General features: G+C 41.3%; 3 protein-coding genes across 3 annotated transcripts; all 3 read left to right on the top strand.

Moving 5' to 3' along the window:
• The first annotated feature begins 184,377 nt into the window (after positions 1-184,377).
• LOC124803340 (neural-cadherin-like) lies at positions 184,378-380,510 on the top strand. Its single transcript, XM_047264525.1, has 20 exons — positions 184,378-184,434; positions 184,695-184,862; positions 194,434-194,574; positions 205,790-205,976; positions 228,101-228,334; positions 236,426-236,598; positions 269,197-269,343; positions 269,825-270,130; positions 271,045-271,318; positions 293,930-294,138; positions 303,474-303,637; positions 303,801-303,969; positions 304,069-304,260; positions 306,622-306,890; positions 307,451-307,650; positions 307,737-307,879; positions 311,307-311,567; positions 359,702-359,815; positions 359,904-360,090; positions 380,449-380,510. Exons 1-20 carry the CDS (start codon positions 184,378-184,380, stop codon positions 380,508-380,510), a joined length of 3,657 nt encoding a protein of 1,218 aa, XP_047120481.1.
• Positions 380,511-381,850: 1,340 nt separating this feature from the next.
• Positions 381,851-437,489, top strand: LOC124803129 (neural-cadherin-like). The gene is made up of 5 exons (XM_047264308.1): positions 381,851-381,969; positions 402,645-402,883; positions 415,272-415,466; positions 427,523-427,678; positions 437,186-437,489. Exons 1-5 carry the CDS (start codon positions 381,863-381,865, stop codon positions 437,275-437,277), a joined length of 789 nt encoding a protein of 262 aa, XP_047120264.1. The 5' UTR covers positions 381,851-381,862; the 3' UTR covers positions 437,278-437,489.
• A 72,145-nt stretch (positions 437,490-509,634) lies between these two features.
• LOC124802678 (inositol oxygenase-like) lies at positions 509,635-526,563 on the top strand. The gene is made up of 6 exons (XM_047263606.1): positions 509,635-509,787; positions 516,693-516,864; positions 521,258-521,466; positions 523,906-524,042; positions 525,712-525,942; positions 526,139-526,563. Exons 1-6 carry the CDS (start codon positions 509,767-509,769, stop codon positions 526,245-526,247), a joined length of 879 nt encoding a protein of 292 aa, XP_047119562.1. The 5' UTR covers positions 509,635-509,766; the 3' UTR covers positions 526,248-526,563.
• The last annotated feature ends 50,153 nt before the right edge of the window (positions 526,564-576,716 follow it).

Genomic DNA, 576,716 nt, shown 5'->3' with positions numbered 1-576,716 from the left:
CTGGAAGGCATCCAGCAGCCTCCGGCTCCAGCTGACGCCGTTACGGCACATTTGTTAAGGCCTCGGTTAGCCTGACGATAAGAAGACGCCGTTTGTCTTCCACGTCCTGCGACAGTTTCACTGGGCAGCTGCCATCTCGTGGTAACCAGTCTTCAGGTTTGTAAAATTGTGTCGATTGTTACTGATGCGCCTCTTTGGGTTACAACATCGCAAGGTACAGCGAAAGTGGCTGAGGAGTGGAAGGCTTGACCAGGAAAACATGCAAGGGTTGTAGCATTCTTAGTTAAATACACCGAATTTATTTTAAATCACATTACAATTAATAATCTTTCCAATTGTTCAGAAAGCACCATTAAATAGTAAAAAAAATTTTGCCTGTCTTCCAGACAATGAAATTTTGACTACAGGTATCTAAAAAACATCAATTAATAAAAAGCTACTAAATCAGTCCTTCTAAGCAGCCGAAGGTTATCCCAACAGTACTTATTTACTGATTTTATCCCGCAACAATAAATGATATACCTTGTTCACGACGTTAGATTCTTAAATCGTTAAAACTGTGTATCGAAACAACAACGACAATAAAAGCTTCTGTTGAACAGAGGGGCTCAAATAATTAATAATTTTTTCTCGCATAGTAATGATGACAAAAGCTTATGCAAAATCAGTTTAAAATTGTTTGGAAATTCTTAATTTAGAATAATAAAAATGATAAAGCTGCGCTTGAACAGCAAGAGTCAAAGAATTACTAATTTTACCCCAGTCAATAACAATGACAAAAGCTAATTCTAAATCAGTTTTTAAATAGAAAAAGGAATTTATCCCCGAACAATAATAATAACAAAGGTGCTTTTGAACAGCAGGGCACAAATAACGCTCAAATAATTAATGATCTTATTCCACACAACATAATGACAAAGCTTTATGCTAAATCAGTTTTAAACAGCTAAAAATTCAAACAGCAGACAAACTAATAACAATATATTGCAATACGAGAATGTAGATACAACACGTGGTCGCACCAGGGAGCTCACGAAGGCCCTCGCCTCCAAACCAAATACACGTCACAGCGCCGCTAAACAGGCTACTGGCCCGAGATTCCGAAAGGAGCCACATCTATAACACACTGAGATTGGCTACGAGCGACCGATAATGGAACAGAGTTCAAAGATAAATGTGCATATACAGGACACTGCATCAGGTACTTCCCCTTTCCATTTTCTCCTTTGATTTTCTTTAGGCACTGGACGGAAGCAGGAAAGGTCCAGAGTGGACCGGACGCAAGCTTCAATGAGTGTGGCCACGTCACCAACAAACATACCAAGAACTAGAGCGATACCAATAACGGTAGTGCTCACGTCACGGCACAAGGGTCTCTCTACGTCAAACAGACCGGTTCGCGGGAGCATATACCAAGACGGCTTCAAAAGAAAGAAAATATACATACATAGCGCCGTCAATCAGCTAACGCACATATCCAGCCCAGCCCAGGCAAAATTCGTAATTTAAGCCAAGGATGAGGCCAGCGCACTCTGACTAGGTTTAGACGTCAAGACAATACTGTAACATAGATGAATGAGGTACTAGCCAAATAAAATTTAACCTTGCAAAGCGAATGCTTAAAACCCAATCAGAAACAGCTGTTCTTGAATCCACACAAGACAATCAAATCTCCAACGTCAATGAACAGTAAAACCAGATGGAAGAGAATAGCTGCACAGGGAAAGAAGCTAGAAGAAGCTGAAATGAAGACGAATCCAAGGAATGAAAAGAAACAACGCAGTGCGTCGAAGAACAAGAGTGCGAAGGCTGTACGCGGGTGATTTTACAGAGAAGCAGGCAAGAAGAAGAAGAATTCAGACGAAAGAAGGAAACAACAGAGTTATCGACGGTATCGCATATTTCCAGAATTTATGATAATGACGATGACTGTAATTACGATAAACAGTCTACTGGCGCACTGAAAACACTACCTGCGTGTGGTAAAGAAGTAGATGAAGAAGAAGAACTGTGGTGCAGGCGAGTTGGGTTGCCTGCTTGGAACCGTGCTACGTGAAATGGAAAAAGACACACCAGGACTATGTTTGCAATGACTCCTTATTCAAGAAATGAACATTCTAATAACTGTTGAAATTTGAAAATCAAAGTGAATATCGATGCCATGGTCCTGTTTAAATATATCTACATCTACATCTACATGGATACTCTGCAAATAACATTTAAGTGTCTGGTAGAGGGTGCATCGAGCCACTTTCACAATTCTCTATTATTCCAATCTCGCTTAGCGAGCGGAAAGAACGAACACCTGTATCTTTCTGTACGAGCTCTGATTTCGCTTATGTTAACATAGTGATCGTTTCTCCCTATGTAGGTTGGAGCCAACAAAATATTTTCGCATTCGGAGGAGAAAGTTGGTGATTGGAATTTCGTGAGAAGACTTCTCCGCAACTACAAACGCCTTTGTTTTAATGATGTCCACCCCAAATCCTGTATCGTTTTAGTGACTCTATCTCCTCTATTTCGTGATAATACAAAACGTGCTGCCCTTCTTTAAACTTTTATCTCCTTATTGTAATTTTCCAAGAGAAACTAGCAGATAATTTGCTAATGTACACTATTGCCCCACTTTTCCTTACTTTTGCAGACGAGTTACAAATATTCTGAAGTGACTGCAGATGGGTTCTACATTGTTATACAGCCAAAGAGTAATATCATTTCACGAAGACTACTTTAATCTTCATTCCTTTTCACTGCATCCGTTGACAACTCCGGTACTCCTAGGTATTATTAAAAAATTATCTGAACGGCCAGTTTTTTAAATATCTAAGAGATGTTTTTCGCGCTAGCAGTATAGGAAATCAAATGTATGTGTAAGAAAGTAACAGCTATAAAACGTCCTTGGTTATCTGGGGGAGAGGACCAAACAACAACGTCATCAGTCTCATCGGATTAGGAAAGGATGGGGAAGGAAGTCGGCCGTGCCTTTTCAAAGGAACCACCTCCGCATTTGCCTTAAGCGATTTCGGAAAATCACGACGGCCGGACGCGGGTTGTGCTTGATCTACAACTACATCTACATTTATACTCCGCAAGCCACCCAACGGTGTGTGGCGGAGGGCACTTTACGTGCCACTGTCATTACCTCCTTTTCGTGTTCCAGTCGCGTATGGTTCGCGGGAAGAACGACTGCCAGAAAGCCTCCGTGCGCGCTCGAATCTCTCTAATTTTACGTTCGTGATCTCCTCCGGAGGTATAAGTAGGGGGAAGCGATATATTCGATACCTCATCCAGAAACGCACCCTCTCGAAACCTGGACAGCAAGCTACATCGCGATGCAGAGCGCCTCTCTTGCAGAGTCTGCCACTTGAGTTTGCTAAACATCTGCGTAACGCTATCACGCTTACCAAAAACCCCGTGATGAAACGCGCCGCTCTTCTTTGGATCTTTTCTATCTCCTCCGTCACCCCGATCTGGTACGGATCCCACACTGATGAGCAATACTCAAGTATCGGTCGAACGAGTGTTTTGTAAGCCACCTCCTTTGTTGATGGACTACATTTTCTGAGGATTCTCCTAATAAATCTCAACCTGGTACCCGCCTTACCAACAATTAATTTTATATGATCATTCCACTTCAAATCGTTCCGCACGCATACTCCCAGATATTTTACAGAAGTAACTGCTACCAGTGTTTGTTCCGCTATCATATAATCATACAATAAAGGATCCTTCTTTCTATGTATTCGTAATACATTACATTTGTCTATGTTAAGGGACAGTTGCCACTCTCTGCACCAAGTGCCTATCCGCTGCAGATCTTCCTGCATTTCGCTACAATTTTCTAATGCTGCAACTTCTCTGTACACTACAGCATCATCCACGAAAAGCCGCATGGAACGTCCGACACTATACAAGTCTGTGCTACAGTATCCGCTCAGAAATATCCGGACACTTTTACGTATTGCAGAACTGACCATTAAATGTGACGAGAGTGGACCCACAAGTAAAGGAGAGGCGCGGTAAGTGTCAGTAATAACAGCAGAATGCGTCGGTCAGGATAGCTCAGTAGTTTCGAAAGTGGACTAGTCATTGGATGTAACCGAGTAACAGATCCAGCAGAAATAGTTCAAGCCATCCAAAGCTCCCCGGGTCGACCGTTTGTGATGTGATTGTGAAGTGGAAGCTCGAGAGAACAACCACAGGTAACCAAGACCACACAGACCTCTTGGACAGGAACTGTCGAGCAGTGTGGAGGATGGCTGGAAAAAAAAATTGCATGAAATCAGCGTAAGTAATCACTCGTGAGTTCAGAAGTTCTAGCTGTAGTCTGGCTAGCATAATGGCTGTGCGTAGGGAATTACAAAGAATGGCGTGCAACGGTCAAGCAGCTCCTCATAAGCAACACTTCTCGACATCAGTGCCAGGTGACGTTTGAGGTGCTAACAAAATTCGAGAGCTCGCTCTTGTTACCTAGCGTAATGTCACAATACATCTCTGCATAAGTCCAACCCATTACAGTGGAACAGACAACCGATAGCCGGCTGTGGCTGCGGAAACCAAAATTCAATGGGGGCAGCTCGCTCACCATCAGTGCTTGCCACGGTGGGTTCGCCTTATATTAGGGAACCGAACCAGCAAACGGCCGACCTTTGGAATGTTCGAGAGAACAGTCACTATCAAATGCTTACAAGATAAGACGGTACATCAGAATGGCGTCACACAACCAAAGTGAACGCTCACACACAAGAACCAGCCATCAGCAACTCCAGGGGTAAGAATGTACCATACCAGCGGAACACACTAGCCAGGAAACACTCGGGGCAAGGTGGACGTCCACAGCACAGCGCAGGCGACTCGGCCTCTGAATTGCTATAATAATAATTATAAAAGGTGGCAATTTTATTTACGCACTGTCTTTTAAATAGATATGATGGTATCTGATACTCAAGTAGTAATGCAAAGAAACGTAATGATGCTAAAATGCTTTAAATTCTTGCTATGATTTACTCGTTAAATTTTATTAATTCTCATGCTGTTAATATTTAATTAATTAACTTACGTCGTTCAGATTTCGTAACGCTGACGGCGTTAAAATTTAAAGTCGTTCAGTTCCTGTTTTGTTTTCTTTCAATTCTTGCGAGCCAGCGATGGTGCAATGCTGTTCGCTTTCAAGTCTACACATTTATAAAAATCAGGTCCAGGAAACACTTTTGTGATCACGGTTGCGATTTAGACGTACTGCTTAAGAGTTATCGTTTCCGAAAGATGCAGGTTCGATTAAAGCTGTGTGGACTTTTGTGCGTATAATGAAAATATTCCTAACACTTCGCGCTACAAAAAATAACATGCGAATCACAACCGTGGTCAAACGAAGAAAATATATGACGACATAAATGTTCTTCGCTGTTATTCAGGACAGGTTTAGATTAATCACCGCAATTTTCTATCCTTAGAAATCACAAGACGATACACTTTAGAGATATTTGTTTTGAATAACTTGTATTTACCTTTTCTTATACAATATGGTATTTGTCCGCAAGGATTATCTCTCTCTCTCCTTTTTATAGCCTTTATACATTCACATTACATCCATCGAATAAGAAACTTTTCTTTCTCTACCGACCAGTACGAGAACAAAATCCGCCCACACAAAATGTCTTACCTAGCAACAGTTCTCACTTAACAATCATATATAGTTTCGTATTAGAAACAATGCTAGTTTATTCCGCGCACTGGAAAGTCTTTGATTCACTGTACACAAAAATTAAAATAATAAAATTACAATAACATTTTTAATATCATCAATTCTTCTTTATATCATGAAAATAAGGTTTGACATCGTCGTAATATTATTTTTCATCGTTGTACCTCTATACCGCGCAACGGCCTCTCTGTGTCTAAGGTTGACCCCGCCGCCAAACCATGCAGAATCAACACCTGGCACCGTCCGGAAGAAGGAAGAGTCCGCTGCTCACCTGTGTCCGTTCCTCACTCGCCGGCCGGAGTGGCCGTGTGGTTCTAGGCGCTACAGTCTGGAACCGCGAGACCGCTACGGTCGCAGGTTCGAATCCTACCTTGGGCATGGATGTGTGTGATGTCCTTAGGTTTAAGTAGTTCTAAGTTCTAGGGGACGGATGACCTCACAAGTTGAGTCCCATAGTGCTCAGAGCCATTTGAACCGTTCCTCACTCTTTGCGACCTGGAACCACTTCTCTCAACTGCACGAGACGGCCAGCAGACGGTGCTGCCACATCCAGATATTGCACGCGATCCACGCGGCTCGGTTACTGAGCTGGCATACAATCGCACCAAAAACTATTGGCACACGTGGGTATTTATCGTTCCTGATTACAAAAGCATCACCTTCCGGTACACAGCACATGTAAGTGCTACCTCACATATCAGACATTACAATTCTGCCCACAGTGGCTACCATTAACAAACAAATGCAGTGTTAACGGCAAACATGTATCTCCTCTGCACACAAAAAAGTATGGGCACAGAGAGTGGCTTCTCGGTATATTGCTGGGTTTTCAGGTACCGGAACGCCATCTGCTGACGCAATAGATACTGCGTGTTGTTGACGGCCCAGTCGCTAGTGTGTTGCTGTATTGCGCGATAGTGGTCAGCATGGGGCCGAAGGAGGAGGAACATTCAGTGGCGTTGAGTAAGAGTGGTATTGCTCCATTCGCAAGGGAGAAGCTGTCGACAAATCGGAGCAGCTGTGTCTGTTAGCTACACCACGGTACGACCCATCATTCATAAACATAAAGAGACTGGAACAACAGTGTACAAGTGTAGACCTGGACGTCCAAAAGTGCTTACAACCCGAGAGAGTCGCATTTGCTAGGAAGCAACCTGCTACAAATGCAGCAACTATTGCTGATGTTGTTCAGACAACGTCCGACAAGACGGTTAGTGTTCAAACTATACGAAATGAGTTGAATGAGGCTGACATGCATGGACGTTCTTCCAGGAAAACGGCGTACATATCAGAAATTAACCGGCCGAAACGCTTGCAATTTGTCAAAGACTACATCAGCAAGCCGATGGAGTTTTGGAACACTGATATTTAGCTACGAATCGAAGATCAATGTGTTCGGATTTGATGCAAGAAAGAAAGTTTGGCGCAAGCCGAATACGCACCTCGACATCAAACACATGCATCCCAAACACGGTGGGGGCGGTATCATGATCTGGGGGCTAGTGCACAGACATTGGGCCTTACTGGGATGTTCCATTTCCAGCAAGACAACGAACCAAAACATACCGCCATGAAAACCCGGGAGTGGTTACTGTACAATGCCCCCAGCAGGTTTCTCACACCACCTCAGAGCCCTGATTTGAACTCCATTGAGAACCTGTTGGCTCATCTTGACACACAAGTCAGAAAAATGCGTCCGTTTGGTAAAAACGACTTGGAGAAAGTGCTCCTGGAGGAATGGTCGAAAATTACCCCTGACATCACCCGGAATTTAATACAAAGCATTCCTAGGCGTTTACGTGCTGTTGTAGATGCTAAAGGGATGCACACTAGCTATTAGAAGGTGAACATCAATGAAGAAAACGAACACACTGTCCGATTCATACGCGTGTGCCAATACTTTTTTGATTGCAGAAGAGCGATGTTTATTTTCATAACACTGTATGTTACTTTACGGACAGATGATTTGGACATATTTATAACGCATGTAATGTAAGGTGGCACGTGTCTGGATTCTGTTCTGAAACGTATGTTTCGTTAAACCTACAACCACTAAATGTAACTGTGTCAATACGTTTTGGTGCGATTGTAAGTACTTTACCTAAAGCTGTGGAAATCATGCTTGCCATTAGAGTTCAACACTAACTTGAAACTACCAGTATAGAGTCGATGTACAATCGTCGAGGAGGCAGTGACTGAAACAATAACATTGTGTAGAAAAAATAGTTCACTCCGCAGCGGTGTGTACTCTGATTTCAAAATTTTGCCATACAGAAACTGTTGGTTGCCATTGGGACTGTTAACGGCGTATGATGCTTGGTGTTAAAATCACTCCCCTGTTTACCTGGATTACATTTCAAGTCGCTCTGCAGAGTTGTGTCGAGTGAGGACGTCTATAAAGGATGGTTAGAGCTCCGTTGGAGGATGCTGGTTTAACAGTCGGACCCGATTTAATTACAAACCTCTCCTGAGGTGATTAGGTTGCACAGCAGAAATTTTGTGCTGGAATTGTCAAGTGGAAACTGAATGGCAAAGAAGCGTGTCACAGAACTCAAAAGCCAAATGTGGAACAGGAAGTCATAGGTAGTGGCGGATACATATGGGAGGGGGGCGGGGGCTCGGGGCGCCCCCCCCCCCCCTCCCCTCTCACTCCTCTTGCGGGGCCACACGCATTTCCTCCCGCTCCGCCCCGTCAGTCTGCCAGCACGTTATTCGTTCGTTTCTTTCGTCAGTCTACTCGACTGAATCGAGTTATCGATTAGTTGTACTTTCCTGTTTATTTATTTATTTCATTAACAGTACAGAGTAACCCACCGCCTTGAAATGTAAGGTGGGTCGGATGCTTCTGAATCTAATAGCAAAGACTTGTCATTGTTACAGTCTTATTCGTATAAAGTTGTTAATGGTTTTTTAAATAATATAAAGAATATAATATTAAAGATTTCTCTGAGGTTACAGCGAATTGAATGCTTAACAATTGTTAAAATTGTTCTATATAATTTGTTACTACCTAGTTGATGAGAATATAATTTATACAATTCAAATGTCAAAAAATAAAAAATAAAATGTAAGACAATGAGCGTGGTTAAGAATAATTTGTAATATATAGAGGAAGTGATATGCTCTATTTGGATGAGTAATACAGTCTAAGTAGCATGTTGGTTAGTAATGACCTATTTCCATCTATTTCAGATGAGGTCTCGGTACAACTTCGAACTATTCACATCTGAAATGGTTTGGGCTAATGTATGTTCGCACAGATTATACAGATTAAATGCTTATTGTGCACTTTATACATAGAATACATGAATTTTAGCTTCACATGAGAAACACACTTATGTTTGTAACTTGTTAGTTGAAATAGAATATAGTTCATTGGTACTTGAATGCTTTATTCCTCAAATAACTTAGTACATTTCTGATATATGAAATTAATTGATTATAGCTTTGAATAGAGAAGAGAATATACTTCTGTCTGCACACAATAAGACGAGCAATACATTACTGCTTGTGTGCAGTATACTTTAAACACTATGCAGGACGTCATTGGGGAGGAGGAGCCTCAGAATAAAAGTTCTTAGAGCCTTCTCCTCCCAAGCGACATTACCTTTTACTACAGTCTTTGTATGTGGTGCCGGTGTTTATTTGTTTTATGATTGTTGTGTTGTTTGTGACTGTGTTGTGGCGTGCAGTGTCATACATTGTTGGTTTTGGTCCCTTACATGTTGATCCCTTCTGAGTCATGTTCACTTAGTGTTCCTTCCTCGGTTTCGGAATCTGTGGTCGTGTTTGTGTCCTCCCATGTGGTTTGTTGTGTTGGTTGTGCTTGTCTACGCCTCCTTCCACATGGGTTTCGGCGCTTGCATTCTTCGTGCAGAGTGTTCAATACAATATCGGCCACGCTATTTATTGTGTTCCAGTCATCGGGATTACGTATTGTTCTGGCGATGTCATTGTCATTCTGTATAGGTCTCACTTGCGCTAGCGTGTTGCATAGCAGTGTGACATGTTCTGGTGTCCCAGTTTCTCCGCATACGCATACTTCATCGTTAGTTAGTCCCATAATGTTCAAATGTGTGCATCAGGAAAGAAAGAGTGTACTCGGCGACCCTTCTCGGATACATCCCACTTTCTCTGCCATGTTTGAATCCGCCATTGTTTCATTTGTGGTTTGCTCATAATGTTGGTTCCCGTAATTTCGGTGGCTTTACGACCCTTTCCCTCTTAAGCCAGTAAAGTGCAGCTCTATAATGTATTGTTATTTCTGTAGGGGAGGTCCCCATCGCAACGCAAAGTGCCTCTAGGGACGTGGTGTTGAAGGCTCCGCTCATTCTCAGGAGTACACTACGTTGACCTCGTCTTGCAATTGTCTTGTTAGTCTGTATGTTCAGTCTGTGAGCCCAACCACTTGCGGCGGAGCATGCGATGGATTCAAATACCGCAATGTGGTAGGTCCTTATCGTCTTAATAGGCAATTTTTACTGAGATATGTTTAGTCTTGCCAGTTTGTGCATAATTTTGGAGACTTTGGCAATTGTCAATTTTATATGGTGGTTGAAAGTCTGTTTTTCATCTCGATGCAGTCCGAGATAACGCGTGGCTTGCTTCCTCTGTATGCTTGTATTGTCTAATTTTAGAATTGTGTTCCTCTGTAGTGTCCCTCTGGCCAGTAAATATACAGTTTTGTTGGGAGCTATTTTTAATTTATTTTCTTTGCACCAACAGTTAATTTTCTGAAGCAGTTGGGTGCCTTTTGTTTCTAGTGCTGCTCTCGAGTCGGCTAACACCACTATCAGCAGGTCATCTGCGTAAGCCACCACACCTCTTAACCCGTCGTCACTGTCCAGGGTGTTCAGCAACGGCTTGATTGCGATACCCTAGAATATTGGTCCGCAGATCGAGCCCTGTGGACATCCCTTTGTTATTCTCTTGACAACCTTCCGTGTACCAGCCCTCCACTCCGCCACTCTGCCTCTGCAGTAATCGAGGAGGCTATTGCAGATGGCAGCTGATAGCCTCATTTCCCTTAACCTGGCGAAGAGGGACGACCACCACAAGTTGCCAAAGGCCCCGGCTATGTCGATTAGAATGGAGGCCGCATATTTGTCGCTGATGCTATTTGTAACTATCAGTGCTTGGTTGACGGCGTCTTCTATTGATCTACCTTCCCTGAAGCCGAACTGATGGGGCGTTAGGCCGAGGGGGCGCCTGTGCGATTGTGAACGGTCACACAGGAGCCTTTCCCGTACCTTGCCGAGAGTGTTTAAGAGGCAGATCGGTCGGTACGTTTTGGGGTCTGTTGGCTCTTTGTCTTGTGATTTCCTGATTATCACTACATTAGCAGTTTTTCAGAGGTTTGGAATTCCGCCAGTTAGTAGCCTCGTTGAACATTTTAGCAAGAAAAGGTGTGATTTGTGTTATTGTTTGTTTTATGTTTCTGAAAGTATTTTGTCTGGGCCGGGTGCCTTTGGGTTTTTAAGCCTGCTGGTTGCCGTCGCGACTTCTTCTTGCGCGAATGGCATGGTTACACTGTCACTGATGTATGGTTGCTTTATGCTCTCTCTTAGGACAGCGTGGTGTCGATCGTCTTGTGTTGGGTCGTCATCCGGGAGTATCCTGTTCGGAAGATATTCTGCTGTGCTTCTCCATCCTCTGGTCATTGTGACGTCAGCTTGTTTTAGTGTTGATAGAACTGTCGGTGTCTTAACTCGTTCTGTTTCTAGCTTGAATCGTTGCACTTTCCTATGTAGCACGCGCGTCCGCGTCATCGTATTTTATACGCTTCTGTCTGACTCATAGATAGGTAACACATGCCTACGAGAAAAGTCGCAGCCACTGTAGTGATCTCGATATGTTATTCTGTCTGGCATTTGTTCGAGAAAAGTCGCGAATATTCTACTGTTTTCTTGTAGAGAGAACCTTCGATACGCAGCGTTATAAATATGGACTATTCGCCAAATAGGAAGCTAGTTTACATCCAGAAGTAGAAATATGAAGACTGAAGAATGAATAAGTAAAAATTCCTAGTTGTAGCAAGTGCAGGTGTAAAGATTAGTCAAGAGTGAGAGTGATCAGTTGACTGCAAAGTATTAATAATAGTAATTCATACTCGTAGTAATTTATCGGTAAAAATATTGTTACGAGACTCGTAACAATACTTTTACTAATAACGTAACAATTGTTTCCCATACCTACCTCGTATTTTTTTTTTAAACTTTGCATGTGACTTGATTATTTTTATTATGGTAAAAGTAAAGGTAGCTTATCTTCAGCGCCCCCTCCTTGAGGTTTCTCTGTATCCGCCACTGGTCATAGGTGATGCAGAAGACGACAACATTCATAAAATATTAAGAAATATACACAGCATCAATGAAAAGCAAGAAAATACGTGGAACAATACTTAGAGATTAAGATGCAGAAGCCCACCTCCGTAATTGAGTGATAAGTGCAGCTGACTGTAATGTGCAGGGCCCAGGTTAGATTCCAGGTACAGTAGGGATTTTTCATTCGCGGGAGGGCTGGTATGGGGTCAACTTAGCCTATAGAAACTAAATGTGAAGCTATTCGACAGACAAAAACCTGTATAACAATTTCTTACCACAAGCCCCTCCAAATCGCATTCGATGATGCCTTCGGCTGTAGATGACACAGCGGACGATCGGTGCCAACCGGCTCGCCTAGGGCAAAACACGGAACTCTTTATGTTTCGTGTGGATATGCGAAAAGAAAAATCAGTGCTACGCAGCGTAATACATGACATATTTGAACGGCCTAAGTACTTTCTAAAAGACTTGTGTTCCTAACCCAAAAATATCTCATAGAAGTAAGGCTCATGGACGTTTAGCCTTGTTTGATATATATACAGGGTGTATCATGATTAATGGCGTAAACGCATACAGTTGAAAATACACGATACTAGAAGCAAAAAAGTCTCAGTAAACATTGGGTCGAAAATGCATACCTTAAGAGCTACGAGCAAGTATTCATCTTAGATACTGTGAAACAAATCTCTTCTACTGCAAGTTCTTTATTTTCCATACATTAGGAACCGATAGTACATACCTAAACAAGAAAAAAAGTCCGGTAAACATGTGCTCTAAAATGCATTCCTTAAGAGCTATGAGCACTTTTCGTCTTTACTACTTTGAAACACAACTCTTCATATGATCGAGTGCTCGTAACTTTTCAGGTATGCGTTTTAGAGCACATGTTTAATGGACAGTTTTTTTTCTTATTTTGGTCCATGCTACCACTTTCCAAAATATCGAAAGCAAAGAACTTGCAGTAGAAGAGATTTGTTTCACAGTATCGAAGATGAAAAATTGCTCGTAGCTCTTAAGGTATGCGTCTTCGACCCTATGTTTACTGAGACATGTTTGCCTCTAGTATCGTGTACTTTCAACTGTGTGCGTTTACGCCATTAATTTAATTATGATACACCCTGTATATATATATATATATATATATATATATATATACGTTGTGCTTTTGTGTGTGAATACGAGTGAAAAACAAACTGCGTTGTGTTCCATGAATATCCGTTTATTACTAACGGTTTTCGGCTTATTAGAACACCATCAGGTAACAATTGACTTGAACCCGAAAAAGAAACTAAAGAACACTAGTCATTTGTTATGTGATGATGAACCAATACGTCTAAACAATTAGTAATAGACAAACATTAGGTAAATGATGTTGTCATCAACCTGAAGCATGGTTTGAAACACACAGTGCTTTACTAGGCACAGACCTGATGGAGATGGTATGTATTGAATTCCTCCAATATCTGAAATGACATAACCCAGCCAGTTGTAAAAGGACCTACAGTTCTTCGTGGAGCCCGCACCACAGTGCAACACAAAATTTTTCACGGTAACAAATATCTCCAGAGTTGAAATAAATGATACGTGACATTTTAGAACCCTAGGTTTGACCGTGGGACGAACCCGTGACCTTGTTGTTTTGCATTTCACCCTTGAACCCAATACTGGTCTACCAAGAAGCGATGGATGAACCCTGTAAAACTACGAGGGTTATTTGGAAAGTAAGGGACGATCGGTTGCGAAATGGAAACCACAGTTAAAAATCCAATGAAGTTTTGCACAGGTTTGTTGGGCAGTCTCTCTAGTATACCCGTTGATAGTGTTACGTTGTTGGCTCAAATGGCTCTGAGAACTGTGCGACTTAACTTCTGAGGTCATCAATCGCCTAGAACTTAGAACTAATTAAACCTAACTAACCTAAGGACATCACACACATCCATGCCCGAGGCAGGATTCGAACCTGCGACCGTAGCGGTCACGCGGTTCCAGACTGAAGCGCCTAGAACCGCACGGCCACACCGGCCGGCTGTTACGTTGTTCTTTTTAGTTCTGAGTACGCAGAGGGCACATAAATATACCTAGAACAATAGTGTCTCCCGCCAAGTACGAGGGCCTGGTGAGAAATTTTCACCTGAAGCTATGGTGCCAACATTACATAGCTCTTCTTTCTGACAGTGATGAAGCGGTTCAGGCAGAGGTGAGGTTGCGGCTCCAATAAGAAATTCAAACACTCTACAGTGACGGTATCAACAAATTGGTCACTCGTTGCAAGAAATGTGTTCGTCGCGAGGGAGGCTATGTCGAGAAGTAACTGTGTAGAAATGACGAATAAACATGTATAATGCCAATAACGGTTTTTTTATTTAGAAAGCTTTAATAGTTTTCACAAAAAAAAATTGGGAGCCGACACTGATATGCAAAAACGGGATGGTACCCGGTAAAGAATCATTTCAGTTTCATTCCTCATAATGAGTTTTCACTAGGTACAAGTTCATAAGACACTCATTTGTTCAAGGGAATTGTTGATACAATGAAGCCGTTTCGTCTGCACCTTATCATCCAAAATCTGTTAGTCTATGAATTTTATTTTCTCCTTTAGGTTTGATATATGCTTACTACACTTCCTGGGTATTTGTGTAACACCTGTTATATCTTCTGATCCTCATTGAAAATACGAGGGTTATTCGGAAAGTGAGGCCCAATCGGTCGCGAAATGGAAATCACAATGAAAATCCGACGAAGTTTTGCACAGGTGTGTTGGGGAGTGTCTCTAGTACGCCCGTCGATAGCGTTACGTCGCTCTTTTTAATTCTGGACACACAGGGAGCACATAAAGATAACTAGAACAATAGTGTCTCCCGCCAAGTACGAAGGCCTGGTGAGAAATTTCGCCTGGAGTTTGCAGCCAATATTGCATATCAGTCGTGGGGTTTCTTCTTCAAGACAATTCCCAGCCGCATTGGATATGTTTGATTACCCACAATACAGCCCGTAATTGTCTCCCTCTGAGTTTCATCGCTGCTCACATGAACTGTTGGGTATGAGATTTTGGCACAGACAACGAGCTGTAGGCCAGTGTAGAGAATTGGCGGAAAGCACTGGCGATTGCTTCCTATAAAGAGGGCATTGGAAAGTTGGTACAACGCTACGAGAAACGTCTGAGTCTTATCGGCGACTATGGAGATAAGTAGCTGGAAGTTGTATCTAACTGTTGCAAATAAAACAGTTTTGATTTTCGCTGTGGTTTCCATTTTGCGACCTATCGTTCCTTACTTTCTGAAAAGCCCTCGTACATCGATTTCTTTTCGTATGTTTGAAAATGATTCTTAAAGATGTATATATTTTGCAATATAAATATTATTTAACATCTGTAATAAAATGACCTATTATGTGCACAGCCAGAGAAGGCAAACTTCTTGTATGTCTCAGTAACTACGATAAAAATTACCAAAATGTTTTCTCTGAATGTTTGTAAGTTGTTCATCACTTATCTGTAACAAGCTCACTGTCTTGTCTTCTTCTGTAACTCTGCTCTCTCCTGCCTTGGCCATTGCTTGTGTAAGCATTGGTGATTATTAGATAGTAATGTATCCATTAACTGGGAACGGTGTACATGTATTTATTGTAAGACTAATTACCGCCATTTCCACACCTGACAGACTAGATGTTAGAGTTCCTTTAGGTGCTTACACGCTTTCGATGATAACGGCTTTCCGACAAACAATTAGCGGCCACATTTTACATCTCATGAAGTTCGCAAACTAACGGTAACAAACTTCTTCAAAGCGTGCAGTTATTATTTAATTACGAAGTCCGATGTCCTAGAGCGAATAATTTTGGCGAATAATTGATATTCACCAAGTGACAAGTTAGGAATTGCGAGCCTGTTACTCCAGCAACACGGTACTATTCTGCATACTCTTTCTTTGTCAATGTAATTCTTCTTCTCGGCCAGACAGAGAGACTTATAATCCTTGAATCACATTCATGTGTTTTTAGACCTGGAGAGGATCCTGATCACTTGGTTTACAAGAAACTTCTGCACATTATGAGAAAATTATGAATGAACTGAAATGACAGTAGACTGATCAGCTGCGTTACAACACAAAGTACTAGGCGGAGTGAAGGGCCAACGTTCTAGCACAGTAACTGGAAGAGATTATACGATATGTTTACTGTAATGATCATGCGATGTGACCCCAACGGGTGCAGGATGCTACAGTGTAGAGTGTGGTGGTGAGGGCCTGTTGGGCAACCAGGGACGCGAATGAGACAGCATTAGCGGTCTACACTTTTTTGGGTTTTTGGTTCTACAACTGAATCACGTTCTCCGTGGCAGTAACGATGGTAGTAGATGCAGCACACAGGCTTGGAATGCGCTGATACAAGCCCCATCGCATTCTCGAGGCCATATACATCTACCTCTACACAATCACTGTGCAAACCATCGTATGGTTCGCGTTGGATGATACCCCGAGCAACGCTTTTTCCTTTTTTATTTCACTCACAAATAGAGCAATGGAAAAACGACTATATATGTAGGTTGGACTTAAATAGTGGCAAAACTGTTGTGGAGACGCTATGAAATGCAGTCTACTATTGTCGCTGATAGCACACGTTGTTGATATACCTACCTTACCTCCGAGCAAATGGACTCGCCCGTCCCACGTCACCGGCTTGCGCCCAATCGAGGTAAACAGTCACTCGTGAGCGAGTGGTCTAGTGTAACGGTGTCACTATGTTTTCGAAACACGAACAACGGAGTTGGATGAAGATTGACTGTGCCAGAGGTCGTACAGCACGACAGTGTCGTCAAGATCTTCAATAGGCGTGCGGGGAATCGGCATTGCCGTACAGAACAGTGGCACGTTGGGTAAAGGTCAACAAACTGTGGCAGACATGCAGCGGGCAGGTCGTCCTAGCATCTCTGAAGAAGAAGTGCATGCTGTTGCCTCGTTAGTGGACAATTATCGATGCCATACGATTCATGAGCTCGCCCACGAAACTGGATTATCGTACACGACTGTGTTTCGCATCCTGAAGGAACGTCTGGGCACGCGAAAAATTGCATCACGATGCGTTCCGCATGACTTGACGGAAATGCAGAAATGGATGCGCTACGACGCTGCTCAGACGCACTTGGAGTGCTATGAGTGCGAAGGAGAGGCTTTCCTACGCCGTATCGTTAACACTGGATGAGACATGGGCCACATCGTACGAGCAAAAACTGAAACGCCAAGCCAACGACTGGCGTCATTATGGGTCGCCGCGAAAGTGGTGAAATTTATGGTGCTTCTCGTGTAGGACTGTGATGTTGCTATCCTAACGCATTACCTCCTCCACGGCATACCGTCAGTGCACAGTATTACTGTTCGTTTTTGGAGCATCACCTGCGACTAGCATTGCGAAAGAGGCGGCGACACTTTTTGTGCAAACCACCCATCATTTTCCACGATAATGCGCGGGCGCATACAGCGCAAGCTGTAGCTGTTCTGTTTGGTCGATGGGACTGGGAAGTACTGTACCATCCATCATACTCCCCGGACCTGTGATTCTGATTTCATTCTGAATATGAAGGTACCACTTCGTGGCATTCGCTTCAGAACTGTTCCAGAGATTCGGCAGGCAGCAGACCGCTCCACTCCCAGTATCAACAGAACAGGCTCTGCTAACGGTATACTAAGCCTTCCACATCGCTGTCAACTACTTCTACACAACGCTGGTGACTACTTTGAAGGACAGTAACAGGTGCAACATTTAACTCTTTTGTATCGGTTGTGAATAAATAGTTGCCACTATTTATGTTCCAGCCCTCGTATATGCCCCTGTACGAGTCCTAATTTCTCGCTTCTTACCTTCGTGGTCCTTACACGAAATGTATGTAGGAGCAGAAGCTTAGTTCTACAGTAGGCTCAAGTGCCGGTTCTCTAAATTTTCACAACTGTGTTCCTCCAAAATAATGTCGCTTTCTCTCCAGTGATTCCCATCTGAGTTCCCGAAGCAACTCCGTAATACTTGCGTGTTGTTCGAACCTACAGGTAATAAATCTAGCAGTCTGTCTCTAAATTCCTGCAATGTCTTCTTTTTATCTGACCGGGTCGGATCCCAAAGACTAACAGCACTCAACCATGGGTTGCTCTACTGTCCTATATGCGGCCTCCTTTACAAATGGAACCAAATTTTCCTAAAATTCTTCCAATTTATCGAAGTGACCATTCGACCTACTGCATTCCCAACATACTCATTCCATTTCATATCGCTTTGCAGCGTTACGCTGCATGGGGGCTTCTTTAAATGTATAAGATTGAAAATGATTTTTAATTTTTAGTATGTCCGATTACGCAGTGTCTCGTAAACGGTTGGCCCTGACTAGTATTATTACGCTATCTGACTGCAAGGAACAATGTAAGAAAATTTTCGTAAACACAGTTAATTAATTAAGTCCCCAGCAACTAAAAAAAAAAAAAAAAAAAAAAAAACCAACAAAACCAATAAGCACAAGAGTCACTGTTCTGTATGTGGGAGTGTGACTCAACGTCCACATCTGGCACGGTTCTTTTCCAACAAGACAAGAATTTTGATACCAATTATACTGACGTGACAAAAGAAATTCAGAAAAACTATAATTACGCAAAAAAATCACAATTACACTCTAATCCAAGAACACAAGCCAGATGCTTTGTTGACTGAACCTGTAGTGACACATTATTTCAGATACACAACTAATAAAGGAACATTATAAATTTACCTTCATATATATTGACGAAATGCACTCATTACAATAACATCTGCTATCTCTCCCATCAAATCACTGCATAAGACAAGGAACAACACTCTTTACTACAACATCTTACTCCGGCTTCACGACAAGCAGTGCCCACTAGTACATCTCAGTACGAACTCTTAACACACACTGTCCTCTCCGATCTCCTAACAAGCACTGACTGCCACGATCTCTTAACACGCACTGTGGAGGCGGCTTAATAGTACTCTTTGGCGCAATCTCTGGCGCAGTGGCACAGTGTAGCCACCTTTCATATGCCCCTCCTCCACAGGCCAGAATTTGATGGTATTTTTGCCAGCATTGGTGGTGAAAATACCACCAAATTCGTCCAGAAAAATACAGACAAAAATAAAAGATAATATTAATACCTAAACATCACATAATTAGTTAAAAATTTTGGCTTTGCACTGACCTTTTACTAACCTAACATATGAAATACAGAAGGCAATACAAATTATTTTCATACATGTGACTTTACATAATAGTTTACACAATATACAAAAAATCAGTTTATACAAATGTTCACATAAAATGCTTTCAATGATTAGTTTATACAAAAAAGAACACCAACAGGTAACATCTTTTCAGTAGAAGCAGTCCATCAGTTGCACCCAGTAAAGTTTAGCAGGTACACCCAGCAACAAGTCACATTAGTTCAGTAGAAGCAGTTCATCAGTTGCACCCAGCAATGTTGAGTAGGTGCAGACAGCAACAAGTGACTTCATTTCAGTAGAAACAGTTCATCAGTTGCACCCAGCAATGTTGAGAGCAGGTGCAGACACCAACAAGTGATACCATTTCAGTAAAAACAGTCCATCTGTGGCACCCAGCAATGTTGAGCAGGTGCAGACAGCAACAAGTGACATTATTTCAGTAGAAGCGGTCCATCAATGGCACCCAGCAATGTTGAGTAGGTGCAGACACCAACAAGTGACATCATTTCAGTAAAAACAGTTCATCAGTTGCACCCAGCAATGTTGAGTAGGTGCAGACAGCAACAAGTGACTTTATTTCAGTAAAAACAGTTCATCAGTTGCACCCAGTAAAGTTTAGCAGGTACACCCAGCAACAAGTGACTTCATTTCAGTAAAAACAGTTCATCAGAGGCACCCAGCAATGTTGAGTAGGTGCAGACAGCAACAAGTGACTTCATTTCAGTAAAAACAGTTCATCAGTTGCACCCAGCAATGTTGAGAGCAGGTGCAGACACCAACAAGTGACATCATTTCAGTAGGAGTAGTCCATCAGTTGCACCCAGCAATGTTGAGCAGGTGCAGACAGCAACAAGTGACATTATTTCAGTAGAAGCAGTTCCATGTGTGGCACCCAGTAAAGTTCAAGAGGTACACACAGCAACAAGTCACATTAGTTCAGTAGAAGCAGTCCATCAGAGGCACCCAGCAATGTTGAGTAGGTGCAGACAGCAACAAGTGACTTCATTTCAGTAAAAACAGTTCATCAGTTGCACCCAGCAATGTTGAGTGCAGGTGCAGACACCAACAAGTGATACCATTTCAGTAAAAACAGTCCATCTGTGGCACCCAGCAATGTTGAGCAGGTGCAGACAGCAACAAGTGACATTATTTCAGTAGAAGCAGTCCATCAATGGCACCCAGCAATGTTGAGTAGGTGCAGACACCAACAAGTGACATCATTTCAGTAAAAACAGTTCATCAGTTGCACCCAGCAATGTTGAGTAGGTGCAGACAGCAACAAGTGACTTTATTTCAGTAAAAACAGTTCATCAGTTGCACCCAGTAAAGTTTAGCAGGTACACCCAGCAACAAGTGACTTCATTTCAGTAAAAACAGTTCATCAGAGGCACCCAGCAATGTTGAGTAGGTGCAGACAGCAACAAGTGACTTCATTTCAGTAAAAACAGTTCATCAGTTGCACCCATCATTTCAGTAGGAGTAGTCCATCAGTTGCACCCAGCAATGTTGAGCAGGTGCAGACAGCAACAAGTGACATTATTTCAGTAGAAGCAGTTCCATGTGTGGCACCCAGTAAAGTTCAAGAGGTACACACAGCAACAAGTCACATTAGTTCAGGAGAAGCAGTCCATCAGAGGCACCCAGCAATGTTGAGTAGGTGCAGACAGCAACAAGTGACTTCATTTCAGTAAAAACAGTTCATCAGTTGCACCCAGCAATGTTGAGTGCAGGTGCAGACACCAACAAGTGACACCATTTCAGTAGAAGCAGACCATCAGTGGCACCCAGCAATATTGAGAGCAGGTGCAGACACCAACAAGTGACACCATTTCAGTAGAAGCAGTCCATTAGTGGCATCAGCAATGTTGATCAGGTGCACACAGCAACAGGGGACATCTTTTCAGTAGAAGCAGTCCATCCGTGGCACCCAGCAATATGGAGTAGGTGCAGACAGCAAAAAGTCACATCTCTCAGCAGAAGCCGTTCCAAAAAATTCACTAGCACTGATCACACAGTTCATCAGCAGAAATTAAACACGACCAAATGTCACACATCATGTTGAAAAGTGCAGGTAACAGTTCAGAATATTTATCTTCACTAATCAGACAGTTCAGGCATGAACAATAGTTTGAATGCACATACAGATGCTTTTACAGTAACATACAAATCACAACAAACACACAAATGATATCAGATAATTATCCTATTAACTATTACAATACACAAATACCAGTAAACCTATAATATTCATGGGTGTCAGTGCAAGCCACTACAAACAAATAAAATAATATTTAGGAGATAGGTGGGTAGGATTAGTAAAGGAAAACACACAGAACACACTCACTCATCTCTCATCCACATTAAGTACTACTGTGTAACTGAATAGTGTTAATTGTGTAAATGTAATTCTGTCAAAATCTGATGTTCATCATGTGTATCAAGTAGTACTGGCAGCAATGTATAACAGTCACTAATAGTTAAGTCAACGTCATAGTCATCATGTCAAGACCAATGTTTGCCAAGCCAGATCAAATGTACTGTTGCTGAACAACTGTCAGTGAGCCACGATATGCAATTACTTCCTCTCTCCAAAAAAAAGTATATACTGCTTAGTGATTTAACAAAGTGTGTGTATAGACTGTCTTCTTTCTACTTTAGTGTTTTAGTCTGCTCTCTTCATCCTCTTTGTTCCATAAGACCAACAAAAAAAATATGCTCCTCACTTACTTTACCTCTTATCCACCAAAACTCCAATAATCATCAGCATCACATAAACTCAATAATACCTCAATAATACGTCGATAAATGTAAACCTCAGCACCAATATCACCTTACCTCTTGTCCACAAACAACTTCATATACTCTCAATACCTATAATAATACATCGATAAATATAAACCTCAGCACCAATATCATTTCACTTCAATAACAACTCTTTCCTCTAGTCAGTCTCCTCGAACAAAAACAGATAAAATCCTAATGCAACTTCAATTCAGCATCCCATACAATCCGAAGACACAGTGTCCACACACAACCTCTGTGTAATCCATCTGACCCAAATTTTCTACTCATTATAAATTATAAACAAAGAAATGCATACATGACCTCTAACAGACTTAGTTCGAATAACTCTCAGTAATTAAGTACGATTACGGAGTGTGAATGATCATAATATTTCACAGTGTGTACACCACTTCAAGAATTATGGCAAACAGAAGCAAACATGTGGAGTATTTCTTGTGTCAAGTGTCACTTCCTATTTCAATTGCTTACGAAAAATGCAGTCTAATAATTGTTAATGGTCTAAACCTCGTAATGGTATGTCATGTCGTTAGCTTCCTTCCTATTAGCATAAATTTATACAGCTTCCATAAAACCTCAGCTCATGTGACTTCAATGACTTTCTTGTACTAATGTCGTTCGTCGAATTATAGCAGTTCATTTTCTTATCTTAAAATGTAAGGCACTGAGCGTAAGCAAAACAAGCAATAGCGAGTAAATATACCAGTGGAGAACAGAATGTCAACAAGTGGATGCAGCACAATCCCTACAACGAGGCTCTGCCAAGCGAACGATCTATAATTAATCCAATAGTGTGACCTAAACTCTATGTTTATACACAGTATATCAGCATTTCTATACACCAAATTAAAGAGCAGTTATGGCAACAAAACAGAAATGTGTAAATATGTAATCCATACAAAAAGCAGCAAACATATATCTTACGTAATAAACAGGTCATTAGCATCATATCAGCATAAGCAATTAAATGTTCATGTGTCATCCTAATAAGTAAACATGAAGGCGCAAGCAGATAAATGACAAAGTACAACATACATACATAATCATAGTCAGCACAATTAATCAGATAACAATTATAATTTAAATAAATAAGCACAGCAGGCACATATTAGAAAAATATGACATCAGTGAAAAAGCATAGCAGCCAAGCGATGCATAATATACACAAGTTACAACCCAGTTCATTAATCAATAATTGTCAAAATCAGTAAATGTATGCAAGCATGTCGCTTCACAAGTAAATTCATAGAACATGAAATTAGCACAAAGTATGAATCACGTAATCGCGAGCAGCAAATTACGTCTAAAGTACGTACCTAAGTGGAAATTTGTTACCTGAAAAATAAACTCAATTAATAGTTACCCTTTTTTAGTTTATTACTTTCTTCTTCGAAATTACATTCTTTCTGAAAATTTCTCGATAGCAAGTCGTCTTAACGTCGGACACGCACAAAATTTACCTGAAGGTCTTAAATACTTTATACAACCGTATCCTGCAAAATACTGAATGTTAATAACAGAATTCATCAAGTCACTATAGCTTTATACTGAATTTAGTCGGAGAAATTAGACTGAGTATTTGTTTACGGCTGTCAGTGCATTCGCACTGAGCGCTCGATCAGCTGTAGGCGCGTGACGTAGGAAGATATTGTTCGCTGTCAACGACTGCTTTGTGCGGCGCGCAGACTTGACTGTTGCTTTGAGTATGTGCCGCCGCCAAAACACAGCGCGGTATCCTTGTACTCTCCGCATGTTTACATGTAGCTGTTAGTTTCTCTAAAGTATGTTATTCCACAAAAATTTTAACGTTTGATATATGATGTTTTCCTTTAGAGCGTCGAGATTTAAGAGTTTCTACTTCGACAGTGTTATCATGAATAATTTTGCGAATTCTGTATGGACCGTTATAAAGCAGAAAAAATTTGCGACACAAGCCTTTTCCTTTATGAGACAAACGGTGCGACTTAATTAATACCTTTTGACCAACTGACAAGATTTTTAAACGACCAGGACGTTTCGCTGATTTCTCTCTTCTAGCAGCCGCAGATGCAATATTTTGTAGAGCTAGGTTGACGACTTCAGAATGCCGCAGTTTCCGTGAAGGCGGAAAAGGAACGATTTCAGAAATGCGATTTGTTGGTACTTTATTTTTTAATATTAATAGAGGCGGTAAAGAAGTTGAGTCATTAGGAAGTTCATTCAGAATGTTTTGAAAAATATGAAGATACTGATCCCAAGTTCTGTGATTCTGATGACAATAAAGACGGCACAATTTATTGATTTCCTTCATCCATCTTTCTGAAGCGTTAGATTGAGGGTGAAAAAGTGAAATGAAAATTGGTTTAATTTTACGACGCTGTAGAGTACGAAGCCAAACTTTAGAACGAAACTGTGATCCATTATCTGATATAACCTTGTCAACATGACCAACTTCTTTAAGAAAATGTTTGATAAAAGCGTTAGATACTGAACGAGCTGTTGCTTTGCGTAACGGTGTAAAACACACATATTTTGATGTCAGTTCCACTGCTACGAAAATGTACGCAAAACCATTAGTAGAACGAACCACTGGACCAAACAAATCGACTGCAGCCATCTCCTTTAATTTCGCTGGAATGATGGGAAACAACGGTGCTCTGTGAGAAATCGTTGGAGGCTTAGCCATTTGACATAATTTACATTTGGCAAGTACAGATCGAATACGTTTTTCCATATTATTGAAGTAACAATTTTCTCGTAATTTGTGAAAGCATTTTCGGGGACCAAAGTGTGCATAACTGAGATGCGTATACCAAATCAGTTTATTGACCCACTCATCAGGAATACAAACTAACCAAACAAAGTTGTCGACGGATTTTCGTTTAAAAAGAATGTCATTGCGAACTAAATAATGCTGTCTAATCGCCACACTTTCCTTTCTCCTCCACTTCTCCTTAATGTCCTTCCAGATTGGATCCTTATTTTGCTCCTTAGCGATGTCCTGGAGCGAAGACGAAATAAAGTTCTCAAACGCAACACCTTGAATATACATCAAACAAAAATTGTTTTCGTTGCAGTCCTCTTCAGCCCTTTGTTTCAAACCCATAGGTGCACGTGATAAAGCATCGGCAACAATATTTGAAGAACCCTGTATGTAAACAATACTAAAGTCAAATTCCTGTAGGTACAACGCCCATCGTGACAATCTGCCATGAGTTAATTTTGTCGACATAAGAAATTCGAGAGCTCGATGATCGGTGTAAACCTTAGTATGACTGCCAAATAAAAATGTGCGAAATTTTGTGAAAGCCCAAACAACAGCCAAAGCTTCAAGTTCCGTAATCGAATAATTCTTTTCTGATTTAGAGAGAACACGACTTCCAAATGCAATAGTCTTCTGTACTACAACGCCGTTTTCTTCTATCTCTTGAAATAAATGTGCACCTAGGCCCTTGTATGATGAGTCCGTTGCCAAACAAAATTCTTTAGATAAATCCGGATGTGAAAGAAGTGGAGCAGCAACTAAAGCATCACGAAGCTGTTCAAATTCTGACTGAGCTTCCTCATCCCAACACCAATTAGATTTCTTTCCAGATAGTTCACATAAACGAGGTATGGCCAAATCGTCCAATTTAACAAAGCGTCGAAGAAAATTACAGACACCAAGGAAACTACGAACATCACGTTTTGTAGTAGGAACAGCATAATTACGAATAGCATCTAATTTTTCTGGATCAGGAAGAATACCTTCTGTAGAAATAATGTGGCCGAGAAATTTCACCTGAGAACGACCAAATTCAGATTTTTCTAAGTTTACTGTAATGCCAACTTTTGCAAAGATACGTAATAATGAGTCCAAAATTTTGTTGTGCTCACTCCAAGAACGTTTAGCAATAAGAATGTCGTCAACATAAGAAGTAATGTTGTCACGAAGATAAACAGGTAAAATTTCATTTAAGCTACGAATGAATGCTGCTGAAGATACAGTAAGTCCAAACGGTAATTTCCGAAATTGGTAACAGTTACCAAAGGCTAAAAAAGCAGTGTATTTTCTACAATCAGGGTGGAGTTCTATTTGCCAAAAACTTGCGCGCATATCAATCGTGGATAAGACTTTAATTCCATGGAAATGTTGAAGAAGTTCATCTAAATTTTGTGGGCGGTCAGTTTCAGGAATGATGATATTATTTATCTGTCTGGAATCCAGAACCAGACGAATTGATCCATCCTTTTTAAGAACAACGTGTAATGGGCTAGTATAAGGACTGACTGCAGGCTCAATAATGCCCTGATCTAACATGTACTGAAGTTCATTCTTAACCTTGTCTCTGTAAGCCAAAGGAATAGCGTACGTTTTTCCGCGAAATGGTGTGTGTTCTTTTACTTTAAATAAATATTGTAAGCCTTGTATAGTTCCTGTGTGATGACTAAACACTGTAGCATGTGAAGTCAAAATGTGGTGCAGCTCTTCTCTTGCAACGTCATCTGGCACTTCAGCTTTCTTAACCTTTTCATTAATTAATTCTTCGCTATTAATTGTATCATCCATCGCGTCTCTGTATCTATTGTCATTATCACGAATAAACACATTGTCGTCATAATGCTCAACGAAAACATCAGAAGTAAGAAACCTTAAATATTTTGTATCTGACTCAGATCTTGTTAAACACTCGAAAAATTTTAAACACTTCGGCATTCCAGCAACAGTCAAATTTACACTTCCTTCTTTAAAGTTCAAAATTGCCTTATGTGCGTTAAGAAACTCCATACCTAATATAATTTGTGTATTGAGTAATGGAACAATAATAAAATTGGCAGAAAATTCGTATCCTTGACAAATAAAATTTAAGTTGGTCTGTTGTCTGACCTCCACACTTTTTCCAGAAATCGCACCTCGAATTGTAATTTTAGAAATAGGTAACACAGGACAAGCAATAGTTCTTACATATATACGAAAAACTGATTCACTAATGACATTCAATGGGCTCCCAGAATCTAAAACTGCAGTGAACTTATTCTTACCCACACATACTTCAATAACAGGATGTAAAAATGCGTCTACATTATTTTCTTTTTCATCTAACAAAACGTCTCTCATGTCTTCCAGGCGTACGTAGTGTAAAGTCGTAGTGTCATTACTTTCTGAACCGTCTATATTGCTGCCAGAAGCCGAAGCTGCAAGTCATTGTCGATTGTTTGCGTCACGTCTTTGAGTATTCGCGTCATTTCGCGGATCCATTTCTACGATTTGCACTTGTCTCTCAGAAGTTCTGTCACGTGGAGGATGCCAATTAGGTCCCTCCTGTCTGTTAGATGCGAATTCTTGGCTGTGTCTGTTATTAAAATTTCTGTTTTCCTGTCTGTCTGCATAACTACTCCTTGTGTAATTTCGACTGTCATTTCTGAAATTATTGTTGTATCTACTACCCTGATTATTTCTGTAGTAAGAATTTCTATTACTGTATGAATAATTTCTGTCCTGATGATACCGATTACTGTTTCCGTATGATTGATCATTCCGGTACGAATTACCGCTATTGTCTGTGTAATTTCTGTTAGAACGTCTGTTATTGTCATAGGGCTGGTATCTATTGTCCTGTCCGTTACGTCTATCGTTCTCAAAGTTACTCACATAACGCCCGTTCCGATCACTATCTCTTTTCTCTGGAAATCTATTGTAAATACTGTTACTGAAAAAGTTACAAGAGGTCCCGTCGTCGTTGTCATACTCAAGTTCTTGCAACAAAGTCTTAAAAGTCTCGATGTCGTCCTTACATCTTCCAGCTAAAGCAATTTGTCTTATGGATTGTGGCAACTTAGTTAAACAAATGCGAATTAATTCAGTCGGGCTATAAGGGTTGGACAGGAACTGATTCTTTCGAATCATGTCTTCAAAGTACTCTGCCGGCGTACGGAACTCAGACTGTTTAAAATTACGCTGCATAATCAGACTATGTTTGACTCTGTCTTGTGTGTTTTCGGACCAATATGCCGATAGAAATGCATGATAAAAATCATTTAGATTATTACAATCTCTAATGAGTGCACGCATCCGCGTCGCTGGTTCGTTTTCTAAATATCCACACATAAATTCCAGTTTGTGACTTAGTGGCCAATTTGGTGGAAGTGCGTACATAAATTGATCTAACCATGCACATGGATGTATGTCATTCTTAGAATTGCGGAAGATCTTAAATTTCCGGACAGTCAAAAAGTGTTTATAGTCAAAGTTTTCGCCTCGTGGCGACAAAGACCTACCGCGTCTGTCCCAGTCCGAATGTCGATTATTGTAAAGTTCGCGCGCCTGGCGCTCTCTTGTTGCATCCCGTAAATGAAACAAATTATTTTCTTCATACCCCTCAGCTACCTGTGATTCTAAATTTCTTCTGCTATCTTTTCCTACAATTTCGCCTTCGATTTGTTTGACTTGCTTCCGTAATGCCTCAAATTCCTTTTTCACGCGTTCATTAAATTTTCCCTGATTTTCAACATGCTTATTTATGTTCTGATACTCTTCGGTTTCTGCAAATGGTAATGGAGCTGTATCATCCGAATCTCTGTCCCCATGTAAACTAAGATTTGTCAGTTTATCTGAAATTTCCTCAACTCTTTCCGATAAGTCACCTAATTGTTCTTTCTGTTTATTTACGTCTTCCGTAAGTGTCGCGACTCGGGTTTCAGTATTGTCACATTTGGTAGCTAGCTGTTCATATTGTTGTGTTAGGTTATTTAATCTGTCATTTGGTACGGATCCTTCGATTCTCTCAAATATTTCTTCCTTATCCTTTGCACGTTGTAAATTTAACTCTGAAAAATTCTGTACTATCACGCGATCTCTTTCTTCCTGTTCTCTATCCTGTTCCCTTTGTCTGATTTCTACTGCAATTAATCTATTATTGTGAGAATTCAGAATCGGTTGTACTTCTTCCCTGATTTCTTTCTTTAATTCATCTTTCATATTTTTGAAACATGTCCCTATTCGTGAATCTATCCGTGTTTCCAAAGTTCCCATCTCTGTTTTAAATTCAGATCCTAACCGAGTTTCCATTGTTCCCATCCGTGTTTCCATTGTTCCCATTTGTGATCCCAGTGAGTCTAACTTTGTTCCCATTGTTCCCATATCAGTTTTAATTGTTCCCATCTCAGTTTTAATCGTTCCTATTTGTGAGTCTAACCGTGTTTCCATACGTGCTCCCAAATTTAATATAGCACTCATCAACTGCTCCATATTAAGTTGTTCAGAATTCTTTTCGCCCCTAACATTTCCCGCAAAACTAACTTCCTTCTGCATAGCCATAAGGCTATCTGTGTTCGATACTATTCCAGAATCTTCTGTCGTTAATCTCAGATTCTGCGAATTTTCTGATTGAGAAAAATTTTGAAATGGTTCCGGACTGTCTTCCCGACTTATTACATTGTTTTCCCCTTCATTATCCATCATACTGTTTTCCTCTGTCGGCGAGTTCGCCATCATAACAATTTCGTCCTCACTATTCATCATTTTTGCCTTTTTCATTGATCGCGTAATCATTTACAAAATATACAAAAAATTCGTCACTGTACGAAAATTACACACGGTGACTCTTTATCTCAACAATACCATTCACATGCAATGTCTCCCTCAGACACGATCAATCGAACAATTGAAATAATTGCACTGGATTTTCAAACGCGTATACAAGACAACAACAAAAAATAAATTTGAAAAATACCATTAGAAGAATGCCAATTACCAAATCTACACATTCAATACAGACTACAATTACTGAACTACAAATTACTACAACAATACTACAGTCTACAATTTTCACAATCAGAAGAATCCAAGGGACGATCCGAAGCAGCGGTCGCCACGTGCATGGGGGCTTCTTTAAATGTATATGATTGAAAATGATTTCTTTTTTTTTTTTTGATTTCAGTAACTGTATGTCCGATTACGTAAGTCTCGTAAACGGTTGGCCCTGACTAGTATTATTACGCTATCTGACTGCAAGGAACAATGTAAGAAAATTTTCGTAAACACAGTTAATTAATTAAGTCCCCAGCAACTAAAAAAAAAAAAAAAAAACCAACAAAACCAATAAGCACAAGAGTCACTGTTCTATATGTGGGAGTGTGACTCAACGTCCACATCTGGCACGGTTCTTTTCCAACAAGACAAGAATTTTGATACCAATTATACTGACGTGACAAAAGAAATTCAGAAAAACTATAATTACGCAAAAAAATCACAATTACACTCTAATCCAAGAACACAAGCCAGATGCTTTGTTGACTGAACCTGTAGTGACACATTATTTCAGATACACAACTAATAAAGGAACATTATAAATTTACCTTCATATATATTGACGAAATGCACTCATTACAATAACATCTGCTATCTCTCCCATCAAATCACTGCATAAGACAAGGAACAACACTCTTTACTACAACATCTTACTCCGGCTTCACGACAAGCAGTGCCCACTAGTACATCTCAGTACGAACTCTTAACACACACTGTCCTCTCCGATCTCCTAACAAGCACTGACTGCCACGATCTCTTAACACGCACTGTGGAGGCGGCTTAATAGTACTCTTTGGCGCAATCTCTGGCGCAGTGGCACAGTGTAGCCACCTTTCAACGCCTAGATAATTAATCGACGTGACTGTGTTAAACAGCACGCTATCAATGCTGTATTCAAACACTATGAGTTGGTTTTTCGAACACATCAGCATTAATTTACATGTTTATACATTCAGAGCTAGCTGACTTTCGTCATGCCAACTAGAAATTGCCAGATCGTATTATATATATATATATATATATATATATATATATATATATATATATATACTCCTGGGAATGGAAAAAAGAACACATTGACACCGGTGTGTCAGACCCACCATACTTGCTCCGGACACTGCGAGAGGGCTGTACAAGCAATGATCACACGCACGGCACAGCGGACACACCAGGAACCGCGGTGTTGGCCGTCGAATGGCGCTAGCTGCGCAGCATTTGTGCACCGCCGCCGTCAGTGTCAGCCAGTTTGCCGTGGCATACGGAGCTCCATCGCAGTCTTTAACACTGGTAGCATGCCGCGACAGCGTGGACGTGAACCGTATGTGCAGTTGACGGACTTTGAGCGAGGGCGTATAGTGGGCATGCGGGAGGCCGGGTGGACGTACCGCCGAATTGCTCAACACGTGGGGCGTGAGGTCTCCACAGTGCATCGATGTTGTCGCCAGTGGTCGGCGGAAGGTGCACGTGCCCGTCGACCTGGGACCGGACCGCAGCGACGCACGGATGCACGCCAAGACCGTAGGATCCTACGCAGTGCCGTAGGGGACCGCACCGCCACTTCCCAGCAAATTAGGGACACTGTTGCTCCTGGGGTATCGGCGAGGACCATTCGCAACCGTCTCCATGAAGCTGGGCTACGGTCCCGCACACCGTTAGGCCGTCTTCCGCTCACGCCCCAACATCGTGCAGCCCGCCTCCAGTGGTGTCGCGACAGGCGTGAATGAAGGGACGAATGGAGACGTGTCGTCTTCAGCGATGAGAGTCGCTTCTGCCTTAGTGCCAATGATGGTCGTATGCGTGTTTGGCGCCGTGCAGGTGAGCGCCACAATCAGGACTGCATACGACCGAGGCACACAGGGCCAACACCCGGCATCATGGTGTGGGGAGCGATCTCCTACACTGGCCGTACACCACTGGTGATCGTCGAGGGGACACTGAATAGTGCACGGTACATCCAAACCGTCATCGAACCCATCGTTCTACCATTCCTAGACCGGCAAGGGAACTTGTTGTTCCAACAGGACAATGCACGTCCGCATGTATCCCGTGCCACCCAACGTGCTCTAGAAGGTGTAAGTCAACTACCCTGGCCAGCAAGATCCCCGGATCTGTCCCCCATTGAGCATGTTTGGGACTGGATGAAGCGTCGTCTCACGCGGTCTGCACGTCCAGCACGAACGCTGGTCCAACTGAGGCGCCAGGTGGAAATGGCATGGCAAGCCGTTCCACAGGACTACATCCAGCATCTCTACGATCGTCTCCATGGGAGAATAGCAGCCTGCATTGCTGCGAAAGGTGGATATACACTGTACTAGTGCCGACATTGTGCATGCTCTGTTGCCTGTGTCTATGTGTCTGTGGTTCTGTCAGTGTGATCATGTGATGTATCTGACCCCAGGAATGTGTCAATAAAGATTCCCCTTCCTGGGACAATGAATTCACAGTGTTCTTATTTCAATTTCCAGGAGTGTATATATATATATATATATATATATACATATATATATAAAATAACAGCGGTCCTATCATAGCCCTTGAGGCATTCATGACTAAAACCTTGTCTCTGATGAACATTCACCGTCGAGGACAACATAATGGGTTCCGTTACTTAAAAAATCTTCGAGCCACTCACATGTTTGGGAACCTGCTCCATATGCTTGTACCTTAGTTTACAGTTGGCACTGTGACACAGCTTTACGGAAAATCATAAAGGAGGCAAAAAGCTGAAAATATTGTGGAGAGGAGGAAAGATATAATGTATTCAAGATTAAAATTCTCTGTAGAGTGGAATAGAGATGGTGTGGAAGTCTGCAGGAAAAATAACCATTAAAAAAAGCACAAAACTGACATTTACAAAAAATAGGAAGATTCAATGCAGTAATTTACCCTTCAGCCTGTAGATATCACAGACAAAATCATTTGTCTTGAGACTTGTGTTATGTCGTGACGAAGCTTCGAACTGAGAAATGAGGATGGGAGAAGAGTGGGCGCTTCTGAAATGTTGGTGTGTTGAAGACTTGAAAAGAAGCTCTGCTTCGAAATGGAGATAAATGAAGAAGTGCTAAAACCAGCGGAAGATTAGTAATTTCAGGTAATAATAAATATAATTAATAAAAACTGAGTCTTACATTTTCTTCTTGAAGGTAGAGTGGGAGAGAAAAGTCGGAAGGTAGCGGATTCACGTTCTGGGTGATCTGAAGGAGGGTTGCAAATATGGCTAAATGAGAAAAGTATCGGTGGAGATCTTAAATTCGTCTCAAGATAGAAAACTACTGAACTAATGTATGTGTATGGAGCAAATAATATTTCTTAATATACATCAACGCACTAATGTAATGTACATGATTAACAGAAGTGGTTTGGTTACCTATTTCATTGGTTATAATTCTGAAGGAATAAATACATAATTCTGATATATTCCATGCTAAGTCTTCCTTCTGTTTTCCACTTTGATAGCTCAAATGTGGAGCAATTGCAGGAAAAAACGTGAGATGCGTGGTCCATAGCTCAATTTAAATTTACCACAGATATACGTCTCAGTTGTTACAGAATTGTTTTGGACTTCTTTCGTCTTTGTTCAGTAACATTATATATTTACAGTTATGATTTTTCTCAGTGACTATCGAATAGCTACGTTGTAGGCAACAGTGCCAGCTTCGATCACGTTCTGTGTTGCCGTATCAGCAAACACGAGCTGTCTAGTGTCCGTTGTTCATCCCGATATTTCAGGCGGTCAGGTGGTGTTAGGAGAGGTGGACGAGCTTTTATTTTAGAATTCTTTTAGAAAATGAAAAGTGTCACTTTAAGTAGTGCAACATTTATTAAGAAATCTAATATCGACAAGCTGCTCATGTAAAATTCGCGACTACTGTCGGATCTCCATTCAGCGACAACGTGTAAATATGTTCAGTGTGTTGTCAGAACCCAGCGGTAGTATCATTCTGATTTCATGGAAACGAGTTAACTAACGCAGATATATCCTGCTGCTAAAAAACGAAGGCATCGTTGAGTTCAGAGTATTACGGCAATATACCTTCATTTAAGTTTCAAAGTAAACTCAACTGGGGAGATCAGAAGGTGTGTATTTCAGCCTTAATGTACACAAAAATAGCGACGAAGAGCCATTTATTATTTTGCGCTACAGTAGGAACAGGGGGACTGCGATAATGTTTCCACCGAGTAAAGTAAGGCGCAGTACGTTTCAGCTTTACCTGAGATAAAACCAGATCTAAAATCTCATTCATCTCGTGCTTACGTCGTGCTAAATCTTAGCTCACTAGGATGAAACTCCGTCTCTGAGGGTAAAATACAGAATAAGCTATTTTAGGGAGAAATCATTGTGTGATGACTGATGACTAAGTTAAAAATAAGTTTATGTCAGCAGTATACATTTGGTTAACCCACAGAAATAACACAAATGGTTTGTGTTCGATAACAATCGTTTCTTCATGCATAATGTAGAAGCTTCGTACGAATTCTCGTATGCATATGCGTCCAGAATTCATGGACTCTCAGCACAGTTTTTCCAAGCGATTTATGTTGCGTTTTACATCAATGTTTAGTTAAAAAAACTTTTGTCATCGGAATCGGGTACAAACTCGGCACTGTCACATTTAAAAAGTTGTCTTGATAAGTTTCTTGAAATAACCGCTTCATACATCCAACTTAAAGACAGTTGCTAAACAGTCTAAAATGTGCTGCGTAGTTATGCCGAGGACAGACGGGGCTTATAAAACCGTGTGTATAACCGGACAACATCTGCCGTTATCAGCTGGAATATCTTTGCAATAACAACTATTGATTCCGGATTTATTTTCTCTTATCGGCTGTTACAATTCTGGCTAGGAAGGGGAGTCAACGACGTTGGGATCACAGATTTACTTAAAACTTTGCACACTTATGACAATAAAAATACATTTGAAAATTTTGGCCCCTAGTAGTCAGTTACTTACAACGGAAGGCCACCACGTTGGGTTCACGAATTTACTTCAAACTTTGTACACCTTTTGTAGGCCATTAAAAGAACATAATGTGCAAGTACTAAGGTACAATAATCAGGCAGTTCACAGAAAATCGCAAGAGAAGTTTTACGTCTCTATTCGTGACTTATGTATGAGGGCTATTCGGCGAGTAAGGGACGATATGTCGCGAAATGGAAACCACAGTGAAAATCAGAACTGTTTTATTTGCAGCAGTTAGCTACAACTTCCAGCTACTTATCTCCATTGTCGCCGAACCGACTTAGACGTTTGTCGTAGCGTTGTACCAACTTTCCAATGCCCTCTTTATAGGGTCGCCAGTGCTTTCCGCCAATTCTCTACACTGGCCTAGAGCTCGTTGTCTGTGTGTCTGTGCCAAAATGTCATAGCCAACAGTTCATGTGAGCAGCGATGAAACTCAGAGGGAGACAATTACGGGCTGTATTGTGGGTAATCAAACATTTCCAACTGAAAACGATACAGGAGCATCTTCATTGCCCCTGCATAATGCGGCTGGGAATTGTCTTGAACAAGAAATCGGACGACAGTTATGTAATGTTGGCTGCATAGCTTCAGGCGAAATTTCTTACCAGGCCCTCGTACTTGGCTGGAGACACCATTGCTCTAGCTATCTTTATGTGAACCCTGCGTGCTCAGAACTAAAAATAAAAACGTAACGCGATCTATGGACATACTACAGACACTGTCAAACACACCTGTGCCAAACTTCATCCGATTTTCACTGTGGTTTCCATTTCGCGAACGAAGGTTCCTTACTTTCCGAAAAACCCTCGTACTTGTGCGGAGAGGCGGACGTTTGAGTTCATGGTGGACCAGTGATTAGCGTGTATGAGGTGAAAGTTCGACTCTCACCCAAAATTAATTTTTAATCAATATTTTTTTGTCACTAGTGGTATATGGTTGCATCGAAACTATCGGATGAAAGAGACATGTTTCAAAATGTCAACGAGGTGTGTTTTCCATTAGAAACTTTGAACTTCCCTGTAAATACATGAAAACTGAATTCACTCAATGTAACTGATGCCTAATTTATGTTTTCCATGTCTGTAAGACAAATACCATCCTGCAACGTGTGATCTCGAGAGCACATCCGGCGAGTAATTCTACAATACACTTCTGGTCTGGCACACTGTGACTTACTGTATTACTGAATAACGTCATTCGCATAATTATTTATCGATGTTTGACTTGGATTTACATGTCTTCCCCTTGCCCTCGAAAATTTAATTAAAAAAATAGTCAAATAACATATGAAATTCACTACAACTTCATGAAAATGCACGTGTGTTTTTTTCATTGTATTACCTCTCAAATGTCATACAAATCAAATAATGTGACCAGGGATGAAAAATATGGATTAAAAAATTAGTTTGGTGGGATTCGAACTAGTGCCTCGTCCACCACTCTCTGCCTAAGCACGAACGCTAATCACGTTGCCACACCAACTTCCTGCGGCAGGTATCTTCGCACAGATACATTAGGTAAATAATATAAGCAGGAAACTTCCATTTCGATTTTGTCGGAATTGCCAGTGTAGTGCACCTTACTGCTTCCACATTATGGTGTTTTAATGACCTACTAAAGGTGTACGAAGTTTGATTAAATTCTTGATCCCAACTTCTTGACGTTCCCTTGTAAGTAACTGATTGCTGGGGGGTAAAGGAAGCTGATGAGCTTCGATTGGCGATCCGATATAGATTATTTCAGAGGGTTATATGAAATTCTCGTTTTCAAATGTATTTTAATTATCATAAGTGAGCAGAAATATGCTTGGCATACTTTTTCCTGCAAGCACTTAACACCACCAGGATCACCTGTGTATGTATGACCAGTAAGCAGAAAATTACTCAGGCTTGTGCAGAGGAATGTTCTTAACTGTAAAACTGATCATTCACGGAAAATCTTACTCACTGTCTAGTAAGACCCTGAAGTATATGTAAGTGATGCCCTTGGTTGAGTACGGTCGTAAAAAAGCGAGAGAGCTATCTTACCTCTGAAAAATCAAGAAGCAGAGAATGTAATACACTATTTAATGCGTTTGCAGTGACGTGGGTAAAGTTTCAGTTGAATATATTATATTTCTTTTCTCCCACCTTCCTTGTTCGCTTATAACTTAGATAATCTGTAGTTCTAGATTATAGTGACTGTGGTAATTTCAGTACTACGTCTTAAACAAGACTTAAAGAAAGAACATTAAATGAGGACCTGTAGGAATATACTACAGGTCCTCCAAAGACTCGATATTGCAGATGAGTGGGTGCTAAGTCTTCATTGTAAGGAGTTTTGATCATATATGAGGGTTACTCCAAAAGAAACGCACAGTATTTTTGTAAAAATATAGTTTTCATTCTGCATGTGTGAAAGTTTTACAGTGTGTAGATACATCCTTCCCGCTTGTTTTCAAACTTAGTTCAACCTGTTCCCGTGAGTGGCGCCGTCACAGCATGTCTTCAAGATGGCTGTTACACTTGATGTTCGTCAGAAGCAATGTGCTGTCGTAGAATTCCTGTGCTATGAAAACGAGACAGTGGGAAACATCCACAAGAAGTAGAAAAAGGTGTATGGAGAAGCTGCTGTCGATCGCAGTACAGTTAGTCGGTGGGCAAGCAGGTTTCGTGATGAAAGTGGGCACAGCAGTATTGAGGACTGTCCTCGCAGCGGCAGGCCTCGTACTGCACACGCTCCAAACCATGTGTGGGGAGTTAACGAATTGGTGACTGCTGACAGACGCATCACAGTGAACGAATTGTCACACTACTTTGGGATAGGGGAAGAAAATGTTTGCAGAATACGGAAAGCGTTGGCGTTAAAAAAGGTTTGTGCCAGGTTGGTTCCCAGGACGCTGACAGTGGATCCCAAAGAAACAAGAAACGCGTTATGCAGCGAACTTTTGGAACAGTACGAGAATGGTGGAGATGAATTTCTTGGAAGAATTGTGACAGGTGATGAAAGATGGCTCCATCAGTTTTCACCAGAGACGAAGAGGCAATTAATGGAGTGGCATCATGAAAATTCACCCAAGAAAAAAAAAGTCAAAACCACACCTTCTGCTGGTAAAGTTATGGCTACGGTGTTTTTCGATTCCGAAGGACTCTTGCTTGTGGACATCATGCCAAATGGAACCACCATAAATTCTGATGCGTATATGACAACACTGAAGAAACTTCAAGCTCGACTGAGCCGCGTTCGACCACATCGGAAAAGCAGGATGTTTTGCTGTTGAACGACAATGCACGGCCACATGTCAGTCAAAAAGCCATGGAAGCGATCACAAAACACGGATGGATAACACTGAAACACCTGCCTTACAGTCCTGACCTGGCTCCATGTGACTATCATCTCTTTGGGAAACTGAAAAACTCTCTTCGTGGAACAAGGTCTGAAGATGATGACTCCCTTGTGCACACTGCCAAACAGTGGCTCCAACAGGTTGGTCCAGAAGTTTACTGTGTGGGTATACAGGCACTGGTTCCAAGATGGCGTAAGGCATTTGAGAGGGATGGAAATTATGTGGAGAAATGAAAATATTGTTCCTAAAGGATATATCTACATACTGTAAAACTTTCAAACATGTAGAATAAAATATGGATTTTAAAACAAATAGAGTGCATTTCTTTTGGAGTGACCCTCCTACGTGAGGCTCTAAGCTGTAGGCCTAATTTTTGCTACACATAACTAACGAAAATTCGTTTATTGTAGTGTTAGGCGATTTAATTCTATATTTAAGCTTGCAATCTGTGTTGCAATGCGTGATAAATGTGGATGCTGCTGCAGGATAGTCAAAGAGGGAGTGATACATGTAGACAGACTGAATGGGGAACTCAACGAGGCTTTGCAAAAAAGACAAGAATATCGCTGAGAAGGAGGCAAAGATTTGTGCCCTTCAGGCTAAATTAGAGCACTCGAAATCTGAACTAGATAGGTTCAAGGGGGAAAGACGTCTAGGGAAATCCGTAAAGGTTACAATCAATGAGCGAAAGGGGGACAGCTCTTCAGTTTCCTCTACATTTAACTTAACAGTGTCCAATTAATTTGACTTGTTACCTGAGGTAGAAGGGAAAGGGGCTCCTCCAGCTGTAGGTTCACTAGGTTGCAGCAGACTTCTAGCAAATAAACTCAATGTAGGTCGGTACTGAAAGCGAGTAGGAAGAATAAGTATTGCTGCTAGGTAGTAGCCATGGGAGAGGTGTTGGCCAGATGGTACAGAACAAATTAGGTACAGGGCACCAGGTCACAAATATTGTGAAGCCGAGTGCTACCCTTAGCTAGTTGATAGAGGACGTAGGTAATTAGTACAAAGGTTTTGGCAAGGAGGATCATGTTCTTGTAGTTGGTGGAGCAGGGAATATTCTGCCTAAGAATAGTAATTATTGCATTAGGGGTGACTTGGATGAAATAGGAACAGCAACTACACACAAAAAGCGTAAGTTTTGTGGAGGACCTGCAGCGCCATGACCAACGCTGGGTCAGTACTGCTATGATTCGTGTGAAGACTGAGTTGAGCATGCTGCTGTTGACTGAAACGAAATCTCATCTGAGTGTAGTGCCTGTTGCTGCAATTGGGACATGATATACTAGACATGGCCTACACCTAAACAGGAGAGGAAAAGATAGGTTGACTGAGATTCTTGCAGATAATCAGGTAGTTAAACTATGTGATGTGTTCGCGAGAAATCCCACTAATACCCTATATATACAGTGATGTAGATCCTGGAATACATACTAATTGCTGATATAAAAATATGAATTATGGCAAAATTATCAAAATTACTTAATGGCTAATCCGGTTCATGACTCCCAGTTGCAGGTTGCCTATCTGACGGTTTACAGCACCAACAAAAGCTTGATTTTCAATACTTCATACAGTTATTGACCGAATTTAAAAACAGTACATTACACCACGCGTTTGTTATTACAGTTAGAGCCATTGTATATGTCGAAACGGCGTAACTCACGGCGCGGAAATTATTCAAACTATATTCATACAGAATTTGAGAATGAGAGAACTTAGCGACTTTCAGACGTTTTCTAAACTGTTACTTCCTGGCACTTCCCTTTAAAAAAAATGAAAGATAAAAAGTTTATCGCTTACAGGATTTTGTTTGATCATGCAACACACCTGTAGCATCAACGACTATATTTTGTAATATTACTTCAGTACTACTAACTCTATTCGCAACATATATCACGGACAGTACCAACATATACTACTGAATGTACCTGCAGAGCTGTATAATTTCACGGAACGCATTTCAGGAGATATGACGTCATAAACATTGATGCTGCGTGAAAAATTAACTTAAAAAAAAAAAAAAAAGACGTAGAGCACATTTCTCGTACCGTGTTTCATAATAACAGCTCTTAGCGATTTCCAACAAGCTCTAAACATAATTTCAAACATTTTCTAAACTTTTCCTCGCTCACTGACAGACAAAATAACTATGATTTGGCGCCTTCAATGATAACGATTTTATGTGCTTATCGCCGAATATGAAACAGATTAACTCACTTTTATTGAGACCTTTGGAGTTGTTTTGTACACGTAAATTCGGTTCTTTAAGGAATCAGGTGGTGACGAGGCGGTGGGGGGGAGGGGGGGTGGAAGGTTTGTTACTGTGACCTATTACGAAATGATCATTTAACAGCGGCTACCTTTCTTGAAGCAAGTATTGTGCAGTGATGGAATTTCGTTTCATGACGTAAGAAATATTTTGTGCCCGAGAGAAGAAAGGTATTTCCATCAATGTACGAGGAGCAGAAGATTAATACAGACATTCAAGAAGGACTTCCTGCTTATTGTTCTAAAAAGAAATAATGCTACCTCTTTGCATTAATTCACAATTACGTTTCCATTTTAGTTTGGAACACAATCCTGGGAGCCGAGCAGCGCGTTAAAATTTAATTCTGCTACCTGACATTCCATCCCCCAAGCCTTAATGAGATTCTTTAGTGTATAGGCGGATGGGTTTCGGGTGAGGTTGCTCCATTAGGCCCTGTCTGCGCTGAGTTGGCTTACTTGAGTGCGATTCACCTTCAACGCCTGCATCACACACTTTCCGTGTCAGTAGCTCCAAGTATCACACACTGCCAACTGGAAGCTTTCCTAATACATATTTCCTGCAAAGTAATTACGTCATACATTCCTTTATTTGCGTGAAACTTATTATAATCTTTAGCGAAAATTTTGATATTAGGTTCACAATTTAAAAAAAATTGTATTGTTTTTTCTTACTCCTTTGCGTTTGAGGACCATTTCACTTACGATTGTGGATGGAAGATTAACGTGTTTCTTCTCCTGTAAATGTGTATTATTTGTGTTATATTTCTTATTATGATATATTCAACAACCTTCGGGATATAAACATTTCGTACCTGTGGAACGAAAAGTGTATCTATTTGCCTATAAACACATATATCTGCATTGCTGGCCACGCAATTGAAACACAAACAAAATGTCTACGGATTAGGCAGTATCGCCAAGCATCTTGTAAACCAGGTGGCTGGGAAAATCTAAGTGCTGCAAGGAGCACATATATGTAAAATGTGAAGTAGCTTTTTCGATGGACTGCACAGTGGATTACAGGATGTAAGTGCAGTGTACTCTAATCCAGTTCTATTGAGTTCGCCGCATTCTTCATAAATCAGCGATCGACTGAGAGCAATCGATATACACCGGGGTGACAAAATCAACGAGATAGCGATGTGCGCATATGCAGAAAGCAGTAGTATGGCGCGCACAAGGTATAAAAGAGCAGTTCATTGTCGGAGCTGTCGTTTGTATTTATTAGATTCATGTGTAAAGGTTTCCGAGGTGATTATGGCCTCACGGCGGGATTTAACAGCTTTTGAACAAGGAAAGGTAGTTGGAGCTAGACGCAAGGGACATTCCATTTCGAAAATTGTTAGGAAATTCAATATTCCGAGATCCACAGCATCAAGAGTGTACTGAGATTACCTAAGTTCAGGCATTACCTCTCTCCACGGACAACGCAGTGGCCACGCCCCTCACTTAGCGATTGAGAGCAGTGGAGTCTGCGGAGAATTGGGTGAAATTACAGCAGAAATCAATTTTGGAATTATGACGAACATATTCGTAAGGACAGTGTGGTGACATTTGGCTATAACGGGTTGTGGCGGCAGAAGACTGGCGCGAGTGCCTTTGCTAACAGGGCGACAATGACTGCAGCGCCTCTCCTGGGCTCGTGGGCATGTCAGTTGGTCCCTACATCAGTGTAAAACCGTGGCCTAGTGGTGTCAACAAGACACTGTGCAAGCTGGTGGTTGCTTCATAATGGTGTGGGCTGTGATTACATGGAATGGACTGGGTCCTCTCGTCCAACTGAATGAACAGTTGACTGGACATGATTGTTTTCGGCTACTTGGAGACCATTTGCATTCATGGTTTTCTTGTTCCCAAACAACAATGTCACTGAGAAACAACTGTCCGTGAACATTCTGGACAGTTCGAGCGAATGATTTGGCCATCCGGATCGTCCCACATGATCCCCATCGAACATAATCGAGAGGCCAGTTCGAGCTCAAAATCCTACACCGGCAACACTTCTGCAATAATGGAGAGCTATAGAGGCAACATGACTCAATATAGTCAACGGCTTGATGTGTCAAGGTAGGACGTAGGACAGAACAGCACACACAGCAGGCGGCTTTGCGTTATCTTGCTGAAAGATAACGTCAAGTCGAAATCTAACGCTTGCTGCCCAAATTATCGGCTATGCGAAGCAAAGTTACTGAATTATAATTCACTTAATGAAGCAAGGTGTTGGGCCTGTATGACGATCAAGGGCGTAGTCTGGACACATGCGTACTCCACAAACGGATTCGTCCATGGTGTTGCTGTACGCAAAATCGGAACTCGTCTCGAAAGATGTGCTAGCACTCTGTGTCGCTGGACGCATCCCTCTCCGTGTGACTCTGTCTGATGTCGTGTCAAGGAGAAAGGCAACAATGGTCACCGTATTGACAATCCGGTGGACTCCAACCGCCGTCGTTTGGATCGTGTGGATCCTAGTCTTACTGTAAACAAGCCCAGTTTGTGGCCAAGGTAGTAGGCGGTTCTATTAAGTCTTTGGCTTTTCCTGGTTAATATGGAAGTATATTTATTCTGGCGTTTTGGCATTAAACCTTGTTTTTTACGTTATAGTAATCCCGTATAGTAATTTCGTGACAGTAATTCCGTAGCATTAAGTGAACATGGTGAAGAAAATACAATATTCACAGTGAAAGAGATTCGCGCTGTGATTAAGTTCCTTTTTTTAGAATGGAACACAGTCAAACGAATTTACGATGGAAACTGCACTTCTTACACCACTATCAAGAATTGAGTTGCTGCATGTAAGAAGGAGATTTCAGCACTAGATGAGGAACGTCCTGGGAGGCCAAGTTAAGTCACAGTTCCGTGAACCGTAGATACTGTTCATTCCATGATCCTAGATGACCGGAGGATAACCGCTTAAACGATAGAAGAGAACCTGGGCATAACCCGAGAACGTGTGAGTCACATTATTCAAAAGATTTTGGATACGAGAATGGGATCCCAAATGTCTCAGTGCAGACCAAAGGTGTGAACGAGTGGCTGCTTCACAGTCTATTTTGGTCCAATTTCGTCGGAATCCTGATGCATGGATGAAACATGGATGTACTGTTATGATCCACGGACCAAGAACAGTTAAAAGAATGGAGACACCATAGTTCTTCACGTAAAAGGAAAATTCCAAAGATCATCAGACGTATTGTTCGCATCTCTCTTTTAGGATAAAGATGGAATCCTACACACCGACATTTACAACGTGTTATAACCATCAATACAAAGTACTGCGTTGAAAGTATAGACAGACAAAAGCAACAATTGGATTTCGACCGCCGAGGAAAGCCGAGAAAATGAATCTTGTTTCCGCGAGACCATGCCTGTCCTCACAAGCCTGTCATCACGTAGCAAAAATTCGCAGATCTTCAGTATGAAATCCTCAAACATCCATCCTATTTATTTGAACTGGCTCCCTCAGACTACTGGCTGTTCTCGAACCTCAAAAAAGATCTCAAGGGAAGACGATATCTGAGTACTGAGGAAGCCAGAACGGCTGTAGATGAGTGTTTGCAGCAAAATCGATGTTCTTAGCTGGATTAAACATTATGAGACGTAGACACTATAAACATGTTGAGATCAAGCGGGAATATGTAGAACAGATAATTTTTTCAAACCCTTAACAACATCTCTTTTTGGGTTCTTCACCTTAATCGATAGTTGGAACCCTTACTGGATCACTTTGTTGCCACTCTGTCTGTCTGTCTGTCTCTCCAACTGTTAAGAAACCCTTTTCTCAGGAATGGGTAGACGCATTAAGTCGAAAGGTCTATGGTTCCTTGGCGATCTAACACATTTAAGCTTCTCCGTCAATGTAATCAAAAGGCATACGTTTTGATACTCGCAACCTCATTCATCAAAACTTTTAGATTAGATTAGATTTACTTTCATTCTAATTAATCCATAATGAGGAGGGCCTCCAGGATGTAGAACATGTCAGAAAAACAATAATACATGACAAATATTTACAACTGAAACAAATAAGCTAATGCACCTTCCACAGGTCCCAAGTGGAATGATCGTCATTTTTTTTAATGAACACTATATGAAAGAATCATTATACAAACACTAATGCAGTGAATTTAAAATAAAAAAGTTTTTTATTTGTAAGGTAATTAACATGTAATTAAACAGCTACAATACTTATTTACAATGAACACATTACTGCACTGAAATTGTGCAGAAGTTATATTGTACTTTTATATACACACAAATCAGTTGGTTCTACTGAGAGATTCATCAGTGGAGTAGAAGGAGTTGGCCACCAATAAATTCTTTAGGCTTCTCTTAAACTAAATTTCATTGGTTGTTAAGCTTGTTACGGCTGCTGGCAAGTTATTGAAAATGTGTGTTCCTGAATTATGCACAACTTTTTGTACAAGAGTAAGTGAAGATTATTCTTGTTTCTAGTATTGATTCCATGAATTAAGCTGCTGGTTTGAAAAAATGATATATTTTTAATGACAAATTTGTATTGATTCCATGAATTGAGCTGTTGGTTTGAAAAAGTGATGTATTTTTAATGACAAATTTCATTAAGGAATAAATACATTGGGAAGCAATAGTTAGTATCCTTAGTTCCCTAAACAGGCTTCTGCAGGATGTTCTCGAGTTCACACCACATATAACACTTAAAGCACGTTTTTCTGCCCCGAAAACTTTAGCTTGGCTTGCTGGATAACCCCAAAAACTAATCCCATATGACATTATCGAATGAAAGTAAGCATAGTATGCCAGATTCTTCATTTTTATATTCCCTATGCCTGACACAATTTGCATTACAAATAGGGATTTGTTAAGACGCTTCAGCAGTTCTGTGGTGTGCTCCTCCCAGTTGAATTTATTGTCAAGCTGTAATCCCAAGAATTTAACACTGTCCACTTCTTCTATCTGTTTGTCATCGTATGTTAAGCATATACTCGTGGAACATCCCTTACAAGTTCTGAACTGCATATAGTGTGTTTTTTTTCAAAGCTTAGTGACAAAGAATTGGCTAGGAACCAGTGATTAATGTCCACAAATATTTTAGTAGCCGATCATTCTACGACTACTCTTGATTTGCTATTTATTGCAATGTTTGTATCATTGGCAAACAAAACGAACTTGGCATCTGGTAATGTTACTGATGAAAGGTCATTGATACACACAAGAAAAAGTAAGGGCCCTAAAACGGAACCTTGTGGGACCCCACATGTACTTAGTTCCCAGTTGGATGATGCCTGATAGCTTAATACATGTCTCTTTCCTAATAACACCCTTTGTTTCCTGCCAGAGATATAAGATTTGAACCATTTTGCAGCATTGCCTGTTACACCATAATATTCTAATTTACTTAAAAGGATATTGTAATTTACACAGTCTAATGCGTTTGGCAGATCACAAAATATACCAGTTGCCTGCAATTTTTTGTCTAATGGATTAAGCACATTTTCAGTGTAAATGTAGATAGCCTTTTCAATATCAGAACCCTTTAAAAATTCGAACTTCGACTTTGACACTGTTATTTCAGATAAGACGGTTATGAAGCCGACTGTACATTACTTATTCCAAAATTTTCGAGAATAGGGTACTGCCCGTTAGCCTAGAATCATGACGTTTGACAATAGGCAAGGCTTTAGGATAAAAGTAAAGAGAAAATCTGAAAATTGTTAATTTGTAATTATATCATACTTATCATGTTATCCGACTGCCTGACAACCCGTCTGTTAAGATCGCTTTTCTCTGGAACGAGTAAAAGTATCAGGCTGAAATTTAGGTCACCTACTCAAGTCAACGGTCCCTTGACGGCGTAAAAAATTTAAACTTCTGCGTGAATGGAATCAAAAGGGAAGGCCATTTATGTCATATTTTGGAATCTTGCCAGTGACTACTCACATGTATCCGGATACTTTTGTATATCATCGTGCCAGTTTGTACACCCTCGTCGCCAGTTTTGTAAAGGCCTCATCGCTAATGCTGTGGAGGCGAATTTGCCACTGTTACATCAGTAGGCCGAGTTTGTGAGTTCACGAAACGGCTTCTGGCGCAGAACACCGCTAAGACAATTTCTCCCTGCCACTATCACGTAGCTATGCCCCAGGGTCAGGTAAGAGGACAGGAGAACTCCAACACTCCAACAAATCAGTAAATCAGTAAAAAGTCACACAAATGAGCTAAAAGGTTCACTTATCTTTGTGTCTTGACGAATAAGAAGCCTGCAACACTACTTTTAACATAACACAAAAAAGGCCCTCAGAGGCCAAGTGCAAATAATAGTAGGTAGACTTCACAGTGCATAGAACATGCAATTTACAACAAAAGTCTGTTCACTTCTAAGAGTTCTCTAAATGACTTCCCTATCTAACAATGGGAGGACGCCTATTCGTCATCGCCGAATTCGTCCAAATTTATGGTACAGTTAGGGCATGGTGGGACAAGAGAGTGTCCCAAGTGGAAACTCCAGATAGCCAAGCGTTTAGGAAAGAAAAGGAATTTTGGTACCTTATCAATTGTCCCTGTGACAACGTGTATACAAAGCGGTGTTTGGCTCAGCGGTAAGAGATCGGAGCCGCATTGAAAGGCTCGCAGGTTCGACTCCGTGCGAGAGCAAATCTTTTTGTGCTCTCTGGCAATGCGTACACTACTGACATCACAATTAACCGCAACATCATGTAGGTCATTTTATTAACTTATGTAAGCAAAAAAAGGTATAGGCATAGGATGAAATGCGAGACTGCAAACATTTAAAAAGGGATTGTTATTAACACGTACACGGGAACGACGTGTATGTAAATCGATGCTTCCATTCTTTTTCAATTGATCAATTACGTGTACCGGGGTGATATTCAGAAAAAAAACAGGGGAAGCAATAATTGTGAACGCATCTTCCGCACCTTATAAACGTCACCTTTTTGAACTGACATGGTTTTTTAATGTCTCCATAGAAAAACTACCTTGATTGACAATCCGAAAACAGCTTCTTTCATCGCACACTCCAGCATCGAACCACGCGTAGTGCACCATGTCGCTGAATACGTGTGAGGATAGCTGGTGATGCATGATGGAATGTAGTTTCATGCAAGCTTCTCGGTAAGTAATTTCTCCTTCTTTCTCGATTAGGTAAGTACAGTTTTGACATTTTTTTATTATGGACCGTTCACAACTCCAAGTTTACAAGATAATGCGCTTGTTTTAAAGACGTCCCATGCTAATGTTGTGAACATAGAAATACAAAATAACCGGTGTGATGTTGCGGTTAATTGTGACGTCAGTAGTGTACGCATTGCCAAGGAGCACAAAAATATTTGCTGCTGGGCGAAGTCGAACCCGAGACCATTTCAGTTCCTATCTCTTCACTTACCGCCGAGCCAAACATCAGGTCCTAAACAAAATCCCGCAGGTACGATAGAAAAGATGCACACGATTATACACTCCTGGAAATTGAAATAAGAACACTGTGAATTCATTGTCCCAGGAAGGGGAAACTTTATTGACACATTCCTGGGGTCAGATACATCACATGATCACACTGACAGAACCACAGGCACATAGACACAGGCAACAGAGCTTGCACAATGTCGGCACTAGTACAGTGTATATCCACCTTTCGCAGCAATGCAGGCTGCTATTCTCCCATGGAGACGATCGTAGAGATGCTGGATGTAGTCCTGTGGAACGGCTTGCCATGCCATTTCCACCTGGCGCCTCAGTTGGACCAGCGTTCGTACTGGACGTGCAGACCGCGTGAGACGACGCTTCATCCAGTCCCAAACATGCTCAATGGGGAACAGATCCGGAGATCTTGCTGGCCAGGGTAGTTGACTTACACCTTCTAGAGCACGTTGGGTGGCACGGGATACATGCGGACGTGCATTGTCCTGTTGGAACAGCAAGTTCCCTTGCCGGTCTAGGAATGGTAGAACGATGGGTTCGATGACGGTTTGGATGTACCGTGCACTATTCAGTGTCCCCTCGACGATCACCAGTGGTGTACGGCCAGTGTAGGAGATCGCTCCCGTGCGTCGCTGCGGTCCGGTCCCAGGTCGACGGGCACGTGCACCTTCCGCCGACCACTGGCGACAACATCGATGTACTGTGGAGACCTCACGCCCCACGTGTTGAGCAATTCGGCGGTACGTCCACCCGGCCTCCCGCATGCCCACTATACGCCCTCGCTCAAAGTCCGTCAACTGCACATACGGTTCACGTCCACGCTGTCGCGGCATGCTACCAGTGTTAAAGACTGCGATGGAGCTCCGTATGCCACGGCAAACTGGCTGACACTGACGGCGGCGGTGCACAAATGCTGCGCAGCTAGCGCCATTCGACGGCCAACACCGCGGTTCCTGGTGTGTCCGCTGTGCCGTGCGTGTGATCATTGCTTGTACAGCCCTCTCGCAGTGTCCGGAGCAAGTATGGTGGGTCTGACACACCGGTGTCAATGTGTTCTTTTTTCCATTTCCAGGAGTGTAGATCCGTATCAAAATTCCTTTTATTTACTAAACTCTTGGCCATCTCAAGTTCCCACTTGCGGCACTCTCATGTTCCATGAATTTGGACGAATTCGGCCATGACGAGTTGGGGTGCTCTCCTTGTAAGTCAGCCCTGGACGATGATTTATAACAAAGTGGGAGAGAGCTGTTCTTCTACCTTCCGAGTAGTCTTCTGTCCGTTGTCGTCCGGTCATTGGCGGATTGTACTCGGCCGGCAATTGGCCGAGGCGAAGTCTGTATCTTCTTCCTCAGTGCCGCCCGTGGCTCTGGTGGAACTCGCGCAAGTGGGCAAGTCTCTATGGCACTGGCACCAGCTCGCATCTTTGCACCAGTGGTGCTTTTGCCCTGGCTGTGTCTTGTTCGGACGACACAGCAGATACTTTATAATGTCGAGGACTTACCAGCACCCACTCCTACGTGACGTGGCTTTACGATCCAGTTCGGCCGAGCTAACAAGATATCAGCCCCTTTCCGCTAGTCGCGTGTTGACCTGGTTGGCGTTGTGTTTGGGGCGCCCTGAAGCCATCGAGCCCATATTAACTCAACCGCCATGAGATACTGAGCAATGCGAGCAGTAACATCGCGGAACGGCAGTCGACGCTCTCGACAGGCCTCGATCCTGCCGCTTTCGAATCCCAGAAGGTTCCGTTAGACGTTGCTCTGACATGACACAATCTTCTCGCGAACAACAAACATTCACATGCGATTTCTGACTGACAAACTTGCTGCTTAATGTTTCCATAAATACAGCAGGTCGATAGCCTCACTGCTACCTACTTTGTGTGGTTGCGCTGAAACATTAAGCATTCGTGCATCGAAGCACGGAGATATAATAAGGGAAATTGTCATGACATCACGCCATGTTAGTAGCCCCAAACATTAGCTTGTACTGGAAGTGTTTTGAAAAAAAAAAATGCCAGCTTGCATTATTCACAGATGTACTAGTCACTCTGGTCGTAGTCTAACGTAGGCATTGGCAAACTTTCGTGATCTGCAGACCTGATTCACACACTTACTTAAGCTCGCGGGCCACCTCGTCAAAACTATAGCGTCCTTGGCATTAATCTTCGTTGGGTAACGCACAAGCATAATTGATGCTCTGCTGTTGTTTGCAAGTAGTCGGTAATTCTCGTGCCACTGTCGCATACTGCCAACGATTGCGATCCATGAGTGTGTAGCACACGTAGACAGTAATCAAGTAATGTCTGTATGTTGTCAGCATTGACCTAGAGACGAAAATACTTCTCGCACCCCTGTTTCACCCGCTCTCCACACGTAAATGAGTACGTGTGCAATAATTCGTGCTCGGACTAGAAACGTGTTTCTCTTTGTTAAACTTATACAGGTCTGCGTCATGAGCTACAAAACCGAGGCGGGCCGAGCGTTGGCGGAAGTATACGAGACTAGGTCCCAGGAGGAATACATTGCGAGCGCGTCGTTCTCCCCACGAACTTTCCTCCGCGTGCCGAACTGAAAACCATCGGACCGGATCCGTCCTGCGGACCGCCCCACAGCAAAGTATTTTTACCGGAATCCTGGCCAAAATCACAAAAATTAAGGTTTTATACCGATTGTAGCAGGAGTATTTTGTGGCAACTCACCAGCTGGTGGGTTCGTAACTCAGTTTTCAAGTGCCTGAGACATGTCTGTTAGCCCCTAGCAACAGTTGAGGAGGACCTTTTATTGCTGGGGAAAGTTTTTCTGGATTGAGGTACTGGATTCTGGCGGCACTAAATCATTGTTGTAAACTGAAACAGATTTAGGTGTTAAATAATTGTAACAGCTTGTAGATCAAATATGGACTAATCTATTTACTTAAATGTAAACATAGCAACGACAATGAAAATTATACACTACGAAAAACATAGTTGGTTTTCAATTTCTTCTTTCTGAGTTTGTATCGGGTCTTGTCGGTTATATTCTCAAGTATAATCTGGATTGGTGTAATACTGAGAGCCAATGGCAAAGATAAAAAAATCCCTAAATTTCCTCTATGTAAATATAACATTTTAAAATAAATTATCATTATTATTTATCTTACAGAAAAACTTATTTGTGCTTCGATTACAAACGACCTTACAACTAAATATCTAATCTTTATGACTCATGTGAACCTTAAAAACTTTATTTGTTCACATTTAGTGAACATTTCAATCAGTAATAAGTATTTTTTATTTAAAAAAGGGAAAACGAAGTATTTAACACAACTAGAAAAGAAACATCAAAGATGGTGTAATAATGCTAAGAAGAAGGACGATAATAACAATGAAATTGGTCGAAATCTACAGTCTTAAGAGCTGCTACCGGACGGAAACAAGGAAAATATTTCGCTCTGAGCCAACAAAGATATTTGCAACAGAGATGTTTACAACAGAAATTTTTTGTACAGGCTTCTTCTTAGCAACGTTCCTTATTTGATCTACCGTAGAAAAATACAGATGAAAAGGAGTAAGCCTTACTGCAGTGATATGTTACGGCTTCTTCTTTCAGGTCAGACATTGATCCTTCTGATAAAGCCAAGCACAGATCTGAAGAAGATTAATTTGACGAAGATGACAAAAATCTGAAATCTGGAGAATCCGACTGAAATTGTCGCTACGAAAATTAAATATGTAAATACATGTAGTAATTTGTACTATTGGTTAAAGTTTTACATATTTCTAAATTAACTGCATTAATTTAAGTCCTGCTTATAGATCAACCAATATTTCCTTTCCCATCAAAACAGTAATCAAACTCATACTTTCATGTTCATACTAGTGAATCTACAAACCAGGAGCCTCACGTAAATTCGCAAATTAAAAATTTGTAGTACCTATTCCAACCATATCGGTAGAATACTGTTACGTAAATACTTGCAGGTATTCTTCAGACGCTCTCTTCCAAAATAACATGATGATATGCATAAACAAAATCACGAGCTGAAGTTGAAAACTTGGTCAGGAGCCTGGGATAATCGCTATCGTGAACAGGATCATTAGTCAAATGAATTTGATAGCAACACCAACCTAGACTACACGTACTCACACTTCAAAATATGTATGTATAACAAAGTACCTGAAAAACCATTTTACATATAGCCAGAATTTTGCAATTAGTTTGAAATTATGGCAGACCAACTACTTATGGATAATCATGTACGTGACGAGGCACTTGGCTACATTAATTGAAGTATTTTTGTCATCATATCGCCACCGAAATCTATACAGAAAATTAAAGGTACGAGTACAAGTTAGGAATTTTCAAGCCAAAAGACCTGAATTTGTGTAAAGTAGTGTGGTATAAACAGAAAGAGAGGCATAAAAGACTAAAAAATGATGACCGAGTCGTCCCAGGTGCCTCTCCGATTTTTAGATTATTTTAAGGGTAATTACACTTACAATTAAAGTGAACGGGAGTCCTTTAAGCGTTTAAAACTATCAAAAATAATTTTGACCAGGATTTCGGTGCAAATACTCCACAGTGCTCCGATTGCCCACCCGTGGTTTGAAGTATAAAGGAATCACATTTTATTCGTAAGTGGTCTCGTTCAAGTGTTGTTTTGTTTTATATAAAGTGCGAGTGAGAAGAAAAGGCATGTGCTATGGGGAGGGGGGCGGGGGGCGGGGGGTAATAGTATTAGCGATTCTTAACAAAACAATTTCATGTGGATATATACTCTCTTCCGAATAGTTTCCGATGTAGATCACATTGAAGGTACTTTGTTATTTATTTTGTGAAATATTCCAACATTGTCATTGCGTACAACATACAACAGTAGCATACAGGTAGTTAAGACGAACAACTTGATATGGGACATTTGCGGTCCATCAAGTCGGAAAACTACCTCAAATTGCCTACAAAACTACCTAAGATACAGAGTACGCGCGTCGCGCGAGATTTTCAGTATTCTCGCGCTCCCTTGGAGCAAACTATTGGTCCAAGAGAAAAAGTAAATAGGATCTTCCTAGTAGAAAACTTAATGTAGTTCAATTTTGTATTGTGACACGTTTTCGCTCTAGTGTGCTGTTTTAGAGTCATTCAAGGAAAAAGTACAAAAGTGATACAGAATGTGTGCTATGTCAGACACCATTCGGAGTAGTGCATATGTCCGTATGAATTTTTTGTTCAGAATCGCTGTCACACCTTGAAAAGTGTACCTTTGTTCCTGACTCACCCTGTACATAAATTTTAGTTGCCCTTGCTGCTTTTACTAGTGGTTTTATGTCTGCAATTTGACTTTAGGTTTCCTAACAATACAACTCGAAGAAAGAAGGAAATGTTGCAAATCGTCCAGACGTAGCAAAATACATCAGCATTTTCGGTAAGACGAGACAGACGGTACATCAGTTTCGTCATTCCATATCAAGGAAAATGCTGGATAACGAAAGCAGTTTTTCACATCACATACTTTTTGGTTATTAGAGACGTGTAACAAACCGGAAGTTATATTAACGAGGTCAAATGCATCGTAAACTTTGAAGACCAGAAAACATCTGAAAATGCTTTCCTGACACTATGTTATTCACGAAAGCACTCTAATATTTACTATTTTAAATTTTTGTTGCGTAGTCAAGACAGGAATTAAGGACAAGAAGTAACTGTAAGTAGCAGTCTGATAATATTTCGGGGCTACTAACATGGCGGCGCCGGTGTCAAACTAATGAAGAACGTAAGTCTGAGGCGTCACCTTGCCTTATCGTAGCTCCATGTATCCAAACATATAGTAAATTTCACGCCAATTGCTTTTACAGACGGTTTGTTCTGTAAACGCGTACAAAATTCAGCAGTCATTTCTGTGAAACTTGTCTTTCTGTTCCAGTAATTCTTTCCCGAATATAACTATATTTATCGTTCCTGCTTTTACTACATCGCTTAACAGAGATAGTTTGTTTATGAAGTGTATGTACTGTCATGATATTAAATACAGTATCTCCAGGTTCCGCTTCAAACCTCATGTGGATTATCTCTCGTTGCAAGTGAGACACGATGGATAATCAACATATGTTCATTTACGTAATGTCGGCTCGTGGCCTTTATTAGGGGTGTTGTACTAAATGTATCTCATAAGGAAACAACAGCAGTGCATTTCAGAAACGTCAGATAAATCAACTGCAAGTATGAAGTGATAATCCTACGCTGTTCCGTATTCTTATACCTTAGCTAGGAAGGGATAGATCCGAGGATTTTTCAGTGTTCTTTTCGTTCTAACAAGAAAAATAACTCTAGTCGCGATACAGGAAAGGGGAGCGAGCAGACAATGGCGATGTCCACTATTCGGTGTGATGCAGCGTTCCTTAAAGCAGCTACTGGTGTTTTCAAGAGGAGCGCTCACAACACGTACTGTGGAATCTCCCGTTGCTGCGAAAACATGAAAATCGATAGTTTCTAAACGAGAAGGATCCTAAATTGCGGAGTAGAATTGGGAAAATAGCACTACTTTGCGTCTGTAGGATTAGTTACGTGTTATTTATAAAAGATTAATTACAAGTGTAAGCTAATGAAAAGTGACATACAACAATGGAAATGAAATACATACTGTTTAAACTCAATAACTAGACAGCAAATGAATAAATGGCAGTTTTTCCATTCTGAACTCTTACTATTTCAATTTTTTTAAATAATGTACGAGGGCTATTCGAAAAGGGAGGGACGATAGGTCGCGAAATGGAAACCACAGTGAAAATCAAAACTGTGTTATTTGCAACAGTTTGCTACAGCTTCCAGCTACTTATCTCCGTAGTCGCCGATCCGACTTGACGTTTGTCGTAGCGTTGTACCAACTTTCCAATGCCCTCGTTATAGAAGGCAGCCGCCAGTGCTTTCCGACAATTCTCTACGCTGGCCTACAGCTCTTTGTCTTTGCCAAAATGTTGTCTTCATAGCCAGCGGTTCATGTGAGCAGAGATGAAACTCAGAGGGAGACAATTACGGGCTGTATTGTGGGTAATCAAACATTTCCAATTGAAAACGACGCACGAACATCTTTATTGCCCCTGCAGAATGCGGCTGAGAACTGTCTTGAAGAAGAAAGTACACGACAGTTATGTAATTTTGGCTGCATAGCTTCAGGCGAAATTTCTCACCAGGCCCTCGTACTTGGCGGGAGACACTACTGTTCTAGGCATCTTTATGTGCTCCCTGTGTGCTCAGAACTAAAAAGAACGAAGTAACGCTATCGACGGGCATACTAGAGACACTGCCCAACTCACCTGTGCAAACTTCATCGGATTTTTACTTTGGTTTCAATTTCGCGACCGATAGTTCCATACTTTCCGAATAACGCTAGTAACATAATGTACAATCAATACACCTACTTGCCGAAAACGTTGTGGAATACTCAAGACGTGAAGATACCGCGTGGCTATAATTAAAGTACAGCTACTGAGGGAGGTCCATTCTAGGCTACAATTATCAAGTGACAGCTACTGTGTTAATCCAATTTACGCTGGAAAGCAAACTGGTTCCATTTGTGTGCACCAGCTGCAAGTCTGACATTGTAGAGTGTTTGTATGATGCTACGATATCCACGCTGTCATTTGACATGTCATAGCGTGAGTGGGCAGTATGGCTATAGAGAAGAAAGGCAGCGCGCTGTTACTGAAACGGTCTAATGTGAACGGCAGCAATTCCAACGCTGCTTTGAAAGAGTGTCGCAAGGGTCTGAGGAGAGGTTCGACGTCATTAAATGGTTTAAAGAAGTTGGTAATGAAATTCGAAAAGACGGGTGAGCTAGATGAGGCACCTCGAAGAGGAAGGTGTCCTATCCCGGTGGAAGTTACTGAAGAGGATGCTGTTGCTGTAAGTGACCATACAGCACGTGCACCAAATAGTGTTAGTAGTCACGATAATTGTCCATCCCATGGTCAACAGCATAAGAAGTTTTGCAGTCTATTTTACACTCGTACTCGTACAAGATCCAGATGGTGCAGCAACTGAAACCTCATGATTCGCAGCAAAGTTCTGAATTTGCTCTTCGGTTTCTGGGGTGGGTCAAAGTTGATGACATGTGGCCGGTCAATAGTCTATAGAGTGACAAGGCACATTTTACTTATGGGATGCAGTGAATATACAGAACTACCGAATTTGGGGACTCTTAAACCGCGTGTAGTGCGAGAATAGTCATTGCACTCGCCGTATGCGATCGTGTGGTGTGGATTCACAAGCACCTCCATTCTCGGTCCGTTCTACTTCGGACAGAATACACCCAGAGGTCCTGTTTGGCGTACTGTGATGTCTGTGCGTTATCGAGACATCCTTGTACAGCATGTGATTTCTGCTTTGGAACAGCACGACACCTCATGTCGCTCGCCAAGTGATGCAACCTTCCACGAACATGTTCTCTTCCGAGATTTAACATATGCATGGCGTGTAAGATCACTCGATCTGAGTCCATGTGACTTTTGGTTACGGGGATGTCTAAAAAAATCGTTTACCAGGAACACGTTTGGTGTCTCACTGATCTGATAGCCAGTATACAGGAGAACGTTGCTCAGATCCCGCCGGAACTGCTGCGTGCAACTGTCTATCACGTCATTTTACGGATGTACCATCTCGTGGACATCCCTGGTGCTGATACTGAACAATTTGTATCAGTGTCGGTTAATAATATAACCAACATTATGCTTTTCTCACTTATTCGACCTTTTCTGCCCACGTCTCGTTCGTAATTCATTATATACAGAACCATTTTTATACGTCTTTCTTACATTCGCAGCTCTAGATTTGCACTTGGTGGCGAAAATTTGAACTATTTTTTCCAGCGCACATATGTTTCACATTAACGTATTAGCCAATCAACCATGTTTTCCTGCCATACGATAACGGCAGCTCACATAGCACCTCCGCGAGTAGCTGCACTATAATTATAACTACCTGGTATTTGGCAAAATATGCATGGAATGGATAATTCGGAATTGTTCCAGTCCGTCAATTTTTTTCTGCATTATCAGAAGAGGTCTTGTGTATAATCATTTTACTTCGAGGAAGATCCTTAGAACTATCAAATCTGTCATTGAACAAACTGATTTTCCACGCATAAGCGGCAACTAAGAACGACGATCAAATGAACAATGAGCCTAACAAGAGATTCAAATTTTGAAATATCAGAATCTCATTTAAAGTAATTTCTCAAAACACCCAACACGGGAAGCTTAGAGATAATGTAGACTGACATTCCTGAACTAATGAATATGTGCAAATCATCCATTAGTGGAGAATTGAGGGCTGCGTAATGCAAAGAAGAATGTCGAGAATCAGAAGATGAGACACACTGACAAGCAAATGTGAAAGAAAAATGACAGAAGTTAAAGATATAAGAGTGATTGTTAGAAATTTCAAATAGTTGTTATTTGGTCAGAATGTCTTTCTCAGCGACTTCTTTACCGGATCGAAAATTAAACCAAAAGCAAAACAAATGAGGATGCCGGCCGGTGTGGCCGTGCGGTTCTAGACGTTTCAGTCTGGAACCGCGTGATCGCTACGGTCGCAGGTTCGAATCCTGCCTCGGGCATTGATGTGTGTGACGTACTTGGGTTAGTTAGGTTTAAGTAGTTCTAAGTTCTAGGGGTCTGATGACCACAGATGTTCAGTCCCATAGTGCTCAGAGCCATTTAAACCATTTTTGAACAAATAAGGAATTTTAACATAGCATTTCAGCTTTCCACACTACTCTAATGTCTAAGTACCAGTAAATTGAAGTAGGCCTACAAATAAATAGAGCATACTGACTTCCCACTGCGAGAAAACATCACTGTAAAACGTGCAGACAGTTGTTTTCCAATAAGGTGAAGTCCCATGCTGTTGAAAGATGAAAGTCGACGAGTTATCAATCAGTTGTAGCAGCAACGACAATTACAAGTATCCGCGTATGCGGAAGACGTCACCGTCTGCTTGATGAAGAAAAACGGGCCACACACATTTGTCTTGGATATAGCACAGAAGATATTAACTTTTGGTGAATCCATCTCCTGATGGACATTAAGCGATTCAGTACCCCACACTCGCACAATTCACGTTTCCTGACAGACGGAAAGTCTTCTCATCACTGAATATCAATATCCCCATAAAATCATCATAATCATACAGATTTTGCTGTATTCGGGTACAAAACTCCAATCGACGAGCATAATCATCTGCAGTCGGCTGTTGTAACAGTTGCAAACAGCAGGGTTGGAAATTCAAAAGCCGCCATAGTATATTCCATCCTGTTTTCTGCGATATGGCCATTTCACAGATTGCACCAATGATTGATTTTTGTGGGCTGCTTACAAACTTCAGCGTCTCACACTCAATGATTTCCTCTGAGTCACGCAGTCGCCTCGTGCGTTTCCCTTTACACAGACAATAGCATCACGAAAGTGACGAAACCAATTGACTTGGTGTAGCTTTTCCATATTTGCCTACGAATACATGCTGAATGCTCGTAGTGGACGAACAATTCGCATAATCTAAGACACAAAAACAATTTTCTTGCATTGCCGCCATGTTGCCGAATGCCGTCACAGGCCTGCCATCTAGCGTGCAGACGAGAAACGAGGCGGGCTTTTTGAACTTGGTGCCTGTGTATATCTTTTCACCTATTATTCCTGTTTGCACATCGTATGCTTGACAACAAACATAGCTTTGAAACCCCTATGAATCATTTTGACTAACCTTGTATACTATGTAAGTCACTTTGTAGTGCATGGCAGAGCACGTATTCCCCTCAAATACTGAGCAAGAGAAAAACAACTATATGTCTCTGTACGGGACATAATCTCTCTTATGTAGTTCTCATGAACCCTAAGGGAGATATACAACAGTGGCAACATAATGGTTGTGCAGAGTTCTTCGAATACAGGTTATGTAAATTTCCTCAACAAAGTTCCTTGAAAACCACGTCCGCTTTCTTCCAAGGATTCACATAAATGTAATGCATAATATTCTGCTAAACTTTCGTTTGAAATATATCTATCTTTTACGACCCTAACAGCGCATCTCTGTAATTCTTCAGTGTCAGTTGTCACGCTTGATTATTGTGGATTCTCTGCACTGGAACAATATTCGAGAACTGGCTGCACCTGCATCTTGCATGTATTTTCCTTTACAGACGAATTGCATTTTCCCCAAGCGGCGTAACAGAAGTAAGTCTTAAAAGCTCTTTGTGCTTTTACTCAGAATTAATCTCAGTAATGAATTTTAGCACCATTCCAAGTACGAGATACACCTTTCGCCATATCTAACGAACTTCGTGAAACTAAAGTGCTTCCTATCAAGGGCAGATAGTGTCTCGTGTTGATAAATTCCACTGAAGTTGGTAAGTTCATCTGAAGTCGGTAAGAGACTGTAACGAGATGTGATCCTGTGATTTTTCTGGAACGCGCAATGGAATCTCACTAAACGACTTCAGTACAACTGATCATGGATGAAAGTGGTTGAAAGGTGGCTACACTGTGCCACTGCGCCAGAGAGTGCGCCAAAGAGTACTATTAAGCCGCCTCCACAGTGCGTGTTAAGAGATCGTGGCAGTCAGTGTGTGTTAAGAACTCATAGAGACAGTGTGTGCGTGGGCAGAGCTCGTGGTTGTCGTGAAGTTGGAGCGAGATGTAGTAGTAAAGAGCGTTGTTTCATGTCTTATGCAGTTATTTGATGGGAGAGATAGCAGATGTTATTGTAATGAGTGCATTTCGTCAATATATATGAAGGTAAAATTTATAATGTTCCTTTATTAGTTGTGTATCTGAAATAATGTGTCACTACAGGTTCAGTCAACAAAGCATCTGGCTTGTGTTCTTGGATTAGAGTGTAATTGTGATTTTTTTGCGTAATTGTAGTTTTTCTAAATTTCTTTTGTCACGTCAGTATAGTTGGTATTTAAAAATTCTTGTCTTGTTGGAAAAGAACCGTGCCAGATGTGGGCGTTGAGTCACACTCCCACATACAGAACAGTTACTCTTGTGCTCATTGGTTTCGTAGATTTTTATAGTTGCTGGGGTCTTAATTAATTAACTGTGTTTACGAAAATTTTCTTACATTGTTCTTTGGAGTCAGATTGCGTAATAATACTAGTCAGGGCCAACCGTTTACGAGACTTACGTAATCGGACAGACAGTTACTAAAAATTAAAATTAAAAGTATTTTCAAATTTATTTATTTAAGCCCCCATGCATGGTTCAAATGGCTCTAAGCATTATGGGGCTTAACATCTGAGGCCATCGGTCCCTTAGACTTAGAACTACTTAAACCTAACTAACCTAAGGACGTCACACAGATCCATGCCCGAGGCATTATTCGAACCTGCGACAGTAGAAGTCGCGCGATTTCTGACTGAAACGCCCAGAACCGCTCGGCCACAGTGGTCTGTGATCATGGTTGAATGTGTGTGTGTGTGTGTGTGTGTGTGTGTGTGTGTGTGTGTGAATTCCTATGGGACCAAACTGCTGAGGTCATCGGTCCCTAAGCTTACACACTACTTAATCTAACTTACGCTAAGGACAACACAAACACCTATGCCCGAGGGAGAACTCTAACCTCTGACGAGGGGAGCCGCACGGACAGTGACAAGGCGTCTATGACCGCGCGGCCACGGATGAATGTCACTGATAATTTAAAAAGATATTTCTCATGATGGGCAGCTAATCTCATTAATCACAGAAGTGGAAAGGAGCCGTGGAAAGCACTTGGTCGAAAAGATAAGTGAATTATACCCAATGACAAAGACATTTATTAGCACGAGGTATAATCTCCTCGAGTTTAGTAACCATTTAAGAAGCAAACATCAACTTAATATTAGAGTTCCTTAAGGGGTTCATTTCTTAACAAATTCTATGGACATAATTGTCTCAGCACAGGCTCGTACCATCGGAAAGATGGGACACGGTTACTCTCGCGTTGCGAACACGTTAAAAACCCAAGCAGTCGTTTCGGCATTGCCAGGAAGACACAAGAAGACAAAGTCAGCAATAAGTTCTACGAATTGCGAGCGGTTGCCGTCGAGCCTGGGTTGTGACCACTCATTCTGTTTAAGAGCATCTTTAGATCACAATGGAGAAATCATAATGTGGGTGCCTCATGAAAAACAAGTCGTCCTACCAATTTAGCTACACAACTCCCTTGCTAACTACGTGTAACTACTGCACAGAGCACCTACATTACGTGATGAAACCACTGTCTGGAACCACAACAAAATATTTTATCCTAACAAGGAAACATCATCAACTTGACCTCATATTTTAACGACAAAAAACTCACTTCCAAGCTATCGGTTCCAGAAATCGATGTCGCCCAAAAAGTTTGGCCGTAATTCTTATAGTTATCAACTTCTGAAATTACAGATTTTAAATTTAGCAGGCATCTGTAGTTTCTCACTCACTCTGGCCCATTGTGGCCGTCTAAGGCCCGAGCGCAAAGCAATATTCTGAGGGGTGAATAAGAGGTTTGCGAAATACTGTTTCGATATTGGTAACATGCTTTGTTCACTATGTCAAATGCGCGGTTTCTAATCTGTAGCTGGTGCCATGGATCTCTTTGCTTTGGGCATTTTTTTTGCGACTCGAAAATGCAGTGTAAATGATTGAAACAAATGAGTGTGTCTTCATAGCAGTAGCTTAACGGTATTTAATTACTAACGTCGTTGTCATGCGTTACTTTCTTTAGATTTTAACGCTTGCACTGTGCTAGGGTAGTAGATCTGCAGGCGATGCGCTGTTCGGAAACGTGAAAAGGCGCAATCGTTGACACAATCCGAGCTTGGGCTCGGTGTCAGATGACCTCGGTGTCGACGGAACATTAAACCCAATCTTCCTTCCTCCCTTTTGTAATGTGACTGGTATTGTGAAGTTGTAAACCAAAAATATTTAACTTACTTTCGTAACATACTGATAAGCGAAAACATTATGACCACTGTACAGCACGAAGTTGGATGCCACTTGGTGACGTTTAGAGCACGTGAAGCGGTAACAAGGGTATGAAGTATAGCAGATACAGATGGGGGATCACCTCAGCAAAGATAAGGGCTGCAAATGGGAAAATCCACTGAGATTAATAACTTTGACAAAGGGCAGATTATTAATACGCATAGCCGCTAGTAGAATGATCACGTGCTACTGTCGTGAGCATCTACGGAACGAGGTATGAGGACAGTGAAACTACCAATAGGCTCTAAATGGTTGGATGTCCTCGACTCTTCACAGAACGTGTGGTTTGGAGGATGCGTAAGGTAGGACAGATTGTAATGTGTGACATCTCTGCCGAAAGAGTACAATGCTGGTGCACGCGCAAGTGTTTCGGAGCACAGCGTTCATTGTACATTGTCTAACATGGAGTTCCGTAACAGACCACCTCTAAGTGTTCACATGTTGACGTCGTCGATTATATTTGCAGTGGGCTCCCGGACCGTCGGGATTTGACCATCGATCAATGGAAACGTGTTGGCTATTCGGGTGAATCACATTTCTGCTGCACTAGGTCGATAGTCGCCTCCACAAACGCTGACATCGAGATGAACGCCGTCTCGAAACATGCAGCACGCCATGAACGCAGGCTGGGGTAGCAGTATAATGCCATGGGAGACATTCCACTGCGCTTGCATGGGACCTGTGGTAGTCATCAAAGACAAGCTGACAGTTGCGAAACACCTGCATCCCTTCATGCTTCATGTCTTCACCAGCTGCGATGTTATCTTTCAGCAGTACAACTGATCGTGTCTCGTAGCCAGAACCGGTTACAGTGATTTGAGGAGCATCATAGTGAACTCACGTTGATGTCTCGGTGACCAAATTCTCCTGATGTAAAGTATATGGAACCCATCTTGGTTGCTATCGGGCGCCATCACCGCGTACGCAGATTAGCGGCCCGTTATTTAACCGAATTACGTGACCTGTGCATAAACATCTAATATCACATACCTCCATAAACCTACTAACAAACTGTCTGATCCCCAATACGCAGAATCAGTAATGTATTTCGTTCCGAAGACGGACAAACAAGCCATTAAGCAGGTGGTCATAACGTTTTGCCCCGTCAGTGTAATCCCTCAATTACTTAGGTTTATTTATTTTGGTTTTGATTCGTATATGTAGCTGCAGAGTCTTAATACGCGAATAGTGATAAAATAATATTGAACATACATATGCATAAGTTTGGCACATTGTGTACTCCTATTATTTACTATATTTCGAGTAGAATAACAAGAAGAGTTCAAAACACTTTGAGCAGATACGTTCATCTGGGGCAGGGTGACTGACACCGTTTCACGAGAAATTTTAAAAGCTGTACTTCCAGAAGGTCATAACTGCGTGCTGTCAGAATTAAGGACCAAGTCTTCACTCGGCTCGATTGCTAATATTTCCCAAGTGACTTTTGTTTTCTCCTTGAAATATGAGGTCAAGTTGGTGACGTTGCTATGTAAGAGGACTCGAAGTAAAAATGCCAGCACCCGTCACTCAGCCCCCCACCAGTCTACCGAACAAAAATTCGACGTAAGACGTCTCTGGAAAATTTCAAAGTTCATGCATTGGTCTGACTTTCAAATCATAAAACGAAATTTTAAAAAGAGTGGGACGAACTGCTGTCTCCAGTTCGGTCTTGTCACAAGCCGCCTTTGAAAGTTAAAAATTCCGGGAACATTCCCACGCTTCTACGACAACCATGAAAGCTATACTGATTCTACGATTCGAGATGCACTTTCAATTAATCGCTGATTCATGAATCACAGATAAACATGATTAGATTATTGGTAAGGGTAACATAGGATACGAGATAAAATAAAATCGGTGAAGTTGGCTGCCCACGCAAACCTTCTCCCAGGCGTGGATATGTGATAAGCAATATATGCTGGTTTGGTGAGGCCAAGTTAATCATTACAAATAATTCTTTCAAGAGAGGTGGATGAAACAGAGGCCTTTTAGTCTTTCATTCTCCTTCCCTAATATTCGTATCCTTTCTTAGTATTATGCAGAAATACTTAATCGATGTGAAATGTACCGAACGACAAAGCGAATAAGGCTTGGGTCAGAGGAAACATCGGAGAGGATTTTCTCTTTATACAGGTGAAGTTTATTTATTTCTTTTTTACATATACATATGTACGCACTTTATGTGCTATCTTTAGTGGATTACTGTTTATTATTCTCTCTGAAAAGTTACTGCGATTTTAAAACATTTTGCATTGGTTCATATGAAATTCTGTTTCAAGCTATTCCTGTACACAGAGGTGTGGTAATTAAATATTAATTAACGTAATCTAATACCGCCGTTATTTCTTGGGTGCTATCGTTGTAATATCAGCTCTGCTATGGCTGTACTGAAATCCATGGGCAGCTGACGAGCTCTGAGGCATTGGTATGCCCCCTTCATACCGTTTACCCACCACAAGACAGACCAGGCTACTCCTAGAAATCTTGGCGATGTAGCGTAAGCATAGCATAGTTGATGGATGGGCCAGTGAATTACTACATCTTTAAGCTATGGATGTATTGATTCATACGTGGCTGGAAGCACAGCATCGGACTAACAAGCGGCCATTAACAGTACAAACACTAGATTGTAGCAGATATGAGCAGTCAGCTGAAGAAGAGTGGACATCTATAAAAAGGGCAATCACACATGTCGGACAGAAATACATACACGCAAGGAAGGTGACAGCGAAGAAATCATGGGTAACACTTCGTTTGATCAACGAAAAAAGGAAGTATAGAAACGTTCGGAGAAATTCAGGAATACAGAAATACAAGTCAGGTAGAAATGAAATAAACAGGAAGTTCGGAGGAGCTAAGGAGAAGTGGCTAAACGAAAAATGTTGAAAACATTAAGAATGTAAGGGAATTCTACTGTCAAATGCAGAGGAGAGAGCGAAAATATGGAAAAGAGTACACTAATGGCATCTACCAGAGGGAAGACGTGTCTGATGTGATAGAAGAAGGAGAAAGAGTCTATAGGGAAGAGGTAGCGTACCCACTGTTAGAGTCCGAATTTAAAAGAGCATTGGAAGACTTAATATCAAATAAGGCAGAAGGGATAGATAATATGCCAACGGAACCTCTACAACCATTGGAGGAAGTGACAACAAATCGACTATTCACGTTGGTGTGTAGAATGTATGAGATTCACGATATACCTGCAAACATTCAGAAAAACATCATCCACACAAGGGCAAGGCCGAAATGTAGAGAATCAACGCACAATAAACTAAACAGCTAATGCATGAAAGTTTCTGACGAGAATAGTATACAGAACAATGGAAAAGAAATTGAGGATCTGTTAGATGACGACGACTGGAGAGGCAGATCTGATGTTGCGTTTGATGATGGATGCAAAACTAAAGAAAAATAAAGACACGTTCATAGCATATGTCGAACTGGAAAAACCCTTCGTCATCGTAAACTTGTGCAAGATGTTCGAAATCCTTAAAAAATAGGGGTAAGCTATACGGAAAAACGGGTAATATACAATATGTACAAGAACCAACAGGCAATGATAAGACAGGAAGACTGAGAATTAAGTATTCGGGTAGAAAGGGTGTAAGACAGGGATGTAGTCTTTCGCCCCACCTGTTCAGTCTATACGACGGAAATAAAAAAGACGTTCATGAATGGAATTAAAATTCAAGGTGAAAGAATATCAATGATAAGATTCGCTGATGGCATTGCTATCCTCAGTGCAAATGAATAAAAATAATAGAATTTGCTGAATGGAATGAACATTCTAATGAGTACATACCGCGGACTGAGAGTAAATCGAACAAAGACCAAAGTAATGAGAAGTAGTAGAAATGAGAATAGCGAGAAACTTAACATCGGGACTGGTGGTCACAAAGTAGATGAAGTTAAGGAATTCTGCTACTTAGTGAGCAAAACAACCAACGACGGACGGAGCAAGGAGGACATAAAAGCAGACTAGTGCCTGCAAAAGGGACCGAGCGAGGTGGCGCAGTGGTTAGCACACTGGACTCGCATTCGGGAGGACGACGGTTCAATCCCGTCTCCAGCCATCCTGATTTAGGTTTTCCGTGATTTCCCTAAATCGTTTCAGGCAAATGCTGGGATGGTTCCTTTGAAAGGGCACGGCCGATTTCCTTCCCCATCCTTCCCTAACCCGAGCTTGCGCTCCGTCTCTAATGACCTCGTTGTCGACGGGACGTTAAAACAACACTAACCTAGTACCTGCAAAAGGGCATTCATGGCCAAGGGAAGTCTACAGGGATCGAACTTGGGACTTAATTTGAGGAAGAAATTTCTGCGAATGTACATTTGGCACATAGTATTTTATGTTAGCGATCTACACTGTAGGAAAACCGTAACAGAACAGAATCGAAGCATTCGAGATGTGGAACTACAGAAGGATGCTGAGAATGAGGTGGATTGACAAGGTAAGGAATGAGTAGCTTCCGCGTAGAGTCAACAAATTAAGTAGTATATGGGAAGCACTGACAAAAAATAGGGACAGGATCGTAGGATATCGGTTAAGACATTGTAGAGGATAAAAACTCTGGAAGAAAACAGAGATTGGCACTTAATTGAGGTTGGCACAGGAGAGAAATTTGTGATGGGCTGCATGAAACCAGTAAGAATGCTTCTGAATCAAGAAAAAGTTCATATGAAATTCGGCTTGTAGCTGTTCCTATGTGCAAATGAGTGATAATTACACATTAAATTACGTGATGTAGTATCGCCGGTATTTTTTGCGCTACTGTGATAACAGCAGCTCGACTTTGGCTGTGTTGACAGCCATGGGTAGCTGATGGGTGCCGAGCCATTGGTACGCCTATTTCATCAACACGCCATTTCACGTACCACGAGGCAGACCAAGCTACACCTAGCAATGCTGACTATATAGCAGAAGTGAAGCATAGCTGCAGGACGGGACACGTAGCCACGAAGGTGTTGATTCATACGTGGTTGGAAGTATTATGTTGGCATAACAAACGCGCCATTTAACAGTATAAGTACTCATTTATTAGAGATGTGAGCAGTCTCGTAGCACCCAACACGACATGAGGGCCAAAGCAGGCATCACCAGGTTTTGGTCAACAAGCATGTGACGCCGTTCGGGGCCGTCAACTTCGCCAGTCCAACTCCCAGCACCTGGGGACTTGGAAACGAAGGACATACTTTGTATGCCGCGACCGCTGTGTAGACACTTTCCTTGTTCCAAGATGGACGGTTTCATCATCTGGTCATATGGACCTTGTTATAAAAAGCTGTGCGATGGATGAGCCGATTCAAGGCAACAGCCGAACTTTTGCATTGGACGGCAGTGGTTCACGTACAATGCGGTGCGGCTACCGACACATCTACACCGAGGTGCGTGTTTCAGCATCCGTCGTCGTCTCCCGTTGGGTTGAGGTCTTCTTCTGGGTCCTGGTAGTCTCGACAAGAAATCTGGAAGGCATACACACAACTGGTACCTGCCACGTGATGCCACGTTGTGGAAACCGGGGCATGCATTGCTGAGAGGCTGGTCCAGGCGGAGGTTCGAGTCCTCCCTCGGACATGAGTGTGTGTGTTTGTCCTTAGGATAATTTAGGTTAAGTAGTGTGTAAGCTTAGGGACTGATGACCTTAGCAGTTAAGTCCCATAAGATTTCACATACATTTGAACATGTGAACATTGCTGAGCGGTCTAAACAAGTGTCATCATCACAAAATGCAAACGTCACAACCAGCGAAGATATCAGCAGGAGTCAGTCGGACCTCTACTTCATACGCAAGATAACGCCTGCCTGAGGAATCACAGCAATACGAACGTCACAGCAATACGAACGTTACAGCAACAGTTGAATCAAAGTGTTTTACCTACACTAGCACCCACCTGTCGTACCTCAACGTCTACACCATACTGGCCACTCCTCCCATGTTATTACAGTACGTACACGGGAATAAAAACTGTCTTTTAGATGCATGGTCCAGTCACATTAATGTGCTCACCATCTATGTTCGACGTCATCGTGCAATAACCACTCACAGACGGCAGGTGGCAGCACCAGCAGTGGAGGGTATGTAAAGCGTGTCAAAGGGATGCACAAAACAGCACAGTCGTTGTTGTAATGCAGAAACGGAGCGATTTATCTGACGTCCGAATTTCGGGCTAGGGGTAAAAGGATTCCCGAAAATCCTGTAAAATGTTCGCATGCTGCCGTGGTTGAAGCACAGCATGCATGGCAAAAGGCGCTGTCCCAAACCGGAGCAGAGATAACTGTGGTGCACCACGCGCTATAGATGACAGGGGTAAACACGGCTTTAGAGATGTGTACAGGCGAATACTCGTGCAGCTGTTGACCGTCTGACCGTCCAGATGAACCAACGAGCTACCAACAGTGTCTCCTCTAGGACCGATCAGCGAACGTTGACGCGTATGATCCTGCACAGCAGGCACGTGGTTCATACACCCACGCTGACTGCTGCTCATAGGTGATGAAGGCTTGAATTTGCACGCCAATACCGCAACTGGACGTCCGCCGAGTGGGAAGTAGCCTTTTCAGATGAATCACGTTGTACACTCCATCGGACAGATAGCCCTTGGCGTGTATGGCATGAAGCATCTGAAAGCAAACACTCTGGAAAAGTCAAGGGAGCGTTATGGTCAGGGGAATGTTTTCGTGGCACCCGCTGGGTGATCTCGTCGTTCTGGAAGGCACAGTGGGCCGACACAAGTACGCGCCTGTCCTTCAGGACCATGTCCACTCCCACATGCAGTTTGGTTTTCCTCGGCACGATGACATCTTCCAGCAGGACAACGCAAGATGTCAGACAGCTCGCAGCGTACATCTATAGTTCGAACACACCATGAAGAGTTTACTATAGTCTCCCGGCTACCAAACGACTCGGATTTAAACCAAATCGAGATCCTGTGGAACCACTTCGATCGAGCTGTTCATACAGTGTTCTCAACCGAGAAAGCTAGCGTAACTTGCTACTGCAGTGGAGTCGGCATGGCTCCTCATCCCTGTGGTTCCTTCCAGCCTTCCAGCCGTCTGTACTGCAAAAGGCAGTTATTCAGGCTTTTGGCAGGTAGTTACATTTATGTGACTGGACAGTGAATTACACGAGTAGAGACATGAAACAGCATACGTCTATGGAGCGCTCAAAAATAGGCCTAGAATATTATTTCGGGTTTTAAATAGATATCTTCGGGAGAAAGGTTTTCGTGAAACTTTTTGTATTAATTTACAGAATCGATATTCGAGGAAGACTAAGCGACCAATCTGCTGTCATCATTGTACTATAAACCCCTCGTAGCAATCGTGAGAGGGTAGGAGAGGTTAGAGCATGTATAGAGGCGTGTAACACTTATCTAGTTTAGTAAACAATGGAATACGAAAGGAATTCGCTGGTATTGGTATGAATACTCCCCATCATGCATTGTGTACTGTTTCTCAGAGTATTTATATAGATGCGGATATAATGTAGATTTAGACATAGATTTAAATGTAGACGTAGTGCCGTTGGAGAGCGCAAAGCTTGGAGAATCCTGTATATCATAACGCCGTCAAAATTAATTGCAAAGGTTGGTCAGAAAAATCAGGAACGTGCATTTAAACAGGACGGTGCATTTAGACAGCTCGGTAATTGCGTACTGTAAAGGATATAATTAAAATGAAATGACAAGAACAGGTGACCATCATGCAGTGAAACCTGGCAGATATGATCGTATTACAGAAATTAAATAAATTCCACGAGCATGCTGAGAAAAAGAGACATTTCTGATTGGTGCATGCTTGTACCAATCATCACTTATCAGTATAACAGGGCCTGAGATGAGCTCCACTAAATATTGATTAATTTCTTTGTTTTCCAATCTCAGCTACAAAGGGTGTCTAGCGAAGGAGACTTCAAAATTAAATATCTCGAAAGCTAAGGTCGATAAAGTACAAGAAAAGGTATGTTTATTGTGAAAGCTGTAATAGTTTTATACAGAAGTTTAAAAAAAGCTGTAAAAGTTGCTACGGCTCGCACAGTATCAGCGTGCGTAACTGAAGTCTTCCTCTGCAAAGAGTCTTTGCAGTCACACCCAAGTCTTTTCGAAATGTTCACCACTCGCAGATGGGAGCTGGCTGAAGCGAACAATGAAATTTGCCATCACATCCTGTAGTGTCTCAACGGAAATGGATTCAGATGACATGCATATCGCCGATTCCAGTTCGTCCATCGTGGTGGAATGGTTTCGGTAGACAGTGACGTTCAATGTATCCCGCAAAAAGAAGTCGCAGGGTGTGAGATCGGGCGAATAAGGAGGCCAATCTACCGCTGCGCAAGAAAATTTGTAATAATCCAAAGCAATGACTCTGTTTCCGAAGTATTCATCAACAAAGCAAAACTCCTTTTCGGTACGTTGTCGCCTGTCCCCATCTTGCATGAATCACTTTGTTCCTGGTCGATCTCCAGCGCTAGATGTGTGACAACAAACCACTGCAAAATTGCAACGTAATGTTCACTAGTGATGGTTTCTTGCGTGAAAAAAGAACCAGTAGTGCCTCTGCAGCCTACCGCTGCCCAAATTGTAACTTTGGGAAAATACAGTTTCGCTTCACTCAAATGGTAATTTTGTTTATCTACGGCTCGATTCTTGAGGAAGTTTGTTTCATCTGTGAACCAGTTGCAGCCAACATGAAATCCTACATTATCAATCTTTGTGACAATCTGGTTTGCAAAGTCAGCCCCCTGTGGCACATCTCGTACAGTTGGCTTCTGGATTTTGAATGGAAACATGTGTAGGCTCTGTCTCGGCATTTTCTGCGTACTGGAAAGCTTCAAACCAGTCTCTGCTGCAATTTTCCGCTCAATTTTTTTGGATTTTTTTAATCATTCCAGAAACCGTGCTGACATGTTCAATAGTAACTACAGTTTGTCTCAGGCCAACATTCTGCGCTAGCTGCATGTCCGTTGGAAATTGGTGAAGATCTCGCCAACGATTTTCGCATTAGGTACTTTTGGAACGTGAAATCGTGTCTGAAAACTGCATCTCGTTGCTGTATGACTGTTGTCTAACCTGTGGTAGTCCGTGCTCAGAAAAATACGTTGTTCACTGGAATACATGATTCCAACCTCTTCCTTCGGTACGCTTATCTCCTTTCACGTTTAGAGATGGAACTGGTCGCTCTGAGCTGCGGCGCACTATTTGTAGACACTAACGTTTTGAGATTACAGCGCCGTCTGTTAGCAGATTTTCGAAATATTCTATAACTTGTAAAGAAAATTTCTACAGCTTTCACAATAAATGTACCAATGGTTGCACTACCGAGCGGAGTGGCACAGTGGTTAGACACAGGACTCGCATTCGGAAGGACGACGGTTCAATCCCGCGTCCGGCCATACTGATTTAGGTTTTCCGTGATTTCCCTAAATCACTCCAGGCAAATGCCGGGATGGTTCCTCTGAAAGGGCACGGCCGACTTCCTTCCCTAATCCAATGAGACCGATGACCACGCTGTCTGGTCTCCTTCCCCAAACCATCCATCCATCCATGGTTGCACTCGTCTATCGATCTTTGTTTTCAAGGTATTTAATTCTGGAATCAGGGACATCTTCCCTGGACACTATCTATTATTGAAATAGTACTTAGGTATTTGGTGAGACGGCCTTGTGTTATATTTATTACTTCTTATTTGTGTCAAATCGTAGCATTTACAGCAAACCATTGTTTTCTCGGAATTCCACAAGGGACAGATCTTTTATCCTCCAGAGCACAACAGCGAAGTGGCACTGCGAATTAATCCAAAAGCCTTACTCTCCACATCTAGTCATCAGACATTGTTCCCCCATCAGGTCTTTCCGTATATTTATTTGACAGAATGCAATGTAACGAAAGTGAAATTACCATTGTACACCATTGTTCGAAAGTATTCAAGCACGTAATACCGGACATTAATATGAAGTGTGTCCATCCTTTGTCTTTATGACGACTTGAACTCTGCTGAGAATGCTTTCAATGAGGTATGTGAATGTTTGTTGAGGAATGACAGCTTATTCTTCTTCAAGAGCCGAAATCAAGGAAGTTAGTGATAAATGTACTTTACGTTCATGCTCGCTAATTTTTTGTCATCAGACTACCGGTTTCGGTCTATAGTGCCCTTCTTCAGATGTTTTATAACATGTCCTAATATACTGGAGTCATAGTGGCATCGTCATGTGCTATGGCTCCAGTATATTAGGACATGTTTTTTTTTATATAAAAAGATGGTCATTATAGACCGAAACCGGTAGTCTGATGACAAAAAATTGTGCCATAGACGTCGGGCCACGGTTAAATTCGCGTTTACGTCGCAGCTTGTGGAAGTTAGTGATGTTGGATAGTGATGTTGGACCCTGGGGTCTAAAAAGAAGTCAACGTCCTAACTCGTCACTGAATGGCTGTTCCACGTTGGTTCATACTGAGCTGTCCCATAACCACTGCTGTTACTGCTTCTCTTCTGGAAATACAATACTTCTCGCCTCCTTTTATAATGGTCGGTCCTCCTCTTGTGACAGCTAATGGTTAAATCCGCATTACATTGGAGTGTACAGATGGTTTTCATCAGACTATGAAACGCTATTGACGATCGTACAACAGTGTCCATTAAACTCTATATCACTCTAGACAATCAGTAGCATTCGTGTCAAACTATCACTTTTTGGAACTGCATAGGAATAGGCCATGTTTTATTCCTCGACAGCCAAGTTTACTCTCTCCACCACAGAAATGTGCTAAAAACTGCACACTCAGCGGACACTGTTTGCCCCATCTGGACTTATTTATTTTTATTTAATAGACAAAATTCTGTAACGGAAGCCGGCCGGAGTGGCCGAGCGGTTCTAGGCGCTACAGTCTGGAACCGCGCGACCGCTACGGTCGCAGTTTCGAATCCTGCCTCGGGCATGGATGTGTGTGATGTCCTTAGGTTAGTTAGGTTTAAGTAGTTCTGATGACCGCAGAAGTTAAGTCCCATAGTGCTCAGAGCCATTTCAACCATTTTCTGTAACGGAACTACTTATTGTTACGTTACATGGGGAAGACAGTGAAATTTTGCTGGGGCGCAAATTTTCAACATCGAAACGAGATTATTTGATTTAAGTAAAAAAACTCAAAAATTTGTTGTTATTCTTGTGGTCCATAGACATCAGGAAACGTGTGATCATGGGGGTGTTGCTTGCTGATCTCATTGGACTCCACTACTCAAGGAATTACTTTGAGGCAAATGCAAATGTTTACTGTTAGAACAGTTTCCAAAACATTACACTTTAGTAATTCTGCAGTGACACTTATATAGTTCAGTTTATTCCTTATATGTATCTTAGTTCGGAGTAACTCTGAGTAATCTGCTTCGTGCTGCTGCTGCTGAAATAGTCGTTTCCTCGGCCCATTTCATCTGCTAATTGGACCAAGTTACGTGAATTCCATGAAATAATCCAGGTATCAAGTCGTTTTTGCAGTGGTTTGCTTATGACAAGATGCACCATTTCTTCTTAGTGGGAGCCAACTCCATATAACAGGCTACATAGTCACAATACTGTATTACAACAATTACACTATTGCACAGACGTGCGACACGGTGGTTGCGTCTCAAAACTGTCTCCAACTGACCATTCTTGAGTCTTGTGCTCCTTCTATTTATACGTTTATTAACAATCAAGTCAACAAAACTACAGTGTAAATTTATTAAAGTAACAATTAAAAGTTTAACATTTTATGAGGAACTATCCACAAAACCTTGCTTGTTTTATGCTGAAACTGGGGAATACAATAGAAAAGACTTTTACATAGGATATACATCACATTATATAAAATACTGAAAGATAACAAAACTAACCTAAATTCTCTTGATTATGGCTTCATTTGTAAATGCAAAATATTGTGAACATACAGGGCTATTACAAATGATTGAAGCGATTTCATAAATTCACTGTAGCTCCATTCATTGACATATGGTCACGACACACACTCATAAAGTTTTGTTCGGCAGAACCGCACTTCAGGTTTCTGCCGCCAGAGCGCTCGAGAGCGTAGTGATACAAAATGGCGACAGGAGCCGAGAAAGCGTATGTCGTGCTTGAAATGCACTCACATCAGTCAGTCATAACAGTGCAACGACACTTCAGGACGAAGTTCAACAAAGATCCACCATCTGCTAACTCCATTCGGCGATGGTATGCGCAGTTTAAAGCTTCTGGATGCCTCTGTAAGGGGAAATCAAAGGGTCGGCCTGCAGTGAGCGAAGAAACGGTTGAACGCGTGCGGACAAGTTTCACGCGTAGCCCGCGGAAGTCGACGAATAAAGCAAGCAGGGAGCTAAACGTACCACAGCCGACGATTTGGAAAATCTTACGGAAAATGCTAAAGGAGAAGCCTTACCGTTTACAATTGCTACAAGCCCTGACACCCGATGACAAAGTCAAACGCTTTGAATTTTCGGCGCGGTTGCAACAGCTCATGGAAGAGGATGCGTTCAGTGCGAAACTCGTTTTCAGTGATGAAGGAACATTTTTTCTTAATGGTGAAGTGAACAGACACAATGTGCGAATCTGGGCGGTAGAGAACCCTCACGCATTCGTGCAGCAAATTCGCAATTCACCAAAAGTTAACATGTTTTGTGCAATCTCACAGTTTAAAGTTTACGGCCCCTTTTTCTTCTGCGAAAAAAACGTTACAGGACACGTGTATCTGGACATGCTGGAAAATTGGCTCATGCCACAACTGGAGACCGACAGCGCCGACTTCATCTTTCAACAGGATGGTGCTCCACCGCACTTTTATCATGATGTTCGGCATTTCTTAAACAGGAGACTGGAAAACCGATGGATCGGTCGTGGTGGAGATCATGATCAGCAATTCATGTCATGGCCTCCACGCTCTCCCGACTTAACCCCATGCGATTTCTTTCTGTGGGGTTATGTGAAAGATTCAGTGTTTAAACCTCCCCTACCAAGAAACGTGCCAGAACTGCGAGCTCACACCAACGATGCTTTCGAACTCATTGATGGGGACATGCTACGCCGAGTGTGGGAGGAACTTGATTATCAGCTTGATGTCGACCGAATCACTAAAGGGGCACATATCGAACATTTGTGAATGCCTAAAAAAACTTTTTGAGTTTTTGTATGTGTGTGCAAAGCATTGTGAAAATATCTCAAATAATAAAGTTATTGTAGAGCTGTGAAATCGCTTCAATCATTTGTAATAACCCTGTATATTGGACAAGCATGACCTACTAGTAATCAAATGGAGTAATACATTTTATGAGATTTATTGTATTACCGAAATCACTTATTAGATACCATTGGAAGTACAGAACTTTCAAAACACGAATGTAAAACAAAAGAGTTGTTTTATTTCAATACACTGGTCAGCCAGAACATTGTGACCACCGACTTACTATCGATACAACGCCTCCCAGAGGACAGCAGCGTCACCTGCCGAGGAACGACTGCTAATCAGACACACGCACGTCGCATGTAGTATCAGTGAGCGTGATGTCCGTTTGCAGGCTACGGAAGGAGTGCGATCTATCTTAGTTTGGCCGAGGACAGCTTGTGTTGGCCCGGAGGCTGTGCACGAGCATTTCGGATACAGCGCGACTCGTCGGGTGCTCGAGGAATGCTGTGGTGACTTGCTTCAGCACTTGGCAAAACCATGGCGAAACGACGTCCAGGCGTCGTGAGTTAGTGAGGCAACCCCTCATTACAGATGTCGGACGTCGTAAGCTGAGAAAACGTAAAACATGACAGGCGGTGAACTTTTGTGGAACTAACTCAGACTTTAACACTGGGTAAAGTGTGAACACACAGTGCACTGTACCCTCCAGCCGATGGGCCTCCGCAGCTGACGATCCAAGCATGTGCCAACGTTAACACCACAAAATTGGCAACTATGTCTGAAATGGGCACGTGACCATCGGCACCTGACGTTGGTGCAGTGATAGAACATTGCCTATTCTGATGAGTACCGATAACTTGTTTATCATACTGATGGGAGGGCATGAGCCGGCCTTGGTGGCCGAGCGGTTCTAGGCGCTTCAGTCTGGAAACGCGTGACTGCTACGGTCACAGGTTCGAATACTGCCTCGGGCATGGATGTGTGTGCTGTCCTTAGGTTAGTTAGGTTTAAGTAGTTCTAAGTTCTAGGGGACTGATGACTCAGATGTTAAGTCCCATACTGCTCAGAGCCATTTGAACCATTTGGAGGGCACGAATCAGACGTCATTCAGGGTAACAGCTCCTTGACACCTGTACTGCGGGAAGGAGACAAGCAGGTGGCAGCTCCATTATGCTCTGGGGACCATTCACGTGGGCATTCATGGGTTCAGTGGAGCTCGTACAAGTCACCATGACGGTCGAGGAGTATTGTACTCTGGTTGCAGACCACGTACACCTCTTCTTGAACATCATGTTTCCTGAGGTGGTCATAATGTTCTGGCGGATCAATGTATAACGTAACGAAACTTAGGTTTCAATTGTAAACCAGTGTTTGAGAGATGAGTGAAACGTATTTTCACACGCCTTGATGCAGTTTCATATACGTATTATAAACAGAGCTACATTGACTGCTGTCTCCAGCAAAGAAACAGATAATTTCTGAATGGCGTATTTGAACACGGCGTGTGAGTGCCGCAGTGAGAAGTCTAGCCACACCCCGGGATGGGGAACATGCAAACTTTTCATTTAACAGATACAAAATATCTAACGGCATTTGCCAGAAATGGCCTACGCCCGTCCCGTACTGTGACCGCTAATACAAACTGTTCAAAGTTAACTCCACTCGTCATGGCAGATAATTACGTTTGGGCCGGCCGCGGTGGTCTAGCGGTTCTAGGCGCTCAGTCCGGAACCGCGCGACTGCTACGTTCGCAGGTTCGAATCCTGCCTCGGGCATGGATGTGTGTGATGTCCTTAGGTTAGTTAGGTTTAAGTAGTTCTAAGTTCTAGGGGACTGATGACCACAGATGTTAAGTCCCATAGTGCTCAGAGCCATTTGAACCATTTTGAATTACGTTTGGAGCATCACAGTATGCCTGGCAAAACACATGCTGCTGCCCGGCGAAGTGCGCAGAGAAAATACGTTTTGCTTGCGTATCAAAAATAATTTTTTCAGTAACTTTGTTTAGATAACGTAAATCAGCTGCGTAGTATCGCCATTGTGTGTTCAGTGTTCTCCATATGTGTTTTCTGCATGACGTGTATTATATACCTCCTGCAGAACTCGTCATATCCCTTAAAAAACAACAAAACAAAATAAAATACTACCATCTTTGTTAAAATTCTACCTTTTGTGTTTAAAGTTACTGAAAGTCAATTTTTTTGTAATTTAATTGGAATTTATTTCTATGCAGACACTTGGTTCTTAACTGAACTCTCTGCAAATATTAAGTTCCTGGCAGAACGTGTGAGGAAAAGAGTGACAAAGGGCTAAGAGGAAGCATACACAGAAGTTGCTGGATTAGATCTTAAATTGATTGATTAAGAATCAGCAATGGTGGCAGAAGACTTACGGCATAAGTTCTCACCCTCATTCTGCCAACGGCCTGATCAAAGAGGGTAGAGGAGCGGACAAACATTCAGGGCAGTCTCTTCTCCTCAGGGTGGGGAACTGCCCCTAAAGGCAGAAGAATTAGCAATGGTCAACGGCATATAGATGTAGAAGGCAATGGAAACCACTACCAGAAATGGCCTACTACCGTCCCGTACTGTGGCCGCTAAAACAAACTGTTCAAAGTTAACGTGTATCCACACCACATGTGGTTTGTAATCTGAAAAAAGTGTCATGATGATCTCTCCCCCATTCGGATCTCCGGGAAGAACTGCCAATGTGGAGATGATCATGAGAAAAAGGTTGAATAACCAACGAAAGGATAACGTTCTACGAGTCGGGGCGTGGAATGTCAGAAACTTGAACATGGTAGGGAAGATAGAAAATCTGAAAACGGAGATGCAAAGGCTCAATCTAGATACAGTAGGGGCGAGTGAAGTAAAATGGAAAGAAGACAAGAATTTTCGGTCAGATGAGTACAGGGTAATATCAAAAGCAGCAAAAAATGGTATAACTGGCGTAGTATTCGTTATGACTAGGGAGGTAGGGCAGAGAATGTGTTACTGTGAACAGTTCAGTAATAGGGTTGCGATTGTTCTTATCAGAATCGACAGCAAACCAACATCGACAAAGATAGTTCAAGTCTACATGCCAACGGGACAATCTGAAGACACAGGGAAAGTGTATGAGAATACTGAAAGGGTAATACTGTACGTGAAGGGACATGAAAAGCTAATAGTCCTGGTGAACTAGGATGCAATTGTAGGGAAAGGAGTAGGAGAAAATGTTACAGGAGAATATGGGTTTGGGACAAGGAATGAGAGAGGAGAAAAACTAATAGAGTAATGTAATAAATTTCAGCTAGTAATAACGAATACTCTGTTCAAGAATCACAAAAGGGGTAGGTACACTTGGAAAAGACTGGATGATGCGGGATGATTTCAGTTAGATTACATCACGTTCAGACATTCCGATATCAGATACTGAATTGTAAGGCGTACCCAGGAGCAGATAGTTCACAACGTAGTAGAGATGAAGAGTAGGCTGAAGTTCAAGAGATTAGTCAGCAAGAATCAATACGCAAAGAAGCCGGACACGGAAGTACTAAGGAATGAGGAGATACGCCTGAAGTTCTATAAGGCTGTAGATACAGCAGTAAGGAATAGCTCATTAGGCAGTACAGTCGAAGAGGAATGGACGCCTCTAAAAAGAGCAGTTGCGGAAGTTGGAAAGAAAAACATAGGCACAAAGAAGGTAATGTGAAGAAACCACGAGTAAGAGAAGAAATACTTCAGGTAGTGAAGGGAGACGAAAATTTAATAGTCATGGGTGACTGGAATCCGAGAGTAGGAAAACGGAGAGAAGGAAACATAGTAGGTGAATATGGATTCGGGCTAAGAAATGAAAGAGGAAGCCGCCTGGTAGAGTTTTGCACAGAGCATAACTTAATCATAGCTAACACTTGGTTCAAGAATCATAAAAGAAGTATGTATACCTGGAAGAATCCTGGAGATACTAGAAGGTATCAGATAGATTATATAATGGTAAGACAGAGATTTAGGAACCAGATTTTAAATTGTAAGACATTTCCAGGGGCAGATGTGGACTCTGACCACAATCTATTGGTTATGAACTGTAGATTAAAACTGAAGAAACTGCAAAAAGATGGGAATTTAAGGAGATGGGACCTGGATAAACTGAAAGAACCAGAGGTTGTATAGAGTTTCAGGGAGAGCATAAGAGAACAATTGACAGGAATGAGGGAAAGAAGTACAGTAGAAGAAGAATGGGTAGCTCTGAGGGATGAAGTAGTGAAGGCAGCAGAAGATCAAGTAGATAAAAAGACGAGGGCTAGTAGAACTCCTTGGGTAACAGAAGAAATATTGAACTTAACTGACGAAAGGAGGAAATAAGAAATGCATTAAATGAAGCAGGCAAAAAGGAATACAGACGTCTCAAAAAGGAGATCGACAGGAAGTGCAAAGTGGCTAATCAGGGATGGCTAGAGGACAAATGTAAGGATGTAGAGGCTTATCTCACGAGGGGTAAGATAGATACTGCCTACAGGAAGATTAAAGAGACCTTTGGAGAAAAGAGAACCACTTGTATGAATATCGATAGCTCAGATGGAAACCCAGTTCTAAGCAAAGAAGGGAAAGCAGAAAGGGGGAGGGAGTATATAGAGGGTCTATACAAGGGCGATGTACTTGAGGACAATATTATGGAACTGGAAGAGGATGTAGATGAAGATGAAATGGGAGAAACGATACTGCGTGAAGAGTTTGACAGAGCACTGAAAGACCTGAGTCGAAACAAGGCCCCGGAAGTAGACAACATTCCATTAGAACTACTGATGGCCTTGGGAGAGCCAGTCCTGACAAAACTCTGCCATCTGGTGAGGAAGATGTATGAGACAGGTGAAATACCCTCAGACTTCAAGAAGAATATAATAATTCCAATCCCAAAGAAAGCAGGTGTTGACAGATGTGAAAATTACCGAACTGTCAGTTTAATAAGTCACAGCTGCAAAATACTAACGCGAATTCTTTACAGACAAATGGAAAAACTGGTAGAAGCCGACCTCGGAGAAGATCAGTTTGGATTCCGTAGAAATGTTGGAACACGTGAGGCAATACTGACCTTACGACTTATCTTAGAAGAAAGATTAAGGAAAGACAAACCTACGTTTCTAGCATTTGTCGACTTAGAGAAAGCTTTTGACAATGTTGACTGGAATACTCTCTTTCAAATTCTAAAAGTGGCAGGGGTAAATTACAGGGAGCGAAAGGCTATTTACAATTTGTACAGAAACCAGATGGCAGTTATAAGAGTCGAGGGGCATGAAAGGGAAGCAGTGGTTGGGAAGGGAGTGAGACAGTGTTGTACCATCTCCCCGATGTTATTCAATCTGTATATTGAGGAAGCAGTAAAGGAAACAAAATAAAAATTCGGAGTAGGTATTAAAATCCATGGAGAAGAAATAAAAACTCTGAGGTTCGCCGATGACATTGTAATTCTATCAGAGACAGCAAAGGACTTGATAGAGCAGTTAAACGGAATGGACAGTGTCTTGAAAGGAGGATATAAGATGAACATCAATAAAAGCAAAACGAGGATAATGGAATGTAGTCGAATTAAGTCGAGTGATGCTGAGGGAATTAGATCAGGAAATGAGACACTTAAAGTAGTAAAGGAGTTTTGCTATTTGGGGAGCAAAATAACTGATGATGGTCGAAGTAGAGAAGATATAAAATGTAGACTGGCAATGGCAAGGAAAGCGTTTCTGAAGAAGAGAAATTTGTTAACATCGAGTATTTATTTAAGTGTCAGGAAGTCGTTTCTGAAAGTATTTGTCTGGAGTGTAGCCATGTATGGAAGTGAAACATGGACGATAAATAGTTTGGACAAGAAGATTGGTTCAAATGGCTCTGAGCAGTATGGGACTTAACATCTATGGTCATCAGTCCCATAGAACTTAGAACTACTTAAACCCAACTAAGGACATCACACAACACCCAGTCATCACGAGGCAGAGAAAATCCCTGACCCTGCCGGGAATCGAACCCGGGAACCCGGGCGCGGGAAGCGAGAACGCTACCGCAAAACCACGAGCTGCGGACAAGAAGAGAATAGAAACTTTAGAAATGTGGTGCAACAGAAGAATGCTGAAGTTTAGATGGGTAGATCACATAACTAATGATGAAGTATTGAATAGAATTGGGGGGGGGGGGGGGGAGGATGTGGCACAACTTGACACAAAGAAGGGACCGGTTAGTAGGACATGTTCTGAGGCAGCCATCAAGGGATCACAAATTTAGCATTGGAGGGCAGCGTGGAGGGTAAAAATCGTAGAGGCAGACCAAGAGATGAATACACTAAGCAGATTCAGAAGGATGTGGGTTGCATTAAGTACTGGGAGATGAAGCTTGCACAGGATAGGGCAGCATGGAGAGCTGCATCAAACCAGTCTCAGGACTGAAGACCACAACAAAAACAACAGCACTCCTTACACAGTAAACATATTATTGCTATTAGAACAGTGATTGTTAGTAATGGTTTCAGATCTGTTTGTGATTAGTGTGGCTTAGTTGTGCATACAGGGGCACATGCAGAGAAACATTACCAAATATCTAGATGAATTATTGAACTACCTGTAAGACAAAAATAACAAGTTAGTAGTTGTGGAGATTTCAGAGTACAGTTCTTAAGCGATTCTGACAGGAAAAGTAAAATGGGAACATTATTAAGTTGTTTCCACCTCACTTCGGCAGTAAATTTTCTAATTCGCGTGGAAAAGGGTATCAGGACAGTGCTCTGGGTGAAACGTTTAAAAAACATGTACCCAATTGTTAATGGACCGCCTATCATGGTGCACAATTAATGGAAACGAACGATATGGGGACTTCGAGCTCTGAGACATGTTCATACAATGAGACCACGAAACGATGTTTTAAGAATAAGTTTAAAAAAAGCGGTGTGGGGTGCGTTATATGTAGAAAGAGAAGGTAATGTCAACTTCAAGACATTCCACAGTAAATTTATGTCAATATTTGGATGTAGCCTTCCTGGAAAGTTATCCAGAAAAAAACACTAAAAAACAAGTATGCCATAGATAACTGAGGTGATCAAAATTTCATGTAAGAAGAAAATAGAAATTTATACGACAAAATAATAATGCAAATCCCTACATTACTTGCTTTCTACTAAAATTACTGTTATATTTTAAGGAAAGTCATTAAAATGTCCAGACATGACATGATTACAACTATGTGGGATATTGTAAGTCTGTTCACTTCTCTCGAACGATGCCGTTCACCTTCCCTGGAACGAGGCGCACGGCGTGACCCCGTCGTTGCCTTTTCACATTTCGCGGGTGGCGCTGAATGTTCGACACTGGAATTCATTCCGGGGCGGTGGCGCTACTCCTAAAGAATTTCCCCACATCGCTCTGGAATACCGTCGCTCTGGAATACCGACACAAAAGCCTGCAAGACACACGCAATTTCGCCAAAAAGACAACGGCAGCACTTCCCAAAGAGCAATGCCCAGGAAACGGAAATGGATTCACAGACGGCAGCAATAGTCACAGAAAAGTGTGTGGGCGCACTGCGAAGTTCACAGAACAACGGTGCTCGTTGATGGAAAGTGTGCCCTTGTAGAGTCTCTTATAGCAGTGTATGAACCATATCTTTAAACAGCATTTGATCACAGAGTAGAGAGTATGCAGAAAGGAAAGCAGAGGGCGGCTCCTTTGATTCGTGTGAAGTGAAGCGTTACGCTCAACGTCGTATTGAAACCGAGTAAACGCGTAAAGACATTTGTTTACTACTACGCCGCGAAATGGACGTTTTTACGAAACGGAAGAAATGTAAACCCCAAATTTTACGAAAGTAAACGTTAATAAACGAAGTTATGATAAATCTGTATTTAACAACTCAAAAGAGAATGTTTAAAATTCATTATTTTTCACATGTGACAGCTGTGATCTGCAACTGCTTTTAGCTTCAGATAACAATGAAGCTACTTTGTTTTGTAAATATCGTTTTTTTCCTTGCAGCAATTTTATTTCCTAATTTTTCTTTTCTGGGACTTTCAGATGATAAATCAATTTCACTTCTATCAGAAACAGCTATTATGGGACACATCACAGGAGTTTCAGAGTTCGTATCAGAGGTGTAATTTTTGTTCATGTTTTCAACATGAAAGTAACACAGAGGTATTATTATTTGCATGTCTGGATGAACAGTCAGTAATGACTATTGACAGCTGTCTTAAATTAATTCGAAATAAATTGGTGTGCATGGTTAGCCGAAGTACGGAAGGCGACAGTTTGCGATAAGTGGGAAATAAGGGTTCGAATCCCAGGTCGGAATAAAATTTCACATGTCACTAATGGGTGATATATTCGTAACTAACACAGCAGATGCCAATGTATTCCTAGTCAACCAATTTTCTTGGATTAACATAGGCATTCCTTTAAGAGAAGGCAGTAGGCTACATTAAAATTTAATTTCTACATATGTTTTGAATAAGGCCCAGACCCACAAGTTCACTCTGACATATATGTAGTACGAATCATATTCGTTTAATAAACGACGATTAATAACCGTCGCAAAGAAACTTTTGCCAAGCTTTGTTACAAATACGAGATGTGTTTCAGCTTTTCCATTATGTAACTATTGGTATGGAATGTCTTCATCACCATTTTCTTCCAGCAGTAAGTACAACAAAAAAATGTGACCACTAATTTGAGAAACTCGCGTCTACTTGCTCGAACTGTTTACGAATGAGCTGCAGGCTACTTGCACGTTGCACGTTAGGCAGCGGGCTCATATAAAATCAACTCCTATTTTCTCCACACTGTAGTGATACGTGGCTTTCCCTCCAACTTTAAAAACATTTTCTTTCTGTTAGCTACATTCAGTAGAGAGCTAAGAAGAAGCAAATTTAAAGTAGCCAGCCAGCAGAGAACAAGGAAATTAAGTATCACAACAACTGTAACCAACATCGAAATATACACTTAGTCATCGAACTGTGTTATGGAATTATAAGATACGAAAGAAATCAATTTTTTGCATCAACTAGTTTTCTCAGAATCGATTCGGTGGCGAATAAAACGTGCAAATGCGAAACGAGTTGCTTTTCATTTTTTAAAGGAGGAAAACCACAATCGAGAAACTAACTCCACAAATTAATACAGCTAGCTTCATTTACTTTCGGTATTTTATACAATTTATTCACCCTTTATTTATTACAGCAAGAAAATCGAAAAACGCTTTTTTCTCATGTACTACAATCAGTCGCTTTGTGAGAACCACTCGATACGTCGCTATGTCGTCTTCTCTCTTATAACTGCTCCTTAAACATTAAAAACTTTTCATACTACATCAAACAATTGTTTACTTATAGTTAAGCTCAGCAGCCAAAATGTATAATTAATACACAAAACTTTTCCGTTCGCCTTTGGCTTCAGACACAGACTTCCCGCACTAAATTTAGGCGCACGGATTGCAGTCGAGTTTGCATTCTGTACACTCTCTGTTCTGTGGTTTGATGCATCATGTTATATTACGAGGGTGGTTTGAAAAGTTCTTGGAACGGAACAGAAAAAAAGTACTTACATCACTGAAACTTTTTTTATTTTTCAGTGTAGTCTCTTGAAAACGAGTTTCCTCCAGACCTGCAAAATAGTTGTCAAATCCGGTTATCAATTCTTCGTGTGAAGTGAATCTTCGTCCAACAAGAAAAATTTTCAGTTTTGGTAAGAGATGGAAGTCTGATGGAGCCATTATCAGGTGAATAAGGCGAGTGTGGCAACAATTCATACTTTAGCTGGTGTAATTTTGCCATGGCTTCCTTGCTAAACCTGGCCTTTTTTTCGCGTATCTTTTGTTGCAATTTGTCCAGGAGGTTAGCACAGTATTCTCCAGTAATTGTTTACCCAGTTGGGAGGTAATCTACAAACAGAATCCCCTTCGAACCCCAGAACACTGATGCCATGACCTTTCAAGGCGAAAGAATTGTCTTTGCTTTCTTTGGTGGCGGAGAATCAGCAGGTTTCCACTGCTTTGACTGTTGTTGGTCTCTGGGGTACAGTAGTGCACCCAAATTTCATCTGTGGTCACAAACCGGGGCAAAATATCTTGTTCATTTCTCCTAGAACGGGCCAAACATTCTTCTGAAATGTCCATTCTCATGCGTTTTTGATCCAGCGTCAAGAGTCGCGGGAACCATCTTGCAGATAATTTTTTAATTTCTGATTCTTAGTTAAAATGTGATACTCTCTTTCAGATGACATCTGGCAAGCATAAGAAATTTCACGTCCTTTCAGTTGACGATCCTCCATGACCATTTTGTGTACTTTTGCAATGGAGCAGTGACACATCTTGGCCGACCACTGCGCGGATCATCATCTAAGCTCTCCCGACCAAATTTAAATTCATTTGTTCACTTAACAAAAGTTGAATATGAAGGAGGAGAGTCCTCCAGTGTATTCTGTAAATCTGCATGAATGTCCTTTGCTTTCACACCTTTCTTTACGAAGTACTTAATCACTGCTCGAGTCTCGATTCTTTCTATCTTCGCAAATCAATACGCGGGAGCAACAACAGAGCCACGCCACCGCCACAGCTCTCTTCCAAGAGCACGACTAGGCACGTGTTTACATGCAACAGTCTAGTGAATATCACGTGAACAACTAGCGCTGAGCTCTCTTGGTGATTTCGAGAACTTTTCAAACCACCCTTGTTTTGTCTGTATGATAGCAATGTATTCATTGTCACCGGAAAATAATGGCAGGATTTCGCAATCTTATCACACAATGTAATCTTCAATAAAAGGGCCGGCCGAAGTGGCCGTGCGGTTAAAGGCGCTGCAGTCTGGAACCGCAAGACCGCTACGGTCGCAGGTTCGAATCCTGCCTCGGGCATGGATGTTTGTGATGTCCTTAGGTTAGTTAGGTTTAACTAGTTCTAAATTCTAGGGGACTAATGACCTCAGCAGTTAAGTCCCATAGTGCTCAGAGCCATTTGAACTATTTTTCAATAGACGGAAATAATTCCTGTGTTGTGATGCTATTGACGAACGTCAGTTTTTCAGCCACTCTCTAGACAGCGTTGTTAGATTTCCAGCGGTTCTGTGGCGGTTCTGTAGTAACATAGCAGATCCTTTAGGCCAATATACAAAATTATTTCAAATCATCCGTCCCCTTCCGTATCGATCTTTTTACTTATATTTACTTTATCAGTTTGCTTCTAGTATTTCCAGCTTTCATATTTTGTTTGACTTTTAGAAATCGTCCGCAGCTTTAACATGTACTGGAAGTCAGAGTCACATCTTATTCGCAGTGACATAACAGGGTGTACGTGTAGGAGCATTCCATAAACTATTCAGCAAAGCCTGATATGAGAACATTGCTCTTCTTATTCTTGACACATTTTTGGAAAAGCCTTTGTAGCAACTTATGTATTTCAATGGGTCGGTTGCCATGTCTTACATGAAAGACGATGTTTTGATCAGTATCAATTAATCAAAACATCTATATATATGAAGATAGTAACTGTTCTTGAAAGAAAAGATACCATTGATGTTCGTTCAGCTTCTCTAGAATAAATGATAATTAATTGAAACCCTCAGCTGCCAACAGGTGTTGTTGATATACCTCGATGAGGACAGCTGAAAAATCTTATTAAAGAAAAATTATGGCTTGAAAATATCGTTATTTACACACAAACATTTGAATTTATATTGTAAAGAATAAAAAAGGAAGGTAATCGCAAACACAAACAGAGCTATGGGTACGTCAATGGTCGCTTGAGAACTGTAATTGCAATTGCTAATGATGTGTTCAAAAGACTTGTGACGTAACTGTGAAGACACGAGCAAGACTCCTAAAAACTACTCTGGTAGAGTTTTCATGATTTTAATAGAAACAATTACGTTTAACTTTACATTTGTTTAGCTATGCCCGAAAGAGAATAAAAACAGTGTGAGAGTTAATTTAAATGCTACTCAATTGCTTTACACTCCACAGTGACGTCACAGCGTGAACATCAGTAATCTAAATCGCGACATAACTACAAGTTTACGCACCCACAGCAGAAAATTTAGCAAGGCATCACTGTAGCAGAGAAGTGTTTGCGTATATTATATAGCCTGTCCTGTCCGCCACCGGTAGCTGAGTGGTGGCCGGCACGGTAGCTCAGCGTGTTCGGTCAGAGGGTTACGTGCCATCTGTAATAAAAAAAAACTGAGTTATTCGATCATCAACGAACTTAAAATGGATGTCTTACGACGTCCGCCCCGAGCAGACGCAACGAACAAATGCAAACAAAATGAAATTAAAAAAAAGAGTAGTCAGCGCGACGGAATTCACTCCTAAGGGCCCGGGTTCGATTCCCGGTTGGGTCGCAGATTTTCCCCGCTCAGGGACTGGGCGTTGTGTTGCCCTAATCATCATCTCTTCATCCTCATCGACGCGCAAGTCACCGAAGTGGCGTCACATCGAAAGACTTGCACCAGGCGAACGGTCTACCCGACGGGAGGCCATCGTCACACGACATTATTTATAGCCTGTCCTAAAAAGGATGATAAAAGGATATTGCATTACTTCTAAAATAATGTTGATTCACAGGACGACCCAACGAAAAACAATCTGTTGTCAGACTACTAAAATAAACCAAATAGCGAATTCCGTAATTTTAGCAGGGGCTCTCGTAAGACTGTGGTTTTAGCCTAAAAGTCGTGATAATTATGGGTAGATCGCAATACTTGGCATCTCTGCCTACAGACATCGTAAACCGTGCGTCCACCTAATGGCACACTGATGGCCTCCCCGCTGTGGAGGGATCGCGATCGGCAGCGCAGGGTTCCGCAGTCCGCACTTCCTGTGCTCTCGCCAGGTCCGGCCCACTCTTCCCTATCGTGGCTGTGTCCACAGCCCCCGGCTCTCAGATTTATGGCTGGCTGCATTACTTGCAGCCGCACACCCCACACCGAAGGAAAAAAAAAATCCGGCTCGTTCAGCAATCGATAACTCATTACGGCGCCCACCGTCGTTCGAAGCCTATCTGAAACCGTTCAACATGAACGTGACCACGAGCTCCATTAGAAAAAAGTGTGGATTCGTTAAAAATACACTACAAACCGTCTGCCTAGTAACTATACGTCAGAAGGTCTGACGACCTCCTTACAACAGCTCTCCGCTTCATCCCTTTACAGTGCACAGGAAGTCTCCACTAGGAGTCTTCAGGTGCATATTCTCTGATGTTATGGCAATTTGCAAATTCATTTTTACAGTGTTTAGATGGTATCGCTCTAACCTACTCCGCTCATCATATGTAACATGCAACGCCCAGTGTCAATGTAAAACGACGGTTTGTTTCCCATTGCAAACAAAATTACTTGTAAAGGTGAATTCAAAATGTCCATTCGAAAAATTGGCCGCAAATTAGTCTAGTAAGATATTCAGTTTACCGTTAGGCGTTAACAGGGACGGTAAAACACGAAGAATAACCAGTACTCCAATAGCAACTGAGTAGCGCTGCTGCATGGCGATTGCAAACAGCGCAGTGCAAGATGACGCAAGTGACAGGGCAAATCGGGCAGGGACTGCTGCTGAACTACCCGTTATTCCTCGTGCTTTACAGTCAATGCCAATGAATATCGATAGAATTAATATTTCAATAGACTAATTTGATCGCTTTATGTAATAAGCACAAAAATTTCGCTTTAAAAATCACATTTTTTGTAATGGGAAACAAGCCAGCGCTTTCCATTGACACTCGGAGTCGCGTGGAGGAATGGATGAGCAATTTGGGATAACTCCAAGTATAAATTACAAAAACGAAATTACAAATACATGTAGCGTCTGTTGTTCCGTAGATGTCCGAAAGAACAGACACCATTTTCATCCAGCAGCCATTATGTATTAAGATACAAAGGAATTACACACAATGGCTGAGAGTGGGCACTGAAAATCAATGGGAAATTTGAAAATTTGCGCCTGACCTGGCTTAGAAACCGCGTCTCCTGCATATTGTGCAGATGCTCTGAGAAATCTGGAGACATTGGTCAGTGCAATTGCACAGACTACCCTAGCACGCCTCCTGTCAGATCCATATTCTCAACTTGACCGAGATTCTCAACTTACTCACACACTACTATTGTAGGGCCCCTTGCCCATCATCCTCATTACTCGCAGTATTTCGCCAGTTAACGTAAGAGTCGAACCTGTTGTTCACCAGCACTGAAAAGATTATTGGCCATTCTCGCCTTATATACAGGGTGATTAGAACTGAAGTTAAACTTTCAAAACATTGTAGAAATGACACCACTGGTCAAAATGACTTGAAATTGCAACGGAATATTAGCGGAGAAGGGGTAAAACGCATGGAAGAAGAAAAAAATAGTGGGAAAATTGATCAATAGATGGCGCTATATGTGTCAGAATACGTAAATGAAAATACCTGTCATGCGCACGACCCACTGAAGTTGGTATAAACACCCCAGATACAAGGCTTTACTACTTTCGCGTCTGCGACGTTCGCCATGACTGTGTCAATGCAGGATCGCGCTCTGCTTGTAAAGCTGTATTTCAAGAATGATGACTGTGCACACGTCGCTCTGCAGAAGTTCCGGACACTGAAGGGTTTGAAAAAAAAGGCGTTTATCCAATGACTGCTGTGATTCTGGAGAAAATGATTCGGAAATTCGAAAAGAAGGGTTCTTTTGGTGTGCTACCTGGTAGAGGGAGGAAACGATTCGACGTCAGTGGAAGCAGTGGCCACAGCAGTGCAGGAGGAGACGAGTGGTGATTTGCTAACGAGTAGTGCACGGAGAATTGCCCGAACGTTGGACATATCCGTGAGCACGGTGCGTAAAATCCTACGAAACATCCTCCTTTGCTATTCATTCAAAGTTATTCATGTGCAAGAGTGGCTTCCTGCTAACCTGAGAGCAAGAGAAACCCTTGCCTTAGAACTTGTTGCTCCCATGGAAGTGGACAATGATTGGCCGTGGAAGATTTTGTGGGCAGACGAAGCACACATTCATCTGACAGGATATGTCAATACACAGGATTATCGGATATGAGCAACGGAAAATTCACACGCAAATCATCCTGAAAAAGTCACTTAATGGTGCGCGTTTACGGCATCATTTATCATAGGGTCATATTTTTTCAAAGAGACAACTGCTTCCGGTCCTGTTACCTGGACAGTCACTGGTAAGCGCTATGAGTGCCTATTACGCAACCACGTCATTCCAGCTCTCCAACAGCGTGGATGTGTCGATAGAATCATTTTTATGCAAGATGGCGCTCCCCTACACATTAAAATCCAGTTAAGCAGCTGCTGAAGCGCCATTTTGGGAATACTAGAATTATCAGCCGACATTACCCTACAGCCTGGCCGTCTCTATCACCTGTTCTTAATCTGTGTAACTTCTGGCTGTGGGGCTATCTAGAAGATGTTATGTTCAGTGTTCCGATTGCAAACTTAGCTGCATTGAAGGCACGCACTGCGCAACAGATTCTGAAAGTGACCCCGGAAACACTCCAATCAGTTGTGGAATATGCTGATTCTCGATTTCAACTTGTTGCAGAAAACGGTGGACAGCATATTGAACATGTTTTGCGCCAGTCACACGGAAATCAATAATCCGATTTGACTTTGATTCGTGCTTTTTATGCGGTTTTTGGCCTCAGGAAAATCAAAAACCTATTTTTTCCATCCGATGTGATATGATCTTGCGTGGTGGTTTGCCTACGTAACTAACAATATCACACCTGTACACCCATGCACAATTAGTAGTACAGTTTGTTTAACGTCAAACGTACACCTCAGGCATTGCTATATGATTCATTTGTCATTTGTCGTCGACCACTATTAAATTATAATGCTTACAGCGCCATCTATTGCTACATTTTGTAACTACTTATTTTTCTTCTGCCATACGTTTTCCTCCTTTGTCCGATAATATTCCCTTGCAATCTGACGTCATTTTGACCAGTGGTGTTATTCCTCCAGCGGTTTGAAAGTTTAACTTTAATTATAATCACCCTGTATAACTTAGTCGAGAACTGTCAATGAGCTCTTCTACTCGCATTCAATGCCTGCATTTGCCGAAATTACAAATACGGCGTATCTTAGGCAACGAGCACCATCGTCCTGCAGAACATCCACCTCTTCCAGCGCCCCCACACACTCCAGCAGATTTCCCTTGCCGCCCACTCTGTTTTCCACTTAAACACCTATGCCATTTACTCCCACAACCAGGCCCACTTTACCTTCACCCGCCTCGACACCCTCGTTTAAGCCCCTCTCTTCCTGCATGCTTCCCACCTCCAACCTCCTGGCGCGTCAACAGTATCGTCTCCTCTACCTCAACATTCGCTCCCTCCCTGCAAACAAATACCTCTTCATGCATACCCTCTCCCAGCACCAGGTTGACTCCTTCATCCTTAACGAAACCTTCCTCCAACCCCACCATGTTGTCCACACCTCCCCCTATCTCCTTCACCACACTGACAATCCCTTTCCCCTAGCCCGAGGTGGGGTTGCTAAAGGCCACCTCAAGCATCTCCCTGTCCGGCCACAACCCCTCCTCAATGACCCGCCAAAACACCTTCTCCTCAGCATACTTTTTCCCTCCCTCACCATCATCTGTGCCACTATCTATATCTGCCTCACAGCTCCTCTACCCTTTGACTTCATTTCCCATGTTGACCGTACCTTCTCAACCTATGTGATCGCCGCAGACCTCAACATCCACAGCCGTGACCCTGCCACCCTTTAGCAGTGGCATCCTTGCCACCCTCCATGGTGATCTTGTTCCTCTCCCACAGCACACCTGTCCTGAAAGTAAATCTACTCACAATGCTATCCTCGCTTTCCCCAACCTCCTTGGTCGCATTGCCGTTGATGTCCTCGATCCCATTGGTAGTGACCATCTCCCTGTCCTTCTCACCATCTCCTCTGCCGTCCCACCCTTGCAGCCACCCACCCAGCTGCCCCTCCATGACTACCGCCGTGCAAATTGGGATGACTACTGGGAATCCATTGCCTTACAGGTCGAAAGCAACCCCCTCACCTTTCACCACCCTGCTGACATCACCCATGCCTCTTCCTTCCTTCAGAAGACCATCTCTGACGCTGTGGAGGCTCATGTCCCTACCAAACTCATCCACCCTTACCGCCCTACGCTTCCTCCACAGGCTGTCCTTCTTCTGCGTGAATCCCACAGGCTCTACCACTCCTTCCTCCGCATGCGTGACCGGGATACTCTCACCCGCCACCAGCAATTACAGCGACACATCTGGAACCTCCTTACAGCAAAGAAATGCGGGGACTGGCGCCAGACATGCACATGCCTCAACTCCATCCTCCCTGTCAATTCCAAGTATTGGTCAGCCTTCCACCACCTTACTGGTAGCCATCCCACCCCACATTACCCCAGCCTCCCCGACGATTGACCCTTTCCTGACGACCTCAGTAAGGTTAACTATTTTGCTTCCCACCTATCAGAAGTCTTCTCCATTCCTGACAATCCCCATTTTGATTAGTCCCTCTTCCCCGCCTCTGTCCCCCCACTCGCCCCTGGCTTCCAGTACTTGGATCGGTTACCCCCCTCAGATATCAACACTCCCATCACCGCACGAGACATCACACTCGTCCTCTGCTCCAAATGCAACACTGCCCCTAGTCATGATGGCGTCACCTACTGCCACCTCAACGAATCCTCTCCTATCCTTCCTGTCTGTCCTTGCTACCCTGTACAATGTCCTCCTCTCCACTGGATTTTACCCCGATCAGTGGAAGACTTCCCATATCCTGCTGTTCCCTAAACCTAACAAACCCCCCTCTGATACCTCTTCCTATCGTCCCATCTGCCTCACCTCCGTGTTCAGTAAGGTCTTCGAGGCCATCCTCTCTCTCTGTATTCACCGCCACCTTAACCAGCACCACCTCCTTCCCCTTACCCAATGTGGCTTCTGGCCTTCCTTCTCCACCGACGACCAGCTCCTTAACCTTACCAATCTTCTTTCCCTCCAACTTAACTCCCGTCGCTTCGCCATCTTTGTTTCCATTGATCTCCAGAACGCCTATGACCATGTCTGGCATCCCGGGCTCCTCTTCAAACTCCAGACCTACGCTCTCCCCATCAACTTCGTCCATCTCGTTGCTTCCTTCCTCTCCCATTGTCCCTCCTATGTGACTATCAACAATTCCAGCTCCCGTACTTTATACCCCTCTGCTGGTGTGCCCCAAGGTTCTGTCCTTTCCCCTCTCCTCTATCTCCTGTAGACTGCTGATATGCCCAAACCTGCCCCACCTGTTCATCTTCTCCAGTTTGCTGATGACACCGCCTTCCTAGCACTTTATCCTACCATTCAATGGTCCCAACGTACCCTCCAAACCTACCTTGACCAATTCACTACTTGGTGCAACCTGTGGTTCCTCTGTAGCAACCCCTCCAAGACCCAGGCGATCATCATAGGCCGCACCACCCGCTCCTTCTGTCTCCATGGTTTCTACCTCACCATTTATGGCCATCCTATCCACCTCACTGCTACCCTCAAATACCTTGGCCTCACCCTCGACCGCCACCTCACCTGGACTCCCCATCTCCTTACCATCCAACACAAAGCTCACAACCGACTCCGCCTCCTGAAACTCCTGTCCGGCCAGACGTGGGGTCTGCATCCTTCCACCATCCTTCACACCTACAAATACTTGATCCGCCCCATCCTCTGTTATGCCAGCGTAGCTTGGATTTCCGCCTCTCCGCGGTTCTATAAAGCCCTCCAAATGCTCGAACGCCATGGGCTCCACTTCGCCATCCGCATCCGTCCCCCATGCACATCCTCTATGACCTCATCCCCTACCCCCACCTTCTCCTTTTCCATGAACTCATCCACACACTATATATTGTCCGCTGCCTCGATCTCCCTCACCCCCTGGTGTCTCCCTTCCTCTCCACCTCCAACCTTTTGCTGCGCCTTTACTGTTGTGTCCCACCCTCTCTCCATCTCCACACTCTCCATCTCCTTTCCCAACGCAACTTCCACCATCTACCCCTCCCGGATGATGAGCTTCGCCCTGACATCTACCCTTCCTACCAATTCTAACCCCATCTTCCTGCCTCCTCCTCAGGACTCCCTCTCCGCCCCCTCCCTTCTCTTGTGCGGCTTTCCCCTCCTACTCCCCCTCCTACTCTTGTGCTCCCCTTCAATGTCTCTGCACTCCCTGTCTTGTCTTCCTTCTTCATCTCCCACCTCTTAGTGTACCCGCTGACACCCCTAGTCTCTTCATCCCGCCGCCTCCCCTACTGCCCCTTGCTCTCCCCTCTCTGACCTCTCCCTCGGCCAGTCCCACCTGGCAGTTTTATTCTTCATCGTGTGTGCTCCAAGTGGGTTTTAAGTGTGTTGTTCTGGAGTGTTTTTAATACTGTGGCCGACTTTTAACCTGAGCATGTGCATTCAGTGTCTTCTTTGTGTTTTAACAATCGCCAACTATGTTTTTTAACTTTCTGGGGACTTTTTTAATTGTCCACCCATACACGTCTCCATGTCAGTATATTTTTGCTTCCAATTTCTGCCCTTACTCTATTTTATGTTCCCCTTTTTTATCGCCTTATATATGTAACATTTCATTCTTGGTTTAGTTTTCATGTCACTCGGCTGAAGAGCGGCGGATTGTGCCGCTGACAGCCCTCCCCTGCACATATGCGGCAGGGGAATAAAATTACAATAAAGAAAAAAATGAGGCAACGAGCCAGACGTATCTTAGGAGAGACGCCCATTAGGTTCATTTAACCTATGTTGTGCGAAAAGTGTAGTTCAAATCGATGGTGGTTCTGTGCTGTTTTCGAAATCCACTCATTCAGGTTACTGTCAACATCAACCAGGATTTTTGTAGCAACGTTCTCAGTTACCAAGTGTTGCCCATTCTTATTCTTCATACTGTGTGCTGTGAACATTCCAGAGTTCCTACGTACTTAATTCCTGATTCCATATATACCAAGGCATCCTAAGGTGGCTATTACATGACGCACGTGACGCGTATAAGACAGATGCAGACGGCCTGACACTCAGCAGCACAACGTGTGAAGCTGGTATTTTAGCAGGAACCGTCCTACTCAGCCATGGATGTGTGCATGCACAGTAGAAAATGCGCATGCACGCACTCGCTGAATGCAGCATTTAGAGCATGTTTTCTGTTCACTATTGTTTTCACTTGTTGTCAACAGACAAGAAATATGTAAACTACTTAGTACTCTTTTTAGCTGTTGCAGGAGATATTCTACACATTTTTCAGTGAGAAATTTCTTATGAATACAGAAACAAAACAAATGAAAATTCTCGTTTTTGATTCGCCACTGAGAAAAGTTATTTCTAATGGTAGCTTTTTATTGTAGTAACTGACTGAAGCATAGAACATATAAGCGTGCTTATTGAGGCATACAGCAAAGAAAGATATCTTTATGACCCTCTAGATACGCTGTACCGAATTACGGTACATATACAAATATTTAATTCTACGTTTATATGTTTTACGTAAATATCCATATCATTTTACTTTCGACATGTGCACTTGTCATGTTAACTGGTGAAAGTACCGCACATGCTTGATTTGATTGCACCTTTTTTATTATTTCAGCGTGTCAGAAAATGTGGTGCTGAAAGAAAAGCCACTGGAGGCAGGGCAGCTGTGGACAGTCGCAGCCATTGGGGACAGTAAAAGTCGTTTAGCATCTTTGCGATCACATCCTTGTGAAATAGCTTCGCTCATTACTGTGTACCATCGACAGCAGCTTGTCAAAATAAGACACATTCATTCTGACGAAGTTCTTAAATTCCTGTGGTTCTCCGAGTGTCAGCTCCTTCATTAACAGGGAGTGTGTGTCTACATCTACACCTACATACATACTCTAAAATCCACCGTACGGCGCGTGGTGGAGGGTACCTTTTACAACAACTAGTCGTTTCCTTTCCTGCTCTACTCGCATATAGAGCAAGGGAAAAACGATTGTCCATACGCCTCAGTATGAGCCCTAAAGAAGTGTTCCAGCCAGTCACATACCTGGTTGCCTATTCCGTATGCACGTACGTTCGCTAACAGTCTCTAGTAGGGTTCCATGTCGAATGCTTTTTGGAAGTCTAGAAATGTGAACTCAGCCTGTTGCTCTTCATCCGTAGTTCGCAGTATATAATGAGAGATAAGAGCAAGCTGCGATTCGCATGAGTGATGCATTCTAGAGCCGTGCTGATTCGTGGACATGGGCGTTTCTGTCTCTAGGAAATTTATTATATTCGAACTCAGGATACTCTCTAAAATTCTGTAGCAAACCTATGTTAAGAGTATTAGTCCTTAATTTTGCGGGTGCTTTCTTTTCCCTTTCTTATATACAGGAGTCAACTGCGCTTTTTCCTGTCGCTTGGCACGTTGCGCTGCTCAAGACATTCGCGATAAATGCAAACTCAGTAAGGGGTCAATGACGTAGAGCACTCTCTGGAAAAAACGAATTCGGATTCCTTTCGGCCCTGGCGGTTTATTTGTTTTCAACTCTTTCAGCTGTCTCTTTATACGCCAGGGGTGCTTATTACTATGTCATCCGAACGGAACTCTGTGCGACTGTCAAACAACGGTACGTTTGTACGAGTTTCTTGCGTGATTTCTTAAACGAGGAATTTAAAACTCCGATCTCCCTCTTGCTACCTTCTGCTACCAAACCAGAATGGTCAACGAGTGACTTTATGGAAGCCTTAGATCCGCTCAGAGATTTCACATAGGACAATAATTTTTTCGATTTCTCCGCCAGATCTTTAGCCAAGATATGACGATGGTAGGTGGTGTACACTTCGCACATAGATTTTTTCACAGACGCACGAAACTCTGTTAATCTTTATCTGTCGCCATTTGCGTGAGTGCAACAGCCTTTGCATCCTCAGCATTTTTCGAATTTCGTTATTAAATTATGGTGGCTATGTTCCACTTACTAGGCACATACTTGACCAGAGCACGATTTACAATCTGTTTAAACTTTGCCCATAAATCCCCTACGGGCATCATTCTGAAAGTAAATGATTGCAGCTCTTTGTCTAAGTGAAATACTAACAACTGCTTATCCGTTTTTCCTGACAGAAACATACTCCTACCATTATTTATTAACTTTCGTGATCACAGTCGCTATAATATCATGATCAGTAAACCCCTCTCTATATTGACTCCATCGATGAGGCCTGGCCTGTTTCTAGCTACAAGCTCCAAGATACTTCCATTGCGTGATGGCTACCGAACTAGTTGCTCAAGACAGTTTTCGGAAAACACAAGACTATCTGTCTGTATCCCTTACAATGAATTCATACACGTCCCAGTCTGTAATCGGTAGTTAAAGTCACCACCAACGTGTATTGTATGATCTGGGTATTTATCCACAACAGATCACAGACTTTCTTTGAATGGCTCCACAACAGTCACAGCGGAATCAGGTAGTTTCACTAGACCTGTTATGCACCACCAGATAACTTCACTGTCACACCCAATTTCAAACTCGATAGAGACAATATTTTTGTCGATTTCAATGAACACTACCCCTCCTACGGCGCCTAATCTCTCTTTCCGATTAACATTCTGAGACTCGCTAAAATATCTCAGAGCTCTTTACGTCGGGTGTTAGCCAGCTATCAGTCCCAAGAATATTGTGAGGTTGAGAACTTTCACAGAGAGCAGTAAATTGGGGAACCTTGTTACGAATACTCCGACAATTTACTGATAAATTTTTTACAGTCGAACTCTCTTTACTCTGAACGTTGTCTGATTTCCCTGTTATAATGGTCGCCTAGTAGTAGATATTGCTATAATCGCACTATTTCACTCCCATTTACGGAACTTGTTAGCACTTGATGTTAGGTTGGCACCATTAAAATGCATTGTAGTAATCGCTGCTGCTTGCTGGATCGCTGTTGTGTCTCGATGCTAATGGCTGGCTCTAAATCTGGTTGTCTAGGGGTGAAAAGATGAGGTCCCGTGGTTTTGATGTGCTTTTGATGATAAATAATGAGCGAAACCAACAAACATTTAAACTTCGAATATTTATTACTCTGGTGGCCATCTTAATTCGACTGTCCACCAAAGACAATGACACAACACAAAGTAGCACTTCTTTTACATGTTCTTTGCAATGTTTATCCACTTCGAACAATAACACACATACACTTTACCAAAGTGACATTCCTACTCCGCTCCTGACCCTTCTTGCTGCTTGTCTTTATAACCTTGTCAAAGAACTACTAAAAAGACATATAGTTTATAAGTCACATGTACATCTGTTATCGTAATTTGTGCAGAAAAGTTATTAATTTATATCGAGTGACATAATTTAACAGGTTATTAAAATGACAGACAGATTTGTTGACTTGACAGAATAATTCTTTGTTACAAAAAGGCCGTTTTTTAGAAGTTTGTCAATTGACTTCTCTATTTTGCATAAATAAGTAAATAACATGAATTATTAAGAATTACATTGGTTTTCGTCTAAAATAGGAGTGTTTACGTGAATACTGAGTGAAAACGCTCCTACTGAACAAACAGGTTTCACTGGGTGACTTTTATTTAAGGAGCTCCAAACTACGCAAGTTGGCCACTATTTTTCGTACTTCATATTTATTACTTAAGATGAACTTAATGTTTTTACATGATGACATTTGCTGTATCAGTGATCAAGTGATATTAACTTTTGTGTGGGTCAGTTATTCAGTATAATTTAATGGGATGACTGTTTATGTAGACAAGTTATGGAATCATTGTTAACATACACAATAACTTTTCTATAATCATAAATACTCGTTAAACTGGTTGAATTTGGAGGGTATCGCATATTTCGGTAAAATAAAGCCTTTAATAAGTATGCGTATCGATTGGCGAGTGTTCGTGAAACAACCTCAAACTATCGCCTAAACTAATAAACCGCCTTATGCACTCCACAAGTACTCTGTTACCCGAGTAGCTGCTTCCTTTGTGTATGACCTATCTTACAAATCCCTACCCGATAACGCAGGTCTAGAAATATCCAGCCAAGACCGCCACGGAGACGACGAAGTCTTTGGTTGAGACTCTCCACTCAGCCCCAAACCAGAGGATCGCGCTCTAATCTGTGAACGATGTTGCAGATTGCGAGCCCTGCTTGCACACCGCGTGCGGGGCCAGTAATCTCCACCACCCCCTCCAGCCTCCTGTAAGAACTGAGGATGGCCTCAGAACCCATGCAGCAAGCGTCACTGGTGCCGAGGTGAGCGACAGCTTGCAGACGACTGCACCCTGTATGCTCGTCACCCGCAGGCTAGGCCGCTCCCACACCTCGGATGTGACCCCCCGGCAGACGTACTGAGTGCACTTTGGCTTTTTTGCAGCCCTGAACGCTATATCCCTAAGGGGCTCCATAACGATCCTGACACTGGTGCTCCCAATAATTAGCAAACCCTTGCCCACGTGTTCCTGCTCGGACGCTGCTGAAGTAACGGCGATCTGTACACTCACAGGTTGAATGGGCGTGGCCATACGACCAGCCTCCACATTTTCCCTCCGTCTTGAGCGACGCAAACGCGTTACCACCTTCCACACTCCCTGACATGAAGTGACCACATTCAACTCTTCGCGAATTGCGGCCAGTTCCTCCTGCGTCCGCACGCAGCAGGCACACATCCCACCGATCCTAGAAAGACGGTAAAGGCTGCCAGAAACCTTGGTAAGCAACTTGTTACCCTTCTGTCTAACCAAGGGACGCTGATACCTCTTGTAACTGGCTTTTCAGAATAAACGACAACGGAGCTACCGCCTTCCTGAATTTACATTAAAAAATAAAACGGACTAAACTTCTTAAATACCAGAACACGAAAACAATTATATAAATATATACCATTAAGAAAACACGGGAAAAGATAAATACGTAACTTAAAACCCTGGAGGTTTGTCACAGGCGATAGCTGGCACCAAAATGATCGGTTAACTACGCTGATTGCAATGGTACGAGTCTCAAAACAAACAGCTGAGTAACAACTGCGCTACTGACTAATTGAACACACACTTACAAAACGCGAGATTAAACTCTTCTTCCGCCAGGGACAGCCCATTACGCCTTCGTTCTGCCCTTCTCCTCACGACTAGGGCGGACACTGTTACGGCAAATGATGCATAGATAATCGCGTCCTCCATGTCTAAAATGCTGAGAAACATAAACGCAGAGAATAATTTGCTTGTGCCAGTATGACATGAAACGAAAACTTTAGTCCATAATTCTGTATGATCTTAACGTAATTTCATTCTGACAGCACAATATAACAAAAACTGCTAAATGCGAGTAAATACGAACCCAGACCCCTCAGCAGAATTTTCAGTACGCGTAAATAACAGCTTTACACCAAAATATCAACTTTTCATTCTCAACGTCGTAAACAAGCCTGTAGTTCCGAATATGTACCCTTGGCGTGCTGATGCAAATTTACAAGATAAGTGTATCGTGTGACAGCGCAAACGGAAAAGTTGACAGTTCCAGACTTATACGCCTGGGGCACGGGTGCAGACTTGTCTATGTTAGGCGTGTCCTGTAATGGGGGCGTAACGCATCGTCACTGATGTGCTAGACTACTGGATGTTAATACCATGGAGAATGTCTGGAAATTTTTATAACCGCGGGTAAATTGGTAGAAATCAACACCCAGGCAGTTCGGTAGCTTAAAGGGCTCTGATCGTCCACTTGTCGCTTTAGCGGGATGTGCCATTCTTGAAGAAACGTGTTAGGTGCCTTACTCGCCAAACTAAACAATTTATGAAGGGTAGAGGCTGCGTTACACGTCAGTTGGTAGATATCTTCGGGGAGGGGGGAGACTAATTGTCTTGTCCGTGGTACTTAAGTTTGTCACGTTAATGTTTCTTTGTGACTTTTATCTAGTGAAAAATCCTAACGAACGTATGAGAAATTATTACATTACTCGGTATCATTGAAAGGGCTGTAGCTTCAGCAGAACGGAAAGGCCTATAAAAAGTGCAATATTTCAATTTAGAGGGGCAGATGTGGACTCTGACCACAATCTATTAGTTATGAACTGTAGATTAAAACTGAAGAAACTGAAAAAGGTGGGAATTTGAGGAGATGGGACCTAGATAAACTGAAAAAACCAGAGGTTGTAGTGAGCTTCATGGAGAGCATTAGGAAACGATTGACAAGAATGGGGGAAAGAAATATAGTAGAAGAAGAATGGGTAGCTTTGAGAGATGAAATAGTGAAGGTAGCAGATGATCAAGTAGGTAAAAAGACGAGGGCTAATAGAAATCCTTGGGTTACAGAAGGGATATTGAATTTAATTAATGAAAGGAGAAAACACAAAAAAGCAGTAAATGAAGCAGGCAAAGAGGGAATATAAACGTCTCAAAAATGGGATCGACAGAAAGAGCAAAATGGTTAAGCAGGGATGGCTAGCGGACAAATGTAAGGATGTAAAGGCGCTTATCACTAGGGGTAAGATAGATACTGCCTACGGGAAAATTAAAGAGACTTTTGGAGAAAAGAGAACCACTTGCATGAATATCAAGAGCCCAGATGGAAACCCAGATCTAAGCAAAGAAGGGAAAGCAGAAAGGTGGAAGGAGTATATAGAGGGTCCGTAGAAGGGCGATGTTCCTGAGGACAATATTATAGAAATTGAAGAGAATGTAGATGAAGATGAAATAGGAGATACGATACTGCGTGAAGAATTTGACAGAGCACTGAAAGACCTGAGTCGAAACAAGGCCCCGGGAGTAAACAACATTCCATTTGAACTACTAACAGCCTTGGGAGAGCCAGGCCAAACAAAACTCTACCATCTAGTGAGCAAGATGTATGAGACAGGCGAAATACCCTCAGACGTCAAGAAGAGTATAATAATTCCAATCCCAAAGAAAGCAGGTGTTGACAGATGTGAAAATTACCGAACTATCAGTTTAATAAGCCATGGCTGCAAAATACTAACGCGAATTCTTTACAGACGAATGGAAAAACTGGTAGATGCCGACCTCGGGGAAGATCAGTTTGTATTCCGTAGAAATGTTGGAACACGTGATGCAATACTGACCCTACGACTTATCTTACAAAATAGATTAAGAAAAGGCAAACTTACGTTTCTAGCATTTGTAGACTTAGAGAAAGCTTTTGACAATGTTGACTGGAATACTCTCTTTCAAATGCTGAAGATGTCAGGGATAAAATACAGGGAGCGAAAGGCTATTTACAATTTGTACAGAAACCAGATTGCATTTATAAGAGTCGAGGGACATGAAAGGGAAGCAGTGGTTGGGAAGGGAGCGAGACAGGGTTGTGGCCTATCCCCGATGTTATTCAATCTGTATATTGAGCAAGCAGTAAACGAAACAAAAGAAAAATTTGGAGTAGGAATTAAAATCCATGGAGAAGAAATTATAACATTGAGGTTCGCCGATGACATTGTCATTCTGTCAGAGACAGAAAAGATCCTGGAAGAGCAGTTGAATTGAATAGACAGTGTCTTGAAAGGAGGATATTAGATGAACATCAACAAAAGCAAAACGAGGATAATGGAATGTAGTCAAATTAAATCGGGTGATGCTGCGGGAATTAGATTAGGAAATGAGACGCTTAAAATAGTAAAGAAGTTTTGCTATTTGGGGAGCAAAATAACTGATGATGGTCGGTGTAGAGAGGATATAAAATGAAGACCGGCAGTGGCAAGGAAAGCGTTTCTGAAGAAGAGAAATTTGTTAACATCAAGCATAGATTTAAGTGTCAGTAAGTCGTTTCTGAAAGTATTTGTATGGAGTGTAACCATTTATGGAAGTGAAAAGTGGACGATAAATAGTTTAGACAAGAAGAGAATAGAAGCTTTCGAAATGTGGTGCTACAGAAGAATGCTGAAGGTTAGATGGGTATATCACATAACTAATGAGGAGGTATTGAATAGAATTGGAGAGATGAGAAATTTGTGGCACAATTTGACTAGAAGAAGGGATTGGTTGGTAGGGCATATTCTGAGGCATCAAGGGATCACCAATTTAGTATTGGATGGCAGCGTGGAGGGTAAAAATCGTAGAGGGAGACCAAGAGATGAATACACTAAACAGATTCAGAAGGATGTAGGTAGCAGTAGGTACTGGAAGATGAAGAAGCTTGCACAGGATAGAGTTGCATGGAGAGCTGCATCAAACCAGTATCAGGACTGAAGACCACAACAACAACAACGACAACATTTCAATTGGGCCAGGGTAAGCTACCAAGTATCCGCGAACGAATATTGTTGCTTTGCTGTTCAGTTGCTTAATGACTGTTACTATTTCATTCTTTCAAAAGCTACCACAATAAAAATTTGGGTTATTGTCTTCTTATATTCCCCTTGTTCTCTCACCAAGTATTTGACTGCATAGTCAATAGCGTCATATTATTGTTTATATTTCTGTGTTGTCCTGTAAACTACGTCCATTTACATCTACATCTATACTCTGCAAACCACTGTGAAGTATATGACAGGGGATACGTCCTCTTCCTTACCTGTTCCACTTGGGTATAGAGTGCGGGAGAAATGAATTTTTATGTGTCTCTGTGCACGCTGTGATGAATGTAATCTTAATCTAATTTAATGTTAACCTCGCGATCCCTGTGGGAGCGATATTTTGGAGTCTATGGTATATTCCTAGAGTCTTCATGTAAACCCAGTTCTACTTTGTTAGTAGACTTTCTCGGCATAGTTTCCGTCTTTTTGAAGAGTCTGTCAGTTCAGTTCTTTCAATATCTCACTGACACTCCCGCGGATCAAACAAACTTGTGGCCTTTCGTTCTGCCATTCTTTGTGTACTTTCAACGGCCCCTGACAATCCTATTTGGTACGGCTCCCACACACTTCGTCCAGACTGTACTTCGCTGCAGATAACTGTATCATCAGCCAAAAGTCTAAGGTTACTATTAATATTGTCCGCAAGATCATTAATATACAACAGCAACGGATCAAAATACTTTCCTGTTGTGCACCCAAAGTTACTTCCACATCTGTCGATGTCTCTCAATCCACGACAACACGCTGCGTCCTCCTTACCAAGAAATCCTCCATCCAGTCACATATTTCGTCTGATACCCCCCGTAATTGTACTTTTGATAATAATGGTAGGCATGGTACTGAGTGAATTGCTTTTCCGAAATGAAGAAATACTGCATCTACTGCCTTTATCTATTGTTTTCGCAAGGACATCTGAGATAAGTGTGAGTTGGGTTTCTCAAGATCTATGTTTTCGAAATTCACGCTGGTTGGTCCATTCTTTGAAATCTTGTCACTTTCTCTACATTTCTTTCCCTTCTTCTACATGAGTAACAGCGTTTTTCAGAAACGCTAAGTTCCGCTGCCTGTAATGTAGTTTCTTTCTTATGTATTTAACCTCTGCAGTTACACCAGATGACGATGAGGCTAATGGAGCATCCGACCATACCTATATCACTTATTTTTTGACAGATGAAAAACTTAGCCGAGGTATGATCCACCAAAACGAACTACTTTTCCTAAACTCGCATTTCTGCTATTCTTCTTGTTTTTTTTCCCCTTCTTCCCACATCAGTGCAGGGTCGGCATGGCTATTTACGAATTTGGCAAGCTTACATTAAAGGTTGCCTGGATGCCCTTCCTTTCGCTACCCTGTTACCGTATAGGACAGAAATGTTTACCACCAATTGACAGCGAGTAACGTGAACATGAGCGAAAGTTTTCGAAATATTTGTGAATCGTTTAACTGAGGCCGGACTTGGTTAACAGCCCAGGATTCACCTAGTGGGATTTGGGAAACCGCCTAAAAGCCACACCGAGGCGGAGCGGATTTGATTAAGGGCCAGCGTACCTCCCTGTCGCGGAACGGGCGCGTTAACACGCACGGCTATCCGGCCGGCTGAGTAGTTCTGCTATTAACAAACGTTATTATACATTGGCATAACTCCTGAGTATGTCAAAATACAACGAATCGGCAACACACGCCATTCCCTCGTCACAAATATACGCATTCTTACGAAAACAAGAAATACACACACAGAACAGAAATACGGATTTTCAAAACTAAAAGGCAAGAGAGAATTCGTACGTTACTAATATTCCACTCTGCCCTATACTTAGCAAAACTAGAGGCGGCATATGCCGTACAACACAGTAATGACGATTACATATAACTGACCACAGACTTGTTATTGTCCATCTGGATAGGGGAAGCGACTTGTGGTAAGTGGAGAGGGGGCGAGGAAGCAGTCGTGGACGGAATGTAACAATGTGTGTCGCGTTCGTAATCGTCAATTTAATTAACAAAACGGATTATTAACTGATATGACAGGTTTCTTAGGAATTAGGTCGTATTCAGATTTAACACTAAAACACTGCTGCTAACACTGGCATCAGCTGGTGTTCGTCATTTCAATTCCGAACGCACAATTTTTTATTTCGATGGTCTGCCTTAGTAACAATCTGCTGTAATCACGAGGGCCTTACGCAGTCTGAGAGCTGCGCTGTGACCGCCTTTTGTTTCTTTCCGTGCGCTGACATTGCCATCTCGCCGATAATGCTGCTCGTCATCTCCACTTCCCTCCCGCCAAACTCACTCTCCCTCTCTCTCTCTCTCTCTCTCTCTCTCTCTCTCTCTGCCTTCCCCTCGCTCCCCCTCCCTCACTCCTTCTCTATCGTCAGCTCCGCACAACCAGGCTGTTTCTTGTTCTTGACAAACGTTCTTTGATTAAGTCGTCGTTCTTTGGTCGTAGGAACAATAGAACAACAAATCGGAGACATATTTAGCAAACATTATTGTAGTACTCACAAATGAGAGTTTCAAAAAGTGTATGTACTATCAGCACTGACTCAGAAGCGAAAATACTTCTTCCCGCATCCCTTCAAGGTAGTGAGCTTCCCCTTCCGCTTCCCCCCCCCCCCCCCAAAAACTCGCCACATGTACATATGTACATCATGGCATGGATCATTAATTCCACAGACAGGAATCGTGTTTGTCTTTGCTGTCAAATTCCAGTGAGGACGAAATGGTATTGCGCTTGCTCTCTGTCTCTCTCTCTCCCCTCCCTGTGTCTCCCTCCCTCTCCCACGAATTTCTTCCTCGGGCCAGATTGAAACCAACCGCGTGCCGGGTCCGACTCACGGGCCGCCTGTTGCCCACCCGTGCCCTAGACAAATAAAGCGCTCCCTGTACCCGTAAGCGCGTTGGTGTTAGCCTGGGTCTCGCCGATGTGAGTGATGGGCAACGATACGTCATGCCATGGTGCCAGAATCAGAATCGTATTGGTAGGCCAATGGGAAGGGGCCAGAATTTTTAATGGGGCAGAAATCTGGAACATGGGTTAGCTAGGGCAATAGTCGAACAATCTCTGTATCGAGGTAGGGCAGGACAACAAGCACAACATTTGGTCATGTTATTTTGCTGAACGATATCTCCACAGAGATGTGTAAGACAGGGCACAGCTGTCATATTCACATTTCTGACAAGTAACTGTTGCTGTCCAAATTATCTGCCCTGTGAACAAGAAGAGATCATACAGTGCACCCTACACCAACATGCTAGACGCAGGCCCCGCACAACGGTGACGAATGTAATCAGGTAATGTTCGTTATCCTCGAAGCCTTCGTACACGGATACCTCCACACCGATGCTGTACGCATAACTGAGAGTAATTTGAAAACACGCCGTATCTGAGAAGTAGGATAAATGAGGACAGCGAGGAGTTAAACATTGCAATTGGGGTATCACGAAGCAGAAGAAGTTCAGGAATTCTACTGCCAACGCCGCGCGGAATTAGCCGAGCGGTCTCAGGCGCTGCAGACATGGACTGTGCGGCTGGTCCCGGCGGAGGTTCGAGTCCTCCCCCAGGCATGGGTGTGCGTGTTTGTCCTTAGGATAATTTAGGTTAAGTAGTGTGTAAGCTTAGGAACTGATAACCTTAGCAGTTAAGTCCCATAAGATTTCACACACATTTGAACATTTTCTACTATCTACGCAGCAAAATAACAAACGGCGGACAGAGAACGGAGGACTTAAAAAGCAGACTAGCATTGGCGAAAAGGCATTTCTCGCCAAAGAAGTCTGCTAGTATCGGCCATAGTTCTTAGCTTGAAGAAGAAACCTCTGAGAATGTACGTTTTGAGCACAATATCGTATGGTAGTGAGACATAGGCTGTGGAAAACTAGAAGAGAATCGAAGCCTTGGAGATGTGGTGCTACAGGCGAATACAGAGAATTAGGGGCACTGGTAAGGTAACAAATGAGCAGGATCTCCGTAGAGTTGAAGAGGAAAGGCTCATGTGGAAAACACTGACAAGAAGAAGGGACAGAATGGTAGGACATCGGTTAAGACATCAGAGGATAACTTCCACGGTACTAGAGAGAGCTGCAGAGGTTAAAAACTGTAGAGGAAGACAGAGACTGGAATACATCCTGCAAATAACCGAGGACGTAAGAGGAGAAGGAGGAGATTAGTGTTTAACGTCCTGTCGACAACGAGGTCACTAGAGACGCAGCACAAGCTCGCATTAGGAATGGATGGGGTAGGAAATCAGCAGTGCCCTTTCAAAGGAACCCTCTCCCGATATTTGGCTGAAACGATTTAGGGAAATCACAGAAAACCTAAATCAGGATGACCGTACGCGGGTTTGAACCGTCGTCCTCCCGAATGCGAGTCCAGTGTGCTAACCACTACGCCAACCCTCTCAGAAGGTTGGCACAGGAGAGGCACTCGTGGCGGGCTGCATCAAACCAGTCAGAAGACTGAGGACCCCCCCTCCCCCTCCCCGAAAAACAAAACAAACAAAACTGGCGTTATTTATGATCTACTGCCGACGCGACATTACTGTTGCACCAAGGCAACCCGAAGCAATGGCACGCATGCGGACAATCCTTAGTGCTCCAGATGCAGCCGAACGTTCATGTTGGTGTTCGTTCTACAAGTCGTTTTTCTAATTCAAGGTACACGACGTGACTGCACGATCCTACACGGCCAGTCGACCTCATCTGGGCCCTCTCGTGCGGCAGTTGGTTGAACCGTTGATTCCTGCATCACGTTGAGTGCGGCCCTGCTGAATCCATCGATTTTATATTCGTATCACAGTAGTTGTATTACGATCAACGCAAGCAGCAATATCACAGAATAATAAACCGTAGTCTCAGTTGCCACGATCCTGCCGCTGTCAAATTCCGACAAGTGCTATTGGGCGTCCCTCTTTCATCTACGTAGGACACTTCTCTTATCGCGGAGAAGCATCGCTCAACACAATTTCTGGATGAGGAACTCTGCGTAATCTCTCCGTCTAGTACGTACTGTACATGGCGTTACTGCTACCGATTTGGTTCAGCTGTACTTAAAAATTAAAAATTTGCATGAGCAAGCATGTACACGGTCCAGTCACATTAATGTGTCCGCCTGTCAAAAGCTTGAATAACTACCTTTTCCAGAGCGGATGGCTGCAAAATGTGCAGAAAGGGGTCAATGAAGCTGTGGAAGGTACCGACAGGGGTGTAGAGCCAAGCGACTACGGTGTCGTGGTTAGCTGCGCTAGGTTACTCGGTTGTGGAACTTTCAATAAATGTAGTAGTACTCGTATTATGGAATCAAGATGTGACACTTTCAACACAGTTTCATTGAAAAGATCTAAATGACATTCTCTCTCAATATTAAATATAGAAAGTGACCACTTACCAAGTATCAGAATAACTAAAAACCACAAAAAAGTTTATGACTCCGGAGCGGCAGAGAAGACAGTTTAGACTTCATGGGATGACTGGGTCCTCCAGAGAGAACATGTTAAGGTATTTCCCGCGCCGTGACAGCACCGTGTAGCCCCCCGCCACCCAATATCCACTTTTCTCCCCCCCCCCCCCAATTGCAATTTCGCTTTGCTCTCTCCTACACATCACCTAAGTGCTCAAGTGACAGAGTACAGTTTTCACGTGATTTCCATATATTATTTTTGTGTGAAGCAGAGAACGTTCAGATACATTCCGATAGTTTCTGTACTCATATTTTAGCTATTTTTTGACATTAGCTCTCAATATGAGAAGAAACTATGCTAGTAGAAAGTTTTAGAGCGCACAGGATTATTTTTGAAGTTTCGCGATAAAGGGCTGTGTGTAAACTTACCGGTCGGCATCCATTCCATGCTCTGGCACTCTTTAAACTGATACTGCATTCGTGGGGCTCTAAAAACTAATTCGGCTTAGAAAGATCAGAATTTTTTTGTATGTGAGGGGGAAGGCGCCTTTCCTCCCGTAACACTGTGTACTCCTTTTTTTTTTTACATCCTTGTAGCACTGTACGGTGTCTAAATATACCAGAAGAAGATAATGACATTATATTCCTTCTTGAGGCTTGCAGCATGCTGTTTCATTTTTTTTCCCGAGTGTTGGTTTTGTCGTGCAGAAACGAAAAAGGAAATAATTTTTGTCGTGGGTTTCTCAGGTCGAAATTCTTCTGCGACAGTGCAGAAACATACTTTCGTTTGCGTCTTGTAGAGCTGTCTTGTGGAGAGGACAACGCATTAAAGTTTAATTCTGCGGCCCGCGCAGTCCAGCGTTTCAAATTAATGAGATTCTGTGGCGCGGAACACCCGAGAAACGGAAAAAAAGTCTCAGGCAGTGAGGACTGCGTTTCACCCTAGTGGTCGCAGCTGACCGCGTGCCCTCTGCAGAACCCGCCTCACTTCCTGTCTCTCTGACACAACGTCCGTATCTTCATTTCGCTCTCGAGTTTCAAGAGGAGGAAAATACCGCGTATATTAAGTAGTTCAATAGTGCACACCAATACCATAATCACTGGTCTAGAAGAACAGAGAGCAAGAGCACCTATGCAGCCCAGAGAGGCTATTCATTTGAGTTAATGTAAGACAAAAGTCATAAGCTGTTTGCGATCACCCTTGAAAAAAGCTTTGCACTTTATTTCATCGTACAGAAATACTGTACAAATTAAATAGAGTAGCCAAACAAATGTTTTCTCTCTGTATCATTAAGTTGGGAAGAAAAACATAGGTACAAAGAAGGTAGCTGCGAAGAAACAATGGGTAGCAGAAGAAATACTTTAGTTGATTGATGAAAGGAGGAAGTACAAACATGTTCCGGGAAAATCAGGAATACAGAAATACAAGTCGCTGAGGAATGAAATAAATAGGAAGTGCAGGGAAGCTAAGACGAAATGGCTGCAGGAAAAATGTGAAGACATCGAAAAAGATATGATTGTCGGAAGGACAGACTCAGCATACAGGAAAGTCAAAACAACCTTAGGTGACATTAAAAGCAACGGTGGTAACATTAAGAGTGCAACGGGAATTCCACTGTTCAATGCAGAGGAGAGAGCAGACAGGTGGAAAGAATACATTGAAAGCCTCTATGAGGGTGAAGATTTATCTGATGTGATAGAAGAAGAAACAGGAGTCGATTTAGAAGAGATAGGGGATCCAGTATTAGAATTGGAATTTAAAAGAGCTTTGGAGGACTTACGGTCAAATAAGGCAGTAGGGATGGATAACATTCCATCAGATATTCTAAAATCATTGGGGGAAGTGGCAACAAAACGACTATTCACGTTGGTGTGTAGAATATATGAGTCTGGCGAGATACCATCTGACTTTCGGAAAAGCATCATCCACACAATTCCGAAGACGGCAAGAGCTGACAAGTGCGAGAATTATCTCACAATCAGCTTAATAGCTCATGCATCGAAGCTGCTTACAAGAATAATATACAGAAGAATGGAAAAGAAAATTGAGAATGCGCTAGGTGACGATCAGTTTGGCTTTAGGAAAAATAAAGGGACGAGAGAGGCAATTCCGACGTTACGGTTAATAATGGAAGCAAAGCTAAAGAAAAATCAAGACACTTTCATAGGATCTGTCGACCTGGAGAAAGCGTTCGACAATATAAAATGGTGCAAGCTGTTCGAGATTCTGAAAAAAAGTAGGGGTAAGCTATAGGGAGAGACGGGTCATATACAATATGTACAACAACCAAGATGGAATAATAAGAGTGGACGATGAAGAACGAAGTGCTCGTATTAAGAAGGGTGTAAGCCAAGGCTGTAGCCTTTCGCCCCTACTCTTCAATCTGTACATCGAGGAAGCAATGATGGAAATAAAAGAAAGGTTCAGGAGTGGAATTAAAATACAAGGTGAAATGATATCAATGATACGATTCGCTGATGACATTGCTATCCTGAGTGAAAGTGAAGAAGAATTAAATGATCTGCTGAACGGAATGAACAGTCTAATGAGTACACAGTATGGTTTGAGAGTAAATCGGAGAAAGACGAAGGTAATGAGAAGTAGTAGAAATGAGAACAGCGAGAAACTTAACATCAGGATTGATGGTCACGAAGTCAATGAAGTTAAGGAATTCTGCTACCTAGGCAGTAAAATAACCAATGACGGACGGAGCAAGGAGGACACCAAAAGCAGATTCGCTAAGGCAAAAAAGGCATTTCTGGCCAAGAGAAGTCTACTAATATCAAATACCGACCTTAATTTGAGGAAGAAATTTCTGTGGATGTACGTCTGGATTACAGCATTGTATGGTAGTGAAACATGGACTGTGGGAAAACCGGAACAGAAGAGAATCGAAGCATTTGAGATGTGGTGCTATAGACAAATGTTGAAAATTAGGTGGACTGATAACGGAAGGAAGGAGGAGGTTCTACACAGAATCGGAGAGGAAAGGAATATGTGGAAAACACTGATAAGGAGAAGGGACAGGATGATAGGACATCTGTTAAGACGTGAGGGAATGACTTCCATGGTACTAGAGGGAGATGTAGAGGGCAAAAACTGCAGAGGAAGACAGAGATTGGAATAAGTCAAGCAGATAATTGAGGACGTAGGTTGCAAGTGCTACTCTGAGATGAAGAGGTTAGCACAGGAAAGGAATTCGTGGCGGGCTGCATCAAACCAGTCAGTAGACTGATGACCAAAAAAAAAACATTAAGTGCAGACACCATTGTTTAAATTTTAACGTTTTCATAAAATCAACCCTTGCCCTCAGAACAGCTGTAAAAACTGTTGGCATTCTGGACATAAGATTTTCTAGTGTTCTTGCATTGTTGCACGTCTGCAAATTTTTCCATTGATCTGCAACATTAGATGATCCCAGTTTTCTGATGTCCCTGTCAAGTTGATCCCAAAAAAAAATGGTTCAAATGGCTCTGAGCACTATGGGACTTAACATCTATGGTCATCAGTCCCCTAGAACTTAAAACTACTTAAACCTAACCAACCTAAGGACGTCACACAACACCCAGTCATCCGAGGCAGAGAAAATCCCTGACCCCGCCGGGAATCGAACCCGGGAACCCGGGCGCGGGAAGCGAGAACGCTACCGCACGACCACGAGCTGCGGACTAAGTTCATCCCACAATAGCTCACTGGGATTTAAACCAGATTAATGACCTGGCCAGATCATTTTCTTCTGCTTCCTATTTTCTACTGACACACCCTCCTGCACAATTTAGAAGCATACCTTGGATCCTTGTCCTCTCTGCACTCGAAACCCACGACCAGCAAGTCTCTTGCCAGGTGGAACTTCATTGTTGGCCAGTATTGTGTGATATCCTTCCTTCCTTAAACATTCCATTAATTTCCACTAAATCACTGACTTTATCAACCACAAAACGGCCCCGCACCATGACCGAGGCTCCACTCAAAGCTTGACCATTGGCGCCACACACTGAGTCTTCATGCGTTATCCACGAAGTCGATGAACAAACATTAGACGATGGCTTCCCAACACACTGATGGAAAAAGATCGCTACACAAAAAATAGTTAACGTAGCGTAATTAAATTTCGGGATTACATTTGTAGACGCAACATATTTAAGTGATTAACATTGCGAGATCATAGGCTAATGTAAGCGGGAGATAAGCAACTGCAAAGGTGAAATACTCGTAGATTAATGACAGGCGTAACCACCACAATGTTGAGTACAATCATGCAAACGTGCATGGATTATGATGTGCAGGTGCCAGATGTCGGTTTGTGGAATGGATTCCATGCCTGTTGCAGTTGATCGGTCGGTACTGGGGCAATTAATGCTGTTTGTATGTCACACGGCAGTTGTCGTTCGATGATGTGCTCCATTGGAGAAATATCTGATGATCGAGCACGCCAAGACATGCAGAGTATATTCGACTACAACAGCGGTATGTGGACGAACTTTATCCGGTTGGTAAACACCCCCTAGAATTCTGTTCGTGGATAGTACCGTAGCACAAGAGATAGTCACCACACTGACGTACAAAATTGCAGTCAGTGTGCTTGGCATTCTCACGAGAATGCTCCTGCTGTCATACGAAATAGCACCCCAAACTATAACTCCAAGTGTGTCTAGCACACAGACAGGTTGGTTGCAGGCCCTCAATGGTCTCCTTCTAACCAACGCAAGGACATCATTGGCACCAAGGCAGAATCAGCTTCAAAACAGAACAGACCTCCATCCTGCGCATCAATGAGCTGTCACTCGACACCACTGAAGTCGCAAATGGCAGTGGTTCCGTCATTGAGGTACACGCAACAGGCCACTTGGCTCGGAGCTGTCTTTGGAGTAACAATGGTCTTCCCTCTCGGTAGTGACACGTAGCCGACCGGAGCCCGATCTCCTCACGACTGTACATTCCCATGACCACCGCTGCCAGCAATCATGTACAGTGGCTACATTCCTGCCAGATCTTTATCTAACACCACAGAAAGAACACTAAGCTTCACGTAGCCCTATTACACGACCACGTTCAAATTCAGCGAGGTGATAATGGCATCTTTGTCGCCTAAGAGGCATTCTTGATTAACGGCAACTCACCACGTCCATCTCAAAGGTAACCACCATTCACGGCCGTTACAGCGTGTTTTTAAAGCAAAACCTGATCTGCATGAAGCTACTAGAGCCACTCTTTTGCGACTGACGATAAATCTGAATAGACATCAAACGTTAGGTATAGAAACGCGCCTAACAAATGGTTCAAATGGCTCTGAACACTGTGGTACTTACATCTGAGGTCATCAGTCCCCTGGACTTAGAACTACACTACTTGCCATTAAAATTGCTACACCACGAAGATGACGTGCTACAGACGCGAAATTTAACCGACAGGAAGAAGATGCTGTGATATGCTAATGATTAGCTTTTCGGAGCATTCACACTAGGTTGGCGCCGGTGGCGACACCTACAACGTGCTGACATGAGGAGAGATTCGAACCGATTTCCCACACACAAACAGCAGTTGACCGGCGTTGCCTGGGGAAACGTTGTAGTGATGCCTCGTGTAAGGAGGAGAAATTCGTACCATCACGTTTCCGACGGCGATAAAGGTCAGATTGTAGCCTATCGCGATTGCGGTTTATCGTATCGCGACATTGCTGCTCGCGTTGGTCGAGATCCAATGACTGTTAGCAGAATATGGAATCGGTGGGTTCAGGAGGGTAATACGGAACGCCGTGCTGGATCCCAACGGCCTCGTATCACTAGTAGTCGAGATGACAGGCATCTTATCCGCATGGCTGTAACGGAGCGCCGGCCAGTGTCGCCGAGCGGTTCTAGGCGCTACAGTCTGGAACCGCGCGACTGCTTCGGTCGCAGGTTCGAATCCTGCCTCGGGCATGGATGTGTGTGATGTCCTTAGGTTAGTTAGGTTTAAGTAGTTCTAAGTTCTAGGGGACTGATGACCTCAGAAGTTAAGTCCCATAGTGCTCAGAGCCATTTGAACCATTTTGTAACGGATCGTGCAGCCGCCTCTCGGTCCCTGAGTCAACAGATGGGGACGTTTGCAAGACAACAACCAACGAACAGTTCGACGACGTTTGCAGCAGCATGGACTATCAGCTCGGAGACCATGGCTGCGGTTACCCATCACGCTGCATCACAGACAGGAGCGCCTGCGATGGTGTACTCAACGACGAACCTGGGTGCACGAATCATTTTTTCGGGTGAATCCAGGTTCTGTTTACAGCATCATGATGGTGGCATCCGCGTTTGGCGACATCGCGGTGAACGCACATTGGAAGCGTGTATTCGTCATCGCCATACTGGCGTATCACCCGGTATGATGGTATGGGATGCCTTTGGTTACACGTCTCGGTCACCTCTTGTTCACATTGACGGCACTTTGAACAGTGGACGTTACATTTCGGATGTGTTACGACCCGTGGTTCCACCCTTCATTCGATCCCTGCGAAACCCTACATTTCAGCAGGATGATGGACGATCGCATGTTGCAGGTCATGTACGGGCCTTTCTGGATACAGAAAATGTTCGACTGCTGCCCTGGCCAGCACATTCTCCATATCTCTCACCAACTGAAAACGTCTGGTCAATGTTGGCCGAGCAACTGGCTCGTCACAATACGCCAGTCACTATTCTTGATGAACTGTGGTATCGTGTTGAAGCTGCATGGGCAGCTGTACCGGTACACGCCATCCAAGCTCTGTTTGACTCGATGCCCAGGCGTATCAAGGTCGTTATTACGGCCAGAGGTGGTTGTTCTGGGTACTGATTTCTCAGGATCTATGCACCCAAACTGAGTGAAAATGTAACCACATGTCAGTTCTAGTATAATATATTTGTGCAATGAATACACGTTTGTCATCTGCATTTTTTCATGGTGTAGCAATTTTAATGGCCAGTAGTGTACTTAAACCTAAGTAACCTAAGGACATGACACACATCCATGCCCGAGGCAGGTTTCGAACCGGCGACCATAGCAGCAGCGCGGTTCCGGACTGAAGCGCCTACAACCGCTCTTCCACAGCACCCGGCCGCGCCTAACAACTTTCGTTTATATCGCAGAACTCCTTCTTGGTGTCGCTATATTTTTTTCATCAGTATACTTCCCACTTACATTCGTCCAGGTACAACACCTGGTACCATTGCTTCACACTCCAGTTTTTATGTTGCTGTACCCACTGCACTCGTTTCACCGTTTTTGCGTAATGAAGGTGCGTAAGAAACCTTGTTCACAAAAAAAAGGCGTTGCACTGTTGAGACAGAATTGGAGCTGCTTGCATAGTATTCTCTCGACCTTGCTTGCAAATTTCAGGTACAGTACTAGTCCTCTGATGTTTACTCTGTACACACGTAAACTGATCTTCCCTGCATGACGTTACCTCCGGTCTTCTAGATTGCGAAACATTTGCAAAACACTTGCATTGGCACCAATTTGCCTGAACCGCTGCAGTGCATACACCACTGTGAATTGGGTTACGTCTAATTTAGTTGATGTTGTTTAATTAGTATAGTCTACCTGATGCAGAACTACAATTACAGCACGTTTTTCATTTCCAGTCTCATGCTCCTGTGCCATTAGGAGGCAACATTGTATGAACCCGATCAGATATACACATACACTGCTAGATGCACACTACTAGATGCACACTAAAGCGAAACACAGATAGAAGAACGAATGAGGCCTATTCGAATGGAATAGGCACGTTAGTGTTGTTGTGGAAACTAGTAAGTGCCCCTCTCGGAGATCAATCAGTCGAATACACGATACAAGCGCCTAGTCTTCACAAGTTTACTCATTTTTTATTATCAGAATAGATATATGATAGACTATTCATAACGAAATCCTTGTTTTCACGACAAAAGTATAATTTTGATAGGTGATAGAAACTTTTGACCGATAGTGTACATATATGTGTGCCTCTCAAGTAACTTTACGGAGTGTGGCTGAGTACAGTAAGTACAATTATCATTTCACCCTTTCCTTTTCGTTTTTGCAACTGATCACTGGGAAGAGCGACTGTCTCCGTATGCTCTCGAATTTCTACTCCTCATCTGTACTCTGCAAACATCTGTGAACTGTATGGCAGAGGTTCTTTCCCTTCCCTTTGAATCTTTTATTACAGCTTTTACAGCCATATTAGCGTCTAGAATGCGATAAATTGATTTCTAAAACTCCTCCATGCGCGCTTCAGTAGTTCTTTTCTTGCCTTCGAGATGTCTTTGGGAGCGATATGTAGGAGTTACTTTGTTCCTAGGTACCTCACTTGAAGCTCGTTCTAGTAACTTCGTTAGTGGAACTTTCGCGGGATAATTTGCATAACCGCTTACAACTTTTAAAAGAACGGTAATGCAACTTTGGCAATTTGAAATGAATTCAGGTTAGTGAAATGACGATTATACAACCCAGAATATTTTTTTACTTCCCACCGCCACACGCGGATTCTTGAGCTCTTGATGCTTGGGAACTTTATGTAACTTCATTTGTTAACAAAATATTTCTGGACACGTACAAGACACTTTAAGATGCATAGCTTCTGTGAGTTAGGTTACTGATTCGTGAATCATAACAAGATGCTCTGACCATCATGAGCATTTTAAAGGTAAATCCAAAATTTACATAAAGAAACTTGTTTTCTTCAAATCGAATTTACTTTTATAATAGGTACTTTTTGTCGTAATCATTATACTACAACCACAAAATTAGTTGACTACTTCATTTATTTAATGAAGAAAAAGTTTAGAGATATAAACCTCATCTTCAGCCATTTAACGAAAGTATGTATTGATATTAAAGTTGTTGTGTAGAGTCTTGGCATGTGCTGTGGTCATTCTGTGGTGAAAGAGAAGGGCAGCCTAAACAGCTGCTTGTGCAATTTCAGTGGGACATTTTGCATCACCCGTCACACAGTCCCAACTTAGCGCCGAGGGACTTCCATACTTTCCCTGAATTGAGTAAGTGGGTGGGAAGGCAGCATTTACAATGTAACGAGGAGCTTCATGTCAACGTTCACTCATTTCAGGCCATTAGCGGTAACATTTTATGAAGAGGGAATTGGAAAGCTTGTCCACGGATTCGAAGAATGTCTCAACCGTCACAGTGACTAAGCAGAAAGGTAACGTAACTTAAAGTAATAAAATAATTTTTTGTACAGCTTGTCTTTCATTTATGGTCTGTCGGAGGTTTGATAGGAAAACGACCCTCATGAAGTTAATAATAAACCTTTAATGTTACGTTAAAATCTTTAAACTAAAATACTAATCTAAAAGGTTATTTTTGTAAGTGTATGATAAACTTTTGCCTTTTAGGACCTGCATCACAGCTGCAATTATTATTATTATTATTATTGTGCAAATTGTTTGCAGTTCTTTGGAAGGTTTTTCACAATGTCGTATCCAAGTCTCTCGATTATTGTGCAATTATTTCAAATTTCTTCGTTACACACCCTCCTCCACCTGTTTTTTTTTTCCGTTCTCCATGGGGTCTCGCTCTTTTACTTTAGTGTGGAGAATGCCGATACTTTTTTCGACCATCGTTTCATCCCCAAATATCATTATGTTCTAAACTTCGTTTCTGGACCTCTTCGGTGACGCTCCTTGATTTCTTTATTTTGGATCTTCTCTCTTCTTGAAACTCTTTAATTTGTTCTCGAAAAACTCCATTTTCGCGACTCCAAGTCTTCTGCTATCTTGTTTCTTTCGTTTCTCCCGATTGCTCTCCGTACAAACAAATACTTTGTATTAATACACCATATAAACTGTTTTGTCTTTTTCTTAATTTTATATGACTAAAAGATGGAATTCCGCTTACTGATTTCTTGTGTAGCCTTTGTTGTCTTCTGCCTTATTTCTTGCTTAGTGGAACCCAGACTTGAGATTTCAGCTTCCAGATATCTATAATTTTGTTTTGCCGCAATAGTATTTCGAGCTATGATAATATCATGCTGTTTACTTCCTGCAGATAAATATTTTGTTCTAGAAAAATGCATTGTTAATCCGATCTTACAGTATGACTTTATGATTTTCATCATCATGTACTCTATATTGTAGTCATATGCAGCTAACATTGCGTTATCTTCGTCGAACAGTAAACTCGATAGGTAATTCCCATCTACGTATAGACCCATTCCTCCACATTTTCTCAACCTTTCTTTAAGGAGTTCGTTCAGATTATATTTAAATAGACTAGGTACTATACAGCAGCCTTGTCTAAAGCCTTTGGCTGGTCGTGTTGCTCTGGAGATTTCTTTTATTTTAATTTGTCCCCAATCTCTTTTAACTTTCTTTAACTGCTGTTAAGATGTCGAAGTAGATTGTTTACTGATAAGATGTCGTGTCCTTTTTGTAAACCTATGGAAATCACACTTGTATATCTTCCGGCAGCTCTTTTTTCAGTTGTCTCTTTTATACAAAAATATCCGAGAGACCCAGCGTTACCCAGATATTTCTTTATAGCCGTGCGTCCACGCTCGTTCCACGCAGCCTCTGGCCTTGTGCTTCGGTTTGGTGACGTCATTACTCCTGGACTACTTGTCTACAATGATATAATTTTGTACGTGCATCCAGCGACATATGTAGACACTGTCTGCGAAACTTATTGCGAATAGAGTTAGTTCAATGTAATTGTGAATGACGTCATATCTCCTGAATTGTGCGGGGTAGCCGCGCGATCTGAGCTCGTCTTGTCACGGCCCGCGAGGCCCCCGCCGTCGGAGGTTCGAGTCCTCCATCGGGCATGGGTGTGTGTGTTGTCCTTAGCGTAAGTTACTGTAAGTTAGATTAAGTCGTGCGTAAGCTTGAACGGAATGGACAGTGTCTTTAAAATAGGATATAAGATGAACATTAACAAAAGCAAAAAGAGGATAATGGAATGTAGTCGAATTAAATCGGGTGATGCTGCGGGAATTAGATTAGGAAATGAGACACTTAAAGTAGTGAATGAGTTTTGCTATTTGGGGAGCAAAATAACTGGTCATGGTCGAAGTAGAGAGGATATAAAATGTAGACTGCCAATGGCAAGGAAAGCGTTTCTGAAGAAGAGAAATTTGTTAATATCAAGTATAGATTTAAGTGTCAGGAAGTAGTTTCTGAAAGTATTGGTGTGGAGTGTAGCCATGTATGGAAGTTAAACATGGACGATAAAGAGTTTGGACAAGAAGAGAATAGAAGCTTTCGAAATGTGGTGCTACAGAAGAATGCTGAAGATTAGATGGATAGACCACGTAACTAATGAGGGGGGTATTGAATAGAATTGGGGAGAACAGAAATTTGTGGCACAACTTGACTGGAAGAAGGGTTCGGTTGGTAGGACATGTTCTGAGGCACCAAGGGATCACCAATTTAGTATTAGAAGGCAGCGTGGAGGGTAAAAATCGTAGAGGTAGACCAAGAGATGAATATACTAAGCGGATTCAGAAGGATGTAGGTTGCAGTAGGTACTGGGAGATGAAGAAGCTTACACATGATAGAGTAGCATGGAGAACTGCATCAATTCAGTCTCTGGACTGAAGACCACAGCAACAACAACTAGCTTAGGGACCGATGACCTCAGCAGTTTGGTCCCGTAAGACCTTACCACAAATTTCCAAAATTCTCCTGAATTATTTGTAGTACAATGATACAATTTTGCACCTACATTCAGTGGTATAAGTGCATACTGTCTGTAAAATGTGTTGCGAATACAGTTAGTAATAAAGAAATAATAAATTATAGCGTCATTCCTCATGCGGTACTTTTACTACATGAACAGCAGAAAAGTGGCAAGCGATAAACGCTTTTGCTTTCATCATTTCTAGGGGTTGTCTGAGGAGGGGGGGGGGGGGGGCGTCGGGGGGAGGGAAAGGTTTGAAACTTTGTGTAAAGTGTCACTATGTGCTCTCATTCTCAAACACTGAATCAATAAAAGCTGGGAATTCAAGCGTCGCGTGCTATGCTTCTTTTTCACTCCCACCCCTTTGATAGGTACGTGGTCCTTACCCCCGCAGTGACTGTCGCCTGACAGTAAAGTAAATGTTTATCAAGTTTTTACTGAAATCGGTCTAATGGTTTAGAAGGAAATGTGGAATTCACCCCCCCCCCCCATACACACACACACAGACACACACACACACACACACACACACACACACACACACACACACACGCACGCACACACTGCCATTCTGTTATTCTACTATGATTTCATTCTTTATAATTCGACATGCAGCCTTCTCAGTGCTGGCACAATGCTAGTATCCCTTATTGCAATCTTATTTGATCCTTTCTTATGAAATGATATCAAGGGTCTACAGGTACTAAGTACGTCCTTAATGTTCGTATGGCTTTGCTTTTGTATTTGTTACACTAGCAGTCTGTAATTCAGAACATCCTTACAAAAGGCCTGGGGGCGGAGCGCGTCAAGATTTAGGGAGCCCCGTTTTGTCACAGGACAGAAGCTCGTCGTCTCTGGAAGATGGAATGAGGACGCGCTCGTGATGAAAGGGACGGGACGCCGCAGTTTTCATAGCCCTACTTGTAGGTTCTCCGCGACGTTAATCAAGTCACGACGTCTCCACGTTAGTTTCCAACTTAAATAACGTCAAGTTGGCGTTACGTAATATGAGCAGCAGCTACTATAAGAGCAGCAAAGTCAGAGGTAAGACTTCACCTGCCGGCAAGTTTTTCCCTGTTCGTGAATTACGCTCAAGGTGCGGCCAACTGTTTTGGCAAAGAATGCAGATCCTCTTAACGGTGGATGCAGGAGATTTACAGCTTCCGTGTCTAATAGCTTTGTCGACGACGAGAGGTTACACCGTAATTTTCCTTCCATTTTCAAATGCTCATCTTCCTGTTCTTCTTCTTCTCGTTTCTTCCTCCTTCTACGCCCCCTCTTCCTTAACTTGCCAAGCCATAAGGTGCAGACGTTCGCGCACTAGAGCAGCACTCAAGACGAGCGGGGTTAAATTCCCCGACCAGCAACCCTGATTTAGTTTCTCTTTCGTTACATTACATCACATACAGCAAATATCTATGCAATTTCCTTGAAAAGGAAACCATTCCTCATCGTTGATCTGTTTATGTAGGGTGTTTCCGTAAGAGCATGCAAAATTTAACAGGACACAGAGGATGCTCCACTGAACATTTGAGGTAGGGAACCCAGAGTCAGAGAAGCCACCTTAAGGATATAATAGAAATAAAACCACATTACCGTGTAATTTTTTTATTTATATTAGTTGCAGTTAACCGGAAATACCCTCATTGACACAATGAATTTATCATTTGTGCTGCGTCTTACAAAATGTGCTGAAACTGACGACATAGCAAGATGGCGCAATGCTTAGCACACTGGACTCGCATTCTGGACGACGACTGTTCAGGTCCGCGTCCGGCCATCCTGATTTGGGCTTTCCATGAGTTCCCTAAATGATCGAAAGGGCACGGCCGACTTCCTTCCCCGCCCTTCCCTACTCCGATGGGACCCATGAACTAGCTGTTTGGTCCCTTCCCACAAATCAACCACAGAAGAAACTACAGACATTATAGACCAACACCTAAAATGCAAGAAATTCCCAGACATACAAATAATTGAAACTGGCAGCCATCAAACTCAATGCAAGTATGAAATCGGCGATCAAGATTCTAGCGTGCCCTTTCAAATATCCCTGGTGTGTTTCGAATCACATCGCAGGCAGGTACAATTATAGCAACTATTTCCATCTCCATATCCACTGGGGTCTCATACATAAGTGACTTTAGATATCCCCATAGGAAATAATCAAGGGTATTGAGGTTAGGTGACCTTGCAGGCCATGATATAGGACCTCCCTTCCAACCCAGCGACCAGGAAATACAGCATTGAGATGGTTGCGGACATCCACACTAAAGTGAGGCAGTGCACCGTTATGTTGTTTTCACATCCTCTCATTAACAGCTAAGGGTAAATTCTCCAACAGCTGAGGTAGAACTCTTTGCACGAACTTCAAGTAAAGTAAACGTAAAAAAAACCTGCATCATGACTTCCTAGTAATCAGGCTTGTCCCCCTGGTTTCCTTGCGGAAAATGGAGAGTGTACAAATACACAAACAGCACATTACGTGTTCACTTGTACACACGTTAGCTGTAAATAAGTGGTAGACAAGTTTACTTTCATATCTCCTTAACCTGGCTTCTCCGACCCTAGGTTCCCTACCTCAAACTGTTCAATGGAGCTTTCTCTATGTCCTGTTACATTTTTGCACGCTCTTACTGAAACACCCTTTGTACTAGCCCGTCTTTAATCACCTCTTCCTCGATAGGACATCAAAACATTTTTCTCTTGCATAACGTATTAGGCTGCATGACCTATTAGGACTTCTGCTTCCGATGTTGACCTTCCTATCTCCTTCTACTTCATCTCAATAGCTACCGTCTTGTAGATAATGCAAATTATTTTGAGAATATGAACGTGTTCTATTATACCAATGTGACATCATTTACATGACCTCTTAGTTTTTTATATTCTAATACATTTCTTCTCATGTTTGTGCGGTTCTCGAGCTACTTTAATTTGCCTCTAATTTTTTAGACCTTGTGATATTGCTACATGAATATTCTATGCTGAAATCGGGTGCTAATAGTAGAATAAAAGCGGGTTAAAAGCTGTGAGCTGTCTGGGGAGAAGTTAACCGTGCATTACTGCGCAGCTGTTTCACCAGGTAACTAGTCTAGGTTTACCACATTACCAATCACACTAACATTGATTATAATCTTTTACAGTCATACAACAACCGGTAATATATCTATATATAAAAAGGAGAATTTAAATAACAAGAAAGAAATCAGTTTATATTTGGAAATTTATTTTTAAGATTGGCCATTGAAATTTCAGCATATTAAATTCTACTCGTAACAAGCTGGTGCCTTATTTAGGATTGTGAAAATCTTACGGAACACATCAAATATGGAGCCAAGATTGGGAGTCTGCATACAACACTGCATTCATAAAACAACACACAAAGAACATTGAAACATATGCAACAGAAAATTAACCACTACCAACAGATTCAAATTTTCACCCAAAGAAATTACGTTCGTAGCACAATCCTGTCCGTCATGTAATTACCACACACTGGTATACTAAATTCATATTAACTCTTTGTGAAATCTTCCCGAAAAGAATAGCTGAGGGCTACTTTGATGATTACACCACATGCTTCACGTGGTCAACTTGGTTTACACAAAGCGTATAACTCCACAATAATTTTGATAATTAAAATAAATTAGATCGAAAAGCAAATTACAAAAGAAAAACCTCGAACTGGTTATTAACGTCTTACTGTTAACCTGACGGGTCAAACAGTTATATAAGCACGTGGTACTGGTCTCGCAAAGTACACCCCACGTGGGTTGAACATAAAGAAAAGTTTCTATATTGAAAATATTGTCAAGACGAGACGTTATAATCACACAAGCATTCGCATTTAAGATTGATCTTAGTTAGAGTTACTGATCAACACGTGGTTCCACTTTACTCACAAAGTAGTAACAAAGCAACAACCGGAAAATAATATGAACTTCACACGAGAATTACACTACGCTGCAATTTAAGATAACCTTGGATATTTTAGAGTTAAACCCGAAATAAAGATGATTAAATTTTCAGTTAGGCTGAACTTAACAAATCCATTGTCCTATGGACTTAGCAGACACGCGCTTAGCCGGAGATCTTACCACTTCAGACGCTCGCCACCGCCAGACTGCAACTGCCTACTGCCGAGCGTGCTTCCTGAGGGTGGCTCACAAAGACAAACGGAAGTGGCCACAGGGGCAGCTTCCTATACCAACATGACAACGGACGGACAGAACCATACTAAGGATAGAACCTCTTTGCTTTTAGGAAGCGTAGCTACCTGTTCCGACGTTGGTCCTACTGTTCTCTAGCAGACAGGCTTGTCTGCTACCCTCAAGCATGCAACTACAAATACATTTGCTCATTCATACTCTCACACAGAAGGGAAGGGGGATGACAGTATCTTATCATATACAGTATATAAAAGAAAGCGGATGTAGGTTCCGTATGAGACTGTGTGACATAAATTACATATAAACTGTGTTTTAAAGTGTAGTAGTGTGACAGATCGTTCTTGTTTATGTGTAAAAGTAACACGTTCCACTACTCAGTCTCCTCCCAGATAGTCAGAAACGCCACAGTAAATTTAGGAGAGGAATTTACTCCATAAATGACAACAGATTTAAGAAATTAAACATGAAAGGAATCCAACAGAGACCTTTCATAATCCCAACGCTCCGGGAAAAGACTGTGCAGGGAATTTTCTGGCCATGCTAGGACATTCCCAAGCAGGCTTCTCACACCCTACTTAATCCAAAAATGTAAAAAAAAAGGCAAAAGGTCACCAGCTACTTGCTAAAACACAATAATTTCAACAAATCTTTAAAATCTACTAATTTCAAACAAAAAAAAAAAAAAAATCACAGTCTGTGACACCTATTTAAAAGATAGTGTAGACCTAATTCGGTCAGCAAGTAAAAACAATGGTTCCTGTGTCATTAATATGAAAACAATTTCTGGTTGTTACCCTTATGGAGTTCACCAGTATTTGCTCATTGCAAGAGCCAACTGATCACAGGCAAATTTATGACTGTTTATTAACAAGTAAAACTTACGAAAATAGCAAAGATGCCACAGCAATTAAAAAAGGAACATCAAATAACATCGGTATTATAAAGCAGAACATTACAATGCACAATCCGCAAAAGCAAAAAAAGGATAAGAGAAAAAACATGTTTTACAAAGTGGTTATCGCAAAAAAATTCTATATCTTATAAAACTAATAATTTGTAGAATTAACATAACTATGTGGCATTAATTTAATCACTCTACTATATTTCAGTTAGTTAGCAAACAATGAGCACTGTGTCATTATACTGAAAATACAATTAATTATGTGATTGTTACCCTTAAGGGGTTCCTCACTATAAATATGCCCCATGCAAAGGCTAATCGATCACAGTCCAATGAGAATGAATAGCAATCTGACTGATAAACGAAGCAATGCCACATGAATGAATTTACGAAACAAAATAACACAAATCTAATACATCACACAAGAACAAACATTGATCAATAAAACAGTACAATAGTCAATATCTAATAAAAAATACCAATAAATAAAACACCTGCAAAAATACAAGAGTCAAAGTCTAAAATAAACAATAAATAGAACACCTGCAAAATACGAGAGTCAAAGTCTAAAAAAAATTAATAAATAGAACACCTGCAAAATACAAGAGTCAGTCTAGTAAACATCAATAAATCGAATCCCTGCAAAACACACGAGTCAAAGTTTCTGTGACAGAAACACACGTATATGCATTGAACTAAGAACCGTATAATCACTGTTCACTGTTACACTCACTAGTTCCACTGTTCCGAGGCACAATATAAGGGGAGGGGAAGGGGTTCGTCGCCGCAGCTGTCAGTAGGGATTTTTGTCCATCTGTTGCGTGCAATCCCGCCGTCTCTGCCCTCTCATGAAGTTTCTCTTGGTGGTCTGTGTCACGTACATCTCGATTTGGTTCCATGTTTGTGTTGTCAAATTCGTGCGGTATCCTCGATTGACACGCCAGGTTGATATTCCTGGGCAAGGATGGCACTTAGTGGCTCTTCTTTTGTGCCACCCTTAGCGACCAGAGAACATCGAACCATGATTTACTGTCGCTTGACAGTAGGCATCCATCAGGAAATGTTGATAGGCGTCGTTGAAGTCTGCCAGTTTCTCTGGACAGTACCTGTCAAAAGGCTCCACGCCCCTTGTGTTGTTTCTCCGCGGCCGTCTCGCCACGGTCGCGTGCGTGTGGTGCGTTGCCAGCAGATGGATTTCCGCGCGGTGGACCGCTCGCCCATCTCAGGTCGTCGCCTTCAGGAAGGGTCGCACGGGGCGGCCGCCCATTAGCTCCAGGTGCAAGGGAAAGTGTTTGCCGCATGCCCTTCTTTTGTTGTCGACCGCGCTCCCGAAGTGGCCCGGTTGACAGCGTCCCCCGCTGGGAAACCCGCCAGTTTACAACTAGTCCGGCTGCTCCCGCTGTCTCGTAAGAGTTTAGCCGGTTCGCTTTCACGTTCTCAACTGCATTCACAGAAATTTTTTTTATTGTAGTTATGTGATTACACAATGTCATACATAATACCACTTAGTATTGTCTTTCACAATTTTTAAGAACAAAGTGAGACTTAATTTTTTTTAATAAAAATAATTAGATGAATCGACAATATAAAATAAAATTTAAATGACTTGACAATGTAAAAAAATAAAAGTGAAATGACTTTATAATGTAAAAAAAATAAAAAATTAAATGAACTGACAATATAATATTTAAATCCACATCACTAATGTGGTTCACTTGCGTTTTAATAAATCAAATGCTACTTATTAATTCACTAAAATGAATAGGATTATGCCTTGTGCAAGTATAGGTCAATAGGTCAGGGCAGCATAGGGTTCACATGTTATTTACACACACACATGCACACCTGTTGTCTATACTACAAACTAACTACCCAAAAACATGTATTACTCAAAATTCTACTTCAATCCACAACTAGTTAAGCCCACAAGCTACTTCAATGCTATTTCAACACCGTGTATATACCACTACAACATTGTTCTAATTCGTCCTCTTCTTGACGCTCGCGGCATACGTCTTGTCACATGATAAATATGGAGAAACTTTCCTTAAACATACACAGTAAAAAGAACAATGGTTATTTACACACCAAAACATTTATACCAGTTCGCACACCTGAAAAGAGACTCGCAATTATACATTTATCATACTCATATATTCACACATAAAACAGTAAGAAAATTTCATCTAAAATTACGTTATCACAAGAATTAATCACACAGATGGCTCTGAGAACGGTAAAAATGTCTGCACTATACAGGTTATACTACATTTTCTTACCCATTTTGCTGCGATTTCGTTCCTTCTTTAAGTTACCTCTCGCTTCCAAATCAGTCATTTCGCCTGTGGTGCTTATTCTGGATTCATTTCTCATGAATGGCAAAATTGTGGTCACCTCTATTCTGTAAAACAGTATCATCTTAACATATTGAACTTACAACAGACACAAAAGATCCGAATCCTCCTGCAGTTTAAATGACAAATGTTTTGCTTTATCCGTATTACCTTAAACCAAGCTTTCCTTCGCTCCCATAATCAAAATTATTTAATCATCCTCTACCTTCAAGAGGGAAATTTCCTCAGTACAAATCATATAGGCTGCAGTGCATCCCGCACCAGCGAAAACGGTAAGCTGTAATGCTCACAGCATCAGCAAAAATACATAAACGTCGCTTTTCTAGGACAAGTATTAACGCAGAATAATTTTTTTTTTTTTTTTTTTTTTTTAGGCTCTGGCTCAACATCAGTGAAGACTACAAAAAGGATCCACATTTCCGTTCCATTCTCCATTTGCTGGAAAACTGCTCGTATTTGACTGCCACAATAATATTTCAGGGCCACGTAAATTACACAAACCACAATTCTTCTTTCACCTTGAAGGGAATCAATCTACTTACGAAATCCACAGACAGCACTTTCCGTACTCAGCTATAAAGAACAAAAAAAGACATATATCATCAATATTAACATATCATCGCATATTGGGAAGCCAATGGTTAAACAATCGTATTATCGCGTCCTGTTTTCAAGATTCCAGATTTACTCATTCCTTTCTCAGAGTTCTCCTGTCTTAAAATATTCATACAGCACGCATACTATAGTAAGAGATCCTCATTTATACTGACAGATATAGAATAGTAATAGATAGATAGTAGCACTGAAAGTAGAAAATCGGAAACAAGGCTACTAACAGCTGGGGACCTGGGTTTGCCAGACCCATAATACCCACAGATCGGATATTCCCCTGAGTTTTGCATTAATTCACACAGATCTTGCTTCTCTCAGGAGCGACTCTTTTCAATTTACACACACACAAAAAAAACAGCATTTCACTCGTTCACAAGGAAACCTTTTATCTTCACGTTTTAATCAAACTAAATCCTAATTGCACAAGGAAAGAAAACAAATTAACAACATCACTTCAATCAATCACATAAAAACATCTTTATCATTAATTTTTACCAACATATTATTCAAAATGCATGTCACAAATTTAAACTAATCAATTCTTTCTCCTCACCGTCCTCTCTACTTCTCACTGTCCTTTCTACTCATTTGCCATGTCGCTCATTTGTTCCGATTGGGCGCCTTCTGCGCTGATCGTTAGTCATTGCCGGTTTTGCTCATTTCTATTTGCTGGATTATGTCTAGGGTTAGCCGGCCGAATTTCAACATCATGAGGTGCTCCGCCTACAGTCCTATTCCCACCGTATTCATCGTAGTATCGATTCTGGTTGCCGTACCTGTAGCGTTCACGATCTTGTCCACGTCCTCGATCATTTCCGTTGTTCCACCTGTGTTCGCGACTGTTACCCCAGTTTCTATACGGCCGGTCCCGATTATTGTTCCGTTCGCGTCGCGACGACCAGTCACGCCGTTGATTAGTACGACGGCCACGACTGCGGTCGCGCTGCTGTGCCCCGTAATAACTTTGTGCCTGATTAGGCGGGCATTCTGCTGTATTGTATTCCAACTCTTGGAGAAGCGTCTTAAACGTTTCCACGTCCTCTTTGCATCGTCCCGCAAGAATGACGTGCCGCAAGTGCATCGGCAATTTGGTGATGCATATCCTAATTAGTTCCGCAGGCCCGTATGGGTCGTATAAAAATTGATTTGGCTGCAGCATGTGGTCGAATAGGCGTGCAGGGCTGCCGAAACCAGACTGGTTCAAATTTGGCAGCATAATTATGCCATGTTTGACCCTGTCTTGTGCCGCTTCCGACCAATAGGCGGAGAGAAAGGCTTGTCGAGACTCCCGAGTGGAGTTGCAGTGACGCGCTGCCGACCTCATGCGAATCGCCGGTTCGCCTTCCAAATAGCCACACATATATTCTATCTTATGTGAACTTGCCCAGTCGGGAGGAAGACAGAACTCAAATTGCTCGAGCCATGCACGTGGATGTATTCCTTTTTGCGAATTTCGGAATATCTCAAACTTTCTTACTGTAAGGAAATGTTTGAAATCAAATCCCCGCAGTTCCTCCTGGCGAGGCCCTTGAATGTTTCTATGTCTCTCATGTCTGCCCCTTAAATTACATTCTTCCCTGTCGTCAAAATCTCCCTCGTGGCCGGAGTCCCTCTCTGCACTGTTCGTACTGCTATTTTTAGTGCTATTGGCGAGTTCGGAATCACACGCCATGCGGTTTTCCAGATGCGCCACGCGTTCTTGTAATTCGCCTGTTACAGCCTTGTGTTGCCTGTTCACTTCGAATTGTCCCTTCTGAAATCTCAGAAGCGAACGCACTTCTTCGGTCTCTGCGGCCGCTACCGGTGTAGTATTGTTCTCGCTTTCCGTCAGCTTCATCGTGCCTACAATGTCCGCTAATGCCGCAATCTTATCATCTATTTGTCTCTTGTCCTCCGCCCCAGTCTGCTTCAATTGTTCTACTTGCTGTTCCAACGCGTGGATCGCTAAACTGTTGTCCGCTATTGTGTTGCTAACGGACGTGGGACAATGCGTTTCCGCATCTTGGACCCTCGAGAGTACCTGCTGATGTTCCCTTTGGCATTCTTCCCTCAGCTCTTGGAAATTCCTAAGTAGCCGTTTTTCGCTTTCTTTAGATTCGGCATCGCGACTCCGCTTGCTCTGTTCTAAGGCTTGCAGACGATCATCGATTTGTTCAAATGTACGGCCTAATTCTTTCATAATATCACTTTTTATTTCACTTGCCAGATTGTTTATTCTTTGTGAGATATCATCGGACACTCTCTGCATCGACTTGTCGACTTTATTTGTCTGCTGGATTAGTTTTTCGTCTATTTGTTCGCCTAGCTCGCGGATCGATTTTTCAGATTTCTGCGTCATTTGTTCGCCTAGCTCGCGGATCGATTTTTCGGATGATTCTTTTTGTTCTCGGAACGATTTTTCTGATTTCTGCGTCATTTGATCGCCTAGCTCTCGGATTGATTTTTCAGATTTCTGTGCGTTTTCTTTATTTTGTTGCAATAAGGCTTTCATGAGTTCTGCCAAATCATTTTGGTTAGTAGGAGGCAAATTAATTTGTGGCTCTGATGTGAGCCCGTTCGTGCTGTTCTGCACTTCGTCTGAAGTATTTCCCATTGCATTTTCGGAACCGCCCGACGCGTTAACATTCGAAATCAAATTATCCCCTTGGTCCATGTTGCTTAAGTTGTCGGACCGCTTACTTTTAGTTTGGTTACGTGTCTGCATTCGTTCAATTTATACCCAGTACGCAACACACCAATCACAGTAAATGTATCCCCCAAAAATATCGACAGTTACACGAAAGGTACCCAACCTAGTACTCATTGTTTCACACGCAAAACAAATTTTTATCTTTGATCGAAACAGTGGAATTTACAAGCGAGAAAAAAAAACCACACACACATATAAAACACACAAATATAGAAAACAAAACAACAAGACAAACAACACAACGCCGCTCAACAACGCAGTGAATCTTTAGAAAGTCTCCTCAGAAACAACGCAGAAGTTGTTTGAGCGCTGTAGGGAAAAAAAATTAAGATTATACAACGCTTGCAATCTAACGTCTCAGAGATTCCAGAGTCTAGCGGAATCACAGAACAGGGTCGCCATGTGTGATATTGCTACATGAATATTCTATGCTGAAATCGGGTGCTAATAGTAGAATAAAAGCGGGTTAAAAGCTGTGAGCTGTCTGGGGAGAAGTTAACCGTGCATTACTGCGCAGCTGTTTCACCAGGTAACTAGTCTAGGTTTACCACATTACCAATGACACTAACATTGATTATAATCTTTTACAGTCATACAACAACCGGTAATATATCTATATATAAAAAGGAGAATTTAAATAACAAGAAAGAAATCAGTTTATATTTGGAAATTTATTTTTAAGATTGGTCATTGAAATTTCAGCATATTAAATTCTACTCGTAACAAGCTGGTGCCTTATTTAGGATTGTGAAAATCTTACGGAACACATCAAATATGGAGCCAAGATTGGGAGTCTGCATACAACACTGCATTCATAAAACAACACACAAAGAACATTGAAACATATGCAACAGAAAATTAACCACTACCAACAGATTCAAATTTTCACCCAAAGAAATTACGTTCGTAGCACAATCCTGTCCGTCATGTAATTACCACACACTGGTATACTAAATTCATATTAACTCTTTGTGAAATCTTCCCGAAAAGAATAGCTGAGGGCTACTTTGATGATTACACCACATGCTTCACGTGGTCAACTTGGTTTACACAAAGCGTATAACTCCACAATAATTTTGATAATTAAAATAAATTAGATCGAAAAGCAAATTACAAAAGAAAAACCTCGAACTGGTTATTAACGTCTTACTGTTAACCTGACGGGTCAAACAGTTATATAAGCACGTGGTACTGGTCTCGCAAAGTACACCCCACGTGGGTTGAACATAAAGAAAAGTTTCTATATTGAAAATATTGTCAAGACGAGACGTTATAATCACACAAGCATTCGCATTTAAGATTGATCTTAGTTAGAGTTACTGATCAACACGTGGTTCCACTTTACTCACAAAGTAGTAACAAAGCAACAACCGGAAAATAATATGAACTTCACACGAGAATTACACTACGCTGCAATTTAAGATAACCTTGGATATTTTAGAGTTAAACCCGAAATAAAGATGATTAAATTTTCAGTTAGGCTGAACTTAACAAATCCATTGTCCTATGGACTTAGCAGACACGCGCTTAGCCGGAGATCTTACCACTTCAGACGCTCGCCACCGCCAGACTGCAACTGCCTACTGCCGAGCGTGCTTCCTGAGGGTGGCTCACAAAGACAAACGGAAGTGGCCACAGGGGCAGCTTCCTATACCAACATGACAACGGACGGACAGAACCATACTAAGGATAGAACCTCTTTGCTTTTAGGAAGCGTAGCTACCTGTTCCGACGTTGGTCCTACTGTTCTCTAGCAGACAGGCTTGTCTGCTACCCTCAAGCATGCAACTACAAATACATTTGCTCATTCATACTCTCACACAGAAGGGAAGGGGGATGACAGTATCTTATCATATACAGTATATAAAAGAAAGCGGATGTAGGTTCCGTATGAGACTGTGTGACATAAATTACATATAAACTGTGTTTTAAAGTGTAGTAGTGTGACAGATCGTTCTTGTTTATGTGTAAAAGTAACACGTTCCACTACTCAGTCTCCTCCCAGATAGTCAGAAACGCCACAGTAAATTTAGGAGAGGAATTTACTCCATAAATGACAACAGATTTAAGAAATTAAACATGAAAGGAATCCAACAGAGACCTTTCATAATCCCAACGCTCCGGGAAAAGACTGTGCAGGGAATTTTCTGGCCATGCTAGGACATTCCCAAGCAGGCTTCTCACACCCTACTTAATCCAAAAATGTAAAAAAAAAGGCAAAAGGTCACCAGCTACTTGCTAAAACACAATAATTTCAACAAATCTTTAAAATCTACTAATTTCAAACAAAAAAAAAAAAAAAATCACAGTCTGTGACACCTATTTAAAAGATAGTGTAGACCTAATTCGGTCAGCAAGTAAAAACAATGGTTCCTGTGTCATTAATATGAAAACAATTTCTGGTTGTTACCCTTATGGAGTTCACCAGTATTTGCTCATTGCAAGAGCCAACTGATCACAGGCAAATTTATGACTGTTTATTAACAAGTAAAACTTACGAAAATAGCAAAGATGCCACAGCAATTAAAAAAGGAACATCAAATAACATCGGTATTATAAAGCAGAACATTACAATGCACAATCCGCAAAAGCAAAAAAAGGATAAGAGAAAAAACATGTTTTACAAAGTGGTTATCGCAAAAAAATTCTATATCTTATAAAACTAATAATTTGTAGAATTAACATAACTATGTGGCATTAATTTAATCACTCTACTATATTTCAGTTAGTTAGCAAACAATGAGCACTGTGTCATTATACTGAAAATACAATTAATTATGTGATTGTTACCCTTAAGGGGTTCCTCACTATAAATATGCCCCATGCAAAGGCTAATCGATCACAGTCCAATGAGAATGAATAGCAATCTGACTGATAAACGAAGCAATGCCACATGAATGAATTTACGAAACAAAATAACACAAATCTAATACATCACACAAGAACAAACATTGATCAATAAAACAGTACAATAGTCAATATCTAATAAAAAATACCAATAAATAAAACACCTGCAAAAATACAAGAGTCAAAGTCTAAAATAAACAATAAATAGAACACCTGCAAAATACGAGAGTCAAAGTCTAAAAAAAATTAATAAATAGAACACCTGCAAAATACAAGAGTCAGTCTAGTAAACATCAATAAATCGAATCCCTGCAAAACACACGAGTCAAAGTTTCTGTGACAGAAACACACGTATATGCATTGAACTAAGAACCGTATAATCACTGTTCACTGTTACACTCACTAGTTCCACTGTTCCGAGGCACAATATAAGGGGAGGGGAAGGGGTTCGTCGCCGCAGCTGTCAGTAGGGATTTTTGTCCATCTGTTGCGTGCAATCCCGCCGTCTCTGCCCTCTCATGAAGTTTCTCTTGGTGGTCTGTGTCACGTACATCTCGATTTGGTTCCATGTTTGTGTTGTCAAATTCGTGCGGTATCCTCGATTGACACGCCAGGTTGATATTCCTGGGCAAGGATGGCACTTAGTGGCTCTTCTTTTGTGCCACCCTTAGCGACCAGAGAACATCGAACCATGATTTACTGTCGCTTGACAGTAGGCATCCATCAGGAAATGTTGATAGGCGTCGTTGAAGTCTGCCAGTTTCTCTGGACAGTACCTGTCAAAAGGCTCCACGCCCCTTGTGTTGTTTCTCCGCGGCCGTCTCGCCACGGTCGCGTGCGTGTGGTGCGTTGCCAGCAGATGGATTTCCGCGCGGTGGACCGCTCGCCCATCTCAGGTCGTCGCCTTCAGGAAGGGTCGCACGGGGCGGCCGCCCATTAGCTCCAGGTGCAAGGGAAAGTGTTTGCCGCATGCCCTTCTTTTGTTGTCGACCGCGCTCCCGAAGTGGCCCGGTTGACAGCGTCCCCCGCTGGGAAACCCGCCAGTTTACAACTAGTCCGGCTGCTCCCGCTGTCTCGTAAGAGTTTAGCCGGTTCGCTTTCACGTTCTCAACTGCATTCACAGAAATTTTTTTTATTGTAGTTATGTGATTACACAATGTCATACATAATACCACTTAGTATTGTCTTTCACAATTTTTAAGAACAAAGTGAGACTTAATTTTTTTTAATAAAAATAATTAGATGAATCGACAATATAAAATAAAATTTAAATGACTTGACAATGTAAAAAAATAAAAGTGAAATGACTTTATAATGTAAAAAAAATAAAAAATTAAATGAACTGACAATATAATATTTAAATCCACATCACTAATGTGGTTCACTTGCGTTTTAATAAATCAAATGCTACTTATTAATTCACTAAAATGAATAGGATTATGCCTTGTGCAAGTATAGGTCAATAGGTCAGGGCAGCATAGGGTTCACATGTTATTTACACACACACATGCACACCTGTTGTCTATACTACAAACTAACTACCCAAAAACATGTATTACTCAAAATTCTACTTCAATCCACAACTAGTTAAGCCCACAAGCTACTTCAATGCTATTTCAACACCGTGTATATACCACTACAACATTGTTCTAATTCGTCCTCTTCTTGACGCTCGCGGCATACGTCTTGTCACATGATAAATATGGAGAAACTTTCCTTAAACATACACAGTAAAAAGAACAATGGTTATTTACACACCAAAACATTTATACCAGTTCGCACACCTGAAAAGAGACTCGCAATTATACATTTATCATACTCATATATTCACACATAAAACAGTAAGAAAATTTCATCTAAAATTACGTTATCACAAGAATTAATCACACAGATGGCTCTGAGAACGGTAAAAATGTCTGCACTATACAGGTTATACTACATTTTCTTACCCATTTTGCTGCGATTTCGTTCCTTCTTTAAGTTACCTCTCGCTTCCAAATCAGTCATTTCGCCTGTGGTGCTTATTCTGGATTCATTTCTCATGAATGGCAAAATTGTGGTCACCTCTATTCTGTAAAACAGTATCATCTTAACATATTGAACTTACAACAGACACAAAAGATCCGAATCCTCCTGCAGTTTAAATGACAAATGTTTTGCTTTATCCGTATTACCTTAAACCAAGCTTTCCTTCGCTCCCATAATCAAAATTATTTAATCATCCTCTACCTTCAAGAGGGAAATTTCCTCAGTACAAATCATATAGGCTGCAGTGCATCCCGCACCAGCGAAAACGGTAAGCTGTAATGCTCACAGCATCAGCAAAAATACATAAACGTCGCTTTTCTAGGACAAGTATTAACGCAGAATAATTTTTTTTTTTTTTTTTTTTTTTTAGGCTCTGGCTCAACATCAGTGAAGACTACAAAAAGGATCCACATTTCCGTTCCATTCTCCATTTGCTGGAAAACTGCTCGTATTTGACTGCCACAATAATATTTCAGGGCCACGTAAATTACACAAACCACAATTCTTCTTTCACCTTGAAGGGAATCAATCTACTTACGAAATCCACAGACAGCACTTTCCGTACTCAGCTATAAAGAACAAAAAAAGACATATATCATCAATATTAACATATCATCGCATATTGGGAAGCCAATGGTTAAACAATCGTATTATCGCGTCCTGTTTTCAAGATTCCAGATTTACTCATTCCTTTCTCAGAGTTCTCCTGTCTTAAAATATTCATACAGCACGCATACTATAGTAAGAGATCCTCATTTATACTGACAGATATAGAATAGTAATAGATAGATAGTAGCACTGAAAGTAGAAAATCGGAAACAAGGCTACTAACAGCTGGGGACCTGGGTTTGCCAGACCCATAATACCCACAGATCGGATATTCCCCTGAGTTTTGCATTAATTCACACAGATCTTGCTTCTCTCAGGAGCGACTCTTTTCAATTTACACACACACAAAAAAAACAGCATTTCACTCGTTCACAAGGAAACCTTTTATCTTCACGTTTTAATCAAACTAAATCCTAATTGCACAAGGAAAGAAAACAAATTAACAACATCACTTCAATCAATCACATAAAAACATCTTTATCATTAATTTTTACCAACATATTATTCAAAATGCATGTCACAAATTTAAACTAATCAATTCTTTCTCCTCACCGTCCTCTCTACTTCTCACTGTCCTTTCTACTCATTTGCCATGTCGCTCATTTGTTCCGATTGGGCGCCTTCTGCGCTGATCGTTAGTCATTGCCGGTTTTGCTCATTTCTATTTGCTGGATTATGTCTAGGGTTAGCCGGCCGAATTTCAACATCATGAGGTGCTCCGCCTACAGTCCTATTCCCACCGTATTCATCGTAGTATCGATTCTGGTTGCCGTACCTGTAGCGTTCACGATCTTGTCCACGTCCTCGATCATTTCCGTTGTTCCACCTGTGTTCGCGACTGTTACCCCAGTTTCTATACGGCCGGTCCCGATTATTGTTCCGTTCGCGTCGCGACGACCAGTCACGCCGTTGATTAGTACGACGGCCACGACTGCGGTCGCGCTGCTGTGCCCCGTAATAACTTTGTGCCTGATTAGGCGGGCATTCTGCTGTATTGTATTCCAACTCTTGGAGAAGCGTCTTAAACGTTTCCACGTCCTCTTTGCATCGTCCCGCAAGAATGACGTGCCGCAAGTGCATCGGCAATTTGGTGATGCATATCCTAATTAGTTCCGCAGGCCCGTATGGGTCGTATAAAAATTGATTTGGCTGCAGCATGTGGTCGAATAGGCGTGCAGGGCTGCCGAAACCAGACTGGTTCAAATTTGGCAGCATAATTATGCCATGTTTGACCCTGTCTTGTGCCGCTTCCGACCAATAGGCGGAGAGAAAGGCTTGTCGAGACTCCCGAGTGGAGTTGCAGTGACGCGCTGCCGACCTCATGCGAATCGCCGGTTCGCCTTCCAAATAGCCACACATATATTCTATCTTATGTGAACTTGCCCAGTCGGGAGGAAGACAGAACTCAAATTGCTCGAGCCATGCACGTGGATGTATTCCTTTTTGCGAATTTCGGAATATCTCAAACTTTCTTACTGTAAGGAAATGTTTGAAATCAAATCCCCGCAGTTCCTCCTGGCGAGGCCCTTGAATGTTTCTATGTCTCTCATGTCTGCCCCTTAAATTACATTCTTCCCTGTCGTCAAAATCTCCCTCGTGGCCGGAGTCCCTCTCTGCACTGTTCGTACTGCTATTTTTAGTGCTATTGGCGAGTTCGGAATCACACGCCATGCGGTTTTCCAGATGCGCCACGCGTTCTTGTAATTCGCCTGTTACAGCCTTGTGTTGCCTGTTCACTTCGAATTGTCCCTTCTGAAATCTCAGAAGCGAACGCACTTCTTCGGTCTCTGCGGCCGCTACCGGTGTAGTATTGTTCTCGCTTTCCGTCAGCTTCATCGTGCCTACAATGTCCGCTAATGCCGCAATCTTATCATCTATTTGTCTCTTGTCCTCCGCCCCAGTCTGCTTCAATTGTTCTACTTGCTGTTCCAACGCGTGGATCGCTAAACTGTTGTCCGCTATTGTGTTGCTAACGGACGTGGGACAATGCGTTTCCGCATCTTGGACCCTCGAGAGTACCTGCTGATGTTCCCTTTGGCATTCTTCCCTCAGCTCTTGGAAATTCCTAAGTAGCCGTTTTTCGCTTTCTTTAGATTCGGCATCGCGACTCCGCTTGCTCTGTTCTAAGGCTTGCAGACGATCATCGATTTGTTCAAATGTACGGCCTAATTCTTTCATAATATCACTTTTTATTTCACTTGCCAGATTGTTTATTCTTTGTGAGATATCATCGGACACTCTCTGCATCGACTTGTCGACTTTATTTGTCTGCTGGATTAGTTTTTCGTCTATTTGTTCGCCTAGCTCGCGGATCGATTTTTCAGATTTCTGCGTCATTTGTTCGCCTAGCTCGCGGATCGATTTTTCGGATGATTCTTTTTGTTCTCGGAACGATTTTTCTGATTTCTGCGTCATTTGATCGCCTAGCTCTCGGATTGATTTTTCAGATTTCTGTGCGTTTTCTTTATTTTGTTGCAATAAGGCTTTCATGAGTTCTGCCAAATCATTTTGGTTAGTAGGAGGCAAATTAATTTGTGGCTCTGATGTGAGCCCGTTCGTGCTGTTCTGCACTTCGTCTGAAGTATTTCCCATTGCATTTTCGGAACCGCCCGACGCGTTAACATTCGAAATCAAATTATCCCCTTGGTCCATGTTGCTTAAGTTGTCGGACCGCTTACTTTTAGTTTGGTTACGTGTCTGCATTCGTTCAATTTATACCCAGTACGCAACACACCAATCACAGTAAATGTATCCCCCAAAAATATCGACAGTTACACGAAAGGTACCCAACCTAGTACTCATTGTTTCACACGCAAAACAAATTTTTATCTTTGATCGAAACAGTGGAATTTACAAGCGAGAAAAAAAAACCACACACACATATAAAACACACAAATATAGAAAACAAAACAACAAGACAAACAACACAACGCCGCTCAACAACGCAGTGAATCTTTAGAAAGTCTCCTCAGAAACAACGCAGAAGTTGTTTGAGCGCTGTAGGGAAAAAAAATTAAGATTATACAACGCTTGCAATCTAACGTCTCAGAGATTCCAGAGTCTAGCGGAATCACAGAACAGGGTCGCCATGTGTGATATTGCTACATGAATATTCTATGCTGAAATCGGGTGCTAATAGTAGAATAAAAGCGGGTTAAAAGCTGTGAGCTGTCTGGGGAGAAGTTAACCGTGCATTACTGCGCAGCTGTTTCACCAGGTAACTAGTCTAGGTTTACCACATTACCAATGACACTAACATTGATTATAATCTTTTACAGTCATACAACAACCGGTAATATATCTATATATAAAAAGGAGAATTTAAATAACAAGAAAGAAATCAGTTTATATTTGGAAATTTATTTTTAAGATTGGTCATTGAAATTTCAGCATATTAAATTCTACTCGTAACAAGCTGGTGCCTTATTTAGGATTGTGAAAATCTTACGGAACACATCAAATATGGAGCCAAGATTGGGAGTCTGCATACAACACTGCATTCATAAAACAACACACAAAGAACATTGAAACATATGCAACAGAAAATTAACCACTACCAACAGATTCAAATTTTCACCCAAAGAAATTACGTTCGTAGCACAATCCTGTCCGTCATGTAATTACCACACACTGGTATACTAAATTCATATTAACTCTTTGTGAAATCTTCCCGAAAAGAATAGCTGAGGGCTACTTTGATGATTACACCACATGCTTCACGTGGTCAACTTGGTTTACACAAAGCGTATAACTCCACAATAATTTTGATAATTAAAATAAATTAGATCGAAAAGCAAATTACAAAAGAAAAACCTCGAACTGGTTATTAACGTCTTACTGTTAACCTGACGGGTCAAACAGTTATATAAGCACGTGGTACTGGTCTCGCAAAGTACACCCCACGTGGGTTGAACATAAAGAAAAGTTTCTATATTGAAAATATTGTCAAGACGAGACGTTATAATCACACAAGCATTCGCATTTAAGATTGATCTTAGTTAGAGTTACTGATCAACACGTGGTTCCACTTTACTCACAAAGTAGTAACAAAGCAACAACCGGAAAATAATATGAACTTCACACGAGAATTACACTACGCTGCAATTTAAGATAACCTTGGATATTTTAGAGTTAAACCCGAAATAAAGATGATTAAATTTTCAGTTAGGCTGAACTTAACAAATCCATTGTCCTATGGACTTAGCAGACACGCGCTTAGCCGGAGATCTTACCACTTCAGACGCTCGCCACCGCCAGACTGCAACTGCCTACTGCCGAGCGTGCTTCCTGAGGGTGGCTCACAAAGACAAACGGAAGTGGCCACAGGGGCAGCTTCCTATACCAACATGACAACGGACGGACAGAACCATACTAAGGATAGAACCTCTTTGCTTTTAGGAAGCGTAGCTACCTGTTCCGACGTTGGTCCTACTGTTCTCTAGCAGACAGGCTTGTCTGCTACCCTCAAGCATGCAACTACAAATACATTTGCTCATTCATACTCTCACACAGAAGGGAAGGGGGATGACAGTATCTTATCATATACAGTATATAAAAGAAAGCGGATGTAGGTTCCGTATGAGACTGTGTGACATAAATTACATATAAACTGTGTTTTAAAGTGTAGTAGTGTGACAGATCGTTCTTGTTTATGTGTAAAAGTAACACGTTCCACTACTCAGTCTCCTCCCAGATAGTCAGAAACGCCACAGTAAATTTAGGAGAGGAATTTACTCCATAAATGACAACAGATTTAAGAAATTAAACATGAAAGGAATCCAACAGAGACCTTTCAACCTCCATAATTTTTGGGAGACTATGACAGCCACAGTACGGTATAATTTCAGCATTGGTTCTCTCCTCGCTTTACTTTTTGTGTAACTCGAAATACTTTGATCAATAAAATGTTTCTGACCGCATTGCCAGTATATAAAATTCTCCGATGTTTCGCCCATTGCGCACTCTAAGGAAGATCATTTGCAACGTTGGCCGAAACATATGAGAATTTTATGTATTGACGGTCACATACCCTGAAAAATTTTATTGGCAGTGACAACGGCCGCGGAAGCCTACACTTACGTAGAAATACCTGATTTCATCATGGTCCAAATTCAGTTATCGCGTTTAGGATCTTAAAACTTCCTGAGAATTTTCTTCTGACGTTTGCCAACGTCTCTTGTTTAACATTTGACACAAGGTGCAATATGTTTGTCGTAGTTTTCCACATGTTCCTGTGATAATGTTCCAAGTTTGTACCCGCATTTCTTCGTGCACTTTTGATTAATCCAGTGAGTAGGGCGAACTGTTTAAGATCCAGTCCATTATAGAGTCGAAATTCTTTTCAGCTGCTAGGTGAGTTGCTAGTGGGGCAAATGGAATCCCAATAGGGATTTTCCTTACAACCAAAGGGAGCCGTCCTAAAACCTTGCCCTGAGCCGGGTGACTGGAACTATCTTAGTTTATTTCTGGGATAATGCCCATTCTCCCTGACAGAACGCCAAAAATGTGTGAGTGTGTGTGTATGTGTGTACTGTATGCGTCGTTTGGCGCAAGCATGTCTCACGGGTAAAATAATTTCCCCTGTATTGATCCCTTGAAATCTTACACATGAGGTATGTTGCAAAATTTGGTCACTCAAAGTTCTTTGTTGAAAGTTGACCTCATTACTTGCATATATTGCGTTTCTTACGCTACATTTGGAGATCGTTTTCGCTATCGTCTCACAAACGTTCCGTGCAGTTTGTACTCATTCTTGTCTGTGATTGTAGATCATCGTAATATGACCAGCAAGTGCTTAGGATAGCGAACAGGTACTATGGAACACTTTATGGACTTTGTCTTCTAACCAGACATGTAATAGAAGTCTTTTGCATTTTCTTATTCCATTTTTAAATGAAGATATTCACTTTTTATATGTTGACGTCGTTTTATGTAAGCAAAAAAGTGTCTCCGGAAAACTACAAATTTTACAAATGTAAAAAAAAACTAATTCCAATATACAACATGGACACATACCTAGGAACAATTATTCTATATCAGTAAACACTTCCGGGCTAAGTTGCCGTGGTCGATCTGTAGAAATTCTTCTCCCTGACGTTTCGTTGTCAACTACGGAGAACATCTTCCGAGGTGAGTCGACGACTGGCTGCTAGGAGCTGGGGCCGCCGCTTATATGGAGATCGTAGAGGGCGCCACCACACGTCACGTGGCGTCGATGTGTGGCTATCTCTGGCTATCGTCTGTTCTCTCGATTGCAGGCAATCGATTGTCATGTGATTGATGCAACGTCGACCGCCATATATTGTTCAATTTTAATCCTCCTTCTTTACGATTAAAATTGTATTGATGTTTGTGGATTTCAATTGCCTCTCTATACATACGTGTATAATAGTGCGACGTCCTCGCTAGCACGCTTGTCTCACCAAATTTTATTTCGTGATCTCCATCCTTAAAAACATGTTCCGCTGCTGCCGATTTGTCGATATGTCCCAAGCGACAGTTTCTTTTGTGCTCCGTCAACCGTGTATTGATGCTTCTTTTTGTAGTTCCTATGTAAACCCTGCCACAACTACACGGAATTTTATATACCCCTGGCGTGGCTAGGGGGTGACGAGCATCTTTTGTTGATCTTAGGCATTCACTAATCTTCTTCGTAGGTCTGAAAATAGTCTCCACCTGAAACTTGGCTAGTACTTTTCCAATGCGATCAGTGATGTTATGGATGAACGGAAGAAACACTTTTCCAGCTGATGGTTGTTGCTGTCTCCTATTTTTAGGCATTTTTCTACTTGGGTGAAGTGCTCGGTTAATCTCGTTTTTCGTATAACCATTTTTCGCAAAAGCCATTCGTAAATGATTTAGTTCTTCTTGTAAGTAGCCTGATTCACAAACATTATTGGCCCTATCCACTAGTGTTTTTATGACCCCCGTCTTTTGCCTAGGGTGGTGGTTTGAGTTCTTATGGAGGTAGCGATCATTACGTGTACCTTTCCTGTAGACCTTATGGCCTAAGGTCCTATCCGCCCGTTTGATTACTGATACATCCAAAAAGTTAAGTTGTCCGTTCTTCTCTTTTTCCATAGTAAATTTGATCTTTGGGTTGATGCTATTTAAGTGCACCAGGACATCATTCAAGTCTTCTTCCTCATGATTCCATATTACAAAGGTATCATCAACATACCGATACCACTTCGAGGGGCTTTTTTTGGCCGACTGCAGTGCTTGATGTTCAAAATATTCCATGAATAAATCCGCAATTGCGGAACTTAGGGGGCTTCCCATGGCTACCCCATCACTCTGTTCATAAAATTCACCATTGTACTGAAAATAGGTCGAGGATAGACAGTGTTGGAACAAGGCCACTATATCAGTAGGGAACATATCGGCTATATGAGAGAGAGCTTCATCAACTGGAACCATAGTGAACAAAGACACTATATCAAAGCTGACAAGGATGTCATTAGGACCGACAGTAATTTCCCTCAATTTCTCAATGAAGTGTAGAGAGTTTTAATATGACTCTCAGTTTTGCCTATGTAAGGTTGTTACAAAGAGGCAAGGTGTCTGGCTAGTTCTTGGGTAGGAGCTCCAATTGCGCTGACTATTGGTCTCAGAGGAACATCAGGCTTATGTATCTTTGGTAATCCATATAATCTCGGAGGATAAGCCTCCGTTTTGCAAAGATACTTTTTAACTTCTGTAGGAATGGAAGACTGTTTTATCAGACGATTGGTGGCATTCAGCACATTCGTTGTGGGGTCCTTTTTCAACTTCTTATATGTGCTGGGTTCCAGGAGATCACTGATCTTCTTGTGATAATCCTCAGTATTCACTAAAACAGTAACATTTCCCTTGTCAGCGGCAACTATAACAACATTCTTGTCTGCATTGATCTCCCGCAATGCCTTCCTTTCTCCTTGAGACAGATTGCTGCTGGGTGGCTTAGCTTTACGTAGTATCCTGGACGTTTCCATCCTAATTTCATCAGCAGAATATGATGGTAACTGACGAATTCCTGCCTCTATATTAGCAATAATGTCCTCCATAGGAACCTTGGATGGAGTGATTGCAAAATTCCCTCCTTTAGACAGAACAGAAAGTTCTTCCTTAGACAATTCTTTTTCCGGTAAATTAATAACCGTTTGGGAATTGTTTGGAATCGGTGTTTCCTGTCGACCCTCTTGCAGACGATCAAACTTCTCCTTCTGCCTATTGGAAGACACTTCTGCACTAATCTCCATAGATCTAAATGTTAAACTGTCCACTTTGTTCCAATGACAAAACTGCATACTATTGCTAATAAGTAAACGAAGATTTAGCAGTTGACTATCACACACCGCCAGTCCTCGTCGTGTCTGATGTATCCGCTCACGTAGTAATGCCATCTCCACACGAGAATAAATACGGTTAGCTTGTGCCGAATGAAACATTCTTCTCACTTTTAAAGACTTGAGAACTATACCGGTATCACGACAACGTAGCAGAAAAGTGAGTGAGCAAAGTTGTTGACGTTTCTTCTTGCGTAGGTTCTGGCATTACTACGTGAGCGGATACATCAGACACGACGAGGACTGGGGGCATGTGTTAGTCAACTGCTAAATCTTCCTTTACTTATTAGCAATAGTATGCAGTTTTGTCATTGGAACAAAGTGGACAGTTTAACATTTAGATCTATGGAGATTAGTGCAGAAGTGTCTTCCAATAGGCAGAAGGAGAAGTTTGATCGTCTGCAAGAGGGTCGACAGGAAACACCGATTCCAAACAATTCCCAAACGGTTATTAATTTACCGGAAAAAGAATTGTCTAAGGAAGAACTTTCTGTTCTGTCTAAAGGAGGGAATTTTGCAATCACTCCATCCAAGGTTCCTATGGAGGACATTATTGCTAATATAGAGGCAGGAATTCGTCAGTTACCATCATATTCTGCTGATGAAATTAGGATGGAAACGTCCAGGATACTACGTAAAGCTAAGCCACCCAGCAGCAATCTGTCTCAAGGAGAAAGGAAGGCATTGCGGGAGATCAATGCAGACAAGAATGTTGTTATAGTTGCCGCTGACAAGGGAAATGTTACTGTTTTAGTGAATACTGAGGATTATCACAAGAAGATCAGTGATCTCCTGGAACCCAGCACATATAAGAAGTTGAAAAAGGACCCCACAACGAATGTGCTGAATGCCACCAATCGTCTGATAAAACAGTCTTCCATTCCTACAGAAGTTAAAAAGTATCTTTGTAAAACGGAGGCTTATCCTCCGAGATTATATGGATTATCAAAGATACATAAGCCTGATGTTCCTCTGAGACCAATAGTCAGCGCAATTGGAGCTCCTACCCAAGAACTAGCCAGACACCTTGCCTCTTTGTTACAACCTTACATAGGCAAAACTGAGAGTCATATTAAAACTCTCTACACTTCATTGAGAAATTGAGGGAAATTATTGTCGGTCCTAATGACATCCTTGTCAGCTTTGATATAGTGTCTTTGTTCACTATGGTTCCAGTTGATGAAGCTCTCTCTCATATAGCCGATATGTTCCCTACTGATACAGTGGCCTTGTTCCAACACTGTCTATCCTCGACCTATTTTCAGTACAATGGTGAATTTTATGAACAGAGTGATGGGGTAGCCATGGGAAGCCCCCTAAGCTCCGCAATTGCGGATTTATTCATGGAATATTTTGAACATCAAGCACTGCAGTCGGCCAAAAAAAGCCCCTCGAAGTGGTATCGGTATGTTGATGATACCTTTGTAATATGGAATCATGAGGAAGAAGACTTGAATGATGTCCTGGTGCACTTAAATAGCATCAACCCAAAGATCAAATTTACTATGGAAAAAGAGAAGAACGGACAACTTAACTTTTTGGATGTATCAGTAATCAAACGGGCGGATAGGACCTTAGGCCATAAGGTCTACAGGAAAGGTACACATAATGATCGCTACCTCCATAAGAACTCAAACCACCACCCTAGGCAAAAGACGGGGGTCATAAAAACACTAGTGGATAGGGCCAATAATGTTTGTGAACCAGGCTACTTACAAGAAGAACTAAATCATTTACGAATGGCTTTTGCGAAAAATGGTTATACGAAAAACGAGATTAACCGAGCACTTCACCCAAGTAGAAAAATGCCTAAAAATAGGAGACAGCAACAACCATCAGCTGGAAAAGTGTTTCTTCCGTTCATCCATAACATCACTGATCGCATTGGAAAAGTTCTAGCCAAGTTTCAGGTGGAGACTATTTTCAGACCTACGAAGAAGATTAGTGAATGCCTAAGATCAACAAAAGATGCTCGTCACCCCCTAGCCACCCCAGGGGTATATAAAATTCCGTGTAGTTGTGGCAGGGTTTACATAGGAACTACAAAAAGAAGCATCAATACACGGTTGACGGAGCACAAAAGAAACTGTCGCTTGGGACGTATCGACAAATCGGCAGTAGCGGAACATGTTTTTAAGGATGGAGATCACGAAATAAAATTTGGTGAGACAAGTGTGCTAGCGAGGACGTCGCACTATTATACACGTATGTATAGAGAGGCAATTGAAATCCACAAACATCAATACAATTTTAATCGTAAAGAAGGAGGATTAAAATTGAACAATATATGGCGGTCACCGTTGCATTAATCACGTGACAATCGATTGCCTGCAATCGAGAGAACAGACGATAGCCAGAGATAGCCACACATCGACGCCACGTGACGTGTGGTGGCGCCCTCTACGATCTCCATATAAGCGGCGGCCCCAGCTCCTAGCAGCCAGTCGTCGACTCACCTCGGAAGATGTTCTCCGCAGTTGAGAACGAAACGTCAGGGAGAAGAATTTCTACAGATCGACCACGACAACTTAGCCCGGAAGTGTTTACTGATAAAGATGCCGGCCGTGAAAGCCTACATGGGAACAATTATTCTGTTGAAATTTGCTATCGAGAAAATAATGTCAGCACTGTGTTCAGTCGTCTATCAGTTACGTTACTACGCACCAGTAAGCAGTAAGTGAAATCAAAGTAAGCAAAAGTAGTATCGAAAAACAGTTACAAGTTAAATACATTTTTAAATTGAAGCTGTTGGCAACTAACATTGATTTTTATTTTCAAGACAAGTATTTTGAGACTAATTTGAGAGTATCACATATTCCATGGTAAAAGACTCTCTTCCGCTTCAAGATACAAGATACTGCACGACCGACAGAGTATGACTTAACACCCACACATTATATAACTAGTCTTAAAAATATACAGAACTTAACTTGTCATAAAGTTCTGTAAGTGAAGAATTGCTAATATATCCCAATTAGTTTTAATAAGTATTACACAGAGCTTAAATGAACATGTTTCGGAATATTAACAAATGCTGCACAAAACACGACCTCCTGTCTACCAGCAATATAAACTGTAATGTTTTCTGAAACTGCTTATATCGGTTACAGTGCCCCTTCCTTTATGTGATTCTAAAATTAATCACTAGACTGAAGTACCAACCAAAATACATCATGAGTTCGCAAGTACGCAATCCTCTAGACATAACACTCTCCTCTACTTGTAGAATTCCGGTGCCTCTTCTTGTCTCAGTTGTTGTTCAAAATGGTTCGAATGGCTCTGAGCACTATGGGACTTAACTTCTGGGGTCGTCAGTCCCCTAGACCTTAGAACTACTTAAACCTAACTAACTTAAGGACATCACACACATCCATGCTCGAGGCAGGAATCGAACCTGCGACCGTAGCGGTCGCGCGGTTCCAGACTGTAGCGCCTAGAACCGCTCGGCCACACCGGCCGGCTCAGTTGTTGTAATTGTATTCTTGCTGCTCGTTTCCGAGTATAGTCTATTGAGCATTTCAATATCACTGAGAAATTTCATATCATTTAAATCTTATTTAACTTATTGGAGATGTTATTCTCATATTCATAGCTTACATTACATGCTAACAGCTGGAAATGAAACATCTTTTCCACTAAACATTATTTTAGAATGTACTGGATGTTTTCTTTTACAAGTCATAGCTTTGGTTTCATTTACTGATAGTATCAAGTTATAGAATTTACCTAATGAGTTCAAACGATATAGAGCAAATTGTTAAACATCCTCCGTCGTTTGTAAAATTATTTGATCACCAACAAAGAGTGCAGTATTGGAGTGTGTGTTTCTAGGAATTAATTTTATTCCTGCGTTTTCTTCTTGTTTTCATCGTCCATACATAGTGCCCATTAAAATTTCGGTATTTAAATCAATCTTTTTATCACTGGTATTAAATGTTTCAGATAATGTCGTCTTTCCATTACACTCCAGAGCGTATATCTACTGATTTGGTCGATGGATTTTTCATAGACTAAAAATGCAGTATGTGTTTCCAGACTACGCCCTCGTCTCTTTCCAGTGATCTGCCGCACTATTGTAGTAGTGTCAGTGCATGGTCGTCCTTTTCCAAAACAATTTTGTTCCTCGAGCAAGAAGGGGTCAGCTGTTCTTTTTACACTGTTATTAATTTAATCGCGCATATCATTTACAGCCATCGTTCAACAGATTTATTCGTCTACAGTTTTGACAAGAATTTTTAACTCTTTTTTTTTCTGCCACTCTCCAAAATTCAAGTATCATCTTCAGTCCCCAAATTCATTTCATCACTCCAGTAGCCTCAATTCCAACATTAAATTTGCACATTTGGTAGGTTCTGCATTAATATTATTGAGTCGTCCTGCTTTTCTATTCATCTGCTTTAATGCCTCTTGTATCTCCTCCATTTTAATGTTGTTTCCTGAATATATTTCATCATCTTCTTCTTTTTCATAATCTATTTCCGTTAGTTTGAATTTATCATTGTATTCCACCCATATTCCGCGACAGTGTTTTATTCAAGCTTCTTCGTCTATTACGTGAATTCGTGCAGAATCTTTCTCCTGTTTGTTAAGTCGTTTCAGGACTTAATAAGCCACCTCTTGTCTATCACGTAGATCATTTTCAATGTCTGATACCATTCTATTCCAAGATTCTTGACGAGCTTCTCTCACTGTTCTCTTAGCGTTAGCACTAGTTACGTTTTTCCTTACAATGCACTTTCGTTCTGTATTGTGCTGTAGATTTGTAATGCTAGCTATCTGTTTCTCTTTAACTGCATTTTCTGTCTCTTCATTCCATATTTTGTCACCCTATTTCCTCCCAAATTTATTTTTCTTCCCTATTGCTTCTGCCGCCGCTTGCATCACACATGCTTTCTTGTTTCCCCATTCTGTATTTATACTGTTTTCTGTAGATTTATTTTGTAAATAATTCACATATCACACCTGCATGCTAGGTCTTTCCAGTCACGAAACGCGTGATAGGTCGTTAATTATGTTACCATGGAAGGTGCACGTGGCAGACAGATAATGCGCTCACCTCTAGCAAATTGTATTGCGTGCACGGAATGACCAGAGAACGACTTTTGCAACAATTTCCACTACACATATCGTGGGGAAGCTGGAGGAAGAAGCGACGTGCCACGCTTTGCATAATTCCCCAAAGGAGACCTCGCTCCGTTTGGGGGCCTGCGCTAATAAGATTAGGTGACGTGTGTCTCCTTGCTGTAAATTCATCAGACAACGCGCGTATCCAGCGTAACGGTCAGCAGACTAACTCAGTTGGGCCTCGGTGGAGTCGCTGGTATGTGAGTGTGAGCGTGTGCGTATGGGGTATACGTGTACTTATGTTTATGTGCGCGCGAGGGCTTCTGTTTTTGCATTAAGTGCGATGGAAGAGGACTACGTAGCTTGCTCGTCGTTCTCCCTGTGGGCTACCGCGAACACAGAGGTGTGGTGTTTGCATACTAGTGCTAGAGAGCAGTCGAACAATCTCACAAGCTTTTCCAAATCATTTATGAAATGCTCTGCAAAACTTAATGATAAGATATATGAAATAACGTAGTATATTAACAACTTGGTGGAAAAGAACGAAAATGCGGGACCATCTTGCCAGAGGTCTCCCATTCATGTACAGAAATGTGGGCACCACATGGCGCGAGGTCAGGATGACCGTAGATCCAAATGAAGCTGGCACCACAACACGAGGCAGTTGAAGGAAGGGAAGCCAGTGTGTGTCAATAAGCGACAAATGACGGCGCATTGTGCTGGTGTTCTCCATCACAGCATGGCCTGGAGACAACATACGGATGACTTCAGGCGGCGAAGAAACATCGGGAAACTGGTAGAAGGACAAAGTGTGGCTGGCCGCTGTGGTCGAGCGGCTCTAGGCGCTTCAGTCCGGAACCGCGTGCTGCTACGGTCGCTGGTTCGAGTCCTGCCTCGGTCATGGATGTGTGTGATGTCCTTAGTTAAGCAGTTCTAAGTCTAGGGGACTGATGACCTCAGATGTTAAGTCCGATAGTGCTTCGAGCCATTTGAATCACTGGACTAAGTGTGACGAGTGTATGCCAGGAGTTTGGTACTGCTGACAGCATCGCTTCACGTGCCTCGGTAGCATTCTGAAGCACATCCACTATTTCCCGAAAGAGGGGAGGTGGTCGACCACGGTCAACTACAGCAGGAGATGACCGCAACATCGCGCAACGGGCTTGTAGGTACTCAAGTCAAACAGCGGGTGCAATTGCAACCACATTTAACAGAAATACTAAGCACGCAGTGTCACGCTCCACAGTGGCACAGCAGCTGACTGCGGGAAGGCCGAAATAATATTTCAGAGCAGCTAAGGAAGTTCTTTAAAAGATAAGCATTTACAAATTCTGGCTAAAGGCCATATTAAGGAAAAATCAAGGTAATTCTTCAGCTGAAAGTCCAAACAAAAATTTCTTTACATAATAAAAAGAGAGGCTTTAAAGATAATCTATAACACAGTACAATAGAAAAACATTTTAAGAAAACTTGAAGTATCTTGTCGGCTGAAGGCCCAAACAATTGAATAATTAAAGACGACCTTAACCCTTTCGTGGTTGATGGGTCACATATCCCACTAACTTTGAGCGCCAGTTCGAGTGTCGGGATATATGTTACCCAGCTCTGCACGGTGCTGCCATCTAGGGACGACTGTACTGAACCTAAGAAAAAAATCGGGACTGCACTGCAAAGGCAATAGAGAAGCGGTGACTACTTTTGTTGACTGGCGTGTATATGTATATGGCCGCTGCAACGCCACTTATTTATGTCATTCTTCAGTTTTCATCATTTCTCACTTTCCAGCGATGTCTGAAGTAAGTAATTCATCTTATTATTAACTTAATAATCATTTTTTAGTACAAATACAGTGTGTAATGTACTTCTCAGCGACTGTACTATCTTATAATCGAAATAAAATTAGTGGGACACATGTGTCCCAGCAGACATTATTTGTAAAAATTAGCAAGACAATGGGTATTCATCCAGTAAAAAGAGGGTATCAATGCCCACTTTCTTCCCAGCAAAGAGGGGAGTCTCTAGTGTGCCAGATGACGTCCGGCTCGTGAACGTAGGCAAACATGTACCGAAAGACAGTGGCACTAGGAAGCGATGCAGATTCTGCAGCACAAACTCTAAAGAGAAGAGAACAAAAGTTGTTTGCACTGCTTGTGGTGTACCACTCTGTGCCACATCATGTTTTTCCAAGTTTCATGGCATGTAAAGTTTTGTAAGTATTGATTATGTATCATGGAAACTGAAATGTAATGAATGTTTTTTACACTGGCTCTACACAAAAAAAATACATGCATTTATAATTTGTAGTTATTTTATTCTCTGCAAAATCCTGTTTATGGCTAAAAAAATAAAATTACAAAATCAGTCAGTCAGCAGAAAAGGTATCTTGCGTTGGTTCATGGGACATGTGTGTTCCACTTCCTGTTGTGAAAAAATGGAGAACTTAAAAAATATTTTGGTGGTGAAAATATAATAATGGGACTGAAAAGAAACTGTTATCACTTTAATATTTTAAAAATCTGTAAAAAATGAATTTTAGCCATGAAAAGGTTAAGATAAACATTTACAGAACAAGGCTGAAGACAGTTCCAAGAATTCAAGATAATTAAAGAGAAAGCTTACAGACAAGGATTTACATATTAAACCCACAGATTCTGAAACAAATGCGGCTCAAGGCCTAAATACAGAGCAACAATAATTTTCAAAGAAACACGGCTGAAGGCCTCATGTTAAAGTTGTTATGAAGTTCGACTGAAGGCCACATACTAAACATAAAACAGATAATATTAATACACGGCTGATGGCCTGGCACAGTACCTACGACCAAATAAAATGACCATCACAAACAATAAACAGAAGTGTTCCAAGGGTCGGCCTGGGGAGGAAATTCTTAACCACAATTTAGGTGAGACAGAGAGCGAAGCCAACACTGAACATTCGGGTTGCAGCATGGACGGTTGACGAACCAACCAACCACCTAATCAATTCCCTTTCACCCAACCAACAGCACAACAACCAAAAGTAACAGTGAAGACGAGGATCACAGCAGGATTATGTCTTAATAATTGGCATTTAAACGCACTCAAGACACAATAAACACTCAAAGAGAAAAAGAGAACAACACCAAGCTGTCGAACTACACGCCGTGCCGGGCAGCATCAATACCGTGAGGAAAACACACTGCTGCAAAACTGCACTAACGACCAGGGCAGGTAACCGGAACGTTAACGCTACAAGGCAGAAGATACCGCTGGTGCACTTCACTAATAAATTATAATCATTTCAAAGGTTAAACACCACTGAGGGAGACGGCTGCAAAATTGTGCCGACTCCAACATACCATAACGCCGCTGCTTGCGGGAACAGCGCAGGATGCAACAAGCAGCAATCTATATGTCACAACTCTTGAGCTTTCATGAAAGATTCACTGACTACTCAACCCCAGTATGCAAGTACGGTGGGCGACGAACTTAGCAGTTCTTGCAGCTAGTGCCACACAACTCCGACCGATCTTGCACGCCGACAGCGGCCCCAGCCTGATCACACGCTGCTGAGACTTCCTCACTGCTCCGTCGCAGCCGACCAACTGCCCACTACCAGAAATGGTCAAAAGATCACGTACACGTCGGCCGATGAGACGAACGACCAACCAACGGTCTTTCTCGCTCCAGTCTTCTTCAGTCAGGCAGTCCATGTGTGTCGCCAGCGGTTGGCTAGTACTGGCTGTCCGCGCCTCACTGGCGCTCCATGCTCGACGCTCGTTCATCCCCGACTGCTGCTCCGTTCCCAACTGCTGCTCCATGCCCGATTGACTTCCAGACACACGACGACCTGGAAATATTATCAGTCGCTCCAGAGATAGTACAACAGAGCACTTACCGATAAGCGCTGCTGCTGCCACTCACGGGCAGGTAAGGCAGGAAGTTATTGACGCCAGTAAATGGAATAAGAAAACGAGGTGGCATTATGGTAAGAGAAGATGACAAACAATAAACGGAATGAACATGAGCCACGCATGGCTCAGGATGTGTATGGAAGAATGGTCAGATACGTAGGAGATGTGTGTCAGAATGAAAGTACGATTCCCTTGTTATGCACAGTGGAAGGTGATGAGTTGAACCCTTCCTCTAGGACGAATTGCGCTTGGTAGATTACTGAGTGGATTACAGAAATGATCTCAGGATATGGGAACAAAGTGACTTGTCATTAGGCTGAGGAAAGGAGTGGAGGGTTTTGCGATGGGGAGGAAATGGAGTGTACCGGTTGGAGCTACAATGGTGTGCTCAGATTCATAAACACTGGAGATGAAGCACATCGAAGGCTTTCCCGATGTTTAAAGGGTTGTGAAATTTCTGAGGTGATACAGATTGAATGAAAGTGGTAGGAAATGACTTGAAACGAGTGATATAATTTGGGGAGGAGGGGGGGGGGTTGCATACACAAGATTGAGACGGATGAGAGTCTGCTATATGTGACCAATGGTCATGAAATTTTGTCCCTATAGTTGGCTAGTTGGTAGCTTTAGTAAAGTATGACTTCGTCCCGAATAGTTAGTGGAATGAGGTGGAACAGGCTGTGAGTGATAGGAAGTGCATGAGGTTCAAAGATTTGATTCGAGTGCTGAAATTTGGGAGGAGCAACATTTGCATAGGTGATGATGGGATGGATGAGGGTCTTCTACACGTGAAGTTGGTTGGTATATCTATAATATCTTACTGGTTTTCTCAAAGAATGATAGAGAACTGTCACTGGTTACATTGAATAGTGCATTTGTTCAGGAATCATTGTGATACGTGGAGGTGGGTGGCCGGCGGTGGATGTGAGACCATTAGCATATTGGAGTAGGAGTCCCGTAGTTGGCTACTTAGTAATTTTTGTCTTTTGTGGACTTTCTACAGTTTCCTGATTTGTTTTGTTAGGTCATGGCGATGAAGCTCTACTTTCTCGATTATCGCTAGTAAATGAATATAATTAAAATTTGAAGTAAGCGCTCGTTCTGTCTTCTTCACATCAGCAGAACCCTAGAACAGAGAAATATGCGCTCTAAGCTAAATGTAGATTCTGTAAGGATGATGGTTGGTTAGCGGATGAATTCTTAGACTGTGTATTGTAGGCGCTTTGCAAAAGAACTCAGCACTATCGTCCCTGATTCTAATCACTTTTGTATCACCTCTCCAGGTTATGTTTGATTTCTCGAGTGGCAGACTGTGCTCGCGCGCACCTATTTTCAGCGCGTTTCATATTCTCCTCACACACCGCAGTTAAACGTAAAGGACATTGCAGTTAAAAGCGTTCAAATGAAAGTTGGGCATTAATTTATCGGAAGCAGCAGTAGTACCACAGAATCAGGTGTCGAAGTGAAGCAGAACAGAATGACATTTTTTAAACCGACCTGTAAGTACGTCGGATAGAAACTTTACCAAGACGTAGCATAATGTCCATAGTATTACGTCCAGTGAAACAGGTCCTAAACATCTATAGAACACTGTTCAAAATTACGCCACTATTGATTTAAATGGAAGGGCTACAAATGACCAGTATGCTTAATAATCAGCTCATAAATGACAAAAACTTCAAGAGCAAAAACCAAGCAGTGTGTTGAAAAAGCAACTCACATGAAATTGTATCATATAGATGTCTCTCACACTTCTCCTTAAGATTTTAACAAAACTACATGTTCCCTCAAAAATAATAACTTATCTTGATTTCATTGTTTTTCCCACAGAGTACCACAAACATGGTCATATCTAACCCATAGGATGCAGAAATTTGTGCGTAATAGTTCAATCAACCGAAGCTTTGGAGTTTCTTCTGACTGGGAGAAATTATTTGGGGGGTTCCACAACGCTCAATGTTAGTTCCCCTACTGTTTCTCAGATATGTAAACGAAATTCCGTCTAACATACTATAACCAGAATTAGTTCGTTTTACAGGTCACACTAATATTGTATGAAGTCCGAACATACGTACAGCTACAGAAGTCATGGTAATTACTAATAAATTTCACTGGGTGGCTTTCTGCGAATGGTTCTGCATATCTAGAGCTATTACACTAATGACAGTTGTAACACATGGTAAGGATATAATAAGTAAGTTGGAAACTTCAAAATGATTACGTGTCCTATATTGATGAGAATTTAAACTGAAAAAAAAAAAAACATTTTGGGCTCCTATAAAACTTAATTCAGCAACATTTTCACTTCGAATCACAACGAGTCCTACGGAAAGACAAAACAGTAAGTTGACACATTTTACATATTTTCATTCGATAATGTCACATGGAATAACTTTCTGGGTAACTCAGCTTTAAGGAAGAATGTCTTCATTGCTCAAAAACTTCTGTAAGAATAATACGTAGTGCTAACCCACAATCATCTTGTAAACATTTGTTTAAGGGTTAGGCATTTTGACTATGCTTCACAGAACATTTATTTTTCATGAAGTTTGTTGTAAACAAAACACTCGAGTGCAAAAGGATCAACGATATACATAATTACAAGACCAAGACTGTCTAGCACAAAAAGGGATTTAAAATGGTGCTACCAAAATTTTGATTGCTTATCCAATGATATAAAATATCTCATAGACAGTAAAGTTAGATTTGTAAATAAACTGAAAAAGTTTCCCCTTGTCAGCTCTTTCTCTTACGTAGCAGAACTTCCGTTTTGTATAATGAGTGGTGCTTGGGAATTACATCTGTATAAATACAAAAACTGTAAATGGTCACCATGAAACCAAATTTGCATGTGAATGCGAATGTAAAATGACTCGATCCACATCATAACGATTAATCGTACAAATTATCTATGGAATATGAGACTAATTAACATATAACGGTCAGGCCAAGATTAATTGTTTGGTTGCACAGCCAACCATGTAACTGAAGCTCAAACTTAAGACACGTACATACAATTTTGTTTTGATAATTGGGAATAGATGAAATTACTGTCGTCAGCAACGCATTGTCAATAATACAGTTTCCCAGTTGGAAGTCGGGACAGTATTTTTTATGATGTCACCTAAAACTCCCCAGAACCGAACATACAAAATCCCACCTCACAATGAGAATATAATTGTCAGGCCTACTTTCAGCAGACACATAATCATCTCTGTGAGAATATTCAGGCAGAGTGTGAGGCCAGTGGTGATAAACTTAGCATCGCGGTGACTGTTTTCGTATGAAGATGTTTAAGAAGTAACTGTACAACTTCTCCCACGAGGTGAGCTTGACGGGAAAGCATTTATTAACAGCTAGTATTTGGTTCTTCTTTCCCTCTTTTACCCCACTTTCCCATGTTTCTCCCTTCCTCTCTCCTTCCTGTTACTCCGGCGTAGCAAGCGTGTGCTCGCACGAACACACACACACACACACACACACACACACACACGAGAGTTACTCGCTCAAGTGCCCACCCCTTGCTTGTTGTAGTGTGACAAACATCGCAAACCCAGCCAGCAGAGTCTAGCTGTATTTACTCTCTCGCAGTTTACATGCCTGCCACGTCTGTTTGCCGTTTGGCTGTTAACAACACGGAGGGCGCCTGTAACTCTTAACACACACAAAACTCAACAACTTTGTTGGAGACCTGTTCCTGTCCGGCGTAAGCGAAAATGGACTCCAACGCAAGTTCTAATTAGCATAAGAAACGAATAGAAATATGTACCGTTGGAGGAGCGATATCACTTCATGGTGTCTGAAAGGCGCGTCTACCAGCCACTGTGATAATTTTATCACTTCCATGTTAGATGGGTAAGCACACTCACTACAAGCATTTCAGTTGTAGTTGACTGTAGATGCAATGTGCATAATTACTTTATGGGAGCAAATTCTATAATATAAATAATGTATAGTGATTAGTAGTGAAAATTAACACTGGTGAAACAACGATAATACGAGCATGAATGTCCGCAAACGCGACGGTTTAGCGAGATCTTCGAATGTGTGATTACAGGCCATCGCTGATTTCAATACCAAATATTGTCCTGGTTAGTATAAACGTATTCGAAATGTAAACTTTTAGATTAAGACCCCATGTAATTGGAGTAGAATTACACCCGGGACTGAGGAATGTGGTACATGCAATGCAACTGAAACACCAGCGTATTTTGCTGCTGCTGTAAGACGACATATAACGCTCCAATACGGTCTAAGATGGTTAGGTGCCCAGGCCTTGGCCTCCTAGATCACGTAACCTCATTCTTCCAGATTTTTGTGTCACAGTTCAAAAGTGAAGTGTGCACGACTCTCGGTGGTACAGCTGAAGAACTGGAACAGGCAGGTGTTCACTGTTATCAACTCCTACGAGATATGTAAATTGGAGGTGGAGGGGGGACGGATAGTGGAGAGAATTCGTAACTCACTGCGGAGACTAGTGCAGTGTTGCATCGAAATGTGACGAGGATAGTTGTGTCGCGCATGAGTACACAGTGTATTGCTACTCGTAATATTAGTTTCTGATTGGTTTTCAGCATTTTCGCGAAACAGTCATCTTCCATGCAGACATATACCTAAAATACAGTCCACACCGAGAATATCAAGATTAATTACGATTGCATTATTTATATAATAACGAGTGTGTATATTCTAGTTTTATGATAGCAATAGAACAATTATTGCTAACATATCATAAAAACTACAATCAAAATTTTTAATTCATTGATGTTCCATTTTCTTCTATGAATCTCCATAGGTACTTTCATTACTGTGAACTTGCACTATATTCAGGGTGGTCCATTGATAGTGACCGGGCCAAATATCTCACGAAATAAGCATCAAACTAAAAAACTACAAAGAACGAAACTCGTCTAGCTTGAAGGGGGAAACGAGATGGCACTATGGTTGCCCTGCTAGATGGCGCTGCCATAGGTCAAACAGATATCAACTGCTGTTTTTAAAATAGGAATGCCCATTTTTTATTACATATTCGTGTCGTACGTGAAGAAATATGAATATGGACCACTCTTTTCCCTTTGTGATAGATGGCGCTGTAACAGTCGCAAACGTGTAAGTACGTGGTATCACGTAACATTCCGCCAGTGCGGACGGTATTTGCTTCGTGATACATTACCCGTGTTAAAATGGACCGTTTACCAATTGCGGAAAAGGTCGATATCGTGTTGATGTATGGCTACTGCGATCAAAATGCCCAACGGGCATATGCTATGTATGCTGCCCGGTATCCTGGACGATATCATCCAAGTGTCCGGACCGTTCGCCGGATAGTTACGTCATTTAAGGAAACAGAAAGTGTTCGGCCACATGTGAAACGTCAACCACGACCTTACGACTTACCTTAGAAGAAAGATTAAGGAAAGGCAAACCTACGTTTCTAGAATTTGTAAACTTAGAGAAAGCTTTTGACAATGTTGACTGGAATACTCTATTTCAAATTATAAAGGTGTCAAGGGTAAAATACAGGGAGCGAAAGGCTATTTACAATTTGTACAGAAATCAGATGGCAGTTATATGTGTCGAGTGGCACGAAAGGGAAGCAGTGGTTGAGAATGGAGTGAGACAGGGTTGTAGACTACCCCCGATGTTATTCAATCTGTATACTGAACAACCAGTAAAGGAAAGAAAAGAAAAATTTGGAGTAAAATTAAAGTCCAGGGAGAATAAATAAACACTTTGAGGTTTGCCGATGACATGGAAAGGAGGATATAAGATGAACATCAACAAAAGAAAAACAAGAATACTGGAATGTAGCGGAATTAAATCTGGCGATTCCGAGGGAATTAGATTAGGACATGAGACAAAGTAGTAGGTGAGTTTTTCTATTTGGGAAGCAAAATAACTGATGATGGTCGACGTAAGGAGCATATATAAAGTCGACTGGCAATGGCAAGAAAAGCGTTTTTCGAGAAATTTGTTAACATCAAGTATATATTTAAGTGTCAGGAAGTCCTTTCTCAAAGTATTTGTATGCAGTGTAGCCATGTATGGAAATGAAATATGGACGATAAACAGTTTAGACAACAAGAGAATAGAAGCTTTTGGAACGATGAAGATTAGATGGATAGATCGCGTGACTAGTGGGGAGGTACCGAATAGAATTGGGGAGAAGAGAAATTTGTGGTACAACCTGACTAAAAGAAGGGATCGGTTGGTAGGACACATTCTGAGGCATCAAGGGATCACCGGTTTAATACTGGAGGGAAGCGTGATGGTAAAAATCGCAGAGGGAGACCAATAGATACAGTAAGGAGATTCACAAAGATGTAGGTTGCAGTAGTTACTCGGAGGTGAAGAGGCTTGCACAGGATAGAGTAGCGAGGAGAACTGCATCAAACCAATCTTTGTACTGAAGGCCAGAACAACATCCCTCAGGAGGACATCCAACAATTCTGTCAATCACTTCCAAGCCGAATAACTGTTTGCATAAGGACTAGAGGTGAAGAAAAGTGTTATTGGCTTGCTCTTTTTGTGAAGCCGTACATGTACATCACATGTGCTGAATTCTGTCCCATTCGGATGAGTCCTTCGTGGTGCGACTGTTTTTTTCTTAGAGTGTATGAGGTCTAGGAACACAGCTGTTCATAATAAATTTTGTCAGTGAAGGAAGGCTAAGTCTGTATGCACTCCGACCCTGTGTCTTAAATTTTTATAGAAATAATTCAAAAGCTTAAATACTGTGTACTGGATGACCGGTTTCAACACACTAAAGGTGCCTTCATCGGATCTGAATGTAGCTTAACATGTGTAAATCATCTGGATTAGAACGACCATGAGAGCAGTTGTTTTTTAATTTTAATTCTACGACAATGATTTTATATCAGCTGGTCTGCCTCACGTATCGTTATATCCAAATTATTTATACATGTTAAGCTACATTCAGATCCTATGATGGCACCTTTAGTGTGTTGAAACCGGTCCTCATCCATTAAACAATATTTAAGCGGTCCTGGGTTTTCAATTATTTCTACAACACAGTGATCGCCCCACAACAAACTATGTGTTCACTGTTAAATTTATATTTCTTACTTAATTTTCATATTCGTAACGACATAGTCCTGTTCAAAGAAACGAAATGAAGACTGAATAGACTTTATATTCGCTAGTATAACGCTGAAATCTCGCTACAGCTAGCGGAAATTGCACTATGAAATTAAACGCTCGTCTGCTCTGAAGCTGCGGCCAGCGCTAGTGGCATTATAATATTGCTGTTTTGCGTGTGTGTGTGTGTGTGTGTGTGTGTGTGTGTGTGTGTGTGTGTGTGTGTGTGTGTTCTGCAAGGTATTACATTTTTATACGATTCACGTACGATGTCATTAATCTCCATTAAAATATAGATACATAAAAAAAGCTCGGTCATTTGTGCCTAAATTAAAAGCGTCAGGTTAAAAAGAAAAAAAGAAGAAAAACCCATCCCGGGAAAACGCGTTTTTAAACAGTATTTGGGATTACGATCGTTTAAATAGCGTCTGAACACACAGCTTCAGTCTGCAAGGTAGCAACATATTTTCACACGTTACATTTGTTGTTGTTGTGGTGTTCAGTCCGAAGATTGGTTTTATACAACTCTCTGTACTATTATGCCCTATGGATAACTACTACAACCTACACCCTTCTGAATCTACTAATTGTATTCATCTGTTGGTCTCCCTCTACGATTTTTACTCCCCAAATTTCCCTTCATATCTCAGAATGTGTCCTACCATCCGTTCGTTTCTTTTAGTCAAGTTGTGCCACAAATTTGTGTCTACCCAATTCTGTTCAGCACCTCTTCATTGGTTACGTGATCTTCAGGATTCTTCAACAGCACCACATTTCAAAGTATTAATTCTCTTCGTGTCTAAAGTGGTTATCGCCCATTTTTCACTTCCATACACTGCTACATTCCAGACAAATACCTTCAGAAAAGACTTCCTAACATTTACATCTTTATTCAACGTTATTAAATTTCTCTTCCTCGGAAACACATTTCATATCCTTTCTTATTTCTCCTTAATTAGTTATTTTGCTGCACAAATAGCAAAACTCATCTAATACGAGGGCAGTTCAATAAGTAATGCAACACATTTTTTTTCTCGGCCAATTTTGGTTGAAAAAACCGGAAATTTCTTGTGGAATATTTTCAAACATTCCCGCTTCGTCTCGTATAGTTTCATTGACTTCCGACAGGTAGCAGCGCTGTACGGAGCTGTTAAAATGGCGTCTGTAACGGATGTGCGTTGCAAACAACGGGCAGTGATCGAGTTTCTTTTGGCGGAAAACCAGGGCATCTCAGATATTCATAGGCGCTTGCAGAATGTCTACGGTGAGTCGTTGGGCAAAGCGTGTGTCATCATCGCCGCAAGATCAAGCAAGACTGACTGATCTCCCGCGTGCGGGCCGGCCGTGCACAGCTGTGACTCCTGCAATGGCGGAGCGTGCGAACACACTCGTTCGAGATGATCGACGGATCACCATCAAACAACTCAGTGCTCAACTTGACATCTCTGTTGGTAGTGCTGTCACAATTGTTCACCAGTTGGGATATTCAAAGGTTTGTTCCCGCTGGGTCCCTCGTTGTCTAACCGAACACCATAAAGAGCAAAGGAGAACCATCTGTGCGGATTTGCTTGCTCGTCATGTGGCTGAGGGTGACAATTTCTTGTCAAAGATTGTTACAGGCGATGAAACATGGGTTCATCACTTCGAACCTGAAACAAAACGGCAATCAGTGAAATGGCGCCACACCCACTCCCCTACCAAGAAAAAGTTTAAAGCCATACCCTCAGCCGGTAAAGTCATGGTTACAGTCTTCTGGGACGCTGAAGGGGTTATTCTGTTCGATGTCCTTCCCCATGGTCAAATGATCAACTCTGAAGTGTATTGTGCTACTCTTCAGAAATTGAAGAAACGACTTCAGCGTGTTCGTAGGCACAAAAATCTGAACGAACTTCTCCTTATTCATGACAACGCAAGTCCTCACACAAGTCTTCACATCCGAGAGGAGCTCACAAAACTTCAGTGGACTGTTCTTCCTCATGCACCCTACAGCTCCGACATCGACCAGTGGAATGGTACCGTGCAGGCATACAGGCCCTCATTTCAAGGTGGCGTTGAAAAATAGTGTTGTGTAGCTAAAAGATTGGGGAATAACCTGGTGTATTTCAATGCTGAATAAAACAACCCCTGTTTCAGAAAAAAAATGTGTTGCATTACTTATTGAACTGCCCTCGTAATTTTAATCCCCTCGGCTTCTCCTGATTTCATTCGATTACATTCTATTATCTTTGTTTTGCTTTTGTTGATGTTCATTTTATACCCTCTTTTCAAAGCGCTGTCTATTCCGTTCAGCTACTCCTCCAACTACTTTGCTCTCTCTGGCAGAATTAAAATGTCATCGGCAAACTCAAAATTTTTATATCTTCTCCCAGAAATTTAATTCCTACTCCAAATTTTTCTTTGGTTTCCTTTACTGCTTTATCAGTGCACAAACTAAATAACATAGGGCATAGGCATCCACATTCAACAATAAAATATTACTCTGTAGCTAAAACACGATCCCATACGAATCCAAGCACTTACAATTCCTGATCATGACGACTCACTCTTGCGAGGATTGTCACATTCACGTCGGATGGAGCTAGTGATTAACGATTGTGTGTGATGTGATTGTGGCGTTCCTGTTTTCTGTTTCATCTCCCCATTTTCGTTTTAGTTTCAAACGTCTCCTCTTCTTTGCTCTATTGTCTGCTCGGTTCCTGCGGCTGCTAGGAATTATTGCGACATTTACCATAAGAAAGAGATTATGGAAAATGGATGGCTGGACGGGGGGTTTGAACCACAGCGTCGGTACTTTGGTTTGGAAATGCCGTCCAGTAAAGAAATATAGTTTCTTCAGAGTTTGTTGCTGTTGTTGTTGTTGTTGGTACTTTTATTTATTTACTCTAAGGTCTAAAGCCGGCTGTTTGAGATGCTGCTCGTTATAGCGTCGCGATTGGCCAAATACTGGCGAATGGCAGACGCGAATGGTCGACCAGTAAGGCGGTGGGGGGGGGGGGGAGGGGGGAGGGTTCAAATTTTAGTTCCAGGTTGCCTGCATAATGGCTTCTATGGGCAACAGAGATTTGATTTTCAGGATTTGATATAATCATTCACCGAATTCAAAAATTTAAAATTCTGTAATAATCTATTCATTAAGAAATACAGGGTTGTTACAATAAAAGTGCAGTTACTCACAGAGGTCCAGTGTGGACTGTAATTATCATATGACAGCGCAACTTATTACGGATGCCAATGCATCAGAGCGGAACTGACTTACACTGGAAAAATTAGTTCCAACATTGTCCTCTAGGAGCAAATCTGGCGCTTTGAATGCAAGAAGAACGTATAGAAATGTTTTCATACGTAATGGGTTAGGAATGGGACGTGGCCAGAATAGTTCAAACAAGTGTGAAAGCCGTAACATTGATTTTATTATTACCCCCCGCTTACACAATTTATGAGCACCAGAGACGTCGACGAGATTCTGCATCCGTAAAACGGCGTGATCAACAGTTGTCTGCAGCGGTTCCAGTCGAAACTGAACAATGTTTTCCTGTACACTGACCTCCAGATCAGGTAGAGATCGAATGTTTCCCGGGCAAACGTGTTCTTTTAGTTATCCCCACAGCGAAAAGTTACGTGGATTCAGATCAGGTGATTTTGCAGGCCATGCCTCTGGAAAATGTCTGGAGATAAAACGTGAGTGGAAGGCTGCAATACGTGGATCTTGCAGAAGGAGTTCTCTGTAACGTGCAGCCGTCGTCGTACACCCAACTGGCTCTTTGGGTGTGTTCTCTTCGAACATGTGATTAGGATGAAAATGAAGGAACTTGATGCGCCCAGACCCGATGCAAACATGAATCAAGAACAAAAACAGTGTAAATCCAGGCAAGGTATTCACGCAGCTTTAACAGAGCAATGCACAATGCAGCTTACTGGTTGTGTACGCTATATAAGTTAAATTGCACATTTTTGTAATATACAAGTATAAATACTGTGTGTAAATTACTTTGGCAGTTACTCCGGGCTCTCATGTCAACCAGTCACAGCAGAAGATCCGTGACGTCATGGAAACATCACTGTTTCGTCACGAGAATTGAGAAACACCGTGGTTTCGGAGCACAAAACATTAAACATCTGAAGTTTAAAAATGAAAATACCAAAAACGTTTAGCATGCACCGATGCTAACATGCACCGGACTAAAGATTTCTCCAAAACGTGTTCAAAAATGTGTGTTAAATCTTATGGGACATAACTGCTAAGGTCATCAGTCCCTAAGCGTATACACTACTTAACCTATATTATCCTAAGGACAAACACACACACCCATGCCCGGGGGAGGACTCGAACCTACGCCGGGACCAGCCGCACAGTCCATGACTGCAGCCTCTTCCAAAACGTGTTTTTTAGTATGTAAAACTGTCGAGAAATGTGACGATGGGGGATAAATAAGCTACCTATCGATTTAATCTTGGAGTTAGTTTTTGATGTTTTTTAGTAGTTGATTATGAAACGAAAAGAAGATACAGTTTATAAATGTTTGCCTAATGTCTCATATTGCCCGCCCCTCCTGAAATCTTGGTAGTTGTGACAGACTGATCTGTAGCACAGCCCGAGGTCGATGTTAGTGCCGGTCGACAAATGTCGTAGCTTTCCCCAGTATGGAAACCACCAGCCGCTCCTGGACGAGTGCAATGACTCTTCGTGCACAACACGCGGTTTAACATCAACCCAAATTCGGCAGTTATTTGTATTCACTGCCCTCTATACCGTATGCCTCGTCACTTCATAGAATATTGTCTGGCCACATGTCATCAACTTCAGTCCGTGCCAGAAATCAAAGAGTAAATTCAGAACATTGCCTCAGATGATAAGGTTTCAGTTGCTGCACCGTCTGGATCTTGTATGGGTACCGGTGTAATATAGACTGCAAAAATCTATTGTTGTGCATGGGATGGACAATGTTCGTGACTCTGCGCGAGTACAAATACTAAGTGGGGCACGTGATGCATTGTCAGTTACAGCAACAGGACACCGTCAATAACTTCCACCGAGATAGGTCGTGTTCCAGGTGTCACACCAAGCCCACCCGTGTTTTAGAATTTCATTATCATCCACTTTAAACCATTTAATGATGTCCAGCCTCTCCTCAGACCTTTCAGTCGGCGACATTCTTTCAAAGCAGCGCTTATATTGTCGCCGTTCACTCAAAACAGTTTCACTAACAGCGCACGGTCTTTCTTCTCGATAGCCATACCGGTTACTCGCTTTATGGTTTGTCAAATGACAGCTTGATCGTCATACCACAATATAACCAGTGAACAGCCCCATATTTGCTCCTTGTGGCCAAAATTGGAACTAATTTTTCCATGATAATGCGTTCCGTATTGACAAGTTAACATATCTACCACATTTAGCTGCCATACGATAATTACTGCCGACCCTGGCCCCCATACAGTAGCTGCACTTTAATTATAAGCCCCCAGTAGAATATTACGTTAACGGTTTAACAAAGCAAAGGTAATTTTTCAGAGCACTGCCCGGAACTGTACTAACACATACTGGGAGCAACATTGTGCAAGTATGTAGGAGTGTGTCGGAGCTTGAAACATCGGGGGAGTGTATTCGGGTATCAATAGAGCCATTGAGCCCACCCCTAAGAAGACCACCGCACGGAAGATCCATGTAACAGTCGTCACAGATTGTAATCGACAATTGCAAGTATAGGTGGAACACTATTTCCAACCCATACTAACATCCTCTCAACACAGTCCTAAATGCAATAGGAGAAATGACGAAATAAATCTCGGGTGAACAGCCGGGAGTGAGTGTACAAAGGACACAATATTTCGGCAATCGACCTTGTTGCCATCATCAGTACATCAGCACACCTGATGATGGCAACAAGGTCGATTGCCGAAATATTGTGCCCTTTGAACACTCACATCAGGCTGTTCACCCGAGGTTTACTTCGTCATGAAATACACCTGAAGAAACTGAAGAATCACAATAGGAGAAATATCTCAATTATATATATGAAGATGTTATCTGTTCTTTCGGATATGTCCGAAAGGTCAGATACGATCTTTATATATAGTTCTCACAGGCCATTTGACCACCTTCTTCTGTGCATATGCACAAACAGTGCCCGAACTCTTACGGGAATCGGCAAAAAACCGCGAGTAATGAGTATAATGGGCAGGGGCACTATGAATATAGTGCGGGACAATAAGTTGGGAATGTGGGTCTCACGGGGAGCGTGCCAGAGATAAGTCCCTGCAGTCGCACTATCCTCTGTGTCCTCGGTGGCTCAGATGGATGCCGGCATGGTAGCTCAGCGTGTTCGGTCAGAGGGCTGCGTGCTCTCTGTAATAAAAAAAACTACGTCAAGGAATCAACGATCAGCCAGAACGGATGACTTGTGACGTCCGCCCAGACCAAACGCAATGAACTATTTCGAACAAATTTAAAAAAAAAAAAAAAAGATTGATAGAGCGTCTGCCATGTAAGTAGGAGATCCCGGGTTCGAGTCCCAGTCCGGTCACACATTTTCAGTTGTCCTCCTTGACTTACATCAACAACTGTATGCAGCTATCGGTATTCATTTCGTTGTAATATCTCAGTTGTCAACTTGCCATTACCTGGAGGCAGTGCCTGCTAAGGAGGACCTTGAGAAAGCTGTTGCCTGGCTTAATTGCGGGAAATGCCCTGGGAAAGACAACATCCACACAGAACTTACCAAACTGACTCCTCTCCTCCCAGTGCCCTACAACTTTTGTTGATATATTAGGCTGAGGGTATTGTGCCGCAGGAGATGCGGGATGCTAACATCGTCACTCTGTATAAATGTAATGGCGATCGCGGTGGTTGCATCTGCTGCCGACGCATTTCACAGTTGAGTATCGCCGGAAAAACGTTTGCCGGTGTGGTACTGGAGAGACAGGAGGAGCTGCCGAGCGTATGTACCCTGAGTCGAAATGGGGGTTTTGAGCCCAACGATCTGCTACTGATATGATCTTCAAGCTCTGCATAAATTCAGAAGAAATGCCTCGAGCAGAAGACCCCATTGTTAGTTGCTTTTATCGATCAAAATAAATCACTTGACACAGCAAAGAGATTGGGACTGTATTCTTCAATTGTGAAGATAGAATGCCCTCCAAAAATGTTGAAGATGACCAGCGCTTTTCACTACGATATGGAGAGTGCTGTGATATTTTGCGGAGGCACATGAGATTGTTCTCTTGTGCGAAGAGGAGTTCGTCAAGGCTGTGTACGGGCCCCTATTTTGTTTGGCATGTTTTCCACGTTTCTTCTCAAAATTGCTTTTAGTGAAACAGACCTCGGCATCCGTCTACATAGCAGGATTGAGTGGGAACGTTACAACATCTCGTTCCTCAGGTCCAAACGCTATCGCAACGACTTTTTTGTAAGCAACCTTTAATTTGTTTACGGTGCAGCAGTCATAGCATATACTCAACACGACTTCCGTAGGCTTATAGACTCATCTGCTGCAGCATTCTAAGCCACGCGATATCAGCCGAGCGGTCTGAGGCGCTGCAGTCATGGACTGTGCAGTTGGTCCCGGCGGAGGTTAGAGGCCTCACTCGGGCATGGGTGTGTGTGTTTGTCCCTAGGATAATTTAGGTTAAGTAGGTTTTTTTTTTTTTTTTTTGCAGCATGCTGTTCTCCATGTCTCAAAATGTAAAGAAGACTGATAGTGGTCCAAGGATACACAGGTGTGCCTGCCATACGATAACATGAAACCATCCAATCTTCAGACTGACACAAGCTATATATTTTAATACATGTATTTGATCTATAATTGTATATGTAACATGTATTCAGTCCGAATTTTCATTATAATATGGTATAAAAATTTGATGTAAATCTGTCAAGAACTTTTCGAGACTTTTTTATGTAACAACCTTCTCTTTTTATATATGAAGTGTTTATTTGTATATTACATATATTTCAAAAATAGGTATATAAAAATAAGCGTTTATTCAAATGCAATGCTGTGTCAAAATTTCAAGTCTCGAGTTTTGCGGGCACATGCAAAACAGCCAGAACATTATGACCACCTACCTAATAGCCGGTATGTCCAGCTTTGGCACAGGTAACATCGGCGACGAGTCGTAGCATGAAAGCAGCGAAGCTGTGGTGGGTCGCTGGAGGGAGTCAGCACCACATCTGCATACACAAGTCACCTGAGTCCCGTACGTTCCGTGGAGGGCGGGCCATCAGCTATGACACCACATTTAATCACATCCTTGATGTGTTCGATCTGGTTCAAATTGGCGAGCTGGGGGACCAGTACATCAACTGGAACCCGAGCTATATTCCTTGAACCAATCCATCACACTCCTTGCCTTGCGACATGGCGCATTATTTTGTTGAAAAATACCACTGCCAACGGGAAACATAATCGTCGTGAAGGGGGATATGCAACCAGTGTACAATACTTCTTGGCTCCACTGGACCCATGGATGCCTACGTGAAGGTTCCCCAGAGCATAATGGGGCCTCCACCAGCTTGTTTCTGTCCCGCAGTACAGGTGTCAAGGAGCTGTTCCCCTGGAAGACGACGCATTCGCACCCTCCCATCGTCGTGATGAAGAAGAAATCGGGATTCATCAGACGATGCAACGCTCTATCATTGCGCCAGCGCCCAGTGCCATTGGTCACGTACCCAGTTCAGCCGTAGTTGCCGATGTCGTGGTGTTAACATTGGCGCATGCGTGGGTCAGCGGCAGTGGAAGCCCATGGTTAGGACTGTTCAGTGTACCGTGTGTACAGGCTCACTTGTACTCTGCCCAGCAATAAAGTCTGATGTTAGTTCCTCCACAGTTCGCCGCCTGTCCTATTTCACTACGCTTCCCAGCCTTGTACGTCCGACAGCTGTAATGAAGGGTGGGCCGGCCGCGGTAGCCGAGCGGTTCTAGGCAATTCAGTCCGGCACACAGTGTCAGTGTACAATACTTCTTGGCTCCACTGGACCCATGGATGCCTACGTGAAGGTTCCCCAGAGCATAATGGGGCCGCCACCAGCTTGTTTCTGTCCCGCCCAACCCCAGGACGTCAGGACGTGGTTTCATCTTTGTTTCGCCATGTGTTGATGACACTCACCACAGCACTCGAACACAAGTCGTGCCGTTTCCGAAGTGCGCGTTCCAAGTCTCTGGCCATCACGATCTGCCTCATTCAAACTCATATAGATCACTCACCCTCCCCATTCCACACACGGACAGCATGCTTACTAATACTATATGCTCCGTGTGGTGTGTGTGTGTGTGTGTGTGTGTGTGTGTGTGTGTGTGAGTGTGAGTGAATAGCTGTCGTTCCTCGCCAGGTGACGCTGCTATCATCTGAACGGATTTATATCGACAGTTGGTCAAGATCATAATGTTCTTGCTGATGTATAAAAAAGATTGGTGAAAGAGATATACCTTATATTTGTCGACATCTTGCTTGTAACCTTTTTTAGGATTACTTTCCATTGCTGTGGGATCTTTTCTCTTCTCCAGAGTTTTGAAAGACGATATCTGAATCTTCTTATGAGTTTTCGTTAGGATGAACATTTTAGTTACCTGGCATTTATTTTGGCAATTTTACAGACAGAACTCAAGGTATGCTTAATCTCCAGGCAACGGGCGCTTGCCTAGCAGCCAGCAGTCCCACTGAGTGAAGGCTGTTTCTTTTTCACAGATGCTGCCGTGCGCTACCTCATAGAAGCTGGTAACGAGGAGGGCACCTTCTCAATAGACGGCGACACAGGGGACGTGATAGTGGCTGCCGAGCTCGACTACGAGAGGAGAACACTGGTCAGTATCGAGTGCAGCTCCGTTTCCGTGCATCCTCCTGAACAATGCCACCCGTCTGTTATGAGCTTGTCATATGATTCCCGTGCTTTATTGCCAGTGGTCGCTGTCTAAGTATGCCGGCAAAAGATCCTCATATTTCGTATCTTTCCCAACAACAACATGGCGGCCATGAAATGGTACTACAATGCAAAAGAAAATACTCTCCGATTCTGTGCTCATACGAACCTATCGCGTGTTCCAGATTTCTGGAGAACAAGATGGATTGTTTCAAGACTAATGATAAAAATGTATCCAGACATTAATAGTATTATCAGACCACTGATTGTGCTTAATTATTGAAATTTTCATGGCCATATGTTGCCAGTTTGCTTTTTCTCTGGATCTACGGCAGACTTAACTTTAACGATTTTTCTAATATTTACCATTAAGACCGATCGTAAGTTCTCCTGACTCACCGATATATAAATTGGCGAAGCACTTCGCTTCTGTGCTTCAGCCGCACGTGGGTGAGAATTACACTTATGTAGAGGACATGGGTCATTTTATGGCGTAGTTGAAGAAACTAAAACTGGAACAAAATGGCATTATGGTCAGCTTCTGCGCTGTTTCTTTGGTTACCAAAATGCCACTCAATGATTTTCTGGGGCATGTCGGTTCCATTTTCTCGCAGGGCAAGCTGTTTCATGCGTGTCTTACTAAGAGCTGCTTTATGTGGATTGGCGATTTCTGCAAAGAGCTGGAAGTCATCGCCGCGGCTTGTACACTTAGTCCGATGGTTGTCAGTTTCTTCATGAAGTGTATCGATAGACCGGCGCTGGTCTTGGCATCTTGTAAACCTAAGATGAAGTTCAGGTGCACCGACTAGGCCTTCAGGAAATAACCTCCTCAAGCCACCAAGCACCTTAACCTTCGCTGTATGAACAGGCTGACCAGATAGTCCGGACAAATTTTAGGCCCTTCAATTATCCTTAGAAAACAGCTGCGGGAACAACTTAAACATGGGCGTAGCAGATGTAGCAAATGGTAAAACCTTTGGAGCATTAAACCGAATATGCAACTTGCCGTTCTGCAAGGTGCCTGTGGCATGTTAAAAAACGGGTTATGCTACTAAGTACAGATAGGGTGGCTGCCACAAAGCAGAGCGGATCTTTCTTCTTAATCTAACACAGATAAGACCCCACTTACAGCAGAGCCCAGACCGCTATCACTTAAAATAAAAGCATAAGCCACTGTCATTAAAACAGAGTACCCACAGTTTCCTCAAAAGGAACAAACTCTAATACACTAACCAGTGGCGCTACAGGGGAGAGCTGAGCATGTGTTGGTGGTTAATTTAGCTAAGAACCAATCGATCACCATGTGGCGGTATAACTACCAATTTCAAAACATGCAATGAGGTAGGCACCAAGCTGCTCCAGCACAACAAGCTGCTGATGACAAGGACGAGGTAGTCGAGTATTCTCACAAACTATTGTCACGGTGAAGTAAGTGGCGGAAATCTCGGGACTCTGTTGCCAAGGAGGAAACACAAAGAAGATGGGGGCCTGATGCAGCCGGGGACAGCACTAGAAAAAGGCCTGCACCGAAGATACTGGTCATGCTTCCCAAAGAAACAAGTTCATTGGCCCTTGCACGTCTGCTCACACCAACCATTAAGCTTCTACCTTGCCGCCCCCCCCCCCCTCCCACCTCCACCACCAGAACCTATCTCTCCTGTCCAGAGTCCTCTGCCCAAAGACCCTCTCATGAGCAAAGACAGCGTAACCACTCGGAGCGCGAGGTATCGACCACGCTGCATGGCTCAGGAACTTATGTGTGGCGCGATGCTGCCGCCACGAACGTTCAAGGGGGGATTACTAATACCAGTCCTAAAACCTGCAGGACGAACATGGTTTACAGATCGATCACTTCACTAAATCCAAGATTTTCACGCACCTTCTAGCTATGTGAGTCAAACATGTGTTATGACAAGCTGTGTCCCATGAACAAACATTCTCAGGTGGTGATAATAACTGCCAGACTACTCTCAGTGAATATTGAAATGTTATTGCCATGGCAACATACTTCTGACTGGACTAGACGACACTTTCCCCGACGTTAATGCAGGCGACCATGCACTCCTTCGAGTGGCAACATCCTGGCTTCTCATCAATGGAAGGATCAAAGAACATATACGGATCAAACACTCAGTTTGGCTGAGTTGCCAGCTGTCGAACGTGCTTGACGCCATCAAGATGGAACCACTCTTCTGCAGACTATGGCTACACGTGATGGGTATTCCACTCCAGGAGCTTGTTTTCCACTGTCGCACTTTGCCTTCCGCATAAGTTCAGCACTCGATATAAAAGCCACGATGCAATGGATTACCCGTTACAGTGCAGGGGCACAAAGAGCTTTGAACGTAGTAAAATGTTGCGCTATCAGTATCGCCTGGGACATTCCCACAGTTAGCGTAGCCCCCAAAGGACACCGTCCGCTGTCTCTAAGTGGTATACAGGCTAGCTATTCGCCGAAACTGGACGATCCATTTTTTCGGGCACTGATACAATTCATCCGGGTGAACATACAGAGCCACCTCCTATGCACGCTGAAGATGTGCCAGAGGGTCACTTTTGCCAAATACACATCTGGCAGCCCGGATATCCCACGTAGTTCAGATTCTGCCCATCACTGCAATAATGGTGGCCACATTGCAGATGCCCTTCGGGTATTTTATATGTTTTAGACACATCTTTAAAGTCCATTAGGATGCCCTCACCTTAGCGAAGCTGCATGGTGGCCTAGTTATGGTTAATGTTAAATCTGGGATCACAGTGCTTAACACCAGTACAACGCTCCATTTGTGAAAGAAGCCAGGATATTAGTTTCATTGGGACGTTGATTGCCGAGTTCGCCTCAATTTTAAGTCAGAAATGTTGCTACATACGCGCTGAGCTCCCCAGGACCAGAAAGACCACCACCAGAGACACCTATTATCTTCTCCAACCGTACCCATCCCGAAACCCCGTCGAAGCACGTCACCCAAGATTTTGTGCCCTACATCACGGAAAACGATCCATCAGTCATATCACACCACTAACACCACCGCGGTGTGGTTTCTTATGGTCAACGGCAAATATTTGTATACTACAAAACAGAAACTGCACCACATCGTGCTTGTGGATTCACTCCAGCGCCTCAAGTGCAGTGTGGAAAATACGGATTTACACTGTTTCGAGTACGAGGCAGCAGCGGCCGTACGGTCCCACATACAGAAGATCGTGGCTTTCTATCCCCGAGTACTAACATGCCTATATGTCCTGACGCAACTTGTTTTCCGTCATCTGGGTGCCGAAAACCTCACATGAATTAGTGGCATGGTTCGCAATTACCACTGCAGAGACGACATCGTCGATTCGGCGAAGTTCTGGATACGTCTTCAAGTGAAATATCACACTCTGCCGCGACGTAGACACTATAGCGTCAATTTCGTGAACTACACTGAAGCGCCAAAGAAACTGGTATAGGCATGCGTATTCAAATGCAGATATATGTAAACAGGCAGAATACGGACTGCGGTCGGCAACGCCTATCTAAGAAAACTATCTGGCTCAGTTGTTACATCGCTTACTGCTGCTACAACCGCAGGTTATCAAGATTTAAGTGAGTTTGAACGTGGTGTTATATTCGGTGCACGAGAAATGGGATACAGCATCTCCGAGGTAGCAATGAAGTGTGGATTTTCCAGTACAACAATTTCACGAGTGTATCGCAAATATCAGGAATCCGGAAAAACATCAGATCTCCGACATCGCTGTAGCCGGAAAAAGATCCTGCAAGGACGGGACCAACGACGGCTGAAAAGAATCGTTCAACGTGACAGAAGCGCAACCTTACCGCAAATTGCTGAAGATTTCAATGCTCCACCATCAGCAAGTGTCGGCGCTCGAACCATTCAACGAAACATCGTCGACATGGCCCTCGGAGCCGAAGGCCCACTCGTGTAGCCTTGATGACTGCACTACACAAAGTTTTGCGCCTCGCCTGGACCCATCAACACCGACATTGGACTGTTGATGACTTGAAACATGTTGTCTGGTCGTTCGTTATACTATTACTGGTATTTTAAAAAAATAAGGTAATATTATATTTATCACTTTTGCTGGTGGCAAGCGTCTAAAATGGTAAAATGGTGCGTAGAAAATTTTTACTTGTCGATAATGAAATTATGTATTTCGCCAAGCAGCATCAGATTCCCATCAGACCGACGAGAACGTTGACCGACGGCATTGTTTAGAGGCCAGTGATCGATCTCACAATTACAAAGTTTGCGTAATTACGTTGCCCGGATACTGATAGAAACGACCGGTAAAAGAGATCTCAGGGACGCTGAAATAAAAGTTTGATAAAGTAATAGCCGATTGAACACTAGTAGCATTCGGCTGTGGCCACCAAACAATTCGTCGGCAACTCTGCTGCAGCCTGAAAAAGTTCTGAAGTGCAGCATAATAATTTGCTATGTGGAATTAATGACAAAGGAAAATAGATTGTTAATTTAAACACGGCTATTTTAACTGAACCAAAAGTTATAGATACAACAGCGACTCTTACATTTTGGGAAACTGCCATCGAAAACAAACGAGAGATAGAGAGCTCGTGCTTTTATATAATCCAAAAACAAATTACGGCGACTGCCTTCAACTTGCTTTACAGTTTCGATACATAAACATTTCTCTCGAACGTTCTCTATCGGAACAGTAAAAAAATACATTCCTTCGTGATCTTTTCTCCTTTCTTTACAGATTTATTTTACACAGAGAAAATTTATTCTTAATGTATTTTAGCCTTTATTAAACGATTGGGGCATATTCTATTCATTATTAAAAAGCAACATTTCAGTGTGTCTCGTTTCAAATTATATCGAGCGGATGTACATGTACGGGTATTGAGACAACCTTGTGAATACATGGACCCTGCATGTCAGCAGGGGCGTTCAAGCCGGTGGAGGCTCTGTAATGGTGTGCGGCGCGTGCGTTTGGAGTGATATGAGACCCCTCATATGTCTAGATACGACTCTGACAGTTGACATGTACGTAAGCATCCTGTCTGATCACCTGCACTCATCGAAGTCCATTGTGCCTTCCGACGGACGTGGGCAATTTCAGTAGCACATTGCGACACCTCACACGTCTAGAATTGCTACAGAGTGGCTCCAGGAACACTCTCCTGAGCTTGAACACTTCCGCTGGCTACCAACGTCGCCAGACATGAACATTACTGAGCATATCTGGAATGCCCTCCAGCCCTACTTCAGACATTAGTCGAGTCCATGCCACGTTGTGTCGTAGCACTTCTGTGCGCGCGGCGGGGCCCTACAGGATATTATAGAGGTGTACTAGTTTCTTTGGCTCTTTAGTGAACTTACAGTGTTTTCTCGCCAACCCGTTCAGGAGCTGGCACCTCGACGAAACACACCAACCAAGACAAGAGGACGCTCTCCACCAATAGAATGGACAGTCTTCTGACGGCGAAACATCATGGCAGATGGCGTCACAAGTCCTCCTACCCTACTTAACTTTCTCCTCCCTTTTTTCTTCTCTTTATCTTATAAACATTTCCCTTAGACACGTTTATTAGTGGATGGCTTTGCATTCATGGCGTTATTTGCTTTTACTTTTCATCTGCACTACTACTGTAGGCATTTCTTAGTCATGTAAATATACAAAAAAGTGGATTATCGTTTCCTAAATTTCCCAAAGTAAGTTGATACAGATGAGAGAAATTAATTAGGCAGATAGTGCTCCAAACAGAAAAAATTAAATAAAAAATTTAAAAAGTTGGTGGAGCACTAGACCGCGAAAATCAAAGGTCCTGAGTTCGAATCTCGGTCCGGCACAAATTTCTAATCTGCCAGTAAGTTTCGCATCAATGCACACTCCGCTACAGGTAAAAAAATTCAGTCTGGAAACATTCCCCCAGACTGTGGCTAAGCCATGTCTCCGCAGTGTCCTTTCTTCCAGGAGTGTTAGTCCTGCAAGTTTCGAGGGAGGGCTTACTTGAAGTTAAGGAGGTAGGAGAGGTGGTACTGGCGGAAGTGAAACTGTAAGGAGGGGTCGTGCTTGGGTAACTCACACGGTGCCGCCAAGGTAGCTCAGCGTGTTCGGTCACAGGGCCGACTGTCCTCTGTAATAAAAATGCTGAGTAAAGGAATCAACGATCAGCTTGAACGGATGTCATGTGACGTTCACCCACATCAAACGAAACGAACAATACGGAACAAAATTTTAAAAAAATCCCCGTACAGCACTTGACCACGAAAGGCAAAGGTCCCGTGTTCGGGTCTCGAACCGGCACTCAGTTTTAATCTGCCAGGAAAATTCATATCAGCGTACACGCCGCTGCAGAGTGAAAGCTGAATTCTAGAACGTAAGAAGTTCGTCGTCGAACAAAGATAAGTTGACGAAATTAAGTTCTTTAGCACCATTCTCCTCTAGTACACTGATAATCGGCAACTCTGAGGATTCTACCTAGTTGAGATTTTTATAGTCTGTGCCATAATATACACTACTGCATATTAAAATTAATTAATGATAACTAAAATTCTCCCACTTTTCAAACTCCGTCATGCACACAATTCTACATGCACCACCTACGTCAACTGGAACTTGAGAAATTCATCATGGCTGAAAGTTTCTTTGAAAACAAACACAAAATTAATTTTTAAAAAGTAAGGGAGGGGCCCATGCCTCATCATACTGGGATTTCTTTATAAAGAGGGCGATCGAGACAAGAGTAAACTGCAACAATGTTATCTACATCGAGGGTACGACACAGGAGCGGGATTAAGACACCTTATGGAAGTTAATAAGGATGGTTTAGAAAAGGATTGAGAACAATCTTGACTGTAATGAAATATTTATTTACAGTGGTACCCTGTTTCGGTCAGAATGTGACCATTTTGATACCATTTGTGCAGTGATGAGTGGTGGTGGCGATGAATGGTACAGTTGTCGTGGCTCCAGGAACGTCAACCGCTGAATCTGTTCCGCTTATCGTCGACACCTATCATCATGGTACAAATGATCTGAAAGTGGTCACTTTTTGATCGAAACCGGTTATCCTTGCAAATAAATATTTCATTGCGGTCAAGACTATTTTCAATCCTTCTTTGAAAGTATTTTAGTTAGACTGCTCATTTTCTCCGCGATAAGTGTTCTCAAAAATCAAATGCGGATGACTGTCATTGGTGGAGGGGCGAGAGCGGCAGCCTTAGACTTGGTGCAACCTGACGTCGCCAGCTCCCTTGGCGTGTCGGTGCTACCAGAAGCTGACCTGCTCCATTGTATGTTCAGGAAGGCTCTGGACACTTCTGCCATACCAGCTCTGACATTCAACAGAGGTAACAACGATAATGGAAACAGCTGTCGAAAACATGAGGTTTTATCCTTTGCAACAATATGGCTTAGAATCCAAAAAGATTTCCTCAGGTACGCCGCCCCGATGACTCTGAGGACACAAAAAACATAACGATAAATGTACGGAAATGGAAATTGTCAGTATAAAAATGGAGTAATGAAATAAACTAGAACTGAAAGAACAGGTTGAGGGAATGACAATAACGTAACTCCAAACATGTTGCTAGCGTAAGGGCAGCTTTTAAAGACACACTTGCATGCTGAGCTTTTATTAGAGGAAAACGTAATTATAAGTAAGCAAATAAATAATTTGAGCCATAGATATAGTCCACGGCTGTATAAATAGTCTGCAGCCGCTGGAAACATTTGAAGATTTTTGATCGTCAGATGATTAAGAGGCACCTTTTGTTTTCTAGATTTTGTCCAGATCGGACATATGTGGCAAACCGCCATTTATACTAAATTATTTCATTATTTTACTCACGAGTTGCAACCAAACGGCACTCGTAATTGCATAATTCAAGTCACAATGTAAGTGTACTTTTAATTGTGTTTATATTTCACAATACACTGTAATCACTAACTAATGTACATTTTATTTGGTTTCTTTATTCATTGTAAGATTGTTGGGAGACTTGACATGGCAAAAGGTTCCCTACTTTTAAGCAAAAGTCGTCCAGAACAATCCATCGTCGTCTTCGGGTGCTGTTTGATAGCGAAGGCCGATTTTGAGAAATCACAGAGAGAAGGAACACAGTTATAAATACATGAACGAACCTTTAACGAAAATGACATGCTCAAGCGCTGAGAGTTGGTACATTTTTTAAATTAATTACTATAATTGTTTGTATGGTCTCGATCCAGTTACTAATGAGCCAAAAAAATTAATTAAAAATTCACCTGCCAATCGCTTTTGACACAAAATCGCGCAAATGCCAAAATTTTTGACTAGAAAGGCGGAATGAGGATTGAGATAGCTGGTTCCCTGCTTTTCTGACAGAGTCTCTTAACGAGGGGCATATTTGCTCCAACAGGAGCATTTTTCAGCTGTTTCTCATCTTTTTCCAGTTACGATATGGTGGGCTTCTTATTTAAAATAAATTTTGTAGGTCACTTCATTTACATACTTCAACACATTTAGATAGTTTCTCACATATAAGCAACAAATAAGTATGCATCATATAAGGCTGAAACAAAATTATCTCCCATCCAACGCAACTTTGCTTTACACAACTTTACATAGAAAATAATTTTTTGGAAGATGCTTTCACCATCAGGTGACACCATAGAATGAGACGACTTGTATAGGTAAAAAGTGGCCATTATAATGAGAATATAGCAAACAATATCCAATCTTTGGTATGAAATTATTGAATTAGGCATATAATTCATTTTTAAAAATTCCTAACAATTCTGATAATATTTGATCCTTTTTCAACATTTTTAAATTGTTTTCAAATAACATCGTAAGCATAATTAGAATCATTTTATTTTAAAATAACTGAAGCAGGTATTATATTTTCACCAATTAATTGAGAAGCAACATGTGGTAATAAACTACTTATTTGTTCATATCTTTCACATAAAATTTCTATAGTTCTATCACATATTCCAGCTGATATTTTTATATAATTATCTTTAATTTTATTTAGATCTTTGTAATGATTTATTTGACCTCCACAGAGTTATTTACATTATACTTTATCTTATATTTACCATGTTTTCTAATTGACAGTAAAAGTTCATCATAAATCCATTTTGAAAAATTTCTTCTAAAGACAGTTTGTACTTCATGATTAAAGGGTGTAATCCTGGTTCATTAATAAAATTTGAGTTTGAGTGTAAGAGCAGTGAACCTTTACCCTTCAGACCCCTACACTTTTTCACATACTTTTCTCCAAAATGATCTTATATTGTATTTCTTGTGTTTGTAAATTCTAGAAGTTTACCCACATTTTTGGCTTTAAACCTTGTTTCATTAATTTCATCAATAATTTTAGAAACTTGTTTATCATTATATATGATTTTCATTTTTAAGATCTAAAGATGCTTCTACATATATTTATAAAATTTATAAAACAATTATTTTGTTTAGTTCTAATACATTTTTCATTATAAATGAGAGTAAAAATAAAGTCATTTGTATATTGTGTAACCAAGAAAAAGAAATTCACAACTAAATAAAAATTAACCAAAGTAATTCACCTTCATGAGACTTGCACTGATGTATAAAAATGAAACAAAAATTATGTAAGGAAAATAAATTACAACATATAAAAGAACTTATCAATAATTGAAATAATAAACATGTACTTCTGAAAATTATAAAAAAGGGATTAAAAGATGTTTCAAATATATTCTTAGATGTGATTCAGAAAGAGAGATTAAATATTTTGATTATCAAAAATGTAAAGAGAAGTATTATCAAAAGGATGAATGATTATGTGGAAAATTTGTTTGTAAAATAAATATGAAAAAACATTAACATTTACCATAACATGAAAAAATATTATAATTGATCTCTAAAATCAATAATTCACTTTTTAATTCTTTAATTTTATAATTACCATTTGGTAGAGTAATTATTCCATCTTGTAGTGTAATACGTTTATCATCATCAGAACTTAAAACAATTTTATTACCTTCTACTATATATACTTTGTGTTTAGAAGATCTAATCAAACTCATTTTCCTACATTCTTTTATCTTATCATTTAAAGAATTTTTATAATCATCAGAAGTAAATTCGTTTTTTCAAATGACTTTTTCATACCTTTAGATCTTTTATATTCTTTGTCTTTTACTTTATAGGCATGCATTTTAGATCTTATGGTAACATGTTCTAATATAATTTTTCCACAATTTTAATCTTTTCCTCTCCTAAAACTCGCTTTTTTCCTTGTTGAAAGTAAAAAATATTATCTTTTGAATAATCGCTTGTGTCAAATTCGTTTATCAGCGATTTCATATCATTGTAAAAATTGTTAGTTTTTATGTCATAAATAAAAGAATCTGTATCCATATAACATAAATCAATATTTTAAACCTTATTTTCGGTTCAATACATTATAATGAAATTAGTTTTCAAGTATTTATTTTTGATATTTTTGAAATATCTAAAATGCTCATTCCAATGTAAATTGGTTTATTGAAATTTGCTATAGTTTTTTCATATGAAATGCTACTAGATTTTCTGAAAATAGTGTAGTATCATCGTAAGTTGGTTTTGAATCTAACTCACTTTTTTTCTGGATTTGTTATTATTTAAATATTACAGCTGTTTCTAATATTTGCATTATTTTATCAAAAATATGGTAGATCATTAGTTTCTAAAAATCTTTTTCAAATTTGTTAGTTGCAGTTTTTCTCATATCTTTATGAAAATCAATGTATTTTTCAACCACTCCGACTGTTCAAACGACAAGCTTCTATGAATTCTCGTTAATTTTAATCTGAGTTTTAAACAATACTTAAGATATCTATAAGGTATAATACATTTTTCATTATTGATCAATGTTGTTAATAATTTATTACCTCCTTCTGGTGCTAATGGTAAATCCTTGTGTAAGTCATGTAATTTTTTGGAATTTCTTAATCCACTTCTGACATATAATCATATTTATTATCATTAGTTTTTTTATTTCTGTAGAATTAAGGCATTATTGATCTAATCACTTGAAATTTTTAAATGGTAAAAATTGAGATATAGCATAACCATATTTATTATTTGTTTTTCTGGTTCAAAATTCTCAGATATTTATTTTTTGATTTAACGTATCTTTTAATATTTTCAGAATTTCAACCACCAATTTATCAATACTTGAGTCCATAAATTTAAACATATTCAAAATCTTAATGTTAATCCATCTACAAGTGTAAATCCTGTCATAATTGTTTAATAAATCTAGTTCAAATTTGTCACTTTAAAAAATTCCAAGATACCCTGGTGCAGTAAAATACCAAGTTGGAGTGAGTTTGTTAGATTTAATACATATGCCTCTAAAATTTTCGAAAATATCAACTGGTTTTAAAATGCCTGGCTTGTTATATAGTCTTGTGCATTCATCTAAATTTTTAATATTGAATTTTTTTTCCAAATTGGTTTCGCATGATAATAATAGGCATCCAATTAAATCAATTTATTTAGTATCAAAAAAATTAATTTTATGTAATTTTCTCTCTTTTAATTTTTCTTCATAATCTATATATTTGTAATGATAAATGCCTTCTTTAATTATTAAATATAATTGCTTACCTTGAAAATATTTTGACATTTCTTTAAATTGTTCTTTTTTAAGATTAGAAGGTAACTTACCAATACTTGAGGAAATCAATTTAAACATATCCAAAAATCTTAATGTTAACCCATCTACAAATGTTTTACTAAAAGAAAAATGTTTTTGTTCATTAATTGGAATATTGTCAATACCTTGATTATATAATGCCAGTTCTTTGATAAACAGATGGACATCATAAGTTGTTAAATTACAAACACAAACTGGAATAAATTAAGGATTTTTATAGTTAAGTTTACAATCTTCATGTGAAACTCCTTGGCATTTCCCTGTTAACTGACAATGATCTATTACTTTTTCATCATTTAGTAAATTCTTTTTCACAAATAAAACAAGTTTTGAAATTTTAAAGTTTATATTATATTCATTTGTCATTATCATTGAAACATTTTGGTCATATATTTCTGCAGCTTCTTTACATTATTGACTTCAACGAACTTTTTCCTGCATCTTTACCTGTATACATAACAGGTTTTTGTATAATCACATATTAGAATATTTAATATAACAACTAAATGAAAACTGCATATGTTTTTGATAGTTATTAGCATAAAGTATTTCAAGAATATTGGTTTTATATCAGGCAAATCCTAAAAAATATTCTTTTTGGTCCAGAATTCTCATATATATACTACTCAGGACACATTGATAGGATTTGTCTACCTGAAAAAAGCGGTTGGTCATGTAGAATGGCGCAAAATGTTCTAAATTCTCTGAAAAATTATATTAACCTAAAGGATTCAGAATTTACAAAGACAAAAAGGGTAGAATAAGAATGTTAGCTAAAGAAGAAATGCTCGGATTAAAAAGGGAGTAACACAGGAACTCGGTCATTTGCCACTGCTGTTCAGTCTAGACATCTAAGAATGTATGACGAAAATAAAAGAAAGTTGCAGGAGTGGGACTATAATTCAGGATGTAAGATTCTCTGATCACATTGATATTAAGGAACCTGTTGACTGGAATGATTGAAGCAGTACAGGTAAACTGACGAAAGACAAAAGTAATGAGCAGTAGTAAATATGAGATTACTGAAAAGACAAACAAAAGTGGTGAGCAAGAAGTATAGTTATTCTGTCCCTTAGGAGTAAAATGACACGGGACGAAAGAAGCAAGGAGGACATGAAAAGCAGACCAGCACAGGTAAAGAGTGCTTTCACGACCAAAGTAAGTTGGTAGTATCAAATATCGGCCTTAGTCTGAGGAGGAACTTTCTGAGAATGTACGTTTAGAGCATAGAATTGTAAGGAAATGAATCTAGGGCTTTGGGAAAACCACAAATAAAAAAGAATCAACGTTTTTGAAATGTCATGCCATAGAAGGACGCTGAAAATTAGATTGACTGGTAATGATTGAGGAAATTCCCCTCAGAATCGGCGAAGGAAGTACCAGATATGGAACACTGACAAGAAAAAGGGACAGAACGACTGATCTGCTACTCAGTGAGATTTCATTATTTTCACTGAATGACTGTTTAGACCCATATCGAGAAACACGGCACTATCCCAGACCCATTTGTCTACGTTAATCTGCATTTCATGGATGGTCAGAGCGGGCTGTGTTTCGCAATATCTGTGTTTGCGGAATCCATCTTGCTTTTTAGAGAAAAGATTTTCCCTGTCGCAAAAAAGTCATAAAGCGCGTGTAAAGCCACTTCCTGTAATTCCGCAACAGACTGAAGCGAGTGATATAGGCTGTAAATATTAATGTTAGTGCAGTACCTGTTTTCAACAGTGTCTGTATAGTTCGATGCAGTGTTCCTTCGGACTTGCATTCATGTCCGAAGGAACAAACACTGCTAACGACCAGTTTCCGTATTACAACATGAAATGAATTCGAAAATTCCGAATTCGGTACCACAACAGCTATACTATTTACTAGAAACATACAAAAATTTGTAGTGCACCGGGAATCGAAGCTGGATTTCCCACTTGTCGCGAGTAGTGGGCTTAAACACAGTGCAATCTAAGCACGCGACTGACGTAATTCTCCATTTGTCCAAGTGACTGCTCCCATAGCGCTTGCACATCTACGTGATTCCCACACAGGGAGAGACATTTATTTTTCTCGTCAGGTTGCCTTGGCTTTCGCATGAAATGCATAGCTGTTGTGGGACCTCATTCGCCATTTGCGAATGAATTTTATGATGTACTTATTTACTTCTGTTGGTGACCTTTCTTGAAATCGGGGACGATATTTCTTTTTTCCCAATCGCTTAGTACCCTTATCGCGCCAGTGATTCATGATACGGAAGTGCTGTATGGGGACCACATGGTTTTGCACAATATTTGCCGAATTATCACAAGTATCTCATGCAGTACAGATGCCGTTCCACTGTTGACCACTTTTAGATGCCTGTCTGTTAATGGATGTTGGACGCATTTGAGATGTGCTGTGTGTTTTGACAGTATGAGCTGCAGCTGGTGGCGGTGTCTGGGAAGGAGAGCTCGAGGGCAGAGCTTCTGGTGACGGTGCTGGACGCCAACGACGAGCCGCCAGTGTTCCAGCAGGCCGTGTACCGCACAGAGCTGCAGGAGGAGGAGGACCCTGCTCACCTGCCCAGGACTATCCTTACGGTCAGTCTGCTGCTGCCCTGTCTGTTCCAAGAATATCGCTTGCCGTAAACCATCGCATTCAGCACAATTGAGGCTTTAGCATGTAAAGTCCCTATTGCATGACCAACTTTTTCATCTCATGCGACTACTCACAGTAGGTGGAGAGAACCCTGTAAAGAATGGCCAGCTTGCCGTCGTACCTATCCCACTGTTTCTCACACAAAGATGAGCCGAAACATCTGTCCACCACCTCCTCATGGCATTGCGGACACATGCCGCAGCAAGGAAAGTACCCGGTGCTTGTAATTAAACTGACGGTGTTCTTGAATGCTGCAGTGCGGGCTGCATTCATCGCAGGATGCTGAAACATCGTATATATGTCCGTTAATCGGTGCGCTCTCGGAGCATGCTCAAAAAATAATAGTTCCATTTCCTGCCACTAGATGAAAAAATTATGCATTAAGCAGTCACCATGTGGTGTGGGTGCAGGAAAAATGGGAGGAACGGCCAAATACATGATAAAGGTGGTTCTAATACATTTATTAGGATATGGTCACAAGTTACATGTATTTATTATGGTCTCGTGACTTACCAACATTCTGCGTCCATAACATGTCATGTTCGACTGTTGTTCACAGCACATCCAGTGTAATCAGAGTGCTATGTCGCGGTATGCCATCCTCAAACACACCCAGAGGTCATATGGATTTAGGCCGGATGATCGGGAAAGCCACATGTCTTGAAACTGCATAGACATGATGCATTTATTACCGATGACTTCTCGACACAAACCTTTCACCTAGCAAGCGACATTTGGAGTCACCCCATCTTGCGTGGAGATAATGGTTTGGACTCTGTTGCTTTCCTGCAAACCTGGAATCGCGCGTTGCACGAGGAGGTCACTGCGAATCTAAAGGCCCACTAGGTGTCACGCCTCCTCGAAGAAAAACAGACCAAGAATGAAGGAGCTTGTTAAACCACACCACACAGTCACGTAAGCTGAGTGCAGCGGATGTTCCTGCACAAGTAGAAGCCTATATGCGACAGTTAAACGCATTGATGGCGCCATGAAGAGCGAAGTGTGCCTCGCCTCTCCAAAGAATATTCCCCAGTCACATGTCATCCATTGCCAAACGCTACAAAAAACGGGGGGCGAAGCCACGGTGTTGTAGGCTATCTTGGGGCTGCATTTGGTGCGCATTCTGAATCTTGTACGAATACCAGGGCAAAATGCGCTGCAAAATCTTTTGAACTGTTGACCAGGGGGGGAGAGAATTTCCATGACACAGTTCGAGCAATTGCTGCAGGAACTGAGGCATGTGCTGCACTACAGCCACAGCAACTTCATCAACAACTGTCACGGTAACAGGCCGCTTTTCCTTCCCTGCTGCCCAGCTTAATTCAGTTGTTTCTTCAAATTTCTTGAACATTTTTTTTATTGACACATTGCCTCTTCGCAGCTGATTCTGTTGGCGATATTCCCCGAAATGAATGGGCGGTCTGCTAGAAAAGGTTTCCCGTAGTGCATGCTTTTTCTTCTGAATTGCCTTTGCGTTTCGTACGGAGAATGTCAGCCTTTTAAGGCTTTTATCCCATGGGGCCTGTGGTAGTAATGCAAGGCACCATAATAGCTGTAGACTATATGAACATTATTGCGGACAATCTGCATTATTCCAAACTTGTGTCTTGTCCTTATTACGAACCGGACAACAAAAGATTTAATTGACACCACTTAATAACGAATCACAAACTGTATTATTTATAGTTGGAATTGTTCCATCCCTGAAAACTAGATCAACCTATACTTTGATTCAGAAAAGTCCCATACCACAACACACACACAATTTTCTTCACACTGAAACCTCAGGGATACTGTGTTGTGGATTGAGTAATTAATCTGAACAAAGTCTTGATTCAGTTTATCTCATTTTGAGAAGACAGAACGAGCGATGTGTTTTACTTGGTGAAAACGTTTAACATCCGAGATCGCATAGACATTTCTTTATTTAAAACAACCATTTTCGACAGGCTTTGCTATCCTCTTCAGCTCCCAAAGAATATTTTTCTTATGAACGCGTCAATTTTACGTTGACTTCAAGCAAAATTGTCATATGGATAAAACTGAGCACATTATAAAAGGTTTCTTCATAACTAAAACATTTAAAAACATAAATTACCTTGCACAAATGGTCACGACCATGTGCAGCACTAGTAATTAAATTCACATGATTGTATGGGAGTGATCTGTCTACCAGTTAAGGTCATTCTCACATGGTCATTTGCACTAGATGCTTTATGTTTTTAAGTATTTTAGTAATAACAAACCTTTTATGATGTGCTGATATTCATACACATGACTACTTGGCCTGAGGTCCACAGTAGATTGAAGACGTTTCATAACAAAAAGATTTTTTAGACCTGAAGACGGCAGCAGAGTCAGCCATCTTGGCCATTGAATGTTTTTAGCAAATGAACGTAGTCTCGAGATGAATGCAATTTAACCCTCGTGAGATCCAAACACACACGTTTCAACACTTCGTCATCTCAAGAACGATGTCAATCAACTGATGCCGATTCAGAAATTACTTCCTGCGCATGTGCAACACTACAGCAGCGATAATAAAAGAAAACACTACCAGCAGGCAAAAATTATCCTTACTGCTTAACACAGCTTAATCGTCTGATGCTGATTGACTATCTACATAGTCAATATGCAGCGAAACTAAAAAATAAGTTTAGAATGCCAATAAACAGTAAAAGATACGATGTATGAGGCTATAGGATTTTCACACATGGCCAGCCTCCAATGTTGTAACCTGGCCAGTTATACAGATATCTACACTTGTGGAAGCTTCCTTCCTTTATAAAACGAATTTAATTTAAATTTTATTCAGTCCAAAGCGCTAAAGTTATTCTACTCTGGTGAATCACAGCTATATATGACCCAATTTAATGAATGCCCTGCGAAAATTAATTTATCAGATAAAAATCGTATTTACGACCCAAGGATTCGCAACTGGTTGCATTGATAATGTTTCACCGCTCTGACCGCCGCTAACAACTACGAAATACAAAATGACAAAATAAACAATTACTAATTGTCTCAGCTTCACATGGCAATTAAAAAACTGCACTCTGCAATAAATTACTGAAAACAAAAGGAAAGTTCAAATGGTTCAAATGGCTCTGAGCACTATGGGACTTAACATCTATGGTCATCAGTCCCCTAGAACTTAGAACTACTTAAACCTAACTAACCTAAGGACATCACACAACACCCAGCCATCACGAGGCAGAGAAAATCCCTGACCCCGCCGGGAATCGAACCCGGGAACCCGGGCGTGGGAAGCGAGAACGCTACCGCAGTTCACCATGTAAAGTGAAACCATTGTTCACTGAACTAAAATCTCAGTATATCCTCCAAATAATAATACAGCCACTGCACGTCGTAAAAATCAGTTCGTAACAATCTGAGAAAAATAGTAAAAGATAACTGCAATAGCTCTGGTGCAACTATAAATTGTTCAGTGTAGAACGAACACAACGGGTGTATCAAAAAGGATTTTACAGCATTGACAACTCGTATTCACTTGTTCATCTGGTTTTCTCATTTTATAGCTAAATGTATCATTTTTCACCTTACACGTAAACAGATTCAATGAGACTTCCATTGGTTATGGGGCACACATCCCATCTATAGTCCATTTCCTGCCAAACTTGTTGCAGCATATCAGGTGTGACTTTTCAGTTGAGAGGTAAGGTCTAACTCTGAACTGTGGTAGAGTGCGCGATAAGGATGGAACAAACATGGCTTGACGAACCCTCAAAAAAAAAAAAAAAAAAAAGAAAAGATGTCAGGTACGGTAAACATGTGGGACATGCACTTGGCACACGACCTTCCATCTACTTTCCTGGAAAGTGGACATTTAGGAAATCTTGGACATGGAAGAGGTAGTGTGTGATACGCCATCTTTAGTAATATGCTGCGTTCTTGGTTATCAACGTCAATCTGGGGATTAAAAAGTTTTCCAGTATATGTAAATACGTTATTCCATTGATAGTTCTCTTGGAAAAGAAAGGTTTGTGAAATTTTCTCTTGCTCAATGCACGAAACCCTTCCAACTTTGGACTATCATGTTGACATTCCAGTGATTTTCGTGGATATTCAGTGCCCCAATTCTACAATTGTGTTTATTAACATTACCACTAAAATGGTAAGTCGACTCATCATATAACTAAACATAATATACCAAATGAAATCTTAATTTTCATCCATCCGCCATTCACACATAAAAGTCCTTACAACTAATTCTATCATTGTATTTTAGTACTTGCACCATTGTATACTTGTTTGGTTTCAAATACAAACATCTTCTTAACACACGCCAAACAGTCGTATGTTTGGTGCTCAGCACTCGAGATGCACGCTTTGTCGATTTTGTAGGACTGTTCATATGGCTTCGTGTCACTTTCTCTACATCGTCATCAGATACATGCCTTCTGGGAAAATCTTTACCAAACTCTGTATGAAAATTGTCGCATACTTCAACTCTTGAAACGAAAACACACTACTAGTACACTTAGGACTGGTAAAGGCAGCTACCTTTGCTGCAATTACTGCTAGAGCTTATGATGGGCTGTTCTGTACTAGCGGACCACGTAAATCAAAACTTAATCAATGTACCTTCAAGATGACGTCAAGACTAAGTCTGTAAGTCTTACGGTATATTGATAATTTGTACTTATGGACCGTCTGACAGTGACTGAATAAAACACAATTTTAGTGCCATGCGCGTTTCGCCTTTATTTTCTGCAAGGCATCACCAGTGGCCTGGAATGGGTACATATGTTTGCTATGTAATTTACATTTTGATCACTGTACCTATAGGTTATAAACAGTTCTGGTGGTTGGTATTTCCTATTCAGTAGTAATGTTTTGAACTGTACTTACAGGTTGCGTGGACGATTTCCTGTACCTATAGGTACAGTGACCAAAATGTAAATTAATTAGCAAACATATGTACATATTCCAGGTCATTGATGATGCCTTGCATAAAATAAAGGCGCAACGCGTGTGGCACTAAAATTCAGTTTCTGTCAGACGGTCCATAAGTAAAAATTATCAATATACCGTAATATTACAAGCAACTGAGGAAGACAGGACTACAAAAGTTGAAGATGTTAAGTCTGTAAGTCGTTTGTACGAATTTTCGAACTTATAAAGTCCTTTTTGATGCACCCAGTATAATACAGTCTCACGATTTTCTTCCGTTATTGCGAGACAATAATGTATATGGATGCCGTGTCTTTTAAACCATTATTCCGCTCATCAGCTTGATGCACACCAGTCTCCAGTTATTGGATTCCATGTAATGCGAAGATAGGTGGTGGCTCGGACGTTCTTTATAGATTATACGAAACTTTATTTTTCAAAATTATTAATAAAATGTTTCCCTCCCTTGTCGTCCTTCTCCAATCATTCAGCAACAGTTTAACATTCATTTTCCTCAGCTAATATTTAAAATTAGTGTTTAAACAGGAAATAAACAAGTTTAACGTCGACTCCCAACCACAGTGCACTCGGCATTTTTCACTTGCATGCATAACCAGTTATAAGTGACAGTTAATTACTCTAGGGTCAACGGGTCTTGCTGCAGTTGTAGTACCAGTTCCCGTCAGATCACCGAAGTAAAGCGCTGTCCGGTTTGGCTAGCACTTGGATGTGTGACATCTGGGTCTGCTGAGTGCTGCTGTCAAGTGTGGTGCACTTGGCCGTTGTGAGATAAACTGAGGAGCTATTTGATTGAGAGGTAGCGGCTCCACTCACGAAAACTGACAATAGATGAGAGAGCGATGTGCTGACCAAATACCCCTCCATATCTACATCCAGTACCACCTATTGGCTGAGGATGACACCGTGGTCGGTCGGTACCGTTGGGTCTTCTGAGGCCTGTTCGGACGGAACTTAGTTTAATAATCCTAGGACTGACCAGGAATCAAACCCACAGCCTTTGGATTCGTAGTACGATACTTTACCACTGAGCCGCCTATGTAATAAAGGTTAATTAGAAGAGGAGTTAATACTAACTCTTTTTTGGTCGATCCTATTCAGATGTAGTAATGAGAAACACGAAGTGTGTTTTATATTGTGTTTATGTTTTGAACCTGTCCACAGTGTCCATCATGTGCTCGACTCTGCCACTCTCTCAGCCAGTGCGAGGCCTGATATCACTGTCACTCACATACTGATACACGACTATTTTTATCAGAACTGCAATGCATCAAAATCCATTAAACTGATTAACCCGTCTAATCTAAATCAATTTTTATCGAGAAATGAAAGTACGACTATAGAGAAAGTAAACTTTATTGATTGGAATATCTAACTAGAAACATTCCATGTTAATTTTTTCTTCTGGACGATTCCTTGAATAAGCAGTTGAAAGTCTTATTGAGTGTTTGTTGATGGAAGTCTAGCAGAGCAGAGATGGCCAGGGTCGGATCATTAGTCCCGATGGGGCCAAGGGTCTTCTTCAAAAGGCGCGTACTGTCAGCACCGGGGGAAGCGAGAGGCCAGGTGGGAAAACGGTAAGCCCAGTGTATTGTGTGTCGGCAGGACCAGCCATACAGGCGCCGTCTATGCTTTTTCGGGTGTCAAGAGAATTTACATCCTAAGTGATGGGAGGCCATCGAGCAGTAAAAGACGTATAAATGGCGTGTCCGTTGGTGCCATGGGTGCGTCACGACTTTTACCCACAAGCTCACAGTGACAGGCCAAGCAGAATCGATAAAAACTGAACCTCACAGGAGTCACAGGAGTCCCGTGTTCTGTGAAATGCTAGGCAAGGGACAGTTCAGAGATAAGATCCGTGAAGTCATCATCCACTTTTTGCTTGGAGCATGGCACCAGCGACTACGTGTTTGGCACCAAGGTAACTCTTGCTCACAAACAGTGAGAGCAGCAACCATTAGCTAATATAAATAAATTCTGGAGGTCTAATTGGCTAGAACACAAAATAGGAAGACAGTGGGAGTCACATGCTGCCCATTTCTGAGCTGCAACAGTCAAAATCCCCACTACTGGTTAATCATATTAAAACTGAGTATGGAACGGAGACTGCTGCCTTATTAGAACATATGTGATTCGTTGGCAATTGGGAGAACCGCTATTATTGGCGATCAAAACCATGCACAAAGTTCAAGTTTTTCAAATGGCTCTGAGCGGTATGTGACTTAACATCTGAGGTCATCAGTCCCCTAGAACTTAGAACTACTTAAACCTAACTAACTTAAGGACATCACACACATCCATGCCCGAGGCAGAATTCGAACCTGCGACCGTAGCGGTCGCGCAGTTCCAGAATGAAGCGCCTAGAACCACTCGGCCACGCTGACAGGCCATGCACAAGGGCCACTCCCATAAAGGAAGAACGAAAGTGCAATTCTTGCTGGGAGCACACAGTAGAGAACACCTTGATCCCCGCACGCGACAGAACGACTTCATTTCCAGGCTCTGAGGGAGAGCCGCTTCAATGCAGGACAAATGACACAGATTTTGCACCCACCACAACAGCCACTCTCCGCCACTGGTAATTCTAAGTATGGTGAGCAACAGCAGCGTTTGCGAACTGACTTCTAGCAGGCACGCGAAGACTTCAATTAATGGTAGGACTTTCACTCTTAAACTTGAAGCACGCTTATTAGCACTCCCATCCTCAACATGCATTCAGTCTAGGTAGTAGGTGTATAGGTGATTCTTTGTGTCTTTTTTTTCCTTCCTTCTTGATTAATAATCGGCAATCACTGTGCGACTTTGTTGCTTCCCAAAACGTTATGCTGGTTCTAGCTTTGCATTCCAGATGCATTATCTGGCCCTTGCCCAGGCGTTGATGCTTTAATTCAATAGCAACCTGTGTTGATATTTCTTTGTCACCTGTGCACTTTGTGTTTAATTTTAAATCTACAGGGACTTGTAACAAATTCGTTTCAGTCACTACTTGGATGAACTTCCAATTTGTATCATCTTTGTGAGCTACAGCACCGGTGCCTCATGTTCGTTAGGGCCACATGTGTTTAGTTAATTCAGTTCATTGAATTATCCATTGTGCAGCACCAGTAATTAAATTCACGAGATCCTATGGGAAGAGATTATCGGTAAGATCTTCCAGTAAAGACTATTCTGACATCCACAGCTGTGTGTCGATGGCTCAGCCGTAACTTCATAATATAAGTAGACAATTCATGTATATGGGGCGATCAAAAATTTTTCGTTTGAAGGCGTAGCTACAGCGTATATGCAAAGTACTTACAGCATACTTCGATGTGGGTATATAAGCACCGACACGTAGGCAAGGAATTAGTGTGGCATTCATGTCTTTCCAACATGCATGTGATAAATGGCGATGTTATTACCAAATGCGTCGAAACAACAGCAACGTACTGTTATTCTTTTCTTGGCTGGTAAAGGACAAACACTAAAAAACCCATCGGGGAATGAAGAATGTGTAGCGGCAGCATGTCTGTCGAAAACCATCGCTGTAGAATGGTGCGCCACAAGAAAAAAATGGTTCAAATGGCTCTGAGCACTATGGGAATTAACTTCTGAGGTCATCAGTCCCCTAGAACTTAGAACTAATTAAACCTACCTAACCTAAGGACATCACACACATCCATGCCCGAGGCAGGATTCGAACCTGCGACCGTAGCGGTCGCTCGGCTCCAGACTGTAGCGCCCAGAACCGCACGGCGACTCCGGCCGGCAAGCGCGACAAGAGGTGATGCTGCTTCATGATAATGCACGTCCAAGTATGGCAAATGGCAACTCAAGTGGGAGACACTCGGGTACCCGTTCTATAGCCCTACCCTTCCCCATGCGATTGTCACGCCTTCGGTCCTTTAAAAAGAGCCTTGAGGGGTGGACGATTCCTGTCGGACGAGGATGTTCAGCAGGCAGTTACGGACAGTTCAGCAGGTTGGTTCAAATGGCTCTGAGCACTATGGGACTTATCTTCTGTTGCCATCAGTCCCCTAGAACTTTAGAACTACTTAAACCTAACTAACCTAAGGACATCACAAACATCCATGCCCTAGGCAGGATTCGAACGTGCGACCGTAGCAGTCGCGCGGTTCCGGACTCGGCGCCTAAACCGCGAGACCACCGCGGCCGGCAGTTCAGCAGGACACAGTGTTTTCCCAAATGGGTTCTCTTCAACCTGGTACGTCTTTGGGATGATTGCCTCAATGCTCACGGCGACTTCGCCTGACTCGTATACCTACTCTGGACGTACGGCCGGCCGGCCGGTGTGACCGAGCGGTGCTAGGTGCTTCAGTCTGGAACCGTGCGACCGCTACTGTCGCAGGTTCGAATCCTGCCTCAGGCATGGATGTGTGTGATGTCCTTAGGCTAGTTAAGTTTAAGCAGTTCTAAGTTCTAGGGAACTGATGACCTCAGATGTTAAGTCCCATAGTGCTCAGAGCCATTGTATGTACGGCCTTTGAACAAAAATTTTTGATCGCTCCTTTTTTATTTCCTCGGAGAAGTGCATGCGACACGTCCTAAAAATGCTTATCGACTTGGTTCGCCATGTTGCAGGTGAGAGCTGTGGACGGCGACGTGGGCCGGCCTCAGGACATTGTGTACTCCATCTCAGGCCCAGGCGTCGCTCCAGAAGGCTCTGGGGACGACGACTTCTTCCGTGTTGACCCCAACACTGGAGAAATTTTCGTGCTAAAGGTAAGCTACGACGTCCCACTGCAACAGGGACGAGGGTTGCTCGGCTGTGTAGAACTGTTCTTTCTTTTATTCTTTTACAAATCACCAGTAACCCCACTCCCCACCGCTAACTTGATTTACCCAGTTTGAAAAAGCTTTTAACGTCTGGTTTTTTTTCCAAAGAAGTTAATGCGTTAGATATTTGATGTTAAGCAAGAAAAACCTATATAGTTGAAAACCCAAATTGCGTTTTGATTAGTTTTGGTTTATTCACCTGCAGAATGATGAAAAAGCCAAAACAATGTCATTTATAATGAGACTCTGTAATAGTACGCTATGTGCAGTAGAGTCATATGAGAACTACCTTCCAGTTCAGCCCTCCTAAGTCCATAAACTCTTACACAACGACCGCTAATAACTGCCTACACTTTTCTGAAAAGCTAGTTTTTCTCCGAGGCTACGTGTAGTACAATGGATACTTTATCAAGTATCTTTAGGATTATAAGTCCGCACCGACAGCTGAGTGGTCAGCGCTGCGGTCTGTCACGCCAAGGGTCCGGCTTCGATTCCTGGCTGGGTCGGAGATTTTCTCTGCTTAGGGACTGGGTGTCATGTTGTCCTCATTATCATTTCATCATCACCAGTGGAAGGCAACGGGAAACCACCACAGCAATCATTTCCGTTAACGCTCATGCGGTGGACCTCTCTGACTAGACCTGCCGTAAAACAGAACACAATTTTTTTTTAGTTTTAGTAGTATCTGCGAATACTGTGTGCAAAATGTGCAGCGAATAGAGTTAGTAGTAAAAAATAATAAATAAAAAGATTATGCTTGACGCTGAAGACTTGCCATGTGGACAACGAACATTTAGCAAGTGATAAAATGTCTCTTTCATTACTATGTGGGGCTGTAAGCGAGAAACGGTTTTGGACAGATTTGAAATTATTTTTAAAGTTTGTTGGAAATCACTAAGTGCTCTCATTATCAAACACTGTGTGAGTATAGTATTGGTAACTTTCTCCGCGTTTTAAGAAAAGCTAAATTTTCACGTTCATAGAGGACTGAAGATGGTAGTATTGAGATACAGAAAATGTCTGTCCAAATAAAATAACTTCTCAGAACATACGGCTGTTTGTCGATTTTCCTTGTTAAACAATGTAGATTTTCCCGGCGTATACTGTTCATGAAAACTTCTCGTGTTTCCAGAGGGGTGGCAATATTATAAAGCGGCGCCGTTTCAGCAAATGATGAGTATGTTACTCGTCGAAAAGTCGCATTTTATAGTACAGCCACCCGGCTGGACACCCGAGAGCTTTTCATCAGCTTGGTAAACGCTTTTTAGAGCATTCACATGGTGGGCCTGCATATTTTCATAGCCAGCCGAAGTGGCCGAGCGGTTCTAGGCGGTACAGTCTGGAACCGCGCGACCGCTACGGTCGTAGGTTCGAATCCTGCCTCGGGCATGGCTGTGTGTGATGTCCTTAGGTTAGTTAGGTTTAAGTAGTTCCAAGTTCTAGGGGACTGATAACCTCAGCAGTTGAGTCCCATAGTGCTCAGAGCCATTTGAACCACATTTTCATACAACACCACCCCCGTTGCCCCTGTATGTTTTACATTCGTTTGCTTCATTTTTCTTTTTTTATTTGTTCGTGGATACCGTCCTGATTTAACTTTTTCCGACCTCTCAGTCGGCTCCGCTGATCATTTTCATCAATTGTATCTGCTTGCAGAATTTCGGGAACTGGTGCATCTTTGAAAGGACAAATTTCTGAGATGTCCTCTGAACCTATAAAATTTCGAGCTGCACGTATCTCAGAATAATTTCACACACATCAGTAAAATAAATCCCACAGCCTGTAGTGTGTTCCGTTAACACAATCATCCATACGCCAAATATACACTCCTGGAAATTGAAATAAGAACACCGTGAATTCATTGTCCCAGGAAGGGGAAACTTTAGTGACACATTCCTGGGGTCAGATACATCACATGATCACACTGACAGAATCACAGGCACATAGACACAGGCAACAGAGCATGCACAATGTCGGCACTAGTACAGTGTATATCCACCTTTCGCAGCAATGCAGGCTGCTATTCTCCCATGGAGACGATCGTAGAGATGCTGGATGTAGTCCTGTGGAACGGCTTGCCATGCCATTTCCACCTGGCGCCTCAGTTGGACCAGCGTTCGTGCTGGACAGATCCGGAGATCTTGATGGCCAGGGTAGTTGACTTACACCTTCTAGAGCACGTTGGGTGGCACGGGATACATGCGGACGTGCATTGTCCTGTTGGAACAGCAAGTTCCCTTGCCGGTCTAGGAATGGTAGAACGATGGGTTCGATGACGGTTTGGATGTACCGTGCACTATTCAGTGTCGCCTCGACGATCACCAGTGGTGTACGGCCAGTGTAGGAGATCGCTCCCCACACCATGATGCCGGGTGTTGGCCCTGTGTGCCTCGGTCGTATGCAGTCCTGATTGTGGCGCTCACCTGCACGGCGCCAAACACGCATACGACCATCAATGGCACCAAGGCAGAAGCGACTCTCATCGCTGAAGACGACACGTCTCCATTCGTCCCTCCATTCACGCCTGTCGCGACACCACTGGAGGCGGGTTGCACGATGTTGGGGCGTGAGCGGAAGACGGCCTAACGGTGTGCGGGACCGTAGCCCAGCTTCATGGAGACGGTTGCAAATGGTCCTCGCCGATACCCCAGGAGCAACAGTGTCCCTAATTTGCTGGGAAGTGGCGGTGCGGTCCCCTACGGCACTGCGTAGGATCCTACGGTCTTGGCGTGCATCCGTGCGTCGCTGCGGTCCGGTCCCAGGTCGACGGGCACGTGCACCTTCCGCCGACCACTGGCGACAACATCGATGTACTGTGGAGACCTCACGCCCCACGTGTTGAGCAATTCGGCGGTACGTCCACCCGGCCTCCCGCATGCCCACTATACGCCCTCGCTCAAAGTCCGTCAACTGCACATACGGTTCACGTCCACGCTGTCGCGGCATGCTACCAGTGTTAAAGACTGCGATGGAGCTCCGTATGCCACGGCAAACTGGCTGACACTGACGGCGGCGGTGCACAAATGCTGCGCAGCTAGCGCCATTCGACGGCCAACACCGCGGTTCCTGGTGTGTCCGCTGTACCGTGCGTGTGATAATTGCTTGTACAGCCCTCCCGCAGTGTCCGGAGCAAGTATGGTGGGTCTGACACACCGGTGTCAATGTGTTCTTTTTTCCATTTCCAGGAGTGTATATATACATACATCGCAGGCCTCATAGGATATATCAATGCATTAATAATGTGCGTAGGCAAGTAAATATGTAAATGATATTTCTTCGTATGGTTTTCAAGGTATGGATACAGCTGTAGATGATGCTTCATAAGAAACGGATGCAAGCACCTTACTAGTACACGTCACCGAAGTAACGATAGCGCTTAACAAGCCTGCCATCACACTGCCACGTAAATGCACGTAAACTATTGTAAGCGGAACTACTTAACATTGTATACTTGCTCAAAGAAACATGCACATTTACCTGATTAATAACACCTTCTGTTATGAATTATCGTGAAGGAGCACACGCAGGCTCTTCATCAGAATCATACGTACCCATCCACATCATCCACCGATTCGAATAGCTCTTTCCTCGAAATCATTTTCTTAACACTTTTTACATTCACACATCCTGCCGAAATCGCCTCAGTCAACATCTGAATTTCGAGAAAAGGCTGCTATCCCTCGGATAACCAAGGAACTTTCGACTAATAGGACTGAAACACATCACCTTTACCGTTTTGCATGCGATAACTCAGTTTCCCATAGAGTGTCGCCTACCACTGTTTGCAGCCGAGGTCTTCAGTTTGCCTCCTATGAGTTACAGTGCTTCAAGACCCTAGATACAGTTTCTAACTTTAATACTTGACTAATTGTGTAAACGTTAACGAAAGATTATAGTGCGCAGTGAGTACTATATGACAGAATTTAACATTTTTAAACTCGATCAGTAACTAAACGAAGTGCAGATAATCAAATTTTTGTGCCCCCTGGGAGTCTTTAGATTGGTAACCTGAACTAGATCGTGTCCCCGTTTTAGGTGTTTAGCAATGTAGATAAGAGATAAGTGATCACCCTGATTGAACCCTATATCACTAAACTCGGTAAAATTTACGACTGCACTTGGTACGAATTCGCAGTTCCCACCAATCTTGTACTGTCAGTTCAAGGTGTGAAACAGGACTTTTTGTACTTAGTTTGTACGTGACATACAATTGGAGACTTTATAATTCTAATTAACTAGTGCATAGACTATAAATTATGACTTCTTTTGAATAAAATACGGAGTCGTAAAATTTACTATGTTTTAGTAATGTAACATTTTCATCCCTTTATGTTTCAAGGTTTAAGAGTAACATTGTTGCTGTTTTGCTAGTCAGAGGCCCGCAATGTTTGTGTCCCTGGTAGTAGTTTGTAGTGGCCGTTTTCTGCGTCAGTAGTGGCGTTGCCTCGGCTGTGTGTACACTTACATCAGATTACATTACTCGTAATAAGTGAATACTACGTAGAGTGTTTGGGAAGATGTCAGAAAGGAAGGAAGATTAGGCTTGAACCTTCTGTCGACGATGAGGTCATTTGAGACGTAGCACTTGGTAGCATTGGCAAAGGAAATCGGTCGTGCCCTTTCGTAGGAACTATACCGGCCATCGCCTAAAGCAGTCTGTAGGGAAATCATGGAAAATGTAAATCTCAATGGCTGAAAACTTGCACCTCAAATTTTGCTGTTGATGAGCGGTTTTCAAAGAATGGATTGATAGTCAGGGGCTCATATTGTTAGCCAATAAACAGATCGTAATAATACTTAGAAAGTGTACTTTTGTGCAAACATACAATTGCTTACAGTGTGCATGTGTGTTCCTTGAGTGCTTAGCGGCTTGTTACTCAGTGTGACAGTCCAAACAGTAGGTCGTGAGTGGACGATGAGATATATTAATGAGTTCTTGTACGATGTATGCGGCAAGATATTCCAAGAGATGTCACCATCTCGGAAATTATTTACCAACAGCTCTGACCAGTTACGTGAAAGTGGTGGTGTAACACTAAGACAACGTAACAGAAGGAAACAAGTTACGACAGAAGAGTGAGAAATTAATTTTCTTGCTGCTGTTGCAGTTGATCTGCACATTAGCTCCCGCGCAAGTGCCCTATGCACTCTTCATTGATATAGGTTTCATATCTATCACATCTCTCAGTCAAGAGCTGCATGAAAACAATTATGAGAATCGTGTTAAGTTCTGTACATGGGCATTAAGACAACATACTCCAGGTGTATCATGTATCTTGTTTAGTGAGGAAGCCATATTTACTAATAATGGCCAGGTTAACTGCCGAAACAGGCACAATTGTTCTGCTGACAATCCCCGTTGGCTTCGTCAGGTGGAACGTCAGCGTTCATGAAGTCTAAATATGTTGTTTGGGACACTGAACCGTCAGGTCCGTGATTCGCAGACGGAACACTGAACGTGCACAAGTATCGCTGCCTCGCATATAGGAGGAAGCTGTAGTGAGAACATGACGGCTCTCCAGCCCATAGTGCACGAAGTACTACAGCATGTCATCACGAATTATTTCCAAGTCGTTAGATTGGCCGGCCCGTTTCTTGGATTTGACAGCTACATACTTTTCTCCGTGGGAAAAGCTGAAAGACATACCAACTACACCTGTTGATATGTAACGACGTACTACTGCATGCTACACGGAAGTCCCCTATGAAAGACTAGCACGTGTGCAGCAGTCGTGCGCTGCCGGTGGTCATTTTGAACACAACTTGTGATGGTCAATTGTCTCGCTACTGGCCAGGATCCACATAACTAGTGTATGCACTTGTGTTGCTCTTCCGTGTGTGCTACTACAGATTTGAACAAGTGTTTATGTGGGAACTTTTCAAAATACGATATTTTTCGTAAACAACTCGCACTAGAATCCTGTAACAAACACTAATGACAGTCTAATTTACCCTACTTTAGTTTGTTGATGTCAATGGGCAGTGTTAGATTTTAATAAAAAGGTGTATGTTTGGACAAAAACACACTTTCTAAGCAGGGTGTGTGACAAATAAAAGTGGTCCGGATGAGTGGACACGATTGGACGTGAATGTATGCATATAACCCACTCCATGATGCGTATCCCACGTGTACGCCCTCCATGTTATTTATCCACCCCAATTCAGAGTGTAGTGCGAGCTGTGTCAGTGTGAGCGGAGGAGTGCAAAGAGGTCGATGGTACTCATAGCGGAGCAGCCGGTGTTCGTTGTGGAAAGTCACGTGACAACTAAGCCGTGGAAACGATGTGGTCAGTTGTTTGCTGAGAAGTTTAATGGTGTCAAAGTTGCCAATAAAGAGTGCCATGCAACGCTTAGTTCTAAAATGGCGTCAGGCAGGATCCGTTTTGAACAAGTCAAAAAATACTCCTAATCGTGCCCACACACCAAAAAATGTGACTGCAGTTCATCAGAAAATGCTTCAGAGTCCTAGCAAATCAACACGTCGCCTTTCTCAAGAGATCGGCATACGTCGATCATGTGGACGAATACCACTAACATGGGCTTCAGTCCGATCGCAGCCCCAATGGCCAGCCAGGTCATCTGACCAGTCAGTGTGCGATTACTTTCTACAGAGAGCCCTGAAGTCTAAGGTGTATCTCAACAACCTTTATAATCTTCAAGAACTGCAGAAGAACATTTCGGATGAGACTGCAGCTATTCTACTGTAACAGTTCAGCTTCCATCTGCCTTCAGCAGCTTGCTGACCAAGGCCCAAAAGCGCCAAAAGATGGTGGTCACTTTCAGTATTTGCTATAGTCAGATTAGTACTGTGTTTCCTTTCCTCTGCCATGTCTCTTTGTACTAAGTTTTAGGTGATTCACTCCAATTTAAGTGGATGTATGTTCCATATCTGCTCCTAAATCACTGGACCGATTTGAACTAAACTGGGTACACATATCTCTTACTGTCGGAAAAGAATCACTGGGGGGAGAAGTAAGAAACACCTATCTATCAAAGGGGTGCTGTTGAGCTGTCGAGGGTGGAAAGCAGTGCAGTCCACGACGTGTGAATGCTCATACTTTATTCTACATCTACATCTACATCTATACTCTGCAAACCATAGTGAGGTGCATGGCAGAGGGTACGTCCCATTGCAACAGTTATTGTGGTTTCTTCCAGTTCCAGTCACGTATGGAGCGCTGGAAGAATGATTGTCTGAATGCCTCTGTTAGTGCAGTAATTATTCTATTCTTAGCCTCACCATCCCTATATGAGCCATACGTAGGGGGTTGTAGTATATTCCTAGAGTCATCATTTAAAGCTGGTTCATGAAGCTTTGTTAATAGACTTTCTCGGAATAGTTTGCTTCTCTCTTCAAGAGATTTCCAGTTCAGTTCCTTTAGTATCTCAGTGACACTCTCCCAAGGATCAAACAAACCTAATGACCATTCTTGCTGCCCTTCTCTGTATACGTTCAGTATCCCCTGATAGTCCTATTAGGTAATGGACCCGCACCCTCGACCAATATCCTAGAACCTATCGCATGAGTGATTTACAAATAGTCTCCTTTGTAGACTGATTGCACTTCTCCAGTATTCTGCCAACAAACCGAAGTCTACCACCTGCTTTACACACAGCAGAGCCTATGTGATAATTCCATTTCATATCCCTACAAGTTGTTACACCCAAGTATTTGTGTGAGCTGGCCGATTCCAACTGTGACTCATTGATACTATTATTATAGGATACTACGTTTTTTGTTTTGTGAAGTGTACAATTTTACATTTCTGAGCATTTAGAACAAGTTTCCAAAACTTTGCACCACTTTTCAATCGTATCAATACCTGGCTGAATGTTTATGCATCTCCTTTCAGACAGTACTTCATCGCAGATAACTGCATCACCTCCAAAACGTCTAAGGTTAATATCAATATCGTCTGCAAGATCGTTAATATGCAATATGAATAGCCAGGATATCAACACATTTCCCTGGGACACACCTGAAATTACTTCTACAGCTGACGATAACTCTCCATCCAAGATAACATGGTGCGTCGTCACTCCTGAAAAGTCCTCAGTCCAGTCACAAATTTCACTTGACAATGCGTATGATTGTAATTTTGACAATAAGGGTAGGTGTGGTACTGACTCAAATGCTTTTCGGAAATCAAGAAATACTGCATCTACCTGACTGCCTTTATACAAAGCTTTCAGTTAGTCGTGTGCGAAAAATGCGGGTTTGGTTTCACATGATCGATGATTTTAGAATCCATGTTGATTGGCATTGAGGAGGTCATTCTGTTCAAGATACCTCATTATGTTTGACCTCAGAGTATGGTCTAAGATTTTACAACAAATCGATATCAAGGATACTGGACGGTAGTTTTGTGTATCACTTCCACGACCCTTTTTTGATGGGTGTGGACATGTGCTTTTTTCCAAGATCTGGCACCGTTTCTTGATCTACGATAGATTATAATTAGAAGAGGGCTAACTCAAATGCAAATTCAGTATAGAATCTGATAGTGATTGCATGGGGACCTGGAGCTATGTTAAAATTTGACGATTTCTGCTGTTTCTCAACACCACTAACACGAATACTTATTTCATTCATCCTTTCGGTGGTACGAGGATTGAACTGGGGCAGTTCTCCTAGGTTTTCTTCTGTAAAGGAACATTTGAAAACTGAATTACGCATATCTCCTTTTGCTTTACTACCCACCTTCTTCAGATCCTGTCTCATTCACTAGGGACTGGACGCTAACTTTGGTGCCACTGACGGCCTTTACATACAGGCAGAATTTCTTTGGGATTTGTGAAAGATCATTTGACAATACTCTACTACGATAGTCATTGAAGGTTTCACGCACTGCTCTTTTGACAGCCAAACACGCTTCATTCAGCATCTCTCTATGTATAGTCGTACGCTTTGTTTTACACCTATTATGCAATAGTCTCTGCTTCCTTATAAGTTTCTTTACATTGACTGCGTACGACGGAAGTTACTTCCAACAATGAACTGTTCAACTGGGTACATATCTCTCCAGCGCATGGTCAATTATTCTTTCAATTTTTAGCCATAGTTCCTCTACGTGCTTCTGCCGTGTGCTGGAAATTTCAAATTCCTCAATGAGATAAGACGCTACTGAATTTTTTTATCTAGTTTATTGAACATGTACTTCTTTCTGCTTTCTTTGTTCTTTGGTAATCATTGTTGCCATGACTGCGTCACTGACACCAACATCGATATGGACATCCTCAAAGAGGTCACGTCTATTTATTACCATTCGATGCAACATATTTTCATCGTGAGTGGCGTTCCTAACTATCTTACATTTTCAGAGAAGGCATTCAGCAAAGTTTCACTGGATACCCTATCACGCCCACCTCTAACAACTTTGTAATTTCGCCAGTTAACTGTTGGATAATTTTTCCGGTATTTGAGAATGAGAGAACTTAGTGACTTGCAACAAACTTTACAAATATTTTCGAACTTCTGCGAAACTTTTTCTACCTGACATCCCCTCACAAAATGATGAAAGGGAATATGTTTAGCCGGCCGCGGTGGCCGAGCGGTTCTAGGCGCTTCAGTTCGGAACCACGCGGTTACTACGGTCGCAGGTTCGAATCCTGCCTCGTTCATGGATGTGTGTGATGTCCTTAGGTTAGATAGCTTTAAATAGTTCTAAGTCTAGAGGACTAATGACCTCAGATGTTAAGTCCCATAGTGCTTAGAGCCATTTGAACCATTTGAAAAAGTTTATAGCTTAATACATTTTCTCTGTTCATGAAAAACGAAGTTTTAGTTTACTGCTTCTTTACTAATCGACACGTTTTACATGAAGTTTTCACATACACCACTGAATGTACCAACAAAACTATGTCACTGTACGACACACAGTCAGGAGCTGTGACGTCATAAACAATGAGATGTGTGAAAACCTGCTGCATCATGCATGAGTTTTTAATTTATTATTTCTTTACTAATAACTCTATTCGAAATTCATTTCGCAGACAGTATCCACATATGCTGCTGAATAGCCTAGAAAAATGTGTCATTGTGCGACACAGACGAGTAGTTCAGGAGATACGATATCATAAACCTGTGTGAAAATGAAACTGCATGCGAAATCAGGCAGAGATACAGGTGAAAAATGTGTACAGATACGTGCGAAATATGTCAAATATAAGTGAAATATATTTGATATATGCGTACATGGGCAAATACACAGGTAAAAAGCTATTCTCAAGCGCCCTGAGAGATTTCAATGAAATTTGGTGAACAATTTAGTTATGACGTGCGAAGAAATACTGTAGAGGTAAGAACTACTAAACTCCTATTGCGATGGCGTCATATCGTGGAGAGAGATAAGGGGAGGAGGAGATAGAGTTGGGGAAGGTGGAGAGATATTAAGTCTTTTCAGTATACTTTGTGAAAAAGTAAATAGTGTTAACTATGAGGGACATTACTGAAACAGAATACCTTAGAACTGACACAAGATAAACTTTTTATTACACATTTCTGTGTTCACTGTCCCTCTAGGTTGAATTTCCCCAAGAGATAATACCGTCTTTCGTTACTTACAAGTAGTTGCTTTTCTTTTTAAAATCATCGATGGTCGTTATCATGTGTACTGCAAATGTAGCTGATCTAAGATTCTTCATTATTCTAGGCTGTGGGTTCTACAGTTATTATTATAACCTATCTGAATCCTAAAGACGTAACTATTTCTACTTTTTGTATATTATTGCTTGAGAAGAGTATTTTATACCTTGTCAAGTTTTATGAGAAATTAACGATACATATGTCTTGAACTATCTCTTGATGATTTCAGATTTTTCGTTAGCTGTCCTTGCTGTGATAGGTTTGGTAATATCTTTTAATCATAAATTTTTATCATACAGCGAAACGACAAAATTTGCATCTTTTGACACTGAAAGTGAACAATCATTTACGCGCTAGGCTTAGAAATAATAGAGGACCAAAGACAGACCCCTGTGGTACACCGTGACTGGTTACATCAAACTCTGAGTGTCTATTGTTTGCGATAAGCATCAGCGTTATAGCGATTCCACACCTCTTTGCACGTGTATACTTTTATTTCCCACCTCTAAAGTTTCATTATAGTAGTGATACCTTCACCTGATCGGAGATGAGGTGTAACTGTTTGCCGTGTTGCAGCCTCTGGACCGCGATCCCCCGGCAGGCCGCCCGCTGTGGCGGTTTACGGCTTTCGCGCAGGACGAGGGCGGTGCCGGGCTCGTGGGCTTCGCCGACGTGCAGGTCACTCTCAGTGACGTCAACGACAACTCACCCTTCTTCCCACAGCCGCTGTACCACGGCTACGTCGTCGAAAACGCTCCTGCAGGTACGGCACATTCAGCAGGCAGACCTACTGCGGATCAGGTCCTGTTTGCATGTAATGCTGGGGTGGAGGAGAGGTACTGTAATTTTAGGTTTTGCATGTTCGTTCCTACTTGAAAACCGTATAACCACTTCTTAAAATTTCGGTCATAAGATACTGTAATCATCTTAAAGCAACGGATCTGAAACAATATTTCGTGGATTCCGCGGGAAATGGTCTCTGAGATATGAAATGAACTCAAGAATGCACATTCTGTTTACATGCAGTACGGTAAAATGCCTTAACTTTATGAACATTGTAGTATTATAGCATCATAATGTTGATCTTAACTACATTATAACATAACACGTTTAGTTTAAAGGTCCCTGTGAACATATCATTCAAAGGCATCTACAAAATTTCCCAACAAAAAGCTGTCCCTACTACTCTCATGATTTTTCTTTTTGCTCGTGCCACAGGTATAGATTACAAACAAAAACAAAAACAATAAAAACAAAAAAAGAAAACTAAGTACAAGTTACGAGAATAGAGCAGACAAGTACACGTACAGAAACTGTAACATAGAAAACAATGGGAAACTAATAGTAGATATATACAAAACGCAGTTGATTATTTAACATAGTTTATATATGTAGACTGAACGATGAATGATAATTTGTACCAAGGTTGGGATTCGAACCCAGGTCTCCTGCTCACTACCCATATGCTTTAACCACTACGCAAACCTGGCACAGCAAATTTGCAGAACTGCACTAACTACCTTGGCACATCTCTCTCTGTCCAAATTCCCATTCATGCCTCATCCCACTTGGCATTCCTCCTGAACTTCAACATCATTACATAAGTTCTCCAACGGTATTGGAATAGCACTTCAGCGTCTAACGAAAGGGGGGACCCTGCTTGAAGCTCAGGCATAGGTACTTTAATCAAATGAAATTACATCGTTCCAGAGACCTTTCCAATTTCAAGCATCTATGATGTATATATGCAGACTGAATCGACAAATGAAAATTTTTACCAAGGTTTCGTCTCCACTGCGGCAATGCAAATCAGGTTTGCCTTAAATTCACGTGATTACGGTCGGGATCATTAGTTACTTTTGAGATTGGACATGGTGAGCTGGTGTTAGTAAAGAATCGCTTTAAGGAGACAAAGACGCCATTATCAACACCTCTCTGAGTTCGAGCGAAGTCGTGTAATAGGGCTACGAGAAGCTGGATATTCCTCCTGCGATATTGCAGAATGACTTCATCTACATCTACATTTATACTCCGCAAGCCACCCAACGGTGTGTGGCGGAGGGCACTTTACGTGCCACTGTCATTACCTCCCTTTCCTGTTCCAGTCGCGTATAGTTCGCGGGAAGAACGACTGCCGGAAAGCCTCCGTGTGCGCTCGAATCTCTCTAATTTAACATTCGTGATCTCCACGGGAGGTATACGTAGGGGGAAGCAATATATTCGATACCTCATCAAGAAACGCACCCTCTCGAAACCTGGACAGCAAGCTACACCGCGATGCAGAGCGCCTCTATTGCAGAGTCTGCCACTTGAGTTTGCTAAACATCTCCGTAACGATATCGCGCTTACCAAATAACCCTGTGACGAAACGCGCCGCTCTTCTTTGGATCTTCTCTATCTCCTCTGTCAACCCGACCTGGTACGGATCCCACACTGATGAGCAATACTCAAGTGTAGGTCGAACGAGTGTTTTGTAAGCTACCTCCTTTGTTGATGGACTACATTTTTTAAGGACTCTTCCAATGAATCCCAACCTGGCACCAGCCTTATCAACAATTAATTTTATATGATCATTCCACTTCAAATCATTCCGCTCGCACACTCCCAGATATTTTACAGAAGTAACTGCTGCCAGTGCTTGATCCGCTATCATATAATCATACAACAAAGGATCCTTCTTTCTATGTAATTGCAATACATTACATTTGTCTATGTTAAGGGTCAGTTGCCACTCCCTGCACCAAGCGCCTATCCGCTGCAGATCTTCCTGCATTTCGCTGCAATTTTCTAATGCTCCAACATCTCTGATTACTACAGCATCATCCGCGAAAAGCCGCATGGGACTTCCGACACTATCTACTAGGTCATTTATACATATATTGTGAAAAGCAATGGTCCCATAACACTCCCCTGTGGCACGCCAGAAGTTACTTTAACGTCTGTAGACGTCTCTCCATTGATAACAAAATGCTGTGTTCTGTTTGCTAAAAACTCTTCAATCCAGGCACACAGCTGGTCTGATATTCCGTAGGCTCTTACTTTGTTTATCAGGCGACAGTGCGGAACTGTATCGAACGTCTTCCGAAAGTCAAGGAAAATGGCATCTACTTGGGAGCCTGTATCTAATATTGTCTAGGTGTCGTGAACAAATAAAGCGAGTTGGGTCTCACACGATCGCTGTTTCCAGAATCCATGTTGATTCCTACAGAGTAGATTCTAGGTTTCCAGAAACGACATGATACGCGAGCAAAAAACATGTTCTAAAATTCTACAACAGATCGACGTCAGAGATATAGTTCTGCGCATCTGTTCGACGATCCTTCTTGAAGACTGGGACTACCTGTGCTCTTTTCCAATCATTTGGAACCTTCCGTTCCTCTAGAGACTTGCGGTACACGGGCAAGTTCTTTCGCGTACTCTGTATAGAATCGCATTGGTATCCCGTCAGGTCCAGTGGACTTTCCTCTGTTGAGTGATTTCAGTTACTTTTCTATTCCTTGGACACTTATTTCGATCTCAGCCATTTTTTCGTTTGAGCGAGGATTTAGAGAAGGAACTGCAGTGCGGTCTTCCTCTGCGAAACAGCTTTGGAAAATGGTGTTTAGTATTTCAGCTTTACGCGTGTCATCCTCTGTTTCAATGCCGTCATCATCCCAGAGTGTCTGGATATGCTGTTTCGAGCCACTTACTGATTTAACGTAAGACCAGAACTTCCTAGGATTTTCTATCAAATCGGTACATAGAATTTTACTTTCGAATTCACTGAATGTTTCACGCATAGCCCTCCTTACGCTAACTTTGACATCGTTTAGCTTCTGTTTGTCTGAGAGGTTTTGGCTACGTTTAAACTTGCAGTGAAGATGTCTTTGCTTTTGCAGTAGTTTCCTAACTTTGTTGTTGAACCACGGTGAGTTTTTTTTTTCCCGTCCCTCACAGCTTTACTCGGCACGTACCTGTCTAAAACGCATTTTACGATTGCCTTGAACTTTTTCCATAAACACTCAACATTGTCAGTGTCGGAACAGAAATTTTCGTTTTGATCTGTTAGGTAGTCTGAAATCTGCCTTCTATTACTCTTGATAAACAGATAAACCTTCCTCCCTTTTTTTTACATTCCTATTTACTTCCATACTCAGAGAAGCTGCAACGGCCTTATGATCACTGATTCCCTGTTCTGCGCTTACAGAGTCGAAAAGTTCGGGTCTGTTTGTTATCAGTAGGTCCAAGATGTTATCTCCACGAGTCGGTTCTCTGTTTAATTGCTCGAGGTAATTTTCGGATAGTGCACTCAGTACAATGTCGCTCGATGCTCTGTCCGTACCACCCGTCCTAAACATCTGAGTGTCCCAGTCTACAGGGTGTTACAAAAAGGTACGGCCAAACTTTCAGGAAACATTCCTCACACACAAACAAAGAAAAGATGTTATGTGGACAAGTGTCCGGAAACGCTTAATTTCCATGTTAGAGCTCATTTTAGTTTAGTCAGTATGTTCTTCCACCTACGCTCAATGGAGCACGTTATCATGATTTCATACGGGATACTCTACCTGTGCTGCTAGAACATGTTCCTTTACAAGTACGACACAACATGTGGTTCATGCACGATGGAGCTCCTGCACATTTCAGTCGAAGTGTTCGTATGCTTCTCAAGAACAGATTCGGTGACCGATGGATTGGTAGAGGCTGACCAATCCCATGGCCTCCACGCTCTCCTGACCTCAACCCTCTTGACTTTCATTTATGGGGGCATTTGAAAACTCTTGTCTACGCAACCCCGGTACCAAATGTAGAGACTCTTCGTGTTCGTATTGTGGACGGCTGTGATACAATACGCCATTCTCCAGGGCTGCATCAGCGCGTCAGGGATTCCATGCGACGGAGGGTGGATGCATGGATCCTCGCTAGCGGAGGACATTTGAACATTTCCTGTAACAAAGTGTTTGAAGTCACGCTGGTACGTTCCATGATTAATGTAATTTGAAGAGAAGTAATAAAATGAGCTCTAACATGGAAAGTAAGCGTTTCCGGACACATGTCCACATAACATATTTTCTTTCTTCGTGTGTGAGGAATGTTTCCTGAAAGTTTGGCCGTACCTTTTTGTAACACCCTGTATATCTGGTAAATTGAAATCTTCGCCTAAGACTATAAAATGCTGAGAAAATTTATGTGAAATGTATTCCAGATTTTCTCTCAGTTGTTCTGCCACTAATGCTGCTGAGTCGGGAGGTCGGTAAATGGAGCCAATTATTAACCTAGTTCGGTTGTTGAGTGTAACCTCCACCCATAATAATTTACAGGAACTATCCACTTCTACTTCACTACAGGATAAACTACTACTAACAGCGACAAACACACCACCACCGGTTGCATGCAGTCCATCCTTTCTAAACACCGTCTGTGCCTTTGTAAAAATTTGGTGGAAATGTAGTCACTGTACATGATTGCTGGAAGCGATGGTCGCGAGAATGTACGGCCGTAAGAAGACCGGGTTTCGGAAGGCGCTACCGAGAGAAAGACCGACATTTTCGACGTATAGCTCTGTCGCATCGTACGGCATCTGCAACAGCAATCGGAACAGCAGTTGGCACCATCGTGACGCAATGAACTGTTAGAGATCGGTTACTTCAAGGGCAGCTCCGAGCCAGATGCCCTGTAGCGGAAATTCCACTGACCCCAAACCACCACCATTTGCATTGACTTCAGTGGCATCAAGCGAGAGCTCATTGTGGGGTGGGGAGGAGGTCTGTTGTATTTTCTGAAGAAATCTGGTTCTGCCATGTTGCCAGTGATAGCCGTTTGTTGGTTAAAAGGAGGCCAGTTGAAGGCCTGCAACCAGCCTGTCTGCCAGTAGACACACCGGACCTACTCCTGGAGTTACAGGCTGAGTGCGGTATCGTCTGACAGCAGGAGCACTCTCTCGGTTATCCAACGCGCTCTGACTGGAAATCTGTATGCCAATGTGATGATTCGACCTGTTGTGCTGCAATTCATCAACTCCACTCCAGGAAGTGTTTTCCGACAGGATAACGCTCACCCACACACCGCTGTTGCAAGCGACATGCTCTACAGAGTGTCGACAAGTTGTCTTGGCCTGCTTGATCACCAAATCTATCTCCAACCGAGCACATATCGAACATCGACGACAACTCCAGCATCATACACAAGCAGCATTCGAAAAATGTGTGTGAAATCTTATGGGACTTAACTGCTAAGGTCATCAGTCCCTAAGCTTACACACTACTTAACCTAAATTATCCTAAGGACAAACACACACACCCATGCCCGAGGGAGGACTCGAACCTCCGACGGGACCAGCCGCACAGTCCATGACTGCAGCGCCTGAGATCGCTCGGCTAATCCCGCGATGCACAAACAGCATTAACCGTCCCTGTATTGACCGACCAAGTGCAACAGCCATGAAACTCCACCCCACAAACTGGCATCCAGCACCCGTGCAACACAATGCATGCAAATATGTATGCTTGCATGCAACGTTCTGACGTTTACACTGGTTGTTAATGTACCAGCATTTCACATTTGCAATGGCTTATTTCGCGCTTACATTAAACAGTGATCTTGCAATGTTAAGCACTTAAATATGTTACCTAGAAAAAGATTTTCCCCAAATTTCTGAATCTGCATTAATTATATTTTGATGTGATTTTTTCCGTCAGCGTAACCTAGTTTAACCTGGATGTGGGTGACGTCAGTAGCATTAGGATTTGCTAAGATGAAGTCCTCGAGGCTGTACTGAATGGGGAAATGAAGTGAGGAATACGTGTGTTATTTTGTCTTGACCTCAACAAATTGCACAGGTTTGTCGGTAGTGGATGCCTCATCCTAGAAGATTTCCTTTGGTTCTTACAGTTCCTGTTTGGAGTCTAGCAAGGAATTTACAAGCTTCCGAGCTTTCGTGATGCACAAGAGCTTGCTCCTCTGGCGGTACCATCCAGTGACGGTGTTTTGAAGTTGACATCGTATACATTTCAGGCTGAGTTTGATTTTCATAGTCCTCGGCCGCTTTGAGGAAGCTGTATTGATTTCAGTGTCTGGGTAACTGGTAGAATACTGTCTGTGAGGAGGAGGAGTTGGGGGGGGGGGGAGGTAGATTTCAAACAGGCAGTGACAAGCCTGCACCTTCCGTTGAGTGTTGTGTACCATCAGCTCTAGAATGGGCAGAACTGTGCCGGATGGAAGACGCATATTCGCCAGCGATCAGTAAGCTGCCCTTTTTGTTGTTTTTATCACTTGTGCTTTTGTTCCCCAATGTACGCCAATGATTTCCGGAAGTAATGTTTCAGCTTCTGAGTTCAATTTTTACTGTTGGCACTGTGCTGCATATATATCTTCTTTTCAGAAGAGTCCGCCTCCGGTAGCTGAGTGGTCAATCCTAAGGGCCCTGGTTCGATTCCCGGCTGAGTCGGAGATTTTCTCTGCTCAAGGACTGGGTGTTGTACTGTCATAATCATCATCATTTCATCCCCATCGACGCGCAATTTGCCGAAGTGGCGTCAAATCGAAAGACTTGCACCCGGGCGAACGGTCTACCCGACGGGAGGGCCTAGTCACGCGACATTTCCATTTTTTTTTTTTTCAGAAAAGGCAGCGCTCCACCACCGTCCCTCTCTACAAGTGGAACGCTCTGGGTACATCGTTGGGTTTTTGCTTGTTAGGTTAGTCGTAAGCTAGTTCTGAGCATAGTATTTAATCATGCTATAACATTCATACCCTTGTACACTCCTGGAAATTGAAAAAAGAACACATTGACACCGGTGTGTCAGACCCACCATACTTGCTCCGGACACTGCGAGAGGGCTGTACAAGCAATGATCACACGCACGGCACAGCGGACACACCAGGAACCGCGGTGTTGGCCGTCGAATGGCGCTAGCTGCGCAGCATTTGTGCACCGCCGCCGTCAGTGTCAGCCAGTTTGCCGTGGCATACGGAGCTCCATCGCAGTCTTTAACACTGGTAGCATGCCGCGACAGCGTGGACGTGAACCGTATGTGCAGTTGACGGACTTTGAGCGAGGGCGTATAGTGGGCATGCGGGAGGCCGGGTGGACGTACCGCCGAATTGCTCAACACGTGGGGCGTGAGGTCTCCACAGTACATCGATGTTGTCGCCAGTGGTCGGCGGAAGGTGCACGTGCCCGTCGACCTGGGACCGGACCGCAGCGACGCACGGATGCACGCCAAGACCGTAGGATCCTACGCAGTGCCGTAGGCGACCGCACCGCCACTTCCCAGCAAATTAGGGACACTGTTGCTCCTGGGGTATCGGCGAGGACCATTCGCAACCGTCTCCATGAAGCTGGGCTACGGTCCCGCACACCGTTAGGCCGTCTTCCGCTCACGCCCCAACATCGTGCAGCCCGCCTCCAGTGGTGTCGCGACAGGCGTGAATGGAGGGACGAATGGAGACGTGTCGTCTTCAGCGATGAGAGTCGCTTCTGCCTTGGTGCCAATGATGGTCGTATGCGTGTTTGGCGCCGTGCAGGTGAGCGCCACAATTAGGACTGCATACGACCGAGGCACACAGGGCCAACACCCGGCATCATGGTGTGGGGAGCGATCTCCTACACTGGCCGTACACCACTGGTGATCGTCGAGGGGACACTGAATAGTGCACGGTACATCCAAACCGTCATCGAACCCATCGTTCTACCATTCCTAGACCGGCAAGGGAACTTGCTGTTCCAACAGGACAATGCACGTCCGCATGCATCCAGTGCCACCCAACGTGCTCTAGAAGGTGTAAGAACTACCCTGGCCAGCAAGATCTCCGGATCCGTCCCCCATTGAGCATGTTTGGGACTGGATGAAGCGTCGTCTCACGCGGTCTGCACGTCCAGCACGAACGCTGGTCCAACTGAGGCGCCAGGTGGAAATGGCATGGCAAGCCGTTCCACAGGACTACATCCAGCATCTCTACGATCGTCTCCATGGGAGAATAGCAGCCTGCATTGCTGCGAAAGGTGGATATACACTGTACTAGTGCCGACATTGTGCATGCTCTGTTGCCTGTGTCTATGTGCCTGTGGTTCTGTCAGTGTGATCATGTGATGTATCTGACCCCAGGAATGTGTCAATAAAGTTTCCCCTTCCTGGGACAATGAATTCACGGTGTTCTTATTTCAATTTCCAGGAGTGTATATGTTTCGCTTTCATGACTAACTTTCAATCCTTGTATTTGTTTCTGGGGATGCTTTTTTTTCAGCATTATATTTGTGCTTTGCTGTAACTTTTTAAAAAAGGTAAGATTGGTAATAGCGCTAGCACAATCTGGTCATCTGCAAAATACAAGCTAAATATCTCGCTGCTCTCTACTGTTACTCCCATAACCTAGCATTTTCTATGTCAAGTCTGCAGGATTGCTCCTAGATACAGCTTAAATGGGGTCGGCGACAGCGCACATCCCTGTCACACAACTTTATTCACCTCGTATTCTTCTGTCCAACGATTCCCAGTCCTTACTTTCACTGCCTTATTTCCATATAATTTCGTATCACCCTTTAGCTACCTTTGATCAAGCTCTACCTCTTTCAACTTTTTCCACACGTTATTGGAGGCTACATTATCGTCTTTGCCTAGATCAATCAATGCAACATGCGTCTCCAGTCAGCCTTTAGGCGTTTCTCGCTTATTAGTTTCATTGTGAATCCTGCTTGTTTTTCTTACTGCTTATGACGTGTTTCTTTCTCTACCAGATCTTTCAGTAACTTCGAGTAGAGTTTTCCAACGAAAGACTGCCAATCTCCTATAATTATTTTGATCATACATGGCCCTTTCTTACACACCTGTCTTATGTGACAAGTTTTTCATTCCAATGGAACATCATCTCGGTTTAATATCCTATCAGACAACCTTCTTAGCATTTGCAATAATTTCTGTTGCCCAAACCTCACCAGCTCTGCTCTTGCATTCATCACCTTACAGCTTCTCACAGCCTGCTAAGGGACCTTTATACCTAAACGCCATAATTCTTCTTGTTGGATCCTCACCTCAGATTTATGTTTGCCTAGAAAAAATCTTTAAAATATGTTGTCCATTGACCATGATTAATATTATTATTATGTAACTTTTCACTAGTTGACACACGCATTGACTTGATTGTTCTCCATGACAAGAAATCTTCAAAAGGATTTTAGTAAGGCTGGCCTAAAGACAAACATGAAGAAGTGTTAGTGCGTGGCTGTTTGAACGGAAAAAGTGAATAACTTGGAGGTAGAAGGAGAAATTATCGTAGGTGTAGAAAAGACAAAATACCTTGAAGTATTATTTAATAAGCAGGGCACAAGCAATGATTAAATTGGTAGTAGGATTAATAAAGGATGAGCTGTAAAAAGGGCAATGAACTCTGTTCTGTGGAACAGAAAGATAAGAAGAACAAGGAAGAAGAGACTGTATAAGACTATAGCCCAGAGCGTAATTCTGTATGGAGTGGAACCCTGGGACGTTAGGGAAAAAAAATCTTGCCACTGAGATGGATTACGTAAGACGAAGCCCAAACTGTACTAGGATATATAAGAATGAGGTGACCTGACAAAGGATGAAAATGGGTAGGGATACCTGTGACGCCATCCAACAAAAATAACTGATGTTGTTTGGCATTTTTCAAGATATCTTAGTGGAATGTTCTAGAGATACCACCAGATATAACACTTACAACAGTCTTCTACAATCTTCTGTATTGTGAAAATATTACCATTGAGTTGATGATGCTCTAAAAATTATGATGTAAATCATTATTCAATGTAAATAAATACAATAAAATAATTTCAATAAACCAATTTCATCATTTTTAAATGAACCATAATTGTAATCATACGTGCTGTAAATGTAATTACATTATCAAGCTTCATTAATTTTAGGGTTTGTGCTTTCCAGTTATGGTTTAATCTCTCCGTAGTCTTAAAACCAGAACACCATCTACTTCTGTTTCATTGCTGAAATAGATAAGTAATGTGACTTGCACTGCTCTCGAAAATGTCAAATTGTACTGAGTTTCAATCAAACAACAGCTAGCTATTGTGATTTCTTGCTCCAACCACTCAGTCTTGTCAAAACTTAATGAAAATTCAGTTTTCTTGAGCAATCAGATAATATTTTAAAAACTTTCACTTGATTGCTTTTCAGTAAAAGAACTGTTACTATTTTTTTCCTATACTTGCATCATCTACAAAATAAAATGGTACACAAGTACGGTTTTGTTTTCTTTCCAGAATGCATGCAGGGTATCATTAATTAGAAACAATGGAAACAAAATAGAACCATATGGTACTTTATTTATGATTGCTTGAAACTGCAAGTGCACTTGCTATTTGATAGACAAGGATGTGACGATAAGGTAAAAACTCTTGACCACTGTTCGCTAGTATTTCAACTTGTTATTTTTAGCCCTCCTACACTCAAGCGGATGCCATGCCTTACCGACGCTACACCATTTTTGCGAATTTGACTGTGAAAACTCATACTGAAATGCCCATCTTTGGCGCACTAGTGTAGAGGGTGACACAAAATCAGTTGAGCAAATAATCCGTTCATTTCGCAGCTTTGTTTAAATACGAGGGGCGTTCAGTAAATAATGTAACTCTTTTCTGAAAGTACGTCGATTTTATTCAGGATTCCACTAAACCACATCATATTTCACTTTTTCGGCTGCCAAATCCCATTTTTCAACATACCCTCTGTTCAATGCGACAGCCTTAAGCCGCCTTACTGAAAGGGCCAGCATGACTGCAGGGTACCATTCTACTAGACGACGGAACCGGCATCTTGCTGCATCTTCCACGTACTTCTTCCTGCGGAGTGCATCCTTCATTGGGCCAAACAGACGGACGTCGGAAGGTGCGAGATCTTGGCTGTAATGTGGATGAGAAAGAAGATTCAAATAAAGTTTTTGGAGCTCCCCAGGCTTATGCGAAGCTTCGCATTGTCATAGAGAAGGAGAAGTTTGCATTTTTGTGGTGATGAACAAGCTGAAGTCGTTTTCTCAATTTCCTGAGGGAAGTGGGATACACTTCAAAGTTCACCAAGAGGGAGGACATCAAACAGAATAACCCCTTAGAGACCCAGAAGATCGTGGCCATGATTTTACCGGCGAAGGGTGCAGCTTTGTACTTTTTCTACGGAGGAGCGTGGTGTGGCTGCGCCATTACATGTATTGCCGTTTTGTTTCCGGTCCGAAGTGATAAACCGATATTTCATCGTTTGTAACGATGTTCGACCAAAAAAAAAAACTGTCTCGATCTGCCTCGGAACACGCAAGGAATTCCGGACAGACGGTCCTTCGTTGCTCTTTATGGTCTTCTGTTAGGCGGCGAGGAACCCAGCGGCAGCCGGCCGGTGTGGCCGAGCAGGTTCTAGGCGCTTCAGTCTGGAACCGCGCGACCGCTACGTTCGCAGGTTCGAATCCTGCCTCGGGCATGGATGTGTGTGATGTCCTTAGGTTAGTTAGGTTTAAGTTGTTCTAAGTTCTAGGGGACTGATGGCCTCAGATGTTAAGTCCCATAGTGCTCAGAGCCATTTGAACCATTTTGAATAAAGCGGCCACGCGCCTTTGAGTACCACAACTGGTGGACAAGTGTCTCAGCATTGCCAACAGAGACTTCCAGCGAGTTGTTTGTGTGTGATCCGTCGATCGTCTCGAATGAGAGTGTCCGCACGTTCCAGCATTGTAGTTCAAAAAATGGTTCAAATGGCTCTGAGCACTATGGGACTTAACTGCTGTGGTCATCAGTCCCCTAGAACTTAGAACTACTTAAACCTAACTAACCTAAGGACATCACACCATCCATGCCCGAGACAGGATTCGAACCTGCGATCGTAACGGTCGTGCGGTTCCAGACTGTAGCGCCTTTAACCGCTCGTCCCAGCATTGTAGTGATCACAGCTGTGTGCAGACGGCCGGGAGGTCGGATGGATTTGCGTGACCTTGTTGTGATGACAGGTGCCCAACGACTCAACATGCTTTTGTACACTGGCAGGTGACCGCAGACGTTCTGAAAGTGCCTATGAATATATGCGCCGCGTGGGGTAGCCGTGGAGTCTAGGGCGCCTTGTCACGGATCGCGCGACTCCCCCCGTCGGAGGTTCGAGTCCTCCATCGGGCATGGGTGTCTGTGTGTGTGTGTGTGTGTGTGTGTGTGTGTGTGTGTGTGTGTGTTGTCCTTAGCATAAGTTAATTTAAGTTAGATTAAGTAGTGTGTAAGCTTAGGTACCGATGACCTCAGCAGTTTGGTCCCATAGGTCTTCAACAATATATGTATCTGCGATGCTTCGTTTTTCCGCCAAAAGAAACTCAGTGACAACACTCTGCCATGGACGCATCTCCGTTACTGACGCCGTTCTGGAGGCTGCGTATAGCGCCGCCACGTGTCGAAACTTCATGAAACCATAGGGGCTGATACAGGAATATTTCACGATGTCCCAAAACAAATTCCATGTTTTTTTAACCGGAATTGACCAAGAAAAAAAAGGTGTTGCGCTACTTACTGATCGTTCCTCTTGTATAAGCCGGTTCCTAGTTTTTATTCGTGTGATTCCGCGTGTGCCAGATAGGTCCGTTTCGAAATTCTAGATACAGTAACAACATTTTAATGTTCATTTCGCCTTCTCCAGGTCTTTCTGTGATATGACTTGTTTATATCATGACAGATTGAGTATTAATGCCAAGAAAAATTCGTACTATGTCTTCAATTGGAAACTGTTCCCGTGTTTTTTTTTTTTTTAGAAATTTTAAGAAACAGTACCCTCGTTTCATTGTGGACGTGTGTGGATAAAACGTATATTTTTCAGAATTTTTTGACGCTTGTGAATGTTTATGCTTCATACAGTTTCCTCGTTAAAAATTATAGTCACCATAAATTTCAGTGCATATGAACATAAATAAAAGCATATTTTTGAGTATTTTCGAATGGTACGAGGGTCGCGCATAACATATTTCGTAGTAAATTGACGTTTGTGATTTATTGTGTCATAGCATATAATTAATATATCATGTTACACTCGGTATTCTCTTGTAAAAGGAGAGTACATTGTCTGTATTTATCGTAAATTAACGTTGCTTTCCAGTTTGTTAGTGACCAAGGAATCAATAAATTTTGTCTTAAGTTTTTCTGTCGTCGTGATAGATGTCTCTTTTTGGCCAATAATCGCTTTAGCTCTTAAAGGCAACTTGTACTACTTGTAATATATCAGACCCATTATTTAAAAGAGAATCAGAAAGCGTAGTTTAAAGTTATTTTTTCACTGGTCGGTGAAGTATTACACGAGCCACAATGCAGTCCCACTATATGTGTTGTTCTCGGGCACGAGCTGACTTAGTTGATATTCATTAGCAGCTGGAAATCGCCCTTGCTACTGTCAAGTGATTGGAAGCTACTGCTGTTAGGAGGGTCAGTGAGAGTCATGTACCAGCGAGACTAAAGGCACCTCTATTGCTACCATCTTCTGTAGATGCTGTCTCTTCTGCAGGAAGTACACGATGTATCATTTCTCGTCCACTTGCCTGTGAGTGGCATTTCAGTGACGGATCCAGGCATTCTGTACAGAGGAGGCAGGGACAAGGGAGAACTTATGGTATCACATCCATCCCCTTCAGCAACAAGTTCGCGGCGCTGTCTTCCTCCGAAATTAGACCTGAATCAATGATACTCACTTCACCTATTGAGAAATATACTGTGTATCATATTATGCGCTATTACTTTAAGATGTTCAATTGGCTGTTCCGCCAGCCGTTGAGGTAACAGGGTACAACGAGCTGCCTATTTTGGCGTACATTGGGATGAATGATGCCTGTCATCTGGGATTCGAGATGATAGACAGAGCCTTCCAGCGACTGAAGGAGAAGGTTGAGAAGACCAGCCTCACTCATGGAGTTACCATGAAGGTTATAATCTGCAACATCGTCTCCAGAACTGTCTGTGGCCATCTGATTCTGAAACGAAGGCTTGGATCAGAGACTTCAAAGATTATGTGACAAACTACACTGTGACTTCCTAGACTTGCGCCATAGGTTGAGAATTATAGAGCCCCACTAAATGTGTACACTACACTCCAGTGACTTATATCCAAGTAGCTGACCGTGTGTGGGGTACACACAGGGTTTTTTAGACTAGGCGACTAAATCTATTTCGTATAACGATAGCTTTAGGAGATGCGGGTCAGTAAAAATACCAATAAATCCCCCCCCCCCCCCCCCCACACACACACACCACCGTTGAGACTATTAAAATCCTACTGGCTAACTGCAGAAGTATTTGCAAACAAGTGCCGAAATGGAGGTGGTGCATTTGTCGCAGTAGACAAGAAAATCAGACCTCTGAGACATATACAGGGTGTATATAAAGTTCGGGAACACTTTCAATTATTTATTGCGTAGGAACTAAACATTGTACAGATAGCATACATATTGTATTTTGAAGACAAAGTCTGAAAGTTATTTTTACAAACATTCGATATGCGAACCGTGAGTGACCTGGCAGACGTCGACAGTGGCAGTCGCTTCCCGTATTCCCTTCCGCAGCTCCGCTACATCACGTGGTAGAGGCAGTACATACAGCAGATCTTTAATGTGTCCTCACAGAAAAAAGTCACATAGGGTGAGATCTCGTGACCTGAAGGGTCAAAACGCTTGTCTTCATCGTCGTCATTGAGCTTCTGTGTTAGCCTAAATTCGAATGGTTTCATAGACAGCTTCTGTCGCAGGACTTTGCGCACTGTCATTGGAGCCATTTTGAGTTCACGGGATTCACGATGCACCGATTTCTTTGGACTCCGTTTGAATGTGTCTCGTACGCGCTCCACATTCACTCACACTCGGACGTCCGCTTCCCTTTTCCGGGCCCAATCAACCCATCATAACGAATTTGTTGTGCCAGTGGTAAATGGCCTTCCTTGTTGGCGGTTTCTTACCGTACTTAGTTCTAAACATGCGTTGAACAGCTGTAGCACATTTGTTTTTGTCGAACTCCAACACACAGAAAGCTCGCTCCGCACCTGAACTCGCCATGTTTGCGACTAGCGCTGACTATCTGCAAATTACCAAACTACACTGTGGCGGTATACATAAAAAAAAACTTTCAGGGTTTCTCTTCTAAATGACATATGTATGATACCTGTACAATGTTTGCTTCTTGTGCAATAAATAATTGAAAGTGTTCTCGGACTTTATGTACACCCTGTATATCCACTGAAATACAAATTGCAGCTGTATGCGAGATCTGTTGCTCAAGACTCTCAACATCAGGATTGTGCATTAACTTAAGACAAAACCTCACTTTGCTAGTATGTAAGTTCTCTAATCACCAGAAGAGGCTTTAATCATCCAACAGTTAACTGGAATGACTACCGTTTTGTTAGCAGAGTGTATACCAAGACGCCTTGGGAAATAGTACTAAATGCCTTCTCTGAAAACTTCCTCGAACAGATAGTTTGGAGCCCCACTCTTGATGGAAATACGGGATTGGATCTAATGGCAACAAATAAGACTGACTCTTTAAGAATGTTCACATTGACACTGTTATCGGTGACGAACAGACAGTTGTAGCACCAATGGCAATCAAAGTACAAAGGGCGAATAAGACGAATAGGCAAATAGGTAGACTCACATGCTCAGCAAACTATATACGGAGACAGTAGTGTCATTTATCATTGAGGAACTAGAAATATTTAGCTCTGAACAGAAGCTGCAGCCGGCCGCGGTGGTCTAGCGGTTCTGGCGCTGCAGTCCGGAACCGCGGAACTGCTACGGTCGCAGGTTCGAATCCTGCCTCGGGCATGGGTGTGTGTGATGTCCTTAGGTTAGTTAAGTTTAAGTAGTTCTAAGTTCTAGGGGACTTATGACCTAAGATGTTGCGTCCCATAGTGCTCAGAGCCATTTGAACCATTTGAGCCAGAAGCTGCAGAAAAATGATAGCTCAAGTTTAAAAGAATAGTTGGTCGTGAGCTGGATAGGTATGGACTTAGCAAAAAACTTTATGATGGCAGGAATTCCCCATGATATACACTCACGGTAAAGAAACATTTACAGAAACACAGACTATTGTGTAATGGGTGTGAAACAAAGCATAGGGCTATAGATAGTGAAAAGCTGAATGTAATTTATTTGGCTGCCTAGAAGACCACACGTGAAGCCTTCAACAACTATACTAGCTGTCAAAAAAATCATTCAGGAAACCGGAAGAAATTTTAGGCATATGTAAAGGCTCTTATTGGCATCTACAATGTTCGATTACAAATGATAATCCAGGTGCATTGCCCCAAGTTATTTTTCTTATCACTGTAAATTGAGTCAGATTGATATTAGTGTCAGTGGCATTGAGATACAGCTGAAATCGTTAAAAGTGAACTAGTTCCAGGGTCTGATGGAATGCCTATCAGATTCTATAAGGAATTTGTAGCTGCGTTAGCCTCGCTTTTAACCATAGCCTACTGTAGATCCCTAGAATAAAAAACCGGCGTCAGTTGATAGAAGAAAGCACAGGAGTTCAAATGTAGTGAGATATCTCGAACAAAATTACTTCCTTCATGCCAACCCGTATGGATATCGAAAACCCAAATTACACTTTTCTTGCATTATCTCGTGACTGCCACGTATCATGGCCGTCAGGTAGAAGCAGTGTTCACTTCTTGACTTCAGAAAAGCATTTGACTCAGTGCCGCAAACATTGTTATTATAGGACGTACGAGCATGTGACGTACCGAGCGAAGTTTGTGACTGGGTTGGGGATACTTGTCAGGGAGGACGCAGCATGTTAGCTTGGATCGAGAGTCACCGACAGAAATAGAAATAACTACAAGGCCACCGATTTATTTTACAAAAAGATGAACTTCCTTCCAAAAAACAAAAGGCTTCTTCCCCTACCATAATTTTACGACAAGCCAAATAATTATGCCACCTTATTGAATTGAAACCTTAGCAACAGAACTGAATTTACGTTCGTTTGTCGGGTTTTCTCTCGACGCTTTCGGGCGGATGCCGAGGATGTAGACGGGTGCAGAGTCCGGGGTCGATGGCCTGCGTAGCGAAGACGAGGCACCTGGACGTTCAGCTGCGTCGCGGTCTCTTCCGGGCGGCAGTCCGCGGTGGCTCGAAAGACGCCTGCTTCTCTTTCTTCCGGCTATTTAACACGGCGGCTCCAGTCTTCCTCCGCTGATTCCGGAGTGATGATTGGCGGCCGTTGGCGATCCCTGATTGGTGGATAATGATATCATAGTGTGACCATGTGTGGCCGTGCGCGCTACGACAATATTGCTGTGCAGAACATAAGAATGAAAGTAACTTTCTCATGATGTGTCATTGCCAAGCAAAATAGCTCGATAAAACTTAGAACATATATAAAAAGAAATAATACTACAGTATAGTATAGAAGGTAAATGAAAGAAATACATAATGAGACAAACAGAAACTGCACTACGATTCATCATCACGCTGCGAGTATTCTACGGCTGACGCCGCTTCTCGCTTACTGATCGTGCCTGTCGCTTTCTTGTCATCCTCTGGCATACACTGAGTCCCGTACCTCTCAGCTCCAGCTCCTGCTAGGTCGTCCACACTTTCTTCTCTCCGCTGCGGTCCACTGTCTCACATTCTTTACCCATCGGTGGTTACCCTTCCTTTCTAAATGTCCATACCACCTCTGTGGTCTATTATTGATTTATCGACACTCATAGCCCTTCTTATGCTATGGTATTTGGTACACGATCCAGCTTGGAGATGCCGCAGTTTCTTTTCCAAATGTCCATCTCTGGTGCAAGCAACGTGTTTCTCTGATTCCTGTCTGTTACCCAAGTTTCTGCTCTGTACTGAAACGGCGAGCAAGGTGATTGGGGAGTAGAGAGCTGTGTGTTTGCGACCGAGGGTCAGCTGGGCTGAGAAACTTATTTTATAATTATGTTTTTTATTCTTTTCTTTTTTCTCAAATTTCTTCTACGAATCACCGCCGACGACACCGATTAGGAACGCCCGACGTCCTTGGAGCGAGCCAGATGCCGGACTAGCACTGCGGCGCACATACCTTGACTCCTCAGAGTGTAAGACCAAGAAAAACGGAAGCACTCTTAATTTGAAGGAGAGCTCTGTGTAAGCAAATTGATTTCGCTACAAGCAACGACGCCACTTGCTGACCAAATTTAAAACCGCACCAACACATTCTGTTGAGTAATGCTATAAAACTTAAGCAGTAAAGAATTAAACAGAAAGCCGGCCGCGGTGGTCTCGCGGTTCTAGGCGCGCAGTCCGGAACCGCGCGACTGCTACGGTCGCAGGTTCGAATCCTGCCTCGGGCGTGGATGTGTGTGATGTCCTTAGGTTAGTTAGGTTTAAGTAGTTCTAAGTTCTAGGGGACTGATGACCACAGCTGTTAAGTCCCATAGTGCTCAGAGCCATTTGAACCATTTGAATTAAACAGAAGTTGTGGCCTCAATAAATACTAAACGTGAAGCTACATACACAGTGGTTAAGAACAAGGTCTCACAGACAAGCAGTTACATACGTAACATTTTTCCACGTGCCCATTTAGTAATAAAAGTTACTAGACACTGAAGACAATAGCAGTCACTCTAAGCTACACCGAAAGCTACTTGAGTTAGGGCATTCACAATTCCTTAACTATAAAGCGTTTGACGTCGCTTAAAACTATGTCAGTAGTCTCTTGTGGTAAACTATGATTCAGCTAGACAGGTACTTGCCTGATGAGCAATAAAACCCGGCATACAGCGGTAGCCTTAAAAGTAACCTGCGTCTTAGACTAATTTATGACTACAAGAATTAGAACTGTTCTTGGTGAAGGGTTTTGCAGATGAAAGATTAAGACAACCACTCAGGAAAGTACACCACAGCGACTGTTCCTTATGCATCACAAGGCCACAACATAATATATATGGACACGTCCATAAAATAACTGATACGGGCAACTATACAAAATGTTAACCCAACAAACAACAACGGCCGTGTTCCTTACCACCACCCAAAACACTCCATGACAATCCTGAAGACACACACTAATCGACAGATCGACAGACAAGTAGTATCGAGGTACGCCAGGAACACAACAAATACAGAGGAACACGAAGCAGCGAGAGAACTAGGAACGCCCACGTTCTTCCAGCAACCAAACACGAACACGATCGTGACAGATTAATAAAATGCAACAATTTAAATTCGATACTCTTTGAGACACGGCTCTCGCAAACCACATACTGTCGAAAAACACCACAATGTGACCATCTAACTGCCAGTCGTGCCTCCAATCTTAATTTAGTTGCTCAAGACTGGACAAAGAAAACATGCGGGACTTTTTATTTGTTTCTCTCCAATGACATTCAAAACTTATTTGCTCGTCAATAAACTCATTATTCGGATCATACCACTGACATGCGGAATAAATCACATTTCAAACAGATCCCACAAATATCTCAAAACCATAGTTAATACAAGACACCAGACAGACAAACTACAGTATGTAATCAAAAGACTCCGGACACACCCAAAAACATATGTTTTTCATATTAGGTGCATTGTGCTGCACCTACTGCCAGGTACTCTATATCAGTGATCTCAGTAGTAATTAGACATCGTGAGAGAGCACAATGGGGAGCTCAACGGAACTTAAGGACTTCGAACGTGGTCGGGTGATTGGGTGTCGCCGGCCGTTTCGACCGAGCAGTTCTAGGCGATACAGTCTGGAACCGCGCGACCGCTACGGTCATAGGTTCTAGTCCTGCCTCGGGCATGGATGTGTGTGATATCCTTAGGTTAGTTAGGTTTAAGTAGTTCTAAGTTCTTGGGTACTGATGACCTCAGGAGTTAAGTCCCATAGTGCTTAGAGCCTTTGAACCATTTTTTGATTGGGTGTCACTTGTGTCATACGTCTGTACGCGAGATTTCCACAATCCTAAACATCCCTAGGTCCACTGTTTCCGATGTGATAGCGAAGTGGAAACGTGAAGGGAAACGTATAGCACAAAAGCATACAGGCTGACCTCGTCTGTTGACTGACAGAGACCGCCGACAGTTGGAAGAGGGTCGTAATGTGTAATAGGCAGACATCTATCCAGACCATCACACAGGAATTCCAAATTGCATCAGGATCCACTGCAAGTGCTATGACAGTTAGGCGGGAGGTAAGAAAACTTCGATTTCATGGTCGAGCGGCTGCTCATAAGCCGCACATCACGCCGGTAAATGCCAAACGACGCCTCGCTTTGTGTAAGGAGCGTAAACATTGGACGATTGAACAGTGGAAAAACGTTGTGTGGAGTGACGAATCACGGTACACAATGTGGCGATATGGTGACAGGGTGTGGGTATGGCGAATGCCCAGTGGACGTCTCTGCCAGCGTGTGTAGCGCCAAAAGTAAAATTCAGAGGCGGTGGTGTTATGGTGTGGGCGTGTTTCTCATGGAGGGGGCTTGCACCCCTTGTTGTTTTCCGTGGCAGTATCACAGCACACGCCTACATTGATGTTTTAAGCACCTTCTTGTTCCCTACTGTTGAAGAGCAATTCGGGGATGGCGATTGCATTTTTCAACGCTATCGAGCACCTGTTCATAATGTACGGCCTGTGGAAGAGTGGATACACGACAATAACATCCCTGTAATGGACTAGCCTGCACAGAGTCCTGACCTGAATCCTGTAGAACACCTTTGGGATGTTTTGGAACGCCGACTTCGTGCCAGGCCTCACCGACCGACGTCGATACCTCTCCCCAGTGCAGCACTCCGTGAGGAATGGGCTGCCATTCCCCGAGAAACCTTCCAGCACCTGATTGAACGTATGCCTGCGAGAGTGGAAGCTGTCATCAAGGGTAAGGGTGGGTCAACACCATATTGAATTCCAGGATTACCGATGGAGGGCGCCACGAACTTGAAAGTCATTTTCAGCCAGGTGTCCGGATACTTTTGATCACATAGTGTATAAACCACTAATATTTCACGTAGTTGGACTGTCAGAATTACGCACAACACGCGTGTGTCTGATCACCGACCACACATCGTTTCAGAACCACTTACAGTGGAGCTAAAATCGATTCCCAAACATGTGATGGGTAATAGATCAGTAACGCATACACCGACCAAACTCACTACAAACGCACTCTGACAAAAGCTTTCAGGTGCTTGCCGCATGAAACAGATATATTCTGCAGCTGATTAAACATGACCGAAGTTAACCAGTACCTTCTCATTTAATGAACAAGTACCTAAACCATGTGAGATTGGAGAAAAGAATTCAAGAGAACGCCTTCTTCCAGGGGCATACCTAATAGCATCCAACTCTGTGCAGCTTTCGTTGCAAATAACTGAACTCACAATACGAACGATGCAGTCACTGTTATGGAAATCGAATACAGGATTCCAATCTGATTATGCAACTCAAATCTCAATGTACAGCTCGCAGATAGGATAGAAACTGAATCACTTTGCTTAGTTTTCCTTAGTGATTCTTATGCAGGTGAGCGTCATGAGGAGATAATCTTTTGTTACTGAAACTATGGATTTAGGTTAGTTTGTTTCTGGGACATTACAATGATAGGCTATAGTATATAATCCTAGTGTTTGTAAAGGTCTAATAGTAACTTGTTCGACATGTACTAGAGAGTGCCTGCTTACCTGTTATTTTCTGCTATTTCTGATAAAATTTGAACTTAACGCGTTGCTCTGCAGTAACATGTTATGAATCTCCGCACTCACAGATATATACTAAGATCAGCTGATAGCAGCGGATAAACATGCTTTAGTTTAGTATGCCCTGTGTCCGCATTTTTTTATGCTCATTGTGTATTTTGATTACGGTTGATTTAATGAAAATTTTAAGCTCACCTTTTAATTATGTCCAAATATCTTAGTTCTTCGAAATGCGATGTCTTTTTCCGCCAGGTACGTTTATTCTGAACGTCACAGCAGTGGACAATGATGACCCATATGAAGGAAGCAACGCCAAACTGAGATACTCAATTGAAAAAAATGCCGTGGATGAACGAACAGGCTCGCCCATGTTTGAAATCGACCCTGACACTGGCGAATTAATGACGGTGGTTTGCTGCCTGGACCGAGAGCGTACGCCCAGATTTACCATTCAGGTTGTCGCTATAGACGGAGGAGGCCAGGAAGGTAACTATAATTCGTTTCTACTCGTCAAAAGATCTTAGTGGAATAGTAGTTGCCTGGCTATAACATGTTTACTTATTTATTTATACTTTAAAACATAGAGAGCTACAAGCTGAACAGCAGGCACATTATTTAATACTATTTTTCATTATTCGACGATTGCATTTTGTGTTCACATTCTAAAAGTTACAATAATTTTTTTTTATGAACACGTACCTAATAAGATATTAACATTTTTTTCATCCATATCACTGACGACAGTTGATTGCAGCAACCAGCTACTTGTTTTGTAACGTTTTTTGTGCCAAGACGTGTTCCGGCCTTTCTCCCTTCTCGTACATTTATATTTTCGTCAATATAACGGTTTTATCGGCTGAGTTTTGAATGCTGATCCTCCCGCCTTTCTTTATTCTGTAACTAACAACTCCTTTTTTCGCATTTGTTATGCATAGTACACAAACTTTTAGTTGCACTGATGACGTGTATCATTTACCGTGTGGCCAAATTACGTGTACAGCTCAGACACATAGTGAATTTCAAGAAAGAGACACAGATTTTCAAGATCAAAACAGGCGCTTTCACTTTCTGGTCCCACTACGGCGTATTATCCATTTGGATGCCTTAAAACTTCAGATATGGAACCTTGTCCAGTGTAGGCTCATTGATATCCATTCTAGTCGTTGCCAATCATTTTTATTTATTTGTATTAGCATAACATGAGTTTGTGTAAAATTTAAGGTTAAGCTGTTTGCTGTGAAACGGTTCTAAGTGTGTTACGCTATCCTGCTGCTTTGTCTAGTGTGGATACCTTTGGGCCCTGTATCAGTAGTCATCAGGAAACACGAAAGCTTTTGAAGAGTCCTTCAGTGTTATGGGTAAACTATTTATGTAGATCAACAGCAGGAACAGTCTGAGCACTTAACCTTGTGGGACACCGTATTTAATGTTCACCAATCCCAGTTTAATCATACACCTGTCATATCAGTTTTCTGTTGCTACATTATTCCATCCACTCAAGAGGAGTGATCGTAACACCACACTATTTTATTTTCTGCCATAGAATTTTACAATCTGTACAATCAAAGGCCTCAGTAAGTTCACAGGAACTGCTAATGGGATAATTTTTCTTCTTTAGTTCTGCCAGAACTGATTTCCTGAGATAATATATCGCTTTCATTATAGAGAAACCTGCATGGTAGACGAACTGTCGTATGAAACCTTCACAAAAAAGATAAAATTATTATGGTACTTTACTCTATGACAGCACTTTCGTCTGCTGGCAACTGACGAAGTACCATCACCAGGCCATTCCCTAGCACAGTCGTCAAACTTGCTAGGGCAGGTAGGTGTGTCATATACTCAATAAACAGACTGAGATCACATAGAGAAGGGAGACTGATTTACAGTTAGAGGTCACTTGCTCATCTCCACCAAGTACATGGCCAAAGAGGGGGGGAGGGGGTTCCAGGGGTTACGACCGCCCCCTCCCCTCTCCCATCAACTAAATGATATTACACACTTTCTAGTTGCCATGTGGTGCAATTTAAAGATACGAGGGCCGATCAAAACGTCTCCGTTTTAGAGAGTTGCTGCTGCGTATATGCAACGTAGCGCGACTTCGAAGCGGGTATATAAGCAAGGTATTAGTGTGGTATTCGTGTGTTTCCGACGTGCGTGCGGTAAATGCGGAAACGTGAACTATGACGACGTTATTACCAAATGCGTCCAAACAGGACGAACATGCTGTTATTCTTTTCTTGGGTGCCGAAAAACAAATACTGCTAGACATCCGTAGGAGAGTGAAGAATAGAATGAGTACGGGTCTGCATGTCTGCCGAAAAGCAGCTTTGTGAAATAGCGCAGCAAGGTAACGCAGAAGTCACATCAACTGAAGTGGGAGACACAATAGCGCCCCCCCCCCCCCCCCCCCCTATAGCCTTGATCTCTTCCCATGCGATTATCACGCCTTCAGTCTCTATTAAAATGGCATTTCTGAGTGTACGGCGATTTCCGTCAGACGAGGGTGTGCAGGAGGCAGTTATGGACCTCTTCGCGCATCAAAACAGTGTTTTGCCAAACCATATCTTAAACTTATCGATATATCGATAGCACTATCGGCTATCACCTGTCCCTGCTGTAGCCAATACTAGCTATTTATTATACATTGTTGGGCTTACTTGAATTCAGCTGTTGTATTGTTGGTCACTTCAGTTCGTACGTTCAGCTGAATTTAATGTAAGTGCTGCAGTTTATTGTTTTTATGTTATGTGCTGTTCTGATTGTTTGAATTATTCAGAAGCTTATAACAAGAAGGAAAAGAAAAACTGATTTACTACAAACAGCTAGCTGTACACAAAAACATAGGAAGTATATCACTTACAAGTTAAAATCGGAATCTTCAGTTATCGTTAGTTATGTATCCGTGTTGTTGTTGTTCTGGCCTTCAGTCCTGAGACTGGTTTGATGCAGCTCTCCATGCTACTCCATCCCGTGCAAGCTTCTTCATCTCCCAGTACCTACTGCAGCCTACATCCTTCTGAATCTGCTTACTTCATTCATATTTTGACTCTTCTCTATGAGTTTTACCCTCCACAGTCCCCTCCTTGGCGATCTCTTGATGTCCCAGAATGTGCCCTACCAACCAATCCCTTCTTTTAATCTGGTTGTGCCTCAAATTCCTTTTCCCTCCGTTCTGTTGAGTACCTCCTTGTTAGTTATGTGGTCTACCTTTCTAATCTTCAGCATTCTTCTGTAGCATCATATTCGAAAAGCTTCTATTCTCTTCTTCTTTACCATCCATGTTTCACTTCCACACATGGCCACACTCCATACAAATACTTTCAGAAAAGACTTCCTGACTCTTAAATCTGTACTCGATGTTAACAAATTTCTCTTCTGCAAAAAACGCTTTTCTTGCCGTTGCCAGTCTCCATTTTATATCCTCCCTACTTCGACCATCATCAGTTATTTTGCTTGCCAACTAGCAAAACTCATTTACTACTTTAAGTGTCTCATTCCCTAATCTAATTCCCTCAGCATTATCTGATTTAATTCGACTACATTCCATTATCCTCATTTTGCTTTTGTTGATGTTCATCTTTTATCTTCCTTTCAAGATACTGTCCATTCCATTCAACTGATCCTCCAAGTCCTTTGCTGTCTCTGACAGAATTACAATGTCATCAGCAGACCTTTTCTCCCTGGATTTCAATTCCTATTCCAAATTTTTCTTTTGTTTCTTTTACTGGTTACACAATGTTCAGATTGAATAACGTTGGGAATGGACTACAACTGTGTCTCACTTCTTTCTCAATTACTACTTCCATTTCATGCCTCTCGACTCTTATAACTGCCATCAGGTTACTTTCTTTACAAGTTGTGAATAGCCTTTTGCTCCCTGTATTTTAGCCCTGCTACCCACATAATTTCAAAGAGAGTGTGTCAGTCAACATCGTCAAAAGCTTTCTCAAAGTCTACATATGCTATAAACATACTTTTACTTTCCTTAACACCATTCTCTGTAAGAAGTTGTAAGGTCAGTATTGCCACGCATGTTCCTACAGTTATCCAGAATCGAAACTGTCCTTCCCCGAGTTCAGCTTCTACCAGTTTTTCATTCTTCTGTAAAGAATTCTTGTTAATATTTTGAAACCATGTCTTATCAAACTAGTAGTTGGGTAATATTCACACCTGTCTGTATCTGCTTTCTTTGGAACTGGAATTATTATATTCTTCTTGAAGTATGATAGTATTTCACCTGTCTCCTCCATCTTGCTCACCACGTGGGAAAGTTTTGTCATGGCTTACTCTCCCAAGACTAGGAGTAGTTCTAAAGGATTGTCATATACTCCCAGAGCCTTGTTTCAACTTAGGTCCTTCAGTGTTCTGTCAAATTCTTCATGCAGTATTGTATCTCCCATCTCACCTTCATCTACATCCATTTCTATAATATTGCCCTCTAGTACATCTTCCTTGTATAGACTCTCCATGTACTCCTTCCACCTGTCAGCTTTCCCTTCTCTGTTTATGACTACTTTTCCATCTCAGCTCTTAATATTCATACAAGTGGCCCCATTTTCTCCAAACGCTTCTTTAATTTTCCGGGTCTATTGCAGCAGGGGATACAACCCGTCGGCTTTGAACAATGACGTCATTCCTTAGTCATAGATCGTAATGTCTTCACTTGGAGGAATAGATAATAAAGCAGTTCTGTGTTCTAATAAGCACTATCATTAAAATAATTGAATGTAAATCTAAAAGCGATCGCTTGATATTGGGTGCATCATTAAACATGTGACTTAATTAACTTAATTATTTGTTTTTTATTCGGCCAGTACTTAATATTTTTCGTAATGATATTAAGGTAATGTGGATTATTAATTTTTTGTTGTAGAAAATTTGTAGTGTCTTATTTTCGTTTAGCTTTTGCTGTTATGTTTCAGTTTCGTTTCTTTACTGATTGCTTAATGAAGTAGGATCAGTTTATTCTATCTCGTGAGATTTTTTTTTAAAAAGCCAAAAAACTCTTATTACGTACTGAAGGGAGCTAGAACACTAAGAAGAATCGCTTCTCGGCTTTTGACAAGATATTGCTTAATAAAGTAGGATCAGTTTATTCTATCTCGTGAGATTTTTTTTTTTAAAAAGCCAAAAAACTCTTATTACGTACTGAAGGGGGCTAGAACACTAAGAAGAATCGCTTCTCGGCTTTTCACAAGATATTGCTTAATAAAGTAGGATCAGTTTATTCTATCTCGTGAGATTTTTTTTTTTTTTTAAAGCCAAAAAACACTTATTAGGTACTGAAGGGAGCTGCTTAATAAAGTAGGATCAGTTTATTCTATCTCGTGAGATTTTTTTTTTTTTAAGTCAAAAAACACTTATTACGTACTGAAGGGAGCTAGAACATTAAAAACAATCGCTTCTCGGCTTTTGACAAGATATTGCTTAATAAAGTAGGATCAGTTTATTCTATCTCGTGAGATTTTTTTTTTTTTTTAAGTCAAAAAACACTTATGCTTTTGACAAGATCAATGTTTATCTCTCTCGCATTCCTTTGTTTCTCAACATTCTCCTCAGCTCTTTCATCTCTGTAATACATGCTCTCTGGCGACTTGTGACGTCATTGTTCAAAGCCGACGGGTTGTATCCCCTGCTGCACTAGTCCCAATTTTCCTGTAAGAGGTATCTAACTTACCCACAGTCATATATGCTTCTAAATCATTACGTTTGTTCTCTAGCCATTCTGCACTTCCAGTTTCAGCCTTTAGATGTTTGTATTCCTTTTGTCTGCTTCATTTACTGTATTTTTGTATTTTCTTCTTTCATCATTTAAATTCAGCATCTTATGTGTTACCCAAGGATTTCTGCCAGCCCTTGTATTTTTACCTGCTTGATCATTTGCTGCCTTCACTATTTCATCTCTCTAAGCTACCCATTCTTCTACTACTGTATTTCATTCCCCTATTTTTGTCAATCATTTCCTAAGGCTGCCTCTGTAATTCTCAACAACCTCTGGTTGTTTCAGTTTGTCCCAGCACATCTCCGTAATTTCCTACCTTTTTCTAATTTCTTCAGTTTTAATCTACAGTCCATAACCAATAAATCTCTGTCTTATTGCTATATAATCAGTCAGAAACCTTCCGGTGTCTCATCTCTTCCATGTATGTGCAACCTTACTTCATGATTCTTAAACCAAATGTTAGTAATGGGTAAATTATACTCTACGCAAAATTTTACCAGTTGGCATCCTCTTTCATTTCTTTCCCCAGTCCATATTCATCTACTATCTTTCCTTAACTCACTCTTTTCGTACTGTCGAACTCCAGTCCTCCATGTCTACTAAATTTTTGCCTCTCATAACTATGTGAATAATTCATACATTTTTCAGTCTCTTCATCGTCTATGGAGCTAGTTGGCACATAGACTTGCACTACTGTGGTGACTGTGGGCTTGATGTCTATCTTGGGTACAATAATGTGTTCACTATGCTTTTCGTAGTAACTTATCCACATTCCTATTTTCGTATTCTTTATTGAGACTACTCCAGCAAACTGCTATTTCAATTTTTGTTTGTAACCCTGTATTCAACTGACCAGAAGTCCAGTTCCCCTTGCCATAAAGCTTCGCCAATTCCCACCATATCTTACTTTAACTGGTCCATTTCCTTTTTTATATTTTGTAACCTACCTGCCCAATTAAGGGATCTAACATTTCACACTCTAACCCGAAGAATGCCAGATCTGTTTCTCCCGATGACCACATCCTCCTGAGTAGTCCCCACTCAGAGATGTAAATGAGCGACTTTTCGCCTCGGGAATATTGTAGTTGAAATTAATGCATATGAATCAATGTTAAGATCCAAAAACTGTAGCTCATAATATTTGTGTATTCCATTTTCTTTTGAAAGTAAATCATCTGCCCCAGTCATCTCAAATAGTAACTGACACTAATGAAACCCCTTCTCAATAAAGGCTACTGTCTTACAGTTGATAATTTCTACATCTCTTCATTACTAGCATATTGCCTTATTACTAAGAAACTGATATATATGGTAGTGTATGACCTTCTAGGAAGATGTGCCACCCAACTTTCACAGTAAGTAATTGAAAAGGGAGATATTGTTGCTTTTGAGAGGCGTAAAGCTACAGAAGTGAGATGGAACGACTAGTGCCATGTGTCCATTTTGAGTGCTACGCACAATGTTGAAATGAAAAATGTAAATGAAAATGGTAAACACATAATAAAACCAACAGCAGTCATGTCATATAACAACACTATGGGATAAAGTTGGCCAACATATAGTAGACATTCCAGTAACATGGAAAAGAGGGTAAAAATACACCAAAAGATATTTTTCCATCTACTTGAACTGGCTCTCAGGAATTTTCATGTGGCAATGATTGAGAAGGTCACAGCCAAATATCACAGGAAAGAATTCTCTTCTTAATTAGCTGTCATCCATCTATGATCACCAGTCCCATTCATACAACTGACTGTCATTTCCAATCTTTCATCCCAGCTACTGGTAAGAAGCAGAATCCTACCAGAATATGTGGGATGTGAATGCGAAGAAAAGTAAGAGGGAATCATGATGTATGTGTGAAAATTGTGATGTAGCCCCATGTATTGTACTATGCTTCAAAGCCTATCACCCGGCCATGAATATATGAAAGATGTTGCATTAGTGTAATTTTTATTGTTTATCATAAACACTACAAAGAGTTTTGAAAGGGATTCAACTGAAATATTCTGTTTTAAGACATTTTATTCTATGTAGAGTTATTTTTTAAGAGCAATGAGTAGACTTGGAGTTTTAATATAACCTTTCTTAAACGTTCTCTAATTACTCTTCAAGTGAATAGTTCACCAAACTACTGTTTAGAATAACATATAATCGTAATAAAGTTTAAAATTCAGCAACAAAAGAATTGGAAATTTTTGTACACACTTTTACCAAAAAACAGTAAATGGAAGAGGTTAATATAACAATAATTTGATGGGTTCTGTGACAACTGCAGTCTGTAATAATGATATTCAGTACACCTTTGGTGTGGCGAATATGGCCTTGGGTTCCTTTGAATTGAAGGTAAAGCCCAATCACATAGTGCTCTCATGGTGGATGAATACCTGTAGTTGAAAATACAAAAGACACTTCAGACCAAAGGTTTACACCTCTCACACCACCAACATGGATGACTGCAGACCTCCTCAGTGTGTTTGTCAGGTTGAGGGAGGAATTTCTGTAGGACACGCTGCTTGATCTGATCCACCGTTTAGGGAGCCACTGTTCATCCTGTCTTGCCATGCAATTGCCTCTTGTCCTGCACTGAAGTCAAATATCCTAGTGGTGGAGAGGTGCATTATGATAGCCTTGGTGTGTCTCCAATTTCCTGTACACCCTGTACCTACATCACTGCATCATGTGACATAATGTTGTCAGGTACCTTTCAGTCGTGATATTATTGCAGTAAGTCATTTCATGGGTCTTGAGGATCTGTTATCTTATGGGTGTGAGTATATGTTGTAAATATGTTTTATATTTGTGCAGTTAGAGTAACAGGTCTATGAATTAATGTTTACTTGTTTTGACAGGAACAACAACTGTATCAATCACAGTGAAAGATGTGAATGACACACCACCAGAATTTTCTAAACTGGAATGGTTTGTGGAAGTGGATGAGACGGATGGAGATAATATTCCAAGAAAGCCTATTCTTACTGTAACTGTTCGTGATCAGGATGAATCCAACACGTTTCAGTTTAAGGTAAAGTTTTTCTTCTTGTTTCGATCTTCTACTACAATTTAGTATGAATTTTAATTTTTTTCTTCAGTCTAATTTCTCAGTATGATTATTACACTTAGAATAATGCCTCTTTGTTACACTTTTACAGCCCAAAGAGATATAAGTTGCATTTGGATTTGTCAGATTATCTTTCACTGCTGCTTCAAGTTGTGTTCTTCCCAACTATTAGTTCTAGTTACAGTACTGCCATCGGTTTCTTTTCTTGATTATGTTTAATGATGTAGTTGCATATAGTATAGTTCATCAGCAATGACCATAAGAACTTTCATAATATCAAATATGTGAATCTAACATTTTGAGACTTACAAGAATAGCCGTCATTTCCTTTAAAGTGAAAATGGAAATTAATGCAACAAAATACAATTGAAACTCATACAGAGGTATAAAGAATAGCTGTCTCTTATAACCAGTAATAACACAATAAATATATCACTGTTCCATCATTTATTGACACAACACCAAGCACCAAGTTGTAGATGAACACTTTATCGAAAAATATATAAATTGATGGTGGTAAAATGTAGAATTCTGATGGAAATCACCACTCCATTGACATACTAAGCATAGTTAATGTTAAAGTCCAAGTTCCAATATAGCAGCCAGATTCTAAGTCCAGAACCCAGCCCAATCAATATCAAATAGTAGGTCCAACACAGTGTAGCACATCCGAGTTGCGGAGTGGAACTGAGCACGATGAGAACTGGTTTGAAGACATCACTAGCTGTGTTAAATAAATCTCCATAGTTAATGGAGCCGGCAGCTGTGATCACTGTATATTCTGGGCACCCAATCATTGAGTGTTATGGGTGGCCAATGACTGTGATTTGAAGCACACATGCGCGAAGGCGGCCTGCGGTGTTAGACGGAGGGCCGCACGTGGAGAAGTGCAGCCAACGATGCGTTTCTCAGCCGTGTGTAATGGAGCACACCACTCTCGATGCAGAGACTTAATAATGGTGGATACCACACTCCTCCCCCCCCCCCCCCCCCCCTGAGGAAGTGGGGAAACATGTGCTGCAAATGGACACCACGTCCATGTCGTCCTCCTCCAAGTCCTCAGCGGCATTGGTGACTCGGGGCATAGGAGCATGCTGATGAAAATGCCCTGGCCAGGGGTGAACGTTGTATGGTGAGTCTGGTGTTACACTCGCTGGGTGACTTGGTGTAGGATAGGAACTAGGTGACTGGTAATGGTGGTGTGGAGAGGGGGATGGAAAAAACTGTTGGGAAACTAGTGGAGGATGAAGTTGATTGGCATGTCACAGAACCTGCACCCTGAAGACCTTCTGTCCCCTTTCCGGAATCCAGGTCGGTTGCCGGGCAAATTCTTTCACCCACACCGAGGTCCCAGTGCATAACTTGGAAGCAGGCAGTGCTGGTGCTGGCTGTGGCATCAGGATGAGAAATCTTAAGAGGGTCCAGGGCTGCTATCTGTTGAGAAGTTCCACAGGACTTTTGTCTCTGATGGGGGGGGACCAGTAACTGCTCAAAAAAAAAAAAAAGTTAAAAAGTTAGTGATGCATTGGTGGAGTGATTGTGGAGATATTTCTTCATCTGCGTTTTGAAAGTGCAGACCATCCTCTCAGCTTCTCCATTAGAGTGTGGATGGAAGGGGAGCATTGGAATGTGGTGAACACTATGCTGGACACAGAAACCACGAAACTCCTCGCTATGGAATTGTGGATTGTTGTCAGTTATGAGCACTTCTGGCAGACCTTCAGTCAGAAAATTTTTTTCTAGGTTTGTGATGGTGTTGGTGGTAGACGTGATGTTGCATTGGACAACGTACAGAAATCTGGAATAAGCATCAACCACTCTCAAGAACAAGGCATTAAGCACTGGTCCGGCGAAATCAATGTGTACCCACTCCCAAGGGTTAGCACATGGTTGCCAAGAAGCAAATGAATGTCGTGAGGCTGCCTGCTGCCTTTGGCAGGATGGACATGTTTGATTGACCCATTTAATCTCCTGGTTGATGCCAGTAAGTAAACCTGTGAACCAGAAATTTAGTTTGAGATACCCCCTGTGACCTTGGTACAGTAGTTGCAAGACGTGCTGACAAAGAGAGTAAGGAATGACTACTCATGGATGTCCCTCATCGGAAATAAGCAGAATAACTCCATCGATTAACATGAGCCGATGTAGGGCATTGAATAACTGATGGAATGCTGTGAAAGCCTTTTGATGTTGTAGTTCGGGCCATCCATGAAGCATGTGACTCTGGACTTGTTGGAGTACCTCATCATTACTGGTAGCATCTGAGACCCAGGAGCCGGTAATGGGAAAAGAATCTAAGTGGTTTATGCTTTTCATTGATGTGAAAACACAGAATTTCATCTCTGTCAAACTCTGGATAGGACCCCCATGGAAGGCAGGAGAGGGCATCAGCATTGGTGTGTTCAGTCGTGTTGCGGAAGTTAATCTCATACTGGTAGTATGCCAAAAATAAAGACCAGTGCTAGAGGTGGTGAGCAGTCCTGTCTGGAATCTTGGCTGCTGGATTGAATAAGGGATCAGCAGTTTATGGTTGGTGACGAGGTGAAACTTTGTGCCATAAACAAATACATGGAATTTCTTTAATGCAAAGATGATGGCCATTGCTTCTTTTATATTTGGGAGTACATGCGTTGGGTGTCAGTCAATGTTTTTGATGCACATAGCCATCCACCTCCCTGTGTGCCAGGACCGCTCTGATGCCTGTATCAGATGCATCCGTTGCAATAAATATCTACTCTGTAGGATCAAAATGTGAGAGGCACAGGTCCTTCAACAACTGGGATTTCAATCTGTGGAAGGCATGCTTGCAGGCTCGTGCCCGCTGGAAAGGCACCTCTTTTTTTGCATAACTGGGACAAGGGAGCAGTTTCTGTTGCTGCTGCGGGTAAGAACTTTTGATAATATGATATCTTCCCCAGAAAGGAACAAAGTTGCTTAAGCATTGTCGGTCTAGGAAGTTTCATTATGGCTTCGACTTGATTATCCAGAGGACGAAAGTTTGAGCTGGAAATGATGCGGCTGAAGTACTCAATCTCAAGGGTGGAGAAAAACAACATTTTTCTTTTCTGAAGTTTTGGCCAGCCTCCCTTAAGATGCTGAATAAAGATTTCAGATTGAAAGGGTGTTCCTCCATGGTTCTCCCTGTTACAGTGATGTCATCTAAATAGTTAGTCCATCCATCCACTTTGAGTACTAATTGTTCCAAAAACAGTTGATGAATTGTGGGGGCACCTGCTATACCAAACAGGCGTTTCAAATGATAAAGCTTGCGTGGTATGTTAAGTGTAAGAAACTGTTGAGATTCTGTATCAAGGGGAAATTGGAAGTATGCATCCATGAGATTTGTTTTAGAAAAGCAGTTTCCACCTTTCAATTATGACAGTATTCTTCCTTCTTCAGAATTACTTTAAAATTGCTGCACAGGCAGATCTTCCTCAATGGCTATTGCACTGTGACTCATGTGGTATCCCATAGACTAGAAGGAGTAGGTTCTTGAAATACAATTGCAATTATGTGATCCAACTCTTTCTTTACTTAGTCTCTGATAACTAACAAAACAGCACGGGCTCGGAAGTACCAAGGCTGAGCATTATGTTTCTGTGCAATGTGTGCCTCAAAGTCCTCTGTGGTGCTGAGTTCTGGGGTGAATAGGTCCTCATAATTCTGGCGAAGCATCTCTAGGTTCAAGTACAGAACATCTTCGAACACCAAATTCACAGAATTGTCTATTGAAATTCCAAATTTCTGAAAAGAGCCAAGTCCAAATAAGTTCTCTGCAGAATCACTGTTAACAACTAAGAAGGTAATGTGGCAGGTGACATTATGATATGTCATTGGCAGTTTGACCTGACCACATACTGGGATGGTATGTTTATTATATGCTGTTATACATCTCTTTGTTTCTTGCAAGGGAGGAGCCCCAGGTTTCAAATAGGTGTTACAATTTAGAATGCTCATGGCTGCATCACTGTCTGCTTGTAATTGAATTGGTTTCTCTGCAATTTGCACTTTATGGAGAGCTTATTGGAGGTCTCTTGATGGTCTATAGTGGCTACAGATTAATATCCATCTGTTGGGCAGGAGGCTGTCTGGCCTGATGGAACTTAAAACAGACAGAAACTAAATGGCCAGTAGCAGAACAGTTTTGGCAACAGGCCCATCAGTCAGGGTAGTCTTCACATTGATGTTTTTTAAAAAATCTGGACATGACGGCAATCATTTTGGTTCCCAAGACCTTTTTAATCAGCTCAAACAGAGTGGAGGACATTGGTAGTTATTGGTACGGCATCTCGCCTGTACTGTTTGTACATCCAAATCACCACTAGCGTGGCCATTGGCTACTGGCTCGGGTGTGTTTACATTAATGGCTGCTACGTCAATCCATGACTCCAGTTTCTTGCCTGCTGCTCAAGTCACTTCAAAGATTTGCGCTAAGTCCAAAACTTTGTCTAATGACAGGTCTTTGAGTTGAAGTGCCTCAAGCTGGAAATCCCTGTTTGGAGTACACCAGATGAACATTACTTTTAGGGGTAACAATTGTCTAAAGCCTCATCAAAGGAAGGAAAAGTCAGCACTTGGTGTGTTACTTGATTTTGCAGTAAGCTTTGAAAAAGTGGTTGGAGGGTGTTTAGTAGCAGCATCTGGCTCTCTTCCGGCTGATGAATAACTTGCATGAGTAGAGCTGCCAGTGTAGATGGTTGCTATCTCGTCGCCATTTTATTGTGTAATAATCAGGAATAACACAACAAATACATCACTGTTCTACAGTTTATTTGTACAACACTAATACAAGTAATTCTGTTACCAAGCACTAAGTTGTAGATGAACACTTTATGGAAAATTATATGAATTGATGGTGGTTACACCAACCTCCATGAAGTACAACTGAAATGCAGAATTCCGGCATAAATCACAAGCTCGTTGACATATTGAGCCTAGTGAACATTGAAGTCCAAGTTCCAATATGACATTCGGATTCTAAGTCCAGAGCACAGCCCAATCAACATCAAACAGCAGATCCACCACAGCATAGAACTTCCGAGTTGTGGAGTGGAACATAGCACAATGAGAACTGGCTTGAAGTCATCAGTAGTAGTGTTAAATAAGGCTCCATAGTTAATGGAGCCAGTGGCTGGGGATGCTGTATATTCTGAGTGGCCAGTCACTGAGTTTTATGGGTGACCAATCACTGTGGTTTCAAGTGCACATGCACGGAGGCAGCCTGCGGTGTTAAACAGTGGGCCCCAATGGAGAAGTGCAGCCACTAATGCGTTTCTCAGCTGGGTATAATGGAGCGTGCTGCTGCTCAGTGCATAGATTTAATAGTCTTGGATACCACACTGTCTTAGCAATACCAAGGTATACATGTATGAGCAAAATCACAGTTTAATCTTACTTTGCTTAAACAATGATAAAATAAACTTACATAATATGAGTTTAGTTAAAAAGTAAGGAAATAAACTTTCATTGTATCACAATGTTGCCACAGGCAGATGTGTTACCCCACAGTAATTACCCACTCGAAGCCTCAAACAGCGCATTTGCATCAGATTCCAACCAATCTCTTATTCAGTTACCATTTAGCTAGTAGACAGCTGCCTTGTTATGGGACTGTGCTGCTAGCTCATAATCTGGGGTCATTTTCTTGCATGAATAGTAAATTTTTTCTCACCTGAGCCAGATGAGAAAAAATTTACTATCCGTGCTGTTTATTTTATATTACTGCTGCTCACTTGGATGTATGACAACACAATTTATCACTGTGTTAGCTGAAGCAGTAATGGAGAATCATGTGTGGGCTCACAGTTGTGAAACAACAATGAGATGGTGGAAAACAATTTCATTTGTGGTTGACACACTCTATACATAGACATGCCCACACGAGGATTAATAAATTGTGAGACAAAATTGCTCATCAGTACTTACTTTCAGAAATGAAATATTGAATTTTGTTGACAGACACATATGAAAGCACATACGCCGTGCTAGCCTTTTGAACTGGTGGTTTCTTCTTCTAGGAGGAGGGTGGTGTGGTTTGACTTAAGTTAAAGAATGTTAAAATGAAGGAACAGGTCACTTAGAAAGGCCAACCCATAGTGGTCCCATATCCTGGGGCTTGAGTAATCTGTGACAGTACATTAACTCTTATTCAATCTTCTGCAACCCATCACCCCTCCTCCATGGCCACCTCCGCCACCACCACCTTCTTCCATAAGGAAGAAACTACCAGTTATCAGCCACAGTTTGAAACTTGTAGTAACATTCATGAATGTTACTGCAACATTCATAAATATAATATTAGGAGGAGAAATTCTTTACACTATACATGACTAAGCATTAATGTGGCACATAAAGGAATGGGTATTCAACCATAAAAATCTTTGACCATCTGCCCAATGATGTAAAGAATTTAATAGATAATTCTTATAATCCCACTGGATGTATCAATGGATCAGTTCATATAATTACACATTCTGCTGCCAAGGTCACTAGATGTGGTGCAGAATGATACGTCTCCCAGTGTCAGGTTATACAGGTAGACAACAGCTGCAGATTTAAGGGCTGTCATGAACCATCTCAGACTCTCATGCCAGCTCTCTATGTCCACTACATGCTTTTTGATGGACTTATTTACCAGTTTACAATAAGTGCCTTGTGATACTCGGCTGTTTGCTGGATATCGATTTGGACTTTGCGATTGCCACCAGTCAACATGTGGTTTACACATGGACATATCCATTCTTCTGATGCAATGAGGTCTCCATACTCCATTTTATCATGTGTTGTGGCTACAGCAAGTGCACCAATGACTTGTGTGTGCACTGAGATAGTGGTTCTTATTAGGGAGCTTCGCAGCCTGCTAAAGTTACAGTATTCTCAAGCATTAACACTTTGAGCTACTATGTAAATCTCCAGAGGCGTTTTAATAGTCAAGAGGTATCCACCTTTACAAGTCTTTTGTTTTGTTTAGTTCAAGAAAGAGAGAAACTATTGCTTTCTGTGATTTATTTGTTCTTGATTTGTGTTCAGTAAAGTATATTGGGGATGAAGCAGACATACAACAGTGGCAATGAAGGTTGTTCGGAGCTACAGCCCACTCCATTACAGAATATGACTTATAAGACCACTTGCCAAATGTTAGAACCATGACGGACACTGATTTTTCTGAGCTCTAGAAACAATAGCTCAGTCAGCAGCATGAGCTCGTACAGAAGCTGAAAAATCTGGCATCTCTACATTTGCTTCTGGCAGTACTGGCCTTCCAGTTGTTTAATGAAGTTCAAGAAGACTGGGAAGTGTACCAAGAGCATTTAGCACTTCATTTCCAGGCAAGTGTCATTAAATGCCCTGAGAGATAGTGAGTTTGCTATTACCTACAAAAGAACATTTCTGTTATCTTATGCAGAAGTTGGCCCCTATGCCTGAACGATCACTGCTGTCATTAACTGCCATCAATTCACTTTAAAGTTAACATGATGCAACAAAAATGCATGTGTTGGCTGCTCATTTAGAGTTCCTCCTACATAAGGAGGCAACATCAGACAGTTCTGCATCACAGATGGCAGACCTACAACACCTGAGTAGATAATTCCAGTTTACATGTTATTGTGTGTTATTATACACAGACTCAATAATCCCTGACATGGTGATCATATTAGCAGCAGACAATCAGATCCTCATTTTTAGCTGAAGTTTCATATATTGCCTTTGGCTTTCAAGGTTTCACAAGTATATCAGGCTGCTCTTTCCACAGAGTATCGTATATAAGAACTGTCATCTATTGGCAAATGTAGCATGCCTCAGTTTGTCTGAGGGCGAAATTGCAAAAATGTAGGACAGTGCTTGTGGAAGTGGAGTAGCCCTCACTCAACAGATTAGACATCAAACCCTGCACCAACTCTGTTTTTCACCTCACTCTAGACAAGATTTTCATTGACTGCCCACCTGTCTTATTTGTTTTTCTTTACATGCTACCCACATTGTAATGTCTAACAACAGAGTTTGCACCTGGGTCACATAGCAGGTGTCTTTCAGAGCCAACCAAGCCATCAGCAGTTGAGTGCACCAATGCAAATAAACTTCTTCACAGATTCAAGGGTAGCATCACACTGCCTTACACTGTTCATGGTATTACAATTGTATTACTTTTTGATACAGGGCCCTCGTCTCAATTACTAATCAGCCTGTACATCTCTGATTGTGGTCTTCATCATTAAAATCAGTGGCTGCTTATCTGTAGACTTATGCTTACCATGAAATTCTAACAATAGGACAAACAGTTCTGAAATTAATGTATGAGCAACTAACCAGAAGCCTTCTTTTCTTTACCATCACAGAACCCTCAGTGAAAAATACTTTTGGCCTCAGTGTGTATACAGCATTTGGATGTTCTATACACACTTGGTCCAAGCAGTTCAATAAACAATTCCATATGCAGAAATGGATTCTGTAGGTCTCCAATATGCTCCCTTGGTTCCTCCAGTCCTGAGAATGGCTTCTAATTTTTTACCTATATGGCAGTAAAATAGTCAGCAGTATCTAAATTTTTCAAAACCTGACTGATACCTTATCCTTACAGGATGAAGTTAAAGCAGAACTGGATCACTTAGAGGAGTTGAAAGTGCTGTCCCAGATTTCTTATACTGCATTGGCATCACCTTTAACCATTGTTCTTAAACCAAAGTTGATGATAGGCCATTCATTGACAAAACTGCAGAGAAAAGGTACCCCTTACCAGTGGCCTTCACATTGTCACCACACATTTCTTAAGCTGAAGTGATACCTGTAAACTCCTCTACACCTAAATTCTTGCAAGCCTCATGTATCGCTCCTGTTAGCCACAGATGCATCACCTTGTGGCATTGGAGACATACTGTCACGTAAATATTCACATGGTTTGGAGTGGTCTGTTATGTTCACCTTCATTACACTGACCATGGGACAACAACATCATTCTCAGATAAAAAAGGAGACACTGTCAATTACAGTTGATACCCAGAAGTTCATCAGTTTCTTCTGTGGCAACCAATTTGATCTCATCACAGATCATAAGACTGTTGACCATAACTGGCACTAAGTGAAAGTTGCCTGAATGGACATTTTGAAGGCTACAACACTGTGCTCTTTTCTTATAAAATTACCAATATTCCAGTCACTATTATACATCAGCTCAGCAAAGGAACACCAATGCACTGTCAAGATTTTGTAGGTGTCCAGAAAAGGAATTTGTTGAACAATGCTGTCCCCACGTTGGTTCACAATTGGAACAATCATTGGAAGAGTTTCCTATTACCTCCATACATGTCACAGGAGCCACACAAAAAGATCCACTTTGAGACAGGTTTGTCAGTTAGTACTAACCAGCTGCCCCATACCCATTTTACAGCCTCACCCCCACTCCCCCCCCCCCCCCCTCCCCTCCCTTAACCTGCACCACCAAGATGCCATGTCCTTCATCTTTTCAAAAGTGTCCTGTTATTGAAACAGAATGATTTTGCTAGTCTCAATAGTGTTTTTGGAGGTCCTATGCTACTGAATGTTGAAGCTCATGCATTGGTTCCGTTGTAGCATTACCAGAATGAAGAATCTGGCCCAAATCATGTCTATAGGCTAAAAGTCGATCAAGATATAGTGCACATGGCTCAAAAACCCCAAGCTTGGCAGTGGCAGCAGTCTGCTCCACTCACCTTGGCAGTTGCAGCAATCTGCACCATCTCAAGCTTGCCAGCCATGGCCTACGTCTACACAGCTGTGAAACTGGGGTCATGCAGATTTAGTGGGCCCATTCCATGGCATTATGTGGCCGACTTTGATAGACACATATTCTTATTTCACTCACAAAATAAAAATTCAACAGACCTGCACAAAAAAATACCACTAAGCCCTTTGTAAATATTTTTGATTGAATTAGCACCAGGAACACTTATCACAGATAATGATCCACCAGTTATTTCTGCTCGTTTTCACCCAGAATGGAATTAAACATGTTACCACATCTCCATTTCACCCAGCATCTAACTGTGTGAAAGAAAATTTAACACATAGATTGATACAACCTTGACATCCACTTCTGTTGATTCTACACTGATTTTTCTATCCTTATAATGGGCAACACTGTTGCAAGACCGAAACCCAGTCTAGCTTCTGCCATCATCATTCCTTGCTAGGTTTCTTGCTGCCTCCATCAATGCTGGAAGAAAAAAAAAGTACACCTTTTAAGATGGGCATCCTATCTGAGTGCTTATATTCAAACATATACCTGTCTGGGTATGTATCTACATCTCTACTGGGCAAGGGAACCAGCTGATCCAAGTGGCCACATCCAGAGGCATCCTTTGCTGGCACTGGAACTGGTTCTCTTTTGACAATCCAAAGCAAGCTCTGGCTCCGGATCTGCCTCACCATTGGGACAACCCATCTCACCCACTCCAAGGACTGATAGAAGCACGTGAAGTGCCTGGTTCCATGACATCCCCGGTGATGGACACCTGGTATTCCCAGCTGTCATACATCAGTACAATGGATCTGGACCTGACATCACATGAGAAGTCCTCCAATGTGTGCCACATCTGATGTCAGACTCACAGTTCATTCAGCAAGTTGCAAGTCAGACATACTATCACCTCCTGCATCTCCACCACCAGACATGGGAGTGGTCTTCTACCATTAGCAGCATCAGTAGCTGCACTGCCGGTTTTGCAGCATGCTCCATGACTTCCATCACCATACTGGCCAAGACAACTCTGACTATTGTCTTATTTAAGAGGAAAGGGATCTTGTAATTCAATGCCTGATGTATCAATGGATCAATCTTTGTAATGTATACAGCGAGGTCATTTGGTGCAGTGCGGAGTGATACATCTGCCAGCACCAGGTTGCATGGGTAAATAACAGCAGCTCACTGATGGCTACTGTATGCTTATTTACAATGGCCTTGCAACACTTGGGCTACTTTGTGGGTATTGCATTGCACTATGTTATCCCCACTTTCAACATTTGACTTGCACACAAACATGTATTTTTTCCTAATGTGGTGAGGTCTCTCTTTGGCCATGTGTTGTGCCTATTGTGAGTGCATTGACAGCATGTTCATGCACAAACAGTATGTTTTATATTAAAGTGCTTTCCAGCCTGTCAGTGTAACAGTGGTAAGCACAAATGTCTGAGTTATTCAGCAAATCTCCAGAGTACTTTAATAGCCAGAAGTGTCCTTCTCCAGAAGTCTTTTTTTTCCGTTTGTTCCAAGAAGTGCCACAATTTATTGTTTTCTGTGATTTGTTTGTACTTAATTAATGTTCAATAAACCTGTGTTGCTGAAAAATACAGCACTAAAAAAATAATTAATTTACATTGCAAACTGAAATCATATCTGATTTACAATTCTATCTACTACATAGAAGAAAATCCCCCCCCCCCCCCCCACACACACACACAGCCACTGTCTCCGGGTGCAGGGGCCTGACTGCGTCTGACTTGAGCACAAATCTGCTGTGATGGGTGGGGTGGGGTTAGGGGTAGGGGGGAGGGTGGAGAGTAAGGAGTAGACATGAGCCAGTGAGTGAGAGAAATAGAATGTTAGGGGTGGATGAGGATGCTCCAGACCTCCCACAGAAATATTATGCCACCCATTGAACCTTTGCAATATTCTTGTCCATTCCTACTCCACCCCTGCTCCCACCATCTTGCCTCAGGGCTCATAACCCTACAATAGACATATATGCAAAACCTGTCCCATACATCCTCCCACTACCACCTACTACAGTCCTGTCACAGGCATTTCTTATCCCATCATGTGCAGGACGACCCTGAAAACAGCCATGTGCTCTACCACGAAGCTGCAGCTACTGTGCCACTTTCTATGTGGGCATGATAGCAAACAAGATGTCTGTCCACATGAATGGCCACTACCAACCTCTAGCTAAGAGTCAGCTGGACAAACAAGTTGCTGAGCATGCTGCCCAACATGATGTGCTTCACTTAAATAGCTGCTTCACAGCCTGCACCATCTAGATTCTTTCTACCAATACCAACTTTTCTGAAATGCACAGGTGGGAACTCTCCCTACAACGTATCTTAAGTTCCTGTACCCTCCTCGGCCTCACTCCTCGGCCTCACCCTTCACTAACTCCATGCACAGGTGGGAACTCTCCCTACAACATATCTGAAGTTCCTGTACCCCCCCCCCCCTGGCCTCACCCTTCACTAACTCCAGTCCTGTACATCTTCATCCATTTGATTACTCTGCAATTCTCACTTTACTGTCTGGCAGAGGGTTCTTCAAACCACCTTCAGGTTGTAACTTCTGAAATTTTTCTGGTATATTTCTTCTTCTAATAATTTTTGGGTATGCAGCCGAATTCCGTCAACATTCTGCCACGAAATTTCAGCACAGAGATGTCAACCATCTTGAGATGAGTAGACAAATACTGTAGAGCCCAGGCACATCATGGTATTTATGCCGAATCTCGCACATGTGAAATGTGCTGGGATCTTTCAGTACATGTGTCAGGTGAAGACATGCGTGGGAGAGCAAAGTTGTGTGTGCTGCCCTCAGTAGTGGAAGTGAGAGATGATCTAATCATTGAGTATTGAATGACCCCATCAATTGTGTTGTGACTGGATAAGTTTGGTTGTAGGATTCCAGTTTTTGTCCAGATGAAAGCCCTTGTCACGATTTATAAGATTATTGGCAAGACATATTTCCACTGATTATTTGATTACTGAAACCCATAAACTGGAAACTAGAGCTAAAAGTTTTGTTCTTGTGTATTCCATTGAGTGTCCCATGCAATACTATAATTAAAATTATCCAGTCACAGAGAATTGATGGGGTCATTTGATACTCAATGACTGGATCATCTCTCATTTCCACCACTGAGGGCAGCATACACAACACAGCTGGCCCACACATGTGCCAGATGATGCCAGTACATTTTGCATATTCAAGATTCAGCATAAATATTGTGAATGCACCTGGGCTCCTCAATAGTTGTCTACTCATCTGAAGATGGCCAGATGTATCTAGGCTGAAATATCGTGGCAGAATGTCGATGGAACATGGCTGGTTAAGCTGAAAATTATTAAACCACCTTCAGACTATTTCTCTACCATTTCACTTTGTAACAGCCCATGGGAAATATGAACACTTACATCTTTCTCTATTTGTTATGATGATCATATCTCCCTATGTATGTTGGCTATAATTACATATTTTCATGTTCAGAGGAGAAAACTGGGAATTGAAATTTCCTCAAAAGATCTCGCCACAGTGAAAAATGCCTTTATATTTAAGATTGCCACACCCACTTGCTTTTTTTTTATCGTATCTCTGACACTCTCTCCCCTACTTCATGATAATATAAAATGACTTTTTGATGTCCTCCATCAATCCCATCTAGTAAGGATCCCATACCACAAGCAGTACTCTAGCATAGGATGGACAAGCATAGTGTAAGTAGTTGTTTAGTAGACCCATTGTATCTTTTAAACATCCTGCTAATATAATACACTCTTTAGTTTGTGTTCTTGACAGCATTATATATGTGATCAATCCAGTTTAAGTTCATAATTGTAATTCCTAGGTATTTGGATAATTGACAGCCTTCGCCTACCTATCTCCTTTCCTGCTCCCACTCCAGCACTACATGTGCCTTCTGTCCAACCAGTGCACCTACTAGTTCTTCTCCGCTTTTGTCCCCTCCCCCTCCTCCCCCCCCCCCCCGCCCCCCAGCTCCTCCTTCTCCCACCATACAGCTCCCGACACCTCACCTAGCAGCTCTGTCATGACCTCACCTTATCCCTGCATGCTGCCACAGGCAGCACAGCATCTTCCTCCATCCTCCACGCCTATCCAGCTATTCCTCCCCTTCCATGTCCCGTGCCTCTGCCTTACCCCCACCATCCATCCCAGCAGATTGCCGCTTATATTTTGAAACAATGACTTTGTCTTAAATCTTAAATATTTTAGCAACTGTCATTCTGTACAGTGAGCATGCATTATTAAAAAGCATGCACGACCATGCTGGCCTCATGTCAGCATAGACAGTGCAGCAAGTTCTGTACCATGTGCGAAACAGCCTTATATAAACTGGCATTGGGCCATTCCAAAATTTTTATGACAAATGTAAACTTCACTGTTAAATTGTGCCTTAATGTACTCATTAATTATGTGTGTTTGTTCTGTTTACTATGTCTTTCAGTGTCTTAGTACATTCTTTCATGTGGAAGTGAAATAGAAGTTGGTTGGTGGGTATTCCGAATTTGTGTTTGTGCAGTGTTATAATAATTTTGACGGTGGGGATAGAATTCTGCTCCACTTGTTTCATTTTGTGGTTCACTATGGCCAATGCATCAGTTGAAGAAATCCTTCAATCCCTAGTGGAACAGTAGTGAGCTCTCATCAACCAACAGCAGTTTGTCTGAAAAAATTTGGTAGCATTATTGGCAAGCCAGGGTTCAGTGCCCTTGTTGCAAACCCCATTGTTTCCTCCGTATGACAAGTAGAATGCAGTAGATTGGGATGCATATGAAAAACACCTTCAGCAACATTTTCAAGCTTTTGGTGTCACCGACCCTAATGTGCATAAGGCTTTCTTCCTGTCATGGATTTACCCTCATGTTTATCACCTTTTGTGCCAGCTAGCCCATCTTTCGGAACCTGCCAGTCACTCTTTTGATAAAATATGTCAGTTACACTCTACTTGTCACTGCAAATGTAGTCATGTTATTGGTGCTCACATTGAGTTCTACCATTGTCAAAAAACAGCTGCAACAGTTGTATAAAGCTTGGGCAGTGGAACTTCTTGGGCTTAGCCTTCACTGCCAGTTTGCTACTGAAGCTTACTGCAACTCACATGCTGATTCGATGGCTACAATATGTTTGGTCCCTGATAGAGAAGTTTGGGATCATACTTCACAATGTGAAAAGCCCTCTCTCACAGAGGTGTTGAACACTGCCCTGTTTTTTGCAGTACCTAAGGGAAGCAGGAAGGCAGACAGAAGCTTAGTGTGAAGTAGCCACCATTGCTTCTTCTCAGCTCATGGGAGGGGTGGGGGAGGGATGACGTTGTGGCCATGCAATTGCAATCTCCACAGCAGGCAACAGCACAACAACAGCTGCATGATCGTCTCCCGTCATGTCCTTATTATTCTGTTCAGCTTGAGCGGGCCACATGCCCAAAATGTGCAACTATTGTAAAAACAAAAAGGCCATACTGTTTCTGTGTGCAACTTCCAACTTCCTTCATCAGACATGAACACGGATGTGAACTGTGTTTCCCAAGTGGCGGTAGCCGTAAACAAACTTTGGTAAATTCTCAAACCTATGTGGACACTGGATCACTGCTATTGCACCTCTCTCATCAGTTGGTGAGTTACAACAAACAACAGGTACCCATATTGGGACAGTTTTATAGTCTAATAATGTATAAATTAGGTTCTGATGAAATGCATCTGGTACCGGATCAAATTCCCTACCAACAATAGTCAGTAGTCTGCTTGGAGTTTTCCTCACTGTTTTCAGAAGGTTTAGGGTGTACCAGTTTCAAGGTTCATGTGAATCTAATGGTGTACCCTTGTTGTATTTTTTTTCCCAATAGCTTTAGGAGAGCAAGTCAGATCAGAACTCAACTGAATTATGGCCTTGGATGTTCTCACACCTGTGTCCTCTGGTGAATGGTCTACTCTGTTGTTAATTGTCACAAAACCTAATGGCAAACTTCAGCTCTGCGGATATTTTAAAAAGTCTGTAAATTCACAGTCTGTTATTGATATCAGTCCCTTACTCTGTCAGGATGAATTCTTTGCATGGCTTTCTAAGGAATAGTTGAGTTATCTGTCTTCTGACTGGTTTGATGCACCCCACCACAAATTCGTCTCCTGTGACAACGTCTTCATCTCAGAGTAGCACTTGCAACCTATGTCCTCAATTATTTGCTGGATGTATTCCAATCTCTGTCATCTTCTATAGTTTTTGCCTCCACAGCACCCTCTATTACCGTGGAAATCATTCTCTGATATCTTAACACATGTCCTATCATCCTGTCCCTTCTTGTTGTCAGTGTTTCCCACATATTCCTTTCCTCTCTGATTCTGTGCAACACCTCCTCATTCCTTACCTTATCAGTTCACCTAATTTACAACATTCTTCTATAACACAACATCTCAAATGCTTTGATTCTCTTCTGTTCCAGTTTTTCTACCTACACTCCGTGTTTCAGTACCAAGCAATGATGTGCCCCAAACGTACATTCTCGTAAATTTAGTCCTCTAATTAATGCCCATGTTTGATACTAGTAGACTTCTCTTGGCCAGGAATGCCCTATTTTACCAGTGCTATTCTACTTTCAATGTCCTCCTTGCTCCATTCGTCATTGGTTATTTTGCTGCCTATGTAGTAGAATTCCTTAACTTCATTTGCTTCGTGACCATCAGTCCTGATGTTAAGTTTCTCACTGTTGTCATTTCTGCTACTTCTCATTACTTCCATCTTTCTTCAGTATATTATCAGTCGATATTCAGTACTCATTAGACCATTCTTACCATTCAGTAGATCTTGCAATTCTTCTTCACTTTCACTCAGGATAGAAATTTCATCAGCAAATCGTATCATTGATATCCTTTCACCTTGAATTTTAATTCCACTCCTGAACCTTTCTTTCATGTCCTTCATTGCTTCTTCAAAGTACATATTGAACAGTAGGGTGAAAGACTACATCCCTGTCTCCATATCCTTTTTAATCCGAGCACTTTGTTCTTGGTTGTCCACTTTTATTATTCCATCTTGGTTCTTGTCATATTCTATGTATATTACCCATCTCTCCCTATAGCTTATCCCTATTTTTCTCAGAATTTTGAACATCTTGCACCATATGACATTGTCAGATGCTTTTTTCACATTGGTAAATCTTGTGAACCTGACTTGATGTTTCTTAGCCTTGCTTTCATTATCAACTGCAATGTTCACCTTTGGCCTTTAAGCCAAACTGATCATCATCTAACACATCCTCAGTTTTCTTTTGCATTCTTCTGTATCTTACTCTTGTAAGCAACTTGGATGCATGAGCTGTTAAGCTGATCGTGCTATAATTCTTACACTTGTCAGCTCTTGCAGTTTTCAGAATAGTGTGAATGATATTTTTCTGAAAGTCAAATGGTTTGTTGCCAGACTCATATATTCTACACACAAATGTGAATAGTAATTTTGCTGCCACTTCACCCAATGACTGTAGAAGTTCTGGTGGAATGTTATATATCCCTTCTGGCTTATTTGATCTTAAGTTCACCAAAGCTCTCTTAATTCTGATTACAATATTGGATCCCTTATCTATTCTAAATCGACTACTGTTTCTTCTTCTATTACATCAGACAAATCTTCCTCCTTACAGAGGCACTCAATCTACTCTTTCCACCTATCTGCTCTCTCCTCTGCATTTAACATTGGAATTCCCATTACACTCTTAATGTTAGAAACTTTGCTTTTAGTTTCACTGAAGGTTGTTTTGACTTCCGTATACACTGAGACAATCCTTCCAACAATCATTTATTTTTCAATTTCTTCACTAGTATTTTTCCAAAATATATTTGTCACATGCATGCTTTCAACTGCGTCCAGATGATGATTCCAAACATATCCTTGTAGTGCATACCCTCTTTGGGTTATAGCAATACCAGTGCCTGTCATTCAGCTTTGCTAGCACCCCTGCTATTCGCCAACAATTTTTGGAGCAATTCACTGTCTCCATGCTTGGGTCTGTTAGCTACCTGTATGATATTGTGTTCTCCAGTTCCCCAATAGATGAACACATGTGAAATCTTCATGCCTTTTTCACAGTGCTGAAGGCTGCCATGTTGAAATATGACTTTCACAAATCACAGGTTTTTCAACCATCTATCATCTACCTTGGCTATTAAGTCTCGTGTGCTGGTGTCAAGCCTTTACACCAGCAGGTCAATGTCACTGCGGTGTTGCTGCATCCGACCAATGTCTCAGAGTTGTTTCTATGAAAGATTGCATACTATCATAAATTTCTTTCTGGTGGAGCCACAGTGGCTCAGCCCCTTCATCCTCTCTCACATACAGATGTTTCTTTTCACTGGTCTCATACTTGCCAGTAATGTTAAAATTCCACTCTGCCCCTTACCCTTCTATTGTGTATGCATGAAAACTTTACATGTTTTCCTATGTGGTTCTAAATTTCATTTGATTGCTGATCATAAACTTCTGTTTTCTGTTTTTCATCCTTCGGCATCTTTAGCAGGCACAGTCGCCCACCACCTGCAGTGCTGGGCCCTGTGTTTGTCACACTATAACTATGCAATTCATTTCTACCCCACAACACAATGTGCTAATGCGGATGTCCTTTCTTGGCTGCCAAGTGGCCCTGATCCAGCATCCAATCAGGATGAACCATTGTGGTCTGTTTACATGTTGAAGCCCAAAACACCATAGATAGTTTCCTCCACCACAGGCTGGATAAACCAAAGACAAGGCATCGGATTCCTTGCATGATTATTATGCTTTTCGCCACTGCCTCTCTGTTCTTGAGGGTGTGCTACTGTTGGCTACTGAAGAGTCAGCGCTCAGTGTTGTGATCCCGTCCACATCATGGCGGGATGCCACGTGCCTTCTCCACTGGGACCAGTGGATTGTTTCTCATACAAAATTACTGGCCTGCAACCATGTCTTTTGGCTGTGTATTGACAATGAGGTCAAGTGTACTGTGTCAGCCTGTGCACCATCCATCTAATGGCACCACAGGCCTTTCTTTCCCTCATGCCCCCCCCCCCCCCCCCCCCCTCCCTCCCAGCATATTCATGTTGATTTTGCAAGTCCCTCATTTAATTCCTTTTAGCCTGTAGTAGTTAACATCTGCTCAGAATCTCCTTATGTGGTTGATTGCTGCCCACATCCGTGGCAGCGACAGTCATGACGGGTATCAAATTTTTTTTTCATTGAAAGGATAGCTGTATATGCTTAAGACAGACAATGGCCCACAATTTGTGTCTCAGGATTTTAAAGATTTTTGTTCAAACTGTGGCACCTGGCATGTTATGGCCTGTCCATTTCATCCTCAGTCCAATGGTGAGGCTGAGCAATTTACCCTTACTTTCAAAACGCTGACAAAAAATATATCACGCCATCTTCTCTCAAGGTAGCCCTTGATATGTTCTTGAGCTCATATAGATTCACTGCCGTTGGTGAATGTAGCCTGGTGGAACTGCTTCACACTACCAGCCCCATACACTGCTTCATCTCCTCCAGCCAGTGCCCGGCCATCCACTGGTACGTGCCTCACAGAATTTCTATCTGGGACCATGGATTTGACTGGCACCCCAAATGGATTCCAGTGGTCGTCCATCACGGTTGAAGTTCCAGCCTCTGCATCTTGCACACCTCCAACACTACAACCAGCTCTGCCCACATGTGCCCGACCACACATTGGGGACCCTACCACCCTGGCGGCTGCCTTCACAGTTGGTGCTGGCCCCCACAATGCAGTTCGTGTGCTTTTCGGCTTCTGCACTGTCATTGTCCTATGTGCTGCTGCTACCAGGCAGACCAGTTAGTGCAAGGGCACTTCCATCTCTGCAGCCTCTGCTGCCACCACTGCCACCACCTTTGTATTCTCTGCTGCCTCTGTCATCATGTACCTAGGCATATGTGGACATGGGTACAGCACCATCACCAATCCTCCCTTATGGTGTTTTGCAGGGAAGTAGGCACCACACCTGTCCATGCTTGTGAAATTTCAGACTATTCTCCTGTGATGGCATGGCACCTGCTCCAGAGGTCCCCTTCCAAGGAAGACATGGACATCTCCACGGTGAACATTTTTTCCCAAGGGGAAAGAAGTGTTGTAACCCTATACAGTGAGTATGCATCATCAAGCAGCATGTGTCTCCATGGCAGGCCTAAAGAGGCTGTCTCACATAGGCACAGACGGCGCAGCAAACACTGAACCTTGAGAAAAATTGCCTTATATAAGGCCGTGCACTGGGACCTCGGCCACTCTAATCAGTGTTGCCACAATTTTTGGAAATGAGGGAATATCAGGGAATTTCAAACATGTCAGGAAAATCTGGAAAATATCAGGGAAACTTGGAAAAACACTGCAAAAATCTGGTTTTCGTCTCTGCAGATGAAATGGTTTGTTCACTGACCTGTCATGCATGGTCACTGTTGGGGTGCACCTGAGTACATGCACCAATTCACTGCTCCCTCATTCCTACTGCTTCTCCCCTTCCTGCCACTCCCCTCAGCTTGCAGTCAGTCTGCCATCACTTCTTGCTGCTAGCCTAGCAGCTGCCGATGAGAGGCAGGGAGACACGGAGAGTGGTTTGCTTCTCAGAGATTGTTGACGTAGCAGCCGGAGACGGCAGTATGTGTGCATGAGTTGTATCTGAGTGATTTTATGACAAAGGCTATGGCTGAAAATTTAGTTCTGAGAGTGTGACTGTCTTTTCCATGTGCCTGTCTGCAGCTCAGCAATCATATTTAATGTGAGTTGCTACCTATCCTCATTAATAATGATTCTCAGAGTATTTGTGCAAGTTATCTGTTGCATGGATTGATCACCATGGTCTTATTTCATCAACATGGTGTCTGTGACACGAGCGGATTTCTGCGACCAGCCAAAACTGCAGGCCATTTCTTCGGTTATATCTAATGGATAGGGGCCTGCCGATCTGAAGCCCATCCTTTCCCACTAATGTGCAGGCCCTACCTGTTGGACCTAGTCTCACTGATCTGTCCACAGGCTGGGTCTGTTTGTGTGTGGTGTAATGCGATGGATTTTCATGGTTTATCCATGCACCCAGGATTGCAGTGCTCCTCAGCAGCCCTGGCCATGGGAATGGATTTCAGAAATTGAGACTGTCTCACCACAAGTACATTGTACAGTGTGGCGTTTTGTAGACATTTTATTTATCGTAATACATTTTGGTACATTGAAAGTAGTTTATATTTTAGAAAGTATGGACAATAAGAAGAAGAAAATTGTAGCAGTTGCTGGTGGTTTGTAAGCTATGTACTCATATATTTTGTGAAAGAAAAATCACATAATACCTGTAAAATAATAGACATAACACAGTGGGTAATAACCGACAATAATGAACATAGTAGAACCAACATTTTATTGGCAGTCACCTATACTGCTGGTTTACACAACTCTTCCCTGCCTTATACACTTCTTTCAAGAGGCCTACTTTTTTCTGAGGTTATATCTGAAAACTGTGAAAGTATTTTAAATCTGTCATGTGACTCCAAGGAAATGTGTATTTTTGTCACCAAATATGTTTCACTTTTTGAAATAAAATAACAACAGTGGTCTTAATGAAACACATATATCATTTGGCTTGCTTTCTCCATCTGAAAACAGTTCATTACAAAAGATGTTAGTACTTAAGATTTTTGTTCACATGGGGGAAAAAGACAGAAGCCCTTACATAATTTTGAGATCTCAAAATTTGTCAGGGAAAAATGCTAAAGCTTTTCTGGAAATCAGGGAAATATTAGGGAATTTCACTTGAAACATGTGGCAGCCCTGCTAATGTCTATGTGACAATTGTATACTTCACGGTTTGACTGTGTTGTAAAGTACACCTTTATTATATGTGTTTGTACTAATTACTATGTCATTCAGTGTCTTAGTATATTCCTTCTTGTGGAAGCAGAATAGGAGTTGGTTGGTTGAAATACTGATACTTTGTGTGATGTCACAGTTGCAGTCTTTTTCCTAGTGCCTGTCTGCATCTCAGTGCCTCCTCCATTGGTGAGCAACTATCTATCCTTTCCATTATCATTGTTATTATTTCCTGGACATTCCATCGTTTGATTTAAAAATAACTAACTGAGTAACACTTAGTTTCTGGATAATTTCATCGTAGTGATACTCTCTGTTGCAGATGATAGTGTGAAAAAGAAAATAAGACTAACAAAGTAGCTGTTTACTCATGTTGCTTCCTTTTGCATTCATTAACGAAGTATACATGCAGTTATGCTATGCCTGTTATTTGTATCTCAAGTAAATATTTGTCAGTCATTATTTTTATGGAGTAAGGTGGGGCAGTGGAGAAGACACTGTACTCACAGTTTAAAGGAGACTGTTACAAACCTATGTCTGCCCATTCTTGTTTAGGTTTCCCTTGGAGGTCTGTTGCCTGAATGTCTTCTGTTTTTGTCTTGTTAATGTACAACTGGTTATCATGACACCAGTGAAGAGCCACTTGGATTATCTCTCAGGAATTACCCAGAATGCCTTGCAAATTTTCCCATGAGGTTATTAGTGCCATGTCATTAGCATAACCACATTCTTGTATGGTACATAAATGAAAAACTCATTACTGTAGATAATGAACTGCAGAAGCTGAAAAATGAACACTTATTCTTTTTATTTTGAGTATTTATCTTTTCTACTCATCTGTCTACACTATCTACAGCATAATGCTAATGTAAAATTTAAATAAATAGCTGTTTGTAGTTATGTTTATAAATTAAAATATACTCATAATTGCTTTTCCATTAGTACAAGATCTGTAGAATTTCCTCACGTTTCTCTGCATTGCCTTGTTCTCATTTTTATGAGACTTCGGTTTGGTTGGGTTGTTTGAGAGAAGAGACCAAACAGCAAGGTCATCGGTCTGATGGGATTAGGGGAGGACGGGCAAGGAAGTCAGCTGTGCCCTTTCAAAGGAACCATCCCGGCATTTGCCTGGAGCGATTTAGGGAAATCACGGAAAACCTAAATCGGGATGGCCGAACGCGGGATTGAACCGTCGTCCGGCCGAATGCGAGACCAGTGTGCTAACCACTGCGCCACCTCGCTCGGTATATGAGACTTGGTATACACCAGAATAAATAGCAGTGTCCTGATTATTGAACTGTGCTGTGTATATGCTCTGACTACAAGATCACACAGATAGTAACAAACATAACACTTCATTACTTCAAGAATAATGGTACAAGAAAACACTTGCCATGAAGTGACAGCACTACTAGACCAATACACACAGGCTGAATGTCAACACTTGATGTGAGAGTGAGGTTGGCTGGGCCCAGCTCAATAAACCATCAGCCAGCTGGTAGAGTATACTATGGACAGGCTGTGTGCACATCCGAGAGTGGAGGCCTCTGCCAGATGTAGCATCTTTTGATGTGCCATACAGCTGCATGCCCGGCTTGTGGGTGTGGAATCTTGTATGGATCACTATACCCCTCCCACCTTGGGGTGGAGCATTGCTGATTCCCTAGGCAACATGTGGATGGCCGTGACTAGGAATGGCATCTGTTGTGGATTGGCAAGAGAGCCAACCCACTATGAGAGGAAGCCGAAAGGCGCGCGTTTTAGCTCACGCAGGCTGGCGTGAGGTCTGGAACAGGTCAAGGAAATGAGACTAGCAAAAAAGGACGTAGCTGTGGAATACTTAACTTTAATCCATAAATGGTGAACATCGCTCTTGACGGTACATGTTTTACAGCATCAATAGTAACTGCTAATGGTGCCTTGCTAGGTTGTAGCAAATGATGTAGCTGAAGGCTATGCTAACTATCGTCTCGGCAAATGAGAGCGTATTTTGTCAGTGAACCATCACTAGCAAAGTCGGCTGTACAACTTGGACGAGTGCTAGGAAGTGTCTGTAGACCCACCGTGTGGCGGCGCTCGGTCTGCAATCACTGATAGTGACGACACGTGGATCTGACGTATACTAACGGACCGCGGCCGATTTAAAGGCTACCACCTAGCAAGTGTGGTGTCTGGCGGTGACACCACAGTATCCATGTCTGTGGGGGCAAGAGGGGAGAGCAACTCCCACACTGCTTAGACCCTGCAATACGGGCGAAAGTGGCTGGTACAAGGAGGGCCCTGATGGCCCCTATTGGAGCATGAGATGACAGAACCAGCGATGGGAAAGGTGGAGGTGTCTCCATTCCCAGTAAGGCCACACAGGCGACATCAAACCTGCTAGAGCCATCTTCAGCGACTGAAGGGGCACCAGAGCTGCTGCTGGAGGTTCTGGAGTCATGGGCTTATCAGGCAGTGCTGACACAGGCAGAAACTGAGGCTGGAACACTGGCAGATTGATAGCATCCAGCAACTGGAGGACCAGCAAGGCACGTCTTGTGGCCAGGACAGTTGGGTGAGTGCCCACTGTGACCCAGAGGTGATTTTGATGGTGCCTGACCTTCTGGTCTTCCATCCAAGGAGTGTAGACATGGCAGTTGTTCTGATACATGTTGCCAGTAACCAGTGGGGGTGCTAATCAAAACCATGCACCCAGACTGCCATTCCTGTCGAACATAACGGCAGATGGAAACCCAGATGGAAGAAATGGAGCAGCATCCATTGCTGGTGCCCGTGAAGAAGCTTGACAGGGCTACGGGGCCCAATAGGAGTCATCAGGTAGGCCGTCAAAGAAAATGGTAATGCTTCCTTGGCAGGAAAGTCTGCAGATATTTCTTCATCTGGGTATTAATGGTGTGAACCATGTGTTCGGCCTCCCTGTTAGATTGAGGGTGACATGGGGGGGAGTGAACATGATGAATACCCACCTGCGCACAGAAATCACAAAATACTTGGGGCAGGAACTGAGGTCTTTTGTCAGAAATGAGAGTAGCTGGGAGACCTTCCACAGACGAAAATTTTAAAGGGCTTCAATAATAACTTCAGTAATGGTCAGGCAGCACCAGACCAAGTATGGAAAACATGTCACTGACAATCAGCCAAAACACATTCAGAAATAGACCTGCAAAACACACATGGAGCCATTTCCACGGTTGGGTTACTGGAGGCCATGGGGGAAAACGAAGCATTGGGAGCCACCTGTAGACGAGTACACTGGGGACATCCAGCAACCAAATGTTCCAGCTCCCTGTCCTGGGTCAGTACACTTGACTGTGAGCCAAGTCTTTGGTGTGGGAATCAGCCTCATACAACAGCTGTAAAAACCTCCTGTAGCAAACTCAACCAAATGACTGCCCTAGGAGCTGCTTCTTCCATGAAGAGGAGGAGGAACCTGTGTAAGCTGAAGGCACTAAATTGGGACTGTATGGTAGATGTGATAAGACAGTCCAGCCAAATTTTGCAATGATCTGTGTGGTCACAAAATTGGTCTGGAGCCCGGCATTATCATTTTGCAGGTGAAAGTTGGTCTTCTTCTCTGGCCTTACCCTGGAAATTCAGGCTTTCAGTTAGTCACTGTTGTCTTGTAGTGTGCTGAACTGACTGTTTCTCCATGCTCCATGACATCTGAAAGAAGGCTGTGCACATCACTTTGCCTGCAGATGGCTGTGTCTTGCATTTCTTCTTTGATGGAGAATCTGCATGTCGCCATTCCACAGATTGTCTTTTGGATTCTGGCTCATAGTGGTGACACCATGTATCATCTTTGGTGATGATGCTATCCAGAAAACCATCACCTTAATCGTCATATTGATCCAGCAGGTCCTGACAAATTTCCATTTGATGAGTTTTTTGTTCTACTGTAAGCATCTATAGGATCCATCTCGCACAGACAGTGTGATAACGAAGATGTTCCAACATCGTTTCTAAGGCATTACAGCTGACATTCAGCTTTGCACACAATTCTTTGATCATTATCTGCCAATTAACATGGATGAGTTGATCAAGAAGCTCTTCATTGCAAGGGATGACAGCTGTGCAGGATCAACCAGGCAATGGCTTATTACGCATACCCTTTTCATCACATTGAAAATGTCAAAGCTATCACTTCACATTGCTCATGTCTATTGTATCATCTCCATACACGTTTAGCAAGTGTCAATGGATTCGAATTGGTGCAATTTCTTCAGCAGTGAGGAATTCATTCAGACATCACTGTCTATATGCGCATTCATATAAGATTCCATTTTGCAACACTCCTCTGCTGGCACCAACTACCACAGAACAACAAAACCACCTGCAAATGGAAGAAGAAGATTCAAGCATTAGCACTACACCAGTGATCTGGTGCAGACATCTAAAGTAATCAAAAAAGATAGGAGGCATTATTTTGTAGGTATGAAGCGGTTCTTAAGTGTGACCTGGAGGATGAGATGACCAACCCTGCTGGACAAGGCAGACGTCCTGCTAGAGGACAGGGGACAGATGCTGTGGCCTTGGTGAGCTGGGTGCTGGTGATTGGAAGTCCGTATACCTCTTGGCAGGAAGTGACATCCAAATTAAAACACACGAGCCCCTCTAAATCAAACTTGGGTTCTGGACCAATGGGCAGCCTGGATAAGGCGTATGTGTTGGCATGGCATGCAGTAGGACAAAAATGGATGTCATAGTGGTATATGGAGAGGAACATGGCCCACAGATGCAACCTGGGGTCGACCTCATCCAGGGCCTGGGCGGACAAACTGAATAATGAAGCAAATTGTGTGTGGTCTTAATGAGTTGGATTCTGGTGTCATACAGGAATTAATGAAATTTGGTGACCGCATACACAATTGGCAGAGCCTCCTTCTCGCCCTGAGAGTAGTGGACCTGTGCCAGACTGAGAGTTTTGGACGCAAACATGGTCTGATTGCAAGCCAGAACAGACAGAGGAAGCACCCTTGCCAAGAACAGACAGAGGAAACACCCTTTCAAGGAAGAAGGTAGAGAGGGTGCATAATGGTGGATGTTTAAGGAATGAACTGTGGTAATAGGCAAATTTACCCAGGAAAGCCTGCAGTTCTTGCAGTGACAAGGGACCATGCAGGTCCATAATGGCCTTGAGCAGACCCACCTGTGGTTGGACACTCTGCTGTGATAATGTGTGACTCAGATACTCAAGAGAGGGTTGGAAAAGTTTAGACTTTTGTAGGCTGCAATGCAGACCCATGTCCAAAAGTTTTTCAGAAAGTGCCTGGAGATTGTGCAGATGGTCAGTCATAGTACATCTGATAATGACAGTGTACTTGAGGGGGCACTTGCCACACTAGACATTAACTGTTGATCTGATATAGGTTGAAATGTGTATTAAGAAACATGATAGGCATGGACTCCTTATCCAAGAGTAACTGGTGATATGCTTCACAAAGATGAAGTCTGGAGAAGAACTGAACCCTTGCAAAGTGAGTAAACAGCTGTTCTGGGTGTGGCAATGTGCATGTTTCAACCATGGACTGTGAATTAACGTTGACCTTAAAGTCACTGCAAAGTAACAATTTACCAGAGGCTTTCGTCATGATAACAAAGAGTGTGGCCCATTTACTAGAGGAAATAGGAACTGCAATCCCGAGAGATGCGAGCTGGTCCAGCTGTGCCTTGACTTGGGAGTGGAGAGCTATCAGAATCTGCTGAGCGCAAAAAAAATCTAGGCTGACCACACTGCTTCAAGGTTATATGGGCTTTAAAGTCTGTGGCACACTCTAAGTCTTACACAAAGATATCTGAAATTTGGAGCACAGAGATTCAAATTATTGGTAGGGGACATTGACGGATACCAACTGTATTGGGTCCCTGACTGAAAAGCCAAAGGCCGGAAAGGCTTCAAACTCATAAAGGTTTGCTAAACTAGTATCCTGAACAACAATGAAGGTAATAGATCAAATCAATGATCTATAGGTAATGTTACCTGTGAATTGACCAAGCAAGGGGATTTGCTGTTCATTGTATCCCCGCAGGCTCCTGTTTACAGATGACAATGGAGGAGAGACATGGTCTGAATATGTTTGGGCATTAAGCAAGGAAACTGCCAAACCTGTGTCCACCAGTAGGTGCAGTTGCAATGAGAGAACCAAAAGCTTGTTGGACTCCTGATTGGGAACCAGCCTTGATGATGACACTTCCTGGATGTCTATATCCATGTTCTCTGATACAGTATTCTATACACTGAGTGGCAGACTATCACAATAAGGCCTTTTTTCCAACACTTACAATGGATGACCCAACACTGGGGACACTGTGATCCAGCACATTGGGAGTAACAAGGACAAAGGGGAGCAGTGGCTGGAATGTTGTCTGTGTACTGCACAGAAGCTGCCAGATATGCTGGATTGCACTGCCACTACATCATCCTTTCAAGTCGCAGTGGATGCAGCCAGGCCATCCTGCCCCGCCGTGACATCACACAGTGCTTCCAGCTGCCGACAAGTTGTGTGTGAGACCTCATACAACTGTGCAATGGACTGTCCCTCATCAGGGGAAAGGTTTTGTAATTGCCATACTTCCTCATCCTGGGATAGCAGATTATAACATCATGAACCATGACATCCACATATAACTCTTTTGACTTGGACGTGACAAAATTGCACTTTCGACTAAGGCCATGGAGAGTTGCAGCCCAGACATGATATGACTGGTGGGGCTGTTTCTTGCAGAGGTAGAATTCATCTGTTGTTGCACCAATGTTTGAAGGAGAGCTTTCATGTCACATAAAGAAAAATGTCACAACCGTATGCAAAAACAACTGCACAACAAACCTTGTGAAAAATGACCCTAATCATCGCCAGTGTGTTCTGACTACGAGATCACACGGATAATAACAGACACAACACCTTTTTACTTCAAGAATACTGGTACAAGAAAACACTTGCCATGGATCAAGACACACAGGCTGAATGTCAACATATGACAGAGAGTGAGGCTGACTGGGCCCTGCTCTGTAAACCATCAGGCAGCCGGTAGAGGTAGAGAATGCTATGGAGAGGCTGCGTGCACATCTGAGTGTGGAGACCTTGGCCGAAGCTAGCATCTTTGCACCCTATACAACTGTGCATCCAGATCACAGGTGTGGAATCTTATGTGTCACTACAGTATTGTTCATTACAACTTGGGACTTTTGGAACTCAAATGTTTTTCATGTATCGGAAGCATGGAATGACTGGCTCAAACACCTAAAGACGAAACATAATAAGTAACTGTAGTAACCATTGTTCACTTTGTTCACTCTAAGTAAAAGAAGGCTAATAAATCTGGGTGACATCACAGCTGCAGAAAGCAGATGTCTTTGTTTACCCAAGAAAATAAATATTTTCATTCTAAACGAGTTTTCTTTTGTGTTAAAAGAAAAAAAAATAATTTATGAAATTACATAGTGTTTTATTGGAGCATAGTATTCGTTTGTGCTAACCAATTTTTTTGTGTAAAGCATTTCCGTATTAAATGTTCTTTGCTGTATACTGTATGGTTAATATTATCTGCATAGAAGCACTCATCAGTTGTTTTATCATTTAAGTTTCCTTAAAGATAATTATTTTCTCTTTTTTCGTAATACTACCTAGAATTATGTGTGAACCTTGTCATACTGTTGTATCAGAAATTGATCTTCCTGTTTTGAGTTGTGTTTCTGTATAGTAGATTATGCTAAAAAGTTTCAAAATTCTGAAGTTCCAATAACGCATAATAAAATATAAATTCCATACAGTCCGGATCTTTCCTTGTGTGATTGTCACATCTTTGGCAATCTGAAGGAAGACACGCAAGGACATCGGTTCCAGACAGACATGACTGAACAAATAATGTATAAAGAACTTTATTATAAAAACCTAAAACATAACAGACATGGTCGGCTGCTGTCAGATCCACAACTGCACCCACTGTTGCTCTTTCTTGTCTGTCTGTCATTAATTTTATCATTAATTCTTAATTGTCTCACTTTGGACTTAACTGGATTTTCTTCTTAGATTTGGCATTCAAAGATTTATTGTAACATGGTCATCCAAGTAAAATACATAATGCTATTTTTATGTAGTGATCACAAGCACACAAGATTTTTCTTCATACACGTGAATAGTGTTTATTCTGATGTGATTTCCCTACATGCACAATCCCTGTTTTGTCTTATCTTTGTCAACCATTTCTGAAAGAATGCTGCACAGTGTACAAATGTTCTCACAATATTGGTATATGTTTTTCAAAATTATACCCTTTTCTCATAATTTTTAATTGTTTTTGCAGACCTTCAACTCTCCATTTACTTGGTGCCTCCTTGAACACATATACACTTGCCATAAATTTATTGTTAATTATTATTAGTAGGTGATATGATAGACAGAGGAGACTTTAGCATAGTTGATTTGAAACTGTGCAGATAGTGCCAACCACACAGACACGAGCAGTAAGCAAGGCACTATTAAATTACTGAACAGCATATGTATGAGAGACAGTAAAATGAAAACCAAACATCTGGCACAACAGGACCATGGAATGTTTACATCATGTAGCCAAAGATGTGGAAGATCTGAGCTGTACGGAGGATGTAGCAACGTTTCCCAACAAAATCGCTAAGACATAGCCTTCGTCCGATTGACAGTGCAGGGCCAGGCATTATTTTGCAACAGGATGATTACATCCAACAGCATTCTGACATTCTGAGGGAAAACAGCAAGCCAAGAGTGGAAATATCTCGTATCTCCCCTGCCAAAAAAATCCAGAGATGTTCACACAAGTTCCAGTAAGGTCATGATAACATTCTTCTTCAACTGCAGGGTCGCAGGGTCCCTTTCCTCATGGAGATCCTCAAGCATGGAACCACAATCAATGAGCAGCAATGTGAAAACAACAGTAAAAACTGTGACATGCCATAAAGTCAAAATGCAAAGCAATAGTGCCGGACAGAATCATGCTGTTATACAATAACGCCAATCACGCACTGCCAATTGGATGAAGGCTATGCTTCAGTGATTTGGCTGGGAAACATTTTTGGCAATCTGAAGAAAGACATGCATGGATGTCAGTTTCAGGCAGACTAAGAAGAGCAACAGTAGGTGCAGTTGTGGATCTGTCAGTAGCAGCCCATGTTGTATGAAACAGGAATTGATCATCTTGTCTCACAGTGGGTCAAATATCATAACACATGTGGTGTTTACTTTCAAATGTAACAGTTCCATAGTCCCATTGTGTTGGGTGTTCAGTTTTCATTTGAATGCCATTATACACACATCAAAAAAAGTTTTGCGTCACCTTGGTTGGAAGAGTTCAGGAACCTGTACAGAAAGTTGGAACAGAGATCAACATAAACATCTTTTCCACCCTTTTTATTGCTCATGAAATCAGAAATTGTATGTTGTACCACCATACAGCAAGACCTTCAGAGGTTGTGGTCCAGATTGCTGTATGCACCGGTACCTCTTAATTCCCAGTAGCACGTCCTCTTGCATTGACGCATGCCTGTGCTCGTCATGGCATACTATCCACAAGTTCATCAAGACACAGTTGGTCCAGCCTGTCCCACTCCTCAATGGCGATTCGGCATGGATCCCTCAGAGTGGTTGGTGGGTCATGTCATCCATAAACAGCCCTTTTCAATCTGTCCCAGGCATGTTCAATAGGGTTCATGTCTGGAGAACACACTGGCCACTCTAGTTGAGCGATGTCATTATCCTCAAGGAAGTCATTCAGAAGATGTGCATGATGGGGGCGCAAATTGTCGTCCATGAAGATGAATGCCTCACCAATATTCTGCTGATATGGTTGCACTATTGGTCGGAGGATGGCATTCACATTTCATACAGCCATTACAGTGCCTTCCATGACCACCAGCGGTGTACGTCGGCCCCAAATAATGCCACCCCAAAATAGCAAGGAACCTCCACCTTGCTGCACTCGCTGGACAGTGTGTCTAAGGCGTTCAGCATGACTGGGTTGCCTCCAAACATGTCTCTGACAATTGTCTGGTTGAAGGTATATGCAACACTCGTTGGTGAAGAGAACGTGATGCCAATCCTGAGCGGTCCATTCAGCATGTTGTTGGGCCCATCTGTACTGCGCTGCATGGTGTCGTGTTTGCAAAGATGGACCTTGCCATGGATGTCGGGAGTGAAGTTGCACATCATGCAGCCTACTGTGCACAGTTTGAGTTGTAACACAATGTTCTGTTCCTGCACGAAAAGCATTATTCAACAGGATGGCATTGCTGTCAGGGTTCCTCCAAGCCATAATCCATAGATAGTGGTCATCCATTGCAGTATTAGCCCTTGGGTGGCCTGAGCGAGGCATGTCATCAACAGTTCCTGTCTCTCTGTATCTCCTCCACGTCTGAACAACTTCACCTTGGTTCACTCCGTGACACCTGAGCACTTCCCTTATTGAGAACCCTTCCTGGCACAAAGTACAATGTGGATGCAATTGAACTGCAGTATTGACCGTCTAAGCATGGTTGAACTGCAGACAACACTAGCTGTGTACCTCCGTCCTGGTGGAATGACTGGAACTGATCAGCTGTCGGATCCCCTCCGTCTAATTGGTGGTGCTCATGTATGGTTGTTTACATCTTTGGGTGGGTTTAGTGACATCTCTGAACAGTCAAAGGGACTGTGTCTGTGATACAGTATCCACGGTCAACATCTATCTTTAGGAGCTCTGGGAATCAAGGTGATGCTAAACTTTTTTTAATGTGTGTAAATTATCAAGCTCATTTTATTTTGGCCAAACTTAGGCACACTGATGTATTAAGTTGATCCATTTATAATACAATTTTGTCAATTATACCACTTTTGCAAACTGAATAGGAGATAACAAGTGTTAGCTCTGTCATGGATTTTACTGAAGTTTCAATAATTTCTTTAGCAATTGTGTTTCATATACAAGAGGATAGTAGTTTCACACTAAAAATTATCTCAATTTCATTTTTTAGGTTGTCGAAAATAGTGGCTACGGTTCAAATAAATTTTCACTTGTGAGAAATAATGATGGAACTGCTTCACTCAAAGTAATTCGACCCTTGGATTATGAGGATGCCCATGGCAACATCATGAGGTTCCAAATACAGGTTACTGATAAGGTTTGCTCCCACATGTTTTCAGTTCTTGTAAACAGATATCAGCATTGGAATGCATGACTCAAATTCATTAGTCCTTAATTTTGCTACCAGTACCTCTGCATGTTGCCATTTACATGCAACATATTAACATTCAGAGCAATATTAACACAACACTGTCGATAAATTACTTTTTTTTAAATGTGCACAATAGTCCTCTGTGATTAAATCAATGATTACATAAAGCTTTACCAATATGATTTTGCTGTTTCCATATCTTAATCCATAAATTACTGTGTACGTGAAACATCATTTTTGCAAAATTATTCTGAGTGATTTTGACTTTGGATATTAATTAAAAATTGCAATACTGTTTTCCTTACAAATCAGCTACGCACTTCTTACATGGTGCAATTTGTGAACACAACTGTTCTATATCACTACTGCTTCTAATCATAAATAGTATTATGTTATGAAGTGTCAATGTACCTTCTATAAATTTCAGGGTGATAATGATACATCACAACAATATTACACAAGATATGCTTGGGTAACTGTTAAGCTCAGAGATATTAATGACAATATGCCTGTGTTTGAGAAACTTCATGCTGAGGTTACATTACCAGAAGACGTTGCAGTGGGAAAAATAGTTGAAATATTTAATGCAAAGGATCCTGATGGTGATGGCAAGAGCAAAGTGTCTTACAGTATCTCATATGATCTAGATGCTTTGCAGCACTTTTACATCAATCAGGATGGCAAAATACTGATTAAGAAAAAACTTGATAGAGAAGTCACTCCTTGGCATAAGGTAAGAAGCAAGCAGTACCTCCAATATTGATGAGTATGTGTCCATTCATTCAAGAATTGTGATCCATGTCATTTAAACACTGCAGAAACAAATTCATAACATGAAAAACAAGATAATATTGTGATATACAGTCCCTATATCGAATAAAGAATTCAGATATTGTTTAACAGTACTTTATGTGAAATTGACCACAAATTTGATTTTTCTGCCAGAAATTTTTCGAGTGGCTGAATCTGAAGATTTACAAAACCACAGGGGTCTTGTTTTTAAACTGCTACTGCTTTATTAGTGAAATTGAAGTTTTGAATCTTTTTGTAAACTATCTATACATTTTGTTGAAAGTACGATGTGTGATCTATTACAAATTAACTAAAAGCATGCCCGTTGTTCTTGCTGTAGATGTTTCTGTTCCAGCAAGTGAATAATTGATGCCTGTCCTTCCTCATTCTACAGAAAATATTTGTTAATATTGGTAGTAAAAAGTGAATTTCAAAGGACAGGCAGGAAATCTTGGCCTGAGGCTTTTCATCATTTCATCAAATTTGTGGAAAGCTAGGCTCATATGCTCATTCAGCCATATGGATTCAGTTTTTTTATGCTTTCTCTAAGGATAACTTCAAATGAATCCTTTGAAAAGCATGTAACCAATTCCTTTCCTCATACTCTTTCAAATAAGTTCATGCTTCATCTTTAATGATCTCAACATCAATGTGATGTTAATATCCAACTTACTTGCCTTTGCCATCATTCAGTACACAGTTCTCTGCAAATGCTGATGTTCATGTGTGTGTGTGTGTGTGTGTGTGTGTGTGTGTGTGTGTGTGTGTGTGTGTGTGTACTGCTTTTTGTGGCAAGAAAGTCATATACACATATTAACTTATCTGACAAGAGTCTTTTGTTTGCTAACGTTTCAGGTTAACATCTTAGCAGTTGATGATGGAATTCCAGCAAAGACATCCACAGCAACTTTGTTAGTCATTGTTGAAGATGTTAATGATAATCCACCACATCTCCTGGAGAATTATAACCCTGTTTTATATGAGCATACACCACCTACAGAAATTATAGAAATACTTGGAGCAGATGCTGATGATTATTCAAGAAATAATGGGCCACCATTCACATTTAGAATGGCTCCCAATGCAGATGATAAGATCAGGCAGTCATTCAGTGTAACTTTTGATCAAAGTAAGTTTTCTTTTTGATGCAGTCAATGCCATGAGTAATCATATTACACCAAAGAGGCTCTTTTTATATTTCCACAACAGTATTTTCTTGAGTTTAGATGTAAATACAAAGAGGCATTCTTTCAAGAACAGTATAAGGTAAGTGAAGACTGTTTAACTGTTTACCCCATGTAGCCAAATTTGCGGTGTGTTTGTGTTTACATTTCTGGTCCACTTTTATTTTAATCTAACTGCATGTACAGGCAGAGTTGCAGTAATATGAAAGTATCATGGCAGAATATTTATTTTTTAGTTCATGTTGAGGAATTAGAAACATTTTCAGCTCACACCCATATATCCAGTAACACAAGTCGTCATTTTAAAAATCTGTGTACTTGTGGCATGAAAAACAGCTTGTGTTAATTCATGTCTTTGCTGGTGTATGATAAAGTATATGAAGTTCTCTATGTTCTAAGAGCAAAACATCTCCTTCAAGTACCAGGCTCATTCACATTCTGGACTGACTGACTGGTACCCATGTCTGCCCTCCCATATCAGTTGTTCTGTTATGCTGACTGATGCTGAATAAGTAAGTCATGGGTGCAATAATGCCAGCTGCTCCCGTGCGGCTTTCTGTCTGAGTAACTCAGCTCCTGATGTGGACCCTCCTCTCCCACCTGCCTCAATGCACGATGCAGCGGCACATGCTGTGTTGCTGCCAAGCAGTACACGCAGAGGGGTGTGGGCAGGAATGTGTGTCTGTGCATCATTCTACTCCACACATTGATACCTTAGTACAAAACTAATACTCCCTCAAAAAGATGTACCAATACAACTAGGAAGAATGACGTGATGGGCAGGGCCAATCTGCCCACAGGTTGCACATGTATTATACATTTATTTTTGAAGATCATCACAGTACATTAACTTGAATTTCTTATATTGAGAGTGCATTAACAATTCCTTACCAAAGCCGTGATTTAGTTTGGATGGAGTATGCATAGAAACAAAATATCTTAATCAATCACAAAAAAAAAAAAAAAAAAAAAAAAAAAAAAAAAAATATTAAAATTTTTTGTTAAAAGGTAAGTTTACTAAATCTGAAAGGTTACACAGTATTTTAGAACAAGGACAGATCTTGACATGGCTGTGTATCTCAACCATGGGATCAATATTAACATATGATGAATTTTTTTCGGGTTATCAGCCGAGTGGTGGTGTCGTCTTGTCACAAGACGAAGCCACCACTCAGCCGATAACCTGAGAAGAATTCATCATTGGAATACGCCGAGAAAAACTGCAATCACAAATATTAACACATTTGAACAGATTCAAAGTTTTGCTAAGGGCATCTTAGTCCATCTGTTAACAAGACAAGGCAGATTAACATTAGATGGAATCTGCAAAAGAACTAATGTTAATATCTCATAGTAAGTATATTAAACATTAGAGAAAGCAGTTTGTGATGTATGCAGCTGGTGCGACTTACACACCACTGTCTAATCAAGTTAATCCACTTACACTAGTAATTTACTAAGGTGCATTTTTAGCCGGGTTATGACTATTAGGGGCTGCCATCTTATTACCCTATGCAGACCATAATGTTCCACACAGACTTCTTAGCCAATACCTATGGCCACAATAACGCAGCAAAATAGTGCTATGCAGTTGAGGCCATGGGCACTGTTGCCCATGGAGCACTACGTTAGAACTTTTAATTTCTTAGTAGCTAAGGAAAACTGGGAAAGCATCTCCATTCAGAACAATGTTGATAGCATATACATGAGTTTTTGTAGTATATTTCTTCACTAATTTAATGTATCATTTCCAAAAGAAGTAAAAACAGTAAAACCTAAAAACAATAAACAGTGGGTAAGTAAATGCACAAAAATTTCCAGTGAGAGAAACAGATTTCTGCAGTAATGTTGTCAGAAATATAAGAGTTATCCAAGAATTTGCAGATTATTCTAAAACCTACAAAAGAATCTGTGGCAGAGCAGTCAGACAGGAAAAAACTATGTGGAATGACAGTTTGATAAGGAACTCGCCTAAAAAAATGAGAACCATGTGGAAGTTATAGGGAAATAAACTTGTAGCTCAATACAGAAAAAAAGTATTATTAACACTAGTGGGTTCAAAAGTCACAGACCTAAAATCTGTCATGACAAAATTCAACGAATATTTCACTTCACTATCTGACGACCTCATTCCAGTAAACTGTAAAGGGCCAGTACCAAGTTTCTCGACCAAATCAGTGAGTGTGGATGCCTCTGTGTAGCTTTATAAAACAAATCCCACTGAAATTATAAGTAAAATTAAATCATTAAGCAATAAAATATCAAGTTGCCTTGATGAAGTACCTGATTTCATATTAAAAATGTGTGCTCACCACATAGCAAAACCATTGGCAAAAATTTTCAACCTTTCTCTAGAAACTGGTGTCTTTCTGGAAGTTCTCAAAATAGCAAAAGTTTTAGCACCAAAGTCCTTCTCAAAAATTTTAGAAAAACAATTTTATGACAGGCTTTTCAGTTTCACAAATAAATATTAGTGTCTTAGTGTACAACAAGGTTTTAGAAAGTCTAAATGTATACAGACAGCAATTTTTGAATTCTTAGACTGCGCTTTAAAATCCCGTGATCAGCATAAATTAGCTCGAGGTATTCTTCTAGACCTGTCAAAAGCCTTCAGTGTCCAAGTCCATAACATTCTGCTTGAAAAATTAAAAAGATGTGGAGTAGGAGATGCAGCACATAGCTGATTGTGTTTGTGCCTCGAAAACTACAGGCAGAAGGTATCACTTCAGTATAAATTCAACACTAAGAACATAAAAAAAAAATTCCTTCCTTTGTGGTGAATTACCAATAAAATATGGTGTACCACAGGGCTCAGTCTTACGTCCATTGCTTTTTTTTATTTATGTGGATGGCTTTGTTGAATATATGAGTCCCAAAAAAATCTATCCAATTTGCTGATTACACCAGCCACTTGCTTCCTGGATCCAGCCCATAAACCTTGCAGTCAACAGCAGAATGTTGTATGAAAAGAGTTTTTGAGTGATTCACAAAAAAAACTGTGTGTGTTAACTTTTGTTTATTTCCTCCATCTAACCGAATGTCTGTGTTCACGTATGATTAAAATATTGTCCCCTAGAAAATGTAAGTGTCACAAAATTTTTGGATTTGGCAGTTCAGCAAGACTTAAAGTGGGACACACACATAAATAACTTGTCTAGGAAACTCTCTTTCATGTGCTGTGGTCTAAAATCATTAAAGTCTACAACAAGCAAACCAACAATATTGCAGATATGTTATGCACAGTTCCACTCCCTGCTTCGACATGGGACCATTTTATGGGGACACTCAACAGACAGCATAAAGATATTAAGAATTTAAAAAAGATCTCTAAGAATGATTTGTGAACTTAAAAAGATGGAGGCCTACAAATCTCATTTTACTGAGCTTGGTGTTCTGAATGTTCCAAGCTCGTTCACTTATGAAACTATCTTGTTCACATAAGACTACCTCTTGAAAACAGGCAGACTGATACAAAACAAAAATGTACACAACTATTGTACCAGAGGGAAATCAAATATTCACCAGAAATATTACAACTAAGCATATCAGAGGAGCATAATTAATGTTGATGTAATACTACACAATAAGATACCACAGGAAATAAAAATTGCTACCTATTCAAAATTTATAACTGAACTAAAGGCATTTCTAATGAAGCACTCTTTCTGTTCCGTAAAAGAATATCTGAATATGTAACCAAAAAAAAACTTATTTAGAAATTAAATTCCAGGAATATTTACATAATTTTAATTTGCTACTATCTGCTAAGACTACGTATTACTTCAACTTTTCTTTGACCTTTCCAATACCAATTGTACAATTTGTGCTGTAGGACATAACTGGGCCAATAAAAAATCAGTCATTCAGTCAAATATGTCATTGTGTGTTAGAGTACTGTGTGAGTTGACATTTGTTAGGTTATATAACAACTACTGCCACTAGGTTAGTTAGTAAACAAATTCATCCTGCCTCAACTTGGTATAATTAAGTTATATACTGTTGCAACATAGTTGTAGAGGAAATAGCAAGCTACCACTAACCTATTATTAATCTTGTAAAAACATTTTTGTAGAGTGAAACTAGACTTTTTTGAGTAGTGGATCCATTAATTTTGTATCATTGTGTAATATGCATGATCTGTTTCTGTTGTGCATTTACTCTGTTTGATTTTGTTTGCTTACTTTATATGGAATTTATATTACATTCGTATTATTACATTTACAATGTTGTGTTCATTGATGTAACTACTTGACAATGATGGGTACAGGTTTAATGTGGATTCTAGAACAATATCTATCCACGGACTGTTCTAACTACCCTTACTTTTCATTAGATTCATTCATAATAAGATATAAACTGCAGTCTTTGATCAATGTTCACGTGAGTAGTTGTGCACGTTTTATGTGTTTTATGTTATATGTATTTGTGCAGCTGTGTTATGTCAGAGTTGTCACTGTCCCTCATATCATCCTCAGTACTGGAGCTCTATCTATGTCAGTCTTTCTTCGTCTTCTGTATTCATGAGTCTGTTTGTGTATGACATGTTCTGCTTTCAAGATGTTGTTGGTGACTTTGTTAAATTACTAAATGAAGCATATGATGACTGTGGTAAAACTACCCCAGACACTTTCCTTTGTTTGCAAAACAACCCACCAACTCACAGCCAATAATGCCACCCAGATAACATGCTCATCTTCAACAATGTGTTTGAGGGAGACGTGCATTAGCTAAACTCAAATACCACATGAACAGTTCACTTTGAAGATGCAACACAGTACAACCACAATGCCTAGCTCACTCTTTGTGTACACTGCATATTCCAAAGGGAGCAATGAAGTCAACTCTAAATTACAGTTTGCAAGACAGACCAATGTGATGAGACATATCACTAGCCAAAGCATGAATGTGTGGTATCTGGTAGAACTGGTAATTTCCAAGAATGATTGCGCATCGAAGTCGTGGGGTCCAAATGACACATATCGAACGTGCAATTGTAAATGGATCATGCGGCTCTTGTCGTGGGCATTATGAATATGTTTACAGTGGTCACTACAGCTACGACAAAAGAAGAACATTAAAAAAGTACTGGTAATTACAAAGGAGACGACTTACTTTACTCGTCGTTGGTGTTGTTGTCATGTGAAAGTCCATGTGATGTGTACACTACAGGGACAATTCCCTTTTTGCCATAGCCTGGGTAAACTCTGTCAATGTCACACAAGAATTTCAGCAGAGTGTCACATGCATTAACTTTTCCTCACAAATGCAAGTTGTGGAAATAGAGATACTGAAACAAGTACAGTTCGTCTCTTTGTCCTGGATGCCCTTCTCTTTAATGGAAGACTTCACAAACTTCCATAGCCGCTCTATATTCTGCATGTGCACACTAGGGTTATCCAAAGACATGAACTGTACAGACTGGTTCATGAACTCGTGGTCGAATCCTTCAGATTTCAGAGTCTTGTAGGACTGAAACCCATCTGTAATTACTTTAATACCAGGCAGCAAGAAGTGCTTTATCAGACGCACTAAAGTGACCCTGTCTCGGGACAATACTCTCACAACAAAACACTTCTGGTACTCTCTGTCTATTCCACCAAATACCCAAATATGATCGATTTCATTCTTTGAAGGTCGTCCTCTGTGGTTCTTCCTTCTAACTATATGAGATTCACGCACTTCCACAACTTTACTCACTCCACCAATTGGTACACTGTCGTTTGTCACTACCACATGACAGACTTATCTGCAAAACCCGAAATAGTCACACAGTATTAGCAGATAACGTGCTTGCAATGTGTGGTCTCCAATCCAGCAAGATAGAAGAATTAAATTGTCTGGATGAATAATTTGGAAGAGTTGAAACATGTATTCTTCCTGAAACTCGTTAGTTTTCCACACTGGCCTCAATGAAATTGAAATGGTTTTTCAGCAGCAAAACTTCTCGTACGAAGTTTTACCCACTTGGGCCACCACAGTCCCTCCTTTCGTTGTCCGATAGTACTCCATATTTGTGACAAAAAATCAAACAATTTTTTACGCAGGATAAGCATGGAATTAGATTTTTCCATGTGAGAGAATCCACGGAATAAACGTCAATAACACCAGACATCACACTCACTATCAACAGAAATCATCTGATTTTCCCAAGCAACTCACAAATAATTCGTGGAGGAATGTAATTTAGAGCAACGAAAGGAACGACAGAATACAGATAAAAATGACAATCACAAACAATTGATCATAACGCCCGCCATGAGACTCGCATGAATTTTCAATCACACGTTTGATATGTGTCGTTTGGACACCATGACTTCAATAGGCAATCACTCTTGGAAATTACTCAACTCTAAATTACAGATTTCAAGACAGGCCAATGTGATGAGACATATCACTGCCCAAAGCATAAATGTGTGGTATCTGGCAGAACTGAACATTTATTTCTGTGTAAAATGCATCTATGCTGGATAGCTTGCAAGCATGGAAGGTTGAACAATTAACTGTTAAGAGAGGAATTGAATTTTCTATATCACTAATGTCAAAGAGTAACTATAATGAAAAATACTAGTCACATGAAATATTTGTGCACCACTGTACACTCACATTTGCAGGGACAGAATGAGATGCTACATATCTCCCTCCCACCTCTCCTTCCCTAGTGTTAACGATATTGCAGATTGAACCTCACGTCATCCTGCATGCATTACCACTGCTTTCTTGAAACCTGGGATTGTGCCATTGGAGCTAGTGGTTCCAGCAGGACATGAGGTACCAGTCTTTGGTGTTGTTTCCATCTCCGAGGCACCTGGTGTCTGTAGTGTCTTGTGGTGGCTCTGGGGTGTGGGGACCTTTTCTTGTGCTACATTCATATCTTCATTCGCCTCCTGCAGTCCTTGCTGTGTCCAATGCATTGAAAAATGCAGCCTTTAGTCTGTCTAGTGCAACAGTGGTAGGCTTACCATTTACTCTAATCTGGAATGTGTGACCACCTCTGCTAATCACCAGATGTGGTCTGTCATATGGTGGCTGCAACAGCTTGCGTACTGCATCATTGCATAACAAAACGTGTGCAATTCTCAAGATCTGCAAATACAAGCATCCCAGCCTGACTTCTGGACACCGTTGGTCTGAGCTGATGTATGTGCTCTCGTAATCTGCATCAGCAGTATCATCTGCCATGCTATGTAAGAATTCTTCTGGCAGACATAGCATTTGCCCATGCACTAGCTCTGCTGCTGTAGTTCTGAGATCACTTTTGAATGCCGAAGCTTGTAGTCTGAGGAGTACAATAGGTAATTCCTCAATCCAACTCTGCATCATGTGACATTGTAGAGCTGCTTTCAGTTGGCAGTGCAGGTGTTCAGTATACCATTTGATGCACAATGATAGGCTGTGATGCATATACGCTTCATGTCTAATAATGTAGCTAATGCTCTGAAAAGGTAGGCTTCGAATTTTCGTCCCTGATCTGTGGTAATCCATAGTGGTACACCAAACCGGTGATCCAACCGTGAAAAAATGTCTGCACCAGGGTTTCGGCCATGATATCCTTAATGGGGAATGGATGCTTCAGGCCACCTGGTAAATCAGTCCACAACTGTAAGACAATAATTATAGCCTTCTGAGCAGGCCTACAATATTGACGTGCACATGTTTGAAATGTTGATTTGGCGGCAGAAATGCGCCTAGTGGAGCTCTGACTTGCCATGTAATCTTGTTCCTCTGACACACAATGCAATGTTTGTCAAATGTTTTAGAGTCTGCATGCATTCCAGGCCAGATGAAACTTTGTTTGACCAATCTAATAGTGGCTTGTACTCCTGCATGTGCCAAATTGTGTACTGATGCAATTGCTTGTACTCGATAGTGTTGTGGCACAAATGGACATGCTTTCACTCCAGATAGGTCATCATACAATTCAACATTCGCTTCAGGCATAATGACACATTTTAACTTCAGTCATCTTGGTTGTTTCAACAAATCTTGTAACTCATTATCACATTGGTGGGCATGGGCAAGGGCATCAAAATCAATGGTAGCCATTACAACTTCAACATGTGAGTAGGTGTCTACCATTGCATTCACAGCCTCTACATGTAATAACACAACTGCTGGTATCTTCAGCTTCCTTTGTATGTAAACAATGCAGGTGGTGAATTGGCTAATGTAATCCAAATGGCATAGTTGCCTCAGTGATGCTTTCTCTGATTTTACAGCAAAGGCGTACATTAGTGGCTTGTGAACTGTATAAATAGTGAACTGTCAGCTCTCCAGTAAATCCCTGAATTTCTTGAGTGCAGCATAAGCTGCATGCAGTTTGCAGTCATAGGTTGCCCAATGTTGCTGTGAAGGTGATAACTTCAGACTGAAGAATGCTATCAGCTGCAAACAATGCTCAACCTGTTGTTACAGTATAGTGCCAACAACTGTAGGCGAGGCATCAGCCATAAGTGCAAGTGGCTCCTGTGCCAAGGGATGTGCTAACTGTGCAGCCTCTGCAATTGCTGTTTGTGCTGCTTGAAACACATTGTCTGTCCAGTGAAACTTGTCATTCGACTTCAATATACTCTTAACAAATTCATACAGGGGTGCTGTTATCGACGTGTAACTGTATACAAATCTTTTTTCACTTTGTGATAGATGGTGCTGTAATATTCATGCACCATTTAGATTGCCATCGATAAAATGGGGGCCAATTATCCTTCCTCCCATAATGCCACACCATACATTAACCCGCCAAGGTTGCTGAAGTTCCACTTGTCGCAGCCATAGTGGATTTTCCGTTGCCCAATAGCGCGTATTATGCTGGTTTATGTTACCGCTGTTGGTGAATGATGCTTCGTCACTAAATAGAATGCATGTAAAAAATCTGTCATCATCCCGTAATTTCTCTTGTGCCCAGTGGCAGAACTGTACATCATGTTCACAGTCATCGCCATGCAATTCCTGGTGCATAGAAATATGGTACAGGTGCAATTGATGTTGACGTAGCATTCTCAACACCGACATTTTTGAGATTCCCGATTCTCACACATTTTTGTCTGCTACTGACATGTGGATTAGCCGCGACAGCAGCTAAAACACCTACTTGGGCATTATCATCTGTTGCTGGTTGTGGTTAACATTTCACATGTGGCTGAACACTTCCTGTTTCCTTAAATAACATAACTATCTGGTGAATGGTCTGGACACTTGGATGATGTCCAGGATACCAAACAGCATACATATCACATGCCCGTTGGGCATTTTGATCACTGTAGCCATACATCAACACAATATTGACCTTTCCCACAATTGGTAAATGGTCCATTTTAACAAATAAAACATTCATATTTCTTTACGTACTACATGAATATGTAATAAAAAATGGGGGTTCCTTTTTTAAAAAAAAAAATGCCATCTAGTGGGCCAACCATAGCGCCATCTGGTTTCCCCCCTTCAAGCTAGATGAGTGTTGTTCTTTGTAGTTTTTTCGTTTGATGCTTATTTCGTGAGATATTTGGCCCGGTCACTATCAATGGACCACCCTGTATATATAAAAAAGATGTTTGCCCGTAGGTGGTGGTGAGGGGGGGGGGGGGGACCTTCTTAAGTACTGTGTGCTCTCCCTCAGAGTTCAAGTTCTCTACACACCAAATTTCACTGAAATCAGTTCAGTGATTTAATGTTGAAAATGTAACAGACAGAGCTACTGTCATGTTTAATAATATTACTGTGGAAGTATGGATTAAATGTGTTAAGGATTGTATAGAGTATTCTATTCATCATGTTGAATCGTATTATGTAAGAAATATCAATCAATAAAAGCATTTTCACAAATATGACAATGTTCAAAAGTCAAAGAGTAAATACCATTGATTTTCAAAGAGCAAATATTTTTCCCTAGTTCATGTAATATTCTTTAAATCAATAAATATCTTGAACTTTACAGTTTCTAAAGTAGCCTGTGTTATTTCTTAAGGTTCAGTCTACCTCCTTACCAAATTTCATCAAAACCAGTTCAGCAGTTTAGTCAGCAAAACATAGTGGACAGAATTACTATTAGTATGGATTAATGAAGTACACAGTCTAATGGAAGGAAGAATGGCCCATCCCAACCAACAACTGGAAATGATGTACACAATTAGCATGTATGCTGACTCCACCTGTAGTAATGTGAGAACAAGAGACCGATCAGTGAATGCATTGTTTGTTCTTTGGACGAGTAGCTGATTTCTCTGGTTTGATGTTTGTTCTTTCTTTATCTTTTTTTTTTTTTTTTGTTTTAGAGCCGTACTTCTGATGTTAGTCCAAATAAAATAAATGTCTCTTAGTATATGTGGGTTTGATTTATGACCTATATGTGACAACAGATCAGGGTCGACAATTCGAATCTAATCTGTTCAATGAACTGGCCAGACTGTGTGGATTCCAGCGTCATCACACAAACAGTTACAATCTGGAAAGCAACAGGATGGTGGAAAGGTGGCACAAAACACTGAAGGCAGCCCTCATGTGTCACCAAGAGAGATGGAGAGAGGCACTACCACTAGTACTTCTTGATTTACGGACTGCCTATAAGGCAGATATAGGCTAGGCGCACCAGTAGTGGAGATGGTTTAAGGAGAACCATTGAGAATTTGTGCAGACTATCTCACAACAGCACCACTACAACCACAAATGGAGCTACCACTGCTGGTACAGCACATTCATGACCATGTAGCAAGGATGAGAGGGCCACTGGCATCCCATCATGGTGACCATCCGGTCTTTGTGCACAAAGCTTGGGATCGCTCACACACCATGTTGCGCAGAGACACCATATGGGCTCCCCTTCAACCTCCTTATAGTGGGCCCTACCAAGTACTGCGACGTAATGCCCATACTATAGACATCGCACAAAATGGAAAAATTGTCAGATTGTCCATTGAAAGAGTGAAACCAGCATGGGCCTTACCATCACCAAAACACGAAAGCACTCCTTCGGTTCAGGATGATTGAGGGTCAGGCAAGCCTATACCCAGTCAAACTGAAGAGAAAATGCCAAAATAGCAGAGGACTACAGAACAACGAGTCAGACCTGTGCTCACAATGACACGTCAACCAGTCATCAGTATAAGTGCTGGATGACAAGTCAAATTCAAATACCCCTACATCCCAGGTGCTCCGCACTTTAAGGGGGGGCCTGTGTAGGAAAGAGAGACTGATCAGTGAAGTGCACTGTTTGTTCTTTGGATGAATGCCTGATTTCTTTGGTTTGAGTTTTATACTTTGTTTTATCTTTCTTTTTCTTTTTTTTTTAAAAAAAAATTATGTACTTCTGCCATTACTCCAAATAAAATAAATATCGGGTTTGATTTCTGACCTACAATTATGTTTAATGTTTACTCTACTATGCCCCAGGAGAAACTCTTTTCTGTGCACAGTTGCAGTATTTCCATGTGTGACTGAATGAATGGTCAAACATGAGCATGTATCCACATTTTTGTGGCAACAAAAGGATATTTTCATTGTTTTGATAGTTGCTGTTGTATGGCTTATTTACCAACTGACTAAGCTAATTTGAATAGTGATGGTAACAGTGGAATTAACGGAAGGAATGAACAAGCTATGTCTACAAATGGAAAAAATTGAACAATACAATTGTGCATGATAACAGAAAGGAATATATCTATATCTCTGAACAATTTATTCCTGTGAAGAAGCAATGTTTTGAAAGTTATATCATTGAGTCTTGAAGAGGCTAAAGAAGAAAAATTATGTTGGCCAGAATAAGAATTTCACAGTAATGGAGGTACAGCTGAAAGTTACTATTAGTTTATTGTTTGAGGAAATTGAATGTATGTGTCATGTGCCTGCACATCTATTACACCCATAAGAGACAGATATTGCTGTAACAGAAAAGAGACTACAAGTAGTTTAGTCATCAAAATAATACACTGAACTCATGAAAAGTGCTGAGAATGCATAAGTCAAAGAAATGAGGACTGAGAATTTTGAAAGACTTTTCCTACTCAAAATTAAATTTTGATCAGTGCTAGTAAGTAGCAGGAAGTTCATGAAGTAGGATGATTTTACAGATGTTAGTGTGCACTGTATTGAAGTTTTCTATTAGTGACAAAATTTTAGAAAAAGTAACCCACAAAAAGAAAGGTGGAAAATATCCTGTGCCACATGTTATTATCTTTTCAGTGAAATACCATCATGGCATTCCATTAAAATGCTAAAATATGGTTATGTTTATGATTCACCTGTGTATCTGATGTTCAGCAGAAGTCTCAATGCAGAGACAGAAAGATGTGAGGGTCCTGTATCCTCTCATGCTGTAAATTTTGATCTTCTTTAACATTTTGTTCAAGATTTTTTGTCTAGCGTTACCATAAGGTGGCGCGGGTCTCCCGCGTCGCTCCCCTACGCTCTGTAAAGAAGTATGGGACTCATCATCATCATCACCATAAACGAAGTATTATATTAATGCAGCTGCAACTGGTTCAGCAGTCAAAAATTAATCTTTTTGTACTGACAGTGCATCTTGTTTTATTATTGTTGTTGTCATGTGAGGTACACTTGGCGTAATGAGTCAAGTGGTCGTTTGGCTGCTCACATTAGATGTAGTCATGTTTTAGACATATTTATTTGTAGGTAATCAATGCTATGCCTAGTCTAATTATTTGCACCACATTTTCATCAAATCAGAAGTTTCAGTGGGAAGCAGTTAATTTGTACTGTGGCACATGGGATGTTACTAAATCAAAGCATAGTTAGAATTGGTTTGAGACAAATAAAAATTTTAACAATAAAACATTCAGCCTGTGATCCACCATTAACTGTTATCAGTTGAATACTTCATAGTCTGTTTCCTAAAATGGCAGCTAAAGAATACAATAATTACCTGACATTGTTGGCTGGAGAGTGATCGATTAATTCAATGTAAAGAAAGTGTCTGATACAATTTTTTATACTGCCTTGATCATATGTATGAACTCTGGATTTGACAGGACTAAGCTGCCATCTTCAGATCCACAGAGCAGAGGTTATGGTTATGAAATCATACTGTGCAATCAACCACATGTTTTTTTTGTACTATCTTAATGGACTCATAATAAAAAGAGAGTAGAATATTAAAAAATACAGCTACATTTTCTTGGCAAGATAGAGTCATATAAGTGTGGCTGTTGGCAACAAACTCAGCCAATCCAGACACATGCAGCACTTCTTGATGTGCCACACTTGTAAGACTCTATCTTGGCATGAAAACACAGCCATATTTTGTAATGCTCTACTGTCTTTTATTATACATCCGTTACTGTGGTACTACAACAAATATGTGGTTTTTCATATAATGTGATTTCGTAACCTACACTCTGTGGATCTGAAGATGGCAGCTTAACCCTTTCAGAACTAGTAATCCCTGTTTAAGAGATGTGCAAGTTTTCTGATCTGCCTTGTACATACTGTCTTTATTTAATGTGTTTTCAATGTGTGCAGTAATGAAAGAATTGCAGCAGCAAGAAAGGCATTCCAATTAATAAATCCTCACATGATACAACACTTGTCCATTTGTGCATGAATGCTTTGGAAGGTAACAATAAAGCATAAATACTTAATTCATACAGCTGCCTAAACATTTTCAGGTAGATTGTAATGCTGTGCCGAAAAGATATATTGTAAAACTTACATATCTGGTGAAAGTGTAATTTAGCAAAAATCCTTTTTACTCAAAGCCAACCCTAATTGAGATAGGCCCTTGTTCCACTGCACTCCTAAATCATATGTTCCATACTTTCAGTAATGTCCCTTTCCATAGTTAAAAAATAATGGTCAAGTATTTCATCACCCTTTTGTAGATCAAATTTATGGACATGTTCAAAACGGATCAGTCTCAGGATAGAGAGCTTACAATATTTCAGACAACATACTGACATCCAAATAAATGTCAGAAAGCATATTTCATCAACTCTTCAGCTTCAAAATGTATTATTGTCAGAAATGATATTAAACAAGATGAAACACAATTAGCATGATGATAACCAGAAAGGAAAGCAAAATCTAACAGCCAAAAGAATGTTTGCCAAAACCTTATTCCTTGGAAACGTGTTACTATCTTCAAACAATAATTTATCCTCCCATCTGTTTATGGGACAAAGTGCTTGAAACAAACAAGTTACAATGCAGCTCAAACATCTTTATAGTATTTAAATATATTTCTTGCCCAGTTAGATGGTGAGAGACAAATGATGTTCCATACAGATTGAAACCACTGAAATTTTTAGAACTGAATTTTACATCTCAAAGGCAATACATTTCCTGGTAGAGCAGCATTTAGCATACACTGAAATTGAGTTTGTGCCAACATCTTGACCTTGCTGATATGTACAAATGCAAACTGATTTTAACATTTAGTCTCAATAAATTACAGTTTGTTAATTCAGTTCCAGTAGTGTCACTAAATGTGATAAATTAGTAACACCTTCTTGAAGCAGAGAAGTATTTCATGGTGTTTTTCTCACGTGTTGATGGTGAACTATTGTTCAGACACATCAGTGAAAAGGAAGGCCAGATTAGTACGGCTAAACATCCTGTTGATAACAAGATCATTTGGATTAATGTGTTGCAGTACATGTTGGTAAAAGCTAATCCTGTGGTTCACATATGTTAAAAACATATTTAGGGCAATACATCACATTTGCCATCAGAGTACTGCTCCAGAAGTGATGGAGGTATATCAGTGGATAACTTTAACGTGGGACAAAATTGGGTAGCCTACCTGATATGTATTCCATTACCTCTCAGCACCTAATTGTGTAGGAACCTACTGCCCAAACATCTTCATCAGTTTGTTTGTTTAGAGTACCCTTCTGGAAACCTGCACCGTAAAGAGGATGTAGTATTAAACTACTCTCAAACTGTATCAGAATGATTTTAGAAACAGTTCACTGATACGAGAATGCTTGTGTAAACACCCAAATCACCTGACCTAAATTCTATTCAACAAAACTCGGACAGAATTGAGCCAGATCTTCATACCTTGAACTCATCTTTTACAACTTTCCATTAGCTTTGTGTGGTGCTTTAGATGTGTTGCAGAGTACATACCATAACTCCTGTGTTGTAAGATAAACGGGGTGCTAATTTACTGCAAGGATATGTGTTGCAATAATTGAGTTTGTGTTGTGTAAATAATAATACTGCTGCCATTTGGCTGTTATTTTATTTCCTTCAGGGTACAATATTTGAATTTTGACTTTTTATCCATTTTCAAGTGATGCATTATTGTCTGTTCCAAATCAGTTATATTGCATGTTGTACTACATGTCAAGAATATCATATTCATTATTTGACCATATAGTAACACCATGTTAATGCCAGTTATATGATATGATAGTGTATGAAATGAATCGTGTAGGTTGTCATCCTATATTTTGCTTTCACTTTGTGCTGTGACAGTACCATATAAGTGGCATAAACATTTCTTCAGATGATAATTTGGCTGTATACCTTTCACCTCTTCTGAGTGAGCCATTCAGTGGCAGAGAACATTGTGTGAACTTTATCTGCTGTTAATTGTTCGATCCTTGTTAGGATATTAACACAGCAATACGAGCTGCAGTGTAGTGACATTTTTGTGAGTTTATCAAAAAAAGTGCAGGATACCATGCTTTTTCCAGGCTGTATCCACTATCTATATTAATTACATCCTTTATAATAGAGGGAAACATTCCACGTGGGAAAAATCTTGTGTCTGTATATGTGTGGATGGATATGTGTGTGTGTGCGAGTGTATACCCGTCCTTTTTTCCCCCTAAGGTAAGTCTTTCTGCTCCCGGGATTGGAAGGACTCCTTACCCTCTCCCTTAAAACCCACTTCCTTTCGTCTTTCCCTCTCCTTCCCTCTTTCCTGACGAAGCAACCGTTTGTTGCGAAAGCTAGAATTTTGTGTGTATGTTTGTGTTTGTTTGTGTGTCTATCGACCTGCCAGCGCTTTCGTTTGGTAAGTCACATCATCTTTGTTTTTAATTACATCCTTTGTCAGACAAATTTCCACTACTCCCTCCAGCACCAAGCCCTGGAATGATGGGGCTTCTAATGCTTTAGATGACAAGAAGTGAAGTGGAGCTGGTTTGCCAACTTCACACGTCCCTCACATCAGTTGATGTACTTGGTATGCACAGCTGATCTTCGTCTCTGGATAGTCAGCCACGTCGATCTCCAAAACTTCTTCTCTGAGGAATAAAGCTCTCTCTCTCTCTCTCTCTCTCTCTCTACTCTTGAAATAAGTGGGTACTCACAGAATGCTTTTAGTTTAGTCTTGGTATATTTCAACTTCCACAAAGAACAAATTCACCATTTCTCACATAAATATTCGAAAGTATGCAAGTCAACTGATTTGTCTCACATTAGACTCGACTAAATACATTTACAATAGTGTTGGTTTAACAACCACATAATTTATGAACATGTCTTGCTTCTAGCAAGTCAAACACATGAATTACTTAAAAGTCTAATCTCATTTCTTCATTTGTCCTTAACAATCGTCACAGTCACTAAACAAGCAAAGAATAGGACAGGCCCTTCTCTGCACATACATTGAATCTATGGATCATACAGCAGGTACTTGTTGGCTGCCGTTCGGCCGCCGCATCCACATTTAGCTCGTAACTGTTTTTAGACCTGCCCACACAAACATGCAATGCGCGGTAGGTCAGATTCATCTCTGTCACCCTTCTATTTAAAATATCGTGGGTTTGAGATGGAGGAAGGCCAAGTGGTTCTAGAATTTACATGGAAACTCTCGAAGCACTACAAGCTGATACTAGAATGTTGACATTGTCATACACTGTAGAATGGCTAGTGTCAGTGCAGTGCACTACCGCATTTGGCAAGTAACAGAATTTGGATTTGGTTTCTGAAAAACAATATTGCTAGCACCTGAAGACCACTGTGGAAGTATCCAACAGCTCACAGAACTGGGTTCATGAGGTGGTCACACTCAGCCAATGTTTAGCTGACTTGAGCCTTATTTGCAGCAGAAAACTATTAGTTGATCTGGGTGATGCTGAAGTGATGGCTTTAATTAAAGGATTGAACTTGGTACTTACAACAAAAGTTCTGCTAATGCCTGTCTTTGACAAATTCAGCCACTTTCTACAGGGTCAGCATGAGAAATAAGATTTGAAAGTTTCTGGGATATTATGAAATCTTGTCCACAAAGGAGTAATATATCTGTAATGGAGTGAGCTGCACTGCCTAAAATTCATGAGGTCAGATGTTGGTTCTTTCAGCTGACAAAGGTAATACAACTCTTCAGTTTCTCTTGACAACTATCATAATAAGCTGTATACAGAGAGGTCCAGACACTCTTTGGTAATTAATATCTTTGGACCCAAATGACATACCATTGCATTTTTGTATGGTAGCATAGTCCATTGTTCTCTCAACAGATCTTGGCATGTGTTTTCCAGAAAATTACAGTTCAGCAAAGAATGAAGTTAAGACTGTTGTTTGAGGAATGCAAAGCTATGTTGAATATGCAAGACGTTCATAAGGAAAGATCTGGCCAACCAAGAATGTCAACAAGTCCAGCTTCCAGCACTGCTGTTTTGCAACATTTTAGAAGATAACCTCAAAAATCTGTGAAACAGGGTGCACATGAAAGCTGGGTAAGGCAATCAAGCATATGATGAATTATGAAGGGTACAAAGTGGAAAGTATACATTCCAAGTTTGGTGCACACTGTGAACAAGGATGACCTGGATCAAAGGATGGAGTACTGTGAATGGTTTGAAGGCATGGTTTGTAAAGATAAATAGTTTGCAGGGATGGTTATCTGGTCTTACAAGGTGCAATTCAAATTGAATGATACTGTAAACTACCACAACTGCATGTACTGGTCTCTTGGAAATACTCATGTTGGTGAGGACAAACATTTTAATCTACCAGGGGTTGATGTGTGGTGTGGTCTGTCATCACGCAGTTTGATTGGCCCATTCTCACCGTAACTGGTGAGAAGTATCTTCGCACGCTGCAGAAACATTGGTTTTACTTGCCATCTCAGAGGTGTTTGGGAATGAAAGATTGTACCTACAACATGATGGCACTCTGCCTCACTACCACAGAGATGTCAGAGCCTGCTTGGATGAATATCTACCTGGGCAATGGATTGGTCAAAGAGGAGCTGTTGAGTGCCCAACACAGCCTCCAGACCTTACACGTCTTGATTTCTACCTTGGGGAGACCTTGAAAAATCATCAGTATCACTGAATGCAGGCTATGAGAAACCATTAAGGCATTCTGTGCGACTATCACACTGGCAACTCTAATAGCCATAGTTCAGCCAACAGTTCAGCGATATCGACATTATTTGGCTGCTAATTGGGGTTACTTTGAAAACATAAAATAAGTTACCCCTATGTAAGAATTGTAACGGTATGTCTTTTTTCTGGACCACTATGTAGTTTACTGTGTTACGGCACATATCAGAACACTCTATCAACCATATTATGAGAAAGACTGCTGCACTTCTGAATGCCTCTGCTTTCTTTCCAGAGGGAGTGAAAAGATTGAAACCAAGAGGTTTCATTCCTCTTAGGCCTAATGGACTCCATAAAATCATAAGAATGATGTTCCTATTTGACCAATAGTGAGTAACATTGGCTCACCAAATAACAACTTAGCTTCTTTATATTCTTTATATACGGTACGCAGTTCTGTCAACTGTATTGGTAAACATAATCACTGACACTGGTCAGTTCTGCCATATTAGTCAGTTATGATGTGATATCCTTACTCACTAAGGGTCCTCCTTCAACATATTTATCTCTTAATGGCAAACGTTTTGATAAAAATGTTATAGCTTTATTCAAAAATGTTCAGATTTGATAATGAATTTATTAACACACTGCCATTGTCACTATGGGTGGCTAATTTATTTATGAAATATTTCAAAGAGAGGCACTGGACTCTACTAGTTTAAGACCTCCTGTATTTTGGAGATTTGTTGATTACATTTGTAGAGAGTGGTCCCCATGGGGAGTGTGAGTTACATCAAGTTTTGAAGTGTCTAAATTCCATTCATGGAAATACTCAGTTTACAGTGCAAGTCATAATGGAAAGGTGCCTTCCATTATTCAATGTTTTTAGTTTCATCGCATAGATGATGGCAGTATGGGAAATGCAGTTTGCTGCAGGCCAACTCATATGGACATGAATGAGGGTAGTCTGAAAAGTTTCCAATATCAGCATGAAGATGGTAGTACTTGTCAACAAAAGTTGGGAAATCTGTTGCACATGCATAGTAGCTCACCACAATTTCAGCCATTTTGGATGTGCAGTTATTTGACAGTTGTTTTAGGGAGTCAACATGAGTGTTTTTGCGAAAATGGAGACAATTGAGTACAGAGATGTTAGTATATTTTTGTTTTTGAAAGGTAGGCTTGCACAAATTGAGCACCAGTTGCATGCTATGTATGAGGACTCTGCACTGTGAAATTTTTGGCAGCTGAATTTAAAGGTGGCCATACAAGGAGGAGGGAAATGAGGAAATCTACCTGTTGATCCAACAACCAACAATCCTAGAGAAGCTGAAGAGCAAAACAGTCCAGTCGGCAGGCCATGCAGCTCTAATATGCTAGAAGAAAGACAGATGAAGAAAGCACTCAAGGGGAAACCAAATGCCAAATACCCCATAGGGCAACCAAGGCAGTGTTGGGTGGATGTCCTGGTAAAGTTCCTGCCAGGCCTGGGGATTGAAGCCACCTGGAAGAACCAAGCACAAACAGAAAGGAATGGAGACAGTCTGTGGAAGCAGCATGTGGGTCTGCAAGACCTTTCATCACTGGATATGTGTGTACGTATGTACCAGTTTGGGTAATAATGAACGTTTGGGATAGCCAAAAACTGTAACCATTGGTGACAACATTTCTCAAGTTCACCAAATGATGTTAGAGAAAAAGGAAGAAATACTATAGGAGCATAGTAAGTGACATTACTTGACAAGCTGAACGCAGAAATTTAAAAAAAGGTAACATTTGCAGAAGAAAAAAAAAATTCACTAAGACAGTGCGCCGTATAACATTTCAGTGGTTGCCATGGTGAAAATCCATGAATTTCAGTGTCAGCTACTTGGCCACTCTTCTTACTCACCTGATCTAGTCCCAGGTGACCTTTTTTTTTTTGTTCCTTCAGATAAAATTTGAGCTTGGAGGACAGAAATTTTCATCTAATGGTGCTCCGCAAGGCTAGGGTTTAGATAGTGCCCGTAAGTATGACATTTCATACATTGAGGCAGACAATGTGTACAGATGTATACAGAAATTTAGAGCTGCATGGAATACTGAATATGCACTGTCTCTTAAAGTCCAATAAACAAGTTGTTGTTGGGCACTGCATTGACACTAGCCACTCTCTTCTATATGACAATGTCAAAATTCTAGCATCAACCATTGTTCTGGGGCATGATGGTGAAGGAAGAAATAGAAATTTACTAGGCAAAGGATTTAATTATGAGAGATAATGATTTCAGGTGGGACAAAGCATAGAATTCAATACTTCCTTTGATCAACTTTCAAATATGTAGTTAATGTCCAGCTCTTACTGAACCATCTACATATCATCATATCAAGTTTCTAACCATAAATTCATATATTTGCTGCCAAATGTCATTTCTGGCCCTTGTGTGTTTGCAACCACTTGTGCAGTGGCATGGTCTTGGGTTTAAAAGGATGTACGTAAGTGCTGCAACTCCAGTCTATCATGTCACTTGGTAGATTGCCAAAGGTGGAAATGTCAGTTGAAGAAATAGAGTTTTTGCATCTACATGCTCAAAATCAAATTGTTTGTTTCCAGAATGAATCTTTAATTCTATAACAGAAAGAATGCAATAATGTAATACTGTGAAAGTTTAAAAGTATGTACTGAGCAAATACTTGAATTAGACCCTAGTTTCTCATGGGAAATCTCAGGAAAGAGATGCTTGTAATCCGAAGCTCTTAAATTAGGCTTTGTGAGAGGAGGGTCACTGGCTAATATATGTACACAATCAAGTCACATTAATGTGACCACCACCTCTGTTCAACATCAGCACGCAATAACCATTCACAGATAGCAGGTGGCAACACTATCAGTGGAGGATATATAAAGTTGGTTGACTGGAGGGGCTGTAGAAAATTATGCAGTCATTGTCATAATATGGAAAAGGAGTGATTTATCTTACATCCAAATGGGCACATCATTGGCTTTTGGGCCGAGGATGTAAGCATTTCAAAATGGCTAAGTTTGTAAACTATTTACGTGCTGCCATGCTTAAAGCATAGCATGCATGACAAAATGAGGCTATCTACAACTGGTGCCCAGACAACTGCAGTGCACCAGGGGGCCATAGATGACAGAGGCGAACAATAGCTGCAAAGATAGGTACTGGCAAATAGACATGCAACTGACCATACAGATGAACGTAGGGGCTGCCAACAGTGTTTCCTCAATGGCCATATAGCAAATGTTGCTGTCTATAGTACTCCACAGCAGATACCTGGTTCAGGCATCCATGCAGACTGCTGTTCATTGGTGTTGAAGGATGGAATTTGCATGGCAGTATGACAGCTGAATATCCACTGAATGGTGACCGGTGGCCTTTTCCGATGAATCACATTCATTGTCCATCAGGTGGCTCTTGCTGTGTATGGCATGAAACGTCTGAAGGCAAACAAGGAGGGAGCATTATGATATGGGGAATGTAATTTGTGACATTCCCTGGGTGATCACATTATTCTGGAAGGTGCAATCAATTAACACAAGTAAGCATCTACCCTTGGGGACTATGTTTACTCCTACATGCAATTTCAAACAATGGAAACCCAGGGTTGGAGTGTCAACAATATAATGAAAAGGGTAGATTACTACTCACCATAAAGATGACATGTTAAGTTGCAGACAGACACAATGAAAAGACTATTACACATGTAGCTTTTCGTGAAAGTCTTCTTCAAAAAAGAAAGTGCACACACATTCAAATAAGCAAGTATAGCTCACATACACATGACTGCCATCTCCAGCAGTTCAGACTGGAATGCTAGTCTGAGCTACCAGAGATGGCAGTCGTGTGTGTGAGGTGTGCCTGCTTTGTATGAACGTGTGTTGGCTTTGAAGGTTCTGGTTTATCTCTTGCTACTTAGTATATCCAGGTTCCCCCAAAATATCTTAGTGGTGTATTATACTGCAGAACTGATAATTTGCTTTGACACTGCAGTACTTGGAGAAGTAGCTATACGCATGTCTGGATCCCTTCTGTGACCTTTTTTTCAAATGCATTGGTTCAGTTTCCCTCCTAAAATGTGTATACGTGCTTTAGTTCTGGAAATAAAAGGTATGAAATAAATGTGTTACATTTAGTTTATCTGTTGCTCCTTTTGTAAGTGGAGATATGCTCACACGATTGTGAGAGAAATCTTTCTGGAAATGATTATTATTTGTGGCAGTGTAATGAAAAATATCCTCATTTCTTGAATAAGTTTATAGTTTTAAAGTGACTTGTAACAATGTTACTTATCTGTTTCACTAGTTCAAGTAGTTTTCATCAACAGAAGGTCCGAATGGCCATGGCTCAGCTGTTATATCATCATTGAGGTCTTTTGACCGAGAAGAACAAAAAGAGTACTTTGTACCTATACTAGTGACAGATGCTGGCCACCCTCAACTCTCTGGAACAGCAACTGTGAGAATTGTTATTGGTGATATCAATGATAACAAAATGGGACCTGGAAATAAAAATGTGTTGGTTTATAAATATCAGGTAAGGGAAAACTTGAATGATGTGAGAGCTAGAAATTTACATAGTTGGATTTGCTTAATAAAACTGTACACTAGTATGATAAATTTAGGTTTAGACAAATCCAGTTGATAATGGTTAAGCATATATTTGACAAAGGTTGTACTTTAATTCTATGGCTGTTTTAACACTTTGATTATACCTATAATAGTCCATGTATTATATGAACTGAATTAGCTTTGTAACTTTGTTTGAGGCTGCATTTTTAAATTTGAGTGATTCATCTCCATTTGCTGTCTTTTGTGACTGATTAGCCCAAAACATTATGACCACTGCCCACTGGGAGACTGAATACCACCCAGTCACATTGTGGGAACAAGATGCAGCGAGGAAAGTATATAAGCACAGCAGAGATGAATGGGGAATCATTTTATTGATAATGCTCACTGCAAATGGAAAAATCCACAGTGATAAGTTGCTTTGACAAAAGACAAGTTGTTACAGTCCAGTGTTTGGAAATGAACATCTCAGAGACAATGAAACTATTCAACTGCCCACGTGCTACTGTTGTGAGCATTTAAGGAAACTGGTTGAAGAATGATGAAAGCATGAGTAGGCAACAAGGTGTTGGACATCTATGCCTCATCACAAAAAATGGATTTTGGAGGTTTTTCCATTCTGTTAAGCAGGATATGTTGTGATCTGTGGCATGTATAATGACAGAGTACAATGCTGGTGTAGGCACAAGTGCCCTTGCTACAAGATTTGCCTGACCTGAATCTGGAACATTGTTGGGTATCAGCTCCTCACCCACCCATCACCGGCCCATACTTTACCAGAAGTGCATGGCCTATATGTAGCTGTTTGTGCCACATATCTCTGTAAGCCTACCAAGGTCTTGTCCAACCCATGCCATGCAAAACTGCTACGGTATTGCATTCCAAAGATTAACCAACATGCTGTTAGGCTGTTTCAGCTCATTATTGTTTGTGTAATGATCTGTACCTGTCATATCATATCAAAGATAGCCAACTTGTCCTACGTACAAAAAATATATATAAGAAAAGAGTGCCAATAAATCAGTATACTATTAGCCAATCTTTGCCATCTTTAAACAGGTTTTTATTTTGCTAGCTCTGGCTATAGTGAGAGAAAGATCATAATTGATTCCATCGCAAATTGCTTGTAGCAAAAGCAACTTCAGTAGTCAGCCACAAGCTTATCCCTTGTGTGTATAGATTGTAGAGCCAAAATAGCAAATGCAACTTTAATAAACAGCCGCAATTAGTTCTGTTATTTGCATAGAGTGTAGAGCCATAATTAGCAAAAAAGAAATCAGTGAAGAGACGGCAAAGATGTAAGCTGATAGTATGGTGATTTTTTTTTCCATTTTTGTAAACAGGTATATGATATTAGACAAATGAAGTTATCCATACTAAAAATGAAATGATCATTTGGAATTATTGGTCAGGAGAACCTATCTGGCGTAGTAAGTCACCTAGTGCAACTCCTTCCGTTTGACACCACTTTGGTGACTTGCAAATAAAGATGATGAGCTGAAATGATGAGGACAATACAAAGAACCAGTCCCTGCATGGAGAAAATCTCTAACATCGTTAGAAATTGAACTGGGGACTGCAGGACCTAGAGACAGAAACACTGATTGACAGACATGAGGAGTGGGCATCGATGATATGATATGATGAGTATGAGTCTCCTGATGACGTTCCCGAGCTCAAGTCTTGGTCCAGCACACAGTTTTAATCTGCCAGGAAGTTTCATTATATTTTGTTAACTGAGTAGGTACTTGTATGCAACTACTTTACACACACAAGATAACAACGGAAATTTCTACTGATAAAACAAAAAATATGCACAAAGTATTTAAAATATGAGGCTGAAAATTATAAAATATTATAGACTTAATGTGAAGCACACCAAAAGAATTGTGTAAAGCCCCATGCTGGTTTTAGAGTAATGTTGATTCATGAATGCTGACTTCTTTAGTTTGCTGTCATATTGGTTTGGTATTGGACGTGATCTTCACAGTTAGCAGATAGCATTACTCCCAAGATATAAGTATCATAATAATAAAGTTCCAAACCATCTGGCTGAGTGACAGGTGCCCAATCAAATTCTTACTCTCATCACTCCACAGTAACATACAAAAATGATGAGAAAAGTCTGTTGAAATTAGAATAGATTTACTAGACATTGTATTTATTAAGTTTTAAGTTCATAGAAAACATCCATATAATGTGTGAAGCTCATTCACATTTCACTAACATTCCCACAATTCCACAACTCCTCTTGAGTTAACCCATTGCTTTTCTGTGACAGTCAGCTCACCATAAAACACTATAGGCAGTTTCATTTCATAAAAACTGATGTGAATCAACAACTATTAAAGTTCCACATACTTTCCGCACTCACCAGTGATTCATTCTGCAGACTTACTTCAATCATCAGACATGCACCAAATCAGCAAGCACCAAAATACTCACACACTTCAGTTATGGGGCATTCCTGTACCACCTACGGGCTCTAGTCCAGCAGATATGAGTAATGGCAAGATTCAATATGTAGGAACTGTACTAATATCTATACCCTTACAATAGTCAGAGATCTTTTAAAAGCTTGTTCACATGTTAAGAATATTATTAATACAAGTGTTACAACTATTATTTAATTACATAGTAATTAAAATTGACTTCCGCAAAACAAAAGCATAAATCATAAACACTCAGTTTATCAAATTTGCACCAGAGACTAGTTCTTCTTTTTTGGTATGTCATAACCTACAGCCCTTGGAGTAACAGCTGAGAGAACACAAAGAAGGAAATAAAATGAGCATACTGCAGATATGAAATGAAAGCGTGGTAATAAGTTGTAACAAGGAATATTATCACATCAAACATTATCACAAGTGGCACATTGACATTGACTTCTGCTGACAAGAATTGTAATAACTGTGGATGAAACCTGTATCATTGTCTTTGTAACTCCTGTGTATTCAGTAAGGGAGAGACAAGGCTGCTGAGGAACTGACCAAATGCATCCTGCATGCTGGGACATTACATTACATTAATACCTGTTCCGTAGATAATGAATACAATATTTCGTATGTATTACATTACTAGCCATTTCATTTCCTGTTGCTCTGAGTGTTAATGTGCTCTTTGCATAAGTTAATCATGAGAAAGGATTTCTTAATAATTTAAAGAGGTCAGATATCATCCTGATATTTCAGATATTTCATTGTCCCATATGGTATTATAAAGAGCTTGTGTATTGTCCACTGAAATTTAATCCAGTTAAGCAAAAGTTGTTGTATATTGTTCGTATTCAAGGTACTATGTGAATGCAGTACCTCCCTGGATTATGACAGTGATTGTCAAAATTGGATGACTCAAAAACTTCAGCAATAATCATCTTTTATTGTGATTGGCATTAGCTTCCTTTTTGTCAAATATTTTCAGTTTTTCATTAGTTTCATATTTTCTATCATTCTATATATGAGGCATTTGGGACTAGATAATGGTAAGCCACAATGAGTAAATCTTTACAGGAGAGACATATGATGGTTCAAAAAATTTCATAAATCAGGTGATTGACATACTAAGTATATTTATTGGTAGACAGACACAATAAAAAACACACAAACACACACACAAATTTCAAGCTTTCACAACCCAAGAATGCTTCATCAGGAAAGAGGGAAGGAGAGGGAAAGACGAAAGGACGTGGGTTTTAAGGGAGAAAGTAAGGAGTCATTCCAATCCCGGGAGCGGGAAGACTTACCTTAGGGAGAAAAAGGACAGGTATACACTCGCACACACACATATCCATCCACACATATACAGACAGATTCAAAGGCAAAGAGTTTGGGCAGAGATGTCAGTCGAGGTGAAAGTGCAGAGGCAAAGATGTTGTTGAATGACAGGTGAGGTATGAGTGGTGGCAACTTGAAATTAGTGGAGATTAAGGCCTGGTGGATAACGGGAAGAGAGGATATACTGAAGGGCAAGTTCCCATCTCCGGAGTTCGGATAGGTTGGTGTTAGTGGGAAGTATCCAGATAACCCAGACGGCGTAACACTGTGCCAAGATGTGCTGGCCGTGCACCAAGGCATTTTTAGCCAAAGGGTGATCCTCATTACTAACACTGTCTGCCTGTGTCCGTTCATGCAAATGGAGAGTTTGTTGCTGGTCATTCCCCTGTCCTTTTTCCCCCTAAAGTAAGTTTCCACTCCCGGGACTGGAATGACTCCTTACCCTCTCCCTTAAAACCCACATCCTTTCGTCTTTCCCTCTCCTTCCCTCTTTCCTGATGAAGCAACCTTGGGTTGCGAAAGCTTGAAATTTGTGTGTGTGTTTTTTATTGTGTGTATCTACCAGCACTTTCTCGTATGTGTGTATATATATATATATATATATATATATATATATATATATATATATATATATATATATATATATATATATATATATATATATATATATTGTCTGTATATGTGTGGATGGATATGTGTGTGTGTGCGCGAGTGTACACCCGTCCTTTTTTCCCCCTAAGGTAAGTCTTTCCGCTCCCAGGATTGGAATGACTCCTTACCCTCTCCCTTAAAACCCACATACTTTCGTCTTTCCCTCTCCTTCCCTCTTTCCTGATGAGGCAACAGTTTGTTGCGAAAGCTTGAATTTTGTGTGTATGTTTGTGTTTGTTTGTGTGTCTGTCGACCTGCCAGCACTTTCATTTGGTAAGTCACATCATCTTTGTTTATATATATATATAATAGAGGGAAATATTCCACGTGGGAAAAATTATATATAAAAACGAAGATGAGGTGACTTACCGAACGAAAGCGCTGGCAGGTCGATAGACACACAAACAAACACAAACATACACACAAAATTCAAGCTTTCGCAACAAACTGTTGCCTCATCAGGAAAGAGGGAAGGAGAGGGAAAGACGGAAGGAAGTGGGTTTTAAGGGTGAGGGTAAGGAGTCATTCCAATCCCGGGAGCGGAAAGACTTACCTTAGGGAGAAAAAAGGACAGGTATACACTCGCACACACACACACTTGCCTCTCAATCCTACTCCCAACATCACCACTGCTGAAGCCCAGGCTATCCGTGATTTGAAGGCTGACCGATCCATCGTCATTCTTCCGGCGGACAAGGGTTCCACGACCGTGGTACTTGATCGTCAGGAGTATGTGGCTGAGGGACTGCGTCAGCTTTCAGACAACACCACATACAAATTTTGCCAAGGTAACCCCATTCCCGATGTCCAGGCGGAGCTTCAGGGAATACTCAGAACCTTAGGCCCCCTACAAAACCTTTCATCTGACTCCATCAACCTCCTGACCCCACCGACACTCCACACCCCTACCTTCTACCTTCTTCCTAAAATTCACAAACCCAATCATCTCAGCCGCCCCATTGTAGCTGGTTACCAAGCCCCCACAGAACTTATCTCTGCCTACGTAGATCAACACCTTCAACCCATTACATGCAGTCTCCCATCCTTCATCAAAGACACCAACCACTTTCTCGAACGCCTGGAATCCTTACCCAATCTGTTACCCCTGGAAACCATCCTTGTAACCATTGATGCCACTTCCTTATACACAAATATTCCGCAAGTCCAGGGCCTCGCTGCGATGGAGCACTTCCTTTCATGCCGATCACCTGCCACCCTACCTAAAACCTCATTACCTTAGCCATCTTCATCCTGACCCACAACTTCTTCACTTTTGAAGACCAGACATACCAACAATTAAAGGGTACAGCCATGGGTACCAGGATGGCCCCCTCGTACGCCAACCTATTCATGGGTCGCTTAGAGGAAGCCTTCTTGGTTACCCAGGCCTGCAACCCAAAGTTTGGTACAGATTTATTGATGACATCTTCATGATCTGGACTCACAGGGAAGAAGAACTCCAGAATTTCCTCTCCAACCTCAACTCCTTTGGTTCCATCAGATTCACCTGGTCCTACTCCAAATCCCATGCCACTTTCCTTGACGTTGACCTCCACCTGTCCAATGGCCAGCTTCACACGGCCGTCCACATGAAACCCACCAACAAGCAGCAGTACCTCCATTATGACAGCTGCCACCCATTCCACATCAAAAGGTCCCTTCCCTACAGCCTAGGTCTTCGTGGCAAACGAATCTGCTCCAGTCCGGAATCCCTGAACCATTACACCAACAACCTGAAAACAGCTTTCCCATCCCGCAACTATCCTCCCGACCTGGTACAGAAGCAAATAACCAGAGCCACTTCCTCACCCTTTCAAACCCAGAACCTCCCACAGAAGAACCACAAAAGTGCCCCACTTGTGACAGGATACTTTCCAGGACTGGATCAGACTCTGAATGTGGCTCTCCATCAGGGATACGACTTCCTCAAATCCCGCCCTGAAATGAGATCCATCCTTCATGAAATCCTCCCCACTCCACCAAGAGTGTCTGTCCGCTGTCCACCTAACCTTTGTAATCTGTTAGTTCATCCCTATGAAATCCCCAAACCATCTTTCCTACCCTCTGGCTACTACCCTTGTAACTGCCCTCGGTGTAAAACCTGTCCCATGCACCCTCCCACCACCACCTACTCCAGTCCTGTAACCCGGAAGGTGTACACGATCAAAGGCAGAGCCACGTGTGAAAGCACCCACGTGATTTACCAACTGACCTGCCTACACTGTGACGCATTCTATGTGGGAATGACCAGCAACAAACTGTCGATTCGCATGAATGGACACAGGCAGACAGTGTTTGTTGGTAATGAGGATCACCCTGTGGCTAAACATGCCTTGGTGCACGGCCAGCACATCTTGGCACAGTGTTACGCCGTCCAGGTTATCTGGATACTTCCCACTAACACCAACCTATCCGAACTCCGGAGATGGGAACTTGCCCGTCAATATATCCTCTCTTCCCGTTATCCACCAGGCCTCAGTCTCCACTAATTTAAAGTGCCGCCACTAATACCTCACCTGTCATTCAACAACATCTTTGCCTCTGCACTTCTGCCTCGACTGACATCTCTGCCCAAACTCTTTGCCTTTGAATATGTCTGCTTGTGTCTGTATATGTGTGGATGGATATGTGTGTGTGTGTGAGTGTATACCCATCCTTTTTTCCCCCTAAGGTAAGTCTTTCCGCTACCAGGATTGGAATGACTCCTTACCCTCTCCCTTAAAACCCACATCCTTTCGTCTTTCCCTCTCCTTCCCTCTTTCCTGACGAAGCGGCCGTTGGTTGCGAAAGCTAGAATTTTGTGTGTATATTTGTGTTTGTTTGTGTGTCTATCGACCTGCCAGCGCTTTCTTTTGGTAAGTCACATCACCTATATAACTTGGAATGTTTTCCTCTATTATATAAGTATATTTATTGTATTATAAAGTACTACATGCCATAAGGTACCCTTTTCACGTGAAACAGAACTTGTTTAATTACTGCATATAGTGAAAAACAATAAAAAGTACAGGGAATACATATAATTTTGTGGCTTGTCATTGTATTACACCAAAGCTTCAGTGCCATCATTTGGCATCACTGATGGCAATTCATGTTCATCAACCTGCTGTATGGTTCCATGATATACCACATGTATATAGGGAAGCAGATCCATTATGTCAGACACTTTCTTGTGCCTGGGATATTTTGGTGTTAAGGTAATAATCCATTATGTCTGTGTATGATAGCCACACTCTTTGACATTAATTTTACCAGAGTCTCCGTGAATAGTGTGCTTCAGAAAAATTGAATCAGTGCTTTGGACAAAAAATTTAAACATTATTGCTCCTGAAAAGTTAATAGAATGTCTGTCCATTGCTTGCTGTATTTCTTTTTGTCATGTTAGGAGTTAAGTCTTACTTCGTACAAAAGAAAAAATGCAAAAGTTGCTAACAACGTGAACCTATTAAACTAAACTGAGCGTTACAGCAGTTTAAAGCTATATAACAGCAAGCCATAATAATCCCCATAGCAATTGCCTGGTGGTGCCCATCACAAGTACAAGAATCATTTACAGTCAATAGGCTCCAAATAAATGTGTTAAAAACTGTTTCATAGTCATTTAATATTAGTATTATTTAAGAGTATTACATGTACTGCACTGTCATAAGCCACATACTCACATGCTGTAATATCATGCCACATAATTACATGTTGTTGATGCCAACCTCTGATGATGATACAGTATCACATCAACTGAACTAATCACACTCTTATTGGTCCCACGATGCATTTTTTCATCTGAAGAAGTCACACTGTTTCCTCTGCAATACACCATCTTGCTCAGCTTACCTTTACTAAAGCACAAAAAATGACATACTGCGTCTTGGAGCAATACATAACAATAGAGTGTGTGCTGCCATCTCTTTGTTTCTTTAAATACTAATCCATCAGTGTCTTGCCATCCTCTTGTGGATAAGGAAAGTGCAAAACTCTCAGTAGTGCTCATTGTGTGGCTTACAATTATCTAGCTCTGAGTGCCTGATAATATAATACTGGTAAATATGTCAGTTGATTGTGGTTAATAGTGATAATGATTACAGACCTTAATATTTTTAAAGGAGACAAAAGTGGTACTCTACTTTAAAGGAAAAAATAATTGTGATCTTTTGGATTTAATGACTTATTTCCATAGCTGGAGGGAGTGGTTAAACATGTAATACTAAAGAACCACGAGTCCCATAGTGCTCGGAGCCATTTGAACTAAAGAACTACACGGGCTGTGACACTCATTTCTCTCCCTTGGGAATTTTTCTGGTTCAGTTCTATCATAAACTTCCTAAGGAAATTTCTACACACATATGTGTACCAGTATCTGACTTCCTATAGTTCTGTCTCTCCATATTTAATGAGTTGTCTTTTTGCTTTTTGCTGCAGTTTTTAGTGCTGTCGTTGGATTTTTTTTCCTTATTGTTATGAACTTATTTATAAATCTTGCAAAACTTTTAAGCTACTTTAGAATGTTAAAGCCATTTTATTTTGAAGAGCTTATTTTGTTTATTCTACATCCGTCTCAGCATTGTTGATCATGTACTGTTCTCAAATACATCCTTAAAGTAACAATCTTGGAGTTGCTTCACTTTATTGCAAAAAATTTTATGTTTCTTGTTAAGGAAGCCAGGCAATTTGGTGAACAGCTGTTTTTACTATTGTTAGAGGCAGCCATTTCTAGCATATGAATAGTTTATCTTTGTGTGAAACAAATATTCAAAACAGAATATCAGTCATAGATTGAACAATTTATAAATTATTCTTTTTAACATTAAATAGTGAGATAACTCATATATTTGCATGTATACTTTTGTGCATGTTAATGTATTTCCACACTGATATAAAGGATCAAACTCCAGAAACAGATATTGGGAGAATATATGTTGAAGATCCAGATGACTGGGATTTAAGAGATAAAACATTTTATTGGAGGACATACGAACATCATAGATTCAAAATTGATGAAGACACTGGGATGATTACAATGAAGCATAATACACCTGATGGAATGTAAGTCTTTTAGCCTTATATTCTATATATTTCTGTAAAATTACGTGTGAAAAGTAAATCTCTTAGCCTTACATTGTTCTATATAGTTCTGTGAAACAGTATGTGAGATGCAGTTGTGTAGAGTTTGCTGCCATTTATTATATTCTATCGAAATAATTTTCAGCTATAAGCTGGATTTCAGAGTATGTGATCACATGCACTTGCAGAACAATGTGACAGCAAGTGCGACTGTCACAGTTAAAACTATTCCATATGACAGAGTAATTAATTCAGCATCAGTACGATTTCATGGAATATCAGATGAAGATTTTGTAAGAGAATTGAATGAAACAGTAAGTTAAAAAGTTACAGGAGTAGATTACAAAAAAGTGGCATGTTATGTTGTTCGCCCTGTGTTAGATATTTCGCTTTCTGTGCAACTTTAATTTCAGGATAACAGAGTGGAACGTTTTAGAAGCTACGTTGCAGAAATACTCAACACTGGAAAGAAAAATGTGGACATTTTCAGTGTAAAGCAGCACAGCTGGCAGCCCCCTGTACTTGACATTTTCTTTTCTGTTACTGCTTCAAGACATCAAAGACATGAAACAGTAAATGGCCTTTTGCAGATACATAAAGAAGAGGTATGTATGTTTAGTGTGCTTCTACTAACTTCCATATGTTTTAAATGCCATGTATATTTCCATAAATATATCATTGTTTTGAATTTATGTTTAATTCCAGCTTTCTTAGAACATTCACTAGTGAAATTTTGTGCTGTAATCTGATTCATAAATAATAGTTTCTAGTACAAACAGATGGTTAACAAATCAGTTAAAAGATAGCAGATGGGCCAGCCAGAACTTACCTTAGCTCTGCACAGCCAACAGGCTCACAGAAATTGACAAAAATAAATAAAATCTACATTATGCAAACTCATTCCATCATCACGGAGGAGAGAAGAGGGAGGGGGAAATAGAGGAAAGAGAGAAACCTAGGGTATGAGGTAACAAGTGGAAGGTAAGCGAAAGATAGTGCATCATAAGTTCTTCATCAGCTTCAGAACAAAGAAGAGAGATTGATAATTTAGGATGTTTATGTGAAATGGATAATACTAAGCAAGAAGAGAAATATAACAAAACAATGATAAACAAGAAAGAGAGGTGTATAGGTGTTGTGAAAACACACACTCACACACACATACAAATCTTCGAGGCCAAGCTGAAATATAATGTCTCCAATTTTTTATGCGGAAACATGTGGACATGAAGATTAAAGAAATAGAATGTTGATATTGCTTGTTTTATTTAAAAAGCTTTAAGAGTTTTCACATAGAAAATTCAGAGACATTACTTTTCAAGACACCCTCATGTGTATTAGACACACACGTGATACTGAGCGAGGTGGCGCAGTGGTTAGTTCACTGGACTCACATTTGGGAGAATGTCAACCATCCAGATTTAGGTTTTCCATGATTTCCCTAAATCAGTCCAAGCAAATGCCAGGATGGTTCCTTTGAAATGGCCCAACTGATTTCTTTCCTATCCTTGACACCATCTGTGCTTGTGCTCCATCTCTAATGAATTCATTAAACAATAATCTCCTCCTTGCCCTCCTCCACAAATGTGGAGGGATAAAAGCAGTGCAAAAATAAAATAAATGAGTAAAGAACCAAAGAGGGGACAGGAGCAGTGTTTAACGTAGGCTTAGTCCAAGTGTGTTGGAGCACAAGTTCCCATCTGTGCAGTTATAAGGGGCTGGTGTTAGTTGGGAGGATCCAAATGGTTTGTGTGGCAAATCGGGCACTTAGGTCCCTAGAGTTAGGTGCTGGAGGGCATGCTCTGCTACTGGGTATTGGGCACCCCTCAGGTGGACAGTTGTCTGTGCCCATTCAAGCTCTCAGCCAGTTTGCTGGTTGTCAAGCCAATGTAGAATGCCATGCCATGAACACGTCAGCTGATAAGTGACATATTGTTTCATGTGAGGCCCTGCCTTGAATGGTTTACGTTTTGCCAGTGGTGGGTCTGGAGTAGACAGTTGTGGGGGGATGCATGGTGCAGGTTTGGTAGTGGGGTCAGTTATAGGGGTGGGTACCTGTAGGTAGGGAAAGTGGTTTGAGAATGTCGTAGAGTTGGACAAAGATGTTGCAAAGGTTAAGAGGATGACAAAAGGGCACTACGGTTGGTAGGGGAAGGATATTGTGGAGGGGGAGGGGTGATTTCATTTCAGGTCTCAGTTTGAGAAAGCTGCTGCCATGACAAAGTAATCTGTTGAAGCATTCAAGACCTGGGTGGTGTGACACAGGGAATGCTTCTGTGCTGCCCGGAGGCAGGCACATTGTTTCCAGAAGGTGGGGAATGGCCTGCTCAGGAGATCTGCTTATGGACATGATCTATGGGGTAGCTGCAGGAGAGGAAAACATTAGACAGATTATTGGTAAAGAATTTGTAGGATTTGTCACTGGGACAGTTCCATTTACCACAGATATCTAGGCTGTAAGGTAGCAAGCATTTGATGCAGAGGGGATAGCAGCTGTCAGTGTGGAGGTGCTGTTGTCTGTTTGTGGGTTTGATATAGACAGAGGTGTGGTGTGTGTGTGTGTGTGTGTGTGTGTGTGTGTGTGTGTGTGTGTGTGTGTGTTAAGAAAGAATGGTGGGAGGGGAGAGAGAGAGAGAGAGAGAGAGAGAGAGAGAGAGAGAGAGAGAGGAGAGAGAGACTGTGGGTGTTCATTGATATTGTATTTTGTGATTTCGTATTTTGTATTATGATTTCATGGTCATCATTCTACAAGACAAATTTCCTGAGAGGTAATGACATTGCCCAAAAAGGGAATTGAGAAGAGTGAACCAAAAATATTAGTGAAAAATATTTTTGAAGAATAGTGTGGCATAATCATCCAGAAAATTGTATATTGTGAGCTAAGCTCAATCATTTACACTCTGCAGTATATAGTAATGTAATCTCAAGAGAACCCTCTTTCCTGAAGGACGGTGTGCCTTTTGCAGGTTAAAAGAAGAACTGGTCTGGACATGTCAATGGCTGGCATAAATTACTGTTTCATTGAAAGAGTGCAATGCCAAGAGTCATGTACTGATAGCCTCAGAGTAATAAATCAACCACACCTGGTGGATGCCAATTTTACATCACTAGTTGGCCTAACAATCATAGTTACACCAGAATGCAGGTCCAGAATAAAGAACTTTGCCTCTGAAAATTGTGCAGAATATCACTGCTATAATGGAGGCCACTGTCTCCAGAAAGGCACCAATTTACGGTAAATTTGAGAGAAATATTATTTTTGCAGTGTAGCTTATCTTTAAAATTTGTGCAAGTTTGTGCTATAGAATAGCAATGTGCAACTAGAAATGATCCTATGATAGTTTTGAAATGTGTCAAGTTTCTATAACGTGGAACATAATTCCATTTTCATGGGCAGCTATGTTTTTGCATACTTATATAAGGAATTTTGTAATGACTATGGATGCATGAATATGTATATGTCTCTGTCTCTTAAAGATACATTATAAACTATATCATCTCTTTGATGAAAAATTGTTACAGCTATAAAGTGACTTGAGCACACATTTTAAGTAAAAACAAGTTTTAAAAACTGTCTTTTCATTGACACGCACATCATATCCAATGATAATCTAATTATGAGATATTAATGAAGAGCCTTTTCTAACTTTACTGCGTCTTCTTACAGAAAAACTGAATATTGTCTCATGCTGTAGCATTTAATAACTGATATTTGTCTGATGAAGTAAATAGCACATTAATTTGGATTCAGTGAGTAAATTTCCTTCACCTAGTTCTACATTCTTTATCTTACAGATGTGTATGCCCTGTTGGTTTCAAAGGACCTCGTTGTCAACAGACAGTGAGAAGTTTTCAGACTGGTGGATGGGCTTGGTTTTCTTCACTCCATCCACAAGCTGAAAATCACCTCAGCCTAGAATTCATAACACATAAAGAAGATGGTGTGCTGTTGTACAATGGTCCTTTGTCATTCGCCACTTCAAATAATGTATCAGGTACTGAACAGTTTTGTTGTACTGGCATAAATCAGACTGGTGAAAAGTTATTTTAGGTGTAATAAATTTCTTTTAAAATTCCACAGATTACATTGCATTAGAGATAAGGCAGGGTGAACCCAGACTGTTGGTCCATATAGATGATAACACAATAGAACTAATCTTGAAAGTAACAAACTATGTAAATGATGGAAAATGGCATCAGGTTGACATATACTGGAACCACAAGGTAATTATAAATTTCAAATACTGTGGAAATGTACAGCTATAAAGTAGTTTTAATTACTATATCTAATTTATTATCTTTAGATATATTGTACTAAAGTTTACCCATTTATCTACTTCCATTGTTGAAGCATTAGGTAACTTTTCCTCCATCCTAAAACTTGTATCTTCATTGTTTTTACTGTACTAATTGCTTTGCTAATTTATTTTGTTATTATGCTGAAATTTTGCAGCTGTAATGGCAGATACACAATCTGTGTGAATTACATATAACTAAGTCAACTGGAACTCAATCAGCCTCTAAACTTTATGATAATACTTATTTTGTATAAGGAGTAATTTCAGATCCATCACTAGCTTGTCTTTTGCAGTGTCTCGTGATGAAATTCTGATCTTCAGATCTGTTATGTAATGCTCTTGATTTAGGCCACAAAATTGCATGCATTGGATTTTTCATAGTTTCATATATCTCTAGCTATTTATCAGTATTTGATTATTATTCTTCCAATTAGTTATAACTCAGTACCAGATTCATTTTACCAGTTGAGAAGAGACCAGTAGACCACTCCATTTTTTTTCTTTTTTTTTTTTTTTTTTTTTAAATTATTCAATCAAATTTCATTGGAATTGTGAAAACATCACATGACAGCTTCTATATGGATAACTTCCAAAGATTCTGTCCAGCATTAGGTTCAATGATTATCTCTTGATTAGCTATTTATACAATAAGTAGCTGGCATTTATAGTAGTGAGAATGGAATAGTCAACTTCACTGTTATTGATATTTCATTCAGAAGAACTGATTGCTTGTGTAAACCAGCATAGAAGTCACTAATGTTTCATGAATCACTGTTAACATTCAGTGCAGTAGTTAGCTGAGTGTATAAATCACACAACAAGAAACAATGGTTTTGACAGCATATAGGACTGACCAGGTTTAAAGTTCATCCTTTGAGGTCAGATACGGAAGTATTACACTTTCAATATGCCTTCCTTTAGTTTCATTGTCAATAATGATGCAAGGGACTTCATGACAGTGTCTTCCATTATGTCTTATGGGTGCTGGTCATCGTCTTACCTCATACTGTGATTCTAATATTGTCCATCTGAAGGACCAAAGGTAACAGTTGTTAAGGTAATCATCATAAATATTTTAGCTTACAACCAGTAATATTAGTAACATAATCCACAGTAATTCATTTCAGGATTCAACTCCCATCATCTGACTGTCTAAGTCAATAATACATAAAATATACGACATGAAGTCCTCATCTTACTCTAGAAAAATGGCAACACCAGATTCCCTGCTGTGCTAATCCATGTTCCGCACATCCTCCAAAGCATTGCTTCCATAAGGTGATAAATAACCAGTCTTATGAGCCGTGTCTCTCTGCACCACTAGTTCATTAACATCACTTACAGTGAAAATGTCCTTAATTCATTAGACAACAAATTAGAGGCAACTGGCATATTCTGTGACATGTCAAAGGCTTTTGACTGAGTGAATCACAGCATTCTTTTAAGTAAATTAAAATATTATGGCATCACTGGTAGTGCTGCAAAGTGGTTTCAGTCATATCTCACTAACAGAAAGCAAAGGGTGTCATTATGTAACACTTCAGCAGTAGGCAATCAGACATCATCTGACTGGGAAGAAATTACATGTGGTGTTCCCCAAGGTTCCATACTAGGTCCACTACTTTTTCTTGTGTATATTAATGACCTGTCATCTGTTACATTACTAAATGCCAAGTTTGTCTTATTTGCAGATGATACAAACATAGCAATAAATAGTAAATCAAATATAAATTTAGAAAGGGCATCTAATCAAATTTTTACTTACATTAATAAGTAGTTCATAGCCAATTCACAGTCATTAAACTTTGAAAAGACCCACTACATACAGTTCAGAACTTCCAAGAGATTTCCTTCTAGAGTGTATAAAATATGATGACATGGAAACAGGAGAAGTTGAGAGTGTAAAATTCTTGGGAAACTGGCATATTTTGCTTATTTTCACTCCATTATGTCATATAGTATCATATTTTGGGGTAACTCCACAAACAGAGAAAAAATGTTTAGAGTACAGAAGCATATAATAAGAGTAACGTGTAGTGTAAATCCAAGAACATCATGTCGAAACCTGTTCAAAGAATTGGACATACTAACCACAGCTTCTCAGTATATTTATTTCTTGATGAAGTTTGTTGTAAATAATACATCTCTTTTTCCAACTAACTGCTTAGTACACAGTACCAATGCTAGGAATAAGAACAATATACTTAAACATATAAAATCACTTACTCTTGCCCAGAAAGGATTCCAGTATTCAGCAACACATATTTTCTATAAGTTACTGGCAACCATTAAGAGTCTAGTTTCAGACAAGGCACAATTTAAACATAATTTAAAAGAATTTTTGGTGGCCAACTCCTTATATTCCATCCATGAATTTCTCAACAAGTGCAGTAGACCATTTTAATGAAAATTTATTATACTTTAATTTTTGACAATACTTGGCTGTAACAGCCAAGTAACTACCTACTGTGTGAATGATGGGTGCATGGAAAGAAGATCTAAGTCTTAAGTCTGTAAATAGTGGAAGTTTAATTTCAAATCTTGTACATAATTTGACTGTTTATTGACTGAGGATTATTAAAATTAATGAAACTCAAGTTTTTCTAATTACATTTTTGTAGTGTATGTATCTGACATGTTCCACACTCAGAACGATCCCCTCTTTTGTGGGTCCATGGAATGAATAATTAATCTAATCTAATCTAATCTGTATGGGTCTGCATATGTTGACAAACTAGTGGTGCATGCAGGGGCAGCTGATGTTACCAGTTTTTACCGCCTTATAGAGCAGTGCTGTGGAAGATGTACGGAACATGGATTATCAGAGGAGGGACTATGGAGTTGCCGTTTTTAAAGTACGACAAGGTCTTAATGTCCAAATAATTTTATTTGTTCTTATATTTTGATACTGAGTGCTTTTAAAGTGAATTTTATGTAGAATTAAATTAGACAAGCAGATCATGGGAACTTGACTCCCAAAATGTGTTGCTGTGGATTATGTTCACAATATTAGTAGTTGTATGCAAAAATATTTATAATTCATATTGTGAGCTGCACTGTCTCTCACTACATTGGTAAATTATGTCTGGACTACTTCTTCAGAAACGTTTGAGCTGTACATGCAACACACTGAAAGAGGCCCAATGCTTTAATACTACATTCACAATACTGCATAGTATTAAAAGATGTTAATGACTTCAGCTTATCTGACATCACTCACCTGGTAAAATTTACCATTTATTTAATATGATTGGGTTTCCATTATAAAAATTGAAGCATTGTGGTTTACATTGCTATATATTTGCAGAACCAGTACCTTCTTAGATACAAGAACTTTTAAAATTTCATTGTAGAATATTCGCCTTCTGCTTGACCACTGCAAATCGGCTGACGTATTGGAAGTGAAAGAAATATCAGTACCCTTCTTCAATGGAACCAGCTGCATGGCTGAAAAAGAACTGCCTCCATTCAGCAGGCAACTCCTTTTAAACAGTCCTCTTCAGATCGGTGGTATTTACTGGAAGTTATTACCTACAGAAATGCGGATGTGGAATGCAAGTCCAAGTCCTACAAATTTTGATGGCTGTCTGAGCAACCTATTTTACAATGGACAGGTAAGCAAAGTCCAAACGGACCTCTAATATTTTTGTAGTAGATGTTAAAGAATGTAATGAGTATTGCATTTATTCATCACCGATCATTTTATACTATTGTATGGGCAAGTTATATTGTTGATGAAGTACACAGTATTGAAATGGATAGTTGAAAAAATGAAGCCACAGTCACTGTAAAGCAGCTTATAATTTCATTTATTCAATGACTACTTTCAACAGTACTGTCCCCCGCATCAACATAATGAAGACATACTGCTTTGCTAAGGTGAGCCATGGTCATCATATACCACAAAGCATTGACTATTCTAAAAAGTTTTTGTAAATTAACCTGCATAATTGGCACACTTCAACAACAATGGGAGACTGTTGATTGTTATTGAAGTATGTGTCTTATATAGTTATATTTACAAAAATTGGTGTGTTGCTTAATGCTTAACATTGTGTGATAACAGTGGCTCATCCTAGAAAGCCAGTATGACTCTACTTCATTGACCAGGAAATGATAATACTACCAATGCTTATCATATTGGAACATTTTAGTGCTCATGTCTTCTTTTTCTTTCAAATATTTGGTAACTGCACCTGCCACACAATATATATCTAATAACTATGTATGAAAATAATAATGTGTATCTTAAGCATGTATAAATACATAAAATAAATAAGAGCTCAGTGAGTTGGCCACTGTTTGTAAACAGCTGAAAGCTGTTAGCCCTGTTGATGGGCTTTAGGGTACTGGGGTGGCATTGGGGGACTTGATACAAATGCTTTGGCCCCTCTGGTGCCTATAGTTTCACTGAAGTCCATAATGTTGCAACACCTTCAGATTGGCTAATCCTGGCTGTTCAACATTCCTCATCAGGTGAATAGTGGTAATGACACAATCCTCTGGGCAGAAGGCAAAAGTGGGTACTGGCCACAAGGCTGTCCGTTTATGCTTTAAAAACAGGTTACAGGTATTGGCCACTGCTGAAAGTACTTCTGAGTCTGCATGGGACACCTTTGTCTATTGGGACTGGGGCCAATGTTCCAGAAATATCTGAACAAACACTCAGGGTGGGGTTGCCTGTCATTGGAAGCTCCATCATTTGCAGATGATGAAGCCACTGAAAAACGTAGTAGTTAGCTCTGTTTGCTTGCTGGGTGTTCAGGTCCGAGATGTGGAGGAGATTGCTTTCATGAAGAGGGCTAGCCTCAGTTGTGGGTGGAAGCAGAACTAGCATTTTGAAGCATTATCCCAGAACTGATCATGATCCTCTGATTCAGAGACGAGTGGAAGACTTAAACCAGAACCTCAATTGCTTCTGTGATGTTCGTGGGTGCATATTTCTTGACCTCCACTATTGTGTGAAGAACTGTAGGACTTCCCCTAATAGGTCAGGCATGAACTACTCACAGGAAGCAGCTACTTAGATTAACAGAGTACATGGGCTTAGACTTGTGGGTTTTTATGCTAGAGAAACCCCACCACAAATCCAATATGATATAATGTAATTTCATGCAAGAAAGAACGCTATCCTCATTCACTTATTTATTAAAGAGAGCAGCATGTATTATGATAGATTGGAGAAAGAAAATGTTTTATTCAGTGTTATTTACCTGCAGGAGCGTGTATGGAAAGATCCCAAAACTCATCTCATTTGTAAAATATTGTAACAGTGCCAAATAGTACTAGACCCAGGAAGGTGAGCAAAGCCAGATTTTAATAGCAGTAAAATTCTACATTCTGATTGGTATGCATAGCACAAAAATAGATAGAACACTGTTGGTGGAGGCATGTATATAGCTATAAAATATGTGATGATATCTGGTGAGGTTAGTACAGATTTGGGTGAAGATGACTATTAAAGGAGGGTCCAAAATGGTAATCGGAGGTTTTTGTCAAGGCCCCTCCCTTAGCAGCACCAGCAGCAGAACATTTGTGGGAAAACATGAAGAAGATGCCGTGTAAATTTTCTGATCATGGTGCAGTATTGGAGATTTCAACTAACTATCTATAGGCTCGGAGACTCAAATGGTTAAGCTGGGTAGTAGGGACAGGAAATTAAGTGAAATTCTTCTAAATGCCTTACCCAAACATTACCTTTAGCAGCTACTCAGAGAACTGTCACAAAGACAGCATATTAGATCTCACACCGGAAGTTACCTCTAGATCTGACGATGACTCTCCATCCAAGATAACATGCTGTGTCCTCTCTACCAAAAAGTCCTCAATCCAGTCATAAATTTCACTTGATACCGCTTATGATCACACCTTTGACAATTAGCATGGGTGGAGTACTGAGTCAAATGCTTTTTGGAACTCAAGAAACACTGCATCTACCCAGTTGCCTTGATTCAAAGCTTTCATTATGTCACATGAGAAAAGTGCATGTAGGGTTTCACGTGATCAGTGTTTTCGAAATCCATTCTGGTTGGCACTGAGTGGGTCTTTCTGTTCAAAATACCTCATTAAGTTTGAGCTCAGAATATGTTGTAAGATTCTACAACAAATCTATCTCAAGGATATTGGATGGTAGTTTTGTGGATCACTTATGCTAACCTTCCTGTAGACGAGTGTGACCTATGTCTTTTTCCAAGAACTGGGCAAAGTTTTTTGTTTGAGGGATCTACAATAGATTATAATTAGAAGATAGGCTACCTCAGCCACAAATTCAGTATAGGATCTGAAAGGAATTCCACCATGACGTGGAGCTTTGTACAATTTTAACAGTTTCAGCTGTTTCTCAACACCACTGACACTAACACTTATTTTATTCATTTTTCAGTTACACTAGGATTAAATTAAGGTAATTCTCCAGGGTTTTCTTTTGTAAAGGAACACTGGAAAACACAGTTAAGCATTTCAGCTTTTGCTTTGCTGCTCTCAATTTCATTTCCTGTCTCATTCGCTGGGGATTGAACACTAAATTTGTTCACATCATCAGATGCAGAAGTAACTTTGGGTGTGCCTCAGGGAAGTGTGTTGGGTTCTTTGCTGTTCATGTTGTATATTAATGACCTTGCAGACAATATTAATAGTAAAATCAGACTTTTTCCTGATGATGTAGTTGTCTATAATGAAGTATTACCTGGGAGAAACTGCATAAATATTCTGTCAGATCTTCAGGGTGTATACGACCCGGGACTATCGGGAAATCCGGGAAAAAGCCAGGAACATTTTCATCCGGGAGAAAACCGAGAACAACCCGGGAATTTTTCGTTGTTTTAGCTTTCAGTTAAATTTTTGTACTTTGGCTTTTAAGAATTGATTCCCCCCCATGAACCATGGACCTTGTCGTTGGTGGGGAGGCTTGTGTGCCTCAGCGATACAGATGGCCGTACCGTAGGTGCAACCACAACGGAGGGGTATCTGTTGAGAGGCCAGACAGATGTGTGGTTCCTGAAGAGGGGCAGCAGCCTTTACAGTAGTTGCAGGGGCAACAGTCTGGATGATTGAGTGATCTGGCCTTGTAACACTAACCAAAACGGCCTTGCTGTGCTGGTACTGCGAACGGCTGAAAGCAAGGGGATACTACAGCCATAATTTTTCCCGAGGGCATGCAGCTTTACTGTATGGTTAAATGATGGTGGCGTCCTCTTGGGTAAAATATTCCAGAGGTAAAATAGTCCCCCATTCGGATCTCTGGGCGGGGACTACTCAAGACGACGTCGTTATCAGGAGAAAGAAAACTGCCGTTCTACGGATCTGAGCGTGGAATGTCAGATCCCTTAATCGGGCAGGTAGGTTAGAAAATTTAAAAAGGGAAATGGATAGGTTAAGGCTAGGTATAGTGGGAATTAGTGAAGTTTGCTGGCAGGAGGAACAAGACTTTTGGTCAGGTGATTACAGGGTTATAAATACAAAATCAAATAGGGGTAATGCAGGAGTAGGTTTAATAATGAATAAAAAAATAGGAGTGTGGGTAAGCCACTACAAACAGCATAGTGAATGCATTATTGTGGCCATAATAGACACGAAGCCCACGCCTACTACCGTAGTACAAGTTTATATACCAACTAGCTCTGCAGATGATGAAGAAATTGATGAAATGTATGATGAGATAAAAGAAATTATTCAGGTAGTGAAGGGAGACGAAAATTTAATAGTCATGGGTGACAGGAATTCAACAGCTGGAAAAGGAAGAGAAGAAAACGTAGTAGGTGAATATGGAATAGGGCTAAGAAATGAAAGAGGAAGCCGTCTGGTAGAATTTTGCACAAAGCGTAACTTAATCATAGCTAACACTTGGTTCAAGAAACATGAAAGAAGGTTGTATACATGGAAGAACCCTGGAGATACTAGAAGGTATCAGATAGATTATATAATGGTAAGGCAGAGATTTAGGAACCAGGTTTTAAGTTGTAAGACATTTCCAGGGGCAGATGTGGACTCTGACCACAATCTATTGGTTATGAACTGTAGATTAAAACTGAAGAAACTGCAAAAAGGTGGGAATTTAAGGAGATGGGACCTGCATAAACTGACTAAACCAGAGGTTGTACAGAGTTTCAGGGAGAGCATAAGGGAACAATTGACAGGAACGGGCGAAAGAAATACAGTAGAAGAAGAATGGGTAGCTCTGAGGGATGAAGTAGTGAAGGCAGCAGAGGATCAAGTAGGTAAAAAGACAAGGGCTAGTAGAAATACTTGGGTAACAGAAGAAATATTGAATTTAATTGTTGAAAGGAGAAAATATAAAAACACAGTAAATGTAGCAGGCAATAAGGAATACAAACGTCTCAAAAATTAGATCGACAGGAAGTGCAAAATGGCTGAACAGGGATGGCTAGAGGACAAATGTAAGGATGTAGAGGCTTATCTCACTAGAGGCAAGATTGATACTGTTGTTGTTGTTGTTGTTGTTGTGGTCTTCAGTCCTGAGACTGGTTTGATGCAGCTCTCATGCTACTCTATCCTGTGCAAGCTTCTTCATCTCCCAGTACTTACTGCAACCTACATCCATCTGAATCTGCTTAGTGTATTCATCTCTTGGTCTCCCTCTATGATTTTTACCCTCCATGCTGCCCTCCAATACTAAATTGGTGATCCCTTGATGCCTCAGAACATGTCCCACCAAACGATCCCTTCTTCTAGTCAAGTTGTGACACAAACTCCTCTTCTCCCCAATTCTATTCAATACCTCCTCATTAGTTATGTGATCTACCCATCTAATCTTCAGCATTCTTCTGTAGCACCACATTTCAAAAGCTTCTATTCTCTTCTTTTCCAAACTAGTTGTTGTCCATGTTTCACTTCCATACATGGCTACACTCCATACAAATACTTTCAGAAAGACTTCCTGACACTTAAATCTATACTCGATGTTAACAAACTTCTCTTCTTCAGAAAGGCTTCCCTTGCCATTGCCAGTCTACATTTTATATCCTCTCTACTTCGACCGTCATCAGGTATTTTGCTCCCCAAATAGCAAAACTCATTTACTACTTTAAGCATCTCATTTCCTAATCTAATTCCCTCAGCATCACCCGACATAATTCGACTACATTCCATTATCCTCGATTTGCTTTTGTTGATGTTCATGTTATATGCTCCTTTCAAGACACTGTCCATTCCATTCAACTGCTCTTCCAAGTCCTTTGCTGTCTCTGACAGAATTACAATGTCATCAGCGAACCTTAAAGTTTTTATTTCTTCTGAATGGATTTTAATACCTACTCCGAATTTTTCTTTTGTTTCCTTCACTGCTTGCTCAATATACATATTGATTAACATCGGGGAGAGTCTATAATGTTGTCTACTCCTGGGGCCTTGTTTCGACTCAGGTCTTTCAGTGCTCCGTCAAACTCTTCACGCAGTATTGTATCTCCCATTTCGTCTTCATCTACATTCTCTTCCATTTCCAGAATAGATAGAGACAGAGAGATACTGCCTACAGGAAAATTAAAGAGACCTTTGGAGAAAAGAGCTCCACTTGTATGAATATCAAGAGCTCAGATGGAAACCCAGTTCTAAGCAAAGAAGGGAAAGCAGAAAGGTGGAAGGAGTATGTAGAGGGTCTATACAAGGGCGATGTACTTGAGGACAATATTATGGAAATGGAAGAGGATGTAGATGAAGATGAAATGGGAGGTACGATATTGCGTGAAGACTTTGACAGAGCACTGAAAGACCTGAGTCGAAACAAGGCCCCGGGGGTAGACAACATTCCATTGGAGCTACTGACAGCCTTGGGAGAGCCAGTCATGACAAAACTCTATCATCTGGTGAGCAAGATGTATGAGACAGATGAAATACCCTCAGACTTCAAGAAGAATATATTAATTCCAATCCCAAACAAAGCAGGTGTTGACAGATGTGAAAATTACCGAACTATCAGTTTAATAAGTCACAGCTGCAAAATACTAACGCGAATTCTTTACAGATGAATGGAAAAACTGATAGAAGCCGACTGTAGGGAAGATCAATTTAGATTCCATAGAAATGTTGGAACACGTGAGGCAATACTTACCCTACGACTTATCTTAGAAAATAGATTAAGGAAAGGCAAAACTATGTTTCTAGCATTTGTAGACTTAGAGAAAGCTTTTGACATTGTCAAGTGGAATACTCTCTTTCAAATTCTGAAGGTGGAAGGGGTAAAATACAGGAAGTGAAAGGCTATTTACAATTTGTACAGAAACCAGATGGCAGTTATAAGAGTCGAGGGGCATGAAAGGGAAGCAGCGGTTGGGAAGGGAGTGAGACAGGGTTGTAGCCTGTCCCCGATGTTATTCAATCTGTATATTGAGCAAGCAGTAAAGGAAACAAAAGAAACATTCGGAGTAGGTATTAAAATCCATGGAGAAGAAATAAAAACTTTGAGGTTCGCTGATGGCATTGTAATTCTGTCAGAGACAGCAAAGGACTTGGAAGAGCAGTTGATTGGAATGGACAGTGTGTTGAAAGGAGGATGTAAGATGAACATCAACAATAGCAAAACGAGGATAATGGAATGCAGTCGAATTAAGTCGGGTGATGCTGAGGGAATTATATTAGGAAATGAATCACTTAAAGTAGTAAAGGAGTTTTGCTATTTGGGGAGCAAAATAACTGATGACGGTCGAAGTAGAGAGGATATAAAATGTAGACTGGCAATGGCAAGGAAAGCGTTTCTGAAGAAGAGAAATTTGTTAACATTAAGTATAGATTTAAGTGTCAGGAAGTCGTTTCTGAAAGTATTTGTATGGAGTGTAGCCATGTATGGAAGTGAAATATGGACGATAAATAGTTTGGACAAGAAGAGTATAGAAGCTTTCGAAATGAGGTGCTACAGAAGAATGCTGAAGATTAGATGGGTAGATCGCATTACTAATGAGGAGGTATTGAATAGGATTGGGGAGAAGAGGAGTTTGTGGCACAACTTGACTAGAAGAAGGGACCGTTTGGTAGGACATGTTCTGAGGCATCAAGAGATCACAAATTTAGCATTGGAGGGCAGCGTGGAGGGTAAAAATCGTAGAGGGCGACCAAGAGATAAATACACTAAACAGATTCAGAAGAATGTAGGTTGCAGTACTTACTGGGAGATGAAGAAGCTTGCACAGGATAGAGTAGCATGGAGAGCTGCATCAAACCAGTCTCAGGACTGAAGACCACAACAACAACAACAATAAGAATTGATTTTCTAGCAAAGAATGTTACTGTATCCTGCTACTGGAGAATAATACTGCGGAAATGAAATATAAACGAGAGGAAGAAAATAAAACTTTAGTGGTAAAGGAAATGCGCAATTTACAACAACAAAACACCGTGCACGCACAAGCGTTTGCAAATAGCAAAAATATGTTAAAGGCCGTAGGGCGAAGACTTTGTAATTCTTCGTAACAATAAACTGCTTGCTATGAGCATGATGTCACAACTGTTCACATTAGGTTTGTTTGACCAGTTGCCAGCGGGCTGTTGCGCATGCGCAGTTCACTCACGTATAAGCAGCACCTTCGCCCGCTACCCGCTACTTGAAGTTTGGCTGTTAGCCGTATCGACAGTAGCAGCAAGCAGCCAGATGCAAACGAGAAAAATTTTTCTCGCGCGCCCTAGCTGCCAGATTCGCGCAGAGACAGAGTTGTCTGAGTTGTAGTGGGGAGAGGGTTAGTCTCCACATGACCTGTGTGTACGTTAAGTGATTTCGCTGTTTCTCTTCGTGTACAGCTCCCACGTCAAATGAAAACAAAACGGATTTCTGTGGCCGGGAGCTATCAAGTAAAATAAAATACATTCACATAATTACGGAGGGCAAAAAAATATTATTAGTTTCAGTTTTCAGATTTTATTTTATTTCCAAGTTAGTAGCAGTCAAGCATTAATCGCTTTGCAGAACAATGATGTTATTTTTGCAAGTTTGCTAATGAAATTTGGCTTTATTAATCTTTCCGTTGAGGCAATCATTTTATTTGAAACGAAGTGTTTCATTCTACAGTATTGGCTAGTTCCAACTGTTCGCTGAATTTCAAGTGCACGTTATCATCTTCTGCCATGTAAGCCATTATGCCACAATAAAGAACCAAAAATGAGTTCGTAGAGTACTGGTACTCCAAGAAAATTTACATCCCAAAAACCACCCTGAAAAGCTTAATATCAGATGGGATCTACTTCATAGTGAATCTGGAAAAAGCCAATTTGCACTTCAAACCGAATTATGCATTTTAGTATGGTTTACGAAATTCCGATGCTCTTTGGAGTATCCTCTGGTGCCCTGTTTCTTTTATGGTGTAATGTAAGCTCTCTTAGTGCTTTATGCACACGAACATGCGGGCTTCCTACACCACTGCAGTTGCACACGCACAATAATGCCTGTTTTCTGGCACTCTCTGGCAACTGATAAATCGAACCTATTTCTAACAGTCTCCTGATAGTATTGCGAACGGTGGTTACAAAAGCGTTACTTTCAAAGTAAATTTCCTTTTACGCAAGATGAATTATGTTACGTGTGAGAAAGTGGGATGGATTTCTAAATCACAGAGCGTTCGAAACTGAACAGTTTGAGGACCAACCACTTACAAGAATTTCGAGCCGAGACATGTATGTCTTAATTTTAAATTTACTGGCACATTTTTGTGATGTATCTTAAAGTATAACACACGCAAAAAAATATCAATATTAGATATGAAAGTTTAGCTTCTGTTGCAGCTTGTTAATCTTAGAGACCAATATTATATGTGAAAGCTTAGCTTTTCTTGTAGATATACGGTACTGTGTACATTAACGTAAACCATTAACTTTTCCTCTTGTGTGTTCACGCTATGTAACCAGTGATCTTGCTATTGGCTGACTATAACACGTGTCCTATGCTCTGAATAGCCGCTGTCATCGGCTGGCGAGATCTTGTGGCTTGAGATGTGACTGGCTTACAAAAGAACATGGCAACCTCGGTTTCAGCGCTCCGGAAACTAACGCGCTGTGTTTGGTGCAATTCGAATTTATACTTTCGTAATACGAAAATATGCAGCGTATATGTTGCTGCAAATCAAAGGTCTTTCCAAAACTTCTCTCCTTTTTTTTTTTTATTAAAAGTCTCTCCAAAACTTCTCTCCTCCGTCTTTTCTTTTTTTTTTTTCGGGAAGTTGTACGCGATTGTATAAAACGTAAACGATTCAAAGGATTGATAAGTTTTACAGTTCCGAGGAAAAATCTACGGAAAACCTACTGCCACCTAGCACAGAAAAAGTGTATTTTCGCCTGGGAAAGAGCATATTTTTTAAACAGGATATCCGGGAGAAATCCGGAATTTTTTTTTTCCTTGTCCCCGTATACGCCCTGATCTTGATAAGCTCCCTATGTGATGCAGAGATCAGCAACTTGCATCAGAAATGTAAAATTTTGCACTTCACAGAACAAAAAAACATAATATCTTATGACTATAATATCAGTGAGTCACTGTTGGAATTGGGCAACTCACATAAATATCTGGGTGTAACACTTTGTAGGGATATGAAATGGAATAATCACAGAGGCTCAGTCATAAGTAATACGAAGGAGATTGCTTATAAATCGCTTGTGCGGCTGGTTTTAGAATATTGCTCAAGTGTTTGGAACCTGTATAAGATAGGACTAACAGTGGCTATTGAATGTATATAGAGAAGCATAGCATGAATGGCCAACGTTTGTTTGATTGGTGGGAGAGTGTCATAGAGATTCTGAAGGAACTGAACTGTAAGACTATTGAAGATAGTTGTAAACTGCCCCAGAAAAGTCTGTTAACAAAGTTTCAAGCAACGGCTTTAAATGATGACTCTAGGAATATACGACAACACCTTATGGTCACTTAAATGGGAATCATGAGGTTAAGATAAGAATAATTACTGCATGCACAGAGGCATTAAAATAATCATTCTTCCCACATCCCATATGTGAATGGAACAAGAAGAAACCATAATAACTGGTACAATGGGATGTACCCTCTACCATGCATCTCACAATGGTTTGCAGAATATAGATGTAGATCTCCTGGTCATGAAGAGTCCTGAATGTTTTGACTCAATTAGCTTAAAACAGGCAATCAGTGATCATAAGCTCATTACAGCATCACTGAATATGACCGTAAATAAGATGCAAAGAAAGTCAGAACGTTATTTGCTGCTTTGTAAGACTGATGAAAAAGAAATTTCAGGTTACTTTAGTGGTTAACATGAAAAATGCATCTTGAGGACTGAAAATTTTGAGCCTCAGTGGACAAAGTTCAAGAGTAATAGACATTACAGAGGTATGTGCTGAGCATTGTTGTAGTTCAACAACTGTGTTAGAAAGCTGCTACAGGACCGATGGCCTTTGTAGTTTGGTCCCTTCAACCCCCACAAACCAACCAAAGCTGCTACAAAGGCAGCATATTGAAACATATCCAAAACCTGACAGACAAACAAAAACTGAGTGAAACCAAATATAGCCTAAGGGGAACCAAGCGTGAAGGATTCAGCAAATTCAGAAGTAAAATTTCATATATTGACTTGACAGAAAATCTTAAGTAGTTTTTGTCGTGTTTTAAATCAATAAATGTATCAATGTCATCTGTTCAGACACCCTGTGACAATAATGGCATCAAAATGCAGAATGACAGAGAGAAGACTGAAATTCTAAATTCCTTTTACAAAAACTGTTCACTGAGGGAGATTCCACCTTGGATGTGAAAACCCACCATGTTATTATTCATCTTGCACTGGTGCCATTACTGTGGCTACCACAACATTTCAAGAGGCATTGCTATTCAGCTCTCCTGCATAGGCGCCAAATGGTGTAGAACTGGCCGTCGGGCAACAGTGCACTCAAACAGCAGAAGACCACACTGCCTCAGATCCTGCAGGCACCACCGATGGCCAGTGCCACCTTGAGATACTAAAACAGACTAACTCCATATAACCCCACGGCAGAATGACCTCTGTCTCATTTCAGTATTGTATTGAGTCATAGTAACTTGACTCTTCTCTCGAGAGGATTGTGATTTGTATCTTGGACTTGGCCTGGCTTGTACTCTGAACATGTGTGACCCATCAGAACTGTGTTCACATTAAAATATTCAGAATTCCATTCATGTTCTTATCTCTGTATAGAAGTACAACACGAATGTCCAAATGACAGATGTCTAAATAAGTGATCATGGGACAGAAAAACGACTAAAATTGTTCATCAGAGGAAATAAATTCCACTAGATCCAATTGGATACTGGTAAGATTCCACAAAGAATATGGGAAAGAACTTGCTTCTGTTCTAGCAGCCCTGTACCATAGGATGCTGAAGGAAGGAAGCATTCCTAGCGATTGTAGAAAAGTGCAGGTAATTTCCGTTTTCAGGGAGGGTTATCAAACAGATGCACAAAATTATAGTCCTACATCTCTGTTGTAGAATTTTGGAAAATGTTTTATACTCATGTATTATGACATTTCTGGACACCAAAAATCTTCTGTTTAGGAATAAACAGGTATTCTGAAAGCAATGATGGTATGAATCATGGCTGACTCTGTTTATCCACATCTAGATACTGACACCCAGGTGGATGCTGTGTTGCTTTGGTTCCAGAAGTCATTCAGCAGATTTCTGCAATGTCTAATGAACAAAATAATTGTACCAAATAAATGATGAGCCATGTGATGGGAGTGAAGAGATTCTATAGCAATTGGAACACAGCATGTCACTCTCAATGAAGAGAAATCTTCAGACAAAGAAATAACTTTGGACTTACCCCTAGGGAATGTTATTGAAACATTACTTTGCACTATATACTATATATACATATTATATAATGCCATAATGGGTGACATTGGAAGTTCTATGAGACATTTTGTGGACAATGCTGTTGTGTAAAAAGGAGGCACAACACTGGAAAATTGCACCAAAAATCCAGGAAGACATCCAGAGGATCAACACTTGGTGCAGCAATTGTCAGTTGATCCACTACATAAACAAATATAAGATATAGCACATAAATGGGCAGAAAGACCCATTATTGCTTGAGTATACTAGTGCATAATAATCACTGGAAGCAGTTATTTCCTTAAAATATCTAGGAGGTTGCTTTCACAATGATGTAAAAAGGAACAACCACTAATCACAGGTAAGGCACATGATAGAATGACATACATTGGAAAAGATCTCAAAAATGTAGGCCACCCACAAAGGAGGTAACTTACACAACCTTCATTTGACCAATACTTCAATATTCCTTGTCAGTCTGGGATTTGTACCAGATGGGATTGATAGAAGAAATAGAAAAAATCCAAAGAAGAGCAGCGCATTTCATTACAGGTTCATTTACTAAGAACGAAAGTATCACAGAGATGCTCAGCGACCTCCAGTGGCAGAAGCTGTATGAGAGGCATTCTGCATTATGGTGTGGTTTACTGTTAAACTTCCAGAAGTGTATATTCCTAGAAGAGCTACCTTCTACAAATGAGGGCTGTTCAAAAAGTAAGGTGACTTTTCAAATTGCGCAGGCAACATACATTCGATTATTGATCTATTTTGTTGTTGTTGTGTTGGTACACATGTCCCAAAAATATGTTTGCAGTTTCAAGTTTGTTTTTGACAGATAGGAAGGTTAGACATGTTTTAGTGTGCTTGAAAATTTTTGATTATTACAAAAAATGGAGCAAAGAAATGAAATCAAATTTTGTGTGAAAAATAGAATCAAGTTCTCTAAAACACTTGAAATGTTGACGGTGAGTCTGCTCTAGTAAAAAAAAAAAATGTTGACAAGGGGTACAAGCTCTTCCAAAATAGCTGAGAAGATGCCAGTAATTAACCTTGCTCTGGACGTCCCAGCACACCAACAACAGATGATAATGGTGAAGCTACGAAGAAAATTGTTTTGGAAAATTATCGAATTACTGTAAGGAAGGGAAGCTGCTGAGGACGTTGGTGTATCAGTCGGCTTGTGTCATGCAATTTTTTCGGATGATTTGGGCATGAGACATGTGTCAGCGAAGTTTGTTCCAAAACATCTCAATCAGAAGAACTGTCACATGAGCATCACTCAGGAGGTGACGAAACTTGGGTTTATGGGTATGACATTGAAACCAAAGCTCAATCATCCCAATGGAAGCATCCCAGAGAGCCAAGACTGAAAAAATCATGCCAAGTTCGACCATCACTGTTTTCTTCAATTACCGTGGCATAGTGCATCATGAATTTTTGCCTCAAGGTTGTACAGTTAATAAGGAGTGTTACCTTGGTGTTATTCACCATTTTTGAGACACAATATGCAAAAAACTTTAGGAATTGTGGAAAAACAATTCATGGCTTTTGTGTCAAGACAATGCACCTGCTTATTCATTGTTGCTTGTGAGAGATTATTTGGTCAAAAAGTGCATGACAATCATGCGTCAGCCACCATATTCACTGGATTTGGCCCCCTGCGACTTTTTCCTGTTTCCGAAATTGAAGAGATCTATGAAAGGCTGAAGATTTTCAACAATTAAGGAAGTGAAAACTTCATCACTGGAAGTACTCATGGCTCTACCAAAAAGTGCTTATGACAAGTGTTTCAAGGATTGGAAGAAGTGTTGGCACAAGTGTGTTGTATCTAAGGGGGATTACTTTGAAGAGGACAACATGAATATTGATGAATAAATAGATATTTTTTAGTAAAAATATAGTCACCTTTCGTTTTGAACACTTCTTGTACATTTCAAAAAAATGCCACGAATGTAAAATGAGAGAGATTCATGTTCACCAACAATTGATCTTCATGTGAACCATTCATTACTGGAAAAGAAAAGAGGAGAAGTAACAGTGGTACACAAAGTACACCCTGCCACATTACGTAAGGTGGCTTGCTGAGTATAGATGTAGATGTAGATCAAGAATAATATGTACTTATGTTTACCACACTCCAGTCATATCATTAATATCATCACTATCCATATGGTACCCAACAGTCATAACAGAAATACAGCAGAAACACGTTATAAATTACATAATTAATACAACCCTCTTACACTTAAATAAAGTAATGCAATTGTTTGATTGTAAATAATTAATGTATTCCTCAATGTCATATTAACTAGTTGATACTTCAATTTTTCTCAATTTATCTTTATGAAATTGTTCTATCAAGATATAGCACGTTTTGTGTGTGTGTGTGTGTGTGTGTGTGTGTGTGTGTGTGTGTGTGTGTGTGTGTGTGTGTGTGTGTAATCTAAACTCTTGCTGTGCACTTCCCCATTGACCCATTGATATGGTTCCAATTTGCATCTACATTACTACTCTGCATTTCATGATTAACTGCCTGGCAGAGGTTCATTGAACAACCTTCAGGCTGTATCTCTACTTTTCCACACTCAAACAGACTGCAGGAAAAAGGAACACTTAAATGATTCTGTGCAAGCTCTGATTTTCCCCTATGTAGGTTGGTGCCAAAAAATATTTTCATATTCAGAGGAAAAAGTTGGTCATTAAAATTTCATGAAAAGTTTGCACATTTATTTGAATGATTGCTACAGCAACTCAGATATCATATGCATAATAATCTTTCCCCTATTTCATGATAATACAAAATGAACTGCCTTTCTTTGAACTTTTGACCTTTCTTGATGAACAGTCCTCTGTCACTCCAATATTATAACATGCAGCAATACTCCGGAAGATGACAGACAGGAATAGTATAGGCAGTCTCTTTAGTAGACCTGTCATATTTTCTAAGTGTTCTGCCAATAAAGCACAGTCTTTGGTTTGCTTTCCCCACATCATTATCCATATGACTGTTCCAATGTAAGTCATTTATAAGTGTAATCGTTGAGGAGTCAGTGGAATTGACTCCTCTATATTTGTGTTAGTTATCATGTACACAGTGTCAATCACTGTCCTCACATTTTGAGCAGAGTGGAAAGTCTAAACCAGAAGTTTGGACAACTCTGCAACGGTATCAGATACAAATTTCTTGACCTCAACAATTGGGTGGAGAGTTGTAGGGTTTCCCTTAATACATCAGGTATGCACTACATGCAGGAAGCTGTTACTAGGGTAGTGGAGTACATGTGGTGTGCACATGGGAGTTTCTTAGGTTAGAGAAACAACCTCCCCCCCCCCCCCCCCCTTATTATCAGAGATGATTTGCCTGCTAAGAAGAAATGTATTGTTCATCAGTGCGGGGCCTTACCATGTAGGACTGATAGAAGAGATAGAGAAGACCCAACAAAGAACAGTGTGTTTCATCACAGGATTGTCCATTCAGTGCAAGAGCATTACAGAAATGTTCAAAACACCAGTAGCATGCTAAAAGAAAGATGTACTGTATCATGGTGAGGTTTACTACTGAAATTACAAGAGAGTACTTTCTGGAAAGAGTCAGACAACATAGTATTTTTTCCCACATGCATTTCATGAAATGACCACTGTGAGAAATTTTGAGAAATTAGAACTAATATTACTGACACTCTTTTTTCCCACACGCATTCATGAGTGGCACAGGGAATGATGGATCATTTAGTTGTACCCAGAAATACCCTCTGCCCACACACCATTAGGTGGCTTGCAGAGTATGATGTAGATGTAAATGTAATGGTCTTTTTAGAACTCACCATTAGGTGGCTTTCAGAGTATGACGTAGATGTAAATGTAATGGTCTTTTTAGAACTCATTTGGATGAGCTCACACTTGTCATTATTTAGAGTCAATTGCCACTTTCATTCCATATATATGTATTAGCTAAATCACTTTGCAGGTGGTTTTACCTCCTGATGACTTTATTATACGGTAGATAACAGCATCATCTGTGAACAATCTAAAATGCCTGCTCAGCTTATCTCCTGAATCATTTATATAGATTAGGAACAGGAGATGATCAATGACATTTCCTTGGGGAATGTGAGACATCAATTCAGGTTTTACTCGGTGACTTTCTGTTACTTACTATGAACTGTGACATTTCTGACAGGAAATCAAAAATCCAATCCACAGTGAAGGTGATACTCCTTAGGCAAGCAATTCGTTTAGAAGTTGCTTGTGTGGAATGGTTTTAAAGCCTTCTGGAAGCCTAGAAATATGGAATCAATTTGATGTTCCCCATCAATAGCCTTTATTGTTGTTGTTGTTGAAGTCTTCAGTCCTGAGACTGGTTTGATGCAGCTCTCCATGCTACTCTATCCCGTGCAAGCTTCTTCATCTCCCAGTACCTACCGCAACCTACATCCTTCTGAATCTGCTTAGTGTATTCATCTCTTGGTCTCCCTCTACGATTTTTACCCTCCACGCTGCCCTCCAATACTAAATTGGTGATCCCTTGATGCCTCAGAACATGTCCAACTAACCGATCCCTTCTTCTAGTCAAGTTGTGCCACAAACTTCTCTTCTCCCCAATCCTATTCAATATGTGATCTACCCATCTAATCTTCAGCATTTTTCTGTAGCACCACATTTTGAAAGCTTCTATTCTCTTCTTGTCAAAACTATTTAATGTCCATGTTTCACTTCCATACATGGCTACACTCCATACAAATACTTTCAAAAATGAGTTCCTGACACTTAAATCTATACTGGATGTTAAGAAATTTCTCTTCTTCAGAAACGCTTTCCTTGCCATTGCCAGTCTACATTTTATATCCTCTCTACTTTGACCATCATCAGTTATTTTGCTCCCCAAATAGCAATACTCATTTACTACTTTAAGTGTCTCATTTCCTAATCTAATTCCCTCCGCATCACCCGACTTAATTCGACTACATTCCATTATCCTCGTTTTGCTTTTGTTTATGTTCATCTTATATCCTCCTTTCAACACACTATCCATTCCGTTCCACTGCTCTTCCAATTCCTTTGCTGTCTCTGACAGAATTACAATGCCATCGGTGAACCTCAAAGTTTTTATTTCTTCTCAGTGGGTTTTAATTCCTACTCCAAATTTTTCTTTTGTTTCCTTCACTGCTTGCTCGATATACAGATTGAATAACATCGGGGAGAGACTACAACACTGTCTCACTCCCTTCCCAACCACTGCTTCCCTTTCATGTCCCTCGACTCTTATAACTGCCATCTGGTTTCTGTACGAATTGTAAATAGCCTTTCGCTCCCTGTATTTTACCCCTGCCACCTTCAGAATTTGAAAGAGAGAGTATTCCAGTCAACATTGTCAAAAGCTTTCTCTAAGTCTACAAATGCTAGAAACGTGGGTTTGCCCTTCCTTAATCTGGCTTCTAAGATAAGTTGAAGGGTCAGTATTGCCTCACATGTTCCAACATTTCTACGGAATCCAAACTGATCTTCCCCGAGGTCGGCTTCTATCAGTTTTTCCATTCGTCTGTAAAGAATTTGTGTTAGTGTTTTGCAGCTGTGACTTATTAAACTGATAGTTCGGTAATTTTCACATCTGTCAACACCTGCTTTCTTTGGGATTGGAATTATTATATTCTTCTTGAAGTCTGAGGGTATTTCACCTGTTTCATACATCTTGCTCACCAGATGGTAAGAGTTTTGTCAAGGCTGGCTCTCCCAAGGCCATCAGTAGTTCTAATGGAATGTTATCTACTCCGGGGGCCTTGTTTTGACTCAGGTCTTTCAGTGCTCTGTCAAACTCTTCACGCAGTATCGTATCTCCCATTTCATCTTCATCTACGTCCTCTTCCATTTCCATAATATTGTCCTCAAGTACATCGCCCTTGTATAGACCCTCTGTATACTCCTTCCACCTTTTTGCTTTCCCTTCTTTGCTTAGAACTTTGTTTCCATCTGAGCACTTGATGTTTATGCAAGTGGTTCTCTTATCTCCAAAGGTCTCTTTAATTTTCCTGTAGACATTTGCATTTTTATATTTTCCCCTTTCATCAATTAAATTCAATATATCTTCAGTTAGCCAAGGATTTCTACTAGCCATCGTCTTTTTACCTACTTGATCCTCTGCTGCTTTCACTACTTCATCCCTCAGAGCTACCCATTCTTCTTCTACTGTATTTCTTTCCGCCATTCCTGTCAATTGTTCCCTTATGCTCTCCCTGAAACTCTGTACAACCTCTGGTTTAGTCAGTTTATCCAGGTCCCATCTCCTTAAATTCTCACTTTTTTGCAGTTTCTTCAGTTTTAATCTACAGGTCATAACCAAGAGATTGTGCTCAGAGTCCACATCTGCTCCTGGAAATGTCTTACAATTTAAAACCTGGTTCCTAAATGTCTGTCTTACCATTATATAATCTGTCTGATACCTTTTAGTATCTCCAGGATTCTTCCATGTATACAACCTTCTTTTATGATTCTTGAACCAAATGTTAGCTATGATTAAGTTACGCTTTGTGCAAAATTCTACCAGGCGGCTTCCTCTTTCATTTCTTAGCCCCATTCCATATTCACCTGCTACATTTCTCTCTCTCCCTCCTCCCACTACCGAATCCCAGTCACCCACGACTACTAAATTTTCATCACCCTTCACTATCTGAATAATTTCTTTTATTTCATCATACATTTCTTCAATTTCTTCGTCATCTGCAGAGCTAGTTGGCATATAAACTTGTACTAATGTAGTGGGCGTGGTCTTCGTATCTATCTTTGCCACAATAATATGTTCACTATGCTGTTTGTAGTAGCTTACCCGCGTTCCTATTTTCCTATTCATTATTAAACCTACTCCTGCATTACCCCTATTTGATTTTGTGTTTATAACCCTGTAGTCACCTGACCAGAAGTCTTGTCCCTCCTTCCACCGAACTTCACTAATTCCCACTATATCTAACTTTAACCTATTCATTTCCCTTTTTAAGTTTCTAACCTACCTGCCCGATTCAGGGATCTGACATTCCACGTTCTGATCCGTAGAACGCCAGTTTTCTTTCTCCTGATAACGACATCCTCTTGAGTAGTTCCCGCCCGGAAATCTGAATGGGGGACTATTTTACTTCCGGAATATTTTACCCAAGAGGACGCCATCATCATTTAACCATACAGTAAAGCTGCATGCCCTCGGGAAAAATGATGGCTGTAGTTTCCCCTTGCTTTCAGCCGTTCGCAGTACCAGCACAGCAAGGCCATTTTGGTTAGTGTTACAAGGCCAGATCATTTAATCATCCAGACTGTTGCCCCTGCAACTACTGAAAAGGCTGCTGCCCCTCTTCAGGAACCACACGTTTGTCTGGCCTCTCAACAGATACCCCTCCATTGTGGTTGCACCTACGGTACGGCTATCTGTATCGCTGAGGCACACAACCCTCCCCACCAACGGCAAGGTCCATGGTCCATGTATGTGAATAAAGAGTTAATTTTGTTACATAAGAATTATATTTTCTTAATCTGTGTTGACTATTTGTCAATAAATTATTTTGTTCATCACAATTTTTGGTTTCATAATTATGAACCTGGTTTTTAACACTGTAAATTACCTAAATCTACTTTCATACTATTCAAACCACCATGAAAAGTATGGTATAGGTTATTTGAAGTGTATCATGTGGGAGTGGAACAGGAAAGGTGTGAATTGACATTGGTACATGAAGTAGAATTTTGCACAGAACACACCTTAATCATCGCTAACTCTTGGTTCAAGAATCATGAAAGAAGGCTTTATACATGGAAGAAGCCTGGAGAAACTGACAGGTTTCAGATAGATTATATAATGGTAAGACAGAGATTTAGGAACCAGGTTTTAAATTGTAAGACATTTCCAGGGGCAGATGTGGACTCTGACCACAATTTGTTGGTTATGAACTGTCGGTTAAAACTGAAAAAACTGCAAAAAGGTGGCAACTTAAGGAGATGGGACCTGGATAAACTGACTAAACCAGAGGTTGCACAGAGTTTCAGGGGGAGCATAAGGGAACAATTGACAGGAATGTGGGAAAGAAATACAGTAGAAGAAGAATGGGTAGCTTTGAGGGATGAAGTAGTGAAGGCAGCAGAGGATCAAGTAGGTAAAAAGATGAGGGCTAGTAGAACTCCATGGGTAACAGAAGAAATATTGAGTTTAATTGATGAAAGGAGAAAATATAAAAATGCAGTAAATGAAGCAGGCAAAAAGGAATACAAACGTCTCAAAAGTGAGATCAACACGAAGTGCAAAATGGCTAAGCAGGGACAGCTAGAGGACAAATGTAAAGATGCAGAGGCTTATCTCACTAGGGTAAGATAGATACTGCCTACAGGAAAATTAAAGAGACCTTTGGAGAAAGAGAGCCACTTGTATGAATATCAAGAGCTCAGATGGAAAACCAGTTCTAACCAAAGAAGGGAAAGCAGAAAGGTGGAAGGAGTATATAGAGGGTCTATACAAGGGCGATGTACTTGAGGACAATATTCTGGAAATGGAAGAGGATGTAGATGAAGATGAAATGGGAGATATGATACTGCGTGAAGAGTTTGACAGGGCACTGAAAGACCTGAGTCAAAACAAGGCCCCAGGAGTAGACAACATTCCATTAGAACTATTGACAGCCTTTGGAGAGCCAGTCCTGACAAAACTCTACCATCTGGTGAGCAAGATGTATGAAACAGGTGAAATACCCTCAGACTTGAAGAAGAATATAATAATTCCAATCCCAAAGAAAGCAGGTGTTGACAGATATGAAAATTACCGATCAGTTTAGTAAGTCACAGCTGCAAAACACTAACGCAAATTCTTTACAGACGAATAGAAAAACTGATAGAAGCCGACCTCGGGGAAGATCAGTTTGGATTCCGTAGAAATGTTGGAACATGTGAGGCAATACTGACCCTTCGACTTATCTTAGAAGCCAGATTAAGGAAGGGCAAACCTACGTTTCTAGCATTTGTAGACTTAGAGAAAGCTTTTGACAATGTTGACTGGAATACTCTCTCTTTCAAATTCTGAAGGTGGCAGGGGTAAAATACAGGGAGCGAAAGGCTATTTACAATTCGTACAGAAACCAGATGGCAGTTATAAGAGTCGAGGGACATGAAAGGGAAGCAGTGGTTGGGAAGGGAGTGAGACAGTGTTGTAGTCTCTCCCCGATGTTATTCAATCTGTATATCGAGCAAGCAGTGAAGGAAACAAAAGAAAAATTTGGAGTAGGAATTAAAACCCACTGAGAAGAAATAAAAACTTTGAGGTTCACCGACGGAATTTTAATTCTGTCAGAGACAGCAAAGGAATTGGAAGAGCAGTTGAACGGAATGGATAGTGTCTTGAAAGGAGGATATAAGATGAACATAAACAAAAGCAAAACGAGGATAATGGAATGTAGTCGAATTAAGTCGGGTGATGCGGAGGGAATTAGATTAAGAAATGAGACACTTAAAGTAGTAAAGGAGTTTTGCTATTTGGGGAGCAAAATAACTGATGATTGTCGAAGTAGAGAGGATATAAAGTGTAGACTGGCAATGGCAAGGAAAGCGTTTCTGAAGAAGAGAAATTTGTTAACATCCAGTATAGATTTAAGTGTCAGGAAGTCGTTTTAGAAAGTATTTGTATGGAGTGTAGCCATGTATGGAAGTGAAACATGGACGATAAATAGTTTGGACAAGAAGAGAATAGAAGCTTTCGAAATTTGGTGCTACAGAAGAAAGCTGAAGATTAGGGGGGGGGGGGGGGGCGGTCACATAACTAATAAGGAGGTATTGAATAGGATTGGAGAGAAGAGAAGATTGTGGCACAACTTGACTAGATGAATGGATCGGTTGGTAGGACATGTTCTGAGGCATCAAGGCATCACCAGTTTAGTATTGGAGGGCAGCGTGGAGGGTAAAAATCATACAGGGAGACCAAGAGATAAATACACTAAGCAGATTCAGAAGGATGTAGGTTGCAGTAGGTACTGGGAGATGAAGAAACTTGCACAGGGTAGAGTAGCATGGAGAGCTGCATCAAACCAGTCTGAGTACTGAAGACCACAACAACAACAATAACACATGAAGTACTCTTCGCCACACCATAAGGTGGCCTGAAGATGTAGATGATCTTCCCATGAACCATTTGTGATTGGAATACACAGCTGTGTTATAACATGGTCCTTCATGTGTAGAGTGGAAGAAGAATGACTGGTTGAATACTTGTGTATTTGCTTTACTAAGGGTAAACTTGTTTTCACATCCATACAGAAGCAATACATGGAGAGCTATGGTATTTCCCAAGATTTCTCAGTTAATACTCTTCTTGAAACTTTTTAAGCAGGCATACATGGGCATTGCTCTCATACCTGTTACCATTAGTGTACCCTCCTTCGTATATGTCTAGTATCTCCTATTGGTTCTGTTTGGTATGACTACACACACTTAAGCATTACTCCAGGATGGACAATGTGAAAGTTTTGTAGGCAGTTGTCTTTGTAGATTGATGAATTTTCCATGTATCTTTTCAATGAACATAAGATTGCTGCTTGCTTTACCTATTACTCTTGACTGATGAATTTTTCATATATGTTTTCAATGAACCTAAGACTGCTGCCTGCTTTACCTACAACTCTTACCTGTCTGATCACTCCAATTTATATCCATACAAATTGTACAAGCCAGATATTTGTATGAGTCGATTTATTCTAATGGTGGCTCATTGATATTGTGGAAATAGATTCTACATTTTTTTTGTTATGTCATGCACAATTCTACAGCCTTGAACATTTAATTACAAGTTGCCAATCTTTGCACCACTTTGAAATCTTATCATGGTCTAACTAAATATTTGTGCAGCTTTTTTCAGATAGTATTCATTATGGATAACTACATTATCCATAAAAATTCTGAGATTATTATCAGTATTGTCTTCCAAGTCATTAGTATACAACATGAACAGAAAAGGTCCCAAACATTTTTCTGGATGTGCCTGAAGTTTTTTTACATCTATTGATAACGCCCATTTAAGATAACATGCTTAGTCCTGACTGCCAAGACACCCTCAGTCTTTTACAAAATTTCACTTGTTGCCCCATATGTTTAAAATTTTATTAATAAACATCAGTGGGATAATCAATCAAACACTTCATGGGAGTAAAGAAATATGGCATCTACCAGATTACCTTGATTCATGGCTTTCAGGTTTGCATATGAGAAAACTGTGAGGTGGTCTTCACATGCCGAACATTTTCAGTATACATAATGATTGATTGGCATGGTGGAAGGCACTTTGTTTGAAATACCCCATTGTCTTTGATTTCAAACCATTGTTTAAGATTCTACAACAAGAGAGTGTCACGGATAATGGATTACATTTTGCCCAGTTGAAAATTCAATATAGAATCTTTCAGGGATTACAATAGGTCCTGGGATTGTGTCAATTTGAGGGATTTCAGCTGTTTCAAAACCAACACAAATATCTGTATCACTTATCTAAGCAGTGCAAGAATTAATCTCTTGGCTCCTACTGTGTAGCAGAATATGAGAAAACAGCAGTAATAATTTCTGCCTTTGCTTTGTTGCCGTAATTTCAGTTCTTATGCCACCCAAGGGTGCACACTAACTTGTATAATTAGAGGTAACATACTCATTTAAAAGCATGCACTCCTCAGAAAGTAATTATTGTCAATATTTTAAAATTAAAGGCAATGACTCATGAAGTAGTGGACATGCTGATTATCTTATAGTCACATAAAACACAAGTTCATCAATGTAGCTCGGACTGCAAAATTGTGCTCTTATTCAGACATCACACCTATTAGTTACATTCTCTAGGCACTGTGGTTACTTGGAATAATGTTTGTTTTGGATGAAACAGGTGAACTGAATCTTAGTTTATGGCAAGGGAAGAATGGAAGAAAGGGAGAGGTGAGAACTAGGAAAGGGTACAACAATAGATGTAGACAATAGGAATAGGGGCTATAGCCAAGGGCTGTGTTGGATGTCTTTCATCTGAGTAACCTTTGATGAGTGAGATTTATCATAAATCTTCTTACTGTCTGCCTATATGTATTCAGTGATCATCCAACATTAACTTCTGAGTGACCAAAGTTGTTGCATACTATATAAGGTCCTTATAGCCCCTTGACAATAAACTTTTTTTTCCCCACATTACATCCTCATCTTATCCTGTTGCTCATTGCCTTGCTCACTTGTTCTGTACAAATGATATACCAGGGAAGGAAACTAATTACATTCTTTATGAAAAATGTGACATGGCACAAAACAAAAATTTCTTGTCCTCTCAGTAGTGTACAGCAGCTAAATTCTGGAATGAATAATATGCTTACAGATAAGGGTGGACTTGTATAATACATAATGACATTTACTGCTTTCAGATTTAAAACTTAAAGGTATATTTATTTGCCATAAATAATAGTTATATTGAGCCATCTGTTACTTTTATCAATAATTTTACTCTATTTGCATATTGACAGGTTTATTTCAATTAATATTTTATTTTTGATCAGACAGTGACATAATTGTCATTATATGGTACCTGCAGAGCACAAAGAATGAAACAATAAACAAGTCCATTTTTTAGTAATGCATATGGAATTAGATCTGCTGTTTCTTGCTTACAGGATTATTTACCATTATTTGAAGCTGAATCAATTGTCAATTGAGTGAGGTAACCATTATTAGAAGTAATTGATGTATGAACACAGTCATGATTTGTAACATCTGTAGATTCCAGTAAAGAAGTGGCTGAATAAAGATCCAGGTTTCTGTTACTTTAATGTACATTCAGTTAACTGTCAGTCAGTATAACCAGTCTCACTTTTACAGATCTTGGACCTATCTGATTCACTACTGTCCAAGAACACAGCAGTTGGCTGCCAACATACGGAAAGTTCTTGCAGGACGCTGAACTGTTCAGGACATGGGACATGCCAGGCTGACCTGACAGACACTCCTCCCTGGTGCTGGTGTGATGCTGGTTGGAGTGGGCCTAACTGCTCTGAGCCAACACAGCCTGTCACATTCCTGCCTCACAGCTACATCAAGTTCGCCCTCTCTTTTGAGACTGATCGCTTCATGACCTTAGTGCAGCTCAGATTTCGAACTGAGGAGCCAGAGGGCGAGCTATTTCGACTTTCTGATCAATACACTAATGAGTATGCTGTCCTTGAGGTATGTTGTTATATTTTTACATGAACCATATATGTTTCCAGAGATGAATAAAAATTTGATCACTGAGGAAAAATAGTGGCTGAAATGAGGATACAGGTTTTGTCAAGCATTAAAAATATTTCATTTGGTATGAGTTATAGATAAATGGTGTTATAGATAAATGCCTGCCTTGGTGTAAGTAATACTTTTGAGAAATTGCTAGCATAAACGACTATTATCTGCAGTTATGTAGTAAAATAAATTTTTAATTCTAAACGTTTGTTGAAACATAGTTCTTGTAAATAATACTGGCCATAAAATACTATTAAATTTTTTTATGTAATAAAAAATGATGTGGACCACTTACAATAATTTTATTCCAGAAAGGTGACTGGATTCAATCAGTTTATGATTATCTTCAGACTGTTTCTCTTTAAACTGAGTAGCATGAAATGTATTAGAGGACACATAATAAATAGGCACAACAATAAAAGTGATACAGCTACATTATAACAATATTATGAAAAGGAAAGTTGCTACTCACTATATAGCAGAGATGCTGAGTCGCAGATATGCACAATAAAAAGACTGTCACAAATTAGCTTTCAGCCAGTACGGCCTTCATCAAAATTAGACAACACACACACACACACACACACACACACACACACACACACACACACACACACTTGCAAACATAGTTCAAAAACACATGATTGCAGTCTCTGGCAAACTGAAGCCGCACTTTAAGTTGCCCGAGACTGCTGCTCTGTGTGGCGCGCGTGTGTGTGTGTGTGTGTGTGTGTGTGTGTGTGTGTGTGTGTGTGTGTGTGTGTGTCGTCTATTTTTAGACACAAGGTACCCTCTGTGGGGCCTTACACATAACGTGTGTGGGACAAAGTGTCTTGAAAAGCATGCCACTGGTAACCATGGTTATAGCATAAATGTTCTGATTACATGCCAGAGGTTTGGAACAGTATATGCATTGTACTATTACTAGTTACAACATAAGTAGTGGATACATTAGATACAGTAGAAACAATTCCACTTACGTTAAGTGCAGACACAATGTACCCTCTGCACGGACTTGTGTGTAATTTGTCTCGAGCAGCATTGGTTCAGAAGGGTAGTATACATTACATAGTAAATATTGACCTGTTTTTACAATTAATCTTGGAACAAAATACGTATCATTATATTATTAAATACAGTATAGTAGGTGCATTAAATGCAACAGGAATTGTTGTAACCATATACAGTGAATGCACATGATTAAACAGCATGCACCTCCGTGCCCAGCCTAAAGCGGTTGCTACACATTGTCACAGACAGCGCAGCAAGCACTGCGCTGTGTGCAAACAGCTGTATATAAGCCAGTGCACTCAGCACTCCAACATTTTTGTGACTATGGAACATATCACTGTTAGACTGTGCCTTTATGTGACCCACAATTTTGTGTGTTTTTGCACTTATTACATCATTCAGTGTATCTTTATTTTCCTTTTATGCGGGATCGAATTAAAAGTTGGTTGGTGAGAATAATAATATTGTGTTTGTACAATGTTGTCGTATTTGTGGCAGCAAGGATGGGATTCTACTCAGTGTGTTTCATGTTGTGATTCACGATGGGCAATATGTAACTGTCTGGATGATACTGTAGTCTCCCAGCAGTCCCTCAGCAGATCAATACTTGCAGAACCTCCAGGCCTTGTTCACAGTGCTATAGGTGGCTAAGTTAAAATGTAGCTTGGAAAAATTGCAATTTTTTCAGCTGTCTGTTATTTATCTTGGTTTTGAAGTGTCACATGCTAACATCAGGCCATTATGCCAGCATGTTGATGCCATTATGGCCTTGGTGCATCCTGCCAATGTCAAAGAGTTTCATGCCTTTCTTGGAAAGATTGCATACTACCATAAATTTCTTCCCGATGTAGCTATGGTGAATCAGCTCCTTCGTGATCTCTTATGTGAAGGTGTTCTTTTTCACTGGTTATTCAACTTCGAGCATGCTTTTACCCATTTGAAGTCAAAATTACACTCAGCACATAGCTTGGAAGATTTTTCCTACCAAGCAAGCATCTCATTTTGGCAACAAATGCATCCCAGTATGGCCTTCAGGTTGCTGCCCGACCACCCACTGACATCCATTCTACAGTGGTTCCATACAGGCTCTTCCATGTGGGCCTACACGTTTGACGGGCACCCTAAGTGGACACTGGCAGTTGTCCACCACTGCTGAGGCTGCCACCTCTGTGTCCCAATACTACAATCAGCTCTGCTCATGCGTGATCGACCATGTGCTGGAGATCCCACGATCCCTGCAGCTACCTCCACCACCTGCGCTGGCACCCATGGCGTAGTACACATCCCCTTGGGCTCCTGCTCTATCTTTGTTCTGTGTACCACCACCAACATACAGAGGAGTTAGTGCCGGGCCCCCTCCATCTCTGTGCCCCTGTTGCCCCCACTGCCTCTGCCACTGCTTTTCTCTTCTCTGCTGCAACTATTGCCAAGTGCCTGCCTGGAGGTGGACACAAATATGGTGCTTCCATCACCAGCACTCCCTTACTATCTTTCAAGGGGGAGTGAGTGTCATACCTATCCACGCCCCACCATTTCAGACCGTGGTCTCCTGTGATGGCACATCTGCTCCAACATTCATCTCCTTCCAGTGAAGACATGGATATTTCCATAGTGAACAGTTTTCCCCGAGGGGTAAGGAGTGTTGTAACCCTATACAGCAAGTGTGCATAATTAACCCAGTGGCTTATACAGCTGGCTGCCAGCCACAGGTTTCAAGTCCATTATTTCATTGTCGACTTCGAGACATGCTGAGCCGCTGTAGTTTCCTCTTAGTGTTTCTTGTTCTCTGTTAACAGTTGGCATGACATGTTAGATACCATTGGAAAGCTGAGAAATTGGTCTATTTAGTGGTGTATAACACATTTAATTTCTTTCAGTATTTTTTGAGTTATAAGTAATTGTTTTCAGGTTTTGTTAGTTTTATTCCCCCTCCCCCCAGTGAATTAAAAGTTGGTTGGTGGCAATTCTAATATTGTGCCTGTGCAATGTTAGTATTGGAACTCTAGTCTTTGCACCATTGACAAAAAACCTAGATATAAAATCCTCTCCATAGGACTTACACGAAGTATGTATGAAGTAAAAACAGCTCAAAAAAAGCATTAAGCATTCCAATCACCATTCAAGAATGTAGAAGTACTGGCCTGTCACTGAAACTTAGGCTTGGAACACATATGTGATTTTGTAATGGATCCATCATGGATACAGTTACTACTTCAGCTGGATGTAAAGAATACAGGTGTGTTCTGATAATAGAAGTTATCTATTACTAAAACCTAGACTTGGAACAAGAGCTGTGTCATTTGAAATATTATTAGTCTTTTCATGGCGATAAAACAAATTCATTAGGTAAGTAACAATAAAAACTCAAATTCTACATAATTGGTTTCAGTATGTGAAAAATGCAATTTAAATGGAGCTAGGCATTGTTCCAATAACAGTATGGCAGAAATAGCCATATTGTATGGAGAATGAAAAATGCTGCAAAAAGTTGAATTCTAATTTGTACATGAACACAGTAGGGCACCATGGGTGTATATATTGATTATATAAGTGATCAATAATTACATTTTATTAAGCACTAGCATTAATGCATGACACTATACAGTGGATGTCACAGGCTCCTCATAAATCCAACAAGTACACACATACTTTGTACTTTCTACCATATATCAATGATTGTAAAAAATGAGACATTGTGACCTATACATAACAAACACTAGATGTGGGATGAAGATGTCTTTTCCAAGTTGTAGATATTTTGTGCAACAGACCAGAAATTGCTTCATTACTTCCTTTGAAGAAGATAAATGAATTAATTGATAACATGACACAACAGTAACTACATAAGGGCTACTATAATGCTGTACACAGTATTATTATTATTATAGTTATAGTGGCCAGACACAAAGCATTAACACCCTGAAGTCTTTCAGTTTCTGCCAGTGCATAAGTGAAGAGTAAAGAAGCCAACAATCGAGTGATTTACAAATAGTATTCAAGTGTTTTACAAACAATATAGTGCACACATTTTAGCTTGGTTGATCTGAAATTGGATTGTAGGTGAATCAGTTGCCACAAGGGAGAGGAGTAGTGCAGAGGAAGCATGTTTTGTAATGAGTGTCTACCCTCACTGTGGATAGGTAACTTTCTTATCCAAGAAGGAGTCATAGTAGCAGTCATGATGCACTGAAAATTGCTACATCATTCATTGTAAAACACACACACACACACACACACACACACACACACACACACACACACACATGGAAAAGAAATTTGGCATTCAAAATGTATGGGTGTGAAAGTAGATTTTTGACTAACTGTTAAAATAAAAACACAGGACTAAATGAATTTGAAACATGATTTATAATCTGTAGCGGCTGAGAAACACTCAAATACAAAAGAGATTGTTACACACAAGCAATCATCCGACTGACTCATTAGTTGGTGGCTTAATAAAACACAAAATCTAACTACAATTCATCTCTCATTATTTCAGAAATAAAAGTGCTCAAAGAAATTTCTTTTCATTCCAAAGTTTAGTTAGGCACTAAAGTTGGTGTTTTTTTTTTTTTTTGGGGGGGGGGGGGGGGGGGCATACCAAAATTCTGATTGCACTGAGGGCCAACTGTCTTTGCTCAAAGAAGTGATTATTGCATGCAATGTGCTGATCCAAAAATATATTTACTACTTGCCAGTCATGATGTATGTTCATTAAATCTGAATTGAAACTTCCAGCCTGTTTGTTCAGTGTACAGTTTACCACCGATGTCACAAAGTATTTTATGCAACACAAGGTTTAAGTACTTATTGTCTTGATTTCTAACGGTTTGCATAAATTTTCCTTTACTCTGTCAATAGTTTTGGCAAGTGATGCATTAGTATAGAGGTCAATAATATTGAGTGAGGCAAACCTGTCACCATGTTGAATACTGAAGTTCTAGATTTGCTCTGCTAATTCAAAGGTATTATTGATGCCACAGTTTCTTTTTCAAACACATCTCCTCACTCCATAATCTTGTAAATCCAGGAGTGAGATGTATGGCATATCTACTGAAGGTAGCAGCACCACCAGTTACTTTCTTCACCAAAACAGTGATTTGATCGACTGACTAGTTCTCTCTCTTGGCGGAGGTTTTTGTAATAGAAGGTTCAGTAGTAACAACCACTGCCAAGAGCTCCCATCAGGGGTGGATCACATTGTTTGAAGTCCTACTTCATACTATGACTGATCAGGCTAGCTGATTTGAATCTTGTCTTTTATAAGCATTAGTAACATTGCCAGAAACAAGCTGTATTAGAAGGATGGCCTAGCATTCAGTTGCAAATGGCATAGTGTAACATCTACACCATTAGCTGAAGACTGTGCTCATACGTCATTCAACAAAGCACTGGACCAAATACCTACCAATATTTTTCTCATTCTGTGGGCATTCTTAAATGAATACCTTATTCCAACAGCTGTCAAGAGACATACAGACGAGCATTATGATTCCCTGTGAATTCCCACCATTGATACATCACACTCTATAAAACACCTGTGAATGCAGATACACCAACTAGAACCTGTGTCTTCAAATGTGCACAGTGTTACACAACCATTCATTTTCTATGATTTAAAGTCTTGTAACCAATTTTGTCATGCATGATGATGTATGCAAAATGTGGAGTTGCACATGATGGACCCTATAAGACACAAAAATCAATAGCTTGTCTATCACGATTACAGTGAACAGGACAGGCCTAAACCCATATTTACTATGCCAGAAACTTCAATCTGTGACCAATGAGATGCTCAGCATAACTTAGAGGGTACAAGCAAGATTTTGCAACCAGTAACTGTGCTCAGTGACCTATCAAAACTGTCCAAGCCTCTCAATCACAATCTAGATATTATGCATTCATATTGACAAGTGCATATTAGTCTGGATTATATTGATGCCTAAAAGTGAATTTTGTAGCATGCAGGCAATTGAAAAAAGAATTATTATTAGGGATTATGTAAGGTCTGTGTATACTATCTATTCCTTGACAGTCTTTTTTGTGACTGACAGTGGTTGAATGTATCTTTGTTCTTTGCCATGTTAACTGAGCTCATGTCTCCATGCATTCAGAGTTTTGTGGATAATAAATAACGACCAAATCTTTTCTTTTTCCTTCCTCGTTATAGGTACCTGATACTGTATTATGTTCAAAATATACTTCATGATATTTGACTTTTTCATTTAGGGGAGTTTATTGTTAGAGAAAAATATATCAGTGTCAGTTAATGGCTCTTGTTATGTCACTACTGACAGTATTGTATTATTTTCCTATCGTATGTACCAAATGATTACTACAAGGGTAGAGCTATAATCAAAGTGAACTCCTCTACTTAGCCTTTATGTTTGCAGTGATGGTATTTGCCAATGTTCACCAAAGTATTGGTTGAAACATATGAAGCCTGTACCTGAAAGGAAATTACTGCTTAAGCAGTACATAATAGTATCTTTATTTGTTTCAGTACACAAATATATGAAACCTGCCCTATTTGTTATGCAGGCTACATCTTGGAGGTGTGTGTGTGTGGGGGGGGATAATGTTGATGTGAAATAAAAACATATTGCAAGAAAATGGTCTTCCACTTTGTAAAATTAGAACTTAATGACTGATAAAACGTGGAGGATAGTCCCCTCATATTCTGGTAAAATCTTACTCTTCATTGCAGTAAAACAGGTTAAGTGATAATCTTGAAATTATTCATAGGTGATGTGACTGCTTCTGTTACCACAAATGACAACATCAGAGTAGGTTTTGTAGTTAAGACTGACATGAAGAAAGGTTGTAGTCTAGAGGAAGCTCTCTCTTTCATCTACATCTCAGTTTTGTAGTTAAAAAAATCTATTAAGGTCAGATATAGACATGCTTGAAAGCTACATACTGCTTGGAAAGTTTCATACTTAACAGGCCTTAGGCTGAAACCCAACTGATAGTAACAATAGTCATGAAGCTCCAGTGTTCTGATGTCAATGTTGTATTTATAGTCGGAGAAAGAAATCTATGCCATTCTAACAATTTATGGTATAAATTAAACCTCTGCAACACCAGAGGCAGCAATATTGTTGTTGTTGTGGGCTTCAGTCCAGAGACTGCTTTGATGCAGCCTTCCTTGTTACTCTATCCTGTGCAAGTTTCTTCATCAACAAGTAACTACTGCAACCTACATGCTTCTGAATCTGCTTAGTGTCTTCATCTCTTGGTCTCCCTCTATAGTTTTTGTGGTGTCATCACCAGACACCACACTTGCTAGGTGGTAGCCTTTAAATCGGCCGCGGTCCGGTAGTATACGTCGGACCCGCATATCGCCACTATCAGTGATTGCAGACCGAGTGCCGCCACACGGCAGGTCTAGAGAGACTTCCTAGCACTCGGCCCAGTTGTACAGCTGACTTTGCTAGCGATGGTTCACTGACAAATTACGCTCTCATTTGCCGAGACGATAGTTAGCATAGCTTTCAGCTATGTCATTTGCTACAACCTAGCAAGGCGTCATTATCATTTGCTATTTATCTTGTGATGCATGTACTGTCAGACCGATGTTCACCAATTATGGATTAAAGTTAAGTATTCCAGAAGCTACGTACTATTTCATTTCCGTGTCCTGTTCCAGACCTCACGCCAGCCTGCGTGAGCTTAAACGCGTGCCTTTCGGCTTCCTCTCATAGTGACTTGGCTGTCTTGCCAAGTCACAACAGTTTTTACCCTCCACACTGCCCTCCAATACTAAATTGGTGATTCCTTGATGCCTCAGAACATGTCCTACCAACCAATCCATTCTTCAAATCAAATTGTACCACAAATTCCTCTTCTCCACAATTCTATTCAGTACCTTCTTGTTAGCTATGTGATCAACCCATCTAATCTTTAGCATTCTTCTGTAGCACCACATTTCAAAAGCTTCTATTCTCTTCTTTTCTAAACTAGTAATCATCCATGTTTCACTTCCATACAAGACTACACTCCATACTAATACTTTCAGAAATGACTTTCTGACACTTAACTCTATACTCGATGTTAACAAATTTCTCTTTGTCAGAAACGCTTTCCTTGTCATTGCCTGTCTACATTTTATATCATTTCTACTTGGACCATCGTCAGTCATTTTGCTTCCCATATAGCAAAACTCATCTAGTACTTTTAAGTGTCTCATTTCCTAATCTAATTCCCTCAGCATCACCTGATTTGATTTGACTACATTCCATTATGTTCATTCTGCTTTTGTTTATGTTCATCTCATTTCCTCCTTTCAACACATTGTCCGTTCTGTTCAACTGCTCTTCCAGGTTCTTTACTTTTTCCAACAGAATTACAATGTCATCGGCAGACCACAAATTTTTATTTATTGTCCATGAATCTAATTCCTACTCCAAATGTTTTTTTTTTCTTTTACTGCTTGTACAAGATACAAATTGAATAACATTGTGGATAGGTTGTCCCACTCCCTTTCCAACCACTGCTGCCCTTTCATGCCCCTCAACTCTTACAATTGCCATCTGGTTCAAATGGCTCTGAGCACTATGGGACTTAACATCTGAGGTCATCAGTCCCCTAGAACCTAGAACTACTTAAACCTAACTAACCTAATGACAGCACACACATCCATGCCCGAGGCAGGATTTGAACCTGCGACTGTAGCGGTCGCGTGGTTCCAGACTGAAGCGCCTAGAACCGCTTGGCCACACCAGCCGGCTTGCCATCTGGTTTCTGTACAAATTGTAAATAGCATTTCACTCTCTGTATTTGACCTCTGCCACCTTCAGAATTTGAAAGAGAGCATTCCACTCAAAACTGTCAAAAGCCTTCTCTAAGTCTACAAATGCTAGAAGTGTAGGTTTGCCTTTCCTTAATCTATCTTCTAAGATAAGTCGTAGGGTCAATATTGCCTCACATGTTCCAACATTTCTATGGAATCCAAACTGATCCTCCCTGAGGTCAGCTTCTGCCTGTTTTTCCATTTGTCTGTAAACAATTCATGATAGTATTTTGCAGCTGGGACTTATTAAACTGGTAGTGCAGTAATTCTCACACCTATCAACACCTTCTTTGGGAGAGGAATTATTATATTCTTCTTGAAGTCTGAGGGTATTTTACCTGTCTCATACATCTTCCTCACCAGATGTCAGGGCGGGCTCTCCCAAGGCTATCAGTAGCTCTAATGGAATGTTGTCTAGAAAAAAGGTAACAATGAAACCCATAAATAAGCTCTTCACACATTAACCAACAACATGCTCAGAGCATTGTTTTCCATACTTGGAGAGCACTTCTCTACAAATGATAGTATTGATATTGAGATTCACAACTATTTTAAATGCAGTTAGAAGCATATAGAAAGGTGTGAAAGTATTTAATCATGACATGACAAGATGTTAAGTGTACAAAACCTTTTTCATTTGAATCTTTCTTATAAATGTGAGAGGTAAATAAATTGTCACAGCCTTCTCTTCTCTGTTGTTCCTGACTGGCGTGCCAGTGCTGACTTTAGGAGCACAACGGGGGGGGGGGGGGGGGGGGGGGGGGGGAGTACGCATCCACTTCCTGAGGCCCATACCCAGATGTAGAAGGTGTAGGATGCTGCACCATCGGTGGACCCAGCTCCGTCAGTAGGATGAGAGGAGGCTAAGACTCCATCTCCTTGTGATCATCCTGTGCTGTTGTGATGACACCTTCTGGCAGCTGTTGTATCTGCTCTCTCCCTGGAATCTGTGATTCTGGGGGGAATAGATACAGAAGGGTCACCGTGCACATGACAGTGGTGAATTTGATTGTGATGTTGGCACTGCAATCCGTCTGGGCCTACCAAGTGAGCAAAGGATCTTGCCTTGTGCCGACCATCTGCTGCTGCTAAAAACCCTGAAAAACACAATATCATGCAGCATGAAGCGATACCTGTGCCCTTCCTTCAGTGTGGAATGCTGGGGAGAGTGGAGCAGGTGAAGCACTGTCCGGTGGCGGTGGCCATGAAGCAATTCCACCACTGATGGTCCATCTCATGGATGCGAACTATAGAAGGCGAGAAATAGTTGCAACGCCTGATCCCTGGTGTGTGCAATATGAAGTTTGGCCATCTTCTGCTTGAAGGTTCTGGCAAAATGTTCCGCTTCGCTGTTTGACTGTGGATGGAATGGTGCACTAGGTAGATGCCATATGCCATTGCATTCACAGAATGTTTCAAATTCATTTCACCTGAACTGAGGGCCATTGTCCAACACTATGACTTCAGGCAAACCTTCAAGGCAAAAAATAGAGGAAAACACCTTAACCGTTGTCAAGTTCATTGGTACAGCAAAAGGAAATTTGCTGTAAGAGTCTACCACAATCAACCAAAAAATGTTACAAAAAGGATCCGCAAAAATCTATGTGCACACATTGCCATGGTGATTGCGACTAAGGCCAAGTAGAGAATTTTTTTGGTGGAGTGGACTGATTTTCCACAAATGCAGGACACTGTGATGTCAACCATGGCCTTTGCAGTTTTCGTAGAGTTCAGAGGAATGGACTGAAGCAATTCAGAATCATGAGCATCGATGTTACAACAAGATGCAGAAGTGTCGATGTCTGTGTCAGGGTCAATCAGCAGACATGAAAGTGCGTCCGCATTACCTTGTAGCTGTAGGTGTAGGACACATGCAGCAGTCCTCAGCAGTTAGGAGGCCTAAATCAGCTGCAACGTCTGACAGAAAGAAGAAGGTACTGGTGCTGAGAAGTTTGCATGGTAGAGGTGTGGGTCAGCAGTTCCAGCAAGGTTGAGGAGTGAGTACCAGGTCACCAGCATTGTGGAACCTAGTGCAGGATTGGCTCAAGTGACTGACAGCATAGGGGAGTTATGCAGGAATTTTATGAAAGATGATAAGGTAGTGATTGTGAGTGGAGCAGGGAATAGTCTTGATAGGGACGGGGTATATGATATATGTTGTGACCTGGCAAAGATAGCTACTCAAACTGGTGGCACTAATCTGCATTTCATGCAACTGTTTCAGCATCTTGATCGGCCTCATTCTAATGCAGCTGTTAGGTGTGTTATCAGGGGGCTGGTGAAGGCACTGATGGCAGAGAGCATGGGTCACATTGCACTGGTGCCAGTTGAATCCATCAAGAAATTGAGTTACACTAAGCATGGCCTGCACCTCAATAGGTATTGGAAGGGGAGACTGGCAAAGCTTATAGGTGACAGTGTAGTGGGTGATGGTGGGTCCACTCATGGAAAAATTCCTGTAGTAGTTGGTGTTAAGAGCTGCACCTTTTTTAGATTGAAGTTAGCTGATAGGTATACCTTCTTAAAGGAAGTCCCTCTAACTAAGGAATCACCTTCAGAGGAGGTCAGGTATCCAAGTATAGAAGGAATTAGCATATTTCATCAAAATATAAGAGGTAATAGAGATAAAAATAATGCACTGCTTATAGATGTTGACTCTAAGATTGTTGATATATCAGAGCACCACTTAAATAATTTGACAATTCAGAGGAATCCTTTACCAGAATATAGATTAGCTGGCAGTTTTTCAAGGAGTTCCTTGTGGAGTGGGTGTGTGGCCATGTACGCGAAAAACAGTATTCCATTTGAGTCCATGGATATATCATGGTACTGCACTGAACAGATATTTGAATGTTGTGCAGGGGCAGTGGAATTTAGTGAAACTTAACTTCTAATTGTTGTTGTTTATAGGTCCCCAACTCTGACTTCAGAGCATTTCTGCTCAAGCTAGAGAGGGTTCTTGGTTCACCTTATAGTCCCCCATTCGGATCTCTGGGCAGGGAGTACTCAAGAGGACGACATTATCAGGAGAAAGAAAACTGGCGTTCTACAGATCAGAGCATGGAATTAGTGAAGTTCGGTGGCAGGAGGAACAGGACTTTTGGTCAGGTGAATACAGGGTTATAAATACAAAATCAAATAGGGGTAATGCAGGAGTAGGTTTGATAATGAATAAAAAAATAGGAGTGCGGGTGAGCTACTACAAACAGCATAGTGAACGCATTATTGTGGCCAAGATAGACACGAAGCCCATGCCTACTACAGTAGTACAAGTTTATATACCAACTAGCTCGGCAGATGACGAAGAAATTGATGAAAAATATGATGAGATAAAAGAAATTATTCAGGTAGTGAATGGAGATTTAATAGTCATGGGTGACTGGAATTCGAGAGTAGGAAAAGGGAGGGAAGGAAACATAGTAGGTGAATATGAATTGGGGTTAAGAAATGAAAGAGGAAGCTGCCTGGTAGAATTTTGCACAGAGCACAACTTAATCATAGCTAACACTTGGTTCAAGAATCATGAAAGAATATTGTATACATGGAAGAACCCTGGAGATACTAGAAGGTATCAGATAGATTATATAATGGTAAGACAGAGATTTAGGAACCAGGTTTTAAATTGTAAGACATTTCCGGGGGCAGATTTGGACTCCGACCACAATCTATTGGTTATGAACTGTAGATTAAAACTGAAGAAACTGCAAAAAGGTGGGATTTTAAGGAGATGGGACCTGGATAAACTGACTAAACCAGAGGTTGTACAGAGTTTCAGGAAGAGCATTAGGGAACAATTGACAGGAATGGGGAAAGAAACACAGTAGAAGAAGAATGGGTAGCTTTTAGGGATGAAGTATTGAAGGCAGCAGAGGATCAAGTAGGTAAAAAGACGATGGATAGTAGAAATCCTTGGGTAACAGAAGGAATATTAAATTTAATTGATGATAGGAGAAAATACAAAAATGCAGTAAATGAAGCAGGCAAAAAGGAATACAAATGTCTCAAAAATGAGATCAACAGGAAGTGCAAAACTGCTAAGCAGGGATGGCTAGAGGACAAATGTAAGGATACGCGAGCATCACTAGGGGTAAGATAGATACTGCCTACAGGAAAATTAAAGAGACCTTTGGAGATAAGAGAACCACTTGCATAAACATCAAGAGCTCAGATGGAAACCCAGTTCTAAACAAAGAAGGGAAAGCAGAAAGGGGGAAGGAGTATAGAGAGAGTCTATACAAGGGCGGTGTACTTGAGGACAATATTATGGAAATGGAAGAGGATGTAGATGAAGATGAGATGGGAGATATGAAACTGCGTGAAGAGTTTGACAGAGCACTGAAAGACCTGAGTCAAAACAAGACCCCAGGGGTAGACAACATTCCATTAGAACTACTGACAGCCTTGGGAGAGCCAGTCGTGACAAAATTCTACCATCTGGTGAGCAAGTTGTATGAGACAGGCGAAATACACTCAGACTTCAAGAAGAATATAATAATTCCAATCCCGAAGAAAGCAGGTGTTGACAGATGTGAAAATTACTGAACTATCAATTTAATATCACAGCTGCAAAATACTAACGCGAATTCTTTACAGACAAATGGAAAAACTGGTAGAAGCCGACCTCGTGGAAGATTAGTTTAGATTCTGTAGAAATTTTGGAACACGTGAGGCAATACTGACCCTACGACTTACCTTAGAAGACAAATCTACGTTTCTAGCATTTGTAGACTTAGAGAAAGCCATTTACAATGTTGACTGGAATACTCTTTCAAATTCTAAAGGTGGCATGGGTAAAATACAGGTAGTGAAAGGCTATTTACGATTTGTACAGAAACCAGATGGCAGTTATAAGAGTCGAGGGGCATGAAAGGGAAGCAGTGGTTGGTAAGGGAGTGAGACAGGGTTGTAGCCTCTCCCTGATGTTATTCAATATGTATACTGAGCAAGCAGTAAAGGAAACAAAAGAAAAATTCGGAGTAGGTATTAAAATCCATGGAGAAGAAATAAAAACTTTGAGGTTTGCCGATGACATAGTAATTGTGTCAGAGACAGCAAAGGACTTGGAAGAGCAGTTGAATGGAATGGACAGTGTGTTGAAAGGAGGATATAAGATGAACATCAACAAAAACAAAACGAGGATAATGGAATGTAGTCGAATTAGATCAGGTGATGCTAAGGGAATTAAATTAGGAAATGAGATGCTTGAAGTAGTAAATGAGTTTTGCTATTTGGGGAGCAAAATAACTGATGATTGTCGAAGTAGAGGGGATATAAAGTATAGACTGGCAATGGCAAGGAAAGCGTTTCTGAAGAAGAGAAGTTTGTTAACATCGAGTATAGATTTAAGTGACACGAAGTCGTTTCTGAAACTATTTGTATGGAGTGTAGCCATGTATGGAAGTGAAACATGGACGATAAATAGTTTGGACAAGAAGAGAATAGAAGCTTTCGAAATGTGGTGCTACAGAAGAATGCTGAAGATTAGATGGGTAGATCACATAACTAATGAGGAGGTATTGAATAGAATTGGGGAGAAGAGGAGTTTGTGTCACAACTTGACTAGAAGAAGGGATCGTTTGGTGGGACATGTTCTGAGGCATCAAGGGATCACCAATTTAGTATTGGAGGGCAGCGTGGAGGGTAAAAATCTTAGAGGGAGACCAAGAGATGAGTACACTAAGCAGATTCAGAAAGATGTAGGTTGCAGTAGGCACTGGGAGATGAAGAAGCTTGCACAGGATAGAGTATCATGGAGAGCTGCGTCAAACCAGTCTCTGGACTGAAGACCACTACAACAACAACAATGTGATTGCACAAGAAAAAAGGATGTTGTTAGATATCCTCAGCTCATATGATCTGATGCAGATGGTGTTTTTTCCTAGGGTGCAGGGGAACAGTAACACAGCCATAGACAATATTTTTATTCATTTTTCAGTACTAGATGGGCATTCTGTTAGTAAAAGGGTGAATGACCATTCAGAGTATGATGCACAAATTTTAACACTAAAAAGTTTTCGTACTTAAAACATATGGCACATATATTTACAAACTATGTAGGAAAGCTAATCCAATAGCAAGAGATAGTTTTTTAACCTCGTTAAGGAACAAGACTGGCTGGATGCTTATAGTGTCGATAACATACATGACAAATATAATGCTTTCCTTAACTCATTTCTAATGCTCTTTTGGAGTTGCTTTCCATTAGAACATTCTAAATGGGGTACTAGCAGTAAATGGCAGCCTGGGTGGTTGACTAGTGTGATAAGGATATCATGTAGAACAAAGTGGGAATTATATCAAAATGTTAGAAGTTGTCACAATAAAGCTACTGTAGCCCATAACAAACAGTATTGTAAGGTGATTAAAACATTATTAAGAAGGCAAAGGGTATGTGGTATGCAAATAGAATAACTAAGTCACAGGATAAAGTTAAAACCATATGGTCAGTTGTGAATGAAGTGTATGGTAAGCAGCACAAGGTATACAATATTAAGTCAGTTTGTAAGAAAAATATTTCTGTTACTGATAAATCAGATGTATGTACAGTATTTAACAATCATTTTCTGAGCAGTGTTGGTGAGTTAAATAAAACTGTTGTCTGAATACTCCTCTGTGATACTGACAAGGGTGAGATTGAGTCAATAATTAAATCACTGAAGACTGATGACTCTCATGGATATGACGGAGAGCCTAGCAGCATATTAAAGTACTGTGCTGCACATGTTACTTACCCCTGTACTTAGACATATTTGTAATTTTTTCTTTAAGAATGGTCAGTTTCCTGAATGATCAAAGTACTCAGTCATAAAGCCACTTTATAAAAACGGAGAAAGGGATAATGTAAACAATTTTAGACCTATTTCTGTGCCATCAGTGTTTGCTAAAGTTATTGGAAAGGTTGTTTATGTAAGGATAATTGACCATTTTATTTAACATTTAGAAGTGGTTTAGCAATGGAAAATGTTATATTCTATTTTCTCTGTGAGGTACTGAATGGATTAAACGAATCGTTTTAAATGCTAGGCATCTTTTTTTATTTAACTGAGGCATTTAATTGTGTTGATCACAAAATATAGCTCCCGAAGTAGGACCATCATGGAATTTGGGGAGTACCTCACAGTTGGCCTATTTCTTACTTCAGCAACAAACAGCAAAAAGTCATTATCCATGCAGTTGAGAATGGTTATGATGAAGGGTCTGAGTGGGGTACAGTCAAATGGGGAGTGCCCCAGGGATCAGTGTTGGGGCCACCCCAGTTTGTTGTTTGTATATATGATATGCTCTCTAGTATTTCAGGTGATTCTAAAAAGTTGTGTTTGCTGATGACACTAGCTTGTTAGTAAAGGATGTTGTGTGCAGCATTGGCGCTGTTTCAAATAGTGCAGTTCATAACATTTCAAATAGTGCAGTTCATAACATAAGCTCATGGTTCATAGAAAATAAACTAATGCTAAATTATAATGAGACTCAGTTTTTACAGTCTCTGACACACTATTCAATGAAACCCAATGTTTTAATTTCACAGAAGGGTCATATGAGTAGTGAAACTGAACAGTGTTCAGGTAGATAGTAAACTGTCATGGAAAGCCCACATTCACAATCTTGGTCAAAGACTTAATGCTACCATTTTTACTATTCGAACGGTACCTGAAGTAAGTGATCGTTCGAAATGAAAAGTAGTTTGCTTTGCTTATTTTCATGTAGCAGAGACGCTGAGTTGCAGATAGGCATAACAAAAAGATTCACACAATTGTAGTTTTTGGACATTAAGGCCTTTGTCAACTGTAGACACACAAACACACACACACACACACACACACACACACACACACACGCACACACAGCTCGCACACACAACTGCAGTCTCAGCCAACTGAAAGTGTGCTTTCCTGAGACTGCGGTTGTGTGTACAAGTTGTGTTTGCGTGAGTGTGTGTGTATATGTGTGTCTGTTGTTGACAAAGGCCTTAATGGCCAAAAGCTAGAATTGTGTGAATCTTTTCATTCTGCCTATCTGCAACTCAGCACCTTTGCTATATGGTGAGTGGCAACTTCTCCTTCTCTAATATTGTTACATCCCATCTTGGATCTTCCATTGTTTGATTTTTGCTTATTTTCAGTCGCTTATGGTGTATGGTATTATACACACATCAAAAAAAGTTTTGAATCGCCTTTGATCCAAGAGTTCCAGAACCTATACAGAAAATTGGAATAGATATTAATATAAACATCATTTCCGCGATTTTTAATGCTCTTGAAAACCACTCATTGCATGTTGAACCACCACATAGCGACATCTTTAGAGGTGGTGACCCAGACTGCTGTACACACTGGTACCTGTAATACCCAGTAGCACGTCCTCTTGCATTGATGCATGCCTTTATACGTCGTGGCATACTAGCCACAAGTTCTTCAAGGCACTTGTTGTCCTGATTGTCACAATCCTCATCAGCAATTCTGCATAGATCCCTCAGAGTGGTTGGTGGGTCATGTCAGAAATAAACAGCCATTTTCAATCTATCCCAGGCATGTTCGATAGGGTTCATGTCTGGAGAACATGCTGGCCACTCTAGTTGAGCGATGTCATTTTCCTGAAGGTAGTCTTTCACAAGATGTTCACGACGGGGTTGCGAATTGTCATCCATGAAGACAAATGCCATGCCAATGTGCTGCCAATATGGTTTCACTATTGGTCAGAGGACAGCATTCACGTATTGTACAGCCGCTATGGTGCCTTCCATGCCACCCCAAAATATCAGGGAACCTCCACCTTACTGCACTCGCTGGACAGTGTGTCTAAGGCATATATCTTGACCGGGTTGCCTCCAAACACATCTCCGACGATTGTCTGGTTGAAGGGATATGTGACACTCATCGGTGAAGAGAACATGAGCGGTCCATTCGGCATGTTGTTGGGCCCATCTGTACTGCGTTGCATGGTGTCGTGGTTGCAAATATGGACCTCGCCACATATGTTGGGAGTGAAGTTGTGCATTATGCACACAGTTCGAGTCATAACATGACATCCTGTTTCTGCACAAAAAGCATTATTCAACATAGTGGCATCACTGTCAGGGTTCCTCCAAGCCATAATCCATTGGTAGCGGTCATCCAATGCAGTAGTAGCCCTTGGGCGGCCTCAGCGAGGCATGTCATCAACAGTTCATGTCTCTCTGTATCTCCTCCACGTCCGAACAACATCACTTTGGTTCACTACGAGATGCCTAGACACTTCCCTTGTTGAGAGCTCTGCCTGGCACAAAGTAACAACGCGGATACAATCAAACTGCAGTATTGACCGTCTAGGCGTGGTTGAACTACAGACCCTAGGCATGGTTGAACTACAAACAACATGAGTTGTGTACCTCCTTCCTGGTGGAATGCCTGGAACTGATCAGCTGTCAGACCCCTTCCGTCTGATAGGCGTTGCTCATGGATGGTTGTTTACATCTTTGGGCAGGTTTAGTGTCATCTCTGAACAGTCAAAAGGACTGTGTCTGTGATACAATATCCACAGTCAAAGTCTATCTTCAGGAGTTCTGGGAACCAAGGTGATGCAAAACTTTTTTAGATATCTGCTTTTTGGGCTAACTCTTCCCATTCTAAAATGATATTTTTGGCTCAGAAGTGGACAGTTCAGGCAAGAAGTGGTGTAAGCTCGCGAACCTCTTCTCAGCCCCTGTACACCAGTGTGGATATTTTGAGATTGCCTTCTTACTATATATATATTTTACTGTTGTTACTTGTTAATAATATCATCTTATTCCTAATAATTAGCAGCTTTCACACAGTTAATACTTGGCAGGAATCCGATCTGCATTTGAATTGCACTTCCTTAACTCTTGTGCAGAAAGGTGTGCAATATACTGCTGCATCATTTTCAATAAGCTACCACAAGAATTCAAAAATATTAGTGGTAATCCGTGCACTTTCAAATTAAAACAGAAGATTTTCCTCATGGGACACTCCCTTTTATTCTGCTGAGGAGTTCCTTGAAAAATTAAGCTGGTTCTTATGTTATGTTGTTGATTGCATTTACTTAAACTTATGGCTAGACTTGTTTTGTGTTCATAAACATTTTATTTTATCTGTTATTACTTTTATGTTGTAATTTCATGTACTGACTCATTCCAAGACCTTGGAGATTTGCTCCTCAATTTGGTCCTACAGAACAAGATGTGTAAATACATAAATAAATGTTGAGCTGTCAGATGACACACAATTCCGTACTGGTATTGAGACAACAACAAATTCCAACTTTGCAATTTTTGGGCAGTTCATTCAGAAACCAGCTTCATCAGATGAAACAAGGACTGCAATGGCTTGTAATCTGTTTCTAAGTAGGATTTTCTGCCATACAGATAGTGGTGGAATTTGGTGATGCCATACGCAGCAGCCAGTGTCTCTTTTTCTATGTGTAAATAGTTACATTGAGCTTTGGACAAAAGCAATAGGCCTGACTTTATTACCAAATCTGTGTGAGAACACTGCACCGATTTTGTAAGTGGAAGCATCAACTTGCAACACAACTGGTTTGTCAGGAACCAAGCATTGATCATTCAGCAATGCGTCTTTAAGTTTTTGAAGAGCTTCTTGGCACTCATTTGTCCAAACCAAGGGCAAGTTCTTGTGGTGGAAGCGATGCAATGGAGCTGCAACCTGTGCAGCATTCGGCATGAACTGAATATAATAGTTCATTTTCCCCAAGACTGACCAGAATTCTGTGACATTGCGAGGAACTGGCAGATCATATATGGGTAAAAAAGTGACTGAAGAGGATGTACAGTTGACTGTTTATGACATGACCAAGATACTGCAATGCAATGCAGCCTACACATTAGACCTGCATCAGATAACACACGAAACAAAGCACTCAAATATGCAATGTATTCTTCAGGTGTACGGTCTGTTACAACAGTATCGCCAAAATAGTTTGAACAGTTTGGTACTTGAGCAGTCAGCTGTTCCAGATACCATTGGAAAATGGCAGGTACAGAAGCACTACCAAAAGGCAAATGCAAATATTTAAACAAGCCCAAATGAGTGTTCACAACACACACAGTTTGAGATTCTTCATCTAGTGGTATTTGAAGATACGCATCGCGCAAATCAATTTTTGGAAAGTAGCGACCAGCACCTAATCTTTGCATGAGATCCTCCGTGCGTGGCAATAGATAATTATCAATCACATTTTGTGGGTTGATGGTGGACTTAAAGTCAACACAGAGGTCAATGTGACCTAAAGGTTTGGGGAGCAAAACCAGTGGACTTGCCCATTGACTGGCTTGTGTGGGTGCAAAAGCTCCGCTATCTTGCAGATCTTTAAGGTCAGCAGCCACATTGTCCCATAATGCAATGGGAGCAGTTCTGGCCTGGCAAAATTTCTACTGAGCATTGTCTTTCATAGTAACATTTCAGGGAATTCTTTCAGAAAGCTAGTTACACTGTCTTTGGCATTGAATGCAGTCACTGACAACACTTTGTCCTGAATTTTAAATCCAAACAAAGCAAATGAATCAAGGTCACATATGTTCTCACAATCGCATGATTGTAGCACAATGAAAGTCACAGTTCACATATGCGAGGAATACGTGGCAGACAAAGTATATTTTCCAAGAACAGGAATGTCTTATCCCTTATAAGCCATCAGGTGTGTGCTAGTTTCAGACAGGTATGGGGAGCCTAACAGTTCATATGTGTTATGATTCAGCAATGTAACAGAGGCACCCGCGTCCAACTGAAATTTCAGATGTTTTCTACTAAGATGTAAATGAACAAAAAGTTTGTTGGACTGGCGTAGCACTGAAGAAACTGTTTGCTTGCTAGTTTTGCTTTGAATAAACTGCATTGATTACATGGACCTTGTGACTAGATTTTTGTGAGTGGACAGAATTCTAAGTTTGTTCCATTGCAAACATACAGATTGTATGTGACCTTTCTTGCCACAAATGGAACACTGTGCTTGTCTGGATGGGCAATCTCAGTGTTTGTGCCATGAATAGCACTAAGGGCATGACTTAATTCTGTTCACTGATGTAACCACCTGTTTAGAGAACTGTTTACATGGCTTGACACACGCGTGCTGTTGCTGCCCACTGGGCCAGTTGCTAGCAAGGGATGACTCAACCCGACAAATTGGTGGCTACTCAAATTCATTGGCCATTGTGGCACCTGAATCATACTGATCTAGAATTTGCACTACATGATGAAATGATCGATCTGACTGTTCAAAATCTGTTCTCTAAGTTTGACATTAGTTTTATTGTACAAGCCCACATCACACAACATAACATCTGAATATAAAGCACCATAAGCACATTTGAATTTGCATTTCTTTGTCATATGCTGCAAATCTGTTACCCACTCAAGATAAGTTTGTTCTGACTTTTCTTGCCACATAAAAATTGGTACTTAGCTGCCACCACACCTCACTCGTTGGACGTAATACTTAGTTAGAGAACCTACAACCTGATCATAGGAAAGTCCACTCAGAGTGGAATTAGGGAACAATTTCTGAATGAGGTGAAAGGCTGCACTTCTGCACTTCCTACCATTGACAAAAAGTAATGTAGTTTCACTGTACCTGATGGTTTGTGAGCAATGATGCGGGCTTCATATTGTTGCAACCACTCGAACCATTCCTCTTCTTTTTTGTTAAACTGGCAAAAAGGCAATATGTCACTTGGAGCTACAGTTGTTGCATGTTGGTTGGGTGTTCGTGCTGCATTCACTGCTTGGTTGGCCAGCAATTGCAGTACCGTGTTTAGAAGGGTTGCAATCTGAAGCATCTGAAACTCAAACACCTCTGTTAGCTGTGTTGCATCTATAGCTTGTAGCTGAGACACCTGAGCAGGGGGTAGGATAGATGGGTTGCTCATTTTGAAGTAGGCAAATGCAATAAACAGACAATGGAAGCAATAAAAATAAGCACACAAGCAAAGAAAATTTCTGCAATGCCAACCTGAAGACACTGATAAGGAAAAACACTATAAGAGACACTGGTAAAACATGTAAACATGCTACTGCAAAGAAAAGACAAGATAGAGTTAAGGCCCCAGAAAAACACTAAAGCCCACTACAAAATAAAACAGAGACAATCTGTAGCAACTGGTGGCTCTGGGTTCGAAGCATTAACAGGCTGTCACTATGGCGTTGCTCCTATGTCGTCGGCATCATGTTATTCATACATCTCATCACCATGTTTTTGTGTCTAGAAATCCTGCATACTTGGTTCACTAGACAAACAATCAAACAACTCATATTAATGAGTTTTATTACAACAAGACAAATACAAATACTTACATCAACATAACTGCAGTGGCTGCTGATCTCTAACTGAGGTACTTAGAGATTGCTAATGAAGAGGCTACAATGCATTGGCTAACTAAGTGGTTAATGTTGAAGCTGCTATTGAAGTGTGCTGCCACCAGTTGGGTGTGGCGATTATGTCATTTTCATCTAAAGGCCACTGCTGTCGCATTGTCGTCCTGGAGGAAGATCAGTCAGCGTGCAAATGGCTGACCTCTTGTCACAGCCTTCTCTTCTCCATCGTTCCTGACTGGCATGATGGCACTAACTTTATGCCATAACAACGACCACTGAGGAATTAGTAGTTTGTATCCAATGTCCTGCACACCATCCTGAGTCAACCATCCTTGGATTTAATAGTGTCCATAATACCAAACTATTACACTATATTAAAAATCTTGTGAAGGAAATAGCTATTTTTATTTTATAACAAACAGAAGAAGCACTTTAAAAATCATAAATGAATATTTGGACCTAAGTTCTAGTATTAAACTCATGTTTTTCTTTCCTCTTTCTACAGATTTTTATTTGTGACCTCATCAACAGGAATATGCAAGTTATTATGTTCAAATTAGATTTTTTTCCATTATGTAATTTGTATCTGTTTCAGATAAAGCAAAGAAATGTATATTTCAAATATAATTTAAACAGTAAAAACATAGAAGAGAGATACACCTGTTTGTGTTATGTAACTGTTGATGATGGAAACTGGCATACTGTTAAGGTAAGTTTCAGGCTCAAGACAAAAATACTGGGAAATGTTCTTTTTATTGCTTGATAAGTTAAACTGCACCTTTTAATGAAATTTTCAGGTTTCACGATATGGGTCATTATCAACTCTGCAGCTAGATGATGGTGAGTTCACACGATATAATCAAACATCAGTATTTGAAGGGCATCAGTGGTTGGTGATTGATAAACAGGAAGGAATCCATGCTGGTGGGAAAGCTGAATACACTGGCATGGACACTTTAGAAATTTATGCTGATTTTAAGAACGGTGAGTGTTGAATAAACCTTCACTATCACATTCTATATACTATACTCATAATCAATCGAAATTGATACTAGGGATGAAATCATAGTTGGCCAAATCAGCCAGAAGACTTATGACCCCAAAAGACAACATAATATGGAAAAACTGTTAAGTACAAATAATTAAGAAACTGCAACTGTAGTTATCTGTAACGTGCACATACCCATATGTATGTACTCTGCAATTAGATGATGATATTTACTTCACATTCTAAATTTACATTTTTACTTTTCTAGTGCCATTGATATAACTGATGCACAGTGCAGAGGGTGCAAACTATATTTTGAGAAGTACAACACAGAGTTATTTAAAATGACTAATAAGTCAGTTTTTATAAAATAACTTGTTTAAAAAAAATAATAAAAAAGAAAAAAAATGTCTTTCAATCATTGATTCAGAGTGTACTAAATTGATCATAACAAAATACTACACCTCTCAGTTTGGGTTAAACTAGACCACATAATCCATATTAATCTTTATTTATCAAGTTTAGAGGCTTCTTTACATCCCATGTCATATGTTCAACAAGTTACTATAAGCAATCACATTTATGCGGTAGGACAAATATTCTTGCAGTCATTAAACACTGACAACCTGATTATCATTACTTCTCCAGTGTTGTGAAGCACTTTGAAAATTACCAGTAAGAGATTAGTGCCTCAGATTTTGCTAGATTTATAGATTTTTACATTTATGTCATAATAGGGTGACCACATTTTATTGTGGCTTTAAGGTAGATCACCAGTTAAGAGAGGTTTTAGGAGAGATTTAGTCACAATACATTTCAACCACACATCTACATCATATTTTCTTGGAGTGGGTGACAATGGAGATATAAATAAAAAACTAGCATACTTTGCTAACTTTTAACCTTTTATATGTTCAGTATCATAATTTGAGGTAACTCCACAAACCGAGAGAAATAAAACAGCACACTGTAAGCTTAGTTAACACTGGAGGCCACGGACTTCAACCTAGAATATTGTTCCTCCCATTTCTTCAAATAAACACGAGAGTAGTTAATCTTCTTGCTTCGTGGAGTTTTTACGTCTTCATTTTCACTGCAAGAACGTATGATGAGAACTGATTCTATTTAGAAGAAAATGAAAACACATGTGAATGCTGATGGTATAATGGGCACAATTACAGAAAGAAGGCTACAAAAATTGAAACAGTTTGTGTTGAGCGTCCTCTGTTTTTGATTGCTGCCAACTTTAAGTGATCTATCAGCATGGGCTGTTTCGAAGGATTGTGAAATGTTGTCGCATTCCATGAGTCAATTGAGAAATAAATAATGTAATGAGTCTGTTTAAACTTGAAAGTCCCTGTAATCTGCTTTTGCAAGTCCTTCTTACTTCAGTGTGTTATGTATGCCATTGCTGCTGATTGGTACAAGGTGAACACATCTGTGGGTTACGTGTACTGACCAAGAAATGAGTAAACATTCCCGTTCTCATTATACCTCTAGATGTGTGGCCAATGGTATTCATTCTCTGTTCCTCACATTGCCTGAAGCCAAAGTGTCCTCTTTCCGTAGAAGCACTTACAGAAAATGGTTCAAATGGCTCTGATCACTATGGGACGTAACAACTGAGGTCATCAGTCCCCTAGAACTTAAAACTACTTAAACCTAACCAACCTAAGGACATCACACACATCCATGCCCGAGGCAGGATTCAAACCTGCGACCATAGCAGCCGCGCGGTTCCGGACTGAAGCGCCTAGAACCACTTTCGCCACCGTGGCCGGCGCACTTACAGAAGAAAGACTATAGGTCGACTGTAGTATTGACTGTAATATGAAAAGTTTTTGAAATCTGTTATATAGGTAAAGAATACACACTGAGTTACTCACTCAGAAATCACATTTGAATGTTGTCTGTTTGTGAGACCATGTTATAGTTTTGTGTAAGAAAGAGAAAATTCTGCTACCATGTGTTGGAATTTGACAGTGGTAGGATCATGGTCTATTTATACTGTGGTTTATTGTTTTGTTGTATTATGATTAATAGAAGCCCTAATTAATTTATAAATACTGTGTACAAAATTACAGGGAGTCTTGTTCAGTGTTAGTGATTTCAACATTTTCTCAATACTTCTGACATTAGTATATGTACCACATACACTAGCAGTGGTGTGAGAATTAAACTGAGGCAGTATTTCTAGATATTACTTTAAACAACAAATTTGAAAACAGAGTTAATCATGTCCGCCTTCGCATTGCTATCCTCAGTTTCACTTGTTGTGCCATCTGTGAGTGTCTGGAGATTATCTTAGGTGCCATTGACAGCCTTAACATTTGACAAGAATTTCTTTGGGTTTTGTAAGATATCTTTCTTTAAGATTCTGTTACAGTATCATTGAAGTTTCACACATTGCCCTTCTACAGCCAAACTCATTTCATTTGGTGTGTCTCTATTTATAGCCCTACGAAACAATCAGGAGTCCAGGAAGGAATAACTACAGTCCAAGGTGGAATAACAACATTATTATGAAAAGGATAGATTGCTGCTCACTATATAGAGGAGACATTCAGTCGCAGACAGACCCCTCCCATTTAAAAAAAAAATTGTCTCTCCCATCACCTACCACCTCCCACACTCCCATTCTCTGGCCAAAAAAGCACACTCCCCTCGTGACTCAGTATCATCCAGGACTGGAGCAACTGAAGCATATCCTGTGCCACGGTTTCAACTACCTCTCTCCATGCCTTGGAATGAAGACTATTGTATCCTCTATACTTCCCATTTCTGCTACACTCGTATTTCACTGTCCACTGAAAATATACACTATTGATGTGCATCCTTATTCCAGCCCTGCTCCCAACTCCTTGCCTCATGGCTCATATCTCTGTAATAGACTTAGATGCAAGACCTGTCCCTTACATCCTCCCACCATGACCTACTCCAGTCCAGTCACCAGTCGTATGCTGCACTTATCCCATCAAAGACAGCAGAGCTACTTGTGTAAATGGTCATGTGATATATAAATTTAGCTGCTACAATGTGCTGTATTCTACATGGGCATGACAACCAACATGGTGCCTGTCTGCATGAATGGTCACCTACAACTGTGCTCAAGAGACAGCTAAAACACCCGTTGCTGAACATGCTACCTAGTGGAACATGGTTCACTTCAGTAACTGCTTCACAGCAAGCACCATCTGCATCCTTCCTACCAACTCCAGCTTTACTGAAATGTGCAGGTGGGAACTCCCCTACAATATATCCTATGTTCCCATAACCACCCTGGACTCAGCATTCACCACTGTCCTTCACCCACCTATCACCTTCCCTGCTTCCACTCCAGCTCTACACAGCCTTCTATTCCACCAAAGCAGCCACTAGTCTTTTTTCCTCTCCTCTACTTCTCTCCTTTTCCACTCCCAAGTGCACCTAGCAGCCCAACATTGTCCCCACCACATCTATGCATGCTCCCACAAGCAGCACTTTATCGTCCCCCACCTCTACCCTGCTATCCCTCCCCTCCCCCACCCCATCCCAGTCTCTCCCTTACCCACGTCATCCACAGATTGCTTCTCCCATCATGTGCAGTGCTTACAGTCCAGCCCCAATTGCCAGACAGTGGTCATGTGTGAGTGAGTTGTGTTCGTGTGAATGCATGTGTGTTTTATGCTTTAGAAGAAGGCCTTTTGGCTGAAATCTCAAATGTATAGATGGTTTTTTTGTATGTCTGCAACTGTATGGTGAATAGGAATCTATCCTTTTCATAATATTGCCATTATTTCATCCTGTATTTTCCATTATTTGATTTCAATCTGAAGTTTAAGAGAATCATGGAAGAATCAACGTGGAAACAACTGGGATGCTGAAGTACTGATGAATGATGGGATGCATGTGAAACTCTCTAATGTTGTAGACATTGTGAGCAGTACCACAACAAGCAGTTCAGTTGAAGAGAAATGGATGTCTTCAAAAAGGGCAATCACAAAAATTAAGCAGAAAAATATAGAGACAACAAAGGTAGTTGTGAAGAAACCTTGGGTAACAGATGAAGTACTTAAAGTGATCAGTACAAGCAAAAAGCACAAAATTGTCTAAGAAAATACAGGAATATAGCAAAATGTCACTTAGGAACAAAACAAATAGGAATTCAGGGAAGCTAAGGTGAAATGGCTGCAGGAAAAAACTGAAGAAATCAAATAAGAAATGGTTGTCTGAAGGACAGATCCAGCATTGAGAAAAGTCAGTTCCACAGTTAAATGTAGAGAAATCTGTGGCTAGAAGAAAACAATACATTCAAGACCTCTATGGCAGGAAAACAATAAATTAATACATTGAAGGCCTCTATAGGAGGTGAGAAGGGGGGGGGGGGGGAGTTTTCGGCACAGCATGATAAAAGCACAAATGGGAACTGATGTGGAAAACGTAAGGGATCCAGGGGATTCCGCTTTGGAAGGCTTGCAATCAAATTAGGTGCAGGGCATAGACAACATCCTATCAGAATTTCTAAAATCATTGGAGAAATGACAACCAAACAACTGCACAAGTTAGTATGTAGAATCTATGAGGCCAGAGACATACCATTAGTATAACTTTCAAAAAAATATCATCCACACAATCCCAAAGAAAGTAAGGGCAGATAAGTGCAAGAATTTTTGCACAATCTACTTAATAGCTCATGTATTGAATTAGCTGACAAGAATAACATACAAAAGAATGGAAAAGAAAATTGAGGCTGTGTTAGCTGACCATCAGTTTGACTTCAGGAAGGATACCAGAGAGGCAATTCTGACGCCCTTGATAATGGAAGCAAGACTTGTGAAAAATCATGACATGTTCATAGCACTGGCTGACTTAGTAAAAGCATTGAAGAATGTAAAATTTTGTCATATTTTCAAAATTCTGAGGAAAATAGGTATAAGTTATTAGGAAAGGTGGGTAATACGCTGCACATGCAAGAATGAAGAGGGAAAAATTACAATGGAACAGCATGAATAAGATACTCAGATTAAAAAGGGTGTAAGACAGGGATGTAGTCTTTTGTCCCTATTGGTCAAGGTACAAATCAAAGAATAAATGACAAAAATGAAAGGAAGGTTCAAGGATGAGTTTAAAATTCAGAATGAAAGCTATCAATGATATGATCATTATTGGAATGAACATTGTAATGAGCAAACACTGTGGATTCAGAGTAAACAAAAAAAGGACAAGAATAATGGGAATAGAAGAAATAAGAATAAGGATCGAGGACCACAAAGTACATGAAGTGAAAGAATTCTGCCATCTTTGAAGCAAAATAACACCTGATAGACAAAGCAAAGAGGACATAAAACCAGACTAGCACAGGCAAAGAGGCCATTCCAGGCCAAAAATTTCTAGTAATACCAAAAATTTTTCTTAATTAGATGAAGGAATTTCTAAGATTGTACGTTTGGATCGCAGTATTGTATGGAAGCAAGTTTTGGGCTTTGGGAAAACTGGAAAAGTAAACAGCTGAAACTATAGAAAGATGTTGAAAGGTAGGTGGACCGGTAAGGTAAGAAATGGAATTCTCTACAGAATCAGTGAGGAAAGGAAAGTGTGGACAATACTGAAAATAAAGAAGAGACACAAAGATGGGTCATGTGTTAAGACATCAAGGAATAACTTTTATGGTATCAGAGGGAGCTGTACAAGGTAAAAACTGTTGAGGAAGAGACAGATTGGAATAGCTCCAACAAATAAATGAAGATGTTGGGCGCAAGTCTATTCTGAGTTGAAGAGGTTGACACAGGAGAGGAATTCTTGGCAGGCTGCTTCAGATTTGTTGCAAGGCTGATTATTAGAAAAGTAAGTTATCCAGCTACCAATTAGTGCATTGAAATATCAAACTGCCAAAAATGCAGTGCTTTAGATTATAAAAAGTGCTGATATGGTATACTTTACTGAACCAAGATATTAAATTCCATATTAGTCCCTATTTAAAAAAACTACATTACAAACTAATGCCTCTCTATGTATTTAGTGAAATGTAAGTATTTCTTCTTGTTTTAGCTGCTTTTATATCACGTTCTTATTTCTTTTATTCTATTTGCCTAAATCAAACAGTCCTATTTTCCTGTTGCTATTAATTTATTATGATTATAATTCTGAAGTTCTTCAACATCGAACAGTGAAAATCAATGGCACAACAGATGTTCCCGCACTACTTTATTTTGTGTGTAAATTGTTTGATGGTATGGATCTGAGGCAGAATGTCAGAAGCGTGAATTATAATTATAGATTTAGCTGATATGCTTATTATGTAATATGCACATCCATCAGAGTAATCTAAAACTTATGTCATTAGTTGTTTCAAGTAAAACATACATTCAGCATTTAGGTGAATCATAATTTAATAAAGACTTGACGATAATGCCTTATCCACATTTAATGTAAGTCTATTGACGATAATACTTACTGTTCCTTCTGTTGTTTTGCATTTGTAACTGTTCAGTTTAGTCCCAGCAAGTAAAAAAATGTATCATCAGTGTAAATCACCAAGTTTAAGTTTTGTATCTTTTTTACATCATTAGTATTTACTAGAAACACGAGCTGACCAAGAATGCAACCCTGTGAGACAGCAGACTTGAGAATATTACTATTTGCTTATGTCATTGTTAAAGTCTACCCTCCATTTTTGTAATATAGTATGGCACACTGTACTCTGTCATAGGGATCAGGATTTGAGAAATTTAGTGCCATTTCTTATATACAATAAGTTTTTAGTTCATTTAAGAGAACTGAATGATCGACAGTATCAAAGACCTTGAACACATGTAAAAAAGTGCTAATAATATTGGTTCATTTATTCAGTTGATTTGTCAGTTCTTATAAAGAGTTCCTTCTGCTATTACTGTGGATTACTCTGTTTGGAAACTATGTTGTGAACTACTAAGAACATTATACAGGACATGTCTGAAAAGTTCAGGGAATTGTGTCCAGAAATGAAGGAAACAAGAGTTACAGACAAAATACCTTTACACTGCCCTTCAAAAGTAATTACCATTAGCTACAAAACACTTCTGCCATCAGTTGTAAAGCTGTTGGAAACTGTCAAAAAACACTTCTTGTGGAATCACTCAAGGCACCTAATCACATACTGTTGGATATCCACAACATCTGCTAAGCGTAAGCCTTTCAGGACTAATTTAAGGCGGCGAAAGAAAAAAAAGTGTGCTGGTGCCAAATCTGGAGAACAAGAAGTGTGGTGAGGAATTTTATGAAAGAGGATCAGGTGGAGCTGGGAATAGTATTGATAGGGACGAGGAGTATGATGTAGGTGTTGACCTGGTGAAGATAGCTACTCAAAATGGTGGCACTAATGTGCACTTTGTCCAACTGTTTCAGAGTCATGATTGGCCTCATCCTAATGCTGGTGTTAGGCATGTTAACATGGGCGTGGAGAAGGTGCCGATGGTGGACGGCATGGTTCACATTGCAGTGGTGCCAGCTGAGTCTATCAGTAGATCGAGTTTCACTAGGCATGGCCTGAACCTCAATAAGTATGGGAAAGGGAGGTTGGCAAAGCTTATAGGTGACAGTGTAGTGGGCGGTGGGAGGGATCACATGTGGGAAAATTCCTCTAGTAGTTGGCATTAGAGCTGCGTCTTTTTTAGACTGAAGTTAGCTGATAGGTATCCCTGCTTAAAGGAAGTCTCTATAATAAAGGAATCACCTTCAGAGGAGATTCACAATATAAGTAAATGACATTGTGGATAACATCGGAAGTTCACTGAGGCTTTTTGCAGATGATGCTGTGGTATACCGAGAGGTTGTAACAACGGAAAATTGTACTGAAATGCAGGAGGATATGCAGCAAATTGATGCATGGTGCAGGGAATGGCAATTGAATTTCAATGTAGACAAGTGTAATATGCTGCGAATACATAGAAATAAAGATCCCTTGTCATTAAACTACAATATAGCAGGTCAGCAACTGGAAGCAGTTAATTCCATAAATTATCTGGGAGTACGCATTAGGAGTGATTTAAAATGGAATTATCATATAAAGTTGATCGTCAGTGAAACAGATGCAACACTGAGATTCATTGGAAGAATCCTAAGGAAATGCAATCCGAAAACAAAGGAAGTAGGTTACAGTACACTTGTTCGCTCACTGCTTGAATACTGCTCACCAGTGTGGAATCTGTACCAGATAGGGTTGATAGAAGAGGTAGAGAAGGTCCAACAGAGAGCAGCGCGCTTCATCTCAGGACCATTTAGTAATCACGAAAGCGTTACAGAGATGATAGATAAACTCCAGTGGAAGACTGTGCAGGAGAGACGCTCAGTAGCTCAGTGCGGGCTTTTGTTGAAGTTTCGAGAACATATCTTTACCGAGGAGCCAAGCAGTATATTGCTCCCTCCTACGTATATCTCGTGAAGAGACCATGAGGATAAAATCAGAGAGATTAGAGCCCACACAGAGGCATACCGACAATCCTTCTTTCCATGAACAATATGAGACTGGAATAGAAGGGAGAAGATAGAGGTACTCAAAGTACCTTCAGCCACACACCGTCAGGTTGCTTGTGGAGTATGGATGTAGATGTAGATGTAGTGAAGGAATTAGCATATTTCATCAAAATATAAGAGGTATTAGAAATAATGTTAGTGAACTACTTCTAGATGTTGAATGTGACATTATTGGTTTATTGGAGCACCACTTAAATAATTTGGCAAGTCAGAGGTTTCCTTTACCAGGATACAGATCAGCTGGCTGTTGTTGAAGAAGTTCTTCATGGAGTGGGGGAGTAGCCATGTATGGAAATAACAGTTTTCCATTTGACTCAATAGACATATCACGGCAGTGCACTGAACAGGTATTTGAATGTTATAACGGTTGCAGTTGAATTTAGTGAAACTATTTTATAGGTCCCCTAACTCTGACTTCAGAGCATTTCTGCTCAAGCTAGGGAGGGTTCTTGGTTCACTTAATAGGAAGTCCAAAAATTAGTTATATGTGGTGATATCAATATTAAATTAGTAGTGACTATGCAAGAAAAAGGATGTTGGAAGATCTTCTAAATTCATATGATCTGACGCAGACTGTGTTTATTCCAACCAGGGTGCAGAGGAATAGTGGCACAACCATAGACAATATTTTTATTCAGTCTAGTGAAAGGGTGAATGGCCTTTCAGTCCATGATGCACAGATTTTAACACTGAAATGATTTGTACTCAAAGAAATGTTATATTTAATTACAAACTATGTAGGAAAGCTACCGTAATCCAATGGCAATAGAGAGTTTTTTAAACCCCATGAAGGAACAAGGCTGGCAGGATGTTTATTGTACATAGAACATAGATGACATAATTAATGGTTTCCTTAACTCTTTTATCACGCTCTTTGAAAGCTGCTTTCCATCAGAATGTGCTAAATAAGGTGTTAGCAGTAAAAGGCAGCCTGGTTGGCTGACTAGTGGGATAAGGATATCATGTAGAACAAAGTGAAAAATATATCAAAATGTTAGAAGTAGTCACAATTAAGCTACAGTAGTCCATTAAAAACAGTGTTGTAAGGTGCTTAAAAATATTATTAGGAAGGCAAAGAGTATGTGGTATGCAATTAGTTGTTGTTGTTGTGGTCTTCAGTCCAGAGACTAGTTTGATGCAACTCTCCATGCTACTCTATCCTGTACAAGCTTCTTCATCTCCAAGTAACTACTGCAACATACATCCTTCTGAATTTGCTTAGTGTATTCATCTCTTGGCCTCCCCCTACTATTTTTACCCTCCACGCTGCCCTCCAATACTAAATTGGTGATCCCTTGATGCCTCAAAACATGTCCTACCAACCAATCCCTTCTTCTAGGCAAGTTGTGCCACAAATTCCTCTTTTCCTCAATTCCGTTCAGATGCACACAAATCAATCATATTTGCAGATGACACCATGATTCTACTAAAAGGAGACGACGACGAACAGTTACAGCAGACAGTAAACACGGTCACGAAACAACTTAGCAGCTGGGCACAGAGTAATCAGCTTTTAATAAACAGTAAGAAAACCGTTGCTCTAAAATTCCACAATGTTCCTAACAAGGACATGTTTATCCCATCAGTCTCTATCAATGACGAACCAATTGGTAACAGTACTGAAACCAAATTCTTAGGAATTTGGCTGCAGAGTAACATCAGATGGAATAAGCATATTGAATATCTCAATGCAGAACTGAGCAAAACATGTTATCTTCTTTGTTCATTAAAACCATGCTGTAGTGAGAAAACAGTATTGAATGCATATCATGCGTACTTTCATTCTCATCTTAGATATGGGGTCACCTTCTGGGGAAACTCTAAAATAGCTATTAGCACTTTTAAACTACAAAAAAGGGCCATTAGAATCTTGTTTGGGTGCAAGCCTAGAGACTCTTGTAAACCCCTGTTTAAGAAATCTGGTATTCCCCCATTACCATGTGTATACATTATGGAAACCCTTTTGTTCTTTAAATTAAATGTAATAGGCAAGGACCAGAGACTACAAAAAAACTGTGATATACATGAGCACTTTACCAGACAAAACAGAAACTTACATATGACTCAAATCAGCACAGCACTGTGCCGAAAAGGTACTTTTCACATGGGAGTTAAGCTTTATAACAAACTTCCTGAAAACATAAAAGCTATCACTGAGGTCAATACATTTGGAAAATCTCTAAAGTCATATTTACAGCATCACTGCTTTTACTCCATTGAAGAATATTTATATTTATGAAATGTGTTATATAAATACTTACGTATAAAGTGTATTATTGTAAGCTTAAATATGTATGCCTTGAAATTACTTTCAGACTGTATATTTATAACTTGACTTGTCCAATGTCTTATGCATAAGCTGCTATGTAGACAACAGGACCAATAAAATGCAATACAATACAATACAATACCTCCACATTAGTTATTGGAACTACCCATATCAGCATTCTCCTCTAGCACCACATTTCTAAAGCTTCTTTTCTCATTTCCATACATGGCTACACTCCATACAAATACTTTCACAAGAGACTTCCTGACACTTAAATCTATACTCGATGTTAACAAACTTCTCTTCTTCAGAAACGCTTTCCTTACCATTGCCAGTTTACATTTTATATCCTCTCTACTTTGACCATCATCAGTTATTTTGCTTCCCAAATAGCAAAACTCACGTACTGCTGTAAGTATGTCATTTCCTAATCTAATTCCCTCAGCACCACCTGATTTAATTTGACTGCATTCCATTATCCTTGTTTTACTTTGGTTGATGTTCATCTTGTATCCTCCTTTCAAGACACTGTCCATTCCATTCGACTGCTCTTCTAAGTCCTTTGCTGTCTCTGACAGAATTACTATACAAATAGAATAGCTAATTCACAGGATAAAATTTACACCATATGGCCAGTTGTGGACGAAGTGTCTGGCCAGCGCACAAGATCAACAATATAAAGTCTATTTGAAGTAAAAATATTCCTGTTACTGATAAATCAGATATATGTACCACATTTAACAATCATTTTCTGAGCATTGCTGGCGAGTTAAATAAGAATTTAGTTTCTACTGTCTTGGAAAATGCCTTGATACTGACAAGGGGGAGATTGAGCCAATAATTAAATCACTGTAGACCAAGGACTCTCATGGATATGATGGAGTGCCTAGCAGGATATTAAAGTACTGTGCTGCACATGTTAGCCCTGTACTTAGCCATATTTGTAATTTTTCCTCTAAGAATGATCAGTTTTCTGACTGATTAAAGTACCCAGTAGTAAAGCCGCTTTATAAAAAGTGATAATGTAGATAATTTTGGACCTATTTCTATGCCACCAGTGTTTGCTAAAGTTATTGAAATCGTGGTGTATGTAAGGACTGATATTTTATTTCACATAATTTGCTATCAAATGTACATTTCGGTTTTAAAAGTGGTTTAACAACTGAAAATGTTATATTCTATTTTCCCTGTGAGGTACTGGATAGATAACAAATGGTTTCAAATGCTAGTCATCTTTTTAGATTTAACTAAGGCATTTAACTGTGTTGATCACAAAATATAGCTCCAAGGTAGGACCATCATTGAATTTGGCCAGTAGCTCGCAGTTGGCCCACCTCTTACTTCAACAAAAAACAGCAAAATGTTATTATCCACGCTGTTGAGAATGTTTATGATGAGGGGTCTGAGAGGGGCACAGTCAAATGGGAAGTGCCCCAGAGATCAGTGCTGGGGCCACCCCTGTTCATTATTTGTATAAATGATATGGTCTCTAGTATTACAGGTGATTCTAAAATAGTTGTGTTTGCTGATGACACTAGCTTGGTAGTAAAGGATGTTGTGTGCACCACTGGCACTGTTTCAAATAGTGCAGTTCATGACGTAAGTTCATTTCATGGCTCATAGAAAATAAACTAACGCTAAATCGCAAGACTCAGTTTTTACAGTTTCTAGCACACAATTCAACAAAACCAAACGTTTTAATTTCACGGACTGGGCGTATGATTAGTGAAACTGAACAGTTCAAATTTCTAGGTGTTCAGATAGATAGCAAACTGTCATGGTAAGCCCACATTTAGGATCTTGGTCAAAGACTTAATGCTGCCATTTTTACTATTCAAACTGTATCTGAAGTAAGTGATAGTTTGACAAGAAAAGTAGGCTACTTTGCTTATTTTCATTCGCTTATGATGTAAGGTATTATATTTTGTGGCAACTCTTCCCATTCTGAAAGGATGTTATTGGCTCAGAAATGAATGGTTCGGGCAATAAGTGGTGTCTACCCCTATTCATTAGTCTGGTTATTCTGACATTGGCCTTTCAATATATATATTCTTCACTGTCATTTCCCCCATTCGGATCTCCGGGCGGGGACTACTCAAGAGGACGTCGTTATCAGGAGAAAGAAAACTGGCGTTCTACGGATCGGACCGTGGAATGTCAGATCCCTTAATCGGGCAGGTAGGTTAGAAAATTTAAAAAGGGAAATGGATAGGTTAAAGTTAGATATAGTGGGAATTAGTGAAGTTTGGTGGCAGGAGGAACAAGACTTTTAGTCAGGTGATTACAGGGTTATAAATACAAAATCAAATAGGGGTAATGCAGGAGTAGGTTTAATAATGAATAAAAAAATAGGAGTCCGGGTAAGCTACTACAAACAGCATAGTGAACGCATTATTGTGGCCAAGATAGACACAAAGCCCATGCGTACTACAGTAGTACAAGTTTATATGCCAACTAGCTCTGCAGATGACGAAGAAATTGATGAAATGTATGACGAGATAAAAGAAATTATTCAGGTAGTGAATGGAGATTTAATAGTCATGGGTGACTGGAATTCGTCAGTAGGAAAAGGGAGAGAAGGAAACATAGTAGGTGAATATGGATTGGGGGGAAGAAATGAAAGAGGAAGCCGCCTTGTAGAATTTTGCACAGAGCGTAACTTAATCATAGCTAACACTTGGCTCAAGAATCATAAAAGAAGGTTGTATACCTGGAAGAATCCTGGAGATACTAAAAGGTATCAGATAGATTATATAGTGGTAAGACAGAGATTTAGGAACCAGGTTTTAAATTGTAAGACATTTCCAGGGGCAGTTGTGGATTCTGACCACAATCTATTGGTTATGAACTGCAGATTGAAACTGAAGAAACTGCAAAAAGGTAGGAATTTAAGGAGATGGGACCTGGATAAACTGAAAGAACCAGAGGTTATAGAGAGTTTGAGGGAGAGCATAAGGGAACAATTGACAAGAATGGGGGAAAGAAATACAGTAGAAGAAGAATGGGTAGCTCTGAAGGATGAAGTAGTGAAGGCAGCAGACGATAAAGTTGGTAAAAAGACGAGGGCTAGTAGAAATCCTTGGGTAACAGAAGAAATATTGAATTTAATTGATGAAAGGAGAAAATATAAAAATGCAGTAAATGAAGCAGGCAAAAAGGAATACAAACGTCTCAAAAATGAGATCGACAGGAAGTGCAAAATGGCTAAGCAGGGATGGCTAGAGGACAAATGTAAGGATGTAGAGGCTTGTCTCACTAGGGGTAAGATAGATACTGCCTACAGGAAAATTAAAGAGACCTTTGGAGAGAGGAGAACCACTTGTATGAATATCAAAAGCTCAGATGGCAACCCAGTTCTAAGCAAAGAAGGGAAGGCAGAAAGGTGGAAGGAGTATATAGAGGGTTTATACAAGGGCGATGTACTTGAGGACAATATTATGGAAATGGAAGAGGATGTAGATGAAGACGAAATGGGAGATACGATACTGCGTGAAGAGTTTGACAGAGCACTGAAAGACCTGAGTCGAAACAAGGCCCCGGGAATAGACAACATTCCATTAGAACTAGTGATGGCCTTGGGAGAGCCAGTCATGACAAAACTCTACCATCTGGTGAGCAAGATGTATGAGACAGGCAAAATACCCCCAGACTTCTAGAAGAATGTAATAATTCCAATCCCAAAGAAAGCGGGTGTTGACAGATGTGAAAATTACCGAACTATCAGTTTAATAAGTCACAGCTGCAAAATACTAACGCGAATTCTCTACAGACGAATGGAAAAACTGGTAGAAGCGGACCTCGGGGAAAATCAGTTTGGATTCCGTAGAAATGTTGGAACACGTGAGGCAATACTAACCTTACAACTTATCTTAGAAGAAAGATTTAGAAAAGGCAAACCTACATTTCTAGCATTTGTAGACTTAGAGAAAGCTTTTGACAATGTTAACTGGAATACTCTCTTTCAAATTCTGAAGGTGGCAGGGGTAAAATACAGGGAGCGAAAGGCTATTTACAATTTGTACAAAAACCAGATGGCAGTTATAAGAGTTGAGGGGCATGAAAGGGAAGCAGTGGTTGGGAAAGGAGTGAGACAGGGTTGTAGTCTGTCCCCGATGTTATTCAATCTGTATATTGAGCAAGCAGTAAAGGAAACGAAAGAAAAATTCGGAGTAGGTATTAAAATTCATGGAGAAAAAATAAAAACTTTGAGGTTCGCCGATGACATTGTAATTCTGTCAGAGACAGCCAAGGACTTGGAAGAGCAGTTGAATGGAATGGACAGTGTGTTGAAAGGAGGATATAAGATGAACATCAACAAAAGCAAAACCAGGATAATGGAATGTAGTCAAATTAAATCGGGTGATGCTGAGGGAATTAGATTAGGAAATGAGACATTTAAAGTAGTAAAGGAATTTTGCTATTTAGGGAGTAAAATAACTGATGATGGTCGAAGTAGAGAGGATATAAAATGTAGACTGGCAATGGCAAGGAAATCGTTTCTGAAGAAGAGAAATTTGTTAACATCGAGTATAGATTTAAGTGTCAGGAAGTCGTTTCTGAAAATACACTCCTGGAAATAGAAAAAAGAACATATTGACACCGGTGTGTCAGACCGACCATACTTGCTCCGGACACAGCGAGAGGGCTGTACAAGCAATGATCACACGCACGGCACAGCGGACACACCAGGAACCGCGGTGTTGGCCGTCGAATGGCGCTAGCTGCGCAGCATTTGTGCACCGCCGCCGTCAGTGTCAGCCAGTTTGCCGTGGCATACGGAGCTCCATCGCAGTCTTTAACACTGGTAGCATGCCGCGACAGCGTGGACGTGAACCGTATGTGCAGTTGACGGACTTTGAGTGAGGGCGTATAGTGGGCATGCGGGAGGCCGGGTGGACGTACCGCCGAATTGCTCAACACGTGGGGCGTGAGGTCTCCACAGTACATCGATGTTGTCGCCAGTGGTCGGCGGAAGGTGCACGTGCCCGTCGACCTGGGACCGGACCGCAGCGACGCACGGATGCACGCCAAGACCGTAGGATCCTACGCAGTGCCGTAGGGGACCGCACCGCCACTTCCCAGCAAATTAGGGACACTGTTGCTCCTGGGGTATCGGCGAGGACCATTCGCAACCGTCTCCATGAAGCTGGGCTACGGTCCCGCACACCGTTAGGCCGTCTTCCGCTCACGCCCCAACATCGTGCAGCCCGCCTCCAGTGGTGTCGCGACAGGCGTGAATGGAGGGACGAATGGAGACGTGTCGTCTTCAGCGATGAGAGTCGCTTCTGCCTTGGTGCCAATGATGGTCGTATGCGTGTTTGGCGCCGTGCAGGTGAGCACCACAATCAGGATTGCATACGACCGAGGCACACAGGGCCAACACCCGGCATCATGGTGTGGGGAGCGATCTCCTACACTGGCCGTACACCACTGGTGATCGTTGAGGGGACACTGAATAGTGCACGGTACATCCAAACCGTCATCGAACCCATCGTTCTACCATTCCTAGACCGGCAAGGGAATTTGCTGTTCCAACAGGACAATGCACGTCCGCATGTATCCCGTGCCACCCAACGTGCTCTAGAAGGTGTAAGTCAACTACCCTGGCCAGCAAGATCTCCGGATCTGTCCCCCACTGAGCATGTTTGGGACTGGATGAAGCGTCGTCTCACGCGGTCTGCACGTCCAGCACGAACGCTGGTCCAACTGAGGCGCCAGGTGGAAATGGCATGGCAAGCCGTTCCACAGGACTACATCCAGCATCTCTACGATCGTCTCCATGGGAGAATAGCAGCCTGCATTGCTGCGAAAGGTGGATATACACTGTACTAGTGCCGACATTGTGCATGCTCTGTTGCCTGTGTCTATGTGCCTGTGGTTCTGTCAGTGTGATCATGTGATGTATCTGACCCCAGGAATGTGTCAATAAAGTTTCCCCTTCCTGGGACAATGAATTCACGGTGTTCTTATTTCAATTTCCAGGAGTGTATTTGTATGGAGTGTAGCCATGTATGGAAGTGAAACATGGAGGATAACTCGTTTGGACAAGAAGAGAATAGAAGCTTTTGAAATGTGGTGCTACAGAAGAATGCTGAAGATAAGGTGGGTAGATCACTTAACTGATGAGGAGGTATTGAATAGGATTGGGGAGAAGAGAAGTTTGTGGCACAACTTGACTAGAAGAAGGGATCAGTTGGTAGGACATGTTTTGAGGCATCAAGGGATCACAAATTTAGCATTGGAGGACAGTGTGGAGGGTAAAAATCGCAGAGGGAGACCAAGAGATGAATACACTAAGCAGATTCAGAAGGATGTAGGTTGCAGTAGGTACTGGGAGATGAAGAAGCTTGCACAGGATAGAGTAGCATGGAGAGCTGCATCAAACCAATCTCAGGACTGAAGGTCACAACAACAACAACTGTCATTTCTTGTTAACAATATCAACTTATTCCCAAGAATTAGCAGCTTTCACTCAGTTAATATCAGGAGAAATCCAATCTTCATCTGAATCACACTTCCTTGACACTTGTGCAGAGAGGTGTGCAGTATACTGCTGCATCCATTTTCAATAAACTACCACAAGAATACAAAGATCTTAGCCATGTACTTTCAAATCAAAACTGAAGACTTTCCTCATGGGTCACTTCTTCTATTCTGTTGAGGAGTTCCTTGAAAAATTAAACTGATTTTTGTGTTATATTGTTGATTACATTTACATAAACTTATGGCTTGTCCTTTTTGTGTTCAGAAACATTTTATTTTATCTGTTACTGCTTTTACTTTGTAATTTCAGTTACTGACATGTTCCATGGCCTTGAAGATTTGCTCTTCAATTCCTACAGAACTAGACATGTAAAATAAAAATAAAATAACAATCATCTTGTATTACAGAAGATAGTTGAGCATGTGTGTCGCAGAGTGTGGACAGGCTGTACTGTGGAGAAAATTCTACTGTCCACTCCAGTACAGTTCTAACTGAACCCAGTGGATGTGTTCAGCAGCCATTTCAAAAATTCCTTTGTAAACTTATGAGTTGACAGTTTGACCATTGGATAGAAATTCATCATGGACCAAGTCCTTGCTATCAAAAAAGGCAAGCAGCATCATCTCAATCTTGGATTTTGTCAGTCTGCTTCTTCTTGTCTGTCATTGCGTGCAGTACAGTCCGGGCATAACTCTTCTTTCTTTTCAGATGTTCATGAACAATAGTACTTACATTGTCTTTGCGTACCTTCAGGTCTTCTACTATCCATCTCAAAGGCAGTTGCTCATCATCCACAACTATCCATCACCTTCATTCTATGCTGTCTGGAATTGTGCTGGTCTATGGTCTACTCCCAACTATAAAGCATTTAAACTACACAGACACACACTTTTCACTCATTGCTTCAACACTGCACACTTGTGCTAACATGCCATTTGTCTCCATTGCTGTTATTCTGATCTGAATCAAATCATCAAGTGAAGGAATCTCTTAGCTTGGCTTTAGCATCCAACACTGTTCCCCTGTGATTTACATGATAGGGCTTACTCATTGATATGTCTCTCATTGCATACATGCGGGTGCCTCATCTTAACCAGCATGGTTTTTGACATATACAACCATTCACAAGACTGTTCAGATGCAACTTGTATCTTCATAAGAAAAATTCCATTTGATCAAAAGTTACTCTTTCAAGTAACTTTTCAAATGCTGTGGTCAGTGAAATTGGTCTTGAGTTCTGTAGGTTACATGTTATTCCCGCTCCATGCACTGTTCATACCTCAGTGAATTTGAATTGGTCACGGTAAACCCCAGGTTTAAATACTCTTTAGTAAATATGTTAGTGGTTTCATTCCGCAGTGTGCAATAAATCTAGTTAATGCATTATTCCAGATACCTTTGTAACCAGATGATTGAACAGATAGACTTCAGCGATGACAACATTAGCGTGTTTAATTTTATGCTGTCAAAGGAAACATGGGGCGATGTCTTCAGTAAAACTGAAGTAAATAGCATGTTCGACAGTTTCCACAATGTATACCTTCACTACTTTCATATAGCATTTCCAATGAAAAAACGGAAGATTAAGATGTAAAAAATAAATGTTGGGTAATGAAAGGTATTATAACTTCCAGCAGAAAGAAAAAAATTCTTCACTGTCTTATTAAGCACAGAAATACTACTCCAGAATTTAGAAATTACGTGAAAAAATACAACCAAATATTCAGCAAGGTAATAAAAGAAGCCAAAAAACGGAAAAATGATGAGTACATCTCTAATGCAAACAATAAAATGAAAGCTGTATGGAATGTTATTAGAGCAGACACTGGTACAGAACAGTCAACTTCACAAAATATCTCTCTTCAAATTGAAAATAACAGACACTTAGATCCAAAAGAGGTAGCAGAAAAGTTTAACACGTACTTTACAAATATAACAAAGCAGTTAATCAAAAATCAGTATGGCGATGGACCTACATGCCTACCAAATTATTTAAATGCTAGTGTTAAGTCTATGTTCCTTCAAACAGTCATGGAAACAGAGGTGAAACAAATAATAAGGTCACTCAAAATCAAATATTCATTTGGACTGGATGGTGTGCTAGACTATGTCTTTAAAAAGTCATCTGATAATGTATTAAAACATCTAATATTAAACAACTCTTTATCAACTGCAACCTTTCCCAATAGCCTAAAAACAGCTAAAGTAACTCCACTGTTCAAAAAAGGGGCCTCTGAAAATATAAATAATTGTCATCCAGTATCCCAACTCAGTGTTTTCTCCCAAATATTTGAGAAAATTTTCTACAATAGACTACTAAGCTACATTACAAAAAATTCATTACTCTCAGCAAATCAACATGGATTCAGTAAATCAAAGTCTACAACAACAGCAATGTATGAGTACATAGAAGCTGTGCTTAAAGTACTGGATGACAGAAAAGATGATACTGGTATCTTTCTGGCTCCTTCAAAAGCTTTTGACATAATTGACCATGACTTCCTCATTCACAAATTAGATCAAAAAGGTGTCCGAGGAATCCCAAACAGTGGATAAGATCTTACCTAGAAAACAGGCAGCAAGTGGTGGTTTCAAGGCATGATGACATTTCAGTACAAGGAAATATTATCACAACAACACATGTCTCCAGTAAATCAACAATAAAGTACGGAGTGCCACAAGGTTCTGTCCTAGGACCTCTACTGTTCCTCCTTTATATTGATGATATAAATGACTTTATTAAATTGGGAAAACTAATCTTATTTGCTGATGACACCAGCATATTAATAACAGCTGCTGACAAAATCTCATTGGAAGTAGCTGGTTTCAAAAAAATAAACTAATAATAAATAAAGAAAAAACTGTCTTCATGAATTTCCACTCTTCTCCACATGTGCAAAACTTTGTTTCAGTACCATACCTTGAAAATACGTTACTGAACTCAGTTACTGACACTAAGGTTCTAGGCCTATGGGTACAAGATAATTTAAAATGGGACTGTCATATAAAAGAACTTGAGAAAAAACTTCAAAAGCTTGTTATCCTCTGCGTGTGTTAAATAAAAGTGCAAGCAAGTCAACAGTTATTCAGGCATATTATGCATACTTCCAGGCACTACTTCGATATGGGCTAATCTTCTGGAGAAATTCAGCCACCAGCATAAAGATCTTTAGGATGCTGAAAAGAGCAATCAGGGCTACCTGCAATCTAAGAAAACTGGAAACATGTAGACCACATTTCATCCAGATGAAAATAATGAGCCTAGCGAGCCTTTACATATATGAGTGTATCCTGTTCGCAAATGAGTAGCTTTTAAACCAAACTGCACATCTTCAACAAAATAAACATATACACAGTCACAACACAAGGAACACAAATAATATCCACATGTCACAGTGTATAACAGCACTGTACCAAAAAAGTGTATCACAGATAACAGTTCAGCTATATAACAGCCTACCCAGTGATTTAAAATCACAGCAACATTTTTTTTTTTAAACATAATCTTAAGTCATTTCTAGTGGAAAAATGTTTTTACTCTGTAAAAGAATTTTTAAATTGCAAAAAATAGCCTTGTAAACAATGATTATGTAATAATGGTTAAATTCAAATTGCTATATTTATCACTTGTAATTTATGATTGTTATCTGTAATTAATTTTGTCATTCTCTCTCTCTCTCTCTCTCTCTCTCTCTCTCTCTCTCTCTCTCTCTCTCTGTCTGTGTGTGTGTGTGTGTGTGTGTTTTTTTTTCTGCTTCTTTCACAATTTTGACTTATCCTATATTCAATATACTGTTTAAGTATGTAATGAATCAAATGGACCAATAAATAAAATAAAATAAAATAAAAAAGTGCACAACTGTGGATAAGCAAATCATTGGAAACAATGTTGTATCTTATCGTTATTCGTCTTATAAAGAAAGTAATAGTCATAACATTTTGAGTATTAGAGTTAGCAAATATCATACGTGAGAAGTATCTTGAAGTCGTCATTGTCTGTACAACACACGTTCTCGTCATTTTGTAAATAGTGTTTTCTATTCATGAAAAGTAAAGTCGTAAGTAATGTTGGAACATCATCACTGTTTGCCATCTGATAGTAATGTTATTTTAACAGCTTACAAATCACCAGAAGTTCACTGTGATGAATTGTTATATTATTGACATATTGGTTATTCTGAATAATGTTTAAATTTTATGTATTCAGTTCTCTTGCGTAGTTTATGCTTTTGGCATTATATAGACTAAGAAAAACTGCTATGTACATATCCACACAGTTAACATAAATGAAAAAAATCTTGTGGTTGATAGTAATTAGTAACAATTCAAACTGAGAGTCATAACAACAGTTTTCAAATAAGCGGACAGTGATGAAATATGAGGTTTGACAAGTATCTGCAAGCTTTGGAGCACCAACTACTGAAACTATTTCTTGTTGGCAGGTTGTGTAGATGATGTGAGATTAGATGGCAGAGCCCTTCCATTGCCTCCAGCATCCAATGTGACACAGTGGGGACAAGTAACAATGGCTCTTAATCTTGAGCATGGTTGTGGATTTTCCTCTGGTTGCAACTTCATAATTTGTACAGAACCAGTGAAGTGTAGCGATAAATTGAAGCAAACTAATTGCATGTAAGTTGCATGTAAGTGATTTTCTTTTAAAAGTATTTCATTGTCATGTGAACATATAATGGCGGCCATCAGTGTCCAGAAGAGTCTGAAAGTGCAGGGAAGCATTCCGAACAGTGAGCAAAGCATATCTGTAGGTATGCCGGCTACCTCTCTTAATATGCTGCACTTCACTTTAGCACATGTGTGAAAAAAAAAAAAAAAAAAAATATATATATATATATATTATATGAGGTGACTTACCGAACAAAAGCGCTGGCAGGTCAATAGCCACACAAACAAACACACAATAATTTTTCCCACGTGGAATGTTTCCTTCCATTATATTGAATCGTATATATATATAAGGGAACAGCAATGGGTACCAGGATGCGCCCTCGTACGCCAACCTATTCATGGGTCGCTTAGAGGAAGCCTTCTTGGTTACCCAGGCCTGCCAACCCAAAGTTTGGTACAGATTTATTGATGACATCTTCATGATCTGGACTCACAGGGAAGAAGAACTCCAGAATTTCCTCTCCAACCTCAACTCCTTTGGTTCCATCAGATTCACCTGGTCCTACTCCAAATCCCATGCCACTTTCCTTGACATTGACCTCCACCTGTCCAATGGCCAGCTTCACACGTCCGTCCACATCAAACCCACCAACAAACAACAGTACCTCCATTATGACAGCTGCCACCCATTCCACATCAAAAGGTCCCTTCCCTACAGCCTAGGTCTTCGTGGCAAACGAATCTGCTCCAGTCCGGAATCCCTGAACCATTACACCCACAACCTGACAACAGCTTTCGCATCTCGCAACTACCCTCCTGACCTGGTACAGAAGCAAATAACCAGAGCCACTTCCTCAGCCCCTCGAACCCAGAATCCCCCACAGAAGAACCACAAAAGTGCCCCACTCGTGACAGGATACTTTCCGGGACTGGACCAGACTCTGAATGTGGCTCTCCAGCAGAGATACGACTTCCTCAAATCCTGCCCTGAAATGAGATCCATCCTTCATGAAATCCTCCCCACTCCACCAAGAGTGTCTTTCTGCCGTCCACCTAACCTTCGTAACCTGTTAGTTCATCGCTATGAAATCCCCAAACCACCTTCCCTACCCTCTGGCTCCAGTCCTGGTAACCGCCCCCGGTGTAAAACCTGTCCCATGCACCCTCCCACCACCACCTACTCCAGTCCTGTAACCCGGAGGGTGTACACGATCAAAGGCAGAGCCACATGTGAAAGCACCCACGTGATTTACCAACTGACCTGCCTACACTGTGATGCATTCTATGTGGGAATGACCAGCAACAAACCGTCCATTCGCATGAATGGACACAGGCAGACAGTGTTTGTTGGTAATGAGGATCACCCTGTGGCTAAACATGCCTTGGTGCACGGCCAGCACATCTTGGCACGGTGTTACACCGTCCGGGTTACCTGGATACTTCCCACCAACACCAACCTATCCGAACTTCGGATGGGAACTTGCTCTTCAATATATCCTCTCTTCCCGTTACCCTCCAGGCCTCAATCTCCGCTAATTTCAAGTTGCCGCCACTCATACCTCACCTGTCATTCAACATCATCTTATCCTCTTCACTTCCGCCTCGACTGACATCTCTGCCCATACTCTTTGTCTTTAAATATGTCTGCTTGTGAGGTGTCTGCTTGTGTCTGTATATGTGTGGATGGATATGTGTGTGTGTGCGAGTGTATACCCGTCCTTTTTTCCCCCTAAGGTAAGTCTTTATGCACCCGGAATTGGAATGACTCCTTACACTCTCCCTTAAAACCCACATCCTTTCGTCTTTCCCTCTCCTTCCTTCTTTCCTGATGAGGCAACAGTTTGTTGCGAAAGCTTGAATTTTGTGTGTGTGTTTGTGTTTGTTTGTGTGTCTTTCGACCTGCCAGCGCTTTCGTTCGGTAAGTCACATCATCTTTGTTTTTAGATATATTTTTCCCACGTGGAATGTTTCCCTCTATTATATTGATATCAGTAATTTGAACCCAACAATTACGTGTGTTATTGTCACTGTTGCATTTCGAAATCTTTTCTGTCGTCTTATTTTCTCTTTCTGTTTTTGCCAGTAGCTTCACTTTGTATTCACCTTCTCCTTTTTACCATAATCTGCTATACCATTTTATCCCGCCTATATACACTCAGTAATACGTAACACACTTCCAAACCATAACCAAAAAAATTTTTTTGCCGCTTTCAACACTACCGCCGCTATAAAGTCCACCATTTCTAGTTCACAAACAGTTCCTTTCACCTTTTAAACAACCATTTCGGCTAGTTCTAATAACTTTCGCCTTATTTCCATGTCCGTTTTTCGCATATCACTGATAATTTTTATCCGCTTCCCACAGGTTTTAACGTCATTATTTCTTCGTCAGACAATTGTTAACCTCATTTTCATAATCTCCCACCACAAAACCACTCCTTTTAATATATTACACGCAGTTTTTTCGAAATTTTCCCGAATTTCACCGTCCTTTAACGTGTTTTGGCGGCAACACAACCACCTAACCTTTGTGCACATCGTTGTCTACCAACCCAAGTCCAACATAGCCCAGCTGTAACCAACACCTTCTCGCCTTTTTTCACACCAGATCTCCAGTTACTTTCCAGTTCACCTTTCTCTCTCCCCATATATTTTTATTTTCATTTTCATTTCAGCCTCATTTTACACTTTCCACCTTCTAATACCATGTCACCCTCACAACACCCCCACAACGACCCCATTAACTTTTATTTACATTCCCTCCGCAAACATGCCTTTGCCCTAGCCAGATTACGCTCCCATATTCTATTTTCTCGGGCTTGTCTGTCATTTGGCATTACCCCCAAAGGCCTCACACATAAAGTTCCCATCTCTGGCTGCAACCCTTCTTTCCATCACCAGTTCCAAAATGAACAATCCATTGCCCTCACCCAACTAATCCTTCACCTACACATCAACTCAGCCAATGAACACACCCGTCAACTCCTATCCTTAATAAAAGTCCTGAATCTTTCCTCTCCCACATCCACACCGGCTGTTCAGAGCATCCTCCTACAGGTCAACCGTAAATTAGAACAGCATGCCACCCTCCACCTCAAAAAACTATCCAATCTCCTGGTTTCCCACTTCCGGAAAGGAAACTCACTCACCCTTCACAACCTTTCCAGCAAACCTCAACCTCCTCTCATTGCACACAAACCCAGTCTCTCCCATCTACTCAATCTCCCACTTCCAGCTCCACTCCCACCAAAACCTCAAAATTCCAATCAACACAATCTGGAACCACAACACCCTAATTCATTAGCTAACCTTTCCCCCAAACCTCTCTCCCAATCTGAAACCTCTGTCCTATCCAAAGGTCTCACCTTCAGCCCCACTCCCAGATTCAACCAAACAGCCCTCGTCAAAGATTTACTGTCCTACACTCGTACTCTCTGCTGGAAATATCACTTTGCCACGAAGAAAAATGATCCTAACCCTACTCCTAATGATCCAACTCCCCAAGACACCATCCAAATTGAACCCTGCCTGGAACAGTTCCGTCCTCCGTCGCAGCGGGACCCACCTCCTCTTCCTCAAAATCACCCTCTCCAAACCTTCCAGGAATTTCTGAATTCCAGTCTTGCATCTCAATCCTTCTTAAAAAACCTTAATCCTACTCCCAAAATCACCACTGCTGAAGCCCAGGCTATCCGTGATATTAAGGCTGACCGATCCATCGTCATTCTTCCGGCGGACAAAGGTTCCATGACCGTGGTGCTTGATCGTCGGGAGTATGCGGCTGAGGGACTGCGTCAGCTTTCAGGCAACACCACATACAAAGTTTACCAAGGTAACCCCATTCCCGATGTCCAGGCGGAGCTTCAAGGAATCCTCAGAACCTTAGGCCCCTGCAAAACCTTTCACCTGACTCCATCAACCTCCTGACCCCACTGACACCCCGCACCCCTACCTTCTACCTTCTTTCTAAAATCCACAAACCCAATCATCCCGGCTGCCTCAGTGTAGCTGGTTACCAAGCCCCCACAGAACGTATCTCTGCCTACGTAGATCAACACCTTGAACCCATTACATGCAGTCTCCCATCCTTCATCAAAGACACCAACCACTTTCTTGAACGCCTGGAATCCTTACCCAATCTGTTACCCCCGGAAACCATCCTTGTAACCATTGATGCCACTTCCTTATACACAAATATTCCGCACGTCCAGGGCCTCACTGCGATGGAGCACTTCCTTTCATGCCGATCACCTGCCACCCTACCTAAAACCTCTTTCCTCATCACCTTAGCCAGCTTCATCCTGAACCACAACTTCTTCACTTTTGAAGGCCAGACATACCAACAATTAAAGGGAACAGCCATGGGTACCAGGATGGTCCCCTCGTATGCCAACCTATTCATGGGTTGCTTAGAGGAAACCTTCTTGGTTACCCAGGCCTGCCAACCCAAAGTTTGGTACAGATTTATTGATGACATCTTCATGATCTGGACTCACAGGGAAGAAGAACTCCAGAATTTCCTCTCCAACCTCAACTCCTTTGGTTCCATCAGATTCACCTGGTCCTACTCCAAATCCCATGCCACTTTCCTTGACGTTGACCTCCACCTGTCCAATGGCCAGCTTCACACGTCTGTCCCCATCAAACCCACCAACAAGCAACAGTACCTCCATTATGACAGCTGCCACCCATTCCACATCAAACGGTCCCTTCCCTACAGCCTAGGTCTTCGTGGCAAACGAATCTGCTCCAGTCCGGAATCCCTGAACCATTACACCCACAACCTGACAACAGCTTTCGCATCTCGCAACTACCCTCCCAACCTGGTACAGAAGGAAATAACCAGAGCCACTTCCTCAGCCCCTCAAACCCAGAATCCCCCACAGAAGAAACACAAAAGTGCCCCACTCGTGACAGGATACTTTCCGGGACTGGACCAGACTCTGAATGTGCTCTCCAGCAGGGATACGACTTCCTCAAATCCTGCCCTGAAATGAGATCCATCCTTCATGAAATCCTCCCCACTCCACCAAGAGTGTCTTTCTGCCGTCCACCTAACCTTCGTAACCTGTTAGTTCATCGCTATGAAATCCCCAAACCACCTTCCCTACCCTCTGGCTCCAGTCCTGGTAACCGCCCCCGGTGTAAAACCTGTCCCATGCACCCTCCCACCACCACCTACTCCAGTCCTGTAACCCGGAGGGTGTACACGATTAAAGGCAGAGCCACATGTGAAAGCACCCACGTGATTTACCAACTGACTTGGCTACACTGTGATGCATTCTATGTTTGAATGTCCAGCAACAAACCGTCCATTCGCATGAATGGACACAGGCAGACAGTGTTTGTTGGTAATGAGGATCACCCTGTGGCTAAACATGCCTTGGTGCACGGCCAGCACATCTTGGCACGGTGTTACACCGTCCGGGTTATCTGGATACTTCCCACCAACACCAACCTATCCGAACTCCGGAGATGGGAACTTGTTCTTCAATATATCCTCTCTTCCCGTTACCCTCCAGGCCTCAATCTCCGCTAATTTCAAGTTGCCGCCACTCATACCTCACCTGTCATTCAACATCATCTTTTCCTCTTCACTTCCGCCTCGACTGACATCTCTGCCCATACTCTTTGTCTTTAAATATGTCTGCTTGTGAGGTGTCTGCTTGTGTCTGTATATGTGTGGATGGATATGTGTGTGTGTGAGAGTGTATACCCGTCCTTTTTTCCCCCTAAGGTAAGTCTTTCTGCACCCGGAATTGGAATGACTCCTTACACTCTCCCTTAAAACCCACATCCTTTAGTCTTTCCCTCTCCTTCCTTCTTTCCTGATGAGGCAACAGTTTGTTGCGAAAGCTTGAATTTTGTGTGTGTGTTTGTGTTTGTTTGTGTGTCTTTCGACCTGCCAGCGCTTTCGTTCGGTAAGTCACATCATCTTTGTTTTTAGATATATTTTTCCCACGTGGAATGTTTCTCTCTATTATATTGATATCAGTAATTTGAACCCAACAATTACGTGTGTTATTGTCACTGTTGCATTTCGAAATATTTTCTGTCGTCTTATTTTCTCTTTCTGTTTTTGCCAGTAGCTTCACTTTGTATTCACCTTCTCCTTTTTACCATAATCTGCTATACCATTTTATCCCGCCTATATACACTCAGTAATACGTAACACACTTCCAAACCATAACCAAAAAAATTTTTTTGCCGCTTTCAACACTACCGCCGCTATAAAGTCCACCATTTCTAGTTCACAAACAGTTCCTTTCACCTTTTAAACAACCATTTCGGCTAGTTCTAATAACTTTCGCCTTATTTCCATTTCCGTTTTTCGCACATCACTGATAATTTTTATCTGCTTCCCACAGGTTTTAACGTCATTATTTCTTCGTCAGACAATTGTTAACCTCATTTTCATAATCTCCCACCACAAAACCACTCCTTTTAATATATTACACGCAGTTTTTTCGAAATTTTCCCGAATTTCTCCGTCCTTTAACGTGTTTTGGCGGCAACACAACCACCTAATCTTTGTGCACATCGTTGTCTACCAACCCAAGTCCAACATAGCCCAGCTGTAACCAACACCTTCTCGCCTTTTTTCACACCAGATCTCCAGTTACTTTCCAGTTCACCTTTCTCTCTCCCCATATATTTTTATTTTCATTTTCATTTCAGCCTCATTTTACACTTTCCACCTTCTAATACCATGTCACCCTCACAACACCCCCACAACGACCCCATTAACTTTTATTTACATTCCCTCCGCAAACATGCCTTTGCCCTAGCCAGATTACGCTCCCATATTCTATTTTCTCGGGCTTGTCTGTCATTTGGCATTACCCCCAAAGGCCTCACACATAAAGTTCCCATCTCTGGCTGCAACCCTTCTTTCCATCACCAGTTCCAAAATGAACAATCCATTGCCCTCACCCAACTAATCCTTCACCTACACATCAACTCAGCCAATGAACACACCCGTCAACTCCTATCCTTAATAAAAGTCCTGAATCTTTCCTCTCCCACATCCACACCGGCTGTTCAAAGCATCCTCCTACAGGTCAACCGTAAATTAGAACAGCATGCCACCCTCCACCTCAAAAAACTATCCAATCTCCTGGTTTCCCACTTCCGGAAAGGAAACTCACTCACCCTTCACAACCTTTCCAGCAAACCTCAACCTCCTCTCATTGCACACAAACCCAGTCTCTCCCATCTACTCAATCTCCCACTTCCAGCTCCACTCCCACCAAAACCTCAAAATTCCAATCAACACAATCTGGAACCACAACACCCTAATTCATTAGCTAACCTTTCCCCCAAACCTCTCTCCCAATCTGAAACCTCTGTCCTATCCAAAGGCCTCACCTTCAGCCCCACTCCCAGATTCAACCAAACAGCCCTCGTCAAAGATTTACTGTCCTACACTCGTACTCTCTGCTGGAAATATCACTTTGCCACAAAGAAAAATGATCCTAACCCCACTCCTAATGATCCAACTCCCCAAGACACCATCCAAATTGAACCCTGCCTGGAACAGTTCCGTCCTCCGTCGCAGCGGGACCCACCTCCTCTTCCTCAAAATCACCCTCTCCAAACCTTCCAGGAATTTCTGAATTCCAGTCTTGCATCTCAATCCTTCTTAAAAAACCTTAATCCTACTCCCAAAATCACCACTGCTGAAGCCCAGGCTATCCGTGATATTAAGGCTGACCGATCCATCGTCATTCTTCCGGCGGACAAGGGTTCCATGACCGTGGTGCTTGATCGTCGGGAGTATGCGGCTGAGGGACTGCGTCAGCTTTCAGGCAACACCACATACAAAGTTTACCAAGGTAACCCCATTCCCGATGTCCAGGCGGAGCTTCAAGGAATCCTCAGAACCTTAGGCCCCTGCAAAACCTTTCACCTGACTCCATCAACCTCCTGACCCCACTGACTCCCCGCACCCCTACCTTCTACCTTCTTTCTAAAATCCACAAACCCAATCATCCCGGCTGCCTCATTGTAGCTGGTTACCAAGCCCCCACAGAACGTATCTCTGCCTACGTAGATCAACACCTTGAACCCATTACATGCAGTCTCCCATCCTTCATCAAAGACACCAACCACTTTCTTGAACGCCTGGAATCCTTACCCAATCTGTTACCCCCGGAAACCATCCTTGTAACCATTGATGCCACTTCCTTATACACAAATATTCCGCACGTCCAGGGCCTCACTGCGATGGAGCACTTCCTTTCATGCCGATCACCTGCCACCCTACCTAAAACCTCTTTCCTCATCACCTTAGCCAGCTTCATCCTGAACCACAACTTCTTCACTTTTGAAGGCCAGACATACCAACAATTAAAGGGAACAGCCATGGGTACCAGGATGGTCCCCTCGTATGCCAACTTATTCATGGGTTGCTTAGAAGAAACCTTCTTGGTTACCCAGGCCTGCCAACCCAAAGTTTGGTACAGATTTATTGATGACATCTTCATGATCTGGACTCACAGGGAAGAAGAACTCCAGAATTTCCTCTCCAACCTCAACTCCTTTGGTTCCATCAGATTCACCTGGTCCTACTCCAAATCCCATGCCACTTTCCTTGACGTTGACCTCCACCTGTCCAATGGCCAGCTTCACACGTCTGTCCCCATCAAACCCACCAACAAGCAACAGTACCTCCATTATGACAGCTGCCACCCATTCCACATCAAACGGTCCCTTCCCTACAGCCTAGGTCTTCGTGGCAAACGAATCTGCTCCAGTCCGGAATCCCTGAACCATTACACCCACAACCTGACAACAGCTTTCGCATCTCGCAACTACCCTCCCAACCTGGTACAGAAGGAAATAACCAGAGCCACTTCCTCAGCCCCTCAAACCCAGAATCCCCCACAGAAGAAACACAAAAGTGCCCCACTCGTGACAGGATACTTTCCGGGACTGGACCAGACTCTGAATGTGCTCTCCAGCAGGGATACGACTTCCTCAAATCCTGCCCTGAAATGAGATCCATCCTTCATGAAATCCTCCCCACTCCACCAAGAGTGTCTTTCTGCCGTCCACCTAACCTTCGTAACCTGTTAGTTCATCGCTATGAAATCCCCAAACCACCTTCCCTACCCTCTGGCTCCAGTCCTGGTAACCGCCCCCGGTGTAAAACCTGTCCCATGCACCCTCCCACCACCACCTACTCCAGTCCTGTAACCCGGAGGGTGTACACGATTAAAGGCAGAGCCACATGTGAAAGCACCCACGTGATTTACCAACTGACTTGGCTACACTGTGATGCATTCTATGTTTGAATGTCCAGCAACAAACCGTCCATTCGCATGAATGGACACAGGCAGACAGTGTTTGTTGGTAATGAGGATCACCCTGTGGCTAAACATGCCTTGGTGCACGGCCAGCACATCTTGGCACGGTGTTACACCGTCCGGGTTATCTGGATACTTCCCACCAACACCAACCTATCCGAACTCCGGAGATGGGAACTTGTTCTTCAATATATCCTCTCTTCCCGTTACCCTCCAGGCCTCAATCTCCGCTAATTTCAAGTTGCCGCCACTCATACCTCACCTGTCATTCAACATCATCTTTTCCTCTTCACTTCCGCCTCGACTGACATCTCTGCCCATACTCTTTGTCTTTAAATATGTCTGCTTGTGAGGTATCTGCTTGTGTCTGTATATGTGTGGATGGATATGTGTGTGTGTGAGAGTGTATACCCGTCCTTTTTTCCCCCTAAGGTAAGTCTTTCTGCACCCGGAATTGGAATGACTCCTTACACTCTCCCTTAAAACCCACATCCTTTAGTCTTTCCCTCTCCTTCCTTCTTTCCTGATGAGGCAACAGTTTGTTGCGAAAGCTTGAATTTTGTGTGTGTGTTTGTGTTTGTTTGTGTGTCTTTCGACCTGCCAGCGCTTTCGTTCGGTAAGTCACATCATCTTTGTTTTTAGATATATTTTTCCCACGTGGAATGTTTCTCTCTATTATATTGATATCAGTAATTTGAACCCAACAATTACGTGTGTTATTGTCACTGTTGCATTTCGAAATATTTTCTGTCGTCTTATTTTCTCTTTCTGTTTTTGCCAGTAGCTTCACTTTGTATTCACCTTCTCCTTTTTACCATAATCTGCTATACCATTTTATCCCGCCTATATACACTCAGTAATACGTAACACACTTCCAAACCATAACCAAAAAAATTTTTTTGCCGCTTTCAACACTACCGCTGCTATAAAGTCCACCATTTCTAGTTCACAAACAGTTCCTTTCACCTTTTAAACAACCATTTCGGCTAGTTCTAATAACTTTCGCCTTATTTCCATTTCCGTTTTTCGCACATCACTGATAATTTTTATCTGCTTCCCACAGGTTTTAACGTCATTATTTCTTCGTCAGACAATTGTTAACCTCATTTTCATAATCTCCCACCACAAAACCACTCCTTTTAATATATTACACGCAGTTTTTTCGAAATTTTCCCGAATTTCTCCGTCCTTTAACGTGTTTTGGCGGCAACACAACCACCTAATCTTTGTGCACATCGTTGTCTACCAACCCAAGTCCAACATAGCCCAGCTGTAACCAACACCTTCTCGCCTTTTTTCACACCAGATCTCCAGTTACTTTCCAGTTCACCTTTCTCTCTCCCCATATATTTTTATTTTCATTTTCATTTCAGCCTCATTTTACACTTTCCACCTTCTAATACCATGTCACCCTCACAACACCCCCACAACGACCCCATTAACTTTTATTTACATTCCCTCCGCAAACATGCCTTTGCCCTAGCCAGATTACGCTCCCATATTCTATTTTCTCAGGCTTGTCTGTCATTTGGCACTACCCCCAAAGGCCTCACACATAAAGTTCCCATCTCTGGCTGCAACCCTTCTTTCCATCACCAGTTCCAAAATGAACAATCCATTGCCCTCACCCAACTAATCCTTCACCTACACATCAACTCAGCCAATGAACACACCCGTCAACTCCTATCCTTAATAAAAGTCCTGAATCTTTCCTCTCCCACATCCACACCGGCTGTTCAGAGCATCCTCCTACAGGTCAACCGTAAATTAGAACAGCATGCCACCCTCCACCTCAAAAAACTATCCAATCTCCTGGTTTCCCACTTCCGGAAAGGAAACTCACTCACCCTTCACAACCTTTCCAGCAAACCTCAACCTCCTCTCATTGCACACAAACCCAGTCTCTCCCATCTACTCAATCTCCCACTTCCAGCTCCACTCCCACCAAAACCTCAAAATTCCAATCAACACAATCTGGAACCACAACACCCTAATTCATTAGCTAACCTTTCCCCCAAACCTCTCTCCCAATCTGAAACCTCTGTCCTATCCAAAGGCCTCACCTTCAGCCCCACTCCCAGATTCAACCAAACAGCCCTCGTCAAAGATTTACTGTCCTACACTCGTACTCTCTGCTGGAAATATCACTTTGCCACGAAGAAAAATGATCCTAACCCTACTCCTAATGATCCAACTCCCCAAGACACCATCCAAATTGAACCCTGCCTGGAACAGTTCTGTCCTCCGTCGCAGCGGGACCCACCTCCTCTTCCTCAAAATCACCCTCTCCAAACCTTCCAGGAATTTCTGAATTCCAGTCTTGCATCTCAATCCTTCTTAAAAAACCTTAATCCTACTCCCAAAATCACCACTGCTGAAGCCCAGGCTATCCGTGATATTAAGGCTGACCGATCCATCGTCATTCTTCCGGCGGACAAGGGTTCCATGACCGTGGTGCTTGATCGTCGGGAGTATGCGGCTGAGGGACTGCGTCAGCTTTCAGGCAACACCACATACAAAGTTTACCAAGGTAACCCCATTCCCGATGTCCAGGCGGAGCTTCAAGGAATCCTCAGAACCTTAGGCCCCTGCAAAACCTTTCACCTGACTCCATCAACCTCCTGACCCCACTGACTCCCCGCACCCCTACCTTCTACCTTCTTTCTAAAATCCACAAACCCAATCATCCCGGCTGCCTCATTGTAGCTGGTTACCAAGCCCCCACAGAACGTATCTCTGCCTACGTAGATCAACACCTTGAACCCATTACATGCAGTCTCCCATCCTTCATCAAAGACACCAACCACTTTCTTGAACGCCTGGAATCCTTACCCAATCTGTTACCCCCGGAAACCATCCTTGTAACCATTGATGCCACTTCCTTATACACAAATATTCCGCACGTCCAGGGCCTCACTGCGATGGAGCACTTCCTTTCATGCCGATCACCTGCCACCCTACCTAAAACCTCTTTCCTCATCACCTTAGCCAGCTTCATCCTGAACCACAACTTCTTCACTTTTGAAGGCCAGACATACCAACAATTAAAGGGAACAGCCATGGGTACCAGGATGGTCCCCTCGTATGCCAACTTATTCATGGGTTGCTTAGAGGAAACCTTCTTGGTTACCCAGGCCTGCCAACCCAAAGTTTGGTACAGATTTATTGATGACATCTTCATGATCTGGACTCACAGGGAAGAAGAACTCCAGAATTTCCTCTCCAACCTCAACTCCTTTGGTTCCATCAGATTCACCTGGTCCTACTCCAAATCCCATGCCACTTTCCTTGACGTTGACCTCCACCTGTCCAATGGCCAGCTTCACACGTCTGTCCCCATCAAACCCACCAACAAGCAACAGTACCTCCATTATGACAGCTGCCACCCATTCCACATCAAACGGTCCCTTCCCTACAGCCTAGGTCTTCGTGGCAAACGAATCTGCTCCAGTCCGGAATCCCTGAACCATTACACCCACAACCTGACAACAGCTTTCGCATCTCGCAACTACCCTCCCAACCTGGTACAGAAGCAAATAACCAGAACCACTTCCTCATCCCCTCGAACCCAGAATCCCCCACAGAAGAACCACAAAAGTGCCCCACTCGTGACAGGATACTTTCTGTGACTGGACCAGACTCTGAATGTGGCTCTCCAGCAGGGATACGACTTCCTCAAATCCTGCCCTGAAATGAGATCCATCCTTCAGGAAATCCTCCCCACTCCACCAAGAGTGTCTTTCTGCCGTCCACCTAACCTTCGTAACCTGTTAGTTCATCCCTATGAAATCCCCAAACCACCTTCCCTACCCTCTGGCTCCTATCCTTGTAACTGCCCCCAGTGTAAAACCTGTCCCATGCACCCTCCCACCACCACCTACTCCAGTCCTGTAACCCGGAGGGTGTACACGATCAAAGGCAGAGCCACATGTGAAAGCACCCACGTGATTTACCAACTGACCTGCCTACACTGTGATGCATTCTATGTGGGAATGACCAGCAACAAACTGTCCATTCGCATGAATGGACACAGGCAGACAGTGTTTGTTGGTAATGGGGATCACCCTGTGGCTAAACATGCCTTGGTGCATGGCCAGCACATCTTGGCACAGTGTTACACCGTCCGGGTTATCTGGATACTTCCCACCAACACCAACCCATCCCAACTCCGGAGATGGGAACTTGCTCTTCAATATATCCTCTCTTCCCGTTACCCACCAGGCCTCAATCTCCGCTAATTTCAAGTTGCCGTCACTCATACCTCACCTGTCATTCAACATCATCTTTGCCTCTTCACTTCCGCCTCGACTGACATCTCTGCCCATACTCTTTGTCTTTAAATATGTCTGCTTGTGAGATGTCTGCTTGTGTCTGTATATGTGTGGATGGATATGTGTGTGTGTGCGAGTGTATACCCGTCCTTTTTTCCCCCTAAGGTAAGCCTTTCCGCACCCGGGATTGGAATGACTCCTTACACTCTCCCTTAAAACCCACATCCTTTCGTCTTTCCTTCTCTTTCCCACTTTCCTGATGAGGCAACAGTTTGTTGCGAAAGCTTGAATTTTGTGTGTGTGTTTGTGTTTGTTTGTGTGTGATTCGACCTGCCTTTCGTTCGGTAAGTCAGATCATCTTTGTTTTTTTTATATATATAAAAAATAGGGAAACATTCCACGCGGGAAAAATATATTTAAAAACAAAGATGATGTGACTTATCACACGAAAGCACTGGCAGGTCGATAGAAACACAAACAGACACATACATACACACAAAATTCTAGCTTTGGCAACCAATGGTTGCTTCGTCAGCAAAGAGGGAAGGAGAGGAAAAGACGAAAGGATGTGGGTTTTAAGGGAGAGGGTAAGGAGTCAATCCAATTCCGGGAGCGGAAAGACTTACCTTAGGGGCAAAAAAGGACAGGTATACACTCGCACACACACATATCCATCCGCACATACACCGACACAAGCCGACATTTGCAAAGAGTTTGGGCAGAGATGTCAGTCGAGGCGGAAGTAGAGAGGCAAAGATGTTGTTGAAAGACAGGTGAGGTATGAGGGGTGGCAACTTGAAATTAGCGGAGGTTGAGGCCTGGTGGATAACGAGAGGAGAGGATATACTGAAGGGTAAGTTCCCATCTGCGGAGTTCAGACAGGTTGGTGTTAGTGGGAAGTATCCAGATATCCCGGACAGTGTAACACTGTGCCAAGATGTGCTGGCCATGCACCAAGGCATGTTTAGCCACGGGGTGATCCTCATTACCAACAAACACTGTCTGCCTGTGTCCATTCATGCGAATGGGCAGTTTGTTGCTGGTCGTTCCCACATAGAAAGCTTCACAGTGTAGGCAGGTCGGTTGGTAAATCACGTGGGTGCTTTCACACGTGGCTCTGCCTTTGATTGTGTACACCTTCCAGGTTACAGAACTGGAGTAGGTGGTGGTGGGAGGGTGCATGGGACTGGTTTTACACCGGGGGTGGTTACAAGGGTAGGAGCCAGAGGGTAGGGAGGGTGGTTTAGGGATTTCAGAGGGATGAACTAAGAGGTTACGAAGGTTAGGTGGACAGCGGAAAGACACTCTTGGTGGAGTGGGGAGGATTGAGATTGAAATGAGATCCATCCTGCTACCTCTCTTGATATGCTGCACTTCAGATCAGCACATGTGTGAATGTTCTCTTGGTAAACCCTGTCCTTCAGGTAGCCCCACAACTAGAAATCACAGGGCTTGAGATCAAGTGATTGTGCTGGCCAAGTATTTGGAAACCAGAATTAAATTTTCACTCTGCAGTGGAGGTTGCACTGATATGAACCTTCCTAGCAGATTAAAACTATGTGCCAGACTGAGACTTGATCTCGGGACCCATCCCTTTCACGGTCAACTGCTCTACCGACTGAGCTACCCAAGCATGACTCATGATCCATCCTCACAGCTTTACTTCTGCTAGTACCTCATCTCCTACCTTACAAACTCCACAAAAGCTCTCCTGCAACCTGGCAGAACGAGCACTATGTGAAAGCTTTTTAAATTACCGCTACCAGTCACAAACTTTGTTAAGTATTGTATTATTTATTTATTCTGTTACTTGTTTCGAGGGAATACTTCATCTTCAGGCTAAATGGCATTACAAAAACAATTTCAGAATAAGATCATATTGATCTTTTCATAAATGCTGTGGTTATCCTGTGGAAGAAGAGAAAACTTAGTAAGAGGCAATGTGACTTTGGAGGCTGGACTGATGTTTGCATGAAAATGTTTTGTAACAATCACTCCCTTTGTTCTTCTGGCATGGTAGTCTCATTGTGATGAGCTGAGGTGTTTCCGTTTCCGTGGCTCTCACCTCAGCCCATCACAAGTTACTTTTTCACCATTTCTATAAGGTTTATCAACTTTATTCTGTATTTAACTTTACTACTTTGGTGAATGAGGCAGATATAATGAATGGAAAATCCAGGATGGAATAATGACAATATTATGAAAAGAAGATATTGCTACTCACCATATAGCAGAGGTGTTGAGTCCCAGATAGGCACAACAAAAAGACTGTCAAACGAGTAAGTTTTCAGCCAAAAAGGCCTTCATTGGAATTAGACAACATACACACAAATCCGGGATATGCAATATGCACCCACATGGTATCATCCTATAGAAAAATTCTTTCTAGCCACCCAGAATCCCAAACCCCTCATCTGGTTCAGATTAATTGACATCTAGATAATCTGGATTAAGGGTGAGGACGCCCTATCCACATTCCTCAACACCTTCTCTCCCCATTCGCTTCACCTGTTCCTCCTCAACCCAACAAGTCACCTTTCTCAGTTTTGGCCTCCACCTCAAAGAGGTCTACATCAGTACATTCATCCATATCAAACGTACTGACCAACACAATACCTCCAGTTTGACAGCTGCCATCCATTCCATATCAAGAAGTCTCTTCCAAACAGCCTAACCACCTGTGGCCATTGCATCTGTAGTGACAAGCAGTCCCTCTCAGAATACCCCAAGGGTCTCACTGAAGCCATCACAGACAGTAATTACACTTCCAACCTTTACAGAAACAGACCTCCCATGTCATATCTCTCGTCACCACACACCTCTGATGTCCCACCATCCAGCTACAGAGGAGCACTCCCCTTGTGACTCAGTACCACCCAGGACTAGAGCAGCTGAATTGCATTCTCTGCCAGAGTTATGGCTACCTCTCGTCATGCTCTGAAATAAGGAGTGTCCTAACCAGTATCCTTACCACCCCTCCCACAGTGGTATTCTGCCACCCACTGGACCTACACAATACCCTTGTCCATCCCTTGCCCAGCCCCTTCTCCCAAGCCTGTGCCTCATGGCTCATAACCGTACAATAGACCTAGATGCAAGACCTGTCCCATACATCCTCTCACAACCACCTACTGCAATCCAGACACAAGCAACACCTATCCCATCACAGGTTGGGCTACCTGTGGAATCAGTCATGTGTTCTACAAGCTAAGCTGCAACCACTGTGCTGCATTCTACTTGAGCATGACAACTAAAAAGGTGTCTTTCTCCACAAATGGCCACTGACCAACTGTGCCCAAGAAACAGCTTAACCACTCAGTTGCTGAGCACACTGCCCAACACAACGTTCTTCATTTTAATGACTGCTTCACAGCCTGTGCCATGTGGATCCTTTCTACCAACACCAGCTTTTCTGAATTGTGAAGGTGGGATCCTTCCCTGTTGTATATTCTATGTTCCTGTAACTCTCCTGGCCTCAACCCTCATTGGTCACTTCCCACTCCAGCACTAAACAGCCCTCTATTCCACCAATTCACCCACACTCTTTTTACTTCCTTCCTTTTTTCCTTTTCCACTGCCCCTACTCCATACACACACACATACCCCCCCTCCCCCCTCTGCCCACTGTCTAACCTTCTGACTGCATCTAGCTGCCCTAACCTCTCTCCACCTCATTGCTTATATGCTCCCACAAGCAGCACTTTACTGTTCCCCATCCCTGCCCTGCTATCCCTTCCCCTCCCCACCCCAGCATCCTCCTTACCCCCACTACCCAGACTGCTTCTTTTATCATGCACTGCTGCTCGCAGTCTGGCCTTGGCAGCCAGACACTGTGGTCAGGTGTGTGTGAGCTGCATTTATGTGATGTGTGTTGTCTAATTCCAGTGAAGGCCTTTTTGGCCAAAAGCTTAGTTGTTTGGCAGCCTTTTTATTGGGTCTGTATGGGACTTGACATCTCTGCTATATGGTGAGAGCAGTCTATCCTTTTCATAATATTTTCAGATAAACTGAAAGATAAGACTAGTAGTAACTTACATGTGGAATGATGATTCCAGAGCCAAACACCAAATTTACAACATTGGTGTCATATCTTACACCTGAATTGTTCAGAATATTACATAAAAGTGTCAAGAAGATATCAAATGATTTTATCCAAATAATTCAGTGCCACACAGGGAAGCCACTGGATATTAACAGAGCTAAATATTTCATTTGATATGGCAGAGACTCAAATACATTGTACATTTTTATAAATGATTTGTTCCTTGGGCAAATGCTAACATCTCACACTGTACAGTGTATAGAGAAGAGTTGTGTTCTGACACTAACATGAAGAAGTACCAAAAGTGTACAGTAAATACAGAATGATTTGGAACAAGTAAGAAGAGGAAAATTCTACAAATCAATGTGATTATAACCATGGTATGAATTTATGTGTTATTGTCGAATTTGGTAGTCAGAAAAGTATTTAACAACCTAAGATTTATATGTTACTATGTTAATCAACTACATTATGTACAAACATTTACACTTAAACAATATAATTATATTAGAGAAGGGAAGTTGCTATGAACCGGTTAGTGGAGATGCTGAGTCGTGATAAGCGCAACAAAAAGATTCACACAATTATAGCTTTCGGCCATTAAGGCCTTTGTCAGCAATAGACACACACACACACACACACACACACACACACACACACACACAGACACACAAGAACTTGCACACACGTCTCAGATTACTGAAACCACACTGCAAGCAGCAGCACCAGTGCATGAAAGAGGTGGCTGGGGTGGGGAGGGGGAGGAATGGATAGTATGGTGGGGGTGCCGGACAGTGAAGTGATGCAGTTTAGACGGAGGGCAGGAGAGAAGGGGGGGGAAGCAGAAAGGAGAGAAATGAAAAGACTGGGTGTGGCGGTGAAATGACGGCTGTGTAGTGCTGGAATGGGAACAGGGATGGGGCTGCATGGGTGTGAACAGTGATTAACAGAGGTTGAGTGAGACAAGGAGGGTTACAGGAATGTAGGATGTATTGCAGGGAAAATTCCCACCTGTGCAATTCAGAAAAGCTGGTGTTGGTGGGAAGCATCCATATGGCACATGCTGAGAAGCAATCATTGAGATGAGGGATATCGTGGCCATTCATGCGGACAGACAGCTTGTTGGTTGTCATGCCTACATAGAATGCAGCACAGTGGTTGCAGCTTAGCTTGTAAATCACGTGAATGGTTTCAGAGGTAGCCCCGCCTTTGATGGGATAGGTGATGTTAGTGACTGGACTGGAGTACTTGGTGGTAGGAGGATGTATGAGACAGGTCTTGCATCTAGGTCTATTACAGGGGTATGAGCCATGAGGTAAGGGATTGGGAGCAGGGGATGTGTAAGGATGGATGAGTACATTGTGAAGGTTCATTGGACGGCAGAATGCCACTGTAGGAGCGTTGGGAAGGAAAGTGGGCAGGACATTTTTCATTTCAGGGCGCGACGAGAGGTAATTGAAACCTTGGCGGAGAATGTAATTCAGTTGCTCCAGTCCTGAATGGTACCGAGTTACGAGGGGAATGCTCCTCTGTGGCTGAAATGTGGGACTTTGGGAGGTGGTGGGAGTCTGAAGAGGTAAGCACGGGAGATTTGTTTTTGTACAAGGTTGGGAGGATAATTACGGTCAATGAAGGCTTCAGTGAGACCCTGGTATATTTTGAGAGGGGCTGCTCAGCACTGCAGATGCGACAACCGTGGGCGGCTGGGCTGTATGGAAGGGACTTCTTGGTATGGAATGGGTGGCAGCTGTCAAAGTAGAGGTATTGCTGGTGGTTAGTAGGTTTGATATGGACATATGTACTGATGTAGCCATCTCTGAGGTGGAGGTCAACATCTAGGAACGTGGCTTGTTGGGTTGAGTAGGACCAGGTGAAGCAAATGGGGGAGAAGTTGTTGAGGTACTTGAGGAATGTGGATAGGGTGCCCTCACCTTTTTGTTGTGCCTATCGCGACTCAGCACCTCTGCTATATGGTGAGTAGCAACTTCACCTTCCCTAATATTGTTACATTTCATCCTGGATTTTCCATTAACAATATAATTCATATATACAAGTATCATATAATGATTTGGTTTTTACTAATTAGTTGTTTTTAATGTAATGTCATGAAAACTGATTTATGTACATACATTACATCTTGCTACATACTAAAAGTTTTTAAACTTATCATTGAGTTTATATATAAGTCAGTCATGCAGGTTCTTGGCCACTAAACTTGTGTTATAGTCTTAAGAGACAGGAAATTCTAAGCAAGTTATATTCTATTTTAGTATTATTATTATTATTATTATTGCTGTTGTTAAATGAAAATAAAATCTGGACATGAAAATCATGCATGACATAGGTTCATTACACATCTTGTGATGCTAGTTTAACATTTGTTATTCTGAATTTCTATGTCAATACTGGTATTTCTGTGTCTGCTAAATATAATTTAACTTATGCCCATGGTCATCTGGATATGGTACGTACTTTTAGATTGTACTGTGATGTGTCCTTCTCCTGATCATAAGTTCTTGTAATTATTTAGATGTTCATCTTTCCAATGTTTTATTCACACTTCTTTCCAAGTTAGCCTTCTTACAAAGAAGAGTATCTTAATTTTTTATAGTTTTCTTGTTAGTCAGTCCCTTTGCAACTGTGTAAGAGAAAAGTAGGAAATTTAGGGTTTAACACCAATCTGATGTAGAGGTTATTAATGACAGAGCCCAAGCTTAGATTTGGGGAAGAAATGAGAACAAAATCACCTGTATGCTTTGTAAGGAACCACCTTGGCATATGCCTTAAACGTAAAACTAACCTTGGATGATCAGATAGGAATTTGAACTAGAAGTTAGTCCACCACATTACCTTCTTGCTTGGCCAGCTGTTTAGTATTTTGTGACTGATGAAGATTTTAATGGATAATTACTGAATGAGAAAAGTGGAGACAGGATTTCTTGATGTACTGATATAGTTATTCCTCAGATGTAGTTCAAGCGTTATTTTTGTCTTAAATTGATTTATTGTGCAAGTTCCATGTTAATGTTAATATCTCTATATCTAGTTTTGTGTCTTAAGGTGCAGTGATGAAAAAGTACTGGCTACCAAAAGTAAAGACTGTGCTACAGAGACCTGTGAGAGAAAGTCGTGCATTGGTTCAGATGAATGCTTGTACCAGAACACAAAATTTCACTACAATTGTCAGTGTCCAGATGGTGAAACAGGCATGAACTGCAAGTTTTTGGGAGACAAATCTGCCTTCAGTCTCACGGCCTGGAGTTTGACAGCCTTGTTACTAATCAGTATCTTAATTCTTGGTAAGAGTGAAACCATAATTAGCAATAATGATGATTTCTAATATATATTAATTATTATTTATTATTTCTGTCTTAATATAATTCATAACTAGAGTTTTCAAAGTATTGTTCACACTTCTTAACTGTTGTACAAAAATGTTTATTCTAGGCAGACAATCGTTGTATTGGAAGGTGGTTGTTGAAAATCTTGCCTTCAAAGGCAGGCTGGCACCACCCTTAACATGTGGTCCACAACCAGATCTCCCTCCCATAACTCCAAATGTTGTTAACATTACACACACACCCTCATCAAACAGCCACAAAACAGCACCCCCCTCTCCTGAGAGCAGTTTCAGATAATTTGTGACCCAAGTCCAAGCGTAATAAATTTTTACTTCAGCAATTCAATCATTATCTGACAGCATAATAAGCAATCAAGACTTGAAAACTACCCACCACAGTTCATGTTTTATTAGCTCCAGTCACATATCAAGAGAAAAAAGTGGTGTTTGCACAAGTACATAGTTGAACATCAACCTCTGTTGTGTGTTTCATCCCAATCAGGAAATTATTAACCAACTGAATTGAACATGCAGCAAAATTTCAAAACTCTTACAGTCTCAGCATAGTTTTCAGTTGGCTACTCATATTGTCTTGGCACTGGGGTGCTGCATAGCTATTTCCACTTCTGTTAAGCTTTACAAAAAAATATGGGAAACACATCTACATTACATAATGCAATCCCTTACTTAATGTCCATATATTACAAAGAATTGAAATATTTATTCCCTCATTGTTTGAACTGTCTCATAGTTTAGAAAACATTAGAACTAGCTTGTAGGAGAAGGTGCAGCATATTTGCAGATAAATAGTCCTTATCATGCAAAGCTGGTCTCAGTGTCAGGGCTGCTTCCTGTGTTCCAGTGTAACCTTTTGAGACGATTTTGTCCAGGGTTCATTTAAATGACAAGTCACTGGAATGTTATGCTGCTGTTAACCATTTTCTTCTTTTGTTTCAGTGTTCTTGAAACACATTTTACAATAACATAAACAACACGACATTAAAAAAAGTTTTTGATAATATAATGTATCTGGATAGATAAAAAAATCTACTCGTAGCACCAGGAGAACACAAATATATATATTAAAAAAAAGTTTTACATACGCAAGCTTTCGGAGGCAGTGGTTCCTTCTTCCAGGAGAAGGGCTGAAGGAGAAGGAAGAGAGGTGAAGGAAAATGACTGGAGAAGTTTAGATAAAGGGATAGAGTTTGGAAAAGTCACTCAGAACCTCAGGTCAGGGGAGACTTACTGGACGTGATGAAAAGGAAATGATGATTGTCGGGAACTGCACCAGATGAGATTTGAAAACCTGTGAGCTTAAAGATGGAAGGCAGGGTAATATTGAAGACAGATCTTACTGCTAAAACATTGTGCACAAGTTAATAAGAGTGAAAATCTAAATGCATTGCATGTTACAGAGGTGGGAAGAGTATGGCAAAAAATGGATTGGTCAGAAAATGAAAGATGTAGAACACTAAAATTTAGTGAAGAAATGCTGAGGGAGAAATTATTGTAAATTAAAGTGAGGTGGGTAGTGAGAACCAAGGACACATTGTAGGGCTAGTTTCCACTTGCAGAGTTCTGAGAAACTGGTGTCTGGGGGAAGAATTCAGGTGACACATGTGGCGAAACAGCCACTGAGGTCATTACTGACATGTTGTAGAGCATGCTCTGTAACAGGATAATGTGTCATGCTGGTATACACCCTCTGCCTATGCCCATTCATCCTAACTGATAACTTAGTGGTAGTAATGCTGACATAAAAAGGCCAAACAGTGTTTATGTAACAGCTGGTGTGTGACGTGTCATTTCACAGGTGGCTTTCCCTTTGACAGTATATGTTTTGCTGTCCGCATCTCGTGGTCGTGCGGTAGCGTTCTCGCTTCCCGTGCCCGGGTTCCCGGGTTCGATTCCTGGTGGGGTCAGGGATTTTCTCTGCCTCGTGATGACTGGGTGTTGTGTGATGTCCTTAGGTTAGTTAGGTTTAAGTAGTTCTAAGTTCTAGGGGACTGATGACCATAGCTGTTAAGTCCCATAGTGCTCAGAGCCATTTGAACCATATATGTTTTGCTAGTTACAGGGCTGGTATATGTGCAGTAGAAGGGTGCATAGGACAAGTTTTGTGTTGGGGATGGTCACAGTGGTAGGAACCATAGGTTAGGAATATGGATGCAGAAGGAGCCTAGGATCTGACAAGGATATTACAGAGATTGGAAGGGTGATGAAAAGCAATTCTAAGTGTGGTGAGCAAAATCTCAGACAGAATGGATTTCATTTCAGGGCATGATTTAAGGAAGTCATGGCCTTGTTGAAGTAGCTATAATCAGCTGTAATCACAGTCAAGACCACGATAATACTAAGTGACAAGTGGTGTGCTCCAGTGTTTTTAGGAGCGATCAGCAGTACCAGAACTGGATGTGATAGCCTAGAAAATCTGTTTTTGAACTAGGCTGGTCAGTTAATTACATCTAGTGAAGGCCGAGGTGAGAGTGATGGTGCATTGCTGTAAAGAGTCTGAACAAATACATTTGCCTGAAGGCATAGGCTGTATGGGAGGGAACATTTGACACAGAAAGGATGACAACTTGTCAAAATGTAAGTAGTTTGTTTGCTAGTAGATTTAATGTGAACAGAAGTATGTAGTTGGCCTTCAGTGAGGATGAGGTCAACATCAGGAGAGTGGCCTGAGATTCGGAATCTTACCATGTGAAAATTAAGTGGGATAAGGGATATAGAGGTTGCAAGAATTTTAACAGGTCAGCCTCACCATGTGCACAAATGGCAAACATGTCATCAATGTACTAAAACCAGGCTAGGAGCTGAAGGCTTGTGGATGCTAGGAAAACACACTCCAAGTGGCCCATGAAAAGGTTGGCATAGGAAGGAGTCATCCTGGTTCCCACAGCCATATCCCTGATCTGTTTGTGTGTTGCCGCTCAAAGGTAAAGTAGTTGTTGGTAAGTATAAAGTTGATTAAGGTGAGCAGGAAGGATGTTGTAGGGGTGAAATCAGGTGGGCACTGACTGTGGAAATATTCAGCATCAGACAGACCATGTACATCAGGGTTGTTGGTATAGAGGGAGGTGACATCAATGGTGACATGGTGACAAGCAACATACGTGGTGGCAGTGGGATGGGATTTCAGACGATCTAGGAAATGTTATAGCAGTAATCTCTGTTTTACATATTACTCTGCCTTCCACCTTCAAATTCACAGGTTTTCAAATCATCTGGTGCAGCCCCCTCATCGTGTCCAGTAAGCCTCCCCTGACCTGGGGTTCTGGGTGACTTTTACAATCTCTTCCGCTTTTCCAAAACCTCAACAGCCCTTTTCCTTCGCCCCCTTCCTTCCTCTTAACGCTTCTGCTGGAGGAAGGAGCCACTGGCATAAATAAAACCATTTTTATAAGTGTGTTCTCCTCCTGCCACCTTGGTGAGTAGTTTTTTTTATTTATCCAGTTACATTATACTTCTTTAACAGTACATTATGCAACTTGCTTGTGCCACACGAAGATCGTAGTCAATCTGAGAGCAAAATGTATCAATCTCTAGAAATGCTGTCTGATACAACTCTGACACACTTGGCACAAAAATAATATATATGTTATGAAACCAGCTTCCATTACCTTCTAGAACAGGAAATAGTTCAAATAAGTATTAACATGACTTTTGTCAGTGAAACTGTGTATCAGTTTTAGTTTATGTATTGTTCTCTGAAAATAATTATGTAAGTGAAGATTTATAGACCTAATGATTAATAACATCAGTGTTCATAAAATTAGAGAAATTATGAATGAAGACAGAAATTTTTCTTGAATAAGAACTGAAGACTAAAAATATTGTCTCTAATGTAAACTTGTTCTCAGATCATTTATGTTAATAATTGTGACTATCAATTTTCATGGTACAAATCAATATCGTGAAATATTTCAATGTAAATAACAAAACTAGTGACAGAAAAATAGGTTTTTAACAATTACAAATAGCTAGAAATATCTACAGATGAGAAATATATAATGTAAGTAAGAAAATTATGCCAAGTCTGGCCAAATTTCAACACACATGTATCCACTTGTTGGTTTAACCATTAGTCATCTTGTTTAGACAAAACATGCACAGAAGGACATATATATTTAAATAAAAGTCATAGAGAATATTTCAGATTCTGCACCTCTGCAATTTGTGTGATGTATTTCAGAGTGCTGTAATGACTTAATCTCTCCACCACCCCATTCCTTATGCTGCTACCAGTCATCTTAATTTCTTCAAGAAATTAATATGTAAAATTTTAAACTGCTATGTTGAACTAGCATCCATGTTATTCTTGTTGTTGTTGTTGTTGTGGTCATCAGTCCTGAGGCTGGTATGATGCAGCTCTCCATGCTACTCTATCCTGTGCAAGCTTCTTCATCTCCCAGTACCTACTGCAACCTACATCCTTCTGAATCTGTGGCAGGTGGCAGGAGGAACAAGACTTTTGGTCAGGTGAATACAGGGCTATAAATACAAAATCAAATAGGGGTAATGCAGGAGTAGGTTTAATAATGAATAAAAAAAAAATAGGATTCCGGTTAAGCTATTACAAACAACATAGTGAACGCATTATTGTGGCCGAGATAGACATGAAGCCCATGCCTACTACAGTAGTACAAGTTTATATGCCAACTAGCTCTGCAGATGATGAAGAAATTGATGAAATGTATGATGACATAAAAGAAATTATTCAGGCACTGTAGGGAGACAAAAATTTAATAGTCATGGGTGACTGGAATTCGATAGTAGGAAAAGGAACAGAAGGAAACATAGTAGGTGAATATGGATTGGGGGCAAGAGATGAAAGAGGAAGCCGCCTGGTAGAATTTTGCACAGAGCATAACTTAATCATAGCCAACACTTAGTTCAAGAATCATAAAAGAAGGTTGTATACATGGGAGAAGCCTGGAGATACTGACAGGGTTATATAATGGTAAGATAGAGATTTAGGATCCAGGTTTTAAATTGTAAGACATTTCCAAGGGCAGATGTGGACTCTTGACCACAATCTATTGGTTATGAACTGTAGATTAAAACTGAAGAAACTGCAAAAAGGTGGGAAATTAAGGAGATGGGATCTGGATAGACTGACCAAACCAGAGGTTGTACAGAGTTTCGGGGAGAGTATAAGGGAAAAATTGACAGGAATGGGGGAAAGAAATACAGCAGAAGAAGAATGGGTAGCTCTGAGGGATGAAGTAGTGAAGGCAACAGAGGTTCAAGTAGGTAAAAATACGAGGGCTAGTAGAAATAAATGGGTAACAAAAGAAATATTGAATTTAATTGATGAAAGGAGAAAATATAAAAATGCAATAAATGAAGCAGCCAAAAAGGGATACAAATGTCTCTAAAATGAGATCGACAGGAAATGCAAAATGGCTAAGCAGGGATGTCTAGAGGACAAATGTAAGGATGTAGTGGCTTATCTCGCTAGGTGTAAGACAGATACTGCCTACAGGAAAATTAAAGAGACCTTTGGAAAAAAGGGAACCATTTGTATGAATATCAAAAGCTCAGATGGAAACCCAGTTCTAAGCAAAGAAGGGAAAGCAGAAAGGTGGAAGGAGTATATAGAGGGTCTATACAAGGACGATGTACTTGAGGACAATATTATGGAAATGGAAGAGGATGTAGATGAAGATGAAATGGGAGATACAATACTGCGTGAAGAGTTTGACAGAGCACTGAAAGACCTGAGTCAAAAAAGGCCCCAGAAGTAGACAACATTCCATTAGAACTACTGACAGCCTTGGGAGAGCCAGTCCTGACTAAACTCTACCATCTGGTGAGCAAGATGTATGAGAAAGGCAAAATACCATCAGACTTCAAGAAAATAATTCCAGTCCCAAATAAAGCAGGTGTTGACAGATGTGAAAATTACCGAACTATCAGTTTAATAAGTCACAGCTGCAAAATACTAACGCAAATTCTTTACTGACGAATGGAAAAACTGATAGAAGCCGACCTCGGGGAAGATCAGTTTGGATTCCGTAGAAATGTTGGAACATGTGAGGCAATACTGACCCTACGACTTATCTTAGAAGCCAAATTAAGGAAGGGCAAACCTACATTTCTAGCATTTGTAGACTCAGAGAAAGCTTTTGACAATGTTGACTGGAATACTCTCTCTTTCAAATTCTGAAGGTGGCAGGGGTAAAATACAGGGAGCGAAAGGCTATTTACAATTTGTACAGAAACCAGATGGCAGTTATAAGAGTCGAGGGACATGAAAGGGAAGCAGTGGTTGGGAAGGGAGTGAGACGGGGTTGTAGCCTCTCTCTGATGTTATTCAATCTGTATATTGAGCAAGCAGTAAAGGAAACAAAAGAAAAATTCGGAGTAAGTATTAAAATCCATGGAGAAGAAATAAAAACTTTGAGGTTTGCCGATGACATTGTAATTCTGTCAGAGACAGCAAAGGACTTGGAAGAGCAGTTGAATGGAATGGACAGTGTGTTGAAAGGAGGATATAAGATGAACATCAACAAAAACAAAACGAGGGTAATGGAATGTAGTCAAATTAAGTCAGGTGATGCTGAGGGAATTAGATTAGGAAATGAGACATTTAAAGTAGTAAAGGAGTTTTGCTATTTGGGGAGCAAAATAACTTATGATGGTCAAAGTAGAGAGGATATAAAAAGTAGATTGGCAACGGCAAGGAAGGCATTTCTGAAAAAGAGGAATTTGTTAACATAGAGTACAGATTTAAGTGTCAGGAAGTCGTTTCTGAAAGTATTTGTATGGAGTGTAGCCATGTATGGAAGTGAAACATGGATGATAAATAGTTTGTACAAGAAGAGAATAGAAGCTTTTGAAATGTACTGCTAGAGAAGAATGCTGAAGATTAGATGGGTAGATCACATAACTAATGAGGAGGTATTGAATAGGACTGGGGAGGAGTTTGTGGTACAACTTGACTGGAAGAAGGGATCAGTTGGTACGCCATGTTCTGAGGCATCAAGGGACCACCAATTTAGTATTGTAGGGCAGCGTGGAGGGTAAAAATCATAGGGGGAGACCAAGAGATGAATACACCAAGCAGATTCAGAAGTATGTAGGTTGCAGTAGGCTCCAAAGCCACTGAATCTGAGGTCTCTTCAGTTTCGGCGTGATTGTGCACTCAATCTCACCTGAAGATGGCGGCCAGATGGTCTGCCGAAATATCGTGTTGTCATCAGGACGATGGACCCCGGCTGCAAACCCGTGAAAATCATCAGTATTTGATACGCCGGGAAAATCTATGTTATCACAACAACAGTTTGTAAATGTGTATTTACACAACTTTGATCTAATCAGAAGTACTGGCCATGAACGTAGTCACTTTATGCTATGCTATCAATTGGACTAATAGGATTCATTATATGAGCACATCATGAATGAATGTTGATATATGAGCATCGAGGCCTGCTTCAAAGTATCTGACCTTTGGCCAAAAAAATTATTTTGAATACCTGATGGGGTTGGGACCCTAATCCCCTTCAAAGTAGTCCCCTTGTGCTTGCACACACTTAGCCCACCAATCATTCCACTGCTGGAAACACCTCTGGAAGTCTTCTTTTTTAATGGTGTTCAGCTCCATCATCGTGTTCTGCATTATCTCTTCTCTACCCTCAAAATGGGTTCCTTTCAGTGGCACCTTCAATTTTGGAAACAACCAAAAGTTGCAAAGAGCCATGTCTGGAGAGTAGAAAGGTTTGAAAATGGCTGTATTCCATGTTTGGCCAAGAAATTTTTGGATCAACTGGGATGAATGTGCGGGGACATTGTCATGATGCAATTGCCAGTTTTTTGCCTTCCACATGTCTGGTCTTTTGTGTCAAACTGTGTCACGTAGAACATCTTGATAGTACTCCTTTGTCATTGTTTGTTCTTCCGGTGCATATTTGTGATGCAAAAATCCACGGACATCAAAGAAGATGGTCAGTGTCACCTTGATTTTGCTTCGCAACTGCCGCAACTTCTTCGGCCTTGGAGAGTCGGGATGCTTCCATTGTGACAACTGTCTTTTTGGTTCTGGGTCATACCTGTACACCCATGACTGATCTCCAGTAATAATGGTGTTCAGAAACCCAGGATCAGTGTTGGTGGTGTCCAGAAGGTCCTGTGCAATGTCAGAACGGAGGTCTTTTTATTCTGGCGACAACAACTTGGGCACGAATTTCGCAGCTACTCGAGGCATGTTCAAATCATCATGAAAAATTGCATGTGCAAAATCTTTACTCACTCCAGTCTCTTGGACAATCTTCCGCACGTCAAACAACGATCTGCCATCACCAAACTTTGCACCCTCTCAACAACAGGTGCACTCTGAGCGGTTTGGGGCTGGTCACTCTCCACTGATGTGCGGCCTTTTTTGAATCAGTCGAACTACTATTTAATTTGTGTTACACGCATTGCATCTTCTCCAAACACCTGCTGAATCTTACGAATTGTTTTGCTTTGAGAATCATCAAGGTTTTGATAAAATTTGATGCATTATTTTTGCTCAACTTGTATTCAGTCATCTTGAGAGAATCGGTAATCCAGTGAACATGTTGTGTAGCACCCCACTCAGTGACCGAACTGGAAGCCGGGGACAAAATTCATGCATGCGCATAAATGTCTCTTCCTTTACTGTGTACAGGGTGCCGCACTATTGTCTCTGTTTTGTGGGTGAAAATCAAAGGTCGGATACTTTTTAGACAGACTTCGTATTTTACACCAGCAACAATAATTATTGCCGTACCAACATAGACTGATATATACAGCTACAGATGTCATCACTCAGCAACACACTACGAATGCCATGACACTACATAATCTGCTCAGTAGCTCGCAGAGAACTCATCCTGGCTACCATGAGGCTGTCCTATATCCTGCAGAGATTGCTGTTGTTGACAGCTGGTGGAGACAAGCTCAGTGGGTACACATTGTCTCTTGTTGACACCCAGCGGACGCAGGCTCAGTGGGCATGCATCATTTGTTGTGGCATTGCGCCACATGAATGCTGCTAGCATCTATCAGAGTCTCTTGATGTGCTACCAACTGTTGCTGGGCACTGACTGTGGTTACCTATATCAATGGCAACACCAGAGCTACATTGAAAATGAGGCATTTCTGGCATTCAGTTCATATATTTATTGCAAGTAAACAGCAGGCAAAACGTTCGAAGGCATACACTCTTCCTGATACACTCACTGAATATACACAGTGACTAGTACGATGTGGTGTACACAGTGACTACTACGATGTGGTGAGGTAATCAGTAATTACAAGTGAAGAGCATCAAAATCCACTTCCCCATATTGCAAGGAGCACCAAGAAGTCACCCTAATGGAATACTTATTTAACTGTAAATGGAACTTTAAAAAAATGGTCCCCATTACAACAACAACGCCACATGTCATACCATTATACATTGCTTCGATATAGGATTCAAGATTCTTCCAATAGTGAATAATAATGTATTCTTTAACAATTTGTAACCTGTATTCTACTTAAAAAGAATGTGATCATCAGCGAATGGCTTTATTGTCTGCTTCAGCAGCACTGTATAATACAAAATTTGGCCATAAATGTGGGAAAACTTCAAAATTTCCAAAATTTACATTATTTGCACCATAATCAGGACTTCTCTACTCACTTGGAGTCAAATGATTTTTTCTTTTTTATCACAAGAAGATTTTTAGTTTTCAACAAGAGTTTAGCTTTCAAGAATGGTTCCTACTTTCCAAAAAGAGTTTAGAATCCATCAAGAATTTTGCTTCCAGAATGAGATTTTCACTCTGCAGTGGAGTGGGCACTGATATGAAACTTCCTGGCAGATTAAAACTGTGTGCCGGACTGAGACTTGAACTCAGGACCTTTGCCTGAGAGCCATAATCTGACAGTTTGGCATATTCTGCCTTTCTGCCTGTGCTCAGTGTCTACTTTATTTCATGAGTAGTGAATGACCTATCCTCTCTTTTATACTTCACTTACCATTATTGCAAGTCAAGTAATTTCAAGCTGTTCTCAAGACAAAAAAAGTGTAAATGCTTTGTGACAGAAACATGATTAAAATAAGTACATATCACAATTTAGCCCTTATGTATTAATTTATAGGTTGCATAAATAAGTGCAAACAACACTTGATTCAAGAAAGTCTCTTGTTTTAGACAATATACTGTACTCCCTGTATTAGTGATGTATCACATTTCTTGTCCAACATATTGAATATGAATTTCTTAATGTCTCCTAATTCTAAAATTTCAGTTTGGTGTGCAAGATTAAACAGGTAAATTGTAAGTTTTGATGAAGTCCATGTACTGCAATGGGTTTATCTCATTTAGAAGTACACACATACATATACAATTTATTTTTGCAAATCTTGTAGTTGCAGGGTTTTGTGGAAACTGTCCTCATTTGACATGTACATATCCCTCATATGATTAGGGCATCTTCCTCATTTGAGCACTTGTCTGTCCAATGTCACAAAAGGCATTTGGGTATTATCAGTTTCATTTTCTGGCATTGTATTCATGTCTTACACTTTGTCAAACCTTTTCTAAAATGTATGCAGCTGCAGGATCTCTCAGACAAGAATGTCATTCATTAGTAAATTTAAATTTCAAAGATTCACTTAATATGCAAAACTTTGTTCTTTTCCACAAGACTGCTAGGCCTTTCTTTCAACAGTTTAGTGCATTTGGCACATCAGGTGCACACGAGATGCATGTCGGACATATTGAACATCTAGTTGCTTATACTAAAAGTTTACTTAGCATTGTTTTTATATTTCTTGTATATTGTAGAAAGATCTATACACACTGTGAAAACTACAGTGACAATTATTGAACTATGTGAAATAAAATTGTTATAATTTCTTAACGGTTTGAGTTAGGACATTCAAACTGCATGTTTGGCTGTGGGACATGATGGGAATTAGTATGCACATGCACATATGCCTTGTTGTCGACAATTTGCACAGGAAAATGTTACAGTACAGCGTGCCTGTGCATATAGCACTTGCAAAGGCCTACAGTGTGAGCAATAACAGCCCAACTGCAGCTCAAAGGAAGTTTGCGACCGAGTTCAAGCTGAAGACAACTGGTCCAAGTGTGCCAACAATCAATAATTTGATTTACAAGTTTGAGATAATGGGTAGTGTTCATGATGACAGTGTTGGAAATTTGGTCATCCAGGGGTGAAAAGCCGAAAACATTGAGAAGACATGTGCTGTGTTTCAAATCAGCCCCAGGAAATCAATCAGACAAGTTGCACAACAGATGGGGATCAACCAGACACTGCAACAAATTGTTGTTGAAAACCTGCATCTCTTCCCCTACAAAATTCAAACCCGTCAGCCATTAAGCCCCAGGGCCTTACAACAATGGTTGTGTTTCATCAGCACTTGTCCTCAGAATTGACGAACAGGACTTTGATGTGAATATGGTTTGGTTTAGTGACAAAGCCCACTTTCTTTGGGATGGGTTCATCAAAAAGCAAAATTTATCCATTTGGAGGACTGTGAATCTGCATCTCACAATCGAGAAGCCTCTTCACCCTCAACAGGTGACTGTGTGGTGTGCGATGTCCACTCACTGAATAATCATTGTGATATTCCTGGATGGCATGGTGACTACCAAGTGGTACATGGAGGTTTTGGAAGATGGTTTCATTCCCATTATCCAAGACCCTGATTTCGACAAGATTTGGTTCATGCAAGATGGAGCTCAACCCCATCAAAGGGGGAGACTGTTTGATGTCCTGGAGGAGCATTTTAGGGACCGCATTCTGAATCTGGCGTACCCAGAGGCCACTGGCATGGTCCTCGATTGGCCACCATATTCTCCGGTTTTAAAAAATGTGACTTCTTTTTGTGGGGCTATACTAAAGACAATGTGTACAGCAATAAACCCAAAGTCATTGCTGAGCTGAAAACAGCCATTCAGGAGGTCATTGACAGCATCAATATTCCGACACTTCAGCAGGTCATGCAGAATTTCATCATTCATCTGCACCACATTTTTGCCGAGGTTGGCAGGCATATTGAATATGTCATAACCTAAATCTGAATGTCTGCAGTGACATTTACTTATTGAATGAAGTGTGTGCATTTGTAGTTTGTAACGAATTTACATTTTTTTCCCCATATAGTTCAATAATTGTCGTTCTGTATATGACTTTAAATTCTGTCTGGGATTTTGAACCAAGTAACTGATGAAACTCTCCATTTACAATTTTTAGTATATCCACATGTTTATTTCCACAAGTAGCTAACATTCTAAATTGCTGTTAATGTAATTAGCATTATATATCACAATATAAAAATGATTAAACCATTTAACTTACAGTTTTGGCTACTAGTCTAATTGGTTACAAGTATTTCTTCAGCATCCATAGGAGAACTGAGGTTAAAGATGACATCCAAGAAAATGTAATGAATTATGCTGATGAAGCAGGAAGTGGGAATGGTGGGACATCTGGCATAACGCCAGAGAAGACATCTATTAATGAAACTGAGGCATCAGTTTCCATGGAACTACATGGTAAGAATTTGTTGTTGGTAACAAATGTTACTAAACATTGTTAATAAAGTAAAAATATTGTCTTTGTACATCAAAACCTTAAATGTTGTTAAAATAAATTATAATACTAAGGTAACTGATCAATAAATTGTTGTACTAAAGAGACTGAACAATTGAACAAAGCAGATATTTAAAGATGTAGTTGAATGGATGGATGGCTGCCTCCAGGATATGAGATATGTTACTCTCTGTTAAACACAGCGTAGATCTTCCAAGTTCCTGGTGTGTGTGTGTGTGTGTGTGTGTGTGTGTGTGTGTGTGTGTGTGTGTGGTGTAATAAGTGAGTGCAGAAACATTTACACAGGACAGAGTATTCATGCTGTTGCTGAGCATTGTGCAGAGGGAACCTCGAGAAGTTGGCCATGGCTGAATATTGCCTAGAAAACGGACATAAAATACAACTTGAAAAGATAAGAGTTTTGGGTCATGTGTCATCATACTGAAATACTGTTATAAAGGAGGTGCCTGAAATTAGAATAAACAACAACAGTTTTAACAGAGACCAGGGGTTCATTCTTAGTAGGGCATGGGGGCATACTCTGGATATCAAGCAAAAGCAAAGATGGATGCTTGATCGTTGTGAGGAGGTAGGAGCAACCGTTGCTATATCTCCCACGGGGGGATGCTTGATCAGAAATAATAAGACATTGTTAAACAAGAACAGTTGTTTATTATGACCACAGCAGATTGATTTAATAACAAAAGAATTCTTCTCAACAAAAAATAATACAACTTCTCAGACACTTAACAGGCATATGCCTGGAACACACTGTTAATATATGAAGTCAGACATGAAGACTATGCCATTGATAATCCCTAATGATGGAGGCTGATTGTTTGGCATAGTTGGCTGACATGTACATCTCAGGAAATTTGTAGATCCCACTCCTGTGGCGTCTGACCAGTCTCTGCCTCATGGGCTGCTAAGAGCTGGTGCATGAATTGACTCAGAGCACCAGTGGAGTGAACTACCGATGTGTGTTGACTAGCGCTGTCCTATTTACCTGGGACGTGGAGGAATTCATGTCAATCTAGGAAATAGGACCCTGGCACAGAGGATCTCTGGTGGTACTTGTCCTGCTGCTTGTCATCCATGTTGTGATCGGCACAGTCCGGGGAGGCAACACCTTGTACATATGTAAACCAATGATGCTTCAGTGTCTCAGGGGTTGCCGATCCATTTATGTGAACACCGGGTACATGGCATCCCTCCCCCGAAAGAGGATCAAATAGACAGTAGTAGATGTAAACCCATGACGCTTCAGTGTCTGAGGGGTTAAGACAAAGGGGCCACCAGAGATGGTGCCTGGGTAATGGCATCCTGCAGTGGTACAGATGAACCTAGAACAAGGAAATGCCCTGAGTCTGTGTCAGTTTCCAACAGTAGTTCCCACGGGTAGATTTGGTTCAGATGTTTCCGACGGCACGAACCATCTGGGAGCTGTGGGTCAACAATTGCCTGTCCCAGCAATTGCAACACTACCACCAGAGTCCATTGGCAGCCTTGTTGGGAGGTCAGGACCCAGACATCATCACAGATGGAAAAGCGATGCAGACAACCTTGTGATGCTGGCTCCTTGGCTGCCATGGATGGAGCAGGGAGAGAACAGATTGCTGCAGCCTTCGGTGGAGTCATTAGCTGGACTGGTCACCTCCTGTTGGTAGGAGGCCAAAAAGGTGGAGAGTGCATCATCCAAATGGAGACGCTGGTGAAGCTTTGATAGCTGATCCTTAAATGTTCGAACAAGCCACTCCACCAGACCATTTGACACTGGGTGGAAAGGCACTGTGTGGACGAGAGCAATTCCACTGGATGTGCAGAAAGAAGTGATCTCGGTGGATGTAAACTGAGGCCTATTGTCGATGACAATTGTTTCTGGCACACTGTCAATCTCAAAGATGCAGTTCAAGGCTTGACTCACATGCTGAAATGATGTAGAAGACATCCAGGAGATTTATGGAAAACCAGATCCAGCATCAACCGCAGTGAACCACAGTTGGCCGAGAAGAGGGCCTGCAAAGTCATGACCATGGGGTCGATATCTGCGACCACGGAAAATGGCAACTTAGTGGGGCTGCTTGTTTCCTTTTGCAAGATATACTTGTATCCACCAATCCAGCAATGTTATGTCTATCCATTTCCAATATACATGTTGCTGTGACAGGTGTTTTGTCAGTATGATGCCCCAATAACATTGGTGAAGCAGGTTTTGAACCTGGCATTGAAGAGAAGATGGGATGATCACTCGAGGGAGGCCATTTCCACCCTGAAGCAACAAGACACCATTGAGGGCAGAGAATTCATGCCAGCAATACCAATAACCTTGAATGTCTGGGTTAACCATCTGCCGTTGGTCCAATGACCATCCCCAACAAACTAGAAGGAGAAGTTTGCAAAGACCTGGGTCTTCCACAGAACGCTGGACCATGGGCTTAGCATTGATAGGTAGTAAGGTGAGAGCTGCTTCATCTTCAGTATCTAAGTGGCCACAGAGTTCTGGATTGGAATCAAAGGAGGAGTCTGGATCCACCAGCCACCATGAAAGTAGGTTAGCATTGGCATGATGAGTCAGAGAATGGTACTGAATTTCATAGGAATGACTGGCAAGAAACAGAGCTCATCATTGAAGGCTGGTTTTGTGGGAGTGTTGGCATCAGCGTGAAGTAGTGCCAGCAGTTGTTTGTGGTCGATCAGTAGGGTAGAGTGATGAGCATAGATATACTTGTAGAATTTTTTTAAAGCATAGGCAATGGCTGGGGCTTCATTTTCTATTTGTCCATAGTTGCACTGGCCCAAAATCAACATTTTCGAATGAAGGTGACTGGTCATTCCACCCCGTCAACTATACGCAAGCGGACAACTCGTACACCGTAACTGGGTGCATTTGCCGTGATGAACACAAGAAGTTACAGATCGTAAGCTATCAGACAGGTGGGCTGAAGCAATGCCCCCTTAAGGACCTGGAAAGTGTGGTTGAAAGTCATGTCCCAATTCCATGTCACATTCCTGCGTAAGAGATTGTGCAACAGAGCAGCAGTAGTTGCAGCATGGGGAATGAACTTATGATGGCTAATTCAATTGGCCCAATACTGATTGAAGTGGCGACATTCATCAGTGGTGGTAAATCCTGCATAGACTGGACATATTGCAGCTTACCCAAATTCCTGAGACACTGAGGATATGTCCCAGACATTCTGCTTGAGGAATGAAAAGCCTGCACTTCTCCAAGTTACAGTGAAGATTTGCAGTGTGGAGGACAAAGAAAAGAGCATATACACTCCTGGAAATGGAAAAAGGAACACATTGACACCGGTGTGTCAGACCCACCATACTTGCTCCGGACACTGCGAGAGGGCTGTACAAGCAATGATCACACGCACGGCACAGCGGACACACCAGGAACCGCGGTGTTGGCCGTCGAATGGCGCTAGCTGCGCAGCATTTGTGCACCGCCGCCGTCAGTGTCAGCCAGTTTGCTGTGGCATACGGAGCTCCATCGCAGTCTTTAACACTGGTAGCATGCCGCGACAGCGTGGACGTGAACCGTATGTGCAGTTGACGGACTTTGAGCGAGGGCGTATAGTGGGCATGCGGGAGGCCGGGTGGACGTACCGCCGAATTGCTCAACACGTGGGGCGTGAGGTCTCCACAGTACATCGATGTTGTCGCCAGTGGTCAGCGGAAGGTGCACGTGCCCGTCGACCTGGGACCGGACCGCAGCGACGCACGGATGCACGCCAAGACCGTAGGATCCGACGCAGTGCCGTAGGGGACCGCACCGCCACTTCCCAGCAAATTAGGGACACTGTTGCTCCTGGGGTATCGGCGAGGACCATTCGCAACCGTCTCCATGAAGCTGGGCTACGGTCCCGCACACCGTTAGGCCGTCTTCCGCTCACGCCCCAACATCGTGCAGCCCGCCTCCAGTGGTGTCGCGACAGGCGTGAATGGAGGGACGAATGGAGACGTGTCGTCTTCAGCGATGAGAGTCGCTTCTGCCTTGGTGCCAATGATGGTCGTATGCGTGTTTGGCGCCGTGCAGGTGAGCGCCACAATCAGGACTGTATACGACCGAGGCACACAGGGCCAACACCCGGCATCATGGTGTGGGGAGCGATCTCCTACACTGGCCGTACACCACTGGTGATCGTCGAGGGGACACTAAATAGTGCACGGTACATCCAAACCGTCATCGAACCCATCGTTCTACCATTCCTAGACCGGCAAGGGAACTTGCTGTTCCAACAGGACAATGCACGTCCGCATGTATCCCGTGCCACCCAACGTGCTCTAGAAGGTGTAAGTCAACTACCCTGGCCAGCAAGATCTCCGGATCTGTCCCCCATTGAGCATGTTTGGGACTGGATGAAGCGTCGTCTCACGCGGTCTGCACGTCCAGCACGAACGCTGGTCCAACTGAGGCGCCAGGTGGAAATGGCATGACAAGCCGTTCCACAGGACTACATCCAGCATCTCTACGATCGTCTCCATGGGAGAATAGCAGCCTGCATTGCTGCGAAAGGTGGATATACACTGTACTAGTGCCGACATTGTGCATGCTCTGTTGCCTGTGTCCATGTGCCTGTGGTTCTGTCAGTGTGATCATGTGATGTATCTGACCCCAGGAATGTGTCAATAAAGTTTCCCCTTCCTGGGACAATGAATTCACGGTGTTCTTATTTCAATTTCCAGGAGTATAGGTTATCAGCCAGGTCGTGTGCAAACCTTCCCGCAATGATGATGTCACCTAGGTAGTTGACTATGCCCAGCATTTCCCATGTAAGATGTTCCGAACATCATTGAGGCACTTGCAAGGACTATTGACTATTGGAAACAGCCATCATGATCATCTTGCAAACATTGCAGCTCCACCTGTAACTTATCCCTCAGAGCAAATGGAGTGTTCTGAGCCTTGAAAAAGTGGGGCATGGCAGTTTGGAGGAGGGAGATGTGTGCTTAAAATCCCATGACACTCATAGTAGAAGGCTCAAACACTGAATGATACTTCTCATGAAGATCTCAGTACCTGGCTGGATGCTATTGGTCAAATTGTGCACTTCCAGTCCCAAAACGGTAAAGAGATCAAGTCACCTCTGGAGTATCAACGACAAGGAGGCATCCTTTACAAGTTATGGTCCCACGCTGAAAGAAGGCCGTGAGCTGTCCTTTGACTGCCACTATGTCATTGCTCTAACTGCAGAGGCACTGGAAGAATGGTTGCTGTGGAGGAAAGCCCAACCATCAGCAGGTGTTCCACATGATGATTGAGGATGGGGTGCATAGACAGGAGGAGGATCATGTACAAAAGCTGATGCATGGATGGTCTGCTCAAATGCTTGAATGAGCTGGAGACAAGCATCCAGTGGGGTGTCTTTCAGTGTCAGTAACTCCGTTCAAAGCCCCTTATCAGAGTTGTGTACCAGGATCGTGTCCCAAATGAGTGATGAGGCATAAGACTGTTTACAGACTTCATCCTAACACTGAAACTGGCATTCCCGAGAAAGACCTCGGAGCATCGTGACCCATTACCTGTAGGACTGATCCTGTTGCTTACAGCAGCTGGAAAATTTGTGTCGCACCACAGCAATGTGTACCTGCGAGTTATAATATTCTTGGAAGCAGAATTTTAGTTCCTCATATGATAGAGCGTGTGGTTCTGATTCAGGTTTCAATAGCTGCAGAAGGCAGTAAACCTCTGGTCCAACATAGGAAAGGAGAAACGCCCTACGATGGGCGTCACTTGAGGTACCATATGCCAGAATATGTTGTACAAGATGTGTCATGTAGTTTACCCAAGGTAACTTTATTGTCAAAAAGGTGTACTGCAAAAGCCTTGAACTGTGAGGTCCGGCTAAGAAGGGTGTTGGGAGCCATCAGCAGCTGCTGTTGTAAAGCTTGCCACTGTGCTGACCAACCCTTGCAAAACCTGCTGCAAGTCCCACAGAAAGAACATTTGTTGTGTCATGTCAAGGGGTTTGGATACTGGCTGTTCAGTCATAGAGGAAGAAGGAAAAGAAACAAAATATCAGGTGACCTGGGAGAATAAGGAACAGAAAAATAACACACACACCTAACCATCTGGGTCCAAATACCTCGTCACCTCTGCTGTCTCGCATGGGGAGACACTTGATAAGAAATAACAAGACCTAGGTAAACAAGAACTGGGGTTTATTATGACCAAAGTAGAGAGATTTAATAAAAAAAAGTATAACTCTTCTCAATCACCAACAGGCATATGACAGGAACACACAGTAAATAAACATAATGGGACGTGAAGGCTATGCCACCGATAATCCCTAGTGATGGATGTTGAGCATTCAGCATATTTGGGCAACAGATATGTCTTGGGATATTGCTGGAAAGTCATAGGGTCCACTGCAGTGCCTTCTGACCAGGCTCTGATGGGCTGCTGAGAGCTGGTGCATGGAATTGGTCCAGGACTCTGGTGGAGTGAACTGTCAATGTGTTAGCTTGTGCCACCCTTCGTAGCTGAAATGCAGAGGAATTCATGCTGATCCAGTTCCACACACATGACATGGTGGAGAAAACAGGTTCCTGGCATGGAGGGGCTCTGGTGGTGCTCATGGTGCCATCTGTTGTTCTTGTGATCGACCCAGTGCGGGGAGGCAACACCTTGTACATACACAAATCCATGATGCTTCTGTGTCTGAATGGCTGGTGACCCTGTTAGGCAATTTTTTTTTTCTAGGCACATGGCAACAGTTTCAAACATGGCACCACTTCCTCAGGCCACCTAAAATGACATGGTCCTATTGTGGGCTGGAACTGCCCCACTCACCTTCCACACATGCATCATTTCTGCTCTCTCTCAAAAGTTCCAGACATTGCTATTGCACTTATAAGTGGAACACTATGCCAGCTCTGGCACTCATTGATTTTAACTTGTAATGATGATGACTGAGACAGCTATCAAAAGCGTTTGTGTCTTATTCAAAGTGAGGTGGCTTGTAAACTGAGAGAAGATTTTATTGAAGCATGCCACCATTAAATACTCCTAGGATACACCAGGCAAAATTGGTTGTTGTACAAAAATACATCCACGTTGTGTGCAACATGATTGAAGGAAATAAATATGTGACTCAGACAGGGCCATGAGGCATTAGGAAATTATTGACTTTCAAAGATGCCTTTTCATGCATATTTTACTTTCCCTGATGGATTTCAAACAATTTGACTAAAGCACAAAAACTGGATTGTGTCAGTTGGTGTAATTCAACCAAGTTAATGCAAAACCCATATTGAAACATCATCATGGGAGATGAAATTAGGATATATTTGTATGGGCAGTACAGTAAGCACCAACCAACAGTTTGGGTATTCTAAGAGTATGAGAAACCAAACAGAATGGTCTATTTCAGAATTACTACAAAAACATTCATCACTTATTCCTTTGGTTGCACTGGACATGTCAGGATCATGACCACTGCAGTAGAGAATCAAAGAACAGTTGATACTAAACACTGTGCAATTTGTGGGTGGCATATCATTGATGAAGTCAGGGAAAATAACTTAAAATTTTCGTAATGCTTCAGCATAATGATGCCAGCTGTCACAGAGCACATAAAACAACTGATGATTTGAAGCGGAAAAAAATTGAATTAAAGTATTTTTATCTGTGTTCATTTAATTTAGCACCCAAATAGTTCTTCTTGCTCCTGTATGTTAAAGAAAGAATGTTTGGGCAATGATATTTCATCCACAAAGCTGTTGAACCCTTCAGAAACAAGAGTTACTAATATCAGAATGGAAAAAATAGTTTCCCAAATTGGTTTGAACACATGAGAAAGATTAAAAATAATAAAGACAGTTATTTTGAGAAACAATGAATGATTTTTACCAAGAAAATTTGATTCGGTGTTTTTGTAAAAACTTAAAAGGGCATCCTCCTACTGTCAAACGTTAGAAAAAAAGTGTGTTTGTTGCGAGTACAACTGTGTGTGTGTGTGTGTGTGTGTATGTGTATATGTGTGTGTGTGTGTGTGTGTGTGTGTGTGTGTGTGTATGTGTGTGTGTGTGTGTGTGTGTGTGTGTGTTTGAGTGAGTGAGTGAGATGGAGAAGGGGGGGGGGTGTCTCTGTGAGGGAACTTTATCTATCTACAAGCATTGTTTTGCTAGCATGAGGCACCTACATGTATACTTGGCAACCCATTGTGAAATGCATAGCAGAGGGTACATCCCAATGTGGGTTTAAGGCATTTCAAGGATTTCACTGACGAAATTTGAAAGGAATTGCTCACACACAGAAGATAATTTTTATGTAATATACATCTTATTTTAATTCATTGTTAGTATGCAAAAGAGTGAATCACATTGGTCCTGGTATGCAATGCAACACAGCTGACTCATTATTAATTGTTGTTCTGCGTCAGTGTGCCTTACCAGACTGTGTTGTTTACATGTGTGATTCTTTATCCATCCTAGCCTACATCCTGTCTGACTCCACTGATATGAACATATGGTGAGACGAGGGGAAATAGATGGAAATTTTATATATCTACCAGTCTCAGTTTCCTAGCAGGGGACACCTACATCGACATCTGTACTCAGTAAACCACTGTAAAACGCATAATAGAGGGTACATCAAATTGTACCAGTTATTAGGGCTTCTCACATTCCATTCCTGTATGGAGCACAAGAAGAATGATTATTTAAATGTCTCTGTGTGTGCTGTACTTAGTGTGATCTTCTCTTCAGGATCTCCATGGGAGCATCATGTACAGTGTTGTAATATATTCATAGATTCATCATTTGAGTTGGTTTTAGAAACTTTCTAAGTATGTTTTCATGGGGTGGTTTGCATCTATCTTCAAGCATCTGGCAGTTCAGTTCACTTAGTATCTTCATGTCACTCTCCCCCAGCTCAAACAACTCTGACCTTATGTGCTGCCCATGTTTGTATCTATTCAATATCCCCTGTTAGTCTCATTTGGTGTGGTTCCCACACAGTAGAGCTATGTTCTAGGATGGATCACACAAATATTTCGTATACTGTCTCCTTTGTAGACTAACTGCATTTCTCAAGTACCACTGAACCACAATCTGCCACCACCTTTGCCTCTGACTGACACTATGTGGCCATTCCATTTCATATCTCTCAAAATTGTTATATACAAGTTTTGAATGAGTTGACCAATGCCAGCTGTGACTCATTGTTATTGTAGTCAATGGATATTACATTTTTTTCATTTTGTGATCTGCATAAGTTTACAAACCTGAACATTGAAAGCTAGTTGCCAATCCTTACATCACTTTGAAATCTTATCAAAGACTGAATAAATATTTGTGCAACTTCTTTCAGACAGTACTTCAGTTCAAATAACTGCATCGTCTGCAAGAAGTCTAAGGTTGCTATTTACATTTTGAGCAAGATCATTAATGTAAAACATGAACACCAAGATTTGCAACACACTTCCCTGCGGAACATTTACATCTACTTTTTTTAATGATTCTCCTATCAAAATATCCTCAATTCAGCCACAAATTTCACTTGATACTGTGTATAAACATACTTTTGATTATAAGCGTACATGTGTTACTGCATAATGCCTTGATTTTGGAAGAGGTGATGAGGGGATAATGTATTTAAAGGATGGTATGAATTTTGTGTATTGAACCTTTAACCAGTATGTGTGACATTTCACATGATACAGGTACTGGACATGTGATTATTTGTAGAATGTTGTTGCAGTACTACATTTAGAAGTTGCAGGTATTGGGATTTTGCTCCTTATATCAAATCTGTGAGGGCTTTCTTCATCCAAATATTAATAATGATGCTTTCCCCACCCATATTTTATTCACCGATATGGCCTCTTTTAAGTATGCCACTCTAATCACATTTGGAACAATGTATTTGCCTCTGTCCCTCCAGCAAAGGTCTTCTGTAAGCAGGTCGGTAATCATTTTACATGTCCTTTATTTATGCCATCATTCTTAATTGGAGCAACTTATCATTAGTTTATGCATAGTACATTCATGGTGCTCTAAGGGACATCACTGCTTTCTGTGAAGTGCTTTCTATTACCATATTTACTTGAATCTAAGCCGCACTTTTTTTTCCAGTTTTTGTCATCCAAAAAACCGCCTGCGGCTTAGAATCGAGTGCAAAGCAAGCAGAAGTTCTGAAAAATGTTGGTGGGTGCCGCCACAACTAACTTCTGCCGTCGAATATATGTAGCGCTACATAGGCATGCTTTGTAGGCACAGAGATAAATACTGGCACCAAAACTGCTGCGTAAAAAAAAAAAAAAAAAAAAAAAAAAAAGTAAGTGGAAGACGAGCTTTTTGCTCCGCCCCGAGTTTCGACCACGGCATTTTCGTACATTATCCAACGAAGTAAATACAAATTCCGTATTGTTCATCTTCGAATGTAGCAGCAGCATTTCAATGTACTACGAAAATCCGACTGGCAAGACTGTTTGGGATGTTTGTCAATATGGCCAACTCTACATTCTGGATTTTTTCCTACCTGTGAGAAGAGATGGTTACTAATAGGAACTTTTATGAATTGTGAATCACATGCAGTATTCTCTTCACCATAAGAATAATACGAATATAAACATTTTATCACGTATTGTTTCGTGTTTGCTGCTATCTCGTTTAAATCCTGCCTGCCTAATAAACTACGAAACTAGAGTGAGACAACAGCAAACGCGGAAGAATATACATATCATGCCATCTTTATATTCGTATTATTCTTATGCCTAATAGTGATACAGTCAGAAATGAAGCATGGCAATTGACTACATTTTTAAATCTAAGATGACTCTAATTTCTGTGCAGAATGTAATGTACTAAAGAGGCGCCTGTAAAGATTTTCAAACGGAGGAAAATTTTCGCTAAACTGTCGTTCAGAATATCTATCATACGCAGTCTATTATTTGGTTCTTGTTAATCATTAGCAAAGAAAGCAGCAGTGTAAGTAACAACAAATACCAGTCTCTTGCCATTGTTTCGCTAATGAGACGATTCCTCTTTTTTTTTTTTTTAATTATAAGCGACGGTAGTGCACACAAAAGGAAGCCATGCTGCGAGCGGCGACAGGCCGTAAACACGCACTATCAGAATGCAACAAACAATGCATGACACAGTACAGTGCATTTTCAGCTTGGAGTGACGTAAACACCTATAACAAAGAAAACGGCGCTTATCAGATCAAAGAAAAATAAGCAATCAATTCAAACCAGACAAAGCACGTGAAAAAGGAATCGTACCCGTATAAATAAGGACGGAGCACCTGACGCAAAGCAATGGCTACCAGGCAAAGCGTAACTGCTAAGCTTACGACTCGAACCAAACTACTGTAGCTGTATCGTCATTCATTCGATCTAAATTGCATCTCATATTACAATGGACCAACTTTGTTTCGATTTGGAGATGTGGCCTAAAACTTTTGTCTCCCCTTGAATTTCGAGTCTCAAATTTCAGGTGCGGCCTTAGATTCGGGAAAAATTTTTTTCCTCGATTTCGAGTCTCATTTCTCAGGTGCGGCTTAGATTTGAGTGCGGCTTAGATTTGAGTAAATATGGTAACTGCACTGATAGTACTTTCTTTTCTTTGCATCTGTGTCAAGATTGTAGTGTACATTGCTCCAATTGCCTCAGGGCTGACCTGATAGGCCAAATAAGTGATGCATTTCATGACATGAAACAGAATCCTTCCATGCTCCTGGGAGATGGACAGTCACTATTGTGAAAGTACCAAGCATATAATGAAGATCAGTCAGGCACTTAAACACCTGTTGATAATTTATTTGAACATGCCTTTAATTTTTGTGTAGCTGCTATCATTATCAGAAATTTACAGATGCTTGAAGTGCACAGTTGAGAAATTTGTCTATGTGAGGGAATAGTTACTAAAATGAAATGATCCTCTGTTTGTCAGTGAGATCCTAAAACACTTGTATAGTAACTTAATGTTGAACTGTTGGACATCACTGATGTAGAACTTAAGGCAATTAAATGAAAATGAATTACTTTTATCCTATGCTTTTCAGACTTGAAAGGAAGTTCTGGACCAGACACGAAATACTTGATGGAGCACAAAAACAAAATTGACACTGATTTGCTTTCTGAAAACAGAGATGAACTGAATGTGTATATTTATGAAGGTGGTGGAACAGCAGCTAGTTCTTTTTCATCTTTGTGTGCAGGTATGAAGAAGATATTGTAAATATTTCATAGTTAACAATAAATTTGAGAAACAGTGACATATTAATTAGATGAAGGGTTAAATTCTCAGCTTCTTCATTCACTGCATGTGCTGTTTTGTATAACTGTGTTAAATTACCCCTTTTTTTATTATTATACTAGATGAGTTCCTGACATTGCCTAGGTCAGATATCCATCCCCTCCACCCTCCTCTCTGTCCATCTGCTCCTCCCCCTTCTGTCCATTTGCTCCTCCCTCCTCTGTCCATCTTCCCCCCCCCCCCAACTCCCCTTCTCCTCCTATTTCCTTCCTCTTTTGAGATCTTCCTCCCTCCCCCCCCCCCCCCGCCCACCCCCTTTTTGTCTGTGTATATCTCTTACTCCCCCACTTTCTGTTCATCTCCTCCTCTTCACTTTCTCTGTCCACCCCCACCCCCATCCAGTTCCTACTTCCTCATATCCATGTCCATGTCCTCCTTTCCCCTCTCTGTCTATCCATTTCCTCCTCCCCCTCCTTTCTCCACATTTTCACCCCCACTCCATAAGGAGATTGGTGGTTCTTACCCCCAGAGTATTTCTTTCTAGATAGTAAGTAATATGTATGGTTAAAATTCACCCAACATATATATGACATATACTTCACTTATATTTAATATATTTCACACATATTTGTACACATATTTAACTGGTATCTCTAGTAAATTTTATCCAGCAGTTTTGTTTTCAAGCAGCTCACTGCTCATGATGACATATCTCCTGAACTAGGTGTTGTATAATGATAAAATTTTGTAGGTACATTCAGTGCTATAAGTGGATAGTGTCTGCAAAATGTGTCACAAATATGGTTAAGTGTCACACCTGATGTGGTGGTTTTATTGTATGAGCACCGAAATTTTTCCCTTTCATCATTTTATGGAAATTGTCAGTGCGAAAAAAGTTTCTTAAGGGTTTGAAATGATGTGTAAAGTTTGTTGCAAGCAAACCAACACCAGTGCAGTTGATATAGTTCTCTATGTGCCTGCAGCCAGTAAGATATGAACCTGTACTATGCTTCTGCCCAGCTCTTCAGATCTTAAGCAATCTCATTGTCTTATTATTTTAACATTTTTGGTGCTTAATATTCCTGTCGTCTCAACAGTATTTCATTGGTCCATCTGAACACCATATTAAGGTGAGAATCTCTTTGCTGATTCCTACCATGAATGGTGGCTCTTTTATACATCTTTGTAAACCTGAAGCGCATGTGTCAGAAGTCATGCTGCTGCTCCCAAATACAAAGTGAAAGTACAGCACCTCACTGGTGAAAGCTTCCAGAAATGATAAATCGCTACCAAGCATGTAGGTCAAAGCATTATGCCTGCTAACCTAAGAATCATTTTTTTTAATACCATATGAAACAGGATTTAACATTTTACTGAAGGGAATCCCTTACATCTACTTCTAATATTATCTGCCAGTCTTATTTCAGTTAATTTATTTAAGACACAGTACCAACAGTAAGAGTGGTAGCATCTATCTGCATCTCATCATACACCATTCTGGCCAATATACATTTTCCAACAATGGCAAGGCTTTTTTTTAAAATGCTGAACTTCCCTAGACCTAGATCACCTTTAAGTGAGCCAATCATATTGTTGACAATACATTACCAGCATATGGTAGGAAAGCAACCAATCTACTTTCATCTTCAGGTGCATATTATGCAAAGGACTGAACACCAAAGCATGGCACACCTATTTCTCAGTGTAGGCATTCTTCTTGAATGTAACTTAAGGTGTTGTAGCTATTGTGTTAAAGTTTCTCAGATGGCACAAGTTGTCCTTGTCAATGTCCTCAGGTCCCTCATGAAATGGTATGGTGGTTGATAACTCATTGCATGACTGTACCAGTCCACATGCATTGGTTTTCTATAAACACTGTGTTCCAGAGTGTCCTCGTCCTTTCTGTAGACCCATATGTATAGAAAAGGAAGCTTTCTATCCCTTCTTCATACATCCATATTCTTACAGATCAAGGGATGCAGCTGTTACTATATCTTTATATAGTAAGGTTGACACCATGTATTGACACCATGTACTTATCATCATTAGACTTATAAAAATAGATAGGTTGTGTGCAGCACATTTACCACAAACCATTAATACAAACTGCAGTGGTGGAGCACTGTCTAACCAAGAGACTCATAATAATGTTAGATGAGACACACATGGTCATTATAAGTTTCCATGTGGAGTCAAAGTTGGTGGACACAGACGGTCACTCCTGCATCTTGCTATTGGGCTGTCTCTTAAACAGGTCAATTAAAGTTAGACTGCCAGATATTATAAATAGAGTCAAGGGCTATCCTTTAAGTAAAATTTGTAACCCCGTCTTACCTGATATTAAAAAAGAATGGCCTCTGGCTCAGCCAGCAGAATATATTGATACCGGATACATGAACAATGTCCAATTGAAGATGAATAATTAATAATAAATGTTAAAGGAAGTATTATCTGCAGAGCTGCATGCAGCAAGATCTCAGGATAAATATTCTCAGAATCTGGAGCTTCACTCTTACCAGAAAGATGGCTGAAATTCTTTCTTGCTCCACAAAAGGAAGCTTAACACCTTTGCTAAGATATTCAGTATGCAATTAATTTAATAGGTGATTGGGATTGGTGTTGTCTTTAGCAGTGATATCACCTGGCAAAGTGCCTGGAGGTGGTGCTCCACAGAATCCATCCTCTTGGTATTTCCAACATTTCTTCATAGATTTGAAGTTACTACAATCATCTGTCTTTTACCAAACAGCAGTTTCTATGGATATCCACTGATCTTAGTCTTTAATTGAATGTGTACTTAAAGTTATCACTCCACTTGTTTAAGATTAATCATTCATTGTTTGTACTCTCTCTTCAGTCAGTGGTAATTGTCTCAACCTTAGCTGATGTTTTCTTCCTTCCAGTATCATTGGTAAACATTCTATGCATTACATACCATTATACTTCAACTTGATATTTCTACATTCCATTGTGTTTTTTACATTTTTAAAGGCCTTCCTGGATACTGTTATTTTTGTCTGTATTGTACACATTGTATCTATATACTTGCTCTTTAAGTAAAAATGCGTTCTTCATAAAGCAACAAAAAGTGTCTTTTTGCTAGAGCTAACAGATCCCCATCAGCATGTCTCAAGGCAACAGTAGGTGCCACTGTAGTTCATGAACTCCATGGAATTCTTAGATCAAATGAGACTGCATTGTGATCTCTCAAAGCGGTGTTCTAGTTTACAGTCCAACCAATGATTCTACCAGTGTCCAGTCTTTTTACCAGCATTACATCAATATCGGTAGCTGCACCTATTCTATTCTGATATATATTTAGTTGATCACCTCTGTTCACAGGGTGCATATGGCCCGGGACATCCGGGAGATCCGGGAAAAACCCGGGAATTTTTTCATCCGGGAAAAACCCGGGAATTTTTTAGAATTCCAGGATTTTTCATTGTTTTAGATTTCAGTTAGTTTTGTAGGTTTGACGTATAAGATCAGATACGCTAACAAAGAACTTTAGTCCACTACTGCTGAACAATACTGCAGCAATGAAACATAAATCGGAGAATAACACCAAAATAAAAGTTTAGTTGGATAGAAAATGGGTAATTTACACAATGCACAGATCAATTTGCCGACACCTTAAAGTGTCAAAGGCTTTAGGTCGAAGATTATGCAGTACGTCCGTAACAACTAACGTGCATTCGATGTGCGTGACGTCACAATTGTTTAAATTTCTAACAGATCACCAGAAAATGTTACGAATAGTGGCTTGAGATGCGTTACTTTCAAAGTAAATTTCCTTGCAAGATGATTTATGTTACGTGTGAGAATGTGCAGTGAATTTCTTAAATCACAGGGCGTTATAACTCTCATTCAAAACGTAACACTTTGAGGATCAGCCATTTGAAAAATGTCGGGCCCAGAAGATAAGTCATTTATGCCACTATTTAAAATTTTACTGGCACATTTGTATTTGATATGACTTAGCATGTAACACACGCTAAAAAAAGACCGAGCTTCAGGTTAGTTTTCACATTTAATGTTGTTCTTTCATAGATAAAAAATTATGCAATCAATGCCAAAAAGTGTAATTGACCTTCAAAAAAATGTGCATAATGTGTTACTGAGCAATGTCACAAGTCTCTTCACGCCAGAACACTTCGACTTTTCTACGCAACTGACAATCATTTTGGCACGGTTTTAATTGCCAAATTAGAGCCTGTTAGTAGGCCTACGGACTTCCTATCATTGTAGGACTAATAATGCCAATAGACGATGCAATTCTCGTTCATACATACACATCTGCTTACGAGTTAACCGGTGTAGAAATGCACTTAACTGAGTTGAGCGAGCTCGGCGTAACTTCGTAACGTACACACCGCAGCCTGTCTTTCTCGTTGGCCTCGTGCTCTGAATAACTGCCGTCATTTGCTAGCGAGGTCACGTGACATGAGCTATGATTGGCTGACAAAAGTGCATCGCTCAACGGAATCTCTATTTTAGAGTTTCGGAAGCTACCGTGCTGTAATTTGTGGAATTTGTGTAAATACTTTCGCAATACGAAAATAATTGTCTCGCATTAAACAACTTTCCAAATGCATTGTTTTTCCACGATTTCGTTTCCTAAAGTGGTGGGACGTCCTCCGCCGGTATAAGACCTTTACGATTCAAAGGACTGATACATTTTATAGCTCCGAGGGAAAGTATTCTGTTACTTAACCCGGGTGTATTTTCACCCACTTTATACGCAATTTTATCCGGGAGAAATTGTGTTTTTAACCGGGAAATCCGGTTTTTTTTTTTCTTGTCCACGTAGACACCCTGGTTCATGAGAAGCAGTTCTAATTCATCCAACACACCTCATAGCAGCAGACTGCTTTCATTCATCAAATAGCCATGCCCCTGAACGGTGATTTCACACTATACTTTGTATGGTAAAAGACAACTTGGCTATGCTATTGTTAGTTTTCAGTTTTTAGGTACATAATGCTGGTGCAAAAAAAACTGGTCATCTGTCTAGCTTCACCAACAGTGAGGTGTTGGCATATAGACATATATAACATTGTGCTAGACAACTGGTTGTGGCTGACACATAAAGCAGCTTTGGTAAGCCCACTTCAATAGTCAGGGTTCTTCTTTCCCAGTCAAAACTATATTATTAACAGTTACTATACAGTAGGCACCAACTGCATAATGGACAGTTGCTTTAAATTTATTTAAAGTGTTAGTTATCTGTGAAAATTGCATGTAAATAATATAACTATCCATCTACCGTCTGTTATACCATTACTTGCCTACTCCAAACAGTGTTAATTAGCATGAGTTTTATGCTGTTGGGGGTTGCCTAGAATGAATTATTCATTTAGCTGAGGGCTATGTTGGATCAAAAAATGTATATATCTCTGGCACCGTAACAAAGTCCTTATAGATTTTCTCAGTGTTCATCACTTTCTGTGTCTACGTGCACAACAGCCTTAGTAAGTTGTGCAGATCTGCTCTCAGAAATGGACATCACTTCAGAGTTTGAAGTTATTCTTTCCCATAGCATGTTTTAAGCAGAAAGACTTTCCTTTAAAGAACTAGTGTGATAAAAATATGCAGGGTGTTAATTTTAACTGATGACATCGAAATATCTCAAAAACTGCATATCAGATACAGTGATGCCACACCCACCCCACCCAATGTCTGGGTGGCGGCGGGGCGACTTTGAAATCTTCAATGGGAACCCCCAATTTTTATTGAAGATTACAATTCTATGGAAAAATCTACATATGTTTTGTCTGAAACATTTTCTTCATGTCACCGCAGATGGTGCTGTAATCGGAGGAGCTGAAATGGGTACACAATTTTAATTTATGACGTGCTACTCAGTAGCCCTTGAATATCCAATGGCATGTGGGATCCCACCTACATGCTGTGAGGATAGGAAGGCCAGTATTTCACAATTTCTAATTGGAAACCCCATCCACAGTATTGTATTCCTTTGACATATTGAACAGGGGACTACTCAATGTGCCACCATGTCTGTGTAACGAACTACAATCTATCATAACAGGCAGTACACTGTGACTGGAACTCACTTTTCATGTAGATGTAGAACAGATGGCGGTTCTAAACATTACAATACTTGCACAGTGTTTATTCCCTGCATACCTACCTCTCATTTGGAGAACAGACATGCAAGTGAATGTTGAATGTTACAACCACACAAGAACAAACTGAAAGGATCCTGATTTATGGAGAATGTAGGAGAAGTGTTGAGGCCGTTGTTGCCTTGTATGCCGAGCATTTTCCAGAGAAAGCTCGCTCTTGTTATTCTTTTACAGGATTGTGAATACCTTTATGTCTGATGGCAGCACACAGGCCAGCAAAAGGAAAGGGAGCAAACGTGTTACAGGAAATGCTAATGAAATAGCTGTACTAGTCGTAGTGCAACACAACCCATGGATAAGCACCCAGCAATTACACTGCAATTCCAGTATGTCCATAGTTAGTACTGTCACACTACTGCATTGTCATAAGTATAATCCATACAACATGTCATTGCATCAAGAACTTCATGACACTGATTTCCACAACTGGGTAGTGGTTTTCGAATGGGCCCATCAACAAATGCAAACAATTCACATGTTCTTTACCAAGATACTATTTTCAATGAGTCTACATTCACAAACCATCATAGCATTAACTGCCATAATGCATTATTGGAGTGTAGACAAGCCCCACTGGTTACTGCAAGTTGGCCATCAACATCCTTGGTTTGGTTAACATATGGTGTTGCATCATGGGGAACAAACTCACTGGTCCATATTATATTCACAGGCATAGTCCATATCAATTGAGGCAGGCTAGGAAAAAATCTTACCTTCACAGTCTCGGATGTTTTTGAATTTAGCTTATGTTAAAATTAAGGGCTAAGTAAGGAACATGTATGTTTTTGTTTCCTTCCAAAAATTTCTGCTCTGAGATACAGCCCTCCAAAGGCTGCGCATACCATTTTGAAGATGTGAATTTTGGAAAAAATTTTAAAATGTTGTATCTCTGGAACAGTTCTAGATTTTTTTTTTAATTTTAAAGATAATTGCTTTATGATTGCAAAGAAATCCTCCATTTGGACTTACCTGTCAAAGTTTACTACAGCGTTCTAAACTTTTTTTAAATAATTTATGGATTTTTTTTTTAAATCCCAATCCATAAAATTTTGATTTTTTTCTGTTGATTAGTACCATATAATTCTACATTCCCTGAAAAGGAGAGCTTCCACTTTTAGGTTGAACAGGTTTTATAAACAACTGAAATTTTTGCCACACATAAAAGCTGTTTTATTACAACATTGTCACATAAGAGGCTCATAAAAATCAGAACCTAGCTTCATTTAACATTATTTTAATTCTGAAAGAGGAGTAAGAGACTCATTTTTCAAGCATTTTAAATGGTTCCAAAATGTGTGTGAAAGATCCAAGGATTTAAAAGGTTTCAATTTATACAACTTCTGTACATTCTTCCAGTCTTCGTACATTATAAAACATTTGAAACAGTCACAGATGTGCAACTCTGGGCAGGAAAAGTAGTTGCAGTAGTACACAGGAAGATGATATTTCATAGAATCTTTGAGGAGTGCATCTGTTTGTAAGGTATAAATTGTGCAATTTATGCAGTAACTAGCTTTTTTCTAACATGCAGATCTCATACAGTATTCCCCCATGAACAAAAAAAGAATTAAGAGGGATTCAGCCAAATTCTGCATTCTTCGCTGGTGGACAGTCAAACCACTCAAAGGAAGAGGATTGATAACCTAACTGTAACCTACAGTTAATATAGGTGTTTCCTCTTGATATGCTAGTCCAAACAAAGTGCTCTCTCACTCCATAAGTATGTCTACCATACTGCCCGGCTAGTATAGGGGCACCCCAACACTAGTTGGAACTGTGTGGTGCCTGAGCACTGAAGAAAAAACCCCACATGAAGAACTGTGAACACTGGATAAGACAACACTGTACACAGCAATATACACCATTTGTGTTACGTATACCAGTGTTGGAGTAGTATAACAACTATCTGATGAGTATTGTTATAAGATTAGAAGGTTTATAATTCAGTTGACACTTTTGGCTGTGCAAAATAAAGGTTGATGAATGTTTTATTTGAAAACTGCATTTCATTAATCTAGTATTATCAGTTACAAATACATGGATAGTTGTTATTTGACATATGACTGCTGTAAACCAGAATTTAGTGGGGTGTCTGGCAGTTTTCCTAATACATGGATAGTTGCTATTTGACATATGAATGCTGTAAACCAGAATTTGGTGGAGTGTCTGGCAGTTCTTTCTGTTATTCTGCAGTGTACTTTGATGAAAGCTTATGTAATGAAATTTATAGAACAAGAGTGGCTTGGTAGATTGATGATTAATGGTAAATTATCATAAGCCATCAGTTGAACTGACAGATATATTTCCCCTAGTTACTAAGCTTTGGAGTATTTGGCTACTCTTTGGTCTGGAATCAATATAGTTATGCATCTGAGAAGATGAACTGAAATTCTAATCACTATTGCACATACATAAATGTTGTAATGGTTTCAGAGGATCAAGATGGCACATTAGAAGTAATTATCCTTTGAGTCAGCTCATGATCAGGAACGAAGGGCCTAACTGATGCATTTTTTTTACTTTATCTAAATGAATTCTTTTATAAGCTTTATCAAACAGTGGGAAATCTAGGACAGAATAACTAGTTTTATCATAAGCAACAATACTTTCTCAATGTTATATTCCCTGCTTAAACAGATAAAAGTGTAAAAAATATTTTTTTTTAAATTATTATTCCAATTTGGCCAACTCAGGAACACATGAAACAACTAATTTTGAAGATCATAATCCTTTTTCTCTTTTCTTTTTCATGTCCCAATACTCCCTCTTTTATGTTTTCTTTGGAAATCAATGACTTTTTGTACTATTCTTATTTTCTGTATTTGTCTGTTATTCCCAACTCCCGCAGATCTTTCTTCTTAACTTCTGAAAACCATGAAATTTGGGTTTCTTGATTTTTGTCAAAGAAGTTTTTTTTTTTTTTTTTTTTTTTTTCAGCCCCTTGTTATCCATTCTATTTAAGTGGCCATAAAATGTAATCCTTCACTTTGTCATTGTATCTATTATGTTCTCAGTTTTTTTCATACACTTCCTTCTTGCTTCTCAATTTCTACATCTCATTTTCATACTTTGGACACATTTTTTTTCTTGTTATTCTTCATTCTTTCTTCTACAGATTATTTAATTGTTGGCTGTTTCTCGGTCAAGGTATTCTGAGGCATAAGAACACCCGGTTGTAATTTCCACATCACAAAACCTGAATCATTACATTCCCCTTTTAACTCTACTTTCACATGTGTTCTGTCCAACACACTCTAATATAATGCTTTGTTTCTTATGTATATTAAGAGCATTCTTTTTACATTGTGCTCTTGCTGTTCCAGGTTTTCAGGAAAAAGAACCTGATACTGTGAATTTTGCACAGAGGGGATCATTTTGCATTTTATTGGAGAAACAGTGCCAGACAGAATTGTAACAGTTGTATTGATATTTACAGATTTCTCACACAAATCAGGTTTCATTACGTTTTGTGAATATAAATGTGCACAAAATTCTAGAGCTTCTATACTGTAAGTATACTACTTCTCAGGGGAAGGATCTAACAATCCCTGTCTTCAAAGTACCAGGAACATACCAAGTGCCTAACAGATAATATTTCAAACCACAGCTGACTAAACAGAAATAGTATGTATGACTTGCACTAATTAGTGAGAATTTTCTATCCGCAACATTTTGCATATTTTTGATTGTATCAGTGTATTAAGAATACAAAATATTAATTAATGAGTGGAAGAATTAATGAACATCTGTGATATTTGATAAGTGTTATTTCAGTGAGTTGCAGTATGTGAATGTGATAAAGAAACAGTAGGTCTATTCATGCAAAATACATGCCAAAGATTTATTTCAGTTGTATTGTGATACTATTGAACCAGGTAACGGGAAGCCTGTATATTTTTACTACAAAGAAGAAAATTTACACCCTTCAAATTCCAAATTATTTTCTTACCTGTTTTTGTAATGCAAATACACCACAATCCTAACCTGAAGCTAGAAAGTTTCACTCAATTTAATGAACATGTATTTCACCATTATTTTAATAATTATAAACTTTTTCATACTACTGCTATTGACATGAACAACTTATTATGACTAAATCAGTTTTAATTTGTCCATTGAACTGTCAAATTACTTTATCTTACACATTATTCCAGTTAAAACTTTTTATGACTGTATCCAGGAAACCATACCTTAAATCACACTATAGGAGTTGATGGCGCAAACGATAAATAAAATATGGACGAAAAATATGTTATTAAATTTCAGTTTCATCTATTGAAGGGAAACTTACTATGAAATTGTAATTCCATCTACTGAAGGGAAACTTGAACCATGTGTGGCACACAATCACAGAATTTGTGTGGCCTGAGAAACTCTTCAAGTTAAAAATCTCCACATGGAATATACACACAAACAATTTTTGTTATTTTATTTTCCCATCATTCAGTAGAGTCATTCATATTATTTACTAAACAGAAAATTTAGTTTTAAAGCAAGGGACTTTTGATCACGTAATTGATTCCCACTTCAAATGATATCAGAATATACAGTTAAAAGAAACTGTTTTGCAACTTGTGGTGTGGTTTTCAGAGATAGTCTAATATTAAGGACAACATAAATTTTGCAGAGTGCAAATGTTGCTCTCTCTATATGTCATAGTCCTTTTTCAAAATAATGAAAATTTAAAACATGAGTGTTTGTAAGCAGAACCATGTCACAATTTGAACTTGATGGCATGTGTATACATCTGTGAGCTATATTTATTTTAGTGATGATTTTTGGATATTTATATTTGTTTATCAAATAAAGAGTGAAGACTGTAGATTGCTGTGTTTCATTTATTACAACCTAAAAGTATCACTTACCTGAAATGAAATCTTTGAGTCAGACAAAAGCTACTGACTCAGTGCAACTTGAACCAACAAATTTGAGGGGCAGCCAACTGTGAGTGTGAATTAACATCAGGCTGGAAAGTTACACAAATACAAAAATTAAGCAGGTGGTACACTTGTAGGTTAGAAGCAAAGTTCATATTTGTGTCTACCCACTGTCATTTAGGTTTTCCTTGATTTCATGAAGCGCTGCATCTGAATTTCTGAACTGTTCTCCAAACTCATCCTACCAGATTGCTACTGCAGCTAAGGATGTGGTGTTCATCTGAAAAACTTGACAATATTAAGACATTGAACATAAAACTCTCTTGCAGCCACATGGTGCACATTAACAATATAATACTAGGCTTAAATGCCAAACAGCTGGATTTCAGTCCTGTTTCAGTTGTAGGAGATAATGAAAGGAATTTCTGAGTTATCACAACTAAAAATGAACAACTCTGTCATAGAACACAGTAAATAATTTATTAAGCATCAAAATTCTGGTGAGGAGTGCAGATACATACACACTCTACACACCATGAAGAAACCATGAATACATCTCAAAGAAGTTCATATACAGTCATTTCACTGGATTTGATCAATTAGTAAATGTTGTGGTCACCACAGGAGCTCCCTCCTTTGAAAATCTGTACAGGCTGCAGCTATGAATGATGGCGCATTTTGCCTCATCTGACTTCTATCCTCCCCAAGGACTTTGGGGAGGTCACCAACTCATGCCTGTGGCAGACTGCCTGGGCGGAGGCATGGCTGAGCCATTTCTCGACAGAGGCGGAAACAGCAGGAGCCATAGAGAGCACCTGGGCATTAATTGGCACACTGGGAGGCAGTGCTGTTGAGTTTCAGAGAGTGAAGCCATCTCACACCCTCCTTTACTGTGCATTTGATTGCTTGGTGCACCAGGAATCTCTGGGAATTTGCATTGTATTTGTCTACCAGTGTGAGTGAATAATGGTGCAGCAGGTGGCAGGACATGGGTGTCTGCATCCCCCGAAGAGGGTGTCACTTGAGACAAAGAGGAGAGGTGCATAGCTGCAGGGGTATGTGGTGCAGGTGTCAGCACAGGTGAATTGCATGGTAGTTCATCTTGGGGAAGAGCAATGGAGGTAGGTTTGAATCTTTCCATTGATACTGTATCATTACCTCCTATCTTGTGGATGACAAAAGTGCTAGGTCCTCTGCAGAGCATTTCATATGCACCAGAGTGTGGGGAAGTGAGAGATGGCCGAACCGCATCATCACGCAACCATACATGCTTGATGTGTGTAGTTCTTTGAAGATCAACGGATCACATTGACCATGTTGTTGCAGGCTGCATGGGCATAGACAATTGATGTGCTGCTCCAATTTTGTAAGAAAGTTCAGCTGGTCTCCGGGAATCTGTGCTGGTGAAGGTGCGATGAAGTCGCCCAGCATCCACATTGTTCACTGAAGACTAGTTGTGCTGGAAAGCAGTTCAAATCCTCTTTTAAAGCTTCCCGGAGGTCAATTAGTGCCCAGGGCAGAATATCAGTCCATGACACCTTGTGGTACATGGTGGTAGATTTGAGTGACCAATGCATGCATTCAACCATGCCATTGCTAGCAAGGTGATAGCTCATGGTGTGAAGGTGCTGGGTACCACACAATTTGAGTAGATGGTTGGATAATGAAATTTGAAACTGACAGCCTTAATACAAAACCATATGTTGATCAGTGCTGCGGCAACAAATTCAGTGGTGACGTCAGTGAGAGATGTGGCCTCAGGTCACCTGCTGTAACAATCAACAATGGTTAGGAGGTAACATTGAGCATTAATGCCTGGTAGTGGGCCAACCAGATCTAAGTGGATGTGGACAAAGCATGCTGACGGTAGAAAGAAGTCCTGAGTAGTGACATGCACATGCCCTGAGATTCTTTTTTTTGTTGGCATGCAAGGCAGGAGTGGTCCCATGTGCTACTATCATTTTTGACCCCAGGCCAGACGATCTTGCTCGTCACCTATTTAACTCTTGCCTTGATACCGAGATGTTACATGTCATGGATCGCATTGAGGACCCCTCAGTGGTGTTTTTGCAGGATGAGTGGATGTAGTTGGTTGCCACCGCTGTCCACCACATTTCATATGAGGAACCATCAAGTCGTACATGCACCAGATGAAGTAAGGCGGAGTTTGCACTGTGAATGTACTGTTGAACGAAGGTGTCTGTGCACTGGGTATCTGCACTTTTTCGCCAGTCCACCATAGTAATACGTGCCACTGTTCACGAGAGGCAATCAGCAACAGTGTTATCTTTCCTTTGATGTGGCAAATTTTAGTTGTGTACCAAGCCACAAAGTCTGGATGTGTGGCTTAACACAGTGAGATGTATTCTGTTGACCACAGGAGAATGGACGTGAGAGGCTGATAATAAGTAAATACTGTGGAATGTTGACCTTCTAGTATAGGTCAGAAGTGTTTGATGGCAAGATACAAGGCCAGCAGTTCTCTGCCTATGGCACTCTGTTCTGTCTGTGCTTCTTTCAGATGCTTGGAGAAGAATGATAAGAGTTGCCACAATCATTTACTTGCTATTGTTGTTGTAAGGCTGCACCCACCGCTGCCTGGCTGGCATCAACAAAGAGCCCAATTGGCACCCAAGGCTTTGGATGTGTGAGCAATGTAGCCTCAGATAGTGCTGTTTTTAGATTTTTGAATGCTGCAGCAGCTTCTGCATTCTATGGGACCCTCCTGTTGCCAGAGGTATTTTTGCCCAAGAGGAGTCAATCAGAGGTCATTGTATCACTGCTACATTTGGTAGAAGACATTTAATTGAATCATCAAAGGTCTTTGTATGCTGCGGAGCATGACAATCTTGAACTGCAGAAATATTTTCCTGTAGTGGAGCTAGGCCAGAACGGGAAACTTTGTAGCCAAAAAATGAAACTTCAGGTTTGGCAAACACACACTCCTCAGGCTGAAGAGAATACCATCATCTTCAAGACATTGAAAGAGCTGAAAAAGATGATGAAAACGATCTTTCAGGGATTTGTAAAAGATCAAAATGTCATCGACATAGAAGAAGATGAATGGGAGATCACACAAAACACCATTATAAAGTTTTGCCATGTTTGTGTGGTGTTATGTAATCCAAAAGTCCTAAAGTTGTACTGGTATAGTCCTAAGGGTACGTACCGTCCACATACCACCTTCCTTTATTGCCATCTGGAGTGGCGACAACCAGTCACTGTCCGACATGGTTACAATGCTCTCTTCTAACATTTTTTTCATTGCCTGTTGTGCTGCTTTGAATTTATCTGGTGCATTGTATTAGTGCCAAACTTTTTGTGTAACCAACACCAAGTGAAAGTGTCACTTATGTTACTGGTGATTTTTTTTCCATCCTAGAGATTGTTGGGGGTTGTGAATTTGCTTTAAATTTCAGCATAGCTGTCACTTGCTTTTTGTGTATATGTTGCAGCAAAGCATGCATTAGTGCTAACTTTGTTTGTTGCAGTCATGCACATTACAGGGCCACTAGTCATTACACTGCAGGGCACGTTTGGTCCAGGGCCACTCTTGGATGGACATGATAATTGATCACAACAAACATTGTCCTCAAGGTAAGGAGCCATAGCAACTGCTTTCCTAGCTAAATCTACACAATGTGATCAAACACACCTGGACGCCCCCAAAAAAACTTTTTTCATATTAGGTGCATTGTGCTGCCACCTACTGCCAGGTACTCCATATCAGTGACGTCAGTAGTCATTAGACATCGTGAGAGAGCAGAATGGGGCAGAACTCATGGACTCTGAACGCGATGGGCAGGTCATTGGGTGTCACTTGTCTCATACATCTGTATGCGAGATTTCCACACTCCTAAACATCCCTAGGTACACTGTTTCCGATGCGATAGTGAAGTGGAAACATAAAGGGACACGTACAGCACAAAAGTGTACAGTGGACCTCGTCTGTTGACTGACAGAGACTGCCATCTGTTGAAGAGGGTCATAATGTGTATTAGGCAGACATCTATCCAGACCATCACACAGGATATCCAAACTGCGTCAGGATCCACTCCTACTACGACAGTTAGGCAGTAGGTGAGACAACTTGGATTTCACGGTCAAGCAGCTGCTCATAAGCCACACATCATGCCGTTAGATGTCAAACAACGCCTCACTTGATGTAAGGAGATTGGATGATTGAGCAGTGGAAAAATGTTGTGTGGAGTGATGAATCATGGTACAAAATGTTGCGATTAGATGGCAGGGTGTGAGTATGGCGAATGCCTGGTGAATGTCTTCTACCAGCATGTGTAGTGCCAACAGTAAAATTTGAAGGTGGTGGTTGTTTTACGGTGTGGTCATGTTTTTCATGGAGGGGCCTTGCATCCCTTGTTGTTTTGCATGGCACTATCACAGCACAGGCTTACATTGATGTTTTAAGCACCTTCTTGCATCCCAGAGTTGAAGAGCAATTCGCAGATGGCGATTGCATCATTCAGCACGATTGAGCACCTGTTCATAATTCATGGCCTGTGATTGAGTGGTTACACGACAATAACATCCTTGTAATGGACTGGTCTGCAAAGAGCCCTGACCTGAATCCTATAGAACAGCCGACTTCATGGCAGGCCTCACCGACTGACATCGATTCCTCTGCTCAGTGCAGCACTCGGTGAAGAATGGGCAGCCATTCCCCAAAGAAACCTTCCAGCACCTGATTGAAGGTATGCCTGCGAGAGTGGAAGCTGTCATCAAGAGTAAGGGTGGTCCAACACCATATTGAATTCCAGCATTACCGATGGAAGGCGCCACGAACTTGTAATTCATTTTCAGCCATGTGTCCATATACTTTTGATCACTTGTGTACAAGTGGTAGATTAGTTTCAGCAACTAACACAGGGTGTAACTTTGGGAAGCCTTTTGAGCCATATAAGGCATAATCAACGAGTCTCTGTGAGCAAATGAATGTAAATCCCACACTAGTTCTGTGGGTTTCAAATGCTCTTAGGTTTGGGATTAGAGCAAGTTTTTAAACTTTCATGGATCACTAGAGAATAATATTCAATTAGAGCTTGTTTCAGGTGGACTTACAATTGGTCATGCAGCTCACGCTCCACATTTTTGATGTGACCAGAGTCTAGCTGCACTAACACTACTGTATATTTATCAAAGTCACAGTGCACTAGGTGTTCGTAAAACTTTGCTTCCACTTGAATGAACCACAATTCACTGTTTGTCAACCAGAGTAGCAGCAGTTCCACATTACCAATGTTTGGTGGAGACGGAGCATGATGCAGATCCAGATTGGTACAACAACTTACTCTACTGGCGATTAAAAGTACTACACCATGAAAATGACATACTACAGACGCGAAATTTAACCTACGGGAAGAAGATGCTGTGATATGCAAGTGATTAGCTTTTCAGAGCATTCACACAAGGTTGGCGCCGGTGGCAACACATACAACGTGCTGACATGAGGAAAGTTTCCAACCGATTTCTCATACACAAACAGCAGTTGACCGGCGTTGCCTGGTGAAATGTTGTTGTGATGCTTCGTGTAAGGAGGAGAAATGCATGCCATCATGTTCCCGACTTTGATAAAGGTCGGATTGTAGCCTATAGCAATTGCTGTTTATCATGTCGCGACATTGCTGCTGGTGTTGGTCGAGATCCAATGACTGTTAGCAGAATATGGAATCAGTGGGTTCAGGAGGATAACACGGAATGCCGTGCTGGATCCCAACAGCCTCGTATCACTAGCAGTCAAGATGACAGGAATCTTATCCACATGTCTGCAACAGATCGTGTAGCCACGTCTCAATCCCTGAGTCAACAGATGGGGACGTTTGCAAGACAACCACCATCTGCACGAACAGAACAATGTCATTTACTGCAGCATGGACTATCAGCTCGGAGACCATGGCTGCAGTTACCCTTGATGCTGCATCACAGACAGGAGCGCCTGCGATGGTGTACTCAATGATGAACCTGGGTGCACGAATGGCAAAACGTCATTTTTTCGGATGAATCCAGGTTCTGTTTACAGCATCATGATGGTCGCATCCGTGTTTGGCAACATCGCGATGAACGCACATTGGAAGCATGTATTAGTCATCACCATACTGGCGTATCACCCGGCGTGATGGTATGGGGCGCCATTGGTTACACATCTCGGTCACTTCTTGTTCGCATTGGGGGCACTTCAAATAGTGGACGTTACATTTCAGATGTGTTACAACCTGGGGCTCTACCCTTCATTCGATCCCTGCGAAACCCTACATTTCAGCAGGATAATACACGACCGCATGTTGCAGGTCCTGTACAGGCCTTTCCGGATACAGAAAATGCCCTGGCCAGCACATTCTCCAGATCTCTCACCAATTGAAAACGTCTGGTCAATGGTGGCCGAGCAACTGGCTCGTCGCAGTCGCAGTCACTACTCTTGATGAACTGTGGTATCATGTTCAAGCTGCATGGGCAGCTGTACCTGTACACACCATCCAAGCTTTGTTTGACTCAATGACCCGGCATATCAAGGCCGTTATTACGGCCAGAGGTGGTTGTTCTGGGTACTGATCCTCAGGATCTATGCACCCAAATTGTGTGAAAATATAATCATATGTCAGTTCTAGTATAATATATTTGTCCAATGAAAACCCGTTTATCATCTGCATTTCTTCTTGGTGTAGCAATTTTAATGGCCAGTAGTGTATTTGCTCTGTTGTGGTTGAAGTAGAAGCTGTTGGTGAAGAAGCTGGTGTATGTTCCTTCTTGATTGATATCGGAAGTGGCTCTGAAGTAGGATATGACAGTGATGGATCTGACTCCGTTGTCACTGGTTTATCCACATTCTAGTCAGTGGTCAGCAATGTAGGAGGTAATGAAAGGAATATCTGAGTTATCTGAACTATGAGTGAACAACTCTGTCATAGAGCACAGTAAATAAATTACTAAGCATCAAAATACTTGAGAGGAGCACAGATAAATTTACAATCAACACATGTTGAAGAAGCCATGACTACATCTGAAACAAGTTCAAGCACCGTTATTTGACTGGAGTTGATCAATTAGTTAATATTGTGGTCACCACACATTATTTCAAACTGGTTGACATCAGTATATTGTTATCTGGATTATAGTTACCTGGGAACTGCACTTGTAAAACCTACTTCAGTCCATTCTAAGCGGTGTGACTTTTTGTGGCTCTTTCTTGTTCTTCCATCTGAGACTTGCCTACTTCCTATTTGGAGTGGGCAGGTCGGCTGAGTAGAGTGATGAAGAGGTGGGAAGCAAAAGGAGGGGGCTGGAGATGAGTGGTTAGCAACTTGGAGGAACTCAACAGGTGTGCAGGCTCAGAATGTGGGAGGGAGAGTTGGAAGTTGCATGGGATAGGCAACTGATAAACGGGTACCAGAAACAGTGAGTTGTGGTACATGTTGAAACTGGCATGGAAGCATCGACTGGGAAGGGCTGACAGGAGAGAACAAGAGGAAACTGTCGTATTGAGGGAGTGGCGACATTGGGTTAGTGCAGACTGGGGCCAATTTAACTATAAGAACAAAGGACATCCTGCAATAATAACTCTCATCTATGTAGTTCAGAAAAGCTGGTACTTGGAGGAAGGATCAAGATGGTATGAGCTGTGAAGCAGCCACTGAAACCTAGCATGTTGTGCCACTGGGAGGTCAACTTTATTTTTGGTCACCATTTGGCAGTGGCCATTCATATTAGTGGACAGTTGGTTGGTGGTCATGCTCACATAAAATGCTGTGCAGTGATTGCAGCAGAGCTAGTACATGACTGCTGTTTTCACAAGTGGTCTTGCCTCTGATGGGATAGGATAAGCCTGTGACTGGAGTAGGAATTGCTGGGTGAGTGGTTTTGGCAAGTCTTGAACACTATCAATGAACCCAAACCAGACAAGGGGGCTGATCTTATGACTGTGCTGTACAAGTAGTTGCGCATGAGCATATAGCTGATTAGGTGTGTGAGGAATCAGGTAGTGTATTTGGAGTTGGCAGGATGTTGACAGAGGCAATGTGCAATAGCAGCAATGCCTTGGGCATGTGGGATGATGGAGTATAGGGAGGTGGCATCAACAGTGATGAGTAGGGATGCAGCTTATAATCAAGTGAGGTCAGTTGAAAGTAGATGGAGGAAATGATTAGTATCTTTCATGTGGGAGGCTATACTTTGGATGATTGGTTGGATGTGTCAGTCAGTGAGAGTGGAAACTCATTCAGTGGCAGCACAATAACCAGTTAAATGTGCCATCAGAGACTGTTGATTTGTGGATTTTGGGAGTATGCAAAAGTTTTATGCTCAGGGTGGGCGAGTCTTTTGGTATGAGGAGGGAGATGTGGGAGAGATTATAGGTGGGCCCAATTTCAATTTCAGGAGGTATAAGAGGTTATGCTGGACTTCATGTCCTCCTCGATCTAACATACCACCTTTCTTATTGTTGTGGCTCCATCCACACCTCTGTCAATATCAGACGTACTATCCAATAATATTACTTGAATTTTGACAACTGCCATCCCCTTCCACACGGATAAATTGCTCTCATATAACCTGGGCACCTATGGGTGGTAAATCTTCAGTGATGAAAATTCCTTTGCAGAATACACTAAGGTCTCACTAAGGCCTTCCAGATGGGCACAACCCCCATACATAGTTCGAAAACAGTTTTCAAATGCCACATTCTCACACATAAATACTCCTCCAACCACTCCCAACAACCACATGCAAAGTTATGCCTCCTCATCATCCAATATCACTTTGGACTGGAGAAATTGAACCATATACTCCACAAGGGCTTTGATTATCTATCATTTGGGCAAAGCAATGAGGGACATCCTACCCAAGATCCTTCTGACCCCTCCTAAAGTGCTATTCTGTCATCCAGACAAGCCACACGACATCCTGGCCCATCCTTGTGCCACTGCAATGCCCAGTCCATTGCCACAGGGGCCATATTCCTTTGGAAAGTCAATGTACAAGATCAGCCTGATCCACTCACCCGGCATATCCTACTCCAGTCTTGTTACAGACTTACACCCACACATTGCCTGACCCAGTCCGGCACAATGCAGGTGCCCAGAAAGGTAGGTGTGTGTGTGTGTGTGTGTTTTCTCTAAGGATTTCTTCCAATAGCTATCAATGTTTTCATTCTTTTTTGTGTTTACCAATCAATGGCTCAAAGCTTCTACTATTCACTGAGTAGCCCATTTACTCGTAAATGATTTACATTCTTTCAGAACTTTCCTTCTCATGTTAATACCTCTGTTTGTTACTAGTAAACTGCTTTTAGTGAAGAATGTTCTGCCTGTTTGTGCAAGTCATCTTCATATGTTCTCCTTGCTTTGTCTATCATATATTAAATATTATGGAAATGGAAGAGGGTGTAGATGAAGATGAAATGGGAAATATGATACTGCGTGAAGAGTTTGACAGAGCACTGAAAGAGCTGAGTCGAAACAAGGCCCTGGGAGTAGACAACATTCCATTAGAACTACTGACGGCCTTGGGAGAGCCAGTCCTGACAAAACTCTACCATCTGGTGAGCAATATGTATGAGACAGGCGAAATACCGTCAGACTTAAGGAGAATATAATAATTCCAATCCCAATGAAAGCAGGTGTTGACAGATGTGAAAATTACCGAACTATCACTTTAATAAGTCACAGCTGCAAAATACTAATGCAAATTCTTTACAGACGAATGGAAAAACTCGTAGAAGCCGACCTAGGGGAAGATCAGTTTGGATTCCGTAGAAATATTGGAACACGTGAGGCAATACTGACCCTACGACTTATCTTAGAAGCTAGATTAAGGAAAGGTAAACCTACGTTTCTAGCATTTGTAGACTTAGAGAAAGCTTTTGACAATGTTGACTGGAATACTCTCTTTCAAATTCTGAAGGTGGCAGGGATAAAATATAGGGAGCGAAAGGCTATTTACAATCTGTATAGAAACCAAATGGCAAAGAGTTGAGGGGCATGAAAGGGAAGCAGTGGTTGGGAAGGGAGTGAGACAGGGTTGTAGCCTCTCCCTGATGTTATTCAATCTGTATATTGAGCAAGCAGTGAAGGAAACAAAAGAAAAATTCGGAGTAGGTATTAAAATCCATGGAGAAGAAATAAAAACTTTGAGGTTTGCCGATGACATTGTAATTCTGTCAGAGACAGCAAAGGACTTGGAAGAGCAGTTGAATGGAATGGACAGTGTCTTGAAAGTAGGATATAAGATGCACATCAACAAAAGCAAAACGAGGATAATGGAACGTAGTTGAATTAAGTCAGGTGATGCTGAGGGTATTAGATTAGGAAATGAGACACTTAAAGTAGTAAAGAAGTTTTGCTATTTGGGGAGCAAAATAACTGATGATGGTCGAAGTAGACAGGATATAAAATGTAGACTGCCAATGGCAAGGAAAGCGTTTCTGAAGAAGAGAAATTTGTTAACATCGAGTATAGATTTAAGTATCAGGAAGTCTTTTCTGAAAGTATTTGTATGGAGTGTAGCCATTTATGGAAGTGAAACATGGACGAAAAATAGTCTAGACAAGAAGAGAATAGAAGCTTTCGAAATGTGGTGCTACAGAAGAATGCTGAAGATTAGATGGGTAGATCACATAACAAATGAGAAGGTGTTGAAGAGGATTGGGGAGAAGAGAAGTTTGTAGCACAACTTTACTAGAAGAAGGGATCGGTTGGTAGGACATGTTCTGTGGCATCAAGGGATCACCAATTTAGTATTGGAGGGCAGTGCAGAGGGTAAACATCGTAGAGGGAGACCAAGAGATGAATACACTAATCAGATTCAGAAGGATGTAGGTTGTAGTAGGTACTGGGAGATGAAGAGGCTTGCACAGGATAGAGTAGCATGGAGAGCTGCATCAAACCAGTCTCAGGACTGAAGACCACAACAACAACAACAACACATATTATCTTGCTTCCAAAATAGTAGAATTCCTTGCATTCCTCTACTGAATGGTTCCCAATTGCGATATTAAGTTTGTCACTTATCTCATTTCTGAAACTCGTCAATACTTTTGTCTTTCTTTGATTTACTCTCAGTCGGTGAATTGAGCTCAGTAGCTGCTCAACATGGCCTGTAACTGTACCTCAGTTCCAAAGCACAGTGATGTCATATACAAATCTTATCTTCATTACGCCTCAAAAATATGTGTTGAACAGTGGAGAAGGAAGTCTGTATTGCTGCCTTAACACCGTTTTTCCTCCAAGCATATTTCCCTCAGTCTTCCATCTTATTATTCTCTCATAGTTATTGTACTGATTATATATTATTGTATATCCACACAGCACATACATCTTGTGCCATTTTACTCTGCAAAACATTTTTCTAGCCTAATAAACGATATGACAATATGTATGTCTGTTGCCAATGTCAAACATAACATCAGAATGGTCATTTGGTCACCATTTTGCCCAATAATTTTGTAAATTATGATGGTATGTTATCTATCCCTCCTGCGTTATTTGATATTAAGTCTTCCAAAGCTCTTTTAAATTCTGATTCTAATGCTGGACCTCTATCCCTTCCTTGTGGACTCCTATTTCTTCTGTCATGTCATGAGACAAGTCTTCCTCCTTGTAGAAGCCTTCAATGTACTCTTTCCACCTGTCCACTCTCTCCTGTGCATTTAACACTGTAATTATGATTCACTTCTTAGTGTCACTGCCCTTGCTTTTAATTTCACTGAAGGGTGTTTTTCCTATATGCTGAATCCATTCTTCTGATAATCATTTCTTTCATTTTTTATACAGCCAGTTTGCCTTAACTTCCCTGCTCTTCCTTTTTATTTTGTTCCTAAGTGACTTGTATTTCTTTGATTGCCTTTTGAGATATGTCCATTCCTCTTCAACCATGCTGCCTACTGAGCTATTCATTATAGCAGTGGCTATAGCCTCAGAGAGTGTCAAATGTATATCTTCATTTCATAGTACTTCCATATCCCACATCTTTGTGGGATGATTCTTCCTGACTAGTCTAGTCTACTCTTCATCACCACTACATGGTGAACTGAGTCTATGTCTGCCGCTGGGTATGCCTTACAGTCCAACATCTGATTACAGTATCTCTGCCTGACCATGATGTAATCTAACTGAAATCTTTCCTCATCTCCCAGCCATTTTTAAGTTTACCTCCTCCTCTTGTGATTTTTGAACAGAATATTCACTATTACTCTCTCTCTCTCTCTATTCGTTTAGTCGGTTCCGAGTCTTCGTGACCCCATGAACCAAATCACGCCACTTTTTCCTGTCTTGCACTTTCTCCCGTAGACCTTCCAGGTTGGAACACATTGCTTCTGTGATGCCATCATCCATCTCATCCTCTGACGTCCTCTCCTTCTAGTTCCTTCAATCTTCCCCAGCATTAATGTTTTTTCCAGCGAGGCATGCCTTCGCATTGTGTGTCCAAAGTAGGTCAGCTTTTGTTTTAAGATTAGACCTTCCAGGGAGAAATCTGGTTTAATTTGCTCCAATATTGATCTGTTGGTTCTCTTTGCAGTCCATGGAACTCTAAGAAGTTTCCTCCAACACCACAATTCGAAGGAGTCAATTCTTCGCCGTTCAGCCTTTCTAATGGTCCAGGTCTCACATCCATACATCACAACTGGAAAGACCATAGCCCTCACAATACGGATCTTTGTTGCTAGTGTTATATCTCTGGACCTTATAACCTTGTCAAGGTTTGACATCGCCTGTCTACCGAGCAACAGGCATCTCTGGATTTCATGGCTGCAGTCACCGTCAGCAGAGATCTGGGAACCGAGATAACTGAATGTGGTCACTACCTCCATGGTTTCTCCTGCTATATCCCACGAATTGGTAGGTGTAGTTGCCAGAATTTTCGTTTTCTTCACATTCAGCATAAGACCAGCCTTTTCACTTTCGTCTTTCACCTTCAGTAAGAGTGTTCTCAATTCTTCTTCACTTTCTGCCAACAGGATCGTATCATCCGCGTACCTGAGGTTGTTTACATTTATTCCAGCGATTTTAATTCCTGTTTCTCCTTCATCTAGCCTCGCATTCCTCATGACATGTTCTGCATACAGATTGAATAAGTACGGTGACAGTATGCAGCCTTGCCGGACCCCTTTCTGAATCTTTATCCATTTCGTTGTTCCATACATAGTTCTCACTGTGGCTTCTTGGTCAAGGTATAATCTCCGTATCAGATGAATGAGGTGATCTGGTACACCCATGTTTTTCAGTACGTTCCATAATTTGTTGTGATCGACGCAGTCAAAGGCTTTGGCGTAGTCAATAAAGCAGAGGTACACATCTTTCTGGATTTCTCTTACTTTTTCCATAATCCACCGAATGTTAGCAATTTGATCTCTAGTTCATCTTCCTTTCCTAAATCCAGCTTGGAAAGGAAGAGGAACTAGAGATCAAATTGCTAACATTCGGTGTATTATGGAAAAAGCGAGAGAATTCCAGAAAGATGTGTACCTCTGCTTTATTGACTACGCCAAAGCCTTTGACTGCGTCGATCACAAAAAATTATATTACTAGCTGATATTTATTGCAGAAATTGACTAGTCATTCTCTTCTCTCATTTCTGCTACCAACCCTGTATTCCCCTGTAACCCTTTCTTCTACTCCTTCCTCTGCAACTTCATTCTATTCCCCCATGACCATTAGGTTTTCATCTCCCATTATGTACCTAATTACCTGTTCAATATCCTCATATACTTTCTCTATCTCTTCATCTTCAGCTTGTATCACTGACATGTATGTCTGAACTACCATTGTTAGTGTTAGTTTGCTGTTGATTTTGGTGAAAACACCCCTATAACTTAAATGTTCACAGTAACTTATTCTCTGATCTACCTTCGTATTCATAATGAATCCTACTTCTGTTATACCATTTTCTGCAGTTGTTATATAACCCTGACCGTCTGACCAGAACTCCTTGTCTTCCTTCAATTTCACTTCACTGACATCCACTATATCTAGATTGAGCCTTAGCATTTCCCTTTTCAGATTTTGTAGCTTTTCTACCAATCAAACTTCTGACATTCCATATCCCAACTCATAGAATGTTCTTCTTTGTTGGTTATTCAGTCTTTTTTCCATGGTCAGTTCCCCCTTGGCAGTCCACTCCCAGAGTTACAAATGGGGGATATTCCAGAATCTTTTGCCAATGGAGAGATTATCATGACACTTTCTCAATTGCAGGCCACATGTCCTTGAATACACATTGTGTCTTTAATGCTGTGGTTTCCATTGCCTTCTGCATCCTCATGCCATTGATCATTGGTGATTATTCTGCCTTTTGGGGCAATTTCCCACTCCATGGGCAAGAGAATGCCCTTGACGTCTATCCAGTCCTTTGCCCTCTGTGTAGCACACAAGCAACCAATGCTAACTGTGTGCGTGTGTGTGTGTCTGTGAGCCAGGATTATGAACATCTGTTAACACCATTGGCTGAATGTGGTTGATTTCTTATGCTGAAAGTCTTCGGCTGCCATCGCTGATGACTTTCATTCAAAATGTAAATGGTGGGTTTTGAACCCAGGACTGAGAATGATTGGATTTCTAATCATAGACGATATCCCTATACCACACAGCCTCGCATATGTTTGAAATTATGTTGTAAGTCATTCTACCTGGATTAGAATAATAAAGCGATTGACAGTTAGATACATAAAGGGTCACTGTTGTCAGTTAACTGACACATGCACACCCAATATGCCAGTGATAGCAGCAGCTGTTTAGTTCAGTACTTAGTTCACTTTGTGAGATCGTAGCAGCCTTATTATTTTGCTACTCACATTCACTACTATCTACAGATACTCTTTTGCATATTATAAAGATGAATTAACACAATTAAAGAAATCATAAGAAGAAAACAAATGTCAACAATAATGGTTGTGTCATAACTCATCTGCAGAGTGACGTGCCAAAAGTGAATGAAACCAAACGCATATCCAAGTTTGTTCTGAGGCTGGTTGTTGCTATGGTAACTCTTTTGTAAACAACTGGTTCTCAGTCACTTTATTATTCTGATCTGGGAACAAATGCTCTCATTCTCAGATACTAGATTAATATAGTCTGGCTATTTGCATGTCGTGCTACACGTCTTTTTCACCCCACCCATTTGACAGGTAAGTGCGTCTTGCCCTTACACTGGTTCTTTCCACACAGGGAGTGATATTTGTACCAGATTTGGTTGAAATTGATCCAGAGGTATAGGAAGAGATGTAGAACTTACGTACACACATACACTTTTATAATATGTATGGCTTATGTAGATGATATTTTTCTGATGGTATATGTCCAGTCTCATACATTCTGTGCACTGACTTGAATTTGATCGCCACTTTCCCAATGAGTTCAGAAACTTCAAAGCAATACTATCTGTCCTTTGACTATATGACCATTAGCTGGAGAAAGCGAAATAAATAAATAAATATCTGTCCTTCCTCTGCTACTTCATTGCTACTCTTACAAAGTTATGTTAGGCTTCAACTTCAATAGTGGGTTCCCTGCATCCATCAATGTCCTTTTCATCTTATTTCATATTAACAGACAGTTCCTCCCCTAATAGAGGCCCTAAGTGTACTCTTTCCACATATCCACACTATTTGTTTGCTTTGAAATTTTCTGTTGACTTTTCTAGGCCTTGAACCTGTTGTTCCATAGATTTCTTCACATTTTTCCTGCAACCATGTCAGTTCAGATTCTTTGCAGTTTTTATTGGTTTCATTTCTATATTGCTATATTCCTTTCTTTTCCTGAACATTTTTATATTTTCAAAAAATCATGGTTTTTATTAAAAATACCACAATCAGACAAACAATAGATCATCCTCAGGTATAAAAATGGTGTTAATTACAGGGCATGTGTCAAAACATATTCGTTTGTATCTAGACCAACATTATACATCAAAATCAAAGTTATGAAATGCAGAATGATTTACAAATTAAGTTATATTTTAACAGGATGAGTCACAAAGCTAGGCTATAGTATATACTGCACTTCCTTCTTCTGTCTGCCAGTTACATTTCTTCCATTACCAGTAACTAGAATTTTTTTCTGTCCAGCTTATATGGTTAACCTGTATCATGTTATGGTGAGCAAATACAGACATGCTGCTTAACAACCTGCACTGCATACAGCAAAGACAGTGAATATTTGCCTCTCTTTAAACTTAATTCTAACATAAGGAAAAAAAAGGTTAGAAAAGAGGAGCAAGTTACTCAGACCACATGTCAAGAGAAGACAGGTGAAGGAGAATGTGCTGAAGAAAATAAGAGATCATAATCCTCCAACTAATCTCAACCTCAAATTTCTATCTGTAGAAGGAGCACAGAAATTTAAAAAAAGTTGTTTACTACCATTAATTGTTTCTACTGCTGGTTTATAAAAAATATAAATTTTTGTCATCTAATAAATTTAAGTATGTTTCTGGAATGAATGTGCATGTATGATGCAGACAAGCATTGGCATTCACAGAAAATTATCCTGGGAAGTAATCCTCTAACATTGCCATTTTTTGAATAAAACAATGGGAAATCCAAGTTGGAATATCAACAATTATGAAAAGTAAAGATGACTTATTATGTTGCATACAAGCACAATGGGAAGACTGTTACATATTTAGCTTTTGGCAGAAGCCATCTTTAGAAAAGAAAGAACAACACACACTCATTCACACAAGCAGGCTCACCTCACACTCAGACAAGCACTATCTCTGGCTGCTGTAGCCAGGCTGCCACTGTTCATTGAACAAAAGTAGCAATCAGCAGTAGGGCAATCAAATAATGAAATAGAGGGGGAGGGGGAGGAGAAAGAGGAAGAATGCTGCCTGGTGGAGCGAGCAGGAGCTGGAAAGGTGGAAAGGCAGTAAGACAAGGCTACCTGTCACAGCATTGGAAGCTTGGGGGGGGGGGGGGATGGTGTGCAAAAAACTCCATACCCTCACGTAATGGCGGCAGACAAAACACAGTCTGGACTGGGTATTCTTACCAACGTAGTTTTTCGTAGAAAATCAATAACATCAGCCTTTTCCTTTATGCTGGATTAAATATCAGAATCCTACACAATTCTGACTGTTCACAATATCAATATTATTCACCAGTTACCAATAACTCAATATCGCCGTACCAAGAGCTAATGGCTGCTTTCCTGTTTGCTGCAGACACAAAACTTAAAACATTCATAGTAGGTTATCTAGTTACAAATAAAAGTCCGCACACTTGCATTCCACTTAGTAAATTGTACGTTAAATATTTTTTGCTCACTTACGACTTCTTTTTACAATACCGGTATTTAAAAGAGCAAACCTCAGCTCAGCCACTTGATACAACATAGACAACCACAGAAGGAAAAATATTTCACAGACAATACAATTCCCATACATTCTTTTGGTGGGCCTTCGTCACTGTTCATCGAGAATATCTGGTACATCAAAAGAGCGTGTAAAAGTGTTCTTCTATTGTCCGTCATTCACGTAGCGGCTTTCAAAGTCAATAGCTCACTGCATCTCTGACACCGCTTCCACAATCAACACGTCACGTCACAGGGCGTTCGTTTTTTACGTTCTCGCAACGTTATTTGTTAACTGTAGGTCTTGCCGCTCGACTTCTCGGTTAGTGAATGATCTAAAATGGTAGGGCAATCACATAATGTCACAAAATGCCTTAAGTAAAGGGCGAAACGCGTCTGGAACGAATAATATGGGAGAGTGAGGGAAATACACGCACCTAAGGAAAAATCGATGTGAACTATTCGTTACGTTTTCAAAACCTACGAAAATAAGTACATAGCATACAATAGACATTTCTCCACATATTCCAATCGTCTGTAGATAGTTATAAACAGTACCTTAATTTTGAACATTAAAATAAAAAAAGTGCAAACGCGTGGTATTCACCACCCCTGAGCGTAATGACACCCAAAGTACTGGGTAATAACAAGCAAAACAAACAAACCATAAAAATGTACAATACTTGATATTTTTATTTGATTATTAGTTGCTACAAATAGTAAAAAGTATATTTAAGAACGAAATTACGCAATTCTACAAACATCTCTTATAATTTTTGTTTTTTACATTTTTATTGATGTGAAAAGAGTTCATTCTCTCACACAGCAAAGATCGCACTTGTAACCTTTTGGAGTGTTCCAGCCACTACATTCTTCATGACTCCATTTGCTACAAGAAATACATCGGTAAGCACCATAGTTCTCCATCTTTCCCAAACTCTCCACAAACTAAGCAGTCATCTTCTGAAATCGCCAATGGATCAATATCATCCATTTCATCGTCACCACAAATGTTCTGCAAGTCCAGATTTAGGTCATCCTCGGTGCTATTTTCACATTCTTGATGGTGTTTCTTCTTATATAATGTCTGTTTCTTCTTCGAGATTTTTTTAAGTTGCAGTTTTCTGCAGTTACCTGCTGTATCCTTAAGATTTCTTTTCTTGTTTCCTTCAGCTTTCTTTTTTATGGCTCCTTTTTGTTTCTTTATTGATAACTCCGTTAGCAGTTTATTCTTCTCTGGAGCTGCTGTAAGGATCACTGACTTTCCCTTAGGCGTTCCCTTGGCTTGTTTCGTCTTAGCAAGAACTTGTTTTTGTTTTGGAACAGGAGATATGTCGTATACACTAACGTGCTTGACACATGCACTTTTAGTTGATATTGTGACCTCTTCTAGGCCTACTAGAAGTGGAACATCTTCTGCTGAAGATCCAGGAATTTGTTCTTGACTCCTTTTGGGGATATGTGGCTCGTTTGTAGATGCAACCACTTCATTTCCATTTGTTGCATTTGGAACCTCTTCATCTTCAAGATCTTCTGAAGATCTCACATTGTTGTAAGTCATCATGCTGAAATTTGTTTGGATTGAAAGGCCAAATCCCACATGCCTTAAACCCTGACTGCTCTCTGTCCATGGTAGCGACCTTAATATATGCATTATTAAAAAGTTCTGCTAATTCATATGGTGTAATTTTTTGATACATGTCACATTCACGATTGAAGGCTGATTTCAAAGAAGAAAAGAATGTAACATCTAGTGGTTGAAGCTTGTGAGAAGTGTGTGGAGGTATGGTTACCATGACAATAGAATGTTTTTTACAAAATTCAAAAATATCAAGTGAAATGTGGCTGCTGCGATTATATAAAATCAGTAGCACAGGGTCATCAATAGTTTATTTTACATTGTTCTGAAAATGTTGGATCCATTCGAAAAATAATGATTCATTGGACCAGCCATTGATGGAACAACCATATATTGCTCCAACTGGTCCACCTTTACTTAAGAGATTTGACATCCTCTTCCTGGGAAAGATAAACATAGGAGGGATGTAGGTACCAGCAGCACTGAAACAACATACCACAGTCACGTTTTTCCCCCTTTCCCAAGACGTGGTCCCACCTATTTGTTTAACACCTTTAGGAGCCAAAATTCTCTCGGGCTTTTTTACAGTATTTATGCCCGTTTCATCGATGTTGAACACTAGCCCCTCTTAAAAATTTATATTTTTCGAAGACATGTTCTAAATTTTTGAAACATGCATTAACCTCTTCCTCATTAAATGACTGTATTCTGTTAATGCTAGTTGGCTTCAGGTCTTCTCATGCTAAAAACTTTCTTTTTAAAAATAGAGCTAGCCAATCCTTTCCAGCTAACCTAGATGACTTATCCCAATTGTTTGCCATGTTGTTAGCCTCTGCATACTCAAATGCAATCTTTCGCAGCTGGATGCATGTAATGCCATAGAACAGCTTGGCCATTGTAATAACATGATTCCTAATCTCATTTTCCTGTTATGTCGAAAATGTTGTGTTTCTTCCAAGTTTTGGACCCTCGGTATTTTTAACCTTCATTCTCGTTCGCAGAGTAGCTTCATGAATGCCGAAAGCTCTTGATCCTTCTCTTATTTTTCTTCCAGATTTGATGGCATCAAGAGCCTTTCAAAGTTTCTCTTGTGTCCATTTTGCTTTCTGGGTTTTTCTTTTATAATATCTACCCATCTGAAATTTAAAAAAAAACCTCGTTAGTATTGAAATTATGACCTGCAAGGGGGAATACCACCCACTTCAACAGCTGCGTGGCATTACCCCACTGGAAGTTCGATGACTAACCTAAGCATAACTCGGCACCTAATTCAAACATCGGGAGAAATCTACAATTAAATTAAAGGTTTCATCTGGGGTTAGTAGTTGATACGCAAGAATTACGTTAAAGCAACTTATAGTAGCACTTACCTCGCAAAATACAGTGACCAAAATTACATGAGACACGCCGAAAATAAACAATAATTCACTGCTCCAACAATGCAACTGGAAAATGGCTGGCGTAAGCTGCGTAGTAGTTGTTACTCCTGCCGGCAGGGTGCAGCACTAACTGGGAACAGCTTGCGCCATTCAAACTGCGTAAATCAGCCTGCGTGGGATTACCCGCATGCGTGTAATTCCCCTACCTTACCCTAAACATCACAGCAAGAAAAAGGCGTGCTTGCTGCTATTGATGGCCATGTAAACAAACTTGTTATTAATTACTTCGTTTTGTCTTAAGATATTTTGTGTATTTGCAACGTTTAGAATACTTTTTAATTACGTGTAATGACACCAGATTGCCAGTTACTCCGTCCAGCATCGCTAAAATAGTGTTTACAGGGAGGATATATAGACTCCGATAAGTCGATTTCTTTTACCGAAAGCTTTTAGATCCCTGATCGAATCTTTGTGTCAAACGCCTTGGCATAAAGTACCAGATATAGCTTAATATTCTACACATCGTCTTCAATATCCATAAAGTCTCACTGATCCCAGTCTTGCAAGTAGTTATGAAGGACTACTCATAACTTTAGGTGTTATGATCCAATTGCCGATTCGATAGTTGGTTGCCAAAAATGCCGTATTTATTTTTTGATTAAACTGCTTATCCGACGCAAACGGTAATTAAAAATAGTTTCAGACGACGCTCGTACATTCTTTAATACGCTTCAGAATGGACACATTACATTTGAAGTAAGGGGAAATGCCCTCCACTGACCAAAAAACGTGTGACAGCATATGCAGATCTGCATTACAATACATTTGCCACCGATGACATCTACATAGTTCGAGAACGGCGAGTGCATTCGAAAGTCATGGATAATATGTATCCAATCACTGGTTGTTGGTTCATGAAGGAGTACATGGCTTACGGAAAATGCCACAAATGGCAAAGTAGCCAAAACAGTAATTCATTTTCATCAGCCGCGCGGGGTAGCCGCACGGTCTAGGGGCGTCTTGCCACGGTTCGTGCGGCTCCCCCCGTCGGAGGTTCGAGTCCTCCCTCGGGCATGTGTGTGCGTTGTCCTTAGCGTAAGTTAGTTTGATTAGTATGTAAGCCTAGGGACCGATGACCTCAGCAGTTTGGTCCCATAGTCCTTACCATAAATTTCCAATTTCCAATTTCATCATTTGCTGATAGTCGCCATAAGAAAATTGCATTTTAGTTGCATGTTTTCCCTAACATAAGGCTGTTTGCAGTAAGTAATAGAGATGCATACACAACTACATCACAAGTGATACCTGCTACAGACTATATAAAACAAACATTCTGGCTGTAAGTACGCAACTGACTCACCTAATCAAAGGTAATGTTATTTTCTGCTGGGTTGCACTGACATGAAATACAATTCGTCTCTCTCTCTTTTTTTTTTTTTCGTTGGCAAGCCTTCATTACAAAACTGAACACTCTTTGATGCCTCGAAGCCGCAGAATATCTCCTGTCAACTAATTCCCTCCTTTAGACCAGTTGTTCCGTAATTTCCTTTTCCACCTCAGTTTAATTAAGTACCTCTTCCTTAGCCATACGATCTACATATCTTATCTTCAGCATTCTTCTTTAGCGACACATTTTGTAAGCGTCCATTGTCTTGTTGACAGAACCGTTCATCGTCCACGTTTCACTTATATACAAGGATACACTCCACACAAACACCCTTATAAAATAATACCCAACCGTTTTAATTTATATTCGATCGCAATAAATTTCCATTTCCAGAAACGCTTTTCTTGCTATTGGCAGTCTGCGTTTTATATCCTCCCTACTTCTGGCTTCTCAATTACTGCTTCCCTTTCAAGTGATTGGAGTCTTACAACTACAGCTTGGTTCCTGTACAAGTTATAGATAAGCTTGTCCCTGTGATTGTTCACTGATACCTCCTGAGGTTCAAGAGTGTCTTTCAGTTAAGATTGTCAATACCTTTCTCTAAATATACAAATGCTATGAACACAAGTTTGTCTTTCTTCAGTCTGTCTACTAAGCTAAGTGGTACTATCAGTATTGCCTTGCGTGTTCAGACATTTCACACGAATCTAACATTGTGCTCGTATTAGTTTGTGTATCAGCTCCTCCCCTCCTCTCTACATATCTCTTCCGCCTTCTATGCTTCTCTTCTTTGCTTAGTTTTGCCTTGCCAAATGAGCTCTCTTTTGAGCAAAATTTTCTTTCCTCTTTTTCTTATTTAGTTTCGGCATCAATGTTTTCCACTTTCAAAATCGCAGTTGCGATTGCTGCATTTATCTGTTTCCTGTTGTCAATTAAATTCAATATATTATCTTTTATCCGCGATTTCTATTGTACCTTTTTCCCATTTACATCCTCTGCTGACTTCACCACTTTTTTTTCTCAAAGATTGTATTCATCTTGCAGCGCATTCCTTCCTCTGTTTCAGTCAGTCGTTGCCTAATGGTCCATTTGAGATTATCGATAAACTCTTGATCTTAACTTATTCAGTTTCTGTCTCCTTAATTTGCTACCGTTTACTATCTCTGTGGTTGTAAACTGCAGTTCATAACCAATAAATTATCGTCCGTCTGCGTCTGCACCGGGGAATGTCTTAAAATCTTGTTTCGAAAATTCTGTTCCAAATGCGCATCCTTTTTTCATGTTTCTTAAGCAAAGTGTTGGCGGTGATTAAATTACGCTCTGTGCAAAATTCATTCAGTTGGCTTTCTCTTTCATCTTTTCCCCCAAGCCTATGCTTTCCTACTCTTTTCTCCTCCTATGCCTGCTACCTAATTCCATTTTCACATCGCATTTTAAACTTTTGTGTCGCTTAATTATCTGAATAATCTCTTTTATCGTACACTGTTTCAATCTGTTCATCATCGCCGGCCAGGGTGGCCGAGCAGTTGTAGGCGCTACAGTCTGGAACCGCGCGACCGCCACGGTCGCAGGTTCGAATCCTGCCTCGGGCATGGATGTGTGTGATGCCCTTAGGTTAGTTAGGTTTAAGTATTTCTAAAGTTCTAGGGGACTGATGACCTCAGAAGTTAAGTCCCACAGAGCTCAGAGCCATTTGAACCATTTTGTTCATCATCTGTGGTATAGGTAGGCATATAAACTTGTATCACTGTAGTGTGGGTGCTGGCTTTATGTCTATGTTGGTAATGATAATGTTAATGGCAGTTTAGACATGGTGCTGAGTTTTGAGATACTACTTCATTGATAGTTTCAGTAACTAACACTCACAGAGTGCTTAAAATACTTGATTTTAACATAGCAAATACTGTGTATAAATAAATGATTACCACATAACAGGTAATGTACTACCGTTATAGTAAACTGCCTTTAGGTACCGTAACTTGCAATACTAAAAGCTGTTATGAAAGTAACAATAAGTTTTTGTTCTCGGGAGGTCGGTTTTCTGCATGAGATAATAAACAGTTATGAACAGTAATCATCAAATTTGTTTATGGTGAAATAAGAAAACATGAACAATGAAATATGTGAAAGAGTACAGCGTAAAGAAAATAAGAAATTGGTATGTCTCCACCCAACATCGTCTTTCTTTCATATAGGTTCACAGTTGTTGTTGTTGTGGTCTTCAGTCCTGAGAGTGGCTTGATGCAGCTCTCCACGCAACTCTATCCTGTGCAAGCCTCTTCATCTCCCAGTACCTACTGCAGCCTACATCCTTCTGAATCTGCTTAGTGTATTCATATCTTGGTCTCCCTCTACGATTTTTACCCTCCACGCTGCCCTCCAGTACTAAATTGGTGATCCCTTGATGCCTCAGAACATGTCCTACACAAACCAATGCCTTCTTCTAGTCAAGTTGTGCCACAAACTCCTCTTCTCCCCAATTCTATTCAATACCTGCTCATTTGTTATGTGATCTACCCATCTAATCTTCAGCATTCTTCTGTAGCACCACATTTCGAAAGCTTCTATTCTCTTCTTTTCTAAACTATTTATCGTCCATATTTCACTTCCATACATGGTTACATTCCATACAAATACTTTCAGAAACGACTCCCTGACACTTAAATCTATACTCGATGTTAACAAACTTCTCTTCTTCAGAAACGCTTTCCTTGCCATTGCCAGTCTACATTTTATATCCTCTCTACTTCGACCATCATCAGTTATTTTGCTCCCCAAATAGCCAAAACTCCTTTACTACTTTAAGTGTCTCATTTCCTTATCTAATTCCCGCAGCATCGCCCGACTTAATTCGACTACATTCCGTTATCCTCGTTTTGCTTTTGTTGATGTTCATCTTATACCCTCCTTTCAAACACTGTCCTTTCCGTTCAACTGCTCTTCCAAGTCCTTTGCTGTCTCTGACAGAATTGCAATGTCGTCGGCGAACTTCAAAGATTTTATTTCTTCTCCATGGATTTTAATAGCTACTCCGAACTTTTCTTTCGTTTCCTGTACTGCTTGCTCAATATACAGATGGAATAGCGTCGGGGAGACGCTACAACCCTGCCTCACTCCCTTCCCAACCACTTTCCCTTTCATGTCCCTCGACTCTTATAACTGCCATCTGCTTTCTGTACAAACTGTAAATAGCCTTTCGCTCCCTGTATTTTACCCCTGCTACCTTCAGAATTTGAAAGAGAGTATTCCAGTCAACATTGTCAAAAGCTTTCTCTAAGTCTACAATTGCTAGGAACTTAGGTTTGCCTTTCCTTAATCTTTCTCCTAAGATAGGTCGTAGGGTCAGTATTGCCTCACGTATTCCAACATTTCACAGTATAATTAACCAAATGCGCCGCGCGTTTCAGTTGTCCCGCCCCATACCTCAGTGGCGGTCTGTCATTGGCTAGCACTGGCGTCTGCCGCTTCGAGATGGGAACGCCAATTTCGCGAGCCGCCGCGTCACCGCGGATAAGTCTTGCCGCTGGCGTTGCCGCGCGCCGCGCTGTAACGCGAATCGGCCTTTATTTTCAGGTCACTGGTGTTGAAATTGCCGCCCGAGACTCGTTAGTATGTCTTGAAGTATTGTGTCTGTTGCCTGAGGTACCATTTCACGTGCGTCCTTTGTTACATGTACTGTGCTGTTTTGCCTAACTACGTCTTCATACTTGTGTCCTCTGGAGTCTAAATGTTGCCTCCGTTGCGTCTTCAGAAGATCGAGTGCCGGGTTCCAGGCAGAGCTCAGCAGGAAACCAGTGTCACGGTTAATGAGATTCTCCGTGGCTTTAACCTCTACGGATTCTTTGATGACGCTGTCCCAGTATATCTTACGCAGACCATCATTAAAAACTATATACTGTCTGCCTGTGAAGTAAATGACTGTTCCCCAAATCACGATAACTACCGGTAAAGTTAAAAATTAACGAAAAATCTATTTTTGAAGTAATGTTTCTACAACTTAAAAGCATTACAGTTTGGTAATAATCATCGAGCACGTGAGAAAGCTTCAGTTATTATAGTGTTACAAGAGGGTAAATAGATTCTGTACGAAGGGGGAGGAGGGTGGGGGTGGGATGCATCAGCTCGGATGAATTCAAAGAGCCCACTGAAAAAATCTTCTAGAAACGAACGAATTACAGAACGTGCTGTCATCATATACCCATCCACAAACCTCTCCCCATTGTTACGTATCGGACCTGGTTTTCATAACTCAGCGCCTCCTGGGTAGCCAGATCGAGCTATATTTCTGCCATTAGAGCTACGAATGATAGAATTTCGAGCAAATGTTTTAAAGAAATGTAACTATCGCCGTTCGGGTGAGGTTTTTGCAGATGAACGCGAATTTTGGGCGACATAGGCAAATGCAAGTGTATTTTTATGCACTGATTTTAAATAAATATTATTTGTGATAATGTTAACTGCTCCGCTACGTTGTGAAATAGTGGAATATTGCAACCTCGAAATTCTATCAGTCTCCAAATCATGACTCCAATGTACTAACGTTAAAGCGGTGTACATAGGTAATTACGCCGTTCTAATAGTGTGTAATTATTTTTTATTTAACATAACGCTAGTGGACGAATCAGAATCGGTTTTCCCCTTCTTTCTTGTTATAAACTTATCCATAATTAGTAACAATCACAAAGCAGACAGTAGAAAAGCCATAGACGATAGTACTTATATTAAATTCAACTGCGAGTAAGAACAGAACTGATTAACAAAACAAAACCGAATTCAAGTAAGGCCTACAATATCAGCGCACACTCTGCTGCAGAGTGAAAATCTCATTCTGGAAGGCCTATAATGTACAGTAGTTGGTTAAAGTATGAACTGGCAATAATCGATATGCTATCGATAGTTTAAATCTATAGACGGCGTTATCGATTATAGATAGTGAGTATCCCTGTTTTATTGTATGATAGAAAATCGAAATATCTTTCATTTTCTAAACACACAACTAGGTCGCGTGTAATTTCACTTAGGCACTGGAGTTTAATGATGAGTTCCTGAAACAGAGTCCTATTGCAGTCTCAACTGATGGGGCTGCAGTAATGTTAGGAAAGAAGAAGGGTGTAATTACTCTAAAACAATTTTCCAATGTTCCGTTCTGGCAACAGCAGCGTGCCCTTGTTACGAGGGTTGAGGAGACATTGACTCTATAGCCTACAAAGCTTCTTCATTAGGTTACCCGTGCACGACTGCCAGACTCAAACTTCCATATGTTGTCAACCATGTGTCTACAATCTATACTCGTACATCCAGTATGTGTTTCCTGTACACGGAATACTTGAAAGTCGTTTGCCTGGTGTCGGCAGAGAAATACGATCTTTCAGTGCCCGTGTTTTTCCGAATTACGATGCAGTGTTCCTTCGGACATCCATGCATGTGCGAAGGAACATAGCATCGTTCCCAGGAATTGAAATATGGTATTTATGCGCTGGTATCAAGCAGCATCTTTTAGTTAAAAACGTCCGTCCTCCCTTCTACGGGAATTACAATATGGGTTGTGATGCAGGAAAAGCGACATACGGAAGATTGGGTCTGGCCGTGAGTCGTGCACGGATAGCCAAAGTCGCTAAGGGGACAATTCGTGTAAAGCTGGAAATTTGGATTCGAATCCTGGTCCAGTTCAAATTTTCGCTGTCGTCATTTCCATGTGTAGCTGATGGCTGTCCATATTCACAACTGCGAATACACTTGTGCAAAGAAACATAGGTTGCCAAAGTCAAAAGTGTCCCTCAACATGCTAGAATTGCCTAAGGCTGCTGTTAATTGGAATGATAGGCGATCGTTTTTAAACATGTATGAGGATTCTGTTGCGAACAAAAAAGTTTGCGATTCAGATTCCGTTGGGTGGGGAGGCGATGGGGAGGGGAGGGACAATGGCTTCTTCAAGCCATCCCTTGTGGGCGCCCCTAGTGGCGATTGTGCTTACGCATAAATATTGTTATGCAATGGGACCATGCAGAACTGCGGGAAGCGTATAATATTGAATGTGGATAACGGAATCATTGTACCCAAAAATTAAAACAAAATAACAGTTATATGCTTATAATGTCTATTCAGAAGTCCGGAACGTTGTTTTCCATAAATTTAATAAAAAACAGGTACACATACAGAGATTTTAGTCATCAATAATGTACTCTCCATCATTATTTACACCAGTCTGCCAACACTGACGTAACTTTACGATTCCGAGACTGTAGAAATCATGTGGTTTTGAGCCGAATAACTTGTCGAGCCATATTCGGAGCACTTTTTAATCCGAAAAGTAAGTTCCTTGAAAGTTCTTCGATTGAGAGCGGAAAACATGGAAATCTGAGGGCGCAAGATCAGATGAATGACTTCCAAACGCAACTCCTGTATAGTGTTTTGTGTCATTCCAACAGAATGCTGGCCGTGGAATGCAGTCTTCCTGGCCGTTGTTCTTGGAATGCTTCTGCAAGATGTCTAACTCATTGACAATAAATGTCAGAAGTGACGGTTAAACCTCGGCGGAGTAATTCGTAGTACACCACACCACCGCTATTCCACCAAACGCATAACATTATCTTTTGTGGATACGCGCAAGACTTTGTATGGGAAGTTGGTGTTTTGTCTGGGCTCAATCAGTCTTTTCTTTTCCGTATGTTAGAATAAAGACACCATTTTGCATTACCAGTAACGATACAGGATATGAATGGTCGGTATTTTTCACAAGCCAATTGATGACAAGCATGCAGAGATCCACATATGGCCAACCACTGATTTTGCGGAACCCAATGCCCGATTGTGGAATCTTTCCCATTGTATGCAAATGTGGCACAATAGTGGAATAATCACAGTTCATAACATTTGCGTTCTACAGTACACTGACGTGGATCATTGTGGAGTATCTTCATCAAGCTCCGAAGGTCTTCCTGAACGTGTAGGGCCACCATTTCCTTGTAATATTGTGTCCAGCGGCATTATCTGCACATATGGCGCAGACGTTTCTGGCTGCCTCTGCTGCTGTCACCCCTCTTCTGAAGTCAAATAGAAGAATTTGTCGGAAAATTTTCCTAGCGTCCACAGCTCCTCTCACTATGACAAAATTAAAAAAATGTAAACTGAAATAGCAACAGCAAACTACAAATAAAAATGACAGTCAATAAATAAACACATAGCAACATGCAAAACAAAACCACTACAGACTTTTGCACAAACCTAACATTTGTTTAAAGAAAAAAAAAAGAGGATTTATGTACGAAATAAAAAAAAGGTTTCCCATAATGGAAAAGCTAGGAACGTCGTTTCCATTTAGTCATGAAGTGTTCTTTCAATTACTGAACATTTATGCAGGAAATAAATTACTAGTGGCTCTACAGAAGTGTTATTACGGTAGTGTTAACGGTCTCGTGGACCAATATACGATTTTATCATAAGAGGGCACCAGTGTCGATAACCCTATTAGGTCAGAAGTTAATGACCAAGAAGTTATATAAAGAGCGTCTGTCGATACCACACAGTTAATATAACATCTAGTTGTGTTTTAAAGCTTCTACATGGGTCTCCCTCCCTCCCTCCCTCCCTCTCCCTCTCCCTCTCTCTCTCTCTCTTTGCGTTTTTATTGTCCAGGGAAGGGTGTATTTGCAGCACGGACGCGATTTTATAAACTGTAGCACATACGGCTTTATTCTCTCTAATCACTCCAATCTTAAACCGGTCTGTTATAATGGTGTCATGTAATTCATAACTTTACTTTAAGACGAAAAAAGCCAAAGAACTCTGTTTTGCTGATGAATTGTGCTTCGTTTCTATGTGCCGCGCGCAGAGATTTAGTGTCATGTTCGTTTCTTTCTTTTTATTCCTGATTTATCTCTTGAAGCGTACTTTCGACCACATGACGTATTTTGCTGCGTGAGTTTCTCTAGAAAATCGCGCTAGTTATAATTAGTGGTAATATTTTAAAACAGTGTTTAACCTCTTCAACGTATTTTTATACGTACGAGTTTGCAATGGAATCTCTACAGTTTTCTTCCCTTAAAGTGTAGAAAAAGCATACCTAGGAGTAAATAGTGATACAGTTATATAGCTCAGAATTAATGCCTTTGGTTTCTACAGAGCGAGATAAGGCGGTGGTTGACACTGGACTGGTCCGGTAAACGAGTGACATTCAAATCTTAGTCCATTCGCCAGAATTTAAGCGTTACATAATTCCGTTAAACAAGTGACTATGAAAGTTGTGATAATTCCACATCCGTGGCTGAGTCTTCCTCACACGCTCGTCGTGCTGAGAATACTATCGACAATGACTTGAGTGTTGCGTTAGTAATCCCACCGGCAAGGAGGTGAAACAAGTGAAGATATTCACGCGTTATGACATTTCCGCAGCCATTCATATCATTGTCGCCACCGACTGGGATGCGACGCGTATAGTTCCTTTTATACTCCAAATTTGGTATGTGTTGTAATGTTAGTTAGTAGAAACTGCAGTTAAAAGCACTAAAATTTATTGACAGCCTTAAGCGGAAGTGAGTATGTTGAAAAGTGTTGGCGGCGCTCAGTTCATGATGTTGGGCCAGTAAGCTCAGTTACCACTTGATACATAAGTGTCGTGGCGTTTTTTTTTATCCCTTCCTTTGGCTTCTGAGTGATGCAAACACAGAACTATAGATGTAACGGTACTCATTGTAGGCCTTTACATTAGACAGTCAGTTCCAAAAGAAACTGTTCGCAATAATTTAAAAACATAACGCCCGCAGTGACATCTCTGTTACTGGTCTCGAATACTTAACAATGCGCTTTTGCACAGTGTGTGGACAAACAGTGCGAGAGCTGAGTGTTTTGTTTTGTCGATTGCTGTTTAAAATGAGTGAGACAGTTTTCCTTGTAAATCATTCAAAGGGACCAAAGCTTTCATATGGAGCTGCTGCTAAAATCCTTAGAAAGTGAAAGACATTCATTGCGAAGTGGGTCAAACGAAATTTAGAATTTGGAAACGTTAATGATTTACAGGAGAGCAGGTTAAGGTGCCAAGCTATAATCGATAATGGCGGTGATTGAATTAATTGTCTGGCAATAGTGCAGTTAGTAATAACTTGTATTTTCATGTAAACATATACAGGGTGATTCAAAAAGAATACCACAACTTTAAAAATGTGTATTTAATGAAAGAAACATAATATAACCTTCTGTTATACATTATTACAAAGAATATTTAAAAAGATTTTTTTTTCACTCAAAAACAAGTTCAGAGATGTTCAATATGGCCCCCTCCATACACTCGAGCAATATCAACCTGATACTGCAACTCGTTCCACACTATCTGTAGCATATCAGGCATAACAGTTTGGATAGCTGCTGTTATTTCTCGTTTCAAATCATCAATGGTGGCTGGGAGAGGTGGCCGAAACACCATATCCGTAACATACCCCTATAAGAAAAAATCGCAGGGGGTAAGATCAGGGCTTCTTGGAGGCCAGTGATGAAGTGCTCTGTCACGGGCTGCCTGGCGGCAGATCCATCATAACTAACCTTTTTCGTAGGACTCTCCATACAGTTGATTGTGGAATTTGCAGCTCTCTGCTAGCTCTGCGAGTCGATTTTCCTGGGCTGCGAACAAATGCTTGCTGGATGCGTGCTACATTTTCATCACTCGTTCTCGGGCGTCCAGAACTTTTCCCTTTGCACAAACACCCATTCTCTGTAAACTGTTTGTACCAACGTTTAATACACCACCTATCAGGAGGTTTAACACCATACTTCGTTCGAAATGCACGCTGAACAACTGTCGTCGATTCACTTCTGCCGTACTCAATAACACAAAAAGCTTTCTGTTGAGCGGTCGTCATCTTAGCATCAACTGACGCTGATGCCTAGTCAACAGCGCCTCAAGCGAACAAATGTACAAGTAAATGAAACTTTATAGCTCCCTTAATTCGCCGACAGATAGTGCTTAGCTCTGCCTTTTGTCGTTGCAGAGTTTTAAATTCCTAAAGTTATGGTAGTCTTTTTGAATCACCCTGTATATTAATAATTGTGTCTTTTATTTCAGACACATAACGGCGTACACTTTCTTGTGAAACTGACTGTACTTAAGAGGCATCACTCGCATGTCTCAGATTAAAGGTATTTACGCTTATTTACGAGTGTGAAGGACTGCAATCATTCCAATCAAACGGGTAAAAGCCATCTCGGAATTTTCCATTCAGCGTTGCTAGACAGCTGTCACATTTTTGCAGCTTCGTTTCTGCTGTTGCTGCCAACAGATGCTAACACTTCAACCGGCAGGCAGCTGCATAAAAAAAAAATAATAAATTTTTGCCACATCGTGATGCTGTAATGATCCCGAACTCTGCAAAACGTAGCCGAGGCCGTTCGTGCAGTTGCACTCGACAAGGGGGCATCCGGTTCAAATCATGGTACTGAAAGAAATTTTCGGCGTCTATAATTGACCGGTTAAAGGAGGAGGAGACTTGGTTCCTTGAGACAATGCAACAATCATTAAATTTCAAACTTCTCCGCAGCTTCAGTATTTGACCAGTTAAAGGAGGAGAATTGGTTCTTTAATTTCCTCTAATACCAGATAATGCAACAATCATTAAATTTCAAACTTATCCGCAGCGGATAATGAGGTGAGGGCGTATGCGTTGTTGATGTTGACATTAAGACCTCCTTCACATGGAGCCACTGAGAAGTGCTTGTCAGTGGCACCTCGCTGGCAAAGCATTGGTTTAAACGTGCGCTTTCAGACGTACAACGCCACCGAGCTTCTGTGGTGTGCGTTCAGGGGCGGACTACCGCCAGCAGTGGCGCAACATTGTTTCCAACAGCGGCTTTCACACGACGCCACTCAGTGGCGCTGCTGACCGACCAAGCTGCAGGTCAGACTACCGACTAGAAATGGGAGTCAATGCAGAAGAATCCACCTGCGCAGCTGAAAACATCCATCGACATGCTACACGGAGCGGGAGGAATATTTAGATAAATTGCAGAAAATTTAAGTTTTCACTGGACGTTGGGGCAAACATTCGTCAGACAAGAAGACGGTTGGTCAACCCCATTCACATTTCTCCCCGCTTGTCTTGAGTCTGTTGTCACGTCATGTAACCCAAAAGCACTCGAAATGTCTTCAGATCTTTATCAGTTTCGATCGCGAACAAAATTGTGCAACACACAGTAAGTTTTTATAGCAACTTCAGAAAATTCTGGAGATACATACAAAGGCAAAAATAATTCTGCACTCTTTAGCACGAATGCCAAAAGTACATTCAACATATCTTCCAGTCGTACAGAGACTGTATCAGACAGAAGACTCTTTGAAAAGAAATTGTCTACGTATTGACGCAGTAAGGAAGATGACATACCGAAACCTCAATCACCAATGATTGCATGAGGAAACTGATCTCATCAAAGCCTTCATGCAACTGTCTACATTGAGGAAATTTCAAGTTATTATCAACTAACTTCTTATGAAGCAGAGTTCTTGAACACGGATCAACCTAGCGATGTTCTGTTTGCTCCAGGGTAAATGAACATGAGTCTGTGGTGGGAATCAAATACGGAGAAAACTTTTGTTGTGCAAAGCGACCACAATCAGCTCCTTTCATGACACGTTTATGTTTTCCATTTGTAGCCGCCTAACAGTTGGGTAAATTGGCTGCCTTTCTAGTAAACATTAAACTATTCTTCCTTCGAGAAATGGTGGGACCCAAGATTTACTTTTAAATTACAACTTTTCGATTTTGTTATTCAGCAAGAGAAGTAAAAGAGAGGCATTCTGATCATTAGACTCGATGGCGGAATGAAAATCCGGCGGGGCGGCAGACCAAAGAGGCGGAGAACAACGACAAAGGAGCCCCTTCTCTTTACCAGCAGCGTCACGCCGCGCGGAGCCGTAAGAGGGCTGGATGCGTTGTAGAGAAGCGCTCCTCGGTGGTCTCGTATTAAGGGGCCCAAAGATCCGCAGCCTCCTCCGTGTTATTTGAGAGGGGTTACCAACTTCATCCTTCTGTTTCACCATTAACAACCCAAGCACGACACTACACTCGTACCTAGTTTTGTGATCTTTACGGGTATCACGACCCTCCCTGCGCAAACCTAACACGTGACGGCAAATGTCCCGTCTTCGGGACACTGCTAACAGTTAAAAGTATAAGGCACGTTCGCTTCAAAAATGGTCGAGTACATAAAAGTTCCGAATTAGTTTTTGAACGCTCCGTTAGCTAAACGAAGGAAGTTACAATACTCTGTCCGGAAGGTCGTGGTCAGCTGATAAACTAATGGGACGCCTCAGGGCATGCCAGAAATGTACGTTAGCAAAACACTCATAACTGCATTGTGTTATTACCATGCTGCTGAACAGTGTTTTAGCTTTTCCCTCGTCTTGTTGCACTGATTGGCGCGACTTCTCTTGGCGCGACAATTAGTACTTTGTTGACTTGTCTTGAACTCTGTCGGGAATGTTTTAGTACCAACGTAGAGTTGTTACTTTTGATGAACAGATAATTATTTTTGGCTACAGTTGTAGTCTAACTTTGTTCATAATTTACAAGGAAATACTTATCTAATCATTCAAAATTTACGTGCTTGTTCTATTTTCTTATGTAGGAGAGAATGTTGTTCCTTGGTACACTTTTCGGGCTTTCGCCACTAGCAACCCCGGTAATAGAAGTTTAATATATTTTTCAACCCATTCTTAAATTATGGTATTCACCTTTTTTCTAAAATCACAAAAATTACACTGCAAAATTAATGTTTCTTCACAAGTGAAAATAAGTTTCTAGATACAACGTAGTCATATACACGGAACAAATATTCGATTGAAATATAAAAGCGCTGCAATAGAGAAAATCTTGTTAACACTGTATTTAACAGATCTAATATGTATGTTACATTATTAATCTGTTACAACCAATAATCAGCAAGTGAGATAAAATTAAGCGGAAGTATTGTCAAAAACCACTCACATGGTCAATATATTGTAGCTGAAGAATTAACAATATATTCTGTACAGCTTTAATATATTATACAGCACTTACATGTGTAGAACGCGAAATATTTGCAAGCACTGTACGAAACACAACCTCATGTCAAACAACACCAAAACTGTAGAACATGGTGGAAACTACTTATGGTGGTCTCTAGTGTGCATTCCTTCGTATGATTCTAAAATCGGTAACTGGACTGAAGTATCGACCAAAAACCATCTTGTATTCCTAGCAAACTTTCCTATAGGTAGACTCTCTCCATTACAGACATTTAGATCCTTATCCCACCGATTTTTTAAGTTAGCAGTCCAAGGTTACGATTTTTTGCAAATTGAACCTGACAACACTAGTCCAACCGCACTCATCACTGTCACTGACACTAATTTCTGATAAACCCGTTACTGTCCAAATTAATCATTTTTATCTTTTTTCACATTTATTGCCATTACCGTGTTTCTTGAATTGAAAAAGAAGGATTTAAAGCGAAGAAGCAATTTTTACCTTTCTAATTTTGATATTAGAACTGCTGAGAGCAAAACATACGTATCAATGAGAAAGTTACACATTTTTGTACTGAATGAAATAAATTAAGCATAAGTACAAATTACAGATCAAAAACAAATGGAGCTAATTACTTGGTATAAAAAGCAGCAAAATGTTCAACACACAGTTCCACATAACATTTCTTACATTAAGTTTCTGGGTAGCTCGTGATGTCATACAGTTTGTTCCATCACATTGTCTTCTTTTGAGTTTCCACGTTTTGAAAGTCAGATGAATTATTCCATGAAACTGGAGCTCATCTGCTATAGCACTGGAGTGCACTGTTAGTCCATATCCTTTCGATGGCGTCGCATACCTCCCCAGGTATACTTGCACGATTTCTCTTCGAAAATTTACGTCAGTGGATTATACTTTTATTTTTGCGGTAGAGTATCAGTGCATTGTATACAGAGGCATCCATTAAGCAACTGGAAAGGGCCCAGTACCATTTCCTGTTATGAATATTTATCCAGTCTATCAGTTCTACCCACGTGCTTGTTGTATTCCGTCAGGATGGAAGCTCGAAGAACTTCAGTGTGTTTCCTTGGCTGTTGAAAGGCTCGAAGAACTTCAGTGTGTTTCCTTGACTGTTGAGACTATCTTTTAACATAAGTTAATGAATTGACGCCAGGTGTATTTGATGTTGCAGAAACAACGGAGATGTCACGCCGTTCACACAGAAAAAGATCATTTTTCATTTGCATGGGAGGATTAATAGTAACTCTCTGAGCTTGCTCTGTTTCCTTCTTTTCTGAAAGGGGACAGTTTTTGTGGAAGCGATGTTCTCTCGCAGTCTCGGTGCCCACAAAAATCTTGTTTTACACGAAAAATTATCAAATTAAAATCTATAAATAAGTTCAAAATAGAAGCAAAGATCATTAAAGTGCTATCATTAATGTTTAGCGTTATATTTATGTATCGCTGTAAAGCAGCTCGTGTCTCTACAATACTACTAGGATTAAAGGGCGAAATTACTGTACACTGCCTGGAGAAAGAATTTGCTGAACTGAGGGTAAACACAATAACTTAGTAAACTTAAAAAAATTACACGTACTATTGCTAGTTGCAGCTTTTAACAAACTTTTTCTGTCTTTAATTTTTTGGTAAAAGTCGTTGCGTGTTTCAAACTTCAAATTAGCAACGAATGCATAATTCTGCCCTTACGATACCGATACTCAATTTGTTTCAAGTGTCTTCCTTTCTATTATATTTTATTGATTCGCAAATAGGTTAGAGATGCATGCGAGACGTTGCCCACAATAAAGTCAAATCGCTACCTTGTTCAGCTCCGAGGTTCAAATGATTGAGTGGTGCGCAGAGTAGGCTGAAGGGCAACCGAATGCAGAGAAAGAAAGAGACGGCGATCAGTAAATGTCATGAATACCGGCTGGCAACAGAACACCAAATGTTTATTGACATGATATTGAAAATCAATAAATAAATTAATGATGTGAATGGAATTCTAAAAATACCGAACCACTCGGTACCACACACTGAACACGGCGCTGAAATAGTGAACTACTCGGTTAAAAACTGAACATTTGACAACCCAGAATACAAGTAGTGTTACATTAATTTCAATAAATGAAATGGGATTGTTGATTTCTTAAGGAACTATTTATAGTTTTTGAACGTGAATGATAAAATATTTTAACTGTTATACGCACTCTAAACCCATGGTATGAAGAGATTTGGCTGCAGAAAAAATGTTTAAACTCAATTTCCAACTGTTACCAGTAGTGGACTGATGCTCACAGCTGCTAAACTAGGAATGAAAGATATTCAAGATGTTCATCAATCCTTAAATAAGCAGATCAAAATGACAGAAGTTCGTTGTTGTCCACAAAAAGAAAAAGTTCAGTTGTGTCACGTGCACTATTAATGTAACGCCCGACATTAATGGGTTAAGACATCACACTCAGATTTCCTAGCGGGTGTGAATGAGCACTGTAATGAAGCCTCGAACCACACAACTGACATCGACTTCTTAGCGATTCGTCATCAGATAATTTGGATATGTTGCTTAGTAAGTGGTGAAAGTACAACTGTGTGGGACAGGAGTGCCGCTCACGATGTTAATGCGTCTGCATTCTGTTTCAGATTCGATCCTAGCCTGTTTAGTTGTACTTAAAAGCGTAGCATATTCATTTTATGATGATGATTTACTAAAAAGTAGGAACCGGTCATGATAGCGTTTGTGAGACCTAAGGCTGAAATATACAAGAATTTCGTATACAAGACGGCCTCTATGTTCCACTAATGAAGTATACGTAGTCTGTGAAACGACCTTTCAATTAAGGCGACTGACACTCCAGCCAGTAATGGCATTGTATTATTACTTCGCACAGAACAGTAAAAGAAGAAAAGAGCATATAAAGAAGGAAATACGTGAAGCAGCAAAAAGCCTTAGATGAATATCAAAAAGTGAAGAACCCAGTTTGGAGGGACGTAGAAACTGCAGAGATGATTGAAAGTAAAATAGAAGCTTATTTGATGTTGCTGAATGTGAATGACAATTAAAATAGATATGGGTACAGGACGCAAAATATAGAAGCGTTAAAAAGGAAAAATAAGGCTTGAGAAGAAAGATGATAATATGTAGAGAGGATGATTGGTGGGGCTCGGATTGCTGAAGCATGGAGAACTATCAATTCAATGTGGGTGTCAACTAGTTGCAAGTAATGGTAAATATTAGTAATGGTAATATTAGTAATGGTAAATGGACAAAGCGTTTCAAGGATTTGTTCCAGGAAAATCGGTCTGAACTTTTACACAGATGTGAAGTAAGGATGCAACAGGAAAGGTTGTGGCCTTTAGGTATAAAAGTTCTTGAACAGGTTGTGAGGAGCTGTAAGGTGAAGAAGACACAAGGATATGGATCAATATATCCAGGGCTGGTGAAGTTAGGACTTCCTAAATCGTTGAAGATGCTAAAAAAGCTGCTTGAAAGAGTTTGAAATGGAAAAGATATTCCATCGGAAGGAACCAGGTGTTACATAACACTGACGCATAAGAAAGGGCGACACAAGGACCCAAATAATTAGAGGGGATTGACGCATAAGAAAGGGCGACACAAGGACCCAAATAATTAGAGGGGATTGACAGTGATCCTCTTCTTTGGAGGTCTGTACTCGAAGGTACTTAAAGGTATGGTAGAGAAGGAAATCAGTCAGTAGTAGTAAGAAGAGCAAGCAGGATATGATACTAGAAGGTCGGTAATGGGCAACATCTACACCATGATAATGGTATGCGAAAAACGCACGCAAATTGGATTAGAGACGCGTGGCGAATTGATTGACCTAGAAAATTCATGTGATAGTGTAGAATGTACTCACCAATAAACTGTGGAAAAAGTTGAAAGAGACAGAGTTAGATCAAAGATTTCTAGAGGCTGTTGCAAAATGATATGAAAATAACATGGCGAATTCAAGGTGAATAACGGTCTTCAACAGGGATATGGGCTGTTCAAGCTGTATCTAGGATCGTTCCTGCAGACTTGGCACAGAAAATGCCAGTTTATAGGAGTGACAGTAGAGGACAGCAAGACATTTAACCTGTATTTTGGAGCTGACCAGATTGCACTAGCAGAAAATAAGAAAACTCAACGAGGAGTACAATAAAGATGACCTGAAGATGAACGTGAAAAAGTGTGAATACTTGGCCGTTGGAACGGAAAAATAAATAATTTAGTAGTAGATGGAGAAGTGATTGTAGCTGTGGAAAATGTAAAATACCTCAAGATAGTATTAAATAAACAGGGCACAAGTAATGATGAATTCACTAGTAGGATTGATAAAGGACGAACACCAATAAGAACAGTGAACTCTGTTCTGTGGAACAAAAATATGAGATGAACAACGAAGAAGAGAATGTATAACGTTGTGATTCAGGCTGTAGTTTTGCACGGAGCAGAATCCTGGGACGAAAAAATTACTGCTTGCCAGTGACATGGATCTCAAGCTGTACTAGGATGGCTAGAATAAAGAAAAAATGAAATCCGACAAAGAATCAAAATGGAAAGGACGTCCAACAAAAACAGCTGATGTTTGACCATGTGAATAGGAAGAATGAAGACAAGATATAAAATAGGATACTACGATGGATACCATCCTAGTGGAGAAAAGGGGTTGCCCACGACGGAACTGGCAAGATGATAAGGAGGAGAGAATGGAAGTAAGGAATACGAACGTCGAGGAAAGTCGAGACAGAAGAAAATAACTATTTGTGACGGAGAAGCGGCGCCAGCCGTAGATAATCCGCAAGAAGAAGAAGAAGAAGATGTTGATGATGAAGAAGAAAAAGCGTAAAGTGTCTCCGATTTGGCCAAACTTTTACAATCAAATGCTTTTGCTTTGCCCGGAAACAGCACTCACATAAAAAGAAGGGCATTTTCATGATCTCAGCTTGCTGTCCTCATAAAATTCTTCGAACTAAACATAAAATAAACTTTCTCCCATTATGATAAAACTGTACGCGATAGAAGAAAACTAAGAATAGTCTGAAATCATCGTTAAAAGTAAGTTCAATGGCGCTTACACCTTCTGAGCGAGTACATAGCGCCTGAAGTTATGTGGGCCGTGAAGCACAGCACCAAAAGTTCGGTAATCGGTTTATTACCGCAGCCTGACTCCCCACACGACAAAGACTCCCGCTGTTGTGCTTCAGCAGTTCAGTGTCTTGATTTATCTGGTTTATAGTTCAAGACCCACGGCCACTCTCTCGTCTGTCGCGTGAGATAAGGAACCAGTTGCGGACAATGATGAGGTTGTAAATCAATTGTTACGTTTCCGCGTTCTGACTGCTCACATACAAACAAAAACTGATAAGCTTATGTAACGAGGGAACCCGTCACTCACTAATTATGTGTGAACTACACAACGACTACAAATAACAACTTAACTGAAGAATGAGATAAATAGACACCGCTGTGTTTTCTCATTTCAAAGTACAGTACTGTATACGAATTCTAACATTGGGAATGGTTTTACTTCATTCTCTCTCTTTCTTTCGAATGACTCCCAGGATCATCTTAGAACTGAATTGGTATTCTTTAGTTTGCATTACATCTTTCGCTACTTAACTTTACTTCGGTGGTAAAATGGCATTCAGTTAGTTTATTACGAATTCCAATATATTTTATCTTTGTATGTACCACTAGCTGTGAGATTTTGTTGGTTGTGAAACAACTGTGCTCTAACACAACCGATAATCTCAAACTGTCTAGTTAATTTTGCTTGCGAATTTGTTTATAAACTAATAGTTTTGGTTTTGTTACATAAGAGAAGGAACTACTTCTATTGTTTGTTGGTCCTTGTTACGCACATGCGACTGTTTTGTTCACTTTCGCTGTCAGTGTTCTTTATGCCCAACCATAAAAGCACAGAAGTCTCTCCTACTTCGTGATGCTGCAATCTTTGCCTTCGCTGATTTTCTTAAGATTGTATTGCTCCCACCTTCATTTTATGCGAATATTCACCAAAATGATTACTGCGTTCTTGAACGACAGTCTAATTTGAATCAAACAGGTTTTCTGAAAAGTAACAATAAATTCGGTGTAGTATATGAAGAGATATCCAGTTGGGGCTAACATTTTAAGCTACCTCACGGTGACCGATTTTCAATCATGCTAGATCGTAACCCCCGATATATAATTATATAGGTGCGAGCCCTTATTAAACAGAAATATGCACATAAATTAGATACGTTATCGCTTAGTGAAAGTATATTAAGTAGTCAATAATTACTCGCCGTGAATCAGCAAAAACCAGGTGCGGACCTAGGAGGTGGGGGGGGGGGGGCGGAGGGCAAACCGGGTTTTTTAGCCCGGGCGGCAATTTCAGGGGGCGCCAAATTCATGTTCTTGAGGCAAAGAAGCTTGTTTCACAAAGCGCCTAGCTTTCAGCGCACTTAGGTCTGTCGATTATTCATATGATTTTGAAACACAGTTCTGTTGGTTTTTTAGCGTTTTTGAACACGTTCTAAGTTGATTTCTGAACGAATCATAAGTTGATTTTTGAATGTGTGCCTAGTGTAAGTGATGTCTCTGTCAGGGGAATCCTCGTCGCATCTAAAAATAAAAAACTAACCCGCAGAAAAAAGGGAACGGGGCTATACGAGCTGAGCCAATAAAACCGAAAGAGTCAATGCTAATCGCTGTTTGTTCATGTGGTTGACTGGGTATGTGAATGACCAGTGTTCTTATAATTATTAGCGAAATCCATAGATTCACACTACCACAGTGGAAATAAACGACTAACGCCAATAACAGGTAAGAAATATTACATATTAATCTTCTCGGCGTATCTAAGAAAATGAAATTTAAACATAAAATTTTTCCAGATCGTTACAATACTAAGGGCCAGTTGTACAGTCCCGGTTAGCACCCGCTTCAGTTCTATTCTCGGAACAGCGCGGAATACGCGTTGTACGAACACGTAATAACGCCTAACAGGAGAATAAACGCGGGTTAACTAAAGTGATGATTCTGGCAGTGTTAGTGACGTTAACCGGTGAATAAGTTTTGACAATGGCAAGAATAGTACAGAATTAGTGATGACAGGATTGTTTGTTGGAATGAGGAAGGATAAGAAATGGGGACATCGCACAACTTACATGGACACAAAAATTTCGCACTGCTGCTTTTCGATCTCATGCTTTAGAAACTGGAGCATGTGAATAAAATGTGAAACTGTTTCCTAACATAAAAATTTCTGCTTGTAGTAGGCCTAATAGGCTTTTGATACTGTGACTTCGTGAGTTACGTAAATGAGAATTGTGCCGAAACAGTCTAGCTTATTTAACGTGTGTTACAATTGTTGCAATATCAGAAAGGCCTATCTCGTTTATCTAGCAGACAGTGACAAAATAAATGTAATCAAATCGAGAAACCACACCAGTCTTGGGTACTATTCGTATTAACAGCTTTTTCAGTATTAAACAACGACATTTTCATTTTTCATGTAGGAAAACGTTTGGCGATCTTTGATGCGTTAATAGATTCTTTCGCAGAGAGGAAAGCACGCCATGTAAAGCCGTAGCAAGATGAAAGAGGAAAAATACTGGGACTTAAGGACTGAAGAAATGTGTACTGTCTTGCTTGTCTCTTGTCTTTACTGGTTTTATGTTTCCTATATTTAATTTTATCTCACACAAGAGAGAAAGTTATTAGGTAATAGGCAATAAAGAATGCAAATGTTCTGAAGAGTTCTTACTCTCCCAGTTACAAATAATCCGACCCGGCATTAATTGTGACTTTTTTTAAGTGGGGTAGGATGTCATATCGGTCGTTTAGGAGCAGCAGAGGCACCACAGGACATTTCCATTTCCACTATCCAGAATATAGGTTTACAAAGTAAACACGTTTGAATTCCACAGAGGGAAATACAGTGACGTGTGATAGAAGATTGTGCTGTGTGAAGAGGCATGGCACTGCACTTTGGCACACTTAAGACCAAATGACAGTCTTACATTTCCTCGAACATATATGTTTTATATATCAAACTGTTCAGAAAGTTATGCGCCACAAAGCGAACACATTTTTGGAAAATCGACTTTTTTAAAATTTTTGATTGCCTATATCAAACGCTCGAGGGGTGGGGGGCGTTATCAAGTTTTTGCCCCTTTTGTCCCGGTTCGGAAATGTCTTAGATCCAGGGCTGGCAAAAATCCACATTCTCCCGTCATTTATGGCTCTATTCTCGTAAACCGCTTGTAGAATCTAAATCATGTTACTCCCAATTGGAATCATACATTCCTCATGACGCCTTTCTACACCAACTTCGCTGCTAGTTCTGGAGTCGTTCAAGTCATCATTTTCATACACGATATGTAAAAAACTCACGCCATTACTCTCGCTCCGATCACTGTCCTTGTACCGTCTGTTCCTTCAATTTTTCACAGATATTAATCTCTTTGGGCATGGTACCCATACAACGGAAAATACACATGTACAATACGGACATAAATACAAATTTTTATAATTCAGGTGACACTGATAACACTAATTAAAGAAAAAGAACAATAAACAGACCAGAAAAAATTCACCACAAGTTGTATATTTTAATTTCCCAGGCAAAAGCAAGGCGAAGCTTGACTTTTGTTAGGTTTGGGCACTTTACATCGTAGGTATCAGAGATGTCTGAACTTTGTGTGACATTAAAAATAAGTGTGGGGTACGTATTTAAAGCCAAATTCCAAAGCTTGTCGACTGGAGAATGTATCTAGCATGTAGATTCCATCTTCATACAACGAAGAAATGTTCCGCTATGTTCAATGAGTATTCAACTATTCTCAATTTCGATAGTCTGTAAATTTACTGCTGGCAAGATTTTACAGAGAAATGTAACAGAGAAGAAGACGAGGCCTTTCCTGTAATCAGACTGACTGTCTCTAATGGCTTCGACAGCAGAATTAATTTACTTACTCCATGCGTTTGGAGAAAGATTGTGCACTGCCACTGAAAGCTCTAGAAACAAGGAATGGAGAGATCGTTCCAACTAGAAAACATTTTTCACTGCTCCATAATCCAGATTCGAAAAGGGACTCTTCGTTCAGGTTCAAAACAGTAGGCATTCATCTGTAAATTCGATCTTCAGGCGTACCTGATACTGGGTCATATCTGTTGAGTGCCGCCTTTATACGAGGGCTATCCACAAAGTACGTTACGTTTTGGAATTAAAAATAAATAAAGTATTGGAATTTTTTTTTATTATATAGAGGTGAAAGCCACACCTTTATACGAGGGCTATCCACAAAGTACATTACGTTTTGGAATTAAAAATAAATAAAGTATTGGAAATTTTTTTTATTATATAGAGGTGAAAGCCACACTTAAATACTACTTTTCTACATAGTTGTCATTTAAATTAAGGCACTTATCGTAGCGATGGACGAGCTTGGAAATTCCTTCGTCGTAAAATTCGGCCGCCTGCGCCTTCAACCACGTGGTTACCTCTTTTGGGACAGAAAAGGTGTGATTTTTGTGGATTTCCTGGAAAGAGGCACTACAATAAACTCTCAAAGATATTGCCAAACTCTGCACAACCTCAGAAGAGCAATACAAAACAAGCGCAGGGGAAAGTTGGGCTCAAAGATCTTGCTGATTCACGACAACGCCCGGGCCCACACGGCAAATGCCACTCGTGAAGTTCTCGAATCTTTTAAGTGGGAGTTGTCGCCTCATCCGCCGTACAGTCCCGACCTGGCACCGAGCGACTTCCACTTATTCCCAGCAATGAAGAAGTGGTTGGCTATGCAGCGTTCTGATGACGACGCACAACTTCAAGAAGAGGTAACCACGTGGTTGAAGGCGCAGGCGGCCGAATTTTACGACGAAGGAATTTCCAAGCTCGTCCATCGCTACGATAAGTGCCTTAATTTAAATGGTAACTACGTAGAAAAGTAGTATTTCAGTGTGGCTTTCATCTGTATATAATAAAAAAAATTCCAATACTTTATTTATTTTTAATTCCAAAACGTAATGTTCTTTGTGGATGGCCCTCGTATATACTCTCATCCCCGGCCTCCCGCCCCCCATCAACCCTCTCGCCTCCTCCAGCGGACCTGGTGCGGTGGTGGGGGAAGCGCGGCGTCGGGCGTCGATCCAGGGCCTTCAGTAGCTCCGCGGCCCGTACTGACTTGAGTGGCTACGAGAAGATTTTGAGACTGTCATCCTCCCTGCAGACAAAGGGAAATGTACGCTCGTGCTAACACGCCCCGTTTACGAACAAAAATTGTAAGACCTATTAGAGAACGGCACATACAGGAGAATTGAAGACGATCCTACCAACTGAGTGAAGAGGAAGACCATTGAGCTTCTCCACCACACATTCCCAGACAAGGAGACGCTGAAGAAACTTTGTCCGCGAGCAGCTGTGCCACTTATACTTCGCACACTAGCTGAAGTCAACAAGTAAGGAATGCCTCTACGTCCAATTGTTAGCAACATTGGCGCGCAAACATATGAATTAGCGAAACATATCACAGCGATGCTCGGCCGCTTTGTGGGCAAATGCCAGCACCATATACGAAATTCGGTGCATTTCATTCAGAATCTATATAACTTTCGACAGGCCCTAGAAGAGCTCATAGTAAGTTTCGACTAGGTATCTCTCTTCACAAGGGTGCCTCTAAGAGACTCCCTCGGCCCCACAGGAGAAAAGTTTGCGCCAGCGCCAACAAAGCTGTCTGAATTTGTGCTTACGTCAACCTACTTTAGAAATTATTACGAAGAAACAGTAGCCATGGGCTGCCTACTATTAGCAGTGGTGGTCAATATGTTTATGGAGGCATTTAAAGAATAAGCCCCGTGGTCGGCAGAGTATAAGCCCTCGTGCTATTTTCGGTATGTATACAACGTGTTCGTTATCTGGGCACATGGACGGCGTCACCTACAAGACTTCCTGCAAAACCTGAATTCGTTGCACCAGAACATCAAATTCATGATGGAGACACGTCTAACGTAAACCGACATACATGTACTTGCATGCCTCCAGTTGTCATGTCTCTTCACAAAGAGGTGTCCTAAGCTCACTAGTGCGCAGCTCACATGAAATCTCGGACCGTGACGGTCTAGTAGATGAATTACAGCACTTACAGGCGATGTTCCGTAAGATCGGTTACTGCAACTGCAAGATAGGACATGCGTTAAAACCGAAGAAACCAAGAGCATAGCCTGCTGAAGTTGAATGTAAAGAGGTTGCGAGGGCGATTATTCCTTACGTACGGAACACATCAGCAAAAGTTGGAAGAAAACTCCAGAAACTCACGATCAAATGTGTGCCCCGTCCACCAACCAAGACGAAAACCTTGTAAGCGTCAGTGAAGGATGATCTAGGACTCGGGAAACCTGGAGTCTGTCGCATCTCTTGCCAGTGTAGGAAAATGTATGTATGTGAGACTATCTGGACAGTAAACGAGAGATTCACTGAGCGTAACCGCCACACAGACTGCGTTCAGCTGACCACAAAGTCCGCTGCGGCAGAGCACTGTATCTCCCATGGACATACCACGAATTATCGAATTATGACGACACCAATTTGTTTCAACAATACAATATTTTCTGGAACTTCATAAGTAGTTGTATGACAGACTAATAAACACGGACAGCGGATTTCAATTAAACAAGGCCTGGAACCTAGTCTTGAGCATAACCGGAGCACAGCAGCAGTCTACGTGGAGGTCTGCTCCCCCATGACAACTGAGGAGGACGAAGAAGCATTGTCGCCATGCCAGCCGGCCTCACATCAAAAATCACAACCCCCGCCCCCACCTAGAGGACAGAATAGATGACTACAACACACTCACAGAACCATGCGCGCACACACACACAAACACACACACACACACACACACACACACACACACACACACACCAACACACACACACTCTACTACAACAACCATTAGGGAACAAAATAGCCACAAATGTTCTAGTAATAAGAGAAATGACGGACAGTTTCACAGAAATGATTAAAGTCAACCGATAATGAGCAGTAGCTACATTTTTCATTGCTTGCGTTGCCGATACTCATCAGCGTTAAGTCTGTAATCCGAAGTCAAACACATGTTCATTCGAAACATCGTAACATTTTCAAGCCAAGAGTAATATACTTCAGAATGATTTCAATTTATGTTTACTGTACACTACAAAGAAAGGTTTTATTATGAACACTACCATGAATCACAGTTTCATACTCCTCGAAGTGAAGTCTTTAAAAAATTTTGACTCCTGCCGACACTAACCTTCAGGTTACCAAACATTAACCTTTAATTGTTACATTTATTTTCATTGTTGTATGGGGAGTAATCTTGTTTCTTACACGCGTATGGTTTTCACTTGACTCACATTCATCGATGTGACCACTCCAAGTAAGAATAAGGCGTAATTAGATTAATATTTTTAGTAATAAAACGTCTAAACAACATGGGAAGATGTTCTTTGGGGCTCTAGTACATATACAGTGGATAGGCAAAATAACGTGAACACCTGTACTTACTTGGGAGTGGTTTATTAACAAGGGGTTGGACCCCCATTTGCCCGTAATACAGAAGCGATTCTTTTTCGATATACTTCGATCACAACCTCTTTTAACTCCTATGGTGAGGAGGGAGGTATAAATCTGCTCCGGAGTCTGCGCTCCAATACCGTCTAAACCTCTTCTAACTCCTGTGGTGAGGAGGGAGGTGGAAATATGCTCCGGAGTCTGCGCTCCATGACGTTCAAGTCTGGGTACTGTGCTGGCCAGGGAAGATGCTGCTTTTCGGTTGTATGCTCCTCATACCACGATTGTACTGTCCTGGTTGTGTGAACGGGTGCATTATCGTCCTGAAATATGGTATCATTGTTGGGGAACAACATTTGAATCATGGTGTGCACCTGCTCACCTAAAATGTTCACATAATCATTAGCTGTAGCACAGCCTTTGAGAGTAACAATGGGACCAGCAAAATACCATGATATGGGTACCCGCATCATCACACTTCCGCCCCCATGCTTAACTGTTGGAATGAAACAGTCAGGATTGTACGCTTCTTTTGGCGTTCTCCAGACGTAAACCCGGCCCGATGTTGGAAATAACGAAAACGTTGACTCGTCGGACTATATGACGTGTTTCCACTGATCAGCCGTACAGGATTTATGTTCCTAACACCATGTTTTACGCTTCTTTGCATTGTTTGTCGTCACTAATGGTTTCGGTATAGCAGATCGTCCATGAATGTTCGCTTTATGGAGTTCTCGGCGGACAGTGTCGAGAGATACGGGGTCTCGAAGATGGCTATTGAGCTCTGCAGTTACTTTAGCCGCCGTAGTTTTGTGCTGTTTTGACACAGTTCGTGTTAGCGCACGAAGAACTCTGTCATTTAGTTTTAATTTACGCCCACTATTAAGATTACACGATGACGTCTTTCCACGTTTTGTGTAGGTTGTCCTGACTGTTGAAACAATTGCTCTTGAAACTGAAACATCCCCTTAGAAAAAATTATAAATGACTGTGCTAGTAAACCGCTTACGTTATTTGACTTTCAAACAGCTGAGCAAAACTGAACGTACTCCGACATTTCGCTCTTTACTTATTCTGATCAACACTAAACTGAAACACAATATTTTTAGCGCAACGCAATCTGACTTTCAATAATGTCTACAAAAGAATGGCCCTGCCTAACAATAACGTATACCTTTCATGAATTACTTACCTCACAAAAATCTTCGTTACTCGAACTACTGCAATACAGCGACCGCCAATACTGCCAGCTAAATAAAAGATTCTAACTACTGAAGGCACTAACTACTGATAGGCATAGTTAGCAAATGAAAGATTTTGATAGAGAACAAATAATATATTTACCTTAATAGTGTTCAAAAGTCATTATATATATATATATATATATATATATATATATATATATATATATATATATATATATAACTCCGCCAAAGCCGGTCCCAAGCCCGGTTGAAAAAGGTGGAGGGGGAGGAGTAACACCTCGTTAAAAAACCTTGGTTCACCTGGCCCAGATGATAGTATCTCGTGAGGGTCCCTAGCCAGGGAAACGGTGAAGACCTCAACGGCAGTGAAGGCGGCGATGAAGATCATCAGAACGGCGGAACTGGCGGAAGAGGCAGGCTTTTATATAAAAGCACCAGACCGTAGCGTCTGTTCTCACAGTGGGCGGCTGCAAAAGGCGTCTCTCCCACATGTTAGTGGCGGCCTCACTTATAATTCTAAGCTAAATGCTTGAATTTTTATCATCGAAAGCTTCAACCACCTTTCCCCAAACCAAACTTTAACCTAAGACATGATGGTAAATTTCAAAATGGAAACTACTCCAGGAAGTAACCAATCTTCCATCGCTATTCATGGCGGTGCAACTAGGCCTTTGGATTCTGGAGAGCCTAGAACAACATGTAAGGAAGAGTCGGAGCTTCCTAGTACTTCTTCAAAGATAAGACCCAAGAAAAAACATCTACTGGGGACTCTGAATATCAACACACTTATGAAAGTTGGAAAACTAAAACACCTAACGGACGCTCTCAATCAACGCAATATACTTACATTAGCTCTTCAAGAAACAAGGTATCTGGATGAAAATGCATTTGAATCAGGTGGATACAGGATCTACAAAGGAAAACCGGCCATTAAAAATTCCAATAATACGACTATATTAGGGACCGCATTTATGGTCAAACAGCAACTTACGGAATCAATAACTAATTTTAGCTCCCCGTCAGAACGAATTTCATTTCTGACGTTCAAGTCAGGCAATAAACGCTACACTATTATAACTGCACATGCACCTATTAACCAACATAACAGAACAAATGTTGACAAAGTGGAAGATTTCTGGGAAATGCTTGAACATGAAACATTCATATTACCAAAAGAACATATAAAAATTTTAGTGGGAGACTTAAATGCACAAGTTGGCAAAGAAATAAAATTTAAATCAGTAGTTGGAGATTATCCAGCACATGCAAGAACCAACAGAAATGGGGAGAGACTTATAGATTTTTGTAGACAGTTTAATCTAAAATTAATGTCGGCATATTTCAGGAAACTTGCAAGAAAGAAAAAAACGTGGGTGTCACCTAATCCAAATCAAGGTGAATATCAGTTGGACCATGTGGCAATAACGACTCGCAACTACAAGGAAATCTTGGATGTCAGAGTGAGGAAGGGCCTAAACATAGACTCAGATCATTATCTGACAGAAATAAAGACCATGTTCCAACCAAACAAACCTAAACCAAAACCAAGAAGATTTCCAAGAGTAAACACTAAATTTCTCCTGCAAAAGCAGGACAAATTCTGTCATATACTAAACACAAGAAAAATGGATAATTGGGAAGAAATTAAAGAAACAATGATAGAGTCAGTTAAAGAAATGGGACAGCCACGAAGAATACCAAAACACAGATGGTGGAATGAGCTGTGTGATGAAGCAATTGACAATCGACTAAAGGCATGGAAAAAATGGAACAGCAATAAGAAACACGAATACTGGGAAGAGTTTAAGGAAGAAAGGAAAAAGACAGCAAAAATCATCAGATCAGTGAAAAGAAAATATGACAAAGACAGATTAGAAGAAATGGATTCTGATTTCAAAAGGAAAAACACTAGAGACTTCTATAAGACTTTCAGAGAAGTTTTAACAGGATTCCAGTCACCAAGTTTACATTTTAAAGATAAAAATGGAAAAATGGTTTTAAGCAATAAAGAGAACTGCCAAATCATAGCTGAATACTTTGAAAATCTATTAAATTGTGAGGAGCCTAATGACAGGTTACAATTTCAAAAACCACAACATGAAAATCCACCGTCGGAACCACCTACAGTAGAAGAAATAGAAAAGATTATCAAAGCATTGAAGAATAACAAAGCACCAGGTGAGGATGGGATAGTGGCAGAAATGTGGAAACTAGGGGGCTTATCCGCATGTCAGAAAATTCACAAAGTAATTAAAGACATTTGGATAAAAGGAATCATACCCAGTGACTGGAAACAAGCATTTATCCGCCCTCTCCATAAAAAAGGAGATAAAACAGACACCAACAACTACAGGGGCATATCCTTGTTACCAGTGACATACAAAATACTTTCTAAAGCACTTTTAAATAGAATAGAGGAACAAGCAGGACCTAATATAGGAGATTATCAAGCAGGATTTAGAAAAGGTAGATCATGTGCAGAACAGATTCTTAATTTAAAAACAATTTTGAGAGTGAGAGCTATACAAAATAAAAATACAGTAGTTACTTTCGTAGACTTCAAGAAGGCCTACGACTCAGTTGACAGACAAACACTATTCCAGATACTTTATGAATCAGGGATAGATGAAAACACCAGAAGACTTGTTGAACAAACGCTCACAGATACAACATCAAGAATTAAGTTTCAAGGTGAAATTTCTGAACCATTCAAAATCAAAACAGGAGTTCGACAAGGTGACGGACTGTCCCTAATTCTCTTTAACTTGGTTTTAGATAAAGTAGTAAAAACATGGGAAAACACATTAAAAAACAGAGGCACAAAGGGTATAAGCATGGGCCAAGGAAAGAACAAATTTGAAGTAAAATGTTTAGCCTTTGCGGATGATATGGCATTGATAACTGAAAACCGAACAGACGCAACAGTTATGCTTGATATGTTACACGAGATTGCTGAAAAGACTGGGCTAAAAATATCCTACGAAAAAACCGAGTATATAGAACACAAACATAATACAGAAAAGTTTGTGAAAACAAAGTATGGAAAAATTAAAAGAGTTGATAGATTCAAATACCTGGGGGAGTGGATCCAAGCCAATGGACTGGATAACACAACAAATAAAGAAAGAATAAAAAAGTTGGAATTTGCATATAAATTAACACAAAACTACTACAATAAGAAATCAATATCCATGCAAGCAAAGATTAAACATTATAATTCAGTTATTAGGACACAAGCAACATATGGATCAGAGTGCCTAACATTGAATAAGAAAGGCGAATTAAGAGAACTAGAAAAAAAAGAGAGAAAAATATTAAGAAAAATTCTAGGTCCTGAGAAAAACAAGGAAAACAGGTGGATTAAAAGGAGAAATGAAGACCTATACAAAAATACAGAAAAGATCACAGATACAATGAGGAAGAGACGGCTAAAATTTTATGGACATTTAAAAAGAATGGAAGAAACACGAATTACAAAGAAAATTTTTAATTACGTTAGTAAGCTGAAAAACACCGTAGGATGGATAGAAGCAGTAAAGAAAGACGCCAACAAAATAGGTGCTACAGAAGAAATAATACGTGACAGGAATAACTTTAGGCTACTTATAGAAAACGCAAACTATGAAGAAGATGCGCCAAAACCTCGACCCAAGAGAGTGTGGACAGATGAGCAGAGACGAGCAGTTGGCGAGAAAATGAAGAAGTACTGGGAAGAACGGAAGAAAAAGAAACACCATAAGTCTTAAGTTGTATGTGGTCCATAGCTGGCCAAGTTCATAATTATATATATATCTTACAAATTTACTGTCTCTGATGGACACACGTCCAGATCATCTGCTCTCAAAACTCTGCCATCTCTCTCCCCACATCCACCACTGCTGGCGGTTCGCCTCCAACTGCGCAACGCTGCGCGCTGTTCACATCCAACTGCCAAACACTACAATAGCGAATATTCCAGCAGTGCCAACCAGCCACAGACTGCACACATCACAGCCAGTGATTTTCATACAGAGCGCTACATGACGTTACCAACATAAAAACCTAAACAGCCTACTTACAAAACATTCAATTAGTGGGCTGTCTTGATTACTGATGCTTCAGATAATTTGGCTCACACAGTCTGCCCCCTTGGAACTCTGTTAGGTCTTTCATTGAACGTCGACCTCGGCCTCTGAATTCAAATTCGAAGTGTGCACTACTCGTAAACAACCTACACTGATGCCTAGTATCTACAGAATACGCACAGTCCTGCGCGACACTTGCCTTACCTGCGTTGTTGACCGTCAAACACGACCATCCCCCACTGTTCACATTATTTTACATATCCCCTGTGTATTCTCAGACATATTTTCTACAGGTAACTGTTTAGCTTTTGCCCCGAAATACCATTTTCTCCATTGACACTTACATAGTCGTCTTCAGAAGTACCCACGATTTAAAACGAATACGTTTACAGAATATAAGTGCGTGAACATGGCGAGTGCAGCTTAGATACAGAGAAAAAGAGGCTAGGAACTCAATTTCCATTGGTCCAACTGGGTATCGAGTTTAGGATCCGAAGATGAATGAATGCTATTTCCGGAGTCGGTACTCTGAAATGCATGTGATGAACCTCCTTTCGAGTCTGAATACTCAGCTGAGCCGAAATCTTATGTTTACTGGTAGGTTTGCACGTATTGTTGATCACGAGCGGATAAAACAAAAGCATTAACTAGTCTATTATATTCATAAGGAAGACAATGACATTTCATACACATCTGGATCAATAAAATGGTTGTACTGGCGAGAGTAGAGCTGAACAGAGGCAGAACAGATAGTGGACATTTTGTAACAGTCACTGCGATTTACCTGAAGCAAAATCATACAAAAATCGGAGTGAGTTTGGTTGGTAGTGAATATGAGTCCTCTTTACCGGCTTTGTGCAGGTATCTCTTATCTCTCTATTAGTTGTACACCATAAGCTATCATCGTATTTAGGGTACTGTGTGAGTAGTGCTCGACATATAAAAGGAGGCGCTTTTCTTCCTATGATGATAACTGCTTTTATATTAACAGAAGTATGCTGGGTTATAAAATCTCCTAAAATTATAAGTGAATTGTCTTCGCTGCAATCATGTAAACAGCTGTTTATGTTGAGTTCGTGCATTAAAAAAAGTTGAATGTTTTATCTATAAACGAAATAATGTTGTGGTCACGAAGATTTATTTTTATAATCTTTATTTACCAGTCGGTGCACAATTGTTACGTACCAGTAATGTTTCTGTTGGTAACTAATATTTGTCTGACTCTCAGTACCCCCGATAGTCAGTCTGAATGTCAGTTATCAAGTTCCTGTTTTACTTAAATTATTTAACTGAACTGATATATTCATCTTTCATGATCACAGTACAAATTCTAAATTAGATTATTTGATATCTGTTTTATCGACTGGCCTTACCAGTCACCAAGAATTCTTTAAAAATGCTTAATTTTTAAGTGTCTAGTCTTTGTTCCCGTCATCTACAGGTTGTCTCTTCACTAATATTTAGCACGGGAATTGATTTTAAGTCAGGGACCAGCGCCCATCAACGTGATGATTATAGCTTGTGTATTTTGAACTTATTATTAATCTCAATGAATAATTTATTAACCTCTCGGGTAGTCGTGCTGGTCCAGGTCAAATCCGTCCGGCGGGTTAACGACCCAAGGTCGGTGTGCTGGCCATTCTGGATGCGATTTTCAGGCGGTTTCCCGTATTCGACTAGGTGAATACCGGGCTGGTACCCATCCACCTTAGTTACACGATTCGCAAAGATTTCGAAAAACTTTCTGTTGCTTCCACATGAATAAAACTACTCACGGAGAGATGGGGTACACATATTCCGTTCCGATAGGTAACGAGGTGCGACAGGAAGGATATCCGGCCACCCCTTAAATTAATCATGCCAAATCTGTTAAATGACAGTGCCTACCATGTGCTAACGCGGGACAAAGGCACAAGTTATTGAGTTATTTATTTACAAACATGTAAAATGTTGGCGAATTTTTGTTTTAAAAGTTCTCTTATATTGATGTTTCGATTAACAATCAGAGGTTTTTGATTGCGTCTAGTACTCAATTTCAGCTTTGACGAACACAGTAGAATAATTTTTTCTACTTTCAGATACTGATCTGGTCAACTCTGAGTCGAAAGCCACTGCTACAGAGGTGGGTCAACAAACTCAGATACAGAGTCGAGTTACAGAGTGCTAAAACACGCTTGGGTTCTCTTTGACATATAAATAAATACTGACCCTACAATGTATCATAGAGGAGTTCTTAAAGAAAGACAAACGCACTTTTACAAAATTTTCAACCTATCAAGGATAAAATGCATAGAGGGGAAGGCTATTTACAACGTGTGCAGAAACCGGATTGTAATAATGAGAGTCAAAGCAGATGAAAGGAATGTTTTCTGCTGAAATTCTCTTCTTTCCAAGCAGCCTTTGTCACTTTCATTTCTGTTCTTTCCTCCTGCATTATACATACAACTTCTTCTAATACCAAACAAGGCTTCAAAAGTGCTAAACTAATCAATTTCAGTTTTAATGACGTCATTTTATTACTATTGTTATTATTAGTGTTACTATTATTATTGCATATTATTACTTTTGTTAATAATGCAAATTATTGTTATTGAGTTTGTTATGTAATAAGTAATTACACTGAAGAGCCAAAGAAACTGGAACACTTCCCTAATATCCTGTAGTCCCCCCCCCCCCCCCCCCCCCCCCCGAGCACCCAGAAGTGCCTCAACACGACGTGGCGAACCCTGCAGGGCTGTCAATAAATCTGTAAGAGTACAAGAGGGTGGAGATCTCTTCTGAACAGCATGTTGCATGGTATCCCAGATATACTGAATAATGTTCGTGACTTAGGAATTCGGTGGCCACGGAAGTGTGTAAACTTAGAATAGTGTTCCTGGAACCACTCTGTAGCAAGTCTGGAAGTGTGGGGTATCGCATTGTCCTTCTGGGATTGCCCAAGACCGTCGGAAAACCCACTGGATGTGAACGGACGCAGGTGATCAGCCGGGATGTTTACGTACGTGTCATCTGTCAGAGTTGTTCTAGACGTGTCAGGGGTCCCATATCACTTCAACTGCACACGCCCCACATCATTACAGAGCCTCCACCGCCTTGAAGAGTACCCTGCTGACATGTAGAGTCCATGGATTCATAAGATTGTCTCCATACCCGTACATGTCCATATGCTCGATACAATTTGAAACGAGACACGCCCAACCAGGCAACATGTTTCCAGTCATCAACAGTCCAATGCCCTTGTTGACACGCCCAGGCGAGGCGTAAAGCTTTTTGTCGTGCTGTCATCAAGGGTACACGAGTGTGTCTTTGGCTCCGAAAGTCCATATCGATGACGTTTCGTTGAATGGTTCGCACGCTGATACTTGTTGATATCCCAGTACTGAAATCTGCAGCAGTTTGCGAAATAATTACATTTCTGTCAAGCTGAACGATTCTCTCCAGTCGTCGTTTGCCCCGTTATTGCAGGATCTTTTTCCTGCTGCAGAGATGTCGCAGATTTGATGGTTTACCGGATTCCTGATATTCACGGTACACTTGTGAAATGGTCGTACTGGAAAATCCCCACTTCATCGCTACCTCGGAGATGCTGTGTCTCATCGCTCGTGCGCCGACTGTAACACCACATTCAAACTGATTTAAATCGTGACTACCTGCCATTGTAGCAGCACTAACCGCTCTAACAACTGCGCCAGACACGGATGCCTATACTAAGTTCTTTGGCGCCTCAGAGTAACATCATTCTTAATTCCTTAATTATTTTATTTATCATTGTTAGTGCTACTGTTATTGCTATACTATTATTATGACTACTATTATTATTGACAAGTATTATAATAACGCAAATTACTCGTATTATTGATTGGATTGTCATGTCATTTTTTTTTTGTATATGTTGTTCCTCGTCAGATGTAAGAGGGTGCCTGGAGGTCTTAAGCTGGTCAGGCTAAATAAGCAGTAAATAAATAAATGAGTAGGGGAAGTGATAGACATACGGCGGCTTATTCCTCCATTGTTAATATACCGGTACGAAGTAAAGGAAACCACAGAGAAATTTGTAAACGGAAATTCACAAAGACGAGACAGAAACCTTTAGGTATGACGATGTTATTTAATTCTGTCAGAGACGTCAAAGGACTTGGAAGATAAGCTGAAAGGAACACATATGGTGTTCAAAGGAGATTACAAAATGAACAACAAGAAAATTAAAAGTAGGCAAATGAAATCAGCCTATACTGAAAAAATCAAAGTAGGAACTGAGACAGTGAAAGCAGTATATGAGATTTACTAATAGAGCAGCGTAATAACTGACAACGGCGGAAGCAGAAAGGACATAAAATGCAGAATTGCTATAGCGAGCACGTAAATTTAAGTGTTAGGAGGAATCTTTCTGAAAGTACAATCTAAGACAAAAAAAAAAAAAAAAAAGACGCACCAGAAAGGAATTATTCCACTGTGACGGAAATCGGTGTATGTGATGAAGATCTGTAGACAAACAATAAACAAATGACTATAATGTCATCAAAATTGGATGATTTATTCAAAAGAAAGAGCTTCACAAGCTGAGCAAGTCAGGTTGGTTCAGCTCTGTCCCTTATGCAAGCATTTATTCGCTTGGTGTTGATTGACAGAGGTGTTGGATATCCTCCTGAGGGATATCGTGCCAAATTCTGTGCAATTGGCAAGTTAAATTGTCAAAAACCCGAACTATTTGCAGACCCCTGCCCGCAGTGATCCAAACGTCCTCAATTGGGAAGAGATCTGGCGACATTGCTGGCCAGGTGGGATTTTCAACCACGAAGACAAACAATAGAAACTCTCACTGTGTATGAGCGGGCATTTTCTTGCTGAAATATAAAAAATGGTTCAAATGGATCTGAGCACCATGGGACTAAACTTCTAAGGTCATCAGTCCCCTAGAACTTAGAACTTCTTAAACCTAACCTAAGGACATCACACACATCCATGCCCGAGGCAGGATTCGAACCCGCGACCGTAGTGGTCGCGCAGTTCCAGACTGTAGCGCCTAGAACCGCTCGGCCACACGGGCCGGCGCTGAAATATAAGCCCAGATTGGCTTGCCATGACGGTCAGCAATATCGTCGACATACCACTGCGCTGTAAGGGTGCCGCGGATGACAACCAAACGGGTACTGCTATGAAAAGGCACCCCAAACGATCACTGATGGTTGTAGGGTTGTATGGCGGGCGACAGTCAGGTTAGTATTCCACCACAGTCCGGGCCGTGTCCAGACACGTCTTCGTTGGTCATCGGGGCTCAGTGCTAAGCGGAACTCATCACTGAAGACAACCGGCCGCTGTGACCGGAACCGCGCTGCTGCTATGGTCGCAGGTTCGAATCCTGCCTCAGGAATGGATGTGTGTGATGTCCTTAGGTTAGTTAGGCTTAAGTAGTTCTAAGTCGAGGGGACTCATGACCTCAGATGTTAAGTCCCATAATGCTTAGAGCCATTTGAACTGAAGACAGTTCTAGTTCAATGCGATTCCAGATAGAAGACGTGTTTGGAGATCCCCGTGACAGTAGTGGGATACGAAGCTGACTTTCTCCTGCCATATGGTCCTAGAACCAGGTGTTATGGTCTGGATGCCATTCGTTCATAGGAAGACCCCTTTGGTTGTCATCGGTGACAGCCTTACAGCACAGCGGTTCGTCGACGATATGCCGTTGCCTCCTGATGGCAAGCCAATCTGGGCTTACATTTCGGCGGCATAATGCCCGCCCACACATGGCGAGCGTTTCTACTGCTAAACTATACCTTGGCCAGAAAGGTCACCGGATCTCTCTCCAATTGAGAACATTTGAAGCATTATAGGCAGGGTCCTCTAAGCACCTCTGGATTTTGATTGTCTAATGCGCCAGTTGGATAGAATTTGGATCGATATCCCTCAGGAAGAAATTCAACGACTGTATCCGTCAATGACAAGCCGAATAACTAGTTGTATAAGGGCCAGAGGTGGAACAACACGTTGTTGACTTGCTCGATTTGAGAACATCTTTCTCTTGAATAAATTACCCAGTTTTTCTGAAAGTACAATAATTTGTTTGGTTGTACATGTAAATCATACATACCAATTTCCGTCCTATTCGGATAATTGCTTCATGACACGTAGTTTTTTCCTTTTTCGTCTGTATTTGGAGTGTTGCCTTATACGGAAGACTATCGTGGGCGACAAACAATGTAGATAAGAATAGAACAACTTTCGAAATATGGTGCTACAGAAGAATACTGGAGATTGAATGAGTCAGTCGAGAAGCTAATGAAGAACTGGGGAGGAAAGAACTTCACGGCACAGCTCGACAAAAGAATTTAAAGGTTGATAGGAGACATTCTGAGCGATCAAGCAATCGTTAATTTAGTAACGGAGAGAAGAATGGGAGTTACAAATATTTTATGGGAGACCGGGGCATGACTTCAGTAAAAAGATTCAAGTGGACGTAATTTGTATTTAGCATGCACAGATAAGGTGTCTTCCACAGAGTTGCCTTGCATGCAGAGCTGCATCAGACCAGTCTTCGAAATGAATATAACAGCAGAAACAACGAGACAAACGCTCTGTTTTGACTAAACTATCGCTAACACACCAGTGCGAATTTAGGCTCGGGTCAGAAGCCTCAGCAGATATGAGCCTCTTGTCGAATTCGCGGAGCAGCCGAGTAGCTGACTGTTTATCTCGCGATGTGACGGCCAGCGCCTCCCAGGCATGTGTGCTGCCATCGCATGTGCCAAAAACTGCTGCGGACCGTTGGCAGCCTCCATACGGCAGATAACTCTGTCAGGCGGCTTCCCTTTTGCGTCACGTCAGCACTACTTCCCACACTGAATGTGTACTGGGTAGGCAGCTGCCCCGGCCAGATATAGAGACTAAAAATAATGGAGATTTTCCTCTCGTTGTGCAAAAAATGGAATCTAACTCAAATAAAAAAGCATGCCTATTTCCAATGGCAACATAAAAGTTTCGCAAAGGCAAACTAGTATTTACTATTGATTCTCTTGAAAACTTTGAAACCAATAACTATAACCGTAATCTGAAAGAATAAAAAAAACGACAACTGCCAGCAGCGCTACAGGTCTCCTTTCACAATATAGCAAAAAAAAAAAAAAAAAAGCACTCCATCTTCAGGCCACGAGTGGCTACCAGGACTATCCGACCTCCGTGTCATCCTCGGTGGAGCATGCGGATAGGAGGGGCGTGGGGTCAGCACACCGCTCTCCCGGTCGTAAGATGGTATTCTAGACCGAAGCCGCTATCATTCGTTCGAGTAGCTCCTCAATTGGCATCACGAGGCTGAGTGCACCTCGAAAAATGGCAACAGCGCATGGCAGCCCGGGTGGTCACCCATACAAATGCCGACCACGCCCGACAGCGCTTAACTTCGGTGATCTCACGGGAACCGATATATCCACTGCGACAAGGCCGTTGCCTGTTCACAATATAGCAACTGAAAGTAATTCTCTCATCAAGAAAAAACCCAAACATCAAAGCAAAGTACAGTATTAAGAATATTACAGTTAGATCAAGTGGAAGTCCCTACTGTTGCAGCTTCTGCAGTACTTGTTAGCAGCAGGCACAGTGGCTGCGCCAAAGACAAACACGGCATGGAGTTTTACAATTATTTATTGAACTTTCTTTACAATTTCTCCCTCGTCGTCGCTGCCCAGCCCTGCAGATCCCTCCGCCTGGCTGCTGCCGTGTAGATTCTCCGACAATACATGCAACGCGCGCCGCTGATCGCACTCGGGGGCCACAGGCCACCAGTGCTCTGCTTAAGCCAAGATGCCCTGTGGTTGAGATGAACTCGTCGCCGCTTGGCGCCCCGTACGGGCGCCCCACGGAGCCGCGTCGCCATGAGGTCAGCTGCCGACGCCTGCTGCACCAGCGGCTGGGAAGCCGTCAGTCGCGATGTCCGCGAGGTCCCGTCATAGACGGACCACGCGCCGTGGGGCCGGGTTGCTGTGAAATCCGGGTGTCAGTCCCCGGCGGCACCTGTGACCACGACCGCGCTGCGGCCGGTCCTGCTAGAAGTAGTTAGTCAGCCATGGTGCCGACCGAACTCGGGCCGACATCCAGAGCTGAAGGTGACGTCTGGTGGCGAACGGATGACTCCTGCGAGCTGGAACAAACTTCCGAAATCGTCACCTATGGAGATTGAACCCTCGGACACGGACCACGTTCCTCGTCAGATCAGAACTGCTTCCTAATGGCTTCTGTCTGTTGCTGCCTGCGCTCCACTATTTATATCCGGAAGGAGGGCGATTTTTACCCTCGGTGGCAGCTTTTTGTTATTACTCCCGCAGTATATTGCAGCGTGACGTAGCGTGCTGGCCTCACTTCACCTTACTCAGCATTCTCCAGGCTTCGCTCGGCCCCCGGTCTGTGTGCATCCTTGCGTCAGTCAGCTGTTAGACTGCTTCTGTCAGCAAGGCTATCTGTGCCGTGCTTACTTCGCAACGCCTCAGTCGCTGGCTGCCTCTGTTTTGCCATTCTCCACTCCTTGAAGCAACGCTTACTACATGTGGCTGCAACACTACTAATAGTAAGGTAATTTTATTTGAGGTGCATAGCTTCCTTGCTAGTATAAGCTGTATTGTGTATTAGGGACTGAATCGCTTCTGACACTGGTCCTTTTTAACCCCTCATAAAGCATTTGCTTTAATCAATAGTTCCCAAAGACAGTATTCTCAAAGTACTTGGCGAAAACACATGTTTGGAGTCGTTGGTAGACATAAAACGTCGTCCAAAATGATACTGAATTCGTTCTCAGAAAATTGTTTTGAACAGTTAGTTCAGGAGCCCACTCGATGTGTAAATGGTTGCGAAAACATACTTGACACCTTAGCAACAAAATAATAATCCTCAGCTTATAGGTAGCATCATGATGGATGAAGGGATTAGTGGCCACAAAGTTACTGTAGCGAGACTGAATACCGTAACATCCAAACCCCCGAAAAATAAAACGAAAATGCTCTGTCTAAAAAGTAGATAAAAATTCGCTTGACGCCTTCCTAAGAGACGGTCTCCATTGCTTCCAATACGATTGTGTAAGCGTAGACCAGACGCGGTTTGAATTCAGAGAGATAGTATGGACGGCACCTGAGAGATATTTACCAAATAAATGAATATGAGGTGGTACTGATCCCCCATGATACCCAAAACAGGTGAAACACTACTGTACCTTCCTCGATATGACTGGATGTTTGTGCTGTTCTCATCACTCATGACAGTGGCAGATTGGACTGAGCCAAGGTTGGGAATTTGTACGGACGCTGATAACCGCGCAGTTCGGCGCCCCAAAACCCAAACAGCATCTTCATCGTCATCATTATCAACAACAAAACTGTTGTAGAAGCAACGAAAAACGAATGTGAAATTTAAAAGAACGAAAAATCACCAGGGTTGGTGTAGTTTTACAGAAGCTCGAAATTCGCGCAAACTTCAATGCGAGATGCTTTTAATAGTTTCCACAACGAAACCTTCTCTCGAAATCTGGCAGAAAACCCAAAGAGATTCTCGCCGTATGTGAAGTACACTGCGGCGACCGCGTCCGGCCATCCTGATTTAGGTTTTCCGTGATTTCGCTAAATCACTTCAGGCAAGTTCCGGGATGGTTCCTTTGAAAGATCACGGCCGACTTTCTTCCCCACACTTCCCTAATCCGATGGGACAGATGACATCGCTGTTTCGTCCCTTCCCCCAAATCAATCAACCAACCAACCTATCTGTGGCACGACGCGATCAATACCTTCACTGCGCGATAACAATGGTGATTTTTTTACTGATGAAAGTGCCACTAAAGCGGAGTTATTAAATACGGTTTTCCAAAATTTCTCAACCATAGAAGACGAAGTAAATATTGCAGAATTCTAATCAAGAATAACTACTAACGTGAGTAATTTACACGTAGATATCGCCGTGCAGCGTAGCAGCTTATATCACGTAATAATGACAACGCCTCTGGCCTAGATTCTATAGTAATCAGGTTCCTTTCAGAGTAAGCTAGTATAATAGCTCCAACTTAGCAATGGTATGCAACCGCTCGCTCATCGAAAGATCCGTACCAAAAGATTGGTAAGTTACAGAAGTTACACCAATATCCAAGAAAGGAAACAGGGGTAATCCGCTGAATTACAAACCATATCACAAACGTTGACTAGCAGTATAATTTTGGAGCATACAGTGTGTTCGAACCTTATGAATCACCTCGAATAAAACGATTTATTGACAAATACTCAGAACGGATTTAGAAAATATAGTTCTTGTGAAAAACAACTAGCTTTTTAGTCTCACGAAGTAATGAGTGCTATCGACAGGAGATGTCAAATTGATTCCATATTTTTAGGTTTCCAGAAGGCTTTTGACACAATGAAAGGCGTCCACTTCATTCACCATTCAGTGCTCGTTTTTCATATTTCTAATCCCAGCATTCTGGGATTCGGTAATATAATAATTCAGGCCCTGTTAATAATTTCTGTTGGTTTCCTAATTTATTTGACGATGTTTACAGTTTATCTCACACCGATCAGTGAGAGGAGCTTCGCGCTAGGAATTTTCGTTATTGATGGGCGAGGGCAGCAGTCTTCCTAGCAGCCATGATGGCTTCCCGTTTCCCATCCTTTTTCCGATCGCCAGGGTAGCACGTGGTGTCGTTTGAACGTTCAGTAGTGGCCAAAGTTTCTCCTGTTCTCATTTCCCCAACCTGCCTTACCAACCTTGTAACTGCTGTTTCCGCTCGATTTTAACGTCGCGAGGTCGCCTCCCTGTGAGATGCCGGCCCTCTGGCCGGTTCAGGTGCGCGCCCGTTTTTCGCGCGTAGGCACCAACCGCCCTCGGCGAGTGGGTAGTGGACAAAGGGGCAGTAGGGCAGTTCTGGTGTGACCGTGCCAGAGACTGGACGCGCTGCTTCCAGAAGAGGAAGTTCCGGTAGGCATGAGCGCCGACTTGCACTGTAGATTCGCGCCCTGCGGCCCAGAGGGAACCTCATAGGTCATTTTACTGATGTGCATCCCTTAAATTACGGTTTACGCAATAAGACTGTAGATTTTCCTTGTACAGTTGGGCATATTAGTGCGCGATGTGTTGGTTAGTCACTGTAGCTTGCAGTTCGGCATTAAAGTGTATACTTTCATGCTCACTTTTCCGTTTCGTCTGGCAGTAGCTCTTTCAGTTCTCCCGTGCAAAATTTGACTCAGAATTTAGGTCTTCCTAGCTTGAAAACTTCTGCCCTTTGTCCTACGTCACGTGGTGAGTGTCTGCCGCCCCTTCATGTTTCGCTACCGAAGTCGGATCGCGAGCCAAAGTTATCTAGTGTCGCCCGTATGAATAGTTTCGCGTCTTGCTAGTTTTATTCCTTTAGTACAGGAGGCTACCTAGCGATTCACACACAGCAGCATCTTTCTTAGTCTTTGGATGATTCACGGTCGTGGTCGTTGCATGCCTGCAACCCCTTCCTTTAGTAAATTGAGCTCCATTTGATAATACGGCGATCGTTCCTAACATTATTCCTTTTCTCCTGCTGTCGTGGCTTATTATAAACGTACGTTGGGGCAGGCTGCTGAACTCAATTATTTCTTCCCCCACCACCATTTGATTGTATTATTGTTCAATTTTCAACTGTTAAATAAATGAGTCCTTTAATCTTTACATTCTCCCTTTCATTACGTGAAATCACCCTTAGTGTCACAGTAGAATAATGCAGAACTATAACGGTTGCTATAAGGTCGTGCAGGTCTTGCGCCTTTAATGATAGGATAAAGACTCCATATCGAGACCCTGGCACGACCATTTTCAATTATCCCTCATTGATAAACTGGGAAGTGTTCACGGCTCAGTGTGAGTACGTGGGCACTAAATCCACTTCATGTGGTGGATGTAATGACCTCTGTTTTACCCTGCTGGTTTAGAAAAAATATCAAAATTACAGCCCCTACAGCAAAGGACAGTAACCTGTAAAATAAAACGAGCCACCGCTTTTAACCCTTCCTCACAATACACTTCTAATCAAATTGCGTGCCTCTGGAGTATCGCCTCAGTTGTGCGACTGCACTCTTGAGTTCTTGTCAGAAAGATCACAGTTAGATGTAACTGACGGAAAGTTATCGAATAAAACAGAAGTAATATCCAGCGTTCCACAAGGAAGTGTTATAGGCTGTCTGCTCTTGATGATCGACATAAACAATTTGGGAGACGATCTGAACAGCCCCGTTAGATTGTTTGCAAATGATCCTGTCATTTGCCGTCTTGTAATGTCATCAGATGGTCAAAACCAAATGCAAAAGGATTTTGACAAGGTATCTGTATAGCGCAAAAATAGACAATTGACTAAATAATGAAACGTGTAAAGTCATTCACATGAGCGGTAAAAGAAATCCGCTAAATTTCAGTTACTCGATAAATCACACAAATCTAAAGGCTGTAAATTGAACTAAATACTTAGGGATTACAGCTACGAATATCTTAAATTGGAACGATCACATAATGTTGTTGGGAATGCAACTTCTTGGCAGAACACTGTTAGAATTGACGGTGGACGTCAAAGAAGTTCAAAGAAGGGCAGCTCGTTTTGTGTTATCGCGGAATAGGGGAGAGAGTGCTACGGATATGATAAGCGAACTGGGGCGGCACTCATTATAATAAAGGCATTTTTCGTTATGCAGGATCTCTTCGTGAAATTTATCACGAACTCTCTCATTCGATTGCGAAAATATTCTATTGGCGCTCACTTACGTAGGGAGAAATGATCTTCTTGATATAATAAGAAAAACCAGAGCTTGCGCAGAAAAATTGAAGAGCTCGTGTTTCCCGCGCGCCTTTCGTGAGTGGAACAGTAGATAAATAGCTTGAAGGTGGTTCGATGAACCCTCTGCCTGACACTTAATTGTGACTTGCGGAGTAATCATGTAGATGTAGATGTAAACATATCAAAAAATGTTTTCATCGCCCCGGTTCTCAGAACTCCTGAAGATAGACGTTGACTGTGGATATTGTATCACAGACACTGTCCTTTTGACAGTTCAGAGTCGTCACTAAACCCGCCCAAAGATGTAAAAAACCATGCATGAGCAGCGCCTTTTAGACGGAGGAGGTCCGACAGCCAATCAGTTCCAGTAATTACACCAGGATGGACGTATACGGCTCGTGTTGTCTGTAGTTCAACCATGCCTAGACGGTCAGTACCGCGGTTCGATCGCGCCCGCATTGTTACTTTGTACCAGGAAGGGCTGTCAACAAGGGAAGTGTCCAGGCGTCTCGGAGTGAACCAAAGCTATGTTGTTTAGACATGGAGGAGATACAGAGAGACAGGAACTGTCGATGACATGCCTCGCTCAGGCCGCCCAAGGGCTACTGCTGCATTGGATGACCGCTACCGACGGATTATGGTACGGAGGAACCCTGACAGCAACGCCACCATGTTGAATAATGCTTTTCGTGCAGCCACAGGAAGTCGTGTTACGACTCAAACCGTGCGCAATAGGCTGCATGATGCGCAACTTCACTCCCGGCGTCCATGGCGAGGTCCATCGTTGCAACCACGACATCATGCAGCGTTGTACAGATGGGCCCAACAACATGTCGAATAGACTGCTCAGGATTGGCATCACGTCCTCTTCACCGATGAGTATCGCATATGCCTTCAACCAGACAATCGTCGGAGACGTGTTTGGAGGCAACCCGGTCAGGATGAACGCCTTAGACACTGTCTAGCGAGTGCAGGAAGGTGGAGGTTCCCTGCTGTTTCGGGGTGGCGTTATGTGGGACCAACGTACGCTGCTGGTGGTCATGGAAGGCTCCGTAACGGCTGTACGATACGTGAATGCCAACCGCCGACCGATAGTGCAACCATATCAGCAGCATATTGGCGAGGCATTCGTCTTCATGGAGGACAATTCGCGCCCCCATCGTGCACAGCTTATGAGTGACTTCCTTCAGGATAACGACATCGCTCGACTAGAGTGGCCAGCATGTTCTCCAGATCTGAACCTTATCGAATACGCCTGGGGTAGATTGAAAAGGGTTGTTTAAGTATTACGTGACCCACCAACCACTCTGAGGGAACGACGCCGAATCGCCGTTGAGTAATGGGACAATCTGGATCAACAGCGCCTTGATGAACTTGTGGATAGTCAAGTGTGCATCAATGCAAGATGACGTGCTACTGGGTATTAGAGGTACCGATGTGTACAGAAATCTGGACCACCACCTCTGAAGGTCTGGCTATAGGGTGGTACAACGTGCAATGTGTGGTTTTCATGAGCAATAAAAAGAGCGGAAATGATGTTTATGTTGATCTCTATTCCAATTTTCTGTACAAATACTCCCCAAAGCACAATTAAATTATTCTTGGTAAATCTTAGTGCATATTTCCGGTATACAAGATACTCGGCAAAGGGACCGCCAGAAGCATAGGCTCTATGGTGCAACGGATAGCACATAAAACTGCGAATGAAGGGAACCCAATTGAAATCGTAGAAGAGTCATACATTTTTAAAAGTTTTGCTCGAAATATGAAAATAGCGTTAACAAGAACTCGCTATAGTAGTTGTTTCCATAGTGGGATTGATCTGTCTGAGAAATGGACAACAGAGGATAAATGTATTTACTCTGCTTATAACAATTACCTATTTTGGAAAGTGTTGTTAGTATTGAATATATCACCATATTCCCGCAGTACAATAAGATGCAGGACGATGAAGTTTTATATGCGGAGAGATATAAAGCATATACAACATGCAGGTAGTACAAAGGTAAGGGCTGTTTGTGAGTGTAAATTAACATCAGTGTCTGAAGCAGACTTAATTTCATCTTATGTAAGATGATGAAACTTCAGAAGCTTAAACGATAAGGGTCCTAGCCGGACGGTGTGGAGATAAAAAACCATCGTTTCTAATGAAGTAAACAATCACATTAACTAGAAAATATCGTTTTGAACATGACGTGTGTGAATAGCTATTGCAAATGTAAGCGCATATAAAGGCCAAGGAAAACAGAATAACACTCTGTTTCTAAACGGTAAGGTGAAGTTTTGTAACTGTGGTTTTATTTCAAGTGAAGGCGCTGCGATTTGTTTCATAAATAAGTTAGAATGTTATAGCAGGCTACATTCGACGGTCCATCGCTCTACCAACCAAGCTATCAATGACGTGCAAAGAAACATCTATAATGATAATTTTTACTAAGAGTTTAATTTCGTCGACTGACGCTATTGTTCTTTGTAACAGTGGGAAAGCGTTGCTCGGAAGTAAATTAATGTTAACTTTAGGGTGCAAGACATTTTTAATTGAGTATGTAAACTTGGAACTCTACGTGGTGACTTTTTCTGTAAGTGCAACCAGTTTTTACGCACCTTCTCGTTCCCTGAAACACTAAATAACAGTGTTTCAGGAATAAACATGTTGTAGCTGGGATTCACAGTCATAAATTTTTTTTTGAAAGACATCGTCTTTACGCCAGTTCTGTCTGTCTGTAACAGTCAATGGCGTGAAGATGATGTCCTTAAAAAAAGTATTTCAAGAGTTTTTATGGATGTATTTGTACAGTGTGGTACTATGTACCATTTATAATCCTTTTCCTGAAACGTAAATATAAAAAACACTAGACATCACTGTGAATTAGGTTTATGCTAGATGGAGCAGCGAGCTAGCCACTGACGTCACAGGATCACATGACTCGAATGGAGCGTGCTAGTGGGTTTCAAATTATTTGAATTTCATTTAAATTTTTATAAAATAATACTGAATTTCAATAAGGGGAAAAGCATGTTATGAGCATAAAATGACATAATTAACTGTTTTGGACAATTTCCAGACAACTGTCAAATACCGTGTTATAGACGGCTGTAGAGGCAACATGGCTCTGTGTTTCTACAGAGGACTTCCGATGACTTGTTGAACCCGTGCCACGACAAGTTGCTCCATTACGCCGGGCAAAAGGTGGTCCGACAAAGTAATAACGAGGTGTTGTTTGTTGTTGTGGTCTTTAGTCCTGAGACTGGTTTGATGCAGCTCTCCGTGCTACTCTATCCTGTGCAAGCTTCTTCATCTCCCAGTACCTACTGCAACCTACATCCTTCTGAATCTGCTTCGTATACGCATCTCTTGGGCTCCCTCTACGATTTTTACCCTCCACGCTGCCCTCCAATGCCAAATTCGTGATCCCTTGATGCCTCAGAACAAGTCCTACCAACCGGTCCCTTCTTCTTGTCCAGTTGTGCCACAAACTTCTCTTCTCCCCAATTCTACTCAACACCTCCTCATTAGTTATGTGATCTACCCATCTAATCTTCAGCATCCTTCTGTAGCACCACATTTCGAAAGCTTCTATTCTCTTTTTGTCCAAACTATTTATCGTCCACGTTTCACTTCCATCCATGGCTGCACTCCATACAAATACTTTCAGAAAAGACTTTCTGATACTTAAATCTATACTCGATGTTATAAAATTTCTCTTCTTCAGAAACGCTTTCCTTTCCATTCCTTACCCTCAGCATCACCCGATTTAATTCGACTACATTCCATTATCCTCGATTTGCTTTTGTTGATGTTCATCTTATATCCTCCTTTCAAGACACTGTCCATTCTGTTCATCTGCTCTTCCAGGTCCTTTGCTGTCTCTGACAGAATTACAATGTCATCGGCGAACTTCAAAGTTTTAATTTCTTCTCCATGGATTTTAATTTCTACTCCGAATTTTTCTTCTGTCTCCTAGATTGAATAACACTGGGGATAGGCCACAACCCTGTCTCACTCCCTTCCCAACCACTGCTTGCCTTTCATGCCTCTCGACTATTATAACTGCCATCTGGTTTCTGCGCAATTTGTAAATGGCCTTTCGCTCCCTGTATCTTGCCCCTGCCACCTTCAGAATTTGAAAGAGAGTATTCCAGTCAACATTGTCAAAAGCTTTCTCTAAGTCTACAAATGCTAGAAACGTAGGTTTGCATTTTCTTAATCTAAGATAAGTCATAGGGTCAGTATTGCCTCGTGTTCCAACATTTCTACGGAATCCAAACTGATCTTCCCCGAGGTCGGCTTCTACCAGCTTTTCGATTCGTCTATAAAGAATTCGTGTTAGAATTTTGCAGCCGTGGCTTATTAAACTGATAAAGAAGAATAATTAGGACATGTATAAATAAACAGTATAAAACAAATTGACATCGGAAAATAGCATCAAATGAAACAGTATATAAGAAAATAGTACCAGTCATGAGCACGATCAGGAAGAAACGCGTCTCATTCTTTGGACATCTGATGAGAACTCTAGAAAACAGAAATAGTAAAAAAATAATTCAAAAATTGTGGAATAGCAAGAGCGACATTAAATGGATCACAGAAATTAAGGAAGATATAAAAGAACTCCAAATTACAGTAGATGACCTAAAAAACAAGACAGAGAAAACTAGAATACTGCAAGACTCGCAAAGCTGACTAAAAATGAAAATCAATAAAAGGAGTACAGGAAGAGTGGTCTCAGATGATGAAAGAAAGAAAATATCTGAAAAAATGAAGAAATATTGGGCAGACAGAAGAGCAAAACACCTTTCATATAAGAATAGACTCTAATAATTATATTACCTAAATATCATATTAAGTTATTGTTGCGCCAAATTGTATCCATGTGTAACAACTTGTTTACGACTTTGTATTTTTGACTAGAGTGGTCCAATGAAGGCCATAAAATTAATAATAAAACTGATATTTCGGTAGTTTTCACATCTGTCAACTCCCGCTTTCTTTGGGGTTGGAATTATTATGTTCTTCTTGAAGTCTGAGGGAATTTCGCCTGTGTCATAAATCTTGCTCACCAGATGGTAGAGTTTTGTCAGGGCCGGCTCTCCCAAGGCTATCAGTAGTTCTAATGGAATGTTGTTTACTCCCGGAGCCTTGTTTCGAGGTATCCCATTTCATTTGTCACCTCGATGTATAAGCGTCAATTCCGCATTACAATGGCTGTGTCCAGATCATTTTGATCACCTAGTATATCGTAGAGAGTGTCGATTTCTAATCCTTTTTATGCCTGCAGAAATTATCTTGATTCAGGCGAACAGAAAGTTGTCATATTAATATAAAAATTAAACGAAAGTAGGCAGACAACAAAATGTGTTTTACCACAAGTGACTGCGTGTTTCGAAGGCAGAATGTCAATTTTTGCTGGTCGTTATAGTTTAAGAGCAGAGATGTTGTACTGAAATGACCACTAAAACGGGATTGCACAAGGACTGTCAACAACATGAGGTAAGACGCACGCCAAATTGCGCCACCATCGCAGTTAGCATCGACGCCCGTGACCCGACGCTGACCCTGGCGTCGATAGCAGCGCCGGCCCGTCTTGCGCTCCCTTTCAGGGTCGGGCGGTGGCGTTTTTCCAGATTTGGCGATGACGGGTGGCACGAGAGACGCCGCCGGCTGGCTCACGTGACCGCCGTAGTTGCTGGCGTCGACTCCCCGCGTAAGTTAACGATAGCGGCGCCAATAAAAACCGAGAGGCCTGCCAACGGTGGTCAAAGCTGCGGACGCCAAAACACACCCGTCGTCCGGTTCTCCGTTTGTCCTCTAGACAGTACTTCAGAACCCAAATATGGCCACTGCACAACTACTGGTGAGTAAATGGATGTTCAGATGGTTCAAATGGCTCTAAGCACTATGGTACTTAACATCTGAGGTCACCAGTCCCCAAGACTTAGAACTACTTAAACCTAACTAACCTAAGGACGTCACACATATCCATGCCCGAGGCAGCATTCGAAACTGCGACCGTTGCAGCAGCTCGGTTCAGGACTGAAAAGCGTCTAGAACCGCCCGGCCACGGCCGCCGGCAAACGGGTGTTCAAAACGTACTTGGACTAACTTGGTTCCTCCAGTGAGAAGTACCATACCAGGCAACAAGCTCCTCGAATGCTAAGTGGCATACCAGGCAACAAGTTCCCCGAACAATATGTAGCACTCAGAGCAACAAGTTCCCTCCATACATTAAATATCCTTTGCTAACGTTCATTTCCAGCTGTTACGAAGTCTTTTCCTACTTCTGTACCCTTCCGTGGATTCCCACAATATTGCTGATTTGGGGATTTTTGCCACCTTTCATGGGTAAAACATGCACCAAAAGCTTCAGTCTTCTTTCAGCAACGATTTTGTTCAGGCTGCGTTGATCACTTCTTAACGCTTTATCATTTGAGACGTGGTCGCAATAATTTATGCTAAAAATTCGCTTAAAACGTCGTTCGTGAAGAATTCGCGTTTTTATTTTACAGCTGTGACTTATTAAACTGATAGTTCGGTAATTTTCACATCTGTCAACACCTGCTTTCTTTGGGATTGGAATTACTATATTCTTCTTGAAGTCTGAGGGTATTTCGCCTGTCTCATACATCTTGCTCACCAGATGGTAGAGTTTTGTCATGACTGGCTCTCCCAAGGCCACCAGTAGTTCTAATGGAATGTTGTCTACTCCCGGGGCCTTGTTTCGACTCAGGTCTTTCAGTGCTCTGTCAAACTCTTCACGCAGTATCATATCTCCCATTTCATCTTCATCTACATCCTCTTCCATTTCCATAATATTGTCCTCAAGTACATCGCCCTTGTATAAACCCTCTATATACTCCTTCCACCTTTCTGCCTTCCCTTCTTTGCTGAGAACTGGGTTGCCATCTGAGCTCTTGATATTCATACAAGTGGTTCTCTTCTCTCCAAAGGTCTCTTTAATTTTCCTGTAGGCAGTATCTATCTTACCCCTAGTGAGACAAGCCTCTACATCCTTACATTTGTCCTCTAGCCATCCCTGCTAAGCCATTTTGCAATTCCTGTCGATCTCATTTTTGAGACGTTTGTATTCCTTTTTGCCTGCTTCATTCACTGCATTTTTATATTTTCTCCTTTCATCAATTAAATTCAATATTTCTTCTGTTACCCAAGAATTTCTATTAGCCCTCGTCTTTTTACCTACTTGATCCTCTGCTGCCTTCACTACTTCACCCCTCAGAGCTACCCATTCTTCTTCTACTGTATTTCTTTGCCCCATTCCTGTCAATTGTTCCCTTACGCTCTCCCTGAAACTCTCTACAACCTCTGGTTCTTTCAGTTTATCTAGGTCCCATCTCATTAAATTCCCACCTTTTTTCAGTTTCTTCAGTTTCAATCTGCAGTTCATAACCAATAGATTGTGGTCAGAATCCACATCTGCCCCTGGAAATGTCTTACAATTTAAAACCTGGTTCCTAAATCTCTGTCTTACCATTATATAATCTATCTGATACCTTTTAGTATCTCCAGGATTCTTCAGGTATACAACGTTCTTTTATGATTCTTGAAACAAGTGTTAGCTATGATTAAGTTATGCTCTGTGCAAAATTCTACAAGGCGGCTTCCTCTTTCATTTCTTCCCCTCAATCCATATTCAGCTACTATGTTTCCTTCTCTCCCTTTTCCTACTGACGAATTCCAGTCACCCATGACTATTAAATTTTCGTCTCCCTTCACTACCTGAGTAATTTCTTTTATCTCGTCATACATTTCATCAATTTCCTCATCATCTGCAGAGCTAGTTGCCATATAAACTTGTACTACTGTAGTAGGCAAGGGCTTTGTGTCTATCTTGGCCACAATAATGCGTTCACTATGCTGTTTGTAGTAGCTAACCCGTACTCCTATTTTTTTATTCATTATTAAACCTACCCCTGCATTACCTCTATTTGATTTTGTATGTATAACCCTGTAATCACCTGACCAAAAGTCTTGTTCCTCCTGCCACCGAACTTCACTAATTCCCACTATGTCTAACTTTAACCTATCCATTTCCCTTTTTAAATTTTCTAACCTACCTGCCCGATTAAGGGATCTGACATTCCACGCTCCGATCCGTAGAACGCCAGTTTTCTTTCTCCTGATAACGACGTCCTCTTGAGTAGTCCTCGCCCGGAGATCCGAATGGGGGACTATTTTACCTCCGGAATATTTTACCCGAGAGGACGCCTTCATCATTTAATCTTACAGTAAAGCTGCATGTCCTCGGGAAAAATTACGGCTGTAGTTTCCCCTTGCTTTCAGCCGTTCGCAGTACCAGCACAGCAAGGCCATTTTGGTTAATGTTACAAGGCCAAATCAGTCAATCATCCAGACCGTTGCCCCTGCAACTACTGAAAAGGCTGCTGCCCCTCTTCAGGAACCACATGTTTGTCTGGCCTCTCAACAGATACCCCTCCGTTGTGGTTGCACCTACGGTACGGCCATCTGTATCGCTGAGGCACGCAAGCCTCCCCACCAACGGCAAGGTCCATGGTTCATGGGGGGGCCCATTTAGATACGGTTGCCTATATGTGGAAGTCGGGCAACATTTTGCGCTACTGGATGGTTTATAATTAAAATGCATCTACTCACAGAGATCCAGTGTGGACTGTAATTATCGTATGGCAGCGGAACTTGGTAGATATCCTAATGCGTTAATGCAGAACCGAATTAAGCTGGAAAAACATTATTTCCAATTCTGACCACCAGGTGCAAATCTGGCGCTGTGAATGCAAGAAAGACCTAAAATGGCTCTGAGCACTATGGGACTTAACTGCAGCGGTCATCAGTCCCCTAGAACTTAGAACTACTTAAACCTAACTAACCTAAGGACATTACACCCATCCATTCGCGAGGCAGGATTCGAACCTGCGATCGTAGCGGTCGCGCGGTTCCAAACTGTAGCGCCTAGAACCGCTTGGCCACTCCGGTTGGCAGAAACACCTACATAAATGTTTGGATATGTAATGGATTAGGAACCGCACATGGGCAGAAAAGGTCAAACAAGTGAGAAAGGCATATTGTTGGTTTTGCTATTGGAACTATTTTTTTTCAGCAGATTAAAGCATCGGAATATCTTCCAAGTTTCGCTACGATAAATACAGCCGACACTAGATCTCCATGAATAGCGGGACTTTGATTTTACAACCTCGTATCTTTTGTTGCACTATAATTTCAATGGATCATTACCATTTTTTTGAACACAGTATTTGCGTTATCACTACTTATTATTAGCCATTTCATGGAGCTTAGTAGCGACTGGGTGTAAACTTTGTAGTGTTTTTGCTAGGAGAAAGATGTCATCAGTAAATGATGTGTAAGCCTATGTTGCTCATTCCGACGTATGTCCATGTTGGAGCTGTCCTTAGTTTTTCTCATTACGGAATCTATGAAAAGGAATGGTGACAAAACGCATGCTTATTGGAGAGCTGTCAGAATGATAAAGAAAGGTGTGTTCACGTATGTTCTTACACAATAGCTCGAGTCTAGGTATATTTTATCGAACCATCAGTGAAATAGTCACGAATTAAAAGTAGTCTTACGATATTTCATAGCGATTGTGTGGTGTGCGTATACTGTCTAAAGCTTTTTTGATATCAGCTACCACTTAGAAATGGCATAACTGCCGAAATTCGCTTGTACTGGACAGTAAAAACGTGATTATACTCGAAAGTGGAACGTATTGTCATTTGACCATATGGGAGCCGCCGAGCAGCGGCGTTATCTCAAGCAAAAAAACATTCATGAAACGATTGCAGAGTGCTTCTACATTTTTTCCGGGCCAGACTGAAATAATCCGAGAGGACTTAGTTAAACTGTATCAGGTGAAAGTATTGATATTCATATCTATGCTCAGATATGCAAAATTTACGTCAAAATTTATTTCTCAATGACCACTCTTGTTAAATGCTACCGGCCGGTGTGGCCAAGCGGTTCTAGGCGCTTCAGTCTGGAAACGCGCGACCGCTACGGTCGCAGGTTCGAATCCTTCCTCGGGCATGGATGTGTGTGACGTCCTAAGGTAGTAAGGTTTAAGTAGTTCTAAGTTCAAGGGGACTGATGACCTCAGATGTTAAGTCCCATAGTGCTCAGAGCTATTTGAACCATTTTTGTTAAATGCTAACAACACACATTCCGATATTGTTATTAAAAAATCAAAAGTGGCAGTAATAAAATGTGTTTGGTCTAAATCTGTTCTATATTTTTCATGACTTTATTACGTATTTCACCTCAAATGCTCCCGGCCTACCAATGACTGATGATGATGGGGTCCCATACTCCAAGGAGCGTAGGGAACGATGCGGGAGACCCGTACCGCCGCACTAGGCAAGGATTGCAAAGAAGTATCATTTCACCTAATCTTGTGCAACATGTGTCTTTGAATCACTAAATTTTCTATTCTGTGTGTCATCGCATTTTAAATGTTTGTGGATCGCATCTTCTGATCCGGATACCGGGGGCCAACGCATTATTTCCCTAAACGGGCGTGAGAAACCTCCCAAACACCACACTCAGGTGCGCTGGGGTACCAGATGAACGATCGTTAATCCGCCACATGGATACGATCCGGGTTGGGCTTACCTGCCTGTCATGGAAGCTAGCGCGTTCCACATTAAGTTGTATCAGCAGGTCAGTGTAATGAACAGGCTCTCCCCAGAAAAAAAGGTCGGTTAGAGTGTACTACAATTGCTAAGCCAGGGAGCGATGAAGCAAAACACTGGACAATTGCGAGTCGGACTCCGAGAGTTCCCTACAAACTAAACTTTGTGCACAGATAGTTAATCCGTACCGGCAATCGAAAATGTTGACGATTTTGCGTGTCATCGATACTGACGTTGGCAAGATATCGGTCCGCGGAATTCCAAGACTATCGAGAACGTTTCAAATTTAAGCTTAAATTTTTTGTGTAATTTGGCATTCGCTCTAGCAATTTTTCATTTATTTTATTTACTTTGGAATTACATTAACATGCTATAGTAATTGCCAGCAGCAGGTGCGTTGACTTCGTCTGCTTTCGTCTCTGTAGCGATTACTGGTGAGATTTGACGGAATCCTCCAAAAAAGAAAACGGTACAGACGGCCACTGTACTGCTGTTGTTACCTAATGTCGAAAGTTTCAGCAAATATTTTACGGGCTGTTGGAACCTCACCCAAACAACAGAAGTCTAACCCCCTCAGTATTGAGCTACTTCCAAATATTGCAAATGCTGTGCGTGTCGCAGCCATAGATTGTCAGAATGATTTCTATATAGAATGAGCAATTTGTAAGGGATCTGCGATACTGGTGACGGCATGGTGTGGTAGTCAGAGAGTCTAACACCTGACACCGTTGGTGGCAAAGGCATCGATTTCACAGCGGTAGAGGACTTCGGTTCAACGCAGTTCAGCCATTTAGCACGAAATATTTATAAATTATATACACAAATCTTTCTTGTGAATCAGCCTACTTAATACTGAAAACCATGTCAAAGTCCCCGAAATAATTCATGACGATTTTGATGGGTTACTAATGCAATGTAGCTTTTTAATGGTAAAAAAATGTTTTTTATGTCATATCATTAAAAATTAACGATTTTTCCTAAATTTGTACTGTGAAAACCTTGTTTTTTTTTACCAAAGTTCATGATTCTAGGTCAATGGGAACTACCCTATATGTTTTGATGAGTGAGTTTGCGAGTAAAGAAGTGGACGATGTGGTAAAGAAGGCATTGGCTGGTAGTGGCTATAGAATGGGGGACGAAGAAATAAAAATTATTTATTATACTGACGATGCAGTTCTGCTAGCAAACAGTGAAGACACCCTGCAGAAACTTTGACATATATTTAACGTGGCAGACAAAACCCAAAATATGGTCATATCCAGTCAAACACTCAAATGTATGAGCACATCTGTGGAACCAATTAGATGCGATCTGGAAGTGGATGGAAAAATTATTCAACAGGTAATAACATTTAAATATCTCGATACTGAACTATGCAGCAATGAAAATGTTGGAAGGTTAGAGAACGAGTAGCAAAAGCAAACAAATTGGCAGTATGTCTAAAGATAGTAATTGGAAAAACGAACGTATAGAAATAGATGCAAAGATGTGGGTATACAAAACAGTAGTGAGGTGAATTATGACATACACAGCTGAGAGAAGACATGAAACATCCAAAAGTAGAAGAGTTTTGGAAACCACTGAAATGAAAATTCTGCGAAGTATTACAGAGAAGACACTGAGAGATAGAAAGAGAAGTGAAACCATTAATGAGTGGGTACATAAGAGAAAGCATGAATGGAACGAACACTAGACAGGATGGATGAACGGAAGACTGTGAAAAACGTAAGAAATAAATCACCAGCCGGTGAAAGAAATATCGGCCGTCCAAGGAAAAGGTGGAGCGATAACCTCTGGGTAGAGCGAGGGGTACTAAAGGAGACAACCTTCAGCCTAGCAAACTGCAAGAAGAAGAACAGACAGACAGACAGACAGACAGACACAAAGTGTCCTCGTAAGGGTTCCGTTTTTGTCGAATGAGGTATGGAATCCTAAAAAGGAATTGGCGAGCACTGGAGTTGCACAAGCTATTTAGGGCATAGCTCATGACATTGAAAAGGGATGCAGAGAAATACAGAGCGGCATTAAAGTACAGGAAAGGTAGATGACTGTAAGAAAGCAAATAGATTACGCGCCAAGTACAGCTCTGACCCTAACGTTCTGGTTCCTGCTCTGTCCACAGCCGCAGCCGCTGCTCGACCCTTCGGAACTACTGAGGCCAGAGCCCCTGCACGCGGGGAAGCCCGTCTCGCAGTTCCGCGACTACACCATCGATGAGAGTGACCCCATCAAGGAGCGCGTGCGCAGGCTGTACCACGTCATGCATACTCACCAGACCGTGGACTTCGTCAGGAGTGAGTATCTGGCGTCCGTCCCAGGACTACACAGTAGCCCATCAAAAGCAGCCGGACACCTGTTGGTGGGCATTAACGTGGGGTATGTCCACACTTTACCTTTATGACGATTTGAGCTCTACTGGGGACACTTTTAGTGAAGCGTCTGAGTGACTGGAGGTAGTGATGCTGTACGCTGGGATCTGGGGCAAAGCGGAGGTTCTAACTCACCCAAAAGGCGTTCCATTGAGTTCAGGTGGGGACTCGGAGCAAGCCAGTCCGTTTCAGGAATGGTATTGTCCACAAATCATTGCCTCATACATGTTGGTTTACGAAAAGGTGTTTTATAAGACCAATACAAACAGTTGTCGTGTCCGAACTGTTATTCTACTTTACACAGTGCATAATGCTATAATATGTATTCAAATCCGTCCTCATTTAGCGTCTCGTTAAGCTACAACCTAAGCTGCGAACAATCCCACAGCGATCGCCCCCCTGTAATCCACTGTTGGCACTATACACGCTAGCGGTTGACGTTCTCCAATTATTCGCCAGACCTAAGCCCTTTCATGGTGTTACGTGATTCATTGCTACAGATCACTCTTTTGCAGCCATTCACTGCCCAGTGGCATCGCTATTTACACCACTTCAATCATCGCTTAGTACTGACTACAGAAATACGTGGAGGAGGTTTCTGCCACTGCGGAACAGGTCACTAAAATAACTGGCCATTTGCTGTTCAAAAATTCTTATTTGCTGACGCGTTTCGCGCACAGCCCGTCATCAGAACACCAAAAACAAATGTCTTCATACACAGCATGGAGTAACATGTATCTGTAGTCAGCATCAAACCTCAATTCAGTGAGTTCACTTGAGCTCTGACCCGATGGCTAATACATGTGCCTCAATACTCTGTACGAATACTTTTCTTTTTCGAGTTATGATGATGGGCTGTGCCAGATACGCGTCAATAAATCAGAATTTTTGAACAACGAGTGACCAATTATTCCAGCGACCTGTTCAGCAGTGAGCCGCGCGGAGTGGCCGCCCAGTTCGAATTGCCATGTCACGGATTGTACGGCCCCTCCCTCCGGGTGTTCGAGTCCTCCCTCTGGCATGTGTGTTGTTCTTAGCATAAGTTAGTTTAAGTAGTGTATAAGTCTAGAGATCGATGACCTTAGTAGTTTGGTCCCTTAGGAATTCACATACATTTGAACATTTGTTCAGCAGTGGTATCATTCTGCTCAGTTTTACGTCAGGGTCGCAGGCCTCCAGCGTGACCTCATGTCCCACCATAAGTTATGAGGAACTGCCAACAATTGTACTTTGTCCTTTTTCACTCCCTACCCAAAGTGTGGTACATAGGTGGATTGCTGGAACTCTCGAATGAGTCTTTCCGCTGATTTCATGCGATTTTTTACAACCACCCTCCGGAGTGCTCGATGGTCCCTGTCCGTCAATATACGAGGTCTCCTTGGTCCCGGTTTTTGCTGTGGTTGTTCCATCGCATTTCCACTTCACTGTTACATGTCCAACAGTCCATCAGAGGGGCATCAGCTGTTACACTGGTGCGTCCGCTTCTCGTGATATCTATAGGTCAACTGCACTTAACATAGGGGTATTCAGATACTTTTTATCACATAGCGTGCGTCTGTGGTGCTGAACAAATAGATTGTGTTATCTCTGCACACTAATCACAGTCGTCACTTCATTTAAAGGATAGTCAAATGAAAACGAAACAAATGATCAGAAAAGTAAGTAAAGTGTTTACTATTTCGAAAGTAACCTCCATAACTGTTACTACATTTACCCCACCGTGAGAAAAGACAGTCAATGCCTTCATGGAAAAAATATTTGAGGCTGTCTACGGAACCACGATTGTACTCAGGCGTGCACTTCGTCCGAAGGAAATCGACGGCCACCAGTGTCTTTCTTCGGCGCTCCAGAAATATGGAAATTGTGTGGGGAGAGGTCGGGACAATATGGAGCATGTGTAAGCGATTACCAGCGATAGTTCTGCACCGTATTCAAAAGAACATTGGTAAAACCTAGGCCCGCTACGTTGCCTAGGTCGTTTCGACTAGACTGCACATCTGCGGAGACAAATGTATTAATAGATATGGCGATTACTTTTGAAATGATACTTACTATTTTCCATCTATCTCCTTTTCGTGTGACTGCCCCTTGTATTTTTACTTGGCGGAGACATCATTTGTAATTTAGATAAAGGCTATGGTAATTCACTCCAGTTATTGGTGCACATGACCACCTGATGACGCTATTGATATGTAGCACAATTGTTTAAAAATGTGCTGCTTGTTATTGTTCAAGTAATGAAAGATCAAAAATTGGTGAAGTACTTTGTTCACAGTGAGGGTTTAAAGGAACAGTTTTGTGATAACACGGAAATTACAAGGGAACGTTTTAGCCAGATAAATTGTTTACTATTTTAATAAAAAGCAACAATTCATCATCTGTGGCTCATCTGTTGGTTGGGTTGGGTTGTTTGTGGGAAGAGACCAAACTGCGAGGTCATCGGTCTCATCGGATTAGGAAAGGACGGGGAAGGAAGTCGGCCGTGCCCTTTCGGAGGAACCATCCTGGAATTTGCCTGGAGCGATTTAGGGAAATCACGGAAAACCTAAATCAGGATGGCCCGACGCGGGATTGAATCGTCGTCCTCCCGAATGCGAGTCCAATGTGCTAACCACTGCGCCACCTCGCTCGGTAAAAAGCAACAATTACTCGAATTGTTTCGCTCAACTGTTGGTAACCAGTCATCTTCAGAAAATGTTTATACTTGCTTTTCTAGGAATTTCGTGAGCCTAGGTCTAGGGCGCTGCAGTCATGGACTGTGCGGCTGGTCCCGGCGGAGGTTCGAGTCCTCCCTCCGGCATGGGTGTGTGTGTTTGTCCTTAGGATAATTTAGGTTAAGTAGTGTGTAAGCTTAGGGACTGATGGCGTTAGTAGTTAAGTACCATAAGATTTCACACACACTTGAACACACTTGTACTTCGTGAAGATCAAACAAAATCGGTTTTTGTTCCAAGAAATAACCAGTTCTGGGCGCCTTATGACTGTAGAATGTCGCCATGTGTGACAAGGGGATCCTTAGTCATACCGAAGATTGCAGGACAATCGATTTAGCATCAATATTTAGCTGTGAAAAATATTTGTACCTGATAGATTCCGAACAATCTGATCACAGGTCAGAATTAGGTTCGTCTCAGTAGGCGGCCGAGGAAATGCTAAATCCCTGTGACGAAATTTAAAAAATAATTCTACGAAACTAAGAAAGAATCAATTGTTTGTATGTCCAAAAATGAACCGGAACCAACTAAAATTGTTCTTTCTTGAGGAACTTCTAACAAAATTATCTGTTGTTTCTACATATACATTTTCACTCTGCAAGCCATCTTGTGGTGTGTGGCGGAGGTCACAGTCACTACCACTTTTTCCTGTTCAAGTCATCAATGGTTTATGGGAAAAACGATTGTTGGTAAGCCACCATGTGAGCTCGAATCTCTCTTATCTCCACAGTCATTTCGCGAGATATGCGTGGGAGGAAGCAATATATTAGATGACTCTTCTAGGAACACACGCTCTCGGAACTTTAACAGTAGGTCTCACCATGATGCAGAAGGCCTCTCTTGCAACGCCTGCCACTGGAATTTGTGGAGCGTCTCTGGTAAATTCAGTGTCAGACAATGCAAGACAGGCGCTCTGCATGCGCTTTGGTCCCAAGGGCGTACGTTCCTGGAGGAGTCAAAAAATAAACTGAACCTTCCTACGTATAACTTGCTTTTCTTTGGTCAACACTACACGTATCGTGACCATCGATCGATGAACGGTTAATGAGGAATGTAGTACAACAATGTATTTGCCACAAGTCATCGATGAAAGCAGGAAAAACAATCGAAACATGCATGAGTCTCCGTAATGATAGTGCCAGGCTGTACACAGCTAGTCAAACAAATGATTATTTGATGGAGAGAGACATTGAATTAAGGTATCGTTTCCTGATTTGTTGGCTAAAAACTTTTTCTTTCTTTATGTCAAGCAAAAATGCGCAAACCATGATATTCGTCACTTTATTGAGACGTTTGTAGCAGAACCACCTAAGATCAGTATCTATCTTATTTCAGCCAGTCTGACAATCGTTTCGTTCCACGGTCACCCTCCAGATGTGAGAATGTTAAATTTTTGCAGTTCATTAATCAATCATTTAATCTTGTTAATTTTCAGGCTCAACTGTTACCACCCTCTCACTACAATCTCCAGCAACTCCGTGTTCCACAATCTGTTTCAAGTTAGAATGTTCTTCAATAGTTGTTACAGTTTTGTTCCATTTATTTGTACAGATATTTCGCTGCAGATTAGGGCATCGACATAACTCTGATATTCCTTTACACAGGCAGACACGAGAAGTGGCTCAAATTCGACAAGCTCCAGGCCCCAATTCTGGACGCTTTGGAGCAGCTCAACCGCCTCGTGGACGAGAGTGACCCTGACGTCGACGTGCCAAACATTGTGCACGCCTACCAGACTGCTGAGCGCATTCGCGCAGACCACCCCGACTGCGACTGGTTCCAGCTCACAGGGCTCATCCACGACTTGGGCAAGGTGAGGGCACGAACATTGCCTTCTTAAGGGACGACGCTCGAAACTGAAATGGGACATACGACACTGATTCTTACAAAAGTCATTTCGCTCATAAAAACGATCTTATAGCTGGATTCAACCCTCCAGTTTCTACATCTAGTCTCTAATGACCGAATCAGGAAGACGTATTCTATTTCACTCTACAAGATGCCAGGATAATTTTTGTTTTCCGTGTCTGTTGTTAGTAAGCCACATACAGAGCTCCATAGCTCACCATTCGCAGACAAAAGCCACATACGGTATATCTCTAGAGTTACCAAAATTTTCATTGCAAAGTCATTCATGATGCTGACATTAGGAATGTTATCCAACAAGGGTCAGGGGGCGAAAAAGGAGAAGGGACAGACGTAGGCATGGAATCCAGCGAATAACAATGCTGTTTCATGGGAGCAAAGGAAAACGGAGCGCCAGGCATCGTTTCTTTTAAAAAAATGTATTTACATATTCAGGAACACAGTGCAAAAAAAAAAAACTTAAAAGATTTGTCTCTACAACAATGACATGTTAGGCAAAAGAACTTAAATCGTGTTCAGGTTGGCAATGTACCGCGAGAACATAATATAGTATATTTCCCGATATCATATCACGTTACTTGTAGTTGAAATCAAGCATAAATTCTTGAAAGGTTTTGTGCTAGACAAAAAAATGTAAAATAATGTACTTCAAATAACAAATAAAATAGTAGAAAGAATAACAACAACTTAGATGAACAGGAAAGAAATCATAAAGTTTGAAGGACTTTAAGTCGGATGGAGGTAGATTCCCAGAAATCACATGGAAGCAAGGAAGATTAGGTATTAACGTCCCGCCGGCATCGAGATCATTAGCGACGGTGCACAAGCTCATGTTGTTTCCGTGAAGATGAAGGAAATCGGCCGTGCTATTTCAAAGCAACTACCCCGGTATTTTCCTGGAGTTACTCGGGGGAATTGCGGGAAAACTAAATCTCGATGGCCGAAAGCGCATTTTAGCCATTCAGTATGCTAGTCATTGCGCCATTTCATTCTGTCATAAATTAACAAAATGAAAAACAAGGTGCAAGAAAGTTTTGTCAGCATGTAGAGCAGCTGCTGGAAAACTCGTAAGCAATTTTTGTATCTATAGCGTACGTAGAGTCCCGGCAACTACATTGTTTACCTCCCTCCGTTAAGGCTCCCGAGTTAGAAATCGTAGTCGACGTATAAACAACTAATGTTTCGCCGCAATGTGTGCGAAAAATCTTAAAAGATAAATTGGTAATTACGTCGAAAGACAGTTATTCTTGCAGATATCTTTAGTATACGAGGACAAAACGTTTATAGAAGGTTTTATACATCGACAATGGCCTCTTAGCCAGGAACTTTTAACAGAAGTAATCAGCGTCTAGAAGATACTTCATACATTCTATTACATTCTTCGTGTAATCCCTTTTGAATGAGATGTCGAACTCAAGAAAATGGTACTAGGTTAGAGTTACCCGTGATAGATCCTGAGTATAAGCTCTTACACCATGACAGTTTACTGTAGAGTGAAAGCTGTTAATTATTAAAGAATATTACGTTTTTACTATTTCCTACGCTGTGTTACCTAACTAGAGTTATTTAATAGGTATTGCTTGGACTAATCTTTAAAATTCGAAGCCGGCCGGTGTGGCCGTGCGGTTCTAGGCGCTTTAGTCTGGAATAGCGTGACCGCTACGCTCGCAGGTTCGAATCCTGCCTCGGGCATGGATGTGTGTGACGTTCTTAGGATAGTTAGGCTTCAGTAGTTCTAAGTTCTAGGGGCTGATGACCACAGATGTTAAGTCCCATAGTGCTCAGAGCCATTTGAACCATTTTTTTTTCAAGAGTCGAAGTGATGTTAGAAAACCTCTTGTAAACATTTTGTATTTATTAATTTGTTCATTGTGTAATACGTTAAATCCTGGCGATGCCATGTTGTTAGAGAAGGGACACTACTACATCATTCAATCGTAGCAAATTTGGAAAATATGTTACTTTTAAGTAAAACCTTCTAGGTTGTTTGGGCTCGGCATGTTCCTCTTGGATTTTTCCTATACAATCGACGTTTCGGCTGCTGTTCTGCTATCTTCTCGAGCAGGATGTTCTGGTGTCCCTGATTAGGTGAACAGCTAACCGGGAACATCAGCAGATCCTGAAGAAGATCCCAGCAGACGAGTCGAAACGTCGATAGTGTAAGAATAAACTGAAGAGGAATATGAGGCGGCCAAACAACTTAGAAGATTTTACCATCAGTTACAGTTGCCACCCAAGCCTGTAGACTTATCTACGCTGCGCATTCAAGGGGCTGTATTACCGGAGAAAACTCATTTCTGACCTTCACATGAAAAAAAAGGTAAATAAATTCAACTGAAATGCATGTCTGCATTTCTGGAGAATAACGACTTATTACTGTTTCCAGCTTATGGCGTTCTACGACGAGCCTCAGTGGGCAGTCGTAGGCGATACTTTCCCAGTGGGCTGCGCCTGGGCCGACTCCATCGTCTACAGGGACACCAGCTTCGTCGACAACCCAGATGGCAAGGATCCACGTTACAAGTACGTCATCGAAAGTCACAAGATGAAGTTTTATTAAGACATACAGCCAGGTGAAATGAAATTTCAACGGCACTGAGGACGAACAGTTTTAGAGACAGCAAACATATTTTGTTACGAAACTTCCTGGCAGATTAAAACTGTGTGCCGGGCTGAGACTCGAACTCGGGAAGGTAGGAGACTAGGTACTGGCAGAAGTAAAGCTGTGAGGACGGGGCGTGAGTCGTGCTTGGGTAGCTCAGTTGGTAGAGCACTTGCCCGCGAAAGGCAAATGTCCTGAGTTCGAGTCTCGGCCCGGCACACAGTTTTAATCTGCCGGGAAGTTTCATATCAGCACACACTCCACTGCAGAGTGAAAATCTCATTCTTGATATTTTGTTACCTCTTTGACCCCCACCAAGTGGAATACGTTTGGGTACTTGCTAACTTCCATATAATGTTCTGTAGTCATCATAATAAAATGAATCGATTTCTCTTGAATTGGTTTCCTCCTGTGACTGTCGACCATCATCTACACTGAACAACAAATGGGCTCAGAGTGGTTGTCAATTTATAGAGTGTTAGCAATAACCACCTACGAAAGATGTTGTCCAGCAACATGTCCTGGACCCAATTCTTTCCATATGCATTACATTAATTCTACGACGGATGGTCTCGTCTCTGTAATGGCGACGATTTCACACAGACAAAGATAATACAGTCCTGTCCAGTCTTCTCTCTCAGACTTGCAAAGGGTTTGTTCTTTTTGTATCATGACTATGCCAGACCACCACAAACGAGAACAGGCAAACCCCAGTTTCGATTACTTCATTCTTGATGTTAAGAGGATATTTATTCTCGGTACTATAGATTACACTCGTTTGTTGCTAATTTCTCAGTTTTTACACGCTGTCTGTTTCGGAGAAATGTGTTTATATTTAAGATAATTCTTATTTATTGTTCTGTCTCAGTTGCCCACTTTCTTTTTTCGATTACATGTTTCGATCACTCAGGATCATCACAATATCCAAGTAATGACATCAGCAACCGGCCTTGTCTACTCAGAATAACATATCAAAGCACTCTTGTTCTGAATAGACGAGTTGCTGATGCAATTACTTACCCAGAGTGATCGAAATATGCAATCGAATTTAAAAAGAGTGCCACCGAGACGTGACAATAAATAAGAATTATCTCAAATATCTACTCGTATACAGTTGCTGAATTCTCTCAATACGATAGATTACGTCGACTGTAGTGAAATATATTAATCATATAAATGTGGGATATCGTAACTTAGGATTTACAAGTAAGACCAATTTCTTAATTAGTGGAAACTTATGCCGTTTCCACCATTTATTGTTCCATACCACTAAGTTTAAACGCACGATGTATTAATTCAAAAGTCACAGTTTTTCACAGCTTGTGTAACATGGGACAAGGGAGTAATAATTGGATGATCCATTTTTCAGTTATGTTTTTGCTTCTTAATTCTGCTAAAGAAGGAAAATCACTGAAGACAGTGGTTACTGAAAACGCTGATTCACGCGACTCAACTATTCAGTCAATCGAACCTCGACAGAATTATTAGAGTTTGTTGGATCGTCAATATCGATTTCGAATACTTTTTTTTTGTACTTGTGATCTAGTTGGGGTGATTCTGCTACTTATCAGTATGTGTATTGCGTTACAGCACTAAATACGGAATCTACACACCAAACTGTGGCCTTGACAATCTCCTGATGTCGTGGGGCCACGACGAGTACATGTACCACGCACTGAGGCACAACGGTTCCAAGCTGCCAGAGATCGCACACAAGATCATCCGCTTCCATTCGTTCTACCCGTGGCACTCCGGCGGCGATTACATGCACCTCTGCAACGAGAAGGATGTCGAAACCCTTAAGTGGGTCAGAGAATTCAAGTAAGTAACACTTAGGCCTCTAAAGTACTTTTACTGTTGCACTCTTGCTAAGGTTCTGTTACTTACGATTCGTGTACTTCACAAGGACGCCCTTATTATGCGGCTGAGAATTTAAAGATTACAGGAATGAGTTCGAAATAACTGCATTTTTTGTACTGTAACTAGTGTAACTGAAGTGATGAACTGTCTCTTGCAGCAAGTATGACCTTTACACGAAAAGCGACGAGACGCCAGACATTGAGGCGCTGAAGCCTTACTATCAGAGCCTGATTGACAAGTACCTGCCTGGAACGCTCAGCTGGTAGGAAACTTCAACCTACTGTTGAAACTCCAACCTCCCTTAGGGACGGACGTCACTGCCTGAGTCGCCAAATGCGAATATCGTGTCCCTCAGGTGCACGTCGGCTAACTGCGACTGTTGAACGTAGAATGTTGCTGTACACTGGTATTAGGTTGTAGCTTGTTAGTAAGAAGTGTCAACAATTCACTGACTACTGAGCAATATAGCTGTAAATAAGACTGACGGATTCCTTTCTTTCTGTATGTATGCTCGCACCAATCGTTTTCATTTCATTCTGTCTGTAATAAGTGGGATAAAAAATAAAACATGAAACTGTAAAATGTTGTCTGTACAAAGGAACCCATTTGTGGACAGTGTTTCTCTATTGGAAATTATGTTCATCTGTACTCTAGCAGGTAAAGACAGCTACAAATCTGCAAAGTTGTCAAGGGTGTATCATTAAGAGAAAGGTCAGGTAACAACAACAAATGTACTTGAGAACATCAGAGAAAGTCAAACTGAGGACAGTCCTGTAAATAGCATTGCGTGCCTAGCCAAGGGAAGAATAAAAGTGCGGCTAATATCTTGATACAGATTATAATCTCAAAAGGAATGAGACAACTGTGTGGTAAATATACAGAATAAACGTCAGAAAATGATGTAAATTTTGTCAGAAGTAATATTCAGACTGCACATACTTTAGGTAAGTAATCACTCTTTCTACTGGTTTGATACTGGCTTCAGTCGCTTCCTACCTCGTGCTAATCACTTTCTGCATAAATATTCATCCCTTATAATCTGTTTTGTATAGTTTAGTCTCTGTCTCCGTTTTCAGTTATTCATTCCACTGCTCCTTTCAACGCCAAGTGAAAACATTCCGAGATGCCGTACCAGATGTGCCAACAAACTGGCCTCCGGACAAAAGATTCCCATAGACATATTTCCTCTCCTATTCTTCTTTAGCAACTTTTCGTTTCATACCCAGTCTATCTTCTTAACTGTAAAATGCCCAATTTCTTATCTCTTTATTTCGCAAGAGTTGTAAAATGTTCTGATTCATACTCACATCTCCTGGATTTCATCCTCAACTCCAAATGAATGTTTTATACTAGCAGGGAAGACAACTTTATCAGTTGAATTGATCGTCTGATTTCATGCAACCTGGCTTCGGCTGATGGTTATTTGTTTTTGGTTGCAATCTACGTTACCCACGGAGGTATAAGGAGCATGGATAGCTCTACGACCGAATGCTGTATTTCTGGAATTTGGAAATTTGTAGTATGATCCTGTGGGACCAAACTGCTGAGGTCATCGGTCCCTAGACTTACACACTACTTAATCTAACTTAACCTGACTTTCGCTAAGGACAACACACACACCCATGTCCGCGGGAGGACTCGAACCTCCGACGGGGGCAGCCGCGTGAGCCGTGACAAGGCGCCCCAGACCTCTCGGCTACCCTTCGCGGTGCTGTATTTCCGTTTGAACTATTGGCGCATGCTCTACTTCTGCTTGAAGGCGATGGGTGCGATCGGTCGCCATGTTCCTGTGGTCAAAAAGAGTCACAAAGACCTAGTTCGAAATGCTTGTTCTCCTTATTTAACGCTCTGTCCATGCAATAATTTCAGAAGATATTTAATGTCAAAATGTTTTCATGCATAACACAATGTCAGAAGAGCTCTTATAGACGGTTTTTTGGTTTTGTTTTTAGATGCGTATTTGACGCAGCAATACAAAACACTTGGCCTCGTTAATATAGGTGTTAGGTTTTGTAACGAACATCGAATAATGAAAAAGAATAGTGGTGGTGGTGGTGGTGGTGGTTAGTGTTTAACGTCCCGTCGACAACGAGGTCATTAGCGAAGGAGCGCAAGCTCACGTTAGGGAAGGATTGGGAAGGAAAGCGGCCGTGCCATTTGAAAGGAACCATCCCGGCATTTGCAAAAAGAATAGTGTACAAAGCGATAAGCTCTTTTCGAACTCAATTTAAATCACCTTTTACTGTATTTGCGTAGATGTAAGCTAAAAGCATGAGCCCAAAAGTAATGCTTGTTTACATACGCGATAGCGTTTCTTGCTCCTTGCATTTTCACCTTTACACACTTTTACGATATTTTATTGCTCACATTTGTAAATATAAAACTCGCTTGTGCTTTCTGCGTCACTCCGTAAAAATGTACATTTAGAAAATCGATAGAAGAATTAGCGTATGGTAGTGCTTCTGTGACTGACTTACAAGTACACACGGCCAGATTTTCAGTACCATTGTAGTTTAAACGTCTGAACACTATAAATCATAACTGTGGTGTGTAGTTCTGTATGATTATTAACGGGGCAATAAACCTACCTGCCAGATAATGTAAACTAATCAGGAAATTTTCCTTTGGTATACAATACAATACATTTCTCTAAGTAGCAGTCTTGATGTTACTCACGAACAGTTAAACAAATATCAATTATACTAACTTCTGTGAAGGACAGCATTGTGGTTAAAAATCACCAATAATTAAATTAGGATGCCCTGCACACATACAGTCTCAAAATTTCAACCTGCAAGTCAAAGTAAACACTTACCGAAGACAGGTACTTATTATATGCAGTAAGTAGTCTTTGAAATTTGACTGCCAAATATAAAATATAATGGAAGAGGGTGGGGCACCTAACATTTTTTATTATTCATATAATTATTTGCGTCAGTATTGGATAAAGAAAAAAACCTTAAGGCAGTGCATGTTTACGCATGGTACCATTTCTTCCACATTGATTTAAATGGTGGGAACACATTCAGCTCCATTTCTTCGGGTTCCAGTTTTTCCTTCTCACAGCATGAATGCAGAGGGCTTTACGAGTTTTACTGATCGGAAATCTGAAATTAAATGACAAGAAAAAATCGCTACACGAAAAGTAAACAAATCCAGAAATTTCAGTAATATAAACTATAAATAACAGATCAGGGCCTTTTACCTTTTAACTTGGTAGTACTCTCGCGACGTTTAGTACAACCATAAACACCGCAAGTCGGCATTATCAAATAAAAATATTTCGCAACTCTACACGTTACCACAGGCGAAAATGAGTCTTCTGGCCACACACTCATGGTGGAGTTCGGTGTCAGTCAACTTCAAGCGGAGCCCCACGAGAAATAAGGGCCCCGCAACGAACTTGTTACGTCACACTGTTCGACTTGTCCGCCACACTTAGCGAACGCTGGGCTTCGTGTGGGGCCTACGGGAAATCAATATGTAATTGAAAAAGTACCCACTAAAGGTCTTATCTTTGTCGTGTGCTGTGGAGAGCTTGCATCCATTTAAACGTGCAGTCAATGATCATTATTAAAATCGTCTGAAACAGTTACTCGCTCCCCGTCGGAGACGGCCGCTGTAGACCTGCACGAGCTGTGATGAACTCTCTACGACCTCTCTTATGAGTCTCAGCTTTAAGTTTGTGACGTCATGTCATCTCACTTACTTTCTACCTCCATAACGTTACATAGCTGATAGGAGGTAGCCATTGTTGTCTGCTGCATTACTTGTTTGTACATTATTTCGTACTGTTTCCTTTCCCTGTGATAACTATGTAATTGTTGAGGTTAGGATCTTTGCTAAATCTGCCATACATAAGATGATTCCAGTTTCGATTACAAACCATATTTAACTTCGTGCATGGCTTCTTTCGCGGAAGCATGAAGCGCGGTTGAGGTGTCTGCACTATGGAAGGCAGGTAGAACTTGTTCGGCTTGTTCTCATGAAACCACTTCTCACCCTGTGGCCGTCTATGTGGGGGCTGGTCTCGCTTCTTCCGCTCATCGCAACCTCCTCTGACAACCAGTCAGTTTACAATTTACACTTTTTACTTGCTCTTGAAACAAGTCACTACATAATTAACAGAAAACTGATCAGAAAATGAAAACATCAGAACTCTTGAACAGCCAAAAAAATGTACTTGGATAATAACAGTACTAGTTAATGTTAAAGAAGTAAATTAATGACTGTCAATAAGTGGTCACCTAAGTGTTATTAATTTTGGAATGTCAGATCTGTGCCTGGAACTCACTAAAAAAAAATGGTCAGCTGAACTTAGAACCGAATTTGGAACACTAACACCAATGGTAGTAACTGACCGTATTATCCTAATCACTGTTCAAATTGTTGGGTTCAGTACCATTACTTAGGCGCACATTGACCGATTAAGATTAAGATAGAAACTCAAATGTTAATAGCAAACGCTGACAAAACAAGCAGAGAATGTATCTTATAGAATAATAACTTCATGTTTTGTGTTACCATGGGCAAATGTATGAGTATCCCAGCTTTATACTGCCTTGTGTCATAGGTCATCGGTAAAAATGTAAATGTCGTGTGCGAGGGTCTCCCGTCGGGTAGACCGTTCTCCGGGTGCAAGTCTTTCGATTTGACGCCGCTTCAGCGACTTGCGCGTCAATGGGGATGAAATGATGATGCTTAGGTCAACACAACACCCAGTCCCTGAGCGGAGAAAATCTCCGACCCAGCCGGGAATCGAACCCGGGTACTTTTCTTTTTTTTTTAATCTCATTTTGTTCGTTTTCGTTCGTTGCATTTGCTCGGGGTGGACGTCGCGTTTAAATTCATCGTCGATCAATTGACTAAGTTCTTCATTTTTTTTTATTACAGAGGGCAGCTAATCCTCTGACCGAACACGCTGAGCTACCGTGCCGGCATTCTCACACTCATCAAACAGTAACTGGAAATGTCACAATACCTGTGGCGAAGCACATTTGACTCTCTCTCCTTTGTATCTCTTTGGTTGCATCACCACAGTTTTCTTCCTTTAAAAATTATGACCATATAACATATGCAGGTAAGCTGAAGTAACTACCGATTATTTTAAAGCAAATAATCTAAGCCTGGTCCTTGTACTGACAAGTACTTGCTACTTTTGCATTTGACCAACATCGAAGGGAGAGATCATAAACGCTATATGTCCAAAATTGCAATTGATCTTCAAATGGTTGTTCCGTGGAGAATAGATGTTAGGGATTGTGTTTGGTCAGATTCTTCTTTTATCAAACTATGCCCATTCGTTTTCGACCTTGACAGTGATTTCAAACTACGGTTTAACCATTTATTGACCACTCACAAACACTGGTAAACCTGTTTTACATGCCATTTTTCTGTGTGTCTTCGACTCTTTCGGTCGCTCACACGCGCTGGAATCTCAGTGTTATGTCACAGATTTTCTTGTGACCAACATTCACTATTAGAATTGCACTATCCAATTAGACAGACCAAAACCAAAACTGATTGAAAATCATTCTCTTTCTCTTGACACAAAAATAGTTTACAGAACTGGATTACAATGTTAACACATTTGTACAATCAGAGTTACGATTTACTTTTACAAAACATGAAAAAACTACTTTTGCATGTGGTTATATTGGTAACCAAGTACTGTATAGACTTTTTGGTAGCGACTAATGATCGTTCCTAATTTCAGATACTGGCGTCACTTAAGCGGCCCCTAAATGGTCAATAATACTGCACAATTATATAATGCAATATTATTGACGTTCTAACTACCTTGCTCAATAATATTGTGCAATAATGTTGTGGTTTGGACGGTGCTGCTGCTGTGATAACTGCTCTACGAAAATTTGACTGAATTGAGGTTGAAAAAAAAAAAAAAAAAAAAGAATCATCACAACTTTGTATTTGTATTTGTTGATGGTCCAACATCCGATACCGTTACATTACAGAAAATTGTTATCAACATAATTAGGCGGCCCCACACATAGGCATTTGGCCCACCCCGCTCTCTTCCCCCTCCGTCATGGAATCTGGTGCACAGTGTCTTTATGCATAACAAAATTCTTATTCACTTCGAGAAGTGATTTCCTGGGATTCTGCTAAACCCCTCGCTTACCTAAATGTGGCATTTTATGGCTAATCTCAGTGAGAAATACTATGGCTTTAACAATTGCTGTACAGTTTGTTGTTCTAAGTATGGTACCGAAGTAATATTCGTGTAACAAGTACTAAGTGGATAACCATCAGTTCTCTGGGATATAATTTGCACAGCGCCCTTCCACTTCTGGTTAAATTTCAGCGAACGCTCAAATCCCCATTATCAAAAAACAAAATACTATATTGAGAGACATAAGTACACTAAGTCAGCGTTTACCTAATATGCACCAACACCTTGCCCTGGAAATTCTTTCGAAGATTTTAAATTTACAAGTGCGGTGTCACCTATTACTAACTGATACTTAATTACGGAAAAGTGTCACGAAATAATAGTGTACTAAACGATTTATGGCGGGTAGGTAATGTATTATACTGTACTGTATGGAAAGGAGAGTCTTCGTCCCCGCTGTAGCTCGCAGTGGTACACAACCCCACAACAGGTTACAGCAGTAAACTGAACCCACCGCCGCCTCACACCGAACCTAGGGTTATTGTGTGGTTCGGCCTCCAGTTGTCCCCCCCCCCCCCCTCCCCCCTCCTAATGTTTACGTGGTAGAGTAATTATGGTGTACGTGTACATGGAGGAAGTGTTTGCGCAGTAATCGCGGACACAATGTAGCTGAGGCGAAATAGGGGGGACCAGCCCGCATTCGCCGATGCAGGTGGAAAACTGCCTTAAAAATCGTCCACAGACTGGCTGGCACACCGGACTTCGACGCTAATCCGCCGGGCGGATTCGTGCCGGGGACCAGCACGCCTGCCGGCCGTTATGGCCGAGCGGTTCTAGGCGCTTCAGTCTGGAACCGCGTGACCGCTACGGTCGCAGGTTCGAATCCTGCCTCGGGCATGATTGTGTGTGTGATGTCCTTTGGTTAATTAGGTTTAAGTAGTTCTAAGTTCTAGGGGACTGATAACCTCAGATGTTAAGTCCCATAGTGCTCAGAGACATTTGAACCATTTTTTTTTATCCACAAACCCGAATAATTTTATTCTAACACCCATCTTACTCTAGATGACTTTTAATACCTATATGCTTCCATACAGACGTAGGAACGACAAGAAACAGACTACAACACATGAAATATTTAAAAATAAACGCAAACCACATACGCTAACAACAAAACATAGTGAAATATAATCATGTGAGAACATCTGCACAGTTACTGGAATACGTAGCTGTGACAGCTTGTCGCTTGAAAGTACTTAATCTCTCATATCACAGATGTATCCATTGTGTTGGATTTAGCGACAAGAAAAATCCATGATGGACAGGAGGGGTGTAATCGAAGAGGGACAGAACGTCATCAACAATCTGCTTTTCATTGAATCTCGATCCTTCGTATTTTAACCAAAGACTGGGTTTTGTCACCAACGCTTCCTGAAATTTACTGTGCGTCAGATACCATCACACAATGTCTCGCAGATTAATAAAGATGATAGAAATCATCTTCCACCTTCATACCTTTCTTTACAACCAGATGCATTCTGAACATCAAAGTAACCAATTTCCCAGAATGTTTTGAACGTTTGCCTCAGATTTCTTTCACCTACTTTCTAGTAGTATTTAAGACGTCACTGGCAGTTAGGTCCTACTTCCTTCCTACCTACAGATTTTGCAGAGTGAGATACATATTCTTTTTCTGTATTACACCGCTTCTGCTTACACTTCCGTTGTGAGGTGCATCTCAAACTTTTCCGAGAAGATCTATACGACTGTTCTTCTGCCCCTTCATGACATTTACCTGGGGCAATGACAGACAGTTCGATACTAAGGACATGTCGAAATCCTTCGCAGATTACCTGAATAGCAACGAACATTATTATTGTTGTTATTAATTTTACTTGGGGGAATGTAAATGAAGAAATACGCACATACACACCGCCAAGCATTCAACAGCAGCCATTCAATAACAACCTCATATTTCTAGCATTTCAGCAACATGATGGCATGTAAATGCACTTACCATTATGTTAGTAAACATACTAAGTATAACAGATTTACAAATTTACATAGCTCTAACAAAGGAAACTCCCTATCGCAACCCACTCCGATCTGATCGTAAGACGACCCAGTGGATAGCCAGTCAAAAACTGAACACAGATCAAGCATGAAAGCAGGAAGAAGGTGTACCGAAGTGTGTGAAAAGAAGGAAAACAGCAACAGTGAGGAGTCCAAGGTGAACAGGTGCAGCATCGGGAATAGTAGCGTAGGTACGCAATCGTTGTTCAGTCAGTGGTCACGGTGTTGGACTGCAAAGGGGGGTGTCTGTGTTCAAGTCTCGCTCGTGCCCCAAATTTATTTTTCATAAAATTATGATCTTTCCGTCCTGTCGCTGACGTGTCTTTTCTCCTTCTGTAGGCTTGGCAATTGTCATACTATAAAATGGTTATAAAATATGTCATGTGATAAGAATATATTACCGTCGCAAGTAAATATGAATAGTGAGAGCAGGCGATATGTCACATCAACCTTCCACAGCAATGGAAACAACAAATGAGCGCGTGTGAACTATGTTACAACAAGAACATAAACTTCCAAAACGGACTGCTAGAGTCATAAAGTGTGGCACTTGCGTAGAACAAATAGGAGGTACGCATGTCTGGAGGTCCCTTTCTTACACCTCGTTGTTGCATACGGACGTTACACCACGACACCGACACACAAATCCGATACAGCGAACAGACACGTTAATGGCAGCAAGGACAGTACATAATTTTGTGAAAAAGAAACTTAGGGTACGAGCACGATTTGAACACGGATTTCTCCCTTAGCATCCAACACCGTAACCATATAGCCACGACGGCGTGCTATGTGCGTGTTCTCGAAGCTGCACGTCTTGAGTTTGGACCATTAACTGTTTTTATTTTGCTTCTTTTTTCCAATTTTTTGACTGGCTATCCACTGGGCCATCTTACGACTAAATCTGACAGGTTTGCGACGGGAAGTTTCCCTTGTCATCTGAGTCATTCAGAATGTACTCAGGATCCTGGTCGAAGATTTTAGGATCACTAAGGCCACCTTCGTTTTCTTTGTGGCTATAACCTAGGGAAACGTACACGGGCTCCACTTAGCGGCAGTCATTTTACCAGTCGCTTGTCGCTTCTCATTATGTTGCCGCAGCAGGCATCCTCTGTCGTTTACTATGAAGCATCGCTCTCACGTAAAGTTGCTTGAAATTACAAGTTTTTCCTTATGTATTATGTTCTGCTGCTCATATCGTCGTTTGGCCTAGCACTCAAAATATACGACCACGGCGCTTACCATTGTGTGCCCGCGAGTCATTCAAATATTTTCAGTTCTACATATTTGACTACTGTTCATTATATGAAAGCTATTTGTAAGATACTGTTTATTCGTCAGTTACAGAATCATATGGGAAACAGAATTCTACATATATTACAAAACTAGTTATGTAACGAATAAATGGTTAAGGCATACTTGGCCAGTCGTGTACCACCTTGAGACGATAGAAGGTCTTCTATCACGGACCTGTGATATTTGCAAATGAAATGAGTTCCTGCAATATCTTAATAATTTGCTTGCCTAGAAAAGGGCAGTTTGTGTTTTCTTCCAATAGCTCATATTTCAAAACGTATTTAACTTATAATTGGTTACTGATAATAATCGTACTTACTTTTATTTCACTTACCACATACTGGCGTGTAATAGCGTCCTCATGGGGACTAGAATCCAGTTGTAGGGGAAGGAATAGATGAAACAGTTACGAGAGAATAGCGGCTTAGTAATAGGAATGAGAGTGAAGAAAGGGTAACTGAGTGTTGCAATACATTTGAATTAGTAATAGCAAATACACTGCTCAGAAAACACAAGAGGAGAAGATATACTTGGAAAAGACCTGCAGGTACTGGAAGATTTCAGATTACATCACTGTCAGACAGAGATTCTGAAATGAAATACTGGATTATGAGGCGTACCCTTGAGCAGATATAGAATCAGGTCACAATTTAGTGATTAAGAGAATTGTGCGAAAGCACCAATGCGGAGGGAAGAGGTATACTAAAGCACTGAGGAATGAGAAGACGCGTTTAAAGTTCGATGAATACTGCTATAAGGCAACACCAGAGCAGGCAGCTCAATTGGAGAGGAATGAACATATTTAAATAGGGCAATCACAAATGTTGGACAGACGTATGTACAAGGAAGGTAAGTGTGAAGAACCCCAGGAGAAATCAATCATTGACCTTGGACCATTTATTCACACTTCATTTCCAGTGTAAATTTTGTAATTTCAGAGAAAGACTGCAGCACATAAAAAATTTATACACCGCGTATTTACACAGTCCCGAGGATAGCAACGGTAGACAAATGCAAGAACTATTGCGATTAGCCGAACAGTTCATGCATACAAGTTGTCCACAAGACTAGTATACAGACGGACTGAAAAGGAAATTGAGGATCTATTAGATGACGATCAGTTTAGGAATGGTAAAGGCACCAGAGAGGCAATTATGATGTGGTACTTATTAATGGAAGCGAAACTGAAGAAAAATCAATTACGTTCGAAAGGTTTAGCGAGTGGTAAAAAGTGTCCGACAGTGTGAAAATTGTATAATATGTTGGAAATTATCAAATAAAAATGGAAAACAATATGAAACTTTCATTACAGTTCTAGTGAGAGGCGAAAGTCCGGTAAGTGTTCCAAGGTACAACATTTTCTACTACAAACTCCCGTCCGTGCAGCAATATGTAAGTTTCCCTCGTTTTGCGCACTGATGAGCACCGTAGTGAAGGCTCACACTGTTCATTCAACCTTTGGACTTAACTTTATGGACAAACTACAGTACGTAACGTACTTGTGGGAAGAACGTGAAAAACCAACTCGTCATCCAAAATACAATTTTCTCAAGATTCCAACATGTAAAGATTACGACAATATTTTGACACAAAAGCTTATGTACAGACAGACATAAATGTAATTGGAATTTTCTCCAGTGCACAGCATTAAAATTGTCTGCCACAGGCTGGACGTTCTCGTTGAGGGAACCGTAGCAGCAAATTGTTATCACAATCAGTGAAGAACGGAAGGTCAAAGATTCAATCGCCATACCATCTGTGCCTGAAATCTACTGTCCAAACCAACCCTCTCATGTGCACCTGTGCTAACGATACCGCCTTCCTTACAGTCCATCCTACCCTACAAACATCCTTCCGTGTCGAGAAGTTCACCTCCTGCTGTAAATAGTGGTACATACCTATCACTTCTGCAAAAAATCCACCCAGGCAATAACTATGGGACAAATCACAGGAGCATTCCGTCTCAGAGCCCTTTACCTGACAGTCACCAAGCGCCAACTTCACGTAACTGAAACAATAAAATATTTAGTACTAGCACCGTATCAAAAACTAAATACATCCATCTTCTAATCACCAAAAACAAAGGCCATGACTGACTAAAACTACCGACCGGCCAGACATGGGGATTAAGTTCCACGATAGTCATCTGTACATACACGAACCCTCATCCAATCCATACCAGTGCAACATCGACTTAGACCCCTCCAAAAAATGGTTCAAATGCCTCTGAGCACTATGGGACTTAACTTCTGAGGTCATCAGTCCGCTAGGACTTAGAACTGCTTAAACCTAACTAACCAAAGAACATCACAAACATCCATGCCCAAGGCAGGGTTCGAACCTGCGAGCCTAGCGGTCGAGCGGTTCCAGACTGTAGCGCCTAGAACCGCTCGGCCACTCCGGCCGGCACACCCCTCCAAAGTTTTGTCGCTAGTTTCAAATTCACGAATGACATGCACTCCAGCTGCCCTTCCGTATCCACCTTTTCTACTCATATGATGTACCGCCTTGTAGAGTTCTCATACCTTCTCAGCCACGTAGGACTCATTTGCCTCTGCTACATCTTTAGTAAACTTGCCTTGTTATGATCAGTTCTTTTTGGTATTTCTGTTTAGCGTTGCGATACAGTTCGAGTCTCATTTGTCTTTCTGGACGCGTCTTTGTTTTTTGTGATTCTTTCTTTTCTCCCGTGTCTCCTTCATTAATCTTGCCAGTTCTGTCAACCACCGTTGTTTCTGTCCTCTTTTCTCCCGTGACTCCTTCATTAATCTTGCCAGTTCTGTCAACCACCGTTGTTTCTGTAACCACCCAGTTTTTTCCCGTGGTGTAGCTGCTTCCTGTGTTCTTTGTAGGACCTCTGTCGGTACATGCGTTTTGTAATGTATTCTGCCTTGAACAGTATATAGTGACGACGCCTCAACAATATCTGGAACTTTTTGCCACTCGGCTCATCCTATGAGTAAATGCTGCTGTTCATGATCCACGTTATGTGTATTGACACATCTGTCTGTAGAAACGACGTTTGTGGAGGCTGTGTGTGGCTGTATCTAATACTCTCCATGTGTTTCCTAGTAGAAGATATTTTGAGTTCCCTAGAAAAAGGTTTATGTTACATCATCGGCGTCTCCGCGGTATGTAGGTGGCATTCTTTTACCACGTCAAGCACTAGTTGTCCTCTGTCGACAGCTATGACTGAATTCCACAGGGGGATTTTGTGTTGATATCGGTTGGAGTGAGCAGCCTTATTTCTTTCCGGGTGTTGTGCAGTGTCTTTTATTTTGTCTAAGAAAGGTTCTGTATCATACGAGTACTGAGCGTACATAGACGACATGAGCCATACATCCTGTCCGTATGTTATTTCTACTGTGGCGATGCGTTCAGAGCAAAACTAGGTGATCTCTGTTACTACGAGGTTTGTATTAACTACTATTATCGCGGCTTTCGAGTTTGGTGTTCCTGCTATTGTGATGTACTGTAAGGGAAGCCTTGAAATCTTCCCGCTTCGCATCCCAACCTCTACAATTCCCCCACTCACCGTAGTTTTCTTGCTTCATCTGTCAATTGGTTTGATGCTGCCCGCCATGATTACCACTTCTCTTTCAATCTGTTCATGTCATAGTAGCTCTTACACGCAATGACATCAATTATTTGTTGGGTATATTCCAGTTTATATCTCCCCTAACAGTATTTGCTCTACAGCTCCCTGAGTTTCCATAGCAGCTATTACCTGGTGTCGTTGCACATGTTCTATCATGCCGTTCCTCCTTCTGCTCATTGTTTCCCACAAATTCCTTTTCTCGTAGTTCTAGAGAGAACCTCCTTATTTCTTATAAGTCTAGCTAATTTTGAACGTTCACTTCCGTACGATGTAGATGCTGTACTCAGGACGTAAGTTTTCAGAAATTTCTGCCTCACGTTAGGACCTATGTTTGTTATAGGCAGACTCCTTTTAGCGAGGAATGCCGCTTTTACCTGTTCTAGTCTGCTCTATACATCCCCCTTGCCTAATCCGTCATGTTTTACTTTTCTTCGAAGGAAGCTGAATTCCTTTACTTTGTCTACTTCGTGATCCTCAGTTTTACTGTTAAGTTTATCGCTAATCTGTTACTGGTAATAACTGTCGTCTTTCTTCAGCTTACGCTCATAAGATAATTAATTCCTCTCAAAAGGTCCTGCAGTTCTCCCTCACTTTCACTGAGGATGGTAATGTCATCAGCGAATCTTATCTTTGATGTCGTTTCACACTGAATTTTAAATCAACTTCTGTGCCTGTTTCTACTTTCTTCCATCATTGTTTCATCGATACAGGTTGAACATGGGGGAGAAAGACTGTGTCCATGTCGCATCACTTCTTAACCACAGACCTATGTTGCTCTTCCATTTTACATCCTGCCAATTAGTTCCTTCCACATACGTATCCCATTTTCTTGCGCAACACAAACCACGTTCCAATCGATACCCACAGTTTGCAGGAAATAATAATAAGGAGAATACACACTGCATCAAATGGTTCAAATGGCTCTGAGCACTATGGGACTTAACATCTGAGGTCATCAGTCCCCTAGAACTTAGAACTACTTAAACTTAACTAACCTAAGGACATTACACACATCCATGCCCGAGGCAGGATTCGGACCTGCGACCGTAGCGGTCGCGCGGTTCCAGACTGTAGCGCCTAGAACCGCTCGGCCACTACAGCCGGCCACACTGCATCACCACTATATTGTCATAAACATTATCACTTATTTTACATTCTTAAACTTCCAATATTAAAGTTGTAAATGTTACAATTCAATGGCTGAAAAGCGGTAATTTGGCCGCTGCTAGCCTGACTCCAGGAAAATGTAAAATACAGTTGAATACAAAGAAATTATACTTGACTCCAACTTAGAGCATTCGAACACTCTTCCCATCGGGGAAGCAAGGGTCTGGCTTACTCACAGTTGCATTTATGACTCGGGAAAAGCTTTCTCACACTCTGTTGTTATCACCATCGGCCTGTGGCCGCCAGTTTTTTCCTGCTTATACACAAGCAGCAGGTGGGAAGTAACCGATTTTGTGACTTACGAATTCCTAACGAGGAGCGAATTTTATAATATTATCTGTGTACTTTAATAGTATAGTTTCTTGAGTTTCTGCGTGTTACTTTAATATCTAATACCCACAGTTCTCGCGTTTTCGTTTGCGTCGTAAAGTAAAAAGATTTTTTGACATATTACAAGTTCCTAATCAGGGGCGAATTATTTAGTTTCACCTGAGTGCTTCGATAGTTAGGTTTTTAAATCCATGCGTATTAATCTAATTTATTAGACACAGTTCCTGCGTTTTCGTCAGGGTCTACAGTAGAGTTGCGCAGCACGTGCCGATAGTCCGTTTATCTGCACGGTTTTTAGTATGAACAGGGACTGCGATTGTTGTGTGCGGATGCTAGCCGAGTTGGTGAAACTTCTCTCTCAGCTTCAGGCTGCGATGGCTTCGGTTACACAGCTTGAGGCTGCAGTGGAAGGGCACCACTGTTGTGGGCCGGCTGTGGGGATTCAACAGACGTCCAGCACGCCCGAGTCCACCGATCGGTTCTCACTGGTGGCCAGCCCAGTTACTGTTCTCTCTGAGGTTGACCGCTCACCTGTGGTCGAGTGGGAGGTCGCCCTGGGACGCAAAAATGTCTCTGAGCACCATTGGACTTAACATCTGAGGTCACCAGTCTCCTAGAACTTAGAACTACTTAAACATAACGAACCTAAGGACATCACACACATCCATGCCCGAGGCAGGATTCGGACCTGTGACCGTAGCGGTCGCGCGGCTCCAGACTGAAGTGCCTAGAACCGGTCGGCCACCCAGGCCGGCGCCCCAGGGCATAGCAGTCGGCGAAAGACTTCCTAGGTTGTCGCACTTAAAGCCTCCCAGGTTTATCTGACAAACAGGTTCCAGGAGCTGTCTGTGGCCGACACTGTCGCTGAGCCAGAAGTTGTCGCCTGTCCTGTTACAGAGGAAACCTCTCAGCCTGCAAGATCCGGACAATCACAGAAGGTGGGATTATTGATAGTTGGGAGCTCCAACGTTAGGCGGGTTATGGGGTCCCTCGAGCACAGGGTGCAACCAACTGCGGATGGTTGCTCGCTTCGGTACCAATGATGTTTGTCACTTTGGATCAGAAGAGATTCTCTCTTGTTTCGAGCGGCTAACAGAAGTGGTAAAGGCTGCCAGTCTTGTTTGCAAGATGAAAGCAGAGCTGACCATTTGCAGCATAGTCGACAGGACCGATTGCGGACTTCTGGTACAGAACGGAGTGGAGGGTCTGAATCAGAGGCTCAAAAGATTCTGCGACCATGAAGACTGCAGATTCCCCGACGTGCACCAAAGGGTGGTTGGTTGGGTTTCGTGTTCCGCTGAGTAAGTCAGGTGTCCACTAGGCGCAGGAGGCGGCTACGCGGCTAGCAGGGGCGTTGTGGAGTGGACTGGGCGGTTTTTTAGGTTAGAGGGTCCCGGGAAGCACAAGAAGGGCTTCAGTCACAAGAGGTGCAGGCGGAACACAGGAAGATCGTAGATACAGGAACCATCGGTAAAACAGTTGTAAATTGTCGTAGCTGTGTTGGGAAAGTACCAGAGCTCCAAGCGCTAATAGAAAGCACTGTGTTCAAATCGTTATAAGCACTGAAAGCTGGCTAAAGCCGGATGTAAGCTCAGCCGAAATTTTTGCGAAGAACCTAACGGTGTTCCGAAAGGATAAGGATAGGCTCTACACGGTTGGCGGTGGCGTGTTTGTTGCTGTTGGAAGTAGTTTATCTTGTCGCGAAATGGAAGTAGATACTTCCTGTAAGTTATTATAGGCGGTCATTGTTGGCAATCAGAATAAAATACTAATTGGATCCTTTTACCGGTCTCCAAATTCAGATGATACAGTTGCTGAAAGGTTAAAAGAAAACTTGAGTTTGACTTCAAACACGTACCCGACTCATACGAGTATAGTTGGTGGTGACTTTAATTTGCCCCCAGTATATGTTTAATTCCGGAGGTACGTATAAAACTTAATCCGAAATTGTACTAAACGCATTCTCTGAAAATTATTTCGAGCAGTTAGTTCATGAGCTCACGCGAATAGTAAACGGTTGTGAAAACACACTTCACCTCTTAGCAACAAATAATCCTGAGTTAATTATGAGCATCAAAACCGATACAGGGATTAGTGAACACAGAGTTGTCGTAGAGAGATTGAATACTGTTAGCCGCAGATCTTCCAAAAGTAAACGGAAAATGTACCTATTCAAAAAAGCAGATAACAATTTACTTGACGTCTTCCTGAGAGACAATCTGCCCTCCTTCCAAATTAATAATACAAGTGTAGACCATATGTCGCTTGAATTCAAAGAAATAGTATCGGGACAACTGAGAGATTTATAACAAATAAATTAACGAACGACGGAGGGGATCCTCCGGTGGAACACAAAACGGGTTAGAACACTGTTGCAGAAACAACGAAACAAACATGCCAAATTTAAACAGACGCGTAATCCCCAAGACTGGCAATCTTTTACAGAAGCTAGAAATTTAGCCTGAGTTCAATGCGAGAGGCTTATAACTGTTTCCACAACGAAGCTTTGTCTCGAAACCTGTCAGAAATCCAAAAGAGATTCTGGTCGTGTGTGAAGTACGTTAGCGACAAGAAACAGTCAATGCCTTCTCTGCTCGATAGCAATCGGGATACTAAAGAAGACAGTGCTGCCAAAGCACAAAAAGCAGAGTTACTAAACACATCCTTCCGAAATGCCTTCACAAAAGAAGACGAAGTAAATATTCCAGAATTCGAATCAAGAACAGCTGGCAACATGAGTAACGTTCAAGTAAAATCCTCGGAGTTCTGAAGCAACTTAAATCACTTAATAAAAGCAAGTCTTCTGGTCCAAACTGTATACAAATTAGGTTCCATACTTAACAATCATATACAACCGTTCGCTCGACGAAAGATCCGTACCCAAAGACTGGAAAGCTGCACAGGTCACATCAATATTGAAGAAAGGTAGTAGGAGTAATCCACTTAATTACAGGCCCATATCGTTAACGTCGTTATGCAGCAGGATTTTGGAACATATGCTGTGTTCGAACATTATGAATTACCTCGAAGAAAACGGTCTATTAACACACAGTCAGTGGTCGTGCGGTAGCGTTCTCGCTCTCCGCGCCCGGGTTCCCGGGTTCGATTCCCGGCGTGGTCAGGGATTTTCTCTGCCTCGTGATGAGTGGGTGTTGTGTGATGTCATTAGGTTAGTTAGGTTTAAGTAGTTCTAAGTTCTAGGGGACTGATGACCATAGATGTTAAGTCCCATAGTGCTCAGAGCCATTTGAACCAACACACAGTCAACATGGGTTTAGAAAACACCGTTCTTGTGAAACACAACTAGATCTTTATTCGAATGAAGTGTTGTTGAGTGCTATTAACAAGGGATTTCAGATCGATTTAGTATTTATGGATTTCCGGAAGGCGTTTGACACTGTACCACACAAGCAGCTTGTAGTGAAATTGTGACTTACAGTATATTGTCTCAGGTATGTGACTGGATTTGTGATTTCCTGTCAGAGAAGTCACAGTTGGTAGTAATTGACGAAATGTCATCGAGTAAAACAGAGGTGATTTCTGGCGTTCCCAAAGGTAGTGTTATAGGCCCTTTGCAGTTCTTTATCTATATAAACAATTTGGGAGACAATCTGAACAGCCGTCTTAGGTTGTTTGCAGACGACGCTGTCGTTTATCGACTAATAAAGTCATCAGAAGACCAAAACAAATGGCAAAACGATTTAGAAAAGATTTGTGAATTGTGCGAAAGTTGACAGTAACGAAAAATGTGAGGTCGTCCACATGAGTGTGAAAAGTAATTCGTTAATCTTCGGTTACAAAGTTAAATCCAAAGGCCGTAAATTCAACTAAATACCTAGGAATTACAATTACGAACAACTTAAATTGGAAGGAACACATAGAAAATGTTGTGGTGAAGGTTAACCAAAGACTGCGTTTTCTTGGCAGAACACTTAGAAAATGTAACAGATCTACTAAGGAGACTGCCTGCACTGCGCTTGACCGTCCTCTTTCAGAATACTGCCGCGCGATGTGGGATCCTTACCATATAGGACTGACGGGGTGCATCGAAAAAGTTCAAGGAAAGGCAGCACGTTTTGTATTAACGCGAAATATGGGAGAGGGTGTCATTGAAATGATACAGGATTTGGGCTGGACAATATTAAAAGAAGGCGTTTTTCGTTGCCACCGAATCTTCTCACGAAATTCCAATCACCAAATTTCTCCTCCGAATGCGAAAATATTTTGCTGACACCAACCTACATAGAGAGAAACGATCGCCACGATAAAATAAGGGAAATCAGAGCTCGTACGGAAAGATATAGGTGTTCGTCCTTTCCGCGCACTATACGAGTTTGGAATAATAGAGAATTGCGAAGGTGGTTCGATGAACCCTCTGCCAGACACTTAAATGTGATTTGCAGAGTATCCATGTAGATGTAGATGTATCTTATCTAACCGCCGTGCAATAGACCTGCGGTCTATTTCCGGTACTGCTGAAGATTCTTGATAGAACCATTGGAAATGGTTGCAATCAGCTCCATGGGTCCATTATGAGCTACACACTCAGTTACGATTTTTATTGTTTTTCAAAGTAGTACGAACAGCAGGCTATGAAACAAACTCTTCATAAACACGAGCTCCGGATGCACTGCTTATTCAGGACTTCGTACGCTCTGAAAGATTCGTTTACAACTGATGCCTGTCAGTCTCTTAGGACTCACTTCAGACTCTTCTACGGCGTGTGTGATTTTCACTCCAAACGTCTCGGTCACGCTATGGTAAATATCACCTCGCTTTTATTTCGAAATTCGCCTTCCGCTTCATTTTCTTGTTGTGGTCGTGTCACTTACTCACGAGATATTTATATGCTAGTCCTAATGTTTTCACTTGAGACTCAGGGGGTGCACTGGCCCTGTCTTTGGTACAGAGCAGTGGTTTCCAAACTTTTTGAGACCATAACCCTTGATTGCAGTCAGATATTAGCTAATAAACCCATCTCTACCATCATCACAAAAATTAGTGCTTACCTGAACTTCAGACTGAGAAATAATTTCCTTGAACAGTTTCATTTTTAAAATAACAAACATAATTATTTAGTATTTGGAGATATTTTATTAAAACACTAATTAATGAACCAGTGAGGCAGTTTCTACTGTTGATTTCTAACAACCTTCTCTTATAGACTGATGAAGCAATTCTCAGTGCACTGCGAGTGCTACCTGCAACCACTTCACATAACGGAAGGCTAACCACCCACATTGAGGATAGACATTGTTTACAACACATCCTTCCTCTGCATTGGCCCTCCCCCTAGCCATGCTTGCCTCACCCACACGTGCTATCCCATTTAAAATCAACAAGATTAGGAAGTGTGCGCCATGCATTGTTAATCGCTTGATTGCCGGGCTCCTTACTTCTGAAATCGCATAAATTGGAAGACTTGGGGTAACAGTCATGTGCGTCTGACCACTATCAGAAATAACAACAACAATAATAACGATAATAATAGCAGTGTAACAGTCATTAGATAATTACTGTTATGTTGTGCTGTCAGTTTGTTCGTTTATTGTTGCGAAGTGAATAATGAAGCAATTTTGGTCTGTTTCGGGTACTGTCAACAACTCAGAAAAGACATTTTCAAGAGATAAATTAAGCACTTGTAATGTAACTGTCTCAACTTAACTATCATAAATGAGTAGTACAAAGTATATTTGTAGAGGTAGGTCTGTGTGAGGAATACGTTGTTTATACATTAGTTTCACTGTGTTATGAACTAACGATAATATTTGAAAAAAAAACCATAGTTATTTGAAACTTATGTGATCAGTGTTACAGTTTTACGAAATAGTAATAATAGTACTGATATTTTTTCAAAAAATATGATATTTTAAAAATAAGTTTGTTTCGTGATCGAAGCACAATTGAAGCACTTTGTTTTTGCTCCTTAGAAAATTACATTTTGTACTCACGGGGTAGTTACCCCCACCTTGGGAGCCTCTCGTGTAGGAGTGTAGACATTTTTTAAGCTCATGCGGACAGAGCCAAACGGTAAATTTACATTGAACAATAATAGATGGTACTGTTATAATTCTCAGATGGCCATACGAAGATCATTGACACCAGCTCTTTAGTGTAATCCACAGGCAAGCAGATGGCGCTGTATTTATTTTCTAAATACTAAACAGCAACTATTTTTAATATACGTCTTATTATAGCACTTATTCCCGTGTGCTTTCTAACGCCCGATTCTTACAAAAAATTAGATAGTATTAACCGTACTCATATGGATTCTGAGAAGTTGCTTTCTGATTCGAATATTTTTTTAGTCTGAAGGCATATCATTTAACATAATTGACTCCGTGGACCTAACCCACTTTCGATAAGTTTATCAAAAGAAAAATTTTAAAAACTTTCTATAAAACTTTTTAAAATTTTCAAAAATTTTCTATATATTGTATCAGTTGCATTTAGAGTCAAAAATTTTTTCCTGTGTAATGACCAGTTTCGGTAGCTTAACCACCATCTTCAGATCTTAGAACAGATACCCCAAAAGAGATATTCTTGTTTTAAATCTTAAGGTAAAATATGAAAGTACATTAGAAGGTTTAAGATTTAACAAGATTATAAATGTAGTGTCACTGAAATACACGCAGGAAACAAATATTGTAATTTACTACATGACATAATTCATCGTCATTATTAGCAATACCGCATAAATAGATAATTTTTTCCCCAGCACATAACATGGAGTAATTAATAACGTATATTTGAAATTAAATGCAACTAAGGTGGACGACGTCCGATGTTGGCATTGTAGTCCACGGTCTTCATAAAATAAAACTTCTGATTAAATTCACTTTTATGTTCTGTTAACTAAAAGCAAACATTTGTTACGTGCAACTTCTTCCTCATAGGCAAATCTTTGCTTGCATTTACTGACTGTAACAAAAATAATTATAAGGAAGTTTCAGTGTCTAAAATTTTTTACAACGCAGTACAAGCTTTTTGTTTCATTTGCTATCGCAGACAGCGTCGTACGTTCAGCTACCTAGCCTTTCTTCTAAATAATTGTGTCTTACTTTTATTTATTTACTAGGATAAGGGTGAGTCACTAACTATTGCCACCTAGAATAACTCTGGAAGTATGATGTGTTAAGGAATACCACTCAATCCATGATAAGAAGATTGCAGCACTGCATTGATACCAATGGTCATCACTTCGAACACCTTCTGTAAATGTACGTTCATGCCATCTTTTTGACCTTCGTTGACCTTCAAAGACCTTACTGTTACACATCATTGGATTCGTCTCTATAGCCGCTATCAGAAAATAACTGCCAAGCTATAGCACCCTATGAAAAAAAGTTGACCTTCATTCCTGTGAAGCGACCCAACCTAGCAACAAAAAACCGATGTCATATTATGGCCCCCGTTGTCCCGTACAACATTTTTCCCACAAACTTTTCACCTACTATCATACTTTCGGAGTTATTCTAGGTGGCAATAGTTAGTGACTCATCCTGTATAATATATTTACCGTTGCGTTTGTTTTAGCTTTTACATAACAGATTTTACCTGACGATTTAAAATAATAATGTTATAGACAATGCAACGGTATTGTACACTGCTAAAGCATTTGCATGGTACGTTAATTCCCTGTTAATTTTTATAAGTTAGCCAAACGCCATTGTTATGTAACTTGGTTACTAAAGGCAATATTTCTTTTTTGATTTATCTCTTCTTAGATCTAAAGGTGGTAATTTGGCTACTGTATATGGTCATTACTCCGTAAAGAAATTTAATGTTAAATCCAACCGAGGCAAAATATAGAATTTTTAAAAACTTTTTAAAATTTTTATAAATTTACACTGTCGCTTACATCCTACCAACTCTGGTTCGTTTTCGAATTATCAACATCCTTTTGCTGAAAACTTTGAAGAAACTGATAAAGAACTGTACTAAGGAACTAAATGTAGAAAACGGCACGCGTTAGAGAGATTTAAAAGGAATATTAGCATCGTGATTCTTTAACGGTACAGGAACGAAACAATGTAGTACCAACCTTTGGAGATGAAAGTAGTGACAGCGAAAGTGACCTGGTTGTTGATATCAGATCTCAACTGATCACAATGATCTACCGACAACGGAGCAGAATCTACCGACGCAGCTACCGAAACCAACATTTACAAACTTAACAGCATGATGGTAGTATTTAAGACTCTGTACAATAAATGAAAAGACTTATTAGTAAGTAATAAGTTTGTTTTCATGACTTTCAAGCATGTAATATGTTCCCTTAACACGCCCTGTTAATAGTGTTTTGAAATTGGAAAACCCACAGTTTCCCCCGCCTCTTGTGCACACACAATGTAATGCCATGCATTCTAATTGTTTGCATTTCCAATCAACAGAGCAGCTCTGCGATGGCAGTGACCACAATGGAACCCATAATATCAGGTTGCGTACTGAAATAAGAATCTTGCTCCCTTGCCATCGCAAACCAAGTGACTTGCAAAATCTAGATAGTATTTTTATGTTTTCCGATTGACTCATAGACATCAGCAACAAGGCGATTATTCAAGTTGGTTGGTGGTATCTATAAAGCTGGAGACATGCCATCCGCCTTTCAGAAGAATACTATCGACGCAATCTCGAAAATAGCAAGGATATATAAATGGGAGACCTCTTAGCTTAACAGTTCATACCTCCAAGAGGCTGACAGGATTAATGTTCGGATGACTAAAACGAAAAACTGTGATTTGTTAGATAACGATCAGTTCGATTTAGGGAAGATGAAGGTACCATGGAGCCAACTCTGATACCATTATTGATAATGGAGGCAAGAATGAAGAAAAATCAAGTCTATTCGACGACTTAAAAAAAGCGCTCCGCAACACACATTGATACAAGATGTTTTAATTTCTCAAGAAGAAAAGGTATAAGCTGTAGGAAAAGGCAGATAATGAGAGTACTAACAGACAAACCCAGCGTTGCCCAGCTGTTCATTTTAAAGCAAATAACGAACTAAGTTTGTAGCGTAATATCGAGAAAAATTCATTTCGTGAAAAGACCTCTTGAACCATGGTGGGTATATGTGTGTGTGTGTGTGGGGGGGGGGGGGGTCCCACTGCGATTGTTGCCTACGGAAGGGATGTGTGTGTCACATTTGGTTAAAATCGGCCTAGTGGTTTCAGAAGAGATGTGTAACATATATGCACACATACACATATACACTCCTGGAAATGGAAAAAAGAACACATTGACACCGGTGTGTCAGACCCACAATACTTGCTCCGGACACTGCGAGAGGGCTGTACAAGCAATGATCACACGCACGGCACAGCGGACACACCAGGAACAGCGGTGTTGGCCGTCGAATGGCGCTAGCTGCGCAGCATTTGTGCACCGCCGCCGTCAGTGTCAGCCAGTTTGCCGTGGCATACGGAGCTCCATCGCAGTCTTTAACACTGGTAGCATGCCGCGACAGCGTGGACGTGAACCGTATGTGCAGTTGACGGACTTTGAGCGAGGGCGTATAGTGGGCATGCGGGAGGCCGGGTGGACGTACCGCCGAATTGCTCAACACGTGGGGCGTGAGGTCTCCACAGTACATCGATGTTGTCGCCAGTGGTCGGCGGAAGGTGCACGTGCCCGTCGACCTGGGACCGGACCGCAGCGACGCACGGATGCACGCCAAGACCGTAGGATCCTACGCAGTGCCGTAGGGGACCGCACCGCCACTTCCCAGCAAATTAGGGACACTGTTGCTCCTGGGGTATCGGCGAGGACCATTCACAACCGTCTCCATGAAGCTGGGCTACGGTCCCGCACACCGTTAGGCCGTCTTCCGCTCACGCCCCAACATCGTGCAGCCCGCCTCCAGTGGTGTCGCGACAGGCGTGAATGGAGGGACGAATGGAGACGTGTCGTCTTCAGCGATGAGAGTCGCTTCTGCCTTGGTGCCAATGATGGTCGTATGCGTGTTTGGCGCCGTGCAGGTGAGCGCCACAATCAGGACTGCATACGACCGAGGCACACAGGGCCAACACCCGGCATCATGGTGTGGGGAGCGATCTCCTACACTGGCCGTACACCACTGGTGATCGTCGAGGGGACACTGAATAGTGCACGGTACATCCAAACCGTCATCGAACCCATCGTTCTACCATTCCTAGACCGGCAAGGGAACTTGCTGTTCCAACAGGACAATGCACGTCCGCATGTATCCCGTGCCACCCAACGTGCTCTAGAAGGTGTAAGTCAACTACCCTGGTCACCAAGATCTCCGGATCTGTCCCCCATTGAGCATGTTTGGGACTGGATGAAGCGTCGTCTCACGCGGTCTGCAAATCCAGCACGATCGCTGGTCCAACTGAGGCGCCAGGTGGAAATGGCATGGCAAGCCGTTCCACAGGACTACATCCAGCATCTCTACGATCGTCTCCATGGGAGAATAGCAGCCTGCATTGCTGCGAAAGGTGGATATACACTGTACTAGTGCCGACATTGTGCATGCTCTGTTGCCTGTGTCTATGTGCCTGTGGTTCTGTCAGTGTGATCATGTGATGTATCTGACCCCAGGAATGTGTCAATAAAGTTTCCCCTTCCTGGGACAATGAATTCACGGTGTTCTTATTTCAATTTCCAGGAGTGTATATACTTATATTTTTATAGTCTGTACGCATATACGGCAACCAACAGGGAACAAATAAGACTGCAAAACAAGAATGAAGTACTTAGATCAAAAAAGGTGAAAGACAGGGATGCAGCTTTTCGCTCCAACTGTTCAGTCTGCAAATCGAAGAACCAATGACGGAAAGAAAGGAAATGTTGAGGTGTCGGACTGAAATGCAAGGTGAAAGGATATCAGTGATAAGATTCGCTGATGACGTTGTTATCCTCAGTGAAGGTGAGAAGAAGTACAGGATCTGTTGAATGGAATCGGCATTCTAATGAATACTCGCTACAGAATGAGAGTAAAATGATGAAAGACGAAAGTAATGAAGAGTAGCAGAAATAAGATTAACAACACTCTTTAAATCAGAACTGGTGACAGGAAGTGGATGAAGTGAAGAAATTCTGCAAACTCGCAAGCAGATAACACATGACGCAGAAAAGAAGGAAGATATAAAAAGCAGATTATCAAAAAGAGGGCATCCCTAGCTGACAGAAGTCTACTAGTATGAAACGTAGCTCTTAACTTGGAAGAAATTTCGGAGAAGTTGCGTTTACAACAGGCAGATCGTCCAATGAAAACTAGAACTGACAAATGGCCTGTAAGAGCGACTTTACTTGCATACAACAAAAAATACTGTATTATTTTAAGGAAAGCCATTAAAATGTTCAGAAATGTGCACGCCTTGAGAGAAATAAATAATGCAAATAATAAGATTAAAACTATATGGGATATTCATTTTTCAACTTCTCACGGCGTAATGAATAGTCCATTAAATGCATGCTGCATGACCGAAATTTAATGGACTATATGGGATATTGTCCAACGGGAGACAGGAGAGCCAGTCAGTGAAGAAGATACTACAACAATTAAACTAAATGACTATGGTATGACCGATAATTCACAGATTGGGAATACTGTTAACAATCACTTTCTAAATGTACTCGTAGCAGCAAAAACATGATTAAATGGTTCGCTTGGAGAAGAAAGATAACATATCAAACATATTATTCTACAAAACTTTAAACAACTCGATGTAGCACTAACACAGTTCATTGAAACTAAGAGAATTGTAAAAAGTCTGAAAAGCAAAATCTCATATGGTGTTGATGGTATTTCAAACAGAATTCTGAAAAGTTTCTCTGACTGACATATGTAATGCGTTACTGTTACATTGAATTTTCCAGCCAGATTAAAATATTCTTTTGTTAAATCGCGTTCTAAATTAGGTGACAAGAAAGACTTAAATATTTATCGTCCAATTTCCACACTGATACCTTTTTCCATAATATTAAAAAAAGTAATTTATTCAAGAGCAGTCTCGCATATAAATAGAAACAGTATATTTAGCATATCAGAGTTTGGACTCCAGAAGGGTCGCTCGACTGAGAATGTTATTAAACTTTCACTCATCAAATAGTAGAAACCGTAAATAATAAAATATCACCAGTTCCAAGGTGTTTGATTGTGCAGATCATGTTACAATCATAAAAAAAAACTTTTCTGAAAGTGACAGCTTTACACACGTGATTTGAATCACAACAAACACAATGCAAAAAGTGGTGCTGAACAAACAATGTTGGCAAGGTAGAAAATTTTAGTTGTTAGTGAGAAACCACAGTGGTCAATTTTGAGGGCATACCTATTATGTATGTGAATGAACATTCAACAAGCTTAGTTGGTACTTTCTGCAGACGATAATAGTATTATAATATACCCAATTAGAGAGAAAGAAACAGACGAGACTATTAATGATGTTTTTCAAAGAACTATTAAGTGGTTCTCTGAAAATGGACACTCCCTTAATTTTGAGAACACACACTGTATTGAGTTGTGTACAACAAATATAATCATACCAACACTGAGGCAGCACATGAACAGGAGTCAGTATATTGAGTAGAGTGCTGCAAATTTTTGGGTACACATAGTGCTGAAATGCACTATTTTGTGTGAGGGACAATCGCAGCCATTAGTAGATATCTTGAATAATAATCGCTTGGATGTCTTTTAAATAATTTATTTCACGAATGGTTTCGTAGAAGCCACATCATCGAGTTAGATATGGTAAGTCATGACATTAAATTTACAACATGGTTGGGACTGAACATTCCTTGTCTATGAATGTCTATGAAATGACGTGAATTGCGTCATTTATTCACAGACAGGGAATGTTCGGTCCCGCCCCACCCATTTTTAACGTCTTGATTACCGTATCTGATCAGATGATATGGGTTCTAGGCTAGGAAATCGGTCGTTAAATAAATTATTTACAGGAGCCATGCTACTATTATTCAAGATATTTATGAAAACTTGGAACTGGAAGAAGCATATTATTGAGCTTCTCAAATAATTACGTTCAGCTATATTTGTTTGTAAATAAAAACCGCTTTTCCTTGCTGCACTGTATTTTAGAGGCGAAACGCGTCTGGGAGAAAAAGAACAGTGCAGCAAGGATAGGCGGTTTTTACTTACCAAGCAAAAATTTCTGTACTAGTTGCGGAGGATAGACACACAAAGAAAGTTCAGCTCATTTTCCTCTTCGTATAATAGCTATTCCGGCAACAAAAGGGTCATCCTTACGGTATATTTTGTGTATTTTCACGCAGTAATGTCTTCTGGAATATTTTTGTGCGATAACCTGTCTTTTAGAAAGAAAGTAATGATAGAACAAAAGCAAGCAGTTTATGTTAGCACTAAATACACTACTGGCTATTAAAATTGCTACACCAAGAAGAAATGCAGATGATAGACGGGTATTCATTGGACAAATACGAGGCCTGTTCAGAAAGTAAGCTCCGATTGATTGCCAAATTGAAACCACAGTGAACATCAGAAATGTTTTACTTGTAACAATTAGCTACACCTTTCAGCTACTTCTCTACGTAGTCGCCGTTCTGACTTAGACTTTTGTCATAGCGTTGTACCAACTTTTCAATAGCCTCATCATAGAAGGCAGCCGCCAGTGCTTTCCGCCAATTCTCCACGCTGGCCTACACCTCGTTGTCTGTGTCAAAATGTTGTCTTCAAAGACAGCGGTTCATGTGACCAGAGATGAAAATCAGGGGGAGACAATTGCGGACTGTATTGTGGGTAATCTAACATTTCCATTTGAAAACGATGCAGGAGCATCTTCATTGCCCCTGCAGAATGCGGCTGAGAATTGTCGTGAAGACGAAACAGCACGACAGTTATGTAATGTTAGCTGCATAGCTTCAGGCGAAATTTCTCACCAGGCCCTCGTACTTGGCGGCAGACACTATTTTCTAGACATCTTTACGCACTCACTGCGAGCTCAGAAATGAGAAGAGCGACGTGATGCTAACTGGGGTTATACTAGAGACACTACCCAACACATCTGTGCAAAGCTTTATCGGATTTTCATAGTCGTTTCCATTTCGCGACCGATCGGAGCTTACTTTCTGAACGCCCCTCGTATATTATACCAAAACTGACTTGTGATTACATTTTCACGCAATTTGGGTGCATAGATCCTGAGGAATCAGTACCCAGAACATCCACCTCTGGCCGTAATAACGGCCTTGATACGCCTGAGTATTGAGTCAAACAGAGCTTGGATGGCGTGTACAGGTACAGCTGCCCATGCAGCTTCAACACTATACCACAGTTCATCAAGGGTAGTGACTGGTGTATTGTGACGAGCCAGTTGCTCGGTCACCATCGACCAGACGTTTTCAATTGGTGAGAGATCTGGAGAATGTGCTGGCCAGGGCAGCAGTCGAACATTTTCCGTATCCAGAAAGGCCCGTACAGGACCTGCAACATGCAGTCGTGCATTATCCTGCTGAAATGTAGGGCTTCGCAGTGATCGAATAAAGGTTGGAGCCACGGATCGTAACACATCTGAAATGTAACGTCCACTGTTCAAAGTGCCGTCAATGCGAACAAGAGGTGACCGAGACGTGTAACCAATGGCACCCCTACCATCACGTCGGGTGATACGCCAATATGGCGATGACGAATACACGCTTCCAATGTGCGTTCACCGCGATGTCGCCAAACACGGATGCGACCCTCATGATACTGTAAACAGAACCTGGGTTCATCCGAAAAAGTGACGTTTTGCCATTCGTGCACCCAGGTTTGTCGTTGAGTACACCATCGCAGGCGCTCCTGTCTGTGATGCAGCGTCATTGGTAACCGCAGCCATGGTTCCCGAGCTGATAGTCCATACTGCTGCAAACGTCGTCGAATTTTTCGTGCAGATGGTTGTTGTCTTGCAAACGTCCCAATCTGGTGACTCAGGGATCGAGACGTGGCTGCACAATCCGTTACAGCCATGCGGATAAGATGCCTGTCATCTCGACTGCTAATGATACGAGGCCGCTGGGATCCAGCACGGCGTTCCGTACTACCCTCCTGAACCCACCGATTCCATATTCTACTAACAGTCATTGGATCTCGACCAATGCGAACAGCAATGTCGCGATACGATAAACCGCAATAGCGGTAGGCTACAATCCGACCGTTATCAAAGTCGGAAACGTGACGGTACGCATTTTTTCTCCTTACACGAGGCATCACAACAACGTTTCACCATGTAACGCCGGTCAACTGCTGTTTGTGTATGAGAAATCGGTTGGAAACTTTCCTTGTGTCAGCACGTTGTAGGTGTCACCACCGGCGCCAAGCTTGTGTGAATACTTTGAAAAGCTAATCATTTGGATGTCACATCATCTTCTTCCTGTCGGTTACATTTCGCGTCTGTAGCACGTCATCTTCGTGGTGTAGCAATTTTAATGGCCAGTAGTGTATATATCCATATCCTGTGAGCTTTCTCGTTCCACATCATTTCGATAAAATAATCGTGCAGATGATGTATTGAACATATATCCACTTAACTAACAAAGCCCTTCATATAGACAAGAAAAAAGAGCTTCAATTTTCTTCCAGTACAACATACCTCGACACCAATGGCAAATTCGGTTATACCGACTGTATCCACACATCCTTAGAGCACCAACTGCCTCCCTCCTCTGACACATGCAGTTATTTGCATGGTCGTTGACGCAAGCGTATTAGAACACCGCTGTTTAGTACATGAAACAAAACACATTCAAATTTTGCGTCCAACGGTTAATATTACTTTTTTACGATTTTTTGCCCAAATTTCTGGACACCAGTTTGGTTATCTGAGCGTCCCCGTACGGATTCGATTGTAGAAATGTTCCGATAGGCTGTCGCGTATCCGCAGACTTGAGAGTAACGTGTTCTCGAGTCACGTGCGGCGCGTGCGCACGCACACACACACACACACACACACACACACACACACACACACATACACACACACACACACAAACAAACACACACACACACACACACACACACACACACACACAACACAGAAAGCACAGTTTGCTGCTGACGCCCGGCGTCGGGTCACGGTCGGGTGACCTGGCGTGTATTGCGTTCAGTGGGCGCCGGGTCAAAGAAACAGCTATCCAAGCAAGCGTCGGGTCGTGAAAGGCTATCGCCTACCAGATAGCGTGAGCCGACGACGCTCGCTTGGGGTCGAACGTTCCCTCCAAATTGCCTCACCGTTCAAGCCATTACAAATTGTATACAGCACGAATCCGAGCGCCGGCGACAAAATTTCGGGGGTTGCTGAGTTAATTGGATAGAGCGAGGTGGCGCAGTGGTCGGCGCACTGGACACGCATTTGAGCGGATGACGGTTCAAATCCGCGTGCGACCATCCAGGTTCAGATTTGCCGTGATTTCCCTAAATCACTCTGGGCAAATACCGGGTGTACCGGGTCCTCCTCTTTCTTGCCGTAATAGTAGCACGATGGTGAAATTGTGATATACGAAATTATTGTTTACTTGCTGACGATGACGGGTTAGCTACGTATTTGTGAGCACTCTTGTCTCCGTGTAGTTGGTGGAGAACCGCGAAAAAAGTTGACACAACCTATTTTTTCGTCAGTTTCCACTTTCCATGTAGTATAAAAAAAAGACGCTTTAAAATGTGTGTACAAAAACTGACGATGCACGCCGCTACACAAAATGCTGTATCGATGATTATCCAAGCCTACGCTAAACTGGAGCATTTTATTTATTGCCAGTTGGATTAACAAAGTTCTGAACTGAATTATCTCCCTCGCATATCTAGCAATAGGAAAATTAATGACCGGATGAAATGTAATAATGTTTGCCCCAGGTAGCTTGATTGGCGGAGAAACCGGAGATTCTTTTATTCTCTTCGAAAATCACTCAAACAACTGACTAACGGTTAGAATAATTTTCGCTACGTAAAAATTTCAGAAAGCGAATATTAAGTGATATCACTTCATGGTGTTCATTGTCCATATTCCTTATCTGTTAATAATTTCAGTTTCTTTAACTGTCTCTGTAAACAAGTCTTTCTACTTCTTTATCAGATTTATCAGATGTGGGCAAAAATGGTGAACTTTGGAATCAATGACGACCATATGGCGAGATCATTTTTTAAATAAATCGGGTGAAAAACAGTTTAATAATATTGATATATTGTTACAACTTCAAGTTCACAATTTCACATCACATCGAAACCACTAGTGCTAACGGAGAAAGTTCTCACTGAACAGATCTGTACACACAGCGTACAATGAATGTTTCGGGCTTATATAGCATAAAACACACTACGGCTCTGAACTTTAATATCTTACTCTTAGTTACTATCTTTCTCCTTTTAAATAATTTTTGTTGAAAGAGTATTCAACTACATTTCCGAAACGTTTTGTTAGAAGAAGGAATGAATTAAAAATCTGTTGATTACACATCGAACTGTGCAAGTGGTTATACTGAAACGGATTCTTAATCATTTTTTATAACTTGTGTAAATTTGTGATTATTGTTTCTTCTGCTGAAAGACGTACAGAATTATGTGACGTCGCACCTGTGACAATAATAGAACTCTACTTGAGAACAAAAAGAAAGAGAAATTAATTACTCTTGCTACAAATCATAAATCAGTTCTCAAGTATCTGACTGCGAGTTTTAAAATATTCTCCAACAACTCCTAACAACTGTTTCGCAAATGTTTCTGTCACAACGGACAAGTTATCTTGTCTTGTCGTTGCAGCTCCGTGATCAGCAACATGCTAAAAATATTTCAAAAGCAATACTGCGATCCAAGCTGAGTGGAGTGCATGGTCGTAATAACTGCAACATCTACTTTTATATATATATATATATATATATATATATATATATATATATATATATATATATAGAGAGAGAGAGAGAGAGAGAGAGAGTAATTGAATGATCAGGAGGTGTGTGGTCAACTAGCCTTAAACGGTGTAAGGCTTTTGTTTATCATATTCGCAAAATAAATTATTTAAAAACTGACGAACTTTACACAGACTTCAATTATTCCACAATGTCTGTTATTCAATTAACACGTTTCTAGCCACAACAAAGATACGAATATTACTCTTATTGTATGCAAATGTAGTTCTGACAAAATCCCTCCAGTGCGCAAGCAAGCAAGAACTGCGTGCAGTACAAAGGCAAATTACCAAAAAATCCTCCTGCGTTACAAGCACGATCACGGCAGGCTGTGACCTCTCATGTCGCGCGGCTTCTGTCCACAGCAAGCTGCGTCCGACAACTTCCGACTCCTCCGAACAACTGTCCGCGACCTACTACTCGCCATAATAACGTCTCAGACTCAGTGTATGAACACGACTGCATAGTCATTGGTCAGCTTTGAAAATAAGTAGATTAACATCTGATTTTCAGTACGGTATTGTTCCTTTGAAAGCGTACGGGCCAATTACCTTCTGCGTGCATGGGTCAATGCGAACTTTCGCTCCGTCTCTAATGACCTCGATGTCGACGGAGGTGCCACCCCACAGAGCCAATACTGTATGTAAAAGTGAAGTTTCACGTTCTGTCCCTGACGGACTTGAACCCCATCGTGTAATCTTATGCCTTATGGTGTCATCGGACGCCGTGTGGAGGAGCATGCTATCAGTACACTGCTCTTACGGTTGTTGTTGGGTTTCTTTACCTTGGAACCGCCACTAATCGGTCGAGTAGTTCCTCATTTGTCCTTACGTTGCTGAATGTACCCAGTACTAGGCCTCTCACCAAATAAAAATTTCTGACGGTACCGGAAATTGGACCCGAGTCCTCCCACAAGGCATTCAGATTCACTGACCACTCAGTTGGCTCTTGAGCAAAAGCGTTTGATGAGCCCCTCAAGCTATTTTTTGTTCGTGTATATGAAGTCGAGATTTGTTAAGCTGACAACACTTCTATTGTGTGCACCGACGCTGAAGCGAGCAGCGGAAAAAACCTAAAAATACCGGACTTTGATATTACTGCCGGGGGTAAGTGAACTGATGAATCTGGTGACTGATGATCCCCAGCAGTCAAAATGTGCTCCTGCGAGTGCGTAGACGAGGCGGGTGTCCAAGGCGACTGCTTCGGGTTCATGGGCCTGCATCGTGTGTTATCACGCTGCCTCGAAACCAGAACATGTAACCGTATTACCGCACCAAGAGGTGCTTTGTCACTTGACTTGAGGCCTGAGACCTGTAGCTCCAGACATTTGACTGTGGTTATCGTGGTATTATGTATTAGCAGTAATCTCGTCAAACGTGTTTATTATAATGCCAAATGAGATACAAAGAAAATAATGGGACGAGATTAGATAGTGTTTCAGCTTATATAATTACAGCTGGAACTGCGAAGTGAGACAGTTTCCTAAACTTGGAGCAATGATGTAATTATTCAGTTTCACGAGAAGGGGGTCGGATAAAGCATAATGAAACTGTAATCCTGTCTCCATCCTCTGATCAGCGTACAAGAAAATAATGAAAATGTTTAGGACTCGCAAAAAGAAAAAAAACCACTACATTTTAATGGAAGGAAGAAGCGGTATGAACTTCAGCTTTGTGAGGGATTCATGAATTGTAAGACATCATTTTCACTCAATTACAACAAATTCTTCGGTAAAAACGCTTGAAAACAAAGCATCTATTCAACCTTTGTTATAGTTGGAGTCACGAAAGATCACGGTCGATTTTAAGCTTGTTCTGGCCACCTACGTCACTTCTCCGACAGCCAATGAGCTTTCAGTAGTGTTTTGAACGCTCTGCTGTGAATGCTGTAGCTAATACGAGCATTAAACGTGATTGTAGCGAGTTTTTTTAGTGAAATTACGTTCCATTTGTTGCGAGTTATCACCGCTGATTGTAGTGGTAAGTAATAAATTCTGTATAAGCAAGCGACAACCATAATTTGCAGGATATACGCTTTCTTGAAGAGGAAAGCACACATATGCCCGTAGCGCAACTGTCACTTGGAATCGTTAACAATGCAATCCCCGTCCGTCCCTCCATATTAGTTACCATTTTAGGTAGCAGGGCAACAGTCTGGATGATTGACTGATCTGGCCTTGTAACATTAACCGAAACGCCCTTGCTGTGCTGGTACTGAGAACGGCTGAAAGCAAGGGGAAACTACAGCCGTAATTTTTCCCGATGGCATGCAGCTTTACTGTATGATTAAATGATGATGGCGTCCTCTTGGGTAAAATATTTCGAAGGTAAAATAGTCCCCCATTCGGATCTCCGGGCGGGGACTACTCAAGAGGACGTCATTATCAGGAGAAAGAAAACTGGCATTCTACGGATCGGAGCGTGGAATGTCAGATCCCTTAATCGGGCAGGTAGGTTAGAAAATTTAAAAAGGGAAACCTTTAATAATGAATAGGAAAATAGGAATGCTGGTAAGCTACTACAAACAGCATAGTGAACGCATTATTGTGGCCAAGATAGACACAAAGCCCATGCCTATTACAGTAGTACAAGTTTATATGCCAACTAGCTCTGCAGATGATGAAGAAATAGATGAAATGTATGACGAGATAAAAGAAATTATTCAGGTAGTGAAGGGAGACGAAAATTTAATACTCATGGGTGACTGGAATTCGTCAGTAGGAAAAGGGAGAGAAGGAAACGTAGTAGGTGAATATGGATTGGGGGGAAGAAATGAAAGAGCAGGCCGCCTTGTAGAATTTTGCACAGAGCATAACTTAATCATAGCTAACACTTGGTTCAAGAATCATAAAAGAAGGTTGTATACCTGGAAGAATCCTGGAGATACTAAAAGGTATCAGACAGATTATATAATGGTAAGACAGAGATTTAGGAACTAGGTTTTAAATTGTAAGACATTTCCAGGGGCAGATGTGGATTCTGACCACAATCTATTGGTTATGAACTGCAGATTGAAACTGAAGAAACTGCAAAAAGGTGGGAATTTAAGACAATGGGACCTGGATAAACTGAAAGAAGCAGAGGTTGTAGAGAGTTTGAGGGAGAGCATAAGGGAACAATTGACAGGAATGGGGGAAAGAAATACAGTAGAAGAAGAATGGGTAGCTCTGAGGGATGAAGTAGTGAAGGCAGCAGGCGATCAAGTAGGTAAAAAGACGAGGGCTAACAGAAATCCTTGGGTGATAGAAGAAATATTGAATTTAATTGATGAAAGGAGAAAATATAAAAATGCAGTAAATGAAGCAGGCAAAAAGGAATACAAACGTCTCAAAAATGAGATCGACAGGAAGTGCAAAATGGCTAAGCAGGCATGGCTAGAGGACAAATGTAAGAATGTAGAGGCTTATCTCACTAGGGGTAAGATAGATACTGCCTACAGGAAAATTAAAGAGACCTTTGGAGAAAAGAGAACCACTTGTATGAATATCAAGAGCTCAGATGGCAACCCAGTTCTCAGCAAAGAAGGGAAGGCAGAAAGGTGGAAGGAGTATATAGAGGGTTTATACAAGGGCGATGTACTTGAGGACAATATTATGGAAATGGAAGAGGATGTAGATGAAGACGAAATGGGAGATAAGATACTACGTGAAGAGTTTGACAGAGCACTGAAAGACCTGAGTCGAAACGAGGCCCCGGGAGTAGACAACATTCCATTAGAGCTACTGACGGCCTTGGGAGAGCCAGTCATGACGAAACTCTACCATCTGGTGAGCAAGATGTATGACACAGGCGAAATACCCTTAGACTTCAAGAAGAATATAATAATTCCAATCCCAAAGAAAGCAGGTGTTGACAGATGTGAAAATTACCGAACTATCAGTTTAATAAGTCACAGCTGCAAAATACTAACGCGAATTCTTTACAGACGAATGGAAAAACTGGTAGAAGCGGACCTCGGGGAAGATCAGTTTGGATGCCGTAGAAATGTTGGAACACGTGAGGCAACACTAACCTTACGACTTATCTTAGAAGAAAGATTAAGAAAAGGCAAACCCACGTTTCTAGCATTTGTAGACTTAGAGAAAGCTTTTGACAATGTTAACTGGAATACTCTCTTTCAAATTCTGAAGGTGGCAGGGTTAAAATACAGGGAGCGAAAGGCTATTTACAATTTGTACAGAAATCAGATGGCAGTTATAAGAGTCGAGGGGCATGAAAGGGAAGCAGTGGTTGGGAAAGGAGTGAGACAGGGTTGTAGCCTATCCCCGATGTTATTCAATCTGTATATTGAGCAAGCAGTAAAGGAAACAAAAGAAAAATTCGGAGTAGGTATTAAAATTCATGAAGAAGAAGTAAAAACTTTGAGGTTCGCCGATGACATTGTAATTCTGTCAGAGACAGCAAAGGACCTGGAAGAGCAGTTGAACGAAATGGACAGTGCCTTGAGAGGAGGATATAAGATGATCATCAACAAAAGCAAAACGAGGATAATGGAATGTAGTCAAATTAAATCGGGTGATGCTGAGGGAATTAGATTAGGAAATGAGACACTTAAAGTAGTAAAGGAGTTTTGCTATTTAGGGAGTAAAATAACTGATGATGGTCGAAGTAGAGAGGATATAAAATGTAGACTGGCAATGGCAAGGAAATCGTTTCTGAAGACGAGAAATTTGTTAACATCGAGTATAGATTTAAGTGTCAGGAAGTCGTTTCTGAAAGTATTTGTATGGAGTGTAGCCATGTATGGAAGTGAAACATGGACGATAAATAGTTTGGACAAGAAGAGAATAGAAGCTTTCGAAATGTGGTGCTACAGAAGAATGCTGAAGATAAAGTGGGTAGATCACGTAACTAATGAGGAGGTATGTAATAGTATTGGGGAGAAGAGAAGTTTGTGGCACAACTTGACTAGAAGAAGGGATCGGTTGGTAGGACATGTTTTGAGGCATCAAGGGATCACAAATTTAGCATTGTAGGGCAGCGTGGAGGGTAAAAATCGCAGAGGGAGACCAAGAGATGAATACACTAAGCAGATTCAGAAGGATGTAGGTTGCAGTAGGTACTGGGAGATGAAGAAGCTTGCACAGGATAGAGTAGCATGGAGAGCTGCATCAAACCAGTCTCAGGAGTGAAGACCACAACAACAATAACAACTAGCGGACCCGACAGACGTTCTCCTGCATGATATTTCAAGCGATTAGAATATTAAACCAAGTATGAAATGAAAGATAAATAATATAATAATTTCATTATTCTTTATTTTGAAATAACATCAAATTTTCTAAAAAAAGTTCATTATAATCAATAATGTTTGTTTAATTTTATCTTAATGCGAGTTGATGAACAATATTTTTAGTCAATTCCTGAGGAGCATAAATGAATAAACTTGATGGTTTTCCAACGCGAGAACACGCCACATATAATTGGCCATGTGAAAAGTCCGGATTTTCTGGATCCAACCCACAAATCGACACTGTTTGACTTTGTGACTTAGTAATAGTCATGGCAAATGTCAAGCGAATTGGAAACTGCAGACGTCAGAATGGAATGGGTGAGTCTGAAGGGATAATTGGAATTCGTGGCCGGAGAACAACTTCACCTTCAAATTTGCCGTTCAAAATTGTAGCTTCAAGAACATTGCCCATAATTTTTTGTGAATAATCTTGTACCGCTGCATAGCTTAGGTGCATTTAAATTCCGAAGCAAAATGATAGGTGAGTCATTTTTTAATCGCAAGTTATGTGGTGGGATTCCTGATAAATCCAGCGAATTCAAAAATTCAACAGGATAGTTGGCTGCTTCGTCAGGATCCGTAACAGTGTCGATAGATTTGAACACTATCTCATTGCCGGTCAATGACTGTTGTATTTTGAAGTTAATAGCGTCAAAATAGATATTTTTTGCGGTTAAAATAGCTCGTTCAAGAAGCCACGCATGATAAATATAATTAGCTTGTAAATCTGGAAATATGCTTTCAAACAAAGCATCTTTCGTATTTACCACGTTGCAGAAATTGTCCTACAATTTGATGGATTGTGTATCTCCATGCAATGGCATTGTTCCATTTCCAATGTTAAGCAATTGCTCGGGGAATGATAGTGCCCACGGATCGTTTTGTTGTCGGACACTTATATTTGTGTTAAGACGTAATGTACTGACATTTCGCCATAGATAAGACTGTTTTATACATGCGTTAATTTCATCCGCATATGTAGCGCGTGGAATGACCGGCAGTGTCTGTCTAAAATCACCGGACAGCAGCAATAAGGCACCACTGAAAAGCCTGGTGTTATTATTTAGATCTTTCATCGTTCTATCGAGAGCTTCAAGTAAATGCTTGTGGGCTAAAAATATTGTTCATCAACTCGCATTAAGATAAAATTATACAAACATTATTGATTATAATGAATTGTTTTTAGAAAAATTGATGTTATTTCAAAATAACGAATAATGAAATGATTATATTATTTATCTTTCATTTCATACTTTGTTTAATACCCTAATCGCTTGAAATATCATGCATATCTGTCGGGTCCGCTAGTTGCAGTATAAATAAATAACCTAGATACCGACTGCAGCGCCATCTGCCGGGCTGATTTGTGAATCTAAACCATCCAGGGCGCCACCCAAACGCATACAAAAAAATTCATTCAAATCGGTCCAGCCGTTTAGGAGGAGTTCAGTGACATACACACATACAGTAGAATTGTATATATAAAGATTTTGAGAAATACACAGGCATTCAGTGTTGGGTATGACTTACATGTCCGCTGTGAATGCCGCTCATGCATCGGACTATAGTATACATTCTATTTCTTCACAATAGCGGAAAATTGAAAACTAGAAGAACAATAAGGCACAGACATTCTACACCACAAAATATGTTCTCAGTGGCCACAGAGGACGTTTTCAGACCGTTAGACCAAGAAGACGAATAAGCAATACGCTTTGATGGAGTACATCTGAACCGCCATCATTTTGCTGATGACGTCGTACTATTGACCTCTTGTGCAGATAAACTTTAGCAGTAGTAGAACTTAAACGAACCAGTTTAAAAGTGGGCTAGAAAATCGATTCTAATAGGATTTAAATGTATGCGACTGAAGATTGCCATGGCTTTTCACTTTCAATAACACTTTTACGATTATGAGCCCGCGCTTTCGTGTTGTACAACCCAGCATTACATAGCCGGCGAACTTTTACTACATAAGACTAAATTAATATATAATCAAAACAACGAAAATAAAATTGTACAGATTAGCACAATGCGTGTGGCTCACGTAGATTTAAGTGTTTCCACATCCAACTTTTGAGAAATGTTCATGTAAATTTACGTTTTCGTTCTGCGAGCGTTTTCTGAAACTTGTTGCTCTTGCCATTATCTATTTCAGTTCAACAAAAAGCTTCACATGCATTGGAGGATTGCAGTGAACAACAGTATAAACTTTTTTTTATCTTTCGTTTTACCGCCAACAATCAGTACCGCAAAATATACTGTAGTTGTTACCTTGTGCAGTACGGTGCGAAAACAGTTGACGGAAAGCGAAATTCTTGTTTGCACGCAATTTTTCAGATGTTGCAAGTGATTTAGATGATGTCACTGATAATGGTAAGTTGAAGTGAAGAAGAAACCAACAAGGCTATAGTCAACCAAAATGAAAAATTGTGAATGATTTGCATGACGAAGCTTCTGACAGTGAAAGTTGGCTGAAGAAGAACAGGATCATTATTTTCGAAACATTTAGAGGAATTACAGGTGTAAAAACCCTTCCCAGTGAGATCAATAGCATTATAAGCATTGTGGAAATATTTGTAGGGGATGAATCATTCTATCAGATGTCGATACAATCAAACTTGCATTATGAACAAGGCAAAAACCATTAGAAAGAATTTCTCAGTTCAATAAACTTTGCCAACAGCCGTAACTTTAGGTTATTTTACTTTAGGTTATTTTATTTTATTTCGAACGCTATCAGCTTCGGCAATTCTTTTTGCGATCTTGAGGCCCCTGCATAACAAAGGAGTATACATGTAGTAGGCCTAATATAAGGGTGTACAAATCAAGTTTACAAGTGACAGGTAATCATAATATCACTTAAAAATATCACTTAATAATAATGGAAGTATTAGCTTTAAATCAAACCTATGTGTACATCCAGTGGACTAAAACATGTGTATATATTTGTTAGTAGCATTAAACCAAACCTCTCTGTATATGTACCACAATAGATTAAAACATGGGTACACATTTGTTAGTCATAAAACTATTTTACATCACAGATTTGCTAGGGAACACGTGAATTCATTAAAAAGATCATCACTAGACAACGTACAGTCAAGAACTCCGTAAAAACAAAGCTCGTCTTTTTTTTAATAATGTTGTTGTTGTGGTCTTCAGTCCTGAGACTGGTTTGATGCAGCTCTCCATGCTACTCTATCCTGTGCAAGCTTCTTCATCTCCCAGTACCTACTGCAACCTACATCCTTCTGAATCTGCTTAGTGTATTCATCTCTTGGTCTCCCTCTTCGATTTTTACCCTCCACGCTGCCCTCCAATGCTAAATTTGTGATCCCTTGATGCCTCAAAACATGTCCTACCAACCGATCCCTTCTTCTAGTCAAGTTGTGCCACAAACTTCTCTTCTCCCCAATACTATTACATACCTCCTCATTAGTTACGTGATCTACCCACTTTATCTTCAGCATTCTTCTGTAGCACCACATTTCGAAAGCTTCTATTCTCTTCTTGTCCAAACTATTTATCGTCCATGTTTCACTTCCATACATGGCTACACTCCATACAAATACTTTCAGAAACGACTTCCTGACACTTAAATCTATACTCGATGTTAACAAATTTCTCTTCTTCAGAAACGCTTTCCTTGCCATTGCCAGTCTACATTTTATATCCTCTCTACTTCGACCATCATCAGTTATTTTACTCCCGAAATAGCAAAATTCCTTTAATACTTTAAGTGTCTCATTTCCTAATCTAATCCCCTCAGCATCACCCGATTTAATTTGACTACATTCCATTATCCTCGTTTTGCTTTTGTTGATGTTCATCTTATATCCTCCTTTCAAGACACTGTCCATTCCGTTCAACTGCTCTTCCAAGTCCTTTGCTGTTTCTGACAGAATTACAATGTCATCGGCGAACCTCAAAGTTTTTACTTCTTCTCTATGAATTTTAATACCTACTCCGAATTTTTCTTTTGTTTCCTTTGCGGCTTGCTCAATATACAGATTGAATAACATCGGGGAGAGGCTACAACCCTGTCTCACTCCTTTCCCAACCACTGCTTCCCTTTCATGCCCCTCGACTCTTATAACTGCCATCTGGCTTCAGTACAAATTGTAAATAGCCTTTCGCTCCCTGTATTTTAACCCTGCCACCTTCAGAATTTGAAAGAGAGTATTCCAGTTAACGTTGTCAAAAGCTTTCTCTAAGTCTACAAATGCTAGAAACGTAGGTTTGCCTTTTCTTAATCTTTCTTCTAAGATAAGTCGTAAGGTTAGTATTGGCTCACGTGTTCCAACATTTCTACGGAATCCAAACTGATCTTCCCCGAGGTCCGCTTCTACCAGTTTTTCCATCTGTCTGTAAAGAATTCGCGTTAGTATTTTGCAGCTGTGACTTATTAAACTGATAGTTCGGTAATTTTCACATCTGTCAACACCTGCTTTCTTTGGGATTGGAATTATTATATTCTTCTTGAAGTCTGTGGGTATTTCGCCTGTCTCATACATCTTGCTCACCAGATGGTAGAGTTTCGTCATGACTGGCTCTCCCAAGGCCATCAGTAGTTCTAATGGAATGTTGTCTACTCCCGGGGCCTTGTTTCGACTCAGGTCCTTCAGCGTTCTGTCAAACTCTTCACGCAGTATCCTATCTCCCATTTCATCTTCATCTACATTCTCTTCCATTTCCATAATATTGTCCTCAAGTACATCGCCCTTGTATAAACCCTCTATATACGTCTTCCACCTTTCTGCCTTCCCTTCTTTGCTGAGAACTGGGTTGCCATCTGAGCTCTTGATATTCATACAAGTGGTTCTCTTTTCTCCAAAGGTCTCTTTAATTTTCCTGTAGGCAGCATCTATCTTACCCCTAGTGAGATAAGCCTCTACATTCTTACATTTGTCCTCTAGCCATGCCTGCTTAGCCATTTTGCACTTCCTGTCGATCTCATTTTTGAGACGTTTGTATTCCTTTTTGCCTGCTTCATTTACTGCATTTTTATATTTTCTCCTTTCATCAATTAAATTCAATATTTCTTCTGTTACCCAAGGATTTCCATTAGCCCTCGTCTTTTTACCTACATGATCCTCTGCTGCCTTCACTACTTCACCCCTCAGAGCTACCCATTCCTCTTCTACTGTGTTTCTTTCCCCCATTCCTGTCAATTGTTCCCTTATGCTCTCCCTGAAACTCTCTACAACCTCTGGTTTAGTCAGTTTATCCAGGTCCCATTGTCTTAAATTCCCACCTTTTTGCAGTTTCTTCAGTTTCAATCTGCAGTTCATAACCAATAGATTGTGGTCAGAATCCACATCTGCCCCTGGAAATGTCTTACAATTTAAAACCTAGTTCCTAAATCTCTGTCTTACCATTATATAATCTGTCTGATACCTTTTAGTATCTCCAGGATTCTTCCAGGTATACAACCTTCTTTTATGATTCTTGAACCAAGTGTTAGCTATGATTAAGTTATGCTCTGTGTAAATCCTACAAGGCGGCTTCCTCTTTCATTTCTTCCCCCCAATCCATATTCACCTACTACGTTTCCTTCTCTCCCTTTTCCTACTGACGAATTCCAGTCACCCACGACTATTAAATTTTCGTCTCCCTTCACTACCTGAATAATTTCTTTTATCTCGTCATACATTTCATCAATTTCTTCATCATCTGCAGAGCTAGTTGGCATATAAACTTGTACTACTGTAGTAGGCATGGGCTTTGTGTCTATCTTGGCCACAATAATGCGTTCACTATGCTGTTTGTAGCAGCTAACCCGCACTCCTATTTTTTTATTCATTATTAAACCTACTCCTGCATTACCCCTATTTGATTTTGTATTTATAACCCTGTAATCACCTGACCAAAAGTCTTGTTCCTCCTGCCACCGAACCTCACTAATTCCCACTATATCTAACTTTAACCTATCCATTTCCCTTTTTAAATTTTCTAACCTACCTGCCCGATTAAGGGATCTAACATTCCACGCTCCGATCCGTAGAATGCCAGTTTTCTTTCTCCTGATAATGACGTCCTCTTGAGTAGTCCCCGCCCGGAGATCCGAATGGGGGACTATTTTACCTCCGGAATATTTTACCCAAGAGGACGCCATCATCATTTAATCATACAGTAAAGCTGCATGTCCTCGGGAAAAATTACGGCTGTAGTTTCCCCTTGCTTTCAGCCGTTCGCAGTACCAGCACAGCAAGGCCGTTTTGGTTAATGTTACAAGGCCAGATCAGTCAATCATCCAGACTGTTGCCCCTGCAACTACTGAAAAGGCTGCTGCCCCTCTTCAGGAACCACATGTTTGTCTGGCCTCTCAACAGATACCCCTCCGTTGTGGCTGCACCTACGGTACGGCCATCTGTATCGCTGAGGCACGCAAGCCTCCCCACCAACGGCAAGGTCCGTTGTTCATGGGGGTTTTTTATTAATAAAATCCTATAAAATTCTTTTAGCTGAGGAACCGCCTAGTGCATATGAGTCCCAATCTTCATTTAAAGTAAAATGTCACATAGTAAGGAATGAATTACAATAGTAGGCAGATTTACAGCCTAGGCAACATCATGGATGGTTAGACAAGTAGTTGTCACAGTATAAAAAAAAAAAATTAATAATAAAAAAAAAAAACAAACAAACAAGACGCAAGAACCAACGGCAGTCGACATATTAAGAGAAAATAGCATGCACAGTGAACACTAAGAATTTTCACAACTAACTTGTGGCCTAGGTTGTATAGTAAATAGGAATAAAAGATATGATTCGGTTCCTTTATATCACTGAACACGCTAGCATTACCACAATGAAACAAATAAATATGAAAGTCAAATCCTACTTAAGCAAGGCGAGTCCTCCAAGTTCACAGCCGACCAATTCATACAATGTCAGTGTAAAGCAATCCTAACACGACCGATCCATAGATGTCACACCATCTAAATACTAAGACATAACAAGTTGTGTAGCGATAAGGAACACGGGCATGGAAAAAAAAATGTAAATGAGTATGCGGACAACACTATATTGCCGAAGTTGAAGCCGATAACAAGAGTACCATCATCTATCTCCATGAATAGCAAAAACATCATAGCATACTCCCTCAACTGTATGGAGAAGTAAGGACAATGCTGACATGCTGAAAACTAACCGTGTTCTAATCATACTCATCAGGTGTAGTCAAGACATACCAAATTCCCACAAGTGAATTGGGGAATGTGTCAGTTTGGGTCTAAAATGGTACTGGAATTATAAGGAAACATTAAATGCTCCATTGTCCCAACTGTAAAAGTAGCGTAAAAGATACCAATAAACTAAAAACATGGTCACTAACAAACATATGCTGTCTACCAAGGCAGTAGACTGCTATAAAGCGGATACAAAGAGTTGCAAAAAACAAGATCTACGAGTTCATATAAAGCTTCAGTTAAACAATCAGTGGGTTATAATAAGGTTGGGAACTATATTAATGCTAAGGATCTTAGACAACAAAATATATAGGAAAAGAACTGTTACCGAAATATAATGGTGAAACTTGTAAGAGCTTAAATAATGTAGAGGTATATAAATATTGCTAAGCAAAAATTTCATCATCGAAAGAAAAGTCCCTAAAAATAACAGCATGAAATTTCTACCATAAGCCCCAAAAATTACGTACATCTAGACCATGACGTGCCAAAATCAGTCGGGGATATTCGAGCTGAAACGGTACCATAGTTATGTCAGAGATCGTCCTACCGGAATACATGTCAGCTGCGGCTCCTGCGATGTTGCCAAATGCGGAAACTCTCATTTGTGATGGTCGACGGATTACAGTCAAACACCCCGCTGCACAACTGGACGTCACTGTTGGTAGCATTGATACACTCGTCCACTAGTTGGGGTACTCAAATGTGTGTGCCTAAAAAAATGGTTCAAATGGCTCTGAGCACTATGGAATTTAACTTCTGAGGTCATCAGTCCCCTAGAACTTAGAACTGCTTAAACCTAACTAACCTAAGGACATCACACTCATCCATGCCCGAGGCAGGATTCGAACCTGCGAACGTAGTAGTCGAGCGGTTCCAGACTGTAGCGCCAAGAACCGCTCGGCCACATCGGCCGGCAATGTGTGTGATTGCTGGGTTCCTGACCGCCTAACAGAAGATCGTAAAGAGCAACGAAGGACCATCTGCGCGGAGGTGCTTGCGTGCTACAAGGTTGATCGTGACAATTTTTTTGTCGAACAACGTCACAGGCGATATATGTTTTCATCACTTCAAATCGGAAACAAGACGGCAATTTATGTTTTGGCACCAGACCACATCTCGGAAGAAAAAAGTTCAAAGTCGCACTCTCAGCCGGTAAAGTCATGGCGACGGTGTTCTGGGACTCTGAAGTGGCTATTCAGATGGATGTACTCCCTAATGGATCAACGATCGTCTCTGAGGTGTATTGTGCTCCCCTCATATATATATGCTCATAAATTAGGGATAATGTTGATACATGGTGAAACAACGCTCTGGTGGGCGGTTTGCGGGTTTAAATCACCTCGTGGTGCATTTGACCTGCGGTCGTCGCACGGTGGCGCTGGCAGCAGTCCACATGCGCAGAGGTGTGTTGGTGCATGTCAGAGTACTGTGCAGCGAGTAAATGTGTAGACGTTTTCAGACGTGCTAATGGTGATTGTGTGTTGAAAATGGCTCAAAGAACACATATTGATGACGTTATGAAGGGCAGAATACTAGGGCGACTGGAGACTGGTCAAACACAGCAGGTCATAGGACGGGCCCTCCGTGTGCCACAGAGTGTGATGCCAAGATTATGGCAACGAATTCAGCAGACAAGAAACGTGTCCAGGCGCTACAGTACGGGACTTCTCGACGGGTTTTCATCTGGTGTGAACCAGCAACCAGATACCAACCACTTAATGTCCTTGAAAGGGACCTGTTTGGAGGTCGTGATTTGATGGTGTGGGATTATGATTGGTGCACGTACACTCCTGCATGTCTTTGACAGAGGAACTGTAACAGGTCAGGTGTATCGGGACGTCATTTTGCACCAGTATGTCTGCCTTTTCAGGGGTGCAGTGGGTCCCACCTTCTTCCTGATGGATGATAACACACGGCCCCACCGAGCTGCCATCGTGGAGGAGTACCTTGAAACAGAAGATATCAAGTGAATGGAGTGGCCTGTCTGTTCTCCAGATCTTAACCCCATCGAGCACGTCTGGGATGCTCTCGGTCGACGTATCGCTACAAGTCTTCAAACCCCTACGACACTTCGGGAGCTCCGACAGGCACTGATGCAAGAATAGGAGGCTACACCCCAGCAACTGCTCGACCACCTGATCCAGAGTATGCCAACCCGTCGTGCGACCTTTGTACGTGTGCATGGTGATCATATCCCATGTTGATGTCGGGCTACACCCGCAGGAAACAGTGGCGTTTTGTAGCTTATGTGTTTCGGGACGGTTTTCTCAACTTATCACCAAATCCGTCGACTTAACAGATCTGTGTCGTGTGTGTTCCCTATGAGCCTATGCTATTAGCGCCAGTTTTATGTAGTGCCACGTTGTGTGGCACCACATTCTTCAGTTATCCTTCATAGATATATATGAACTTCCCCTTCTCCTTGATAACACAAGGCCTCAGACAAGCCTGCGCACCTGACCTGACAGAAGCCCACGAAACTTTTATTGGTCTGTTCTTCCCCATCCACTCTACAGCCCGGATCTCGCACGTTCCGACTTCCATCTGTTTGGTCCAATGAAGGGTACATTCTGCGGGATGCAGTACGTGACTGAAGAGAAAGTTATTCATGAAGCAAGACGCTGGCTCCAACGTCGGCCGGTAGAGTGGTACAGGCCTTTCCAGTAAGCGGGCGTAAGGCAGCCTCACTGAACAGAGGCGTTTTGTAGCCAGAAGAGTGGGGAATAGTATGGTATATTGGAATCCTGAATAAAACCAATCTGCTTTCAGAAAAAAATTGTTACATTAATTACTGAACGTCCCTCGAAGTACGTTGCTATTATAATGGCGAGCAGTGTGTTTATACGGAAGATACGTTTGGGAGGATTACTAAAGATTTATTTTTAAAGGGTCCAGAGTTGCAAAGGCTTGTCAATAAGAAAAGTAAATAAATGTATTTGTGAAATAAAAAGTACTATACACTTTTGGAGTAGTAAGGGACATCATAATACATTTCCTGAACTGAATATGCACTTGACTACAATTGAAATCAGTCCTTCCAAAACGTATAAACAACACTTCTACACCGTCACATTCTAACTGCAGAACTGTTGGCTAAAGGACCCAGTACAAGGTGCGAAACTTAGCATACAGAGCAGCTAGCTCTGGCGACTGTAGTGGCCCTAACCCGGCGGGCATCGAATCAAAGTGAGCGTGAATGACAAGCGGGTATGCTTCAAATCTTCGCCAGAATGGGACCATGTGATGATGAACGCAGTCTGACAACTCCACACCAGAACATTTCAGGGACGATCAAAAAGCTTCCGCATGAGGACCGTACAGTCAAGAATCAGTATGCCAATCAGGCAACATCGCCGGAGCACGGAGGCAATCATACCTCCTACACGCCAGGTTGAAGATCCGTATTTGCTAAAACTCTGAGTCCTTCTGCGTGAATAAGTCCATTAATTACCTGCTGCACATCCTCGTCCAATAGGAATCGTCGACTCCGCAAATCTTTTTTTTTGGGGGGGGGGAGGGGGGGGGGACAGGGGACCGAAGGCGTAATAATCGCATGGAGAGGTGTCAGGACTACTAAGTGGGTACTCGATGTCTACCACTTGAATTTGCGTGACTTCTACGTTACATTTGCCATATGGGGACGTGCGTTAGAATGAAGCAGTAGCATCTCTTGTTGCAGAACTTGGAGCACCATTCCACAAAGATGGTTTTCGAGAAATGCACTGCCCCAAACACTTACTTCATTCTTCGACGGATTTCTATCAGTGTTTGTCTTTCAGCAGCCAAGAAAAAAATAACAGCACGTTGGTCCTGTCTGCACGCATTTGGTAATTACGTCGCCCTAGTTCACATTTCCGCATTTACCACTAGCATGTCGGAGAGACACGAATGCAATAATAAACGTTTGCCTACATGTCGGTCTTACACTGATCAACCAGACAATTATGACCATCGACCTACTGTCGATATAAACCCGTCCATGCAATAGCAGCGCCACCTAAAGAAGGATGACTGCTAGTCGGACAAACGCGCGGTGAATGAATCAGATCCTTCCTTGTTTGTCTCGGTGCCGACTCTCACAGTAGCCGACACAAAACGACGTAATTAGCAAATTAAAATATCCTGACCGTACATGGAGTGAAAGATTTCATTGGAGCGTTGGTAGTAGGGACTGATGACCTTAGCAGTTAAGTGCCATAAGATTTCACATATTTTGAGCGTTGGTAGGGAAATTATCTTATCACAAGGGATGTACGTTGGTAGATCAGAACTATAAAGAGTTTCTCAACCAGGGTGAAGAATAGTAGTAAGTCGAAATCTAACTGTCGTCTGCAGGAAAATGAAAACTTTAGTAAAGATCATTAATTGTGGGAACCAGGAGGAAGTGAGAAGTGACCCGCTGTGATGGAGCAGACCTCAGGAGGTTCAATAGTCTTCAGTGAATGTGTACGGTAGCGTGCTTAGGACCTCAAGCTGGTGGAATAGTGCTGCGCGGAGTGGCCGCGGGGTTTGAGGCGCCATGTCACAGATTGCACGGCCTCCCGCTGGAGGTTCGAGTCCCCCCTCGGGCATGGGAGTGTATGTTATTCTTGGCATAAGTTAGTTTAGGTTAGGTAAAGTAGCGTGTAAGTCTAGGGACCGATGACCTCAGCAATTTGTTCCCTTAAGATTTCACACACATTTGAATATTTGTTGCAGTACTACTTTTTTAGTTTCCTGCACTGTTTCCTACTCTTCTACTATCCTATGTATTTGTCAAAACAACTCTTTAACTATCAGGAGTCAGGTTTGAGTAGATATAACCTGATATTGTTATATACCTAAATCTGAGGTAATTCCTGATGATGAAATGATAAGTTAGTGATGGGTGAGCGCTTTGGAAATAAGGAGGAATTAGGTAATTATTTGTGAACAGCTTTATGTAAGATATCTGACTGCGCTGATAAAAGCAAGACTTTTATAACAGATGGCAGTACATCAATAACTCAATATAATCTGAACAATAAAAACAAAGAATTTTGACATTTTGTTGCCGTGTAGAAACAACGATAGAAAATATGTGCGAGTGAAAGTTTGTGAGAGAGAAAGCGTAAGAAGTAATTAACGAGTGATGTCATCAATTTTTCTTGGCAATGTTAAGGATATGTATTAGGTAATTAGTAAAATGAAAAAAGATTAGACGAGAATAATAATTAATCAGGAAATGGATGAAGCAAAACCAGAAGTGGCGATGGGATTATGTGATAAAGAGAAATAGAGAAGAGTGAGAAAAGAGGAAATTTAAAAAGTATTTTAGGTTTAAACTGTTAGGGACCTTGCCGTAATTTAGTCAAGAGGACTGTTTAGAATTAAGTATGGAATGAAGTGGAAGCAATGTAAACGTTTGTTTCGTGAGGTTATCAAACACTGTGAAAAGTAATGGTGAATGCAGTGGTGATGCAGAGAAACTGAAGGTGTGTTTGTTTAAACGAAACATGAAAAATATACACATCAATAAAAAATGTAACATTCTAACAGCGGGTGAATCTAAATAGGATAGAGTTTTGTAAATTTGCCCATAAAAAGAAGTATTTGCCCGTTAACTGACTAACGCGAGGCTTGTTATTCAAGTGATTGAATTTTACGAAAAGTTGTAGACTTCTTTGTTTGTTATGTAAGTTTCGTGGGACTTGAACTTTGAGCAGTCGCGTGTAGGCTCGATCTTGAACTCCAAACCCCACTCAGTCAGATACAACGAGAATTGTCAGCGCTTGTCAGCTGTTGACTATACCATTATCGCGGGATTTAATGTGTGGTTTCTCCATGGGTCAATTTATGAACTTTAATG

This window comes from Schistocerca piceifrons, chromosome 6, assembly GCF_021461385.2.
Source record: "Schistocerca piceifrons isolate TAMUIC-IGC-003096 chromosome 6, iqSchPice1.1, whole genome shotgun sequence".
Taxonomy (NCBI): Eukaryota; Metazoa; Arthropoda; class Insecta; order Orthoptera; family Acrididae; genus Schistocerca; species Schistocerca piceifrons.
This window is presented reverse-complemented; position numbering and strand designations above follow the sequence as displayed.

Coding starts and splice junctions, on each gene's coding strand:
- LOC124803340 (XM_047264525.1), top strand. CDS start 184,378: ATGAAATGCATAGCTGTTGTGGGACCTCATTCGCCATTTGCGAATGAA. Junction 184,435..184,694: donor TTGCGAATGAATTTTATGAT/GTACTTATTTAC, acceptor GTGTTTTGACAG/TATGAGCTGCAGCTGGTGGC. Junction 269,344..269,824: donor AAATACAGGTTACTGATAAG/GTTTGCTCCCAC, acceptor TATAAATTTCAG/GGTGATAATGATACATCACA.
- LOC124803129 (XM_047264308.1), top strand. CDS start 381,863: ATGGCTCTTAATCTTGAGCATGGTTGTGGATTTTCCTCTGGTTGCAAC. Junction 381,970..402,644: donor TTGAAGCAAACTAATTGCAT/GTAAGTTGCATG, acceptor TTGTGTCTTAAG/GTGCAGTGATGAAAAAGTAC. Junction 402,884..415,271: donor AATCAGTATCTTAATTCTTG/GTAAGAGTGAAA, acceptor TTTAACTTACAG/TTTTGGCTACTAGTCTAATT.
- LOC124802678 (XM_047263606.1), top strand. CDS start 509,767: ATGGCCACTGCACAACTACTG. Junction 516,865..521,257: donor GACCGTGGACTTCGTCAGGA/GTGAGTATCTGG, acceptor TCCTTTACACAG/GCAGACACGAGAAGTGGCTC. Junction 525,943..526,138: donor AAGTGGGTCAGAGAATTCAA/GTAAGTAACACT, acceptor TGTCTCTTGCAG/CAAGTATGACCTTTACACGA.